The 576,716-nt window shown below is 41.9% G+C and overlaps 7 protein-coding genes and 1 long non-coding RNA gene across 22 annotated transcripts; 5 read left to right on the top strand and 3 right to left on the bottom strand.

Annotated features, from left to right (window-relative positions):
- Window positions 1-105,244: 105,244 nt before the first annotated feature.
- On the bottom strand, window positions 105,245-266,915 carry grik2 (glutamate receptor, ionotropic, kainate 2). Its single transcript, XM_028978938.1, has 17 exons — window positions 266,713-266,915; window positions 264,675-264,977; window positions 223,798-223,965; window positions 222,855-223,112; window positions 208,686-208,867; window positions 206,624-206,677; window positions 205,119-205,292; window positions 168,553-168,696; window positions 166,309-166,416; window positions 164,990-165,103; window positions 154,101-154,307; window positions 151,544-151,767; window positions 145,206-145,324; window positions 142,582-142,799; window positions 118,547-118,772; window positions 112,872-113,122; window positions 105,245-107,151 (listed from the first exon to the last, which is right to left on the bottom strand). Exons 2-17 carry the CDS (start codon window positions 264,784-264,786, stop codon window positions 106,987-106,989), a joined length of 2,724 nt encoding a protein of 907 aa, XP_028834771.1. The 5' UTR covers window positions 264,787-264,977; window positions 266,713-266,915; the 3' UTR covers window positions 105,245-106,986.
- A 1,078-nt stretch (window positions 266,916-267,993) lies between these two features.
- On the top strand, window positions 267,994-399,054 carry ascc3 (activating signal cointegrator 1 complex subunit 3). Of its 7 annotated transcripts, none has more exons than XM_028978934.1 (42): window positions 267,994-268,084; window positions 289,235-289,347; window positions 290,344-290,494; window positions 292,082-292,635; window positions 302,686-302,806; window positions 320,176-320,377; window positions 321,817-321,952; window positions 323,503-323,628; window positions 332,960-333,163; window positions 333,969-334,109; window positions 342,450-342,614; window positions 346,230-346,406; window positions 346,539-346,610; window positions 355,984-356,118; window positions 362,091-362,282; window positions 362,427-362,651; window positions 363,127-363,246; window positions 363,897-364,061; window positions 364,652-364,738; window positions 365,052-365,228; window positions 368,071-368,296; window positions 368,923-369,077; window positions 373,529-373,627; window positions 373,845-374,013; window positions 374,138-374,358; window positions 374,604-374,689; window positions 374,765-374,931; window positions 375,277-375,422; window positions 376,601-376,721; window positions 377,079-377,221; window positions 379,490-379,627; window positions 379,823-379,943; window positions 380,403-380,535; window positions 380,797-380,922; window positions 384,565-384,676; window positions 385,073-385,207; window positions 389,903-390,127; window positions 394,209-394,360; window positions 395,324-395,480; window positions 396,316-396,519; window positions 397,684-397,859; window positions 398,385-398,532. In XM_028978934.1, exons 2-42 carry the CDS (start codon window positions 289,258-289,260, stop codon window positions 398,530-398,532), a joined length of 6,600 nt encoding a protein of 2,199 aa, XP_028834767.1. In that variant the 5' UTR covers window positions 267,994-268,084; window positions 289,235-289,257. The 7 variants fall into 7 exon arrangements, with proteins under 7 accessions (XP_028834767.1, XP_028834764.1, XP_028834768.1 ...); XM_028978931.1 differs by lacking the exon at window positions 267,994-268,084 and adding an exon at window positions 288,538-288,628 and having other exon boundaries at window positions 398,385-399,054; XM_028978932.1 differs by lacking the exon at window positions 267,994-268,084 and adding an exon at window positions 288,600-288,639.
- Window positions 399,055-400,437: 1,383 nt separating this feature from the next.
- On the top strand, window positions 400,438-412,151 carry sim1a (SIM bHLH transcription factor 1a). Of its 2 annotated transcripts, none has more exons than XM_028978940.1 (11): window positions 400,438-400,715; window positions 402,295-402,377; window positions 402,774-402,863; window positions 402,931-403,039; window positions 403,109-403,194; window positions 403,278-403,477; window positions 404,136-404,242; window positions 404,500-404,647; window positions 409,082-409,247; window positions 409,621-410,011; window positions 410,818-412,151. In XM_028978940.1, exons 1-11 carry the CDS (start codon window positions 400,541-400,543, stop codon window positions 411,492-411,494), a joined length of 2,232 nt encoding a protein of 743 aa, XP_028834773.1. In that variant the 5' UTR covers window positions 400,438-400,540; the 3' UTR covers window positions 411,495-412,151. The 2 variants fall into 2 exon arrangements, with proteins under 2 accessions (XP_028834773.1, XP_028834772.1); XM_028978939.1 differs by having other exon boundaries at window positions 410,815-412,151.
- Window positions 412,152-422,137: 9,986 nt separating this feature from the next.
- On the bottom strand, window positions 422,138-426,950 carry LOC114789688 (uncharacterized). The gene is made up of 3 exons (XR_003749710.1): window positions 426,930-426,950; window positions 424,252-424,289; window positions 422,138-422,228 (listed from the first exon to the last, which is right to left on the bottom strand). It is a non-coding gene; the product is annotated as an uncharacterized LOC114789688 (long non-coding RNA).
- A 32,899-nt stretch (window positions 426,951-459,849) lies between these two features.
- On the top strand, window positions 459,850-490,712 carry cyb5r4 (cytochrome b5 reductase 4). 4 transcript variants are annotated; one of them, XM_028978942.1, is made up of 16 exons: window positions 459,850-460,062; window positions 463,601-463,722; window positions 464,171-464,324; window positions 465,926-466,026; window positions 466,513-466,597; window positions 470,287-470,365; window positions 471,257-471,314; window positions 472,643-472,736; window positions 472,819-472,851; window positions 473,161-473,283; window positions 473,417-473,557; window positions 478,661-478,816; window positions 486,593-486,743; window positions 487,225-487,284; window positions 488,205-488,366; window positions 489,624-490,712. In XM_028978942.1, exons 1-16 carry the CDS (start codon window positions 459,951-459,953, stop codon window positions 489,676-489,678), a joined length of 1,686 nt encoding a protein of 561 aa, XP_028834775.1. In that variant the 5' UTR covers window positions 459,850-459,950; the 3' UTR covers window positions 489,679-490,712. The 4 variants fall into 4 exon arrangements, 3 of the variants coding, with proteins under 3 accessions (XP_028834775.1, XP_028834774.1, XP_028834776.1); XM_028978941.1 differs by having other exon boundaries at window positions 487,198-487,284; XM_028978943.1 differs by having other exon boundaries at window positions 459,952-460,062; window positions 460,410-463,722; window positions 487,198-487,284.
- A 16,612-nt stretch (window positions 490,713-507,324) lies between these two features.
- LOC114790828 (melanocortin-2 receptor accessory protein 2A-like) lies at window positions 507,325-511,234 on the top strand. 2 transcript variants are annotated; one of them, XM_028981208.1, is made up of 4 exons: window positions 507,325-507,394; window positions 507,703-507,829; window positions 508,036-508,135; window positions 509,428-511,234. In XM_028981208.1, exons 2-4 carry the CDS (start codon window positions 507,721-507,723, stop codon window positions 509,879-509,881), a joined length of 663 nt encoding a protein of 220 aa, XP_028837041.1. In that variant the 5' UTR covers window positions 507,325-507,394; window positions 507,703-507,720; the 3' UTR covers window positions 509,882-511,234. The 2 variants fall into 2 exon arrangements, with proteins under 2 accessions (XP_028837041.1, XP_028837040.1); XM_028981207.1 differs by having other exon boundaries at window positions 507,326-507,612.
- Window positions 511,235-512,922: 1,688 nt separating this feature from the next.
- Window positions 512,923-546,766, bottom strand: cep162 (centrosomal protein 162). 4 transcript variants are annotated; one of them, XR_003749786.1, is made up of 28 exons: window positions 546,491-546,766; window positions 546,102-546,219; window positions 545,543-545,699; window positions 544,418-544,573; window positions 541,921-541,960; window positions 536,177-536,250; window positions 535,430-535,485; window positions 535,090-535,120; window positions 534,918-535,013; window positions 534,580-534,783; window positions 533,983-534,064; window positions 533,393-533,558; window positions 533,001-533,214; window positions 532,600-532,691; window positions 532,246-532,443; window positions 530,790-530,900; window positions 528,834-528,946; window positions 528,550-528,649; window positions 526,085-526,211; window positions 525,839-526,002; window positions 525,363-525,467; window positions 521,386-521,610; window positions 520,357-521,021; window positions 514,332-514,473; window positions 514,156-514,254; window positions 513,774-513,908; window positions 513,312-513,608; window positions 512,923-513,151 (listed from the first exon to the last, which is right to left on the bottom strand). XR_003749786.1 is itself a non-coding variant. In XM_028980148.1 (27 exons), the coding sequence occupies exons 2-27, from the start codon at window positions 546,159-546,161 to the stop codon at window positions 513,432-513,434; spliced, it is 3,789 nt and encodes a 1,262-aa protein (XP_028835981.1). In that variant the 5' UTR covers window positions 546,162-546,219; window positions 546,491-546,766; the 3' UTR covers window positions 512,923-513,431. The 4 variants fall into 4 exon arrangements, 2 of the variants coding, with proteins under 2 accessions (XP_028835981.1, XP_028835982.1); XM_028980148.1 differs by having other exon boundaries at window positions 512,923-513,608; XM_028980149.1 differs by having other exon boundaries at window positions 512,923-513,608; window positions 546,679-546,739.
- A 7,469-nt stretch (window positions 546,767-554,235) lies between these two features.
- gpd1c (glycerol-3-phosphate dehydrogenase 1c) lies at window positions 554,236-559,244 on the top strand. Its single transcript, XM_028979902.1, has 8 exons — window positions 554,236-554,376; window positions 554,454-554,631; window positions 556,038-556,178; window positions 556,304-556,442; window positions 557,841-557,953; window positions 558,047-558,280; window positions 558,369-558,475; window positions 558,646-559,244. Exons 1-8 carry the CDS (start codon window positions 554,336-554,338, stop codon window positions 558,740-558,742), a joined length of 1,050 nt encoding a protein of 349 aa, XP_028835735.1. The 5' UTR covers window positions 554,236-554,335; the 3' UTR covers window positions 558,743-559,244.
- The last annotated feature ends 17,472 nt before the right edge of the window (window positions 559,245-576,716 follow it).

Below are 576,716 nucleotides of genomic sequence, written 5' to 3'. Positions count from 1 at the left end.
ACAGTGAGAGAGCTTCTGTATTTGCTGCTGGTGAAAGAGAGAGTACTTAAATCATTTGCAACTTATTACCAGCACTCCATTATCTCCTGAACCCAGCCCACCTTTATACATTATTTATTTCTTTTATACAAAAAATGTATGCATAGTAATCTGTTTTAATTAGTCCTAATAGACTTCACCATATCCTGGCCTTCTCCAAAGCCTTGAACATGCAGAAGTCAAAAACAAGACCCAAAAAGTTACATTTTAATAAATATTGTTTGACTCGAATATAGCAAAAAACACAAACTAATGTTCCATGTTTGCATGCTTTTGAATGCTAATGTATTCAGTCCACGATATTTGACCATGCATACTTGCTTTCTATTGGAAGGCTGAGTTGCAGGAGGCTGTGATTTATTCCAAAACCCAACATCAAGAACCCAGCACTTAGCAAGACCTCAAGCACGGCAGGCAGAAAAAAAAATTATGAAATTTGCAATGCATTGTATTTTTCTTTAAAACCAGCCTCTGGTCAGTGTGCTAGTGTCAGAATCCCTTATTCCAAAGAATGGTGAAAATTGTTTCCTTGTTTGTACTAGAAATCCTCTGTTCATAATATATATTGTTAACAGTGATCTGTAGTATCATGGGTAAAAAAAGAACATTTTTGATCTGATCACTACTGATTACTGATTGGTTATCATCAATAATATTACATCAACACTGTGCAAGAATGTGAACTGACATGTACTACCAAGTTGCTTATGGGTGTTGATTTGCATCATTCCATTTGAGGTCACAGAAAGCTCAATGCGACTGGCAAGCTCCTAATTTGGTTTTAATGCAACACAAAAAAGGTGGGATAAAAAGGAGGGAAGAATGAGATTCATGCAAATGGACCCACGAGAATGGAATGGACGTTGAATTGAAGTGTGCAAGGTACAAATCAGTCATATCAGTCCCTTTAAGATTTTTGGAACCCCATCCATCCTCTATTCTCTTTGCACCATCACTCTCGGTGAGGCAGAGTTGGTCCTATTTAAACTTGACCATGAAAGAGTGTAAAACCTTTCTCGGCAGGTCATGAACCATCTCTGCTAGCTTCTTGGTCTGAACCGTAATAAAATAAATCCCAGTGAATTGTCCTTTTCTGCTCACATTTAATGAATAAACATGCTGGACATCCCAGCATCCAGAGATTCTCCCACCATCATACTGACCACAATGTTTGCAGCACATACATGAATGGCTGGCACCTGGCTAGCTCAGGAGAACCTAGACATCACAGCCTCTTTTCTTTGTTCTTGCACGTCCCCCTCTCAGTGCAATGTGCTGTATGTGTGCCCACACTGCTGGGGCAGTAGTGGCCTAACAGTTAAGGAAGCGGCCCTGTAATCAGAAGGTTTCTGGTTCAAATCCTGAATGTGCCAAGGTGCCACTGAGGTGCCACTTAGCAAAGCACCATCCCCACACACTTCTCCTCGGGCGCCTGTCATGGCTGCCCACCAAGGGTGATGGTTAAATGCAGAACACACATTTCATTGTCACCGTGTGTTGTGCTGCAGTGCTTCTCAATGACAATCACTTCTCTTTCACTTTCACCAAAAAAGTGTAGTGCCAGTTTGTCCTTTAGATAATTTAGGTCTTATGTGGTAAAACCATAACATGTTCAGTCCATGTATGTTTGAGATGCTTGGAAACCAGTGAGAACCAATTTTCCAGCGCAACAATAAGTAGTTACAAGGAGAGTCCCCGTAGAGACACTCAATGTCTTGCTCAGGGACACAAGTGGGGTTTGAACCTGTGACTTTTATACTGGAGTGTGTTGCCCACTAGGCTACAACCATTATTGACAACTATTATTTTATTATTCCTCTTAATTAGAAGTATTGTAGAGATCCCAATACACACAACACAGTTACCCCAATGGAATGCAATGGAAGCTTAGCAGGTCAGCTAATTACTTTCCAATCCGACCTGTCTCCCTCTTGAAAATTTCAATCAAACTTGGACACAACCCATCAAGAACACCAAAGAACTCTTCTTTAAGATTTCTACCAACAATCCTGTTAAACTCCAGGTAAACCTGAAAAATATTAAAAACTAGTATTGCAAAAAATTTGGCATATGTTGAAAGTGTGTATTTACTTTTTCAAACCTATATTGAAATAATTAGAATTCTACATTACTTTTGCAAAACTGTATGTAGAGAAGTAGACAGTTACTGCAGCAAGAATGCAGCAAGTATCAAATGCTCACTGTTCACTTAAGACGACCTCATAATTTAGAGACATTCAAATGCACATTTAAACTACAAATGTTCCAGTAGTTTCTAATTAGTATTTTTTGAATAGAGAAAACAACTCACCTTGTTCATCCACAAAATGGTTTCCTTGTTACAGCAAGCAAAATTCCTTTAAAAGGGTCTAAACTTGAGAAAATGTAGACAGAAAGGTATACTTCTAAAATACAACATTAAACCCAAAACCTTTCACAGCGTATATGCAAAATAAAACTTACCAATCTTCGTGTGAGTGAATAAACACACAAATTGGTGCCACTAATGCAGTTGCAAGATATTAAGCAGTGAAGCTTGCAGAAACTTCAAAATTTCTCCTCTCTCCTTCCCCCCGCAGCTTTTCCCTCTGAATTTTTTTCCCGCCCGTCTCCTACCCCCGCGGCTTTTTCTCAAAAAAGACAATGCAAAGACAATGGCGGCTTCTCTCGCTGATGTCCCTGGAAGTTGACGTGATGTGCGTGCACTCTTTCAGAACCGCATTCCCAACCCAGCACCGCTGGGTTATAGATCAAGACCGATTGTCAAACACAAATTGGGTTAAATTAACCCAACAGAAGTCTCAACCTAGCATTTGGGTTGAAAAAACAACCCAGCGTTTTTTTAAAGTGTACATATTCTTGAACGTAAATGTCTTTTTTGGCAATCTTGTGATGCAGCGTCATTTATATAAATGCTTATTAACAATGTTCATATCTACAAAGATATTTGCAATGAGTATATTCCAGTACTTACCCTATTAGACTGATGGAGGAAATCAAATATCCCTCTGATCTACATGCTGCTTCCAAAATCTCTGCATGTCTAACAGACATCTCGTCTTGGATGGCAGCCCATCACCTCCAACTCAATCCCACCAAAACTGAACTAATATTCATTCCAGCAGATTCTTTACCACATCAGGATCTTGCTATTTACCTAGACAACTCGCAGCTCTCTCCTTCTGCAACAGCCCGCAACCTTGGCGTAACAATAGACAACCAACTCTCCTTCTCAACTCACATCAGCAATCTTTCCCGCTCATGTAGATTCCTTCTCTACAATATCAGACCCAACTACTGGTTCAGTCCTTAGTAATCTCATGACTGGACTACTGCAACTCCCTTCTAGCTGGTCTACCACTATGTACCATCCAACCTCTACAACTCATACAAAATGCAGCAGCACGACTGATCTTCAACCTTCCCAAATTCTCCCATACCACCCCTCTGCTACATCCCTCCACTGGCTCCCAGTAGCTGCACGCATCAGGTTCAAAATACTGATGCTGGCCTACAAAGCCAAACATGGAGCAGCACCATCCTACCTCACAGCCCTTATTACACCTCGCACTGCACCTCGTTTACTCTGAGCCTCCAGTACTGCTCGCCTGGTCCCTCCATCTCTGAAGGTAAAAGGAAAACACTCATCTAGACTCTTCTCCGTCTTGGCCCCTCGGTGGTGGAATGAACTTCCCCTCGAGGTCAGAACAGCTCAGTCACTGAGCACCTTCAAACGACAGCTCAAGACCTTCCTCTTTAAAGAATATTTACATTAAATTGTAATTTTCTTGTGGTCAAACTTTGTGTACAGAATCTACAACAGAGTGAATAAAATAGATGTATTCATAGTTGGGGTCCTAGTGAACCGGAATTGATCTCTTCATCGATGGTAACTTGAAAGCACGTTGTAAGTCGCTCTGGATAAGGGCGTCTGCCAAATGCCATAAATGTAAATGTAAATATCAAATTTCCGATTTCACACAGTCTCTCACTCTCCTAGCACCTCCTTATACTACAAAAGAAGAGGATATTCCAGAGCTGGCGAGCACTGTGCATCTCCAAAGTTAAAGTTAAATCATTGAAGTTCATCCCATTTCTCAAAATGAACAATGACCCCTGTTGCGCACACTTCAACACTTTCTGCCATTCTGACATCTGTACAGCACACAGCAGCTGCCTACAGCAGAGCACCAGAGGACTACACTGATATGATTACATGTGCCTGCTATTGGGTTATATCTATAAGATTTCCTCCTGGATGTGATTGGAGATTGAGTGATGGGACAGCACATCACTCTTTGCAGGATGCTTGATTTCATAATTGTCATTTATTTTGCTTTGTCCCACAGAAGAAACAGTCCTCAATTCTTTCATCTCCTATGGTCTGAAATATTTATGTTCAAGGTTTAGACTTCTAACAATATGACAGATTCTCTGCCATTTCTCCTGGCAGATTCACTCCAGTTCTGGCAGGTTGGATGGTAAACATCTCTCCAAAGATGCTCAGTTTGGTTTATGTTAGGGCTCTGGCTGGACCATTCAAGAACATTCAGAGTTGTTGTGAACCCACTCCATTATTTTAGCTGTATGCTCAGGGTCATTGTCTTGTTGCAAGGTAAACCTTCGGCTCAGTCTGATGTCTTGAGCACTCAGGAGAAGGTTTTAGTCCAGGATATGCCTGTAATTGGCTGCATTCATATTTCCCTTAAATGAAGAGAGTTGTCCTGTCCCTGCAAATGCAAAACACCCCCACAGCGTGATGTTCCATGTTTTACTGTTAGGACTGTATTGGATAGGTCATGAGCAGTGCCTGGATTTCTTTTCACATACCACTTGGAATAAAGTTCTTTCTTGGTCTCATCAGACCAGAGAAGCTTATTTCTCACCATGTTGAGGTCCTTAAAGTGTTTTTTAGCAAACTCTATGCAGGTTTTCATGTGTCTTGCACTGAGGAGAGGCTTCCATCGGGCCACTCTGCTATAAAGCCCTGACTGGTGGAGGGCTTGACATTCTACATCTTTCTCCCGACTGCCTCTCTGGAGCTCAGTCTCAGTGATCTTTGGGTTCTTTTTTACCTCTTTCATTTAAGGATTATGTAGGCCACTGTGCTCTTAGGAACCTTAACCCTTGGGTTGTGTTAGAAAGCTGTTTACACCTGTGGTGTTAGCTGGTCAATTTGGACCCATGATTTAAAAATGCTTGAAAATGCTTCAAATCACCAGTTTTCTTCAAATTTTGTTTTTCAGCTAATTGCTGGCTTATTATGTATTCATATAAATGGAACCAGTGTGTGAATAGTTTTTTAGTTGGCTCCACAGACACAGTATTTTAAAATATACCACTCGTTTTTGATTGCAAAAACTATTTAAATTTACTAAATATATTTCTTTTTCTTATAGAATGAGTAATAATAAACTATAAATGTGTTATAAACTAATATTAGAGTACACCTACCAAGCCATTATTTAAAATAATTAATAATAGTGACATCTTTGGTGTTTCGGGTCAAAACGGACCCGCATAGATAAATGGTAGGATAAAGACAAGAAGTCAAAAAAAATTTTTCCATAACCCAAGTCTTGTCTCCCTGTTGTCAAAACATAGCACACTTGATAATGCATAAAAGGACTGAAGCAATATTGTGGCACGAAAAATAGGGCGTCCTGACTCACTATGCCATAAGCTGCCCGTAGCTTCATTACAGGATCTGTATACACCCGCAAGAAGCAACAGTCCCATGTAGGCATCGAGCTGTGTTTTGTCCATCTCTGTCCAGCTATCACCAAACACTCTTCTTTCTTCCATGTTGGTCATCTCAAGTAGGATATTCTGACTAGGTCATGGAAAGTACAGTTCAAATGCTGACTTGATGTCTTGGGCGTGTGACACCACGTATCTAGTAGGCCCTGGAGTCATTCTGAGGATGTTCTCTGTCGGTGCCCTGGATTGGGTTTGAAGAGGGCGTGATAACCATGAAATGTCACCTTTTCTGGACTTGAAAACCTCTTTTTGATCATCTGTGACATCTGGGTCCTCCTCATCGGATGTTTGGTCTTGTTCAGGGTCATACAGAACGTCATCCACATCCTACTCAGCTTCACTTTGCCCTCTATCCTCAGAATCACCATCATTACCAAAGATATGATCCAGTGCCTCATGAACAGTATACATTTTGCTCATGTTGTCTGATGCTCCTACAGAATTCAACTGATGGTATCCCACCCAAACCCTCTTTATATGTGCCAATGTTTATAAACAATGTATCAATATGCTGCGAGAAGGTTTGAGTTCATGTGGGGGGTGGTATGTGTGCACCTGTATGCATGTGTTTCTGAATGTCTCTGTCTGTGCCTGTGCATGTGAAAGAGGCCTGTGTGTGTGTGTGTGTGTGTGTGTGTGTGTGTATGCGTGTGTGTGTGTTGGTGATGTGGGCCATAACTGTGCACATTGGGCCATACTTGATCCTCAGAGCAACCCATAGATTTAAGTGATGCATACAACAGCCAGTTTTCTCTGCCAGGTCATTTTGGACCCGTAACACCACATTTGTAACTTTTTTTTTTTGAGACCTTTAGAATTTAATAAAATTGTGAAAATTGATTTACTGCATTTAAATAAGTGTGTCTGAGGATTAGGTGAAGTCTCATTCCAGGACAAAAAAGGAAAGTATACTTTTTACACAGTTAAACTTGAAAACGGGTCAATTTTGACCCTAACACAACAGAAGGGTTAAGTGCAGAATATTTTTTTTGTAACCTTGTCCAGATCTATGCCTTGTCACAATTCTGTCGCTTCAGGCAGTTCCTTTGACCTCATGATTCTCATTTGCTCTGACATGCATTGTTAGCTGTAAGGTCTTATATAGACAGGGGTGTGGCATTCCTAATCAAGTCCAATCAAGTATAATCAAGTATAATCAAACACAGCTGGACTCAAATGAAGATGTAGAACCATCCCAAGGATGATCAGAAGAAATGGACAGTACCTGAGTTAAAGATATGAGTGTCACAGCAAAGGGTCTAAATACTTAGGACGGTGTGTTATTTCAGTTTTTCTTTGTTAATAAATCAGCAAAAATGCCAACAATTCTGTGTTTTTCTGTCAATATGGGGTGCTCTGTGTACATTAATGTTAGGAAAAAAATAACTTAAATGATTTTAGCAAATGGCTGCAATATAATAAAGAGTGAAAAATTTAGGGGGGTCTGAATACTTTTCGTACCCACTGTAGCTCCAAGTCAATCTGTGAAATCAAACTGAATCAGTTTCACATGCTGTTGTGCAAATGGAATAGACATCAGGTGGAAATTGTAGGCAATTATCAAGACATCCCAAATAAAGGTGTGGTTCTGCAGATGAACCACAGACCACTTCACAGACCACTTCACAGACCACTTCACAGACCACTTCACAGACCACTTCTCACCACAAATGTGCATGTGTCTGCTAAAATGGGCAAAACCGACTCCATGAGGGCCTGTTGTCTACAGGTGGGGGTTGTGCAGCATGTTTGGCATTTGCCAGAGAACACCAAGATTGGCAAATTTGCCACTGGCGCCCTGTGCTCTTCACAGATGAAAGCAGGTTCACAGTGAGCACATGTGACAGATGTAACCAAGACATTTTGCTGCCTACAACATCTTAATCATAATCAAATCTATAGTGTCCAAAAGGATGTTACAGTACCACAACTATTGCGCAAAGCAATAGTCTGAAAGGTCATTGTGGTTTTCCTCCAGCAGCTGTGAGAGGATGGGCAGACCCAGGAACTTGAAGGTCCTCTCTGCACCTCAGGAAGGTAGGCTGGTTCCCCAGCCCCTTTGACAGTCTCTGATCTGTTCTCAGGTCATAAACCTGCCCTCTGGCCTTCTCCAAGCACCAAGATGTTGGGCCCACTCTGCTCTTCTCTGTGGTTGCCAGGGCCAGTTCCATGTGGCACATGCGCAGACATGTCACTGTACCTGGCAGAAGTAAGTGTGTGTTAGTTTGTGCAGTACTGGAGGAAGTGGGATAAGGGTAGAGGTGAATTGAACTGGAGCGGTTCTGGTTGGAGATGTTGCATTCAAACTGAGCCAGTCTGGGTAGACATGCGGTGCTTTGGTTTGGTGGTGATCAGCACCGATTACCTGGACAGTGCAAGAAGAAGAAGCAGGAGCTGGATTACAGTGCAGATGATTCAGGTTGAGGGGCACGTTTAAAGGAGGAGACGTAGCGAACCGGTGTCAAAATCAAGAGGTCTGACATCTAAAAGCAGCAGACAGGAAGAATGCTCTCAGGGCAAGTAGTTTTCCTGCATCACTCCTTCTCCAAATGGTCTCCATCAGGCCTCAGGCAAGGGCAAGAATCACATAAATATATGTAATGCAGATGAGCAACCAGAAGGCAAAAGACCTTAAATAAAAACTGATTAGGTTATTTAGAAAGACATGAAAAAGCTGACAAAGAGAGACAAGCACATGGCGCTACTCAGTGGGTCACTGGTTCAAGGATGTTACAAGTCATATGCTAGTGGTGTAATCCAAGCAAATTTAAAATTAAAGCAACCAGGTACGGCTATCACTTGCCCCCTGCCACTAATATTTATTTTATATTTAAATATTAGTTTATTTTTAGATTAATTTAAATGAAAATCTCACATCATTTTGCTTGTATTTGCGTCACCCTGTCTTTGATTCCTGATTTCTTTTAAATGTGAGTCCATCTTTGGTTTACTTTGGCCCATCCCTGTAGACTGATGCATGAGCTTCATGGAGTCTTTTTTTTGGATTTATCAATTATTATATTGGAGTTCTTTATTTAAAGCATACTTTTCATTGACTCACAACATATTAAATATATCCATACTGCTTTCTTAAAAGTGGTTCATTCAAAACAGAAACAGGATGAGCAGGAGATAGAGCCAGACATTATTTTTTGTCTTGTCAATTAGATTACCTTTGGAATTTCCCTTGGAATCAATAATCTGTATGTGTATGTTATTTTCTATGATATATCATTAACTTGTTATATATTCTTATGATCGCAACTGTGACCATCATGAATGCTTAATAGTCCTTTACAGATAATCTGTTGTCTTAAGTATTCATTAGTGTTCGAAATGCATAGTAAAGAAATAGAGTAACTGTTCTTGAGATTTGAAATAGGATCTAAAAATAGACAGCCAAAATGCACTGATAGTACACCTCCACGCTGTCACCTATTCTGGAACTCTGTTGTGGTCATTGTGGCTCACTGAGGTCATTCACTCTTGGTTTCTGAAAAAGGTTAGGAATCCAATTATCTGACCCAGGATTTCTGTAACATTTCAAACCATATCCATGCGCTACAGGAATATTCTTGTCAATCAAAGTGTTCTTTTCAGCTTCAGGCAGAAAATGTGACCCATTACCTTGACCACCAACTACCTGCTTCAAGGTGCAAATTGATAGAAATAAGGAGAAAATGGCCTACATTTCCCAAGAGTGATTTTTCTCCATTTTCATCTGGTTAGTGCTCTTTCCTTCTTCTTGCATGCTCTTTTCAATAAGCTCACTTCAAATGTTTTAAATATTTAATAATATTATTAAATATTTAAATATTAAATATTTTATTAAATAATCAGTTATGGATAGTTAGTTTGACCTTTTTTCTAAAAATGATCTATCATTCGTTTAATTTGCACTGCTACTATTGTGATCTAAATAGGACACTTAGAGCAGCTATGGTGAGTCTCTGTTGCTAGTTTATCGGATACACTGGGTTTTGGTAGCTGGGCCTTGTGCTCCTGGCTACCGATTAGGTGGTAGTTCACTTACTTCTACATGCCCCATCGAGACTGTACCGCATGCGTTATTTTCTATTTCCCCCTCTTTAAAGTTGTTTCCCTTCCTTTTGTAATTTTCATGCTTCATTAGCATAATGTATAAAGAGAGTGCTGATGACTGGGTAATGATGAGGAAGACACACTTACGGTTGTAATTTACATATTAATGAAGGAATCAGGAAGCCCTTTTTTATGTCTCATGGGAAGAATATGGCTGCTCCCACAGTTGCACAACAGTCCCCTGAATGTACCAGTACCTGGGCAGATCAATTCTGCTGCTTGCTGCTTAATCAGAAGATGCCCTGATGATTGCCATTACCAACGCTTTGATTGAAATTGAGGGTCAAGTGGAAAGACCTAGTCGGGCATTAGTGGTTGATCAAGCTCAGTAGAATCCAAATGAACATCACTAAGAATGTCACTAAAAGTGCTGGTAAAGTTAAATGTACCCTGCCTTTCCATTTCCACAAAGATCCACTTCCCATCATTATAAGGAAGAAAATGGGTGGGGAGCGGGACTGGGTCGAATGGGCCTAATGGCTGTCATCTTCCCATTCACTTTAGAATGTGTCAGAACATATTTTAATGGAACCTTGCCAGTGACTATTGCCTGCATTATGCTCGCTCTTGCTTTCCCTGACAAACATGTCATGCCTCCGACACCTATTATCTAAAGGTCACCTCTGCACTGAATCATGGGAATGGCTGTTGATTGACATCTAGCAGTGATTATGTGGCAGTCAAACAATGCCTTTTTCTGCAACATGATCAAAAGTTATAAGGCTGCAATTCCCAAAGTTGCTGAAAAAGTTTGTCCTTAATTTATTTACCTGTTGGTGGGTTGATGTAAAATATTGAAAGATAATGGTTTTATATCAATCTGGAATCAGATGAGAGTTGGTTGACAGCTTTTTTCTTTTACCCCTTATTTTCTTGCCCCTCTAATCTATGGGTTTATGAACAGTATTCATTTCTATTGTACCTTGTACACTGAAAAAAGAAAACACTGACTAAACTTTAATCAGTCACACGTAAATACTTATGCATAATTTAAACAGCATTTTTTTTATTCATCAAACGCCAAACAGGCCTTTAAATATGTAGAGAATACTGCAGACCAGGGCAATCAACTGTTTTAGCATTATTTGGATATTATTTTGGGAATATATTTTTATTAATTAGGTGGAGACTTGGAGTTGGGTCCATGAATCACAGTTAATACAAGAGATATTTTACCAGCCCTGCGTACCAGCCTTTTACAGTGAGTCTTTTACAGTGCTATGGAGTTTTGCCCAACTAATGTTTGCAGAATTGTTGTTGTTCAGCCACAACAATTGTTTTCAAGCATGAATCACCTTTTTAAGGTGACACCACAGTAGCTCAATAGGATTCAGGTCAGGACTGAATAAACTATTCCAAAGTCTACATTCTGTTTTTCTTCAGCTAATCAGCAGTGGACATGCTGGTATGTTTTGGATCATTGTACTGCTGCAGAACCCAAGTTTGTTTCAGATTGAGGTCACAAACAGATGGCCGGACATTCTCCTTCAGGATTTTTTGGTAGACAGCAGAATTCATGTTTCCATTTATCACAGCAAGTCTTCCAGGTCCTCAAGCAGCAAAACAGCCCAAGAACCCACAACCTTTTCAGCCCAAAAACGAGCATGCAGGATTTGTCTCTGTAATTATGGACCAAGTTTGCATTGATCTGTCTGCAGTTCCATGGTGATTTCCTGGGTGATCAGTGAGATCAGGGGACAGAATGTTCATTGAAATGGGGTTTGTAAAAAATACAAACACACAGACACATTTTGGGTTATTATAGTGCATGTTGGAAACATCTCAACTGAAACCTGGGGAGTGAAACAAGAAGTTGGTGCGAATTGGCGGGAGAGAGGGAAATGGAGAGGTTTTTTGTGAACTGTGAAGTGTGATGTTGTGTCATGTTGCCAGATATATGGCTTCCCTCCACTGTCTGTTCCTGTCTGTCTTAAGCTGCTAAGGCATGGGACTGTCTGCAAAATTTAACCCCTTCATAATATGTTTTCAAGGGGAAAAAAGATCTGTGCGTCCAAGTTATGTTAAAATGTTAAAGTATGCATCATGGTTTTTTATTAAAGTGCAATCTGTGACATCTGATTTGGTCTGACTGATGCACTCTGCTTTTATGTGAAAAAAAATTTCTGCCACTCGGTCTGCATTTAAATATTTCATGGCGCAGTTAATTTTTTAAAGAAAATGGCACAAGTGAATGTCAGCAAACTGAAAGAAGGTCATGCTTTCTCTTCTTGTTAAGTTAGTCTAAAATGCTTTTCAAAAGAAGTTGCTTTGAAAACAAAAACACAAAACATGAACACCACTTAATGAAACATTTAAGTGAGGCCTTTTCATCCCTAAATGTGTCACCATGTTCATTTGTCTCGACATGGGGTCATAAGGGGAAAGAAGCACAGGAGCAGAACATTTCAAAGAACAAAAGGGATTTTATTTTACACAACACAAAACAAAACCTGTTGAGAGGGCCGAAAAGAACAGGAAAGGAACTTAAAGCCAAAGGCATCTGTCTTGAAGACAGGAACTCAAATGAACACAACGGTTAGCAAAGTCAAATTCCACATTAATGTCGCCTCACGGTTCTTGTGGAGTCCTGATCCTTCAAGCTTAATCGGTTTCAGCTGGGATGGACCAGGACTCCATAATCATGTGCAAGAGCCCCTGCTGTGCCGTGAATGGTCCCTGGGCGTCACAATTTATGTATTTAGATATTTAAAAAATTACTTTTTCTATGTATGCTTAATCTTTACACAAGACCCATTCTATGTAATGTATACTACATAGTCTAATGTCTATGATGGAAAATTCTTGCAGTGATCCGAGTCAAAAAACTGTCCCACACTGCTATCAGTTAGATCATACAGTTGGACTTAATGTAAGGTAACTGACATTTACTATTATTTTAATATTGTCATGTTTGTCTCTGTTTATTAAAATTTGATGACTTATACAAAACCCTTATCTAATTATTTGAGGCCACAGGGTCATCTTTCTTGATTAATGTTCACTGGAGTTAATGACAATTTATTTCAGCGCTTATGCCTTAGCTTGTGCCTTTTTCTCAGGCAATAAATGGAATCATGGGTAAATTCAGCAAAATGACCCAGTTTCTGTAGAGAAGCCATTCTGTGGCTATTTCTGTTCCCAAAGAATGAAGAACTGAAAGGATTCCTGAATGTTTACAGATTAGTGGAATCATTTCAAAATGAATTTCCCATTTTAGAAAGTAATAATCTGAGATACTCTTTTTACACCTTTTAGGGGAATGATGAGCACCATGAAACACCCTGTTTTTTCTGTCTGGGATCACAGCCCATTTACAAATTGTTCAAGGTGCCAAGACACTTTAAACATTTTTATATCTGCTTACACTAATATTGTGCTTTGTGTGATTCCTAATTATGGAAACATGGGCTGGCACTTCCATAGACTGACTGAAGAAAATCCAGTCCAAAGTGGGACTTTGATGACACTGCTGAAAAAGTGAAAACTGGCTTAATTTAAAGTAATCTGTCACACCTAATATTTTAGCATTGATTTAAAATAAACCAAACTAACTTGCTGTCAGTATCTTTATATTAAAGTAAGAAAAACTATTTATTAATTTATTAATTAAGTAACCTTAACCTTACATTATACATACAAATTTACATTATGTCAATACTAACATTTTAGGTGTGACAGATTACTTCAATTATTAACCAGATTATTTCAAACTACTTATTATAGTGTATGTAAAATACATCTTGGTAAGTGTTGGGAAGATTTACTTTTGTAAATTATGAATTTTTATGGATAACCTTATTTAGCAATACTAAACATTGACTAAAACTGTCATTATATATTAGCATCAACATGTCCCCACAATATAGCTTCTAATAAGTGTAGTGCCTTGGCTTGAAATTTATAGAATAGAGCAAAATGCTGATCACTGATTGTGTACAACTGTGCAGTTCACTCCTTAAAGAGCAAAGTCGATGTATATTCAGCTTCCATACATTTAGATAAGATGGACAAGAACTGTGCATATGTTTGAGTATTGTCAAAATGAAAAAATTAAATTGAAAAGAACCCAGTTTTAAAGTGCTTGTTTCTTTCTATTTATCTCATTCTTGAGCTCAGCTGCTGTCCCTTTCTGGCATGCTGAACTGGTGCTGGTCCTGTGATGAGCTGAAGAAACTAATTCTGCACACAATACACCCCCAAGGCCTAATCTCCTTATTGACCAACTCTGCTGTGTGTTTAACTGCATCTACACAATTGATTGGCCAATCTGCCTGTTATCTGTCTGCACTAGCGTGGATCTGGGTTGAGGGGAGGGGTTGTTTTGCAGAAAATAAATAATTAAGTAAACACTCAAACAGCTCGTTCTTTGGGCATTTGTCTCTCTTTCACTGGTTAAGTGTGAGACATTTTTCCTTAAGTAAGCATGAAGTTAACAACTGCACAGTCAAAGGCAATAAGTTGAATTGTTTGACTTATTTTTTTGACAGGCTGGGTTCTGAGAGCTGGCTGGAGACAAATTTGTTTGGAGGCCAGATTCGAACAGATTCAGCTGAGAGACAGACCATTAGTAATGTAATCTGTCAGCTCCAACAGACAGTTTTGGCATGGATAGTTACTGGAAACACACCCAGAGAGGGGGCAGAAATGGTAGTGGGATCAACTGAGCTGTAAAAAGAGAACTATGTGTCACCAGTCTTATTTTTGCTTTAAGTGTTGGTCCTGTTCTCCTGTGCAACTTGTCTGCTGACTCAGAGAAACTGGCAGCCGTGTTTTGAGGATCTCCTTAGTTCTCCTTTATAAAAGGGGTTCCATACATTCTGTAATCATTTGCTGTATCAAGAATTTGCTGTATCAAGATATGGAATTACTGTGATTTATCAGGCAATGTTTATAGGACAACCTGACAATCTGTAGAGACATGGCTGCTGTGCATTGTTATGTGATGGACAGGTAGCATGTGTCTCCTGCCAAGTCATTCAATTTGCATTGGTTTTATTAAAACCAAGCTTGATCATGTTTAAGCCAAGTAATACATTCATATTGTGCTCGCAAATGGTCGTGAAGTACATGCTGAACGTTTATGAGTACATTCATGAGATGGAATGCACAGTTCAACGTGAAAAAAAGTTGACATCAACTTTTGGCAAATTTATTAAAAAAAAAAAAAATTACAGCAACAATTTTGGCATACCTATCCTTGGGCAGTTTGGCCCATTCTGTGCAGCACCTCTGAAGTCCCATCAGGTTGGATGGGTAGCATTGGTGCTCAGTCATTTTAAGATCTCTCCAGAGATGTTCACTCAGGTTCACGTCTGGGTTCTAGCTGGGCCACTCAAGAACATTCACAGAGTAATCCTCACAGTATGATGCTGCCACCACCATGCTTTACTGTAGGGATGGTTTTGAACTGGTGATGAGTGGTGCCTGAGCCCAAACATGATGGCTGGTAGTTTGTTTCTCATGGTCTGATATTCCTTCAGGTGCCTTTTGGCAAACTCCATGTGGGCTGCCGTATGCCTTTTACTAAGGAGTGGCTTCCATCTGGCCACTCTACCATACAGGTCTGATTGGTGGATTGCTGCAGAAATATTGTCCTTCTAAAAGGAGGACAAAGGACCTCTGGAGCTCTGCCAGAGTGACCAACGGGTTCATGGTCACCTCTCTGACTGAGGCCCTTCTTTCTCGATCGCTCAGTTTAGGTGGCTGGTCAGTCCTTCCCCAGATTTGTGTGTCGGAGGTCTACAGACAACTCCTTTGACTTCATGCTTTGGTTGTGCTTTGACATGAACTGTTAATTGTGGGAACTTTGAACAATCAATGTAAAATCATGTTTTTTTCACAGGTGGACTCCAGAAACATCTCAAGGATGATCAAGGGAAACAGGAGGCACCTGAGCTCAACCTCACATTTTCATTATGGGGTGTTGTGTGTAGAATCAAATTTTCCATTTTGGAAAAAAAAGTGATTTCCGGATGCACTGAATTTACTTATTTGTTAAGAGATTTGTTAAGAGATTTGTATGTACAGATTTGTGCTGTAGTATGATATATGTAAAATTTCAGACCATTGCTGATGTTTTGTTTTCCAAAATAGGATCTGCACTTCTCTATTTTAAGTACTACATATGTGGAGCAGGATAGACATGCATGGCCAGTTATCATTCATTTAATGGTAAGGTAGTTAGAGAGACAAAAGACATATGTACCAAAACAAGTTCTGTTGAGTCCCATAGGTGATGTGCTGTCTGTGTTCTGTGTCTTGTTTCTGTTTTACTTTTTGTAGGAGGAGCCTGTAATTACCATACGGCTCCCATACCTGACACCGATTTGCGCTCCCGTTGGAGTGAGGCTGATAAAGATGGCGTGGGTCTGTTGAGAATGACAGATGTCCTGTTTACATTAGTCATCTTCCCTGCACTTCTTTGTGGCCTGACTGCTTTGTTGTCTTTGTGTCAAGGCTTGAATTGTTCTTCTTTCGAATTATTAAATGAAATGGTGAAAATGTTGTGCCGTTTTCCTCCCTCTTTCCTGATTGTTTATGTTCTGACCTAGACCAGGACATAATAGTACGTACTGTCATGTGTGTAGGGGCAGTGGTGGCCTAGTGGTTAAGGAAGCGGCCCCGTAATCAGAAGGTTGCTGGTTCGAATCCCGATCTGCCAAGGTACCACTGAGGTGCCACTGAGCAAAGCACCGTCCCCACACACTGCTCCCCGGGCGCCTGTCATGGCTGCCCATTGCTCACTCAGGGTGATGGGTTAAATGCAGAGGACAAATTTCACTGTGTGCACTGTGCTGTGCTGCTGTGTATCACGTGTGACAATCACTTCACTTTCACTTTTCACTTTCACTTAATAGAGTTTTTACTTTGCACCTACAGAACACTTCATTGCATGTCCAGCTATTACTAGCTTCACAATATACTTTGCATAAACAGCATTGTATGCACTCACTTGTATTATTTATGTGTGAACCTGTCTGAGTGTATTTGAGTGGGTCTAAGTGTGTTTCTGTGTAGGTAAATGTGCTTATATGCATAATGTGAATCCACTGTGTTTTTTCCCTTGGTTGAGAGAACAGAATTCCCTTTGGAGTCCAGCTGAAGTCCCCCCACCCCTTCAACATAAGTGGACTGAACTATTGGAACACCCCACCCTGCAGAACTAAATAGCAAAAATAGCCACCCTGCAGAGATCTTGGCACACTCCTCCGCAGCACTGCAGTTAGACTCTGAGACACATTGTGCTGTGATTAGAGGTCAATGCAGACATTTGTGTTTTGTGTTGTGCTGTGTTGAGGAGCTCTGTGTGGCTTTTCGTTGTGCACCGAGGCTTGTAAAAAGACTACGCCGTATATACCTCTTTATTTGATCATTTGGACCACAGAAATACAAAAAACGAGACAGACATACTCACAAAAAGCTTTGTAATGCATCAGTTTGAATACTGTTTGTATCAGGCATGTGTATTTTATATGCTCTATGCCTAATACACATTTGCTGTTGTCGTAATTATTAATAAAATGCAGTAAAACCATTTTGCACATATATAAGATTTAACATATTTTTTTAGGTGTGTCCTCTTTTTTTCTTTAATTTAAACTAATAGTTCTTTTGGTAATTTGCACAGCCTTGTTGGTGATCAGGGTAAAAATCACTACACACTGTTTTTGTGTAACTGTATGAGACAAAAAAAGAATCTTCTATCTTTTGATTCTTGTAATGTTTTTACATTATGAGACTTCATGTTGATTAGAGATTCAAAATCCAACACAATTTACAAAGGGTACCTGGACAATTTCATCTAAAAAATAAACATATGATGAATTAGAGTAAAGGAGTGAGCTGGTGCTAGGTCACTCATTAAAAGTGACCTTTAGAATTAGAATTTGCTTTAGAATTGCTAGGTGGTGCAGATATGTCATGATAGATAAGTTCCTGAAGGTCTGAAGCAGATCAGAAGTTTTCTAAAGTGGGGGGAGAGCCATTTAAGGATCAGAGTATGTGTGATACATGTAAGTCCCAAAAGGCTTCTGCTCCTCAAATGATTAATGTGCTGAATATAAATATGCCATGGTAATGAAATTAATCAGGGGGAGCACTGATTGGTTTGCTGGTTTCCCAGCTCTGTAGCAGCACAGAAACCAATAGCAGCACAGAAACCAATACTTTCACTGAATTTAATTTACAAAAAAGATGAGAATTTAATTTTGAATTTGTAAATGACTGGGGGTGGGTCTTATTTGGGCAGCAATTGTTGAGCTTGGAACTGGAAAAACAATCTGAACATATTCATTTCATACAGGTATTGTCTTTTCCCTTCATGTGAAAGACACTTCGCATATATCATATATTGAATTTATTTACACTATTGACTTTATATACACACACACATACATATATATGCATGTATGTATGTGTGTGTGTGTGTAAATTTATATACATCAGCAACTGCAACTGATGTTATCGTAATCAGATTTGCAGGTAGAAGAGCATAATTTTTTAATTAAAAAATGTAAAGTGATTTTCATTGTGATACACAGCTGCACAGAACACAGTGAAATATGTCCTCTGCATTTAACCCATCACCCTTAGTGAGCAGTGGGCAGCCATGACAGGTGCCCGGGGAGCAGTGTGTGGGGATGGTGCTTTGCTCAGTGGCACCAGTGGCAGCTCGGCGGAACCTGCAACCTTCTGATTACGGGACCACTTCCTTAACCGCTAGGCCACCACTGCCCCTGATGGCAGGAGCAGGTTGGCAAGATAGGTTGATCAGTTTGTCTAAAATCTTTTAATGATCTCAACATGCTAAATTAATTACAATAACTCAGGACACAATCTTTATATATGTTTTTATTAACAGATTTCGAGATGGGAGGAGCCTAATTATTTTGCTCAGTTTTCAAGCATGCTCCTTCCTCATTCTGGATTATTTAAGATCACTAATACATACATTTACATTTACATTTACAGCATTTATCAGACGCCCTTATCCAGAGCGACTTACAATCAGTAGTTACAGGGACAGTCTCCCTGGAGCAACTTAGGGTTAAGTGTCTTGCTCAGGGACACAATGGTAGTAAGTGGGATTCGAACCCGGGTCTTCTGGTTCATAGGCGAGTGTGTTACCCACTAGGCTACTACCACCCACGTGCATGTATATTATATTTATTTATGTACATTCTGAGGACACCATTGTCCTTACACTAGTGAAGAAACCACATGTTTAGCACATTTTATTTGAAAAACTAATATTTACCATCACATTTTCAGTCACAGAAAGGATGATGGGTGATCATTGACACCATGTCAACACTGAGCTTTATAATTCACATTTGCTGTGGGGCAAAGTTTTATGGGAGCAAGACATGGTGAAATCTGAAAACTTTTCCAAAAACAACAAAATTAAGAAACATTTCAACAAACAAACGGAAAGAACAATATATTTACTCCAGTAGATTAATATATGGACATAAGAATTCCGAATGATCCAGAAGCATAAACACATAAACACAAGTGGTTTGGGACCATTTCATTATTCTTCACATTGTGGTATTTACAGACAGAAGTGAAGATAATCTGAGGAGCTGGGAATCTTTTATTAAGTTCAGGGACTGATTGCTTAATTCGACTTGATTAAGTCTTCCTTTGCATAAAAAAAGATGGAATAGATGCTTTTCTTACTTTTACTGACAGCTAAAGGGTGACGAATCAAATGCAAGTCCCTGGTGGCACCAGCAATGGAACTGTTTGATTGCTTTATGTGGAAGGGGTCAGCTGAAGGATGGTCAAGGTCAATCAGGGGTCTGACTGCCCACAGCATTTTGTAAATCTCATCAGCTCTTTTGCGAATATTCAATGGCTGCAGCAGATACAGAATCTTTAAACTCAATATCATCTCAGGCAACACACATAATTGATATGGTAATGAGACAGGGAATTAGTCGCCGCCTGTCCTTGGTCTCTCACACAGACACACACATACCCACAAATCAGAGATCAGAAGATTGCTTTGTGAACTGGGGGTTGAGGAAAGGTGTGATTCTGAAGGGTAAAAAAATGTCATGACTGTACTTACTGAAATTAGCTGTAGTCGCAGTGTGGTACAATAATGACCTCAGTGAGAAAACATAACATACATTTCATAACAGGCAATCCTCTCTGCTTTCCTGAAGTGTTTTAAACCTTGAATTGCTATTTGAATTCTCTATCAAAATAAAGATATCAACATTTCTCTAAGCACAGAAGTAGCTTTAAAATCTCATAAATATGTGGATGTCTCAGTGTCAAATGTGCAAGGAGTCATATTCAGACAATTGTTGTATTTATTATTTTTATTTTGTGACAGATGTAAATCACTTTTAAACAAATTCAAAGGCCATAGATAACAGCAGAGGATGACTGTGAGTTAAAAAGACAGATTTGAGGCTTTCATTAATTGGCCGCTTAATTGGCCAATTATGGGGATACTCCTTAAAACAGAAGACCATAGGGAATGAGCCTATGGGCACACAATGTGTATTAATGTGATTTTAGCTCTTTTAAATTAATATACAAATGCTGGGGAATTATGGTGCCATCTGTGTGTGTGTGTGTGTGTGTGTATTCTATTATCATGGACACAGTGCAAAGGGGCTCTAAACTAGTACAAAAAGTAGGTCATGAATTTCAAAAGTGCAGATTACCTTTTCCATTCTCGATCCCATTAATCAATGCTTCCCAGTCAAGTCCCACCAGAGAAAACAACGAATATGTTACCTGGAAATTAATCTATTAATCAAATTGTGCATGAAGAAGTACCTGCGCTGAGTCTGGCCAACTTCATCTCACCCAGGCGTTGGCAAAAGTGTACCCAGGGGTGTGCCTTGGAGAGCAGAGGAGATGTGCAAGGACCAAGGAGGGGAAAAGTCAGATCCAAATCCCTTCTATGTGTAAGTTTTAATTACTGTGAGCAAACTGTAGGGCCCTTGAGAAGAGAGGTGATGCTGAAGACAGTTGACATGGAACACCAGGTATCACCATGCAGATCATGAAGAGTAAAAAATTAACCATCATATATGCTAATGTGATTATAGAAGATATGACAAAATTAATTTTGTTTATTTCTTTTAGCAAAGCAAAAAAACACAATTTTAATCAGTTCTCGTTTTAACACAGAGGCTCTGGCAAGAAAAGGCCCTTAAAAAAGAAAGGAAAATTAAGCCAAACTAAGCTAAATGATGGCCAAGTTTAAAGTTATAATAATGGACTTCTGGCTCCTTAGAGCTAACGAGTGCTTCAGCTGATGTATTTCTCCAGAGGTGAGCTGCTTAGCTCTGGCAAGCCTTTCATTAAAGACTCTGAAAAGCCTGGCTGCAGTGGAGTGAGAGAAAAAGCATTTCCAGTCAGAATTATATTCACTTACATCTACAAACAAAGACTAACTTGTGGAGATAAAACATAATTTTTGGTTTATACACCCAGACACTTCTCTCACATTCATGACATATTTTTGTGAGCACAATTAGAACCAATAACGTGTAATAAAAAGCCCTAAGCCTAAACCTAGTCCTAACTTTAAGCTTGATGTCTATCTTATCTGTATTTAATGAATCCTTTCTCATAAAGTCCTGCATAGCAGCGCAAAAAAATACCCACAGTGTTATTGAAATTTTAGTATTGTACAAGCAGTTCTTATCCCTGAACTTGTCTTGATGCAACCTGAGACCTACAAAAAAAAATCTAACTGGAAAGACAAAACGATTTGTGCATGGCAACATCCAAGAAAAAACTTGGTTGGATATGAACAAAACACACACACACTGTCACATACACTGTCACACTTACACTTGCACAGAAGAAAAAAGGTTTTTGAGATGACCTGTCTGGCTGGCTTCTTTGAGGCTCTCCTTTCTGTATTATTGTGCCGTTGTCAGTAGGTCTGCCATTCTCTGGAGCTCTGCTGTCATGCTGAACTCCTCTCTCTTCACTCCATGGCCTCTGGCCCACTCTCTGTAGCACAGCCAGCGAGATGAGTCAGTTCCGTAACTCAACACAGAAACGTGCAGGGCACAAGTGCATTCATACCCCCAACCATTCCTCAGTACACTTCACTGCAAAACAGTGTTGGAACAACCCTGGGGATTTAAAGAAAGTGAAGTGATTGTCATTGTGACACACAGCAGCACAGCACATGGTGCACACAGTGAAATGTGTCCTCTGCATTTAACCCATCACCCTTAGTGAGCAGTGGGCAGCCATGAAAGACAGGGAGGAGTGTGTGGGGACAGTGCTTTGCTCAGTGGCCCCTCAGTGCCACCTTGGTGGATTGGGATTTGATTGGGGCCGCTTCCTTTACCACTAGGCTACCACTGTCCCAGCTAGGCCACCACTGTCCCGGATTTTAATGAATTTGACTTAAGTGAAGGTGAAAAGTAATTTAAAAAATGTCCAATTAACTGCACTTCAAGAAAACACAGGGCATTCTTTTAAAGTTGCATTAGGTGGTAAATGTGGTACTTGTTGGCTAGTCTATGGTCAAAGCCATACTCTGCATTAACATAAATAATAGATAAACCAAACCAGAACTGTTTGGAACTTATCTGTATCTTAAATATTTCAGAGTTTAAAATGGGAGAACTTGTGAATAGACAGCACTTATGCATGCTGCATCCTCATTATGGATGATTTAACTAATACTGTTGGCTCAGCCTGATTGTCTATAACCTTTCAACACATTTTATAAATGTGTTTTATAAAACATATGATGCACTGGTACCTATATAAAAATATATATTTAACATTTAAATGGAGGTATTTAGCATTCAATCTAGCCTTGCTCATGAAACCTGTGCTGAATTTGCAAATAGTGTCATTTTCTAGATACCCAATACAAGTTACAGTTTGTCCAAGTGTTAAGAATGTACCTATAATGGAATGTCAGAGTTTATCAGTACTATGGTCTTTGAGAATTAAGATACTGAAGAAATGAGTCCAGACAGCACTTTTATGCTTTGTACCTTCTTGTGATGTCACTGTTGTCTCACAGAAAGGTTTCAAAAAGGTTTCAATGTTTAACTCCTCTGGCAAGAAGGAAATTATCAACACATTCTTCTGTGCAGTAGCTGCTGAAAGGTGGGTTACTTCTTATCAATGCTGTCCCCCCAGGGGGTCCATCTTGTACATGTTAATGAAAAATGGCGAATTGTGTTCCTACGGGCACTCATAGACTTTGCTCAGCCAACAGATGGCATTGATTTCTGCCAGGGGGGCATTGTATTCTCACAGGAAGAAAGGTAAAGGACAGAAACAAATGAAAGTTCACATAAGGGGAATAATTAGTAAGTTGTGTGCTTTGCTCTGTACTGAAAAGTCTGGCAGTCACATTTTGAAAATGTCTCTGGAATTAGTGAAAAAAAAATTCTGAAAATATTTGGTTTTGTGAAAATCACCTCCTTCCAACTAGTATCCACTCAGCCTCGCTGAATGGTTTAAACCGCACTGATCACAGTCCAGGCAGGAGAAGAAGAAAAACACATTTTAATAGCATTTTACATCTACTGAAGCCTGAAGAACAATCTTGAGGCTCAGACAGGGGTCCTCTGTTCCACATCTCTTTTGTTTTTTTCCACTGATTGGTTCACATTATTAAGGACAGTGCTCGGCATTCTGTCTCTTTCCCTTCCCCTCATGTCAAATGTGAATGATTCATTTAGCTTAATGGAAGGGAGCAAATAAATAATGAACATGCATTTGAGATGGCAAGGAAATACATACATATTCACCACCCAGACTGTAGAGTGATTTGTTCTATTCCAATGGCAAGTTACATGAGCACTGTTTGAAATGAAGGTGAAACCCTGCTGGTCTGCACTTTTTTTTTCTCTTCTCCACTTTCTCCATCCTCAATATGTCGACTTCCTGTTCAACTTCTCTTTTTCTCTCTCTTTTTTCCTCTCTCCCTGGTAGAGACTAGCAATACTAGCAATTGTACCAAATTAAATGAGAAAAATAAAAATATTATAATAAAAAAAAAGATGTATGATGACAGCACAGATATGCATACAAACTTTCACATATCCACTGTGTGACTGATACTGTATATGACCACTGGTACAATGTCTGGCTTTCTGTATGAAGATACTGGATGTTTAAATGTAGTGTTGTAGATTTTTGTAGTGTTTCCCCTTATCTGAAAAACGTCGCAATATAACAATTTTGTATAGATTTAGGGACATGATCTTAACAGCAAGGTGACTTGCAATCCTACTGAAATTAATCTCCTCTCTAATAATGACAATAACAGTATGTGTCAACCTTGTGTGATACATAAAATAAAACTCTTGCCTATAAAATAGCTCTTGTGTCAGACCTCAGCAACAATTAACTTTTTTAAACACTTTGTTCATTTATTTGTGTTATTTTCTAAAAGAAGAAACCAACTATGTAACCAATTAATTGATCTCCTACAAGTGTCAGGACTGGCGTCAAGAAAGTGTTTATTTATGTGTTGGCTGGGAAGAGAATACTCACAAACATCAAATACATTGATGTCAAATTTGTATTTGTAAATGAACATTTGTGGCATCTGCCAGATGCACTTACCCGAAGTGACTTACAACATGCTTTCCTGTTACCTTCAAGTAATCAGTTCTGGTTCACTAGGACCCCAACTAGCAATACAATAATTGTATTCACTCTGTTATAGTTTTTCTTACATAAATTAGACTATAAGAAAGTTATAAGTTAGTCTAGGGGTGATAGTGGCCTAGTGGGTAACACACTCACCTTTGAACTAGAATCAGATAGATAGATGTTTAAGACAAACAAATGTAAAAGCAAAAGGTGCATTTAAAAGTTCTCATTTACTGCCAGAAAAAAAGTGTGCTCACTGGTACGTCTAACACGCCATACTTTGAAACTGTAAGGTGCGAAATTCCATGTCCATGGCATTTTTTGTACTTTTGTCTCTGGTGAGGAACCCCCACTTGTATCTTTATCAAATGGTGACCTCCCCCAAATAAGAGGTGTCAAAAGTCAGCAAATGGCTTGAGGTGACATGATGGAAAAATCTTGCCCAGGGGGTGGATGAACACTGTCCTGTATCTGTTTGAACAAGACAGAGACATCAATGGACAATCTGATTGGTCTGTGGCAACTTTTTTGGGAGTCAAATGTCGAGTATAAAAGAGTTTTCTGCAGTCTATTCTTTTCCTCCTACATCGGGAGAGCTGTTCCAGCATCTCGGCCTTTCTCTCCCCCTGTTTCTCCAGGGCCAGGCTGCCTCTTTGAAGCCTGATTCCTGTTTTTTCTCTCTCATCCTCTACGCCTTTCGCTTTTCTTTTATTTTGGGTTTTTCTGTAATGTTGGTACCATTTTTACATACAGTATTTCCATGTAACTGCAGTAGTAATCTACCTGTGTTAATAAATTAGAAACTGTTACTTCACTGTCATTCTTGTAAACTCTATTGTGCCAAGCATATTTAAGTCTTTATCGCAGATGAGTTTAAATACAGTGCTTGCTTTTTTATAAACAGAAATTAATAATGCATATCTGATATACTACCTAGAGTTCAAGTTCTAGTTTATTTGTCACATAAAAAGTTATATAGTGTAAATGGGCAAAAGACCTCCCCATGAGACATCACTGGACATAGACCAATTTCAAATTTGAAACTAGTTTTTTTTAAAACCACAATCCCAGAGCAGTGTGTGGGGCTTTAACCACTAGGAGATGGTAGTAGCCTAGTGGGTAGTAGGTGGTAGTAGCCTAGTGGGTAAGACACTCGCCTGTGAACCAGAAGACCCGGGTTCAAATCCCACATAGTACCATTGTGTCCCTGAGCAAGACACTTAACCTTAAGTTGCTCCAGGGAGACTGTCCCCTGTAACTACTGATTGTAAGTCGCTCTGGATAAGGGCGTCTGATAAATGCTGTAAATGTAAATGAGATCACTGCTTGCCCACCATATTCTTCAGAACACTAAAGTTGACATACCCTTCCACTGCCATTTTATCTCCTCTCTGGACCTCTCTGCTGGGGTCCATAATGCTTAGGCTTTGGACCCTGCAGTCACCATGCATGTATATGGCAGCACCCTGCTGCCACTCGTCCACCCTCTCCAATCATCTCAGCTGCAACAGGACCCTGACCTCCATTTGTCCATCTTTCTGTTGGCTTACAATTACCCAAGATGTCAAAAACTTCATGCTTTCATGTGCAGTGTGTGTTAGGGCCAAGACCACTTCATGGGCCATTACATCCCCTCTGGGCCCTTTTATCCCCTGCATGCTCTAGGCTTGCACAATTCCTATGGTAAAAACACAATCCTTACCATTCTGGATCAGTTCTCCAAAGTCATCCACCTTATCACCCTTTCCAGCCTTTCCTGGAGCACATCTTAGAAATGTCGTCTATGCTGCTTATAGTCAGCATCCCCAGACTGGCTGTTCCTCATGGTGGATCGAGTCTGGCTGACCATGAAGCACCTTTGCCTCTGTACTGAATCTTATCCCCCTTTTTTTGGACCCTACCGGGTCAACCCAGTCAAATTTCATTTGCATTTCTAAGCCTCCACCCCATCTTCAGCATCTGCTACTTCAAGCCCTTTGTCACCTCCCCTCTGCAGCCCCCAACCACACTTCCTCCAAATACATGGATCCTGGAATATCACCAACAGGGTTGCGGCACTCAGTACCTAATCCACTAGGAAGGTTACGGCCTTGAAAACTGATCCTGGTCCTTTATTATTGACTTTCCTCACATTGCTGGGGATGTCTGGTTATGATATTGATATAAAATGGTCCTACAAAAACAGCAACATTGAATTGAACAATGTTATTATTTTGTTATTGAATACATGTACCACTGTGATCATCATCTTCTCAACTCTTCTGACTAAGAGGGACTAATCTTCTTCACTCTGGGCTTCTTGCTTGATTTTTGCACGGTGCACCAATACAAACATGAATAGTGGTGGGGGTTTCAGAGTTACACAGTGTTGCTGTGTACTGTTGCTGTCCGTGTTCCCTTTTCTTTGTTCTGTGTTCTTTGCTTCCACATGGTAGGTGGAGCCAGCAATTACTGAACTCCTCCCACACCTGACAATGAGTCATGCTCTGGTTGGAGTGGGAGCTTTAAAGATGGCATCGGCCAGTTGGAAAGGACAAGGAAAAAGGGGGGAAAGCTCTTAGTTACCATTGCCAATTGTCTCAAATGCTTGGGAGATTGTACTTTTATTTTCTTTATTAAACTTAAAACATTTCTAGTGTTTCTCTCCATTTTGTTTATGTTCCTGACCTTGGTCCAGGACATAACATTCATTCTTTAGTGTCGCACATTCAGAGACGATAAGGTGAAACTCACCCACTCATTTGTGCACCTCCACATGTGGGGTCACCTCAAGTACATTATGACCAACCTGAATAAAGAGACAGTGGGCTTTCTCATTAAGTCTGGAAATTCACTCCATGTCACTTTGTTCACTGTATTCCATGACTCTTGACTTTGTTTACACATTGGATTCTTGTTCCAAATTGGAATCAACAGGAAGATTAGTGTCAACACCTGTGTGCACTGTGAGCTGTGCTATGCTGTCACAATGAGAAAAACAATCACTTTCTCTATACACATATCCAGAAAGTGAAAGCGATAGTTTTTGTCCTTGTGACAGCACAATGAAATTTGTCTTCTGCATTTAACCCATTACCTATTAGTGAGCAGTGGGTGTGTCCCCACGGTGAAGATTAGCGTGGCTGTTCATTTAGTTTAGCAGGATTTATTTTAGTAAGGCCCAGACCAAGAAGCTGCCAGAGATGGTCCACAACCTTTCAAGAAAGGCGCAACATGATTTTACACTCTTTCACAGCCAAGGTTTAACAGGGCACTTTTGAGCTCACTGACACATCCTATTAATACATATAGGGAATTAATAATAAACTAATTACATACTAACAGAAAAAACTGAAGGGATATAACTGCAAAAACGGACTCACTGTCTGTTTTAGAGTCCATCTTTTATTGTTATAAAATTCTTTTATTTGTTTTCTCCTTCTCCTTTCTTACACTCCACCCCTTTTTTTCAGGTCTTCAGAAAGGAGACTATTGTTTGTTTCTCGGTCACATTACAAGCACAGAGGTGACAGGGGCTTTGCAGTGGCCGCCCCACGTCTATGGAATGACTTACCAATCAGTGTCAGACAGGCGCCGTCAATCACTGTGTTTAAATCTTGTTCAAAAACTCACTTTAACACCCTGGCTTTTAACCCAGTGTGACGTGGTTCTTGTACGGTGTTCTTATGCAGTCCTCTTTTAATAATTTGTCTTAAATATTCTCTGTTTATTCAACCCCTTTTTTAATTCAGATTGCTGCATATTTTATTTTGTTTTCTTTTGTTCTTTATTTTGAATGTCCATGTCGGTCCTGTTTCTGGTAATTTAACTTATTTTTATTTTAATGTACAGCACTTTGGTCAGCTCCTTTGTTGTGTTAAAGTGCTTTATAAATAAATATGGTACGGTATGGTATGATATGGTAAAAGATTACAACTCAAAATCTAAATGCTCTGTTGATGATCCTTCTGTGTCTAAAACATGCCTAGACTTTGATCTGCTGCACACTTTTCTATTAAACTTTGAACCTGCTTTGGCACTAAAAATCACAAGACTGCATTTCCATCCATCTTCATGGAAACACATTCCAATGAAGAACTCACACAGTTCTTCTGAAACTCTCAACTACCAGAATAAGGTTGCAGTTGAATCCTTGTGTGTGTGTGTGTGTGTGTGTGTGTGTGTGTGTGTGTGTGTGTGTGTGCGTGTGCTTGTGTGTGTGTATTTTTTCTGAGTAATGTGCTTCTTCACATACACTTATTTTGTATGTGAAGCTTTGAATCTCCTCCATCATGACGACTGATAAAGGCAGACAGTTCACGTGTCCATTCTCATCACCGCCTGCTATTTCTGCTGCTGCAATTATGCATAAACCTTCCATCTCTGCGTCTGGCTCAAGTGGCGCAGTAAAAAATATATGGCTGGAAACTTATACTTACAGCCAGTTACAACTCTGCAATGGTCCACTTGATCAGATCTTTGATTGTGTCATTATAACGTAAGATTCAATGGAGAAGTGATCATTGTCCAGTGTCTAGCTTATGATGCTAGTGATCTCTAGTCTTCATGCAATACTTAAAGCAACTTAAATTAAACTCATTAGTAATTTTCAGTAATTTTCTCTTTTTTAGCTAATTTAAAACTAATCAAAGTGATTATGAGCTCAAGCAGACCTGCAAAAACACAACATAATTTTGAACAGACCGTAGCTGTCTTACATGGTGATTAAAAAATAAATCTGTGATATGGCATCGTTTCAGGATTTCTCCTGCCCAAATATTCACCAGAATGGAGCCAAGTCATTTGGGCAGCGCTCAGTTGAATGAACAGTTGCTGCAACAAGTCATATGAATGTTTAACACAACAGGCTTCAGATAGCAAGCCTTTTGTTTGCTGTCTTTACTCTCCTCTTTCCTTCAACATTAATTTTTTATTTCATTCTTTAGTCTCTCCGAGCAAGATTTTATTCACTGTCAAGAAGACCATGAATGTACAGACCATGAATGATTATAAACTAGCTGATACAGAATGCTAATTCTATAGTTAATTCTAAGTTAATAAAGTTAACACAATAAAACATTCCAAGTTTGTTAAAACTCAATAATACTTCATTTGAGAGTTATTAAAAAATGTGTATATGTCCTCTTTAAGACATCACTGTGAGATATTGTCCCATTCTATAGTTCCATTGTCCATTACAAAGTTTTATTTCTTTTAAATATCCATGTTGTCGTGGTATGTGACATGGTTTTCTTCTGCCAGTCAAAGCCAAGGTGCTGCATGACCTAGTTTAAATATGTTAGTTGTGGGACACATATTCTGGTCCATTTCATCCACATCCCCAATGTTGTCTCAGTACATCTGTTGCTAGAGTCACCCTTATACAATCATATTTCTAGTCTTAGCTTCATTTCAGTTTAATTGTATAAAGATATGAATTCAGATTGAAGGCTGCAGCACAAATGTCAGAGCTCCACTTTAAACTGTAGTTTCTGTAATAATCACTCATATTTCAGGGCCGGCTGCAGACCCAAGGTATATTCTGAAAATCTGAATAAGTGGCATTTCTGTTTTTTTTAGGCATGTTGTATGTCTTACCTTTTTTCATCTGAGACCATTACAGGAGGTATCCAGATTTTTTTTATGTGGTGAGCAAGAACACAGTTTGTCTTGGCGATTGTGTCTTAAATAATTGAAATCAGTAATGGCAGGTTTGGAAATTAAATCATGTTTTCATGTTTAAAAAAATTGTTTCGATCTGGCTTTAACTGTGGGCATGTCATAGAGAAGTCTGGCTATTTGTTGGATTTACATCAAGTCCATCATCTTTAGCCATGTGATGGATATGAAGAAAGAATCCACCCAAAATGGCTGCAGGCATCATGAATAAGAAGATTTTTTGCAATGTTTTCCTCTGAAGAGTCTGTCATCTAAGTGTTCTTGGTTCTGATTAGTTTTTCATCAGGCTGGGAGACTTTTGATTAAGAGATGTATTCTCCTGCAGGCTAAATAAGACAGCACATGGGACATGTTCTTAATTATCACATCAAGTACATCCAGTGTAGCGGAGTAATGAGTTATGTACATGCATTATGTGATTTCATTATTTTTAAAAATGCAACTGCAATCTGTGGTAGTAGCCCAGTGGGGCACACTCGTCTATGAACTATGACCATAAAGTCATAGGTTCAAGACACACTTTCTACTATTGTAGACACTGTATCTGTAACTACAAGTCACAGTTTCATCCTAATATTATATGCTAAACAAAATATGTTTAATAACAGTATTTTTAGTACTTTGCATGTTTTGGTGCAAAATATTCTCCTTTGCTATTTCCCGCCAAAGCCTATTTTCTAGCATTTCCTTGCATGGTATTCCTGCCTTGTCCACTAGACAGAAAATGGGACTGTCATCATGGTTTTAATTCTGTTAGGGCTTTTGGAACTTTATGCTTTGGATACTTTATGTTTTTTTAATGACTGTAATGAAAAAATGAAATTTAAATAAAAATTCTGCTTTTTATTTCTAGATGTCACTGTCACGACTACGGACTTACGGGGGAAGGAAGCGCAGAGGTCTGACATACTGGGAAGGGGTTTTTATTAACAAACAAAGAAATACAAATAAAGACTGGCGCGGTGGCCGAAAACGATTTAAACTTAAATAAAGAACATAAACAAACCCGTAGGCGTGTGGCGATTGCCAGAACTCAAAACACATAACACTAAACAAGGTCAAGTTCGTGCATAGAGTTCACGAAAATGCCAGCGACCCCGAACGGGCGGAACTTCCGGCATTTATGGGGCGTCAGGATTAAAGTCAGGTGTGGAGCCCAGCTGCAGGCAATCCTGACAGAGCCCCCCCTCCAAGGGCTACGTCCTCGGAGCCCCAACAGTACCATCAGTGGAGGCGGCGGGGTGGACGGCGGCAACCACAGGGCTCCTGCCCTGCTGTATCCTCCCCTTGGAGGACCCGGTCCCTCGGGCTGGCTCCCCGGCGTGGTCAGGCGTGGCGGCCCCGGTCCCTCGGGCTGGCTCCCCGGCGTGGTCAGGCGTGGCGGCCCCGGTCCCTCGGGCTGGCTCCCCGGCGTGGTCAGGCGTGGCGGCCCCGGTCCCTCGGGCTGGCTCCCCGGCGTGGTCAGGCGTGGCGGCCCCGGTCCCTCGGGCTGGCTCCCCGGCGTGGTCAGGCGTGGCGGCCCCGGTCCCTCGGGCTGGGCTCCCCGGCGTGGTCAGGCGTGGCGGCCCCGGTCCCTCGGGCTGGCTCCCCGGCGTGGTCAGGCGTGGCGGCCCCGGACCCTCGGCCTGGCTCCCCGGCGTGGTCCCGCTTGGCGGCCCCGGACCCTCGGCCTGGCTCCCCGGCGTGGTCCCGCTTGGCGGCCCCGGACCCTCGGCCTGGCTCCCCGGCGTGGTCCCGCTTGGCGGCCCCGGACCCTCGGCCTGGCTCCCCGGCGTGGTCCCGCTTGGCGGCCCCGGACTCCCGTACCTGCACACAATAATCAGGGCCGATCCATCTGGGTACGTGTGGGCCCTGTCTCCACATGTCCCCTCTGACACATCTTGTGTCACCCCCTGCACCACGCAGGGAGATTGTCCCAAAGCCTCCGGCGACTGTTCCAGGCACCCCAGGCTGGTGCCTTCTGGGACTATGCAGCCCCTCTCGCTGCCCGGCCCTGGTGCCAAGGGGGGGGCATTGCCAGACCATCCGGCTAGCCCCTTCTGCGTCCGTTGGGACAAGCAGGCCCTCTTCGTGCCTGTCCCAGCTGGGTCCTCATGCCTACCCGGGGGCTCTATGGCGCTCCACCCCTCTGGAGGCAGACGCAGGCCCATGCCTGCCCCGCCCTCCTCACTGGCTACCGGAGGACCCAGCTCCATCGCTTCCCCACCTCCCCTCCCCTCAGGAGGAGTCCCCAACCCGAACTGCACCCCCCCAAAAAATTCTTTGGGGGAGCACCCCCCCCGGCTGGACTTAGGGGTACCTTGGGGCTTGTCCACCTCGCCTTGGACCAGCACATTCGGGTCAGGAACCTCCTCCCTGGGGTTCGGCTCCGCGGCTGGGTCGCCATCTGGTGGACACAAAGAGGGGAAGTGGGGGCGACATACGGACACATATGCCACACAGACACACACAGACAGAGACAGACAGAAGAGAGGGTCGTCTGGCTCCCTCTCTGGGCTCTCCGGGACCTCCTCAGGGGGCACAGCCAGGATCTCGGGAGGAGCGACCTTCTCGTCGCCCACCAGTGCTGGGTCTTCTTGCCCCGGATCCTGACTGGCACTGGATGTGGTGGAGGGGCAGAATTCGATCCCTGGCTCAGGCCGATCAAACTCCGCCCTCAGTCTCTGTTGGAAGTCCCGAAAACTCCTGTCTGTCTCTCCCTGCTGCCAGAGGGTTGTGCTCCAGCCCCATGCTGATCCAGTCAGACACGTGAGGATGGTAGTGATCTCGTCTGTGTCTGCTGCCCCACTGAAGGGTCCCGGGACAATTGGGCGGTCCCACACGGGGCTGGGCACGTCGCTGGAGATGGTGGTAGGTGTGTGGTGTGGAGGGGGGTGGACGTCTTCTCCAGCAGGTGTGGACGCTGGTGCTGCGCTGCCATTTTGCTGGGGAACGTCCGGGCAGAGGGAATGCGGGTCGGCGACTGGAGCAGGAATGGAGGATTCCCTGCGAGGCTGTCCCGGCAGCGCAGTTGCTGGCTGGCGACCTCCCGTCGCCCTCTTCCACCAGCTTTCCTCACACTGCTGGGAGGGACGTGGGTCTCCACGGACCTCGTGACGCTCCTGGATGGGCGCGATGGGCGGAGCCATCCCGGCACCGACTGCCCAAACGGTCATCCTGGTCGTCGTCCGTGTCAACCTCGTACCCCCGGAAGTCACATGGGTCATCACGGACGCCGCGATGATCTCGGACGCGCACGCTGGGCGGAGCCATCCCGGCACCGACCGCCCACCGAAAATCCACGTCATCATCGCTTTCGTCATCCGTGTCCTCCCACCGGTGACTCCAAGGGTCGTCCACCCTGCGGACATCCTGGACCCATGGCGCGATAAGCTCCCATGGGCAGTACTCTGGCCATTCGGGCTGGAGGCTGCCCACCTCCTCGCTGGAGGAACGCCGCCGTTGTTGTTGCCGCTTCTCACCCCCCTGGAAGTGACGTGGGTCCCCACGGACCTTGCGACGATCGCAGACTGGCGCGATGGGCGGAGCCCAACTCTCGTCTCCCGTGCTCTCGTCGTCGTCCGTGTCGTCCCAGTCCACGGGGAGCCTTGCCAGCAGAGCGCAGAGTTCTTGGCTCGACATGCCGAAGATCGTGGGGGTCGCATCTTCTGCGCTCGCTGCCCACGTCACTTCCTCGCTGCTGCCGACGCCAACGTCCTCGCTCCGCCCACTCACTCGCCGACGTTGTCGATTCCGGGTTTCGCGGAGTTTCCCGGGGGTGACGTCATCACGCGGCGCCGCGTACCACGGCTTCTCGGGGAGAAAACGCTCCACCAGAACGTCCTTCGCGGCGTTTCTTCTCCTCTGTTTTCCACCTCTGCGCTTTTGGGTGGGTCGCTGGCATTCTGTCACGACTACGGACTTACGGGGGAAGGAAGCGCAGAGGTCTGACATGCTGGGAAGGGGGTTTTATTATAACAAACAAAGAAATACAAAGAAACAATGGCGCGGTGGCCGAAAACGATTTAACTTAAATACAGATAAACTAAAACTAACCCGTAGGCGTGTGGCGATTGCCAGAACTCAAAACACATAACACTAAACAAGGTCAAGTTCGTGCATAGAGTTCACGAAAATGCCAGCGACCCCGAACGGGCGGAACCTTCCGGCATTTATGGGGCGTCAGGATTAAAGTCAGGTGTGGAGGCCAGCTGCAGGCAATCCTGACAGTCACATTCTACTTGATAACCATTGACCATTCTAAATGTAGTATTAGAAGGTTTTTTTAAGGGTTGTATACTGTTGGATGTTTTGATATTTTATCATTACATTACAAGCTTTATCATTACTAAATTGAGCAGTGAATGAGGAATTTTGTCTTTACATTAAGCAGTATTTTCTCCAATACTTGTCAGTAACCGCAGTGGAGATCGATTGTCAAATATGTTGGGTCCCCACCATGTAAGAACAGTCTGTATGGTACCACTTGAGTCCTGAGTAGCATTGCAGACAGTCAGCAAATTAGAAACCATAATTCAATATTCAAAGGGAAAAAGCAGCATATCTGTCTCTCACACTTTTATTATTTTTCCTGTGTGACAACCGAAGCAGTATAACAGATCATGAGACTGATCCAAATGGAAATGACACACTGTGTAAGAGAAAAGCACTATTTGACATGGACTTCTTAAAGAGAACAATAGTACCCTAAAACATCACCATTAGCTCTGACATGGTCCACAGACAGTATAATGTATTGGCCCCTTTGCCTCCATCTCCTGAGTGTGGCAGTAACAAGGTGTCTGGGCCATCTGTTATTTCTATCGTGGGCCACTGATAAATAGACCGTGTGTAGGCAGCTCAGGCAGGAAGAGAGAGATGCCTTGTTTATCATAATCCTCCTGCTCCCCAGAATTCAGCTGTGAAAAGGCAAATAAAGCAAAACAAAAGCAAAGTGAATAAAAATATACACAATGAGGCTCAATGATAATTAGGTGCAATAGTTTTACCAGAAGGTTTACACATCCACGAATTAGTGACCATTAATGACAAATGTGATATGAAAACACCTTTGGTGTTTGAAACACAGCTATATACTGTATATATAAACTGTAGAGGGGTTCGTTTGATAAGATAAGATAATATAAGATAAGTCCCACAAGTGGGAAATTGCATATGTCACAGCAGAAAGTGGATAGAAACAGAGGTAATAGCAGCAAAAAATAAATATGTATATGTATATATCTACAAATGTGCAATTGAAATCTACACATGTACAATGGGTACGCCTGTACAGTTGATATTTTCCGTGATGTATTTGAAGTGTGTGTTTGTTTGTCTGTGTGTGTGAGGTCAACTGAGAGGTCTTTATTATAGAGTCTGACAGCGGTTGGAAGAAAAGACCTTCTGAACCTCTCCTTCCCACATCGTGGGTGCAGTAGCCTGCCACTGAAGGAGCTGCTCAGTGCTGTCAGAGTTTCCTGCATGGGATGGGAGATGTTGTCGAACAGGGATGACAGCTTAGCCACCATTCTCCTGTCACTCACCACCTCCACTGGGTCCAGAGGGCATCCTAGAACAGAGCTGGCCTTCCGGACGCTGCTTCCCCAGCAGACCAGAACGTAAAAGATGGCTAATGCCACTAAAGAGTCATAAAAAGTCTTCAGGAGTGGCTCCTGTACTCCAAAAGACCCGAGCCTCCGCAGCAGGTACAGCCTGCTCTGCCCTTTTTTATAGAGAGCATTTGTATTGTGAGTCCAGTCCAGTTTATTGTTCATCTGAAAACCAAGGTACCTGTAGCTCTCCACTGCCTCAATGTCCATACCATGGATGTTCAGTGGTTGCAGTGGAGGATGTTTGTGCCTGTGGAAGTCTACCGCCAGCTCCTTGGTTTTTCCAGTGTTGCTCTGGAGGTAGTTCTGCTGGCACCAGTCTACAAAGTCCATGGTCAGTTTTGTGTACTCCCTCTCCTCCCCATCAGTGATGAGACCAACTATTGCAGAGTCATCAGATAACTTCTGCAGGAAGCAGTTGGTAGAGTTGTAGGAGAAGTCTGCAGTGTAGATTGTGAAGACGAACGGCACCAGAACCGGAACCAGAACCAGAACCGTACTGCAGATCACCCTGTCTGACACACAGCCCTGAGTTCTGACATACTGTGGTCGGTTGGTGAGGTAGTCCAGGATCCATGTGGCAAGATGATGGTCCACTCCTGTGTACTCCAGCTTGTTCCTCAGGATTGTGGGTAGGATGGTGTTGAAAGCCCTGGAGAAATCAAAGAACATGATTTTCACAGTGCTCCTAGCGGTCTCCAAGTGAGAGAGGGAACGATGTAGGAGGTGGATGATGGCATCATCCACTACAATACCAGGCTGGTAAGCAAACTGAAGTGGGTCCACTGATGAGCTCACCATAGGCCGAAGCTGCGCCAGGATCAGCCGCTCCAGGGGGATGTCAGAGCCATCGGCCTGTAGCGGTTGAGGTCCTTAGGATGTGGAGTCTTTGGCACTGGTACCACACAAGAGGTTTTCCAGAGCTGTGGAATGTCAGGCTCAGGTTAAATATGTGCACCAACACCCCACACAGCTGATCTGCGCAGGACCTGACAAGCCTTGAGTGGGGGGGAGGGGGGCAGTGAGTGAACGGTGTAAGCGGTGTGAAGTGTAGAGGAGGCGTGAATAGAGGTGGGGGTGGGTGGTTTAGAGGAGGTGTGAATAGAGGTGTCTGCTGCAAGTGTTAAGGACTGCATCAGAGAGGGCAGTTTGGGGGGAGAGTCAGTGGCAGATTAATCAAACCTGTTGAAAAGTCACTCACTTTTCAAAAACGCTTTTTTTTACTCAGGGTTGTGGCTGCAGGAGCCCGGTACACTGGGCACAGGGACTCCAAGCCACCATTGGGCTCATACATAGACCATCCACTCACATACTCACACCTACCGACAATTAATTTATATTTACAGCATTTACCAGACGCCCTTATCCAGGGACAGTGAGTGAAGTGAGTGAAAGTGAAGTGATTCACAGGAGCACAGCACACGGTGCACACAGTGAAATTTGTCCTCTGCATTTAACCCATCACCCATGATAGGCGCCCAGGGAGCAGGGAGCTTTGCTCAGTGTCAGTGGCACCTTGGTGGATCGGGATTCGAACCGGCAACCTTCTGGTTACGGGGCCGCTTCCTTAACTGCTAGGCCACCGGTCCTCCCCTCTGGAGACACTTAGGGTTAAGTGTCTTGCTCAGGGACACGATGGTAGTCAGTGGGATTTGAACCTGGGTCTTCTGATTCATAGGCGAGTGTGTCACCCACTAGGCTACTACCACCCTACTACCCACTAGGCTACCCACCCTACTACCCACCCACTAGGCTACTACCACCAAATACCTTATGATGGTTGGAAGAAACCCAGGGATTCCGGGATTTGAACTCACAAGCTTGAAGGTTTGAGGCTACATTGCCAACCACCACAACAATGTACCAGCACATAACAGCCCTAAAAAAAAGTGACAGAAGAGACACAAAATAATAATAATGCCTCGCCATGCTGCTATTTTGTCAAATAATTCACGTTTTCAAATTCCAATTGAGTCAAATGTAACAATGTCAAATGTTCAAATGTAAATAAACACAGTCAAACTCTCAAGGGAGGAAAACCAAACTCTCTTTGCCTCTGCTAAACCCTTTGTGAGCATGTTGCACTAACAAGGTGGTTACAGGAGGAAGTGGGGAGCGGGTGGGGGAGAAAGAAAGCCTTGGCTCAGCCTTTCTAATATTTATGAATCATGCTTTGTTGTCATGGCGCTGATAGACAGGCTGTATCCATCCCTGGAGCTTTTTGAATGTATGATAGAAACACAGCTCTCTATTTGATGGATGGTGTATGATAGTCCTTACATGTGGAAGAAAAGTGTTATGTGAAGCAATGTAAGCTGTTGGAGGGTGTGTGTGGGGGGTGTGGGGAAGTTGTATTTGCTGTATTTCTAATGCTGTGTGACTGTGAGTGGTCTCTTCCTCTGGGATTTGGCTTCTGCTCTGCTGCGCGTGAACGTCAGGGAACGGTTAGAGGGGGGCTTTGTACTGAGTTCATGTACTCAGAGATACATCTTGATACACCCAAGTGCTTTCAACACAGCCAGTTTAAAGCACATCTCCTTAAATGTTTCTGCTCAGTATCTGGTTAAGAAAAGCTGGATGCTTATCTGTTTCGTTTCTGTTTTAACATGGTCTTGGGTCATATGGGTGTGTGATTATGGTAAAAGGGGATAATAGAGTAGTAGAAAAACAGAGTAGAAGACCAGGACCATACACTGGAAAAAGCAAAGATAGTCCAGGACCTTCCAGACCCACCAGAATGAAATTGAATCCCAATTCACTAAGAAAATCAGAACAAGTTCCTGTTGATTGATGATATGACAGCATAATTCTCATTAATGAACTGATGAACTTAAAGTTGCAATATCTTATCCATATTTTAATGCTTTAAAGGGAATCACCACTAGCAACATGCAAGTTTTCAGATGTTTGAGACTACATATGAAGCTTATAGACCCCCCCCCCATGTCGTCTTAAAAAGTTTTAATTCCCAGCTAATTTGAATGCCTCAAAATATACAAATAAACAAAACAATTTACATATTGCATGCAGCACTCCAAATTTCATGCAATTTCTGTCCATATGCATAGTTGACATTAGAGACTTGATTGTAAATTTAGGTTGAACAGGAAGTGAACTTACATGTGAACTTTTGTGACAAAAATGCATCGCCTTGAATCAACAATGATAGATATATGACTGAATTGTCACCCATCTAAATCCTTTTAATGTTGTTGCTGATTTTTTTTCATCCTACTGCGGTGTTAATGAGATAAAAGTATTAAAAGTAACAGACCCTGAAGAGAATGAGATAGATTATGATCAGTTTTTTTTAGGATCATTTTAATATTTCTGCCTGAATGATGTATGTTTTTTTTCTAATAATTAAATGAAATTCAATGTAGGGCAATTTCACAGGAGAGTGTGTGGTAAACAAGCAATGATGTAGAATAGTCGAAGATTAATATTGAGTAAACATGTATTATAGCAGTTAATTCCAAACTTTAATTACAAAAGGGAAATAAAAAAGCATGTTCCATGCGGACACCATGTGTTCATTACCCATTGCTACTGCTGTTATCGCTCTGTGCATGAACCTTTCTCATCGCTGGACTGCACGCCGTCTTGCACTGACAGATTCGGAAAACAACCCTCGCTCGTATCCCAGCTGTGTTCTAATTCAGGCCCACCTGAACCCACCTGCAGGGTACATACTGCTTTCCTTCACCTCTCACGCTAACCAGGTGAGCCATGCCGACCACCAACTGTGCCATGCGCGCACTCACATGCTGCATTCTCTGCCCGCTTACGCCACGGCCAATCAGGACCGCTGTCCTAAACACGTCCCAAACAGACCGTTTTCAGCTCCAGCAGTATGTCTACAAATGTATCTGCTGAAACCAGCCCTGATAATGTAATGATTAAAAAATACAATGTTTTTATTTACCTCAAAGCAATTAGTCAGTCTTCAGCTTGTATAACAGCATAAATTTGCTTTCTATTCAAAATAAATTAACACACTATCATGAATGTGTAAACCACTAACAACAAAAGTGAGTAGCGAGTAGAGTGTGTTTATTTTCTGTGGCCACCATAATTTCTGACTTAACTCTCTTGGGCATGGAGTTCATGAGAGCTTCAGTTTGCCACTGGAAATCTTTTCCACTCCACTATGATGACATGACAGGGCTGGTAGATAATGCATACCTTGAGCTCCTCCATGTTCCATTGGAGGATGCCCCACAAATGTGAAGTCTGGAGCCTTGCTTGGCCATTCCAGCAACCCTCAGCTGGAAAAATAAGCTATAATGCTACTGGGAAAAAAACATTAAAATGCAGGGTTGATGGGTGATTAATGTTGAAGCAGTAGCTCCCAAACATCATGCATGTGGCCGAAACAAATGTGGGAATGTTGTCCTGTACAGTGTTTCAATCCACACTCATCTTGAACCACACTGCAGAAAAGCACGTTCATCATAAACATACCAAGAAAAAGCATAATTCAGACAATAATTAATTAAGACTTGTAGTTCAAAAGCAAAAATCACAAAGTCTCAGCATTCAGTTTAACAGGGTTTTTAAAATGTCAATGTAATTGCCATTTAAAAGTATCAAATTCTTAGCAGAGGGATAACCTTAAAAGTGTATTTTAACAAAATGAAATCAAAATAAAATGATAGTGAAATAGTAGAAAAAGAATACAGAGAACCTATCACACACAATGTTCTGAGTCAAACTTGGTTCTCTTGTGTTTCTTCTACCAGGCAGGCATCCTACAGTTCCCCTATACGTCACATTTATGTTGTCGACCCAACATGCTATGTGTTTTCTGGACATATGAGGAGAAAAAGTAAATTTCACATTTTTACACCCTGTAACTAGACATGTCACAATTCGCCCTTCAACTAAGTGGGACATAAAGGTTGAGAAAAGGTGCCCACACAATGAAATGATGCACTTAAAATCTGAGACAATGGCTGCCGTTGTAGTCAAAGGTATAGGAACACTGCGAACATAATTGATATGACCTTTTAATGGTTAAAATTAGAAAAATATTTGCTTACAGTTGGCCCAAACACATTTGATAACTTATACAGTTCATTTATGTCTACAGTGTAGCACATAACCCCTCAGGGATCTAACCCACATAACCCCTCAGGGATATTTAATCTATTCTGGATTTTAATCTATGATCTGAATGCCAAAGATAACAAGATGTGTTTGTGGTTTGATTTAACAAGTGACAAAATAATCTATACATATACATCTATATATTTTGGTGTTTTGGTGTATATATTTTTTTGCGATTACGCTACTAATAGTGATGCTAGTTATGAGTGGATCTATCAAAAATACCAATAGTATTGATGTCAAGTTTCTATAAATTTCGGATCGATATTTCCTCTACTTTCAATACCACATTTTAATTTAAAGTAGAAATACTGCTCCTCACAGATCAACATATGCCAAAAAAAAAATGTGGCATTTCTGGCGTTTCTTATATACATGAACTCAGTCATGTTAGGTGGAAGGCCAACGTAAACCACAACATTAATATCCTAAAATATGCAAATTCAGTGGGAATAACTGTTAGAGGAACAGGTAGGTGACATGACTCTAATGAGTATGTTATTGATTTGTGTGGATGCAGATGACAGTCAATGACCAATAATATGCATGTTATTTTATTGATGTTCACAAAATCAAAAGTAATGCAAGAAAAAAGTAACCATAAAACCTGGCAACTTTACGCATTCATTTCTAACATTTCAAGATTTTCAATATAAACAAAATGCAACCTCACACTCTAACAGAACACGACTATATAGTCCATTCCCTGACTATTTCAGCAGACAGAACAAGCTTCTGTTGTCTTGGTACACAGCCTCCCAGAGCACATTGCTGGCAGACTCCTTCTGTCCACCACATTCTACTGACCCCTGAATTGCAGCGCAACTCATAATTGGCCTCAGAAGGATATAAATGTCTTTTCCTCAAACCTTGGCAAAATTGGTGTGTGTGTGTATTGAAAGCTGTTTATATTTACACAGCGATCTGCAGTGAAAGGTAGACTCTACATTGATTCATCACAGTGGGACTGCAGAATGGACCCAGTTTAATTAATCATCTGGGTAATCAAAATGGCTGTGATATTCAATGTGTGGAACAGACTTTTGGGGCCAATCTAAAGTGATATCGATTTCTGAACTTTGTCTCCTGATCTCAAAAAGAGTGTCAGTCACTCCAGACGCTGGACGCCATGGGCCTGACCTTTCGGCTTTGTGTTGCTTTGCCGCTGTGTGCTCCACTTATGATATCTGTCTGCTGTGCTGCATCATGTTAGGATGAAAACAGCCAGTAACACCAGACAGCAGGCGGGCACAAAGTTTGGCCTCTCTATTGCCCAGTAACTCAGACTGCCAAGAGTCATAATCTTTGCTCTGGAAATTAAACTATTACAAATCTTCTAGAAGCTGTTTCATTGCTTAGACATTCAAAGAGTTGCACCATAAACATAAAATGTATTACTATAAAACCATAACATGCACCAAAGTGTTCAAATGTACACCTTCTATTTGAAGCACTCTCAGATGATGAGATTCCAACTGTGATCCTCTGAATAATATCGATTGTTAAATAACATTATTGGGTACAATGATGTAATGGGTGCGCTTTAATTGACATCATTTCACAATTGTTTTAATGATAAGTGCACAAAAATAGAAACAGAAAATAGGCATGAGAGCCACATCTCTGAAGTCTAAACCTGCATAGCAGATATATTACATTCAGTATACAACACAGATGCAAGAGCTTAAATAATTGTGGCAACTGGAAATGAGACATATGGGGAAGCTAGTTAGCAAGGATGTGGTGTAACCTTGTGGGGCAGAGGTGCCACGTTATACCAGCTGGCAAATCAGTTGGGGAATGACTATGGAGATGAGTCAATTGGTGTAATTGCTGTTAATGTTAGTCCTCTGCAGTTGGCACCCTCTTATCATTGTCCGTTCAAATACATGTACATGTTTCAGAGTTTTGCTTATATCTATGCAACTAAAACTAAAATAATGTCTGCATTAATTTGCAGTAAAGAGGATTAACTGCTTTTTTATCTGATTTTTTTCCTGTTGGTAGGGCATGGCTATAATTGGGAAAATCCAGTATATTGTGCCATCAAAATGTAAAGATGGATGAGCAAGGAACCAGGCACATTCATTCAGTGTCAACAAAGTTGCTCATGGAAAGTAATTTCTTAAAATCTAGTATATGTGGTAGCTTTGTAAATTTGGGAAATTGCCATTCTGAAAGTTTAAAATAATAGGGCATTAGCATTTGTGATAGTGTGTTTTGCTCAAGCTGTTAACAGGTTTAAAGGTACAACTCAAAGTTAGCAGAGCTGAATGGGAAAGAACACAAACATAAACTCCAAGGGCATGCCTACACAACCACCACACACACCAAGAAGAAGAACATTGACAAGAACACTCAAAATGGTAATGAACTGTGTAGTGGTACAATTCAACACCACTGGAAAACATATACACAGCACCTTAGTTAGGGGCAATGGTTGACCCAGCAGGTAAGGAAACGCACCTGTAATTGGAAGGTTGCCGATTCGAATTAGATGCCACTAAGAAGAAAAATACCGTCCCCGCACACTGCTCCCTGCACACCACATTTCGTTGTGTCACCATGTGCGGTGCTGCAGTGTTTCACAATGTCAACCACTTCACTTTCACTTTCTTTTTTTAGTTGCCTGAATAAATTTTATCTGTGTGAAGTTAAAGGATTTCAAGGGCATACATCCCAACTGAGATTGTAGAGTTTTTGTAGGCCTATGCTACCTTGGATAAAGGAATTCTGTCATTAAATGTTTCTTCAGTGTTTGCAAGATTGCCTGCTAGATTGCTTGCCTCCTTTGTAGCTTATAAAACTTATAATTTATAAAACAAACTTTTGGCATCCAAGTTCTCCATTTGACATTGATGGGTATATTGGCTAGCCTGGGAACATAAAAACACAGTTAAATCTGTCATGAACAATATCTTAGACCAAAAATTGCTTTTGGGAAGCTCAGCCTTATAATTTTTTGCAATATAGCACGTTTCAAATAAACATACATTTATACAACAGTTAGTGATTTCTGTGTAAATATGTGTTGTAGTACATACTTGGTAAATCATAAATTTAAAACCAAACAAGATGTGCTTGAACTGCAGACTTTCAGGTTTAATTTGTTGTTTACAGCCAAATCAAGTGAACGATGTAGGAATTACAACAGTCTTGTTCTGGCATAAAAACATTTTCCACTGACATGGGTAGCTGTTAAAACTAGTGCCTCGGGAGTCGAGACTATCTATTTTGGACCCATGGTTTAACATATTGAATATGTCGGTGCCACCAACAGGTGTTCGAAAATTCTGCAAAAGCAGAAGAAATGCTGAAAAAGCACACCACTATTTAATTGCAATATTTTTATTTGTCCTGCTCACACACAGTTTGACCAAAACTCACCTACTTTTGCACGTTTTGCTAAGGCAGACACCTTGAATGAGTAAATTGGCTCACTTTGAACCCGCAATGGTTTATATGGCTGTTCTCATATCCACATTTTTTTCTCATTCAATACATTCATTTTGACTCCAACATTTCTTTGCTACTCATTTGCACATGGCTCAACTGAAATACACAACATTTTGCATGGACACTTTTGCAAACCCCTTAATGCATGGATGCACTTCTTTTTTTTTCTTCTTTCTTTTCCATGTCTTTTTTCCCATTGACTGGCACACATTGTCCAAATCCAGTAATAGTGGTTTTGAGGCAACATGGCAATTAGATATGACATGTAGATTGGGTTGACTATGTGTCACATAAAAATTGTGACAAAAGACGGAAATTTCAGGTATCGCACAGAGGAAGATACGGCCCCTATTCTGAATCGTAGTTCCTTCCTAATCCTAAAGTGAGGGAGTTTTCCCTTGCTTTTTAGGGCACTAAATCCAGCATCAGTCAAAGCTTCTTTAGGAAAACATTTGTTGGAGAAAGTACTATTATGCAAAAGGCAAAATTATGGAATTGATGCAGCTGGGGATGAGCTCATCTGTCTGTGTTACCTTCACTAAACATTGTTATTGAATTTTACTTATTTGTTTTAATGTTCTTTTTTAATGTTCTAATTTTATTTAAATGAATTATTTGTGAAACACTTTGAGGTGCATTCAGATTTATGAAAAGTGAAATATTAATGTTAGTCAAGACTTTTAAACCAAGACCAAGACATTGCCAAGTCCGAAGTGTATCAAGACCAGGGCACGGCCAAGACTTGAGGTTACGGAGACCAAGACCGAGACACGCTAAGGCGAGAACAAGACCAAGCTTGGTCGAAATCAAGACCAAGACCAAAAACAGATTAGGGCCAGAAACGACATCACTTTACTAACATCAACTGTAGCGAAAAAGGCATTGCTGTAAAGTGTCATTACTTGTTAAAGCTTGTTCATGTTATCTTTTTAATTTAATTGTCCATATGTCTGTAAAAAAGACCATGTGGTGTGAGAGAGAACAGAGTGTGTAGAAAAACTCTTTCTCCCTCCACACAAAAGCACTGTATTCAACCACTCCAACTTGATGTTACCTGGCAGAAAGGGGCATGGCACAATAGAGGTTAAAAATGAACAGTTCTAATTTATTAACACCGGTAAATAATTATTGTAGTTACATGTGAATATTGAATGTAAAAAGGTACCAAGGTTACAGAGAAAATAAAATGAAAAGAAAGAGTAAAGGGGGAGAGGAGAGAGAGAGAGAGAGAGAGAGAGAGAGAGAAAAAGCCATGAGAAAAAATGGGAGAAGAGAAAGAGACTCAGAAGCCTTCCGGCTTCTGATGGAAAAACCCTGAGCAAGAAAGCTCAGTCCCCTTTTCCACATGTGAGCAGACCTTTATACCCCTGGCCTACAGGAAGTTGTCACTGGCCTACAGGAAGTTGTCACTGGCCTACAGGAAATTGTCACTGGCCTACAGGAAGTTGTCACTGGCCTACAGGAAGTTGTCACTGGCCTACAGGAAATTGTCACTGGCCTACAGGAAGTTGTCACTGGCCTACAGGAAGTTGTCACTGGCCTACAGGAAGTTGTCACTGACCAATCAGAACCTGTTGTTTCTGATGTCACGCCCCCCGGTGCCTCCCATTTGGGGAAGACAAAGAGAGTGGGAGGTCCTGACGGCTGACACTTCACACGTTGCCGTCAGACAAAAGGCATGTAAAACAAAGTTGTTGAATCTTCACGCACAACCATTGACACAGGAATGTCACATATCTTCTTGTATACAGCTGCTATGCAAGACAAAAGCATGGTCCTGCGACACCCAATCTTACATGTCTCTCTTAAAATCTCCCATATTTGTCATAGTTAAGACCCTTTTGTGGGGCAGTGGTGGCTGGTCAAGCAGTGGTGGCCAGTGGGGCATTGGCTACCTAATGGTTAAGGAAGCTGCCCTGTAATCCGAAGGTTGCCTGTTCGAATCACGATCCGTCAAGGTGCCACTAAGGTGCCATTGAGCTCACCAAGAGTGATGGTTATAAGCAGAGGACACATTTTGTTGTGTGCACCATGTGCTGTGCATCACAGCAACAATCACTTCACTTTCAGTTTCAAGAGTGCAGCAGCCAGCTTCCCCAGCTACGGGTGTGGTGGGAATTTTCCCGTCTGGGGAGCTGCAATAAAAAAAGTCAATTGAGTTTATCAAAGTTTATTTACCACGGCCATGGGGGGACTCGCAAGAAAAATCCCATCATTCGTAAGTTCACAAACATATTTATACCACTGTGGGTAACGAAGGGTAGGAAAGCAGAATCACGCCAGCTTCGTCATAGGCGCCTGGACAAGGACACCAGAATCTGTCTTGTGTATGCTTGTTTGAAAAACATCTTAGCCTTGTACATCACCAAGGTTTAAAGTGAGATACAGTTGTTTTCTGACTGTTCCATGACCATGTCACGGCGGAGTCTTGCTGGGAAAGGATGATGGACGGCAAGGTGCCAGAGGAAGGAACAGTTTATTTAAAGTGTAACAAAAAGCCAGGGAGATGTATTTTCTCTGGTAATAACATATCAACAGCGATGCGTTTCTGGAAGGCCATAAGTTGGCCATAACTTGTTCATGTAGAGCTTCAAACCCATCTTTTTACTACTACTAGATTAACTAGTTTGTATCCATCAGGTACTCCTCTGGGAATACATATCTATGTAGTTAGATCAAGGGTATCAAAAGAAAAAAATATCTTTCAGCTAAGAAAGAGTGAGCATAGAAAAAAAGAGACTTCCAATATGGCTTCGGGAAAACTAGATACAGGCAGATTATGAATGGATGCACAATACCAACATGGAACAAAACATGTAAAATTGTTATGAGATACTTGTTATGACATCAAAAACAGCTTTAGGTCCTACAGGAAAAAGGGAAATACCAAGAGCAAAAAAATCAAGGTTATCTTGAGTCATAAGACAGGTGAAATTCAATTCAGGTGGAGTGGGAACCACCTTCAACAATGGCAAGTTTCCAAACATACAATGCAATCAGATTTTACAGTGTCACCAGTAGCTTCTGCAAGTAATAACCAGTTGTTAGTGTGGCCAGATATTCCTGTGATCAAATCAAATTAGTCATCAGTGGTTAGGTTAGAGACAACAATAACCCCAAGGGAGACAGATGTGGGGCTCTGAGTGGGCTTGCTAGTGACATTCACCTGGCATAAAATAATATAAAATGGGACATTGGTACCGCTACAATAAGTAAAACCACCAACAGTCATTGTGAAGGGCGTCAGTTGAAGGGACATGTCGGACGGGAACAGAAAGCGCTCAGTTGATCATTACTCGTGTACCAAGGGTAGCCTGCATAGTCAATTGCCCTATGTCCCTTGGAGGACAAGCCTTGGACGACACAGGTTTCCTTACAGATCTTGCTCGGGTTCGAGGGCCTTCTTGTGGCACTGGAACCCTCTTACAGTGGGACGCATGGGTCCATGTGGCTCAGTCTGCGATCTTGACTGCTGTGTGAGCTGTCAGCAGGATCTGGAAGTGTCCCATTCAGCATTGATGGTTGGGGCGAAGTCTCCTGGCTGGAAGTGATGGAGTTGGATCTCAGATAAGGGCAGCAACAACTGGGAATGAATATCTGACAGACGTTTGGTGAGACACACAATAGGTTAACATGTAATTTTCATGCTGGGCAGTGTTCAACGGAGAAGTCCTCCTGGAGGGAGAGAGACCTGTGTTAGGTGGCAATGCAAACAAGATTTCATATGGACTCAAACCAATTCTACTGCTTTTTCTCATTCTTATGTACATCAGGAAATCTTTTTGTGAACCAATGAGCAGCAATAGCAGACATCATACCTCCTTTTGACACATAATCCAATCCATGAGTCAATTTAATATAAATTGGCAATTTAGGCTACTGAAGTGAGTTGAGTGGAAGAAGCAGAGCTGGCCTGAATCAGAGTTAGAAGTGGTGAACGTGTAGCAGTCTTCGCAGCTGCATCTGCTAGTGCATTTCCTGTAGAGATGGGATCAGAGCTGTTAGTATGAGTACATTTACACACAGAAATCTGGCTTGGAAGCTCTGTGTTTCCACAGGGTACCAAAGTCATAAAAAAACACCAAAAGCATAACGTGAATCAGTAAATCAGTAACAGTTTGTTCGGAAGGGAAGCGGGAAGGCAAAAACCCAGATTCCAAGGTGGAGTGGCGATCACAGAATGCATACCCAATGCAAGAAGAACCATCAGGTAGGCGGAAAGCCAATAGGAGAGCATGACAAAGAAAGTTCAGATATACAATTCCCCTGCATGTTCTGTGGGGAGAAGGGTCGCTAGGTGAATAGAGTTGAATTTCTTGACTGTAACATTAAGAAGACCTTACAATATCTTGCAAAAATTTAACAGGTCCCTGTAGTGAAAGTAAAATCTATTGCTAAGAACTTAGTCCCAAAACAAAACAAGAGAGAGAGAGATGCCCCCCCCACACACACACCAGAGAGAGAGGGAGAGATAAGGTCTGCCAATGAGTGCAGATGCTAACACACACACAGAGAGTGGAACAGGCAATAGCTGACAATGCAGGGTTAAGCAGAATGACGAGTATGAGACAGGAAGTTAGAGAAATGCGAACCCCACCTCTTAACAGCGCTGCAGTCAACTCGGTGATGGAACTCATCAGAATACTGGTCCTCCACAAAAACACACACCTTTATCACAACTTACACAGTCTGAAATTCTCTCTCACACACACACACATCAGAGAGAGACAGGGATAAGGTCTGCACATGCGAGTTCTGCGCTCTTACACACACACAGACACCAGAGAGAGGGAGAGAGAAGGTCTGCCCTCTCACACATACATAGACCACCATTTATTCAGAACTAGTAGGAGTGTCACTTTACCCATTTTTATTTCTTATATTTTACTGGTCTTATTCACACAAGTTTTTTTTAATTTCTTTTCTATATTATTACTATTTATTTTATAAATAGTCTTGCCCGGGGAATTCACAGCCTAATGAAAACAACTGCTTTTGCTAAGAAAGCTCACAGATAACAAATTTCTAACTGAATCTCACACTAATGGCTCACAATTCTCTCGTTTTACGTTTTGTTTTTTTGCTCTTGCCTTATTAACTCAAAGATAATTTCCAATCTTGTTCAAAAAAGCTCATATTCAATGGTCTTGATTCACGGGGAAACCGCTCTTAACTCACACCCTTATTTCACGTTTGATCTCCAAGATCGTTTGGCTCACACATTTTTAAAGTCATTTCATGCCCACCCTCATCTTGGCTCAGACGACATTTAAAGTCAGTTCTTGCCCACCCTTGTCTTGGCTCACACAACATTTAAAGTCAGTTCTTGCCCACCCTTGTCTTGGCTCACATAACATTTAAAGTCAGTTCTTGCCCACCCTCATCTTGGCTCACATGACATTTAAAGTCAGTTCTTGCCCACCCTCTTCTTGGCTCACATGACATTTAAAGTCATGTATTGCCCCCCTCATCTTGGCTCACATGACATTTAAAGTCAGCTCTTGCCCACCCTTGTCTTGGCTCACATGACATTTAAAGTCAGTTCTTGCCCACCCTCGTCTTGGCTCACACATCATTTAAAGTCAGTTCTTTCCCCCAGTGCCAGAGTACTGTTAACAAATAAGAAAAGTGACACCCATTTACTGGGATCAATTCAGTTCACTACAGAATAAAGCAAATATGCAATTTCCCTTATCAATTTGGTTTTGGATTTATTAATATTTTAGATTCCACAGTTTTAATTAAATGTTTGATAGGTGAAATATTTTTAGCTCACTGGACTCGTGTCCCCAGACAACAAAAAAAGTTAAATCCCGGCGGAATCGGTGGTCAAGTGGGGGCAGTGGTGGACTAGAGGTTAAGGAAGCGGCTCTGTAATCAGAAGGTTGCCGGTTCGAATCCTGATCTGCCAAGGTGCCACTGAGGTGCCAATGAGCAAAGCACCGTCCCCACATACTGCTCCCTGGGCGCCTGTCATGGCTGCCCACTGCTCACTCAGAGTGATGGGTTAAATGCAGAGGACAAATTTCACTGTGTGCACCGTGTGCTGTGCTGCTGTGTATCACATGTGACAATCACTTCACTTTTTTTTTTTTTTTTTTTAAAGGACACTGACCGCAGCCCCAGTCACTTTGAAACTATAAAACGAGGTTTTGGAGATGGATCTTGGTGACCCAGGGTGATCTGCCCCTCCAGTCAGGTCCTGGCAGATTCACGCGGATCCTGTTTTTGATGCCAATTGTGGTGGCAATTTTCCCGTCTAGGGAGCTGCAATAAAGAAAGTCAATAGAATTTATCCAAGTTTATTTACCATGGCCATGGGGGTCCTCGCAAGAGAAATCCCACTGTTAGTAAGTTCACAAGCATATTTATACCACTGTGGGTAACGAAGGTTAGGAAAGCATGGACAAGGACACCAGAATCTGTTTTGTGTACGCTTGTTTAGAAAACATCTTAGCCTTGTACATCACCAAGGTTTAAAGTGAGATACAGTTGTTTTCTAACTGTTTCAAGGTGAAACACATGGAGTGTCCACATTTCTTCCCTCTACACCAGTCCCCACCAATCTACCTAATTGCCGCAGGTCTCCTCATTCTCACTGGATACCTCCAGCCCTCCTTTGGCCTGTTCCTGCCTTCTTTAAGCTGTGAATGGAGCACAACTCTTGAATGGACAGCGTGGGCAAGTTTTGGGGCGTTGCAGTGTCCTTGGTCTAGGGTCAGGGACATAACAAATGGAACATAGGAGCAGAAACTCCAAAACAATGCAACAACACTTATGGCTAACTGTTTATTACAAACAATCACATAGAAACAACAAAACACACACAAAACAGGTCTGTGCAGTCTATGTTATTCTTGGCTTCTGGTCACAACACTTCACTTCACACCAACAACACCCTCTCTTCACCAACAACACCTTCTCCTTTTGTCCCGAAGTAGAGACCATTTTGAGTCCTCTTCCCTATTACAGCCCACCAATCATGGCAGGAAGGTGAAAGTGAAGTGAAAGTGAAGTGATTGTCACATGTGATACACAGCAGCACAGCACACGGTTCACATAGTGAAATTTGTCCTCTGCATTTATCCCATCGCCCTGAGTGAGCAGTGGGCAGCCATGAGGAGCAGTATGTGGGGACGGAGCTTTAATCAGTGGCACCTCAGTGGCACCTTGGCGGATCAGGATTCGAACCGGCAACATTCTGATTACGGGGCCACTTCCTTAACTGCTAGACCACCACTGCCCCAAGGGACAGGAGTGGGGAGGAAGGGGGAGGAGTCCAATCATGGGCTGATGAGGAGCCACACCTGCAACATTACAGAGAGAGAGAGACAGAAAGAGAGACACACACAAACAGAACACACACATAATCTGCCACGGGCCATCACACCCCCACCACCAAAAATCAATGTTGATTTACTACAATGTTGATTCACCCAAAACACCTAAAAGGCCAATGACAAGGCGTCAGCCAAAACATTGTCCGTCCCAGGTTTTTATTTGATTTCTAAATTGAAACCGTGTAAAACCAAGGACCAGTGCATAATATGCTGATTTGTGTTTTAATAACTTTTTTGAGACAAACCAGTTGGGATGATCAACTCCATCCGCATCTTCCTGTAACAGCATAGCCCCAGCTCCAACAGCACTGGCATCCACCTCCAGTTTGAAAGGGCACTGGAAGTCAGGAGCAGCAAGAACAGGGGTACTGCAAAGAAGGGTTCCAACTAAAATGTACACTGCCCCGCAGCAGTTCAGTCAAAGGACACACTACCTCCAAAAAGTTTTTAAAAAGCCTGGTAGTATCCAGCCATTCCCAAAAAAACGGCGCAGTGGGAACTGGGAAGGCAAGAATGGCCTGAATCTTAGCCATCACAGGTTTCACCCGGCCTTGACCCACCTCTTTACCCAGGTAAGTCACAGTGGTTTTGCCGAACTCATACTTTGCAAAGTTCAAAGTCAGCGATGCATGCTGCAGCCACTGGAACACAGCAGTCAGAGTGTGGATGTGCTCGGGCCAAGTGGACGAATAGACAATACTGTAATCTAAATAAGCGTCGCAGTTTTTAATTCCACAAAGCACTTTCGACATTAGACGCTGAAAAGTCGCTGCCGCATTACGTAACCCAAAAGGCATAATAGTGTATTGTAAGAAATAAAAAACTTCAGAAGCTCGAGGAGTCAACGGAACTCGCCAGTAACCACAAAGTCTAATTTACTGACAATACGAGCCGAACCAACCCTATCAACACAATCCTATTGGGGCAATGGAAATGGATCTGACTAGTTACTTTTCTGTAATCAGTACAAAAACAATCTGTACCATCAGGTTTAGGTACTAACAACAACAACATTTATTTCTTATATAGCCCAAAATCACATACAGTATGCCTCAATGGGCTTTGACAAGCCCTACAGTTGACACCCCCCACACTTGACCCTTCTGCACACAAGGAAAAACTCCACAGAAAAAAAGTCTAGGAGAGAGAAAAAAAGAAAGGAAGAAACCTTGGGAAGGAGTGATACAGAGAGGGTAGTACTCTTCCAGGGTAGAGTGAGCCTGCAAATGGTGTCAGTGCAGGGCTGGTGATGATTTGTACAATATAATAATAAGTCCTACAGTTGTAGGGTTGGAGAAGTCCAGAATGTAGTCCAGTGTCATGGTCTAGTGTCCATAATGATGCTACTGGTCCACTTGAAGATCCCTGAAGCTGTAGTTGTAACGGTGGTGGTGGCTGTGGTGACCCTCTGGTTCGTTTCATGCTATGTCCTCGTTTAGCAGTCGTCAGGAACCAGGATTTATCTGCTTGTCTCTTCACTGGAGTCTGCCAGTAGTCTGGGCGCTTGATTCCGTGTCTCGGAGAAAACAAACAGAAGCAGCGGCAGCCGTTGGCACTGTACAACCGATACTGAAATATGTGGTTATAGTGGTATATTGGTGCTACAGTGGCCCGGTACCCTAACTAGGACAGCCTAACTAGGGTGAATTTAACTTTGTGTCTAACAGGGGGACTCTGTGATAAACTTGACCTTATAATTGACACTGTGTCAAAGTGAAGTGAAATGAGTGTCTAGGTCTTTAACAAAAGCCAGAGAAAACAGATAGGTTTTGAGATTGGATTTAAACACTGAGAATGTGTCTGAGTCCCGGACACTGACAGGCAAGCCGTTCCACAACTGCGGAGCTCTATAGGAGAAGGATCTGCTCCCAGCTGTGACCTTCTGTACTTTTGGTACCAGTAGTGACCCTGCACCCATTGATCAAAGGGGGTGTGGCGGGTCGTAAAGAACTAAAAGTTCACTCAGGTATTGCAGGGTGAGACCATTTATAGGTCAAAAGTAGGATTTTGTAGTCAATTCTAAATTTGATGGGTAACCAGTGCAGTGGTTGTAAGACTGGGGTGATGTGGTCAAATTTCCTAGTTCTAGTTAGAACTCTGGCTGCAGCATTCTGTACTACCTGGAGTTTACTCATGCATATACTAGAGCATCCAGACAGTAATGCATTGCAATAATCATTGCAGGAACATTTCCCAGATGTAACCCATCCAATAACGTAATCAGTGTCACTTAACTGGGACTCCACCACACAAGGACCTGAGAATTTAGTTTGGAGAGCAGACCCAAGTAGTGGAAATAAAACCAGAACTCTATCACCTGACTGAAAAGAGCGAGAGACTGCTTTCGGATCATATCAAGCTTTCATAGAACTTTGTGCATGTTGTAAGGAAGCTTGAGCGGTAGCACAAACCTTATGAAGCGTTCCCGAAAGGAACTGACATGATCCAGCACATAAGTCTCTGTAAATGGTTCCACTACCCAGGCTTCTTTAAGCAGCTTGAGTAGATCACGAATACAAGGTCAGCAGGACTGAATCCCAAGGACTCCTGAGCAGTTTCACGAATGGCAAATAACAATAGTGGGAAACCCTCATCCCATTCTTTAGCCGAAGCTAAACAATAGATTTCAGAGTTTGGTGAAAATGTTGTATATGCTCCTTGCAACTGAGGATGGTAAGCACTTGATACCAGATGCTTTATTTGTAATTCTTTCAAAACTTGTTTAAAGAGGCGAGACAGGAAATTCGAACCTTGGTCCATATGCACCAATTTTGCAAGACCCTCACTATATTCTTAGCCTTTAGTGAGCGTAATGGAACTGCTTCCGGGAAATGTGTGGCACTACACATTATCGTCACCAAGTATTTAAAACCTGTTTTGGTATGAGGAAGTGGACCAACACAATCTAAAATTATCTTTGGTGAGGACAGGCACAGGACAGAGTGGCACGGGCGGAATTGACTGGTTCGGTTTACCAGCCAACTGACAAACATTACATGATCGACAATATTGAGCAACATCGGATTTCAACCCAACCAAAAGAAATGCCGCAAAATACGATTATATGTTTTTGTTACTCCTAAGTGTCCAGACTTCACATTGTCATGCCCTAAACATAGTACCTGAGACCGAAACTTAAGAGGAACCACCACAAGTGGCAGTGGTGGTCTTGCAGTTAAGGAAGCGGCTCCGTAATCAGAAGGTTGCCGGTTCAAATCCCGATCCGCCAAGGTGCCACTTAGCAAAGCACCGTCCCCACACACTGCTCCCCGGGATCCTGTCATGGCTGCCCACTGCTCACTTAGGGTGATGGGTTAAATACAGAGGTGTGCACCATGTGCTGTGCTGCTGTGTATCATGTAACAATCACTTCACTTGATCAACTGCTGATGACGTAGGAGTCGAATTCAGTATGAGGAATCCACTTCCTCATCAAGATCCCTTTAGCCCAGAAAAAGGCTACAGAATTTGCTGTTATGTTGGCCTTTTCAACAACAGCTGAACGACACTGTGTTAGAGTCTTTTCGCTGCTCCTGGGACATAAGCGTTTTACTTACAGGCACCCTGGACAGTAACAGCACGCGTCCGTGGTGCTCCCTCCACCACTCCACCGTCTGATGGTGCTCCCAGCAGTTTGAACAAACCCAACCCATTTTGGTGAGGATTTAGGAGGTGAACCGTGCTTCTTTATAAGTTTTGGGCATTTAGCGATGAGGTGACCGGTCTCGTGACAATAAAAACTGTCACTAAATGAAACGGGCAAAGATCGAAATACTGTAGCATTTGCGGCCAATAGGGCTTGCCTAATTTGCATAAGGGCCACCTCTGGGGTTAGTGAGTGTTGGGGGGTTTAGTGGGAAACTCCCATCCTGATCTGGTTTTCATGAGACTGAAGAAAACACTACTTTATGAGTAAGCACGAATTCATCTGTGCAGACGGCTGCCTGCATTGACACTTTCTGGTCGTTCAGATGAGTGGCAACAGCTTCCGGGACGCAGTTTTTAAATTAATTCACGAAGCTGTTCCCATGTACTGACTTTACTGAAAACACACCACTTGTTAAATAAAGCTTCTGTCTCTCTGGCAAACTCCACATAAGTAACTTGCTTACCTTTCCTAGACTTCCGGAACTTTTGATGATACGCTTCCAGGACAAGTTCGTACACATTCATAATTGAAGTCTTTACCACATAATAGTCAGAGCTCTGCTGCACAGAAAGGGAAGAGTAAACTTTCTAAGCCTTCCCCACAAGAACACACTGCAGTAGCAGCGTCCAGACAACTTTAGGCCACTGTAAAGTTGTTGCTACCTGTTCAAAATGACTAAAATATTTTTCAAACTTGTCCTCAGAAAATGGAGGCACCAGTCTAATATGTCGGCTGATGTCGAAAGCAGGGGTTTGAGGAGGTGACAGGACAGACTTGGAAGACAACTCAAGTTCGAGACGTTTTAATTCCAAGTCTCGTTCTTGATGTTCATGCTCAAATTGGTGTTCGTGATCATGTTCTTCCAACTCCAATTGCTTGAGTTGTAGCTGATGGTCTAGTTCCTTCTCACGCAGCCCGCAGTTTTGCTGCTTCAAGCTGCATCTCTTGCAGTGACATTTCTTTTTAATCGAAGTTCACTAGCAAAACTCTCACCGGACGCTACCGAGCCCTCAGCAGAATGGACTACCAGATTTACCACACGGGACCCCCTTTTCCACCAACCCGATTTTTAATGCTTTTACTAATAAGCCCTTCAACTTTCTATCGGCACTGGCAATGGAAATGCTATAGAAGTCAGCTACACCCAATAGCTGCTCCTTTATGGCTACACGTTTTGAGGGCTTTGTTGAGTTCCCTTCTGATGAGCAGAGTTAGTCACCAGTAATTCTAACCCCACAGCAAAATATAAATTGAAATACTTGGTGAATCCGCCAAAACAAACAAAAAAAAAAAAAAAAAAAAAAACACTACACAGACCCAACTACAATGGCACCCTGTGTTGTGCACCAGAGACAGTCTGCTCCTGTGGGATTCTAGGAACTCCAGCTCCTAACCTACCTAAATCAGTCAGCTACCTGAGATCTAGCTAGTCTTTGAGGAAGTTACCAGTTTTAGGCACCTTTAAACGCAAGCTTGCAACATTTCCAGTCCCTGACTGAGACAGAGACGCTCTACGAGTTTTACAATAACAAACTAAAACAATAGACAAACATAATAAACAGCGTTCGTTGGAAGGACCCGCTCAAGGCAGAATGCAGCTGGACAGCTCTACCTAACCAGAGTTCACAAGAAAACCCACATAAACAGACAAAACTCCAACTCACCCAGAGAACAGCCGCCAAGGTCCACAGCCTACACGATAACCTACGTACGTGTTAGGAGATCCCAGAAGAGCCCCAAAAATTTGTTACGTCCCTGGTCTAGGGTCAGGGACATAACAAATGGGACATAGGAGCAGGAACTCCAAAACGACGCAACAACACTTATGGATAACCGTTTATTACAAATAAGGACATAGAAACAACAAAACAGGTCTGTGTAGTCTATGTTAGTCTTGTCTTCTGGTCACAATCCTTCACTTCACACCAACACTCTCTTCACCTCACCAACAACACACCTTTTGTGCCAAAGCAGACGCCATTTTGAGGAAGGGGGAGGAGTCCAATCATGGGCTGATGAGGGGCCAGGCATGAGGAGCCAGGCATGCTGCAGGCCTTACAAAGAGAGAGACACACACAAACAGAAAACACACATACTCTGCCACAGGACGTCACAGTGGCATCTCAGCTCAGTTCTCAGTTCAGTGGCACCTTGGCAGTTCGGGATTCGAACTACCAAACTTTCAATTACAGGTCAGCTTCCTTAACCGCTAGGCCACCAATGCCACTTTTCTTTTGGTGTCTATTGGGTCAAGTTGGCTACAAGACAATCACAAACCGGCCACTATTAGGAATGCCTGCTCTTGCGGACATTCATTGAAAGTCACATTATAATTAAATCAAGTGCAGTTTGCAAATTTGTATCTTAATTTATTTTTGTTTAAATATCCATCTTATGTGCTCTATTAGTTTTCATTGTCCATAATGATTCTTGAGCTGATTCTTAAGATTTTGTAGCCACTGCCGCTTCTATCTTGACATTTTAAATGATTTCTATTTCTAAACTGTTTCATTTGTATCTGTAAACCATCAATCTCTTGGAAAGCAGCTAAGTGTTCATGACAGAACAGAGGGAACAACCCAATCCCAGCAGCCAGGGGCAAGCTGGCATACAGCTCCAGCACTATCAAATATGCAAGGAGAGAAATACCTTTCTGGTTTGTTGCTGGCAGGGCAGCTTTTCCTGCAAGACTACTTTCCACTTGGCTGTGATCATATGCCAGAGGGACAAGCAAGAAAGGAGAACGAAAGAGCCATATGTGCTTGTCTGTGTTCACTTAATCTAAAGTTCAATTTGAAAAAAATGTGTCCTGATTAGCTGACAATATAGACTGTGAGAGGCTTTCCTAAATGAAGCCTGTTGATTTTTAAATAAACATCCATAGTGACTAACAGAAAATGTAACTTTAGTTTAACTTTAGCTAGTTATCAGCTGTTGAACCTGAACTTTCCAGAAGATTCAGGCCATTAGGGAACATTTATGTGGAGTGTCAGTCACATCCAGATACATATAAATAACTCCAATCATTATTTTCATATTCAGCCATATGTAGATGTTTTGAAAAAAATGGGAGGGTGGTAAGGAATGCTGTGCATGTACAGATGCATTCAGAAAGAATTCTGATCACTGCACAATCTAATTTGCATTGTACTGTATTGTGTACAAAGACTTGAACGCAGTGAGCATGTTAATCAGCATGTTAATAAATGCATTTCTTTCTCTTGTGATCTACCCTTTGATTCTTTGAATCATCTGAAGTGAAAGTTGTAACCTAACCGCAGGATGGGCTGTTCATATGTATTTTAACTTGTAGGTCAATGAGATTTAAATTTGAAAGTTACCACTTAACCTTAAAGTGGGAAATGAACCATATTTGATAACTAATGGATATCCAGAAGTTCTACACTTGTTCTACTCCTGAGTGCTGGATGGAGTCTTGTGGTCAAACGTAGTATGAACATTTGGTCTACATGGTCCAACAAGGCTTCTTCAAGAACAAATGCTCCAAACACTGACTTTATTAAAGCCATTTCAGCCTTACTGAATGGGTTGTCATTTGGAACAAGTTTAATGCTACTTATGTAATAAAGGCAAAATAACTGTAATAACTGAATGACTCATGCTCTTTGTTATATAAAGAAAACATTTTTATTCTATGAAGTTCAATAATCTAACATTAAGTGGAGAATTTCGCTTGCACCTACATACGCACAAATTGTTCAAGACTTCTGACTTCAACATGAATACAATTTTTTCCACTTTTTAATAATTTATGTGCTTGATATGTCACTATTCAGCAGCTCTGTTATGTGACTCCCTTTCATTGCAGAAGATCTTAATCTTGATATGGTAATCGCTGAAAGATGTGTCAGTAATCCTCTGCCTCCCACACTCTGGGTTTATATTAAAACTCATGGTTAATTGAGCTCAAAGCTACACAATGCACACATAGCTCTTCCTAACACCACAGGGGCTGTTCATTTAAGAACACGGAATGCTGGACTGTTTATTAAATAGATGGATTTCTCCCCCTTTCTTTTTTCCTTTGGGTAAGATACAGAGAGTTCTGCTACATTTTTCCTGCTCAGTGCTTACCTGCTCTCACAGTCCCCTGCCCATCTCTCACTCTCCATTCCGCTTTCATGTCTGAGGGTTTTTTCTTCTTAATACCTAATATTTTCCCTCGACTTCCTGGAGTGCTTTTTTCAGGTGGCAAGGGGAAGCTGTCAGCTTCAAAACTACCGAGTCCAAACCTGAGAAACTCCAAAGCAGCTCTTTCATACCTCCTCATCCTGCCATGCATCCCCCATTCTGTTTGTACTTGATTAGAATCCCCGGTTTCCTGTGAAGTGCACCCCACGACAAACAAAATGCTTCCTAATGACTTTTAAGATAGCTCGCTTTGTTGAATAAAGTGCCATGCAGGCAATTTATTTATTAATTTATTTATTTTAAAACCCTTTCTGTAGTCCCAATCATCTACTTCAAATAAGAAAAATATTGTTTTAAATAAATAATAAATACATAATAAGGACAACATATCTGATTTCTCTGATCGATGGGCTTATCACTGTATTTGTTTTGGGGTTTTGATGTCTGTTGATGGCATTTCTTCCTCTAGTTCTGTTTTTTCTTGTACCACATTTTCCCTTTGGAGCTGTCACTACATCCAATTAATGTATATCTGTTACAGTCCAATGACTTTGCAGGAGAGTGTCTCCTCCAGACTCCCAGCTTCTCTAACTTTCCTGTTGCTATGGCTTCACTGTCCTCATCCCAATATGATTTTTCGTATATGTTTTCCAAGGTTGATCATCTGAATCTATTAGAAACAATATTGCTGGGTGTGCCATTTCACTATGTGGTGAAACAAATGCTACAAAATGTCACAAAAAATCACCTGAAATTCTCTCACAAATAAATCCTAATATAGTTGTTGTGGTGCAGGGTATTGCACGGTCTGGCACTGGTGATGATAATAATTGGAGCTGAGACAGGTGAGGGTGAACAGGGAAGATGTGTTGAAGCCGTGACATTAATAATACACTTTTCAGGAAGCATGGGTGTACAGGATATCCTTTGGATGGAGATTACTCATTGGGTCCATAGTTAACCTAACTCCTAACCGAGGTTAAAGCCCCAAAATAGAGCAAAAGACCCAGATGCAGACATACCTGTAAAGTAGACAGGGTTATGACAAGAATGATAAGTGATCACACTAATACATTTATGTTGGTGTAGGGTATTGCAAGGGCTGATTGGAGAAATACACATTGTGATTCTCTGAAAAGAAATCTCCTACTGAAGTTCAATTGCAAGTTATGTTATACTTGTTTGAATTCTATGAGTAATTATAATAATAATTTTTTATTCAGTTACAGAAAACAGTTCATGGAATTATACTTTTGCCTTTAATTAGCCATCAACCAGTTTATTATAAATCAAATGACAGGAAAGGCTTTTAAGTATGTGGACAGGCCTGACTACACCCTCCAGAACAGGGCTGGAGCTAACAAATTTGGAACTCTAGGCAAGATTTTAGGTGACACCCTCTTGCATTGCAGTAAATTTCTCTGCCAGTGTAGATATACTTAAAAAATTGAATAGCTTTCCTTTAGATATTCTTTTATTTAAATAAGCAAATATAAAATGCTTAGAAAGAAATACAAAAAATAGTTTTTTGAACATCCCATCAAGTAGCAGTTAAAGTCTAAGTAGACGGATCTGGGAAACATTCTCTAACAGCAGTAAGTTGTCATTGTTTTTCTCAAAACATGTTGTGCATTTGCTGTAACATTAAAACAGAAGATAATTGCATGAAGTGATGCTCGGAGCTCCTATGAATGGTGTCAACAACATTTTCGGAAGATTTCAAGTTTCAGAATAAAGCAAAGAACTCCAGGATGGCTTTTTACTGGTGGTTGTGTTGCATTTTATCTAGATACAATACTGCTATTTTCTGATTGGTTATTATGTAAGCTTTTTTTAATTAACTGATAAATAACTAGGACTCAGTCAAAACGCACTTGTTTCATAGTGCATTTACATTTACATTTAAGGCATTTGGCTAACACCCTTATCCAGAGCGACTTACAACGTGCTTTCATGTTAATAGTGAGGTGCTACTGTGCCACAGTCTGATAAATATTGGGTGCTGCGGCATATTAAATTTGTATAATTATTATTAGTGTTACTACTACTCAATATGTTTTGCTTAGGAGGTAAATTCATGTTGGCATGTTCTTTTCATATTGCGACGCATTAATACCAATATGAATAGTGGAATGTTACATTTTTTTTTCTTGCTCCGTTTGTAGCGCCCCCCCCCGGAGCCCTGTTCCAGAATCTGTCTGTTGTTTGATGAATATCATGTGCCAGTTGCAAGGTACAGACCTGCCTTTGAATTTTCATATGCCTCTTCTCCAAATATGTATTTTTTTTAGAACAAAAAACAACTGTATGTTGCTGTGGGAGAGAATTATATTGGCCTTTGGAGACGATGGCCTTGTTCAGTAGAAATAACCCCTTACTTTGCCAAAATGGGTAAGCATTTATCCTCTTCCCCTGCAGATAATGAAGATAAACACAAATTCCCTTAATAAGACACAACCTTAAACATGATGTGACATGATGTTCTGCACATCCTGCAAACACTTAAAAAAACACGTTCAAATCAGCTCAAAAGCCTCAAAGCACAGCTTTAGATCTTCGGCACACAACTCTGTGCCATGGCCTTGATGGAATGAAGCAGTAAGAATATCAGGGGGCAACCCTGACACATGACAAACCCTTGCAATAAAGAAGCACAGAACTCTAAGTTGAACGATGAGAAATAATGCAATCTGAAATCTGGTAGAGTGTCTGATTGCTAAAAAAAAATTAAATGCAAATAGAGTGACAGAGAAAAAAAGAAATGGCTTGACTCATTTTTCACTCTACCTGTCGTCTGTAGGATTGTATTTAGCATGGAAATGTTGCAGTGTTAAAATGTGATGGTCTCTCGTCTGTCTTCAGGAAAAACTGTGTTCAGCCATGTTGAGTACGATCTTTCAGTTTAAAAGGAACAGTGGACTTACCCATCAGGCATTGCTGGAGCACCAAAATAGCTAATAATAATAAAAAAAAAAACATTACAGCGCGCTTACATACCTTTATAATTATTTTTGTTTTTGTTATTCATTTTGGTATTCAATATTTTTTCACTTGTATGCAGCAGGTATCTGGTATGTTTTAATTTATGGAGAAGAATATATGTTGGCATTGCAGGATGTTCCAAATGAGAGTTTTGTTTATGTAGCATGAGGAAAGTAATACATTGGGGAAAGGCTTTGATAATATATAAGTTCTCTGTATTTATACTTTAACGCAAATATGCCCTGCAAGTATCACTTGCACTAGCCCTTTTAAATAAGTCACCATGCTTATGACCAAATTGCAGACATTGTTGTGTTGGTTCCTGCCAATCCTTCATTGACCAGATTGCAGTGACACCACCCGTCGCCCAGTCTTGCCCTGGAACACAGTTTGGAGGTGTTGGGGCCGGCATAAAGTACTGCCAGAAATGCTTGGAGCTGGAGTGGGAGCCGTGGTGGCCCCAATGGCAGTGGAAACCGAAGGACTGGAACAGCTGGGCTGGTACTGCAGCGAGTGGACTTGTGCTGAAAGATCACCAAGAGCGAAGTGCGCGCTGCTGCTGCCGCTGCATGTCTTGTTGATCCTGGAGTGAGACGTGCTGCAGCTGCAGGGACATGATCAGCTGGCCCAGCGTCTCCTGCATGATCTCCATGTCTGCTGCGCCAGGAGATGGCCCGCTCTTGCTGTCTCTGTGCAAATTCGGTGACGTACTTGCAGACATGCTTGGAGCAGGGACACAGGTCATCGTACAGGGAGATGGAACGGGAGTGGGGCAGTGGCCTGAATGGGAGGACGTCTTGGGTGGCAGGAGGTATCGTCTTAGCAAGGGGGCAGGCAGAACTCAAATTCGATGGTTTGCAGGTGCATGTCGTGGTCATAGGTAATAATCAGTCGGGCGTGGGTAAAAAAAGGCTAGCGTTTCTGAGAATAATTTCAACAAAGAGCGGGCAGTGTCTCCTCATGGTCACCTGGCTTTTATACTTGCGCTGCCCACTCTCACTTATGCTTCCAGGTCGCTGTCTCCACCAGCCGGTCTAGCGCTCTCTGGTGGGCTGGAGGTGTGTTGGCCATGCCAAATTGAAATATCGTTTTTGTGTGTAGTTATTTAACATGGCTCTTCTGCTTTCCCATTGTTCCTGCAGTGCACTAAATAAATAGATCAAATATTTATGTCAGCATTATAACCAAGGTTAATGGTTTCAAATCTGAGCTCCCTCCGTTGGTGCAGGTTTCATCTGGGCTCACCGGGTTCCTTCCTCTGCCCATAAGAACGTCCACTAGCTGAATTAGTAACTTTCAATTGTTCCATTGAAGGGGAGATGGTGAGAGGGGTGTGTTCCCTTATAAGATGGGACATTCCATGTCCATGACCGCCACAGTGGAGAGACATGGTGAGGAAGTAGGATGCTTTTACATGACTCATGAGACAGGGGGTTTTATTCCATGAAGCAAACCAAAAATGACCAGACCGAGAATCACAGTCAGCACCGAAGTATCACCTGAGCTATCGTTTTCCGAACTGGATCCTGACAATGTTAATTAAGGCCCCGTCCACACAAGAACATTTCTAAAACAGGTTGTTGGTTTTTTAAAAAAAAATGTGTCCACACGGGAGCATGTCACAAAGAAGGCCAAAATATTATTTAACTTCCTACAGGTCATCTCAGGTCATCAACAGGTCATCAACAGGTTGTCTGAAACTGCTTTGTGTGCTTTTTCAGAAGATTGGTTTCTTGGGAGAAGGGACATGGACACACAGTCAACATCTTTGAGTTTTGATTTTCAGCATTTCTGTTTCAACTGGCCTTTGTACATAAGTGGAAATCATGCATTACGTCAACTGTGATCAAAAACACAATCTACTACCAGCTCCAATACGAAAAGAGTCATGTTTTAAAATAACCAAGGCTTGTACCTTCTGTATAAACATACTTTAGGGTGGGTTGGTTTTAAATTGTCCCCAATTTGAAGCACATCATTTTATCTCATATCAAACTGAGAGGGCTCAGTACCAAGATTGGATAAAGCAGTGGCTAGAGGGTTTGCAGTCTGCATGCCCTGCACGTCAACCAAGCACCAGCTCTGCGCTCTGCGCTCTGCAGCCCACCGATGTCTCTTTATTCTTACATTTCACTCCAGTTATATTCCTACCCACCAGCAGGAGCAAGAAAATGTATCTTTAAATTGAATTAATTCTGATTTTTTTTTACTTGAAACTTGATTTCATCGTGATTAAGTGTCCCCACTCTCAACAAAGACTTACATTGTACGCATCCTCTAGTGTGTTTTTGAAATAACCAAATTAATCTTCTATGACTCTAGGTATGTAGTGTGATGTAGCCTTTGTAGTGTGTAATGCACTATGCTGACATGTAATCCAATTGAATATAAGCCTCTCTTTACAGACTTTGATGAAGGGCTTTCAGCAGACTGAAAGGCTGTTGCCAAGTTCAACACACGATGATCTATTGATTGGCATGAAATATTAAGGATGTAAATATATCCTCAGGTCCCTCATTCATCCTCCTGGTCTCTAAATTAAGACACAAAGTGGATTTATCATTGATGCCAGTGTAATAGAGTAGATAATTTTATATATGGAGATAATGAATAATTTACTCAATACAAGATACATTATTTACAAGTTCTGAGGTAAAAAGAAGTATCTTTGGCTTCCATTAAGATCAGGTCTTTAAGCCAGAACAAGCAAACACTTACTTACATTTAAATTAATTTACCCTAGTGTTGTAAAAATATATAGTTATTTCCTCACAGCTCCTCACAGAACCATTTAGCATATCAGAAATGTGAATTTTTATCCAATGACTAATTATGACTTCAGTTTTTTCTGTAGGTTTTAGTCACCTTTTCGAAGCTCAGGGTCTTAGTAATTGGGGAAAGTATGATTTCCTGCTTGGATAAATCTGCTTGATAAAGATTCTCAAGGAAACAAAGCTTTTCTTGCTTTTTGCCAAGCTCCAGTTGGTAGGAAATTCTCAAGGCATAGGTTGCCATGGCAACACGGCCGACAACATGGAGGTTTGAAAGAAAATGGAAAGTTGAGAAATAGAACTTTTTGAGCTCCATGTTGGAAGCCAGGCCATGACATTTTGACACAATTATGACTATAACATAAATGGGATGTGCTGGATTCTCTTTGACCAGCATGAGACCTCTTCAACACTCACCAGACACTGTAACATTTTTATGCTCAACTCCAGACCTGCAGATGACACATCGAGCGAAAGATGAGTCACCAAAATACTGGGCAGTGCTTCTACTGGTTCTGCATCTCATTTCCGAGGTTCTCCTGCCCGTTTAATTACTGAATGTTTGTCCTCTACCTGCGACCACTGAAGCTGGGAGCAAGGTTCTTAGAGAGAGAGTAAGAGAGAAAGAGAGAGAGAGCGCAGAGAAGGAGGGAGTGTCAATATCCATAGCCCTCTGCATAAAATTCAAAATTACACAAACAGCAGTGCCATGCAGATCAATACAAGTTATAAATGAGTGCTGGGCCTTTCTCTGCTTGTGATGACTGGGTGAATAATTACACTGGAATAAAATAGCAACAAGAAAAATGAGATGCATTCCTTTAAAAGGCATTCAAGTGAGGCTGAAAAAAGACAGATCAAAGCTTTGGTGGAACCTATTGATATAAGCGGTGTTGAAACATCAAAATGCATGTAAATATCGACTAAACTGAGGCTTATGCATTGTGAAAGCGCTACCAGAGTATAGTATAGCAGAGATAAAAAGCAGTATGTAAAGGAACAAAATTACAATTGTTTTAATTTTGGATTTTGTTTCAAATTGTGTGTGTAATATGTAGATTTTAAAATTAGCAAGTGAATTGCTAATACATGATCTTTAAAGTGTACAGTGTGCATATAAGAAAAAGTACAACTTAAGCATGCTGAGAGAGAGAGAGAGAGAGAGAGAGAGAGAGAGATGGAAAATGCCACAACCATGCACCTCATGAGCGAGGTTAGACAGCAAAAACTAGTTTCAGCTAGGGTTGCAGGGAGGGACGTGACCCAGTCCCAATCATACACATTCTGACACATAGGAAAAATTTCCAGCCACATCTGTTTGCCCTGGTTTACTGAGAAGATGCCTGAACTAGCTGGAGTTACTCAACCACCTACTAGGGCATCCGGACAGTAATGCATTGCACTAACATTTACAGCATTTATCAGACGCCCTTATCCAGAGCGACTTACAATCAGTACTTACAGGGACAGTTCCACGGGAGCAATTTAGGGTTAAGTGTCTTGCTCAAGGACACAACAGTAGTAAGTGGGATTTGAACCTAGGTCTTCTGGTTCATAGGCAAGTGTGTTACCCACTAGGCTACTACCACCCATAAGAATGACATCATAGTAAAAAAATCTACAGTAAGTAAAAAGTGAAAGTGAAGTGAAACACTGTAGGAACAGCACATGGGTGACATAACGAAATGTGTCCTCTGCATTTAACCATCACCCTTGGTGAGCAGCGGTCAGCCATTACAGGCGCCCGGGGCGCACTGTGTGGGGACGGTGCTTTGCTCATTGGCACCTCAGTGGCAACTTGGCGGTGCAGGATTTGAACACGCAACCTTCCGATTACTTGTCATCTTCTATAATCGTCTGGTAGGCCAACTGTTGCCCTCACAATGACAATCACTTCACTTTCATAATAATGCACTGCTGTGGTTCCCCTGTAAAAATGGAGAAGTATTAGCAACGCACACAACGCACTGTATTGAAACCACTTCAACCTGATGTTACTTGGCAGAAAAAGGCATGGCACAATAGAGGTTAAAAGAATTAACAATTTATTAACACCAGTAAATTACTATTGAATTTACATGTAAATATTGTATGTAAAAAGGTACCAATGTTATACAAAAACCCAAAATAAAAGAAAGGAGAATTGATAGGGAAAGATAAACAACCCAAAGATAGAGAAGCCAAGAATCCCCCCCAGTTCCCAAGGGAGAGGAAAGGGAAGTCCCAAGAGACCACAAGAGAAAATCCTTTTATATGTTTGACTCCCAGGAAGTTGTCACGCGAACCGGGACCAGAACGAAAGATACTTGTAGGAGGAAACGAGAGACCTCAGTGCGGTGGGACGCAGGGAGGCAGGTAAGTTCCTCCGCGTTAATCTGCGAACGTGGACGGCGCGAGCCGCAACACCACACTGATGTTGTCGTTCGCGTATTAAGACACAAGACAGGGCAGGACAGGGTGACAGGAAGGAGTTCGGGTATCGGGAGAACAGAGAGGACAGGTACGGTCTTACTGGGAGCGGGTTTTCGGAGCCGAGTCGAATGGCGTGCGTCATTCAATGACTGAGCAATTGGCAGCTGCTCTCCAGCCTAATATATAGGAGTCACGTTACCTCGTTTCCGTGTTACTCCCGGTCACATGATGGAATCATGTGACAGTACCCCCCCCTCCAGGGCCGACCCCCGACGGCCCCGGAGTGGCGGCGGTACGCTGCCGGTACTCAGCCACCAGAGACGGGTCCAGGATGAAACGACTCGGGATCCAAGACCGTTCTTCTGGTCCATAGCCGGTCCAATGCACCAGGTACTGGACCCCCCGACCTCTGCGGCGAGAGGCAATAATGCGCTCCACCGTGTAGGCGGGTCCCCCGTCGACAATGCGTGGTGGTGGCGGATCCGGAGCAGGAGGATGAAGCGAGGATCGGAAAAAGGGTTTGAGTTTGCTGACATGGAAGACTGGATGGACACGGATGGCAGGAGGGAGTTGGAGACGGTATGTGAGGGGGTTGATCCGACTGAGGATCCGGAATGGTCCGATGTATCGAGGGGACAGTTTGTGTGACTCAGTCCTGAGACGTAGGTCTTTGGTGGACAGCCACACCCGCTGTCCCACTCGGAAGTGCAGTCGACGAGGGTGCCGGCGATCGTGCTGGGTGGACATCCTTCGGGAGGCGATGAGGAGGGCCGACCGTGCAGATTTCCAGGCCTTTCGGCAACCGCGGATCATCTGACGGGCCGAGGGGACCCCGCCTGCAGGCACCTGGTGCGTGAAGATGGGGGGCTGATATCCATGGCAGATCTCAAAGGGACTATGGCCGGTGGCGGAGGAGACTTGCAGGTTGTGGGCCAGCTCTGCCCACAGGAGAAACCCGGGCCAGGTGCGTTGATGTTCTGACGCAAAGCACCGCAGGTATCGTCCCAGCTGTTGGTTGGCCCTCTCCACCTGACCGTTGGTCTGGGGATGGTAGCCAGAGGAGAGGCTGCAGGTCGATCCAATAAGGCGACAGAACGCCTTCCACACAGCTGAGACGAATTGGGGTCCCCGATCAGAGACGATGTCTTGGGGGAACCCATGGAGGCGGACCCCGTGTTGAAGCACGAGGTCAGCGGTTGTGGCAGAGGACGGTAGGCCGGGCAGGGCGACCAAGTGGACCGCTTTGGAGAAACGATCCACTATGGTCAGGATGGTGGTCATACCACTAGCTTCAGGGAGACCGGTGATGAAGTCCAAGGCGAGGTGGGTCCAGGGGCGATGAGGAATGGGAAGGGGACGCAGGGGCCCAGCAGCCGGAGTGTTGGGAGTCTTGGCCCGGGCACAGACATCACAGGCATCCACGTAGGCCTGTACGTCCCGTCGTACTGAAGGCCACCAGAATGCTCGGCGAATGAAGGAGAGGGTCCGTTGGCGTCCTGGATGGCCTGAGAGGACGGAAGAATGGCCCCAATGCAGTACATCGGGTCGGCAGGTATTTGGGACGTACAGGCACCCGGGTGGGGTGTTGTCTGGGCCAGGATCGGATGCCTGGGCTGCCCGGACCTTCGTCTCGAGGGACCACCGGAGAGGGCCTAGGATGCGATGAGGAGGAAGAACGGGTTCGGGGTCAGAGGATGGTGAGTCTGGGGCGTGTTGACGGGAAAGAGCATCGGCCTTTTGATTTTTGGACCCGGGACGGTAGGAGAGTTGGAAGTTGAATTGCTCGAAAAATAATGCCCACCTCGCCTGGCGGGGATTCAGTTGTTTGGTAGCCTTGATTGAGATGAGGTTTTGGTGGTCGGTCCAGACCAGAAAGGGGGTGTCACTGCCTTGCAGCCAGTGCCGCCACTCCTCGAGGGCCCACCTGACTGCCAGCAGCTCACGGTCCCCCACCCCGTATCGCCGCTGTGCAGGGGTGAACTTCCGCGAGAAGAAGCAACACGGGTGCAATTTCCGGTCCGGACCGCGTTGAGAGAGGACGGCGCCAGCACCCACCTCTGACGCGTCCACTTCTACAACAAACGGAAGGGTAGGATCTGGGTGTTGAAGAATGGGGGCAGTGGTGAAATGCCGACACAAAGATTTAAATGCTTGAATAGCCTCCGGGGTTAGGCGAAACGGACCTGGTGACGGTTTGGTGAGAGCAGTGAGGGGTGCTGCGACCGTACTGTAGCCACGGATGAAGCGACGATAGAAATTTGCAAACCCAAGAAACCGTTGCAGTTGCTTCAGCGTCGTGGGTAGGGGCCACGACGCCACTGCTTCGAGCTTCTTGGGCTCCATGGCCACACCCTGGGACGAGATGGTAAAACCCAGGAACGTGGTGGAGCGCTGGTGGAAGGCGCATTTTTCCAGCTTACAGTACAGTCGGTGGGCGAGCAATCTCTTTAGTACTGCCCTCACGTGTTGAATATGGGATTCGAGAGTGGGGGAGTAAATAAGTACGTCGTCCAGGTAGGCATACACCCACCGTCCCAGCATGTCCTGGAGAGTATCATTTATGAACTGCTGGAAGACGGCGGGTGCGTTGCATAGACCGAATGGAATTACGAGGGATTCAAAATGACCAGTGGGGGTGATGAAGGCAGTTTTCCACTCGTCGCCCTCCCGGATACGAATCAGGTTGTAGGCAGACCGGAGATCCAGCTTCGTGAAGTATTTGGCTCCCGAGAGGGCGTCCAGGGCGGTGTTGGTGAGGGGTAACGGTGTTCGATTTTTGATGGTGATTTTATTGAGTCCCCGATAGTCCACGCACGGGCGCAGGCCACCATCCTTCTTGGTCACGAAGAAGAACCCTGCCGCGGCCGGGGAGGTCGATGGTCGGATGGTGCCGTTTTGAAGCGCCTCTGCCACAAACCGCTCCATGGCCAATTGCTCTGCCTTGGAGAGGGAGTAGAGATGTCCTTTCGGAGGAGTGGTTCCCGGCAGCAGGTCAATGGCCATGTCGCCTGGTCGATGGGGAGGCAGCTGGGCGGCTTTGGCTGCACTGAAGACGGTGGCTAGGTCATGGTAACAAGAGGGGATGTTGTCTAACACTGGAGGACTTGGTTCTGGGTTCGTGGAGACAGACGAGGAGGGTTGTGGCAGAAGGCAATGGTGATGGCAGTGCGCTCCCCACTCCAACACCATGCCCGACGACCAGGAGAGATGGGGTTCATGTAGTGACAACCAGGGGAACCCGAGGAGGAGTGGTGAGGTGATAATCTTGGTCACCAGAAATTGGATTTTCTCCACATGGGAGTCCAGCCGGAGTTGCAGAGGGACCGTACGGTGAATGATGGGTCCTGCGGAGATAGGATGACCATCCACGGAGGTGATTGTGAGCGGACTTGGAAGGAGTTCCAGGGGAATGTGATGTTGTCGGATGAAGGAGTGGTCTATGAAATTTACAGCCGCCCCGGAGTCCACAAAGGCTGTGGTGGAGATGCTTCGCTGATTACATTCCAGGACGGCCGGGAGAGTGAGTCGGGAGGTCGGTGGCATCAGATGTGGAGGAAGGGGCCTAGATGGCCGTGCCGTGCTGATCTGCTGGGTGTCCCGTCTCCCCGGACGAATAGGGCAGGTCAGGCGGATGTGTGAGGGGGAAGCGCAGTATGCACACAAACCCTCCCGAAAACGCCGTTGCTTCTCTTCAGGCGTGAGGGTTGTCCGTCCCAGCTGCATGGGTTCCCCCCTATGGTCTGGAGGAGTGACGGTGGGCTGAGGTGGTGATATCGGAGGTCGAGGGGTCTGATGCAGGGTCGGAGTGGGGGCCGCAGTTTTCGGGAGTGCCAGCAGGTGGCGATCAATCCGCATAGCGAGTTGTATGAGGGCCTCATACGTTGCTGGCATCTCCCGGCTGACCATCTCACCACGAATTCGTGGGGCCAGTCCCTCATAGTACATCATCCGGAGGGCGTGGTCGCCCAGCGGAGTCTTTGCAGCCAGGGTCCGGAATCTGGCGGTAAACTGGCTGACTGATGAGGAACCCTGGCGCAGATGGTAAAGCTGTGACGCGACGTCTTCCACACCGTCCGGATGACAGAAGGTGAGTTTTAATTCCTCCACGAATTCGGCATACGAGAGGGACGCAGAACTGGGGGAACTAATTCGCGCAGCCGCCCACTCTGCGGCGGTACCACCGAGCCGGGTTAGGAGTAAGGCGATTCGGGACCGGGCACTGGGGTAGCGGCTAGGCTGTAGCTCGAAAATCAACGAGAGAGTGGTGAGGAGCACCTCGCCGCTCCCCTCGGTCCCGTTCCAGCGCTCCGGGAGCGGCAAACTGGGTTCGGGAACCGCGGGGGGGCGAAGGCTCTGCGCCACGCTCGCCGCTTCATGGTCTCGGTGCGCGGCGGTCACTTCCTGAACGCGCTGCCGCAGGAAGCGAACCTCCTGCGACAGACTTCCAAAAAGATTCTCCTGCCGCGCTATCCAATCGCACAAAGCAGCGAGTTGTGAAGCGCGTAATTCGGGCTCAGTCATTCTGTCACGCGAACCGGGACCAGAACGAAAGATACTTGTAGGAGGAAACGAGAGACCTCAGTGCGGTGGGACGCAGGGAGGCAGGTAAGTTCCTCCGCGTTAATCTGCGAACGTGGACGGCGCGAGCCGCAACACCACACTGATGTTGTCGTTCGCGTATTAAGACACAAGACAGGGCAGGACAGGGTGACAGGAAGGAGTTCGGGTATCGGGAGAACAGAGAGGACAGGTACGGTCTTACTGGGAGCGGGTTTTCGGAGCCGAGTCGAATGGCGTGCGTCATTCAATGACTGAGCAATTGGCAGCTGCTCTCCAGCCTAATATATAGGAGTCACGTTACCTCGTTTCCGTGTTACTCCCGGTCACATGATGGAATCATGTGACAGAAGTTGCCACAGATCAATCAGAATTTCTTGTTTCTGACCTGTCACAAAATGGCTGGCCCTTCACAACAAAGGTCACCCAACAAAGACATGGAGAACAAAGAGATGATGAACCTCTAAGCAAGACAAAGCTGCAGAACGTCATGGCCCTGCGACTTCCCATCTTACACCCCACTCTACCTCCAAGGTTGTGGGCTCACCCTATGTGGGTGCAGATTTCTTCTTCTGCCCAAAAGTATGCATACTTGATGACTGTAAATTTGCCTTAGTCAGTGTTTAAGTGAAGGGTGTGTAGTCAGGATGACCAAGGATGACTCCAGCAACCACAATGCTTTTTTTTTTCTTGCTGCATCCATTTTGTGTGGTGTCTTCTGACACTATGAAATAACATGTGTTTATACTAGATACACCTGACATTTGTCTGCTGTTAGATACAAGCATACTGAAAACCTTTTAATCATCATGAACTTGGGCAAGAATATGTTAATTCATACAGTGTGACCTTCATGTAGCACATCGTGTAGCCACTGGAGAAAGGCCATAGTTACAAGAATCTTTTTCTCAGTTCCAATTAAAGCACACTTTTAGACGTATAACATTACATTGTGAATGGAAGAAAAAATATTTTAACTATGAAGAGATTAAAAATAAAAGAAAAATATGTAGTTTGCTTTGATATTTGTAAAGAGAATCGTTAGATTTCCCTTTCTCCCGTAATGTCACTTTTGTGCCTCCCCTGTTTCTCACTCGTTCACATCTTCTTCTTCAAAGGCTCTGTTATTCCTGATCCATATGCTGTTCCTGGGATTCATATTTTTTTGGAGCCCCCCCACCACCAAGATGTCTTCTGTAATTTTCTTTCTGTCTCTTTTTTTGCTTGTTCAAGAGGGTGAAAATTGCATCTGGAACACATTGATGTGATATGACTACTGATAGGCACAAAGTGGTTTTCCATCTTTTCCACTCTGCTTTCCTTCTCCTGCCAGACTGTGATTGAGGAGATGGTGGAAAAGTATTTAAGAAGGCCATTATAGTTGAAGTAAGCAACTCAGAGCCATGTAGAAATAATCATAAATAAGACAAATGGATGGCTGAAGATGCTAGATTTTTTAAATCTAGTATTTCAATTTTTTTTGTAACTATGAACTTGGTCACTACATACTTTTGTATCATTTAAATAATTGGCAATTACCCGGGGGAGGCATTACGTAGTCTTTTCATGCCTTTGTTTGAAATTGAAATGTAAAATCTATACATTTCATTCAAGCATTTTTCCCAAGGGCAAAAAACTGATTTAGACTGCAGGCTGCAGTTTGAGTCCATGCATACCTTAGGAAAAAGCACACCTACAATCCATAGTAAGTAAAATAACTTTTGTGCAACTTTCAAATTTAACTTAATTACACAATGATATGAGAAGAGAAGTATATAGAAATTTAGGCACTGGTCAATTAAATTGCCATGTGGCCTACATTACTTCATCTGAGCTGTATCATCTGCATCCACTACCTACTAAAAGTGTGGTTTCTGGCAATGAATAATTTACTGCCTCACCCCCATGCTATTAGTGAAAGTGAAGTGATTGTCACCCGTGATACACAGCAGCACAGCACACGGTGCACACAGTGAAATTAGTCCTCTGCATTTATCCCATCACCCTGAGTGAGCAGTGGGCAGCCATGACCGGCGCCCGGGGAGCAGTGTGGGGACGGTGCTTTGCTCAGTGGCACCTCAGTGGTACCTTGGCGGGTCCAGATTCGAACCGGCAACCTTCTGATTACGGGCCTGCTTCCTTAACCGCTAGGCCACCACTGCCCCATTAAGTCCAGATAAAGGAGGATTGCAGAACAGTTACATCCTGCTTAGTTTGTTCTTCTTGATTGACTTAGATATCAAGCTGAAGTGGACCAAAGGACATTCTCTAAAATGAATGTTTTGAAGAGTGAAAAAAATATTGTATACATATATTTATGTCTTTCACATCACGCATATAAAATCCGGTCATCAGATCAAGGTGCGTTAAAAGATGTAATGCATGGGGATTGCTGGACTGGATGCAATGATGGTTGTCCTTCTAGAAGGTTTTCCTCTGTCCACCAAGGACTTCTGAAGTCCTGACAGAGTGACCATTAGGTCCTTGGTTACCTCTACCCCGATTGCTCAGTTTAGGTGGTCAGGCAGCCCTAGGAAGAGTCCTGGTAGTTTTGAACTTTTTCCACTTTTTTATTTTTATAAAATGTTCCTAAACATTTATGAGATGTAGAATTCTGAGGGAAATAAATAATTTAATGCATTTTGGAATAAGAGTGTAACATAATAAATTGTGGAAAAAGTGATGCACTGTGAATACTTTCCGGATGCACAGAACAAATCCCTCCATGCTCCCCGGCACCTATCGTCCTACTACTCCCCAACATGCATATTTATTTACAGTCTGCTGAAAATAATCTCTTTATTCTCCCCCATACATAACTGAAGTATTTTGGTGATAGAGCTGTATCTGATCTTTAGAATACACTTCTTTCTAAAATCCAAAATGACCCATCCTTGGACATCTTTAAAATCCTCCTAAAATCTCACACTTTTCTCAAAAGCAATTGATTTGTAAGTATCTCTATGTAAAGCATCTTGGGTTTCCTGAAGCTGCTGTTGCTATATATTTTTAATGTATAATAACAATAATGTATGAACATTCCCAAGAACTTTCCAAGTTCTTTCTTCATCATTTTTACAGGGATTTTACCCAATAACCTGACCTGGAAAGACCCTTGAAACATCATTGATTACGGGCTGGTGTGTGGGTTCCCAGTTAATTTGATGTTTTTTCCAGCTTTTTAAATGCAATTTCTGGATAGTGTGTTTAAACCACACCATCACTTTTGGCAATCAATCAAATCCAGGATATTTTTAATTAAAATAATCAGGAAAATAAAACAGTTATTTAGCCTCTAAACTACTTGCTAGAAGGGTATCTTTGAGAAATGTCAGAAAGGTCTCAGCTCACTATGATGGTCGATAAGTCCCTGCTACACTCAAGTTAATGCTAATCCTCTTTAAAATGAGTATAACCGAGTTCCTTTGTGACCTCTGCATTCATTCTTTTTTCTTTTTATTCTCTTCCTTTTACAGAGACTGGCTATTATGTTTTAGTCAGATTTGCATAAAGAATGTGCCATTTTCAAAGAGCTGAAAAGTGTGGACATCACTTTGTGAATTTTTTTATACAGTAGCAGTACTTTCCTTCACACTGCTTCCATGTGCTGAGGAAATAACACAGACTTCACTTTTCAGTCAAGGGAGCGTGCAAATGGCACGCACTGTTGACACAAGAAACTAAGGCAAACAGAAAAAATGGTAACCAAGGTAACTGACAAAATGCATGATCAACCAGCAGCAAGAGGTCCATGCCGCACAGGAGAAGAACCAATAAACAACCCCCCTGGCACGCTGATCATCAGATGGTCTCCTCTTGGTTCTCTCAAGTGAATTAGTTTACTCACTGTACGAAGAACGAAACATTTGCAATAGCGAGGATATTCATTACCAAGACACAAAAAAGACTTAGGACAATGGGTTGTTCAGGCTATATATATATATTCTCAAAATAATATTTTTAATAGTCATGTGGCAGGAGAAGTTAAGATGTAGGATCATGACACAAACTAAACAACCACTTAATTTAAACATAAAAGAGGCAAAGGTAATAAAGATATAAGATCATAACATGATATTTTGCTGTCTGGGTCTACTTGTCCCCTTAAGGCATATATAGGTAAGCTGATCCTTGGAGGGTTTAGGGGCCTTAATTAGATGAAGCAGACCCATTGGCGATTGAATTAAAAGGTCTATCTAGAAACATTAACCCACTCTAACGTTCCAGTAATCAGGTTCATAATCCCAGGAAAGAACATCTTTAGGAAGAATTTTGTAAGTATATATATTTTTACATTTTGTAGTGCATCTGGCATCAGATAAAAAAACTCTTCTCATGCAGTCAGAGATGAGCGTTAATCCCAAGGGGAAGATAATGAGATCTCTGAAATCTCTGGCCTAACCTTTTGTCCAGCCAGTGGGAGTGTGGTGAGCTCTGGGTCATTGCCTTCACACAGCTGATTTCTTCTACATAATCTCTTAATCAGATCTTCAGATGAACATGTGGCCATCCTAAAGTACATTGATGGTGATCCAACTTTGCAGAAGGTATTGATACCTAAATTCCCAGCTCCATAAACAGAAACATTTTACAAGACCATTTGAAAAAGTTATGCCAGGATTTTAGTACAGTTCTACTCACTTATATGTGAAAATCACCTGATGCAAGGATGTGTGTCACATGATTCCATCCATGTGACTGGGAGCAACACGGAAACAAGGTAACGTGACTCCTGTAAATTGACAAGATGGCCACTGCTCATGATTGACACACGTCAACGAGACTCGGCTCCACTCTTTCTTTGAAAAGTAAGACCACTCCTGACCTTATCTTATCCTCTCTCCTGAACTCCTTCCTCTCTTCCTGTCCTGTCCTAAATTGTACTGTAATGCGAACGACAACATCTATGTGGTGTTGTGGCTAACGCCTTTCGCGTTCGCATATTAAGTCGGAGGGAACTTACCTGCCTCCTAGCGTCCCACCGCACCAATGTTCCTCGTCTCTTCCTACACACGCTCACGTTCTGGTTCTGTGGACCGTGACAATGTGATTGTAAAACAAATGCATTTGAATGCATGGATCATCTGGTTAAATATAGTATCAGGCAATATGCATTGAGAAAAATAAATTATCACAGGCAGGATGAGGAGGCACACCTGCAAACACTTTGAGGAAAAAAGTCAGAAGAGATGTGAAGAGAGGCGTGGGGACGTTTATGAATTAAAAGAGTGGTCACCATGGTGGCACACAGAGCTGTAACAGTTGAGGGCTTTACTGTGGCTGGGGGTAAAGGAATCAGGGGGGCGAAAGAGGCATCTTCAGTCGTAAATCAATCTCGACCGGAATTGATGCTTTCACAGGCTGGGCTAAATCAACATCAGCAGTCTAGCAACAAGTCAGATTCATCAGGGCCAAACAAACAGCAGACAAGGGCAAAATTCAGAAGAGTAGTTGAGTACAAACAGGGTCACGTGTGAAGCAAAAATCTATCCAAAGGTATACGTCACAGGGATGAACGTGCAATGATCAAGATGGTTGCCGACCAATGCCTTGTCCACTTCCTGGTGGCTGTGCCCTTGGCTGTCCACACCCCCTGGTGGCATGGTAGTGGTGTTGGGGTTGTGACATAAGTATTTAATACCTAGTTTTCAAGTTTCCCACTTACAAAGAATGGAGAGATCTGTAATTTTCATCTGTAGGTACACCTCAACTGGGAGAGACAGAATGGAAAAAAATGAAATTTCATGATATTAAAGTATTTTTGCATTTTATTGCATGAAACAGGTATTTGACAGTTACAGAGATCAGATGTTTCCTGTAGTTCTTAACCAGGTTTGCAGACACTGCAGCAGGGACTTTGGACCACTCCTCCATACAGAGCTTTTCCAGACATTTCAGGTTTAAGGGCTGTCGCTTCATCTCCTCAATAGTTTTTCCATTTGGTTCAGGTCTGGTGACTGGCTAGGCCACTCCAGTACCTTGAAATATTTTTTACTGAGCCACTCCTTAGTTGGCCTTGCTGGGGAATGAAGTTATTTGCCAAAATCTTGACCAGGTCCTACCTGTGCAGATCTGGACTGATTCCTCTTATTCTCATGATCACTGACACGACACGAGGTGAGATCCTACATAGAGCCCCATCAAATACAAATACTTATTCTCCCCACTGTATGTTCACAACAGGTGTGTTGGTGAGAGAAATTTGTTTTCTCTACGTTCCCTCCATTATAGAGCCTGTATGAGTATTTTTTAAATATATCAAATGCTGTTTCTCAAGTTGCAAATGTTGTATGCAAATGATTCTCACTCCAGGCTGGAATAAATTTTGTGCTTCACAAGACCTCAGCAAAGTCCACTGTTAATGCTGCTTTGATTTTTTTCGTTTGCCAGACACAAGTCTGTGTTTGTTTGCCAAAGTTGCCAATCACAAGAAAAGATGTAAAGGTTTTCATTAGGTTTCATCTTCTTTCTCTTTTCTTAAGCCATCGGGACCGCCCACACTCTTTGTCTTCCCCAGATGGGAGGCACCGGGGGCGTGACGTCAGAAACAACAGGTTCTGATTGGTCTGTGAAAACTTCCTGTAGGCCAGGGGTATAAAGGTCTGTTCACATGTGGGAAAGGGGACTTCTTTTCTTTCCCAGCTGGCTTTCCATCGAAATCGGATTATCCAGTTTTCGAGTCTGCTCTATCATCTCATTTCTTCTCATGGCTTCTCTCTCTATCTCTCACTTTGCTCTTTCTTCTCATTTTTGTTTTCTCTGTAACCTTGGTACCTTTTTACATACAATATTCACATGTAACTGCAATAATAATTTACCCGTGTTAATAAATTAGAAACTGTTCATTTTTGAACTTCTATTGTGCCATGCCACTTTCTGCCAGGTAACATCAAGTTGGAGTGGTTGAATACAGTGCTTTTGTGTGTGTAGCACACAGAGAGAGAGAGAAGCCATGAGAAGAAGTGAGATCATAGAGCAGACTCGAAAACCGGAAAAACTACCTGTTGTTTCTGACGTCACACCCCCGGTGCCTCCCATCTGGGGAAGACAAAGAGTGTGGGTGGTCCCAATGGCCGACACCTCACACGTTTGGCTTGGGTGATGTTGTAGTGCAGTTTGACAAAGGGATGCAAAAACGGAGGTGTTGAATCTCTATGCACAACAAAGGCACAGGAATGTCATGTCTCCAAGATGTCCCATCTTACAGTTATTTTTAGATTTAAATGCACATCAAAAATGCTAGTGTTAAATTTAACACTGCAGTCTGTAGTGTCATTTTAACACACTGAACTTAACACATTTAACATTTTACAACCACTCATTTTGGTTGGGATCATATACATATAAAAAGCTAATAAAAAGGGAATTATACTTTTCACAAGTTATGTATTAATTATGAATGGTCACACAATTCTGGAATCGATTGAGATATTCTGACTGTAGACCACTGTAGGTAAGGTCTACACAGAGAGAGAATTACTGTGGACAAGATTATTATTATTTAACTTTTTTCATTTAAAACATTATTACTTCAGATGTGGACAAGCACAGTCCTGAGGCTCCATAATCTTATGCTGGCCATCTTGGATGGCTGAAGGGCCTGTTTTGAGCAAAAGACAATCAAACCCATAATCATCTCCTTGTGATGGGAATATGAGAAAAAGACAAAGAGAGTGAGAAAGCAGGTGCGGATCATTTTGACTGATATTCATAAAAACACAGCCTCAGTTTTGCCATTGGTGGTCATCTACTATTCACACTGCTTGCCTATCCCTCACACATTCATGAAAGCCCATATGCTAAACAATGTTGTCATATTAGAAATGTTGTCTGTTGTCACACTAATAAAAAGAAACTTAAGGTACCTATGCTCTGGTACCTTTGGTAAGTAGAATTAAATTTTGTATGTTACAAGCTTTTAGTGTATCCCAAACCCTGCTGTCAGTCACTCAGTGAGACCCTGGGAACATCAAAGCCAAAAGAATATCAACACACAATAAAAAGTAAAAGGGCCAAATAAAGTTCTCTCTTCCAGTCTTTCTTTGTTGTGTTTATTGGTGTGTTTTTGATGAGATATTTGGTAGAGGGGGTGTCATTTTAACTAATGCTCTTCCCGCTTTTCTCCCTCCCCCTCATCCCGGGCTCATTGCCTCTTTGTTATGTGTGACTGGCCTATTGTTCTTGCAGTGTTTTCTCATAGATACCTTCTGTCTCCCAGAAGCGAAATGTGTTAGTGATCAAAGGGAAAGGAAATCATATCAGACGGCTGTTTTCTTCCATCAAATGGGCTGACACTCTGGTCTTTGGGTTGTTTCTTCAGACTGCATGTCTTCAGGCTGCAGGATAAATTTGATGGTTTTTGGAGGTGTAGTGAGTAAAACAGCAGCTTTTCTTTTGTGAGAAATTGTAGTTTATTCATCTTATATTTCACATTTCCAGTAAAATTCATGTGGCCGATAATGAAAGGTCTGTACAACAGGTATGTAAAGAATAAACATAAGAACACAGAAAACAGAATATGAGATTAATGAGGTGATTAATATATTCAGTAAATTTTATGGTGCACAAATATCTAATTGGAGGCTGCAATTATGACATTAAAAGGGACAAATATTATATAAGGGACAAAAATTGTTACATTATATATTTCACTTTGCAATAACTTAATCCTGTCTCCCTAAATGTTTTAAATTTCAAGAGAAAAAAATGGCAGACATTTTAAAATAGCAGAATGACCAGCAGCACCAGCCTGGCCGACCAAGTAATTGGTCCAAATAATAGGACAAGTATGTACTCCTTCATTCAACGTCACGCATATGGTAATCCCATGCTGTTCTCATCTACAGTTCCCTGATTGTGTAATGAGCTACTATCCACCAGAGGTTGAAGATTCATCTCCTCTCCCAAACCTCTAACACCTTCAGTTGGACCTACTTGCATTAGTGGCAAAATTACAAAATATATTTTTGTATAGATTTGAGCCATTCCAACACACACACACACACACACACACGCACACATACACACACACACACACAGTAACCCAGAGAAACCCTGAAATCACCCTGAATCACCCCAGCTTGAGGATTATATACAGGGAGTGCAGAATTATTAGGCAAATTAGTATTTTGTCCACATCATCCTCTTCATGCATGTTGTCTTACTCCAAGCTGTATAGACTCGAAAGCCTACTACCAATTAAGCATATTAGGTGATGTGCATAATTATTAGGCAACTTCCTTTCCTTTGGCAAAATGGGTCAAAAGAAGGACTTGACAGGCTCAGAAAAGTCAAAAATAGTGAGATATCTTGCAGAGGGATGCAGCACTCTTAACATTGCAAAGCTTCTGAAGCGTGATCATCGAACAATCAAGCGTTTCGTTCAAAATAGTCAACAGGGTCGCAAGAAGCATGTGGAAAAAACAAGGCGCAAAATAACTGCCCATGAACTGAGAAATGTCAAGCGTGCAGTTGCCAAGATGCCACTTGCCACCAGTTTGGCCATATTTCAGAGATGCAACATCACTGGAGTGCCCAAAAGCACAAGGTGTGCAATACTCAGAGACATGGCCAAGGTAAGAAAGGCTAAACACAAGCTGAAACGTCAAGACTGGGCCAAGAAATATCTCAAGACTGATTTTTCTAAGGTTTTATGGACTGATGAAATGAGAGTGAGTCTTGATGGACCAGATGGATGGGCCCGTGGCTGGATTGGTAAAGGGCAGAGAGCTCCAGTCCGACTCAGACGCCAGCAAGGTGGAGGTGGAGTACTGGTTTGGGCTGGTATCATCAAAGATGAGCTTGTGGGGCCTTTTCAGGTTGAGGATGGAGTCAAGCTCAACTCCCAGTCCTACTGCCAGTTTCTGGAAGACACCTTCTTCAAGCAGTGGTATGCATCCTTCAAGAAAAATATGATTTTCATGCAGGACAATGCTCCATCACATGCGTCCAAGTACTCCACAGCGTGGCTGGCAAGAAAGGGTATAAAAGAAGAAAAACTAATGACATGGCCTCCTTGTTCACCTGATCTAAACTCCATTGAGAACCTGTGGTCCATCATCAAATGTGAGATTTACAAGGAGGGAAAACAGTACACCTCTCTGAACAGTGTCTGGGAGGCTGTGGTTGCTGCTGCACGCAATGTTGATGGTGAACAGATCAAAACACTGACAGAATCCATGGATGGCAGGCTTTTGAGTGTCCTTGCAAAGAAAGGTGCAAAGACAGGCAATCCAACCACATGTCCACTAGATCCAATCCCTTCCGCAATGCTCCAAACCATCTCTCCTGACCTCATCCCTTTCATTTCTTATATCATAAACAGCTCAATCACATCCGGCCATGTACCATCTGCCTTTAAAGCAGACAGGGTTCTTCCAATTCAATTCACCACTGATCCAATAGATATGAACAATTACCGACCAGTTTCTCTCCTGTTATTTTTTTCTAAAATTCTTCTGTCCTGTGTCTACAATGAGCTATCACAGAACAACCTCCTGGATCCTAACCAGTCTACTGGTTGACACAGTTAACCACAAGACTCTCTTGTTTATCCTGAAGAGGCTTGGAAACGTGAGGTTACTTGACGTAACCCCGGTTCTCTGATAACATGAGTGAGGTATCTCACTATGGGAAACGCCCTCAGCGTGACCGATCGCGGAAGCACCAATGACACCACGTCCGTCGCAGACGGACCAATGGCAGCTGCACCCCGGGAGCCCCGCCTCCCTATATCAGGTGCCGCCGCCCACCGGAACGGCCTTCTCTAGCATGCTCTTCCCCGTGCCAAAATGCAAGGAGGGGAAAGCAGTGAGATACCTCACTCATGTTATCAGAGAACCGGGGTTACGTCAAGTAACCTCACGTTCTCTTTCAAACATTCGCTCGGTATCTCACTATGGGAAAGATATGGCCAACACCCGTATTGCATGCTTTCCGAAGTACCTCCGTCCGGACGCACACGGAGCCGAAACAACACTAATCAGCGGCACCGACACTAAGCACAGCGTGCGCAAGCGGCGGGGCTGTGACGTCGAGTCGGTAAAACCTAATAAATGTGTGTGGCGTAGCCCAGCTAGCAGCAGCACAAATATCACGTACAGAAACACCCCTGAATAAAGCCCAAGAGGTAGCCGTGGCTCTAGTGGAATGAGCCCTAAGCCCCTGCGGGGGCGGGAGACCCCGTGCATGGTAGGCCATGCCGATAGCCTTCACCAGCCAGTGCGATAACCGCTGAGATGAAATCGGCTTACCTCTGTATGGAGGAGCCCAGGACACAAACAGCTGGTCACTCCTCCTGAAAGCTCTGGTACGGTCCGTGTAAACCCGCAAAGCACGTACCGGACACAAACAATGCAGCCTCCGATCTTCTTCTGAAGTAAATGGAGGGGGGTGAAAAGCGCTCAGCTCCACAGCGCTACAATTATAAGCAGAGTTAACAACCTTGGGAACAAATGCAGGGTTAGGTAACAGCACAACTCTAGCATCGCCCAGGCCGAAGTTCATACAAGAAGGATGAACAGAGAACGCATGAATCTCACTCACCCGCTTCGCTGAGGACAGCGCGAGAAGCAAAGCTGTCTTGAGGGTCAGGAGTTTCACACTCACTTGTTCCAGAGGCTCAAAAGGAGGTTCTGAGAACATCTGCAGGACCAGGGGCAAGTCCCACGAAGGGACGAAAAGCTGACTAGCCGGCCGGAGCCTGTAGTGAACCAGTCGCCGGGACGAACCGAGCGAAACAGGCCCTTGTGAGTGAGCATTCTGAATCTGAACCGCCTGAGGTGTTTGTTGAGAACACGCAGGTCCAGAATAGGGCGGAGCCCTCCGTCCCGCTTTGGAACCAGGAAATAGCGAGAATAAAAACCCCGCTGCATTTCCTCCATGGGGACGGGCCTTATTGCCCGTTTGCTCAGAAGGGAGGTTATTTCTGCCTCCAAAACCTGAGCGGCATCCCCAGTTGCCAGCGACGAAACCACCCCGATGAACGCGGGGGGACGTGCCGCAAACTGCAGCCTGTAACCTTTCCCTACCGTCGCCAGGACCCAGGGGTGAACTGCGCATGCGCGCCAGCTGTCGAAACGGCGCGCAAGGGGGTTCATCTGCCCCACCAGCGGCGCGTGAGCACCATCTGGTGGAGGCGCAGAGGCATGACACTCTCCGCTTAAGTTTCGTTTTCGTTCGTGCGCCTGCGCCCTCAGCCCTAGGCGTGGATGCGGCAGCGCCATTTTTAATGAACCCTGAGAACGGCAAGGGGAAAATGAACAGGGACAAACCCGCCTTACCCGCTCCACTCTCAAGCTCGACCGAACGAGCTGAGGGGAGGGCGTAAGTGGAAGCACGATGTGAACTGGTGCCTTGGTCCTGCAATGAAGCGGGGGAACAAAAGTGGCCGCTGAACATTGAACAGAACGTACTGCCGACGTGCACACCGTCGCCCGTTTTGCTGGGGGAGGGGCGAGCGTGACGTCGGTCAAGGGAGGGGGGAGGCCAGAGACCACGTGGTGCTGGCGACGCCCCTGGTGTGAGGGAAACGAATCCCTAGGTCTGCCGGTGCTTCTTACCGCTGGGGGGAGGAGCCGGGCGGTGCTGTGCAGCAACCGCCGCGTATGACGGCTTTGTCCCCTGTCTGGAGCTGGTAGCCCGGTGTTGAGCTCGGGGTTCAGCTGCCCTCCCCGTGGCTCGCGGGCCAGGTGACCTGAAGTCAGATCGGAAACCCCGGTGTTGAGGCGGGGGTCCCGGGCGGGGGGGAGGGGCGCGCGGCGCCGGCTTGCGAGGCAGACAGAAGTCGAAGGCTTCTCCCTCTTTCTTCTGGAGATCGCATCTCTGCCGCATTGCCTCGACTGTTGGGCCGAAAAGGTTCTTACAGTCCACCGGCGCGTCGAGAAATTCAACCTTCTCCCGGTCGGTGAGACTGGATAAGTTTAACCACAACGAGCGCTCACCCGCGACGGCGAGACCCATTGTACGGCCACAACTCTGAATCGCGCCGCGTGAAGTGCGCAGATTCAGGTCTGAGATCATGCAGATCTCCACCCAGGTCGCTGGATCGGGGTTGCCAGAGTCCAGCTACTTTCCCAGCTCCTCGAGCAGTTCGGCTTGGTACGCCGTCAGGAGCGAGGTCACGTTTAGCGCCCTGGCGGAAAGCGCGGAAGATTTAAAAATCTTCTGATAAATGGACGCGGTAAAGCGATCCAGTTTACCTGGGAGCGACGGTCCTGTTGACGAAAATGAAGCCCTCCTGGTCGGGTGGAGGTGATGAGCCACCGAAGCCTCGACCGTGGGGGGGCTGGAGAGCCCCAGCTCCTCCATGTCGCCAATATCCAAACCCGAGTAGCCCTTGACGGGAACGCGGTTAGAAAAGGGTTTATCCCAGGACCGTCTGACCTCGGTCACACACGCAGGCACCGCGGGAAGCAATTGGCTGAATGCGGGCGGACGAGAAGGGAGTCTTTTCCCGTCGAAAAAGTCCCTCTCAACCCCGAGGTCACCACGGGGGGCTGGCCATGCAATGCCCAGCTTGGCCGCGGCTCTTTTACACACCTCGACCAAACCGAAGTCCCCCGTGGAGGGCTCGCTGCCCTGAGCGCTGGGAGGTCTAGAGGGCTGCGCATCCGGGAGAATGGCATCCTCGTCGTCCTCCTCTGGCTCATCTCGGAGGAGCTGATCGTCATCCTCCTCCTCGACGTCCGCCTCCTCCCTGTCCGCGAACACGTGCTCGTCGAACAGCGGGGGCAGCATAGGGGACTCGACGTCCATTATGTCTGCCCAACTCGTGGAGGCGCGGGGTGGAGGGGGTTTTGAGGCGCCCTCCGCCGCGGTTTTAGGCAGCAGACACGTGTCGGCGCGTGTGGACGCGGCGATACGTAGCCTCCTCTCCAGAGTTTTCACCGACATGGCTTTGCAGTGAGCGCAGCCATCCGGGTCCGCAAGCGACGCCCGAGCGTGCTTCACCCCCATGCACGTGATGCACATGGGGTGCGGGTCCTTGCCTGAGATACTGAAACCACAGGCAGCGGGGCAATAGCGGGACACGACGCCCTTTGTCCCGGAGGACCCGGCGGGAGAGGGGCTGGCCATTAGAACCTGGTGAGAGCTCCAAATGGCCGGGGACACTCGCCACAACGCGTTAGCGTCGAATTGAGTCCTTTCGCTTTATTTCTGCTTTCCTACCCCTCGCCTTGACGCGTTAGGCGGTATTCGGAGGGCAGCGGGGGGTGAGCCCACTGTTCCTCCACAGAAACTAAGACAAAGGAAGACCTCTCGGTACTACGTGGAGGGTGACCGCAGACCTGCGTTCCGCGGCGAGGTCCTTGACGGTTCGCCTGTGAACTGTAAGCAGGGGGCAGCCACAATCCGGGCACTGAGGAAAGACCGCAGATCTTCACGGGGAAGAGTGCGAGAAGGCCGTTCCGGTGGGCGGCGGCACCTGATATAGGGAGGCGGGGCTCCCGGGGTGCAGCTGCCATTGGTCCGTCTGCGACGGACGTGGTGTCATTGGTGCTTCCGCGATCGGTCACGCTGAGGGCGTTTCCCATAGTGAGATACCGAGCGAATGTTTGAAAGAGAACCGTGGTTCAGCATGGCAGTGGATTGCTACCTTGATGAGCAATCTTACCAAGTGACTTGGAAAGGATCCACCTCACGTAGACTCTCCACTGGCTCTCCCTCAAGGCTCAGTACTAGGTCCTCTCCTTTTCTTTCTCTACACGAAATCACTGGGTGAGGTCATTTCCTCACATGGGTTATCCTACCACTGCTATGCTCATATTCTCTTTTCCTCCCTCAGATCTACATGCTACTTCCAAAATCTCTGTCTAACTGACATCTCATCTTGGATGGCAGCCCAATCATCTCAAACTCAATCCCACCAAAACTGAACTAATTTTTATTCCAGCAGATTCTTCACCACATCAGAATTTTTGCTATTTACCAGGACAACTCACAGCTCTCTCCTTCTACAACAGCCCGCAACCTTGGAGTAACAATAGACAACCAACTCTCCTTCTCATCTCACATCAGCAATCTTTTCAGCTCATGTAGAGTCCGTGTCCACAATATCAGACAATATCAGACAAATCCATCCTTATCTGTCAACATAGGTCACCCAGCTACTGGTTCAGTAATCTCATGACTGGATTACTGTAACTTCCTTCTAGCTGGTCTACCTCTATGTACCATCCGTTTACATTTACATTTAAGGCATTTGGCAGACGACCTTATCCATAGCGACTTACAACGTGCTTTCATGTTACCATCAATGAAGTGATCCATTCTGGTTCACTAGGTACCCCCAACTATTAATACAATCTTTTTATTGAATATGTTGTAGTTTCTATACATAAGTCAGACTATATGAAGGTTACAAGTTAATTTAAATATTCTCTAAAGAGGGAGGTCTTAAGGTGTCATTTGAAAGTGCTCAGTGACTGTGCTGTTCTGACCTCAAGGCGAAGTTCATTGGACCACCGAGGGGCCAAGACAGAGAAGAGTCTAGATGAGTGTCTTCCTTTTACCTTCAGAGATGGAGGGACCAGGCGAGCAGTAAACGGAGTATATGATGTATAGTTGTAGAGGTTGGATGGTACATAGAGGAAGATCACCATCCTACCTCACAGCCCTTATTATACCTCATATTCTCTAAGCCTCCAATTTTGCTTGCCTGGTCCCTCCATCTCTGAAGGTAAAAAGAAGACACTCATTTAGATTTTTCTCTGTCTTGGCCCTTTGGTGAACTGAAATGAACTTCCCCTGGATGTCAGAGCTATTCTGTATTTTCTTTTATATTTTAAAACTTGCAGAAATCCCATGTCAACCGTATTCAATGTCAATAGCATTCAACAGCAAACTATAATGATAATAATTATTTTTAGTACTCATTTTAATTGCAAATGTGTCAAAATAATCACTGGAATGTCACAATAAGTTGCTGGGATCTTACAGAACATTGAGTCAGGAAAGTAGGTGAACCAAGATTTTTTTTTAAATAATGGATCCACTTAGTACCTTTTGGAGTCTTTGAAGAAATATTCTAAAATTTGTTAATTTAGCTGTGATTGTTTTAGAATATATGTATCACTTCAGCATAGCCCAGAAAAGCACATGCGGACATATATATACTGCAGCTGATCTTCACAATGAATTCTATGCTGCTAATGAGATTACAGTGCACTGTGAAATGTAGGTTACTTTTTAAGGAGTCTTCCATGCTAGCTTTTTTCCCCTTCTCCAGGGCAAAATGAGTTTTCTTGACATCAGTCAGCTCGACAAATTAATTGTTATTCCTTCCAAACAGCCTGGATGCAAAGCTGCCTAAAAAAATCAATGCCAGGAATTATTCTAAGCTCTAAAACATCAGAATCATTTAAAGGTGATGGTAAGTATGTAATCCCACATAAGACCTTTTCCAAACCAAGTTCTTCAAATTCAAATATTTACGTAATGCTGCATGTGTCCGCTGTGCAGTGATTTTCATGATAAATATTGTTATGCCTACATCTCTCTCACTCTCGCTTTTTTGCATTTATCAGGAGTGAAAATATTCAGAATATTCATAGCAAGTCTACATCATGTATCCCTCTGAAGCATTTCTTGATTTGTCTTGAGGTCTGAGTTAACATTGAGAAAACACATAACTCTTCCCGGACTGATGCTAGTGGTTTGCACTGCGCTGCCATCCATTTGGTGTGTTGGACTAATTGTCATTCTGTGAAAACCTGGAGCATCATTATCTAACCCTTAGGCTGAAAACAGAGTTGAAAGAAATAGCACACTTTATTTGCATAATATTTACCCTAATGGTTTTTCCATTAGGATAAAACTATCATCTGCATAACAAAATGGATTTAGTGGTGTATGAATTCATATCTAGTGAGGCACACTGTGTCTTGAAGGCTGGGCCTGTCATTCTGTTTTGACTACTTCAGCGACATGCAAAATGCATCATCAACATACAAATAGGATGAAGTGCTGGAGCTATGCTCACGGCTATTTTTTTTCATTGTCCACTATGTAGGGGTGATTTTAGCTTTTTTAAAGAAACTGTTAGTTTTAACTTTACATATAAACTTTACATAGTTTAAACTTTACATATATCAAATAAAAAGTATGAAAATGTAAAATGTTGGAAAGAACATTTGTATGGAACTGACTATACAGTTGCAAAATATAATTTTTATTCTGCAGTATGAGATTCTTCCATTTAGAACCTAAATGGCAGCAGTTCAATAAAATAATTGTGTCATGGAGAGTCATGGAGAAAAGACTCTCTGATAGAGGCTATCAGATTATTCCGGTAGCTTCTCACAGTTTATTGACATGCATGCTGGTGATAACAGCTATCTTCTGATTAAACAAGACACTTCAATTAATAACCATGTTGTGTCAAAACATGCAGCACTCATCTGCTCCTACCAAGGGAGGGTATTTCACAACTGATAAATGGTAAGATATATTTCTGTGCTTATATTCACTGTGCTTATGTCTGTATGATTACAGATACCTGACTAATATTTTTTTTATTCATTCATTTTCATTCAAAACAGCTGTGAAATTTAATACTTTGCAACGGTTTAATACTTCATCATATATTAAGCATTTTTTTATATTAAAAAAAGTGAAGTGATTGTCACATGTGATACACAGCAGCACAGCACATGATGCACACAGTGAAATTTGCCCTCTGCATTTAACCCATCACCCTGAGTGAGCTGTGGGCAGCCATGACAGGCTCCCGGGGAGCAGTGTGTGGGAACGGTGCTTTGCTCGCTTCCTTAACCGCTAGGCCACCACTGCCCCAGTGTGGATTAAGTGTGGATTAGTGTGGATTAAGTGCCATGGGAACAGGGGTATAGTTTACATATTTTGAATAACTTGTCTGATGTGTCATTTTTATCTTTGATTGCGGGTAATCACTTCGCCCATGCAAAGGCATCTGTTGTTTTTTTAATAATTCCACTATTATGAAAGTTTCACTTTGTGAGTTCCCCTAGCCTGTCCTGACAGTTGAGACAGCATATGGTTTATTTCATAATACAGATTCATTTTTGTTTACAAATAGAAAATATTGTGACTATTGAATCGTAGTGGGACAAAATTGCATAAAAAAGAAAAGCTATTGAAACAGGTAGGATGTCCTCCTTGGGCACTCCTTGAGTTTTCAGGCAGAGTGCGGTACAGCAGCAGTGGACAGACCTCTTCGTCATCCTGCAAACATCCTTCACCTGCCACAAAACAAAGTTGCAAATGGGGGGGGGTCTGGTGCGAAGCACAACCAATGCGAGGTTGGAGAACCATCCATTTACTGTAAAAACACACACACAGGCAGGGATGGAATCCCAATTAGAACATTTCCGTCACCTTTCACCCAGCAGGATTCAAATGCAAGAACCTAATGCAGGTCGGATCTTTGGTTTGATGATAGCGATTATGCTGTTCCGCATGTTGCATTTTGTGCTTTTTTATGCAGGTGGAACATTACGGTTGATGAATGCACTGCCTTCCCGTCATGCAGTATAAAGTGAATTCCCCTAATAGGCCTCTTCCCAGGCGGGCACACCTCTGACAAATGACTTCCTCTCGCACCATGCACACGCACCGCTCACATCCATTACCTTCGCCGACTGTGCTATCATGCACCAACACAATGAGGCACTGGTGCTGACTCTTTAGAACACAGACAAGTGGCTCACACATGCAGTTCTGGCAGATGAGTGCAAATACAAACATCCCTGCCAGGGAGAGAATGACCCAGGACTGTTGTGTTCTTAGGTGCAAATTGTACAGCTAAAAAAACTGCCTGTGCACACAAGCAAATGTGTGCAATGGAGATAATCTTATAACGTGTGTGTGTGTTCATGGCAGTGATCAATAGAATCCCCTTGTAAGTGACACAAAATGGATTTATTGGAATGACTAAGAATTAATTAAGAACTTTTGCTGTCCAAAACAAAAGAACAAATGGACAAAACCGAGTGCCAGGGCAGGCTTGACTGTGTCCGACAATCAAGTCACTGCAGCTCTGTCTTGGTGCTTGGTGCTTTTTACCTCAGATGCCGCAGTGGGATTGAGGCCACCTAACAAATAAGATGGAGCATCGTTCGAAGTGCATTATCATACAATAATGAAAAAGAGACAGAAGCACCTTTCGTGTTGTAATGTGCTCTCGTCTGCTGAAAGGCCATTACACAGGTAGCCAGTGCATTAAGGTGATGGAGAGTGATCCGAGCAAGAAGGTATCAGTCATTGTAAATGGCTGAATAAATTGTGGACCAACATGGCGTCTAGTGCTGACAGCTTCATGGATTCCTTTGAAATCAGTAACATTTCATCACTGCCCAGGACAGGAAAATTGAGCACAGTGTTTAGATTGGGTGATGCATTAATCTCATGGGCATGTGGTGCCCTCCAAATGTGCTGAATTTCTTTTCAAATGCAATCTTACTGTTTCTTAATTTTTTTTAATAAGACAACAGTAATCAAACAGACCAAATAAGAATCGAGTATTACAAGTATGTGGAGCAATATGGGAATGAGGCAGAACCTCAGGTAGACCATAAACTAATACATTAACGCTGTGTGTCGTGATTATGGGTCCTCAATTCCTAAACATCGTGGACAGAGTACTACAAACCTTCTTTAATTAATATACCAAAGAGCAATATACCAATCAGTAATGATAGTTCAACAAGACTGAAGAATATTCTGCCCACCCAAGACTTCTAAAAAAAACTTGTGAAGTGAAGTGAAGTGATTGTTATTGTAAATAACTGTCCACAAACAGTGCATTCTGACAAGTTTGTATACGTAGCAGTACTAACTTTTTCAACCTTGGAAAACTTGTAACTTTCATATGTAACTTTCTGCATCAATTATTAATGAAATATAGTGCAGATATACATTTAGTAAAGCAGGTAAACACATATGTGGTGTTGAGTTTCAGAGTGGAGAAGCACAATAAAAAAAATGTCAATTCTCATCCACAGATTCTCCCAGTCCCTTGCTCTTGTACACTCACTTTCACACTCCCACACAGGATACAGTCAAAACACAGCCACTGTAGGAAGAAGGGAAAAACCTTTTTTTCCTTTTCCTTTTTTTTTTTTGTAAAAATGTTTCAGTTCCGCCACACTTCAGTAAAAGCTGCTATCTCTGTGTGCATACAGTAGATTTTAAATGCCATTTCCCTCTCGTTATTTTCTCACTGCTGATATCTTCTCCAACTGACAAACCTTTTTAATGTTTGGTTTTACTTCAGTTTGATTGCTCCATCATATCTCCTGTTCAGGGAGATGCTTTGCAGCACTGCATCCTATCACCTGGCTATTGCCAAAGGAAGTCATGCAGGGGACTGCAAAGTATAAAATTCTCTACATTTTATGAATTAGTACCAAGTTTGGAAGTTGCTGCAGTGCGGATGGCTTGACCATGGAGATTTGATCATATCTTCAAGTTGTTGTAGGTCATGAGAATTTATGCATGGATGTTTACAGATCTTTTTTTTTGTTGTTACTTTACAGAATTTAACAAAGTAAACAATATTCGTGAAGCGTTCCATATTTGTAGGGCAGTGGTGGCCAAGCGGTTAAGGAAGCGGCCCCGTAATCAGAAGGTTGCCAGAAGGTTGCCACTGAGCAAAGCACCGTCCCCACACACTGCTCCCCGGGCGCCTGTCATGGCTGCCCACTGCTCACTCAGGGTGATGGGTTAAATGCAGAGGACAAATTTCACCATGAGCACCGTGTGCTGTGCTGCTGTGTATCACATGTGACAATCACTTCACAATCACTTTGCAATATTGCCCAAACCATATTTGTATATGAGTGTTTACTTATCTTCACACATCTATTCTCATACCTTCACAAATTCTTTAAGTATTCTTTGAGTATTCTTTAAATACCTAATATTGCTACAGTTAGTCTTTTCTTCAAGGTCCAGAATTGTTCACTTGTTCCTGCTGCATCCTGGCTGTGAAAGTGGGTCTTGGTCTCTACTCTTCATTAAACTCATGGATTTAAATGGTAGTGTTCAGTTTTTTAGTCCAGTGAAAACCGGTTAGGAGTGAGGGATGAGCGTCCCTGTTATCATGAAGCTTTCAGTGCTCCGGGTCTCCAATGAAATCATGCAGCCTTTGTGCCAGATACACAAACAATAACTATGGTGCCTTCTAAGGATACATTATACTGTGCTGCATGATGCATTTATTCAATCGCCCACAACCTTCTAAAGTATTTAAAAACTTCATTTAGCGACAGCTCATCAAAGCAGGAGCCTATTGCAAATTAATTTTATCAATAAAGTATGAACTGACACATTGGAAACTGTAAAACTGTAGAGAATGGAATACAAAAACTCTCTCTACACACAAAAGCACTGTATTAAAACCACTCCAATCTGATGTTACCTGGAAGAGGCATGGCACAATAGAGGTTAAAAGAATTAACAGTTTCTAATTTATTAACACCAGTAAATTACATGTGAATATTGTATGTAAAAAAGGTACCAATGTTACAGAGAAAACCAAAATTAAGAAAAAGGACAAAAAAATATAGACAAAGAGAGAGATAAAGCTAGGAAGACAGAGAAAGAAGGAAAAGACTCAGGAGCTGGCAGGCCCAGTTCCTGATAGAAAAAGATGAAAAAGAACCCAGTTACCACAAGTGAACATCCCTTTATACTTTGACCCACAGGAAGTTTTCACAGACCAATTAGAATTTGTTGTTTCTGTCTTGTCCTGCCCCTGATGTCTCCCATCTGGGGCAGACAAAGGCAGGGCAGGGTATCGCAAAAACCCGTGGCTGGCATTTCACACCTCTTGCCATTTGACAAAGATATGGAAAACGGAGGGTTTCAACCTCTACGCAAAACAAAGGTGCAGAAACGTCATGGCCCTGCGACATCCCATCTTACAAACCAAATGGGAATGAAGACTTCAGCTGATGCTGATATGAAAAACTGAAATACACACACTTGTATGACTTATACTTCCGAAAAATGATATCGCAATCATTATTTTGCCTTTTTTTTGTTTGCTGGTTACAATGTTGCCTCTGTCTTTCATGATTTAATTGACATATTTTGCAGTCTTTTACCCTCAGCCTTACCTACCACTGACCTGAAAAGGTTAATTAATCCTATGCAGCTCCAGAGGGACTGGTTTGAAGTTTAGAAATGTTAAATTCACTTTGCACGTGGATTTCCTCTTAGTTTTCCAGTATCCTCCAATGGCCCAAAGATGTAGAGGTTAAGTGAACTGTGTTCATTTTCCCCACTGAGACAGACCATTGTCCATTCATTGATCCTGATTTCTACAGGATGGGACTCCAGTTTCCTCTCAGACTTTACCTTGATGGATTAACCTTTTCAGTCCAAAAGACCTTGAAGTTTTCTCTTCTCCTAACCACTATTACTTATACTGAACAAAATTAGCAGTGATATGGTATGTGCTTGCCTGTTGATACCCATGATGCATTTTTTTATTTAAATACAGAAAGATTTGTCATGATTTTTCACAAACATTGTGTAATGTGATCTGTGCCACATGATGCTTGCGGATGGACTAGCAGTCTGCAGTGCTGTGCTGATTTTTTGCTTTAGGTCATGTTCCAGTTTCACCAGTCTCTGTAATATTAGTGGGCATCAGTATGTAGGGAAAGATGTGTAATAAAATGGGGTGTGTGCAGGAAGGTTTGTCTTTGCAACCAGGTGGATGACATGGCTTCTGGGCCAGGAGATAGAGTTGTAATTTCCTCCTCCACCCTGATAAGGGCATCAACCTGCCACGGCTTGGCGGGAGACGCTGATATACTTAAATTGCTTGAATATTAAAAAAAAATTCTTGTGGAAGATAAAAAAGAAAAACTGGTAAATGATTTTCTTTGAGGTAATGCCACGAACTACATTGTGTTGCACCATTTGTATTTTTCCCTCACCATGATTTCATATGTACCCACCCAAACTCCTCAAGTTTACACAATAAAATGATGTGATTAATAATACAAGTTAATTTATATTACATGTAATATTGACACAGATGTCATGTCAGGGATGAGACACAAGGCACAAGTGGACAACATAATTCAATTTATGAAACTAAACAGGCTTGGGACCCTACTAATACATATGAAATAATACTGAAGGCTAGGCTGTATGGAAACAGGAAGAGAAAAGTACAACTCCACACAAGTGAGAGGAAGCCTGTGAGTTATATAGGGAAGCGTTCTAATTAGGGAATGAGAAAGACTCCACATAAAACACCCACATGAAGTACTCTCACCACCGCACAGCACACAAACTACCTCAAATAGCAGCTCTCTTACAGGGAGCCACAACTCATGGCCATTGTTTCACAATGTCATGCCTTGTGCCTCATGAAGACCTAAATACCTGACTGTGGAAGACTGTCAGTGACAGGAGCTTGGAGGAAGGGGACTTGTGTAATTGTATGGAAATAATTTGACAGCAAACAAAAATAAATCGATTGCTCAGTAAGCCAAGGTTACGCTCTCCTCTGAGTGAGCAAAAGATCTGATGGAGGAGAGAAAACACCAAACCATTAAACCATTATCATGAGAGAGTTTTTATTCTCCATTATTAATGCACACAGGTCCCTAAACGTAAATACCGGTCGGGAGGAGGAGGGTGGCGTGAGTAACTCTAAAATCATACAGCAGCTTTTAATTGTGGCTCGGTTGTGAAGATGTACCACAGAAGGGAATTCATTTAAATGGGATCCACTCACCTTTGCTTCTGCCGCTTCTCGGCCTCTGCCTGTCTTTCTCGCAACAATTACAGCCCATCTTTTATGATAAGATGTGGCAAGGACATATGCAGAATCAATTCATCAAGAAGAAATTGTGAAAGAGAAATGACCTCAACTGCTACATACCAAAGTGTGTGATGATGTGAGCAGATGTGCATAGCCTTCTCAACAAAGGACATTGCAGACCTTTAAAACATATAATCAAAATATTTGCACACTGCATTGTTTACCTTGGGACTATGAAAGGGCTGTCGCACAAAAATGTTCCCACGGCATTATTTGCATGATCTACATGATAAAAATGAACGCTAAAGACACATATTTTTATGAATTAAAAAAAGATGAATCAAAAGACTGTTTTTTTATGCACAGTGGCCCTTAAGGTCAAAACACAACAACATTTAAAAATCTCAATAACATTTCACATTACAGGAAGGGTAGGACCACAATCCTTGTGCAAATTTAGCTGAGATAATCAGGAATTAATTAGGATATATTTTCTCCATTTTGTACAAAGATGTTTCAGCCACTGGCAAGAATGGCTTCTCCCTCCCAACAACGTATTTTTAGTTTAGTCAGGACTCCATCATGAACTCATGAATGTAATATTACATTTTACCCCCACAGCCATGTGAGTGACTGCACCTGTTGTAACACAAGGTTACACTGCAGTATGCAGACATCTTCCTGAAAGACATAATCAGTAGAGCAGACAGCAGAGGTTTTTCATTTATCAACTGGTTTTAGTAAAGTTTTTTTAAATAAAGAATTTATACTCTTTATAAAGAGTAAGTAATGCCATGTGGAAATGTATGGGGTTTGCACCAAACCCCATACAGATCAACCCACCACACTAGCATCACACAAGAGTAGACCAACAAAGGGACATGTGATGTCAACTATTATCACACAGTCACGCAGGGAGTTTGCATTCAGCCTACTGCACTTGGGTGGATTCTCTATTATGGCAAGGCGCAACATTTGAATCTGCTCCATGTTCTTTAAAAATATCTGTTCTTTGGAACCAACGAGTGAATCTTTTTAATTGAGTTCAGGATTAATTTAGTAGAAATTAGCACTCATTCATGCATCTCTTTTCTTTCAAAAGGCACTGGCTGTGTTGCTCTGGCACACACTTTGACAGCTTTCTGTCTATAAGTATGTGCATCCGGAAATCATTCATAGACCTTATTCACATACTTATGTATATTTTTACGTCATTTTTAATTTTCAAGCACATTTTTCACTTTGTCATTATGGCATGTTGTGTATAGAATTTTGAAAATGAATTGAATACATTTTGGAATAAGGTTGTAATATTACAACAATGGGAAAAATTAAGCACTGTGAATACTTTTTGGATGCACTGTAAAAAAGTTGCATGAATGGAAACAGATTAGAATGCAAAAGTGTACATCTCTTTCTCATTCTCCATTAAAAGTTGTACAGCTCATATTTAATATTTTTCTCACTTCTTTGGGTCATAAATGAAAGTGACCAAGTTTTAGTCTTTAAGGGTGGATGGAAGATAAACTAAATTTCCAGTAATGGCTTTTGTTTGATTCCAATGAAGGGAAAAAAGCTTTTCCTTCACCACACACTTTCGGCATTGAAACCTAAGACAGGGTCATCCTTCTAAAAGATGAATAGCAGCCAGGCAGTGTTTTATATGGATGAGCAAATGAGTTCAATGCGTTGTTATGGCCTCAAATTATGGATATTGTTGAAAGTGAAATGAGATACTTCATCATAGATCCTTTTAAAAGACGCTTATCTTAATGAACAATCCACAGTGCTAGCTAGGACTTGAAAAGGCTAAATCAGGAGAGCTGTTTTTCAAAAGGTAGACGAATTCAGCTCAGCATGAACAAATTCTTCAGGATAATGTACAAGCATCAGTCACAATGTTGAAGTTACACAGATATTGATTTTCCAACAATGACCAAAAAGACAGTTTAAAATCAACAAAGTCATTTATGAAGAGGGAGAATTTCAATGTTCTGGAAGGGCTGTCTCAGTCCCCTGACTTGTATATCATTGAAAATCCATGGTATAACCTGAATCAGGCTGTCTAACCATAGCCAAACGTTTTGAGAAAGACACAAATAATGGTTTTCACAAAGTTTGCTGCAAAAATTGCATATACTCTTCTTTGCCATAATCTCAATCAAGAAATAACTTGAATAAGACCTGTCTGACAAAGTGATGTAGACCAAAATATCCCCAAAAGCTACACATAATGGCGAGATTCAAAGAAATTTAGGAATAAATGAGAAAAAAAGTATTTGAGATCTATTGTCCAGTCTGGAAAAGGTGATGAAGATGTTACCCAACCCAACTAGTTATTAGGTTTACTTGTGTTTTTAACTAATATTTCATATTAATTGATGCTAAAAATTTTTTAATATGACTAATATGTAAAAATATGAAATATGAGAGGGGCAAACACACCTGTATGTGTAAATAGTTAAATGCTACAATGTCAAGAAGACTGATCTCCACCGCCTGCTGCCAGCCACGCTCCTGACCTGCCTCTGCGACCTTCGGCATGATCTTGTGTTATCGTTGACCTCCATGGATTTCCCTGTTTGGCCTGTACTGCCTAACCCATACAAGCCATCTGCTGGAACTCTTATATACTACCTCAATATTACATCATTATGCATAACTGGACTAAAATCTGTATGTATTTCTATCAACAAACCAGGATTATTCAGTGCTGACCAGAGGAGGATGGGCATCCCTTGCTGAGACTCTCAAGGTTCTTCCTTGACACTGTTGCTTCTGGTTTGCTCACTACAGGCCTGGAGCTTCTGTCCTATTGTTCAGTGCTTTGTGATAGTATGTACAGGTAAAAAGTGCTGCATAAATTAAAAAAATGATCAATATATTCAGTCCACTGGAAAAGCATTAAGGTAACATTCAGTAGAATAGAATGATTAATTTTTGTCACAATTTCAGGGCAGGACTGTGTTCCACCTTTAAAGACCCAACTATTATTTTCTGCTGGATGGTCTTTAGCATTGAATTTAATATCAGCCATGGTATGGAAAATGAACAACATCACACACTGTAGCATACCAGCAATATCTGATAGATGCAGGGTCAAAACCTAAATGCTCCAATTTTTTATTTTTTTTTTGCTCTACAAAGATTAAACACAATTTATGCATGGATATTTATTCATGTTCTTAACCAGAACTTGCTGTCCTCTGGAAATTGTCATTGGTAAATGGATTCTAGGAAAGGAGTATGTGGATGCTACAGTAGCTGGCCTTGAAGATTGCAAACTCTTATTATCACTGTTTCTGGGCACCTGGTGCCTGTGGTGCCGTTAGTGTCGTCGAGTCTTTACGGCTTCCTGAAATCACATTTTCTGGAGAGCCAGCCATCTATATTGTTTTGTCCTCTGCACAGAAGGACACCCACAGCCCCCTCCATCCCCATTTAAGCACTAGCAGCGTGAGAGATAAGACAAGAATATTTCAGCAAACATATGCTGGTGAGTTTTTTTTCCAAATCAAAGGGTTTCTGTTCATATGCTTGTGTGTGTGTGTGTGTGTGTGTGTGTGTGTGTCCCTTATAGAAAGCATCATTTGATATTTCTCTGACAGGCATGCCAGAGAGCGGGTGGTGCCGAGGTCATTTCCCCTAGGTGCCATCCTGATTGGTGAAAGACAGCAGCTGTGATGAAAGAGAAGAGGAGAAGGAGGAAGATGTTGGGCAGAGAAAGAGAGAAAACAAGAAAGAGGAGAGTAGTGCAGTGGGGGTATCTGCCCTCTCCCCCGGAGTCATGGCAAGGGTAGCGGTCAGCTGTAGGTAATCTAGTCACAGCTCATTACCTGTGTGTGGTCCAGGTTTAGTGTAATCTATCATACCACATAGGGTGGCGCTGGCTCAAGTTTGGAGTTTGGGATTATATCTGCTTGCACAAAATTCACCCGCTGCTCAGCGTGCGTGACATTTTCCCATTCCAGCGTCACACTCTGAGGTGTCCTGGCTCTGTGGATTTAGAGCTGACACTCTTTTCCAACACAAAAATGTTTTCCTCTGCCTATTTCTGAATGGCAGAATGAGACTAAATGACTGAATGATCCAGATACGATTTTCACAAAGCATGATCTTTGTCCTTCACAGTGCTGTTTTTTCAACTCGATGAAAGTATTTGATTGCTTTTGGCTTAAGACATTCACTGTCCAAAGTCTGGCTCTCTGGGGTGTTTCTGTGATGTTAGTGTACGTTTGGACACACCTTCTCATTCAATGTGTTTTCTTTATTTTCATGACCATTTACATTGGTACATTCTCACTTAAGGCATCAAAACTATGAATGAACACATGTGGAGTTATATACTTAACAAAAAAAGGTGAAATAACTGAAAACATGTTTTACATTCTAGTTTCTACAAAATAGCCACCCTTTGCTCTGATTACTGCTTTGTACACTCTTGGCATTCTCTCAATGAGCTTCAAGAGGTTGTCACCTGAAATGGTTTCCCAACAGTCTTGTGGAAGTTCCCAGAGGTATTTAGCACTTGTTGGCCCAGCTTACTCCAAACCATCTCGATTAGGTCAAGTCCGGTGACTGTGGAGGCCAGGTCTCCACTTTTTGTTAAGTACATAATTCCACATATGTTCATTCATAGTTTTGATGCATTCAGTGAGAATCTTCGTCGTCATCGTCTTCCTCCACTTATCTGAGTCCGGGTCTCAAGTAGGGAATCCCAGACAGCCCTCTCCCCAGCCACCTCCACCAGCTCCTCCGGGAGGACCCCAAGGCATTTCCAGACCAGACTGGAGATAAAATTTCTCCAGCATGTCCTGGGTCAATCCGGGGTTCTCCTGCCGACAGGACATGCCTGAAACACCTCCCCAGGGTGCCCGAACCACCTCAACTGGCTCCTCTCAATGTTGGAGGAGCAGCGGTTTTACTCTGAGTCCCTACCAAATGTCCAAGCCACCTGATCCAACTCACCACCAGGTGGTGATCAGTTGACAGCTCCGCTCCCCTCTTCACCCGAGTGTCCATAACATATGGTCGCAGGTCAGATGATAAGACTACAAATTCAATCATCAACCTGCGACCTAGTAATAAGTGTACCGATTGGCATCCTTATGTTCAAACATGGTGTTTGTTATGGCCAAACTGCGGCTTGCACAGAAGTCCAATAACGAAACACCACTCAAGTTCAGATCTGGCAGACCGTTCCTCCCAATCACACCCTCCAGGTCATGCTGTCATTGCCCACGTGAGTGAACATTGAAGTCCCCCAGCAGGTCAATGGAGTCCCCAGTTGGAGCACTATCTAGCACTCATCCCAGAGACTCCAAACAGTCAGGACCCATTCTTCGACCTGAAGGCGCAGGGAAGCTACCCTCTCGTCCCCCGGGGTAAACCCCAACAGACAGGCTGAGAGTCTTGGGGCTAACAAAAAGCCAACCCGAGCCCTCCACCTCTCACCCAGAGCATCTCCAGCAAAGGAGAATGTCCAACCTCTCTCAAGGACTTGGGTTCCAGAGCCAATGCTATGTATCGAGGTGAGTCCGACTATATCTAACTGGTACAGCTCAACCTCTTCCACAAGCTCCAGCTCCTTCCCCGCCAGAGAGGTGACATTCCATGTCCCAATAGCCAGTTTCCTTGTCCGGGGATCAGACCGCCAAAGCTCCCGCCACCACCTGGTCTGCCACCCGATTCAAATTGCACCAGACCCTTCTTGTTCTCCCTGCTGGTGGTGGGTCCACAGTTGGATGAGCCCATGTATCCGGTGCTCGCTTAGGAGTCCCAAACCCAGGCCTGGCTGCAGGGTGGGACCCCAGTAACCCTCCAGGCCGGGTACACTTGCTCTTTGTTTTTCCTTCCATTAAAGGTCTTCTGAGCCGTTCTTTGTCTCACCCTTTACCTAAGACCAATTTGTCATGGGAGAACCTACCAGGGGCACCAAGAGCCCCAGACAACACAGCTCCTAGGATCATTAGGGCTTTCAAACTCCTCCACCGGTTCAAGGAGGAGTCAGTGAGAATCTACCAATGTAAATGGTCATGAAAATAAAGAAAACACATTGAATGAGAAGGTGTGTCCAAACATTTGGTCTGTACTGTATATATATTTTTTCCTGTGTGATGTGAAGTTCTGTGTGTTTGGATTCTTCCACAGAGCTGTGCTATGACTTAACAGAGAAGCAGCGTTGGAATTAGACTGAACCGATTAATTGCAAAAAGGATTACTCATTTAAAATCACAAAAAAATTACATTTACATTGATTTGAGACCACTCTTAGAGCACTTTCTGTCCTGTAATTACTGGCATGATATCCAAGAAACAATATGGGACACCTGCATGTGAGACTTGGCCTGGATTCTTCCTGCATGCGGTCTGAATATTCATCTGATGTTGGAGGTGATGCTGAATGTGGGATTTTGCGTGTGTGTGTGATAAAAAGCTTCTTTTTACCTGATGGTTTATGGTGTTACAGAACAGACAGATGGGTGAAAGTGTTCATTATTGAGTTATTAAAATATTATTTAATTGAATGGACTGGGTCTGAGACGGGTCACTCCCCAGAGCCACCACTGATTTAATTTAAAATCACTTGCATGATATTTACCCTCTCCAAAGGCAATTTTAATTCTACCTCAAATTCATGCTCAACACAGACAAGGAATAATTTGAACAAAGACAGAAGTTCTTTCACCTTGGACTGCTGCTGTGTGCTTTTTTGTAAATTATTCTCAGCTCCCAGTGGCTAAATAAAACCCCCTTAGGTTACCCTCATTGTGAAATCAGACCAGAGCCCCACAACAAACAGAATGCAAGGGCATGGTGGCCTTCTCAAGGACAGACAATGCTGCTCTGTCCGGCCTGTTCTTCATTAAAAGCACTGATTGACAAAAAGGGTCTGACTCCGAGATGAGAAGCGCGCCACCAGGATAAAGCTCACCTCTCATCTACAGCTCCTGCACGCTCCCCACCAGCCATGATAATTAGCCAATTAATGGCATCCACCACGCGCCTTCATTATCAGGCAGAAGTGTGAAGATTAGGCTCCATCAGAACGTCAATCTGATAATGCAGGAATATACTGGGAGACCGCACACACACACACACACACACACACAGAAGAACACCAAAGGCTAGATTCTAATGATCTACACAATGGCCTTGCGGATCCAAAACAGAGATAAGATTTTTTTTGTTCCTCTCCTGAAAACAAGAAAAACAAAATGCCCTTAATGAGCTGTTTTACCCTACAGTGGTCTTGATGCAAATACTTCATTTAGCGAGCTATCCAAGGGCGAGGTGCCGAACTGCCTAAACAAGATCTGATTTGAACGCCAATTTATGCATTTAAAAAAAAATTATTTGGGAAATGTCCACACACAACAAATATGAATGCTGTTCAATGAGTCAGAGTTGAAAATAACCAATGAGACTTGCTATGTTAATTAATAATACATTCATTGTTGTATTAAGTGGCTGCATAATGTGTTAGTGTCACGACTACGGACTTACGGGGGAAGGAAGCGCAGAGGTCTGACATCCTGGGAACGGGTTTTATTAATAAACAAACAGTAAATGAACAATGGCACGGTGGCCAAAACGGGAAATAAAGGGGAATAAACTCAAACAAACCCGCAGGCGTGTGCCGATTGCCAGAACTCAAAATACACGTGAAACATAAACAGGTCAAGTTCGTGCAGAGAGTCCACGAAAATGCAGTCCTTCCCGAAGGGGCGGACATCTGCGGTTTTTAAGCGCTGTCAGGATTGGATACAGGTTATAAGCACAGCTGCAGTCAATCCTGACAGCCCCTATAAAGTTTAGATGTATCTTCTGTGATGAAATATGTCATATTTTCTATGTATTTAATATTTATTATTCAATCCAGCTGCAAGATCATTCTGTAGCAGCTGGTCATGTGACACTGTGGTCCTAAATAGTTCCTAACAATAAATAATACAGCCTCATCTGCTCTTTGCACATCCTCTCCATCTACCACATAGTGTAATTTTTGCTCCTAGCATATCTGCACATCATACGGTAATTTCCTTGTCACTGTAATTAATATCTACACAACACTTACCAGCTTTTATTATTTTGTTTAGATTGAATTATCTCAGCATTTTGTATGTAGACAGCAAAGAAAAAAATTCATTGTACAGAGAAATGTAATTTCTTCCATACACATGACAATAAAGGCTTCGAATCCTTTGAATGATTGAATCCTTTATGTTTACAGTAGCCACTACCTAAGGATGATTTGAGTTGAAAGAGCTGCACTGGAGTGTCATTATTGTGAGATTTTGTTACTATTAGGATTCTGCTCATCCAATCAAATGCCATCCAAAGAAAAAGTGCCCCATACTGGCCGTAACATGATTTTTATTGATACCAGATGCTAATCCAAATGCTCCCCTGATTCATGGATGTCAGGGCCACAGGTTAAAGGATGTCCTGCAGTGCTGTATGAAGGTGGCTTGAGTGCATGTCAGAGAAATAGGGGTTAATATTCCCAGCTTGCACAAACTGTTTTTTTTTCTCTCTAATTTATTATTGACTGCCCATGATTAGACCTACTAGCAATGCTGTTTGCATTTGATCATCTGAACATCCCCTTTGAATCAGACAAAAAGATGAATTATAAATTATTTATAGTCATTTCTGCGTCTTCAGAGCATTGTCAGTGCAGTTTATGGCAAAGCTGTCACACCAATTTCTATCGCGATCTTGTTCACTGTGACCAGGATGTTTATTTCCCTTTTTGGTCAAGGTAATTTGTCACAAATATTATACATAATTGAGACCAACATTTAAAAAATCCTGATTAGCACATCATATTTAAAGCAGCCAGTGCTAATTTTGTCTCGTGATTGAATACATTACAAGCATAATCTGTTATTATTTTCCGTTGTGCAAATCACTTTAATGTGAAACCTGTCCTACTTATTAGCTAATTTGCTGCACTAGCTGCCAGTGTAAAAAGTCATTTTTTGAGAAGTCTCTCCGGGTTTTGTGCTGGGATTTGTTCAGGTTTGTTTCTGACTCACAGCAATAGCAGCTATTCCTGGGCCCTGCACTCCTGAATTTTCAGGAGCTCCTTGCTGATGTTTGTCTCGTTTGTCTTCGCTGCGGTGCTGGTTGGGTGTAGGAATATGCATGTTTATATCGCTGCCGGTGGGTAAAGATAATACATAGATTTACTTATCCCAGTTTTTGTTCCTGTCTCAAATGTTAACTCTTCACTGCCTGAAATGTAAATATGCATGCTTGCACATTCAGAGATTGCAAGAAGAAGCATGTTCAAAAAGGCACAGAACTTGTGAAGATTTTTTTAATGATTTTCTTTCAATTTGTGCATCAACTTTAGCAACAGTGAACTGTGTGTACTCAATCGCTTTTTCACAACATGGTCAAAATTTTTTAGTATTTTGAAAATCCTTGAATACATCTTTATCCATTTTAAACCATTTACACATGTCTCAGAACTGAGAACTAGAAGTCTATTGAAAATCACCGAAGTGTAGAATGACAAGCAACACTGGTAGTCCTCTTCGGTTATATTATGCATGTAATATATATAAATTTCTATATTTATGTTTATGTATTTTCCCTTCTGATCTGTATTCTCATTGGTAGAATTTTTGTACCCCAAGTAAAAATATGTTTTCTTAAATATGATCCATTTACAAGATAAAAATAGGTTCTGTCCAAAACATGGGAGTCTGTTGGGGACTACCCTGGCATCTCGATTACACCGGCAGTGAGGGGAAGGGGAGGTGGTGTGGGTTGAATGCAGAGCCCAGTTGCCCTAGTCCCAGGGCTGTGTCTCAGTCAGAGGGAGCCGCTCCATGTTGGGTGGTCTGGTGCGGTGGAACCATGAGTCTTGTTCCTCCAGAGGGTGGGCCAAGGAAACCATGGTGGTTCATTTGTGTGTGTGTGTCAGTAAAAATTATCACAAAAGAATTGTTTTTTTTTTTCTTTTTCATTACAAAACACTTTTATCCTTAGAAATTCTTGCAATTGCACAAGGTAACATGAGGATTCTGTTTGACAATAAAATTCACAAAAAAGTACAAAAATTAAATTTAACCTACAAACGAAATAAAAAAAAATTATCTGTTTATCTGTTATGTGGCAGTCCGTGAAATATAAATAAAAAAAATAGCTGAATAAATACAGTGTAATTGGTAGCTGTGATTTCTGTCCTCTATGTGCTTCCCTTAGTTCCCTCACAGGTTCTCCAAAGCAGCACAGCATCTCTGTTGGTTTTAGGTGAGCACCCTTGGGATGCTGTTGCTGCTACTAAGAGTTTTCTCTTGTCCCACCCCAGTAATCTCTTTCTGCATTACTCCAGACATATTTGGATAAATTATATCATTTATTTATTTTGTGAAAATACACTATCCCTCCCTAATTCTGGAGCCCCTTTTCTTGTAAAATGTAGAAAGCGTCATCTGAAACACAAAGAGATCAAGATTATTTATTGCCTGATGGACAGAGCGGTTTTATCAGTTCTGATAATGGCTCGGAGCAGTTCCGTAAAGTGGGTGTGGCTGGTTTCTTAGATTAGGAACAATGATGAAAAATGAATGAAAAAAGTAGTAAATATATTAAAATAACTTCTTGGTGATCCCCAGCAAGTGTCTTTGTTGTCTTGGAGAATGGCCATTAGTTGGTATCCATCAGTACAGCAATGGAATCACAGGGCAAAAGAAAAAAAAGAAAGAAAGAAAGAAAAATTGGTTTAGTGATGTACTGTCACTGACTGGTCCCAGTGCTCGGTGGCAGAGTCCAGTATTTCCTTAACGTGTCCCGAATCCTTGGCAGGAGTGATGAGGTAACTCGCTTCACTTCCTTGCCAGATTCCAGTTATTTCCACAGGAAATAGTTTTGAGTTTCTTCCCTTCCCCTCTCTTATTCAATTGTAGTGTTCCAGTTACAAAAAGAAAAAAATAAACAATAATGTGAGCAATTAAACCAGAGCCATTGTCATAATCATCCCACCCCCTCCTGCCTCTATAGAGGAGAATCAGGTGACCTGTGTTCAGGCCATGGTCTCTTTGCCCGGCAGTCTCCGGTCATTGAACGTGTGCATGTTGATCACCTCCTCAGTCTTCACCATGACGGGTGGCTGGGGCTTATTTTTGAGACGGCGCTGGCACTTAAGGGACACCCGTAACTCATCCACCATGGCGCTGCAGAACGACCGCTGTGGGGGACAGACCAGAGCTTTCAGAGGATCTCTTTCACCCCCCCCCCCCCCCGAAAAAAAAAATAAAAAAAAAGATCATTCTTCCTCACAGATTACCAATGTTTTTGCTTTCAGGGGGCGCTCTACTGCTTTCCCATCCTTGAGCTGCCAGCAGTGGATGAGGGTGATGGAGATGTGGACATGGAAGAAAGTGAAGGTGAAAGTCGTGGATTTGGTGTATGCATGAGTGCATAATACACACACAAGAGTCATGAGTGCGAACCCACATACTCACACACACAGACAATCTTACAACACACTCAACTCTGTTGTGCAGGTGGTCTGAATCTGGAACCAGTGAATAGATATCAGATAACTGAATAAATGTACACAGGAATACAAATGGACGGACACACACACACACACACACACACACACAGCTGAGTACACAGCAGCCACTGCGTCTCACAGAGGGAGCATCATAACTAAAGCCATTTCTCCATGGCAGATTTCTGTGCATGTCCCTCTGCCAGCACTCTGCAGCAGCATGACTTATTGATGCAGACTACATTTCCTCAGACCTGGGTCCCGTGTTGCTGCAGGGCCAATTAAGCTGCCGCCACCCGCTCTTCTCCATTTCCCCACTAAAGATGCACTGGCAGCGGCCATAAAAACTACACTGCCCTTTCTGGGGTCTTTTCGTTCTTTTAAATGAATCCAAATCATTTACACATTTTTTGGAATTAACTGAAGCAGTCCAGTGTGGAGAATTAATCTCACAGTGGTTGTGATTAATTATTATTGTTGTATTTTCAGAAAAAACACAATAAAAAAAATAATAAATTATGTCAGCTGCAAACTGTAATTTGTATTATCAGGCAAATTAGTATGCAAAGGCAATAATTAGCAAAAGTGGATTTAAGAAGTGGAGGCTTAATGTCTATGAATGATTATGAATGCTTATTGACTGGTGTGAATACACAGAATGCAGCACACTTATGAATGAATGGAGTAATTCTGGACTTGTGATAGGGTCCAATTGAATGTGTGTGTGTCTCTAGGCCCTTTTACCATTTTGACACAGTGTATGAGTTGGTGTGTGTGTGTGTGTGTGTGTGTGTGTGTGTGTGTGTGTGTGTGTGTGTGTGTGTGCGAGATGGAGCATTTAGTATTTACGTGTCTCAGGAGAGAGGTTACGCACAGAGAGAAGAGCAGCACAGCGGGAATCAGCAGTCCTCACAAAGAGCCGGAGTAACGGAGGGCAAGAGAGAGGGGATGACAGAGGTGGGTGGAAGGAGGACAAGGCAAAAGAAGAATAAAAAGCAGAAACCAAAGAAAAGCGCAATGTAGATCCAATGCTTTTATTCTTCACAGGGAATTAAAGTACATATCCACGTTTGTGTATGTGCATTCTTATGTGATATGGGTATAATTATCAGGGTGTTTCTGTATATGCATTACTTCTGTATTGCTGTCACTGTACAGTGTATGTGTGTGTGTGTGTGTGTGTGTGTGTGGGGTGGGGGGGGTGGGGGTGGGTATTCATTTCCATATTATTCAGGTGTTGATGCAAAAATGAGGGCATATGAATATGAATGAAATAAAAGAAAAGAATGACTACACCGCTCAGCCCAGTTAAGCTACAATTATTAAAAATTTTATTCAAATGGTTCATAAGTGTTGCATTTAGAAATCTATTGATTCTTATAACAATCTGTGAGCAAAAAAGTTTTCATTCATTGTATATAAAACAAACATATATATAATATGTGACCACAGCACAGTTTCTGTATGAAGCAATCGACATGTCCTCTAGGAAAAAAAATATTATTAAATATTTATTAATTAAACAGTATTGATCACTGTTGTTCTTTTTATTTCCACCATGACTATGATATGATTATAATCATAATCATTATAATATGATAATTTGGTTGCATTTGGCGGTGGTGTCAGCTAGCGTACCCAGCGTTGCCAGCATTTTCTACCCACTTTTTTAAAAAATGGGATCAGTTCACTTGAGACAGGCAGATACATTATTTAGAGTGGCTGGGAGAAAGTGAATAAAGAGAGTGATAGTTAACCTAAGCTGGTTAGACGCTGGTTGGATGGTTTTTAACAGCAGTTCAGTTTACATGACAAAAAGTGAAAAAGGGACATTTCCAAAACCTGTGCACCACAATGCACCATATGTATTCACATATAAACACAAATGCATAGTGAATCAGCATGATTAGCTTACATTTTGTTCTACCATATAGTGCGCTACATAGGGAATAAGCATCTGTCTGTCTGCCAGGCTTGTTTTAGCGTAGTTGCTGGGTCTGTGCCCTTTTAACAGATGAGGAGCTGAAGTATGTGCCATCCTGTCCCCGGCATCATGTGTTGATGTCGATAGGCTTGGGCTCACCGCAGAAAAGCACTTCATGACGGGACGCCAAGGAACATCAATAGTGGCGGCTTACACCCAACAAACAAAAACATACTCCAAAATCGATGGCAGCTGCTGGAGACTGTTAACAGCAGCATGTGCTCTAGGAGGGGATAAGTGTGGTTGAGAATGGGGGGATTTATGACTCTGCTGTGGGTGTCACACCATGATCAACACCCAGGCGATGAGCCGATGGCAGCATTTACCATATACACAAGAAAAAAGACTTATGTTTGTGGTGTTTAAACGTGGTAGTTATAGTGACATTTTGTGGATACCTGTGTATATGGAGGTTTGTTTCAAACATGTAATATATAAAAATGCTGGCTGAATGCTGAAATTATGGCTTTTTGCAAAAGCAGGTCTTGCCATCCAGTCCACTAGAAAAAATATGTGTGTCTTATGGTGGATCCAAAGGGTCAGAGTTTGGTGTGGTCATGGTTTTTCTTAGAAATTGCCACCCCTCTCCTTATTAAAAACTGGCATAGTGTCATACCTCACAGAGACAGTGAGGCTTACTGATTCCAAAAAGATCAGCATGAATTAAAATGATATATATGACATTGAGATAATGGTACTTATAAGTAACATAAAAGTCACTCTAACATAAAATGTGATAACTGAGAAACAAAAGTTCTTATTGTGAAATATATACAGCAGTATACTCATCACTTTTCTAAATATAAATATATATAGGTACAATTGGTACTCATCCAATCCGGACAACCAGGGCCATAAATTAAGTTATTTGTAAGGATTGACACAGGGAAAAAGTATTGAACACACTTACTGAAATGTATTTAATACTTTTTTAATAAAAAAAGTCTTTGTTGGTGACGACAGCTTTAAGACGCCTCCTGTTTGGAGAAACTAGACACACGCGTTGCTGAGGTGGGATTTTGGCCTGTTCTTCCACACAAACAGTCTTCAGATCCTGAAGGTTCTGTGGTCTTCTTCTATGAACTCTGAGCTTTCGTTCTTTCCAAGATTCAGGTCAGGTGATTGACATTCTAGCAGCTTTATTTTCTTTATGTTCTCTGAGACCAAACGAGAGTTTCCTTAGGTCTGTATTTGGGATCATTGTCTTGCTAAAGCATCCACCCTCATTTAATCTTTTTCATCCTGGTATATGGCAGCAGATTTTTATCAAGAATGTATTTTTACATTTTACCATTAATCCATCTATCAATTATATAAAGTGTACCAGTACCATAATACAGCCCCACATCATGATGTTCCCACCTCCAAACCTCACTGTTGTTATGGTTTTACATGTAAATTGGCATCCAAACAGTTCCATTTTGGTCTCATCTGACCAGACTATATTTTTGCAGTATTTCACTATGTTTTCTTCAATAATGGAGTCTTGTGTTGAGAGTGTGAATACAAGCCATAGCAGTCAAGTACTTATTGTTTTCTTTGAAATAATTTTAACTGCTAATTCCAGGCCTTTCTGAAGCTCTCCACAAGTGGTCCTTGGCTCTAGGACATCTCTTCAGATAATTCTTCTCACCCCTAGTTGTTGCCAGTTTATGGTGAAATCATAAGGAAGTGTTCTTTTCACTTCCAGACTATGGCTCCAACCGCACTAGAGCCCTCAGTAGTTTAGAAATTCTTCCAAACCAATGCCAGGAGTATGAAACAAAACTATAAGATTAGGAAAGTCTTGAGAGTGCTTTTCAGTTTTACCCATCATGAGAGTTTTTTTTGTGAGACATCCCTTTATAAAGCATCAGTTGGGACTGAATATGCTGATATTAATTTGCATGATTGTCTTCAAATTACTGTTACATTTCAGCTGGTGTGTTTTTGCATGTTCCTTTCTTCATGTGTACTTTTTCCCTGTGTCAACAACTGTCAATACAGTACAGGCCAAAAGATTGGAAACACCTTCTCATTCAATGTGTTTTCTTTATTTTCATGACCGTTTACATTGTTAGATTCTCACTGAGGGCATCAAAACTACGAATGAACACTTGTGGAGATATGTACTTAACAAAAAGGTGAAATAACTGAAAACATATTTTATATTCTAGTTTCTTCCAAAATACCCACCCTTTGCTCTGATTACTACCTTGCACACCCTTTGCCTTCACTCTGCGGTCAAGCTCATCCCAAACCATCGATTGGGTTCAGGTCCGGTGAGCCAGGTCTTTACTTTAAGTACATAACTCCATATGTGTTCATTCATAGTTTTGATACCTTCAGTGAGACCATGTAAATAGTCATGAAAATAAAGAAAACACATTGAATGAGAAGGTGTGTCCAAACTTTTGGCCTGTGTGTGTGTGTGTGCACACGTGGTGGAGAAAACAGTTTTTTATATATTTTTACATAACCTCATGTGTGTTATTACATGGTCCTGTGTCTTCAATGTTGTTCTATAATATAAAAAATGCAAGACCCACAAATGAGTAGGTGTCCAAACATGTGTGTATGAGTGAAATGAAGAGTAGCTTTCATGACATTAAATACTGGAATTTCACATTTTCAATATTTTGTTATTAGATGATCAAATTCTATTCTGTTTTGTTATTAAAACTATTACTGAAATCATCATGTAATAATCAACCTGTTACAAAGGTTTCATTCAATACTGAACATACTGATTTGTGATGCATAACAAAGTGAACATGTAAAACTACAAATCAAATGTAAGATTGGGCTATGCCTATTCATGTATATACGCGTGTTTCTGTCTACTTTATACACTTTCTTCCACTGATTGACACATAGAGAGGTCAAATCTGTACCATGAACCTGCTGGTGACAGATGGATTTTCAATACTGTGCACTTCCACAGAACCATAATGGACCACCCTGCTGGATTCTTTAATTCATTAGTGGCAACAAGTTTCAAGGCTCTGGGTCTATAATAATTAGGTTATATTTATTTATTTATTTATTTATTTTCTTGCGCGACTACAGCTACATATTTTCAAGGGGAGACTGATTTTAAATAAAGATGATTGATAAAATTATTAAATAAAGACTGTACAAGAAGTTGGAAAAGCTATCTGTACCCAAGATTATCCCAAAACACTATTTATGATCTTAGATTACAGTAATCTTCTGCGTTCAGAACACTACAGATCACCCTTATCATGGAGCATTAAGTAAAAAGGTGCTAGTATGTCAGGATTTTGTGTACTATGCTATTCCAAATTCAAGAACCTAAACAACATATACTGTAGATTGCTTTAAACAAAACTTAATTTCAACTTTCACAGTTAAAATGTAAAAATAGCCAAATGAATCAGAAGCCACATTTTCATTGCAGTCCAGAAATGTGAAAATGTTGCTTTACCTTTTCCAGTTGTGCATTTTGTTTGGACTTATAGAGAAACTCGCCAACTGCCACAAACACAGAGAGGACGAGTCCAGCAGCAAGGACGATGAAGATGCCACCAATGTTCTGCACGCCCAGAGCACTGGCCTCCTTGCTTTCCTCTTCCGGGCAACCATTCCCCCTCCACCACTTCTCTTTCATCATGTGGAGCTTTCCTTCTTCCTGCAGCTGCAGGATGGCGATGGTGATCTTATCACGGTATGGAGAGCCTGCAGGATTCAAAAAGCATGGCATCAGTACCATTAAGAAACTATGGAAACTTTACATGGAATGCCTTATTCAGTTAAGCACTTAAAATTAAATAATAATTACAATTTACTGACACCAAAAATAAAACTTGGACTAAGACTGAACAGTAGGGCAGAAGGGCAGTAGGGCTTTAACAGTGGACTACAGGAAGAAAAATAGTGTTACATAGTGATGGGCTCAGATGCTACAATGAGTGACCTGATTAAATAGATTACTTGAAGTTCAAGAGTTCCTGCTGGGAACAGAGGCAAAGAATGTCTGTGACAAGTTTTCTGACATCTTTCTTCTTGTACTGTAGTTTTATCCACATAACAGTGGGGCATCCAAAAAAATGTCACAGATATTCAACTTCCTATATGCACATTCACAATGTTACATACTGTACAGGCCAAAAGTTTGGACACATGTTCTCATTTAATGTGTTTTCTTTATTTTCATGACAATTTACATTGGTAGATTCTCACTGAAGGCATCAAGGCATTATTTCAGTGAAATAACTAAAAACATGTTTTATATTCTAGTTTCTTCCACCCTTTCCTCTGATTACTGCTTTGCACACTCTTGGCATTCTCTCAATGATTTTCAAGAGGTAGTCACATGAAATGGTTTTCCAACAGTCTTGAAGGAGTTCCCAGAGGTGTTTAGCACTTGTTGACCCCTTTGCCTTCACCCTGCGGTCCAGCTCACCCCAAACCATCTTGGTCTCCACTTTTTGTTAAGTAAATAACACCACATGTGTTCATTCATAGTTTAGATGCCTTCAGTGAGAATCTACCAATGTCATGAAAATAAATAATTAATTATAAATAAATAATTTTAATGGCATTACAATTACTAGTTACATTAATTGATATATGACTATCATTTTCAGCATGTACTGCTAGCTCTTGTGGAGTAACTTGTAAGAACATATGTAAAAACTCACACAGCGAGCACACCAATAACTCCAAATGATGGAGAAGAGCAGACTTGGGGGTAAACACCAGTGAAATTGTGAATAAGACACATAGCTGCAATCTGCCACATCAAAGAAAGGAAACAACAAATGTAGCCAGAAAAAAACGAGACTGAAATAAAATGCAGACTGGGGGATATATTGCAGCTCTATCACAACATTTTTTCTCTGCTCAGATGTGTTAGTTAACATTTTGGGAAATGTTTCAATCATAAACATATCCAAACAATGCAATCCATATAAATCAGCGATATAGAATAGCCAGGGCAGGTCATGAAATCTGTTAATTAGCCTGATGATTGACTCTCCTCTCTTCTGGCTCCAAATCTGACAACTTGCTGATGGTATTAGCGCTCCAATTCAAAGTAATAGGGCCGTAGGGTATGCAATTGTTACAGCAAATTATTTCCCAATTCAGTCCCAGGGTTTTGGAAATGTGTGGCTCCCAACAATACTGAGTAAAAATGATGGAATTTTGAGACACTGCTTCAATATTCAATTATGTGAACTTGTTAGCTCAGGCTATGCCTTATTTCATGCAAATAGAAAGAATATTGCCTCCAGGATCATGAGAAATTCAACATGCAGTGCAGTGTGTGCTGCCCCTTATATTTCTAAAACTTTTGTTAAAAATGTTTTTTCCAAACAGAGAAATGTTCATGCAATTTCTGTCTCTAGGTGTGAGGTCCATGCTTCATCTCAGGAACTCTATTTTAAGTAGGACTAGAAAATCAATATCAATATGTTGTAATTGGTAACAGCGATATCAAAATAATGTTGATTCTGTGACGAAGCAAAAAAATAAAATCAGATTTCTGAATAAAAAATATATTTTAATATGCTTATTATTAAATCATATATTTAATATATTTATTTTAATAAAAAGTATTTATCATACATCACAGCGTTTTATGTACAAATTAGCATGTGTTTTAAAATCACTGTTGCGTGGTGAAGATTTTAAGGTTTTATGTGGTGGCCTAACGATTAAGGAAGTGGGCCCATAATCAGGAGGTGGCCGGTTCGAATCCCAATCCGCTAAGGTGCCACTGAGCAAAGCACCGTCCCCACACACTGCTCCCCGGGCGCCTGTCATGGCTGCCCACTGCTCACTCAGGGTGATGGGATAAATGCAGAGGACGAATTGTAACAATCACTTGACTTTAATTTTTATATACCAGCATATTGATAATGGATCACCAATATCTTGAAGTGTTGTTTTTTTCTTTTTGTGCCACTCCTACCATTGTACTGGACCCAACGTGGGATTTGTCAGGATTAAGAGGTTTACGATCCCAAAAACAACATTGCAGACATGTTTTAGCTAACACTGCCCACTGACCAGCAAGATAGACACAAAGTGCAATACTGGACATGACTAGCTGAAAATGATGCAAATATTAGGAATTATTATAAATAGAAGAAGAGACCCTTGAGATATGGACAGATATATCAGACGGTTTACTCACAAGCTACCAGCATGTCTCACGTTAACAGCGAAGTGACAGATGTTGGATGACACAACTCCAAGCATGACTCCACTTAATGACACCTCCAGGGATTCGCCCCCTCCACAGCCACAGCAGCTGTCGAGGGAGTCTTCTCACATAACAAATAGGGGACAAAGCCACCAGAGGTGCCACAAAATAGAATGATGCTATTTGAGAGAGATATCGGAAACACCATCCATTAAACAGCTACGGACATCCTTCTGCTGGTGGAGTACACTGTGCACAACCAATTAATAAAAATAAAATAAAAAAATAAGGCAAAGAAACTGCAGCCCCGCCATCTTGATAAGTAGAAAAGGAGCAAGAAAATCAAGCTAGCCTCAGTTTATTCATTCACTTCATTTCTCTGGCTCCAGTGGATGCTCTCAGTGGTTGGTAGTTTATTTACTTACACAGGTTAGACACGAAAATAAGTCTTGAGAGAATTTGATCAACATTCTTCACAGCTGATGTTCAATTAAGCCCCAGTTTGCGTAACATCTGCAGCAACTGCAAACTGGCTGGAGTGGAGCAGGTGCGCTTGCCAAAGGGAGCAAAAACATGAGCGCAGCAAAGGTCCAGATATTAATGGTGTCTGACAGCTACTCTCTGTTAAAGTCAGCCAGATATATGCTAAACGGAGCTCGGTGCGGGGAATCTGGCCTGCATATGGCAAGTGGTACCAAAGGGTAGGATTAGCAATTTAAATGCAGTGTTCTGGCTGCCCTGTGAATATTCCACTGGGGTCTGGTGATGCTAAACACTGTCTTCCAGCATTCCTGGACATGCCATAATACTCGTGTGAATGTAGCTCTCTGATGTATTTATGTTTGTGCCCATTTGTATGTGCATATTACCCAGTATATTCACACATGCATGTTTGTATTTGTTAATGTGTGTGTATGTGTTGATGTGCAGGCCTGTGTGCATCTATAATTACGTGTGTGTGTGTGTGTGTGTGTGTGTGTGTGTGTGTTTGTGTATGAAAGCCCACAAAAAGGTGCCTAGCTCTAAAAGCAGTACTGCTGTGATGTGATGTAATGTCACCAGAAATACATTAATTCCCATCTCAAGGCAGTGTTGTACTCACACACACACACACACACACACACACACACACACACACACACACACATCAGTTTTTTTAATGAAATGAATGGAGATTGTAAGAGTAAACTGAAACACTGGGGCAGCAACTGTGACAACATGTAATTCCATTCAGCATTCTTTTGGAACAGCACTTTTAAAACAAATGGGACTGCCAGAAAGCCTTTTTAAAGACAACGGGAGACTGCATTACACTGCAGCTCTATGGTGGATAGGACATATTTTTTTCATAAAAACATTTTCAAAAGTCATGAGTTATCACTTTATTTTTTAGCATGCTAATTGCAACACATGTTCCACACTGAAAAGAACTTCAGTGCTCAATGAACTCTGAAATCTGACGAACACAGCCATATGCCACGCATTTCCTGCAGTGCTAACGATCGCTTTTCCTCCTAATGTAATTGTAAGAGCAGAGCACAGTCCTCCTCTGCGAATCACACCATCCTCTTGAATGATTGGGTCAGGCTTTGGGCCAGATATCAGTCTAATTTGCATGTTTGACATTGTGTTGAAGGATGCATTTCTGCAGAGGTTGCCAAAAACAGGTCTTTGAAAAGCAGATCAAGGCAATCCCTCAACTGTTCAGTCAAACACTTTTAAAGTTGAAACTTGCGTGGTTTTAAATGGGATTGCTTCACATGAACACATACACACTCCAATTGTTCATAGCTTTTGTGTGCCTTGATGTAAAACAAAAGTCTTCAAACTATTCAAATTTAATAGACATTGTCAGCAAAACCAATATTTCTGAACATCTTATGTGGACAGCTAGAAGAAAACAATGATATAAAAGTTGTTGATATCAAATGCCACTCTGCGGACCAGCTCTACAGCAAGTCTTCCCTTTAACTTGCTGTATTTCTTTAGTCAGAACTATGTTGCCATTTAGTTCAATTAAGTGAGCAAGAGGCAGCGTGAGACTCTTAGCATGAGGCCATTGTGCTCAAATGTGTTCCAGAAGCGCCACCACAGCTTTGATTCTCCTTTGCACAAACCTCAGGTACTTAGAGAAGACATTTTCTGCTCTTCTGCAGCTGCCACAGCTGGGGGTGCCTGTATAACAGGATTAAGACAATCTGCTACTGAGCCTGATAATCAGATTTGGCTCCTCCTCACAGTCGTGTAAAAGCACGACATCCTCGCCTCGTGCTTTTTATTCCTTTATTTATTTCATAAACCCATCAATTGCCCTGGGGGTATTTCTCTCTCTCTCCGTCTCTTTCTCTCTCGCCTTAGAAAGCAAGGCATTGAAACAGTGAATCACTGCTCTGAGCAACTGGCCCTCACCAGTTAACCTTCCTCCACAGATTTATGGCTTCATTTATCAAAATGAAGCCAAAGCATACTTCATCTGCATATTAACTCCACAACCGGCAGCGCAATATGAGAGGAATCAGGGCCTTGTTAGTGAAAGCATAGGAACAGTACACATACACAAACACACAGCATAATGCCTAAAGCCAATGAAGAGCCATTATGCACATAAAAAGAAGGTATAATCAAGAGAAGCACTGAAGATAAATGTTCCTACTGGATTTTGCACTTAGAAAAAAAAAAGTTACAGTTACTGATTATGAAATGTTGTTTTATATTTTTTTTGTTTCATTAGCCACACCTTGAATGTGATTAAGTGTAGCATGATTGATCTGTATTAGTAATGTTACTGATTAGTGCAGTGTTGTTAATCTGTATTTACAGTGCTATTCATTAATGCAAAGCTATTGACCAGAACGGTGCTACAGTCCATTTGTATTTACAGTCTTATTGATTACACTGCAGAGTAAGTCCAATGCATCATTCACAACATTAAGTGTCATCCACACACGTACCCATGGGGGTGCCGACACCGTACGCTTTGGAGTCGATGAGGCCACCGATCTGTGTGAGGTTGCAGTTGCGCTGCGTGGCAAACTCGATGGTGGTGGACTCCATCAAAAAGGCATAGTCGGAGGTGAGAACGCGTTGGATGCCCTCCTCAATGCTCTTCACCATCACCGAATGCCTTCTGCTGCTCATGAACTCCCACATCTTATCATAGGTGGAGATCTTGGTTTTCTAGAAGGGGGGATAAATGATTGTGATCTCTTTACACCATCATCAAAAAGAAACTGACTGAACAATCAAAACAAATTTTTGCCAATCTTCACAATAAATTAAAAGTACATTGTGTAACATTCAAAATCCAGCTTTAATCATGTCCACCTACAAGGTTGGCCTATTTAGTTGCAGACCACAAATGATCAGAAAAACAAAAGTGGTGCAAACTCTTTGGCTATCAGTCTCTCACCAAAGCAACTGCAGACATGTCTGAGGTCAAAATAAGTCAGGAGTAAATAAATATCGGGCTGGCTATATCACTTATATTTACTTAATTTCTTGCGTTGCATTTTAGATGTGAGGCCATACTTGGATGGGATGTAAAACTGTGGAGAATAGTATACAAAAACTCTCTCTTTACACACAAAAGCAGTTTATTAAAACTCCAATCTGATGTTACCTGGCAGAAAGAGGCATGGCACAATAGAGGTTAAAAGAATGAAAAGTTTCTAATTTATTAAAACCAGTGAATTATTATTGCAGTTACATGTGAATATTGTATGTAAAAAATGTACCAATGTTACAGAGAAAACCAAAATGAAAAGAAAGAGAAAAGGTAGTGAAAGAGAAAGAAAAGCCATGAGAAAATAGAAAAGACTCAGATACTGATGGGAAAATTCCCCTCAACTCCCGATGGAAATGAAAATGGAAGTCCCAAAGACCACAAGTGAACATTCTTTATACATTTGACTCACAGGAAGTTGCTACAGATCAGTCAGAATTGGGTGTTTCTGTCGTCACGCCCTCAGAGTCTCCCGTCTGGGGCAGACAAAGAGAGCAGGCGATCTCAAAACATGGCTGGCGTTTCACACCTATTATTTACCAAATGGTCACAAGAACAAAGAACAGGTGACCGACCCCCATGGACCATCACCACAAAATGGCCATGAGAACAAAGAGGTGTTTGCCTCTCTACAAGATAAAAGTTGCAAAAGTATCGTGGTCCTGCAGAATGCCCCATCTTACAGACGGCCGTTTGATCCTCTGCGGCACTGATGAAACACTAATCAGGGTCCATGAGGATCACGATTGGTTCATGATTGTGCATCTGCTTGTTCGTCCTGCTCCTTCCTGGTCAGTTGGGAATTCAAATGTAGCCGATGGTGGTGGTTCTGTGTCCTTTACAATCTTCAGGTGTCTGAGATCACACTTGCAGGGAAACCTGGCTTCTTGACGGAGATCAAACACAGCAGCATACATAGAATATTCAACTTGATCAAAGGTTTTACACACTTGGTTGGGTTCTTTGTCTAGAGTCTGAAGAAATCAAAAGGTTGTAGTTTTGCATCCAGATTGTACATGTATAAAAAAAAGTCCATTGTACTTTAAAACCAAATAAAAAAACAAATGACAACAATGATCAGATATTGTAACGTAAATGAATTATTGAGTATAATCAACAACAGTGGCCGGAAAATAAATACAATAAAAAAATGTCCCGCTTGTTGCCATGTGATTAGAGAAGTCCATCTTCATCAGGGAATTCAGAACTCTGCACATTTGCATCGACTTACTGAGTGTAATTAACAACAGTGGCCGGAAAAATAAATACAAATAAAAAGTCCCACTTGTTGCCATGTGATTAGAGAATTACACCTTTATCACTAAAAGTTCTTATTTCAGATTATAGCACTGTTGAGGTGTTCAGAGAGAAAAACTGTTTCACATAAATATAAATTCTGATCCTACGCATAGGAATTTGAAACTGAATTTAAACTATGAATTTTAACAGTGCAATTTCCAATCCCTGATCAGTTATTATCAAATTGTACACAGTGGAACATGTTTTATGATGTTTAATGTAATACTGGTGATCTAAAATGTCACAAATCCTGGTTATTACTGGTTACAGTTTGGTTTGTGAGTTCATCTATTGTGCATGCCATATCTATATGCCACATTGTAAGTGATACAGTCTTTAGTTTATGTTCATTTTATACATTGTCGGTGTGAGGTTACAGGGGGTGAGGGGTTATGCTTATACCACTGATAAGCATTTCACTGCATACTTATTATGACTGTGTATGTGACAAATACATTTGAATTTGAATTTATACCAAAGGTACTGAAAAAGCTGAGAAAAGATCTGGGTTGCATGTTTTTTTATGTATTTTGACCCCTGGGAAATATCACCTCTTCCATTTAAAAAAGCCATATGCAGGTCATTAAGTAATTCAGAAAAGCAGTGCCACTTGCAGACATGGTGTAATTATATCTATATATGTATAACTGTCACAAGGTGAGTTTTGTGACGCATTTGCAGACATGCTAGGGGCTGGGGAGGAGGATCGGGGGCGTTTGGTCTGTGAGGGAGAGACTGGCGGGGAATGGGGACGTGGAGGAAACAGTGGACATGCTGTGACGGGAAGTGAAGTCGGGATCCGTGGGGATTACCGGGGCAGAAGAGAGTCGGAAGACGCCGGGTTTCAGGATTGTCCGGGAACGTGGGCAGAAGGGTGTCTTGGGCGGCAGGAAGGTAGGCAAACATGGATTTCGTCGGGAGTCAAAAGGATCAAGCAGTTCTCATTGTCGGGGGCAGGCGAAGGTCATGGTTCGTGGATCAATGTCTCTAGGTCATAATGAAGGGAGCGAGCGTCTCGAATGAGGGATCTCATATATCCAGGATATCCCGGCGGGGAACCCAGGACCGGTCCGCAGGCCCGGAGCCCTCCCAGTCCACCAAGTATACCAGGCCGCGGCCCCATCTGCATATGTCCAGGAGGCGACGGACCTTGTAGGTGAGCGATCCGTCGATGCGCCGTGGAGACTGCAGGGGGGAAGACTGAACCTTGCGGAGGTGGGAGACGTGGAAGACTAGACTGACGCAGAGGGTGCGAGGAATGGCTACCTGATAAGCCACAGGGTTGATGCGGCAGGTGATGCAGAAGGGACCAATGGGTAGCCATGGTAGCCTTGGGTGGAGACCCAGACTCTGTCCCCAGGGTGATAGAGTAAGGCCGGTCGGCGGCGTCGGTCAGCCTGTCGTTTCAACCGATCCGCTGTGTGGTTGAGGGCTTGGTGGACTTGGGACCAGACCCTGTGAAGTAGGCGGATTCGGGCGTTGACCGTTGGTACTGGTTCATCCGCCGTGGCCATGGGGAACCAGGTGGGTCAGAGGCCGGTGACCACCTCCAAGGGGGAGCGTTCCATGGCTGAGGATTGGTGCTGGTTCCGCGCCAGTTCTGCCAGGAGGAGATGTTGAGGCCAAGAGGTGGGTCAGTTTGAGCAGTAACACCGGAGGTACGTCTCCATCTCCTGGTTGATTCTCTCCGTCTGGCCGTTGGATTGGGGCTGGTACCCAGATGACAAGCTGACCGACACCCCAAGTTGTCCCCAGAAGTGGCGCCAGAATCGGGCAATGAATTGGGGCCCACGGTCGGAGAGGAGATCCTCTGGGGGTCCAAACTGGCATACCACTTCGTGGAGGACTATGTTGTCAGTTTGGGCAGGCCTGTGACAAAGTCCATGGATACGTGAGACCAGGGGCGATGGGGCGAGGTAGAGGTAGGAGAAGGCCTTGTGGTCTCTGATTATCGAACCTTATGTGCTGCGCAGGTGGAACAGGCGGTGACGTACTCCTGTACATCGGCAGCCAGGTCTGGCCACCAGAACGTGTGGTGAATGTTGGCTAGGGTGTGCTGCCTTCCAGGGTGCCCGGCCAGTGGTGTGTCATTCCCCCATTGTAGGACACGCGGACGGAGAGGGGGTGAGACGTACGTGAGGTTGGGAGGTGTGGTTAGAGGTGGGGGGTGGTGTGCGTGATCAGCAGTGACTTCCTGCATGAGGGTCCAGTGCACGGGGGCCAGGAGGAAGGGCTGTGAGAGGATGGGTGAGGGCTGATTGTCCTCGGCCTCTGGGACGTATCGGCGTGATAGTGCGTCTGCCTTTGCGTTTTTGGTGCCGGGGAGATAAGATACTGCAAAGTTGAAACGGGTGAAGAACATGGCCCAGCGTGGTTGTCGTGGGTTGAGGCGTTGTGCGTTCTGTAGGTAGGCCAGGTTCTTGTGGTCAATTAACACCAGGAATGGGTGGATCGCTCCCTCCAGCCAGTGGCACCACTCCTCCAGCGCTAATTTTATGGCCAAGAGTTCCCTGTTCCCGACGCCGTAGTTTTGCTCAGCCGGGTTTAGCCTATGGGAGAAGAATGCGCAGGGGTGTAATTTGTTTTCTCAAGGGTTACGTTGGGACAGGACCACTCCCACACTGAGACTGGATGCGTCGACTTCTACCATGAAGGGAAGCTGGGGGTCCAGGTGGACGAGGATGGGAGCCGTAGTGAAGAGTTGTTTTAGCTTGATGAATGCCTGCTGAGGCAGGGGGTTCCATCGGAGAGTTGTGGGTTTGTTCTTGAGAAGGGAAGTCATGGGTTAGGCCACCTTGCTGAAATTACGGATAAATCTGCGGTAGAAGTTAGCAAATCCCAGGAATTGTTGGAGGTGTCGGATGGTTATGGGCACAGGCCACTCAGTGACTGCGGTGGTCTTGACCGGATCCATGGCGATTCCTTGGGGACTGATGTGGAATCTCAGGAAGGAGATTTCAGTGGTGTGGAAGATGCTCTTTTCTAACTTGATGAACAGACGGTTTTGTAAGAGACGCTGGAGGACTTTTCGGACGTGGGAGATATGGGTCGAGAGGTTGGGGGAGTAAATAAGGATGTTGTCCAGGTAGAAAAATATGAACCGGTCTAACATGTCCCTGAGGATGTCATTGACAAGTGCCTGGAAGGCAGCTGGGCTGTTGGATAGGCCGAAGGGCATGACCAGGTACTCGTAGTGTCCTGATGGTGTGATGAAGCCGGTCTTTCACTCGTCCCCCTCCCGTATCCGAACGAGGTGGTATGCGTTTCGGAGGTCCAGTTTGGTAAAGATGGTGGCCCCCGACAGGAGTTCAAAGGCAGTGTTCAGGAGTGGGAGGGGGTACCGGTTCTTCTTGGTTACCGTGTTTAGTTTGCGATAATCAATATAGGGTCTTAGGCCCCCGTCCTTCTTCCCCACAAAAAAGAACGGGGCGGCAGTTGGAGAGGTGGAAGGGCGGATGATGCCACTGGACAGGGACACTGACATGTACTCATCCATCACCCTCGGGAGCGAGAGGGAGTATAGACGGCCCCGCGGGGGTAAGGCGCCAGGGAGCAGATCAATCGGCAAATCGTAGGGTCGGTGCGGGGGCAGGCCTTGTCCTTGTCAAACACTGGGGCGAGGTCATGGTAACAGTCGGGGACGCCTGGTAAAGGGGGACATGGCTTGGTCAAGGTTGCACAAGGGAGCAGGGTGGATGAGGGGCTGGCTTTGATGGGGGCATGTGGCTGCATGGGAGCGTGGTCTCGTTCCCTTTGGACTGGGGACATGGGCTTGGGCAGGCAACATGGCATTGGTCGAGGTGCGTGGCCAAGTCGTACCGCTGAGATGTTCTGGGGACGAGAGTGGTTCTTTGGTGTAGCCTGTTGGGGTTTGTGGCAGAAGCATTGGCGTCCCCACTGTTAAATTTGGCTCTTGGTCCAGTCGATGTGGGGTTCGTGGGTGGTCAGCCAGGGGTAGCCCAGCACAATAGGGTCATGGGGAGTCGTGGTCAGGTAAAAGGTCATGTTTTCGACATGGTTGGGTTTGAGGTAGGTGAGTAGGGGTTCGGTCTGGAACAGGACCCGACCCCAACCCAACGGGCTTCCATCCAGTCCCATGATTGCGCGTGGTGGATTGCACCGGGTGACCGGGAGCTGGAGTCGGGTGGCCAAGTCAATATCAATCAGATTCATGGCTGCCCCAGAATCCACCAGAGCTTGTCCCTGGTGTTGGCCGGGTGTAGGCATCCTTCAGCAGAGGGCGATTGGAAGCGTGCAGCAGGTGGTGGAGCAGGGAGGGGATTTGGTGCTCACCAGGGGGCTCCGAACCTCGGGTGAGCAGGGGGAGTTTTCCGCTGGTTGTGGTGGGATTCGCTTGTTGGGGCAGCCGATACTAAAATGATTCTGACCTCCACAGTAGTAGCATAGTCCCAGGTTTTCTCGTCGTCTGCATTCCTGTGGAGTGAGCGGGGGTCAAGCTCGGCCCAGCTGCATGGGTTCATCGAGACCTCGGGGGAGCTGAGCCGCCAGGGCGTCAGATCCGCGTGGTGCCGGAGCATAATAGGAAGTGGCGGGGTTAAGCCGCTCGTAGCCGCGCTCAGCAAGACGCCTGTCAATGGACGTGGCCAGCGTGATTATACTGTCCAGAGTGTCCCCCCAATCGCGGTTTACCATCTCGTCTTTTACCGCCTCCCGGAGGCCGTGGTAGAACGCGGCGGGGAGCGTGCCGTTAGTCCACTCAATGTCGCTCGCCAGGGTTCGGAACATCAATTACCCTCCGATTTCCCTGGCGTAGCAACATGAGCCGAAGTGACACCGCGTGGCCCAGTTTTGCCCTAAAACACGAGCTGGAGGCGGTCCAGGAAGGCGGGGACAGAGAGGCAGACCGGGTCGCATCATTCCACCAGCGGCGTCACCCATTCCAGCACGCGTCCCGTCAGCCGGGTGATAATATATGCGACCGCCGTTTCGTCATTGGGGAGGTGGGCGGCTTGGAGCCGAAGGAGCAGGCGGCACTGGGTAATGAAACCGCGACACTTCTTGGGATCGCCGTCGTACAGCGGTGCCGGTGCGAGGCCCGCCAGGGCAGACATACGTGGGGTTGGCGTGGGAGCCGCGGCCGCCGCAGCGGGACTGGAGTCTGAAGGGCCGCGACCACCAGGTTGGGATTGCAGCACATGGACCTGCACCAACAGATCAGTGAGCGTGGAGCTAATTTGAATTAGAGCGCTCTGCTGCTGCAGCTGTGTGTCGTGTTGGTCCTGGATGGTGGCGTGCTGCAGCTGCAGGGACGCGATCAGCTGTCCCAGCATCTCCTGCATGGAGCCGATGTCTGCTGTGTCCGGAGATGGCACGCTCTTTCGGTCATAAGGTGACTTTTGTGACGCAGTTGCAGACATGCTAGGGGCTGGGGAGGAGGATCGGGGGCATTTGGTCTGTGAGGGAGAGACTGGCGGGGAATGGGGACATGGAGGAAACAGTGGACACGCTGCAGCGCAAGGGGAAGTTAAGTCTGGATCCGTGGGAATTACCGGGGCAGAAGAGAGTCGGAAGACGGCGGCAGGAAGGTAGGGGAACATGGATTTCGTCGGGAGTCAAAGGGATCAAGTAGTTCTCGTAGTTGGGGGCAGGCGAAGGTCGTGGTTCGTGGATCAATGTCTCTAGGTCGTAATGAAGAGAGCGAGCGTCTCCAATGAGGGATCTCATACAAAGAGCTTACGTTTCCTCTTCCGGGTCGTGGTCTTCCTGGCTGGTCTGGCGCTCTCTGGCGGGCTGGGTACGTGTTGGCCATGACAATAACATTTATTAACACAATCTGCATTCTATAGCTGACTGTAAAGAGGAAGCAGGAGAACGACATGGACACATGCCTCTCATCTGCCAGGCAATTGTAGAGATGCCCACAGAGAGACAGCCATAAATGGATAAACAAACTAGAGGAAAAATTCAAACCCAAGGCATGTTTGCTCCTCAGAAAACATCTTCTTTTATTTAATGTGATTAACAAACATGTCTTACTTCTTTTTGGATGTGCTTTTCTCTGCCCTCAGAAAGTAATTTTCTGAAGAAGAAAAGAACGTCTCAGCCTTTAGACCAAGCTAATGATGATGGCAACCACTGCATCTAAATAAAAAAGCCTAACTAAATCGGACAATTCCTGAAATGTTACTGCCCTAATTTGATCGCGCAAAACTAATGCAAGAACAAAACCTGAGACGATAAAGAACAAGCATGTGTTACACGGTAGTACTTTCTTAGTCTGTAGTCAGGATATGAAAATGGCGGCATATCAGTAACTAGACAAAAGAAAACTAAGGAAGAGTATAAAATGTAAAATGTAATTAATAAAAAATAATCAAGAATATTTATGAATTTTAATAATAATAATAAGAGCAGTTGGTCCATAAGATGATTATTTTACCTGAAATTAGTTACAAATGATATGGAATCTTTTTTAAAGAGTTTCCTATGTTTTAATCATTAAACAGTGATAATTCTGTAGTAACACGGTTTACAGTGATATTACTACAATAACAGAATAATATTGCGTACCATGATGGCTGCACACATGGATAATCTGGGTGGTGCAAAATAAAAAGCTCAACAATGATGAGGCAAATGCAGAGAAGAACATTTGTCAAATAACATTTTTGTTCTTCCCAGCAGTAAAAATGCTTTAAACTGTGCAAAAATTAAGTGTCAAAAATATTAATTAATTTAAAATTAATTTCATATTGACCATAAGGAGTAACTGCTTTTATTATTATTATTATTATTATTTCTAAAATTTCCTTTGTCTATTTACTAAAATAGGGCCCTATAGGTCAATTTCCAGAATGGGGTTCATTTCTGAAGGCAATTAAGTCACATCTTCAAGGTCCCGTCTGCCATTATTTTGTGTAATGACTTTCGGTGGCTGGTCGATATTTTAGATCAACTAGGTGATTTGCGACGTGCCTATCAGAATCTTTGGGAGTCACCCTTGACAAATCAGGCGATTGAGCATGCAGACGATGGAGTGCTGATAAGGCAGGAGACCACAGGCAGAAAACAGCAGAGCGGCAGAGAGATAACCACCTAAAATCACACAGCCGGCTCAATGTTAATGACCTACGCGTCACAAACCGAAGGTAGGTTAAAAGGCTGAAATCACAGAGCCAACAAGGCTCCCAGATAATGACATCACATTCGAAATTCAAACATTAAAGCTCTCAAGATGATCATCAATGCGTCTTAAGTCGATGGTCTATGTCATTTCATATATAATGGATTTCAAAAAGATAAATGTTTTCTTGATAGAAATATGTAATAGGCCTGACTAACCTGTGAAAAAGAACATGCTGTATGCTGTTGTATGGAAACAATGTTTATGGTTTCATGTGTAAATTAATGTGCAGTAAGGGTCCAATGCCATATTAGTTATGAAAATGGCAGATTTTCATTATTATTATTATTATTATTATTGTTACTATTGAAATGGTATTCATTAAATCCAGTGACCTTTGTGACCTCTATATGTTCACTCAGTTTCACACAAATCTGTATGTTGTCACTTGGTACATCAGGGCTCAATAAGAAAAATATCAAAAGTTCCAATTAATTTAAACTGCAGCTGCCAAAGTTCTTACAAAATCTAAAACAACCATGCCAAAGATGATACACTGGCTTCCAGTCTGTTACACTATTGATTTCATAATATTAATGCTAGTTGACGTACCAGTTCATGGCCAAGGTACTTCACAGTGTCATGATCTGGTCCGGCAGGGGCTGCCATATGAAATAATATAAATCAACTCACCATGCCTTGATACAACATATACTGCACTTCTGCTACATTGAAAATTCATGATATTACATTACAGACATTCGCTAAATCTTCTCCTGTCTCGAAGGTTCAGTTCTGGGTCTACCTTAGAGGTGCTCGGTTTCTAGGCTTTCATCTGACTTTGCAGTCAAAGCTTAGTCTCATTTAATTGACAGGAATTCCTCTCGTCAGTGCAGGCCAATTAAAAACAACACTCATTAAAACCCTTTGATCATGCTGAAGTGGCCAAAGACTAGCACCGCTACAATTGAATTGCAATTTGTGTTCAAAGCATTCTTTTTTTTTTATTATGATTTTATTATTATTTTATCAATTTTTGTCACATCAATCACAAACCTGCTCACAAAGAAAAAAAACATTCAGTTGTCTTCACAGCAGCCACTTGAGATTAGGAGGTAAATACAGGATGGTGGTATCTTAGTCACTGGGCAGAGGTGATATCGAATTTCCTGGGCAGAGGTGATGAGAACTGCCAGAGTGGCCGTTACTAGACATGGACCAACTGACCATGGGTCCAGGCTAGCCTCCACAGCAGACAGGATAAGGGGAACGTCAGATTTGGGTTGGAATCCGATTTTTAATGCTCTTCTTCAAAGACCATGTAAAATGACATGTAGGGCTCATAAATGTAGGTGTAATTTACAGTTTTATGGGACTGTCGCTCTGACTTCCTGACTCAGAAGCACTTAGCTGAATCGTATGCATTTTGATGCCATATGAATACATATGGCTCTATTTTGGTCCAGGTGGTAGGTGCAGCGCAAGGTGCTAATGCATGTCACTAATGCTTGTTGCTACATGCTAACCTATTGAATGCGCCACACGAAGAGTGGGTTCCTACTCTCGTCTTTGTGCAAAAACTAAAAAGACGTGACATGGGAGTGAAGATGGAGATGAGCTCACAAAGGTTGTTTGTATTAAAACAAAGGTACATTGTGACTTCCCAATCAGATGAAGGCCCTAATCGCAAAGATTTTTTTTTTTTTAAATCTATTTAATCTGACCTACACGGAAATAGCATATCAGCATATTTTATTTTCTAAATTGGGTTTCGGAGTGAATCTATCTTTTTCATGGATTTTTGTGGATTGCTTTTTCGTGAAAACGCTGACATACAGTATACAGTTTATAGCTCAATTATTCCACGTTTTGTTATGTTACAGCCTTATTCCAAAATTGATTAAATTCATTTTCCCTCAGAATACTACACACAACACTCCATAATGGACAACCATCTCTGCAGCAATACATCAACCAGGCCTGTATGGTAGAGTGGCCAGACGGAAGCCACTCCTTGCTAAAAGGCACATGGCAGCCTTCCTGGAGTTTGCCAAAAAGGCACCCGAAGGACTCTCAGACCAATTCCAGACTGGAATTGGAATAGGATCCAACCTGGTGAAGCCTGGTGCATAAACAAAGTTTGAGCAAAGGCTGTGAATACGTATGTACATGTGATTTCTCAGTTTTTTATTTTGTTTTTTTTTTTATAAATTTGCCAAAACCTCAAATAAACTTTTTCACATTGTCATTATGGGGTGTTGTGTATAGAATTCAGAGGGAAAAAGCATTTAATTCATTTTGAAAACAGGCTGTAACATAACAAAATGTGAAAATAGTGATGAGCTGTGAAGTTAAAGTTGACTTTATTGTCATTTCAGCTATATACATGTACATAGACAGGCTTGAGCCTTTTGAATCAATGGCAATTCAAGATGTTGAAGATGTTGGTGAGATCATCTGCCAGCTGGTCTGCATATTCTCTGAGCATCTTCCAGGGATGATGTCTGGTCCAGCAGTCTTTCATGAGTTAACTTTGCAAAGAGTTTTTCTTACATCCGCTGTGTTTTTCTTACATCCACAGCACCACACAGCACAGCTCCTGCCGGTACACACTGGCACACTGAGTTTTCCCCTCTCGCCGCAAAGTCCACATGTTGACGGAATTTAGGGAGAACTGACTTGAGACAAAACATATATCAAACAAATCTTTTAACCATTTATACCAACAGCACAGAACAGTGCAAAACATTACCATGACATTCAGCTGTGTTCAGAAAGATGATAATTTCCTTTTAATGTAAATGTTCTTCAAAGATGTTCTTTTTATTATTAGGTAGCTTAAGCAGTGTGCAATCAAGTTGATGGACTGTTTTAAAATAGTTTTTGAAAAAATTCATTTGAAAAAAAAATTCTGTAAATATATTGGGTATGAAGAATTCATAAATATTGGTCAATGGCTGTTCAATGGCTGGATGCATTTTGTATTTCTGTTTCTCTGAGTGTGTAATTAAACGCTGGCTTTTTGTTTCTTTTTTTTCTTGAATATGTTTCTGTAGAGTAGTAATAGGTGCTTTATGACCATTTCTTTTTGTAAGTCCATTATTTATTTCTGCATTGTGATTTTAATGTACAAGGCAGCATTATTGTAAAATTTAGCCAACCCTGTCTTTCACACTTCAAAGACCATCCGTGGTCTGACTTGATGCACAATCATGCCCCTTCCGCATACAAAGTTAGTGCATCAGGCCAAAAAAAAAACAAAAAAACTTTGCCTTCCAAAGTGGTAAAGTAAAGAGTGTTGTGTTTTCCCTCATGACTGTAGGGTTAGGGTAAGGGTTGAGGTTCTAGTTGACTTGGGATTGATGCCTTTTTCATGATCATTTTTAGTTGCATCATTTCTATTTTTATCAGCTATCGAAAAAACAGTTGTAGTACAACAATGGACATATGAGAAAGCATGACACAAGGCCGAAAAAAGGGATCCACTCCCCTCTAATCACCATCATTCAATCTTCACTAACCATTCCTCCACACACCTGTCTCCAATAACAACAATAACTTTCTCAAATCCATGGCAGTCGTGATTGGTCAAATCACAACCATAATAATCTGGGGCAAACTGGTGGAGCAAATTGCAGCCGGCAATGTGAGTGTCCAATTTAATGCACATTTTCATTATGATCATCCAGGGACAGCATAGCATTACAGGTATCCTTGCAATCAGCTCCAGAATGCAGTAACAAAGAGTTGTGTATGTGTGTGTTTGTTTTCTAGTATACGTTGAGTGAATTTAGCAGCATATCATTTTAGTCAGTAGATGCTACACGGTTGAAAATGTATGAATGACTTGCATGTCACTGGCCAATCATGTGTGAGCAATATTGTGATATGTGACTGTGGAGGGGGTCTATGTAAGTAAATAAGTAATTTATTCGTAAAGCGCTTATCACAAACTGGGAAAGTCACAAAACGCTGAACAATGGTGAGACAATAAAAAATGTGAATGAATGCAGAACAAAAAGACAAAATAAAAAACATTACATAAACAACAACAAAAAAAGGCATGCCATACAATCAAACAGAAACATAGATTGCTCAGCTCCACTGGATTCCCCCGAAACATCAGTGCACAGACCACATGGCAAGTTGTTCCATAGCCTAGTTCTCTCAAATGCCACGAGTTTTCAGGCGTGTACCAGGGATCTCTTATAGACCCTGCCGTCCAGATCCAAGCTCCTGACAGACTCAATAGGTGGCAATGTATTCAGGTGCTTCAGCGCCATACAGCGTCAGGAAAGCGGTGAAGGAGGCGAAGCAGCGCTACGGGAAGAAACTGGAGTCACAACTCGAACAGAGTGACTCTAGGAGCCTGTGGCGGGGACTACGGACAATAACGGACTATAAAGCACCAACATCCGGTACGACGAACGCGGACGTGTCTCTGGCAGACGAGCTAAATACGTTCTATGCTCGCTTCGAGGCTGCAGCTAAAGACGCTAGCGATGCTACGGCTAGCGGCTCCAACAGCTGCAGACGGGAGGACACTGCCAGCACCGAGAACGCGTTCGTCATCACCGAGCATGATGTGAGGAGAGCCTTCAAGAGAGTGAACACCAGGAAGGCAGCAGGACCAGACGGCATCTCGGGAAGAATCCTCAGAGCCTGCGCGGACCAGCTAGCACCTGTGTTTACAGAGATATTCAACCTCTCTCTATCTCAGTCGGTGATCCCCACATGCTTCAAGGAGTCCATCATTGTTCCGGTCCCCAAGAAAACCCATCCTGCCTCCCTCAACGACTACCGCCCTGTAGCCCTCACCTCAGTAGTGATGAAGATCTTTGAACGGCTGGTCAGAGACTTCATCATTTCTTCACTACCAGATACACTCGACCCACTACAGTTTGCATACCGTCCGAACCGGTCCACGGATGACACCATATCACATCTACTGCACTCACCCACCTGGACACTCGGAAGGGAAATTATGTTAAAATGCTCTTCATTGACTACAGTTCAGCATTTAACACAATAATCCCTTCCACACTCACCACCAAGCTGGAGCACCTGGGACTCAGCTCATCTCTCTGTCAGTGGATCTCCAACTTCTTAACCGGGAGACCACAGGCAGTAAGGATGGGTGGACATGTCTCAGCCTCCATCACTCTCAGCACTGGAGCCCCCCCAGGGCTGTGTTTTGAGCCCCCTGCTGTACTCCCTGTACACCCATGACTGTACAGCCACTACTAACTCCACCACCATCATCAAGTTTGCTGACGACACTGTCGTGGTGGGCCTGATCTCTGACAACGATGAGACGGCCTACCTGGAGGAGGTTGGAAATCTGGCGAACTGGTGCCAGAGGAACAATCTCCACCTGAACGTCAGCAAGACAAAGGAGTTAATAGTGGACTTCAGTACAAAGCAGGAGAGGACCTACCAGACCCCTGTCATCAACAGGAGCCCAGTGGAGAGAGTGGACAGCTTCCATTACCTCGGTGTTAACATCACGCAGGACCTGTCATGGTCCTGTCACATCAACACCGTGGTGAAAAAGGCCCGGCAGCGTCTCTACCACCTCAGACGCCTGAGAGACTTCAGACTGCCCTCCAAGGTGCTCAGGAACTTCTACTCCTGCACCATAGAGAGCATCCTGACGGGAAATATCTCAACCTGGTTCGGGAACAGCACCATGAAGGACAGGCGAGCCCTACAGAGGGTGGTTCGATCAGCCGAACGAATCATCCGTACCAAGCTCCCTGACCTTCAATCTATCTACAGCAAACGGTGCTGCACCAGGGCCAGGAAGATAGTGAAGGACCTCTCCCACCCCAACAATGGACTCTTCTCTCTGCTGCGATCAGGGAAGCGCTTTCGCTCCCTGAAGTCCAACACAGAGAGAATGAGGAGGAGCTTCTTCCCGCAGGCTGTCCAAGCTCTCAACATCAAGAGTACATAGAACTCATGCACTTCACCTCTAATCACTCCGGACTCTTTTGCACAAAACTTTGCACAAAACCACTTTGCACATAATCACTTTGCCCTTACTGCTCTTTCTTTTATGGCTTTTATGGCTCTTTCTTCTTCCTTAAACATTGTAAAAAACTGTAACTCATTTGCACACCTTCACCCTACCAGTTACACATATTTTATGTTAAAGACGTAAAAGTGTAATACTTGGTTATGTTTGCAATATTTGCATATTGGTTCACTGTTTACTTGCAACATTTGCAATACTGTGGTCTGTAGCAGTTGCAGAAAGCATTTCACTGCACATCATACCGTGTATGACTGTGTATGTGACAAATAAAATTTGAATTTGAATTTGAATTTTGAATTTGACCATGCAGGGCTCTATATGTGAGCACCAGGACTTTAAAATTAACTCTAAACTGCACCGGAAGCCTGTGTGGTGAGTGCTGGGTGGGAGTGATGTGCTCATATTTATTACAATCGCTACTTTTTCTTGCAATGCACTGGGCAATAATGTGGTTTTAAAGGTTATTTTGTCATAATAGGAGTGGTGTTTTTAAATGAGGTGTGGTGGGGATATTGTTTTTATTGTTTAGGCAAGTCAGTATCACATTGTTAAATAATATTTAACATTCTATAAATGTGCAGGTGCATGATGTCCCTGATAAGCTACACAAATGTTGCAGGTGCATTTGGAGGTGGAAGGGATTCTGCTACCTCAGATTATGCTTCTGCCTTCTGTTTGCCTTATTACAAGTTTCACCAAAAATACACCTCTTAATAATTCCAAGAGTAAGGGCTGGAGTTAGGAGTTATCACATTCCACTTTTCACCATTAATGCTAAAATTAGGCCCTCAGGGAATCATTTTCAGTACCTCCTTATTACTCACAAACTCAGTAATTTTACAGGTTCACTAAAGACATGGAATAAATAATCCCACCCTAAAATACAACATTCCTGTCTTGATTACTCTGTTAAAAGGTGTCTGTGTCTGTATTTGCATTCAGACTGATATATGAGTACACTTGAAAGGAGAACAGTCTAACAGTCCTGCAGAAGTGTTTGTGCCTTTGACTGCGTGTCTGTGTATAAGCAGGTGGACTGAGAGACAAACAGTCCCGTGGGCCCTCCACCCACAAACATTCCCTCTATTGTTAAGCTTGACAAGATGTCTTGGTTGGCAAAGTGTTTTGCATATCTTTCAAAGGGCCGTAATCAAAGGAATTGGGGGTAGGGGGGCTAGAAAACAGAGTACACCTCCATCAACACAAACATTGTATTATCGCGCCCTCCTCCCAATCATCCTCCCAGAACAGATTTGACAGATATTGTATGCGATACCTCGCTGACATGTCAGTGCTCGTGTTGAGGTCTAATTCTGTCCTTCAGCTCAAAACACAGACTCCTTGCCAAGGACTGTGATGCTGAAGATTGGGTGGTTTCTACTGTTGTGACTGATGAGCATGCCTGCACCGTGTAGCGCTGGTATTGTTGCCTGTGGTGCATGAGACAATGACGCTCATGTTTCAGACAGAGCACCCACAAAATATTTACTGGGGCAGCAAAAGACACACAGTGCAAATATCACAAAGGTCAAAGCTAATCTGCACAAAACACAAAAGCTGAGATGACTGTGGCATTTCCCTGTCCGAAAACAGAATGTGTCGGATGGCCTTTCTCTGAGTTTTCAGCCTGAACATTAGTCAGTAGGCCGACCTAAGTGGTTTCACAGGGATGGAAAAAGAATACAGTAAACAACTGGACCCTAAATCCACCGAAATGTAAATCCATATACTGTATTGGCCAGAATTTAAGGTGTCTCTTACCATTTTGTGTAATGAGTGTTTTCTTTTGTTTTGAAAAAGGGAGTCATTCTATATTCTTAACATATGGTAGATTAAAATTTGATTTTACATTTACATTACATTTGTGCACATCTAAGTATGACACTACCAATATCTCACAGTTTAACACACACTCACCTAATTATGTCACCATACCATTTAATATCAAAACATAAAAATAGAGAGTTCTACATTTTGCAGTGTAACCCACAGATTTGAGAACACAGAGCAACATGCCAAAAGAGTAGCAAGTCGAGGCCTAGAATAGCCTACTCTCAATAAAAAAAAAACCCTCAATTCTGTTCTATTGTCTAAATAATTCCCACACTAATAACCATATTGCCTTTGAGTCTGCATTGTCTGTCCCATACACAACTTCTCATACTGTCTATGAGTGTGTGTTCGGTACACTGTATTGCTTGTTACATAATATATTCTTTCACAAACTGACTTAAAGTGTCAGATAGGCTTTACTGGCCAGACTGTCCTTAGCTCAATTATTCATGACAATAAAACCATTGCAAATCTTAATTATTGTTTTACTGTTTATGTCTTATACAAACAGTTTATAGGATATAAGAGCAAAGTAAGACATGAAGCTTTGCTCATTGGCTCCACCAACAGCTGTATATCTGAGATAAAGGGCTCAGCAGTAATACTTGTTCATTTCTGATTTCTGTAAAATGTTTTAAATCAATTGTAGGCAATCCCAGTCACAGTCGTTGGTCCAACAATTCCTGCAGTCCTCTTCTTGCATGCATATGCACTCATTAACCTCTTAACAATACTCATGCAGATTTGGCAAGCAGGAACTGTCTGTGGTGCTGAAACCAGGAACATTTGTTGCAGTGTGCTACATTCGTTTGGTCACTTGAAACACACAGATTCTCATTTAACATGCATAAGCAGTGGGAGTGGAGGATTGTGCTGTTGTCCTTACTCTCCAAGACTATGTATTATTACAGGTACTTTATAGTAACAATCACAGTTGCAAAAAAAAATTTTGACTCCTCTGAACTGATTACCCAAGTCCTGCGGGGACGATGGAGGCCTCAAAAAAAAATAAAAAAAGAAGAAACACTTACTGAACTTTGATAAGAGAAGATATGAGTGAATGTGTGAGAGAAACAGCAAGGTGGGAAGACCAGGGACAAGATGCCAAGGGAAGAGATAGAAGAGAAAAAAAAAAAAAAGAGTGAGAGAAAATGAGGAAAACCCTGAGATCGAGGGACTTCATTTAATGGTGGGAAAGTTCCGGAACAAAATTTCAGAAAAGCACCATCAGCAAGGCTGTAGCCATGAACTGAATGATGGGGCCGAGTGATTTATCACCCCAGGCACACACAAACACTAATCTAAATTTAAACAAACTCTCTCCTGACATTCTAAGATATTTAGGGATGCAGGTGAAAGTGTATTTTTTGGTCTTGATCCCAAGCCCCCGGGTAAATGCGGAACTACAGGGTGGGCCATTTATATGGATAGACCTTAATAAAAAGGGAATTTTTGGTGACATTGAACACATTTTATAAGTGGTTTGATGTGACCCTCTTCCTATTGAAAAAACAAAAGTTGATCCAAGATAACCGACTTCAAAATGGCCACTATGGTCACCACCCACCTTGAAAAGTTTGCCCCCTCACATATACTAATGTGCCACAAACAGGACGTTAATATCACCAACCATTCCCATTTTATTAAGGTATAGCCATATAAATGGCCCACCCTGTACTATGAGCCTTCTAAAGCAAGCACTTCATATTGTTATATCATATTGCAGACACTGCTTGTTCACACACCCAACTGGACTTAAAGCTCTTCTGTTAAACAATTTTGATCCCTGCCTGGCCATGACACTCCTTCTCTGCATGCTGGCACCATGGACAGCCTTCACGTCTCTCTCTTTACACTGTCCACTTAACCCAGTGATTTCAATGATCTGTGGGTCAAACATTTGAATCCAGACGGACAATTTTGGCAGGGAAGGGCAGGATCGATTTCAACATTCAACATGTCTCCATGACATCTATGTTCACTACAGCTACTCCATGGTCATCTGTTGTTGCACAGTTATACTTCTTTTTTATGTATATGTAGAAGTAATATTCAAAGCTTATTTAGTTCTTATAGTTACTGCCTCAAAAGCCATCTGCAGATACAGAGTGTAAGGCTGGTGAATAAAGAGAAAGACACAGAAAGAAGGAAGGAAAAGTGAATGCTGAGATGGATGAGGGGGAGAGGGTGGTGAACAGGTCTCTGCTGCACTCAGCGAAACCAGACACTGATCGGTTGTCATCGGACAGAGAGAGCGAGGAGAAAAAAGGAATGTGGCAAGAGCCTAAACACACCAAAGCTGGGCTCTGTCAGAAAGAGACACCCAGTTGAAACCTCCCTCTCTGTTTGATCACAATGCCTTTTGAAGTGTGGAGTGTACGTGATGGAGAGCAAGCCAAATGAGAGCAGAGAGGAGGAAGGAGATATAGATAAAGTGGATAATCTTTGTGTCGACTGTTTAAGTGCTATTAGTGTGGCTTCCTTGCCTTAATTATAAGACTTTTCTGTGATTGCCTGAAAAAGAAATGGGATGGTATAGTCTGGATAAAACCAGAGAAACACTGTGCTTACAAGTTGTGTACCACTGAATATACATATCTCTGCGCATGTATTTTAGTATGCACTGCATTTAGAGTTTACTAATTCTCCTTTTGACCACAGCAAATGGCTGATCTCACGTAAAAAAAAAAATACATTATATTTTTTAAGTGCTGGGTCTGCTCACTCTGACTGGAGAAGACAAACAATTGTGTTGCCAGGGCCCTTAATAAGATGAGATTTTATTCCATAATAAGAGATATGCAGGGGATTGCGGTCATTAAATAATTCAGTGTTTCTGTAAAAGCGAGTCCATAGGGGCAGAAGTTGTGACTGAGCATACAGGAATAAACCAAATCAAGGAAGAAGCAAGGCATCCTTGTGGACACATCAGAGACCATCTCAAGCTGGTATTTAGATAATTAGAACAAATTTGAATAAACCATTACACAAACTGTGGGGACTGTATTCATTTATTTTCTCTTGAGGGACTACAATGCACATATTGCTCTGATTGGGTTAGGTTAAGAGATGGGCTATAAACCAATATTCTGCCTTCTCTACACTCACCTCATCTCTCAATCGATCAGACCAGACAGTGATCAATCTGTTTGCAACCAAATAACCAATGTCTCTGGGCGTACCAGTACTAACAAGCAAGCATTGTTGTGGTAGCAAGTGGACTTGGTCGATAAAAAAAATACCACAAGATCAGACACAAATCACATGACGAGTGAAAAGGTGGGTCTTGTTCCCACTCATAAATCCATCTGTAAGCACATGTATCTTTTTCTAATAGTTTTTCATATGGTTGACCACTAGTGCTTGTTTTTATTGGTCGTCCATTTGAAAAACCCCAGTTTCATCAATACTTAAGTTTCTTTTTGAACAGAATGCTGCTTTGAAGACGCAAATGGACCAGTACCAAACTTTACAACAGCAATCCAACAAATCCTATTTTGAAAGCACAGACACAAATTCAAGCACAAAGCACTCCATCATCTCTATCATACGGGAATATAAACAGGACTATATATAAAAGTGCTATGGCATTTTTAGGGTTGCTCATGCACATGGCGCATTGCACAAAACAGCAGGGCTGAAAGACTTATCTTTGCTAATAGGATGACAAATGCAACAGAATTCAGACTCAGTAATCAGAATGTGAAAAAGCAGAAAGGAAAGAAAAAAAATATATAAATAAACTATATATCTAATATACCTAATTATAAAATACATATTAAAATACATTCCAGTCAAAAGTCTGGACATATCTGCTGATTCCTGCTGAAGAATCCAAAGCAGGAAGCATAGTTTTGCCTCTTTTTACCTTCATGCTAGTGTCACATAAGTGAATGATAAGAAAGCATTCAGCATAAACTTTCTGGTCTGTTGGAAACCCCATTGTCCAACTTAAGGTGTTTGAGACAAGAGTCAAATGCTGCCATCACAGCAAAGGCTCCCTGATTTGGAGAGATGCAAATCTTCAACCTTGTTTATTACATAACATCATGTTTTTCATAGTTCTGTGTCTTCAGGTCCTTTCTACAATGTAAAAAAAAACAAGACCCATAAGGTAGGGGCATCCAAACATTTGACTGTTAGTGTATTTATGTAGAAAACGTCTGTTTTGTGATGCCTAGTCAGTTCTAGTTTAGCCAGATACTGTCCATTCACATGTGTGCTGGGTCCTAATCACCCACAGGGTTTGACTGTTAGGTTGGAGTGATTAGGACCCTTTATATGTCTCTCCCACACCCCTGGGTCCTGCATTAATGTGTCTGTCCACTTTCCCTTGCGAGCTCATTTATACGAATCTCCCTTTTCCCTCCCACATCCCAACTTTTTAATGTGATTCAAAATACATTGTCTGTCAAAAAATGTCACCACCAGGATTTAACATAGCAAAACATACTATTGGGTAATTACTGTGTTAATGGTTATGTTTCCATTGGCAACAAGTTATTTAACCCTAACTGATGGCGGGAGTAGCTTCTAATTCTTAAACAAGCATGTTGGAAGACATCCTGTGGATCTGAAAAAGTTAATCTGTTTTATAATGGTCCAATTACTGGTAACAATAAAAAAAACAAAACATCTAATGAGATTGCTGAAACTAAATGTTGCGGGTCGAGAAATTGACACCACACAACCGTAAATTTAATGTGGGGTTCTTTATTTGCTAGCTGTTCAAAATGGAGAAACAGCTGGGTTTTTGTTTCCTCGCAGAGAATAAATAAATAACAGTACCCAAAATACAGTACCCAAAAATAAATACGGCAGTGGCCTCTGAGACTCAGGTTTCTTAGAAACTCTCTTAATAACTTTGCTCAAAAAGGCTTATGCCACACACCACAGCAATATCGTGCTCCATGGACACAAGATACCGAGTTTGCTACGCCTCGCCATGTGTCCCTTTGACGCTCGCGCACCCGCACCGCCCCGGAATGACTTGTGGAAACCAGAAGATACAACCTGAGCCCTCACTTCACAGTGACCCAGTGATCTTCCGCCACCCATGGGCCAAATGCGTATTTAGATAGGGAGAAATTGGAATTTCCCACCCAGTTACATAAAAATGTGGATTACGAACTGTCCAATTCATTGTAACACATTTATTCCACTTTTCTGAGCTATTACTGTATTTTTATATGTGTAATGTACTTTGAAACATCTCACCTTGCCTTGATACAACAAATACTTCACTTCAACTACATTAGAATAGAATTATATTAAAGTTACAGTGCTACATTTTCCCTTGTTTTCTCGAAAGTACAGTTCTATTTCTGGGTTTTCATCTGACTCAAATCTCATTCTCATTTAACAGACAGAAATTTCTCTCTTCAGTGCAGACTGATTAAAAACAATGCTGAGTGCAGGCTTTTGATCATGCTGAAGTGGCCAAAGACTAGCACCGCTACAATCAAACTGCAATTTTTTTGTGTTTAAAACACCTTTGCACTGCACCTAGCACCAGGATAATAATAGGGCCCAAATGATCAGTTGATTAACATTGAGTAATATCCAGAATATTCTGATTATGTTCATTTTGCCCAATATAAATCTGAAAAAAACTTAATAGAAAAATAATAGAAAACAGCTTACAAGTATTTCAAATGCCCATGGTTCAGGTTAACAGAATTCTTAACATGTCTTCATTAAAAAATGAGTTAAGGAATGCCAGCTCTGTGAAGTAATCACTAGTTGAAAATACTCGATTAAATTACTGTTAGATAATTCCTTAAATCAGATAAATGGATCTGCTTGGTGAAGAATGGAAGGAGACAGAAAATAAGAGAATAATGTCAAACCCAGGTACATCCCGGGTATTTGGAAAAAAGACAGATTCCCCCCATGCTGTGGGTCCTCTCACCACCACAGAAAGTCTGGTGGCTTTAATAAGAGCCATTTATGTGTTGCAAAATCAGCACACAATGGATTCCAACGCCAAAATTCAATGCATTACTTGCCAATTTGAGGTAACCAAACAGCTAGTTCCCCTATTCTTAAAGATGATGCAACCCATATCACTGATGGCAGACGGCAGCAGCAAAAGGACACTAATGTGCTCCCAATTACTTTGGATCACAAGCAAGCCTTTAATTGAAAATGCCATGTGGCTCCTCAGTCTACAATACTCCATTGTAGTGTGAGAAGTGGAGAAATTCTACCAAAATATTAGTTGCAAGAATTCCAAAAGGGTCTTTGTTAGTCATAAACCCACAGTCAGGCATTTCAGTTTGGCAATACACCTGGATCCATTATTTTATTTCCTTAATTCATAAATGTTTTTTTTTTTATAAATATCTTTATGTCCAAATATCTGCATACATATTGGGTAGGCACTAATTTTGCTGATTACGGTAATACTTTACCTGGGTAAAAAAAAGGAAAGTGTAAAACTGAAAATAAAGCTAAATAGAGCCAAGACCAAATCAATAAATCAACTGTCCTCCACCTTGGTTTGAGAGCCCACTTCAATGCCTTGTCTCTACTATTCGTGCGACAATGTGTCTTAAAACGGGCAGAGGTCAAAGTTCAACCAAATTCTACCGTGGTGTTCTTAGACACTAGTGGAGCTTTCGATGCAGCTTCTCCACCTTCACTCATACTGAAATACCGATTTCCTCCACCTTGTCTGCTCATGTCCCTTGAGACTCACCTCCTGATAAGAGTGTATTGTTAAAAATATTGTGAAATTATTTTTAGGCCATTTTTCCCACCCCTAGTTGAAAGTCAATAATTTTACAAATATCAGACTAAATATTTTGTTACAAAAATTAATGATTGATTTTGATGTGCAGTGTTTATTGAATGAATGGTCCCATTCTGTCATTGACCATGTGTTATATACAAATCACATGGAATACAATTGCATTGCAAGTCATTAAATTACAGTGTACACTCATTAAATATTAGTTGTTATATTAGTTTGTGAAAAAGAACCAGTTGTATAACAATTCTGTTATTATATACATTTCCTAGTTGGAAGTACTGCAACATTAAATTGAGTGTAATGAATAGACAGTGTAGAGAACTGTCTCTTTGTAGAGATATTAGCATTTCCATAAATGTGGCAAGGTTGACATGAGTTACCATACCTATAGTCTCAGTTAAACTGGAATATGATGTTGGTCTTATGATTTACTGGTTAGTCACTTTTCAATTAGCACACAAACAGAGTTCCACTCACCTTAAAAAATGTCATAGTGGAGCCATCTTCCACCACACCATACTCAATCTTCGTTTGCTTGGCAAGGTCATCGGCTGAGTCAATGGGCGACTCCATCCTTTCCACAGTGAGGAAGGCAGCCAGGTTGGCCGTGTAAGATGAGATGATGATTAGGGTGAAGAACCACCATATGCCCCCTACTATCCTGGTGGAAAGGGCTTTGGGCATGAGCTCAGAGCCTGGTGAGAGGAGTAGAGAGTGGGGTCAGATGCATCGGGTTACCCACTGGAGATGTGGATGAGTTCCAGAGGACCAGGGCTACTGCAAGGCAGCAAGAATTCAAACCGAAGGCTGGAGTGATTTTTACGCTCCCTCTCTTGCTATTTATTACTTAATCAATTAATTTAATTCTGCGTAAGTAAGTTATTTTTCCAGATAATGGGAAGAACTAAAATTATATATTTCATTTTTATTTTCTTTAACCACTGGGTATGATGATGATTACTTTTTTTTTTACTCAGCAGAGAATCTGTTATGCTAGTGAAGCGCAATTAAGACATCTTGAAGCTAGCAAAACTTAGTACTGTCAGGATTGGCTACAGCTGGAAACATCACCTGGGGTCAAGCAGGACAGCTTTAAAAAAGCCTGTGATTCTGGCGGCATTTTTGTGATCTCTGTCATGAACCTAATTTTGCAACCGTTCTGTTTAAAGTGTTTTGAGTTCTGGCAATCGGCACATGCCTGCGGGCTAGTTTGTGTTTTCCCCTTATTTCCCTGTTTTCGGCCATCGCGCTGTTTTGATTTCTGTTTAGTAATAAATCATTCCCCCGTCAGCTTGCCAACGTGACAAGTACCATCAAATTTATTTGAACTGACTAAATGCAAACTGGTATCTACTGCATCAGTCTTTTAAAAGAACAAGCCTTATTAATTGATCTCATGCCAAATCAGGTAATCCATTTTTTCCAATCACATAAAAAATCTTCACTCAACAGCTTTTGCTATTTGTGGTCTCATGCAGGAATGAGAAAAAGTAGGAGGAAGAAAGAGGAGGAGCAGGTGGTTGTGGGCGTGGTTAAGGTTCTCAAGGGGAGGGGATAAATACAAAATTGCACGTCTCCCCAAGCAACCTGAGAATGCTGAGATCTTGCACATTCAGTCTGCTGCAGAAGGCCATGGACAGTGAGAAAGATATTTTTATTCTAATGATTGGCCAAAAAGAAAAATAAATAATTTTGCTCTAACTTTCTCACAGTTCATTCAGTGACCTGTCACTTGAGGAGCAGGTTTGGACATGACAGCCAACTCCAGCTGGAGTCTTCCACCTTAAACTTCTTTTAAGAAGAGAAGTAGAATCTCTCTCTTTCGCCCTTCCAGCCTTCTTGACATATGCTATGTCTTCCCTTTCCTTCAACATTTTTTCTCCTTCCTCTTTAGCTGGCATGAAGAATCAAATCTTTCCTCTCTTCCCACCAGCCTTTTGTACGATTCGATTATTAAAAAAATCTTAAAGTTACCCACAATGCCCTGCATCCCAAACTAAATAACAGAAAACAAAATATGAATCTAAACAGAAAGGAATAAAATTAAAACAATTCCAAATAACATATAGAAATGGTTGAACATCTTTTTGAGGAGACACCTTACCCGCTATGGTTTATACAGACCATTGCAGTCTGACTGCACTTTGGCAGTGGAACATGATCAACACAGAACCTGGTTGGGGCTGACTGTCATGTACCCAAGGTAACGTCATGTCCAAACAACACATCCCACAGTTTCCTGGGGGTGGAGCTAGCCACAGGCTGGGGAGCCTCTCTACAGTGTAGTCACCATGGAGATGGCATGCAGACAAACAGAGCGTGCATGTTCAGATTCTGGCCACATCTTACCAGCTTCTACACCAAACATGGAGACTCTACTTGACTGAGATGTTCAGTAGACCACTTTCGATGGAAGGGAAATTTACATTTCAAACTCCATATTAATATGCATGCTTTATAGGCATATGTCTTTAAAAGTCGATCCACTGCACAAACCCATGCTAATCTGAAGTGAACACACTGCTAACTTCAAACGGCATATTTGTCTGTAAAAAACATTACATCTCAAGTCATCCATGATGCCACTGTTTAGCTAGAGGCTATTATTATATAATAATTAAAAATATTAGTCCCTGCATTAGCAATACATTTACAAAATAAGTTGAGAAGATGTGGCACTGTGGTTAAGATCAGTGGTATCCAAAGATAATGAATAACATCTCATGAGGGTCAGTTTCATCAGCGCACTGTGAATGTCTATCTCTCACATTCACCCTACATCCCCATTTGGAGTATTATATAGGGTCAGGGTGGTATGGTGTACTTACCTGGTGCACTGATCTGAATGGAGGGGATGGGGTAGTGATGAGGTTGAGAATCTGGCATGCAGCGCTAATGATGCTATAGACCATCTCTTATCAATCACGTTGTACTCTTCTCAAGACACCATTCAACTCATTCATACGGTGAACTTGCAAGCATTCTGCATCTAGCTACATGCACAGAGGCATCCATGCATCGCCTTGGGCCTGACAAGGTAAGAGTTAACCCCCAGCAAAGAGTGGGACATGTGCTACGAAGGGGCAGGCAGAGGCGTCTACCTTGCTGCATGAGAGCTCCAACTCCGAACCAGAAACTATTAAGCAGGGTGAAATTGTTTTCCACTACGTCCGAGTCTGGGTTGCATGGGTGGGGGTTATACCATTCGTAGGGGCTAAACCTGTGGTAACCAACAAGAACACACACACACAGACAGACACATATTTACTTTAGTGTAGAAACCATAGATATAAAAAATAGGGAAACTGCAGAACCTAAAGAAGACAGAAAAAAGGTCAGCATTAGCAGTGACAAGAACTATAAGCACATTATTTGCACGGATGATTAGATGGCTTGCTTTTAGTGCATTCTGAAGTATATAAGCAGCAGGTTGATGTTAAAACATTGTAGCTCATCTGAGCCAGAGGTTTAACATTTTTTTATCTCCACTATAATCTCATCTTCTCCACCTCAATCAAAGTGAGCTTTACATGTTGATATGTTCATTTTGCAACCGTTCTGTTTAAAGTGTTTTGAGTTCTGATATCAGAGCCAATTGGATATGTAATTTAATTCAGTGTTATCTGAATAATGTCACTGTCACTTTGGAGAGAGAATAATCCTGATATTAAATGTATTAAAATTCAGGAGATCAAACAGCCAGGTCCCATCACACACTCCCTCCTTCCACCTACACTTCTCTAGCAAAGAGATTTCCCATTTATTCATGTTAAATAAAAGTGACATTACATTAGTAAAGGTTGATTGGGCTACAATTAAGCATCATGACCTGATTTCGTTTTTGCTGCAGCAATGGAATTGGTGGAATATCTGGTGTCTTGCTTTTCTGCTGCCAGTGTAGGATGACTAATCAAAGCCTCCCGTGGGCGAACTGGGCTCATGAGAACTGAGACAGAAACACCGAAGTGCAACCACTGACAGGTCCTACCATTGGTAGGTAGAGCAGGTTTTATTCTTTTTAAAGTGGAATGTGTATGATTTAGTTTCTCTTTAATTTTCAACCGCATCAATAGAGGTCAGTCAGTCTAGAAAGGAAAACCAGAAGTAGAAGAAGTATAAGAAGACAGAGCACGATGGAGAGGGAATATTGTGCATACTGTTCTATTCACTTATTATATATAATATACTTCATCATCAAATTGGACTGAATGCAAACTTGATGCTACAATAACTCATTGTCCCCTCTTCTGAAATTGCAAGACAAGGTGACCGATTACTAGAAGCCAGCATAGATATTTTTGCAATGCAACACACAGCTCTTTGCAATAGCATAAATTGTATTCTAAAATAATTATCGAAAGTTATTATTATTGTTTTTGTTAATTTATTTAAGGGGTGGTAGTAGCCTAGTGGGTAACACACTCGCCTATGAACCAGAAGTCCCGGGTTCGAATCCCACTTACTACCATTGTGTCCCTGAGCAAGACACTTAACCCTAAATTGCTCCAGGGAGACTGTCCCTGTAACTACTGATTGTAAGTTGCTCTGGATAAGGGCGTCTGATAAATGCTTTAAATGTAAATGTATTTAATTATTTGTCCCTACAAAAATTTTGAGGTTACTGTTCTCAATGAACAAAACTAAAATATTTAATTAGTCCAAGACAGATACTGCTAAAAAAATATCTTCCATAGTTTCAAATGACTTGGATGATTTCAAATCCTTAGGCCCAAATCAAGCTGTCAGCTTCAGTCCGTTTGAAACAGATTAGTCTGGTTGTGAATTTGCAATGGCAATTTGAATTAATCTAAACTGTAACCCTGGCAAGATGTATGTGACTAGTGCCCCTGACCTTTTTCAATAGGCTTCTATGCATTTTCTGTGACCCCAAACAAACCACTGACCATGTATCGAAAAGCCAATTACTGCACACTGCGAACATGGATGAACACGGCTGTCATCTGTGTGTGGCTCAGGCCTTGCTCTATGAGGAATGGTTGGGAGGGCGCACGCAGAATGTTAAAGCCCAATCCTCCTCGCTGCTGAAGGCGACACAGTTTAACCTGGCTCTAAAGAAACCGCATGTCATCTGTTAGCTGTCAGTTTGATCCAATTACAGTGACCTTACGCTATCACAGGTCATCTGCGTTCTGGCAGAGGAAACTTTCAACAAGGTCAAAGGAAAGCAGATTATCACGGACAAACAAGGCAAAAAAGGAGAGACAGAAGGATGGATGGATGTATGGATGTATGGATGGATGGATGGATGGATGGGGAAAAAATAAACAATGGGAGCCTTTGTAACCTTTGGGTTACTAATTTAAATAGAAAATAAACAATACAACTTGATATGATGAAAATTACAAATAATAATACATAAACAGAGATTAAATATGAATGCTGTGTTTATGTTCAAGGCAAGAACTTATTTAAAAATTTCTTTAGCTTATGTGATAAATTGCATTGTGATAAACTGCATAAATTACATTTTAATTTTAAATGTAAAAGTCATTAGGTTAACTGCATCCGATAACATTTGGATATTTCATACTCTATAATAATAAAAGGTTGTCAAAATGAAATTATGTGACTTTGAAAGTTGCATTTAAAATGTGTGCAGTAAATTTTCCTCTTCCTGTCATAATCCCCATAATCAGTTCCTGCCCTTCCCAGATATTTATGCCTTGCCTTTCCTCATGTCTTGGTTTCTCGTCTGCTACGTCTACCCAGTTTGTGTGAAACACAGACCACACTTGAATTCTGATTTTGTTTACGTTTTTGGCTGCTATTATTAAACTTCTCTATATGTTTCAACTATGCTTCATTTGTTGTTCTCAATAGTGTGGCACAGTCAAATGTAGTCATTTTTTCATTCAGCATCTGGAAACATCTGTGGAGTGTAATAATAAATAAATGAAAATAAAAAAAACAGTCCTATTTCCTGAAATAATTCCTTGACTTCACTTCCAAAGCAACAGTCAGGAATTAAGGCAACACTTAGTCTCAGTTTAGTGAGGAATTACCTGTTATGGTTCTGAATCATCGAGACAAAAAGATGTGTTCAGCGAGAGCTACTTTTATCACAGTATTACCACCTCCTCATCGACTACCTCACACAACAGTCATGCTAATTTCCTGGTGACTCCCTGCTAATGCAGAACATGAATCATCATAAACCCATCAATACTTTGAAGGAATTTATTCACATTTTTTTGGAAAATCATTAATTTCTCCTGCGAGATGAAGCAAAACGGTTTCAAAAAGTTTCTGGATATTTGTATTCCAGCTATTTAGTTAAAATCCATATTTTTTACATCCTGATTACAAACTATGATTTTTTTTTGCAGTTGTCATCCTATTAAGTAAAATAAATGTAAAACAGTCAGAAAGTCTTTCTACACATTTCTACTTTGTGTGTATGGCTTGCATTAACACTTTTAGCTTATGTTTGGATTTGTGCTTGCACGATCAAAATAGAGCCCTTATGTTTAAAGTGCGATTTGCACCTTAAGCAGAATTCGTTAAAATGTCCACTTGCAAGCTTCAGTCCTGCGTCCCTTTTTGCATGATGTGTGGAAACAAAATTAGTAGTCCGTCAGTGCCTGGTCGAATTCCATGACTTTTGCGCAAAAGAGAGCCATATATATCCTATTTGGCATAAAAGCTCACTGTGACTGAAGGAGGAGCTGATCAGATTTTTAGAAGTCAAATGTTTTGGTGACTGAACTTCACTCACAATAGGTAACCACACTCTGAAGGCCTAAATCAAACACCACCTAAATGATTCTGATTTGACAAACCTTCTGTAATTATTTCAGCAATATTCACACCAAATGCCAAATTAACTACATTCTGCCTTTAACTCCTGCCAAATGACTACTAATTCTGGTTTTGTGAATCACTTGGGCACATTTGTTCTTTGAAAAGAACATGCCTTGGTGATGCAGTCTCGCTGCAATTCTACAGCCTGAGACTGCAGACTCTGTTTAATGTCACATTGATTGCATCATACTGTGTGATGACCTTGACCTGCCTATAAATCTTTGAGGGCTGGAAGGGGTTAAAAGTGAGGCTATACGAGTGAACAGAGATTTCAGAATTAGCTGTTATATCTGTGGGAAGGCAGAGGGAAACAACAGGAACAACAACAACTGGTGATATGCAATGGGAATCTGAACAGAATGTAAATATTTAAGCTTTTTTTCTGTATCCCATCCGCAAGGATGAATGCTAAACTCTGCAGGAGCTCCAGGAAAACTTTAAGGTTAAGTCACCCTGTGATCCCTTTCTCTCTCTCTCTCTCTCTCTCTCTCTCTCTCTCTCCCTCCCTCTCTCATGCATACAAACACAAATTCATCCATGCGCGCAAACACACACACAGACTTTCACTCTTTTATGCATTATCACATACTGAAAAGAAAGCCACAACAAAGCAGTTACACATGCACACATAAATAAATGTGTACAAGAACATTTACAGTGCATATACACACATCACAACATTTTACAAAGCTGTTCACAGGAGTGGTGAGGTTAGTGCCACTATGAGAAAAATGATGAGGGAATTCATCTTGGCATAGATTATTTAAAAAAAGGAACATAAATATTAAACACTTACCCAGGAAAGTCTTATCAGGATTTAACATAAAAGATAGGTGCATATTCTGAACCAACTTAGATGACAGTTGCAGCTTGTTCTCATGTTTAGTGCTCATATCGCCAGTAACATTGAAAATAAACACATGTGCATTAACCGTAAAACTCTAGGGTTGCGTTTGAATAGACACATGGTGCACCCAGAAGTTTTAGGGTTAACATGAAACATTTCTTTTGGCTTTTCTTCACCATGCTTCAAATGTCTGCCACTGGAATTCGAGCTCAGCCAGTTAAAGAATCTTATTGGCTGAGCCAGAGTCGAGGCTGTAGTAAAATGCTGCATGTTTGTGACCTCATATCAAATGAATTCTGTAATAATGCAACAAGAGAAGCTTTTTCTGTTGTTTTTGCTGACAACCATATCTTTTTAATATGCTTCATTACTCAGTGTAAGACTTGTTTGATGTGATTTTTAATGTGATGTGAATTAAATAACTAGTTGGTCATTAGTTTCCTGATATTGTCATGAAAGGGAGACTAATGGAAAAACTAAGGTTTAATAAAATCAAAAAAGATAATGGAATGGGGAAGGGTCCCCGGAACTAGAATAAATGAGAACAGGCTATAAACAGCCTGGTGCAGCTCATGTCAAAACCAGGACTCATATCAATACAACAAGGCTGAAATCAGATATAAATTAAGCCCAACACAAGGCTGTGGGCCATTTATCAAAGAAATATGCACCTTCAGTCCATCAGTTGTGCCTCACAATGCCCCTTTTAATAAGAGGTTAAATGCATGGACTGTATTTACACAATAGACATGACGCCTTCATATTGGCCCACATCTGCTATCAACTCAATCTGAAGCCCATAGAAGTGAACTTGTTAACCAAGTACACAAGGGGCAGTGGTGGTCCAGCAGTTAAGGAAGCAGCCCATAATCAGAATCAGCAGAATGCTGCTCTGCAGTATATCATAAAAACAATCACTTCACTTTCACTTCACAAACAGTTGATTGTTGCTGAACTGGACTGATGAACTGGACTATTTATGGTGTATAGCTGTGCATGTTGACAGACTGCCTTCTGCTAATGAACTGATGGGTAAGAAAAGAACTGTGTTAAGCTGCCTTTGGCCCAGGTCTGGGTTGCAGTCAATCACTACAGCACTGGAGCGTCCCCTTTTCCTAGACGCCTAATTAATATTGATCCAGTGTAATTACACGCTAACCTGACCTCTGACCTCTCGTAGCACTGCACCTGTGAAACACACACCGGATGCTTTCTACACAAGCACAGACACATATGGACATTCATATTGGGTCATGGGAGGAGGGAGCTGATCATTTGAAGCAGGGTGAAGAGAAAGCTGAGAAGAAAAGACGAGGCAAACTACAGACACTGGGGACAGCGAGGAGGTGGGAGAGGGGTAGAAGGTAACGCCATACTGTCTCCCACTCCCACTCACAGACACATACACACACAGACTCTCTCACACACGCCTTTACCCAAACAGAGCCTCTGCCACACTTTAAAGGCCTGATTTAACTTCTCTGCTCATAAGGTCTGTGGTACTGCACATTATCTCCTGAGCAGCAGGCGGAGTGGAGATGGGCAGTGGTGTGGAAAAGGAAGCACCGGAATTGCTAAGCATCCCTTTTTTTCCAGGCTGCGACACTTATCCCCCTACCAGGGCTAGGGAGGGGGCTGTTTAATCTCGGAGTTAGAACTTTATTTGTGTCAGTAAGAGAAAACAAGGGTTAGGCACGGTGTTACAGTCATGAGAGCGAAAGCCAGCTAGACGCAAGTGCCTAGGGTGACTGGAGTGTTGGGACATGTTACCTGGCAATGACAAACAGCACACAACTGACACCCAAGTAAGCCAGCAGAATATACATCCAGATATCAGGAGACAGGGGGTTGAGGAAGGAGAAGACGCCGGGGTTGGTCCCATTGGGTTTGCGGTACAGAATACTTATCCCCAGGGTCATGAAGGGCTTGGAGAAGTCGATGACCTTTTCTCGAACGTAGGTGATCGCCAGGGGAGCCACTGCCAGGTCAGCTTTCTGTCAGAACAAGAAATCACAGAGTGGAGGAGCCACATGCTGTAAGTCAGCAGAGGACGAGCATTTAGAGGCAATCAAATTAAGAAAACAGGGCCTTTTACACTACACAGCCTGTCCTAAAGCACTTAAGAGGAAATTTAGAGCTTCTCTCTCTCTCTCTCTCTCTCTCTCTCTCATTCCATCCAATATCCTCCTGTTCCTCATGAGCTTGATTTAGAAGGTACTGTTTCAGCAGCTCATTCAGGACAGTGATGTTTTTAATGAAATATGGACAGTTCCAGAGGAGATTGTCCACAGAGGACAGGGGAGCCACTATACCAGAGGCTCCACACCGTCATGTGGAAGATGGACGAGTGTAATGAATGCATATGTCCTGGGTCAAGGAGGTTTATGGAAGGATCAGGTCATAGACAGTCATTTTTAGTTTTATGATGATGAGCATTTCCACGCTATTTATCTATAGTATTATTTATTTTCAATTTGTGTATGTTTGTCATTTTTCACTTTATTGCTTGTTTGCAGTAAGTCAAACTTTAATGACGGAAATAAATGAGTGAACCATTCTTATCTGACCTTCTTAGGGTCCATGTTTCGATGTGATGTATGTCCCAGACTCCTGATCTTAAAGGAGAACGGCAAGGTCAGCTTGATCATTTTTCACTGAAACATCAGATTTGCCCGCAATGGTCTGCAGTTCATCAAGCAAAATGGGATGAGTTTCAGCTGCCATAATAAAACCCCTCCACATCTCAGTCTTGATGTGCATTCATTATTGTGTTATTGTCACCTGTGCGTTATTCATATTCCTCCCCTGCAGCCAGGCATTAGGACTACATGCCGCAATCGGCCTGTCTTTGAGCTGTGGCAAGGAGAGATGACATCTGATTCTTTATTGTCTCCCTCTCTTCCTCTCTGACAGGGCGTTTTTATCTCTGGCAGCAGCAGTTGAAATGTGCTGTTTCCTCTTTGCAAACTGCAACTTCAAACTCCTGTGAAAGGTTGTCTAGGCCGATTACAGTCTGTCGTCCAACGCCCTTCAGAGAGATGGAAAAGGTACGGGACCAAGTCTAATTGCCGGCACTCAGTCCTTAGACCGGAGTGGCAAGTGGAGGTGTGTGTGCGATGTTGTGGAAGATGCCGGTGGCCAGTGTTGGCTGTGATGAGGTCAGTTATTAAATATTGAGTGAGCAGAGGCTGTTGTTTTTCTGCCTTTTCAATCAGGACTTTTTAATTTATCATACTTAACAAGGTGCTAGGGGTGTGTGTGAGAGTGGGAGTGTTTTAATAACCTCTAAAGGGGAAAGGACTCATGTTAGAGCCTTCACGATTCGTCCACTCCCTAGCTCTAACATGGGATGACCTTATTTATTTCACACCTCCATTGCACACACAAACACACACACATATAATTGATTTATTAAAAGTCTTCAAAAATGCAGTGTTGGTTTTCCAGCTAACTGAGGACAACACAGAAATGTTCTGTTTCATTCAAGTTCGGTAAGTTCCTGTTTAAGGTAAAAACAAGAAGCACTGAAAGCAGCATAGTTTATTATACGTGAGAAAGGATTTGAAAATGTATTAAGTGCAGTGTATCTAAAGGTAACCAAAGCCTGGTAAAGTTCATTATTGATTCAAATTCATAAAATGGCTTCCATCTGCATTGTACGCAGAATGTTTTTTTTACACGTTCCAGCAGCAGGATAAGGGATATTCCCCTTATTCAACAGAGGAAGGACTCACGCATATTGGGAGAAGATTGGATAGAAAAACCAAATCTGTCATATTACCTCATCAGAGGTGTCTGGAGATCATATTTAGGTCAGTCACTGATTAAAGCATTCAGACCCTGCTGAGAGAACCCTTCAACCAATTAATGAAAGAATTGGGGCACTGGAGTGGAAACTGAAATGCACTCTGATAAAACATAAAATATATGCACAATAAACCACATTTTTTCACCATGAAATGTAAACAATGTACATGAATTGCATGAAAACACAATGGGTAAAATGAATATTAGCTTTATTACCATCTACCCCCTGCCCAGTCATTGTTTTACTTTGTTTTACATTGCCATACATTGTTCATTTTCATGCCTTGTAAATTGCAGCTCCAGATGATGCTCCAATTTGCTCCAGATGATGCTATTTTAATTGTTTTTCAACACCAGACTGTTAATGAGGGTATAAAAGTGCCAAATGCAACCTGTGACAGAAGACAGGAAGTTTTTCATAACACATTTTTTTAATTAATTTTGCTAATTCTATTCATTAGAAGTCATTCTACCCCCATATTTTAATGACTCTCCCCTGGAGATGTAAAAAGTGACTCACGTGGTCCATGAGCTCCCTGACGAGGCCATTCCACTGGCCAGTTGTCTCATCCTGGGCTCCATATCTCCCATCCTCCACCAGCTTGACCTCATAGGTAAAGCCCAGAATGGCAGACAGCTCCCGCAGCAGGTCAATGCAGTAGCCCTCAAAACGGTCATTTCCATACAGGGGCTTGTCAGACTTCTTGAACATCACATATGGCTCCTCCTGCCAAGGGAAAACAGGAAGAAGGAGGAAGAGAGAGAAGAAGTAATGACTGCTCTGATAAAACTGTGATCTCCAACATGTCAGCATGATCTAACAGACATGTTCATGTGTGTGTGTGTGCATTCTTAAAAGATAAACTCACCCAATTTGAAGGGTGTGTCTGTGTGAGACACACTGATGGGCAAGTGCATGAATGTAATAATAAATAATAGCTACAATACGGGAGCCTGGTCACCCGCATCCCCAGACTCTCTGCCCACTGTTGCTCTCACCAGCAAATGCTTTGTAAATATGATGAAGTGATAGGCTGTCAGCTTAGCACAAGGGCCAGTTGATTTGCTTTGTTGGTGACTAGCAGCTGGGAGGATTGTACATCCCTGTCGCACCCCCACACGGTCCTCACGATCATTACCAGCAGTAGTTCAGTACAGTTGAGGGTATTGTTGTGCAGTAGCCCGCAGCTCTGGGTCGTGGCTTGTATTTCTGCGTGCTGTGGCATTTGTCTTCTGCTCGGAAAGGAGCTCTTGTCCAACCATTGCTAACAGATAAGCCATGCTCATCACAGGATGGCATGGAAACCACAGCTGAAATGAGTGTGTGTGCTGGATTTTAAGCATGGTGCTGTGTGTGTGTGCGTGTGTTTAAGGAGTATAGACCTCCGGTCTATAGTACCCATCCTTTCCATATGATTTGCTGCTTCTAAATTTGTTCCCATGGTTGTTAAAGTGTTTTGCATTTTGTTTGTTTCATTGAACATTAGTTCATAAATAAAATGTTCATTTGATTGGCAATACTCTGCCACCTTTGTGAGGTGATGCGTTTTAATTATTGTGAAAGAGATGCTGAGGATGTGAAATGGGGGCAAGCAGCTGGCGATTATATTTAAACCCGCACATTTTCTTTCCCTTTTAGTCTAGCGCTCGTGGTTGAGCTTTTTAACATGGGGTCACAGGGTCATGGTTGTATAGAAATGCCGCAGTAAAGACACTGACTTTGTGACTGTCATTTATCTAAATGCACCACACAGCCTAACAATTAAGTCAGGCCTATAAGTCAATATAGACGGGAAGGAATCGGGAATGGGAGCTATTTGGCTCATTTTGGGCAAAGCCAAAGGAGGGTTCAGGAAAAAATGTTGTGAACCACTGGCCTAGAACCACCAGTCCCACTGAGTACCACTGAGGTCCCCTTGAGCAAGGTATCGTCCCCACTCAATGCTCCCCGGGTGGCTGTCATGGCTGCCCACTGCTCACTAAGGGTGATGGTTAAATACAGAGGACACATTTTGTTGTTTCACCATGTGCGGTGCTGCACCACAAGGTGCTGCAGCATCACTTCACTTTCACTTCTCCTCGCATTCGACCCCCAGACTAATTGGTGCTGCTTTGCTCCCTGTTCCAGTTTATAGTATTTTTCAGAACAGCGTTCCCACAAAACATCTAATTCAATCTTTTCAAGGCTTAAGGGTCTCTGACTGAGCCACCATTTGACCAGCCCCGACTGGGCTCTTCATGAAAGTCTTTGTCTCTGTCTCTCAGTTCTGCTTTGTTTTAGAAGAGAGGGAGGGGGAGAGAGACAGACAGACAGACAGAGGAATAGGAGGCAAGGAGATACTGCCAGAATTGCTGGTGGACAGCTGTGGTTATGAGCTTGGCTTTGCTCACTCCCTGGGGTCTCTTTGCTTTAATATGGTGCTGATATGACTTCTGTTGTCCCACTGCCTTCCTGAATAACCTGCTGAGTCTGAAGACTGGCTGTGTTGTATGCATGTGTGGATCACCATGGCAACGTGCCACAGTGCGCAGGCTGCAGTGTTTGGACACAGTCTGGAGGTTTATAAACATCCGTTGCATGGAAAAGTACAGTGTGGCGAGCAGGTGCCCTGTGAAGATGATAATATCTTCATCTCTTTCTGGCTGTTGAGAGATGAAAGCCTTTTCCTTTTTGACTCTTACTTTTGATGCAGCAGTGGAGATATAAAAGTTTGATGAAGATGAGATGCCTGTGTCGATACCAGAGTTAGAATAATAAGTAGCTTATAATATTCACATCAAGTGCATGCCACGTTGAAAGAACAATAAGATCTAATGGTGCCCATGTGGTCAGAATTTCAACAGCGCCACCCGGTGCTTCAGAAAGAAGTCAAGCACCACAGAGGATCAATAAAATAATAACAGATGATATTTTATGAGATTATTCTCTCTTGTGATATCTCTGCTCTGCTGTGAGAACCAGAAAGTAATGAGAATGAAAAGTAGTATGGAGACAGACATGATGGAAAAGATGAGTGAAGGAAAGAGGCACAGCAGACTCCATATGATCTCCATCTCTTTGCAGCATTTGTTTGACAGGATTCCAAAGAAGCTGTGGCTTTTGACTTATTGTGCTTTTATTAACCAGTTATCTCCATGCAAAGTTTGTACAAATAGTGGTCAAATTGACCTTGTAAGATTTAAAGAGCCAGAAACAGCGCAAAATTTGGTAGAGCTGCTAGAAAACATGGTGAAAAAATATAAAAATCCCTTGAAGTGCTTAGAGCCATGTAGAGCTGCCATATGTGATCGGCACCAGACAGATGGGAGGTTCAGATGTCAGAAGTGTGAAAGTCTTTACTGAGCCTAAATACTCTAGTCCACATCTGTTAAACAAACAAACAAATAAATACATAAATGAAGCCAGTATGTCAGTAGTGATGGGTGTATATAATTGCTCCTTTTAGACTGCATTGCTTTACTGACATTAAGGCCAATGTACAGATTCATCAGTCACCTTGATGCACCATTGATTCAAAATGAGTGTTTTGACAGCAGCTGAGTATAAAACTGTCTTTTTTATTATGTGATATTGTAGTTCCAGTGGAGCAGACAAGCCATCATAACACCTGTCTTCAGTCACAGCACAGGGTTAGTCAACCCATTAGCCAATGACAAACTACAGACCTCTGTCAACTGTGGGGCACTGCAATTACAGCTACAAGGCTTATTAACATATAAAGGACATATTACAAATGAGTAGCACCTGAATGTCTATGCACGGCATCATTAGCTCATCAGCCCTCCTGATGGCCGCCCTGCTGTACATAGCCAGTTTGTCACATCACAAATAAGCCATACCTGTACTGCATACATAAAGCTTAGGTTTAATGCATAATCATCACTTTGGGTATATAGATTTTAAGGATGCTGGATCTTCTACACTACACTTCTTATACTTAAAGCCTACAAGTTGCAGGACTAGTGGCTAGAAAGCTAACAATAGTGTTACATTTACAAGGGTGTATATAACATGGGGGGTCACGGGTACCAGGGAAGGAGTGATGTAACAAAGCTTCAGTGTATGCAAGGGGTGGGGTTGGGAGGCGGGGAGAGTTGGGGAGTACAGGTTGAACAGCAAAGCGGCCACAATTAACCACTTCTAAAGAATATTTTCTAATACAATCAGGCCTTTCATTGTCTGAAACCATCATCAGCTCAGCTCAAAAAAACAGACTGGCTGCACCTGGATACACACCTGGGCCCAATCAGGACTGCGGTTAAAAGGCACTGTGGAGCAGCCCATCATCGGCTGCGACATTTTTGTGAACCCTGCAACTGTTGTGTTAAATTGTTTTCAGTTCTGGCAATCGCCACACACCTCCAGGTTTTGTTACCCCTGCTTTTGGCCCTCGCTGCGTTTTGATTTGTATTGTAAGTAAATCATTGTTTCCAGTATGTCCCACCTCTGCGCTTCCTTCCCCAGTCAGTACGTGGACGTGACAGAATGTCGCAGCTTAAATCAAAAGCACAGAGGTAAAAGGCAGAGGAGGACCATGCAGACCATGCAGTGAGAGGGGCTGCATGTGCCTAGAATGCAACACCCAGGGATGAAGCAATTGGTCACCGGATGGACCGTGACCGCCTCTCTGCACGGTGCAGATAGGAGAGCTGGTCGCACTAACAGCAGGGACGTGCAGTGAGAGGGGCTGCATGTGCCTTGAATGCTCCACCCAGGAGTGCAGTAAACGGTCGCCGGATGGTCTGGGACCGGTCGCACTGCCAGCAGAATGCACCAACTGGTGGTGCAGTAAACAGTTGCTGGAGGGCGCTGGACCTCTGGTCGCACTGCCAGCCGGGACGTGCATCAAGAGGGGCTACATGTGCCTAGAATGCACCACCCAGGGGTGCAGTATGCAGTCGGCGGAGGGCCCGTGACCGCCTCCCTGCACGGGGCAGGGAACGACGCAAGACGCGCCAGAGGGGATGTGCAGAGTCAGCCCTGACTTTTATGTGCAGGTTGGAGGGACCAAGGCCACCATGTGGGAACCACTTCTGGGAGCCAGTCAGAGGGTCCCCCAGTGGGAGGACACAGCAGTGCAGGAGCCCTGTAGTTACCGCCGCCCGCCCCACCTCCTCCACTGATGGTATTGCTGGGGCTCTGGAGACGTCGACCATGAAGGGGGGGCTCTGTCAGGATTGGCTGCACCTGGAGACACACCTGGGCCCAATCAGGACTGCGGTTAATAAGCACTGTGGAGCAGCCCATGGTCGGCTGTGACATTTTTGTGAACCCTGCAAGTGTTGTGTTGAGTTGTTTTCAGTTCTGGCAATCACCACATGCCTGCGGGGTTTTTTTTCGTTCTCCTGTTCTGATTGTCATTGTGAACCAGCACAGCATGGTGACACAATGAAATGTGTCCTCTGCATTTAAGCATTGGTGAGCAATGGGTAGCAATGAAAGGCTCACAGGGAGCAGTGTGTGGGGATGGTACTTTGCGCAGCGGCACTTCAGGGGTACATCAGTGGCACCTTGGTGGTTTAGGATTCAAACCCACAACCTTCCAATTATGGCTCCACTCCCTTACCTGCTAGGCAAACCAAGCCTTCAACAAGTCATTAATGCAACATTATTAATATATTTATTGATTGAAATTATGTGATTATATTGGATGGGTTATGTTGGTGGGATTTTTGCTGGAGTCATAGCAAATTATACCAATGCACATATCAAATTAATCAGTTTTATTTGCAGCATTATAATGTCATCTGTCTCATTTATCCAATGCACTATTACAGGCTTATCATAGAACCTGTTATTAGCATAATGTTTAATAAGTCTGTGTGAGGATATACCTCACTAAAAATTGCATTGAAAAGGTGTTAGGGGTCCAGCAAAGCCCCCACACCGACAATAGGGACATTCAAGAGCAGGACCTGCACATTGCACATCACGTTGTAAGTCGCTCTGGATAAGGGCGTCTGCCAAATGCCGTAAATGTAAATGTAAATGTAAATGCTTGAAGGCACCGAGGTCCGTGACTGTGTCCCTTTATGACGCAGGGACTAGTGCTGGGGCATCCAGCAGAGGCATGCAAGGGCATGGCCTGACACGTCTTAGAGACTTTGAACAAGAAAACATGACTTTCAGGCACTGATTTGTAAAAGGTTATATGACCAGACTTGCGTTTTTTTAATTGTGACCTTCATAAAACAATACACTTCTAATTGATAAATGAGAAAGCATTTTCCCTTTGTATAGCCAAGTTTGTATTCTGTTTCTGCATTGCAGACTCAAAATAAAAAAAGGGGGGGAAACTATGTTAATGAACATAGCATTAAAGACTGAATGCATAACTCATAGCACTTCTGTCTTACAGCAAGAGCTCTTTGATGGAGGACCCGAATCTTGATTATGCAAACATGGCTTTTCAAACTGAAATCTAATACTTCCTCACACCACAACATCTTCTGGATGAGCTGATAGAATTGCTACTGCCTGATAAATGCTGTTGTCTTCTGTCAGGCTAGAAGCATATTTTACAAAAGTATTGATGATGATTATTTTAAGTGTTGCAACACTCTCCCACGAGAGATCATGGATAGACAGCAATAAATAAAGTAAATATTTATTTTACTCTGGCCTTAGGACCAGTTTTCCATTTAGACAGCATCTGGCAGGAAAAAAAGGCCTTATATCAGTGTCTGTGGCAAAAATGCATACAGAATAGGCATGAGATAAGATATTACTAAATAAGGTAATTATTTAACAGACTAGTTCATCAGCACTAGAAACCGGCTTAGACATTAGAATTCATCAGCGCTGAAACAGATCAACTGGGACAGAGGGTACTGAGCATGTCTGTGATAAGTTTAACAAATGCACAGGCCTTTGAACATCGATGTAGCCTTCAGATTTCAATCATACTGAAAGAGATGTTCCGATATCAGAGTGCCAAATTCGTTCATAGCAAGTCCCACACAAAATAAAAGCAACAGAATATGCAGAGTAATCCAAGCTCTTCTTAAACCAATTAAAAGATGGATTTTATGTCTGTGATAATAAATGGCGCTGCATTGTTGGAGCCATTTTTACTTGTTTTATTTATATATTTTTTGGTTTATTGATTTGCTTTGGAGGAAGCAGTATTTTAACCAAAGTATAAATAAACAAATAAATAATCCCCTGTACAAGTGAAAAGAGTTGGGAGTCCAAAGCTTATTATAAACTCATGCAGAATTATCAATTCTGCATGAAAAAAGCTTGAGTTTTTAGGTCATTTCAGTTATTACAGCACATTATTACTCACTCACTCAATATCCATAACTACTATACCCTCACCAGGACCAGGGCAATGTGTTGGCCTAACAGGTAAGGAAACAGACCCGTAATCAGAAGGTGCCAAAGTGCATATTTAAGGTGCCACTGAGAAAGGTACCGTCCCCACACACAATTTGAAGAGTCTTGAATTCCCTGATAAAGGTGGAATTCTCTAATAATATAGCAACAAGCGGGACTTTTTATTTGTATTTATTTTTCCAGCCAATGCAGATTTAAAATAGGTCAATGCAAATTTGCAAATATCACTTCAAGCTCCTCTCACTATACTTACATGTCTTTGCGTTACAATATCTGATCATTGTTGTCATTTGTTTTTCTGATTTAGTTTAACTGTACAATGGACACTGTTTTTCTACATGTACAATCTGTATGCAACCTTTTTGACTTCATCAGACTCCAGACAGAAAACCCAAACAAGTGTTTAAAGCCTTTGATTAAGTTGAATATTCTCTGTATGCTGCTGTGTTTGATCTCCATAAAGAAGGCAGGTTTCCCTGCAAGTGTGATTTCAGACACCTGAAGATCGTAAAGGACACAGAACCACCACCATCGACTACATTTGTATTCCCAACTGACCAGGAAGGAGCAGGACAAACAAGCAGATGCACAATCATGAACAAACTGTGATCCCCATCCACCCTGAATTATCAGTGTCGAAGGGGATCAAGCAGCCCTCTGTAAGATGGGACATTCTGCAGGGCCACAATGTTTCTGCAGCTTTGTTTTGCGTAGAGGTTCATCACCTCTTTGTTCTCCATACCTTTGTCAAACAGCCTTCCCCTGAGCAAGAGATGTGAAAGGCCAACCATTTGGTCCTCTACTTGTGTCTTTGTTTGACTGCGGCAACACCCCCAAGCAAGAGACGACAGGGTCGTGACAGGGCAGAAACAACAAATTCTGATTGTTCTGTGGCAACTTCCTGGGAGTCAAATGTATAAAAGGAATTTTCTTGTGGTCTCTGGGTTTCTGTTTCCTTTCCATTGGGAACTGGGCTTTTCAGTTCCTGAGTCATTTCTTCTTTCTCCTGGCTTTTTCCTCTCTCTTTCTCTATCATCTCTCCTTTCTTTTATTTTTGGGCTTCTCTGTAACACTGGTACCCTTTTTACATACAGTATTTACATGTAACTGCAATAATTATTTACTGGTGTTAATAAATTAGAAACTGTTCATCCCTTTAACCTCTATTGTGCCATGCCTCTTTCTGGTAGGTAACATCAGATTGGAGTGGTTTTAATACAGGGCTTTTTTGTGTAGAAAGAGAGTTTTTATACTATTCTCCACAGTTTTACTGATGCATAGTGGTTGCAGTGCAATTGCCAAATAGTACGCTGTAGTGGTTTACTATCTAGACGCCTGTGTGCTGAGTGGGAGATGACAGGCCTGTCGGAGGGGAGGAAGTTTCGAGTTGAGTCATGCTCAGTCACATCATAAAGTTTAACTGCATTCCATTACACATGCCTCTCCTCCTGCTTTTATGTACAGAAAGCATAATATTCCTTGTCCCCAGATCATTTTGTTTATTTATCTTTATCTGCACGCCCTTCAGTTTGATAGACCATTAAAAACTTAATTTTTCACTACAGCCTCACAACTGTGCTGAAGACAATGCAAAGGCATTAAAGTTGCATGTAAAGGCAGTTCTCCTACTCTTTCATGTTTTTCTCTCTCCCACTCTTGGTGCTTTTTTTATTTCTCCCCTCTATGTGACACCTTTGATCCTCCAGCCCGTAACTGCGGTCAGGATTTGTACTGCTTAATTCATTTTGATCAATGACTGAGAGATTGTGCGTGGCGAGTAAATAAACTCAGCATATGGAATTCTGTTTTAATTTATCTTTCCTCGTGTCTGGAATGCTTTTATCGACAAGGACCAGTGCCTCCTGCTGGGACGAAAGGAAGAGATGAAGGTGTATCTTATTTCCCATCATGCACTGCTCCTGTGAAATCACTATCATGCCCCTCTCATGTCAAGACGACTGAGAGGGAGAAATCCAATGGAAAGATCATCCACCAGCTCGCTGCAGACTCCATCATTTCTACAGACATGAGCTCCCTACAAGAGCCTCTCTTATGGCAGTTATCACCAGGCATTACATCAACAGCCAGGCAGTGATGGCTCTTGAACCCGGCAACCATCCGAGCAGCACCATGATCCACTCATCCATTAACTGATGTAACCGGATGGAAATTCTTTATGCCTGACTACTAAACCATCTGAATCATTCAACTCCACTGACTCCACTGGCAGAGGACACTGTTTGCGTGTGTGTGTGTGTGTGTGTGTGTATGCATTCAACGTTCCCCATGTCACATTTAAGCACAGACCAATAGGGATGAAACCAAATGGAAACGCTAATGATAGCAAAGTGCATCAGTCAAAAGTAACAAACACAGTCATCAGAGGCACTGCTGCCTTTTCTCCACAAGCTTAAAGACATCTGTGTACTCACCATGACTCACTGCAGACACGGCAATTACAGCCGTGCAGATCTTAACTAATAACAGCAATTCAATTCCCTGCTATGCAACAACGGCAGCTTTCAATCCGCTACATATTGTTATTTTTATGCTGCAATCCTTAATAATAGGATCATAAATTGCTTTAATTTCTCTATTCCTGTACCTTCCAATTTAGTGCATGTGACTCACCCCATGTTGTATAGATCAGGATACTACGGAAAAGATTTTCTGTCACAACGGTTACACAATCTGCTTCACACACAGGGTATATTCACAAACTATTCTTGGAAGCAAATGGAGCCATCTATCCACACATCCTGTAAATGCATGTAAAATAATTTAGTGCCACTAAATTAGTTAGTTAACATAAACTGCTGCATACATTTTTTCTGCCATCTGCACCAATTTGTACAAATGCCGGCCAGGCTGTGGGTTTTCTCCAGTAGAATGTTTTCACATGTTCCCAGATTCAGCACCACTCACTAATGAATCAACCTGCTTATTAGAGAAAAAAAATGAACAAAATCTGATTAATCAATATATTAGCCTGGCTCGCAACCAATTTATTGAGTTTGTCTCCATGAGAGTGAACCCTGCATACCTCGCATGCATTTCAAAAGCACATTGTGCAGAATACAAATGGGACGGTGTGCCTCCACTCCACCACTAAATGTCTGTGCTGGATTCATTTCTAAGCTGCCACTTCAAAATGCCTGAGCTGTAATTGATGGGACACAGTCTGCGGCTCTCGTAAGCTGTGGTCTGCTGTCCACTCACAGCAGCCGGGTAAGCTAGCATCTCTTCCTCTGTCGCCAATCAATACTTCCCACCAATAATAATGAATAGTGCATAGGAATTAAGAATGAGCTGTGTTTTCCCAGTTCTATGACCACTTCAACTGGTCAGTCCATTAGTCCCTTGAAACAGCCCTGAAGTAATGTATTTGGCATTGCACCATGCTCAGCCCCAGTGAAGACAAGTCATACATTTTAACCCAACTGGTACATGATGTCTAATTAACAGGAGTAAGCACTTGATTACAGCATGATGATATGGCCTGCACTGTAAGATGAAACCAGTTTTAATGCATTTTGATGTTTGATTCTACATTTTCAGCAAGACAATGGCTTCATCTATAGTGCAAACTGTTTTCATGAGAAAACGTTCATATGAGCATATTTTAATACAATGCTGCTTCATTTAGCATAATGAGACAATTTTCATTACTTTAGCTCAGTCCAGGTCCTTGATCTTTTGATTGGATTAAAAAACATAAAGAATGAATATTCAGTAGCAAACAACATTACTTCATACACAGCTCTGTAAAAAATGGCATTTTATTTTTCATTCCTCAATGTATGCACGTGGTTGTGCCTGTGTAAAACCGTTAAATCAGTATGAAATAGGAGGGTTAAGCCTGCAGAGATTGTTCTCAATCATTCCCTTGTTAGGTTGAGCTGATGGTCTAATCATCGACTCATCATGTTGAAGAAGGAAATCAGCACATAGTGTACATGGAACAAAAAAAAAACCCTTTATATTTTCTTACAGTTGTCTCTTCTTTATATGCAACCTGGGAGGTTTCTTTTCATTCATTCAAATCACAGATTAATAGACACGACACTTACCAGGATGGTGGAGACTATGAGGGATCGGTTGGCTAAGGAGTCTGAGACGTTTATGTTCTTTCCTTTCTGGTTCTCGGTCATGTTAAGACCACTAAGAGGGTCCCAAGTCCCAATCTGCAGCAGAAGAAACATCAGTTAATACCCACCAGTGTTTAGTTAACCTTTGACTCACTGAGGGACACCAACAACCAAAACCAAATTCCCTGGTGATGGTCATTTCACTCAGTTTTACAATATGACGCTTCATTTCACATTTACAGACAGACTGGCTTTGTCTGTAAATGTGATGATATTTATGATGATCTATTTGAGATGGATGCACAGAAATTTAAAATGTTACTTTTTACTTGATAAAATGTCATAAAATGCCAACCGGGTCATGAACAGCATGAACAGTGTCATAGGGTGGTAGTAGCCTAGTGGGTAACACACTCGCCTATGAACCAGACGACCCAGGTTCAAATCCCGCTTACTACCATTATGTCCCTGAGCAAGACACTTAACCCTAAGTTGCTCCAGGGGGACTGTCCCTGTAACTACTGATTGTAAGTCGCTCTGGATAAGGGCGTCTGATAAATGCTGTAAATGTAAATGTAATGCTGACACATCTGCATTTTTTTCACCCTTAATAAAACCATTCTGATTTTACTTTGTCAGAAATTAGACATGTCAGGTCACAGCAGCACTGAAAACCCTTTTGTCAGTGTGGACATGTGCCACTTACAATTACCAGGGGCCTTAATATTCCTTTTCATACAGAAGTGGTGTTGACCCTTGAACATCTCTGATTTATTATAAGTTAGAAAGCTGTTGAAGGTGGACGGGTGGGTGAGGAACTGGTTTGAAAAACAATGAGTTCCCCAAGCCTCTTCTCCCGGTGTCCACCCCACCTGACACAATTACTCAGGGACCCTCGGCCGTGGTCCACGGCTGTGAAGAGGCAACCCCCGAGACAGCCTCTCAGTGGCAGCTTGAAGAAAAAGAAACACAGACGAGTGGCACAGATGCCTTTAGAAGATGCCTAAGCTGGGGTTTGTAATTGCAAATCAACTCAGGTTAATTCAGGTTTCATGAAATTGGAGGGCCTCTGAAGAGGTTTTTTATTAATAGACTAAATTATTCATGGAGGTGCAGACACACACAGGCAGCCAGAGAGACGGGAGGTCACACAGAAAAAATCCAGTGAGTGTGTGTGTGTTTGTGTGAGTCTTTAAGTGACTTTTTTTGTCTGTGAACATTTTCATAGTTGAAAAAAACATAAATTCTACCAATACTTTACATCGTGCATACACACAAACATGCACACACACAAGCAGGACCTTCTCAAGGCCTTCTTCTTTCAGGCTGATCACGTCCAGGTCAAAGTCTGTCCTCAAGCCGTTGGTTTTGTTGAAGTTTATTCTCCCAGTCAACCCATCCCAGTGGGCCTGAAAAGATGAGCAGCAAACATTCATCATAACCAGGGAGCGCAAGGCGAGGAGATATTAATCCATTCCTGGTAACGCAGAGGAATTCATTATTCATTACAGCTAAAGAGTTCACTTTCAAGTGGGTCACATAAGAGGCACACAATACACACATGCTCACACACAGACACACACAATAAAATTGTGCTGAGGTGGTTGGTGCACTGTAGTTTCCCTTCACACCCCCTCTCTGTTAATAACTCAGGTTTTCATCATGCCTGTCAAACAGTGCGACCCTCTCACTGTGCGTTTATGAAAGTAGCTAAATTAGTAACAGTATAGTTCTGCCAGTTTACTGTGTGCTACAAGCGCAGCTTCGTAGATCATAAGGAAATCATCTGCTGCAGAATTTTGGTCCCTCTACGATCCTTTTAGAGAATTATTTTGGATAATGTATTCTGTAATCTATCACCTGACCCTTTTTACTTTGAATAATTTAATGGATTAAGGGAATTGAATAATTTTTCTCCAGATGTATTCTTGGGGTTTTAAATTGCTAAACTGATCTGACAGCCCAACTTTTGCTTACCTGCCAATACCAGTGGAATTCAACACTGCCCAATCTGGCAACACGGCCCTGACGTTCTCTCAACTTTTCATATGATCTGCACGATTTACTCCTCAGCAAATCAACAAGGAGAGAATACTGCACTGACATTGCCTGAGTTTGTGAAGTCAGTGTAGTCTGAGCTTGCAGACCTGTATAAAACCAGCAGTTACCACTTTTTTCCCAGCATCCCATAAGTGTTGGCTCTATTGATACACCCGTGGCTGGCATGGCAATAGGTGCTGGCCCAAAAAGGGCATCAAAGAGTGTCACCCTTCACCAAAGATCTCCCCGATTTGCAGCGCACTTGAAGCTAAGCCTCTACCCAGAAATGTTCTGGATTACAGCCCAGCCCCTGCTGTTAGAAGAGCAATTTGGAGCAGAATGAAGATAGAAGGAGAGGTATGCGAAAGGCCGGAGAGATGCAGGGAGTGAAAACGACAGAAGCTCTACTGGGAGACGGCCGCTGATGACCTTAGCGTCGTCTTCCCTGGCACTGTTCACCTGTTTCACTTTGAAATTTCCATGGAGGAATGGGGGATAAAAAAGACTCCCACCCATAAATTCCTTTTAGCTGGCGCAGAAAGAGACTGGAGGTTATTTGTGCTGAGGTTGAAGGCAAGGAGAAATTGTGCCTCATAATGTGTCAAAATCCCCTTTTCTTTACCACTAGCCCTCCCCCCGTCAGCCCATGGCTTTAGTCTTAGCAGGATACTTCTGATATCTCTCAATGCAAACACAGAGCGGGTTTAGTGGGACTAAATATAGGCTGCAGAGCCAAGCGCAAGTGACAGCAAGGTTTCGGATTAGTCGCCCCAGTTTTGCTAGAAATGGGTGCAGAGAGGAACAATTACAGTAGATTAAGATAAATTCAAATATGGAAAGTTGAGGTCTGCTACATCAAATACCATGATGAATGCCAGAGGAAAAAGGAATAAAGATTCAAACATCAAATGGAAAAGTCATACAATGCATGAGCTTTCTTCACAGCAGCTCTAGTTCCCTGATTTAATGTAGCCCAGGACATTTAATCGAATCAAACAGTCAATCAGAAGAGTTTAATGTATTAATGTTGGGACTGCAGCAATGTTGTGTCTCAAGGTTAAAAAGAAGTCGTTCTCTCCTCTACCTAGAGCTGTGTATCTACTGCACTATAAATATTTGACCCAGGCCTGTCAACCAGAGACAAATACACATACATGCGCACGCACACACACACACACACACACACACACACACACACACACAGACAGCAAGACAAAGAATAAGATATAGGAATGTGTGTGTACTTTAGTCTTCTGTGCCTTGTGCATGTGTCTGTGGATGTGTATGCCTTTATTAGTACAATTGTGTAATCATGCACATCTGTAATTGTATGCATGTGTTTTTTTTTTTATTAGTGTGCATGTTTTGCTATCTGTGTGTGAATGAACATATATTCAAGTATATTCATTCATACATTATATAACGACATATATAACAAGTATACTCCCTTCGCTTATTTGTGTAGCTGTGATTGTATGTATATATTTGAGTGTATGGTACCATACCTCTTTAATAAGAGTCATGAAGCGGTTGCCGAAGCGCCAGGGCTTGTGTCTGTTGCACTGCAGTGAGCTGACAGTAATCTGGGGTGACTGCTGCACAGCCACAGCCACCACGTGCACTGCATCGTACATCAGCGCCGCATCTGTCTGCAAACATAATGAAAGGCACATTATTATGACATCATCATCCTGCCACTGGAGCTCCCAGTCCACTTTAAGGTGGACATGGTGCCCAGGAGATCCAAGACTCCCATGTCACACTGATCATGCCTGTGCCAACTGTTTTTATACCTAATCCACTCTCGCTTTAACCTGAGACATTTTAGCAGAATCATTAGCAAGGTAAAGTCATGAGAGAACCTATCAATGTTGCCAGTCAGCCAAACAGGATTTCCACAAAAAAAAGCAATCAAATCCCCTCTCCACATTTGTTGCACAAAAATCAAGTCTGGAGAGTGATTAGAAATCACTGTTCTGCCAATCACTGTTAAAAGACTGGTGTTTGTGTGTGAGAGCATGTAGAAATCAATAAAAAACACTGCCATAAGATGATTTTAACTGTGGGCAAGTTATTCATGACGTCTCAGACATGCATGCAGACTGAACCTCAGCTCTGCCTCTAAAGCAACGTCCAAATGCATCCATATATTATCAGCACTTTAATGTGAACATTCTAATTAGAGAAGTAGTGAATTTGACATTTGCACTGTATAATAATACAGCCTATAAAGGACAAACATATCCCTTTACACTGGAATAACACAGATGTATATAAACTGACTTTCAAAATCTAAATCTGACTTTCAAAATCACAAGTCAAAAGAATTCAGATTTTCTTTAATGGTGGTGAGCAAAACATCTGACCATCCATTTTCTCCCAGCATGAAAATAAAAATGTGATTAGTGATCTAGATGTAGAACAGAATATTAAATATCAAGTGATTTTACCTTCTGTGTCTTTAACTATAAATTTTAAAGAGTTCCTTCAGCAGACTGACCTACAGCCCCGTCTCCAAGTAAAAACACATCGGATCCGAAAGAAGGACAGTAAGACAAGGAAAGATTGAAAGAGTGAGTGGAGAGCGAGAGGACAGCAATGTCCTCTGAGTCGTGTTCCCTGCTGCTGTTGTGTACAAGATAAGGGAGAAAAGATAAGGAGTGTGATATTAATAATTTCTCTCTGAAAGAGTGTTGATGGGAGTGGGTGAGGGTGTGAAAATGCTGGCGAGATTGTGAGATCCTCAGAAGGGCGGCCATCAGATGGGTGGGAGGCTGAACACTGGTCCGGTGCTGGTGGAAGACTGTCATGCTGTGGAGGCTTTGGGTTTCGAAGGCAGGAACCAATGTTCACACAACCCTGTCAATCACACTCCCACCCCATTCGGCAACAGCTTAATAATCGGCTTGTTAGCTGTCAATCACTCAGGAGGAGAGGAGAAAGCGCAAAGCAGCGGCCAGCAGCAACTTGTGGGGCAATGCTGTGGGGTGGTCCCCAGGCAGGGAGGTCCGAGCAAGGCTCGGAATTGTTACTAGCCTCTCAGCAGGGAATTTGGTGGGACGAATGCTGGACAACACTAAAAGGCATAAACACTCAGCATACGTACACACATACGTACATACAACACTACTGCCCTGGAGAGACCAGTGCTGCCATGGAGCTGCCCGGTCCAAACAGCATGCTTTGGCAGATCGAGCACAAAGTTGTAGAGAAATCCAGTGAATACCAACTAAGTAATAAGAGATGAGAAGCTGCACACAAGACCAGCTCCTGCATACTGAAAGGACCCAACCCCCTGCTTGGAAGTGAGAAGACAGTGCGTGTGCATGTGAAATACATTTATTATGTGCTGTGAGAAATTATATCAAAGTGTACTGTAAGAGTGTGTGTATGTTTAATAACATCACTATTATGGCATAAAAGGTTAGAAATGACTGACACCTCAAATTGCTGTCAAATATTTTTTACAAAAATGATTAAATGATAAGAATCCATTTAAAATCTATAAACCGGATTCCAAAAAAGTTGGGACACTAAACAAATTGTGAACAAAAACTGAATGCAATGATGTGGAGATGGCAAATGTCAATATTTTATTTGTAATAGATGACAGATCAAACCTTTAAGCCGAGTAAATGCATCATTTTCAAGGAAAAACATGTTGATTCAAAATTTCATGGTGTCATCAAATCCCCAAAAAATTGAGACAAGTAGCAATAAGAGGCTGGAAAAAGTAAATTTGAGCATAACGAAGAGCTGGAAGACCAATTAACACTAATTAGGTCAATTGGCAACATGATTGGGTATAAAAAGAGCTTCTCAGAGTGGCAGTGTCTCTCAGAAACCTAGATGGGTAGAGGATCAACAATTTCTACAATGTTGTGCAGAAAGATAGTGGAGCAATATCAGAAAGCTGTTACCCAGTGAACATTTGCAAAAACTTTGAATCTATCATCATCAACTGTGCATAACATCATCCAAAGATTCAGAGAATCTGGAACAATCTCTGTGCGTAAGTGTCAAGGCCGTAAAACCATTCTGGATGCCCGTGATCTCCGGGCCCTTAAACGACACACAACCAGGAATGCTACTGTAAAGGAAATCACAGAATGGACTCAGGAATACTTCCACAAACCATTGTCAGTTAACACAATCCACCGTGCCATCCGCCGTTGTCAGCTGAAACTCTACAGTGCAATGAAGAAGCCATTTCTAAGCAAGATCCACAAGTTCAGGCGTTTTCACTGGGTCAGGGATCATTTAAAACGGAGTGTGGCAAAATGGAAGACTGTTCTGTGGTCAGACGAGTCACGATTCGAAGTTCTTTTTGGAACTCTGGGACGCCATGTCATCCGGACCAAAGAGGACTAGGACAACCCAAGTTGTTATCAACGCTCAGTTCAGAAGCCTGCATCTCTGCTGGTATGGGGTTGCATGACTGCTTGCATGTCTGGAAAGGCACCATCAATGCAGAAAAATATATTCAGGTTCTAGAACAACATATGTTCCCATCCAGACGTCATCTCTTTCAGACCCTGCATTTTTCAACAAGATAATGCCAGAACACATTCTGCATCAATCACAACATCATGGCTGCGTAGGAGAAGAATCCGGGTACTGAAATGGCCAGTCTGCATTCTAGATCTTTCACCTATAGAGAACATTTGGCGCATCTTAAAGAGGAATGACCGACAAAGAAGGCCCAAGACAATTGAACAGTTGGAGGCCTGTATTAGACAAGAACGGGAGAGCATTCCTATTTCTAAACTTGAGAAACTGGTCTCCTCGGTCCGCAGACATCTGTTGTAAGAAGAAGGGGAGAAATGGCCTTGTGACAGGATTGACTGCAGCTGTGCTAATCACCGGTGGCCAATTCTGATGGCGCATAAAAACCCTAGATTTCCACCCCTTCGGAAGGGACGACATTTTAGTGGACCTTGTGCACGTATGTGAATGTGTTTTTGAGTTCTGGCCACACGCCTGCGGGTTTGTTTATGTTCTTTATTTAAGTTAAATTGTTTTCGGCCACCGAGCCGTGTTTATTTGTATTTATTGTTCATTTATAATGAAACCCCCTTCCCAGCATGTCCTGCTTCTGCGCCTCTTTCCCCCGTAAGTCCGTAGTCGTGACACCTTGTCCCAACTTTTTTGGGATTTTTTGACACCATGAAATTTTGAATCAACATATTTTTCCATTAAAATTATAAATTTTCTTAGTTTAAACTTTTGTTCCATGATTTATGTTCTACTCTGAATAAAATTTTAGAAGTTGGCACCTCCACATCATTGCATTCAGTTTTTATTCACGATTTGTATAGTGTCCCAACTTTTTTGGAATCTGGTTTGTATTAAAATACTGAAGTAAATATATTAAAATGATATATGATATAAACACATGAGAAATTATATTGCATCAGAATGCACATTCAATAAATAAAATGAGTTCATTTAGAGTCTATGTCCATTGGTACCAATTATAGAATGTGTAAGAGAGATGAGAGAGCTGGAGAGAAAGAGATCAGCAAAGTTGCAGCCGAACCTCTCCTGCCTGGTTTTGATGAGAATTTAATCAAAGTGAATGGATTCTGTGGCCAAATGCACACTATATATTCCCCTATCTGCCCTTTCCACTTTGTAACCAACCGTGAATAAAAGACACTGGGCCTAGATCATCTTATCTTATAAAGGTCATCTTAAAATGATCACTGAAAAAAAAAAAGAATAATAAAAATGTACTTGCTGATGGAGACATTAAGAATAATATTACATGATATTTTTCTACCTTCTACGTCAGAAGCCTCCACCCCAGTCTAATCATTAAAACTGAATTTTGATATTGAATTAAATCCATTAAATTGCATGTCTCTCACAGGCAAACCAACAAATAAAAAGAATAATAAAATGGAAGGCAAACAAGGGCCCTGTGAATTTTGGCTCTGTGGTTTCCCGGCATGAGACTATGATAGGCTGACTCACAAATGATTTAGAAACACTGCCACATAACTCTATAAACATCTCATTAAATCCAATTATGTCACTCCTGAATGAAATTAAAGCTAAACACTTTAAAAGCTGCTTTTCCCCTGTGTCAGCCGATATGAGCATTATCTCCCCCTTCACCACTCTTCGTTCCCCCACCCAGCTCTCCCTGCGCTCTCTCACAGATTTAATAAATCTTCTCAGCCAAGATTGATTTCAACACTTTTATGGATTGTTAAAACGCAGAGGTCTGATGCAGGCGTATAAGAAAGGTTTCCCCATCGCCCCCATCCCTTCTCAAAAAAGCATAGTTTTGAGTTTTAATCCCCAACATAAGATTTCTTGTCGCACAGACGGGTAGAAGAAAAGCAAAAAGTTTAAACACAATCTTATTGCAAATCTCAGAAAGCAGTCCTAATGTAAGCTGGACAATGGCACATTGTTTTATTGTATGCAATGATGGAGGGATCCCTAAATCCACACATATATTAACACCATACAACGTGTTATCGAAACATCATGCAATTGAAAGATCAAAAGACATGAACATTTTATTTTGTGAGATAATTTAACATTAATACGAGCTTCCCTTGCCTGTCTGTGGTCCTGCAGTGGCTAGAAATGGTGATAGGTGTAAAGAGTGCTTTGACCATTCTGTTTCACCTATCAGAGAGCGGCAGCTCAGAGAGTCGGATCTGGAATTTGTTTCCTTATGTCATCTTAAGGGGAAAGGTTACCTCGCTTTTCTCATACTTTTTCCACCCGGAGAATTTCCCACCCCTCCCCTAAAACATTATCTCTACCGACCGTCATGGCTTGAAAACGTGTGGAGCATTGCAGTCGCGTCCTGGAGAAATCCCATTGTGTGACTGGATAAAAGTGGCTGTAATTCTGCAACAAGGCTGAATTTTGGAAAGACACTTCAGATACATTATTAGGGGACCAATAAGGAAAATAAAAGCCAAAATTATTTTATGTAATTAAACCTTTAAATCTCACTGTCCACCTCATTTTAGACATCATACAGTACAGGCCAAAAGTTTGGACACACCTTCTCATTCAATGTGTTTTCTTTATTTTCATGACCATTTAAATTGGTAGATTCTCACTAAAGGCATCAAAACTATGAATTAACATATGTGGAATTATGTACTTAACAAAAAGTGGAGACCTGGCCTCCACAGTCACCGGACCTGAACCCAATCGAGATGGTTTGGGGTGAGCTGGACCACAGAGTGAAGGCAAAGGGGCCAAAAAGGGCTAAACACCTCTGGGTTCTAGACATGCATGTGGTGTCTGGTGCCCTGGATGCTATATGGGCTATAGCAGGCCCAGCCCCAAGCCCTGATGAAGGAGAGACAAATACATCCTGGTTCATGTCACAAGACCAGAATAGAGAAAGTCAAAGGTACTTGTTAACCAGACTCAGGTGACGCCATTTCTGTGTTTAATCTCTCTAAGCATTAATTACCCTCCTTCTGTGCATCTCACAAATTACACAAATTAATATTATTATTTAAACCCCAGCTTTTCCTTACTCTATTGTTGTTTGTCTTGTGTGCATAGCCCTCCTTGTACATCTCTACTGTTCCAATTCAGTTTGGACCTCTCATGAGAGTGCATTTGTGCCTCATGCCTATCCCCAGGTGGCCCCCTCTTTTATTTTATGTTGATTATTAATGAATTAAATAAGAATTGAAACTGATTTAGTTCATATATAAAATCACATTAATAAACATACATAGTAAAACACAAAGGTCCAATTAAGATCTCAGGTAGTTGCTGTAGCTACCCTAATTAAGATCAACATTATACCCTAGGCACTCTTATGGACTTTGGACTTTTTATGGACTATTACTTTGGACTTCTTTTCTCTAACATATTGATAGCCATGGATTGTGCTATTTTGAGCGTGTTGCTTTATACCTGTCTAATAAATCAAAACTGCCTCCACCCTTCAAATTGCTCACACTGAATTTCAAGGGGCTTTGAAGGTTGTATCTTCTTCATGACAACTTGATAAAGCACTTTACAAACAAACGCTGATTGATTGATTGATTGATTTGTATCTTTGGAGACAGTGGAGCAAAAAACTGATTTATTTACATTTACATTTTCAGCATTTATCAGATGCCCTTATCCAGAGTGACTTACAATCTGTAGTTACAGGGACAGTCCCCCTAGAGCAACTTGAGGTTAAGTGTCTTGCTCAGGGACACAATGGTATTAAGTGGGATTTGAACCTGGGACTTCTGGTTCATTTATGTAGAATGAAGACTCTACATAAGACTGACACTTTATTTCTACGGTAGGCCAGCCCTTCATAGCATCATGTCATCTTTTGACTCTTTTTTTGAATTTTTCAGTATTAGGTTAAAGTTACTGTTAAGTTACTGTTTCTTCTAAAAAACAATTCATTTTAGGCCCTTAACATGCCGATTCCTGTCTAAAAGCAGAGGTTTATAATTAAGGAAACACACCCTGTATGCACACTGTGCTTTTAAAAGGACATCGTTTCTAATAAGACCCAGCTCTAATCTCATGTGTGATCAGTGTGACTCAAGCCTGGTGATGGGAGACACCTGCACCACCCAGTGCAGCCCCCTCCTCTCAAACTGCGAGTGTGGCTAGCATCCACTCAGCTCAGACCTCAGCCCTAATCACATCTGATGCTTCCTCTGCCCAGGCGCATCGATCGCCACGCCCAGGATGGCAGCAAGTCTAACACAAACACGGGAGCTTCCTCCCCGAGGAGCTCCTTGTCATGCATCAATGCCTGCTGTCGCCACCGGCAACGGCCACGCCACGGGACCGAGCGCGCGGACGTGCGCAGACGAAGGCGGAATGAAGCAAGGCTGGAAACATACATATACATTGCGTTCTCCAAGTAAATGTGCGTAGCTGCATTAACCCGTTGAAGGATATCACTGTTGTTGTAAAACTGCAAGGTCACAGTGAAGAATGATTTCAAGACAGAGAGTACTTGAAATCATTCAGTACATACACATGCCGTTAAATATAATACCCTCAACCCTGCAGGGACTGAAACCTTGGTCTTAATGCTGAGGGATATTAATCTTGTGAAGGAAGTATAGCTGCTCAGGGCTCTGAGCGCTCGTTCTGTCTCTAATATTGTGCCGGCTGCCGTTCCGGTAATTTGTGCGATCTGAGTTTGAGGGTGTGTCGCCTTGTGTGGTTTTCCATGTGAATGTGGGCTGTGTGTATGCTCTGCCACTGGATAAAGTAAATAAGCAGAATAAGAGGAAAAGGGGGGCTTTTCGCAGCAGAGCGTGTGAAAACCATTAGTGGCTCCGCTGGTTCTCCAATTACACACAATGGGACTGCTGCTGATCATGGCGGCTAATGCTAAACTGACTGACTATGGGTGATTACCCATCACTGTGGCTACCACTTCTGCTGCAACCAGGATTACAGCAAGGGCAAGCAAGGACACAGCAACTAGTGGTCCAGTATAAGTTATATGGCTAAAGCTATCAGTCTAGCTAAGATTTCCTGCTTAAAATGGTACGCTGGTGGACTAGCCAGTCTGACCAGCTTGATGTGATTTTTCAATTTGGTCATGCCAGCAAAGACACGCTTCGACCAGCAGGTTTGATTAGATCAACTTGTGCTTGCCAATAAAGACCAGCTAAAACCAGTTACTAGCATTCTACTGGTTTATTCAGCCTTTGATATGTATACCGGAGCAAGTAGAAACATAATTTCTTTAACACATGAATAAGACAAATTTTACACAAATTGACTGAGAAAAAAATATATATATTTTATATTTCTAAAAAATAACATCACACAAATACTGGGAAGAATAGGCATCTGTCACACATCCTGACATTCAAATTATTCACAGATTAGCTCGACTCCATTCTCCTTCTAATAATTTCATGATCCATTCTCTCTCCAGGAATCCAAACATTATTTACAGTGATTGAGAATTTGATTTCAGATAAGATGTCTCTGTAATCAGGCCCTACAACATAAAAATAAATAAAACCAAGAAGCAGATGAGGAAGAGGAGTAGTACTGGAGTAATCTGGAGAAATGTGTCATTTAATCCCTCAATTACACTCTTTAGGTAGGTAGAGAGAGACTGATTTGAGTTGGCAGGGTTATATGTTATAGCATTTGTGTGTGTGTGTGTGTGTGTGTGTGTGTGTGTGTGTGTGTGTGTGTGTGCATGTGTGTGTGCATGTGTGATTTCACCCTTTCTGTGAGTGGTAATGCACTGTGAAGTTTAGACCCCTGAGCTCTTGGTCCTGAAGCCAGGCTGATTAAAATGATGGCGGCCAAAGCCCCGGAGTGTCTGTGAACATGGCCTCTTCCCCTTTACTCAAGCCTAAATGACCCTGACACACACACCTCCCCTGGCACCATCTGCTACAAGCATCCTTCCTGTGCTGCACAGCATCCATCAGTGGGAGCTAAAGACCTGCATGCCCTTACATACAATAAACGCACCAAATATATGATATGATTTACAGTGTGAAGCCCAAATAAACATTCTGGTTGTAACCAGAGAGCAAGCACAAAGTGGAAAGAGGTCATCCTAAATCTCTAAAATATTCAGAGGTGTGTTTTGGGTGTAGCGTAAAAAATTAATTTTTTACCTCACCTACAAAAGAATTGCTATTGTACTTCCATGTGTGATGATGTATTCCAGCTGAGGAAAGGAAAAATGTATCGTGTAGGAATACCACTATTCCACCTAATTATAACACTGAACCATATACAAAATAAAGGTATACATAAAATATCTTAATTATTTATTTCAAATGTAATAGTTTTTATATAGTTGTTTTATGTAGCTTTTTATAATTAATAATAATTGACATTTTACATTTGCGCAAATTTGGTTTAATTGGAAAGCAAATTGACTATATAAAACGTATTATTATTATGGCTAACTGTCCTTTGTAATGTCAGTAGCAAAACTGCACATCTCATCATGGAGCTTGTCTGACCATTTGTCCCTTCAGATACAGATCTTGCAGAAAATCATCAAAATAATCATCAAAACAGAGCCCTAAATCTCTGTCTGCATTCATGACCACACAAAGAATCAAGGTACTACCCCTGCACTGAATAGACATGTGTAACATGTCACTTTTTTCATGCATTTTAATGTATCCATGAAAAATGATCTTTTCCTGTTCGGACCCAGAATTCCTTCTACCAGATAGCAATATTCGCTCACAGCCCAGCCAGCATTTTCCTTCTTCTATCTGCCAGTCTCATTTACTTCTCGATCCCCTCCAATCACACCACAATTCTGGCTGACACACCGCTCGGCAGCTATTACTGATAAGTAAGTAAACTTTAATAAACACTCTTTATTGGACTAAATGAATCATAAAATTGTCTGGCCTGAGGGTGTTATTGCGAGCCTGTGTGTGCAGTAACGAGTTGGTTTGTTACGGTGTGGAGGTGGCCCACTGGGACTGAAGGTGACAGGGGAGTTGGCTGTCAATCATCTGCAAGACAGGGATCTAAGGTGCATTCTGTGATCCTTGGAGAATGAAGGGACTGGGAAGCATATTCATATCATAACAGTATATATGGAATTCTTAAACATATCACTTATCACTAATAATTACAAATGAGCAGTGATTTAAAATTTCACAGAATAAAAGACATTAGCATTTAATAAGCAAACCATGGGTGAAAATAATATTAATATATTAAATAAAAAATAAGAGGAGAAAACAGGATGCTTGTAGCAAGCTGGTTAGTGCAAAAGGACTAGCTCAAGGCTGCAGTTTGTTTTTGCTGATTCTGCCCGAAGCAATATTCCAGATGGGCTTTTATGTTCTTGCTTTTTCACCCTTTTTAAATATATTCAAAGATTCTTTCCCACAGCAGCGACTGCCTGTATTATCCCTCATGACACCATGCTTAAAAAGGCCTTTAGTAAATTTCCAATCGTCCAGTGTTTTGAGATACAGTAACAGAATTTAATAGTAGCAGAATTTAAAGGGCAAACAGAAATTGTTAGCTCCCCACTGTAAGGACTTTAAAATGTTGTTGTGCAAATGTGGTTGAATAGGAAAGTAAATTGACTGTGTAAAATGTATTATTATAATGGCTGATGTTCCTTTGTAATGACAATAGCCACAATGCACACCTCATCATGAGGCTTGTCTGACAAATTGTGCAGTGAAATGACCCCTGAAGATGAGAAACAGAAAGGCTCAGATTCGACCGCTGCCAAGAAGGATGAATAATATGCATGTTTTGGTGGCAACACAAATAAAACACATTCGCACAACTATAAAAGAAAGGGGGATTTAATGCACATAACACAATGTCAAACCAGCACATAACAAGACTTCATGACCCAACAAGGACACAATACAATGGGCATACATACAGAATCAGGGTAATCAGGAGCACAACAGTGACAATACAAAAACTTTTTATTATTACCAGTAATACACCCTGCCCAAGACATGACTCCTGATATGTTTCCAGGGGGCAAGCGTTAACTGGTCCACGCCGAACGATCGTCCCGTAGCTTGTGGCTGATCCCCATCTGCACCACATGCAGGAACTCGGTCCTCCTCAGTCAACCTACTCTCTTCCTCGTCCTGGGACCCCTAACAAAGCAGACGCTCCTATTTACCCTGCACACCACCAAACAGGGAAACTTGAAGCAGGCGTGCATGACCACAGGGTGAACGGTCATGCACACCGGGACACTGCTGAACATGTGACACTGCTGATGGAGATGCAGCAGTGTCATTTGATGAGCTGTGGAGTGTCAATGGTAGGTGTCCTCATGGTTAAGTCAGCTGCATCCACGTAGTGGTTGGGTCATTCTTTCATGGTGGCAGCAGGAACCGGACAAAGCAGGATGGAAGCATTTGCAGAACTACTTACAAGACAGGGCATTTTACTTGGAACAGCACACAAAATACAGGCCATAACAGACAAAGACTTACACAATACACAGTGCTTACAGCAATCAGGGCAACAGTGATGACAAAACAAAACTCTGGTTCGGAACACTAGTCCGGGGCACCACTCCAGAGTCAGGCGATGACAAATCTTGATAATGGAAGGGGTATTGGCCAACAGGTAGCATCACCCTGTGGGCTGGGAGTGACTGATGACTGATGGGGAGGAGATTGTAGATATGGTTGACAGACCCTCACTCCTCATTCGTTACCATTTAAGAGGTAAGTGGTAGCCCGTAATCAGAAAGTTGCCGGTTTGAATCTCGAGCTGCCAAGGTGCCACTGAGCAAAGCACCGTCCCCACACACTGCTCCATAAGCGCCTGTCATGGCTGCCCACTGCTCACTAAGGGTGATGGTTAAAATCAGAGGACACATTTCATTGTGTCGCCATGTGCTGTGCTGCAGTGTATCACAATGACAATCATTTCACTTTCACTTAAACCAGAGGTCACCAAACCTGGTACTGGGGAAAGTAATCTTGCAAATTTTACCTGATTCAACCTCTCTGCAGATTACCACCACGTTTTTGCATTGAATTAGAACATGGAAAGAACTCAGTTGTGCAGGGCTGGTTGATTCAGCTCATCATTGGTGAAGAGCTGTGTAAACTGACTGAATTATTAAAATTGATTTACTAGGTAATCATTGTATAATTTCTGCATTCTTGCAAAGACAAGTAAACAAAAAGAGCTGCTGGGTAGGTAGTTTTCAATCTACAAAAATCTAGAAGAGATGTAAAATAGGAACATTTGTGCATAGCAATGTGGAAATCCAGCCACCTGTGTTTTAACTAGAGAACAAAATATAGTGCGTATATAGTGCGAATTAGTTGATCCTCTCTCATGCACTCACACACACTCATCTTAGTCCAAGATGTAGCCTCTGTGATCCACCGAGTCTGGAGGGTAATGAGAACATGGCCAGTGCCCCACTTGAGCACACCCCACTGGGCTGGCATTGATCCTCGTCGCACATCTCTCAAACACGCTTGTGCCCCTGGCATGGTGCAACATGCTCGGCCATCACCTCGCCTCTGAATGTTGGCAGCCCACACCTCACTTGCAGAATGCCTAATTCTATATATGAACATGTGCTTCAAGGAGGTAAGGAACATGGTCTAAAAAAGGTCTAGATATTGTTCCCTGTAGATCATTTCTATACAAAATGGCCTTGTGTCCACATTGAGACGGCATTTCAGGGGACCCGGTACAGTTATTTTCTAAAACGGGTTCCAGAGGGAATTTCTCTTTTCTATTTGTGTGGATGGCAAAGTAGTGTGTACATTTTAAAAGATTTCATTTTGTAGAGTTTATCTCAGGGACTCTCTGGCATTCTGCAAATAGAGGTTTTATCCCAGGGTGGCTCTGTGGTGTTGCAGCAGTTTTATGACACACTCCAGTTTTTCCTCTGATCACCCCCCCCCCCCCCCCCCCCCCCCCCTATCTATTCACACGCCACATCTTCACCTGAGGGAACTCACTCACAGTTTAAATTCATTAGCTGCTTGTAATGAATTCCTCATAATTATCCCTGCTTTCAATAGAACGCGGTTTAGATTAAAGGCCTTTTCTAGCCTTTTCCACTGGAGTGCAATGTGATATTTAATTTAATCCAATCCTTTGTAAACACTTTTCTGCCATTCTTTTACTATATTATTACAAAAGACAAAGTCATGGAATGGCTACAGCAACTAGGTCACTGTTTAAAGAGGTCACAGGTGTAAAAGAGACTCTTGGTTGAGTATATGGTTTATCTGGCAGTGTCTCTGTATAAAGATGTTGAGGACCATATTTAAGGCACAAGCTGTATGGGCAGAATATAGAATGATGAACTGATGAAATGCAATTTTGATGGTTTTCTATTGGCTGGTTCACTACATGTGTGTGTGTGTGTGTGTGTGTGTGTGTGTTTGTGTACAATGCATGCTTTAATCACATACAGTGGACAAAGTGAAGTGATTGTAACATGTGATACTCAGCAGCACAGCACACGGTGCACAGAGTGAAATTTGTCCTCTGCATTTAACCCATCACCCTGAGTGAGCAGTGGGCAGCCATGACAGGTGCCCGGGGAGCAGTGTGTGGGGACGGTGCTTTGCTCAGTGGCACCTCAGTGGCACCTTGGCGGATCGGGATTTGAACTGGCAACCTTCTGATTACGGGGCTGCTTCCTTAACCGCTACATAAGCTGTGCACTTGAAGCAGAGATACATATAAGTATAAGTAAAACTCTTCCTTTCAGTAAAAGTACCAAAAGAAAAAAATATAAGGTGAAAAAGACACTCTTGGCACAACAATCTTTTAACAGAATGTCTTTAATTGTCTGATTTTAATTAAAATGATCGTAAGCATTAAATTAGATAAAGCACAGTGACTATCGAATAAAGGGTTTGACAACAGGCAAAGTTTACTTACAAACTTGACCAATTCAAATTCATTTGTACAAATAAAAAAGACGCATTGCTACGTCACAAGAGAATGGATACAAAATGCTTGCTGTTCATTTTTATAATCATCACATTTTAACAGTCTCTACTATTTGCAAATCATTCCATTCCCTGAATTGCTCATAATAAACTGCTTAAATGTAATATGTAATGATTATAATCAGTCAATACAAAAAGAGAATATAAAATGTGCTGTTTTGTGGAAATCAATCCTGGTTCTATTTAAAAAGTTGCTGATTCCCACAGACATTCTGAAACGCGAACCGGGACCAGAACGAGAGAGACGTGTAGGAGGAGACGAGAAACCTCAGTGCAGCGGGACGCAGGGAGGCAGGTAAGTTCCTCCGCGTTAATCTGCGAACGTGGACGGCGCGAGCCGCAACACCACACTGATGTTGTCGTTCGCGTATTAAGACACAAGACAGGGCAGGACAGGGTGACAGGAAGGAGTTCGCGGGTCAGGAGAACAGAGAGGACAGGTACGGTCTTACTGGGTTGAAGGTTTTCGGGGCCGAGTCGAATGGCGTGTGTAATTCAATGACTGAGCAATTGGCAGCTGCTCTCCAGCCTAATATATAGGAGTCACGTTACCTCGTTTCCGTGTTCCTCCCGGTCACATGATGGAATCATGTGACAGTACCCCCCCCCCTCCAGGGCCGACCCCCGACGGCCCCGGAGCGGCGGCGGTACGCTGCCGGTACTCAGCCACCAGAGAAGGGTCCAGGATGAAACGACTCGGGATCCAAGACCGTTCTTCTGGTCCATAGCCGGTCCAATGCACCAGATACTGGACCCCCCGACCTCTGCGGCGAGAGGCAATAATGCGCTCCACAGTGTAGGCGGGTCCCCCGTCGACGATGCGTGGCGGATCCGGAGCAGGAGGATGAAGCGAGGATCGGACAAAGGGTTTGAGTTTGCTGACATGGAAGACTGGATGGACACGGATGGCAGGAGGGAGTTGGAGATGGTATGTGAGGGGGTTGATCCGACTGAGGATCCGGAATGGTCCGATGTATCGAGGGGACAGTTTGTGTGACTCAGTCCTGAGACGTAGGTCTTTGGTGGACAGCCACACCCTTTGTCCCACTCGGAAGTGCAGTCGACGAGGGTGCCGGCGATCGTGCTGGGTGGACATCCTTCGGGAGGCAATGAGGAGGGCCGACCGCGCAGATTTCCAGGCCTTTCGGCAACCGCGGATCATCTGACGGGCCGAGGGGACCCCACCTGCAGGCACCTGGTGCGTGAAGATGGGGGGCTGATATCCATGGCAGATCTCAAAGGGACTATGGCCGGTGGCGGAGGAGACTTGCAGGTTGTGGGCCAGCTCCGCCCACAGGAGAAACCCGGGCCAAGTGCGTTCTGACGCAAAGCACCGCAGGTATCGTCCCAGCTGTTGGTTGGCCCTCTCCACCTGACCGTTCTGGGGATGGTAGCCAGAGGAGAGGCTGCAGGTTGATCCAATAAGGCGACAAAATGCCTTCCACACAGCTGAGACGAATTGGGGTCCCCGATCAGAGACGATGTCCTGGGGGATCCCATGGAGGCGGACCACGTGTTGAAGCACGAGGTCAGCGGTTGTGGCAGAGGACGGTAGGCCGGGCAGGGCGACCAAGTGGACCGCTTTGGAGAAACGATCCACTATGGTCAGGATGGTGGTCATACCACTAGCTTCAGGGAGGCCGGTGATGAAGTCCAAGGCGAGGTGGGTCCAGGGGCGATGAGGAATGGGAAGGGGATGCAGGGGCCCAGCAGCCGGAGTGTTGGGAGTCTTGGCCCGGGCACAGACATAACAGGCATCCACGTAGGCCTGTACGTCCCGTCGTACTGAAGGCCACCAGAATGCTCGGCGAATGAAGGGGAGGGTCCGTTGGCGTCCTGGATGGCCTGAGAGGACGGAGGAATGGCCCCAATGCAGTACATTGGGCCGGCAGGTATTTGGGACGTACAGGCACCCGGGTGGGGTGTTGTCTGGGCCAGGGTCGGATGCCTGGGCTGCCCAGACCTTCGTCTCGAGGGACCACCGGAGAGGGCCTAGGATGCGATGAGGAGGAAGAACGGGTTCGGGGTCAGAGGATGGTGAGTCTGGGGCGTGTTGACGGGAAAGAGCATCGGCTTTTTGATTTTTGGACCCGGGACGGTAGGAGAGTTGAAAGTTGAATTGCTCGAAAAATAATGCCCACCTCGCCTGGCGGGGATTCAGTTGTTTGGTAGCTTTGATTGATATGAGGTTTTGGTGATCGGTCCAGACCAGAAAGGGGGTGTCACTGCCTTGTAGCCAGTGCCGCCACTCCTCGAGGGCCCACCTGACTGCCAGCAGCTCACGGTCCCCCACCCCGTATCGCCGCTGTGCAGGGGTGAACTTCCGCGAGAAGAAGCAACACGGGTGCAATTTCCGGTCCGGACCGCGTTGAGAGAGGACGGCGCCAGCACCCACCTCTGACGCGTCCACTTCTACAACAAACGGAAGGGTAGGATCTGGGTGTTGAAGAATGGGGGCGGTGGTGAAATGACGACACAAAGATTTAAACGCTTGAATGGCCTCCGGGGTTAGGCGAAACGGACCTGGTGAAGGTTTGGTGAGAGCAGTGAGGGGTGCTGCGACCGTACTGTAGCCACGGATGAAGCGACGCTAGAAATTTGCAAACCCAAGAAACCGTTGCAGTTGCTTCAGCGTCGTGGGTAGGGGCCACGACGCCACTGCTTCCAGCTTCTTGGGCTCCATGGTCACACCCTGGGACGAGATGGTGAAACCCAGGAATGTGGTGGAGCGCTGGTGGAAGGCGCATTTCTCCAGCTTACAGTACAGTCGGTGGGCGAGCAATCTCTTTAGTACTGCTCTCACGTGTTGAATATGGGATTCCAGAGTGGGTGAGTAAATGAGTACGTCGTCCAGGTAGGCATACACCCACCGTCCCAGCATGTCCTTGAGAGTATCATTGATGAACTGCTGGAAGACGGCGGGTGCGTTGCATAGACCGAATGGAATGACAAGGGATTCAAAATGACCAGTGGGGGTGATGTATGCGGTTTTCCACTCGTCGCCCTCTCGGATACGAATCAGATTGTAGGCCGACCTGAGATCCAACTTCGTGAAGTATTTGGCTCCCGAGAGGGCGTCAAGGGCGGTGTTGGTTAGAGGTAAAGGTGTTCGATTTTTGACTGTGATTTTATTGAGTCCACGATAGTCCACACACGGTCGCAGGCCACCATCCTTCTTGGTCACAAAGAAGAACCCTGCCGCGGCCGGGGAAGTCGATGGGCGGATGGTGCCGTTTTGAAGCGCCTCTGCCACAAATGGCCAATTGCTCTGCCTTCGAGAGGGAGTAGAGATGTCCTTTCGGGGGAGTGGTTCCTGGCAGCAGGTCAATGGCCATGTCGCCTGGTCGGTGGGGAGGCAGCTGGGCAGCTTTGGCTGGACTGAAGACGGTGACTAGGTCGTGATAGCAGGAGGGAACATGGTCTAGGACAAGACGGGTCGGTTCTGGGTTCGAGGAGGCAGACAGGGAGGGCTGTGGCAGAAGGCAATGGCGATGGCAGTGCGCTCCCCACTCCAACACCACGCCCGATGACCAGGAAAGGTGGGGTTCATGGAGGGACAGCCAGGGGAACCCGAGGAGGAGTGGTGAGGTGATAATATTAGTCACTAAAAACTGGATCTTCTCCACATGCGAGTCGAGCCGGAGATGAAGAGGGACCGTGCGGTGAATGATGGGTCCTGCGGAGATAGGATGACCATCCATGGAGGTGATTGTGAGAGGACTTGGGAGGAGTTCCAGGGGAATGTGATGTTGTCGGATGAAGGAGTGGTCTATGAAATTTCCAGCCGCCCCGGAATCCACAAAGGCTGTGGTGGAGATGATTCGCTGATTACATTCCAGGACGGCCGGGAGAGTGAGTCGGGAGGTCGGTGGCATCAGATGTGGAGGAAGGGGCCTAGATGGCCGCGCCGTGCTGATCTGCTGGGTGTCCCGTCTCCCCGGACGAATAGGGCAGGTCAGGCGGATGTGTGAGGGGGAAGCGCAGTATGCACACAAACCCTCCCGAAAATGCCGTTGCTTCTCTTCAGGCGTGAGGGTTGTCCGTCCCAGCTGCATGGGTTCCCCCCTATGGTCTGGAGGAGTGACGGTGGGCTGAGGTGGTGATAGAGGCGGTCGAGGGGTCTGATGCAGGGTCGGAGTGGGGGCCGCAGTTTTCGGGAGTGCCAGCAGGTGGCGATCAATCCGCATCGCGAGTTGTATGAGGGCCTCATACGTTGCTGGCATCTCCCGGCTGACCATCTCACCACGAATTCGTGGGGCAAGTCCCTCATAGTACATCATCCGGAGGGCGTGGTCGCCCAGCGGAGTCTTTGCAGCCAGGGTCCGGAATCTGGCGGTAAACTGGCTGACCGATGAGGTACCCTGGCGCAGATGGTACAGCTGCGATGCGACGTCTTCCACACCATCCGGATGACAGAAGGTGATTTTTAATTCCTCCACGAATTCGGCATATGAGAGAGACGCAGAACTGGGGGAACTAATTCGCGCAGCCGCCCACTCTGCTGCAGAACCACCGAGCCGGGTTAGTAATAAGGCGATGCGGGACCGGGCGCTGGGGTAGCGGCTAGGCTGCAGCTCGAAAATCAACGAGAGAGCGGTGAGGAGCACCTCGCCGCTCCCCTCGGTCCCGTTCCAGCGCTCCGGGAGCGGCAAACTGGGTTCGGGAACCGCGGGGGGGGCGAGGGCTCTGCGCCACGCTCGCCGCTTCCTGCTCTCGGTGCGCGGCAGTCATCTCATGAACGCGCTGCCGCAGGAAGCGAACCTCCTGCGACAGACTTCCAAAAAGATTCTCCTGCCGCGCTATTCGATCGCACAAAGCAGCGAGTTGTGAAGCGCGTAATTCGGGCTCAGTCATTCTGTAACGCGAACCGGGACCAGAACGAGAGAGACGTGTAGGAGGAGACGAGAAACCTCAGTGCGGCGGGACGCAGGGAGGCAGGTAAGTTCCTCCGCGTTAATCTGCGAACGTGGACGGCGCGAGCCGCAACACCACACTGATGTTGTCGTTCGCGTATTAAGACACAAGACAGGGCAGGACAGGGTGACAGGAAGGAGTTCGCGGGTCAGGAGAACAGAGAGGACAGGTACGGTCTTACTGGGTTGAAGGTTTTCGGGGCCGAGTCGAATGGCGTGCGTAATTCAATGACTGAGCAATTGGCAGCTGCTCTCCAGCCTAATATATAGGAGTCACGTTACCTCGTTTCCGTGTTCCTCCCGGTCACATGATGGAATCATGTGACACATTCAGAGTTGGCTCCTAGCAGTGCAGAATGCAGGTAAAAAATAAGTCACCTAGAGGTCAAAAAGTAAAAAGTCCCTAAGATTTGTAACATATTCAGTAAAGACCAGAATATATGGATCTGTCAGGATTGACTGGTACCTGTGCCCAATCAGGACGGCGGCTCCGACATTTTTGTGAACTCCCTTTTGAAATATTTGTGTTTTGAGATCTGTCAATTGCCACAAAATTGTCAATTTGAGTTCTGTCAATTGTTTTCATATCCTTACTGTGGATATGAAAACTGCATGGATATAAAATCCCTAAGGATTTCATATCCTTAAAGGCTTCTTACACCATTTAAATCCTTCTAGTCTAAAGAGGATGACGATAGCAGAACATTTAAGCTGTATAAACACATTTTCCAAATGGGTGTAAGGGGTTAAAAGCACAAAGCACAAAGCAAATTACAGGCATATTATATATTTCACCTATGTAGTTTATAAAGATCCTGCGTTGTTTCCTGTGTGTTGAAATGTGTGTTTAATGGCAGTATGATACACAGCTCTTTTAATCTTCGAGTTTAAGATGCTTTTATGTTTGACACACAGAGAATGTATTCCTTCCTGTGACTTTCAAAGAACCCCTTTTCTCAATGTCACACTAGCGCTGCATCAATACACATCTGCCAATACTCTAGATGTGATTACGGCCCCGTTTAATTAGCCATCGGTGCAGAAGAAAATTTACTGGCTCTGCTGAGCCTAAACGTCAACAGACCCTTTCTGGCAAGCCATGTTTTATGTGACTTAGGCTCATCTAAAGAAAAAAGGCAGCTAACAGATCCACCGAGGGCATCTGCCATCAAAACGGCAATAAATTTTATGTGATTTTCCAGAGGCTTTTATACATGAAACGAAAACAAAGAGGGCGGCACAACAGTAGCTTGCAGCGGCCTCTTCGGTTCCACAATGATGCTTTTTTTTTACTTTTCTGTCTTTCAGTGTGCCTACAATAAAAAAAAAAAATCATCCTACTAACCTACAGGTTACGAAAAAAAATGCACACTCTCAGACTGCTCTGGAGGGCAGGACTCCAGGCCCTGGTGTCACCTGATGCCGGTGCCCGAGAAAAATGCTGCTGCAAGCGGTATCCAAGAAACCGGAAGTGCAGGAAAAGGGTTAAATGCGAGGCTAAGGGCTAATCCTATTATCCAACGTCTGTTCCCTGGAAAATAAACTGGACTACATCAAACTTCAGTGGATTATCCAGCAGGAATATAGAGACTGGAATGCAGTGTTGTGAAGTTTACATCAACACGGAATGGTGCCAGAATTCCAGAACTCTAGCTATTGTTCATCGCTGGTGGAGTTTGTGATTGTGAGATGAAGACTTTATTTAAAACGGGAATTCAACTCAGATCGGGTACAGTGAAACTCCTCAGGGCTGTGTCCAATGCAGTTCACCCTGCTGACCCACGACTGTGCAGCGATGTACAGCTCCAACAACATCATGTTCGCAGATGACACAACCATGGTGGGTCTCATCAGCAAGAATGATGAGTCAGTGTACAGAGAAGGTGCAACAACTGACGGACTGGTGTAAGTTCAACAACCTATTTCTGAACGTGGACAAAAAAAAGAGATGATTGTTGACTTCAGAAGAGAACAGTGGGACAACTCTCCACTGAACATCAATGCCCCCTCACTTCCAGACTATGCAATAGCTCCTTTCCACAGACCATCAGACACCTAAACACTCAGGGATTTTCCTCTTTGGACTGACACACACAAACTACTTTTATTTTGCACAGAAATATTTGAACATTTATTACTCATTTCACTAGTTTTGTGCTATCATTCTCATTGTTGTCTATGTTATTCTTTTATGTCCCCTTTTTGCACTTTATGTAGTCCAGTTTGTCTGGGTCACACACGTGCACTTTATGTCACTTTGTTTAAGTAGTGCATGTAACACCAGGTTCTGGAAAAAATTACAATAAAGCTCAACTTCAACTTAAACACAGGTGCCAACCTGCCTAGCTATCTCACACATACTATCATATATTTTACTGATGCTCTGGACATGGAAAACGTGCAAGACATAAGAAAGAAAAACAAAAGATATTCTAACCTATAAAATAATTATGTATTTGCACTAATATCTTAGAAATACAGCCCAAAATTTAAATAAACTGAACACTAAAGATAGTTCAAGGTAACATGATCCAATATTTATACACAATAAAGTACAGCTAACATAATAGATGTTTAAATTGAGAAATTTTATAATTTTATGCACAAAATGACAGCCGCTCAGGGAGCAGTGTGTGGGTACAGTACACCCCAGTGACACCTTGGGTCCAGGGTTCGAACCGGTAACCTTCTGACAGGTCTGTTTCATCTGTGCATCAAGGTTATGAATTATTTTGTCCCATTCTTGCCTGATGTAGGTTTCCAGCTTCTGAAGAGTTTGCAGTGCCCATCTTTGACGTATTTTTTTGTTTAATGATGTACCAAGGGTTATCTATAAATAAAAGATCTGGACCACAGGCAGTCCAATTCGTCACCCAGACACTTCTCTGCCAAAGGCTTTAAACATGGTCTGGAGAAGAGTGTTGCTCTGAACCAAAAATTTCAACATTCATAGTTCCTTCCAAAACATTAAATTTACCCATATCATATGCACTTATTCACCCCCTTTTGAACTGTGATGCTTTTGATAACATGCTGTAAGGTCTCCCTCCTCTATAGGATTCTTGCCAAAAAGAATGTCCAGCAGCTGTCGCAGCGTTTAATGACAGTCATCCCTGGAAGTATTCCTGGACCCATTTAGTAATGTCATTGTGCCCATGAGTTCCCATGAGAGATGCAGCATCATCTAAGGGCCTGAAGACCATGGGCATCCAATAAAAGGTCTTTGACCTTGTCCTTACAAAGAGTATCTCCATTTTTGGCTGAACCTTTTGATGATGTTATGCGATATAAATGAGATTTTCAAATTTGGTGTTGAGGAATTATGTCACAATCTTTTTACACAATCTTTGTGTTGGCAATAGCAAGCACGAAATTCCAGTGGAACCAACTGTGGCATCATCAGGGTTTTCCTCTGCTGGCTAAGAGTGGGCAGGCCGGCCCAGGAACTTGGAGCTCCTCTCTCTGCATGTTGTGAAGTAAAGCTGCCCCTTTGACCATCTTGCCCCATGGGTCATAAACCTGCATTCCTGCCTTCTCAAGGCAACAGGATGTCAGGCCCGCCACCTTCTCCTCTGTGATCCGCCTCTCCTCCATCATGCCTAACTGGTTAGGGTAAGGGTTAAGTCTCGCATTTAGTAACATGATGTCAGTACTGGGGACTGGTGTCTCTGCTGGGACCAGAAGAACGGATGCATGCAGATTCAAGAATCGTGGATAGGTATCCGGTGTTGAACCTAGCAACACGGCTGAAATCGTAAGAACTGAGGAAGCATGAGTCCAGCGTGCAGGAGATGATGCAGGAGTGTTGGCGTGTAGTGATTTCTGTCCAACTATTTCTCCCCACCATGCACCAAGCAGATGGCTTGGAACACAGCTCATAGCAATGTCAGTCCGCCCTGAAGCTGGATGATTTTACTGGTGATGTGCAGTCAGAGCACTGCAATGGTGTTCCCAGCATGGGAGTCAAGCAGAGAGGGTGTTGGGAGTTGATCTGCCTCCAGACCCTGTTCCTCATTGTCTTTTAATTCCAGACATTCTTCCCAGGGGTAATCGTCATAACCAGAGTCAGGAGAGTGGAGCAGCTCCGGGATGGTGAATTAGGCACTGCTCTGGCCGATGAACCCTGTGTGCAGCGTCACTGGTACAGCCAAAAGTATACCCATTATCCTTTCCTCCTGACTTGTGCGGTGTCATTTGTCCCATGTTTAAATGTTGCAATTGGTGACATTGTCTGCTGCATCTCACTGACACAATTCTTGTTTCAGTGAGTCTATGTCTGTAAATATAAGTCTTATGGGGCAGTGGTTGCCTAGTGGGTAAGGAAGCAGACTTGTAACTGCACCACGGCTGAATTTTGGAAAGGAAATTCAAATTTTCATGTCAAGGGACCTTTAATATAAGAAAAAGATTTTAAAAAGACTGACTCAGTCACAACCTTTTCATTGCTAAATGAATTGTTATGCTGAGTTTTATGTAAAATATTGAATTAAAAAAAGAATGAAAAATGATAAGTGCTTTATTGAATTGCATTTGAAAAGAGATTAATGGTAATGCTAGGTCCAGTTAAGTTAAAACAGGCATCTTTATTCAACACCAACCATAACCAGATGGGAAAAAAACAATTAACTCAAAAGGTCCCTAAGATCATAAGCAATAATTAGATTGAAATTAAGTGACAGGTTTAACAAGCAGGGATAATTTCACATTTCCTTTCTTCCTGAGGGAAATCTGGCCTTTAATTGAGTTTGCCAGAGCTTTGGCAAATAGGCCTGGCCCAAGCCAAAGCTGCCATAGAGACCCAATATCTTAGCGCTAATCTCCCTCACACGCTCTGGTGCAATCTCTCAAGATGCTTGCTCTCTTTGTGAAGCTCTTGTTGACTCTGCTGCATGTTTCCATGTCTTCATTGGTTGACAGCCATTAATAAAACCCAGGTATCCTAGTTTCTTTGCTTAAGTAGACAGCTCCTCCGCCACACAGCCTGACAGAAATGCTAAACACTCTCTTCTCCATTCCGTCTGTAAAAGATGATCTAATGTGTGCCTCTTAGTCAGCCCAAAATACTGAAGCTGTCCCCGAAAAGCAGCCCAAAAGCTGTTATTTGCCTGTTTCCGGTGAAATGAAGGAGCGGAGTATATAAGACACCTCCAATTTTCTGAAACGTCGCTTTCCAGAAAACATCTGTTGGTACAATTTGTCTTCCTCCCATTGAAAAGCATCTCCTTATTACTTAAATGCTGCTGTTTTTTTCTCAGGCGCTAATGCTTTCTCAGCATGAGCACCACGTGTCTTTCATACGGCTGACTCCTTTGTGAGGAAATCGAAGCAGTGGGCCATGGAGTCGTGGAAGAAGAGTTGGGAAGGAGGGGTGGAGGGGATGTTATTGTAAAATGGGTGAGAGGCGCCGGCACTGCCACGGCTTCAGACAGGATTCGGAATACCATGGAACTCAATGGAGTGTTAAATAGGAAATCATCTGTTTTCAGTCATGGCTTTAATGTCATTGCTTTCTTTCTCTCTCTGTTTTCTTCTCCTTTTTAGTCTTCTCTCCGTCCCGCTCTTCAGGCTCAAGGGTTATCTAATCTACCACAAGCATGTTGCCGCCACATGTTTGCAAGAAGCCATTATGCCACTAATGTGCGCTCCTCATTGTACAACTGGGAAGTGGCGCTTTCACCTTGTAGGATCTCATGCAGACTCACATCCCATAACATCCACTCGCCCACCCAGCCCCCTCCTCTCCTCTCCTATACACTTTTACTCCATATGCAGTGCACATGATCCAGTAATGAGTCAATTCTAGTGGAGAGGTACCTAACAAATTTTATGGTAGTTACAGGAAATTTAATTAGCAGTAAAAGGTTTGTTGGTCCAGGCTTGGTAACAATGAATAAGTTGGCAAATTAGCAATTTGTCCTCTCAAAACCACATATTGATCCCTTGTGGGCCACAATAACATGGCAGTGTTTGTGATTGTGTGAGGGAGAAAACAGTCTGAGTACTAATGGACCTTTAAAAAATATCAATAAAACCAGGTTTTATGATCGAAATCTGCTCCATTTCCATGTGTTTAGGTAAAATGGAGCATTTGACCAGATGACACATGGCAGAACCGAGCTTATGTTCCATTCCAGCTGAATGTCTGACCATTCAGCCCATAATCAGCTAAATCTATGGGGTTCAGTAAAAAAGCACAGCCTTCTGGACCACTGATGACTCTTGTCTGGTTGCTACCATAAGAAACAGCCTCTGCCTTGCATAAACCTTTTCATGCTGTCAAACATACACAGAAAAGATGTCATTTAATAAGGCACTGAAAGGTAACATTATGGCTACTTTTGGTAGATGTGAGGGCAAGGGGTCCGAATTTATTACTTTTATTTTTTAGATGGTTATAATGGATTTGGTTTAAGCAAATATTAAAAGCAGTTGTAGAAAATACTTATTTCAGACATTAAGAGTATATAATTACAAAGACCCACAATATGAATTAATAATTTCAAAATCATTTTAATTAAATAAAAAATAATTAAATAAAATCTCAATTCAGATTTTTCTCAATTCTTTTTCTTGATAATCAGACTTTCTGTCTGAAAATAATATCACTTTAACACCTTTGTGCTCTAGGCCAATGATTACAATTCATGTCTGTTATTAACTTCATACCTCCAACACAGTGACAGTCCAAAAAACTCAGAATCCCTCTCCCCACACATCCAGCACAGAGATTACCCTGGAAACGAAGACTCCCTTTCGCCACACGTCCATCAAAGAGACGGACCCAGAAACTCATGCCCTGTGGTGACCCCATCCTCCTGCCTTCTCCAGGCATCAAGATGCTGGTCAATTGTCAGTAGTGCCAAAGTCAAACAGGACAATTTCAGCGGCAAAATTAGTTTGAAATTAGTTTAAAACACATTTTATTGCTTTTAAATGTGTGTGAGAAACTCTTGTATGTTTTTTATCTTTAGTGAATTTTAATGTACATTAACTGCAGTTTGGTTTGACATTGCATTGTTTATTTTTATTTGACTTTTCAGCATAATTTCGTCATCACACCAGAACAACACAGTTGACAAATAATAAGATTTCAAGATTCCCATTAATATTTCATTCTTTAAAGGTGATCAGTAATTTTTTTTCTCCATATGAGCTTTCTTTGGAGTTCTGCTTGTGGTTTTACAAGCAAATACAAAATAAGGCAGAAACAAAAAAATGTATTGTTGTTGTAGTTATACGCTATATAAGTTACATAAGTTATATCTCTTGGGATTTTTTAAATAAGCTTGTTAGTTGTAGTTGGAAACAGGCAAAACTAACAAAACTAACTATCTGACTTCTCTGCTCCCCTGCTTTCATAATTGTTCTTGTATGTGACTTATAGTGAGAAAAAAAAACGTGGTGGACTAGTGATTAAGGGAAGCGGTCTCGTAATCAGAAGGTTGCCAGTTCAAATCCTGATCCGCCAAGGTGCCACTGAGGTGCCACTAAGTAAAGCACCATCATGGATGCCCACTGCTCATTAAGAGTAATGGTTAAAAGCAGAGGAGTCATTTCATTGTGTGCACCGTGTGCTGTGCTGCAGTGAATCACAATGATAATCACTTCGCTTTCACTTTTCACTTCAGAAGTGGATGAGACTATAGTAGCCCCTGTCTTATTTGAGTATGTGTTAGTTGCCATAATGGTCACCATACATTTCGAAACAATCAGTCACTTCCCATGAACAATGAAAAAAATCACATTAGGAACCTTCATATTAATGAAAAATCATAATCTATTTTATTTATTGTTAAAGTGTACATATTAGAGCCATTTTCTGCCTTGGCTACAGTCGTATAGCTGTCTCCAATAAACAACTTGAACCCTGAATTGCCAGTCTAAATGGTTAATCAGTTTAATTGAATTCTTCTCATAAAGCTGAGTACAGCCAAATAGCTGCTGGGGGCTTTAAAGTGTGTATCATTAGCACTGAGTGCGCTGTTATGGCCTGTGTTTCCTTTTTAAAGCAATCTGCTGTGACTTTACATTAGTTTTTTAAACCCACTCATCAATGGCGCATGGTGTTCCAACACATTGGCAGTGAGTGTCCTTTATTGTCAGGAGGACACCACAGAGGCTTCATTTCTAGCTTCTCCTCACTAAGTGCCACTTATGTAAATAATTTACTTTTAAATCCCTAAAGTCATTTTGATAGAATTTCAAAACAGTTATAAGCCATTTTGTGCATGGGTACTTAGAGAGACTTCCAATGAGACTTAATTTTATTGGAATGCACCAAAAATGCACCAAAAAACATCAAATTGTTTGATTGGATGTTATGTTCTTTTTATGTTCTTCTTATAAATGTATCTCTGGCCAAATCAAAATAATAAAATACAACAACAAGCTCCAATGGACTACGCTGGGACAATGGAAGCAGGGCAGGGACTCATGCAGGTCAGGGTGTCAGCGCACACATACACTCCATCCATTCACAAGTCTATAGCCAATTTAATTTCACCAGTTCACCTACCAGCTCACCTGACTTTGAAAACCAGACATCATGAGGAGAGTATACAAATTATACACTGAGCTGGGAACTGAACTCACAACCATTCCAGCCTGCTGTCCTTAACTTTTCTCATATGACTGAAACACTGTGGGGAAAAAAAAATTTAAACAGCTCAAAAATATGATAGTTATGCAACTGTGTTGTTCAGAGCCTCTTCTATAGGTTAAAGTTTGAGGAGCTTACAGGTGGTAAAATAACATATCAATTTTCGAAGTAAACATATTTCTAATGATGTGACTGGATGGGTTGTTACCAACATCTGGTGGGGATTTAAAGTCAGTCCACACATGCAAAAGAAATAACCGGACAACCATAGATGTCCATTACATTACGTCTAAAAAAAAATAGAATGACATAAGGAAAACATGCTTACTGAAATATATTTAATACTAATACTTATTTAATGTATTTAATACAAAGCCTTAGTTGGTAACGACAGCTTCACCAGCTGTATTGAACCTAGATACATGCGTTGCTCAGTTATGATTTTTACACATTCTTCCAAACAAAACGATCCTGAAGGTTCTGTGGGTCCCTTCTGTAAATTATTAAGTTTCCTTGGCTGTGTGTGTCTCATCTGACCATACAATATTCTCCCAATCATGTCTAAATGTTGTTCAGGAAACATTAGACACATTTCAACACGCTTTTCCTACAAGAATGGAGTCTTGTTTTGTGAGTGTGGATACAGGCCTTGGTGGGTAAGTTCAATTCTTATTGTATTCCTTGAAACGATTGTACCTGCTACTCCAGGTCTTTCTAAAGTGGTCCTTGGCTCTAGGACAACTCTTTTGATAAATCTTTTCACTCTGTCTGAAATCATGTGGGGAGCACCTGGTCGTGGTGGGTTTATGGTGAAATTATGTTTTTTTTACTTCCAGATTGTGGCCATCACAGCACTCACTGGAACCTTAGAAATCTTCTGCACCCAATGTACTCAGTATGTTTTACAACAATAAAATGTGCCCGAATGGGACAAGAAAACACAAGAGAAGCCATTTCTTATTCACGTTCAGTAGCCAAGACAGTTAAATTTTGTATGAGATGCTATAAGTGTTTTGGTGCGTTTTTATACGGTTTTGAGCTGAAACTATCAGGTTTCTGGAAACACTGCTTGTGCAATGATCCCGAATGAATGAATGTGCTTAAGAGCTGTTAATTATCACCCTGTTTTAATGAAAACAAAATTTCTGGAAACATCATTAAAGATCATGTTCTGGTTGTCAGAAATAATTACACAACAACAAGGGTACTATGTTTTTTAGATAACTACAATGAAGGGAGTTTGTGTTAGGATTAACAGATACTCTTTTGGTTGGAAAAGGTTGTAAAACCTGGTATGCAGTATACTTTTATGACCTGATGCTGGATCAGAGACTAGCACAATGTTGAGGGGGGCAAGAGTGAATGAGTGCGGGTGTGGACTACTTCTATTTCTTTATTGTCCGTTGGACTCTATTTTGGAATAAGCACAAGAAGCAGCAACATGTCGTTAGACATTAACCTTTTTTGAGTGACGGAGGTTCAATGCACACAGCAGGTTCCTAATTTTGTCTACATTTAATGCAGAAAAAAAGGCAAGACATGTAAGGATGAGAGAGATTCATGTAAATGTCCAAGTCACTCTAAACTCATCTGTAATGTTTGTGACATTCTGTGAGTTTTTTCCTTCCTCTGCGAGACAAAACAAAGTCCAAAAAAATCTGCATCAATATTTTTAAAGAATTGATTTATTGATTTCAAATTGACTGCAATGTTTATGTTGCCCCCTTTAAAGTTCAAGTAATATAACAAATTATTTACATTTATGGCATTTGGCCCTTATCCAGAGCAAATTATTCCAGGTAAAGAAGTAATTATTTCCCATACTGCTGTTAATATTATTTAAATGTATAATTATTAATTGAATCATAATTACTTATAATTTTGGTCTTGTGCACGAAATGTGTTACTGCATGGCACTGGTATGTTCAGTTCATGTTTCAGGCTTAGTGCTTGAACATTGAATAGTGCCCTGAGGGTCTGTTCTAGCTGTATAGTAGAAAAAATGTCCTTAACACTACCAAGCGGCATTTTCTTGTTTCATCTATTTATCTATTAAAGGGATTTTAAGTCTTCCTGCACAGGGAATGTGTTGAACAAATGGGCATTTTTTATGTTCTGTTCCAGTGTTCCGAAGCTGTAACACTGTATCTCTATTCATTCCGAGTTTTAGCAGCATGTGCAATGCTTTTGAACCAATGAGGAGTCATATCTGAGCGATCCTTGATGAAAGCCAAGTTGTGAGGCCAGTGTCACTATGTACGGTAGCACAGCAGAGCATCTACTTTTGTATCTGATGCATTCTGCTATGTTGTGAGGTCAAAGCAAGGCTAATCACAGCTCATGCTTCACTGGAGAGCAGCAGAAAACACGTAAAGATCACTTAAAGGTCAGTTCCACAAAGTACTTGTGTTCGTCGACTGCAGGCATCCCCAATCCCAGTATAACTCCACAGTTTAAATAAAGTAGGGATTGGGAAACACATCACTTTTTCTGACTTTCTGGCCATATACAGTACTTATCCCTCTTCTCTCTTCATCCTCCTTTTATTTGTGAGCTAATAATCTTTAGCTGTATCCATCTCTCTCCCGCTTTGTCTGCTTAAGACTAATGGCAGTGAATTCCAGAGCAAGGGTTGAGGTGGATGGCCTCTCGCCACCGCCACAGCATTTGATCTCACTTTCAAGAGCATAAATGAGCTTTTTAAGTCCTGAAAAGTAGCTTTTCCAATTAAAAATGCCTCACTCTGTCAGGCATACAAATGGGCAGCCCTTAAATTGTCTGTGTACTGCCTTAGCGTAGCCGCTCTGCCATACTGCTTAACTAGCAGAACCCATGGGCGCGTGACTAAGATGTGGCATCAAGAGGACTAATAGTCTTAAACACTCGGCACAATCACTGGCTTTTTAGCCTTCTAGCACTGAAACTGAGGGATCCATCTGCATTCTTAATGTGTATTTAAAAATGTGTGTGTATCTGTGTGTGCGCGTGTGTGTGTAGCAATGTGGCTTGAATTGTAACCTGCCATTTTTACTTCTGCATGTTTTCAATGCTCCTGTGAGTTAGTACTATATTTTCCAGCACCACGCTCCACATTTGCTTTTTAAATGATGTGGAATTATAATATGATGCTTTGTAACCCCCCCCCCCCTCTCTCTCTTTCTCTCAGTCTAAACCACACCCAGTGGTTGTGCTCTGTTTCGGCTGTGTGTGTGTGTGTGTGTGTCTGTGTGTGTGTGTGTGTGTGTGTGTGCGCACAGAATGAGGAGAGACTTAGTGGCTGAAATGACCTAATGATGCCTTGTGGCTTTGACGGAGACCATCTCATTTCTCATTTCTCATTCTCAATTCTCATTTAATATACATTCTGTTTGCTCCAATATGAATACAGACCTGTCCAGGATAACTATAAAATGTAATAAAGAATAAAGATTGTAATAGAAAAAATCGTGCTAGTTGAAAAAAGGTCATCCAACCAATTTATAAATTAGTGTGACCAGTTGATTCACATAACTACAATCTGCATATGAAAAGCATATATTTAATATTTAATTAAAGTTACCTTTTGGAGAAAACATCTCCAGCAGTAGTCACTATGCACTGGTTACTACTCTTTATCTCTCAGTTACTGTTATTCAGTTAAATATTTCATACACATTTAATGACATGCAGCTTGAGCCACACTTTGTAACGATGATCGTGATGAGATGAAATTGTAATACAATATGTATCTCACATGCACATCATAATTCCCTTAGCCCGAATTCCACTTGTCACAGTCACACACTCTGTTATGCATGCGGTGAACCAGATGGTAGTTCCATAAGGAACTAAAGGTCCCATAAAGGACATAACATTTGTTAAAAATTTTATAGACAGGCCTGTGCTGCATGGGTCTGTGTGATAATTTTCATACAAATATGGTAAAATTATTCTGGCCATGGGTGCCCTAGTAGCAATTATGGGAAATAAAGAGGCAGAATAATTATCTAAATACTGTATACTAAACCATGTACTTGGCTCCAAAACACAGATTTACCTTGAATCGTTCTAGTATTCAATACGAAATTCTGCTCCGACATGACTACCCTTTAAATGAAAGCACGACTCAGTTGGGAATCCTGCCATTAAACAGCAGCACAGATCTCACGCATCAGTATTCTTCCAAAACACAGATCGAACAAAGCACCACTGATGTAACACTACAGCATTCCCTCTGAAGACGAGTGAAGAATCACAAGATACGTCTGTCTCACAGAGGAGGCGATGTACTGACAGTGTGAAACATGCCTCCGCACATGACCCTCAAAGACGTACTCCTGTATGCTAATCCTGCGTAAAATACATGCTGGGTCACATCAAAGGACACACACATCCATCACCTGTCTTTATTTTTTGGAGGGGGGGTTAGACACCATCACAGTATTTCAACCCCCTCCAAAAAAAAGGAGAATCAACACAACACTTCTGTCTCCACGGTAACCCTTCTCTGGGGGGGCACCTGTCAGGCTGGATACATGACGGTGACACTGCAAGGCTGAGAGTCATTAATATATGCCATGCATGTCTGCTCAGGATCCGTGTGACAGCCTGCTGCTCTGAAAAACACAATTACGTGAAAAAGCCCCGCCATTCTCAAACACATTTTCTGCAGTTTCCCTCCAGTTGTCCTGCATTGCCTGTCACCAGGGTCTAGTTATAATTTTAAAAATTATAACCAGCTTATTCGATGTCATAAACTGCATCAAGCTGGAAGCCATATATAGTAGAACATCGGATGCACTAATGTTTTTAACATTAGCAACCACTGCATCCTGGGAGAGGACGGGAAACAGGATTCATGTAGAGGTGGAGTCTGGAGGTTTCAGGTATTGGCTGGTTTATGTGGCACAGCCTGTGGCCCTCGGATGTCAAACAGCAGCAGGGGCGGGGTGCCAGCGAGAATGAGCATCAATCCAGCTGCCAGAACAATACACAAGTGAAACCCGTGTCCAGACACCTAAGTCGGCATATGGGCTAAGCCGTAGCCAAATTCCGGCCGGCCCATCCAAAAAGTGGATGGCTTCCATGACACTATAGCAGGCAACAGCTTACAGACTCTTCGATTTTCATGGGAGTGGAGAGGTGGGACAGAGAATCGTCAGAAAAAAAATAAATAACACAAGATTTAGGAGAGCAGTAGTGTTTGCTTCCACTATCCACTCCCGCAGATGCTCTGACAGAACCAAGACAATAGAGAAAAGCAGCAGACGAAAGGACTGAGGGCTTTAGCACCTCGGCTCCCAGAGCACTAGAGATTTCTTTCATGTCTGTTCTCCTACTCATGCAGCGGTGGTGCCATGTAGAGAGTGGATTTGTTTGTTTTTTTGTGAAGTAAGAACTCCAGTTCACACCAATTTAACTTGCTTGTATATTCCCACACCAATCTTTTCCATCAGCTACTAATCAAGTCTTCGAAAAACCAAGAGGCAAGACAAGCTCAACATAATCAATTAGTCCAATTTGCAAAATAATTGCTGAGGGGCAGGGGAAAAAATCTGCTTTCACAAGTTATAATGCTTAGGTGCGGCATGCAGATCGGCTCAAATCAGCTAATCAACCTTCCCCCCATTTGTGGGATGAGGGAAGATAATGGAGTCACTTGAATGAGAGACTGGTTAAAGTAGCTCATACATTGTTTAAATTGTCAGCTCAGTTGCAAATGGCTTTTAGAAGGAATAGGAGCTCAGCGCAAACGCATGAAGAGGATTAACAATAAAGGGCTTTAAGAGTATATTAAATGTATTTTATACCACCATTATTCCCGTACATGAAATGTTTTTCTTTCTGTGTTTCTCTCCAAAATTCTATTACAGTTAGAACTTTTAGTACAGTATATTGTCTCTTTTTTCATCATAGGATCGATTGCAAGTTCCAGCTGAGAAAGTGCTGACAGTTTAAAAGGATTAATGAATGAAAGACAATTGGATTGGTCACTTGAGCTGCAAACTTATTGTTCTCTGGCTTTTAGCCATAACCCCCGTCCACCAGTGCTGGGAAGGTTATTCTGGAAATGTAATTACAAGTTACCATATTTAAAATGAAATATTAGAGAAACTATTTCAATTACTATAAAAAATTATGTAACTAATTACATTTGATTACTTTTGTAAATTATGACTAATTAACCATTTTTATATTTTGTAATCTAACAATTTTACCTTATATATTAGCAGCCATCAGAAGGTCAGATTATAGGATTTATTTTACTATAAGATTGTACAGTTACAGTATAAAGCTCTGCTAAATTAACCTTTTTATAATCAAAAACATGAGGAACTTTATCTCACCTGCCATTTTGCCATGTCGATTGCCAATCGGCAAAACAACTAAGAACTAGACTAGACCCTTCATTATTTGCCCTCTTCTGGCTTTCTGTTAATTCAGATAAATGATGTTGTTTTCCATGTTATTCCATAGAACATGTACTAGTCTGAGGTATCAGTTGATACTGTCAACGTAGCCACATATTCAAAACAAAACATTTAAAGAGTAGGAAAACAAGGATGGATTCAATAGACAGATGAGAGAAAGAAAGAGATAGAGAAAGATTAGCATGTCGAAAAATGCCATCCTGTCAGAAAATATTTCCCTGCCTGTTTGATTCCTCACTGTCACTTTGCATTTGCAGAGACCTGTATCCATCAGCACAGGAGAGGCAGGCAGCGGAGAATCAATCAGTGTTTCAGACTGTAGCACCAGACTCTGGCCTCCGCATGTTAACAAGGAGACGGAAAAAGCGCTTCGGAGCTACAAATGAGCTGTGTTTGGAAGCTGGGGATTATGGGTAGTAGCTGGAGGAGACAATATTGACGGCGGAGCATGTTTAATTGACCCTGAGTTTCAGAGGGACAGGAGGAAAAGACTGACATATGGGCTCTCACTTTTCCTTCCATACCTCCCACCAGGAGTGTTGGAGCTGGGCACCAGACATGCCAGGGTGTTTTGCGAATCTGCTAAAGATTAGTGCACTCAGAGCAAATCAGACAGAAGCTAAAGCAATTAGCAGGAAGAGAAATTATGTTAATTAGCTTGTGGAGCTTGTTAGGTCATTTTCATTACGCATGTTATGCCATGACTTGTGGCAGGGTCTTCTAGAAGGAAGATAAATCATCACATAAAGGCTAAAGAGAAAGAATATGCAAAATTAGATTTCATAAATCAGGGGTTAACAAAAGTGCTATTAAAGGAATTAACCTGATATGACATATATATGAACTGAAAAAAGAAAACCATAACTGTCATTTGTTTAGTGTTTTTTCTTATTCCAGCTGAATTTTACTTTACTATAATTCTAATGACAGCAGGTTTGTTTTGTTTATTACATTATGGCACATCTGTATTTAAGCATTAGATAGTATTGTAAATTCTGCCTTTTAAATGTATTGTGGACTAAACACTGAAGACTTAATTTTTGTATTCAGAATACTAATCAGCGTTACACGTATTCCATGTGGGTCCAGTGAGCAGTTCTGATTGGTGACCCTAAATATTATAGGATGTTATAAGATATATTAAAGTGATGAGGATTTGAAAGCACTGATGACCAGCAACACTGGAGAAAGATGCCTGTTCACATAAAATACTGCAGCACATGCTGCAAAAAATGCCTTTTTTTTACTGCTGATGTGCATTCAAACAGTCTTTAATTATTGGGGAAAACAGTAGAACCTGAAGATTTTTTTTTTTTTGAATGTGCAGCAAAAAAGCTGCACAGTTTCAAAATTCACTCCAGTCCTTTGATCCTTATCATTACAACGCTGATGTAGTCAAGAGGTATGTGGAGAAAAAAGCACAAGGTCTGGGGAAAAGCCTGAGTCTTTGTTTTTTTACCATTGGCGTAATCTGTCATGATCTCTCCCCTGTAAATTACCTTCCTGCCTCTACTTGAATGCACAACACTGTAAATACAGCAGACAAATGAAGCCATACATCAAGTATTTACGGAACCTTTCACCATGTCAATATACATTAGCTGCTGACTGATTGCGATTTGTCTAATTAATCAATCCCTGCCTCCAGACTCATACGCCATTAAGGCCCTGATGAGTCGGCTACTGTACAGGGCCGGCGAGGATAAATCTCCCGCCATTTTGATCCAGAAATAGCCCATGTGTGTTTGCGTGAGAGGGGAGGAGAGCCTTGCTGATTCAGACGCTAATAATTGTGTCTGTTGGAAGAGTCGGGAAAAGGTCTTCCTTGTGACATATAATGCTTTTAGAAAAGCTTATGGAAGCACATCACACCAAAGCCTTCAAAGAACCAACTTCAAAAGAAAGCAAGGCAGCAGCATACACTCTTTCTGCTGCGATTTCGTATTGCAGAGCTCTCAACAATCTGGTCAAAATGAGGCAGAGCTGATGGCCGAGCCGTAAAACAAAGGTTGCCAGCTGAAGGTCATGCATGGCTTTTCAAACTATGGCTAGCAGTTTTTCCACATGAAACCCACCAACTAGATTCCAACCAGTCATCCCGGCCACACGTGCCCTTGATCACCTTAACAGCTGCTCTGGCACACTTCCTAATATGAGGGCTTTAAATACAGCCGCTTTCGCTTCCTCTGCTCTGGAGCGAATTTGCGTCTTGGCTCCGGTCCCAGATAAGTGAGCGTCCGTACGTCCTACGCTACCTCAACACTGCTATCACGGCGTCTTTTGATCTGGTAACAGAAATCCTGCTTAACAGACAGAGGCTTGCAGTGCCCTCTACCCTGGAGGTGGTGAGTGGAGGTCCTCAGGGGAGAAAACAGACGGAAGCCATTTACTTTGGATGCCGTGAAGCTCTTTTCTCACTGATTGCTTTTGGGTGAGGAACGAAAGCAGGATGGTGTTGGCATTGTGCCAAAAATTGTTTTTTTTTGTCACTCTTATTGTGATGACAACATCCAAACATAAGACTTAAATAAAGCTAAGGGCGAGTGCTGATCAGTTAATAGTTATCATGTAGAATCATTTTTACCTCATCGCCTGCCTATATGATGACATGTTCACATCGAATTAGACTCTAAAGGTTATTTTATAAATGAAATGTTTGAATTGTAATGACCCTGGTGCCCATGGAAAGATCTGACCAAAATATGGTTTTACCGTCATAAACCCGTCCAATAGGCCAGAATCGGGTTTGGGCGGGGCCTGCAGGCGCTCCATGGACCACTTCTCCATGATGGCAGTCACCTGACTGTTCTCTGTGTTCAGGATCCTAAAACCAGTCATGTTGACACCACTGTAGCGGTATGGATCCATGTCAAGAGCGAAGAGATCCTTTAGAAAACAAAACAAACACAAATGTTGTACTTTTGTTCATGGGGTTAGGCAGCTTGTAGTGTGCATGGTCCTCATAAACACCTTAAAATCTTTTCATTTTAATTTTATGAGAATTTTTGATCGATTTTTAAACCCCTGCATTATCATGAAAGACTAGACAAAACGGACAAAAGATAATGTACTCTTAGGCTCCTTTTTTTACCATTAGATTGAAGGGTTTATATTAATTATCAATCATTTTCATACCTAAAATGTTAATAGGCAGACTAAAAAATCATAGCGAATATGAAATTTTGAGAAGCATTATCCCGCTGATCAGATGTTATGTTAAGATGAACTGTATTATCAGAAGTGAGTGGTATTCTGTTACAGATACAGAGCTGCAGTTAAAGGGTATCTCTGATAGGAACATGCTATTGTAGAATTTTCAGTAAAATCAACGTTTACCAACATTACTACTACTGGCTCACAGAATCGATAGCTTTCTTTTCATTCTCTCATGTTCACATGCTGGTGTTCACAGTCATGACTGTGAAATCTGGCAGTAAAATTGGGGCCATATGCAGGCTCTCGTCAGCTGGGATGCTCACCACGGTGGCTGGTTTTAAACTCACACTTTGGCTTGTGCTTTGGCCAAAACATGGCCTTTCACTCTCCAAACCCTGAGCTGAAGCTTCCCACCAGAAATCTCCCAACCCAAACGCATGCCAGTTTATCTGCAGTGTTTGCAGATGGAACTGAAAGTCTGGCTCCAATTCTGGATATTAAGTGGCTTGGTGGCAAAAAGGTGGATTTGGAATGATAGGATGATTTAATAATTCCTGAGCACCTGAAACTGGAACAGGATGGGAGAACATGCAGGAATGGTGAATGTCAGAGGAGGATAAAGGCAGGCAGGACAAGCAGAACAGGAGAGGGGGAGCAGTAGCTCTTGTCAGAATAAGGCAGACCAGGGGCCGAGTCAGATTGGGAAGCACGCGGTGTCAGCTGAGCTTTCTGAACTCGCTCTTCCTGTCTCTGAGAAAGAGAAATTAAAGGTGACACCCTCTCCTCTCCCCTCCTGCTATCGAACCTCCTTTACTCCTGCCCATCATTTCCAAATCAAACACTTCCTTTCTTCTGCTCTCAAATCACTGCCTGAACACAAAAATGAAGTCTCATGAAGGACAGAAAAGGGGAGATTTCATAAAAAAAAACTGTGGATATTCTTTAAACACAGGTTCACAGTAGTAGGCATTTCTGACACAAATTAAAATTTTAAAAGTGACATTAGAGTAATTTTATCAGCAGACTGCTCTACTCTACATGTCTGTCTATAATGTACTCACCAATGTGGTAAAAATGTAGTGGTAATATTCAGTCATCATTCCCATGGCTAGTGCCTGAAAAAAAAAGAAGAGAGAATGAAGGGAAAGATATTTTCTTGGTCACCACTAGGAATTATTACAAAAAAGTTTTCATAAACTTTTTCATCCATTTTCATGAAATGGATCACACTGGGATCCATAAACATTAAGTATACTTACATTATCATCATGGGTCCTCAAAAAATAAAAATAATTATGAAACACATTTCATTGCCACTGGGAATAATTTAAAAAAGAAAAGAATTTATTTAGTTTTTTATCATTTTAAGTTTTAAAAAATGTAAATTATACTCATAATTTACAAAAATTATACTCATGTTAGTTTTATATATGTGTGTGTGTGTGTGTGTGTGTGTGTGTGTGTGTGTGTGTGTGTGTGTGTGTGTGTGTGTTTTGTACAGCATGTGTGTGCCCATCTGTTTGTGTGTGTTTTCCTCTGGATCAGAGCCACTATGCAAACAGAGCAGGTGAGCGCCGGCGATTCATTTGGAGATTATGAATGGCTGATTATGATTGTGGTCAGAGTGAAAGCGTGTGATTAAACAACCCTGATTCCTGCATCCGAAGTGAGTATGATAGTCCAGGTGGGATGGAGAGACTCCAGGACATCTGCGTCCCTCAGGACCAATCATTTCTCCATACCTACATTCGGGTGCTGCTCTAAGCCTATGGGAAGGCCAGCTGCCCATACTGATCTTTACATAAATCATAATAATACATTTACATATTATTGTGTATTCAATTAAAAAGCCCTCACAGCACCAAAATAAAAAAGCATCAAAGTTGTCAGCAAGGCACAGTGATTCCTGACTCTGGAGGAAAAGCAGTGCCTAAATGTATGTATCATTCAAAACAGTTCATTATTCCCCATTAACAGAGCATATATCACACTGCTCTAATGATGAGTGTCCTTGACCTTCATTACCAATCCGCCACTCTGATATTGATTAAAATGTCCTGCAAATGGGCAGTAGAGTGAATCATACTGTTCTTAATATTTGATTGTGCCTGTAAGCAGGATTTGTTTCATATATCCATGTCTCTCAACCCAGGTTGATGTGTAGCTCAACGTGCAAAGAGAAATTCAGTACATATGGATATCGTGCACAAAAGAAATAATACATTTACATTTACAGCATTTATCAGACGCCCTTATCCAGAGCGACTTAGTAGTTACAGGGACAGTCCCCCCTGGAGCAATTTAGGGTTAAGTATCTTGCTCAGGGATACAATGGTAGTAAGTGGGATTTGAACCTGGGTCTTCTGATTCATAGGCGAGTGTGTTACCCACTAGGCTACTACCAATAATAAAGCCAGATCAAATACTATACAGACAGATTAATGATGGGCATACACTGTGTGATTTTTCAGCCGATGACAGGAAATCACAGCTTGATCATGCATTGTGTGTTGTACAGTGTGCAATGATTCCCCCTCCCGACCAGGTTGCAACCGGCAATCGTCTAGTTGTGATTGTATCAAACCTCTTTAAAGTATGTCCCCCATTGTGAGATTTGTCTTCACTATGCTTTTTTGTGATTTTTTTCCCCCTTTCAACGTGCCGCCTTCTCTTTTTGATTTATCTGTGTACAAAATGTCATAAATGGCCAAAGCACCATGTTTAACTTTATTCAGCATTGCTACTAATGCAGGCTCTTCTTCTTCATTCAAACTCTGTTCTGAAAAATTGAACCAGAGAACCTTCAAGAGTCAGGACTGTGACAATGTCAAATAAAGGAATATCTTTTAGAAAGTTGACTCTGAGGTCCCATTGATCAAGGTACCATGTCCACACACTGCTCCCCAGCTGTGAGCTGTGTGAAATGGGGAAACACAGAGGACATCTTTTGTTGTATCACCATGTGCTTTGCTGCAGTGTTTGACAATTACTTCACTTTCACCCAGGGATAAAGGGCACTGAAGATGTTCTGATGCCACATTTGCCACCTTGTTTATCTCAGGCAACTGACCAATGCTACAAAATAGTCATGTTTGCTTTATGTATAGCATTTTGACCTCCCACCTGTTTGAGAATCCCAGCAGCCATCTCATGGCCACAGTCGAAGATGATGTGGAACTCTTTGCCTCTCTTCATCTCCTTCAGAAGGGGCTTGGCATCCTTTGTATCCATTGGCAGCTGCCGAATTTTTAACCGGATGTTATAGCGGGAGGGGGCCTTTATGAGCTCCTGTAACCGGATAAGTCCTGGCAGGGGAGCAAATAAAGAATCAGCAGGTAGAGGGAAAACAGGATCAGTTTCATGCATGTGTCATATTCATTGTGCTCCATCAACAGTGAATTTTAAAAACTGACTCATTCCACCTCTCAGATAACAAAAATCCGTAACAAACTTTTCCAAAACCTAAACAGCTGCATAATCAAACACAAGGGTTGTAAAAAAAATACAGAGTCTGTAACCAAAAAACATAACATAATTTTTCATTTATACCAGTAATTTGGCATACACAGTCGATGAGATATAAAGCCTCGGTTTAGTTCTAATGCAATTTCGGCTCTATTTGTACAAATAGAGATGACATAAATGTATCTAGTAGAGGTTCTTGCAGCATTCATTCAATTCCCTTGGTTTTAATTAGAACTAGATAAGGAATCCCTATGAATATATGGTCTAATGTCATTCTGATTTTAATGAAATCCATCCATCTCTGAACTTGTCACACCATGTGCTCCCTCTTCTCTTTCACCCACCGTCTCACTCTCATTTTTGTCAATTTTAAGGTCTGCTGGGGCTTGACTTGTCAAAGAATACCACACAAATCCTTCAGCCCATTTTCATATTATGTGTCAATCAAATGTCGCTCATAATGGATTATAGATTTTGGAACGGCTGAAATGCTCTAAAAAATGTTGGAATTTTGTTAAAATGTTCCAAAAGTAGGATTGTATGAGGTTATGAATGAATATAGAACCTGTGTCCGTTCCACAGCTAAATGGAAATATGGTATTCGGCAAATCACAAATATTGTTTCTTTTTTAGGAATTTTTATTCTGTATTAATATTTTACATTTTCTGAAAAAAAAAACCCACTGAAAATGAGCTGCTAGAGCCCGTTTACAAAAATGCAATCATCCTGTTACACCACTATCTGGTAGTGGTTTGTTTCACCTGACGTGTTGAACTGAAAAGAGTTAATACATACTGTCCACAACCCAGTTTTAATGTCATATGCTCTATAGTCACATTACAAAGTGTCCAATGTAGGAACCATGTGACTATGTGCTGTATTTAAATGAATAATAGGTTCTCAACAAGCAAATTTGCCCCCAAAAGCAAACTTTAAATTGAATGTGGAGAGAACCTGCTGGCTGAACATGCATTTGTGCCACTGATCATGGTTCTACAGTTTTTTACTATTGGGTATAATACATTAAGTCTAACAAAAAAATTAAATATGCAAAATGATTATATTGACTAACAATATACTGTATAAAGAATACTAAATATTCAAAATATTCTGAATACATCTGAATACAATAATTTTTTTTCTGTCTCAAATACAGGCTGCTATGCACATTTTTGTACAGACACGGAGTTTGGTGGATAAAACAGAATTGACTGTACTGATGGTTATGACCAGACTCTGAGACTCTGGACAGCGCCTGGGCATCGTCGTTAAGAATCAGAATTTGAATCAGAATTGGACATTAGAATATATGGCTGAGCAGGTCTGGCAGATATTCCCATGCGACCATGTGTGGTGACAGCCAGGCTGTCCCCGGAATGGAACCAGAGCCAGATGTTTTTTTATTTCGGGTGAACTGTCCCCAGTCGCTTTGGCTTGTGGCATTATTTGTTTATTTCCTGTTTTCAGTTGAGCACTCCTCTCTGCGGGACACCACCCACTCTGTTTGGGCCAGCCAGTTCAGCTTCTTCACACAGAAGCAGAGTCGCTGCGAGTCTTCATTAAAGTGCTCTCCATGTAGAGCAGCAGCAAAAGCCTGCAGTCACGCCTGTCGCACAAAGGAGATGCGTCACTGGCCGCCATCACTGCCTCCATCAAACTCCTCTTCCCCCGACTCCCGGAGATCGCTGTCTCTGGTGGGTCACTCTGAGTTCGGAGGTGACAGAACTGCTGCTGACTGATGGTGACCTGAATTTGACTGATTGGGCGCCAGCTGCAATTGCACCATCAAGGTCTTCTGAATGAAGCACAGGTGGAGTTAATCCTTCCAGTTGAATCCGGCAAGCCATTGCAAGCAGGAAATATATGTAATATATGTACATCAGAATGTCGTCATCAGGAGTGTGTGCAATCAATAAACAAGAACCTCATTATAGAGCTCTCATTAAGACACAATTTAAACTGTAGTATCAGGCACAGACAGGAGTGCAAGACAAGGTGTAATATGTATACACCACACCATACATAAAATACAATTCAATACCACTGATCAGGTCACCAGTCAAACTACGTGTGTCAGGATTACCTGCAGCTGGGCTCCACACCGGAACCCAATCCTGACGCCCCATAAATGCCGGAAGTTTCCGCCCGTTCGGGGTCGCTGGCATTTTCGTGAACTTTAGTTGGTAACACTGTTCGTAATTTGAGTTCTGGCAATCGCCACACGCCTACGGGTTAGTTTCAGTTCCTTATTTAAGTTAAATCGTTTTCGGCCACCGCGCCAGTCTTTATTTGTGTTTCTTTATTGTTTATTTGTTAATAAAACCCCTTCCCAACATGTCAGACCTCTGCGCTTCCTTCCCCCGTAAGTCCGTAGTCGTGACAGAATGCCAGCGACCCCCCCAAAAGTGCAGAGGTAAAAAACAGAGGAGAAGAAACGCCGCGAAGGACGCAGCCCGGCGCGGCGAACGCGGACGGCAGGGGAGAGACGCGCCGCCCGTTCTGGTGGAGCGATTTCTCCCCGAGAAGCCGTGGTACGCGGCGCCGCGTGATGACGTCATCCCCGGGAAACTCCGCGAAACCCGGAAGCGACAACGTCGGCGGGTGAGTGGGCGGAGCGATGACGTTGGCGTCGGCAGCAGCGAGGAAGTGACGTGGGCAGCGAGCGCAGAAGATGCGACCCCCACGATCTTCGCCATGTCGAGCCAAGAACTCTGCGCTCTGCTGGCAAGGCTCCCCGTGGACTGGGACGACACGGACGACGACGGGAGCACGGGAGACGAGAGTTGGGCTCCGCCCATCGCACCAGTCTGCGATCGTCGCAAGGTCCGTGGGGACCCACGTCACTTCCAGGGGGGTGAGAAGCGACAACAACGGCGGCGTCCCTCCAGCGAGGGGATGGGCAGCCTCCAGCCCGAATGGCCAGAGTACTGTCCCTGGGAGTTGATCGCACCCTGGGTCCAGGATGTCCGCAGGGTGGACGACCCTCGGAGTCACAGGTGGGAGGACACGGATGACGAAAGCGACAATGACGTGGATTTTCGTTGGGCAGTCGGGGCCGGGATGGCTCCACCCAGCGCGCGCGTCCGAGATTGTCGCGACATCCGTGAAGATCCACGTGACTTCCGAGGGTATGAGGTCGACACGGACCAACACGAGGATGACGCCGATTGGGCAGTCGGTGCCAGGATGGCTCCGCCCATCGTGCCCGTCTGTTGCGAGGTCCGTGGAAACCCACGTCAGTCCCAGAGGTGCGACAACAGTGAGGAGGAGGACAGCGATGCGGGCGTAAGCTGGTGGAACAGGGCGACAGGAGGTCGCCAACCAGCAACTGCACTGTCGGAACTGCCTCACAGGGAAGATGCCCTCCCAGTTCCAGTCGCCGACCCGCCTTCCCTCTGCTCGGACGTTCCCCAGCTGAACGGCAGCGCATCACCAGCGCCCCCGCATGCTGGAGAAGACGTCCACCACCCCCCACGCCACACGCCCACCACCATCTCCAGCGACGCTGCCTGGCAGCAGGGAGAGACCGACAGGAGTTTTCGGGACTTCCAGCAGAGACTGAGGGCGGAGTTTGATCGGCCAGAGCCTGAGCCAGGGATCGAACTCTGCCCCTCCACCACATCCAGCGCCAGTCAGGATCCGGGGCAAGAAGACCAAGCACTGGCGGGCGACGAGAAGGTCGCGCCTCCCGAGATTCTGGCTGTGCCCCCTGAGGAGGTCCCGGAGAGCTCAGAGAGGGAACCAGACGACCCTCTCTTCGGTCTGTCTCTGTCTGTGTGTGTGTGCGTGGCATATGTGTCCGTATGTCGCCCCCACTTCCCCTCTTTGTGTCCACCAGATGGTGACCCAGCAGCAGAGCCGAACCCCAGGGAGGGAGTTCCCAACCTGACTGCACCGGTCCAAGGCGAGGTGGACGAGCCCCAAGGTACCCCTAAGTCCAGCCGGGGGGGGGTGCTCCCCCAAAGAATTTTTTGGGGGGGTGCAGTTCGGGTTGGGGACTCCTCCTGAGGGGAGGGGAGGTGGGGAAGCGATGGAGCTGGGTCCTCCGGTAGCCAGTGAGGAGGGCGGGCCAGGCATGGGCCTGCGTCTGCCTCCAGAGGGGTGGAGCGCCATAGAGCCCCCAGGTAGGCATGAGGACCCAGCTGGGACAGACAGGAAGAGGGCCTGCTTGTCCCAACGGACGCAGAAGGGGCTAGCCGGATGGTCTGGCAATGCCCCCCCCTTGGCACCAGGGCCGTGCAGCGAGAGGGGCTGCATAGTCCCAGAAGGCACCAGCCTGGGGTGCCTGGAACAGTCGCCGGAGGCTCTGGGACAATCTCCCTGCGCGGTGCAGGGGGTGACACAAGACGTGTCAGAGGGGACATGTGGAGACAGGGCCCACACGTACCCAGATGGATCGGCCCTGATTATTGTGTGCAGGTACGGGAGTCCGGGGCCGCCATGCGGGACCACGCCGGGGAGCCAGGCCGAGGGTCCGGGGCCGCCATGCGGGACCACGCCGGGGAGCCAGGCCGAGGGTCCGGGGCCGCCAAGCGGGACCACGCCGGGGAGCCAGGCCGAGGGTCAGGGGCCGCCAAGCGGGACCACGCCGGGGAGCCAGGCCGAGGGTCCGGGGCCGCCAAGCGGGACCACGCCGGGGAGCCAGGCCGAGGGTCCGGGGCCGCCACGCCTGACCACGCCGGGGAGCCAGCCCGAGGGACCGGGGCCGCCACGCCTGACCACGCCGGGGAGCCAGCCCGAGGGACCGGGGCCGCCACGCCTGACCACGCCGGGGAGCCAGCCCGAGGGACCGGGGCCGCCACGCCTGACCACGCCGGGGAGCCAGCCCGAGGGACCGGGGCCGCCACGCCTGACCACGCCGGGGAGCCAGCCCGAGGGACCGGGGCCGCCACGCCTGACCACGCCGGGGAGCCAGCCCGAGGGACCGGGTCCTCCAAGGGGAGGATACAGCAGGGCAGGAGCCCTGTGGTTGCCGCCGTCCGCCCCGCCGCCTCCACTGATGGTACTGTTGGGGCTCCGAGGACGTAGCCCTTGGAGGGGGGGCTCTGTCAGGATTACCTGCAGCTGGGCTCCACACCGGAACCCAATCCTGACGCCCCATAAATGCCGGAAGTTTCCGCCCGTTTGGGGTCGCTGGCATTTTCGTGAACTCTATGCACGAACTTGACCTTGTTTAGTTTTATGTGTTTTGAGTTCTGGCAATCGCCACACGCCTACGGGTTTGTTTATGTTCTTTATTTAAGTTAAATTCGTTTTCGGCCACCGCGCCAGTCTTTATTTGTGTTTATTGTTTATTTGTTAATAAAAACCCCTTCCCAGTATGTCAAACCTCTGCGCTTCCTTCCCCCGTAAGTCCGTAGTCGTGACAACGTGAGGCAATCAAAAGGGAGAAGGGAGTCAAATTCATGCAATAAAACAGTCTAAAATATAGAGATATTAATTGAAAATATTAGCCCATAATTTAAATGTGAAATTAGTTACTATACCATCAGGGTTTATGGTCCTATACAAATAGAAGAACAAACTCCAGTCCAGACATTTTTCATGTTGTAAATGACTCTGGAAGCTGGAAAAGGCTGTTAATGAAAGGAATATCTGTATACTTGTGGGGAGAGCTGTTATCTTGTGTTACAATGGAATGCTCTGTTTGTTAACCCATGTTTGTAACTTTTTAAAGCATCACTGATTATTATTAATCAATAATCTTAGTACAGCTGAAAACTGATTAAAGAAACTGCCTTTCTTCACACTAATAGAGTATGCACTTCATTGTCAGATGTAGGTTCATTCATAATTATTCAAACTTTGTCAACGATAATTTATTTTTCTTTTTGTAATTTTTCTTTTTGTATTTAAACTCTTCTTTTTTCATGGAAATACTGTCTCAGTCAATGGTTAGATGACCACTATGAAGACATGGAATTTGGCAGTCACCATCCACTCCAGCTCACAAACTACTGGATGCCCTCTTTAGTGCTGAATCTATGATCTGCCTAAATCCTGATCTGCATCAGGAATTGTGATAAGTGGAAGACGGCCTTCTTCACTCCAACTGTACACTAATAGAGACTTGAGATACTAGAGACTTGTCATGAATCTGTCATATTCCAATAATTTAGCAGTGATGTTCTCTGGGACATACTAAGCAGTATGTCCATCATGTGAGATCAGTGAGCCCACCAACTGTACTGGAACCTGGAGAAATATGTCTTGCACCAGTGCTCCACCACGTTCCTGCGATTTCAGGTAGTGGAGTCAACCCAGTTTATTGGGGTCAACCCAGTTTATCCAGGCCTTCAGCACAGCAGTACTCCTATGCTCCAGACCATTGTAGGAAAAATACTGGCTAAAATGGTCTAGTTGAATAAAGCAATTCGCTAGGCCAATCCACAAACACAGACATTCCACTCCGTTATCAAAATTAGCAGTGCTGGCCAGTCATGTGATTAATTTGAATAACACAGTGGTTTTAGCAATATGAAAATAAAAAGGCCATCCCCAGAATAATTTATGATTAACAGATCTTAATTAAGAATGTATGGTGTAGAATATAATTAAGAATATAAGTGTGGTAAGCTTATATTTTAATACAGGTAAACTCGATACCCACAAAAAAATGTGGGGTTTTATTGATCAGACAAACTGATTGCTAAAACAAATGACATTTACATTTACATTTACAGCATTTATCAGACGCCCTTATCCAGAGCGACTTACAATCAGTAGTTACAGGGACAGTCCCCCTGGAGCAATTTAGGGTTAAGTGTCTTGCTCAGGGACACAATGGTAGTAAGTGGGATTTGAACCTGGGTCTTCTGGTTCATAGGCGAGTGTGTTACCCGCTAGGCTACTACCACCTAATGGTAAGATGGTCGCTCACACTAGATATCAGGTTATATTTCACTTTTTTATATTAATACCAGTTCCCCTAGCTTGTCTATGGCGATAGGTGTAAAGAGAGCTTTGGCCATTCTGTTTCACTGTTCAGAGAGCAGCAGTCATAAGGGGAAAGGTTACCTCCCATTTCTCATGCTTTATCACACCCTCCACTAAAAAAGGAACTCCACCGACCATCATGGCTTGAAAATGTGCAAAGCATTGCATTTGCTCTGTGATTGGATGTAAAAAATTTTTTTTTTTTTGTATTTTGTATGTATTTTTTTAGTTCAGTCACGCGAGACTCTGAAGAACCAGTAGGTTAATTTTATTTTATTTCTTATCTAGTTCTGAGAATATGCAGACATTTCTCTCTTGTCTTGGCATAGAGAAGCTAGAGACACCGACATGGCACGTCCTGAAAATCTCAATGTGTGACTGGATAAAAGTGGTTGTAATTCTGCACCATGGCTGAATTTTGGGAAGAGGCTTCTGTAATACTATAAAGGGACCACTAAAAATCGCAAGCTTGTACGAGAAGGATGGTGTTGCAGACCACTTTGCGTATCTTTAATGCAAAGATACGCATTAAAGATTGACAGCAGAGATGTAATGAATATGTTTGTAAATACCCACGATTAGCAATGTGCCAGTGGCTTTGTGTCTGTGTGTGAGGTTTCTCCTACTCTCAGGCAGCTTTCTGTGAGGACTGTCAACAGACTCGCTTTGTTCAGGAGCAGGGTCTGTCATCGTGGTCCTGATGGTGGATTTTGGGTGTTGCCGCTTTCTTCTCTGGTTGGTGAGTACCACACCCCCTGGTAGATGGTAGGTTGAGAAGTCGTCAGAGAGTGACATGTGGACAAGACTTGGAAGAGGACTAAATGTCAAAAGATGAAGTTTCTGGGTGTGTCAGCACTTTTTAACTTCAGCCTTGGTCCAGGTATGGGGCAGGATTTCAAACATTTTGGCCGCAGAAGGAAGAAGGTTTTGGGTTCGCTTTGGCACAAGGTTTTGGGTCCGCTTTGCTTGGGACTTGGAGAACATGATCTGGAAAGACCATTGAACAGAAATGGCACCTAGCCAATTATACATGCCTGCCCCCTGCTGCACACAAGTTCTTCAATTTGTCCATGAGCCTCAGACATTAGAAAGATGCTCACCATCATACCTTCTGGTGACCTATGCGTCCGAACTGTCCATCAGTTCGTCCAGACCTGTGCTGTGTGCATAAGAGCACCAACCAATCATTCTCTTGTGATCTCCAACTATTGCCTGTACCATATCGACCCTGGTCACACTGGATTTCATTACACGGCTCTTATAATTTACCTTCATGGGTTCCCCCAGGATGTGGTCTCTGACAGAGGACCTCGGTACACTGTCACCAGTTAACCGCCATTGTGACCGGTCAGGTGAATACCGTGAGGAGGATGAAAAATTAGGCATCACCAGACACTAAAGGGGTAGTGTTCTTACCTACAGAGCTCAGTCACTGAGCCCTATGGTCATGCCAGTTCAGATCAATCTGATGTGATTCAGTTTTGTGAATATTTCTGTTCTCTATTAGCAGCATTTGTAGGGTAAAATGCGAGACCATCCTACTTCCTTCCACAACTAGGTTCATTCATCTTGATATACAAGTTTCCTTTCATTCTTCATCTTTGCTATATACCCAACACCAAAACAGGAACATTTCAAAATCACCCCGAACTTGTAACAGTCTGGTATATGGATACAGTAAACCGTTTTTAATATATGTTTTTTCTCCAGTGTGGGTCACTGACGGCACATCAAATGCAACCCAGAGAGCAAAATATATGAAATCTTGCAAAGAAGGGTCTCCATGAATTGTCAGTAAAATGGATATGCTATCCATTTTAATTTTTAACTGTGAATTCTGACAGCTGTTTTTTGTGATGCTGTATGAGGTATTCATAAAATATAACTGCCTCTCAAAATGTACCATCTGTTTTGTTTTAATTAATTTAGGGAGAAAAATAAAGACAGATTGGATTCATGTATTCTTTTGAAAACAGCATAAACATACATAATCAGTGTCTGTTATGGTCAGGTTTGCAGGCAAATATTTCGGGGATGAAAATATATAGCAGGTGTTGAGTTGATTGTTATTGGAAAAATTTTTTTTAAAGCTGTGAAGCATACATGAAATTCATAATTTACTTTATTAACTTTATTTACTATAGTGATTAAAATGTTTATTATTTCTACCACTGCCTGGAGATTGGAGGACAAACTAAGAAGTGTACTAAATAAAAGAGGCCAAACAATAAAAAAACAAGTATTATGCCATGGCATAAGCAAATAATAGGCTAAGACTGATCATCGCCTCACACCAGAATCCCTTTCAAGTGATTTTAATGTTAAAGTATTCTGCTTGCTCAGGGACACAATGGACATGGAGATTGTGGTAATCTTCTTTATAGTGTTTTATACACTAGGCTACTAATATCCTTGGTGTGATGGAATAAGGTGTCATACTTCTTTTTTCAAAAGTGAAGTGATTGTCACATGTTATACACAGCAGCACAGCACAGAGAAATTTGTCCTCTGCATTTAACCCATCACCCTTAGTGAGCAGTGGGCAGCCATGACAGTTGCCCGGGGAGCAGTGTGTGGGGACGGTGGTTTGCTCAGTGGCACCTTGGCGGATCAGGATTCGAACCGGCAACCTTCTGATTACGGGGCCACTTCCTTAATCGCTAGGCCACCACTGTCCCTGTTCTTATATGTTATATGTGTAGTCCCATGTCAACTAATAAATAATAAAGTGTAAAGGTACAGCGATGCCAACAGTTTTTCTTACACATTTGCACAATTAGAATTTATTTTTAAAATATTGCATATTTTGCGCATATTTATGACGCGTGTTGTTTTCAGATGTTCACAATGTCACACATCCACAGCACATTACCCCTTATGACAGCTTATAACATAAATAATTTGTTTAATTATTCGTAAAACATTTAGTGGGGTTTCTCATCATAGAACTATCAGATAAATATCTGCAGTCTGTGACCCCCTCGCCCATGCGGTCTCTCCATGGAGGTCTGGTGTTTCTGTATATACCTCCAGAGGTTCATGGATTAAGGTCACACCTACCTAGGTGTCAGATTAAAACTGCTATGAGAATTGCTCAGCGTTCTGGGAATTAGACACATGCTCAACACTCTTGACAGGTGCAGTTCTGCAAGAACCCTAGAACACGCTGGGATGACAGTGGAAGTAAAACTGAGGACCTCGAAGGGGAGCGGTATGATCAGGTTCACCTAGAAGAACATCTGCTCCTAAGCACCACGTTTGCTTAGGTCAGTCTTAAGTGCCTCATCAAGGTAGCTCACAGATGGGCCTTGTTAATTAACTTTTCTCAAGCCAACTTCTCACGCCAAGTATCACAACAAGTATGAACCTGCTATGAGGAAAGGAAACCTAAACAGAAAAAAAAATCTTACTCAGAGCATAAACATAATATTTACACACCCACACAAATCATCTCACTTCTGAAGCTTTTTCTGAACAGGAAAGAGAAAGGTAAAATATACCACTGCCTTTATGTTTTAAAGATGAGAAACATCACAACACTTATTAGATCTCATCTTCAGAACTGAAATTATCACAGCACTTAGATCAAAAACAAGTGCACAAGTCTCTAAACAATCTGCAAAGCATTAGCAGAGTGTATGATAGGCCAGGTCCTTCATTACTGCGAATAGGGTTGCTGGTGTGGGCCACTTGCACACATCAAATTGAAACAGATTACTGGAGGGGTCTTTGGAGACTCTGGGTTCGCTCCAGCACCACTCTCTTCAATTCCAGCCCTTCACTGGTTTTCAAATGCAGTTTCAGGCTTCTCTGCTTGAGCAAACACACAATATGAAACCACACAGACTAACACACACAGACAGTCACGAATATGCATGCATGCACACAAGTATAAAAAAAAACGAATGCATTCTTAAAGTGACATAAACACACTTCAAAATGGATGGTAAAATCTATAGAGGCAGCAACCAAAATGTTTTTTTAATGGACAACTTCCTGCCTGTTCTCCAGGTACAAGGCCTTTATCATTAGAGGCAACCAATCAGACACTCGTGAGTGAACAGGCTGTTATATTGCTGCCTATGTTGACCTTTCAACTAATGGAATTTAAAAAAATGTCAGCCCAACATGGGTCACACAACCATAAAGGAATTACACGCATTGGGCACACAGCAAATTACCTCCCTGAAATGCACCGAAGGGCTGTTTGTACATTTAATTTCATTCTTTGCGGATGTCTGAGTGTTTGTTTGTGAGTGTGTTGTGAGTTTTCTTTGTAGGCAGAAAATAAGTTATGAGAGTTGTTTTCTGGTGGGATAGTGGCAACATGGACATGCCACAACGCTTACTGTTGGGTAACTGATATGTTGTCATGGCAACAGGCCATTTAAAAAGGCCAGGTAAACCATCAACATCTCCTACCATCAACTGCATTAGATGACATCGGAAAAAGGAGCAATCATGAACCAGATGACTTGTTCAACAAGAGCTGCTCTCTGAATTTGCTGCAGAACTAGCAAATTCAGCACCACTCAACACCAACACCAAATAACTGAGGGTCAAATTTAGACTGTTGCTAATATATCCAGGGTTGGGCAAAATACTGTCAGTCTTCACTACTGATGAATAATTGATGATGAATTTGATGAGTACAATTTTGCTTCAGTCAGTCAGACCTTCATCATAGTCAGTCAGACCTTCAACATTATTATCAAGAAAATTATAAAAAAAAAACACATTATTATCCAAAAAAAAACACAGCAGGCAGCAATATGTTTACAAATAAACATTTACAAATTGTTTATGTGGCAAGATCTATAGTCATGTCAAATCCAAAAATTATACCCCATGCTTAATACAGTGTATAGAGTACTCAGCCAGTCTCCAGTCTATATACATGTACAATTAAGCAATTACTTGCCTTCCATATTCTCTTAATAACAGCACAGCAAGGAAGTTGTGAAAAAATTAAGGGTTTGTGATATGGTCCTTCAATCAAATATCACAAGCTTCTAAGCTTGTGATAGCCTGATGGTGGCGAAGGAGTGGTTGACTGTTTGTCAGGTTTAGTTCAATGGACTGTTAGTTCAATGGACCTTGCACATGATAAAACAGAGCAGGGGCACGTGAGTAGATTTGCAAAGGGAAAACCACCTGAACCCATTGTAGACACGGTGGGCTTTGTTACCCTATATTTTAGCACATGGATGTGAGCAGTCGCAGGAAATAAAGTCTCCTTTCACTATCGTGATTATCATTAGTAAATGCAGGCCATTCACCATTTTACCTAATTGCAGAGAAAAGTGCTCCTGGACCCACAGAACGTGTAGGAAAAGAAAACATCTCCCAGACATAACAAAATCATAATTCCAAAGACCCTATGTAGAATAAATATGGCTGTTTATATACTTATTAAACTAATGGTATTTGCAGATCGGGTATATTTACAAATGATGTAAATATAAAACCAGCCATTCAGTCAGCATTGTATAAGGATCCATTCATATACTAACATCTAATCAATGTTATTTCAACATTATCCAAGACAAAACGAGTGCTTCCAATGTGGCTTCAACTTCAGACATCTTAGATTCAATGTTTTTTCAGATGACATTGCAGCGTTGTTTCCATCAGGTCTAGGAACCTTGGAGAGCTTGTCTATTATTCATAAACTACATGGAATTCATATAGAAATTACAAGCCTCACATAAGAAATTCTGCATGCAAAATGTAGTTGGATAAATTCTATTCTAGCTGATATTTCTTTCATTTAATTAATGTTTTTGTCATGTTCTGCCTGTAAATACTGACAAAAACAACAGTCTACCCTGTGCTAATGCACAGCCTGTTCACCAAATGGTTTGTTCTAAATGGCTAATGGCTACACAGCAGAGCTGTTCTCTCATACCAGACCTCCTCAGTGAGGTGCTGTGAAAGTTTGGGGGAAATCTGGCGGTCACTCTGGGAGCTGGCTCAGCGGCTGACCCCTGACATATGGCACACATGCCCTGGCTGCTGAGCACCCGCTGCTCCACTATAACCTGTCAGCCTGGGGGTTTGGCCCAAGCAGAGAACCTGAGCGAGAGACCAGGGCCATCATGTAAGGCCACTAAGGACCCAGAAGGGGCAATGTGATTTACAGAGAATCAAGAGCTGGCTTTGTCAAGGGTTTGCTCTTAAACACACTGCAAATGTGGAAAATAACATATTCCATACATGGCAACCACCCTGACATTCATTTTGAAACATCTTTAAAGATCTTTTATTGTACAAATCACCAGCCCTGCACTGACACCATTTGCAGGCTCACGCTACCCTGGAAGGGGGTCCCTCTCTGTATCACTCCTTTCCAAGGTTTCTTCCTTTCTTTTTCTCTCTCCTAGAGTTTCTGTGGAGTTTTTTCTTGTGTGCAGAAGGGTCAAGTGTGGGGTGTGTCAACTGTAGGGCCTGTCAAAGCCCATTGAGACATACTGTATGTGATTTTGGGCTATATAAGAAATAAATGTTGTTGTTGTATCTTTTTGTGCTATTTGGCCAGATATCGTCTTAGATTGTATCATGTACCAGTTATCCCATGATTTGAATGGTCATTTAAGCTATCTGAGCCATTTTCAATGGAACAGGACTCGAAGGCAAACAATCACTTTGAATGGCATGGCTTTAGCTCTTTGTTGCAAAAAGTTCAGAAAAGTTAAGTAGCCTAAGGACATTTATGCAAAAACAACAGCACAGGCACTAGCCAATTAGTCAAACATCCCAAGACGTGAGGAATTCAACATCAAACTGCAGGAGAAGCTGGCTATGCGGCACGTCTCCAGTGGCCAGTGTGACATTCACAGCCCCAAGTATCAGCCACACCTCATAAGCAAGTGTGCTTTCCACTCTCTCACCTGTACTGTCATCATACACCACCGTGACAGTCCTCCACTTGAAGAAGTGCACCAGGTCCAAAATGGCCCGGCTGAGGGAGGAGAAGTCCGGGTAGAGGCTGACATAGAAGGAGTCGCGGTTGTCCGACACCTGGTGCTTCCACTTTGTCTGGATGTGAGGGACCCCCAGTGCATTGCAGATAGACTGCACTGCATTGGCAGAGGAGCTGTGAGAGGGACCAAAGATGGAAGCCACACCCAAAGAGAGCTGGTCACAAGCTGGGGGAGAAGAAAGTCACAGATGTTACAGATACACACCTATCATATTTTTGTATAAACTTCTGCTCTGTGTAATAGTTTAATAAGATAAGTGAAATTTTGCAATTTTCATTGCAATGACTACTACAGTACATGGTATTGACATAAATGGCCACTTTGTATTTAGTGGATTGCACCTTTTTATCTGTTTTACACAAATCTCATCTTCATCTGTTCCTGTGGTGTTATAATTAATTAATACACAGGGACCAAATTGGAAAATGTGGATGAGCAGCAGCTGTGAGGAAGTAATTGAGAATTAAGAATCTAACGACTACCTTTGTTTTCGGCGCACCTACGATATACACCCCTAACCACCATAGAAGAGTCTCCTGGGCAACAGCTGCTGTGCGAGTTACAGCTGCTGACTCAGAAGGAATCTCTTCTCTTGGTTTATATGGAAACCGGCCACTGATGGCCCCCTTTTGTTTGATTGTAATTATCGCAGCTCGGCACCCAGCAGACTATCTGAGCAAATTAATTTACAAAGCACCAGACATACACTGAAAGAGAAACAACCTGCTAATACATCCGAATTAATAAAAATAATTGTTAATATTTTTTATATATATATATATATATAATTAATTGATTCCCAATTCTATTTCCCCGCTGATGAGGTGTAATCCGTTGACTTCTGCATCACCTTTCCTGGAAGCCTCGAAGCTGTCGTGGATATTAATCCTTTGGATGTCATACGTTAGTGTTGTGTTTGGCAGTAGAGTTCTGTTCCTGTTGATTGTATTTAAAGCAAATTTAAAGGCTAGTTCCTCCGATCCTGATGGGCCACTTTCAATGGATTCAAATATTCCGCCTGCGGAGAGAAAAAAATGTCTTAGTTTAATCAGTACACAAAATGAACATTTGTGTATTGTTTACATGCAGTTAATTAATATAATCTGAAGACATATTTATAATAATGCCCTAAGTGTGACAGCGTTACAGAAACAAACATCAGCTAGAGCCCTGAAGTGCAGGCGAGTGTGCTTGTGTGCTCACACTTGTGCTGATCTCTGGCGTACTGTTTTGATGGACTTCAGATGAATGGACGCTGTTGAGGCTGGTGGGAGGATGGGAATTGTGAGATCGATGGGCCCTGATTGGCCACCCAATCAATCAGTGGCACCCTCAGGGAGTGTCAGAGTATGATGTTGAAGTGTTTTTGTTTAGGGCTGGCCCAAGAGTCTCCCCCATCTACTCACTCTGTCAGCACAAAACTGGACCAAGTGTTTTATTTACATGGAGCATAGAGTCAAGGGGGATTGGTTTGTCAATTGCAACAAACGTCTGAATTTAGTAGTAAGTATAGTACAGGACTGAGATCTTTGCTTCGTGCAAAAGTCAATTACTATGAAAGCATAAGGTGAGGTCAAGCAGTAAAAGCATGATGTTACCATCAACCATGTTACCATCGTGTGTGTGTGTGTGTGTGTGTGTGTGTGAGAGAGAGAGAGTATGCGTGTGCATGTGTTTGTGTGTAATGAAGCCTTGTGATCCGCAGAAGGAAGTTCATGAGAACAAAAAACAAATGGTGGTCAAAAAAAACAAAAATAAACAGAGATGGAGCAGAAATGGTGGCTTGTCTTAATTCATTTGTTAGAATAACCAGGCATCCTCTCTTCCCTGGGCATTCCCTCATTTTGAGACCTGGAAACTGCATCCGACCAGGGTTTTAGAATTGTCTGGGTTATTGAGCTGCGTAAACAATAAATCTCATCATAGGCCTCCTACACGCCGATTCACTTCCACTCGCGATACTCGATTGGATTCCTGCCCCATTGCACTACTGGAAGTGTCACTACCACATCCTTTACGTTCACACTAAGGTGTCCTCAATTTCACAAGATCAAATGTGGTCACCCTAGTTTAGTGTGCATGTGGGTATTACTACATCTTGAGGAGCTGATAACAATTATAGGCAACAGGAATTGTCCAAATTAACATTAAATAAATGGAACAAGTGAAATATAATGTACACTGAAAAAAGAAAACATTTTAACTTTTAAAAACTTTTAAAAAGGTCTCTCAGATCGGCAAACGAAAGGAGACTAAAAATTCCTTCTTCACGGGGTCTCCGATTCCAATCATGTCTGTTCTCCGTTGTTGTCCCTGGCTGGTGGAACAACCTGCCCTCCTCCACACGACTAGCCGAGACTATCACCACTTTTAAGAAGAAGGTGAAAACCCTCTTATTCCAAAAATATTACAGACAAATCTAACACATACACATGCATACACATTGAACAAACAAATACAAAATGTATAAATACATTATAATTTTTCTTAGTCTAGCACACAACACTCTCCGAGCATGCTCTTCAATGACAAGTCTAAGCCTTATCAGGGCTCTTAGTTTGTATACTCGATATTCTATAGAAATCGAACGAGAATTGCTGGTGTCTTCCCATTGTAAGTCGCTTTGGATAAAAGCGTCTGCTAAATAAAGTAAAGTAAAGTAATCTGTCACACCTAATATTTTAGCATTGACATAAAATAAATACACCAAAACAAAACTGCTGTAAGAACATTATAGTAAAGCAATAAAAAATATAAAAAATTACCCATGAGCATAAATTAGACAGATAAGTGTAATTTAGAAAACACATTTGTTTTTAACTACTGGAATAAGAAAAGAGCACATAAAGCCAGTGACTGATTTAACAACATTGTTAAAGCTTGCTCAACTGAAAGATAAATGTAATGCTGTCTGGTTTATATGTACTCAAGTTTTGCCATTTGATGTGAAATACTATTATTATCTAATTTGTTAAACATATTTTTTTCTCAAAATCCCAGAAATGCCTGACACACTGTAAAAAAAGGAACACTTGCTAAAATTTTAGTTTATTTTAGCACTGACATAATGACAAAAAGGTTACAGCACGTTTGATTGGTTTATTTACATTACATCAATGCTAAAATATTAGGTGTGGCAGATTAATTCAATTTTAGCCAGTGTTCACTTTTTACACAGCACTAGACCTAGAGCAAGAGACAACAGTCTGAATCCTGCGACAAAGTTTCCCTCTCATCAGTATTCATCCCCTGGTGGAGACCTATTTTGCATGCCATAATGAGTTTGAAGGAATTAATAACCATCAGTTAAGCAGGATGTACTATAATTGGGAGGCTGAGCAGTTCGGAGCCATATTTTCTCACAAAGAGGGGAGGACAAGTCCAGCCTGAGCGTCACACCAGCTGCGCCGCACGGATAATGCAGCGTGGGCAGTGAGAGGAACAAGGAATGAATGGAAGAGACGGCAGCCAGAGGAAGAGAGAAGGTGAAAAAGGTGAACGAGTGGGATAGTCAGAAAAAACAAGGGACAAGGAAATCCATCAAAGCTCTAACATGCTGCAATCTTAGGAAGATATAGGAAAAAAAATATATGATTACCTTTTCATTCAAATATTGTTATATTTTGGCATTAGGACATTGTTTATGAAATTTAAATCATCGTGCACATCATATTTATATTGATATTTCACTACACGGTTAAAATTGAACACTGGCTAAACTTAGATAAATTGAAGTAATCTGTCACACCATATTTTAGCATTGATGTAATGTAAATACACCAGGTTACAGCAGGTTTGATTGGTGTATTTACATTACAGCAAAGCTCAAATATTACTTCAGTTTTTTTTAGTTTAGCCAGTGTTCACTTTTTTTGTGTAGCTTCCTTTATGTGACGTGTTTCAAAATAAATATAGGTCGTCATTACAGTAGCGTTAACTATTTTCAACCTTAATACAACATTGCAAACTTTTTTACATGCAATAAGAATAAAAGAAAACCCACATATTTGTGATCTTTAGATGTTGAATGATAATCCTATATGCCAGTCAAATCCTCAAGGTAAGTGTGGAAAACAAAAAATTCCTCTGAATAAACATGGGATTTGGGGTCACAAGAGGTCACATGCTGACACTCCCTGAAGCACGCCAGGGTCAAAAAGGTCACCAAATGGCTCTGATTGAATACCCATGAAGCCTGGAACACGCCTTCAAACATGTTCTCAATCTGCCGCAGTGACACAGAGCGCTGAACTATATCCACACGGCAGCAATCTGCTGAATTTTAATGAGCTGAGCCAAACAGACACTTGCAACACAACACCTCTCGAGTCCGGCCAATCTGCAACATCCCGCCAGCCAATCAGAACCCTGCAGATTAGTAACACCCAAAACCATAAAGTAACACAACCTAAGTAACAGTTAGTAACCAACAGTTATTGGTTAAGAGACTTTAACTATCATTCTGACTACAGTAAGTGACTAGCATCTGACTGCTGACTAAAGGCTGTTGCTTGGCAACAACAACTATTTTTGATAGGTGTAAACTAAATCAAAAGTTTCTTTACTGCAACAGCAATTGATGGGCATTTTTAGTATAGCAGTGGTATTAAAATAACTTGCAAGAAGTATGGCAATGTGTTTATTATCCGTATTTATAATTATAATATCTTTACATTTGATCAATGTAGATGACTATTCTACTAAAAGGTATTCTCAAACACCTATTCCAAACAATTTACATTTACATTAATTGCATTTATCACATGCCCTTATCCAGAACATCTAACAATGAGCAGTCACAGGGACATCATGATTTAGGTTGAGTGTCTTGCTCGAAGATACAATGGTAGTAAGTGGGATTTGGACCTGTGACTTTGTGTTCTTCTGATTACATTTACATTTATGGCATTTATCAGACACCATTAATAATCAGTAGTGACAGGGACAGTCCACCTGGAGACAATCAGGGTTAAGTGTCTTTCTCAGGGACACAATTGTAGTAAGTGGGGTTTGAACCTTCTGGTTTATAGGCGAGTGTGTTACCCACCAGGCTACTACCAGTTTCAGCTTCCTCCTTCATATAACACTCAGCTGATACCTGTGTGGTTACAGGACACCATGTGACCACACTTGATACGTCGCTGAGCAAAAATGGCTGAATTATTCATCAAACAGATGTCCCGACAACAATCAATGGCCTCACAATGCACTCAATTTACTGTAACCTGTAAAGCCCCTTTCAGTAGCACACCACAGAGCCGTGCTGACCCACCTTGGCAGTGAAGCAGATTTATTTATTTAGAAGATTTCATTCAGCCATGCTTCAAAACATCAAAAGCTTCCAGAATCTGTCTTTGTGACTCACTGACTATTAAATAGAGAACTAGACAGTGGTCCTTCAAGCAAAAGATTTTGTGTCCCATCATAAATAGGCGGCATGGTGCTTTTGGGCACTACAGATTTATTACAACAACACATTGAGCAGTGTACCCATTTAGCTGATCAATCATGGATCAATACTCCAATCAAATCCAGCAGGGGCCGAGTGTGAACCAAAATGGCATTTGTTCTACAGGCCTCTGATTATTTTACAGGGCATAAATTTTTTTATTCACTATGTACTTTACCCTGACACATTCACTCATTAAAATATTAATGAATTACTTAATTAACGACCCATTGGATTAGCCATTGCCAGCTGATCTTATTGAGCTGATGCTGACCTTAAATGCAAATATGGCTTGTAGGGATGACTTAAGTGGAAATCTTATGTGGAAGTATTTTGAAGGCTTTTTATTTACCATATGAATTCAATATTTTTGGCTTTAGGGCAAAGCACATTGATGCACGAAGCACCTTTCTAATTAACCACAACAGTCAAAATCCTGTCCTCAAGCTGAACAATGAGAGATAAAAAGATATGGATGACATGAATGATAATTGTAGTCAATTTTCTCATTCAAAATACGTTTTGTTAAGAATACAATCAAGTTGTGAATGAAATTTGCATGAAACATGCAAATTGTGCATGAAACAACTGCATATCCAGGATGCAAACGTCTAATCTGATCTTCTCACTTTCACTGAATAACAATGTAAAGTGAAAGTGATCAGTACATACACTAGCAGCTTTGCAGCTTCCTTGGCAAGTGTGGTCAGAGCTCCTCGAGGCTGAGGAGAGTACCTTTGATGAATGTGCTGGCTAATCCAGTCAATTGGTAGCATTAATGCAATTTGGTTTGCTAAAAAGCTGTATTTGTCTGCCTCTGCCGCGTTCGTGCCCTGGCAGCACGCCACACTCGGCTGCTGGGCTCCAATCGGCTTTACTGTTGAGCTGATAACAGCACTTCAAAGTGTGAGTGGCAGGGAGAGAAGAAATCAGATCACACCCCAACCCCCCTTGCCGCACTGAACCCATGCCTTTACAACGGCACGTAAAAGCATGTCGGCTGTAACAATAAAAAATCCTGCAGCAGGTAGTTCAAGTGCCATTTACAGATAACCCTTCCTAGCATGTCCTACACGTGAGCAAACACATAGTGGGCCTCGCTGGGTTGGGCTTTTGCAGAAGTAGCGGTATGATCACTTACGGTGAATCAGGTGAATTAATTGTTTATTGTAGTTACCCTAGAAGAAATAGCAGTGTAGGCTTTAGTGACTGGGCGGAAATATGAGGTTGAACTGTAATCTATCTCACTTACAAAAATAAGAAAAAAAAAAAAAAAAAGATGAGTGTAAAATGAATGAATGTTAAATCTTCTCTGTTCCTGTGGTGTCTCCAATGCCGCCCATAAATAATAAATAAATAAGGTGCTCACCATGGGGCCGTGTTACCGCAACGCTGACAGTTTGATGGCTATCAGTGTCAGTGCATCAGTGCAGCATAACTGGAGTGAAGCATAGCGTGACTCCGGCGCAGGATGCCTTCCATCTTTATCACCACAGGGTGCGTGCTGCTACACACAGACTGGGGGCGGGGCTGAGGGCGGGGCTTCAGAGGATGTGAGTCACCTGCACAGCTATCTACACTGATGATGTGCACCACCACAAAATTGCCATCTCAATCACACTCGTCATACCTAGGGCATTTTAAAGATTTTTTAAATATCCAAATGTCATTTAGTGCTTTATGGTATTTTTGTTATTCTGTTATTATTTTATTTTCTAACAGTCTTGTATTCCAAGACAGCATAAGTTATTGATTCAGCACTGACTTGTGGTCAGACAGGTTGATATAAATTCAACTTAAATCAACTTTTTACTTCTTGTAAAAAGCCACAGCATTAAATCAATTTATTCTCAATGTGCCAGTGTGTACTTTAATTATGTTTCCAGTATGTGAAAATGTATACATGTACCTTAAATTTAGATTTGATATTGATGCTTTTTCAAAGAGAATCAATCATAGACAAGGAATATTGATATTTTAATAAAGTACAGAAAATGCAGAATGCACTAGCATGAAACCTTTGAGTTGAAGGTGTAATTGATAATTGACAAACTTTATGCCAAAATGCTGCAAATATATCACAAGTGACATTAAACAGAAGTGTGCTGGGCCGGCAGTGTGCTCTTCATTTTAAATGCACAGGCAGATTGCTATTATTTTTCTTTCTATATTCTTCCCAGCCATTGTGGGTCTCTTTGATTGAATGTGGAACATTTCAGCACCTTGTTTTGCAGACATCAGATGAACACTGTGACAGAACCTGGGACTTCAAATGTGTTGCATCTCATTTTACATTTTTATCTGTCATCATTCCTGTCCCATAACCCACTGCAGATTTCAGCATTCCCTCTCCACCACTTCCCTGTGCGCTCATTATGAAGGAATAGTCACAGAAGGAGAATGGTCTATTTTAAACAATAAAAATCTTTTTAGGTTTTTTAAGACACTGGAGTTTTAAATGTGCAGCTGGACGGCATCAAAAATGTCACTGGTCAGTGGAGACAGTGTGAGACCCTCACAGATTCACAAATGCCAGCCTCTCTTCTCAGCTCGAGGAGGCCTTCTGAAACTCCAACTGATCTTTAAATGTCAATGATTCCCCCGGTATTTGTGACGTGGTGACGTGGGACACATGAGGGTCTCTATTCACAGTCTTCAGGCCGAAGCACTCCACATTCACACCTTACTACATGCGGTAGTATTGGCATATAACAGCAGCTTGCAGTTTAATTACTTTTCTTTACTCAGGTCCTCCTTCAAGGTGTTGTGTTCTAGATGCCACACAAAATTAAACTTACATCTATTATCACATATGAATGCTTTTTAAAGTATATGCCATACTGAAATGGCTTTTTTAATAGAATATAATTTTTTTAATTTGGAGAACACTACTTCCTCATGAGCTCTCATGAGCTACCATTTCTCCCTCTCAGCTAAATGCCCACTTCTCATCTTTTTTCCACTGTTCTGCTGTGAGAGGAGTAAACTATGTGTGTCAAGTAAACTTACATAACAAAATGTAACTTATTATTGAAAATAGACTAGTGTGGTGTGGACTACTATAGATACAGATGCACGTAAATAAAAAGCAAAAAACTGCTACATATTAGTTCTTACATCTACATGTGCTTGTTATGCATTTACTGATGAATGTCTTAAAGGTTGTAAAAATTTTGCCTCCACAGGAAACCATTTCAGCAGAAACTGGGTAGTCGTGTTTATCATAGAAAAAGGAAACATCATGGACCATGGACTTGGGCCTGAGGCTAAAACCAATGAAAAACATGCAGCCAGGACTTCTGCTTCATGAGACTGGACAAACAGGAAGATGGCATAAAATACAGAACAGTCTCAAAAGATCGCGCTTACGCAGCTCATTTCCATACATGCTGAGGTGAGTCTGTGTTCTCCAGGTTCATTCGGAGTTCAGCATTTTGCTGATAAAGTTTACAAATTTAAATGCATCTCTCATCCTCCCATTTCAAACCTGCATTATTTCTCCCGGGTGGATCGATTTGCTAAAGAATGCTAACAGCATCCTGGCTGAAACCAGCCCACCTCGGGTCAACGATGTGCACCCTGAACAGGCCGCCTGTTTCGTTTTAATGAGCGCTATTCTTTTTGAAGGCATTCGTGGAGAATTGATTTTCCACGCTCAGATGAAAGTGTGATATTATCTCCGTGGGCGAAATGAGGGTTCTGAGTGGGGAACACACATGGCTCTGATACAATTCACTTGCATTCTATAGACAATTTGCCATTTGACCCACAGCATTGTGCAGTAATCCTGGTTGCTTTAAGAGATCAGCCCCCTTTTCTAATGAGATATGAATATTAGCCTCACAAGACCCTATTTGCCTTTTCCCTTTTTAGGTGTAAATTTGCCTGTTAGTTAGAACAAAATTCACAAAAAATCATCAAACCATCCACTCATTCCCTTCCTACACCTACCAGATGATACTTTATTCAGAATAAAGTATTCTGGTTCCTTCCAAGCCCCTATCAACTATTGCATTTATAAAAGCAGTGACGTACAGGTCTGGGCATCATGGCAATGCTTAAACAACGCAGGACAGGCCGTCTGACTTCCCCAGCCAGCCCCTCAATTTTCACCAACATCATAACACACAGAAGATTTGTCATCTTGTTCGCAATTCATATTCTGCACCCAAGCCAGGACCCGGTTTATTCATTTGAAGATTTTCAATGGTTGAAGGCTAATAATTTAACAGTCATGTGTTTTCTTGACCAGGATATGAGCTGGTTACAAAATAAAAATTCAATTACATTGAAAAACTATGAGCCATCAAAGGTATTGCTGAAAATCTCAAGGGCACAAGGACCAAAATGTGGATCACAGAAAAACACAGAAATCTTTGCTAAACTGATACTCCTTCATCAGACAGCAGTGCACAAGAATGACGTGCAGATGTAGGTGTCAATGTGAGAGTTTGGGGACGCACTTGCAGACATGCTTGGAGACAAGTCGTTGCATGAGGAGTAGCCACTGGAAGAGTTGGGGAGGGTGACCGGAGACTCTTGGCCAGTGAGAGGGAGGCAGAAGGTGAGTGGGAACAGGAGTGGAGCTGAGGACGCGCTGCGGCATGGCGCGATGTGGGGGGGCTCTGGTTCTGTGGGGAAAAGCGGGGAAGGAGGCGAGGGGACAAGGCTGGACCAGGGCAGAGGAGAACAGGAAGACAGCTGGCTTGAGGAAGGTCCAGGAGCATGGGTTGGATGGGAGGGCGTCTTGTGTGTCACACCGATGCTTGGCTATGGGTGGCATGAAGGTGGTGCAGCATACACGTATCATCATAGCAAAAGGGGCAGGAAAACTCAATGTCGAGGGCAGACAAAGGACGTAGACAATAGGCAGGATCAATCAGGCATTTTATAATGAAGGCTATCGTCTCTGGGAATTAAATTCAACAAAGAGCGGGCAGCGCCCTCCCTGGCCACCTGACTTTTATACTGGGTGATGTCCGCTCTCACTTCCGCTTCCGAGTTGCTGTTTCCCCGGCTGATCTTGCTCCCTCTGGTGGGCTGGAGGTGGTGCGTTGCCCGTGACAGTAGGTTTTAAGATAACTTGTTACGTCTCAGACTGAATGAACCACGGGACTCCAATTGATCTACAGTGGTAATCGCAAGTGTAAATCTGCAGTATAATTAGAAGTATTGACAGATCTCCAATAACAGCGTATGTTGGCGCAGGAAGAGCGCCATGACCCTGGCCGATTGCTACTCAGACCCCAGATCTTGTTCATATCTCAGTCCTTGAGAACATTATGAAAACCAAGAGCCTTACTTTGGTCTCCCTCATATTTATTTTGACAAATGCCAATAAAAGTTCATGTGATCTGAAGTGGAGCACAGTGCTACTTGCCAAGCATGGCTTGGTTTGCTAGTGTAAGGTCAGGTGTCCTCAGGATTTACATGGATTTATCTGTATCTTGAAGATGACCAGCTTACTACCATTTTTGTTGCTTATTTTTTATAAATGTCTTTTATAAATGTTTCGAAATTTTTAAGAAAATCACCAAAACTCTCAAAATAAATTCAAACATTAGTCAAGACCTATTTTGTGTGACTAGTTCACATTAAGGCTATTTCTGGCTTGTGGTGCCTGGATCTTTTATAAAGATCTTGATTAAAAAGCAAATCAACTTTTGCCAACTACACCCATTTCTGCACTCCGCATACATCATGCCGTGCAGCCGGTGAATGATCAGCCTTTCACTACAATTTCAAACAAAGAACAGTGAGTTATGAGCAGCGGAATCCTCAGAAATTCTATTTTCCTGGCTGGATGAAAAAACAAAAACTTCCAGAGTGCACAGAATTATAATGTCAAACCGAGATGCTTTGAATACTGGGAGCTTGGCACTGCACAGAAAATGGGAATTGGAATGGGAAGCTCTACATGGAAAATTCACTTTAATCTGTATCCAGCAGTAGTCAAAGAAATATTGTTTTTCTTTCTGTGTGCACATGCATTTGTGTGTCTGTGTGGGGATGCGTGTTGGACGATTGGAGGAATTCTATTTCACTGTTTCTATGGATTTTTCTTTCTGCTAAAGGTCAGCATCAAATTGTCATAGTGCAATGTCATTGGCTTCCCACTAGGGCAGGCAAATCATCCCATGCCGGGGGTTTGTGACTCTGGCTCAGCTGCAAGGTCATGACCAGGTGGGCTCCATGGCAACGGCAGACCCTTTATCAATGGCAAGACAGGCAAAATCTGTTTCTGAGATTCCAGAAGGTTCTTTGGGATGCTCACTTCATCATATACTACTCATCTATTTAGTAAAAAGTTCTGATGGATCTTTGCATTTTCAGTATAAATGCACCAGACAATTCATGCTTGTGCTGTATGAAAATAATGTTTCCTGCATTCAAATGTCAGTTTGTGTACTTTTGACTGCATTAGTATACAACGTTTTAATGTATGTAACATTCTATAAAACATGCATGAGAAATACTTTGAATTCAATCCAGCGTCATGTTACCTCAGCTGGAAATCGCTTATCGTTCATATTCCACAGCCAGAAATCGGCCCTGGCACCCCTGCCCTTTCATTTCAGTTATTTATGCAGCGGCACTGGTTCTTTGCCTCGTTCCCTTTCCAGCGCACTGTGTTGCTGCCCTCTTGGCACATTCTCAGCTCTCTCCACAAACCGGGGCTTCAGAGGGACCGGGCCGCTGTCAGCTCCATTTGAGGCTCAGTGGCTGTGAGTAATTGTGATTTCAGTCTAATAGAATAATCTGCCAGCATGTTTTTTTAACAGACATCTGGCTGTGGCATAATTCAGCATTTCCACAGTGGAGGCTGCGATCTCTCACTCCACTTCTGCTCCTGCGGGACACAAGTGTCTTCAGGTATGAGCTGGCAAATCTATTAAGCCACGGCTAATATATTAAATGACATTTCAAACTGAATCAGCCTGAACAGAGAGGAGCTCTCCCCCAGGACACTGTCTATGACAACCAAACCAAATTTGTCGATAAATGAAGAGCCACCTCCAGCCATGGCCTGTTCTTCTCCTGCTTCCATCCCCGCCCTCATGGTTTGCCCAGCATTGCACACATCTCTCTTTCCTCTGTAGCTCCCCCACCGCACTGCTCTCATTCAGTATCTTAACTCTGACCCCGTTCTCATTTATTCTTCTGCTCCTGGCACAATTCACTCTGTAAATGTTCGAGGAGTGGATCATTTTGTGAGGCTGGCAGCAATGAAGTCTGTCGAGTATTAAAGGTAAAGAAATGTGTGTGTGCGTTTCATTTTATTGCTCCGTGTCTTTAGATATCTTCGAAACCTCCCAATAAAGGGTGTGTTATGACGCATTTCATGACAACAATAATCACTCCATTCGAAAATACTGACCTACTTGCAAGGCCTTGACTTTTTTTTAATTTTTGCACTCCACTGGCCAACCATGTACCGTATCATTTATGAGTGTGTTGCAAACATCAAAGATCTGGTTCAAAAAAAAAAATTCATCAACTAAAACAGAACAACAAAATAACCTCAGGATGTAAGCGGTGACAGTTAGCCTTCATAAATATTCATAAGGAGTGATAAAAGCTGGGTAATCACTCAGGCTGTGCATAATGTGCCATATTTATTCAGGCTGGGCTGTTGTGGGGATAAAATGGCTCCATTGCAGCCAGTTGTGTCTGAGACGGCAGGAAGAAAGAAGCCCACAAAGCGATCAGAGGCAGAGCTATGGAGCTGTGTGGCAGATAACTACTCCATTTCAAACCCTGTGTGTGTGTGTGTGTGTGTGTGTGTGTGTGTGTGTGTGTGTGTGTGTGTGTGTGTCTGTGTGTGTATGTGTGTATGTGTGTGTGTGTGTGTGTGTGTGTGCGTGTGTTTCATTAAAGAGAGGTGCATAACTGTGTGTGGGCGAATGGGTGGGTATATTACAGGTGGCAGTCTGGCCCCTGTGTCTGGATTAACTTTAATACAGAAGCCTGTGTGTGTGTGTGTGTGTGTGTGTGTGTGTGTGTGTGTAGATGCAGAGGTGAAAGGGGTGACTGTGTGAGAAGCGGGGGTGTGTTTGACAGTCCCACAGACACATTATGGGTGCTAAAGCATCAGGGATGAGCTTTGCATGTGTGTGTGTCTTTCATTAACACTCACACTCTCTGTAGGAGTGAGAGTCACATCGGAGAGGTTCTGTGGAGCTCTGCTGGAGTACTCATATAGAGATGCTGACACACACACACACACACACACACACTTGATTCTAAATCTTTCTATTTTCAAAAAAGTATGAAAAATGTTTCATAGCCTCAGTATAACAAGACGATTGCCATTATTTTCAGGTTTTTATCTATACCTTTTACCTGATACCTGATGCTTTACAATCTCCATTGTAAAAAACACAGTGTAAATAGAAATGAGAAATTAAATTAATTTTAGATGTTACTAGTTTATTTTTGTACTTTTCACGTTACTCCTTATTTCCAATTTCCATAAAACATGATATGAGACCAATACACATTCTCCAATTCATACTGAACTCAGTAAGATGGTTTTCTGGTTAAATACAAGAATGATTTAGACTGATTTGTTATCCTTACTAAACATATATATCATGTAACATAACATAAATTCTTAAAAGTTTTCATAAAACATAGATACTGTGCTATGGTTAAATGCATTCTGTGCCACAAAATTCATTATATAGTGACAGAATCAACTTGTCGATTTTATTAATTATTCATCTTTTTCTATTCTATCTATTCTGTTTTTTCCTGTCTTAGAACCCATGCTGGCAAGCAATACACCTCTTCCTGTACCAGAGCACAAAACAAGCTCTGCACTACACACACACACAGATGCACACAGCTATTTCAAATTTAAAACCCATAATGTCAGCGCCCAGCTAACACCAAATCGCAGTGCTGCAGCAATCAAGCCCTCCCACACACCACCATCTCAACCTGCTTGTGCATAGTGCTGCTTTAGTGCTGCTCACCTACACACACATACATATAGAGACAGGAAGAGTATTGAGCTTCCCACACAGTCAGCACACACACACTGTCTCTCTGTCTCACTCTCATGCACACATGCAGAAACTAAGAGACAATGAAGTGGGCTGATGGCTGTTCTAGACTATGAAACTGCAAGCCTCTGAACAGCATCCATATCACTAAGGATACCTACTGCATCCCAAATTCTTTGAGCTCTTAGGTGCCGCGTGTGATACCAGCTGACATCACAGTGTTGCCTCTTTCAGCTAGAAGAGCAAAAATTGTGTGTTTGCTCAGCGCTACAGGAGCCAGATGAGGTTAGCTGGTCAACTGGGCCCCTCTAATTGGATTAAAGCATTGCACTATGAAACCATTATGGGCATCGCATGTTGCCACATAGCTGAGACCATGTCAGCCTTGGTGAGTGCAATGCAACTGACAGAACATTGGAGCAGTTTGGAGTAACGTGTCACTAGTCATTTCATCTGAGCAATTTTACATTGCTGCTAATGATGAGACACTGTGACTCTTACAGTGCAGTTGTTTGTCACAGTTGCACCAGTCTGACATTACAGACTGTGTAACATCTAGCAATGCCCAGTGCCCATGGGAGACAGTTTGATGGTCAAAGACACGATGGGGTCAGAGTACATGAAATCTGCAACAGACATACTGAACACAGAGGCAGTCAGGAAATACAATATGTATGCTTTGTTCTGACTTTCAGGCACCGAGTGAGAATTTGGGACAAGTACAGCATCAGGGCCTTTTCACAGCTCTAATTTGAGAGCCACACATAAGAAGAAGTGCTAGATAGAGAAAGGTCACCAGATCACCATTGAGAGCGAACACATTTACAACATATATAAACTTTTGAATGATTTAAATCAGTGGTTGGGCAGTGGTGGCCTAGCCGCCAAGGTGCCACTGAGGTGCCACTTAACAAAGTACCATCCCCACAGACTGCTTCATGGCTGACCACTGCTCATCAAGGGTGATTAGTTAAAAGCAGAGGACATATTTCGTTGTGTGCACCGTGTGCTGTGGTGTTTCCCAATGACAATAACTTCACTTAAAAAAGTTGATTTTAATCTAGGTTACAAATTGAGCAGATTTGGGAACAATTACATTTACATTTAAGGCATTTGGCAGATGCCCTTATCCAGAGCGACTTACAATGTGCTTTCAAGTTACCATCGATGAAGTGATCAGTTCCAGTTCATACAACCTTTTTATTCACTCTGTTGTAGATTCTGTACACAAGTTCGACAACAAGAAAGTTACAAGTTAATCTAAATATTTTTTAAAGAGGAAGGTGTTGAGCTGCCGTTTGAAAATACTCAGTGACTCCCGTATGTGTCCCGCTGTTCTGACCTCAAGGGGAAGTTCATTCCACCACCGAGGGACAAAGACGGAGAACAGTCTAGATGAATGTCTTCCTTTTACCTTTACCAATGGGGGGACCAGGCGAGCAGTACTAGAGGCTTGGAGTATACGAGGTGCATTGCGAGGTGTAATAAGGGCTGTGAGGTAGGATGGGGCTACTCCTTGTTTGGCTTTGTAGGCCAGCATCAGTATTTTGAACCTGATGCATGCAGCTACTGGGAGCCAGTGAAGGGAAGGTAGCATAGGGATGGTGTGGGAGAATTTGGGAAGGTTGAAGATCAGTCGTGCTGCTGCGTTTTGTATGAGTTGTAGAGGTCAGATGGTACTTAGAGGTAGACCAGCTAGAAGGGAGTTGCAGTAGTCCATTCGTGAGATTACTAAGGACTGAACCAGTAGCTGGGTGGCCTGGGTTGACAGATAAGGGTGGATTTGTCTGATATTGTAGAGAAGGAATCTACATGAGTGGGAAAAGTTGCTGAAGTGAGTCGAGAAGGAGAGTTGGTTGTCTATTGTTACTCCAAGGTTGCGGGCTGTTGTAGAAGGAGAGAGCTGTGAGTTGTCCAGGTAAATAGCAAGATCCTGATGTGGTGAAGAATCTGATGGAATGAATATTAGCTCAGTTTTGGTGGGATTGAGTTTGAGGTGATGGGCTGCCATCCAAGATGAGATGTTGGTTAGACATGCAGAGTTTTTGGAAGCAGCATGTAGATCAGGGGGAGGAAAAGAGAAGATGAGTTGTGTGTCATCGGCATAGCATTGGTAGGATAATCCATGTGAAGAAATGACCTCATCAAGTGTAGAGGGAGAAAAGGAGAGGACCTAGCACTGAGCCTTGAGGGACACCAGTGGAGAGTCTACGTGAGGCAGGGGTGGATCTTTTCCAAGTCACTTGGTAAGATTGCTCATCAAGGTAGGAAGCAAACCACTGCCATGCCCTGAATTCCAAGCATATATATCATTCAATTTCAGGATTGACAAGAGAGTCTTATGGTTACCAGTGTCAAATGCTGCAGAGAGGTCAAGGAGATTAAGAACTGATGAAAGTTTTGCCAATCTGGCCGCATGTAGCTGCTCGGTAACTGCCAGAAGGGCAGACTCTGTAGAATGAGCTGTTCTGAAGCCAGACTGGTTAGGATCCAGGAGGTTGTTCTGTGATAGATGAAGTGATAGCTGATTTTAGAAAGAAATGAGAGGAGGGAAACTGGTCTGTAATTGTTGACACAATTTACATTTAAATTCAAGGCATTTAGCAGACGCCCTTATCCAGAGCGACTTACAACATGCTTTCAAGTTACCATCGATGAAGTGACCCCCAACTATGAAGGACCCCCAACTATGAATACAACCTTTTTATTCACTCTGTTGTAGATTATGTGCACAAGTTCGACAAAAAGAAAGTTACAAGTTAATCTAAATATTCTTTAAAGAGGAAGGACTTGAGCTGCCGTTTGAGCATTTGAGTGTTTGTGCCAATTTCATAGTCAAGAAGAACTGGAATGCCTCTGACCATAGCTGTTACTGTACAAGCAGCATAAAGTGTCCGGATTCTTAAAAAAGATCTTCACTTGTTTGGTCATTTAATTCTGATGGAGACATTAAGACTCCCATCTAAAATCTGCTAAATATACCAGGTGTTCAGTGACTATGACTCGATGACCAGAGAATATGACTTTCCTCTGTACATCTCTTAAATTACTTATGGAACACACGTCATTTCAAAATGTCTGGAATGGGTTTTAGTTTTAGTTTAAAAAATCTATTCTTTTGTTCTAGTAGAAGTTTAATGAAACATCATTCTGCCAAAACAATACTTGCCAAGATGCTTAAACTTCTAAAACAACATGGAACACATACTTGGAATCATGGGTCTAAGAAACAGGTTGACGTGTAATTGTCACGCTGGTTTGACATGGCGAGGCAGATGATCTGGAATGATGGCTGGACATGACAATGAAGAAGGACGCATATGCACGGCATCACGAAAAACAGGGGTTTAATACTTGATGAACAGGACCGGGGAGACATCCTGTAACAATGAACAAGTAACATGTAACAATGACCCGACGGTGAACAGACATGAACAGGGCAGATTTACACACTCTTACACAGATGAACACGATCAGAAAACATTACACAGGACAAACGTGAAACTCAGTTCTGGAGTTTATTGGTCTGACCTCATTCCCCTCATATACACAAAAATAGTATTCCTTTTTCTGTTGTATAATGAACTCAATTCATTAATTCATCAAACATCCCATGATCCCATTGCATGGAAAGCTGTTGAAATGAAATTAGAACATTTTATTGTGACAAAGACCTCCCAAGAGAACATTCCCTGTATTATGTAGGACAAATGTAGGACAAAGGGGGTATTATTAATAGAAAGCCTAAAATAAGTGACAAAATAGTTGATGACACTGCATTGAAAACACATGCCAGGCTGGTTCCAGAAATGTTCCTCCTCATGTCACAACTGCTCACCTAGAAAAACAGAGGCGAGATTCAGTGGTGCCCGAAAACCACCAGCTCCGCACTGTTCTGTGACGGTGGCGGTGACCCCGTGTGAGGATGGAGCATGTGTCATTCAGTGTGTCCCGCCCGCCTGCTTCGTTCAAATAAACCATGTCCCCCCAATGCATTTTTAATGAGAAGAAGATTAGAAAACTGGATTTAGAATCACTGGGATGGATTAATATTTCAACAAGTAACCAATTTCCCTTCAAATTGAAAAGACTGAGAATAGAGTCAGTTTTTGTCTCTCCACAGATTGGAGAGAGGGTGGCAACAGCAAATATAATTGTCTTCTATTTTTCATAAGAACAAGAGCATGTTTGCCTTGAGTAAGATTTTGCTTCGGGCTCTGAAACATCTTTGGGTGACTATTTTTTTCCTCCCTTTCATTGAAGGAGACAAAATAAAATGATAGATATATGAGTATAGACATAGTCCACTGGTTCGAATCAGGCACTGACTTGACACAACCTCTCTGTAGCTCTACATACCTCACATCAATGGGATGGATTCTGACAGCAGCCACACACTCTTCTGCTGCCTTGCACGGTGAGCAGTATTTTAGGGGGACTAAAAAATTAGTATCCTCACATGAGTAGTAGAGAAAAGCAAGGAAACGAACCCACAACAGGAGGAGGGAGTTTAACCTGGGCTAGAGTTAAGGCTTTTGGCTGTAAGGAATTTCTTATTAACAGCCCTCAGATTAGAGGTGCAGAAAAAGCAAGAGCAGATGTATTTTCTGACACACAGTGTCAGGCTACAGCTCGGTGAACTTGTATTGTGGATGATGTTCATTTGCCATGATTTGTTAGAAGCTACAAATGCAGGCTATTGCCCAGCAGGGCAGGTACTGCTGTCCCTTACTTCATTTCATGTTTTGTACTTTGATGAAAAATCATGTTCACAAAATGATTATTTGTTCCCTTGTTGTCATGTACTTCAGAAAAATCCACAACCTCCACTCCTGTTATGACCACTCTAGTTCTATATCAAGTTACAGCCTTAAAAATAACAAAAAACAAAAGCAGGATTAAATAAAAAAAACATATAAACTACCAGTCAACTACTTCATTTTCTGATAATTTACTGAATGTAAAATGTTTGCTGGCTGTTTGTTACATTCTACTGTTCTTAGTTTATTAAATGTTTGGGGCAGTGGTGGTCTAGCGGTAAAGGAAGCGCCCCCGTAATCAGAAGGTTGGCGGTTCGAATCCCGATCCGCCATGGTGCCACTGAGGTGCCACTGAGCAAAGCCCCATCCCACACTGCTCCCCGAGCGCCTGTCATGGCTGCCCACTGCCCACTGCTCACTGGGTTAAATGCAGAGGACAAATTTCACTGTGTGCACCATGTGCTGTGCTGCTGTGTATCATAAGTGACAATCACTTCACTTCACTTCACTTTAGAAGCATTAACACACACACACACACACACCCATTTACTGCATTCAATACAGCACTGTTACCGCACAGTCCCAACAACAGAAAGAGCACATTCACTTGTTTGCAGGAATTCTATAATCAAATGAATTATTTAGCAAATTGCGTCAAAAGCTTTGCACGAGCGTGTCAAATTTGCATTTAGTCAATAATCCAAACAGTTGCTGTGTCAATTGTATTTATAGTCACCAAAGAAACAAAGCAACACTTTGCCTAACTGTTTCTGTAGCACCCCTCAGGGAGAGCTTGTGGTGCCGGCAGCCAAAACCATCGACAACATGTAAGGCAATTATCATAATTCAGGAGTAATTACCAGCCCGAACATTATATTGTCAATTCCATTTCCTCTATGCAGCCTGCAGAATTCCATTTTGGTTTACAGAACATTATTAAACAAGCAATACTCACTGATAAAAATTGAAAACCAAAAAGAAGTGGTCAGGCAGGCAGGTGATCAGGGAGGGAGAGGGATTGAGAGATCCTGTTTCCAGGTTGTTGCCACTCCAGACTTGGCTGGCCATCACCATGCTTAGGAGATATGTTTTAAAGCATGTGCCACAGACAGAGTTCCAGCTGCCCAGGTCCTTATTAAAGCACGAGAACACTAAAAAGAGCTGCGGACAGAACAGGCCTTAATAAGACCCTTTTTATTCCATCCTGGTCCACAGAAACTAGGTTAATGAGGGTGACAGTGACTGCGACATGTTCTCTGATTAACTCTGGCCTGCGTCGTCTAACCTTAGAACAATGCGGTGATGTTTGAGTTCAGACAGGAACAGGAAGCATTCAGCATTACCAACTAATCAGCGGTGTAATTACACATGTTCAACATGCTCAGCCCTCATTTTTACAGTCACATTTAATTGATCATTGTGCACTAAGCAGTGCTCAGTTGCATGAACTTCATCCATGTGCCACATGGAATCTTGTCACTCCTCTATCCAACTTTACAAAACATGATCATAGTATAATATGACTGTGTATCGGTTTCAGTCTGTAAATAAAGTTGATTGAAACACAAAAATGTATTTATGTCAATTTTTTTTTGTTCTCATCAAGACAGGGGATAGCAACCCAGATTATAAAAAAGGTGTAGAAAATCCTCTAAATGAACCATGAAATGGTTCTATTAGCTGTCCTGTCCTGAAACCACTGAAGGGTTACACCTGCTTTCCCAGATAATCTAGAGGCCAAAGAAACCTCTGACCTCTCAGCTTTATACTAAACTATTGCAGAACAACGTCCCTTCATGTACAAGTTTTTCTTATTCGGATGGTTGATCCCACATAAAAAATGTTAAAAAAAAGCATATTTGCACTGAATTACCTACATAGCTGCAACATGTAACATCTCCTCACACTACATGTTCACCTGTTCACTAACCAGAAACTCAATGTGGTTAAAACTGATGGATCTCTGGCAGGAATAATGAAGCACTGCTGTCTCCATCACAATAATTTACCTAATGTCAACTTCACTTCTCCAGTTAAGGAGCTGACCCACCTGAGAGCCCTCTCTTCTTGGTTAGAATTTAAATAAAAGGGTGTGTGCACAATGTATTTTCTGAAAGAAAAGGTTTATATAGATATTTATAAAAAATACAAAAAATTAGATATAGAATTATGTATTTTAAAAAACAAATCAAAAGCATCTCATTTATTACCAGAGAAATTAATCCTTCAAAGCACAATTTCTTTGGTGCGAGAGCTGCAGAGCTCAGTGTGCGCAAGGTATTGAAGAGATGCCCTTTCTGTGATTGAACTGGGTTATGTATGAGAGCAGCAAATCTTCTGCCCAGGTTTAATGGTGGCTTCAGTGATGCATTCATAATATGCAGTCAGGCAAGAAGGCACCACTCTATAGAGCCCAGCAGTCCGGGTCCAAGGTAAGAAATATATCAAAAACCCACATGTCTCTGTGTGTAGAATGAGAATGTGCGTGTCTATCAACCTGTTACAGTATTTAATCCCTATTCATATTATCCATATAATAATGCACTCATGATGTGTTTCCATAAATTTATCTCCTGGTGGACACTCCTTTAAAAGACACCAGCTGTGGACTCATTTTGTGTTTAAAGCCAACTGCCGTTCTTTGTGTGAAATAATACACGCTGAACACATTTCCGGCAATATATTCATCCACACACCCACACGCACATCTCACATTTTAATGGAAGCCACAATGGTGTGTGTGTGGCACTGGTGTGAAGAATGCGCTCATCAGCGAGCCAAGTTTTTTTGTGTTTTGCGTGCAATATAAAAGTGGGGCCTTTAAAAAAAAAAGAAGATGAGGGGCTTTGCCTTCTTTTCATCAACACAGATCTTAGACTGGAGCACAGAATCAATCACACTGTGCAATTTGACTGGGGAGCATCGCTCTGAGAGCAATACTTCATTCCCCTCAACAAAATGGATGAGAGACAAAGAGGGGCGGAGAAATTTGGTGTGGAGGCAAAAGGAAGGACTTAAATCCTGTAAAACTTCACAGCTTTTCTGTTATGTGTTTGTGTGTGTGTGTGTGTGTGTGTGTGTGTGTGTGTGTGTGTGTGTGTGTGTGTGTGTGTGTGTGTGCAGTTATTTTATCATTTTCAAATATATATTCTGGAAAGTGGTGTTAGCAGGTGACAGATGGTCACCCCATTCCGGCACTTTCTCTAAACTGATTTTTATTAAGCTTAAACAAGTGTGAGCTCTTATAGTTTCCTGTGGTGGACAGAATTCAAATCAGGGGATGCACATGCTCAGAAGGGTCCCACTGCTACCATATGGAGTTCCTCTTCCCATGCCAACTACAAACCCTTGCCCAGAGCCAAGAGCAAGCACATAAACACACACACATACGTCCATGTTTATGTGCACACAATCCCTTCTAGAAAGAAAATCATACCGAACCCCTAAAACCCAGTATAACTGACCAACACACACACATACATGCATCGGTACAATCGCACCTTGAGATGTGTAAAACAAAAAAGAATTACCTGGTATATATATATAAAAACTGAACTACATAAACACACTAAACCTCTAAAGATGCTGAATATGATGAATAAGCTAAATTCATGAGTGATCATATTATTTTCACCTGAAGCGTTAAAATACTCAACACGCATCAGATCACTGAAAATCAGTGACAGCGCCAACTGATTACTGTAAATTACATTACTGTTGTAAATACCAGGAATGAAATTAATGAAATATTTTCTTCACTCTTTACTCTTCAAAAATACACATATAGGTAATATCAGATGAGAAACAGACACAATGAAAGCAAAGCACAGAAACACACACTCATAATTGTTTCTATGACTGTGATCATAGTTTTATGGTATTTCAAGAAAAAAAAATCAATAATGTCACAGTAGTGCTTTGTCTAAACTGCTTGTCTCTGTCTTTGCCTGTAGATAATAATAGTTTTTTATGACTCTAACAGCTCCTCTTTCTGTCACTTGCCCTGTTTTCCCTCCTGTGTGCTCCTGTTTCCTCCTTTTCTAAATAAAACTGATTTATTCCCTCAGCACTGCGTGCAGGGGAATCTTACAGAGGTGCTGAGATGGGTGGGGGACAATGAGGAGGATGATGATCACACGCTGAGGTAGTGTGGGACAATGAAAGACTCTCTCTTCCCTCTCTTCTTTCCCCCTGCCTTTAATTTCCACCTTTTAAAGGATTACACACAGACACACACACACACACACACACACACGCACACACACACACACACACACACTACAGTTATCTACCAGTTCTCAGAGCAGCTATTAGGAGACAGATGGAATTCTGGATTGTTGCGTTGGTTTTTCTAATCTTCCTCTTGTTACCTGACCTCCACATTGTCTCTCTCTATCTGTTTGTCTGTCTGTCTCATTCCAGCAGTCAACAACATACACTTCACACAGAGTATTATTATTGGAATGATGCATGCAACAATAAAAATAGTTCAGTGCCACTACTCTCCATCATGGTATGTATGACAAATTATTTCATTTTTTTTGGCAGAAAGGGTCACGCATTAATCTCTGCCTGGCCTCTTAACATCGACAAGACTCCATTATGGAGAGGTTCCATCAGTGTGTGGGCGGTGCAGCGAACCTGCGTCTGGGGATAATTACCGAGGACGGGGGACAGATTACACCCAGCGAGGGACTGCAGGAGATGAAAGAGGCCAGGAATCCCTCAATCGCCCCGACGTAACACAATGACCACCTGACCATAGATCTACAGGGGGACGGTCAGTGTGGGGGATGCCAGTCTACTTTATATGTAATTATTATCGCTCTGACACTTTTAGCCTAAATCAAATGGTGGCAATTGAACTTTAGACTGGGCTTTGCTCTACATATGCTCTACATTCAATTTAAATCACAGAGAATCAGCACTGCCTTGTTCTGCCGAGTAGATCAGCCTTCTTCTGCTCTCCCAGGTTAGGCTTAGAGGACATTACACATTAACATGACATGAAATGACACAACAGATTTTCTTATATGAAACAGCACTGAATACCTTCTGTGAATTGTTCTGAGGTTTTGGATCCACAGGACCTCTGTAACCCCTGTGGATAATTATTAACAAGAAACCAAAGAGACATGGTCTGTGCAAGGCATGAGGAGATATTATGTGGATCAGCTGAACGTGACCTTGGCTACTGTAGTTGACACAATTGAAATAAACAAATGCAATGAGGCCATTTAAATTGCAGCAGCATGATTTTCAAAGTTCACACTACCCACTACACAACACGCTTGGGTGTCTAAAACAATGTTCTGTCATAAACCGCATGTGAGAACACAAATTCAGATCTCTGTGTCACAGGAGGTCACCAAGTTTTCTTCGGGAAAAAAAATACTGTTCATTCAAAATGCCAATTATTCCATTTACGCGCCTTATGAGTGCAGAGGGCATGGAAATTAACCCCAGAAAAACGTAGATATTCAACCACAGAAAAGTGGGAGTCATAATGCTGCAGTGACCCATCAGCATGAAAAGGAAACATGTTAGTACTGTACTGGGGAAACAGCTACTGTCTGCACATCGTCTCTTCTCTGTCTTTCTTCATTAGACTGTCAAACACAAAGGCCTTCAGTAATCGATGAAAGGCATCTACCTAACATGCCCAACCTGATGCATCTTTAGAAAGCTTGGCTCATCCGATCAGGGGCCAATACTGCAGTCACTGCCCAGAGAAAAGCAAACCATGGGAAATCAGTGTTAGTCAGAACATTGTTGGAAAGTTTTCTCAGCTCAGAACAAGGAGATGCCTCATGCAACCTGGGAACCAACCCAGCTGAGGGATATGGATCCATGAAGCAGTTGGGTACAGGCACAGGTGTTGACACAAAATGACCATTCCCACCTCCTCTATAATCAGTCAGCTCATCCGTAATCAGGGAAGGTCTCCCCAAGCTTTCATCTGGAAAATGCGATCTGCATGTTGAGGGCATGAGAGAAAGCAGTGCTAATGCTCTAAATGGTGGCTGGTGCCACCATTTAAGGTAGGTTCAAAAGCAAGAGGGACTGAATGCAATTCTCTAAACCTAAGGTTGGATCTCATCTTTGGAATTCCCATCTGGGTGCCAGTCCATCACAGGGTGAAAACACACAGACAGACAGACAGACAGACATTCACACCAAGGCAAATCTAGCATCACCAGGTATTTGAAATGGAGAAGGAATCTGGTGTAGCTGGAGGAAGCCCATGTGCACATGGGGAGAATATTAACGCTTGTGAGAACAACCATTGTGCCACCATGCCACCCAAGGTGGTGCCAAAATTCCTGTTTTGTTATAAAGTGTGATTTTTAAAAGCTTTGTAATTCCTTTGTAACTTGCAAGTGATTTCTGTGATAGGAAAAGTCAAAAATGTTTCCATTTCCTCATTTCTCATTGCCATTCGTGGTGCAGCTGTGCACAGCACTTCTGAACAGACACAATCATATGTAACATCAAGGTGAACTCTGATGCTCCATCCGGAATACAATTCCTATTAAAAGAAAGTGGAGCCAGGGGCAATGCGTATGTAGAATTTTTTTCATTCTTTCCACCGGGAAATCGCTCACAGGCCAACCATATCAAAGAGGCAGCATGAGAGAGACAGACAGAAAGTGAGACGGAGGCCCTTGAATCCTCTAATAGGCCGAACGCTGCACAATGCAGAAAGTGTGGGTGTGCAGAGATGAGGCGATTAAACAGACTGTCAGGAAGCCCTCCAAAATGTCACCCACCAAGGAACCATGGGAGTCCCTTGGTCCCTGGACATGCTTTGTCCTTTCTGGGCCCCTGCAGTGGCAGAGAGACGGGGACTGTCTCATCTCAGCTGCCTCCATAGTGCTTATTTTCACTTCTGCATAAAATAGCCACTGCCAGAGTCAGACACTCAGACACCATATGTCTGCAGAGTGTCACTGTGGATTACAGGTGACATCCGTCACAAAGCGAGTGACTTTAATAAGTGCTAACACTATTTTAAAAAGAATTGAAGAACAGCATGAGGGAAAGAGACAGAATTATTCATGTTTTGCTGAATGTTTTATAAGTGGTCTTGGCCACCATTTTAAGGAATGGTTGGATGATCCCAATTGTCCTGACCTGTGTGTTACATTGAGTCTAATTTGTTTACTGAGAGGTTCATATTAAAGGTCATTAGAGGGTGAAGTGAAGTGAAGTGAAACGATTGCTACATAAATGATTGATACACTGCAGCACAGCACACGGCGCACACAGTGAAATTTGTCCTCCTCATTTAACCCATCACCCTGAGTGAGCAGTGGGCAGCCATGACAGGCACCCAGGGAGCAGTGTGTGGGGACGGTGCTTTGCTCAGTGGCATCTCAGTGGCACCTTGGCGGATCGGGATTCGAACCGGCAACCTTCTGATTACGGGGCCACTTGCTTAACTGCTAGGCCACCACTGCCCCTGGAGTGTCATTTACAGTAGAGCTGTAATCAGGCCTAAAAATTTAACCTGAGCCCGACAGAATCCAATCCAACTCAACCTGAGCCCGAAAAGTCCAGCTTTTTAAAAGCCTGGCTTTCATTTCACATGTTACGAGCACTAGACTACGAGGGAAATGACATGTGCAGGGAAATTTTTTAATAAAACAAATTTACAACATGCAAAATACTTTTTTGCCAATCAAAAATAAATTTACAAGCAGCGAATCATATGGAAAGGATAGGTACTATAGACAGGAAGTTCATGTTTGCTGACCACTCATTTACCCCTGCGAGCTCAACCCGACGTAACCCAAGCCCAACAAAACTGATAGAAATTGAGCCCGAACCCGACCTGACCTGGGCCAAGATTTACAGCTCTAATTCACAGATCGCTTGCTGTCCTTGCCTTCAAACTGAACTGGCCTTCTCTGAGTTGCAATTGAATGCAGTTCAAGCCCAGTGGCTTCCAGCAGTAGGGAGAGATCCCATCTCAGCATCTGCACACCAGTGCGCATCAGAGGAGCACTTAAGTGATTGGAGGCTGGTCTAAACACAATCCCATTTCACATTCAGTGCACACAAGATGGGATTCCCCCTGGGAAACCAGGATTAAGGTTTATGTCAACTGGCCCATTTTGAGCCAGTAATAAGGCCATATTGGGCTATAAATTGCTGTTATTTGGTTGCCTGTCGCAATCATCATTCCAAGTGAAATCAACAGTGGCCTCCAGATGGACCATCTTAGATGTGTTTACATGCAAATAATGTCATTGTACATATCAAAATCCTGTGTACAAAGTCGTGTGTACAAAAAATCATGTATCTAGAATGGAATGAAAATCTCAGAAAGAAGACTAATAGCTGGGATGGCATGTTTGCATAAAGTATGAAGCTAATTCAAAATGGGCAGGATAATTTACATGTATCTGTTGGTCTTACTTATACACTGTACAATCTGTTTCCTAAGTCACTTTCACTCAGTTCACCTCTTTTCAACCATTATCTTGTGCCAATGTTTTCTTCTATATGGTTGTATGAACAGATTTTGAATCCACTTCTCCATGAAGAATTCGCATTTGTGTTTAAAAAGTTTGTTTAAAATGAGATCACAGCACTTCTCTACACTTCTCTAAGACAAAAGGCAATAGAGTGGCTAAGGAAACCATTAGTTACTGGCGAAGAGTCAATATTTTTCTGACATTTTCAATTAGGATAATTGTGAGTGGCTCTAGTTAATGGCCTAGTTATTCATTCATTTGTTTTTCTGAACAATTGCTTCCCAACTTAGATTGGATAAAGGTCTACACACAAGCACACAAGCACATTCTCTCACACACAAACAAAGTCCTGTATGCAAATACTGCAGCTATTAAGATTGTGATGTGGTATAAGACCAGTGGGATGGCCGTTGCAGTAAGGAATGTTAAACATGAGCAGTGGAGCTTTGGGGCTCTGCCTTTTGAGTTGACACTGACAGACAGAAACTCTTCTGAGATATTTGCACCTAAATATATTAAAATGAAAAAAAAAAAAAAAGTCAGTAACATTGGATATATCCTTTCTCCCACATGCTGTAGCATCATGCAGTCATTATAGATAAATTAAAAGGGATTGCAGTACTGCCTTCATCCTATGATGGAACATTTCTACCTTTTGGCGGTGACATCTGCTATGATGATGATTCCCATATGACAATGATGATATTTTATGATCTTTAGCCACCTCAACAACTGTGTATCCCTCCTTCCAGTGCAGGAAAACAGACAGCATAATCTGAGAAAAGGACCACTGACTGATAAAGTGTTAACCTCTACCTTGTGTGCTTGTGCAGAATGGATCAGTCAAATATTATGGATTGGGTCCTGACATTGGGCCATGTCTCATAAAATAGTGAACACCACTCACAGGATGGAAATTCTGTCATATCAAAACTGTGTGAATTTTTGACATTTCAAAAATAAATGAAAAATAGATACAGTGTATAAAGCATGCATGCACACACACACACACACACACACACAAACACACACTACAAAAAAGCTTCAGCTTTAGCTCAACCATGTTTCATTTCTCAAAAAGCCTCTTAACCACTTTGTTCCAAATATCACTAACACTCTATCACAGGCTCAGCGTTACTCAGGCTCCACCTCCCTGTGACACGAACTCCTCGTCTCCAGCACTTATGTTTAATCCCAACACAACACAGTGTTGCCGTGCTCCCCTACAGCCTCCACATGACCCCAGCTTAGCATGTATTGTGTTTGCATCCACACAAAAAAGGGCTGTGAATAAGTCCCCCTCCACTCAGAGCAGTTTAGACTCATGTTTAATTCAATAAAAACATCCTTTATTTATTCCTCTCTTTATCTCTCTGTCTCTTCCCATATACATCTCCGCCTCGCCCAACTTTCCATGCCTGCCGCCACTTCACTGCTCCCATTGCTCCTAACACCCAATCTTTCATTTCTCTGCAGCCAGCTTCATTTGGACTCTTCCACAACTCATCCTGCTTTTATTGCTCCGTTCTCTCCTTTTTTGTAACTCTAGTCTTGTGAAGTTATTGTTTTTTGAAAATCCTTGCTTTGCCCTCACCCTGCTATACCATCTTACTGGCCTCATCTCCCCTCTCTGCTTTGCCCTCACCCTGTCTGGCTGAGAGCTTCCCATTGGAGCAAAAAGATCTGGCTGCCACATCTGCAGAAAATCAAAGCAGTGGCGCTCAGTAATCTCCCTCCCCCTCCCCTGCCATTCTCAGGGGTCATGGCCTAGACGCTTAAGGAGTCGTATTGAGTTGTGCCTATCTCTGTCTGATGGTTTTCTCCACAGGTTAACATGGAAATCAGATTGGAGCGACTGCCCTCAAAAAAGCGTAACAAGTGTTAGATGCTGACATACACACACACACACATACACATGCAAGCAGGGACATCAAAGATATATATTTTTTTAATTCTGCCAGAAAAAAACTATTTTATACTATTTTAAAAGTATTAAAAGTTATAAGAGAAAAGTGTAATGAATATTTAAATTACCATTCAAACATTTATGACTTTTGCCTCATCGGCATTGTCTACACTTTGTCTGCATTGTATGACAAAAAATATCTGCATTTCATAAAAATATATGTTACAAAAATTATGAGTGAACATTTGGTAGGTAAATACTAAATTATGATTATGAATGATAATTATAATTACTAAATACAAATGTACAAATTTAAAAGCACCTTATTGACCAATGTGTCAAAATTGCATTAGCCAACCAATTTAATGAATCTCTTAAACAAACCTCTTAAACTCATACTCTTTTGCTAAAACATCCTGTCTGCAATTAAAATAATTTTATCCAAAAACAATGCATTTCTGTCACAATTTTATTATGATATTGAATCCATGTTGACTTTCCTTAAAATGAAACTGTGTTGTCAAAACTCCTCAACCACACTGACCTCAAGTACAGAGAAGTACAATGCTGTACAGTTGCTTTCACCATGACACGGTCTGAAAATGCAGGAGATCCTAATGGATGAATGAATATTAACTGAATCTAGAAGGAAAACATTTCAACAACCCCCCATATGCACACTATCTGTATTTCTCATTACAGTAATTCTAAACTGGCAATATAAAAGTAGCAAATGATTCTGACACAGGTAAAGTTAAATATTTCATAACTTCCAATAAGTCTGTAGATGGTAAACAATATTGGATTGGTCAATGCAGGACTGTGTCAGTATGCTTGATTGAACGTTCAGAAAATTGATCTGCATGTCTGTTTTGGTTACGGATGTGGTCCCAAGGCAACTGTAAAAGAGATCATGTTTGTGATAGCCGCTGACAGTGCCATGAACAGCTGGAGGGAAATGGAGGAGAAACAGAAGAGATGGATGCCTCAAATTGACAGGAGGCGATTTTAAATTTTCTAGAATTAGGATGCAGGGTGTGTGAGAGGTTTTATCTTCTGGGTGTCAGAAATAAATAATTAGGCTGGATGGGAAGTTACAGATAATAAGCAAGTAGTTCTTTCTTGTTTGTATTTGTCTATATATGTAAATCCTGAAATCATACTTAATTTGACATTACCAAACACTCCCTGTGCACTATTCTATTCTAATCAGGCAATAGATGATACAATAGAACTAAAAGATTCGGTTTATTATTCTTATTATTATTTTCATTAGTCAGCACTGAGAAATGCAGAATATGCACTGGGAAAGCAGATTTATTCACCTCCCTTTCGCTGTAATGCACACAGACTGTTGAAGCTTTAATGCAGCACTGCACTCCTGCAGCCGGATACCTGGAGGCTGAGGTTACAGCAAACACCAGCTCATTATTCATCTGTAATCTCCCTATCTCTATATATACATCCATTTATCGCTCCTTCTCTCACTAAAAATGAAAGGAAAGGAAAGGCAGGTCAACAAAAAAATACACACTCAAATAAGACACACACAATGTGAGGGGACAAGGGACTGCTGTAGCCATCTGTACCTTGTGGACCCACTATATCAGCATTTAAATTACCAGAACCACACGTTCACCTGCCTCATTATTTTGTGTGAGGAAACCCAACAGTACATGACATAATTTTTTTATTTATTTATTGATATGCTGAATGGGAACCGGGCCTCAAGGGGACACAGTCTCAGGGGTGCTGTTTTTTATATAATTAAGCTGTTTTCTGAGGAGAGGATTGGAGGAAATTAGACAATCGTGTACTGCCGGACAGAGCTGGAGCTCAGGGTTACTAGTTATTGAGCTGTCAAGCCGAGAACCAAGAAAATAATGATTCTGGCATACGCCGTCACCGACAGTTAATCTGCATATCTGGAAAAACCCGCAGTCCTGTGGAGCTCCGACTCAATTTGAAAAAGCAAAAACATACTGTCAATATGTCTGGAGTAGGATTTTGAGGAGGGCAAAGACTCTATGAATCAAGAAAATCCATCTGAAGGTGTCTAAATGTCTTCATTTGTCCACTCTCTCCCCTGCCACCATGACCAGAGTCGAGTTCTGTTCAGCCAAGCGATGGTTGAGCATCCGGCTCACTCATCAGCCAGAGCATGGCACTAACGATTTCATTTAGCGGAGCAGGAACTGGCCTCCATGAGAACGGTGCTGCACAAAGCAATCGATCCGCCTCTATCAGCTGATAAGAGCGTGCAGAGAACTGCGAGGGAAATAAAGAAAGAATTAAAGCTTTCCGCTTAGTTAACAGGGCAGAGCACAAGGTGATTTTGAGCAGGAGATTACCAGGGATAAATCACCACATGCTACATCTGCATGCGTGACAATGATTTTTGCCTTTTTTTTGCTTGTTCTATTGTATAAGAAACATATCAAATGAACAGAACACAAAAAATGAACCGGGGAAAATATTTTTTTTAGAATGAGGTAACTATTTTAACTTAGGAATCTTACATCTGCACAAACAGGACAAAAATATTAATTAGGTTGGTAGTAGCCAAGTAGACCAGAAGACCACAAAGTCACACTTTGAACCTCCATTAACTACCATTGTGTCCCTGAGTAAGACACTTAACCCTGAATGTCTTCAGGGCGACTGTCTGCTACTGTTGTTGGTGTGGTTGGAACAAAGAGTACTCAAGTTAAGGAGAGCTATGACCATAAAACTATTTCTCTCCATGGGGTAATATGAGTCATAGACTAACTGCAAGGCTAAGTTCACACTACAAGAGTAAACTGGCTGGCAACATAGACGGTAGCAGCAGTATTATTATGTGTCACAACATGCAGATAGACATAGGAAGCAGAGGAATGCTGTAATCTTTATTCAGCTCAAATGCAATAGACGAGCAGAAAAAGAATGTTTACCAAGTCATGTGGAGTCAGGCAGTACACAAGGTCCCTGATGCCATAAAATAAGATGTATGGGGTAAAGGGTAAGACAAAAGATGTAGACAATGTCTGAACAAAGACAAGACACATGGGGACATGGCCAGGTAGACCATGCGAATTTCTGAATTGGTTGACAAAATAAGTGAACACTGGCTAAACTGGCTAAAGTAATCTGTCACACCTAATACTGTAGCACTGACGTAGTGTACATAATCCAGGTTACAGCAGCTTTGATTTGTTTTTTCATATTATGTCAACACAAAATTATTAGTACCAATGGAACTTCAGGTCGAACATTCATTTACTTTTATGGCCATAGACGACAACAATCCTTGCCTATTCTTTAATCCTTCTGCCCAAGATCCTGTTATTGAAGTGAAAGTGAAGTGATTGTCATTGTGAAACACTGCAGCACAGCACACGGTGAAACTGTGAAATATGTTTGCTGCATTTAACCATCACCTTGGTGAGCAGTCAGCAGCCATGACAGGGGAGCAGTGTGTGGGGACGGTACCTTGATCAAGGGGACCTCAGTGACACCTTGGCAGTTCGGGATTTGAACCCACAAACCTTCATTTACAAACCCGCTAGGCCTGAAATATTTTTCTTTTCTTTTCCAATTGAAGGTCACTATTGCCAACCTGGATCTTTGGTGCTGCTGTGTTTAGTACCGCTGATAACTTGACTCAAGGTCAGTTGATACGAATTCTCTCTCCTAACACCACAACTAACACACACTCTTCATTTTAAACACTTGCTCTAGGATACTATGGATAAGTAGTTGAAGATGAGATGAGGATTTGAATATCTTTGGTGTGTTCCCTTAACATGCACAGACTTGTTTGATGCTCGCTGGCTGACAAGAGATAACGTACCCTTGCCCTTGTTGGAGACCTCGTTCCACATAATTGGGACTTGAAGCGGAGGCATTACATTAGTCAGGCACTTGGCACATTGAGGTAAATGCCAAGCTGCTGTTTTATATCACAATTGCCTCTGTGGAGGTTTATAGCAGGGGCTTCTTCAGAGCTTTTCACAGACTGCTTACGAAGACCAAGTTCACACACATCACTGTGACTTCTCTCAGTCAACAGCATTCTCTTGTAGCTCTGCACTTTATATTTTAAATATAAGATGGCCACATGAAGAAACTCATATTGAGACCTGAAATAAAAAAAAAGTATATGCAATTTTAACAGGACATTTCTGAAGTTTCTGAAGTCCAAAAAAAAATACAAAACACAAAGTTCCCTGATTGGTGCAGAGGCCTATGGAGCACCAACCCAGCATGCCATTTGCCATCTCAACGGGGTCTGTGTTGCATATCGATTCTCCGGGCAGATTATTAGTGAGGCTTCTTTAGGACTGCCGACAGGATATGGGCCCACTGTCTGCCTTCCCCTAAGCCAGATCATTCTAATTCATAAGCCAGCAAATGAGTTATTGACTGAGAGACACCTCAGAGCTCTGACTGATGAGGGGCTCCGAGATCCAGCCCCATCTGGAGCCACAGCACCGCCAAGCAGATACTGAATGGCTGCAGAGGGGGGAAAAAAATTGTCACCAACTGCATTGTGACAAACAAACCCTGTCCAGATCAGCAAGCTTCCCCAGCATGAATGCAGAAAATAACCCGCTGTGCCTAGACAGTTGAAATGAGCTCAGGTAGGGATGCATGGAAAACAGGACCAATAGCTAGACAACACATGCACAGGAAGGAAAATGTACCAGGCATATTATAAGTGAGCACCGCATGCAATATCAATAAGTACTTTCCATAGAATTGATACTCCACATGGCCTGTTGAGCAGACAGGGCTTTTCAGACAAGCATCTGAAAAAGTGCAGCACTGCAGATTGCGGATCTCAGTCCTGTTCTAGCATTGCTACACCCTAGAAGGTTATCCTCATACCATTAATATGAAAAATATATGCCATTAGAGAGATCTTAAAGAGACAAACAATTCTATTGTTTCTAAGATATTATAAATTTGATATCGATCGATTGGAATTTGAGGATAGCTCCAAAAGATGCATTTTCTTTTCCATAACAGCTGGAAACCATAGAACTTGCCTAAAAGCATTTTCACCTCAACTATTTGTGCCACTATTTTGCTCATTAGCTTTCATTATTTTAGATGATAAATTAGCTCTTTGTGAAGGTTTTGTGAATGGTTTATGTGATGTATATAATCTGGTTTTTAGTGGCTTATGAAATGAGCATGAATAGAATTGTAATGATTTTCAAACAAATGATGATTATCATTTGCATGGTGAAGAGCCTCTAAAGATGGTTTCTACAATCCCGTGCTATACATTTCTTTCTTTATACATTCTTTCCCTTAGTTCCTTCTCCCTGTCTAATGTCAGTCCCTCTTAATTATGCCTTATTTTAAATGTGTGATTTGCAAGTCAAGAAATAGTTTCATATTTCTACAAACTAGCTGTGAGACATGAATATTTTAAGCCGCTTAGCAGTGATTTAAATATATTTACTGGGAGTCTGCTGGCTGCAGGCCAGGACACAGTGTAATAACCAGGAAAGCGTCAGAGCTAAACTCAATTTGAGCAAGTGGATAACTCTAACTGACAGCACCAAGGCAAATAAAGCCAATTAACTGTAATGTTTCTAAAATGCATTTTTATCCTATGTGAGTTCACAGGGCAGATAGGGGCAGCAGCAAGGTGAGCATGCGTGGGAGACAGAAGGGTGAAGGTCGATCCTGAGGAATACTAAAGAACAGACAGTGGAAGTCTCACAGAAGATCATGGGAGGTGTGGGAAGAGTGTTCTTCAATTTCACTCCTGTTCATGTTACTCGTGTTGTCTTTTTAGAAAAAAGCAGACACATTTTCACAGGAAAAATAACGGCTGTAAATATTTATCATTTATCCCATTAAACTGATATTCCACCCTGGCCACTCTGCTGGGGGGATACAACAGCTATTCGCAGTGAAATGAACGCAGAATCCATTAGCATAGCATTAACTTTATATCCAATAAAAGAAAGTGCCTCAGCAAGGTCAGCTGAGGAGAGCCAAACCAGAACAGGACAATAAGAGTGAGACAAGGTTAGAAATTGGCCAAAAAAGGTAGATCATTCCACAGCATCTAAAAAAGCTTTAGATTTCTCTGAATTTACAGTAAATATGGATATTTCCATGGTAAATTATGTTACAAAAATGATCTTTTTAAAATAATGGTTATGGCCTCAGACATCTGCACACTACAAAACATAGATAATAGTAATTTCTTAAATAAAGTGAAGTGATTGTCATTCTGATTCACAGCAGCAGAGCACACGGTGCAATAAATAGGTTTATTTACCATTTTGTCTATTTTCTAAACACCACTTATCCAGTTCAGGGTTGCTCCATATGCACATATACATTTATCTGTTTTTGTTCATAAAAAGGTCATTATTGTCTATCATACCTAATGATCCTTATTTACCATACTCATCATTTATGCCATATGTGAAAAAAAGACTTTTAAAAAGAGTTTTAAACCATGATGGACATATTGTAAAGGGCTGAATAAATGTGTCCATAAGGCAGGTCAACTGTGGCATCATCACAATATCACACACAGGCTGTGATACTCATAAGCATTTGTACCAAACAGCATGAGTAGGATTTTATTACACAAGATTCACTGACATATGCAGATACGGAGATAAGCACTGCTGTTTCTGTCATAATTAGGACAATAAAAACTCCACACTGAGGTTTTCAAATGAAACTCCTACAGCCAGTCTTTATCAGAAATAGCCCTGTCCACCATGACAGGAGGTGTGTGGCCCATGCTGCAGCCACGAATAAGCATGAAGACATGCTGTTACCTCCACATCAGCCTGACCTTTTTCCAGAGAAGTAGCTGGCAGTGTGTATTGGGGGAAGTCCTTGCGATGGTGAGGAGGAGAAGATACTTTTTTTGGGACAGGGGAAATCAACTGATGAGGCGTTTGAACACGACAAACTTCTGCGTGTGCATAACAACTTTGAGGAGTTCCAAGAATTTACACACACACACACACACACACACAGAAAAACAAGGTCACATGCCGGCACAATGACTGGTGTTCAGGGCTGAGATCAGAGTCACCTCTGTTACAAAACCAATAGTCAGTCATCGCTGGACAAGGGACAACAGAGAAGTGTCCCCTGCTGCCGTATTCCCCAGCCCACTCCTCAGCAGGTACGGAGAATCAATTTCTGTTCATTCTGCATGGGGTGCAAAAGGGAGGTCAGTACAGTCAACCACCACACTGCCTTCAATAGGCACATTTTGAGTTGCAGATGTTCAGATGACTACAATCTTTAAAGTTTGGTTCTGTCCGATGCTGAGAAACACAATGGTGCTGATTGGAGTAAACAGATTATGTGAAACGTTACTTTTCTTAAATAGAGATTGTTGTGCTTATTGGCCTCATTTCATACCTATCAATCTTGTTCACAGTGATCCTCTTAGCTGTGTATTGTCTCTAAGTAGCTTTCTCTCCTCACAAATCCTCTTATTGACAAGTCATGCAAAGTATGGGGGAGTGTGTATTGTTCCGCGTGTGTTAGGTGACACTTATTACTGCACCGAGACTTACAACAATTGCTTTACTTGCATGTAAATGGAAGCCATTTTTGTTCATTTGTTTAAGACAAACTCCCCAAAAGTCTTAATCACATTACGTGACATGTTAAAATCCGAAGCTGCATGGAATAAGTCTTAATTCTCTATAACTCTGTTTTCTGCCAAAAATTGCATCATATAGTTGACAATATGGCTGCAGCCAAAAACAAGCATTTCCCCATATGACAAACTCAGCTTCTCATGAGAAGAGCTGACCTATGTGTAATTTCATCCCTGGTCATATTTTTAATTAAATAAAATAAAGTAATTAGATAATATTTTGGTTTTAAAATGCTCTAGTGTCTACTGGGAAAGTGAAAGTGAAGTGATTGTCACACGTGATACACAGCAGCACAGCACACAGTGCACACAGTGAAATTTGTCCTCTGCATTTAACCCATCACACTGAGTGAGCAGTGGGCAGCCATGACAAGCGCCCGGGGAGCAGTGTGTGGGGACGGTGCTTTGCTCAGTGGCACCTCAGTGGTACCTTGGCAGATCGGGATTCGAACCAGCAACCTTCTGATTACGGGGCCGCTTCCTTAACCACTAGGCCACCACTGTCCCTGTAAACCAAATGCAAACCAAAACAGAAGCCACCTCAGGCCATCTTTTTTTTTTGCCCAAAGCAAAAATATGTGGCTCATGATTAATATTTTCAAAACATTCACAGTTTGTACTCATTTGGAACCAGCTCTCTATTAAAGGTCCCCTGACATGAAAACTAGAGATTATTTAACATTACAAGTTCCCCTAGCCGGTCTATGGTCCTGCAGTGGCAAGAAATGGCGAGTGCTTTGGGCATTTTGCCTTGCTGTTCAGACAGTCTGATCTGGAATTTTTCCCTTTATGTTGTTATAACATTATCTCTACTAACCATCATGGCTTGAAAACATGTGAAGCATTGCAGTTGCTTGGTGAATTTATGTAAAAATGACCACAAATATAATTTTTTAGTTCTGTCACATGAGACTGTGAAGAAGCAGTGGGTTAATAATTTTTTTTTCTGGAAAAATGGCGGCACGAGTTTCTGTTTTGTGCTAAACATTGTGGTTGATGAATAGTGATGTGGGTGGTAGTAGCCTAGTGGGTAACACACTCGCCTATGAACCAGAAGACCCGGGTTCGAATCCCACTTACTACCATTGTGTCCCTGAGCAAGACACTTAACCCTAAGTTGCTCCAGGGGGGACTGTCCCTGTAACTACTGATTGTAAGTCGCTCTGGATAAGGACGTCTGATAAATGCTGTAAATGTAAATGTAGTGTTGATGACATAATTTCCACAAATGCCCCCTCAACTTCTATAGGCCACTCTCTCTCCTCCTCATTAGCAATTAAAGTTACAGACACAGAAACCACGCATCCAGTGGAAATCTCATTGTGGACTGGAACAAAGTGGCTGGAATTCTGCACTAAGGCTGAATTTTGGAAAGTGACTTCAGAAACAGTATTAGGGGACCAATAAGACCAGTACAAAGATAAAAAAAATCATAATAGGGGACCTTTAAAGAAAAAAAAAACTGTTTTGCCATGAATAGATTCATTTTACACCGCATCACATTTTTGCATCACATTGTTCATTAAAGCATTAAAAGCAAAAAAAAAAAAAAAACACCCACACGATCCCATCCCATAATGTAACTAGACTTTTTTCAGCTAACAAACTGAAAAAATGATATTTCTGTTTCATATTTACTGCCAACAAGTAACCATCATCAGTCTAAAATTACTCCTCCATCTTGGTTTAACATCGCTCTTCAGAAGCGAAAGCAGTGGAAAACCGTAGCGGGTTTCAGAGTGCAGCACATTCAGAACGAAACCCACAGATCTGGACAGGACCAAGCAAACAGTTGCATTTGGCTCACGAGCAACAGGATTGCCGCCCCTGCCATAGACAGTTCCTCTGTATTATTCAGAGACTGCATTTCAATAATGCAGTAGCTACATGGAATTGTTGAAAAGAAATGGTGTGGAATTTAAGATTCATGTGCAAATGATGATTTATCTCAATAATAGTTCTATAAATATCCTATGTTAGTACTGTTGCTAATTTGACCATGACAGCTGGAATAAAGATGCTTGTCGGATTATTTTGTTGAGCATGGTCTAACTATACTAAAGGCTGAATCTTCAATTAACATATTTATTCCATGGAGTGCATTAATAAAGGGTAATTACAGAATGATCAAGATGAGCTGAATGATTCTGATTCTTGGAGGACCACTTTCTGTTTGTAAGCACTCAGCTGTTTTCATTGGTGTCCACTGTCAGGGTTGCAGCAGAGAGTAATAAAGACAGTCTTTAACATTGTACTTTAACATTTTACAAATACTTCTTCTTATGAACTGCTGGAAGTCACAAAGTCCTCATAAACACACTATTAAATCCACCCATAATAACCACTAATATCCCAGACTAATCTGAAAGGATTTATTAAATGTGATCCAGTTGTGATCCAGGTGAGCACTTCCAACTTTAAACAGTTTTTATAATTGATGGTTTTTTTTCTAATGTTAAAGCTTGTAAATGGTATTATCTATACAGAACCTGATGAACAGAACTCTGATGAAGTAGGTAGAAAAGGGGCAGATTAAATTAGCTTTCCCTCGATGGAAGAAGCAGTAGGTTACAAACACCATCTATCCAGTTCTCAGAATAGTATGAATATCCACCCGGGGACATGTGCATTAAAGCTACAGTGGTCCACAAGGGATCCTGATGGCATCAGAGACCCCAAAAGCTAACGGTAAATTCACTAAAGGCTTGGCATACTGGGTCACAAGTAAACCCCAAACACACACACAATGTAAAGAGGCCTGCACATTGACAGCGTATGATTGATTTATTATTCCATTTGGCAGTAAGTTTTTACAACTGGTTTATGCTATTGCAAGGGAAACATCCATACTAGTACACTTTAGATTTAGTTTTCACTGTTAAATAGTTCATTTCTGATACACCCGATGCAATAAATATATAGCTGTGTGTGTGTGTGTGTATACATATAATTATTTTTTTATTAAAACTGCAAAATGGTAAAAATAATTAGTCTTTACTATTGCTTGTGTTAGGATAATGTTTTTGCCATTTTAATGAATTGTGTTATTTTCATGGTTGATGCGAATAGCAATTTATATGCTGAGCAGGACCTGGCCACACGTTGGGTGACTGGCCGATTACGGTAATCCCACTGTAAATTCACTGGATAACAGGACCCCGTGCATCCACACCGGGGGCTGTGGGAACCCGGATCCAGCACAGCTCTGCTGCTTTATTCAGCTAATCGCGTTTAGTGGGTTCGAGCTGCAGCCTGCGCGTGGAGCCTGTGGCTCTTCAGTGCCTGGTGGGTGAGAATTGTGCGGGTTGAGGTTGGTTGATTGTGCGTGTTGAGGTGGTCTGTGGTATTTCGTGGTGTGTGTGTGTGTGTGTGTGTGTGTGTGTGTGTGTGTGTGTGTGTGTGTTGGGGAGGGGCCTGGAGAAGCAGGAAGCAGCACGGTCAGACACAAAATAAATCACAATGACAGACATAACCGTGTCCCAAGAGTCCCGTGAGCGGGGCTCAATATGCAAATCAGCCCCCCTGACTGCAGCGCTGCAGAAAATGTTTTATCGGGTTGAACGGGCAAGATGCTCCTTCAGAGACTCGGCAGCAGTGCCAAATAAGTCTGCGGGGTCATGCTGCAGCATCCCCGCTCCCACCCGTTGCCATGGTTCCTGGGTGTGAGGACACGGACTGTCTCCACAAGAACCAACCGGACCAACTCATCTCCATGAGAGAATTTCCAGAAAATGTACATTTTCACATCTGATTTATTTCATCTTTTTTAAAACAAAATTCCCTTCTTATTGCAGCTGCCTACCTGACCTTAGGTATTTTATAGTTGCATGATATCTCAAGATGTAGAGTGTGTGTATTTTTACACACCCTGCACAGCAGTCACGTGGGTCCTTGTAAATAAATGAGGTGCTGGTTCTGGTTACACGTGGGTGAATGGGCCCTGTAAGCGGGTCTTCTAACAAGATCTGCTCTCTCACTCACTGCGCCTCTCTCTATTAAGGAACAAGGGTGCGCTCCAGTAGAAGAAAGCATTTCTTGAAACGGTTGCTATTAGCAACATGCAAAGAGTGCACACAGGAAGCCATGAGCCCAAGTGTTTTAGGCTCTGCCTTTTAGATGTGACGCCACTGCCAGATGATGGGAAATATAGTCTACCATCAGATTATTTATCAAAATAAGTAAACCTGTGGCCAACATGCATGAAATGAACTGAAGCATTAAATAAAAAATGTATATGACTTTTTTCACAATGTAGCCAAGGCTGGACATGTCATGACAAAAAATAATAAATGATAAAATAAAGTGAAATAACTAATCGATGTGCACAATATCCCCACCTCTAAGGAAAAAAGTTGAGCAGGGAACTGGAGACGATTTGGGTCACAGCAACATGTTTTATGCGGAAAGTTAAACTTTTGGCGCATGAAGTACATGAGTTGTTCTAGGACTGAAATTAAGATCAATGTTTATTAAAAAGCATCTTACCGAATCTCAAAACGTGAGGCATCCCTCGTGAATATCCCACACAGAGTATGACGAGCAGAAGAAGCTCCGCGGTGCATCTGCCATGAGTTGTCAATGGGGAAGAAATCTTCATGGTGTCTGTGATGCGCACTAATCTTATTCCCCGGACGGTTATATTCCTGTGACGTTACGCGCTCAGGATCCTGGCATGGTCACTTCCCGCATCCATCAGTCGGCTCAGCGCGTCCGTCTTACCCGCTCAGCCTGCGCCGAGGCGTCCATGTTAGGCTCGGGGAGTCCGGGCGAGATCCATCCGCGGGGGTTCTGGAAGAGAGACGTTAAGAGGGCGTGAGAACGGGAGGACGCGTCTGACGTCGGATCACAGCTGGGCGCCGGAGGAACGGGGACGATCCGGACACGTCTCTCCGGTGCTGCTGCTGCCGCTGAACTGCACGCTGGGTTCCGTGCCCATATCTGCTCCCCCCCCAGCACAGATTTCCGCCGGACCGCGTTCTCGGGGTGCGCGTTCCTCGAACGTTTCAGCGCTAGAAAGCTTCATCAGAAGTCGAACGTGTCTGCAGTCCACGCCGCACTACGTCGGAGAGTCGAAGTAGTTCAGAGAAGATGTTGCATTAAACATCTTCTAATGGGAGAGAAAGGCTTTTGTACCCATCGAATAAAATATTGCCATTCATTATCCAGACTTCTAAGATAAAATTGTCATTTAGTTTAAGAAATAATTCATAAAATGGTCTCGAAGTGCTGAAAAAAGATTCAGTCGACCCAGTGATTCTCAAAAGGATATGATCATATTGCAAGGAGCGTAATTCTCATGTAAGCGATAGTGGTTAAAACCTTACGGATCCTGCTATATCTTTAGTTTTTAGAACAGACGTGGTGAGAGAGGTTTGGCTCTCGCTGCTAAGGCCGAACCTGACACCAGCCTTCTAGGCCTGTTCGGTTTTGGCACAGTTTATGAATATGAACTCAAGTAGGACGAAGACCCCCCGGGGTGCCGTGCGCGTAATGCGCATTTCAGCACATGGCCAGCGGCACCAGGCCGAACTTACATGGCCGAGATCGTGTCGGGCTGTACCTGACTTAAACCATTCAACATCCTGCGCTTCTAATAACGTAGCGAGGAAACTAGGATTGATTAACGTTAATAGTGCAAATAGGCCAAGACGTCAGGGCTTTTTAAAATAACCACTGTGGTCTTATTTTTTGTACCACGCTTCTTCAAATTTCAGTTTATTTTCCACCATCGTTAAATACATTTTCTCGGCGCTTCCATATTGGCTCATTTATTTGAAATTGTCTTTTGTAGGTGCATTATTAAATAGACAAATTGCTTTGCCTGGAAATACGTATTTAGTCAGACCCATACAATGTTTTAAAAATTAATGAGAAATTCCCGACGCCCCTGTGCACTTGCTGCTAATTAATAGCGAGCCCGTATATATATATATATCAACCCGATAAAACATATATATATATATATGTAATATATAATATATATTACGTACTATATATATATATATACGTACTTTTTGTTTTCAGTGAGAACTGAACCAAATGCCAGTTTTGCCCATGAACTTAACCTAAAAAAAAGAAAAAAAGCTCTGAAAAAAAAAAAGTTGGTCTGTCGTACGCCGCTCATCTTCTCCAATTAAGCGTTTATTCACGGGTCGATCTTAAAGCAGAGCACGTCAACGCCACTGACTCCTAATGACTCCATCACCATTCCTGCACCTTCCGAATGTGTAAAAAGGAGGGATGGGCATTTTCATAGGCTGTCGCGTCTTGGTGCACTTTATTAACTTTCGATCAAGTCGTAACAAGCCTAAAGCCATTTTGCTGCAGCTAAAGTATCCTTCACGGGCGTGTTTTATTCTGGAATAGGCAAAAATAAAATGCAAGTACTGGAAGTAACACTTGCACTTCTGTCGAGGCTAAGTGTAAAAATGACCCGCTTCACCCGCATCAACCTCGCAGCGCAACCCCTACCGGGCGAACCCCCAACCCACGGGCGCGTCCACGTGAACAGAAATGCTCTTACCTTCGACTAGTACAGACAGAACGGGCAGATAAGTGTCACGGCAGCCGAAGAAAGTAGTTCATTTGTGCCGATGGCGCAGCCGAGTCGAGTCCCTGCGCCGCGCGTCTCCGTGCGCTCCGGCAGTGGAGGAGACACGCCTCCTGTTGGACGGAAACCCGCACTGCTTGCAGCAGCAGGGAGACGCGGAGCACGTCTTCAGCAGGTGGACGGCATCCGATGAATGAACTCGGCCGGCGACAGTAGTGAGAAAAGCGCAGGGCTCCGGACAAGAAAAGGTGAAGTGGCTTGAAGAAAGTCGTGTTGTCATATTAGTCCCATATGTGTCATTTTCCAAACTGTAGACATGAAAGCAACACAACATTATTCACCCGTAATTACAAACGTAACAATACAGTATAACAATCAATAAATAAATACATTTATGAGCAGGGACAATAAATTATTTGCAAAGTTGTATCGACAAAATAATTTTAAACTGTAAAAATATGTTTTAATTTATTTCTGAGAACATAATATGACATAATAAGAGCACAGTCTCCTGAAATAACCATATAGTGACATTATACTGTATCAGTGCACAAACAACATGTCCTGAAATTGATATACTGCACATGGCCCCAGAAGGTCTTGAGGTTCTGTCAGGTTGAGATATTTCAGAAAATCATCACTGAGCTGCAGCACAACAGACATTTCAACCCATCCACCGTCATGTCCCCAAGTGCAGGGGACGACACAACGCCACAGCCAGGCGGGAGGAGGATCTGAGGTTACCGATGGTGCTGGAGAAATGAAAAGAATCTTTCATTCGACCCCTGCAGCACGGTGTGAAGCGTCGGATTGTGAAGGGATGACGTGAGGAGTCAAAGGCAGCACTGTGATCCTGAGGCCAGCCCTACCAGGAGCATCTCTCTCTCTCTCTCTCTCTCTCACCCCTCTCTCTTTAATTACAGCCAGTCTTCCATGTCGGGGAGGAAATTAATTATTCACCTAATCTGCCCAAGGAAGTATTGCACACAACCTGCAAAACACACATGCGGGCCAATACACAGGCAAAATACAAACAAGCGAGCCCCAAAAGCAGCACTTCACACACTTCTAATAATACTCAACAAACACACACACACACTGCTGGGAAGCTCTCACAGAAGAGGCTGCAGCAAGAGTGAAAATGTTGGACAAGCATAACAGTAAAAGTCAGGCTGGTGTGGAACCACGGTGTCATTTCAGTCCAGCCGAGAGAACAATTGTGCGCACACTCCATTAGTTCACTAAAGAAGGGGAGATGGTGAACAGGCGTTGAGGCACGCAGACAGCAATTTGGGGAATAATGGTGTGTGTCGTCCCACCCGGAGGTCAGGAAGTGACCAATGAGGTAGGACTGGTTTTGTTGTGTTCCCATCTTGAATTTATATATTTTATACCGTTAACAAACAGGGCTGATTCAGACAATCACTTCTCTGCATTGATTTTCCAACGCTGCTGGTTGGATTTATTTTTATTTTTGCTGGTAGACTGTTCTCAGGCAACTAGTGGAACTAATCAAGAGAATCCTCAGCCAACCTGAACCCAGCATATGACCACTTCAGATGAAGTTTTGTTACTTGATCCCAGACATCAATTATTAACAGGTCCCTTTGGTCAGAAACTGACCTCTCATGAATTGGCAGCAGATGGGCTACAGCCTGTAACTCCACACTTTTAAAAAATATTTATACAATAAATGAACAAACAGTTAACATTTTTATACATCCAAACAGCCGTTTTACATGGGTGAATTTAATTTGTATAATTGATTCCACAGGTCAGTACAGTGATTTGGCCAAACTAATCACACTGACAAGGCTATGCAGACTATGGCAAAGAATCCATTTTTGTAAACTGAGGACAACTGTTCTAACATTGATGATGATACTATTTGTATCATCATGAGAAGCTTGATGTGCTGCTCAGTCAGTAACCCTAACCCAACAAAAAACACTGTTTTTAAAACCATCCCCATTGTTAAGGTGGTTGAGCACAGCCGAGAATGAGAAAAGGTTGACTGAACCGGAGAGCCTCCAAATATGAAACATTTTGCTTTTTTATATAATATATATAAACCTTTTCGCTTACTGCAAAATCTCACATGTAGTTTTGTTCTGCAATGTTAAAACAGGGGAAACTTTAGACTGGTATGTGCCAGCAAGTGTAAATCCCTCTACTGTGCATCTCGGGAATGTGAACAATGAAAGCCTCTGTGCTGCACACAAAGCAGTATCATGGTCACCAGGGTGCCTGCTGCTTGAATCTTTCATGCAGATAATTTCTCCGGTTAAAAAAGCACCACTGTCCACACCTTTTATGTGACTGTGACCTTATTAGGACATGGTTTGCTGATAATAAGAGACACCATTGGAGTGGCTGCACTGAGGTCTCTAATTATTGCAACCCCATCCCCGCCACTGTCCCAAATGAGGACAAGTGAAGGGGGACTATGGAAAATGTGTTTCCTTAAACACACAGGATCGGACCATGATGAGGGATACTGTTTTTTTCTGGCAACTAAATTCTGCATTTAGAATCAGCTGTGTTTCTGAATCTCAATACTTTGATCCATAATAAAAAAGCTGAGACAAAGCTGAATAGGGGCATCACGGTAAAGAATGAGTGAGAAGTGGAGATGAAGCATACAGCTATAAAAAACAAATAAATCACTTCGAAAATGGCCTTTCAATATTGCAATGCTGAATTTCATTACCAACACAACAGCCGGTTAAATTATTAGATCAACCAAATATCACCAAAAAAGAAAAGTGTGGATGTATAAGATGCATAAAAATCACTTAATTTTCTCTTTTCCTTCTCTATTGTCCGTCAGTAATACACACACACAAACACACAGAAAAGCTTTTTATATTCATACTTAACTGAGCTAAAGTATCAATGGCTGCTAATTATATTTTTCTGTTCTAGATCCTTTTTGATGAAAATAGTTTGATCCCCAGCTGCCAAACCACAGTGCATTTTTAAAAAGAAGAGACACACTCCAGCTGCAAAATAAAGACAGGTGTATTGTGGTTGACTCAGGCTACTGTGAAAGAGGCAAACCGTTTTTCTGTTATCAGTCAATTCGTCATCATTAGCACTCTAATGTGTTTGCTGGAAAACACCTGATGATGTTCCACCTGCTGCTGAAAATCAGCTGCCCATGCGTCCCTGTCACTGTGATACACAAACAACATCACAGCACAGCACACGGTGCAAACAACAAAATTTGTCCAAATAAATTCATTGGGTTATTTGTACATGAAAACTTTATTAATCCCGAAGGAAATTGAAGGAATTCTGCCCTATGTCCCATTAGCAGAATATGGTCTGTGATCCTGGCTGTCTCATGTTCCCCAAAAACCCACCTTTGACCAAACAACACATCCCATTCCATGAGAAGGTTTCATCAAAAGGCATACCAGGAGTGCTGTCATTTTTCCCTGATTTTTGCACAAAATCAATCTTTGGTCTGCTCTGCTGTTTAATTCTGAGTCCTCCAATCATCATGCAGCATCCTGGCCCTGCCCACTGCTCCATTCACTCACAGAGACACTAATATTTCCTGGAAGTGACTATTTTGATGCATTCATCCAATAACCGTTCCGCTTTTCTGCTGTGAAAAAAGCTCATCTGTGCCGTGTCACAGAGGAACAGTGAAGCTGCAGTTCAGGAGGTTTTAATGCACGGTGCTGCATTATGTATGAGAAGAAAATCTTGCCAACCAGTCTACAATAAAGAGCTGATTCTGAATGCATTCTAGTGCACTTTTATTAAAGGCAAAATAAATATGACAGTGCATATATGGGGATTTATTTTCTGACATATTAGAGGAAGGGGAGTTTCCCTTGTACCCTTGCAGTCGCCACTGGTCCTGCATGTTGTTCAAATTGGACCCTGGTGACTGGAGAAACCAATACCTAAAACTGATAATGGTACCAATTTGCAGCCAGCAAAATAGTTTATGGTTCTGCTCTGTAACTTAACAATTCAGTAGGAAAGAGCACAACAGTAACAAGCTGAATGTGGCCTTATCACCACGTAGCGCAGTGGGGTCTGACATACATTGGCCAATAAATATTGGACAAGGACAGCAGTCCATTTGCATGATCTGCAACAGTAACTCCACTAAAAATAACTGTGTTTGCTGTTTAATTCACTGACTTCCTATTAATACAACCACACCCAGCTACCTTGCTACTGTCCTGTTGATGTATATATCTGGCATCACAGGGTGGCCCACTGATAGCTGGTTAGCATGCATCTGTAACTCCGGTAAATAGGGACAGGTACAGTCTGGCAAAAACATATTTGTCAGCAACTGATTGTGCAAGTTGTCCCACTTAAAAAGAAGAGAGAAGTCTGTAATTTTACTCTTGAGCTACATGGAAGAATGGGCCAAAATACCAGCTACAGTGTTTGCAAACCTGGTGAAGACCTACAGGAAACGCATTGACCTCTATTAATGCCAACTAAGGTTACTTACAAAATATTAAGGTGTATAAAGTATTGCAATTGACCAAATAACTATTTTATGAACCATTATAAAAATATATTCTTATAATGCGGGTTATAAATAAGTCATATAATGGGGTTTCCTTTTTACGTTCAGTCTCTCACGGTTGAAGTGTAGCTGTGATGAAAATTATAGACCTCTCTCATCTTTTTAAGTGGGACAACTTGGTGGCGGCTGAATACTTTTTCTCTCCAATGTATGCATGGTGTGAGGAACTGGCATTATATACAAGCTTACTATTTATTGCCATTGATACTGTTGTTTTACCTGAAACCAGACACTGTGAATGTGACCGTGTGTTTCTTGGTGTCGTTCCCAAGCCAGGGTAAATGGGGAGGGTTGAATTAGGAGGTACCTCTGGTGTTCAACTTTTACCAAGTCTTTTTGCATAAAACCAGACCAATTGGTCTGCTGTGGCGACCCCTTATGAGAGAAGCTGAGAGCAGACAACATTGACTGTATTTGATGGCTGGGAGAGCAATGGTACACTAGCACTAAGTGAAGTGCCTATGTAGTCCAGGTAGGACAGGTATCCAGAGTAGATTTCACAAAGGGGTGTGTAGTATGCAAATAGCTCCCAGTTCAAGAGCCATGCACGTAAAGTTACTTTATTCTTATTTGACCTTTTCCTTCCATTAGGCATTGATATTTTTTCAGCACTATTCCAGCATTCTTAGAATGTGTGTGTTTTGTCCCGTCAAAGTACACACCAAAAATATATTTTATCACAGTATGCAAATGCATGAAAAACATATAGATATAAACTATTTGCCTTTCTGTGTGTTTGCCTGTCTGTTTGTATAATAATTGTTGACCATTGATTATTGATTTAGACGTGACACTGAAGAGTTCCCCATGGACCTCTGTTCAATATAGACGTTGACCTGGGTTGAACTTAAAGACATAGCTGCACTATTTCTGTTTGCATGGCTCCCCTGCGCTTTCATTGTTAGACCACAGCAATCGAGTTTTGCGGTGTTAATACAGTGAATCATCTGCACATTAACAATTTATTTAGCCAATATCATATCCCTTCAAAGTAAACAAGAAGGCAGCAGACTGCAGAGGATTCAATGGTCTATCTCCTTCAAATCACAACAGGACTGCATCATTAATGTTTGGGAATACATGGGAGACTGATGGCGTCTGCAGGTTTATGGAACAGAAATCTGCTTCAGCTGGTCTTACCAGCCATAACATGAGCAGTCCTTTTAATTTCGATCAATATCATACACACACAGCCCAAAGAAAGATAAATTAATTTGTTTCCATTGATTCCCTCAGTAAGGACATAACTCTCACTCTTTTCAGTGAATATTTCAGCATGGATGTTGTGTTTGGCTGCATGATTGTTTGTCTGGTCCATGCTGGTTCATTGCTTTATTATAGGGGTACAGATTTGGTATTGTATTTGGTATTTTCACTATAAAGTAGACTCATATTTTTTATTTCAATAAATAATGTAATACAAATAAATGCATAATCATTAGCATTTTCATTGGAAGATAGCATATAGCCTATTCATTCTATTAACTGAAACATTATTTTTAGACAGTGAGTGTGTCATACAGAGATTTACTTTTAATTTGTTGGGCTGCTATACTTTAATAAACAATATTTTTTTTTAAAAAGGTGGCTTCAGAAAACCAGACATTTTAAAAATAACTCAAATCAAAAGAACATGAAGTGTGTATGGTTTGGATCTGACAGGTCTTTGTTGGTGAGATCTAGGGAATGAGATACCACACTGATTGTGTGTGTGTGTGTGTGTGTGTGTGTGTGTGTGCATGCTTTTCATCCCTGATTACCTTTTACTGGTCCTTGCTCCAATGAAGGCCTTAGCTGAATAGCCGGCTCTGTCCTAATGAGAATAAAGACCATTGTGACGCATCTGACGTCAAACCCCTAAATACCAGGCTGGTGTGCACTCAATCAGTGGCCAGCAAGGAAGGGGACATGAATATACCCCTTCCTCTCCATGTATCTGGTTCTTTTGACTCCATTTTGACCCCCCCTCCCAGCCACTCCTGCAGTTATTCGCAATTAAAGTTTCTTCACAGCCCGTAATTAGGCGACCCTGATACTAATTAGGAAGACTCTGTGTGGTGCCACTTTACATTAGAGCAGATGGAATATTTTCTGTTCCACTGAGGAGAGGTGAAACATTTTAGAGGCTTAGAAATGCCAGAAAACTGCTGCCTGACAAACTGTTGCACTGAGCCAGAGAGAATCTCCCTAGAAGATAATTTGATCTCTTAAATATTAATGATTTTCTACCTGGTCCATGTAAAGGCCACTGTTAATTCAATGTCTCAGCAATGAACATTAAACATTAAATGTATTTTGTCCCTGGACTTTCCACAATGTTTTGTGATTCAATCCCCAATGTTATATGAAATTAGCCTGCATTAGATTCTTGCAGGAAGCAGAACTTTAGTTGGATACTTGGTAGTGCAAGTCATATTATATTATTGAATTTGTATTGTAGAGGTATTATACAGTATGTTTATTATGCAGTAATATAACATGGCATTTTTATTATTAGTGTAATCTTACAGTTTTGGCTCTAATTCTCACAATTATTCAATTTTGATAAAATATTTTTATTTAAAACCATTGCCCCTTAAACATAGCTGTTTATTGCTGCACTATTGCACTGTTGTTGTTGCACTACTCCACCATGTTTGTGAGAATTTCTTCATAAATTAAGTCAATTCTGATTTTGAAAAGCAAAAATCAAACTATAAAATGACACTACCGATTAAGATATGTTTGTCTCAGTATATTGTTGTTACTATTCAAATATAAATGATAAAAAGTAGAACCAAGATGTTACGCTGATGCTTTGTCTCTCTGTGCAATATTTTTTATTAATTGTCAGTTATGTAACATTTATTTTGATTGTTCTTGAGACCTCAGACTTTTGAATACATTCTTGTTCAGTGATTGGAACCTATCCATGGCATTACATCAGAGGAGGTGGCAAGCAAATGAGCCAGGGGTTGAGGGAGGCACAGGTCTTTGGAAACAGTGCCTTAATCAAAATGATTCCTGTCACATGCTTCATTATCACATAATGGGACCCAGAGGTACAACCTTAAGCAAAATGTCATAAAATAACACCATAAAAGGACCTTCATTAGCCATAAAGGGCTGGACCTGTTGTCTATTTGCTTCAGCATAGATCGCTACTAGCTCAGTTGTCATAGAAACCAAAGGAAAAATTAAATAATGTTTAATTTGTAAATCATTCAATTAAACACAAGACAGTAACAATTCCCCTTGAGAAATCAACTGAACAAGATTAAGATAAGATTGGTGTCCCATTGAAAATTTGAAAAACTGAAACAACATTTAAACCTAGCGGTTAAGGAAGCGACCCAATAATCAGGTGCCACTGAGGTGCCACTGAGCAAAGCACTGTCCCTACACACTGCTCCCCGGGCGCATTTTTATGGCTGCCCACTGCTCACCAAGGGTGATGGTTAAAAGCAGAGGACACATTTCGTTGTGTCACCATGTGCTATGCTGCAGTGTTTCACAATGACAATTACTTCACTTTCACTTTTACTTTCATGTTCAGTCTTGGTACACTGAAAATAGTGAACACTGGCTAAACTGAAAACATTTTTTATTAATTTATCACACCTAACATTTTTTGCCGTAATGTAAATAAACCAAATCAAACCTGCTGTAACATGTTTATTTACATTACGTTGATGCTAACATATTAGGTGCGATAGAGCATTTTCATTTATTTTTTTATTTAGCCAGTGTTAGCCAGTCATAAAATAAAACAGGTTACTGGAGCATCAATGTCTGCAGTCCAGGTCACAACTCTTAAAAAATCAGGCAATCACCTCTCTATACTCAATGAACAGAGGAGCATACAGTTCTAGCAATCACCCTGACAAAAAATTTATGCAGTTCTATTAAATTAAAACATTACTTTCACTATCTGCATGGGAGAGGAACCCACAGTCAAATGGCAGCGAATCTTCACAAATAAAACTTCCTGGTTGATCATACAACCTGCCTCATGTGACTCAACACTAGCAGCCACACAATCAAGAAATCACAGATCCCCACAATAAAATTATTATTCTTCTTATTATTGCTATTATTATTACATTGGTATTATTAAAAGTCCAGCAATATAAAAGCAGTCATAATGTGGAATATTGTGACATTCATTCACCCATTTGCCCATACTGTAACAGTCAAAATATTGTACTGTATATGTAAATATGTCTGTCTTGCAGTGGCTTATCTGCACAACTGGAGGGAAACAGGACACCTGATGCCAAAAGAATGGTCTCAAGGGTCAAGATCATAACCTCAGTGTCTTGTCTTTTTGGGCATGAAGGAATTTAAAGTAGAGTCATCTCTCTGACAAGAGGAAGATGACATGGGGCAGATGTGTGAAGAGGAGATGAGGAACAAAATGGAAAGAAGACAGAGAGAGAAAAGTGTTTAGCCAGACTAAATGGTCAGCAGGTGAATTGTCAGCGAAGACATCGAAATGAAAGCCAGGAGAAATTTAACCTGGAGACAAAAGGTGCTGAGTGGAGAAGATTGCTGCAGGAAAGGGATTATAATTGTATTGATCGAGCCCCACAATCGTCCCTCTCATTACATGTAACCATGTTTAATTCACACGTAGGCCATGACGAGGGAAAGAAGGATTGTGGTACAGAGAGAAGAAAAGAGATCAAAGACCAGAGGCTGTACAGAGCTGGGCAGTAACAAGTTACATTTACTTGAGAAACTTTTGGAGAAAATGTGCTTCTAATTGTAGGTTTACAACACCATAATTTTCTCTTTTACTTGAGTACATTTGTGAATTAGAATCTCTACTCTTACTTCACTAATTTGGGCAACAACCGACTAGTTATTTTTTTAAACCATTTATTCTATACATTAAATATGCTTTCTTTTTCAGACGTGGCAACAATAATCATATGACATAGATGTAGACGTAGCTATGCAGTCACATGACTGCAGCACAAACTCATCAAAGACATTTACATTACATTTACATTTATCAGACGCCCTTATCCAGAGCGACTTACATTCGGGACAGGATAGTCCTGTGTCCTCAGGTTCACAGGCCAGTGTGTTACCCACTAGGCTACTACCACCCAGACATGGAATGAAAGATAGCAGATACGACTGTCTTCAGTTCTAAAATCATTTTACTATCTGTAAACATTTTGTTAAATGATGCCATAAGCTAAGTAGACCTCTATACATATTCTGTAGAGGAAGAAATTAGTGTTATCATTTAGCAGTTTTATTTAATAAATCATTGTTAACACATATAATTAGCATATATAAGATAATTACGGTCAGATTTAGTCCAATAATTACTACAGATAGTTCTTTAATAAGTTATTGTTTTTATTATTAGGAATACCAGAACTATTTATACCACATTTATATTTTTTTGCCTGAAAATATTGTTTCTAAAAACAATATTACAATCAAACAGTAACTACTATAAGTACTTGAGTAGTCTTATCACTACATACTTTTACTTTAACATTCAATAAGATGATGGCTGTTTGTCTGTTCAAACGTACAACACCTGCTGCTACAGAAATATACATGAACAAATCTTGTTTCCTCAGCTTATTTTACTCTCTATCAAAAACAGTCCTCATTCAGCAAAGAGAAGCGTGAGCTCAGTAGGAGGCCACAAATGGGCTTTGTTCATGAACAATAGTCTCTGCCGAGTCTGTTTTTGTAGACTCGATTTCAGACATTACTCACATTGGTCCCTCACAAAGCCGCCTGTCTCCACCTCCCCTCTCCACCTCCCATCTACACCCTAGATCCAGTGATGGCAGAGACAATGTGCTATTTTTAATCAGAGATGCTACTCCGATATCAAAACTGCCCGTGTACAGATGCCAGATAGCTCACCAGCTTAGACTATAAAATAATATTCACACTTAGTCATACTTCTTCCCATTTTGTTATGCTACAGTCCAGGCAATGAACAAATACATAATATTTTTGTGCATTTATTTAAAATAAAAAAATATATATATATATATCTTGGAATGCTTTGTGTCCAAAACACTGTATTGTAATTCGAGAATTGCTAGTTGTCCCTGATCTAATAGAGATCTGTTGGTTTGGCTCATTTTTGAAACAGAAATTAAGTTCTTAAAACTATAACATCATTTGGCCAAACAGTGTTACAGTTCTGCGCAACGTTTGAGCTCACTAGCAAAAGTTCAAATCTCTCCCAAAACTGTTCACATGCATCAAAACTAGATTTCTTTCCCATTTAAAGAGTCTGTACCATGAGAATTTCAAAGATCTTACTCAATTGCTTTGGCTCATTTGCATTCACCTAGTGTCTTTGACAAAATTACCTGGATGGTTCAGCACAACTCCATGGATCACCTGTGAAAGCTCATATCTCTCCCAATACAGTTCACCCATGTGTCAAACTAAATTATTTTCTCATATTAATAGGTAGTCCCTTTGGCATTGAGTAAGCACTGCAAGTCAAAATGCCTAGATGTTTTGTCATTATGGCAGAGGTCTAGCTAACAGAATACAATTATGTATAAAACTGAAAAAGTTTCTCGACTACAGTAACACTTTCACTGGTCACTGTCGCCACCCTCCATCACCTGGCTATCATTCTCATCTTCCTGGCCATCAAATGCGCTACTCTCTGTTTGGCCAAATATTGTCATTCACATCGCAAGAATGGAAAATATATTTTCCCTTGCGATGCAGTGTGGGAAGAAACTGCACAAATGTCAACATTCCGTACACTGATTCCCTGTGACATCCTTGCACGCAGGGACCTCTGGTCTTGAGCCCGATGTTCATACACTGTCCGCCTCCAAGCGAAATAACCCCTCAGTCAGATTGAGAAGATAAAAGTACATTGTGCAATTGTCACGATGGTTAGACATGGCGGAAAGAAACAGGATGCACACATTCAGGTGGCTTAATCCACAAGACATAACATGACTCCAATACAAAAACAGAGAAGCTTTAACATGCAGACACAGGAGGAAACAAATCAATCATGGGAACACAGGAACACAAAACTCTTGTCTGGATTCCAGACCTGGAGTATCCCCTTTCTGGGCTGGATCCTGACATGCTTTTAAAACCTCTGAATATAAAGTGTTGCCATGAACTGTTATACCTTAAAAGAATTTTACGTCCCCTTATGCTCCTGAATCCAGATTTAGAAGAGATGGGGACACATTCATTGATTTTGTCTGGCCTGAAAATATTGTTTTAAACTAATTAGACCTGTAGACGGGGGGACAGCGACCCAGAACTGGAAGTGAGAGCGGGCAGCGCCAGGTATAAAAGTCAGGTGGCCAGGGGGGACACTGCACGGTCTTTGTTGAATTTCATTCCCAGAGAGACAAACCTTATTTATAAAATTCCTGATTGATTCTGATTTTGTGACCATGACCTTTGCCTGTCCTCGACCTCAAGTTTGCCTGCCCCTTTTGCTACGATGTTATCCCACCTTCCTGTCACCCAAGACGCCCTCCCACCCAACCCACACTCCCAGACCTTCCTCAAGCCAGCCGTCTTCCTGTTCTCCTCAGTCCTGGTCTACCCCAGCCTCATCCCCTCGCCTCCTTCCCCGCTGCTCCCCACGGAGCCAGAGCTCCCTTCAAGCCGCGCTGTGGCGCATCCACTGCTCCACTCTTGTCCCCACTCACCTCCATCTCACTGGCCAAGCACCTCCAGTCATCCTCCCCAGCTCTTCCAGTGCCCTCTCCCTGTAAGATGACTTGTCCCCCTGCTCCAAGCATGTCTGCAATTGCGTCCCCGAACTCGCACGTTGACAGTACTGTATAATAGCATTTATCTATCGATCCAATGTGAAACAGCGCTTTCAGAATTCAGAAGAAAGGTACTGTTCGTGTGTGATGTCAGGGTATGGGGCTATTCTGTGTTAGTAGATGTTCTATTCACTTGCTAATCTGAAATTCGCCCAACAAGCAGATTGAAGGGGAGGCTGGAAGGGTACATTTCAGACACTTTGATAAGTCTTCACAAATCCTGCACCAAAATCTCTAAACAGGTGGACAGAAGAAAAGAGCGTGGCTGTAATTGTCACATGTGTCGTCTTGACAGTGTGAGCAGTTGTTAGTAGACCTAAACCCCATTCTGAACATCCTTTGGCCTGTAAAGTGCACTCTATGATATATTGTATTAATTGTAGATTGGTATTTGTAGTTAATTGAAATGTTTTAAACAAATCTGAGATCAGAAATCTGGTCTGAGCTAGCTAATAGATCTTGCTCCCATTTAGCAAGAGCCATCTGAATATTTTAGACAGTTATTTGGAAGTTTTTAAATTAAAGAAATCTACCACACTTGGTGATATTTGTAATAATATATCAAAAGGAATAAAGTTTTTTTCCCAACATAACGTATTTTTATGTTTTCCCAGCGATTAACACTTTTACAGCTCCAATTTGAGAAGTCTATCATATTATTGTTTTAAAGGGTGACTTTATGTTCCACATTCCTGCATTTAATGCCTTTAATTGCTATAGCCTGTCTAATTGCTGCTGCTACCTGTTCAATAAAAATTTACATCCCTGCCTGGTGCCCTTCTTGAAACAGAAGCTGTATGATGTTTGGTCAAGGGGAACACAGAAATAAGACATCCTAGATCTGAATGAATCAAATATTCTTATTAAATATTTTTTCTTTACATAGTTTAGTGTGCTGACAACAAAAAATTTTTGTGGAAATCAGATTTATCAACCCATGCAGGTCTGGATTTGGAGTCACACTCAAAGTTAAAGTGGAAAAACACACTACAGCCTGATCCAACTTTGATGTAATGTATAGACAGGCCAGTCCATAGCATCAATGCTTTAGTCTTGCAGGAACTGCTGACAGGTCCGAGTACGATTGTCCCCCCTCCCTACTCCCCCTCTGGCCTGCACTCACATATGCTTTCAGCATTCGTGCCGGAGCACGCTTATGTCATTATGGTGGGCGGGCTTTCAGGATAAACAGGAAGAGCAGCGCTCTTTATTTATCTTTGCACGGCTCTTTATTTATCTATTTAGCACGGCTCGGACCACTCACACTAGTCACACAAACCGCTCTTTGGTGGTCAAACGCACTCGTGCACGGTTCAAACTGCCTAGTGTGAGTACACCCTTAGTGGACAGTTTGATTACACAGATGTGTGAAGGGCCTTTTTATTGGGAATACAAGTCAGGTGTCATGATCCGGTCTGTAATGTTTCCTAATCATTTTCACCTGTGTTTAATTGTATAAAGCTGCCCTGTTTGTTTCTGTTTACTGTTGGGTCTTTGTTATGTTACATGTTCACCAGTTGCTGGATGTCTCCCCTGTCCTGTTCTTCACAAATTAAACCCCTGTATCGTGATGTCGTGCGAATGCGTCCTTCTTTGCGTCATCTTTTCTCATTATCTCCGTTCACCTGCTTTGCCATGCCAGATGGTTGTGACATCAGGGCTTCCTGGAGTAATAGTGGAGAGACTAATCGCTTATCTGGGAAGGTTACATTTTCAAGAAAATGATCAAGTCCATAATCGTTGACTTCTCTCCCGGTCACCTCTGAAGAAACAACGCGATCCAGCACTCTACAATAGGTTCTCCCTGGTAACTAGAGTGTGCAAAACCGTTTACCGCTTTGCCTGCCATTGACACTGCATCTCATCACAATATTTTGAATGATCAAACATGGAAGCTATTTAACTATCCCCAAAAAACTAATCACATTCACCATTGTATTTAGCTATAATCTTTGCTTGTGGTCATCATGTAATATGAGAATTTCCAGGTCCATAAATACTCCCCGATTCATATCCAAGCTTTGGCCTTCCACTCACGAGAAGTATATCCAGGATGCCAACAGGGCAACAAATGGCCTGAGGTGCCATGAGGGGAAAGACTTGTTGGGGCTGGCTGACCACTGTATTCCTGTATCAGGAGTTTCGCTTTGACAATGCAGAAATATTCTGATTGGTAACTTGCCAATTTTTTTGGGAGTCAATAGCTGAGTATAAGACGTTCTCTTCATGGTTACTCTATCTTCTCTTCCTCCTCCATCGGGGGCTTGTGGGTTCTCCCCCAGCTTCTGGCCCATTCTCTCTCCCCCTATTTCTGCAGGTCCAGGCTCACTCTCTGGAGCTTTATCCCCTTCTTTCTCTCTCTTGTTTACCCCTTTCTCTTTTCTTTTATTTATTTTTTGTAACATTGGTACCATTTTTACATACAATATTTACATGTAACTGCAATAGTAACCTACCTGTGTAAATAAATTAGCAACTGTTCATTCTTGTAACCTCTGTTGTGCCACATCAATGTCATGTTTCAACACATTAGTACATGAAAACAACGCATTATATGTGCGAATTAAACTCACATTTATATCTAGATGCAAACGTCTTGCAGGATCACACTGTTTTGTAACCAAGGCAAAGGCACGGGAACATTTCCCAAATGTCACCCATCCTGCTCAGGAGAATATGTACCCAGCATGGGAGCAGCTGGGTGGGAACCCTGTGAATCAACATTTCCCTGTGTTGCATCATCATCTCTCATAACATTCTTATTGAGGATGTTCACATATCACATCATAATAGTTTCGACATGCAGTGCTGTGGTTAAGAAACTGAACAAAACCAAAAAGGCCCTCACCCATAAGCCTGGGGTTCAAAATTTGTAAGCCTTAAAATGGAATAAAGTTGGCTTTTAAATAAATAAACAAATAAATAAAACAATAAGATAAAATGCCCAACAGAAATCACAGGGGGCAAACCCACCTCACTTTAGCCTTATCCGGCACTTAACAGAAGTATATAAAAATAAAAAAACTCCCTGTCCCACAACTTAAAGGAGAAAATGAAACAGTAAGAATAGCCCTAACAAAAATTAGTGGCATACTAAAGTTGTCTCTGTTAAGAACAGTGTGACGTCCTTAACAGGAGGAAGCGAGAGGAGAGAGTTGGTTGGAGTTTTGGATTGTATTAGTTTTGGATTGTAGTTGGATAAGCCTTTTGTTGCCTGTTAGTGATTAGTGTGGTTAGTTGTGGCTTTGTTGTGTTTGTTTTGTCTCTCCTTTCATGGTGTGTTGTCCTCCTGTGAATTGTGTATATTGCACTTTAGGTTTGGTTTGTTGTTCACTGCTCACTGTAAATAAAAGCACAATATTTCACTTGGGTTTGGTATCTGTATCTTCCCACTGCACATATTCCCCTCGTTTGTGGTCGCGTCTCCTGACCCCTAGACAGGGACGTGACAACAGGAAAACATTCCCTTTGGCCACACCAATATAGTCCACCATGAATGAATTGGAGGCTATTACCTGTGTGACTGTGTTCAGCATGCCCCCTGGATATTCCATAGTGTTCCGTCTGCTCAGAAAGCAAGAGTTTGTTCTACCAATCCAAAGTCCTACACCAACCTAGAATACCGACAATTCAAGTTACTTAAAAAAAAACAGCGAGATGATCACCATACCTGTATACAACAGATCAGAGCCTTGCTAATTAAGTCGCTTGGTTTCTTGTTTTAAATAATCTGGGAAAACAGGAAGTAATCTCATTTGGCAACCTCTCATATTGGACCATGTTAACCCTGGAGCATCACCTTTCTTAAGGGAACAGAACCACCATGGCCCAGAAACCCTGGCTGCAGTACAACTGGTGCAGAAATACGTGGTTATGGTGGTACACTAGTGTAATAGTGTCTGTACCCGGTATGTAGATCATTTTTCCAAAAATTCTATCTAATCCACATTTGTGCCAAATGAATTATATGATTCTGATTATAATGGAATAATGGCCAGGTGTGACTGGGTGCCCATCTCCACTGTATAGACAGTCATTGACAGGCAGACAGCATATAAATATATTAGCAAGATTTATAAAAACCATGATTTAATAATTATTACTTGGAAAAGCTATAACCCAACTTCTGGCCACCCATTTCTTGGTGCCAGGTATCCATCGTAAAACATTTCCAAAATCAATTATGTGGACAATCCAACCAATTCATTTACTGTGGAGACCCCTAATGGTAGCAGCCACAGTGAGATAGTGAAAAAGTATATAATTGTGTTATAAATAACTAGCTTTCTGATCTCTCCTCCATCGAGATAATATTATGAAAGATGTCAAGTGATATTACAGTAATTACAGTAGCACTGCTTCACTGCATGTCTCATATGCTGTAAATGAATTTCTTGTAGTGCAAGTCAATTTTGTGTTAGAAGAAGTGTTCTAATTTGTTTCTCTGTGCATAATTGCTGCACTCCACAGAGTTGGATGGGGCTGATCTCGGTCACAAGCTCCTCTCATGCCCCGTGTCTTAGCTGGGTGTTGATGTGGAGGCAGACGGAGCGAATGCAGGGCTACAGAAATGAATTGCCCGTCTCCCTCCCTCCACCGCTGCATGAAAATGACCTGTGCTGCCTCTTCCATTCACATCAGAACAGAATCTAATGACAGCCTATGAAATCGCAATTTCCTCTGAAATGCTGGAAATAGCAGAAGGTGATCCCCTCTCAACCTGCTCTGCAGACGTGACATTAAGCACAAAATCACCACATCAATTGCTCTCGATGTGAGTCAGGTTTACCTGGAACACATTCACAATCAATAGAACTGTTGAATAGATATGTGTTTTGCATGAGTGGTTTCAGATGAGCAATTTACACTTAAACAAAAGCAAATTAATTAGTTCATTAAGATTAAGGTGCTGAGAGCAATACTGCAAGTCTCATGAGGCGAATGATAGTAATGTAGAGCAATTCCTTCATCAGCTGCACTGCAATCTTCTCTTGTTTATGTTTACAATTCGATTTTTTTAAAGCAGAAATGCTCAATATATTTGTGGAATTTTTTACATGAAAAGGTTAATTTCATCATTTGTACATTTTTTAAACTTTAACCCAGCCATTGAGGAAGCAGGTCACTGTGTATTGGTTGGTGGTGGTCCCAAGTACGCGTAAATGTGGAAGGTTGCACCAGGGAATCTGGCACCAAAAAAATTGTGCAGACAAACAGACCAATTGACCCGCTGTGAGAACAGCCGAAGGACAAAGACTTGAAGCATATTATATTTAAGGACCCTAGCGGGTCCTTCCCATAATCGGAAGGATACTATTTTGAATCCCGAGCTGCCAAGGTGCATCTGAGCAAAGCACCATCCCCACACACTGCTCCCCACCTTTCATGGTTGCCCACTGCTCATTAAGGGTGATGGATAAAAGCAGACACATTTTGTTGTGTGAACAGTGTGCCGTGCTGTGTTTTACAATGACAATTGCATTCTTTTTTTCTAAATGCTACAGACACAGTTTCACAGACACATGATATGATGAGAAAGACAAAAATGATTCTTTCTTTAACTTTTGAGTAGTGTTTATTGTTTATTTGAGCTTTGTTCCAATATACAATATAAAGGGAGCATTTTTTTCAATACTGACAAAAAGGACTGTGCCCGTTTAGCAGTTTATTTTAACCTGCATGCCTAGGGGTCCATTCCAGAAATTAAAGGTAAAAACAACACATCTGAAAGAAACTTTAATTATTTAACTTCTTTTTCAAAGACCGTTCTGAGTGATAAGCACTGGCTCCAAAGTACCCACCACAGAAGGGGGATTAGGCATAAAGCCCTTTCATGTGTACTTAAAACTTTAAATACATCTACATATGCAGATGTCGACAGAGATGCTTATTGTGGGAGGTGAGTGATTAAGAAGTACCCAGTAGAGGCTGTGGTGGGTTCAGGGTTTCTGACTCTCCACTATTTGAATATTTAGCTCAGTAATCTGGGGCCATGAGACATCGGAGTGCAGCTGCATTAGCCATGTTCTCACTGGTGTGCTGAAACGAGCAAAATGATTTTTTTTTATATTTGGTGTGGGTCCACACACTGTTGTGCTCTGTCAGGGGCTCTAATACAGTACATTAGCAGGCAGGAGATTCCAATGTGGGAGCGTCTGCATATAAATGCACCGAATGTTATGCAGCAATCTCCTCATGCTCAGAATGCTTCACTTCATCAGAAAATGCAGGAAATGAAAGTGTCAGAAACATATGAAATGTAAACATTATTAGGCCCTCCCATTTTCCAGGGGACAGGCATAGTTTGGGGGTGTAGACGTGGTGACTTCAGAGCCCCATGTGGAGACCGGGCTGTGGGAGGGGCCAGGCTTTCATAGTAATGAGGTGACAACATATTTGTCCTTTTCTGCCCCTATTCATGCTCTATTAAACTATTTGACACACCGGCAGACCAGTTAAACACGTACTGCCATTTGAAACTTGCTCCTTTTCAGCAGTGGTCGTCTGATCCACATTACACCTGTACCAGGCTTCATTATGCGTCATCAGCAGATTGTGGTTTTTGTGAGTCTTCGAGCCACAGGGTTGGTGGAGTAATGAGACTCTCGTCTGAATCTGGAGGGAAGGTGGCCGAGGAGAGAGATGGGACCTGCAGGAAGGCGGGTGCTGGTGCACAGGTGGCTCTGCCTCTGTAGCGTTAATGAGCCTCCCTCCTGTCGGACAGGTGCTTTTAGTTTTACCGCAGTAATGAAAATGTCTCTTCCTGCCGCATCACCAAGACATGAGAGGTTCCTATGGACACGGCCGCCACCATGAGCAGGACCAGTTCAAATACTCTGCAGCTGTGCCTGGGTGTGAAGTGAAGCAGCACAATGCTTACCTGTCTACACGTCACTAATTTTCAGTTCAGGTGCTGGGTGCCTTGGAAAATGATCTCAAAATAAAGGCTTCACGTAGCCCTTATTTTTTGTCCCTGGCTTCATTGACAGTTGCTTGTTGCCACATGACTGGAACAGATAAATGGCAAGTGGCATTTTAACTACCACCCCTTCACAGAGGCATGCCGTGTTCCATTGCTAATGTTGTGGACGCTACAGAAAGGTAAAGGCCATTGTGCATTGCTCCATTAGACCCACTGAGAATGTGGCAATCTGTTGTATGTAACTCGCACTGCATAAAGCGCACAGATTTGCCAGACCTCTCCAGAGTATCCAGAATCTATTTTTAATTCCACAACATGTTCCATAATGCAGCACACTGTTTTAAGAGAGTTTCACTCATGAAGCTGTATCTGTAAACCCTCTATCTGTACTCCCACCCTGCCTGTATCTACTACAACTCTCTAGCTATAGAATAATATCTGTAGTTTTAGTATAATTATGTGCCCTTGAAATCAGTCCAATCATCACTAAAGGTATTTTACTCTAACCTCTGTTCTATTAATAAAAATATATATATATATATCACGTGGGATTAGGATTACCCATGACTCCAAAGATTAGACCTCAGTTTTAATACAGAAGATCAGTGGACAACTTTATGAACACATTTTGTTCTTACCCTAGATGTTAATCGCTGACCTTCTTGACAGATTTTCTTCTTTACATTTACCATGGACTAAACCTGAAATACATTAAGGGCTACAGAGTTGCACTGAAAGTGCGGTATATGATGAATATTTCATCAGTCCTCACGCCCCCCAAAATGTCCTCGGTTTTCCATAATGTTGTGAGGAGAGATAATAGCAGTGTGTATAATTTACCATATGATTATCATTGCAGGAGGCATTCATCTCAGCGTATGTGCTCAGAGAGACAACCATCCCCGTCCTGCTGGCTCCACAAAACGGCGCCTCCATTTTGGCACAGTTGTCTAGCAGATGGTGTGGGGCATAATGTTATCAAATTAACTTCAAATACCACCACAGCCTACAGGTGAAAAATATCACATTTCATGTATTTCCAGTCATAACTGGTGCAAGAGACTGCTCACCACGTTCAAAGCAACACTCAGACTTCAGCTTCTAAACAAAAGCCAATGTTAAGAATACGTCTGTATTAGCAAACTACCAATAATGGATGAAAGCACAGGGCACAGTGCCAGCTCTCCCAACAAACTCTCCTTATCCAGGATGAAGCCAGCACTTCTTTTATGACAACATGCGATTGTACTATAATTGTGGAAAGATGCAACACCCTAAGCATAAAAATGGTGACTGACTTTAGCACCTAAGGGACACCTTGGGGCAGTGGTGGCCTAGTGGTTAAGGAAGTGGTCCTGTAATCAGAAGGTTGCTGATTCGAATCCTGATCCGCCAAGATGAGCAAAGCACGGTTCCCACACGCTGCTCCCTGGGTGCCTTTCACTGCTCACTAAGGGTGATGGGTTAAAAGCAGAGGACACATTTTGTTGTGTGCACCGTGTGCTGTGCTGCAATGTGACAATCACTTCACTTTCACTTTCATCAGGAGCAAAGCAGATGTTACATTTCTTCGTCTTCTTATTAGTGGCTGGATGGGTTTTTGCTCACTCACTATCCATAACTGTGGAATCCAGATCTGGATTGTGGCTTCCAGAGCCCATCCCAGGAAAATGGGTTCAAGTCAGCCGGGACAGGAGTGAACCACCCCAGCACACACACACACACACACACACACACACACACACACACACACACACACACAACATTCACCCACACATTCGCATCTATGGCCAATTTAGAGTCACCAATTCAAACTCCAGATTCAAACTCAGATCAGTATCATTCATTGAGCAGGAATGACTTTACTGGACAAATGACCACGCATTTTAGGCACGTACAGTACTGTAAAAAAATCCCAATACGAACATTGATCAAATATATATTTGCCTAAGGAGATTTGCTCTCATTTTGTTCTCTGAGTGGTAATACAATAATGTTTTCCATCTATAGGAGATCATTAATTCGTTAAGAGTTGGGAGAGAACAATCCCAATAATTGTCACTTTTTCTTGATTATTTTTCGTGATATGCCCTTCCTGTAAAATTTCCTGTAAAAAGTTAAGGTTGAAAAAACTTCAGTTAGGTTCACAACTGCATTAAATGTTGCACAGTACAGTGTAGCTGGAGGAGAACAAGAGTTAAGGGTATAAACACATCCATTCCCCATTCTCTACACATGTCTCAGTACTTTCTATCATTTTTGCAGCACATCTATTCTTGCAGCGTGCAAACTTCTGTTTCGATATATATACAATAAAAAGTCGGATATGTTCACTCAATTACACACCATCTATTGCGCTGCTCTTAGAAATACGATCGGGTCAACTGGTTGGCACGTATCATGAGCTCTGTATTTGATTAGTATGGTCTGTGCAGTCAGCGACGTTTTCTGCCGTTCATTAGGCTCTTCCGGGATTTTTTTGTGGGATTTGTAGTCTTTAAATCCAAAACCACACGATGAGTTCCGCCTTTGAAAAACTACATTTTCCAACAGGGCTTTCGTTTTCATGCCGCTTTAGTAGAACGAACGCGTACTGACTGAGAAAATTGGGGGCTCAATGTAAGTGTGAGGTGACGATGCTATTATCAAATCTAGTGTTTTAGAATGATCGATTTTTTTTATCGCGACATATTGCGACATTATGCTTACTACTGAGGTGTTCTGCTGGCTGAAGAAAAAGTTTACGTGGACGTTGCCCAGTCTGCTCCTGAGTTAAATATTGATTAACTGGCCACTGTGACTCCCATGTTCAACCATTTCATAACTGAATTAACGAAAGAGTACGTATCAGAGTGCGGCGTAATTTGCTTCAAATGCGTTTATCAGCATAGTTACAGTTATTAATGTGAGCCTTTATACATTTTAATTTTAGATATAGAAATGGTTCACATCCATAATACAACTATGCTACAATTAGCACTGTTATATAGAATTCTGTATGGTGGTCTTCTCCATCCACTCCATCATGTGCATGGGCTGAATATGAGATGATTTTAGATTTATGACTCACTGTTGCAAGATTTATACATGTAATAAATGCATTATTAAATACACTGATCAAACACAATTGATCGAACACCAGAGGCATTAACAGTGCAACCTCAAAATATGCTTTTGCAGTGCCAACATTCTGATACAGTGTTGTTCTTGATGCCCTCTGAGCAGCGCTGCAGTCTGTGGCCTGAACCATGCCTCCACCTCGTCTCACTGGCGCACTGCGCTCCTTCTCTACTGTCAGCAGGCAAGATGATTTCACCCAAGAGGAGTTTGATCTTAAGGCAAGTGCAACATTTTCTTCCACTTGAAGATGACATCAAACTTTTTCATGGCGAAAAGGTTTGCTTTTCCACTTGCAGCTCCTTTCCCTGGTGACTTGGGTGTGATAATGCACCCCAAGGGTGTCTGGCCATTAACGCACCCAATAAACTGTGTTCAGGAAGTACTCTGTATATTCAATAAATGTGTCTTTTTTACATATTTCTTTGAGCAGTTACAGAATTTAAAACAATTCTGGTTTAGTAACTATGCATTACAAATTAGTGAAAAATTGAAAGCGATCAAGGGGACCTCAGTGACACCTTGGCAGTTAAGGATGGGAACCTACAGCCCTTTGGCTACAAGTCCTAAAAGCAGTGAAAAAAATCACAAATCTTATCTATGTCAAGCAATTTACTGAAGAATAAAGTATTACGAGGCAAACGGTCTTCTCTCAACAAGCTCATATGTGTGAGAAGGATGCTGTGATGAAACAGGTCACCCTCCTCATATCCACGATATTAATACTTCCTGCATCACTTGTTTTAAAATATAAAAGGAAGGTCTTTGCTGAGATAATCTCAGCCAGGCACAGCACATTTTAGCTGAGAGGGTGAAACTGCTGATAAAGAGACTGTGTTATTGACATTGAGAGCAGGCCTTTTGTTCTTGACCCCTTGTTTATGGGGTAAAAAAGAACTCGGATGCCCAGGGTTTAACCCAAACATCCATATTCATGTGGGTTTTGAAAGCTACCCTTGCACAGTTAGCATTATTAGCTAGCCACATGTAATGACGTCAGTCTCCTGTTGAGTCAGTGTAAGCCACTTATGGAGTCTCTCTTCTGCACAACTTATTTAGTCTTGGTGAAAACTAATTAAATCACCATATTTAAAATAAACAGTAGTTGATATTATTAATCTGCTCAACCATATCCTTGATGTCTTTGCACATAAAAGCATCAGAGAGAAGTTATTATAACTGTATTGCGGCCCCCTGAGTTTTCTCTGGTGTTGCAGGCCAAACGTTTGAAGAGACAGGAGCAGTTCTCCAGAGAGGGTCTGACATGGCAGAAGATTGTCCAGTTCTTCACTCAGCACCTGGAGAAGAAGGAACAGCAAGCTGTAACCCAGGAGCTCAAGAGCATCCTGCAGTGTGCCAAACAGATAGGTAATCTTCAGCTCTATAACCTGGTAGTACTTCTGTTAATATTGGTGTGGTCATATTAGGAGGCTGCTGTATAGCTGAAGACGATTGACCATGCTGCCCCCGTCCACCACAGAAAGCACCTACGACTAAGCCAGAGCACTGATGAATCATGTTGAAAACATGCCACTTCCAAATAAATACATGGAATGCAGGCTTGGCCATGGCATTTATCTGCCAGGATGTGCGCTGTAACTAGATCAGTCTCCCCCGACTCTGGTCTAAGTCAAACAGGACCCTGTTTCTCTCATCCTGCTTGCGGGGGGAAGTTTGCAGAGAAGAGAATTACAGAGGAAGGGATTCTGCTCTAGTCCCACCACATATCTCAGGAACATTGGCCTTCCCACTTGAGGAGAAACAAAAGTCAGTAGTACATGAAAGTAGTATGCAGTACAGGTGATGTATTAAAAAAACGATTTACACTGAAAAGCATGTGTGTGTTTACAATCTTTGTTCCACGGGTTAAGGGCTTGATGTCATTATCCTGTCAGATTTGGCTGCAGGTCACTGTGTGAACTTTCTGGCTACTTTTTAATCAATAGATTCTTAAAAGATTAAGAAAGATTCATGTTTTCCTGAAACAAAACAGATACGTGGTTCAATGCATTAATATAATAACATGCATATGTCTTTTCTTGTTTGGGTAATCAACATGAATTATTGAATTGTTATTATTAAATCAGTTAATTAATTGAGTGATTTGTGCTAGGTATTTACCAGTAAAAGCATAATTTGAGAATTTGGGCACTTCCTTCTGTTAAGGAAGTGAGGAGCACTTCAATATAGCAAAATAGATGTGTTATACTGTATTTATATTGACAGTAAAAATGACATTTATACCCAATATTTGACGTCACATTAGTTTCTGTTCAGGTGGTCACCAGCGGTTTAATACTGTCTCAGTTTCAGACAGAAATGAGATTTGAAGATTGCATTTTTAACATAACACCAGTTGCTATGCTAAAATTAAAATTTCAGATAAAGGTGCTCAGCTTATTAATATTGGCAGTTGAATAGAACTTTATTGGAAACATTGACTTTATTGGTGACCTTGCCTGGCACTGAGTACCGTATATCTTTATGTATGGCATTACCACATTCAAGCAATGATGTGATTTTAATACACAAGGGTGGAGAAGAGACCTCCTCCGCTTGTATTAGGTTTGATTGTGGAGATGCATTGGTTTTCTCATCCCCATTTGCCAGTCACAAGTTTTAACTGGAAAGAAAATCTATGGAAATGGGCAATTAGAACATATTGTGCCTCACTGGCTGCGGAGAGAGAGTAGAGGAGATGCTTTTAGTCTGTTTTAATTGGTTTAAATCTGTTTCATCTCTTCTTGTTCTTCTGTGCTCAGACTTTTTTTTTCTCAATCAAATTGGACAATTAAACTTTGATCTGGTCTGAATGGTTTAATTCTAGCTGTGGAATGGAAGGTGAGGTTTGGAGTAATATTCTGAAATGTTGACTTCTCTGTATTTTCAAATTTGTTTAAGTTGGTGTTGCTCTGAGAGAATCCATGGCTAACTCCTCTTGTTTTCCTTCTGTAGTGGGCGTGGACACTGGACAGGACACTATTGAAAGTGCAGCTGTCTTCCTGTTTCAGACGTTGCACAATAAAGACCAGGTGGGCCATGAAGAGACACAAGCCATCAGACAGATGTTTGGCCCTTTCCCGGGCTCAGCTGTTGAGTCCTGCTACTCCACTGTTTCTCACATGGTAACCTCTGTAGGTGAGTCACAGGTGGAGGCTTTTGTTCGCACACAGAATGGCAGTCGAGCTTGGGACCGTGGTGCCATCTTTGGTCGCAACATTGCCTTTTCTTTCGATGGCTACACTTTGGATTCCCTGGATCCTCCTCCATGGCTGGATGGTACAGATGAAGGCTTGGACTTTCAGGGCTTTCTGATTAACCATGTGGGGGTTTACAGAGCCCCACAGTGTTCTGGTGTTAACTTGGACACAGGAAGCTCCATTCTTCGAAAGGAAGTGGAGAAATACAAATGTGGTGGGAACATGGCCTCCTCCAGCGTGGAGGAGCTCTGCACATCCCTGTTCGAAATGCTGTCTTCCTCCAAGAGTGATGACGAGCTGCAGAATGAGGTGAGGCCACCAGACACATCACAGGTTGCTTTAAAAGGAATTCTCAGTAGGTCTTGTGACTACTGACATGGCATAACACATTTGGATGCTGTTTTGGCATTTCTATTTTTTTCAGGTGACAGTGAATGTCATTGTTAGCCAGTTTACACCTACATTAGTCTTACCAAATGCCTGTAATAAAATATTGATCGGCAAAGTATTGTCATCGTAGGTGTTCAGTAAGTACAGTCATGGTCAAAGGTTTAGAGAATGACACAAATAATGCTTTTCTCAAAGTTTGCTGCCTCCGTTTTTATTATGTCAATGTGCATATACTCCAGAATGTTATGAAGAGTGATCAGATGAATTGCAAAATCCCTCTTTGCTAGGTAAATGAACTTAATCCCACAAAAAACGAACTGTCTCTTTGAGATAGCAGCGGGATAAGGGTGCCACCATTGCAGATCTTGCTCAGGAATGGCAGCAGGCAGGTGTGAGTGCATATGCACGCACAGTGAGGCGAAGACCTTTGGAGGGTGTCCTGGTGTCAAGAAGGGCAGCAATGAAACCACTTCTCTCCAATAAAAACATCAAGGAACGACTGATATTCTGCAAAAATTACAGGAATTGGACTACTGAGGACTGGGGAAAATTTATTTTCTCTGAAGAAGCCCTTGTTTGGGGCATCTAGAAAAATTATTGTACAGGGAAGTAAATGGAGAGTGCTACCGTCAGTCCTGTTTCATGCCAACAGTTAAACATCCTGAGACCAATCATGTGTGGTGCTGGGCTCAATCACAATTTTGTCTTAAGAACACAGCATGAATAAAGAATGGTGCTAAAACATCTTGCGACAGCAGCTTCTTCCAACCATCCAAGAACTGTTTGGTGAAGAATAATTTGTTTTCTAGCATAATGGAGCATAAAGTGATGACTAAGTGGATCCGGGAACAAAATATTGAAATTTTGGGTCCATGGTCAGGAAACTCTCCGGACCTTAATCCAATTGAGAAGTTGTGTTTAATCCTCAAGAAGGGGCTAGACAAACAAAAACCAACAAATTTTGACAATCTCTTAAAACTGATTATGAAAGAATGGGTTGACATCAGTCAGACTTTGGCCCAGAAGTTGATTGATAGCATGCCAGGGCAAATTGTCTCTAAAAGCCTTTGAAAATGCTTGTAATTATACACCACAGAAATAACTAGTGCTGCACGATTAATCTTATCGTAATCGCGATGTCAGTCTGTGCGATTACATTAACGCAAAAAGATGCGATTTAAATGATTAGTACATGGATTGGATAGGCAACATATCCGATCCATTCTCTCATTCTCTCAAAGTTTGCGAGTCTCACTTCAGTCGGATGTGACGTATTTGGTCACATGACTTTCGATTCGGAGACATATGGTTAGACGCCGCATGACGCGCTGCATCGTACGTCAACGTCGCCGCCATATTGCGAGAGGCTCTGCTGTGGCGTGAAGCATATACATGTCTATGGAGAGAAGTGCAAAAAATGCCTCACTCTTCTGCTGCTTGGGGCTGTACAAACTGCTGTACGCTCCAAACCAGATCCCATTTCATAGGTAAAGCGGGACAATTGTTTTGAATATATTTGGCCATTATAAAATCCCGTTTTAACCTTAGCTAAGCTAGGCTAAGCTAGCGAAGCTATGCATTCCTGTGTTCAAGTCAGCCTCCAAACAACGTTTTGGCTAAACGTAGGCATTTACTATTTAGACTGTTCTTAGCTGTTTAGTTAACTTTTTTCAAACTTTGAAGGTTTCCGAAAGAAATTCACCTCAGTTTACAAATCTTAACCTTAGCTAAGCTAGCAAAGCTATGCATCCCTGTGTTCAAGTCAGCCTCCAAACAACAAGAGTTTTTTGTGATTATTTTATATTTGTAGAATATTGTATTTTGAAAGCACTGTGCATTTCAGGTTGTTATATGTAGTTTGTATGTTTCACTTTGAAATGAAACATTTCACTATTAGTTTGCGACTTTTCATTGATATACAAGCAAGTGTCCTTTATCATATCGCAATCGCGTATCGCAATATTGATCTCAATAATCGCAAAATTTATCTCAATAATCGCAATATGTCTTTTTCCCCAAATCGTGCAGCCATAGATACAACCAACAAACAAAGATTTCAAAACTTTTGGCCACAACTGTATGTTCTGTGATTTTAATTGCTATTTTAATTGAAAGCTGAAATGACAAAATATACGTATCAAAACACACATGATCAAAAACACACATTGAAAGTACATGCATTTACTTTCTCATGCACTCACTATCCACTATCTATTTAATCCTGATCTTGGTTGAGGCTGCCAGAGAATGAGGTGCAGGGCAAGGACTCACCCAGGGTGTCATTTACACAACGTTCACTCATATACTCACACCTATGGCCATTTTAGAGTAATAAGTACACCTAGTTTTGATGCCTTTGGGTAGCGAAACAAAACTGGAGGGCCGTGAAGAATCCATAGCCTTAGAGGTATAAGGCCACAATGCAGGCTGTCATTTCCCTTGAAGCCTAGCAGGATGCACTAAAGAGCATCTACAGGTCGAGTGCTGCATGGTCAGCGCACCACAAAGTAAGATAGTGTGGTAGCCAAAATAAATCAGTGCGCAAACAGTGCCAATTGTGTCTAAATATGTGCTGAAGAGTAATTACATGAACCAGATGTGGTCCATTACCAGATCTGAACTGGCCTTCATCAGAAATTTCATCCAGTGTGTTTTTTCCTGTCTGTGTTTCATCCATCCATCATTTTATTCCGGTTTTGATCAGAATTTGGATTTTTCCCATAACGCAGTGGTAAAAATCCTTTGGCACAAGGATGGAACTTTTTATATTGCTTTAAACAAATTGGCTTCAATTATTTTTTTATTATCTCATGCCAGAAGTCTTATAAATAAATAAATGTCTTTTTGTAATGACCTAATAATTATATGATGACATTTTTTAAATAGCATCTGACTGTGTTTTGATACTGGCCGCCTTTGTAAAAAATTTGGATGCTTTTGCAATAATCGTTTTAGTGTGCATTAAAGGAGGGAACAGGAATGGTCCACACTGTCAACTCATGCCAGTATCCACCCGTACTTTTATGCTTAATGATATAGTGTTCATATTTACAAATTTATGTACTCTGGTCTTTAGTGACAACCATTAGGATGAGGAATTATACTTGAGTGAATTAATGTATGGTGTGAGGTGTGTATGTGAGAATGTATGCTACTTCATGCATTTATTCCATGCATCTGCCGGTTCACAGAAATTGCCAGCAATTTTCAACAGGCATTGCTAAAAAAAAAAAAAAAAGGGGCAGGCTGCCCCTTCCCCGGCTACGCAATGTTTATCCGAGAGACATGCTTTAAAGATAATTCTGCAGTACTAAGCTTACTAGAAATTGTAAAAAGCAAGAGCACTGTCTGGAAGCATTTCGGGTTTGAGTCGGGCTCAAATTTGATCATTTAGTCCGGTTCAGGTCGGGTCGAGCTTGCCTGGCAAACATGAACTTCCGGACTATAGTACCTCTCCGTATGGTTTGTATGTTGTAAATTAGTTTTATTGCAGTTTAAATGCAGTTTTAATTAATTAATGTGTTTATTTATTTGTTCATTTGTTATCTATCAGTTTATTTATTCATTTCTTTATGTAGTGTGTGTGTGTATGTATGTGTATTTATATATATATATATATATATATATATGTGTGTTTGTGTGTGTTTGTGGTGTTCTGACTTTTCTTTTAAAATATTCTACCTGGAATAAGATCCTGTGTTTGTTTTTTTCTCTCCCTGTAGAACTACTGTGCGATATAAACATACGGTGTGGTGTGGTATAAACCGTATGCGATATAAAGTTGTCCAACGGGAGCGATTTTAATTATGCCGGCCTACCACAGAAATATCTGAATCACATGCGCAAAAACCACATGCGCTTGCAGCACGATGCATTCTTTTTAGGAAATGGATGAGAGGACAGCTTGTTAAAAACATTGCTGCAACATCGATAATATGACCTGAGTAAAGTTAGCGGTGAGTTCTGTATTTGACAGACATTCACAAATCTTCGCTGTATTTTCTCTTCCTTATTAAATCAAAACCTAGAAATCTCCACAATTTAAATATTTTTTTTATTTTAGACAGTTTGTGATTGTTTGTTTTTAACTTGGGATCAAACTACATGTGTAAATCCATGTACACCATGCACTTTTACACTTGTGAAAGCCGTAGATAATAGGGTAAGGATTAGGTTTATGTTTAGGGTTTTATTTGAAACGTTGCATATTGTCAAAAGCTCGAAGAGTGGCTCTTAATTTAGCTTTTTCACTATTTATTGACTGCAGCAATAAAAAAAACAATGTGTCTATGTTAGTTCACAGACATACATGATTTTGTGAAAGTAGACATTTCTAGGTTTTTGTTTAATGAGAAAGAAAATGCAGTTCTGTGAACAAACACAGGACCAACTGCTAACTTTACTGAGCTGAAGACCTTTGTTATCTTTTTTTTTTATAATTGCAGATTTGCACAATGAATATTTTACGTTCACGACTATTTTGAAATTATTTTTTTTATACAACTTCCTGCTGCAGTGCCTTTGCTATGTAGATATGTTACACTTTCAAAAACAGTTTAAATTTACAGATCAAATTATATACTGCCTGATATACCATCTATGGTTTAATTTATATTGAATTTTATGCCATATCGCACAGTCATGCCCTGTTGTATTAAAAATAGTTTTGAGTCCCATCCTCAGTACGGTATTGAGTTTGAAATTTCAGTATCGTGACAAACCCACACAGAGGTATCCAGTCTTATGCAGTAAGGTCCAATGTGAATTAAATGCCTAATTAGATAAGTAATTAGAACAATCATCTGCTGAAGATCCTTCAGTAAAGATCCCAGAAGTCTGCATACACACCAGTCTTCAAAAATGGATCACTCTAGGTCTAAGTTTTCTTGGCTTTTGTGTTGGATTTTTAGTTTAGTTTTTTGGCAGAGTTTCGTGTAGGCTGAGACAAATGCTCCAGGTCGAGTCTATGACCTTTTAAAAGCCTTGTGGGGTCAGATGTCATCTCTTTTGTGTGTAGTATGAAGACTCTGACCTTTTCTGCTATGTTGAGTGTGTAGTTTGTAGTAAAGATTAGGATCAAAGATCTTTTCGATAGTTGGTGGAGAGATCATACAACTTCGAAAAGAAGGTCACCAATATCCACTGTTGACCCTCCGCTCTCACTGGGGTAGGAATAGCATCATATCAACGATAACTGATCTGTCTTGAGCACTGCTGAATGAAAAAATGCAGTGGAAAGCTGACTGTGTTAATTTCTGTGTATGAGACATATACAGTATATATATAATTGGTGGCACCTTGGCGGTAATGAGTCCACTTCCATACAAATAGGCCACCACTGCCCAATGTGTGTTTAATAGCATTCAGCCTGCAACGAAGATGTTGGGATGCAGTGAATGCGTGAAGTGAAAGTGAAGTGATTGGAATTGTGATGCAGTGCACAGTGCTCACAGTGAAATGTGTCCTCTGCATGAAAGGCACCTGTGGATCAGTGTGTGGGACGGTACTTTGATCAAGGGGACCTTGGCAGTTCAGGATTTGAACCCGCATCCTCCCGAATATGAGTCCGCTTCAGTTCCCGCTAGGCCACCACTGCCCTTTATCAGCTGTGATAAAGATGACTGGTTGATGGATGGTTATTTTCATAACCTGTCAGGTATATTTGCTTTAGGTATTTCTATTGATTTCTTCTAAAAACATTATAGAAAAGATCAGCATTTCATTATATATCTTTTATTTTTACATATCATATGTTTATTGCCTTGATGTCACTTGAACACAAACCCTTGACTATTTCTCGCTGTTCTGATCTGCTTTTTTTGTACTGATATTTATCTGAGGAGATTTGGGGTGTTTAAGGTATTCAGAAGCTCATAATTCATGAGGCAAAGATGGCATCACTGGTTTTAGTTCTGGCATCGCAGAACTTCCTTGTCTCTCACTGCCAAAATCCCAAGGTCGTCAGTAAATTTAATTAATAAAGCTCATCTTTGCTCCTCACTCCATCAGTAATAAAACTCAGCTGACAAACTGTGAGTGCTGCTTTATGTGGGGACAGCCCTGTTTTATTTGTGCACAACAAAAAACAGAGTTATCTTCGCCATTCAAAAGTAACCTGAAATCATGTAAGTTCTGGAATAAGTTGTCTTTGTTCCTTTTTCTGTCCTTCTCTCGCTCCCCCTCCCATCCGCTTCTGGGCTATAATGCGTTTTAATGTTGCTCACGTAGTTGACATTTGGGCGGCAGCCCCTTCACTCCTCGCCACCTTTCGATATGGGATGCCCTTTCTGTGCAGGGCTCTGTGCTCCGTTTCCTGCATCTGATGCCAAAGTCAACGGGAAAAGTTTAAAGGGTCCCTACTCTCCATCACCATTAAAGGCTGTGGAATGGGGGTGAGCGCGGCAGATGAAGCGGGAGGAGGAGTAACGATTTGATGATGTTGCTGAAAGCTACTTTAGATCAGCGTGGATGAGAGCTTTGCCAGGGTAGAGTTTGACTTTGCATACAGTGCTGAGAGGCATTTGGCACCACTAGAACAGTGTCCTGTGAATAATATCCTGACCCCTGTGAGAAGGGCAAGTGTAATTTAGTCTCATCTTTCTTTCAGAATAACAGTTCGGCTCCCTGCTACCTCTGAAAAGCACAGCCGGGCTCTTAGGCTCTTATTTATTGATCAGTGTGAGGAACTCTGCTCTTGTGCATGTGCTTCAGTATGCTACATTGCTACCGGGTCACTCTTTGAGAAAAGTGTCCACACCTGACCTGACGGGCCTTGGGGCAGTGGTGGCCTAACTGTTAAGGAAGCGGCCCCATAATCATAAGGTTGCCGGTTTGAATCCCGATCAACCAAGGTGCCACTGAGCAAAACACCATGCCCACACACTGCTCCCCCGGGCGCTTGTCATGGCTGCCCACTGCTCACCAAGGGTGATGGGTTAAAAGCAGAGGACACATTTTGTTGTGTGTCACCGTGTGCTGTGCTGCAATGTTTCATAATGACAATCACTTCACTTTCACTTGAACACTCAAGGAGATCACACCATGGTGTGGATTTCATCATAGAATGGCTAAAATAAAATGATCATTACTGTGGATGCCTCAATCATTTTTCCTTCTTTGCCCACGGTTGACTGTTTATTTCTTAAAATAGCAGCCAGTCGGTAAAGTGTCAGACAGCATGTTACAGCACAGACAGAATAAATGATGATGAATTATTTTGTCTACAGGAATCTGATGTTGGCATTTGAGTGTAAATAAATCTGAATTTGGGAGACACATTTGTGATGGGTGCATCCCTTATTGTTACCATGGGAATACAACATATGAAAACTGGTTCCTGTCACTGTGACCATGGGCACATGTGTGTGTGTAAGATGATGTTAGTCTACCAAACATTCTCATATACTCAAAGGCAGAGAAAATGCTAATTATGTGTAAAATGATTATAAAAGCGTTGTTGTTTCTGAGGTGATTCGAACTTTTGGTTTACAGGCGTTAGCTCTACACATCACTCCACAGGAACAACAGTATTACATCTTTTATTATTCATATTTAATTCTTTGTTTTCTATGTATATATTACAAAGGTCGCATATTGAGGTTGGGTGAACTGTAAAGAATCCAACATGCTTCTGAGAATTAGAACCAGGATGGTCTGCATGTCTTTTTCATAATTTTGAAATGATTCAGCAGCCAATGTTAAAACAAGTGACCGTTTATTCAAGGTGGTTTTAAATGGTCTCTTCCAAACAGTTAAGTTAGCATGAGCTTGGTGATCAACACTTTAACAAAAGGTTTGTTCTGTTGCTGTGATTTTGTCTTCCAGATGGTGTGGCTATTTTCATTTTTATTCAAGGAATTGTCTATTGGGTGGCTGTTTTTCTTATGTTTGAAGCACAGGAAGCAAGGGATTTTTTTTCCATCCCCTGGGGACCCCGATCCTACCAGGCAAGAGTGTCCAGCAGGCACTGAAGTTCTCAGAACAAGGAACAAACACGACAAAGGCTGTTCTGTAGGCAGGTGTGGTGGGGGTGGGAGTGTATATGGGTGGTGAGTGAGGGACATGCAACCCAACCAGCCATAAAGCGGCAGCAAAACAAAGCAACATCCACGTTAGATGTCTGACCTGACATCATCAAAGCGGGTCCGAGCCTCCCCCAAAGCACCCTGTCATGTCCCCATCCTCAGACTGCCTGCCTGCAGACCTGACTCACTCATCAGGAAAACTGACAGTAATTTGCTTTTTCCTTTTTTGAAACTGATTTCAATGATGTGCCATTTCTGCTTGGATGCGCCCAGGGAGGCGATCATGACTCCATTGCAGGTGCGCCTGAAGAGAGTGATCTTTAATGAGGCTCTAATGAATTCCACACAGTAAAACTGGCAATTAAGGCCTCCTTCCCTGTCTTCCTCTCTGCTGTGGTTCAGGTGCTGTGGGTCAGACGTCTTCAGCTGAGACTGTCAGATTTGTGGCTTGCGTTGTGGAAGATAGAGGTGCATGTGTGCTGGGCCCGAGCTCCACGGCTTAATTCATTCTCTCACAGAGAGAAATGGGTAGAGGAAAACACTGATTCACCCAGCCTTCTGATAACCTTACAAAAATGATCGTCCTGATACGTTTGTAGTCCCTGATTAACGACCTGATGGTGCTCCATCTGCAGGAAAGGGTGAAGGTGTATGCGTGAGGAGGATTTAAATGTTGAGCTCAGTGTAAATCTCTCTCTGCCTTCTTCATTTGGTTTGACTTTGAGAACATGAAGAGCACAGATGACAAGGTTTAGCAGACAACATGACAATACACACCACTTTATTAGGTACACCTGCTTGGCAGCCTGACCAGTTTTTTTTTTCATCAATTTTGCAGGGACATCCAGTTTTCGGCAACGTCACTGTTGTCCCATATATTCTCCATTTTTTCCCCCTGTGTCTTCCATGGTATATCCAATGCACTGCACCCTTCTCATGACTTCAACACCGTATCAGTTTAAGGGTTGCATACTTTTTTCGTCAGATTTTGTTTTATTCAGCATTATTCCCAGTAGAACCAGAAAGGTTTGGAACTCATGGTCTGGTGGGAGGAAAATTTGCTGCTGCATAACTGCTGCTAGTAACCTTCTCTAAGGTTAGAAGCTTAATCAGAAATATTTTCATCAGAATAAATGTTTTTTAGGATGGGTGCATTTTGGGTCCATGAAAAAAGAATTTACAAAAGTGTGCAGAAGTTGAAGGGCTTATAAAAGTCACTACTGTGATACTGTCCCTTTACTGATTTACTGATAGCAGTTAACGATACATATATGTACATTTTTTCCGGGAGACTATTTTAACAGTTATGTTCTATTTTAATGCTTATGTTGTTAGTTGTTGAGAATAAGTTAATAATGGTCTGTAAGCATTATTTCTATGAGAGATGCTGGGACAGTGGTGATTTTGGGATAGCAAAATGTTTTGTCTGAAGATTTGTATTGCCTGTTGCACATAACATGAGGATGCTGGTTAGAATTTTTCCCTGTAGGTTCTTTGCAATGCTGGGATTAATTAAACTTTCCAGTTCACTTCTTCTTCTGACATTTTATCCATTTGTTTGAATAATAAAAGATATTCAACGTAAATGCATTATGGATCATAGCTGCCTGTTCTCCTCTAACGGTGCGCTGGTGTCAGCTTGTATAGGTGCTGAGTGCCAGGTGGCTATGATTGGAGTGCTAAACTGTAGATGATAGGCTCTCCACAACTCAAAAATGAGGTGACGGTAATTGCCAGGTTCTCACATTTGGCACAAAGAGAGTGCAATATTTTGTGCTGAGTGACTGCATGTTTATATTTCTGAATTATTTCATTCTGTATTTTGTCTCAGCATTGGTGATGTTTTTTACCCTTGGACGGTTTATTGCAGCTGTGTGAAGTGTAAAATTGGCTACATGAAATGGATTTTCTTCTTTGTTTGTATTTTTCTTGTCTTTTTCCTAAGCTGTTTGAGCTGCTGGGCCCTGAAGGTTTTGAGATGATCGCCATGTTGCTCCAGCGCAGGGCCGATATTGTGGAAGCCCTCCTCTCAGCCCCCTCTGAGAACAGACCCCGCTATCTACCAGGTGAGTTTTTTTTCTCTCAACTATCATCTTACTTTTAAACATTCTGAAGAATAATTACACAACTAATAGACTATTTGGGGTAACATGTATATATTTTATATGAAATATATTTTATTATGTATCTTCTTGTTGTCTAAATATAAAATATGTCTTCTTATATATATATATATATCAATTAGTCCACTGGTTCTTCAGTCTCGCATGACAGAACTAAAAACAAAATGCGTATGTGCTCATTTTTACATCCAATCACCAAGCAACTGCAATGCTTCACACGTTTGGATAATGTTTGAGGGGAGGGAAATTCTCTGGGCGGAAAAAGCATGAGAAATGGGATGTCATAAGGGGAAAAATTCCAGATCCGACTGTCTGAGCTGCCACTCTGAATGGTGAAGCAGAATGGCCAAAGCACTCTTTACACCTATCGCCATTTTTAGCCACTGCAGGATCATAGAACTCGTATTAATGTTAAATAATCTCACAAAGTGACATTTTCATAATAGGAGACCATTAAGAATAGATTTTTTTTCGTCCTTGGTTTGTGACGCTTCCTGGATGGATGGCACCCTAGTATTTGCCTATATTGATCTCCCGGTAGGCTTGGTGTGATTTGAAATACATATTAGTTTACACTGTTCACACTGCAAAAAATTTGGTCAGCCCAAACATCCTCCAAATGTCACCTGATCTTATATGCAGCCCATTTTGGGATTTCCATGTTGTGCAACATTTATATTTATTTTAACAGTATTTAGCTGATGCCCTCTTATCCAGCTCGCCTTATAATCAGTAGTGACAGGGACAGTCCCCCTGGAGACATTCACGGTTAAGTGTTTGGCTCAGGGACACAATGGTAGTAAGCAGACTTTAAACGTATCTGAATTTTTACATTGATGAACTGTGGGGCTGGTGACAAACTCTATTGGAAGCTTTTGAGTAATGCACAAGAGACTCATAATGACGTCTAAAATATTCCACCCAGTGCAAGGACATCAAATATGTGAAATATACAGCATAGTTTTTGGCCTAAGTGATTTTTAATGTTTGTGTATAATTTTTCCTTCACCCCTCCAGTGTTTTCTTTCCCACACTAAAACGGATGAACTAATGGTGCAGAACCTCTGAGACATTCCATCTGAAAAAAATTAGTGTAATGCTCTCTAAAGCTCACAGATATGTCTCCTTTTTCCCTATCTTATTATAGTAATGGCACGGTCTGCTAATTTCTGCTGAGCTGATATGTCAGAAGTTTTAGCTCCTGGTGACAGACTTTTAAAAAGCCTTTTCTCTCCCTTTCATTTCCGTCGCGCTTACACCACTCCCCTCCCCCTTTCCCCCGCCATTATATGCTGCAGCTCGAACTCTTTCCCCTCTCCCTTTTCTCATTGCCTAGCTCTCGCCATCTTTTCATCCTATTCGTTCTCATTCTCTTCTGTTTTAGCTTTGATTGTCAAGCAGCTTGAGACAGGTGCAGACCATTTCCAAAAGACTCTATTAGGGGCAGCTTACTTCATTATCTCACCCGTTTTAACATGGAGAGAGAGAGAGAGAGAGAGAGAGAGAGAGGAACAGAGCAAATGCATCTGCTGTGTCTGAATGACCAGCTCTGTCCCTCTCCATGTACCTAGCCATCCATCCTCAGTACGTAACATCATAAATGACGCTGTATGCAGCAGATGCTGGGTTTTTATAAAGCCGTCTTTGCGCCACACTGCACCAACAACTGAGCATGGTGAGAAAATGGCAGATTTTAGAGCTTGGTCCCTGGCTTATGTTGCATTTTCTGTTCCCATCAACCCCATCATCACTTCCCAATATGGTGTAATGCGACTGTTTCTTTGCTTTCAGCCACACACTGCTCCACTGTCCTTGGTCATTGTCTGGTGGAAGTGACTATGTGATTAAGCCCCATGCAGGGTCCATTCCCCCCCCCTAAAATGACTTCTCTTCATACAGAGGATGGCAAAACTTTGTTCTTGTTAGCTCTTAGATTCAGAAGAAGCTCCCAGGCATCTCATAAATGTGTTTGTGAGGATGGAGGAGGAGAATCTGTCTTAGTGTTTGTCTCTGTATTTGAGGTTCAGATATATACTTTTTTTGGTGAGATTGTACTGTAAATTGAGTCTGCCTAATTATATGTAAGTGGCACTTCAGCTTGTCATATCAGATCACTATGAGGACAGCAGTCATGTAAATTACACATACGCACACGCTTTTTTCCTGTTAATATCAAAGCACTTTTGAGATGGGTGTATTCTCGGTAGAGTTTCAGATGGGAGGCAAAACTAAACCTCAAAGAGCTAAAATTCTGTCTGTGACATGATCGAGATGCAGGTTTAATGTCCTATGCTATAATTGTTGTCAACAACTTGACCAGGTATTTAGCTTGCAAGATATCTGATTTAATTTTCCGTTTTCATTTGAATAGTCTGAACTGGGCATTGCATTTGTTTCATTATTTTACCCTTCTACCCTTGAAGGACTTCATATTGTTGCTTAATAATTATCTTTTAATGTTAACATTACTTATGTCTTACCTACCTTTCTCAAGAGGTTTTTTGTAAATAATCATTTGTGCTTAATGACTTCAATTTTCAAGACTTCTTTATTGCTTTCAGGGTTATCTTATACAAAGTTAATTATCTTGTTGTTTTCCACACATTTCTCCATGTTATGGAACTGTGTTGACCTGATCCCTGTCAGGCTGACCGCAAATAACTGGCTCTGCATCACAAGCTGAAGGTTAACGGTTAATTTTTAAACACTCCAATATTGAGCTCCACCAGGTTGTCTGGCAAAGATGCTGTAAAAGTTTAAAGAGTGCAAGGTCTCTCAAATTGCCTATGAATTTTCCTTGATTAACTTTTCCTATGCTGGAGCCTGCAAACTGGGAAAAAAGGCAAACAGACTGATTGGAAGGCACCTGACTGGCTTCCTTCGAGCGTTACCATAGCGACAACAGGTAGGGGTCAGTATCTAATGATTACATTATCCCTCTCTTTGTCGGATGGTTTTGTCAAGGACCCATTAGTGGTAAACAGGCCAGTCATTGTGTTGGCTGGTTGGCCAACTTCCTACAATTTTAATCATTTGACTTAAGTCTTCAGTGGAGTCCTACACATTTCCAGACAATTCCAGATGCTCTGGTACAATGAACTTCATTTTTTTAGGTCAAACTCTTGCCCATTATGAAGTCATGTATATCCAATTCCTGTGACTTCTTAATTATTTTTCAAGTCAGATTTGGTTCAAAGACTCAAAAAAGGAACAGATAAGAATTTAGTGGTCAAATGTGAAAATTGAGATTTGATTGAATTTAATATGAATTATATAACTCAATTAAATATGCAGAGCAGCATAACAAGGAGGCATTTTTTTCTCTGATTTCTTTGGGTCAACAAGGCTTCATTCTTCAAACATGTAGCTGTCGCTTATAGTCTCCAGTCTCCAGTGAGATCAGTCAAAGACGTATTCAGTGATCTCTAGGAATTTTTAATGGCAGTTTTATAAAACCATTTCCTTCACATTTTGCTTGTTGTGCACTAAAAGTAGTTTTTATTCTGTGCAGCTGTACAGTATGTATAGATTAATAATGTGTATAGGCGGGTTTAGGACATTAAAGTTTGTGCTCAACAGTGGAGTCTGGTTATTTTGGAAGCTCAGGCTCTGGAGGAATAAGTTTGTGTTCTTGTAGCCTTGTGTGAGTCTTGGAGGCTGCAGGAAGAGAGGCATAGTCATTTCAGGAGTCATTTCTGACACGGAGCAAACAACATATCCACGGGTGAGTACAAAGACGGCAACAGTCAGCTGATGGTCAACCGCCGTTCGGCGCTGTGCCATCCTCCAATTTGGAGGCTGTGGATCATGAATTCAGTCTGGACCTGAGTGCAGATGGAATTTCCCATCGTCACTCTACTTCCTTTCTCTTTATTTATTTCTTTCTTCCACTCTCTCTGCAGTGTACAGCATAGCGTGGTAGTAGCCTAGGGATAAGACACTCGCCTATGAACCAGAATACCCAGGTTTAAATCCCATTGTGTCCCTGAGCAAGACACTTAACCCTAAGTTGCTCCAGGGGGACTGTCCCTGTAACTACTGATTGTAAGTTGCTCTGGATAAGGGCGTCTGATAAATGCTGTAAATGTACAGTGGTATGAAAAACTATTTTCCCCCTTCCTGATTTCTTATTCTTTAGCATGTTTGTCACACAAAATGTTTCTGATCATCAAACACATTTAAGTATTAGTCAAAGATAACACAAGTAAACACAAAATGCAGTTTTTAAATGATGGTTTTTATTATTAAGGGAGGAAAAAAATCCAAACCTACATGGCCCTGTGTGAAAAAGTAATTGCCCCCTGAACCTAATAACTGGTTGGGCCACCCTTAGCAGCAATAACTGCAATCAAGCGTTTGCGATAACTTGCAACGAGTCTTTTACAGCGCTCTGGAGGAATTTTGGCCCACTCATCTTTGCAGAATTGTTGTAATTCAGCTTTATTTGAGGGTTTTCTAGCATGAACCGCCTTTTTAAGGTCATGCCACAACATCTCAATAGGATTCAGGTCAGGACTTTGACTAGTCACTCCAAAGTCTTAATTTTGCTTCAGCCATTCAGAGGTGGACTTGTTGGTGTGTTTTGGGTCATTGTCCTGCTGCAGCACCCAAGATCGCTTCAGCTTGAGTTGACGAACAGATGGCCGGACATTCTCCTTCAGGATCTTTTGGTAGACAATAGAATTCATGGTTCCATCTATCACAGCAAGCCTTCCAGATCCTGAAGCAGCAAAACAACCCCAGACCATCACACTACCACCACCATATTTTACTGTTGGTATGATGTTCTTTTTCTGAAATGCTGTGTTACTTTTACACCAGATGTAACGGAACGCGCCCCTTCCAAAAAGTTCAACTTTTGTCTCGTCCACAAGGTATTTTCCCAAAAGTCTTGGCAATCATTGAGATGTTTTTTATCAAAATTGAGACGATCCTTAATGTTCTTTTTGCTTAAAAGTGGTTTGCGCCTTGGAAATCTGCCATGCAGGCCATTTTTGCCCAGTCTCTTTCTTATGGTGGAGTCGTAAACACTAACCTTAATTGAGGCAAGTGAGGCCTGCAGTACTTTAGATGTTGTCCTGGAGTCTTTTGTGGCCTCTCGGATGAGTTGTCTCTGCGCTCTTGGGGTAATTTTGGTTAGCCGGCCACTCCTGGGAAGGTTCACCACTGTTCCATGTTTTTGCCATTTGTGGATAATGGCTCTCACTGTGGTTCGCTGGAGTCCCAAAGCTTTAGAAATGGCTTTATAACCTTTACCAGACTGATAGATTACTTTTGTTCTCATTTGTTCCTGAATCTCTTTGGATCTTGGCATGATGTCTAGCTTTTGAGGTGCTTTTGGTCTAGTTCTCTGTGTCAGGTAGCTCCTATTTAAGTGATTGAAACAGGTGTGGCAGTAATCAGGCCTGGGGGTGACTACAGAAATTAAACTCAGTTGTGATAAACCACAGTTAAGTTATTTTTTCACAAGGGGGGCAATCACTTTTTCACACAGGGCCATGTAGATTTTTTTTCTCCCTTAATAACGTAAACCTTCATTTAAAAACTGCATTTTGTGTTCAATTATGTTATCTTTGACTAATAGGTAACAGTTTTTGATGAGCAGAAACATTTAAGTGTGACAAACATGTGAAAGAATAAGAAATCAGGAAGGGGGCAAATAGATTTTCACACCACTGTAAATGTAAATGAGGAATGTACAGTGGCTCCATCTCTTTGTGTGTCTGCAATTCACTTTCTCCTGCAGTTTACTGTTCAGCTGTCTTGCATTCTCTTTCGCACACGCAAAAAAACAGACGTTGAGAAACAACTAAATAAATAGTCCCTCAATGGGGGACACTAGAATAAAAAGTATTTTAGAGTTTAAATGTAGTTAGGAGAGCTACATCAAAGAGAGGAGGAGAGGATGGAGAGGGGGGCTACCGACGTGACCGTGTCACATACGTGGTGGCAAAGAAAGTAGAGCACTCAGCTTTGAGATGGAAATCACAAGGCAGAGGGGCTGTCAGAGGTGGCATGAAAAATTCAAAAGAACCTTTTGAGAGTTGATGGGCGATCGCTAGGAGCATTGGGATGGACAGTGCTAAAGCTCACTGTGCCGAATGAGATTTTCAGACTTTAGATATTACTGAAAAGAAGAAAGATTAACGCGCTCTCAGTATGTGTTTTCAGGAGGCCTTTTAACAGGAACATGATACTAGCAGCCGAGACCCAGCACCAGTGGGATATTTCATATCCTGCGTTTGTTTCAATAGTTGGACCACAGCAGAAATTGTGCATAAATTAAGGTGAAATTAGTTTGCAGTCAGCTGAGATTAAAGCACTTCCATTCTGCAAGCCTTAATGGTCATTCAGCTGAATATTTCATTGCCTAGACTGGTTGATGAAGTCGAAATGAATCATCAGCATATGCTGAAATTGCATATGTACCTTTAAAAACAGCACAAAGCATATCCCAGTTATAGCCTATGATGAATTTTACATGGGTTCAAAACCATTTTCATACATCTCAGTGCTAAAAAAGGCGCAATTGCTCGTATAAACATTTTATTTAAGGTGGTAAAGTTTGTTAAAATTTACTTGTTAATAATGTATTGAAAGCTAATGAATTTACTAGTTGCACCTTTTGATCCATGCATATGTGCCAGCATGGTTTGTAATGTTTGAATATGTTTGAATAACAGTGGCATTAAAAATGCAATGGATTAGATATTTATTTATTTATTTGTTTGTTTGTTTGTTTGTTTGTTTGTTTGCATTAGCCCAGACAGCATAAAAGTGTGCTTATTATGATATGTGGGTGGTAGTAGCCTAGTGGGTAACACACTCGCCTATGAACTAGAAGACCCAGGTTCAAATCCCACTTACTACCATTGGGTCCCTGAGCAAGACACTTAACCCTAAGTTGCTCCAGGGGGACTGTCCCCTGTAACTACTGATTCTAAGTCGCTCTAGATAAGGGCATCTGATAAATGCTGTAAATGTAAAATGTAAATGTAAATACTTATTATGATATCTTGTACAACCTTGTTTATTGTTATGTCACGTCACTATTCCTAAGTCTAGGGGTCTCAGAAACGCGACAAGGGCGTGGAGAGGAGGAGGTCCACTGTTACACATGCAACCAAACAAACGATACAAACAGTGCTTTTATTTACAGTGTGCCAACAGGTATGATAATACAGCACACTCAGGACAGCTAACAAACATCAAAACAACCTAAAGGATGGGATGGGATGGGATAACAACAGGGATATCTCAAAACACGCACAAGTCAACAAAAAGGGCACATAACAGGCTAACAGCTAACAGGCTAACAACAAAGGGATCTATCACACAAAGCAACAAGACACACGAATGAGATCCCCAACGGAGCTCCATGCAGATCTCTGTGGACCCTGGGGACCTCCCGAAAGCATAAGGGCCTAGCAGATCCTGGGGACCTCCCGAAAGCATAAGGGCCTAGCCGACCCTGGGGACCTTCCGAACACCATCTGAAGTCTCTTTAAATAGGTGGAGGTGACCAATGGCAGATGGAGCTGGTAGGCCTCAACTCCTCCCACGAAGTCAACCTAAAAGGGACAGGACGCAAAAACACGTGGGAGCATACGTCCAGGGACGTAACAGTTATCATTGCATAATATTAATGTAATATCAGCGCATTTAGTAACGCTGGTATTAGCCTTGTATTATTAAAGAAACTAGACAATATTTCATTATTTTCGTCTCTTGCAATTAATATGACTGCCAACATTTACATTTATGGCATTTATCAGACGGCATCTATATTGCTCAAGGACACAATGTTAGTAAGTGGGGCTTGAACCTGGGTCTTCTGGTTCATAGGCAAGTGTCTTACCCACTACCACCAACCAGGTTAATTCAGCAATGATTAGAAATGTGGTGTTTTAGAAATGGTATGTCTGACTAATGTACAGTTTAATGCACAGTTTAACACAAATCCACAATGTTTTTTGTATATTTCAGTTAAAAGCTGTTCCTTCACACTGGGGCAGAATGACTCACTGAGCCATTTAGCAGTTCAAGGCTGTTACGTGTATGGAAGCAGGAAGTGATCACACTGTGATTCTGTCTAATCTCTGTGATTCAGAGTACACGTTTGCTGTGTACAGGGACCAAAGGGACGATATATTTTTCTCTATTTGCTCTCGAAAATGAGCCACTTTACACAGAAGGTGAGACAGTGTTGAAAAAGTGCATTTGTTTTGACTCTTTAGAAACAAAAGCTTGGTGCATTAATTTTTTTCTTTTTCTCTTCCTGCTTGAGTGTATCTGCCCTTTGAACTCTGTGAAGGCTACATTGAAGGCCACATTTTTGTAGTGCATTAAAGTAATAGACCATTGTAGTTCACGGTCAGTCTCCTCCACAGCAGTGGTGACCTTATGTACTTCAGCATATTGCTGGCTGTTATGGTATGATATGGGGCATTGGTGGACTAGCAAGTAAAGAAATCGAAAATCGGAAGGTTGCACGTTCAAATCCCTAATCGCCAAGGTGTCAAGGTACCGTCCCCAAACACTGCTCACCAGGCGCCTTTCATGGCTGCCCACTGCTCACCAAGGGTGATGGTTAAATGCAGATGACACACTTCGTTGTGTCACTTTCAGTTCTTCAGCTAAATAGCGAGAAATAAATAAATAAGCATCTACCAGTAGGATTTTCTGTTAACCTGTTCAAATGATTTCAGCTCGTATTCTGTCAGGCTGTCAACGTTGACGAATGACTGACTGAAACCAGTTGAAACTTGTGTAATGTTATTTAAAATAAGGTTAAATCAGCTGTATCTGATTTGGGTAAACTCTACTATGAGCAAGTGGGTAGAGTAGGCCAAAAGTATGAGTAGCATTACTCCAATAAAAATACATGTAAACCTGTCACAGCAATTTCAGGCATTCTGATAATATTAATTAGTTTCACCTCTAACTACAAATTTTGCACAGTACATATGGTCAAATAAATCAGTCAAAAAAATCAGTCAAATCTATAATACCAACTACATTAGTAGAACTACTGTTCTTTCTTACATGTTTGGCTGTATTTATAAGACAGTTACGTAATCCAAAACAGTTTGGTTCTTACTGTATTACTGTATTACTGTATTCTTACTTTATTAGAAGAATTTATTAGAGCTAGTATCCAGGTGTCAGGATTCGCGTCACCTGGAGACATCACCTGTGCATAATCAGGACAGCTTTTAAAAAACCCTGTGGTTCCACCCATCAGTAGCGGCGGCATTTTCGTGAATCCTGTAGTGGACCTTGCAACTGTTCTCTTGTTAATTTGAGCGCTGGAGGGACGCCCGTGGGGTCGGGTAGATCCGTGGTGAGATGCGTTGGGACCGGGATACGACCCCCGCCTACTGGTAGAGTGATTTCTTCCCAGTGATGCGTCAAGTGGCAAGTGGCAAGTCCCGAGATCCGGGATGACTCACGTGGCTTCCGGGGGGAGATGAAGACGAGGGAGACACGGACTACAACGATGACGCAAGTTGGGAGATTTGTGCCGGGATGACTCCGCCCATCGCTCCCATCCAGGATTGTCACAGGGTCCGTGGGGACCCACGTCACTTCCAGTGGTGTGAGGACAGCGACGCAGGGCTAAGCTGGAGGAAGAGGGCGATGGGAAGTCAACAGACAGCAACTGCGCTGCTGGGACTGCCTCACGGGGAATCCGCCTCTCCAGCTTCGGTCGCAGACACGCCTTCCCTCTGCCCGGACGTTTCCCAGCTGAACGGCAGTGCAGCACCAGTGCCCCCTTCTGCTGTAGAGGACGTCCACCACCCTCCATGCCACACACCCACCACCATCTCCAGTAACGCGCCCAGCCCTGTGTGGGACATTCCCAGTGGAGCAGCAGGTACACAGTCCTTTATAACATCCTGTGGCGTGAACTTTGCTGCTCTTCCCTTCCTCTCAGACGAGGACAAGATCACCATCATCCTCACACATCTGACTGGGTCAGCATGGGGCTGGAGCGCAGCCCTTTGGCAGCAGGGAGAGATGGACATGATGCGTTTTCGGGACTTCCTGGAGAGACTGTGGGCGGAGTTTGATCAGCTAGAGCCTGAGCCAGCGATCGAACCCTGCCCCACCACCACACCTAGCGCCAGTCAGGATCCTATGCAAGAAGACCTAGCACTGGTGGGTGGCGAGAGGGTCGCACCTCCTGTGATCCTGACTGTGCCCCCTAAGGATGTCCCGGAGAGCCCAGAGAGGAAATCAGATGACCCTCTCTTCTGTCTGTCTCTGTCTGTGTGTGCATGTCTGTGGTGTCCGTATGTCGCCCCCACTTCCCCTCTTTATGTCCACCAGTTTGCGACCCACCAGTGGGGTCAAACACCAGGGAGGAAGCTCCCGACCCGACTGCACTGGTCTAGGATGAGGTGGATGAGCCCCAAGGCACCCCTAAGTCCAGCCGGGGCGGTGTTCCCCCAAAGATTTTTTTTTGGGGGGGGGGGTCAGTTCGGTTTGGGGGCTCCTCCTGAGGAGAGGGTGGGTGTTGAAGCGACAGAACTGGGTCCTCCAGTAGCCGGTAAGGAGGGCGGGCCAGGAATGGGCCTACGTCCGCCCTCAGAGGGGCGGAGCGCCACAGAGCCTCTTGGAAGGCATGAGGACCCAGCTGGGATAGGCAGGAAGAAGGCCTGCTTATCCCAACAGACGCAGAAGGGACTGGCCGGAGGGTCTGGCAAAGCCCTCACACTGGCACCAGGGACGTGCAGCGAGAGGGGCTGCATGTACCCAGAAGGCACCAATGGTTGCATCAATGGTGCAGTAAATGGTTGCCGGAGGGTCCGGGACCGCCTCCCTGCGCGGGGCAGGGAACGATGCTGGAAGCATCAGAGGGGACGTGCGGAGACAGGGCATAAATAATTAATAGTTTCCTCAAGTTCTTTGAATTGTGTTGTGCTTCTGCTTAACAAAGATGAATGTATTCACGCTCATGTCAACTGGTTTCATGATAAACGTTTGACTGAATGAAAGAAGAGCTGAATCAGGTTTACAGCAAAATCTTTCAAATGCAATAAAAAACGTTTAAATGGACCTTTCTGCTATGAGTCTCTCTCACCAGATGGTATGTGTAGGTTGACCTGGTTAAAATGTGAGTGACACAAGTTAACGTGGGTGTTCCCCCATTAAATATAAATGTGCTGCAGGAACTCGTCCATATAACGTAGATTTGCTTGATTTCTATGTTTACTGACATATTATGTTTATTCTATGCTGCATGGCTATTTTGCATGATAGTTGTACCAGTCATGGCAGTAACAAGGGAGGTGTGTGTTTAAGTCCTGGTTGGTCACAGCCTTCTGGATTCCTCTGAAAGTACAAAGATATGCACATTTGTTGATGCTGAATTGGCCCTGTGCTATGTAGGTTTGTGTTTGGAGGATTTTTTTTTTGTGCAATCAAACTCGCAGGTTTGTTGTCATCAACTGTAGCAACGGTTAACCTATCCCAGCAATATGAATTCAAGGCATAAATATCCCTTGAACATGGTGTCAGTCAGTCATTGGATAATGCACTTTTCCCCTTTGCTTCTCCTGTGATAGAAAAGCAGTAGTGGGGCAGTGGTGGCCTAGCGGTTAAGGAAGTGGCCCCGTAATCAGAAGGTTGCCGGTTCGAAGCCGCTGAGGTGCCAGTGAGCAAAGCACCGTCCCCACACATTGCTCCCTGGGTGCCTGTCATGGCTTCCCTCTGTTCATTAAGGTTGATGGGTTAAATGCAGAGTACACATTTCACTATGTGCATGTGTGCTGTGCTGCTGTGTATCACAATGACAATCACTTCACTTAAAAAGGCATCTAGGGTATTCACAAGTCAATAACATTATTTGAATATTATTGGGAATTACAGAAATTAATTTTATTGTTTATTTAAGTGTTTGCATTCTGGGACTGTTAGTAGGGTTTTGGTCATGAATTATGAAAGAAATTGTGGCTTTGTATAAAGTTATAAAGGGGTTTTGCATTCTGTGGTAAATTTAAGTTAAGTTAAAAATCTTTTTTGTCACCACCCTAGTGAACACGTACAGGGCAGAATGTCACAATGCCTATGGCCTCTGTGTTGAAACATAGCATTATCAATAGCAAAGATTGTCAAGGCAGTGAGAAAAAATACCTGTTTTGAAGAAACAGTGTTTATGGTTTGCCACATTTCATGGAGAAATATAAATGGCACCTAACATAAGGAATGGTCTCAACAATGTATTACAATAACTGGTCTATTGGTACTAAAATTTGTATTGATAGTAACAAAGCTGGCAGCCAAACATGTGCCACAGAAAATGTTTCCAGATAAACTTTACAAGTAGCTTTAAACCTGCTTTCATTAATACTTTCGAGCCTCAAATTGGAATCCTCCTACAATTGAGGCAAAATGATTGATTTTCTCCATGAGAAAGACTTTTAATACGTTTTTATTTTGGAAACAAATAATCTATAAATAACAATGTCCTTTAAGGTTAATTAGGATATTTTGTTGATAATTCGAGTTGAAACAAGAAAGGGCAAAAATTATATATCTAAAATTATTAACCCCCTGGCCATTAATATAGTGTACCCTTTCTGAGCCACAATGTCTTAAAGTAGTTATTTACTAGGCTGGCACAGGTCTCTTGGGGTATTTTGGCCCATTCTTCCATTGCAAATTGTTCTAGATGGTTCAAATTGCAAGGATTCACAAAAGGATTGAGCTCTGAACTATGTGGCCACTCCAGGATCTTGGTTTTGGTATCCTCGAGAAACTGTTGGACTCATTTCAATGTATGCTTTGGTCATTTTCTTGTTGGAAGGCCCAGCGACAACCTAATCCTAGAGTACCATCAGATTTTTTCATAATCTCCTTAAAAATGTCAACATAATTTTCCTTTTTCATGACACCATGCACCTGAACAAGGCTCACTGTGAAGAGAGAGGGAGAGAGAAAGGAAGGGGGGCACAAAACATTTACATTACATTTACATTTACAGCATTTATCAGACGCCCTTATCCAGAGCGACTTTCAATTAGTAGATACAGGGGCAGTCCGCCTGGAGCTCATGGAGTGTCTTGCTCAGGGACACAATGGTAGTAAGTGGGATTTGAACCTGGATCTTCTGGTTCATAGGCCAGTGTGTTAACCACTAGGCTACTACCACCCAAAACAAACAAGTTCTGTAGGGACACTGGCATTATATTGTGTATAGTTTGTGGACTGTGTGTTCCTCCATGGGACTTCCTTTTATCAGAGCTGACGAGACTGGAATTAGCTGCCAACCCCAAATACACATGGTCTAGCTTTTCTGTCCACAACACAGGTGCTGTACTTCTGCCGGGGCAGTAATATGGGTGGATGCCCAGTGCGCATTGTGACATATATACGTACACACACTAGTCAAAAGTTTGTTCACACCTTCTTATTCAATGTTTTTTTTTATTTGATACGTTGTAGATAAGATATCCAAACTAGGAAGGAAGCGATTATTTATTAAACAAAAAGTCAGAATAGGCTGAAACTGAACTGCCACACGGTGGCCAAGACAATACAGCGGTTTAACAGGACAGGCCTCGCTATACAAGTTGAGAGCCCGTGCTCAACATCATATCCAGAGATCCTTTAAAAATAGACGTATGAATGCTGCCAGCATTGCTGCAGAGGTGAAACAGTGGCAGGTCAGCCTGTCAGGTTCAGACCATCAAATTGGTTGTACGAGAAAGAAATGATGATTCTAAAAATTATGCACAAGAAAGGCAAGCAAACATGGATTGGACATGGATTATTTGGATCAGATGGTTTCAAGCATGTAAGGTGGCAACCAGGTGACAAGAACAAAGACAAGTGTGTTTTGAATAGTCAGGCATGGTGGTGTGAGTGTCATAGTTTGGGACTGCATGAGTGCTACTGTCACTGCAGAGCTACAGTTCATTGAGGGAACCATGAATGCCAACATATACTGTGACATACTGAAGCAGTAACTGGTTCACAGGGTAGTATTCCAACATGATAACGACCCCAAACACGCCTCCAATACGACCACTGCCTTGCTAAAGAAACTGAGGGTGAAAGTGCTTGACTGATCAAGCATGTCTGCAGACCTGAACCTTAGTAAGCCTCAAACGGAAGGTGGAGGAACCCTAAGTCTCTATCATCCACCAGCTCCATCCTATAGTCATGGTGGAGTGGAAGAGGCATTCCAGTGCCAACCTATAAAGCTCTAGTGAACACCATGTTAAGGCTGAGCTGGAAAATAATGGTGGAATCAAATACTTCACATTGTATCAAAGTTTCATATCCCCAGTGTTGTCTCAAGGAAAGATGTAATAAACTATTCAAATGTGAAGGGGTGTACTGTATTTAAGAGTATATCTTATAACCCCATTTTTTATGAGTCTGTGTGCGATTTGATGACCCTGCTCTGCTCTGTGCGGCAGTCATCACATTTTTTTTTATCCCGAGCAAACCATGGTGCCACTGAGGTGCTACCTAGCAAAGCACTGTCCCCACACACTGCGTCCTGGGCACCTATCATGGCTGCCAACTGCTTACTAAGGGTGATTGGTTAAAAGCAGAAAACACTTTTTTGGGTTGTGCACCGTGTGCAGTGCTGCAGTGTTTCACAATGACAATCATTTCACTTTAACATTGAGAAAAAATAGAGCAATGGAGATGCAGGTGGTGGACAATACCTAGTCCAGGGGTAATTTCACAATATCACCAATAGATTTGGGTTGGGTTTCACAGGACTCTTTCAAAAACCAGAGCAGAAATGCAGATATTTTTTGTATTCACTTCAAAATCTGATACCTGGGTCATTTAGTCTCTGCCTTCTCTTGTTTAACCTTTTTTTAAAATTCAGGCTTGTGCTTGATCTCCTGGTAGAAGAGACCAAGAATTGGTGCTCAGTCACAGGGCAGCAACTTGCTTTGCATAATTGATGTTTTTATGGTAACAAAGACATGTTCCTGAAAGAGGAGCTCTCTTCACACAGAACATTGTCCTTTGGTTGAGGATCAGCTTTGGAAAGTGAATTCAACTGACGTCTTTGGTTGGTTTTCAAAGCCTAATAAATAACAATAAATAATAATAAATAATAAATCCTAATAAAACAGATGGAGGTGGGTTGGAAAACAGCAGCAGATGGGGGGACAGGAAGGAGGAAAACGGCACTAGCGGCCCTGGCCTTTGGGAAGATAAAGGAGAGATCAGTGAGACACTCAGCTGATGCCTCTGTGCAATCAGCCCATCGCATCTGATCTCATCAGCTTGGAGAGCAACTGGGCCTTTTCTTGAGACTTCGTGGTTTAGCCAGTGTGTCGGCATGGAGATATTTTTAACCCTCGGGGACCGGCTCTCTATCTGGAGTCAACTCTGGATGTGTGCCGTTATGTTTCCCGTTCACTTCTCTGACAGTCTTTTAGTTTTTGTCTCTGTTTTTATTGTGAAAGGCATCAAGACAGCCTGAGAAGAACCTGTTTCTCCTTTTGACATCTTGCAAGATTTTATTTTTGTTAAAGTTTTTTTATTGCTGTTGTCACTTGCATGCTGGGTGCTAGGGCAATGATGATGATTATTATTATGATTTAAATGTATGCAGTATTCCAATGTTTTAATAAATATTATCATATTTCAAACAAATGAATGAACCCAGTCTGAGCTTTAATCAAATAAAGGGTCATACAAGCACTGCTAGATTGACAGTGGGATTCTGCAAATGATTTGTCAGGTGGGCAGGATAACTTAACTATCCAAGTACTGAGTGGGGAGGGATGCGCACAGGTTTTAGATTAAGGGTAAAATTTCAGGCAACTAGAATTTAAATCCAGTTTTTCCGAGCATGTTTACAAAACCAATAGATTCACTATTTATGCATATTCACATTCCTACTCCCCTCTGGGGGTAAAGACCGGACTGAATTAATTTGGGAGCAGAGCATTTTCCTGTGCTGCTGTTGGGAATGTGATGGGGTTACATCTTGGCACAACATGAAATGCAACACATCAGCAGTCATTGTAGCATCCTGTGTTTTCAATGAAAAAATAAACCCAAAAGCCAGGTGTGGACGGAGAGGACAGATGTTTCTTTTCTGAAAGAGGAAGCTCTGAAGCTGGTCTGTCTGCAGGCTCGAGATGCTGTAGATTGTGGGTGGTCCAGGCTTGACTGACTCCATTAATGACGGAAGAATAAAAAAAGACAGTCTGTGTCCCAGAAGGATCCGGTTGAAGCAAGTTTGTGGGCATGATGCTCTTCATCTCTTAACTGGTCTCAAAAGCTTTCAGTCACTTAAGATCTAACATGGATGGCTGAAGGTTGCATGTAAATGAGCCCCCTGGCCTGATGCCTCTGAAGATTTACCATTTAATCTGGTAAACCCTGTAATTTGAGTTTCTTTTGTTGATTAGAGGATTAGTGTTTGGCACCATCAACATGATACATGTCATGTCATAATGAGTGGTATCCTTTGTGGTGACGACCTACATCTCCTCCTTTATCATGTTTCTTGCTTGTTCACAGTAATTTTCTATGTACATATTTTTCTTTAATTATATTATTGTCCTTTTAATACATGACAGTAAAGATAACATCAATTGAATGTAAAAAAATAAATGACATTGAATTAATTTCAGGTCCTGGTGGATTTCTTTGGCTAGTGGCACAACTTGTGCTTTTGTTTTTCCCAGACAGCTAGTTCCTTTTGCCCTCTATTCTGGCAGGTGAATGGCTGGAGGGGATGTGTGAGCTAGGTTTGGGATTGCTTTGTTCACACAAACTGACTATGAAGTATATGGAGGTATTATAAGGGCAAAGATATTCACTATTATCAGCCAGTATGCATTTTAAGTAAGTGCACATACATTTTCCTATTCAAAGCACACGTATGCCAAAAAAATGTTCATCAATATGCATGAAACTGTGTATAAGTCTAGAGTGGTTTTAGTGCAATGCATCATATGCACTGGGGCAGTGGTGACCTAGCAGTTAAGGAAACAATCTTGTAATCAGATGGTTGCTGGTTCGAATCCCGATCTGCCAAGGTGCCACTGAGGTGCCACTGAGCAAAGCATCGTCCCCATGCTCTCCCAGGTTGCTTGTCATGGCTGCCCACTGGTCACCAAGGGTGATGGGTTAAAAGCAGAGGACACATTCCTTTGTGTGCATTGTGTGCTGTGCTGCAGTGTATCACAATCTCTTCAGTTTCTCTTCACTTCATACTTGGCCTTTTGTAGTTTTATTTGTGTTGTTATTGGCTGTTCCTCAGGATAAAGTTGAACAGTATTTTACAGCATTCCCCCCCATTTCCCCAATCTCTTGAACAGATGCTGCGCACAGAGGGGGCATGGAAGGTGCTATGCCCACCTATGGCTGTCAGGTGACCATCCAGTCGGAGCAGGAGAAGCAGATGATGAAGATGTTCCGCCGAGAGGAGAAACGAGAGAGGAAGAGGGAGAGACGGGGAGAGGACTTTGAATTAGCTGACTCCCCTTTTCATTTTGAGCCTAAAGAGATGAGGCTGCAGAGGTGAAATACACTCTCCATACACTTAGCTGACATAACCAGATAGAAACGCTTGCCTCTTTCCATAGTTGTTTCCAACAGTAGTTTGGGTGCATTCACACCGTAGTTTGTTTGCTTTTTTCCGAATCAGTTGGCGGTCTTAACCTCTTGGTTTGGTTGCCTTTCACACAGGGAAAAATCCAAGCAAACCAAAATGCGTCACTCCAAATCACGCAAGAACTTTCTCTCTGCTGATTGGTCAGATTTATCGCCGTGGGAACAACAAAAGTAAATACAGGAAGCAGACTGTGTTTACAAGAAATTAGAGGGACATGATTGAAGTAAATGTATACTAGTTGGCTGTTGCCCTGGCAATTTTATATTATATTACATGCATTTACCACTTTTGAAAATGTAGCGCGGTTACGTCTTGAAAACAATATGCTAATGCATGGAGTCGCCGAAGGCGCATAACAAGACAACACAGGAGGTGGGATGCACTAATCTTAAAAAACTGTGAAACGACATCAAAATTTACGCATACTTCAATGTTCTCAAATCATGCATAGCGTTTGGTCCTGATTTATTCAAATTGAGACCACCTCAGTGCGGGTCTCAGTGCGGTTGTTTTGGTGCGCACCCAAGTGTGATTACTGTGTTCACACCAGATGAAATGAACAGCACCAACAGGGGAAACCAAGTTGAGTTGGATTGAAGCGCACTAAAGCCTGTAGGTGTGAAAGCACCCTAAGACTGTTGAATTTGACAGCTTACTGCTTGCCCTTCCTTCATTTTTTCTGTGTTTGAAAGGATTTTCTTCTCTGAAAGTTTCATTTTGCTGGATAAAAAAAGAGCAGCGATCTGTTTAATTAAAAATGTTGTCCCTCCAAATCCAGCAGAATGTGAGGGTAGAGATTAGTGAGTGAGTTAAGCTTCCTCACACCTCTAGCTCTACATCTCCTCCCTTCAACCAGCCCAAGAGTCCTCAGTCAAACAGAAGGTATTAGGTGCTTAACCTCATTTTGGCTCTATGCTGGGCTTAATGCACCTTTAATGTCACCTCTGGCTGCCCCAGCTGCTGTCTCAGCTCGTGGCAAATTTATTCTACAGACCTTGTTGCGTATTTTACTCCCGATGAATTTGGGAAGGTTGCATTTTGTATTAGTTGTGGAGGCATTCAGTGGTAGACCTGCTAGAGGGGAGTTACAGTAGTCCAGTTGTGAGATTACTGGGGACTGAACAAGTATCTGTTTGGCCTGAATTTGATTCTTGGACACAGAATGAAAAGTGGATGTAGTTCAGTGCATTTGAGAAGGTAATGAGTTTGGTTCCCATTGGGCAAAACACCTTAGTGAACAAAGATCAGGACCATGTGTTGGTATCCTGTATAATTGTATATTGTGTTGCCTGTCTGTGTGTGTGTGTGTGTGTGTGTGTGTGTGTGTGTGTCTGTTTGTCTGTAGAGAGCAGGCTCTGTTGACATCCAAGCGTTCACCGGTGCTGGGGAGAAAGCGAGAGTATGAGCGAATCTGTTACCCACACGTTTACGATGCCTACAGCGAAGCCACCAAGACGTCAGCATTTGTGGGAGGGGCCAAGGTGAGATTTTGAAATGAACATTTTCCCACTAATTGTATGTATATTCTACAGCTTCTCAGCCAGTGTCGGTCTCTTGATATCTCTACCTTGTTTGTGTCTGTGTTTACAAATGTGTGTATTTCTAGACTGTAGACTTTTAGCTTTTTGTTTGTTTTGTCATAAAAATATTACATACTGATTGACATGATCTTATGGTTAGAGATTTTTTGTGAAAAAAACAAGACTAATGATGGCAAAGATGTGTGCTCCTGTACAAAAAGATGTTCCTGTTGGAACTATTTACAGTTAAGAAGGTACCTTGGAACTATTTTTTTTAGAGGGTTATGATAATCTTAAACTGCCTATTGAATGCCACAGGGCAGGGGTCTTCTACGGAACCTTTAACCTGTTACTGAGTGACTCATGCAACAATCTCCTAATAATATGGCAAAAAGACATTAAATGTTAAATTGAGGAAAGTTGGACAAACAATTTATCTGAAATAGGGAAAAATATCAGAGAGGTAAGGTGGAAAATGACTCAATAGAAATTAATACACAGATTCGACTGGACCCCATCCAGACTGTAAAATGGAGTTAACAGTTGGAAATACCACAATTCAATTGGAACATTTTTGCATTGTATTTGGGAATGCCCCATTCTGGAAGCAAACTTTTGAATGTTTAGGGAACTGGGAGGGATTCTCATTACCAGCACAGCCAATATGAACTGTGATTCCTCACATTGCGACCAGCAAATTCTCTGTACACTGTACAACTGCCAGGATCTTCCTACGTCACTGGAAGAGCAGTAAGCTTCCAGATATTAAGGAATGGATTGATTTTTTTTATCCAGATGGCATCCAAATCTGTTAAAATGGTGATAATTCTGTGAAGACCTTGGAGCATTTCTAGCCACATTTGAAAGTTAATTAAAAGTTAAGCATAATGGTGCATACTGTTTCTTTTTATTTTTACTTGATTTTTTGTTTTGTTTAATATGATATCAACCTTTTTTGTTTGTTTTATTTGTTAATAAAAACTTAAATAACAAAAAATAAATACCAATTGACTGATTAACAGTTAGCAACTCAGATCGAATAACAAAGTTATTTAGTGCAGTGATCAGTAGTAGGGCAGCAGAGTGTTTCATATATGCATTTAAAGTCACTGTGGAACATTCATTTTTATGTTTTAATTTTTTAATTTCCTTTTCTAACTCTATTTACTAGTAGTTTAGCAATATATATCACTTCCATTATTAATTTAATGAACTATCTTTGTTCCAACTACATGGGAAAAAGATGGACTTGGTGTTGTGTCTCAGGTAAAGTACTCTGTGTATGCTGCATATGTGCATATTTTGATCTTTGCCCGGATATGTGTGGTTCAGATTCATCTTAAAGTGACCTTATCGGCACTAGCTGGGCATCTGTGGTTTGGTCAGACGCCAATGGTTTTGTGATTTTTTCCAGCTGGGAAACCATAAATGTTTTATTTTTTAAAGCCTAGCGAATGTAGGCTTTTCTAATTGATGAGTTAATTACTTACACCCTTTATTCCATTGCCCAGATGCTGCTCCCAGAAGACATCCACAGAGACAATAATAAGATTTTTGAAGAGGTTGAGATTCCGCCAAACAAGCCGATGGCCATTGGCTTGGAGGAGAAACCTGTCTACATCTCCGAGCTGGACGAGGTGTGTGTCTATTCATGTGTGTTTTCTGCTGATGAATTCTTCTGGGGTGTATTGCAAAAAATTCATGTCTTAAATGATTCAGCTAAATGAGAACATTGTTCAGTGTGTAATTATGCCACAACTTCACCATGTGTATCTGTGTCTGTCTATCTATGCTGACTGCTTCTTCTCTGTAATGCATGTGTGTACCCATCTGTGTACCCATCCAATGCTAGGTTTACTCACCAAAGTAGTGTTTATGAGTGTGTTCCCTGTCAATTATTGTGGTGGAGGTCCTGTGCTTCTCTGTCTTCAGTCACAGTGGTGGCCTAGCAGGTAAGGAAGCAGCCCCGTAATCAGAAGGTTGTAGGTACGAATCCCGAACCGCCAAGTTTCCCGGACATTTCCCAGTGTGCTTGTCCCGTGCCTTATTACCTGATTGTTGTCATCAAGTTACAATGACTATAAATGTGTCCTTGCAGTTTTCTCGTCCTCGTTCTGTCATTCATCATGTTTCTTTGGTCTGTTTTGTTCATATTCTTTATACATGTCTGTGTGAAGGCCACTGTGCTTTACTCTATAATCCCCTCTTATCCCGAACACATTTTTGGAACACATCAAATGTGCAGAATTTTTGTTACATGTCTTAATCATGCCTTTTTAAAACTGCATGAAACCCACACAGTGAGAGAACCTGAGACTCCAAGCCAGGTCTAATCACTGTGCCATATTCAGAAAGTCTATAAAGGTCATATTGAGGGATGATCAGTATGGACCAACAGCAGCACTGGAAACAGAATAAAAACAGTTGTTTTCCCTCTAACATTGTCGCAATGTTTCTCCTAATTATTTCTCCTAATCAGAGTGACTGTTAAACAGCCTCAGGGTGTGTGTGTGTGTGTGTGTGTGTGTGTGTGTCAATTCATGATTCTTGTGACTGACAGCTCGATGATATGTCTGATCGGATTGGTTGGACTGTGTTGTGTGCTGGTTTGTTGTTCTGTAGTTCTGGCTCAGGTGTGTGTGTGTGTGTGTGTGTGTGTGCTTACGTGTGTGTGAGCCAGGGGAGATGCAACGCTCCTCATACATTCTGTCACTTTCAATCTGACTCCTTTGGGTAGGGCCAGCTCTACAGAGGCTTCTGGGATGGTTATGAGTTTATTTAATTTCATAGATTTGTTTTTGCAAGTTTTTGGATTTTAGCTGGTCATATACCTGGATAAATGAGAGAGGAATATATCCCATCAGCATCATTTACACATTGCATTGTAAAGCTAGAGCTTTCAGCGGACTGGCACCACTAGATAAAGCAAGTTAAGTTTAAAAAAGCAAGACCCTAAAAATTCTTAAATTGGATTTTTTTAATTAAGGCCTGAAATTTAATTTATAAAGACTAGTAATCCAGTATTTAATTGTAACCTCTAACTATGTCTGTGAAGATTCTCAGTCATCCAGGTGAATTCGTCTGAAAGTTGAGTCATGGCAACTGGACTTTCTTTCTTTAATGTAGAGACGTTTCATTCTGCATCCACAGAACTTTGTCAGTTCCAGTTGTGTTTTGCATTTTTGTGTATAATATCGGAAATAGTGCAACCGCTTATGGATGTAGACGGCTTAATTCTGCACTCACCGGTGGAAGTGTTCTCCTTATATTAAAAAATGTCTGATATTATTATTATTAATCTTTTTTTTTTTTCTTTTAAGTCAAATGAAACCTTCAACATGTCAGTTATCTACAGCGGCGCGCAATCACAATATCAGATCGTGTGATTACATGAACGTGAAATTATGAGATTTATATTACATGTACTTGGACTAAAACAACAATATATTATGACATTTTCAAGTTTACCAACTGACTAAACTGAGACCGGCTGCTCAGTCTCACTTCAGTCGGTGAACTGTTTCTGCCGTGTTCTGGAGTTGGGTAAAGCAGGGTAGAGCTGGAAGTCAATTTCTATCATTTCAGTCGGGTCAAGATACAATACAAACTTCTGGTCTATCCTAGTACCTATCCTGTATGATTTGCTGCTTGTAAATTTGGAAATTTTGGCCACCATCATCAGGTGATGGTGACCGCATATACAACATATATGAAACTCCTGTTATCATGTGGCAGGTGGTGTAAAATACATACAGAGTATTTATTATAGCAGGGAGGCTTTTCACAGGGCTTTTTTTCCAAAACACCACACCTCATATTCCATTTTTGTTCGCCGTTCAAATTTTACAATGTGTGTTACAACGACAGCCCAGGTGTGAACAATAAACTCAACTCCCCTGATCATCTCACCCGAACTGAACTCCTGACTAAACTCGACCAAGCAACTCGACATTGCTCCCCTCAAGAGGAAGATAGTAAGAGATAAAAATGTAATACCTTGGTATAGTGATCACACGCGCTCACATAAGAAGACTGCCCGGAAATTAGAATGTAAATGTCGTCAAAGTAAATTGAACGTATTCTGAATAGCATAGAAGGGAGCCTCCTTAACTATAGGAAAGCTCTTAGCGCTGCTCAAGCGAAGTAGCTCTCCTCGTTAAAACACAAGAACAAAAATAATCCCAGATTCCTGTTTAACACTATAGCCAAAACTAACCAGGAATAAGACAGAAATGGATACTATCACTCAGTATCATCAAAGTAGCGACAATTTTATGAATTTCTTTAATACTAAAATTGTTACGAATAGAAATAAGATTAAAAGCATAAAAAATAGCTCAGTCGATATTACTATGGAAAATGATCTTCAAATAATCTTCATTTGACACTACTGATCATGCTATTCTCCTTGACAGTTCAGAGACTAACTAAAGCTTCAGGGATTTTCAAACAACCTCTACAACTGTAGGAATTTTTCTCTTACTGGACAAATCGGGGCAGTGGTGGCCTAGCAGTTAAGGAAGTGGCCCTGTAATCAGAAGGTTGCCGGTTCGAATCCTAAGCCGCCGAGGTGCCACTGAGCAAAGCACCGTCCCCAAGCACTGCTCCCTGGGCGCCTGTCATGGCTGCCCACTGCTCACTAAGGGTGATGGGTTAAAAGCAGAGGACATATTTTGTTGTGTGCACTGTGTGCTGTGCTGTGTGTGACAATGACAATCACTTCACTTTATCTTTATCATCACAAACCCACAAACCACCATTTGTAGGCTCACTGTACCCCGGAAGGGTGTCCCTCTCTGTTTCACTCCTTCCCAAGGTTTCTTCCTTTTTTTTTTCTCTCCTAGAGTTTTTCCTTGTGTGCAGAAGGGTCAGGTGTGGGGGGTGTCAACTGTAGGGCTTGTCAAAGCCTATTGAGACATACTGTATGTGATTTTGGGCTATATAAGAAATAAATGTTGTTGTTGTTGATTTAACATACAAAATATACAAGGCAGGGGAATGTAGTTAAAAGCTTGATGTTTCCAATTAAGAGTCCATAATGAACTTTTGAATTTTAGCAGCCAGTAAATAGTCTTTTGGGATGATCATATTTGGTTTGTGGTAAAGAAACCTGTTCTTTATTCTTTCCTGCAGTCGGTGTGAATTGTGGCGTGACTGATCCAGATTGATGCCGAGCCTCTGTAGCACTGCGCTGTGATTTCGCCAAGTGGAGCAGCAGATCTATTCATTTAGCACAGGCAGCAGAGTGGCCGACTTGAATAAAAACAGTGATGCAGAGCCACTAATAAGTCTTTATGTGCTATTAGGATAATTTGAAAGGTAGAGCAAGGAGATATCTCTCCGATTCTCTCTCTCGCTCTCTCTCTCATGCATGAGGAGAATGTCATTTATTGAAAGCTGTAATAGGCTACAAGGACGAGGCATCTTGGCATGGCCCTAACAGCTTGGTGAAACATTAAAAGTGGGGAATTTATTAGGCAGCAATTTAACTAATGAATCACAAGCTCTGCTGCCAGGCTGTGTGCATACAGGTAAAAGCCTTCCTAATTCCTCTGCTCCCACAGACAGGGGACAGGCACATAAACACACAACCATGGACAACCTAAGCGCCGTGTCACCATCGTTCCCTCTGCTGCTCTCGTTGGGGTTATTAAGAGCTGCTGTACTTATCTGGAGCAGGGCGTTTGAGGACAGTGGGGTCTTTGAGAGCCCTTTCCCAGAGAGTGTGCGCTGTCGTGGTATTTTCTATTCAAAAATTACCATTTGATGAGCTGGGATATAGTGCCTGCTTGTTTAATAATGATAAATTTATACAGAAGGGGTGCAGAGAGATGGGAACTACAGCGAAGCAGAGAACTTGGACAGTCATGGACAGATATTCTGCATTAGGCGGCTTTCATCTCTGTGTTGAGACCTCAGGATTCTGCATTTGGTGGACAAATTGAGGAGATTGTCTATGGTCCACCTTTGTCTGTTTGTGAGGAGAGTGTTTGGCATGCATCAATAATTCATTCTCCACAATTGCATTTCCTAGTTTTGTCCCCTCCACCCCTTAGAGAGGAATATACACTGCGGTGGGTCTCTTCCACAGGCAGGGGGAGCTGATGGATCCCAGGAAGTACTGCCTCATTTGGGGAAAAGAAGGTGGAGTCTGTGTGACTCTGCAGTGTTAAAGGGGCGGAGCTGCAGACTTCCTGGAGATGTGACTGGATAGGTAGTTGAGGGGAGGGTGATGGATTACGCCTGTCCTCCTCAGTAGATATGTACCCTCACCCCCGCATTTCAGCGGAGGGGAAATGAATGTGTCCCCTGTTTGCTGCATCTCTTCGGTTGTCAGGCACTGTTGTGTGTGTGTTTGTTTGCCTTCTGGCCAGGTCATTTTGAGCAGCATGCTTTTGGAACTGGCAGATAAGCTGTTTGCTAAAACTACCAATTAAAACTTGATCAAGCTGTCAGTTCAAATGGAATGAAATGGAACCGAAAAGTAATTATAAGGGTAGTGCGCGAACAACAACAATTATATCTCCCGGCTTTCTGCAGGAGACACATTCAATTTAATTATTGTGGGGCTTACACACACCGCAAAACACACACACACACACACACACACACACACACATAAACACATTTGGGAGACAAAATGAACAGTTTTCGACCTCTCTGGTGTTTGTGGTTTGTAATGCTGGATGTGGCGGTGAATAGTCTTTCAACAGTAAGCTCTCTATGTGTTTGACGTGGGTCTAAAATAATTCTGTCGGCCTGTGGAGGGTCCAATTAGTGTGTTTAAAGTCAATGGTGTTTACAGTGGTTCTCCCAGACACCCCAGCTGGATCATATGGTCACACACTGTACAAACACTGTACATCTCTCCTTGCATGCTAATCAAACACACACACACAAGCACAGTACATACTGTAGTGCGGATTAGGGCTGGGAAAACATTATTTTACTTACCAGGTAATGTCATGCTGTTCAATTAGAGCCTAGTGGGGGTATGTTTCAGTATATCTATTTTTGCCTTATTTAGGGGACGTTTTCATTGACAGGCATTGTTACCTAGCACTGTTAAGACCTTTTATTTTTTAATCTTAAAGGTAAATAAATTTCTACAGACAGCCCACATGGCAATCTGTCTATATCCATGTGTGTAGCAACTGATTAAAGACCTGCCTCCAGTCATGACTACCTCCCATGCATCACACCATGAAGCAGGAGCACTCCGGAATCTTCCGTTTGCACCTTTGGTGATTTATCCAAATGCAGGCTAAAACATTCCGATTGTTTGTGTTTATTTGTGTGTGGGTGGGACAGTGGGGGGAGAAAAAGCACGTGGGACTAATGGATTTGGAAGCTTTCAGGTATGCCTGTGTGTGTGTGTGTGTGTGTGTGTGTGTGTGTGTGTGTGTGTGTGTGTGTGTGTGTGTGCGTGTGTTTGTCAAAGCAAGTAATATTCAGCAGCCATTTCAGTTCACTTTGAGCTAATAAAACTTCAGTCATTGGGAATGTGTAGGGGACTTTCTACTTACAGGAATTTCAGTCCCTGACAAATGTCTTTTTGCTTGTGTACAAATTGACCTCAAGTGCCACTGAAATATATTTCTAACCAAGTTTTTTTTTTTTTTTTTTTACAAGAAATGGCTCGTTTTATTCCCAACAGCTTTTGTAATAATCTTTCAGTGCAAAACAAAACTGTCAAAATGTATTCTAATATTCAAAGCTTGGTAAAGCCCATTGAGTCAATTTTGCAAAGACATAAGTGTTGTCACCTTGTCATGTGAGCTTCACCTGTGACTAATAATGGATTAATTAGGTCTCAGGTGTGTATAAAAAGAACCCCAGTACACTAGACCTTCACAGCAACTAGACCTCTGCAAACATGCCTAAGATTCACCCTGAGACTAAAGTGTTGATTATCAAGAGGTTGAAGACCAGATCCACTGCTGATGTGGCAGACACCTTCAATGTGTCTCTGATTCAAGTACAGAGGATAAAAAAAGATTTGAAGAGACTGGAGACATTTTTTGACAAGCCCAGGTCAGGCAGACTCCGCAAGACAACTGCTCGAGAGGACCATTTGTTGGCTCGAAAATCCAAGGCCAGCCCATTTTCCATTGCAGCAGAGCTCCACAAGACCTGGTTTGTCGGATTTTGTCTCAAAAAGGCCTCCATGGTCGAATCAGTGCCCAGAAGCCAGCACTAAATAAAAAGACAATTGAAAAAACGTGTGGCATTTGCCAAGGCCCACAGCCTGCTAAAAGGATGGCCATTGGAAAAGTGGCAGAAGGTGGATTTTTCAGATTAATCTTTTGTTGAATTACACCACAGTCGCCGCAAATATAGCAGGAGACCTACTGGAGCCCACATGGATCCGAGATTCACCGAGAAAACAGTGAAGTTTCGTGGTGGAAAAATCATGGTCTGGGGTTACATCCAGTATGGAGGTGTGCGAGAGATCTACAGGGTGGAAGGCAACACCAGACATGAACATCATTGAGCATGTGTGGGGTAGGATAAATGAGGAAACATGGAAGACGAAACCAAAGAATATTGATGAACTCTGGGAGACATGCAAGACTGCTTTCTTTGCTATAAATTGTATGAATCCTCACATCACCACTACTTAATTTGCTGACATATTTTTGTATTTGCAGTAAATTTGTTCAATTTCTGTATAGGCGACAACTTTTGTCTTACCAAAATTTGACCTTTCTGTCTTGATTAAATGATAAATCTTTTTTCAGTGAAACAAATTCATTTCAATGCATTAAACATAATTTGGTAGGGTTTAGCTTTTCATATGAGCTATTTCTAACACCAATTGATTAATTAAAAGTCAGGTTATTAACCAGGTGTTTCTACAAAATAGATAAGCGACAAGACTTTTGTCAGGGACTGTATATGAAGATGATTGCTGCTCCACACGTCATTTGCATATTTCTCCCTGCCTTTGTTAACAATACACAACAAATCTGAAAGACCTTTTAAAGAAGGGCAGTGATTTTGGTCACCACAGTGACACAGGATGTAGAGAGATGGAAGCTGGGAAAAGCGACGTTCTAATTTAGAGATTGAATATTTATAAGTTGGTGCTCTTTGGACTTAGCTTTGGGAAAATAATTGGTTGGACAGGCAGAATCTCCCTCTTTCTCCCTCCCTCGCACAGTCTGTCTGTCCTTTTAATTCTGCCTTCAACAAGTAGCAATAAAAAAAAAAAAAGATTCCCTTTCAGCATGCCTATGAAAAACAGTTCCCTGTAAGGTCTGTTCAAATACCACTCTATAATGGATTTAATTATCATAACTGGTCACATATAACCATCACAGCTGGGTCAGATGCTCTGCTGCTCATCAAGCTGATGTACTGTCCACAGTGGAGCAGATTTGGGAATGATTGCTTTTTCCAGTCAATCACTTTGTAATTTAATATGAACAGATAAGAAGGGCCAGATCACGGACTCACAGACTTTAATTTTATGTTCCCGTCTTAGGGCTTGCAAAGAGAGTTAATGTATTTCTAAATAAATGTTAGCACCTTCCTTGCTACAGGCCTCTTGTGCATATCAAGGGAGAAGATGGGTTAGAGAAAGAGGCCAAGGTTTCTGTTGCATCATTATAATGCATGAAATCTACTGTAAATTCTACTGTCATTCTAAATTCTAGTACAGAAAAGTTTATTTCACCATTCATTACTGCAATATTGCAAATAACATGATGTAGTATGGGAATGTTGGCAGAGCAATACATGTACCCAAATGTACATTACACAATTGTCACTATTAATTACTTGATGATACATTTCTTTTCTTAATAAGTTTTAATTAAGTGTTAACATATTTGAACACTTGTACAACTATTAAAGGGATTTTCTTTTCTCAGTTCTTGGTACTTTTCTTGAGTTTTTCCTTATTTTTGGGGTTTTGGCTTGGATGAGTTGGTGAGTAGTGCTGCTTATGTGCCTTTACACCGACACACACACACACACACACACACACACACACACACATACAGCTGTGTTGGTGGTTGCATAGCCTTGGCAAGATTAAGCACGGTCACCCGAGTTTACACTAGTGGATTGATTGACAGCAGTTGACATGTCTCATCTCCTCTCAGTGGGACAGTAATGGTTGGCGTTGCTGTGCCATTAATGGCTGTGTAGTGCAAAGCGGCAGCCAAAAGTTCCACATCTCCCCAGCGCTCTGCTGGCTGTCAGTGGAACTTGTCAGATGAGAGCGTGATTGGCAGTTGGCTGGCAGTGGACTCGGTCTGAGCTAATGTGTCTCTTGGCTTGACAGAACTGGGTGTTTAGTTGTGCAGTGTATGGACTCAGGGCTTGGCTCACACCAGAGCTGTGCGTTTCAGCTAATGTTTTTGGACAGTTATGCTTTGTGTGTCTCTCAGGATGCATATATGGGCTTGTCTATGGAATGCATCTGTCCTCCATCTGTGTCCTCTCAAAGTGAAGAGTCACCAGGGAAGGAAAATACTGAAACTATTTTGCTCCAAAAATGCGTCTCTGTGCAGTTCAAGGTGTCTTTAGGGATTTTTCATACTGAAATAGGGCTGTACGATGCATTGTATGAATAGCTGAGAACAGTTCTGCAGTATTTTCACCCAAGCAGCCACAGCAACGTGGAAACACCTGGACATGACAGTACCCCTCCTTTGAGGACATATCACTGAGACTGAAAGGATAACTTGAGAACCACCTAGGGCAGTGGTAGGGCAGACAGAGTCCTGGCTCCCTTCAACCTCTCTCCTCTGGTCTCTGGCCATAGCTCTACCTTCCGTCACTGAGCACCAGAAAACCGGGACTTGACGAACATACCAGCAGTAGTCCAGTATAGGCATGTAATCCATTGGTGAATATCATGTATCTAGGATACAGTCATATGGAAAGATAAAATAATTTTAACTTGATTCCCTAAATAATCTGCTCAAGTAATAACAGTTTACTGTGTTCTTTGCCCAGATAGGGCAGCTGGTGTTTAAGGGCATGGCGCGGCTGAATCGAATCCAGTCCATCGTGTTCGAGACGGCGTACAACACCAATCAGAATCTGCTGATCTGTGCACCCACTGGGGCCGGAAAGACCAACATCGCCATGCTTACTGTTCTGCATGAGATTCGGAAGCATTTGGAACCCGGGGGCGTCATCCGCAAAGACCAGTTTAAGGCATGACCCTCTTCACCGTTTCTCTCTTCTATCTTTTTTGAAAAGCCTTCTTCTGTTAAGACTTAGTGGAGTTTTTTTTTTTTTTTTTTTTTTTGTGAAATAGAGACCTCCACATACACGTGATTTATTTATTTTTTTTTTTTTAATCCTCAGCTTTCCTCATTAAGGAGAATATTTGCCTCTCGCATACACTTGTTTCTATATTTAGTTGATTAAAGGTAATAACTGTGCAACATATCTATTTTAAATATTTTAAATGTCTAACTACTTCACTGTAAGAAGACTTGTCTAAGACTAAAACAAATCCTACTTGTAAACATAAGTGCACAATTAAATGCAATAGTCATTGCAAAATTCTTAATTTCTTTTTTTTTTTAATGATGGGGAGTGTGGATAAAGTGGGAAGTACATTTTACCAAAACCTTTTTGCTGTAAAACCTTCCATAAAAAAAAAAAAAAAAAACCCACAATCATAAAACAGGTGTATTTTTTAGAAACCAATATTGAGGCGGGTTTGTTTTTGAGCACAGTTGGTGTAAACAGATCTGTTGTCCCCAGAACACACACACACACACACACACGTGCTGCCATGATAATCAGCTTTCATTCATCACTATTACACTTTCTCACTTTCACTGGCCTTCGTCATATTTCAAAATAAATTGTGCTGACTTGTACTGGTTGGCAAGAAACAAATGACACTGTGGTGTTTACCCATTCACTATCACATTCTGCCTATTTGTTACTCTGTTGTCCTCTCTCATTTTCTGTGTGTGTGTGTGTGTGTGTGTGTGTGTGTGTGTAGATTGTGTATGTAGCGCCAATGAAGGCCCTTGCTGCTGAGATGACTCAGTACTTCAGTAAACGCCTGGAGCCGCTGGGCATCGCAGTCAAAGAGCTTACTGGGGACATGCAGCTCTCCAAGGGAGAGATTCTACGCACACAGGTAATAAAACACACCATGAACATGTACACAAAATGACAATCACACACTTTCATTTTCTAACATTAAAAACTATTCATTAAGCTTAATTTGATGTTTGCACATTTATTATACACTCCACAAGGATGTGAGCCCCAGTCATGTGTTGAAAGCTCCCTCTAGTGGACACAGTAGGTATACATACATATTTTGCATGTATATTTTTAGTCAAATTTAGTCACATGTGACTCAGAGCTCATTGAGTTCATTGAACCTATGATATTATTTGTCAGCAGGTTGGTAGTTATTTGCAACACTTTTACCAACCCAGATCACTTTATATTGACTGCAGACAACACACACACTTACGTGCATATTTCTCTGTTTGTGTATGTCTGTAAGAATCTGACAAAAATGCTCAAATTGTCCCAAATAAATACTGAAAATACCGAATGGTTGGATTTGTTGAATACCATGTCTGGATGTTTGACAAACCTGTCCAGACGGAGACAGAGAGACAGACATGGGGAAAATGGAAGCGAAGTAAAAGGGGCAGAAGGAGATGGAGGGTTCTTCATTCTGTCAGCTATGCTTTTTCATTGTCCCTGCTGGATGCTCCTCCTGATTCTTTTAAATTCAAAAGTAACAGATGTTAAGGAGGCAGGGGGTGGTGAGTGTATAGATGTGGTGTGTGTTTGTGTACTTATAAAGACTGGTTTATTTCAGCAGAGATTGTTATCAGAAATCACAAACATCAAACAGGAAACTGGTGTAATGCAGCAAAAAAGAGATAAAAAGAGAGCCACCCACACACATACACAAATGCAGATGCACATACCGAGTGTGTTTTTCTCTCTTAGGCTGTGTGGAATACAGTAAGCAGTGCACACTCACCTGACCATTCACACCACCTACAGCTTTAAGGAATTATGTGACACAGACATCAAGCATCATGATCTGATCAAATTCACTCAAATTCATTTGTGTTCTTTTTTTCAAGAAACCAATTTCAAGAACTAACTGTTCACTAGTTGCCTGATGCTTCCCAGACACTGCAAGGTGTCTTTCTTTTTTTACTCAAGGTTTTTTTATTATGTTTGGCAGTTACTCAGAACAGGCTTTTGTACATAATAATAAAACAAGATGATATTGATGACATCATCATCAAAATCATATTTTCATACGATGATATTATATTACTTATCAGAAAAAAATATTAGATTTCCAGGTTCCATCATTTTAATAATGTCATGAAATGGCTGCCACATACCATAAAATTTTTAAAAGCCAGATTAGAATTTTTTCCATTCACAAATAGTGCATCTTACCTCTAATGCACTCTCGAAAGGTTGTAGGGAAGCTTTCCTTTTAATTTAATAGCCCTAGTTTTCTTGCAAATTCTATGGTATTCCTAGTGTAAAGATTGAGGGTAAGATCTTGAGGTACAAGCTCAAAAATTGCAGTAACGCTACAGGCATCCAATGGAGTTTGTAAAACCTCTGTAAGAACTGAAAATTTTGCCTTCCAGAAACTATGAAGTGAGGGACACAACATATGAGTGAGTGTGGCTAGTGTTTGTTTACACCAATCACTGGCGTGATATTTAATATAAATTTGCCATATTTAGCTCTAGAAAGTGTAACCAATGTAAGCCCTTAAACTGAATGACCTTATTTCTTAAGCAAATCAAACTTGAGTGCATCCTAGGATTATATATACACTCCACATCTCATAAGTCAGTACTTCATCTAAATCTTTCTCCCATTGGTCCTTTAGAATAGTCATTGGATTTAAATTTTTGGAATTTAGTAAGGAGTGGATAGACCTAATTAGTCCTTTTGAGCAGAGATTCAATTCTAAAATAGTTTCTAAAAGACAAATAGATGGACAGAAAACAAATTTGGAATAACAGGAACTTCGATTTTGCAGGAAAAAGTATTTAGTCAGCCAACAATTGTGCAAGTTCTCCCACTTAAAAAGATGAGAGAGGCCTGAAAATTTTCATCATAGGTATACCTCAACTATGAGAGACAAAATGAGAAAAAAAATCCAGAAAATCACATCCTCTGATTTTTAAAGAATTTATTTGCAAATTATGGTGGAAAATTTGTATTTGGTCACTAACAAACAAACAAGATTTCTGACTCTCACAGACCTATAACTTCTTCTGTAAAAGGCTCCTCTGTCCTGCACTCATTACCTGTATTAATGGCACCTGTTTGAACTCATTATCAGTATAAAAGACACCTGTCCACAACCTCAAACAGTCACATAGAAATCAACTGTGGGAGCAATTATTAGAAAATGGAAGACATACAAGACCACTGTTAATCTCCCTCGATCTGGGGCTCCATGCAAGATCTCACCCCGTGGGGTCAAAATGATTAGAAGAACGGTGATCAAAAATCCAAGAACCACATGGGGGGACCTAGTGAATGACCTGCAGAGACCTTGGACCAAAGTAACAAATGCTACCATCAGTAACACACTACGCCGCCAGGGACTCAAATCCTGCAGTGCCAGATGTGTTCCCCTGCTTAAGCAAGTACATGTCCGGGCCCATCTGAAGTTTGTTAGAGAGCATCTGGATGATCCAGAAGAGCATCCAGAAAATGTGGGCCGATGAAACCAAAATAGAACTTTTTTGGTAAAAAACTCTACTTGTCGTGTTTGGAGGAGAAAGAATTCTGAGTTGCATCCAAAGAACACCATACCTACTGTGAAGTATGGGGGTGGAAACATCATGCTTTTGGGGGTGTTTTTCTGCAAAGGGACCCGGACGACTGATCCGTGTAAAGGAAAGAATGAATGGGGCCATGCATCGTGAAATTTTGAGTGAAAACCTCCTTCCATCAGCAAGGGCATTGACGATGAAACGTGGCTGGGTCTTTCAGCATGACAATGATCCCAAACACACCGCCCGGGCAACGAAGGAGTGGCTTCGTAAGAAGCATTTCAAGGTTCTGGAGTGGCCTAGCCAGTCTCCAGATCTCAAACACACAGAAAATCTTTGGAGGGAGTTGAAAGTCTGTGTTACCCAGCGACAGCCCCAAAACATCACTGCTCTAGAGGAGATCTGCATGGAAGAATGGGCCAAAATACCAGCAACAGTGTGTGAAAACCTTGTGAAGACAGAAATCGTTTGACTTCCGTCATTGCCAACAAAGGGTATATAACAAAAGTATTATGACCAAATACTTTTTTTCCACCATAATTTGCAAATAAATTCTGCAAAATAATATAATTCTTGCAAATAAAATCAGAAACAAACATTTTGTCTCTCATAGTTTAGGTATACCTATGATGAAAATTACAAGCCTCTCTCATCTTTTTAAGTGGGAGAACTTGCACAATTGGTGGCTGACTAAATACTTTTTTGCCCCACTGTATATGGAAGGAAAGTCTGAATATATGGAATGAAACTTGAATATATGGAATGAAATCTGATGTCACCAAGCCATTGGCGCTATTTTGTGTTTTTTGAGAATGTTAGTTCGATAAACACGTGAATTGTGCCTCACCATGAGTGGGACTGCACGAAACCTAGTGGCAGCAATTTTAAGCAACGACGACATAATAAACATACTGGCTAATGCTTTCAGTAACACTGCTAATAATTCTACCAACATTCAGCATAGGACTACTGATGAAGAGATCTATTCAATGTTTCACCGTGGAAGACCTAATGCAGCGACAGCTGCTGCTTATCCATCAAGCATCCACACCGATCGAAACAGGCCGTCCACATCGGGCAAGCTTCTACATCAGGCTCTTTTTCTCCGGAAACATCCGTTTTGGAGAAAAGAGTACAAAGACAAGTAGCAATTTGATTTGAGTAATATATAGTAGCATTAAAACTTTGCACATGCATGAAGCTTCGACAGGGACGTTTTTATTCAAATTACAGCACGGTTTAGCGTGTGCTTAATTTACTGGAGACATACTCGCACGGGCAGTGACGGGCAAAGGTTCTGCTAACATTAAAAAGTGCAGATTACATTAATGTATAGAAAAGAATAGAATAAAGCCTGATTCTAAAAATTCCATGGTGTGCTGGGATTGGGCAACGCTGGTGTATTGGATTTGAAATGCTAAAAAATTCAATTTGTACTGCTGACACTTGTTCGACATCGCTTTCCGGGTGTTGCTCGTCAGTTTGCCCCTGTAATTCCTCCCTGTTTACTTACCTCCGTTTCCCTTTACCGTGTCGTATTGATGGATGGAGGTTGTACGTAGGAATGGCGGTGGGAAGCTTGCCTGATGTGGAAGGCCTGTTTCGATCAGTGCGGATGTTTGACGGATGAGCGGCAGCTGTCGCTGCATTAGGTCTTCCACGGTGAATCATTGAATACATTTCTTCATCAGTAGTCCTAAGCTGAATGTTGGTAGAATTATTAGCAGTGTTACTCCAAGCATGTCTTCTGCCACAGCCCTCTCCATCCTCCATGTTGACTTCAGTCCAAAGCTGCCCAGCTGCCACTTCATGGCCATTGACCTGCTACCAGGAACCACGCCACCTAGAGGATATCTCTACTGCTTCTCTAAAGAGAGCAATTGGCCATGGAGCAGTTTGTGGCAGAAGCACTCCAGAACGGCACCATCCACCCATCTGCATGGTTCTTCTTTGTCTCGAAGTATAATTTGGCAAGATGGCCACTGCCAGCCACTCAGTCATTGATTGGCTCCTTCTTCACCTCAAATCATAAGATTCATCCTGTTCATCTTTTTACAGCATTTACCAGACGCCCTTATCCAGAGCGACTTACAATCAGTAGTTACAGGGACAGTGCACCCCTCGAGTAACTATGGGTTAAGTATCTTGCTCAGGGACACAATGGTAGTAAATGGGATTTGAACCTGGGTCTTCTGGTTCATAGGCGAGTGTATTAACCACTAGGCTACTACCCAACCCCATCTTCTCACCTCTCCACTCTTCCCCTTCATCCTGTCCCTTCCCCAATTCAACCTAAAACGCGAACGACAACATCCGTGTCCAGTATATTTCATTCAATATGCGCAAAGAAGTGCGATGACTTAACTGTGTCTCTGTGTTTGATGAATCAAAATATCAACTCAGAACCAAGAACAAAAAAAACTCTTCCCAGTGTGTTTTCTTTATTTTCATGACCATTTACATTTGTAGATTCTCACTTAAGGCTTCAAAACTACGAATGACCACATGTGGAGTTATGTACTTAACAAAAAAAGGTGAAATAACAGAAAACATGTTTTATATTCTAGTTTCTTCAAAATAGCCACCATTTGCTCTGATTATTGCATTGCACACTCTTGGCATTCTCTTGACGAGCTTCAAGAGGTAGTCACCTGAAATGGTTTTCCAACAGTATTGAAGGAGTTCCCAGAGGTGTTTAGCACTTGTTGGCCCCTTTGCCTTCACTCTGCGGTCCAGCTCACCCCAATCCATCTTGATTGGGTTCAGGTCTGGTGACTTTGGAGGCCAGGTTTCCACTTTTTGTTAAGTACATAAGAAAACAAAGAAAACACATTGAATGAGGTGTGTGTCCAAACTTTTTGGCCTGTACTGTACATGTAGGTTACTATCTATTTTTTCAGCAGGCTGAGCTGCTGCTGTAGATACATCATTTGCCATACCTATTGCAAAGACATGTATAATCACTCTTTGTGTATGGATGAAGGCGCAACTGTTTTAAACTTCTATTGTCAGATCAGTATTGCAATGCAATGTTCTTTTTCCAACATGGATTACAGTTATGTTTTTAATCACTTGCACTATAATTTGTCATTATGTAGGCAGATGGCTGGAAATTTCCAGGTCCTACAGGACAACCTGCCAGAAAGTTTTTTTTATGGAACTCCATACTGCTTGCCTGTCACTCTCACTATGCTAGCGGGCAACACCCAATACTAATTAAAACTTTCTGGTGGGTGGCCCTTCATGAACAGGATTGGCCTACAGGATTTTTAATAAGATTTAGTTAAAGATATTTTTTTATTTATTTTATCTGATTTGGGTCATGTATTTAATTTACTTCTTTATTTTTACACGATACCAGTCCACCTGGAGACCACTGTGTTTGAACCTGTGACTTTGGGTTCTCTGGTTCATAGGCATGTGTATTACACACAGGGCCACTACCACCCACTCATGTGAATTCTATCTCTTTCTGTCTGACAGAAGCAGGTTTTCTTGCTCTGTTCTCTCTGTTTAGCTCCATACATTTGCCCATTATCTACTGATGAAACTTACTGAAGGCATTGGCATTTTAATTGTGACATGCAAATCGAGCCTTGATTAGCATTTCATTAATCAGATGTTTACATCTGTTTATTTCATCTTCTGGCCCATGTTGGAACTGCATGTGAAGATCTTATTTTAAGCTTTTTTTGTCTTTGCTCGGTGCTTCTTGCTTTAATTAATGAATTATCTTCCCCATCCAAGTTAAAGGAGAGTAAGCACAATTTTTGCAAAGTTCCGTAACTGTTGCGTGTTTGTTTGTTTGGCATATTTTGACTTTGCAAGCCATCAATCAAGCTGCAGAGACTGGTGGCTCTTTGCAGAAGCTGTCAGCCCTCCCACACACTGCCATCCACGCTGAGGCTAGTTTCCATGGTAACGACTGACAGATAGACACTCACACAGGCAGGCAGGCATGCAGTGAGTAGGGGTTGCCTGTACACTCTGGTTTTGGGTAAATATTTGCTTGTTGTCTAATTACACATTTTCCATCTAAGATGGCTGTTGCGGAGGTGTATGTGCAGGCACCAGGATAATTACCCATGAATGTCTGGTGCAAATATATCTACGTTGGGTTGTAAATCGATACATTCAGTCTAATTTGAGAAAACTGAACGCCACGTTGCCTCGACAACAGCACTTCCATACCTCTTCCAGCGGACATGTTTGTCCTTCATTAAGTTTAAGAACCTTGCTAAAAGGCTTTTTTTAGCCCTCATCTAGGTGGTCACTGAGAAAACTGACCCTTAACTGACACTGATAAGTCAACAACGTTTTGCCTGATTTGGTTCTTTTTTGCTCAACCCTGATCCCTGTTATGTTAAATACATTTTTGGTGCCTTTGTTTGGTAATTAAAGACCGCACTTTGGCCTTATACCTGAGTGCCAGGACATCCATTTAGATTAGCCGGTGTGTAATTAACTGCACTCGCTGCCTCCTCCTTCTACTGGCAGTCTCTAATGGCTGCCCAGATTGATTTAAATGCAAACTAGAGAGGATTTAATGAACCGCTTTTATAGAAGGCGTTTAATATGAATTTCCTCACTCCCTGGCAGGTTGGCAAACATCTTACAGGCCATTCATTACTTTATTTATTTACTCACCAGCCTCCAAAATCTATGTCAGTGCTAAACAAACTTCAAGTCAAAATTTATCCTGGCTTTATGTGAGGCATAACAAAGGAAATTGGCAAAGCTTGTGAGAAGACAATTAGCTGTAGACAGACTGCAGGTAGTAGGGGTCACCAGTTATTACCCTAGTGCTGATCAGGTTATGTGGGTTGGTGGAAAATTGGCACAGTTGACTGGCCTTTGATTCCATTTGAGTCAACAGAATTACCAGATTATAGTCTGGTATAGTTAGTCCCAGCCTAATCTTTGTGTTTGAGGATTTGCGCATTGTATCCGTGCTGAATTTGTCCCGCTGTCAGAATGTGTGTGTGTGTGTGTGTGTGTGTGTGTGTGTGTGTGTGTGTGTGAGACGAGCTGGCTCATTCACTTTATTTTTTTAAACCTTGGCTGGAAATTGCTAAATTGTGGAGAATAAAAAATACACACTGATCCACACACATCTAAATCTAAATTACTGTCTAGGAAAAAGTTTCTCTTACCTGTCAAACAAACTGTTCTGTGTGGAGTTTATACTGTATTTTAGAATTTGGACTTTCAAAGCAATTGGGATGATGTGGATGATTTAGCTCCATTTCAAACCATAAACTCTGATTTATCTTGAAAGATTTAATGTTTGGCAAATTGTATTGAGTAAACAAAGGAAAATGAAAAACAGAAGACTGTCACTGAACCAATTTGTGCTCTGAAAAGAGTTCCAGTATTCAAAGACTGTCATTAACGTAATACAGACTTATAATGAAGAACCACTAATCTGAATTTATTGGGCCATATTTTTACGGTGCTATAATGATGTTATATTGATAATTGACAGTGCATCCTAGGCATTCTGGATCATTTCATTAATACATAATCAGTACATTATATGCACAGGTTTAGCACTTTTTCTTTTCTTGCAATACACCATGGACATCTTTTCATCAGTTTGACGAGGAGCATTCTTCTTTCATTTTAAATGGGGGTCATTGTGTCTGATTATATTTATGTACACATTTCAGCGTTCACTCTTTCGGTTTCAGATGCTGGTGACAACACCAGAGAAGTGGGATGTGGTGACACGGAAGAGCGTGGGTGATGTGGCTCTGTCTCAGATTGTACGTCTGCTCATCTTGGATGAGGTCCATCTGCTACACGAGGAGCGAGGGCCAGTACTGGAGAGTCTAGTGGCCAGGACACTCCGGCAGGTACATCACTCAGAGTCAGTAACACTCTTTTGACTGCAAGAATATCTGCAATCTGAACATATAGGCTACAGACTCGTAACCAGAAGGTTGCGGGTTCAAACCCAAAACTGCCAAAGTGCCACTGAGGTCCCCTTGATCAAGGTACCGTCACCACACAATACTCCCTGGGTGCCTTTCATGCCTGCCCACTGCTCCCTATGGTGACATGTAGACACCTTTCGTTGGGTCACCATGTGCTTTACTCTGACAAAAATACTTTCACTTAAATATGTCTAAAATATGTCTTTAATAAATGAATAAGTTCAAATTCCACAATTTTATTTGTGAAATTGTCATATAACCTCTTTTTTGCTCTTATTTGCAATGGGACTTAATTGACTTGACGTCAACTCACTGGCGTCAATCATTTCTGCTTATATTTGTACTGTCGAGCTAGTGTGAAATCTAGTAGAAATCTGTTTAATGATCAATTATTTACATTAACGGCATTTATCAGACGCCCTTATCCAGAGCGACTAACAATCAGAAGTAACAGGGACAGTCCCCCTGAAAACACTCAGGGTTATGTGTCCTGTTCAGGGACACAATTAGTAGTAAGTGGGGTTTGAACCTGGGACTTTGTGGCTCTTGTGATTTATAGGTGAGTGTCTTACCTACTAGGTTGCTGCCACCACAATGTTATTTGTACTTTAAGTTTCCTGAGCTGATCATTATTGTGAGCAGTAGGCCGTACTCTTGTGTCGAAACTGTGGCTAATCTGCATTTTGTGTGTCTGTGTACAGATTTGATTGTTGAATATTGAAAGTGTGTCCAATTGTGCTTGAAGGTGGGTGTTCAGAAGCATGACACACACACAATCATTCCATTGCACAGAGATGTGCCCATGTGTGACTCAACACTAGAATTTCCTGTGTGATTGTGAGTGTGTGTGTATATGCAGCACTGAGTGACAGGTCCTCACTGATTGTGATTGACAGCTCTCCTTGCAGGATTCAGTCTGGCCGTTTGGGATATTAGTGTGATTATGCAAATTTGACAGTTGCGTAGATGGGAGCAGACATTCCGGAATGTCCTACAATCATGTTTCATTCCAACAAGCGGCAGTAAGGTGTCAATCATGCTGAAATTAATAAATGAGCTTTATGGGTGCATTCTGGGAGGAGTTGTGTTTCCTTGGTGACAAGTATCAGACACATGCTTTCAGCTTGAAATGTTTTATGAGAGTGAAAAATCTCACTGGCATTCCAATTTGCAAAAACAAATATGCAAAGTCAGTCTGTGTGTTAAAAGAGTACTGCCAAAAACATAAATGCATACATATAAATACAGTATACATATTCTGAGAAGGTTTCTTATTTTTCCAGAACAGCTCTGGCCCATCCAAACACTTGGACAGGAGCTGCAGAGCCTGTAAGTTGTGAGGTGGCTCCTGTATGGATCAGACCTTTCAGATCTTTCTAGCATGTCCCACAGATGCTCGTTCAGATTGAGATGTACAAGATCACGTTGAGATCTTCGTTGTATAACTGAAAACATATTTGCAGTGTGGCAGGACACATCATCCTACTAAAAGAGGCCACTGCAATCACTGAAGAACATTTTCATGGCTGTAGGTCAGGGGTGGGGAACCTGATCTATTGAGGGCCGGGGTGGGTGCAGGTTTTTGTGACAACCTTCCAATCAGTCACTAACAGATGCACCTCCCATGGCTCTATGCACGCTCAGTGACCGATCACCCCAAAAACCTGCACCCACACCGACTCCCCACCCCTGGTGTAAGTGGTCTATAACAATGTTTAGATATCTTTTAGGTGTCTCCCACATGGAGACAGGACCAAAATTTTCCCTGAAGAACCAGAGCATTGCACTGCCTGTACTAGCTCGCCTTACATTTACATTTACGGCATTTGGCAGACGCCCTTATCCAGAGCGACTTACAACGTGCTTTCAAGTTACCATCGATGAAGAGATCAATTCCGGTTCACTAGGACCCCAACTATGAATACATCTATTTTATTCACTCTGTTGTAGATTCTGTACACAAAGTTCGACAACAAGAAAATTACAATTTAATCTAAATTAAACCTGGGTGCCTTCATCCTGCATGGCACCCAGGTGCCCCCACCCCCCTACCTTCAAGTGCTCTTTAATCTGGTTTTCATGATTATGCAGTTTTGTACACAGTGAGCTGTGCTATAGTGTGTGTTTTGACTGTTTTCTAAGAATATTATATTTAATATTTTGGATCATGATCAGAGAAGTGAGTTTCAGGCATCCATGTCCCAGGCTTAATAGGGTGCAGTAGAACTGGTTAGTGTAGCAAGCAAATTTCCTTCCTTATGTCCATGTGTGCTTGTGTGTTGTGTCTTGCTCATTTATAGATGCTTTAGAGTCAAATGTTTCAGTCTTTAAGGGTGGTAGTTTTCTAGTGGGTAACACACTCGCCTATGAACCAGAAGATTCAGGTTCAAATCCCACTTACTAGACTTTCTCTAGACTTTCAAATAAGATCCAGAAATGTAATCAAATAATATTTGATGAAATATTGAATTGGTATTTATTATATTAGCATTTTCAATTTGTTGAATGGCTATAATAAATTGATTATAATTAGTTGTCATTCTGATAATAATTAGCCTAAACCTGATGAATTAATTAAATTATTTCAGTGTAAGGTTGTATGACTGTGATTTGGTAAGACCTTTTGTCTTTCTTATTATGGGTCAGTTTCCTCCCCTGATTGGCCAACCACAGCCCATAGTGAAGTTCAGCTGCCTAGTAGAGGCTTTAGCGGTGCTTGTTGTAGTTTGAGGCCAGTTTAAATGTATAAATGTTAAAAAAAAAATGTATTCCAGTTGTGCAATGAAACATCTATTTAGTCTGTGTACTATTTCAGAGCAAATTGTCACATTCTCACTCACTCTTCCTGTCTCACTGGCCTTCTGTTTTGAACTGAGAAAGACAGAATTTTATTTTTTCTTTTTTACTTCCTGTGATTTCTGTGTGTGTGTGTGTGTGTGTGTGTGTGTGTGTGTGTGTGTGTGTGTGTGTGTGTGTGTGTGTGTGTGTGTTAGTTACCTATATTCTGTTTAACAGAAAGTGTGTTTATGTTCTGGGTTACTATTAAAGTTTGATGTACAAAATGTATGTACAAAATATGGAAACTATATAATAATTTATTTTATATTTTTTAATCAGCTTTCAGATTCCTGTTGAATCCTGAGTTTTCACTCTGTTGTTATTATTATTTTGAGCTGTATGATTTCAGAATTCTATGATAGTTGATTCATTTAATTTTCCACTTTTAATAACAGAAACACTTACCATGAACACAGAAACAATGTTTGTACCATTGCTGTGATGGCTGGGACTGTGTGCACTTACTCACTAAAGCCAGGACATTGCAACTGCATGAATTAATCTTTATAAGTCATAAATCAATTATGTTTACATTTACATTTGCAGCATTAATCAGACGCCCTTATCCAGGGCGACTTACAATCAGTAGTTACAGGGACAGTCCCTCAGGAGCAATTTAGGGTTAAGTGTCTTGCTCAGGGACATAGATTCCCTCTGCTCTGGTTCATAGATGTGTGTTTGTGTGTCTGTCTGTAGGTGGAGTCCACACAGAGCATGATCCGGATTCTGGGACTTTCTGCCACCTTGCCTAACTACCTGGACGTGGCTTCCTTCTTGCACGTGAACCCTTACATCGGCCTCTTCTTCTTTGACAGTCGCTTCCGCCCCGTACCCCTTGGACAAAGCTTTGTTGGCATTAAGACCACCAACAAGGTGACCAGCAACTTGCACACATACATTTTATTACTAATCTCTTTAATGAATAATTGACACTTTGTCTATGAATCCAGATTTCCTGGATTTACCCACTATCCTAATAAATCCATTTCAATCCATTGACCTCAGGCACAGCAGATGCATGACATGGAGGAGGTCTGTTATGAGAAAGTCCTGAAACAGATCAAAGCTGGACATCAGGTAAGAATGTGAACTTGCATTTTAGCAATGTGGAGGTAATGGTGAACAGGTCCACATGCACGTATTGCTGTCACTGGCATTATGGACTGTTGTATGACTGAATGTTAAAAATATACTTAATGTATGTAACATTCCACAGCTGCAGCAGTCCTGTTTCTGTATTAGCTCTTGTTTCTAATGGAGAAATTATATGTGTGCTGTTTTATTTTAAAATCATAATGTCGTAAATATGGACGCTTCTGGATCTGTGAGACTGCATCAGCAGGATGTAATGGGATATTAATCTCAGGCAAAGTATTCTGGCTTCTTTAGGGATGGGAATATGAGACAGCAAAGGTCACCATTATAGAACTGGCCTTAGTTTCTATGTCTGCCCTGTGACTCCAGTCTTACTCAATTTCAGAGATCCATTAATCACTGAAGCAGCAAGCGCATCCGCCTCCAGAAAACTACCTCTGTCACAGGAACTCTGATCTACTTCCATTTCCACTTCAATTTCCAGTGTAATGTCTGTTGGTTACGTTACAAAATTTAATGTTCTGCTTTATGGACTGACCATTCATAGGGTCGGCAGAAATTTAATTTTGCATGAAGCGAGCTTTTTATTATAGTTACACAGCATTTGAGGTTAATTTGTGCATGTCTTGTCATGTCTCACTCTAAGCAGCCAGCATGCATGTGATCAGTTTCTCACTATGTTGTTTTATGTCAAAGTGATTGCAATGGCCTGAGGTTAAATCCAGTCTAGTTTATGCCACTCCCATGTTGCATAATAATTCAGATTTGGCAACTCTTCCCATCTGTAGCTTATTGCCTATGTTCTTTTGAGAACTCATTAATGTTTTTGTTTAATTTAAGCAAACAGTGCTGTGAAAAAGTGTTTGCCCCACTATGATTTCTTACTTTTTCCTTGTTAGACACATTTAAATATTTCAGATCCTCAAAAAGTATTAAGTAATAGTCAATGACAGAAAAAGTTAAAACCAATTCTGCTTTTAACACCCCTGTTAAAACATAACAGTGGATCATCGCATCTGAGTTCACTATGAGACAAATTGAGATCAATCTATAAAGACATTTCTAAATCTTTGGAACTCTAGCAAACTACAATGACAGTCATTATACATAAATGGTGAAGCCAAACAACATCCAAAGAACTTCAGGCGTCACTTGCCTCAGTTAAGCTTAGTGTTCCTGACTTGAGCTTTTTGGAAGGTGTGTGTCCCATTACATCTGTTGTAAAAGTAACACTGCATTTCAGAAAAAGAACATCAAACCCAACAGTAAAATGTGGTATTGTGATCGTCTGGGGCTGTTTAGAAGACTTGCTGTGATACTTGCTCAGGCAATCATCCCTAGTAGTAGCATTAAATACAAGATAAGGACAAATTGTTGGGAAAATGACAAAATGACGCCGTCTCTTTTTGAGCAACAGCTATTTGTCTTCAGTCTACATGCTTAGGAATCACCAAACATAAAGAATGTTTAGACCATTTCAAAAATTTTCATTGCCTGTAATTTCTGATTGATTAGTCTAACCCACATGTGTCAAACTCAGCCACGTGAGATCTTTTGTATAGATCTGTTGTTCAGGCACGTCAATGTGACACACTGGTATTTCACCGGTATTTCATACTGAAGTGCGTAGTTTGCTGACAAACTTAGTGCCCTAAAGCATGAAAAAAATGCAGATTCAGCTGCGATTTAAGGATCGTGTTCGGCAAGGCAATTGAAGCGCTGCATTATGGGATCTGATGTTTGTGTGTTGTCTGTGCTTCATGATACCGAGCTATAATCGTGGACCTGTATGCAGTGATCTCATGGGATGTGGCCCGAGGGCCACAAGTTTGACACTCCTGGTCTAACCAGGTTCTACTTTTATGAACAGGAGCCTCCAGATTCTATTCATTAAATGTCCTGCTGATTGTTCGCAGTGATGGTGATAGTGTTGTAATACATTTACATTTACAGCATTTATCAGACGCCCTTATCCAGAGTGACTTACAATCAATAGTTACAGGGACAGTCCCCCTGGAGCAACTTAGGGTTAAGTGTCTTGCTCAGGGACACAATGGTAGTAAGTGGGATTTGAACCCGGGTCTTCTGGTTCACAGGCGAGTAGCCACTAGGCTACTACCACCCTCTATAGGTTTAGGTTTAATATGAAATGAATTCCATCAGCTGAATATTTCAGATATTAAAGATCTTGCCCTTGTCTAAATGTGAAAAATGTCTTGATTGTTGGTATCAATTACCTCTCTTACTGTAGCAGTACAGTGGTTGGCCTAGCGGGTAAAGAAGCGGACTTGTAATCGGAAGGTTGCCAGTCGAGGGTGTCCCTTTGATCTAGGTCCCTGCTCCCTGGCCACCTTTCATGGCTTTCAAGGTAGATGGCTAAATGACCTTTCAGTGTGTTATCGTGTGCTATGCTGCAGTTTTTCACAATTACTTTCACTAGATCATTGGATCAGCATCCCAGCATGGAAAGTAACTCCACTGACCCAATGCTTGAGTGCATGATGTCCATCGAGAGTTCTTTGGGAGTTGCATTCCTAGTTATCTTTCAACATGCCTGGTGTCCTCAAGCAGAGGCTTCTGATTGGCAAGGATTATTTGATACTTCAGATACTCCTACCTTGAGGTCCATTCTGCAGAGAGCTCTGCAAAGACATGCTGCATCATGTGCATTGGATGCATCTGTTCTTTGCTTATTTGTTTGTTTCTTTATAGATTTTGAGAGACTATAACATTTAAGTAAACAGGATGTAAAAGATTGGTTATAGGCCAGACTGTAAGACTGGTTTTTAAAGTGTGCTGTGGAAGAACATCTGGTCAATATGCGGCCATTTGTGTAAATGATATAACATGATATGACATTTGCTCCTCGCTGCTGCAAATAAATGAATATCCTCAGCATAGAATTACCTACTTTATTAGCTCTTTGTTTAGCTTGTTTCACCATCTTACTAGCTGAGTATTTTGTCTTGACCAGAATTTGATTGAAGCAAATTGCTCTTTTCATGTTTATCAAACAAACGTTCAAACAATCTCTTTGCACTGGTTGCACTGGTGCTTTTTTTTTTAACAGCACAAAAGTTAGGTAAGTCACCTATAACAAAAAGCTAATTAACAGAACACTTGCTTTACATATTTCAAAAATAAAAATACAAACCAAAATAAAACATTTCTCGCTGGCTGCTCACAACTAGAGTCCTCTTTAGTAAAAATAACTTTTTTTTTCACCTTTTTCTTTCTTTCCCTTCGTGTTTGAAGGAAACTGCACACAGATGTTTAATGTGTTCAGAGCACAACAATCAAAGCACAAGGTGTCCTAAATGTTCTACCAGATTACATTTTACACATTAAACAGCATTTTTAAATCTTGATTAGCCATTTCTCTCTTTTTACTTTATTGCATAATATTTAGATTATATGTAGATGAAACTGAATTTGAATTGTGCAGGCTTTACTTACTTATTCCATGTCTGATGAATAAGCACCACTGGTTGGACCTGCCTGAGTTTTGCATGCTTTTCTTAGTTGACGACCACCAGTTTGCTCAATTCAATTAATTTGAGATGAGTAATCCTCCAGTAATTTTACTACTGAGTTCAGTAATATGTAACACCTGTCATGGCTGCCCACTGCTCACCAATGGTGATGTTAAAAGCAGAGGACACATTTCATTGTGTGCACTGTGTTCTGTGCTGTGTATCACAATGACAATGACAATCACTTCCTTCCCTCCTGTAAATATGTGACTCCATGGCTCTTCAGCTAAAGATGGATTCTCTTTAGAGAAATTCCTCCCCACTCATATCCACTGTCAAACTGTTACATATGACCAAAAATTACAGAACACTCCAGAGTCCTCTTTAGTAAAAATAACTGCCTATTTCTCTTTCTTTTGTCCTCATGTCTGAAGGAAACAACGCACAGACGTTTCATGGTTCAGAGCACAACAAATGGAAACAAAGTTCCTTACTATTCAACCTAATAAATTGTCAAATAAAAAAAAATACCATGAATCAAAAACAACCATACAAGCAGTAATGGCTGTTATGTAATACAGTAATACATAAATCACTGGCAGTTACAAACTGCTATGGGAAGAACTAAGATCTCTTTAATTTGAACAGTGTGAACTTGACCAGATCTGCAAATATATGTTAAAACTTTATTACTGACACTTGTAGCTTTTTTTTGTCAAAATCTTCTGGTTCTACAAATATGTCTATATATTATATATATATAGAATATATATTACATATGTCATCAGATTTATTAAAACTTGAAGTGAAATGTGTTTGATTTGTTCAGTTAACTTTTGGCAAGACAAATGTTCCATGTTGCTTTATAAGGGTGCCGTGGTTGTCTTGAAGATCAGAAAAGTATTTTCGTATAATTGATATTGACTTTTGGTTGTAGAAGAAGGTTTCCAGCCTAGAGGACATTTTAGCAATCTCCTTGCAAAGTCCTATGAATTGAGGATTGTTCATTTCTTTCACACATTGTTCAAATGATTTTGATTCAGAATTAAAAGTCCAATAGAAAAACCTTTTTAGGATTTGGTCTAGTTCTTGCCTGTATAGTTCGATAGCTTGCCTTGATTTTGTCCCATCATTCTGCTCCAAACGGTCAACATGGATCACCATCTGCAAATAGAAAGCAGCTCCATTGTTCCAGTGTTTAAGTGCCCGGATGTTCATTTGTCCATCATTAAGCATAGATGTCTTCAGGCGTGTGAGCTGCAGGCTGAGTCTCCGCTCACGATCTTTGGTTTCCTCCAGCAGAGCGTTGGTGTTCTTAAGGTTGAATCGAACGACTTTAAGGTACTCATCCATCAGGTCGCGCACTTCAGAAGCCTTCTCTTCAGCAAAAACACGGCGCAGCATTCCTTCAATGTTGCCATCTGCCTGACCACCGTTGGTGCTGGTAAATGCCATCTCAAGGATCATGGAGATGACAAGTGCTCCAATCCCAACTGCATTGGGTATAACTTCCACAGTTGATGCAAGACTTCCTACAAATCCAGCAGCTTGGCTCCCCAATTGAAGTATCAGGTCATTTGAGTAGTTCTCTAGCATAGCGGTCGAGTCTGTACCAGAGTACTTCAGTAGTGACTCGTCAATACTCACATCAAATACATCCATATTAAATATTGCACTGATAAAATTCTCTGCCTGCGTTAGCTGCTGCTCTAAAGATGGTGTCTGACCCATGTTCAATGCTGTTCGAGAAACACACAACAGATGTCATATCCTGTGTGAGATCTTCGCTCTGTTTATAATGTGTCTGTCAGGGGAGTTTAATGTTCGAACCAATCAGAAGTGTGTTTATTTTTGAGGTCCAAGGTCTCAAGGTCGAGGGTCAATCATTATTTGTCAAGCGTTATTTGACAGTGGATAATAAATAACAGGAGAAGATTAAAGGTCCAGAACATGTGTACCAGTACCCCATAGGAGGTCATTCTGTATGGCTCATCCTTCCTCTTCACACAAAGGAGCTGATCCCATTCCTGCTTCCAGGTCCATGCCCTTCTCGTGTTATGGCTTTTCTCCTTGTATCTCCTGCTTGCGTTTAAAACAGCAGTGGGCAAAGTACGGCCCACGGGCCACATCCAGCCTCTAGGTCTTTTTAATTTTGTCCTGTTAAGATCTTTGCCTGAACCTGGCGAGTTTTCACACAGGCTTGCATGGTAAATGAGTGGTCAGGTGATGTGTTTAGCGCAGGAAAAAAATACGAAAATGATGAGAAGGTGCATGTTGAAATGTACTCTAGCCTCTGGTGACTATGTCACCGGGGAACAGTGTAGGGGCACCGGAAACCTTCTGATTAATGGTCTCCTTCCTTACCCACTAGGCCACCACTGCTCCACTGCACATCACACATCTCAACATGTAAATAGTTGAATGTTGCATCTGACCCACTCAATTCCTTTCCTTCTTAAACTTAGGCACTGTAATGCCTTTTTCATTTTTGTGTCTTATATGTATGTCTGGCGCTGTCAAGGCATGTCTGTAATATTTAAAAAAAAACACTGTGACCCTATACCCCTGAGTTTGCCCACCCCTGCTTTAAAGCTATGCTGAAAAGTGAAGACATCTTGAAATTACCCTTAGACAAAGATGACTCATCTCTCATATGGACAGCGTTATGAATCAGACATTATCTTGCAAAGTTCTCTCGTCTCTTCACATCTTCAGAGGAAAATGAAGTGAAAAGTGAAATTGAAGTAATTGTCATTGTGCTATACCTCAGCACAGCGCAACGAAATGTATCCTCTGTTTTTAACCCATCACCCTTGGTGAGCAGTGGGCATCCATGACAGGGGTCTGGGGAGCAGTGCATGGGGACTTGCTCATATATTTTGACCTGCTGGTCTCTTACCCAGGCTCAGTTTTGAAATAACACACAGCAGAGAACAGACTTCTTCTTCTGAATGGGTAGTGCAGGGCAGTTTTTAATTTATATGGGTTTGTGTGAAAGAGTATTTCATTACACTGTTTACAGTTGTACTGACAATAAATCTCTCTTGAATCCCTTGAATCTTGATTGTGTGTTTAATCACTGGATTCAGATTTCAAGAATTTTACCTGACAGCTAGGGACTGACGGCATTTCTGTGAACCATCCTGCACTGGAATATATGGATGTCATCCTGGAGAAGGTAGACCACCTGTACAACCTGAATTAACAGAGGCTCGTGAAATTCCACCACATGCTAGAAAAATGACTGTAGCACTCGCAAAATGTAAAACCTAGATCCCAATGTCATTTTGCTAGTGCCATCATTTCTTCTCCTAGCCTTTGATGGGAGCTGCAGGTTGTACAGGTAGTCGAGCTTTTCTGCATTCCAGTGCAGTATATTTTGCTGTGTTTCCCAGCATAGATTTAGAAGCAACCATGAGATATAAGGAGAAAGCACCTTATATATAGTTGTGGACAGGGCTATAGAAGTGCATGAACCCAACTGCAGGACTGGCATCAGCTACTTTGTTCAACAAAATGACCTCCAGCAAGGTAATGGAGCACATTTACATTTACGGCATTTATCAGATGCCCTTATCCAGAGCGACTTACAATCAGTAGTTACAGGGACAGTCCTCCTGCAGCAATTTACTTTACTTTACTTTATTTTGCAGATGCTTTTATCCAAAGCGACTTACAGGAGGAAGACACCAGCAATTCTCGTTCGATTTCTATAGCCTTGATAAGGCCTAACTTGTCAGCAAGGAGCATGCTCGAAGATTGTTAAGTGCTAGACGAAGAAAAAATTATTATATATTTTTTTTTATCATTTTGTGCAGTGTGTACGCATGTGTAAGTGTTAGATTTGTCTGAAATACTTTTTGAATAAGAGGGTTTTCAACTGCTTCTTTAAGGTGGTAGTAGTCTCGGCTGGTCGAATGGAGCAGGGCAAGTTATTCCACCAGCTAGGGACAACAAGGGAGAACAGAGTTGATTGGAATCGGAGGCCCCATGAAGAGGGAATTTTCAGTCTCATTTCATTTGCAGATCTGAGAGAGCGTGCAGGAGTGTAGCTAGGTAGTATTGTATTGATATAGGAGTGTGCAGTTCCGGGTACAGACCTGTAGGCGAGCATCAAGGATTTGAACTCAATGCGAGCAGCTACCGGGAGCCAGTGGAGAGAGGTGAGAAGAGGCGTAACATGGGTGTATTTTGACTGATTGAAGATGAGACGTGCTGCCATATTTTGGATCATCTGGAGTGGTTTTATGCAGAGGCTCCAGCCAGGAGAGAGTTACAATAGTCTAGTTTCGAGATGACCATTGCCTGGATGAGGAGCTGCGTAGCCTGTTGTGAGAGAAAAGGCCTAATCTTGCGAATGTTGTAGAGAGTGAACCTGCAGGATCTGGAGATCGCAGCAACGTGATGGTTCAGACTCAGTTTGTCATCAGTCCAAACTCCAAGGCTTTTTGCAGACGCCGTGGGTGTTAACAGTAGCGAGCCAATTTGAATTGAGAGGTTTTGCTAAGGGGAATTGTTGCCTGGAAAGATCAGAATCTCGTTTTTGGATAGGTTGAGTTGGATGTGGCGCTCAGACATCCATGCCGATATGTCTGAGAGACAGGCTGAAATTTTTGTTGCTATAGTGGCATCTTCTGGAAGGAAAGACAAATAGAGCTGGGTGTCATCAGCGTAAGAGTGATAAGAGAAGCCATGTGATTGGATGATGTGACCAAGTGAGTGAGTGTATATTGAGAATAGAAGGGGGCCAAGGACAGAGCCTTGTGGAACCCCTGTGGTTACCCTAGAGAGGGCAGATGTCTCACCTCCCCATGATACCTTGAAAGATCTGTCGTGAAGATAAGAGGTGAACCAATTTAGGGTTAAGTGTCTTGCTCAAGGACACAATGGTAGTAAGTGGGATTTGAACCTGGGTCTTCTGGTTCATAGGCGAGTGTGTTACCCACTAGCGGGCAATGGTGGCCTAGCGGTTTAGGAAGCGGCCCCGTAATCAGAAGGTTGCCGGTTCGAATCCCGATCTGCCATGGTGCCACTGACGTGCCACTGAGCAAAGCACCGTCCCCACACACTGCTCCCTGGGCGCCTGTCATGGCTGCCCACTGCTCACTCAGGGTGATGGGTTAAATGCAGAGGACAAATTTCACTGTGTGCATCGTGTGCTGTGCTGCTGTCTATCACATGTGACAATCACTTCACTTCACTTTACTAACGGCCCTTAGCCATCTCAATCAGACTCATGGCCGTGCGAACTGTGGAGTTTCGGGCATGGACAAACACAATCACCTGAAAGACAGGAAATAACAGTGGTTACATCCCACATGTTTTTGAACACCTACTCTTAGCTGCTATCCTCACACTTTTAAATATTACAGATGCAAATACACTATTCAGATTCACAACCTATGCATAAAAAAATGTTTATTCAAATTCTGGAAAGCCAGACTCTGAAGTAAACACATACAGGTTAGTGACCTACACTCCCCAGGCAGAAACTGTCCCCACCAAAGTACAATGTTGTTTCTTTGCTTTATGTTATTCTTGCAGAACTGAGCCTGAACGTATTAGCATATTAGGAATGTATAATGTCATGACTGTAGTGTATAATATGGGCTTGTTTTATAAAGGCATTGATTAATCATTCCTGAATCACATTGGTGGATTGTTAATCCTAAATCACTCACAATGAGGATCACTACACAATTGAAAACACATTCAGTACTAAACATTTTTACTCCAAATATGGTCAGGAAACAAATTCCAATCTGCCATGCCATTAACTATTCCATGGTCAATTGTTAGAGGTATTGTAACAGAATGGAAGCAGCGTTAGCAACTGCAAATGAATATGTGGGATGTAACCACTGTTATTTCCTGCCTTTCAGGTGATGGTGTTTGTCCATGCCCGAAACTCCACAGTTCGCACGGCCATGAGTCTGATTGAAATGGCCAAGGGGCGTGGTGAAACCTCCTTTTTTCAGGCTGAGCAGGGTGCTGACTATGGCCAGTGTGAGAAACAGGTAAAGACACACCCACCCACAAGCGTTCACACATAGTTACACATGGATACTTACAAAAACGGTCAAAAGGGGTGTGTTTGTGTTTGTTTTTTTATCTTTTATTTTCAAGAAGTGTAAGTGTGTAGCTGCTTTTTTGCATGTATTTTTATAATGTGTATTGTGTGTGTGAATGGATTTGTGGAGTTCCTGCTCTCTCAAGAGGATATTTATCTATGTATTATATGAAAACGTAGTTTGCTGTGCAGAGTTCCTACTCTACACTCACCTTTTCTTCCCCCAGGAAAGCTGCAGAGATAGCTGCCTTTTTCCGTCTCTAATCTGTGTGCTATATTTGCAACCTGCTGATAAATATACAAACTGCACCTCTGCTCCAGCCATCTGCATCAGAATGACTTATTTATGTGTCCTTTCTGATGTTCTGATTATGCTTTGGGATCTTGCTTCAGTTTATGTGAAGCATGTGATGTTCTGTTTTTTGGTGTATTTGTGTAGCTAATGACATAAAGGGGGATTATGAGTGTAGCATTGTTCACTAATTTTTCATTAATTTTTCATTCATTTTTCAAATGAGGTTGACTTCATTAGATCATTTTTTGAACTTTGTGGTGATTAGAATATTGAATGTTATATGGGAATTGTCTGTCTTTATAAACTTGACTCTTTGTTACCTGTGAGCAAGAGTTGTACTCAAGTAGTGATTTACAATGTTTAAGACATGAAGAGCTGTCCCCAGCCTGTCAGTAACACAGATGGCATATGAAAGTGTGTATGTGTATCTGTGTATCTAACGGCCAAAAGGCAGATAGAGAGTAAAACTTGTAGCAGAGATCCCCATCAATTAAACTTTAAATGCCCTACATGGTGATGCATTGTACGTTATCATAGCCTTTTTCAAACATCGCTCTGCTGTTTGTGTCTAGATTGTGAACAGATTGATGGAAATATTCAGACTGAATGATTGGATTAGGAATAAGGCTCTCCTGTATTAAGCAGCCAATTAATCAACTTCCCTCACATCCCTATACTAACAGGGCATGAACCTACTTAGCCTCTAAAGAGTGAAGTGGTATGGACTGAGAGAATTTTTGTTTCATGGCCCTGCAATCACCTCTTCCAGAGATAATGCACAGCTTTTTTTGTGTATGGAAATGGTCTTAAATTCATATTTATAGTTTGTTGTTTTTTTTAATCTTCCACAGGCATATGTGGTGAAAGGCAGTGCTATAAGGTCAGTTATATAATAATTGGCCATTATTTATATCGCTTTAAAAGTCAGAAGTGAAGCCTCTACACATTTCCCTCCTAATGTTCATTAATTTGCTTTATCGCTGTGCTGAAGAGGCTGCCTGTCAGGCTTAGATGTCTTAATGCACCCACTTGACTAAGCCGTGATGGACAATAACAGCACTAGTGGGTATTTATTCAGCTTGTTGCCCAGGTAAAGTAGTTTAAGTGGAAGTGCAAAACTTTGTAATTGAGTGGGGATGTGCCTGGGCGTTTGAAGTGCACTTTGAAAAGAAGTGCTCAGCGCTGTTTTAGTCCATTTGAGGTAGTGGAGAGTTTTTTTGTATGTAAAATCCTCATTTAACTCAGTATTGGGATCTACCTGAAATAACAAATCATATTTTTGAACTGAGGATTAAATGAAAAGATGAAGGAGAAGGTGATGTTTGTGTATGTGTGTATCCTGCATTCTGGCCTGCAAGTAAATGTGAAAACTGTGATTGTGTAAGTGTGTGAGCAGGTAGTGTGTTGCACATATTGAGGTATGGATACAATAGAACAGGAGTAGGCTACATTAATGAAAGCTGTGTGTGTGGTGACTAATGTTGAAAATGTGATGGCCTCCAGGGTAAAAATAAATGTGATTGATAGGTCTCCTGCATATACTGCGTGCAGGGTTCCCACAGCTCAGGGAATTTCAGTAAAGGTATTTCAAGACGGAAAGTCAGGGAACTTGATCATTTGGGTGTTGAGTCAGGGATTTTTTTTAATATCATATTAAATGTGCATATGTGCAGTAGCCAAAATTTGATGTGTAATTGCTCGTCCTAGTTCCCAGTGACTGTTTTTCTTTGCTTTTCTTTTTCCCGCATTCTAGAATGGAAATTCTTTGCCAAGTCAACATATATCCTTACACTTGCTAACTTACCATGTCAGGCAAGTGTACATTTCAAAATATTTGGCTTGAAAATTAAGAATTTAATGACTTGAAAATCACATTGTGAGATTATATAATATTAATATGAGTTCCCCTAGCCTGTCTGTGGTTCTTCAGTGGCTAGAAATGGATATAGGTGTATAGAGTGTTTTGGCTTCACCATTCAGAAAGCAGCAGCTCAGATGGTCAGATCTGGTATCCCCATTTGTTCTCACAAGAGGATTTTAAAAGCCGACATTGTTATTGGTGAATGGTGTTGATGATGCCATTTGTGCGAATGCCCCCTCAACTTCAGAAAGTTACTTCAGATACAGTATTAAGGGATGTAATGCAGTTTTGAATTCTTTAACCCCTTTAAATGCCCTTTTCTGCTTAGCACCCAAACATTATACTGGACTTTTCTTCATACAGGAGTTCATGGAAATTCTGCTTTTCGGTCAGGGAAAGTTATAAAAAAAAGTGTGTGTCTCTGACTGTAGAGTGCCTGTAGATGTGTGTTTATGAAACTGGAAGGAATGATGGTGTGTGTTTTATCTATTGTATGTGCATCAGGTCACAGCAACTGTAGCTGGTGATGTCCAGTGTGTGTCTGAGAGTGAGGTTGAGATGCCATCTGGTTATAGGGGTCTTTTGTGTGTTTGTGGCCCTGTGCTGCCCTCTGCTGGGTGTACAGTGCTGGAACAGTTGACGTTAATACAAATTGGCAGTTTTTAGAGGCTTGACACAAAAGTCTATTTATGAAAGTTGATTTGCACTTTAGTTTCTTTGCCTATAAAAGCTATTTCCAAATATTTTTTTGGTCTGGTTTTTCTGAAATGCTCTGGAATAATCTACAAGTGCAAGAGAGCTCGTCTCGTTCCTCATTCTGTTCCACGGGGGACATCTAGTGGCCGTGTGGAGTAATTCCTTAGCGGATATAATGTGAAAGACAGCTCCACTGCTGCTTTTGTTGCTCCTGTCTGTGTGTAATGGAGTTGTGTGGAGTACCAGGCTTTTCTTTTTTCAGTCAGGCAGAGGACTGTGGGTAATGTGCTGCCAAGGGCCCAGAGATGTGTCAGTCTTGCCCGTCTCTGAAGTGTACTACAGCATGGACGAGGCTGCGTCTGGGCAGATCCTGTACGACAGGATGTCCGTCTGAAGGACGTGTGATGGCATGTCCTCGTCTGTCAGCCCATGGGGAATGTCTTTGTGGAGTGTGTCTCCTGGGATCACACAGCAGTGTACGATCTGTCTCATTAGTTTCTATATTTGTCTTTTTTTTTTTTTTCTAACTATTTTTACCCAGGCTGTTGTTTGAGGCTTTCAGAGCCGTCGTCTTCAAGTGTTGCTGTGACAATTTGTCCTGCAGCTACACAGCGTCAATAGACCAAAGCATGACCCCTCCAGGCAAATTCATTTCTTTCTCTGTGTCTCAAATACACATAAATACACACGCACTCTTCTTTCTTTATTTCAGAGTCTCAGTTGCCATTTTTTGCTGGAGGCCGAGATTTGACAAGATGTGCTGAGCTGACAGTCGTGTTGTGCTTCGATTTTAATGATGTTTGAAGAATCTGGTGTCTCTGAATGCTCATTTTCGGGGTCCTACTGCTTCCTGGAGCTCTGTGTGAAGATCTGTATTTGATTCTGTCAGCTACCAGACCATGTATGTGTGTGTGTGTGTGTGTGTGTGTGTGTGTGTCTGTAATCGCTTTCATGAGCACAGATGCACACGTCTTAACACTGAAATGTTTTAAGCATTCATGGATCAAATCTGTTTTTCCAACCCACCTCACAGAGGCTCGGCTGGATTGGGATCTTCTTCCTTTGCTGACCCTGTCTCCGTTGTTTAAGCAGGGGGCATTAATCAGGGTCTTCACGGCCTTCAACTTCACAGCAAGCTGTGTTTTGACACCTTACTGTCACAAAATGCATTAACGGTTTCATTGCTTTAGATCAGCTATAGATCTCCTGTAGGATTCGACTAGACAGGCTTGCCTGCACTACCCGTCAAGATCAAGGAGCCTTGTGTGGCTGTGACAAATAAATAATTCAGGCCCTTACTCTTACTTGCTGCCCCGTGTATCCTGCCCCTGACAGGTGCCATCAGTATTTTACCTGTCAGTGTGTTAATGTTGTGGCGAATCTATGTATATTCTTGTTTTTTGTCTGAAAAATTTTTGTGTATTGTGCTCCAGAGGCTTGCAGTGTCATTTCATGTTTCTATAGTGTGGCTGGATTTGTCTGTCTTTAATGTAATTGTGTGGTATTAGGTTTTTATGTATGTGTATTATTGCTGAGTATATTTGTGCTGTTGTAGTGTGTGTCTGCTTATGTTGTTGTGGTGTTTGTTTGGGCATATGTTATGAACAAGATATCTAATTACCCGTTCTCTTATATTCTCTAATATAGTTGGAAATAATAGACAACATATGTGCATCTGCAAATGACATTGAACTCTGGCGGTTCTGTAAACAGGTTTTTACACAGAAATTTATTCTCATATAATCATGAAAAGCATATCAACTGCAAGCTCTTGTGCTACATGAATGTGTGTCCATGACAGTGTGCCTCTGTCATGTTGTATTTGATGTGATTGAACCTGTTGTGTATATTGATGATCAGTATGTTTGAATGTTTTGTCTTAGTGTTAATTGCCTGTTAAATGTGTTAATGTGTGTGGTTGTGTATGCATGCTTGTGTGCTATTGCAGTAGTGTGTCTTGCCGGCTTTGTTCTTTTGTTTGATAGCATCTCCATCCATGGAGAGATGCTCTCGACCGCTCAGGGTGTTAATGTGGGCGGATCAGAAACGCTTCCTACTGCCACCCTTAATATGAGCATGTTAGAGGAAGCATGTTCAAACTGAACAGCCCTAATGCTGTGTGACACCACGCATGCAGAGCCAGCCAAAGGCTTCATGATATAATATTTCAAAAAATGCATCTCAGTTGGTTGAAGTCGTGTGCTGCTTTCATTTGGTTCATGTAGCACATATTAAATTCATAGTTGCTTGACTGAGCTGTTAAAGTGAGAGTGTCATTTGAAGTTCTAATACACAGCAATCACAGCACACATCAATACACAGCAAAATGTGTCCTCTGCTTTTAACCCTGCATCACCCTTAGTGAGCAGTGAGCAGCCATGAAAGGCACCTGTGGAGCTGTTTGTGGGGATGGTACATTGATCAAGGTGACCTTATGATGTCTTATGTTCTAGTTGAACATAATATCTTGCTGAATTTTTTACTAATTTTTACCAACATTATTCCCCTTTTATTCTATTTTATTTGATTCTATAACTATTACTTTTAACTATGTACAGTCAAAACAGAGCGGTCAGGATTCATTTCACTGAGGTTGTATTGCCATAACTATGCATGTAATTTTTACTAGAATTTCCATTATATTAACTGTCAGAGTCTGTTAAAAAAATTCTTAATACAAGATCATCTCATCTTTACTTGCCATCTGAGTCACTTTCCTATGCTTGCCTGCATTATATGCATGTATATGCATTTACAAATTCATTACAATTAATCATCATGCATTAATTGCTACATTTTTAATATTTTTTTATGTCATCCCTGAATATGCAATTAAGTACAAAAACAACAATAAAAGCTACATAATTTAAATAGTGCATTTAAAAGTCATAGAACTGTGGTCCGTCTTTAATGGTTTAATCTTTTGAACTGTTGGATAGTGTGTGGAACTCTAGCCATTGTGAACAGCACGAGACTCCAGTAGAACACATTTTCTGGAACTTCTTGTCCTGAACTGCAAACATCCAGTGCCACAACACCATTAATAGTCAGATTTCTGATCTCATAGGTTCAACGCTCAAGGAACAAGCAGATGAGAGAAATGTTCCCAGATGGCTTTGGGATTCACCATGCTGGCATGCTGCGGCCAGACAGGAACTTGATGGAGAGCATGTTCTCGAGAGGTTACCTGAAGGTTCTTGTGTGCACAGCCACACTTGCCTGGGGAGTCAATCTGCCTGCTCATGCAGTCATTATTAAGGTCTGGTAAAATTTAGGGTGTCATGTGTCTGTGTGTGTGATAGCTGTGATGTTCCAGCAAATACATAACACAGTGGTTTTGTCTCATGTGAGTGTTGGGAAGGTCTGAAGGATTGCTCATGATGGTTTTGCATTGTTTCCACAGGGCACTCAGATGTACGATGCCAAGCGAGGTACACTGGTCGACTTGGGCATCTTGGATGTGATGCAGATCTTTGGTCGCGCTGGTCGGCCACAGTTTGACAAGTACGGCGAGGGAACGATCATCACCAGCCATGACAAACTGAGCCACTACCTCACACTGCTGACTCAGCAAAACCCCATTGAGAGTCAGTTCCTCCAGAGCCTCGCGGACAACCTCAACGCTGAGGTACACACTCACACACACATTGGATTTGTAGCACCTTTGTATGGTGCTAACATCTGCAGCGTACATACAGCGTCCTCTCACACATAAGAAAATCATTCAAAACTTCATTTTTTTTATTCAGTTTAGATAAATTATTTTTGTTTTAATATGGAGATCTAAATTGCACACGGAACTGTGAAGCTCTTTTCATCCTTACCTTAACCGTTACAAATCACAAGCAATAACGCTCTCACACAGGGAGCATAAGAGCGAGAGCGCATAGAATGCAAAGTCTGAGAATATTTAAATGAGCTGCTTGTGAATGTGCTGCACCACAGCGACATGAGCACAGGATGCCTGTGGAGTAAATGACCTTAAGGTGGCGCCAGAGAATAAGGATAAAACACCTCCATCTACATTGTGATCTGAGAGGGTGTTTGTCTATTTTTGTTGCAAGAGTTCATTTTTCACAATCTCCCACCTTTCTTTTTTTTAGATTGCTCTGGGAACTGTCACTAATGTGGAAGAGGCGGTGAAGTGGTTGAGCTACACATACCTATATGTGCGCATGAGGGCCAACCCATTGGTCTATGGGATCACCTACACGGCCTGCCAGGTCTGTCACATTCTGACCGATTACAGCCAGCCACAATGACATCACAGAACCTGTCACTGTATGTTCACCGGACAGACACTGATAAAATTTTCTGCTTTACCATAAAATCAGATCATTTCAATTTTTCTCAGAATGAAGAGTGGTCTAGTTATTCAATCCAGTGGCGCAGTTCCATTCAACTTGACAGTCAGTGTGACTAGGGCAGGGGTCACCAACCCACAGCTTGAGAGCCGCATGCGCCTTCCTGTGGCATTAGAAAATAAATTTAAGTGTGTGTGTGTGTTTTTTTTTTTTTTTATTGTAGTTTTAAGTAAATTTTAAGGATTAGGATTAGGATCTTTTTGTTGCCCAAATTATGCATCACAAATACCCTATATGCATATATTCCCGCAACCCCCACCAGAGTTGTTAATTAGTTTATTCATTTAGAGTACCATTTTAAAATCTGAAATCTCTTGGGGTGAGTAAACAGTTGTTTTTTTTTGTATTTAATGATTTGCATATGTTGACTTTAAATTGATAAGTAATTTGTGTAGAGTTGGTTGACCAGATCTCCACACAGTGCAAGTAAAAAATAAGAAAAAAATCAAAACACGTTCAGACAGTGTTCATCCCAATTGTGGATTTTCCGATTGTACTGTTTGTTGCAGATGGACCCGTCTCTGGAACTGTTCCGCAAAGAGCTGGTGGTGGAGGCGGGTCGCAAGCTGGACAAGGCCAGGATGATCCGCTTCGAGGAGCGCACCGGATACTTCTCATCCACTGACCTGGGCAGGACAGCCAGCCACTTCTACATCAAGTATAGCACCATTGAGGTGGGACTGAACTCGGATCAGTCTGCCAGCATTCCATGGTCTTAATCAGGCTTTTATTTCATACATTTTGGTTAGGGCTGTCAAGCAATTAAATAAAATTAATTAATCACATATTTTGCAAAGAATTAATCACCGTTTGCAACATTCAATATTAAAGAATAAGGCTTGCTTTATTGCATATTTCAAACAATGACAGAAATAAGTGTGGGAAAGAGGCTGATACAGGGAGTGATGGGAAGATGAGCTGCAGACTCTGACAGTAAATAAAGGAAATTAAAATTTGTACAAATAGTTCTGTTGAGCAACTTCAATTTTTTTCAATCTGATTCAGATGATGTAGCCAAAAACAAATTGATGTAGCCAAAAACAAATTTAAATATCCACGCTCTGTGCATCTGAAAAAAATCATGGAATTTTCTGTGTCAGGCCAGGCCCACACAGGAAGTAAATTTATAGCAACAGTCCACAGACAGATTTTGACAGCCCTGATTATTATAGCCTTAGGCTACATGAGGCTATATGGAAAGTTGGGGTACAGAGCAGTTGCATGCTGATTATTTTGCAACCCTTTCTTGTCTCTGAATCTTTAGACGTTTAACGAACTCTTCAGTGCTCAAAAAACAGAGGCAGACATCTTATCCATCATCTCGAAAGCAGAGGAATTTGAGCAGGTCAAGGTGAGTCAGTGTGTGTGTTTTATGTCTGATCTACACTTCTTCTGCACTCCTGAAACGTCTGAGATGTTTCTCCAATAAGAAACCTTGGTTGAGTAAAGTGACAGGAAAGAAGACAGCGTGGTTAACAGTAGAAGGAGCTGATGCTCATACTGTGACTCCGGTGGCTTTAGACATAGGCATGTTTTGAGAGCATGGCTGTGTGAGTAGGTAGAGCAGTGACTAATTGATTTACCTCATGTTGTGTGTGTTTGCCTTTGTTTCCTTATGCTGTAAAATATTTATTGTTTATGTGTGTGTGTTTGTGTGTGTGTAGGTGCGTGATGAGGAGATAGATGAGCTGGAGCAGTTACTCTCTAACTTCTGTGAACTGCCGGCAGCCGGCGGGGTGGAGAACAGCTACGGGAAAATAAATGTCCTGCTGCAGACATACATCAGTCGTGGGGAGGTGGACAGCTTTTCCCTGATGTCTGACCTTTCATATGTGGCACAGGTTCGTTTATAGCACATGTAGCAAATGTTTTTAAAGCAGGACAACAGACATAGTGCATGTATGTCTGACATGTATGTCTGCAGGACTAAGTAGATCAAGATATAAACAAATTTCACTTAGTTTATGTAATTAATTCTGTCACCCCAAAGGAAGGAGCCATTTGATGGCGGTTCTTGTGCACCCTATTGGTCTCCCTCCTGTCAAAGTCTCACACACATTTGTAGCACACTTGGTGTTGCCAGATATCTGATTGTTCCAGCCTTAATTTGTCCAAAAAAATCACACCATAGATGACCAAAACCAGATTTTCTTGTTGTTATAGATCTTAACATTGATGATAATGCTATTTTTCAACGTTAATATGTAAAAAAAAAATAGACATGGGGTTAAAGACCGTTGTCAATTAATATCAAAATGGTTCATCCCCTCAGGTTATATAACAAGCCATCAGGGCTTTTCATCCAAGTCATCACATTACGTGCTGACTTGGAGGAACAGCAGGCTGAAATAAAAACCAGAAACATTTTCAGAGTTGGAAAATAGAGCGATTGATGCTAAATGTCCGTCTCGCGTACTACAGATTAACAATGGCTCACTCATATTTTTTAAAAAGCTTTATATATATGTATAACATATGTTGTAGTGTGAGAGTTTAGAGTGTATGATATATATATATTGCAGACTTCGCTACCATTGGTGAAAATCCAATTGGACCTTGTTTTCTCCTATTTTAATAAATATGAACTAATTGTTCAATGGGATAAACAGAGCTATTTTTATATATGTTCAAACCTCGGCTCCATCTCCATCTGTGAATTCCCAGAGGCATGCACACCAGATAAATTGGCAACTCTAAATGGTCCATAGGTGTGAGTGTGTGAGCCAGAACCCTATTTTTTACTGCCTGTTGACACACATCGCACAGCTACACCATCTCACAGTCCGTTTTCATGACTCTGCACTGCACATTTCCTATGAGATCCTGTTGTTTAAATAATTGTGTAAATTTTTTTCCACTTCCATTGTCTTAATAGATTAAAGGCTTTCATTTACTGTCACAGTTCATCGCTCAAAATGGATGTCTGCTGGATTTATGCATATGAAAATCTAATGTTTTATGTTAAATCTGAGAATTTATATTTTTGGGTAGTACATATTTCACCCAGGCTGTAGTCCAAGAATTCTTCTGTGTATTCTCTGAGTTCTCGATCTTTCCATCTGTCTCTTTTCTCTCTCTCTCCTTCTCGCTTTGCTGAAGCCATCTATCCATGGTTTCCCGCTGTAACCGCTTCCATGTGTGTGAATAGCTGAAATATCTGGGGCAAATTCCCTCTTTGCTCCTAATTTGCCTGGTTTCGGATGGATGGGTGTGTGCAGTAGTGGAGCAAAGATGGGGCTGATTTTAAATCCAGAGAAATGGGCCTTCCTTATACTCCAGCGTGTGATTGTTCCCAGTACGATCCCTCAGACAGACAGACGGAGAGAGAACTCCGATCAGAGACCCGTCAGACCCCTGGTTACACTTGACTATGTGGGCACAGATAACTTCAAGTTTCTTGCATTTATTCAGCCCATACAACACCGATATAAAGCATGACGCACAGCTTGAAGCGTGATTTGGGGAAATATTGAAATGTACTTATTTTCCATGACAAAATTACATTTCTAATTCACCCTTAACTTTTGGATGTATGTCATGTGATAGCAAGAACAGATTAATGATCTGTGAGGCATAACTATAGATTGAGAAGCAAAAGTCAGTGTAATATGTGCCAGGTAGGTGCTGCAATCAAGTCAACAGAAGGTATGATTATAGCAAAGAATGGACAAATGTACAGTAGAGACAAACAAGTCCACAAGTCTTATGAAGGAGGAGGGAAATGGAAACGGCGTCACAGTGGACGGACAGGGGTGATGTACTGGCATGGATTTAGCAGCTGTGTCTAAGCCAAACTCTTTTCACTCTTCTGCAGCAGACACTTCACAGGAGGTACATTTGAACTTCAGACACTGGGCTGTGCCTGTCCCCTTGCCGGGTCAGCACTTATCCTGCCACTTGAGTCGAGACGTACAGGCTTTACCTGGCTGTCCGCACCATTGCTCAGAGAGGAGAAAGCGGTCTTAGTGGACTTAGTGGCATTTTAACCAAGCCCAGATGAACATCTGCCAGGACAGGTGGCCATCTCACTGCAGACCACAACATCTGCAAGCAGTCAGACCTGACCAATCAAAGCACAAGCAGGCCCAGCAAATCAATCAATGCCGGGGTTTATATTGCCTTCCTCCCTGAGCACAGAAAGGCCACACCAATCAATCAGAGAGCGGCAAGATGAAAATATAATGCAGACGTGTGAGAACATGAAGGCGGTAAAATACAAAAACAGAACATCTTGTGTTCCCGGGTAGAGCCTCTGCTGTCAGCAGTGTCAGGCAAAACCATGCCCTCACCCAGCAAAGTTCCCAGTACTGAGAATCCCAGAACAACATCTTGGGGATTTCAGTGCAACTGATAAACCAAAGTATTGTACACACATAATCCATTCAAATAAAAAAAACCTTTAGAGAATGGATAATGAAAAAATGCTGTTTTATGTTCACTACTGCATTCACTGATCAAACTCTTTTTACAAATATTTTTTGTAACTACCCTATATGTTAAAAGAGGTGAGGAAAATTTGTTATTTATTTAATAGATAAGGATTCTACCCAAAAATGGCATTTAATGAAATTATGAAATTATGATTGGGGCGGACAGTGTGTACTGAAAACTCTTTTCTGATTGTGAAAAATCTAATTTATCCTCCCTGTCAACGCCTCCTGTCTGTTTTGCTGTGTGTCTTAGAATGCGGCCCGGATTGTGCGGGCATTGTTTGAGATTGCCTTGAGGAAGCGCTGGCCTGCCATGACCTATCGGCTCCTTAATCTCAGTAAGGTGATTGACAAGCGTCTGTGGGGCTGGACCCACCCACTGCGTCAGTTCCCAACCCTGTCCCCGTCTGTGCTGTCCCGCCTGGAGGAGAAGAACCTCACCCTGGACAAGCTCAAGGACATGAAGAAGGATGACATTGGTGGGTATCAATGAGACGTTCCAGAGAAATAAAAATAAATCAGCATGTCTGTAGCATCTCGTACATTATATGCCTTATTAAAAAAGGATGATGAACGAATAGCATATATACATTAAAACATTCTGTTTATTGATAATACCTAATTAGGCAAGAACCTAAAGATGTGATTATGATTATGAAGTTCTGAACTGACAGCTTGGTCATGTGTTCATCACCTGATGGTTTTGCTGGCGTACTATTTTTTCATTTGATAATAACAAATGGGTAACAGCAATTCATCTGATTAAAACAGGAATTTTATCAAGATAGTACACTGCATGCATAAAGTAAAGCTTTACAATACGCTTACAAAAATAGTCTGTAGAAGAGCTTACATTTAGTAATACAATAGTATAATAGTATATTATCAAAATAGTTTTGATAATAATTATGGTAATGTTATAATCAATGTTGCCAATACTCTTGTCAAAGCCCATTGAAACATACTAGATGTGATAATGGGCTCTATAAGAAATAAATGTTGTTGTTGTTGTTGTTTTATGTATTCATGCAGTTGGGGTACACTATTTTAATAATGATTAGCTATTGAGGGAGGACTTTTTTTTTTCAAATCCTATTAATATCAGGTCATATGCTACACCACGTCAACATTGGACAGAAGGTGAAACTGTGTGCCCACCAGCTACCCTGCCTCCTGATGGAGGCCAACATCCAACCGATCACCCGCACCGTCCTGAGGGTGCGTCTTACCATCATACCTGACTTCAAGTGGAGTGACCAGGTAACCATGAAAACTGCAGCTCGAGGATACAGGATGCATGTTCTGAGGGTGACATATGGAATGCAGTAAATGTTCATGTATTACCCAAAGCATTAAATAAGTATGCACACTCATTCATTCACAGTGTGTCTACTACAGTGTGTGTGTCTATAGAAGAGAGACACTTGTTCTTTCTTGTTACTCTTGTTAATCTGTTCGTCCCTCCCCTACACTTAAGAGCACAAAGACACCAGTGGCCCTCCACATCCCCATTGTGTTGAGAGAGTGTGTGTGTGTGGCCCACAGATGGGTCCTGAGGGTTCTTGTGAGTGTTACTGAAGCGTTACACATCTGCCTACAGATCCCCACTCGTCTTTCCTTTTCCAATCATCTCTTCCCCTCTCTGGCCTGTTTTCACTCTTTCTGCTGTCTCTGTTCTCCCCTGGCCTGATCTCCTGTGCTGAGCTTTAAAACCGTGCACACACACTCACGTCACTCGTTGCTACCCTGAGTTGTGGCTCTCAGTGTCAGGTTAAAACTGTAATATTAAATGGTATAAAGTGAATATATGAAATGAAAGACTTGGTGGGCTACTGATGCCTCATGTAATCTGTGAGTCTTTTAAAATGTTTGGGTTAGTAAAGTATTGACCCCCTTCTTTTAAATAATGGGGTTACAGTTATCATTGATAATTATGTCTGAGGCATTGCTAAAAGTGATAACTTGCAATATTTGTAATGACATACAGTACAGGCCAAAGGTTTGGACATACCTTCTCATTCCATCTGTTTTCTTTATTTTCATGACCATTTAGTGGTGGTAGTAGCCTAGTGGGTAACACACTCACCTATGAACCAGAAGACCCAGGTTCAAATCCCACTTACTACCATTGTGTCCCTGAGCAAGACACTTAACCCTACGTTGCTCCCGTGGGGACTGTCCCTGTAACTACTGATTGTAAGTCGCTCTGGATAAGGGTGTCTGATAAATGCTGCTGTAAATGTTATTTACATTGGTAGATTCTCACTACACTATGAATGACCACATGTGGAGTTATGTCCTTAACAAAAAGTGGAGACCTGGCCTCCACAGTCACTGGACCTGAACCCAATGGTTTGGGGTGAACTGGACCGCAGAGTGAAGGCAAAGGGGTCAACAAGTGCTAAACACCTCTGGGAACGCCTTCAAGACTGTTGGAAAACCATTTCAGGTGACTACCTTTTGAAGCTCAACGAACGAATGCCAAGAATGTGCAAAGCAGTAATCAGAGCAAAGGGTGACTATTCCGAAGAACCTAGAATATAAAACATGTTTTCAGTTATTTCACCTTTTTTTGTTAAGTACATAACTCCACATGTGTTCATTCATAGTTTAGTGAGAATCTACCAATGTAAATGGTCATGATAATAAAGAAAACACATTGAATGAGAAAGTGTGTCCAAATCTTTGGCCTGTACTGTACATATTTGTATTGTCCTGTATTTAAATGACAAAAAAGGAAATGCACAGCTAGATGTTTGTCAAATACCATTATATACCAGTAACGAATACCAAATTATACAAGTATTATAAATATTGAACTGCCACATATGGTTAGACGTGTATTGATAACAGTTCCTACTTTTTGCACTATTTGTTTAAAATAAAAAATATGACAATAGCTGTTAATTTATGACAATAGCTGTTAGTCCCTGTCTCACTAATCTCACTAATCTCAAAAAGGCAATGTTAGACAATAACTGCAGTTTTAGATAACAATTTTGTAACAAAATCTGTAATTTTTTTTGTTGAGTTGATTAGCAACTTGAATGTGTATTTTAATTAAAAAAGAGGTTTTTGGCTTTGCCAAATGAGCAAATGACGCTAACTATTGCTTTTGGTCTCCCAAATGCTGGAGTGGTGTGTGAGGGTGTTGTAGCAGTGTGTGACTCTCTGCGTGCCTCCAGCTCCTGTGAATCATCCTCACATTACAGAGAAGATAATGAGCAAGAGTGAGAATCCCTCTGCAGCCGATCTGTTATATAAAACAATAATAATAAAGATTTTTCAGCCAACGGCAGCTTCCAAGGACTCCTGTTAGCCCACATGTACTTTTGGTCAGCGGTGACTGGCTTTCAGCTGCACCGCTCAGTAGGGACCATGCATAACACAATTTCTCTGCATTCCTTTCCATCTTCTTTACCTGGGAAATATTGTATTATGGTATCCATGCTATGTGCAAAACATAGAGAAGAAGACAACGTGGAAAGCATTCAGATGGAACTGAAGGATATAGCCAATAGTTTGCGATTAGCTTGATAACTTTGGTTTTTTTATTTTGGTTGGTCACATGGTAGCTTAAGGCCCCACACAATAAAATTTTTCTATGAAACGGGAACATTTCCATCCGATCTGGCCTTGCGTCCATACAGAGGCGGTGCTTCAGGATAGCGTTAATTTTTCTAAAACAGGTTCCCGATTGAGTTTCTCTTTTCTGTGTATCACGTGGCTGGCAAAGTGGCTTTTTTTTTTTTTGGAGAAAAGCATTTTTATGTCATTCTGTGATTAACCAGCTGTATATTCTCTGGCTAAACAGCATCAGGGTGTTTTCAGGAGTGGGTAAATATGCATCTTGTGAGCTTTTATCTGAAACACCTCAAACTACTGGCAGAGGCGGGAGGAGTAGTTTGCTTTTCTCAGCAATGCACTCTTTCAGGACGAACAGTTTCTTGAGTATCTTTTCTCCCTTCAAATTCCATTCTGTTAATGTTAAAAATCAGGGTTTAAGTACCAATTTAAGGATAACTGACCCCTGCGCTAGGGCAACCACTGCCCGACTCTCTTATCTCTCACCATAGCAATTTGCCACCTTTGTAATTCAAAGGATTGATGCAATTACAAGATGTTTCTCTCCAATAAATGAGCCACCTACCAACCTGCAACCAGCCCATTATGCAAAATTACCTGGCTTCTCACCATGCTGTCATGATCATGTGGCACTATTGGCTTCCAGCAATCCAGCTACATATCCAATTGGTCCCATTCCATTGTGCCATCATTTTCGAATCTGGTCTGCCTGAGATTCTTCTTGCCTCTCTAGTTCTGTTTTGTCCTTTTTCCTGGCCAGCATCATGGTCCTCCTGACTTCTCATCTTTTCTAGAAGATGCCAGGAAGGTTCCTACAGCTAAGCAATGCGTCTCTGTCTCTCTCACAAGCATGTTCCTTATTAACACTGAGAGGGCCCGGGTCACACAGCCACAAATCCAGGCCTGTCCTGCAGGCTTCATGGGAAGATTATTTCTGTGATGGGAACGCTGTCCCAAGCGGAATAGGAGGCTTATTGTAACCATGGCAAAATGGCAAGATGAGTATGAAGATAGATGGTAGTGTCTGATTAGCGATGCATGCTCTGTTCATGGGAGAGAAGTAACGCAACACCCACCCAGCTTAGCCAATACACACACACACACACACACACACACACAGTGACTTCTTTTCTGGCATTGTGTATAATATTTCACTAGACTAGGACCTGGTTTCTTGAAAGATCCCACCATAACCTTGTCTTGCTGCCATGCTTTAAGTGCATTACGCAGTTGTTTTTGCAGCAGCACTTGATGACAGTGTCGACAGTTTCCTTTGATGTAGATGTGTACATCAGTAGTGTTAATAGAGAATTGTGCCCCATGTAGAGTTTGTGTTTTTAACACACAAACAGTTTGTGTTTTTTAACACACAAAAAGAGGTTCCTTGACATGGTCAGAGTGAGCGTTTTAGGGGCTGTACACTGGATGGGATTACAGATGTTTTTCCAACACTTTTCAAGCACCATAAACTCCATTTCCTATGGTTGGGTGTCGGTGTGGTATTTCTTTCCAGCGGGACATAAGCTCACTTCTTTAAGGCTGAGGGGGATCACAGGATCTACTGATTTTCTGGGGGCTACCATGTCCTGTCTACATAGTTTCCTTTAATATGATGATGTCCAGTCTGAGTGGATGTATATATAAGATGTGTCATTTTTATCTTTATTTGCCAGCCTGATTCATCGGACACATGTAATTTTGTGTTTTATCACAGCAGTAGTTGAGATCTGTAAGATGTTGCCTTACAGTATTCCATAGTTGCCTCAAATCTGGTGACTGAAGGTTAAGGGATTTATTTAATTTTCATGCTCATCATCCATTCACTGGCCCTTGTGTTCTTTTGACGGGGAGCTCGCCATCCAAGGCTTTTGCATCAGGATTAGTTCTACTTTGACTATATTGTAGCTATTCACTGATTCATCTCATTTAGGAAGAATTTAGAAAAAATAAAATCACGGTAGATTACACATTTTGGTTAGTTGGATGCTTTGCTGCTATGCTAGTTGGATGCCAATGCTGTTCAGGGCTGTATAAATACTTGTGAGATGGACACAAGTATTGGAAACAGAAAATGGAAGGAATAATGATTGCTGCAACCTCTCCAAAAATAAGTCTCTCTCTCTCAGGTACACGGCTCTGTAGGAGAGCCCTGGTGGCTGTGGGTGGAAGATCCGCTAAATGATCACATCTACCACTCTGAATATTTCATGTTGCAGAAGAAGCAGGTGAGTGTGTGTAAATCTGGGGAATGGGCTAGAATGTTATTGGCCATTTACCATTCCATTAAAAACATGCTTAATTACAGAGTTCTGAATGTATCTCGTAATTGTGTATTGTATAGAATATTATTAATTAACATATTTATTAGTTCTTTTTTGTGGTAAAATGCTGAAATTGACTGCCTGAATTTAACCCTGACTCTTCTCTCTGACCCCCACCCAGGTGGTGACAGGTGAACCACAGCAGGTGGTGTTCACCATCCCCATCTTTGAGCCAATGCCCTCCCAGTACTACATCAGGGCTGTTTCTGACCGCTGGCTAGGCTCCGAGGCCGTGTGCATTATCAACTTCCAGCACCTGATACTGCCCGAGAGACACCCACCTCACACAGGTAACACACACATGCATACACACATCCGGGATCACACAGATACACACCTAACATGCAGGCATCATTGCTGAGAGAGGGCATGAGCATCAAACAGATCATATTTAGGCTTGTGTGTGTTTTGCAGAGCTCCTGGACTTGCAGCCATTGCCAGTGACAGCTCTTGGGAACCATGAATATGAGAGTTTGTACAAATTCACCCACTTCAACCCCATCCAGACACAGATCTTCCACACACTCTACCACACTGACACCAATGTCCTGCTGGGGGCACCAACGGGCTCTGGAAAAACCATTGCTGCGGAGATGGCCATCTTCAGAGTCTTCAACAAGTACCCCACCTCAAAGGTCTGTTTACTGCACTGGGAATCGCTACCTCTCTCTGTCTGTCTCCCTCTTATTTTAATTAAATGGCTTAATTAATGAATGCTTTAATGGGCTGAGTGTGTTACTTAACAGTGCTACAAAACACCTTATTAACATTCATGTGCTCATCACTCAAACTAATGCTGCTAACAAAGATAATAAAATGTTGTTTTATTTATGTAAAACAGTGTTATGTCGGTCTTGAACATGTGTGTGTGGTTTCTCAGGTGGTTTATATTGCACCCTTAAAAGCTCTGGTAAGGGAAAGAATGGAGGACTGGAAGGTCAGAATAGAGGAAAAACTGGGTCGGAAGTAAGTATGTGTGCGTGTGTGTTTGTGTATACATGCATTCATGTAAATCTTACTACATATTCTGTTTTTTCCCAGGGTGGTGGAGCTGACGGGTGATGTGACCCCAGACATGCGCGCTGTATCCCAGGCCGATGTCATTGTCACCACACCAGAGAAGTGGGATGGTGTGAGTCGCAGCTGGCAGAACCGCAGCTACGTGCAAAAAGTGGCCATCCTGATCATCGATGAGATCCACCTGCTAGGTACACAGACACACACACTCACAGCATCTGAAGCCAGTATCACAGAGGTGGATGTGTGCTTGTAATTATTCTGGTTTGATCTCAGACCTGCTGTTTTGCATCAGTTATGAAGTTGAACACACTCATGTACATACTGTACATGAGTGTGTTAAATTTTGGCATTTAATGAGAATCATCAATTAGATTAGAAACAGGGTTACTCAGGATCAAATGAGAAATTTGGAATTGATCATTAAGGTCACTAAGGTCTTGTTTATGTCATAAAATAGTAAATGGACTGAAAGTGTTTGTGTAGACGGACCGGTTCTCATGTTCCATGTCAGTCATTCTAATTTGGTTGCACAGGGGAGGACAGAGGTCCAGTGCTGGAGGTCATTGTTTCCAGAACCAACTTCATCTCCTCCCACACCTCAAAGGCTGTTCGAGTGGTTGGGCTATCCACTGCCCTGGCTAATGCCCGAGACCTCGCTGACTGGCTGGGCATTGGACAGGTGAGATTTCTATAGTAACTATTACCGCATCCCAATTTTGCTGTTGCCTGAACTCAATCCTCTCTCATTTCAGTTATGCACCTTCTGGTGCCAAAGGTCTCTGAACCCTATAAACATCCACTTTGTCTACAGACACTGTTTTACTGCTGTTTTTAACCTTTCACCTTTGACATGGCTATGGCTAATTTACACTGTGTTTGGTTGTCTGAGGGTTATAATCACTGTTAAAGTTTCTGCTACGTATTCATTTTAATGACATAATATTCAAGGGTCTGGTTATTTTTCAAACAAAAAAAGGTTCCAGAGGTGTGTCGTTTTAAATTATGTAAAAAAGTTATTGCTCACAATTTATAGATAGCATTTGATGAGAGCACTCGACAGATAAAAAAAATGGGGGGGGCTATTTTTTTTTTTATCTGTCGAGTGCTCTCATCAAATGCTATCTATAAATTGTGAGCAATAACTTTTTTACATAATTTAAAAACAATTAAATGAATGTGATCAGTTGATCGCCTGTTGTTTATGATTCCACCATTATTGTGTACTGCATCACCAGTTAAAGGACCATGTTGTTGTGCTGCATTTATCATGACACTGAATTCCTCACAGTCTGTTTCTCACATTAAAGCTTGTGTGATGCTGTCCAACTCAAAATGTTAAGTGCCATATGGAGTGTAAGTGTCTGCTTGCATGTGTGTTATATTTTTGTGAACGTCATATTATCTTCATTCCCTCCGAGCCGCATTCTGTAGTCCAGCAGGACCACATACGGCAGTGGTTATGTAAACGTTGTTTTACTGTTGCAGACAACCAGCCTTCCTGGCAGACGAATGGTACCTAACGGGGGGGACTGGGGAGACCAGGGGGAGGGAGGAGGGGGGCTGGTCTCTATAAATCTGACTAGGGCACAGCGCGAGCCGTCCAATCTATTATCCAGGCTTTTAAATGTGTGCGCACACACGCGCACAGCCCTCTGCCACTTGTATGAGAACGGAGCCCAGGGACAGGCCACAATGACTGGCTGTAATTACCCCCAGATGGGCCACACGGCCGGGAAGAGAGCCAGCTGCTCGCGCCATCCCTCCCCTTGGCCCCCTCCCTGCCTCCGTCTCCTTCTTTACCTTTCCCTCCGATTCCTACTCTCTGTCTCTCTCCAACCGTCTCTCTTTTGTCCTCAGGTGGGCTTGTTCAATTTCCGCCCTTCTGTGCGGCCAGTCCCTCTGGAGGTGCATATTCAGGGTTTCCCTGGGCAACACTACTGCCCTCGCATGGCCACCATGAACAAACCTGTGTTCCAAGGTACTCGAACTGTCCTTTGTACACATGTTGAGTTGAAACAACTATCAAAGCCTGGGATTAATCTGAAATGCATCAAATTGTATAGTGATAAATCGTTTTCAACAATATGACACTGTGCAGTGTTGTTAATATTCATCACCTATTTAATATACTGAATTATATTAAATAGTATAGTATTGTTCAAAGGTTTTTTGTTGAAACCTCATGATTTCATTGAAACCTATCACTGTGATCATGTCACTAGTAGCTTCCTTCCATCAGAAGAGTTCAGAGTTGAAGCAAAATTCCGCAAATGCAGCTCTGATAAGGTGAGAACTGGTAATGAATAACAGACTAACCCTCCACGTCCCACTCCAGCCATCCGCAGTCACTCTCCAGCCAAGCCTGCCCTGATCTTCGTGTCATCAAGACGACAGACGCGTTTGACTGCCCTGGACCTGATTGCTTTCCTGGCCACTGAAGATGACCCTAAGCAGTGGTTGCACCAAGATGAGCGAGATGTGAGCAGATTCGTCTTAGATCTTTTTTACCCTTGATTATCTGATTCCTTTCATATCATCTCGTTGTTTGTTCCTGACTTTCCAACTTTTTTTCCCAAATACCATCCACCATGTCTCCTAGCTCAGCTGGCTTCTTTCCTTCTCCCAGAAAGTGGTTTTAGTCTAATAACAGCACCTGTACTGCAGAGTCGTCTCCTGCCATTTTCACTGCATACCTACGGATTATTTCAAGATGTGAGCAGAAGGCTTTTTGAGCTTTAAGTTTTTCTTGGCGCTGGTGGTGTGCTAATATTTTTACAGCACTCAATTATTCAGCAATGAGGGAAATGTTAGTTTGTAATTACCCCAGCCACCAGCCTTCCTCAGCACAAACACTCGAATCTTCTCCTGCAAGTGAGGATACTTGCAAAGAGGACACACATACACAGCTCCCTGCTTAAATACAATGCAACCCATATAACAGAGTACAACTAACAATAAAACTGCCCCACCATACATTGTTCACTCATACCTACATTAGGAAATAAACATACATATATATGTGTGTGTGTGTGTGTGTGTGTGTGTGTGTGTGTGTGTGTGTGTGTGTGTGCGTGCGTGTGTGTATGTATAAAATGCACAATAATATGAGTGAACTAGTTGCTGCAAAAGTCCATATGTTCATTGGCTACATTTTTATATTTCAGAGGCACTACTCACAGTAAAGTCCTTTTTGATTCGAAGTGATGAATTATCAAGATATATTTTTTCAGATCCCCACATGTTTAGAGTTGGGCAATAAATCAGTTTTATTGATTAATTGAAATGTTTCCTGTAAGACGATGCCTGACAAACCACCCCTTACAAGACGGCAGCATATGTGTTGTCTTGAAAACTGCTCATGTCTCCTCAGTCATTTGGAAGTGATTTGGATGCCAAGTATATGTTGCCCAACATTTGAGGAGCAGAGGTCAACCAATCGTTGTTTCACATCCGACTTAACTTGGGAGTGTTTGAATTTCTGATGTAAGCAATGGGAAGCGACTTACCCACAGTTCATTTCTGCAATGAATGTACGGTGGTAGTAGCCTTTGGGGGTAACTTGCCTATGAACCAGAAGATAACAAAGAAGACCTTCATCACTTCTGTGTGACCACAGAAATTGCGCTGTATTTTTCGCGTTGCATAGAGTACCACGAGCTGGGAAATAATTATAGATGCAAAGATGTGGTGCCCATTTATACAGTAGATAAAGACTGGTTCACCCAGATGCTGGAAACAATAGACCCCAGATATGAGCTATCAAACTGAAAATTATTTTCTGAAAGAGCCATACACCATCTGCAACGCAATACCCCATGTGCAACACAAAACTCATGAAAAAACTGCAAAGCTGCTAGAGAAAGAACCAAATCTTACGTTTAATTAAAGATTTTGTTTTTAGACCATACATTTAGTACAAAATTATTTTATTCCTGTCTCCCTTTCCTATAAAATTGACTAGGAAATTAACTGTGATTTGGAATGTTTGTTGTGCTGATTAAACAGTGAACAGTATTTATATTAATTGCCTATACAGAACACTGCTGTTTTTTTTAGAACTGCCTGCACCCTATCAAGGTTTTTTTTTTTTTTGCTTTATGTTGGTTGTATTCATTGTGTTCCTGTTTCTGGACATTAATCTCTTCTGCCACAATTTGTCTACTGTAATTGTCTACTGCAATTTAGCTACTTCACCATGTGCAAAATATACATACTGTATAGATATGTATGTAAGCAATTCGATCATATACATCTTGCTAAAGTAGCGTAGTAATATGATATAGTGCAATAGTATGATAGATTATAAGTAGTCAGTTATTTTACATGACAAACATATATATTTGTTGGAAGTGTGACTAGTATAGAGTGTACAGACTTAATGTGAGTAGTTATGTGTGTCCCTGTGCTCGTGTTTTTCTGTGTGTGTGTTCCAGTGATATATGCTGCTCCCTGCTGGTCCTCTGAACTGGGCCGTGTAGCAGCTCAGCTCCCCACTGCTTGATTGACAGGCGGCTGGGGCTAGCTGTCTGTCTCCCTCTTTCCTTCCCTCTTCCTCTCCGTTCCCTGTTCTGCAGTGCTTCTGGCTCTCACAGATTTACAGGAGAGCTGTGATTTAGTCGGCCCTGCCCCTGGAAAATAGTTTTGTTTAGTTTAATTGACTTTTTTGTTTTCTCTCCAGACACCAGTTTCTGTATTCCCTGATACTGCTGATGTATGTGCTGTTCTTTCTTTTCTACCCATAAACAGATGACTGACATCATTGCTATGGTGAGGGACTCCAACCTAAAGCTGACCCTGGCATTCGGTATAGGCATGCACCACGCTGGACTACACGAGAGGGACAGGAAAATGGTGGAGGAGCTTTTTGTAAACTGCAAGATCCAGGTAGCTGATATATTCTAAAGGGAAATGTCAAACACACAAAATATAACACCTCAGCAAGTGACAGTCAATCATAAGATAAAGCATATTTCTTTATTATTATTATTATCATTACTGCTGGTAACAGGTTTGTGCCATGTACACATAACTAAATGAATGTAGTGAAGGCAATTGCAGGTTGTGTGATTGGGGTCTCAGGTGCTCATTGCTACCAGCACTCTGGCCTGGGGCGTGAACTTCCCCGCCCACCTGGTTGTAGTGAAGGGGACAGAGTATTACGATGGAAAAACGCGCCGCTATGTGGACTACCCCATCACAGGTGTGTGTCTTGTCTGTCTGTGTTGTTACTGGTATCTATATCTGTTAATAAGGAAAAGTGGACTATATATAAAGTACCAAGAATTCTATCCACACATTTATTCCACACACACCATTCCCGGGGGCAGTGGTGGCCTAGCAGTTAAGGAAGTGGCCCCCGTAATCAGAATCCTTGTGCACCGTGTGCTGTGCTGTGTATCACAATGACAATCACTTCACTTTCACTTACATTTTTGTCCCAATGTATAGGGGATATGTATAGTTTTTAAAAGTGTTTAGTCTTAACAAGATCCTGGTGTATAGCTGTATTCAGAATTCTAATGTGTAGCTACTGCAATATAGGTCCTCAGAAAGAATGTGTCTGATGTCCCAGGACATGTTTCTCACTGCAGAGTACAGTCTGTGTGCACTGTTTTCAGGAGACCACTCTCACTGATGTGTGTGTGTCTGTTTTCCCCAGATGTGCTGCAGATGATGGGCAGAGCTGGGAGGCCTCAATTTGATGACCAAGGAAAAGCTGTGATCCTGGTGCACGACATCAAGAAAGATTTTTACAAGAAGTTCCTGTACGAGCCATTTCCAGTAGAGTCCAGGTCTGACGCTGCCGGTGCCGGTGCCAGTGTTAACGCACACGTCTTCAGTTACAATTCAGTTACTGAAAAACTGTCATAATATTTTGAATTATTGTTATATAAAATTTGAGTTCAAACAACTTTAACTAGGGCTTTATTTATTTTTAACATATCCATTTTCAGATTATATGTCAACCCATCATCACTAAACTCATGTTCACAAGCATCACAGAGAATAAATAAAAGCTTGAACATTTACTTCCACCACCCCATGTGTTCCAGTCTCTTGGGCGTCCTGTCTGACCACCTGAATGCTGAAATTGCCGTGGGGACCATCGGCTCCAAGCAAGATGCCATGGACTATATCACTTGGACATACTTCTTCCGCCGGTTGGTCATGAACCCCAGGTACTCACAGAGGGCAGGTGACAAGTGTAGTGTTAACACACAAACATTCCAGTTGTCATTGTCATGCTGTCAATCTTTTTGAACAAATTTGACTGAACACAACTGAAATGAGTAAACTGTAACGAACATGGGGGTCACATTACCTAATGACACACAAACACCTATCAGAATTTCTTCTTCTACTGGGGCGCTGTTTTGAAATGTACGTGACCTTGAAATACAGAGACACAGACTTACCATACCCCTGTGTGGTTCCAACCCCACAAAGATTCCTTTTTTTCTCCATAACCATGGCAACACTCCAGGTTGTTGTGGACATAGCTTATCTAGTGGTGTAAAACCTAGCACACACACACGTACATACACACACCCTCTGAGCTCTAGGGGTCACATAGGACGACGCACACATCTGCTGTGAATTGAAGAAGATAATTCCAGGACATTCCAAAGTGCTGGCATTTGCACGCCTGTCAACTCACATTTAACAGTGTTAGGTCTGACTGTGCCCTAACACTCTTGGTAAACGGCGCTGGAGTTAAACACTATAGACTGTGAGCGTGTCACACACTCCACACACTACTGGACACCGGTTCTCACTGTCGTTGTGTCAATTTATGACAGTGGTGTGACCAGCAGTGTACTGGTGAATTAGAAGCATTTTCCTCAGGTGACATAAGTAGATAGTATGGTAATTGGCAGATATATTTCTTTTGCGAAGAGACATGTAATGCATGCACAATTATTGGTGCATGTTGCACTGGTTGCACGATCCAGCATTTGAATTTCAAGCAGCATCCTCAATTTATTTGTACTGTTGTACTAAGTGATTGTGCAATGACAATAAAGTGTTTAAAGTTAGAAATGTAAAGAAATGCAGTTGCATAGTGATGCATGTGCTGGGGAAACAATGCAGAATTAAGGTAAGAACTGAGACTGACATCTAAAAGACCGATCCAAGATATGCGCTGTACAGAGGACATCTGGTCCCAACGGAGATGGGAGATTGAATGTCACTCATCTCCATCTATCTCGCTTTTCCCCTTCATCCATTAAAATCCTCAGCACCCGAAAATGGTCACCTTGACACCAGCAGTCCCTCAACAGTCATGAGTCACCCGTTGGCCTTATTTCTGGGTGGGAAGGTGGGGGGCTTGCCGACGTTTGTCTCCCGCAGCAGGTGACGGGCCCCGGGGGTCTCATAAACACCCATACTGGGCCCACAGCGCAATCTCATCAGGAGCAGAGCGCCGATAATGATGACAGAGATGGCTTTCTCACGCAGCAAGGGCTGTGTGTGTGTGTGTGTGTGTGTGTGTGTGTGTGTGTGTGTGTGTGTGTGAAAGAGAGGCAAGACATCCAGCCTGAGGTCGAGCAGCAGCACACACACAGGAGCAGATATTAGCTCCCTGGCCTAGAACCCAAGTGGAAACTTCATACTGTACCAAGGACCAAGAAAGATGGGAGTGGCGAGATGTTCAACCATATCTTGTTTTTCACAGACATCCACACATTTTTATCATTTGTTTGACGCACAGTAGTAGCTGTATAATGTGTGTATTATATTTGTGTAATTACCTCTACATTCACATGTACAAGATGACTGTGAGCAGATGTGATTTTGTGAAACGGGTGAAATTGTTATTGATGAGCAGCTGGAGGACACCAGAATATCCTCCAAATCCACAAACAGACCTATAGTTCAGTGATTACTGCGCGGCTCCGCCTGTTAATGGTGGTATAAATATTTCGTCTGTCCTCGCCGTGTCCTCTCCTGACGCAGGACGGTGACCGCTGCCTCCATAAATTCCGCTCGGTGACGGGAAGAGCACATGCTGTGTGGAGATTGAGGATGGAGAGCGTCTGCCTAATTTATTTATTTGTGTGGTGCTGTGGGCTCCGTCTTGATTCAGGTTTTATGTGTTTTATGGAGCGCATGTGGCTATTTCCATAATGTGTATGTGCATTTTTCTAGCGCAGCACTGCCTACCTCCACAGCCAAGACCATCCCCATTCATTCCAGTTGACTAGTGTAATGCAGCTTCCAGCAGTTTTTGCGTTAAACATCTAACATCTGAACATTTCTGTTTTGCAAACCTTCACTCTGAGGGTTTAGTTGTTCTTAACTTCATTGTGTCACCACGTGCTGTACAGCAGTGATGTTGCTGTACAACATCACTGCTTTTCTCTTCCTCTTTTCATTCTTCTGTTTAACTGCTATACCGATTTCTTTCATTCCTCCCCTACTGTATTACATCATGCTTCTCGCTCATCTGGTTTCTTTTTCTCTCTGACACACACATTTACACACATTCCTTCCTCTCTATTTCTGTTGTGCTCTATCCATCACTACCACACATTCTAACAGTTCTCTTTATCCAAATGCTTTCTGCATAAAAATGCTAAATCGACATATTTGAATCATTTTACAAATTGGAAGCTCCATTCTCCTCCTGGCTCACTCTGTCATCCACTCACTCTCATACGTCATTACAGTTGAGTGTGTATTGGCACTTCCTGTTCCTGAGGTTCATGTGGTAGTTCTTACAACGAGAAGTTGTGCTTGGAAGTGATCTCTGCACCCCTGTGTCCCACCTGGCAATCATTTGCACAGAACCCATCTGTAGTTGTGGGGGGCTTTTAACAATGTAACAATGAGCTTGTGCAAACTTCAGTTAAAGTGAGGTTACAGGCTGGGGTGGTGTTTTATAAATGATTAAATTTATATGAACCTAATACAGCCACAATTCACCTGAACACATCACCTCTTCCTTTATTGTAGCTCTTTGTTAAGCAATAAAGACCATGACTACAAACTGACTAGCAATTTGGCCTTTTCTTGTAAGAATGTAAAAAAACCTGCCCATCGACCCGATAAAGGAGTTCCAACTCGCCGGTGAAGGGTGGTAATCAGAGGTTGCATTGACCTTCAGAGGAATCACTTCAGAGGGATATTAGCTCTAAAAGTGGATGTGCCATCTCCTTTTACTCTAAACCTAACATACAGTACAGGCCAAAAGTTTGGACACACCTTCTCATTCAATGTGTTTATGTCTTTATTTTCATGACCATTGGTAGATTCTCACTGAATGCATGAAAACTATGAATGAACACATGTGGAGTTAGGTACTTAACAAAAAAGGTGAAATAACTGAAACCATGTTTTATATTTAGTTTCTTCAAATAGCCACGCTTTCTACTGCTTTGCACACTCTTGGCATTCTCTCGATGAGCTTCAAGACGTAGTCACCTTAAATGGTTTTCCAACAGTAGTGAAGGAGTTCCCAGAAGGAGTTTGCCTTCACTCTGCGGTCCAGCTCACCCCAATACATCTCGATTGGGCTCAGGTCCGGTGACTGTGGAGGCCAGGTCTCCACGTTTTGTTAAGTACACAACTCCACATGTGTTTATTCATAGTTTTGAATCTACCAATGTAAATGGTCACGAATGAGAAGGTGTGTGCAAACTTTTGGCCTGTGCTTCTGACACTTCTGCAGTAATACCACAGTAACACAATTCATGCTTTTTTACTTAGTTTGAGTTGGGGATGTAATTTTACCAAATATGCCTTAGCAGTTTCAGATGTATAAAGCAGCTGAAGGTGGGTTCTGCTGTTTTTACAGTGTCCACTTTTTCTTTTCTTAGCTACTACAACTTGGACGACGTCAGCAGTGAGACTGTCAACAAATACCTGTCCAATCTGGTGGAAGGAAGCCTACAAGACCTGGAGAGATCCTACTGCATCCAGATCCAGGAGGTAAACCTGTCGTTTTCAGATTCACATGCATCAGGGTATTTGTATTAAAATATGTATACTGCTTATTTTCCCCTGTAGCAGTTTCAAGTGATTTTGTGAAATTATGTTTTCTAAACTTGGAAAGTTTTTTCCTCAAACAGCTTGCAAAAAACAAACTTGATGATTAATTATTTGTGTTTAGTTCCAACTATAAATGATCAATACATAATCAGTAATGACATCTTTCTGTTTTTACAAAAATGCTAAAAGTTAAAATTAGGATAAAATTCTGATGTTATGGTAATGAGATGTATAACATCTGTGACATCTCTAAACAATCAGACTGATATTGAGAATATGATATTTGGCCAGATGGAGAAGGAAACATTGTATCTGTTGTATTTCTGCTGTTTGCAGGATGAGCGCAGCCTGGAGCCGCTGACCTATGGGCGCATTGCCTCTTACTACTACCTGAAACACCAGACCATCTGCATGTTCAAAGAGAGTCTGAAGCCAGAGCAAACCACCGCCGACATGCTGACCATCCTAGCGGTCAGACTATATTTCACTTTTAAATCTGCCCTGGAAATGATGAGGTGTCATGTTGAAGCATGTTCATTGTTTCTTTCCTTAAATTGATGACAGCTCAAAATTGCATTATTATTATCATATTTAGTGTTTTGGGCATGATAATAATAATAGCTTTATAATCAGGATGAATTAGAAGGATTCAGTTTTGTGGTCTTTCTTTGTTCAGTTTTGATTGGTCTGACCATCTTATGTGTTGGTGTAATCAAAATCAATGGGTTGTCTTAGAAATGTATTGTGTTTAGAGTTCATCGTATTTGGTAAAAAAAGTACTTGTCCTGATTTTCAATGAAACATTTCCTAATTGTTGAGGAAGTGTCGATACCCACATGGCATTTCTAGTTGTTGGCCAGTTCAGCAGTGGTCCTATCAGTCTTTGACCCCCTTCTTCTCCGTGTCCTTCTCCGATCAGTACCTTTCTTTCTCAGTTCTGCTTGGTTCTCTCACATCAGAAGAATACAGGCTTCCTCCTGGTACACGATTCTCATTCTTCTCTCTATTGGGGAATAATTGAGACACAAATCCATTTCACACTTGGACATGAAGCCATTGACAGCATGTTGCTCCCGTCCTTACATGCGCGCACACATACACATGCGTGGTTCTTCTTGGGGGAGGAGAGGTGATGTTTGACACTCTGTCTCCAGCGCTCTGAGTTGGTCAGGCTGAGTTCTGCTTTACGGCTGCAGATTTATGCATTAATTAGCTCCAGTAATGAGCACATTGAATGCAGGCAGAGCAGCTCTGATTCCTCACCACTGGGAGTGATTCAGAATGGGGGTGTCGAGGGTTCATGTGCATGGCTCAAAAACATGCACACACACACACACACACACACCTTGTTTGGTGTGATCATAATTGTGTATTTTACATCCAAAGATTTTGGATTTATTTATTTAATTACATATTTATTTATTTATTTATATATACACACCCTTTTCTCAGACTGTTTACTGCATTTTTTCTGAAGTAGCTCCTGCAGTACTTGACCATTTACTTACACTTTCAGACACTTAAACGCTTTCACACTTACTCATTCATGCTCAACACATCCTCTCAGCGAGGATGAACTCTGCATGACCCCGGATAGGGAGAAAGTGTGGCCAGCGACTGAACTACTACTGTGGACACGTCTGACCCGAGTCAGCCCTGAAAACAAGCAGTGTTATCACTGCCACAGTTTACTCTCAACTAATATTAGCTCTCTGTGTGTGTGTGTGTGTGTGTGTGTGCGCTGTGAAATGTCATGCCAGTCTTCTGCAAAAACCTTTGCCATGTCTCTTAATTTTATTTGTTTAAAATAAATAAAACACCAAATATGACTAAATGAAAGTATTACAAATGTTACGTGAAGGGTTTTTGTTTTATATCTGGATAAGTTAAATGAATTTATTTGAAAAGAAGTGGCATGTTAATGAGGGATAATTTTTTTTTTTTTTGACTGGGATGAGAGCAATTTTATTACTTTTCTATTTCTTATTTATGTGTGATAATTATGACATCAAGTACCCATATGCTGTGAAAGCTGTGAGTGTGTGTGTGTGTGTGTGTGTGTGTGTGTGCGCGCGTATGTGTGTGCTTAATCTGGCCATGTGTCGTGTGTCAGGACTCCATTCTAAACTGTGATCTAAGGGTGGTTTATTAGTGGCGTATTATTTAACAAAGCGTCCAGTCGCCCCCTGAGAGACTGTAACAGGTTTACAAAAGACCACCCCATCCCCCAAATACACCCCTTCTGCCCCACAAATTACTCCCCTTGTCATCAGTACAAAAGCATTGCAGATACTCAATGTCGCCTAATTACTGTGGTGTAGCTGATAATGAGGCACCCAGTCAGCCTGAGCCCCGCCCCTTCTGCCCAGACACGCCCCCTTTTGTCCCTTTTCTCACTTTATTCTGGCCCTCTGCCCCAGTACAACTGGATTCTAGTGTCTAGTCTTTATTCTTTCCTTGTTTCTTTATTCTTGCTGATGCAATTCTGGGTTGTAAAGAATGTTCCTTTCTTATATCTATAGAATTATGATCTGCCTTTATTAAATGTTCCCTGGCCGGCTGCCTTCTGTCTAGTCAGTTTAGCTGTGTTGCTCGTACACTGTGAGTTATTCTTATTAAAATGTATTCATTCCCATTCATCCAGATGACTGATTCCAGTCATTTTTATCGTGGTGGTGAAGATTAGGGTACACTGTACTAAAAAATATGCTGTTGGAATCATGATATCGCTGGATAACTTTTCAGTAAAAAGAAGTTGAATCAATTCCACTTGTCACTCAAAGAAAGAGAAGTAAAGGCTCACAATTTTCAAATTACACACACAAACTTGAGTTAATTGACAGTGCCCATAGCTAGAGGTGGATTTTTGCATTTACAGCATTTATCAGACGCCCTTATCCAGAGCGACTTACAATCAGTAGTTACAGGGACAGTCCCCCTGGAGCAACTCAGGGTTAAGTGTCTTGCTCAGGGACACAATGGTAGTAAGTGGGATTCGAACCCGGGTCTTCTGGTTCATAGGCGAGTGTGTTACCCACTAGGCTACTACCACCCAAGATTTGTATTACTTACTGTTAGAAAAGCAAATGGCAGATGAAAATACTATATGTTCTTTCTGACGGGGGGACCAGGCTCTGACCAGGGGTGTCATATCCCCAGTTTTCAGCTTTCCCAAGCTTCCTGGCATTAGTAAAATATGTTTTTTGGTTTTGGTGATAACCCTGTTGAAAGTTCTTGGGAGGCGGAGAGGCTTTGATGAGAGGAAATCTTGTTGAAGTTTGTAGTGATGATGATGCCGAGCTGTCCGAGTCTTTCGTGCCATATTCACACAGGGAAATATGAAAGTGTCTCCCCCACCCACAGGTTTTTTTGTTTTTGCCAAATCCGTTACACAGCACAGACTGAATCCACTTAACCCGAGCGTGGCCTGGGAGGCGGAGTATTGTGTGTGCATGTTAATGCCGTCATTGTAGAGAGCAACAGGCCAGCGGCAGCCTCCGTGCTGGGCTTGGCTCTGCCGGATAAATCACTTCTTGCTCATTACTGCAGATCTGGGATCAGTCAGTGGCGCTTCCTTGTGTAAATGTCACCGCCTCGGGGGGGAGGCGGAAGAGAGGTTTTGTGCTCTTGCCCTCGTTTATGGATCAACTTTATCTCTCTTTACCTTCTGTAGATCCACATGCAGACGCTACGCCACCCCCAAGTACTGTCATTCTCCCGGTCCCGTCCTCTTCCTGTCTCCGCCGCAGTTTCAGGGCTGATGGATAGAGATAGAAGCGAGGCAGCGTTACAAATCTTTCTGCTGGTTCCTGTTTCTCGCGTACATTAGCCAACTTGGTTATGAATGATATTAGGGGCGGGAGGCGTGCCTGCGCATCGCTGACTGTAGAAATAGTCCGGCGGAGATGGTGTGCACTGTCAGCACCAACAGGAGGTGGAGGGTTGCCTGTCTGCTTTCCATTAATGCCATCACTTCAGAAGCCAGATGTACATCTGTCCCCCGCGAGACGTCCATCATGGCAAAAAACTTTCAGCATGTTTCTTCATTCCTCTACATATCCAGAAAGGAGGACTAGTTTAAGATCTGCATAAAATATTTTGTAACGGTATACAGGGGTTTCTGTCGTGAGATGGCTGAGGAAATCTGCCTTTGATATTAGATATGGGAGTGGCCTAATAGAACCAGCAGATGGCAACTATACATGGCCCATCAAAGCCAGTTTGACTTTTTATTTTCATCTTTAGTGGGCAGCCATGACAGGCGCCTGGGGAGCAGTGTGTGGGGACGGTTTGCCGAGGTGACACTGAACAAAACGTCCCCACACATTGCTCCCCGGGCGCCTGTCATGGCTGCCCACCGCTCACCAAGGGTGATGGGTTAAAAGCAGAGGACACATTTCATTGTGTATGTCGTGAGCAGGTAAGGAAGCGGCCCCGTAATCAGAAGGTTGCCAGTTCGAATCCCGATCCGCAAAGGTGCCCCTGAGGTGCCACTGAGCAAAAGCTCCATACCCACACACTGCTCCCTGGGCGCCTGTCATGGCTGCCCACTGCTCACTCAGGGTGAAGGGTTAAATGCAGAGGACAAATTTCACTGTGTGCACCGTGTGCTGTGCTGCTGTGTTTTAACTTTTGTGTTCATCCGTTTCTTTTCAGCATCTTCCATTTATCGTTCTTTCTTTTGTATGTCTCTTATGCACAAATTGAGCCAAACCGTGAATGTCATGACACAGTCCACAGAACAAACATAGTTGTGAAAATCATGTCTAAAATGAATTTGGTTTTTTTATTCTGTTACTTACATGTCAAAATTTCACGATTAGCAGAAATTAGGTTTCCAAAATTATTACTTGCATGAAAATACAATATTGCAGACCTATTTAACTAATTGAAGTAGGGGCCACTTTTATTGCTGATATGAATATAGTTAAATAGTTAAACACAGGATATTAAATGCAGTGCAACAAAGATACAAAGAATATTGAAGGAAATTTTAACACTTTGTATTATCTTGTGCATTAGTGTCTGAGTATGACGGAGCTGGTAAATAATTGTAGCTTGCTTTGTGGTGTGTATCAGAATTTTTAATTAATAAGGTTAATTTTGATGTTTACTTCAGTGGACAGTGAGTATATTTTTGTGTGTCTCTCTCTCTCTCGCTCTCAGGATGCTGAGGAGTACGCTGAGCTCCCCGTCAGGCACAATGAAGATCAGCTGAATAGCGAGTTGGCTCAGCGACTCCCCCTGCAGGTCAAACCCCACTCATTCGACAGTGCCCACACAAAAACCCACCTGCTGCTGCAGGCCCACTTCAGCCGAGCCATGCTGCCCTGCTCCGACTACATCACTGATACTAAAACCGTACTGGACAATGCAATACGTATCTGCCAGGTGTGTGTGTTTGTGTGTATATACCTAATTTCCTGTGTCTTGTTCTTTATATCAATGTGACCGTACTGGTTACCGCAGTCTTATTGGTGTGTGTGATTCCTTTGGTCTGGTGTGCTTTACGCTATTCCTTCTTTGGGGGGTGGCGGTGGGGAGACTTTGCTGCCATTTACAATCAAAAGCCCACGCCTTCTCTCCTGTAGCACAAAAGCCTCATCCTCCACCTTGGGGCCACATGAGAGCCATGAGCGTATTTCCATGTGTTGGATGGACCTCTGCGGGGATAACAGTGGAAAAACTTCACCCCTTCCCCCAGCCTGAAAAACACCCTCCAGAGCCAGATCTGACATCAGATTAACAGATTAGCTATTTGAGTGCTGCTCGTCTTCCTCTGCACCGCCTGTTCGCTGGCTCATATTTTAGTTCAGGCAGTAGGTATTCTGTTCTGTTCTTTAATGCCTAATCAATGTACCTTTATGTGTTTGAAGATGTGGTCTGTCGTTCTTTATTTACATACACTGACACATACAAGGCCCCTGAGACCCTACTGACCATACACAAACCCACCATTTACTGCCATATAACAGAAGTACCTAACTGGAGCAACCATGGCTCTTTTACTCCACCCTGCACGGTCCAATGCGGCCCATATTGGCCGCGGTACTCCATTTTGAAATTTCTCTGGAAATGTCCAGTGATTGGACAGTAACTCATGGGGAGGGCGGGTTAATGTCCAATAACTGTTGTGCCTCCACCCACTCACCCCCCTCTCACCCTGTTGTAACTGGAGCTGAGCTGGAAGTGACACAATGAGAATTAGAAAATGCTGGGATCCTTCATCTTATTCGGCATTTATTAACTTCCCAGTATTTTAACCTTTTAACCACTGTTGAATGACTCTATATGTTCAGACATGAAACACGGTCCTTACAGTCATTGTTCTGTTCAGAATTGAAAGTAAAACCTTCAGTCCAGGTGCGGTGTATAACTCAACAAGGGCAGGCTGATAGCTCCACCCACCACATAACACAGCTTGTTCTAAAGTTGCATTTCACATCTGTTACACACCACAGCAAAACTGTCTATCGAAAAAATGCTTTTGAATAGTCCTACCATGGCACAAGCAAACAACCTGTACATTGTTCTCTTTATGCACAAAACATGTACCAAGATAGAACTGAAATTGTGGGCCAAAAACCAAGGTATGGGATTTTTAACAGAACTGATCTGTTTCTTCGGGAGAAATTGCTGGATGCCTTTAATTTCTACATCTGTGTCCAGATGAAGGTTATTTGTTCTTCATCCAATTACTAATTGTTGGGAAATAGACTAAATTTTTAAAAGAGTCAAAGATGATTAATGGGTCCACAGAACCAACCTCCAAGCACAGCTACATGCGTGGCTTGGGTAGAGGAAACCGTTCTGTCCATTTGTCCATTCTGCTGTGGCCTTTCTAGCTTCACCATTAGTTTGGAAGACTGGTTTTGGGTGATTATGGGCTCTTATGGGATTATTAGTTGGATTTTATGGGCTCTTTGTATTTTTCTAGACTCTGAGTGTAGCATTATTACACTCCAAGCGCTTCTATAGCCAAGATCAAGCAAACAGAGATTCCCTTGCACTGCTGGCAGAATAAAGGCAGAGAGAACATCAGTGTGTTGAAGAGAATGCTGATGCCAGCTTACTGCCAATCGCCAAACACAGACTCATCCAGATAAATAAGCCAAATAACACTTACTCCCTGCCCTGTAATAGCTGCTCTAGACCAGTCTAAGGGAACCATTTAAAACCGACCGCAGAACAGTCTTACAAACATCGACCCACAGATCTGCCAGATCCTGTGGAGGCGTTAGCAAGCAGCTGTTGATTGTTCATGCCTGATCTCAGAGCTATGGGATCTGCTAGTGATTGTCTGGGTCTGAGCATTTGATTCTCTGTAGCTGTGTGTTTTAAAGATTGCTCACGCTGGCTCACACTGAAGACGGCTGCCTACAGATCTGTAAGCCATTGTCCATGCCTGCGAAAACAGGCCTCTGTGTGTGTGCGCGTGTGTGCCTGCGTGTGTGTGTGTGTGTGTGTGTGTGTGTGTGTGTGTGTGTGTGTGTGTGTGTGTGTGTGTGTGTGTGCGTGCGTGTGTGTGTGAGGGGGAGGTAGGGATTGTTCTCGGTTGTCCATGTGGTTACTTTTTTGGATTCCAACTGTGCCAGGCTGTGAGCCTGAAGCCAGCAGCCTGTCTTTTATTTCCCAGCATGTTTTTCAGCTTTGCACTACACAGCTGAGCGCAGATCCCCTGAAGACACACACACATGCACCCATGCAAAACTTCCAGGTAACAAATGCTCATTGATAGCGAGAACTCTGCCAGCAGTGACTGATATTGCAGTTTCACAATATTTCATCAAATTGAGGAGCAAAATCTTCTGTTATAATGTAAAACTGTATATACCCTGTTTCTATCAAACAGGAAGTATCTGAAGGAATCTCAGAAAACTGGAAATGCTGAAGGGTTTTCACTTTGCGAATTTGTGGTTGAAATGTTATCAAGCTTGTGTTGCTGTCCTCGCTTATCTGTTGCTGCTCTTACCAATGCAACACAGCTCACTGACACTCTAATTCATGAAATTATTATTCTGTTTCTTTAGTTAGTTAATAAATCTATTTAGCTGTGTAGGACATATCGAGTGTATCTGCATGTTTCGCTTTGTATTGAGCTCTCAGTGGCAGATTTCAGGCAACCAGACACAGGGCAGCATTAGGGGATTTATGTATGTAAACATGTATCCTGTATTTGTTTACTGGGTTTACAGCTAAAGTGAAATTTATTCCCGAAGTGAAGGTCTGTGGGCATTAGAGGGCATTACAGCTACCTGCTGTCTCACAGGCCTCTGCGAGCCATGTAATAAATAAAGCCACTCTCCAGGATCCACACCCTGAATGTAGACAGCATCTTTCTTGAAAGGGGGTTTTTATAGATTTCTTGTGGCCCCAGGTAATGAATGTGGAATAATAGATGTTTACGCCTGAAACTCTGCTGACCATTACTCCTAGTTAGCACTTATATAACCATATTTTCAAAGCACTGTTGCATGTGAGACTTGTACTGTAGTCGAGAGACGAGATCATGGGAAATAATTGCCAGTTCTCACCCACCCGACTTCCTCATTCTCAGTGATTGAAACTACCTTCGGTCAGAAGTAACGCAAGCTAATTTGCCATATATATTTCTGTACATCACACAAAGACTACATGTACTGCTCAACCAGTACACTCATACATTTGCATTTACATTTACAGCATTTTTCAGACGCCCTTATCCAGAGCAACTTACAATCAGTAGTTACAGGGACAGTCCCCCTGGAGCAGGGACACAATGCTAGTAGGTGGGATTTGAACCTGGGTCTTCTGGTTCATAGGCAAATATGTTACCCACTAGGTTACTACCACCCCACACACTGTATATCAGGCCAGATTCCTCCCATCTTGTTAACAGCGAGGTGGCCTGCTGTGGTTTTTCTGCTGTTTCAATTTTGTTGTGGCCAGTGTTCATTGGAGAGGTCATTTGTTCAGCCACCACCATCACCTTTACCTCCCATACCCCACCACACTGCCCTCCCCAGGAATCTAATGACATCAGCCTGCTTTTTGTCATCAATTTGCCCAAGCAGCTACTGCGAAATGTTAATCACAATTTGTCCTGCATTAGCATTTTGATTAAGTCAGCCAGGCCGGCCGCGCTGCTCAAGGTGCTTTTTAGTCATAGTAACAGAGAGGAAATGACTTTTTGATTAATTAAGACGGTTTCCGCAGCTGTGCTTAGCAAACTTTAACCTCCAAGGCAGAGGACAAGGGGGCGAGAGGAGGGGTGGCCAGGAGACAGAGAAGAATTAAGAGAGGAGCAGATGGAACAGAAATGATTAGAAAGCCGCGTGTTTGATTGATGCTTTCATTTCAACACTTTGGGAAAATGATGGCGACCCAGCTACATATCGAGCCTGCTTCTGCTGGTGTGGGCTCTGGTGGCTGGTGTGTGTGTGTGAGTAGATATGGATTACGGACTGGTAATGGTGTGTTTTGTTTCCTGTAGGCCATGTTGGATGTAGCAGCAAATGAGGGCTGGCTGGTTTCGACTCTCAGCATCTGTAACCTGGTGCAGATGATTGTTCAGGGCAGGTGGATACATGACTCCTCTCTGCTCACCCTGCCGCATGTAGAGCAGCAACACCTCTACCTGTTCAGGTACAAAAAATCAGCACCTTCATACAAGTAAAAAACCACAGTACTGTAAATGTAAACAGGAGCACAGTTATATGCCACAAATACGGGGAAAACACAGCCTACAATACCTAGACAATTCTAGAACACTGCTTACTAAACTTATATACCTTCAAGGTAAAACTTCAATGTAAAACTCAACCTGTTACACCTGTACATGCCACCACACACTAAAAGCTGGTCTTCTGCAAACATAGAAAAATTAAGCAATAACTGCACTTGTTAAACAAATAAACATATGTGTGTGTATGGTGCATGTGTATGGTGTGGTGTGTGTATGTAGCTCCAAAATATAAAGATGGAAAAAAATTAAATAGGGTTTAACACTATACTTAATAGTTGACTAATACTAATATTTAATAGTTGATGTGTTATATAGAGGTAGGTAAACATTTATAATAAACACATTATATCGGTCTTATCCTAGACTCTTACATATGAATAAAAATACCCCTTATGCTACATTTGGTGTATGTTATTTCACCGCAGCAGTACCACACACATGCATATATGCATGCATACACACACACACACACACACACACACACACACGCTTACAGAACAATACACAAATTCATTCATTTAGCCCCAAAACAAACTGACAAGCACAAGTCTTTATAAAAAAAAAAAAAAACCTAAACAAAAGGATTTCATACACCAGCATCTTCAGACAAATGCACATACATCAGAACCTCAACACACAACGCGCACACAGTTCTTGTACGTTCTGATAAAGAGTATCAGTGTCACCATGCCCTATGGCATGGTGTAATTCTGCCGAAAGCCAATATAAATGGAAAGAGGGGGCTGATGGGAAAGTAAGACCTCCTGCTGTGCTCAGACAGCGGGAAGTGGAGGAGGGCGGGCTGTTTCAAGCTGGTTGTGTGATTGACAGATCACATTTTTTTCCTGCTTTGTTCTCAACAGGAGGTGGAACTCCAGAGGTAGGAGGGCTGAAGGCATGGGTGGGACCTGTGATGGACCAATTGATGGGCTTCCCGAGCTCATTGCTGCCTGCAATGGGAGGGAGGACGTCTTCACCTCCATGGTGAGGGAGGAACTTCATCCAAGTCAGGTTTCCCAGGTAACAAAATTAGAATCAACTACTTTAATATCGATCACAGTGTACAGTGCTGGTGCCAAGAGTAGCAGCCCAAAATGGTGTTTTATATAATATCCATTCATTCATTAAACACTTTTATGTCATAATTAGCTTCAGACGCACAGATTATCTTTCCATCACAAGCGCACACTCAGGCCGTCATGTTCTGTCTGCAGCATTCTTCCAAGCAGCTCCCAGGTAGCGCCAGGATCCCCAATTACCTCCCAAATGAGTGGCTTTAGCACACCAGTCGAGCTGCTAATTGCATCTGTAATTAGAGTGTCCGGCCCCAGCAGCCCCTGCCGCCTGTGCCACATCAGTATTCTGGCTGCCCCCGCCTTCCTCCCCATGCCCCCCCATGGCTAGCCACTGCGCTAATTAAATAACGACATGCGTTGCCGCGTCCTCATCTGATTCGCTAAGGAAGAGTAATCCTCGCAGAAATAGCTTTGGCGGGGTGAATCTGAAAAGCCCTTATTATTTTCCTTCTCCCAGTTCCTAATACAGGCAGCCGAAGAGGCGCTTGAATATTTTTTTCTCCCCTCAATCACTGAATCTATCTCTTCTCTTGTCTTCATCCTGTCTTAACTGATGTTAGCATTAGCGACCTGGAAGCTTAGTGTAATGTTATATTCCCCAGGCGACTCAAAATGTCCGCCTGGTTGCTTCTGTTGTTGGCCTCAAGCCTCTGGATCCAAGAATCTTTAGTGAAACAGAGGATTGCACTTTTGTTTAACTGCTAAGCAGATGATTATTTCACTGGTCAGATTGGTATGTGCTTATAAAATCATTGATGATCTCTCTTTCTCCCTCCTAGGCACTGACTTTCCTGACCCAGCTGCCAGTGCTGGAGGTGGTTATGAGTGTGAAGGGATGGTGGGATAACAGTGGGGACCAGACAGAGAGACCTGTCCCCGCTGCGTCTGGCCTGAGAGAGAGCAGCAGCTGGCTGGAGGTTCATGCCGACCAGGAGTACGTCCTGCAGGTGAAGCTGCGCAGACTCAATGCTGTTCATCAGAGGGTGAGTCCACACATTCCAGGGACTGTCAATACCAAGAGTTTCATACTCTAAAACTGAAACACGACCAGATAATGTGATTAGTAGTCATGTATATATTCATCTGGACCCAAACTGGATTAGACACTTTGCTAATGCTCCGCAGTTCCTTTCCGGGCTTTGACACTGAAGAGACAGAATGTGTGTAAGAAAGTGTTTCTCATGGGCAAAGTAAGTAAAATAAAATGTATAGAGCTGTAAAGTCATCCAGTCCAGGTCAACCAGAAATTGCCCAGAATGGCCCCTTTCCGAGCCTGGGGCAATCAATGACCTAGATAAAGAACTATAGGAAATAAAATGTAAAGTATTTATTTTAATAATAAACAAAGAAACTAAAGCCTCCACAAGGCTTTGGCAACTCCATTGTCCATCTGAAGCTCCCACACTGAGATGACTGGAGGTGGCATGGAAGTCAAATCTCCGGGCTTGAACCAGAGTCAGTGTGTAGCCTGGCAGGCAGAAACAACTCCCCGAATGGGACTCTCCTGGGAGACATAACTGGCCTCCTTTTAAAAAGACCAGACTTCAGTCCCACCTAGTGATGAAACTACAGCAATTAAGCCACCTATCGGATTGGGGATAGAAGGTACACATTAACTCCTCCGCAACGCCACAGTACCTCCATCGCAACTCCACAGTAACTCTACCACAGCAACTCCACCCCAACGCCACAGTACGTCCACCCCAACTCCACTTTAACTCCACCCCAATCCCACTGCAACTCCACCTCAACTCCACAGTAACTCCAAATCACAACGCCACAGTACCTCAATTGCAACTCCACAGTAACGCTACCACAGCAACTCCACCCCAACACCACAGTACTTCCACCCCAAATCCACTGTAACTCCACCCCAACCCCACAGAAATCCTCCATAACTCCACAGTTAATTGTAACGTCCTAAATGGTTGACTAGAGGCATGACACTGACCAAGATGAAATAATAACGCTTTCTCCCCAGATTTGCTGGTTGGGGATCAGTTAAAATGTCTTCAGCTTCCTGTTATGTTTGATGATTCTGTATTACAGTATAAAATTTATTATTTATTACAGTAATGAATGCTGACATTCAGCTGAATGTGTAACTTGTAAGATGTTAACAGTTATCAGTTGTAAATGTGTTCCAGAGGAAACAGGACAGTAAGGCCCAGGCCCCTTGCTTCCCCAAGCCCAAAGATGAGGGCTGGTTCCTGGTGCTGGGGGAGGTGGAGCGAAGAGAGCTGCTAGCCATGAAGCGAGTGGGCTACGTCAGGAACCACAGCACTGTGTCTGTGGCCTTCTACACCCCAGAGAAGACGTGCAGGTGTGGGACTAACAAACATATTCACGCTGCAATTTCACTCTCTCTCTATTTATTTATTTTTTATTGCCAGACAGAAAGAGAAAACATTATATTTTGTATTAACATAAAATCATGACTATCACTAGCCTCCTCAGCTCAATTTTCAGCCATTGCTCTTTGCTAACTTGCAGTGAACCACGTAATAATGCTGTAAAATAATACACACAAAAGAGGCTAATTTCTCATTTTTATTGTGATAGTTAAAAATTTCCAAAGCTGATCACTGAGATTGAACTGAAAATGGTTCGTACAATTACATTAAGTGATTAATTAATTTGATCCAGGACATGAAACAACAAAACACAGATATTCTGGTTAAATTACTGAAACTTGTTGCCTTTTTGGCTACGTAACAGAATGAGCAGACGTTCATACCATTCAAACTGGGGACAACAGCCAGTGAAAAGTTGAAAGGATCGAAGGAAAAGAATAAAATTGAGAGTGTGAGTCAGCATGAGTTTCTGTTTGACTCTTCGTCTCTTCCAGGTGTATCTACACACTCTACCTGATGAGCGACAGCTACCTGGGGCTGGACCAGCAGTACGACCTCCTCCTCAATGTCACGCCTACCAGCATCTCCGCCCAGGTCAACAGCGAGGTGTCTGGAACTGCCGCCAATCTGACCCTGGAGTGACCCCTCCTCCATCAGAATAGGGCATACCTCTAGTACCTCCATCCGGAGAGCCTGAATCATTCCCCCCGATTCAGTAATTTTGAAGGGAAACTCTTCGTTCTGAGCTTCTTTTGTGTTTAACTGTAGTACGTTTAGTGTGTCAGCTGAAGCAATGCTTGATTCTTTTCGGGAACGTGTGTGTGTTTGGAGTAGAGATGGTGAGGAATTCACTACAGGTGTGTGAAACATGCTCCCTGATGGGGTGGTCAGGTCTGTGCCAAGCTGTCACATCTGTTTTGTGGACTCCGCACGGTCTCTCCAAATGCTCCCAATTACACCCTCGCTTTGCGGCCCTTCGTGGATACTGCCTGTTTTAACACGGTGCAGCAGTTTCTGCTCCTTTTCTGCTGGGCTTGCCTAAAATTGTGAAACACACACATCAAGTATCTGCTGTATTTTTCCTCATGTTGCCATGATAAATTTGCATTTCAGGAAGTTTTGTTCAATGTAATTTGCTTTGAAATAATAAAGAGATAACAGAGTTGTGTTGAATATCTTTATATGGCCACAACACGCACACACACACACACGCTCCAGTTTTGCTCTGTTGAGTGTTGTAGTCTGTTTCTGCTTTTGTTTTCTTTATTGATGTTTTTCCCATTCAAACAGCTCCTTTAAAATTGCATAAAGGCATATAATATTAATGCATGCAAACATCACATCATGATGTGTGGGCGATATGAGTTATTTTTAACTATAGATTTCTGTAATCACACCATAATAACGTGGTATCCTAATTCACATCATTTGTACAAATCTTCCATTTTCCTTTGTTTTTCCTCCGCCCATGTATTAATATTAATGCTGCACTGCTTTAAATATTTATCCAGAGCAGGGAGGAAGGAGGGGGGGTCTCTCTGGGGTCTGCGTCGCCCTTTTAACACCTGAAATCCTGCAGCTGGCGGCCGTCAGCAGACGGCTCCTGCCAGGGTGAAATATCCCTCATATATTAATGCTGATTTCAATTCCGATGTTTCTGTATTTGGTTGTGCGATGTGTAAATAATGACGTCATGTTATTTAGGTGAAGATGCGGTTTAGTTTTCAGACTGAGAATGAATAAAGCCCTACTGAATTAGATACTGCATTTTTATTTTTTTTAAAGTACGTATGAAATAAATAGATAATGAAGTAGTTAAAAAAACTAACGAATGAAAAGGGCAGATGACATTTTCATATATATATATATATATATATATATATATATCGCCTTATTTTCCACTATTTTCAATTGTTCTCTTTTCCAGCGATGCAGTTTAATTAGCAGTAAATTCGAGGTTCGGCTCCGGGTTAAATCCGTGCGCACGGCGCGTCCTGCCCGATTTTCTCCCTTCTTTGCGCGCTGCAGGTGATTTCCTATTAAAACACACACACACACCACAGCCGGAGAATCCTCGATTTACCCGTCAGGCTGTGCGTGTTCACCGACGGGCTCCACGCGCAGTCCACGCAGCTCTTTTTATTTTCAGCCACGCTTCTAATGACCAATATTAATAAGAATTAATCGTACTTGTTGTACTTGCTTTTCATCAAATGTCAGGGACCCAGGAATCTAATTGAATTAAGTCAGTGTTAGTTCTATAGAATGACTTCACATCTGAAAGGATTATGATTGTTTTGTGGACTTTATTTTCATTTTCTGCTTTTCGCTTGAAATAAGAGAAATAACATTAATGATGTGATTTTGGGGACGGGGTTTATTAAAGTGCCTTCTCTACATTATACTAATTCTTCTGCGTGGGAGTCAAGGGTCAGTGCTAGTCCTTGTCTCTCGTTCTCGCGCACGCCTCTGCCCGGCCAATCAGCGCGTCGCGGGGGCGGGGCCGGCGTGGATCGTGGAGAGTCGCCGGAGCGGCGTGCAGATGCGCGCGGCGTGGCGTGGCGCGGCGTGGCGCGGCGCGGCGAGGTGAGATGAGAGTTGGATTTTACGGCGTGATTTTTCCCCCACGCCACAGCCCGGCCGAGGCAGCATGAAGGAGAAGTCGAAGAACGCGGCGCGGACGCGGCGGGAGAAGGAGAACAGCGAGTTTTACGAGCTGGCCAAGCTGCTGCCGCTGCCCTCCGCCATCACGTCGCAGCTGGATAAAGCGTCCATCATCCGGCTGACCACCAGCTACCTGAAGATGCGCCTTGTCTTCCCTGAGGGTGGGTTCACTGCAGCGGGGACTCTGTTATTACTGCCAAAAATAATAATAATAATAAGGCAAAAAGACAGGCAAAAACATTACCGCTCTTATTATTACTGCTGCTCTTTAAATCGTGCAAAAACAAAAATAAGGCAGAAATCTCCTTCCAACGACAATCAAAATTATTACTGCTCTTATTATTACTGCTGCTCTTTAAATCATGCAAGAATAAAATAAAGCAAAATATCTATTACTAATAAAAATAATTCAAGTTATTTCTGCAAGTAATTCAGTTTATTCCTGCTAATAATTCAGTTTATTCCTAATATTTATTCTGTGAATTCGTGCTACTAATTCATTTTATTCGTGGTATTTATTACGTTTATTCGTAGTGTTTATACCGTTGATTGGAGGTATTTATTACGTTCAGTCGTAGTATTTATTCCGTTTATTGGAGATAATTAATACATATATATTGTGGTATTTATTCAATTTATTCGTGGTAATAATTCATTTTGTTTATGATATTTATTCCTCTTATTGCAGGTAATTGTTTGTTTCAAAATACAAAGTAATTATTATTATTTATTGTTATAATAATTGTTGTTACTATTTATATTTCATGCCAAATTCTAGTATTACATTAATTCGATTATGATTTTCCTACAAAATATTACATCAGATTAATATGACTAATCCGCCAATCTAAATTTTTAGTCGACCTTCACCAGAAAAAATGTAGAGATGCATCTTGGGAATCGGGCGGCTGGGCCTGACAGGAAATATTGTAAAATATTCCTGACAGTGTATTTGCGTCCTGTTCTCTTTTCTACGTGAACGAGATTAATTGAAGAATCATTTATTCATTTTATTGTATTTATTCTATAACGGACCTGGGTTTTTTTACTTGGCAAATGCAGCGCGGGTTTTGGTTCAGGTTGGTGTGTGTGTGTTTTAGCGGATCAGTGTGTGTGTGTATGTTGTGTTTTTTTTTGTCGGTGCGCGTTTCCTTTGTATTGTTGAACTGAAATTAGTTCCGCAACTCGCGCGCGTGTGTGTGTTTGGTGGAGATGAGATTCTTAACGATCCCGATCTGCTGCTGTCCAAAAATAAAACAGTCAAATAATTTCTCTTTATTTTGCGGAACGCGCTCCCGTTTGTGTGAATTCCAGAATGTGGGAATTTGTCCGGTAGCGGCACTGCGTGGACCCAGTTTTAAAATCCCGAATTGTACAACAATCCATAAATATCCATAATTTCACGACTGTACGTATTTTACGAGATAGGCTTTATAAATGATTTACGGCAAAATATCTATCTATCTATCTATCTATCTATCTATCTATCTATCTATCTATCTATCTATCCGTCTGTCTGTCTATCTGTCTATCTATCTGTTAAAATATTCTTTACGCATTGTCCTTAATTCCTATTTTAAAACAGCGTCTTTAAAGACAGAAAATAACAATGAAAGCATGCAGTATTTAGCAGTGAATTAAAACCTGATAAATAATTTAATCATTGCTATTTACTGCTATAAGAATTATTTAAGCGCGTCACCCTCAAATGCTGAAAAAGTCCTCCGAAATGTGTGACAGGTCTCGGGGAGTCCTGGGGTCACGTGAGCCGCGCGAGCTCCCTGGACAATATCGGGCGCGAGCTGGGGTCACATCTTCTGCAGGTACCGCACATCATCTTATTATCGGGAGATTTCCTACATTCACTCTTCGCTGTGCCGCAGAATATTAACATCTAAATAAATAAGAAATGGGAATGCCTGTTTTCATCTTTGTTTTGTGGTCATTTTTACGAATTATTTTATTGATATACATTTTAATAAATGATATGTACTGTGATATGTATTTTAATAAATGATATATATTATCATCTATATTTTAATAAATGCTTTAATACAAATGTAATGACTAACATTTTTAAGAGGAACAGTCTACCTATTTTTTTTGTTGATAGTGTAGTATAAAAGTTCTGTTACATCAGTTATTTAAAATGAATTATTTACATTATTCGGGTATGGAATTTCTGGTGGGATGAATTGCACGACATGTGTGTCCCACAGACGCTGGACGGCTTCATATTCGTCGTCGCCCCCGACGGGAAGATCATGTACATTTCCGAGACGGCGTCGGTCCACCTGGGCCTTTCGCAGGTAATGTGCGCATGCGTGCCAGGCGCGGGTGCCATTTGGCGGGGGTGACACGTGTCCATTTTAACAGGTAGAGCTGACTGGTAACAGCATCTACGAGTACATCCACCCCGCCGACCACGATGAGATGACTGCAGTGCTGACTGCGCACCAGCCCTACCACTCCCACTTCGTCCAAGGTAGGTGACCTCTGAACTCTGACCTCTGCAGCGCGGGAACAAGTGGATGACTGTCACCTCCCGTTTCAGAGTACGAGATGGAGAGATCATTCTTCCTGAGGATGAAGTGCGTCCTGGCCAAGAGGAACGCCGGGCTGACGTGCGGGGGTTACAAGGTGCCCGATAATAATCACCATTTCAAAATTCCAGAAAGAATGACGTACAAGTGACTGTGAATGATGATGGATTCTATTCGCAGGTGATCCACTGCAGCGGGTATCTGAAGATCCGGCAGTACAGTCTGGACATGTCTCCGTTTGATGGGTGTTACCAGAACGTGGGGCTGGTGGCGGTGGGACACTCGTTACCCCCCAGCGCGGTGACCGAGATCAAGCTGCACAGTAACATGTTCATGTTCCGGGCCAGCCTGGATATGAAACTCATCTTCCTGGACTCCAGGTATGCACGCGCGAACACACACACGCACGCACACACACACACATATTCACACACACATGCACGCATACACACACACGCATGCATACACACATACACACACGCATACACACATATACACATGCACACTCACATGCATACACACACACTACACTACTATTTAGGTAATATTTCTATATTTTATTTTTGCCTGTTTTATTTATTTTTCTGTTCTTCAAAATTTAAATGCTATTTCATTATAACTGATTTTGCTGTTTTTTACTTGCCATTATTAAAAGTGTTTTAATAATTGTGTGTTTAATATTGTGTATGACAATAGTAATAATAAACTAGAAGCCAAAATTCCAGGGGAAATTTTGATGGGTCTGTCCGGGCATTGGTCACAGCTGCGGGCATGGGATTTTTAAAATGGGGCTTCTTTACTGTGGTACTGCAGTATCACTTCAAAGAAGTTTTATTTTACAAATCCGTTGTTTCTTTACGTTTGACGGTCTTCGCGTGGCGGTCTTTAACATTCTTTAATGTTCATTTTTGCCATTCTCAGCACAATAATAAATGGTCTGTCTTCCTGACAGACCCAATAATGCAGGATTTATAATTCATATGCTCATGTGGGGATATAAAAGTAGTGTGTGTGTTTGTGTGTGTCTGTGTGTGACAGGGTGGCAGAGCTGACAGGATATGAACCTCAGGACCTGATTGAGAAGACCCTGTACCACCACGTCCACAGCTGTGACACCTTCCACCTGCGCTGTGCCCACCACTTGTGTGAGTTCTCGGTTCGCTGTCCCCGTCTTTAGAGACACGCAGAATGAAGAGAAGCGAAGTGGCCTTTGCTCTGATTGGTTATGCAGGAGGTGACGTTTGACAATTGTCTTGTCAGTGTCTCCAGAGATGCGTTGTGTGTTCAGTGCTACACCATTTACTGCCTGTGATATGAAAACAGGAGAGATGAGGACGTGGATGAGAGATCAGCATGATAATCGAGTGTCTTGCTCGTTCTCTCTCTCTTTCTCTGTCTGCAGTGCTGGTGAAGGGACAGGTGACCACCAAGTACTACCGCTTTCTAGCCAAACAGGGCGGATGGGTGTGGGTCCAGAGCTATGCCACCATCGTCCACAACAGCCGCTCCTCAAGACCTCATTGCATTGTCAGCGTCAATTACGTCCTCACGTAAGAGACTCCTCCCACTTTATTACCATTTCCCTCCGTCCTTTTTATCCTTTCCCCCCTACAATATGCCCTTGAGCAGTCTTACTGCGCCAGTATAAATAAAAATGATGAACACGCCACCAGATTAGATCAATTCTGGGAGCTACTGTGTGTGTGTGTGTGTGTGTGTGTGTGTGTGTGTGTGTGTGTGTGTGTGTGTGTGTGTGCGCATGTGTGTGCGCATGTGTGTGCGCATGTGTGTGTGAGAGAGAGTGAGGTGAGGGACAAGCTGGTCACATCTGTTGGCTTTCACTCAGCATGGGATTGGTGGCGTCTCCTCTCGAGACCAGATAATGAGAGCCGGCGTGGAAGTCTACACCCAGCTACTGAATAAAGCAATTAAGGAAGGTTAATTAGAAAAAGTGTGGAGTGTTGTGCCGTGTCCACGGGTGCTTTTAACAGGGCTGGTTTTGGGAAAGCCCAGAAAAGTTTGTGTTTAGGATCTGGCAGACAGGCCTGTAATTACTCTGTTGCTATTGCTGGGATTCAGAAACACATGTTGGGCCAAAATCCAAGTACCTAGAGGGCAAAATGGCAATTATAGCCATTTTCATATCAAAAAGGACATGTGAAGGAAAAATGTTTACCAACCATTTTTATGCATAATTTCATACATTAACATCTCATGATTCGTGGGTATCCTGTATTATAAAAGAATCAATATTTAAAATGTGCAGATCACCAGGTTCTGTACAGACTTGTGCAGATGGAATATACTGATATTAATAGAGATCATACTAATTAATACTACGCTGAATACGGAAACTGGTACATTTACAAAAACAATATGTTGGGATCTATGAGGATGGATGATAGAATTTCTTTATCTTTGTGAATAAATTTAATTTTGGGACCCCCCAAACCTTGAGAAAAATTATAGTAATATTTATTTGTGAATTCGCCAAAAAAACTCCAAAGCCCTGCCACCTGACACGCCCCTCCCCCAAACATCAATGGACAGACCACAGAACAAAACAGAACTAAAGCTGTGTACCATTAACTCTCATTCTGCAGAAAATTCCACACGTCAGTTCAAAATTACACGGGAGTGGAATTCCTCCTTGCTTCGATGTGGCTGATGTGTCGGATGGGAGGGGCCAGCAGACTGGTCAGGGGTTTGAGTCGATGCAATCGGACCCATTAACATTATAACTGTGTATAAACAGATCCACATAAAAACACAAATTTACAAGGCAAACATGATATTTCAGTTTAAAGAATTTTGTTAATTGCGGTGTGAAGTCATTTGTTAGTGTTTCTTTGGCCATTTTTTTTTTTCAGAAAAGTATAATTATAATTATTGTCCTAGGGCTGGACAATAAATGGATAAATTATCAATACAAAATGCTGATATTGTCATCTGTTTATATACAATTATTGGAACAGCTTTTCTGTTCTTAACTATTAGAATTTACTATTTATTGTACAAATTCCATTACGGTTTGGTGAATTTAAGTACCTGTTTGTGATAATCATGACAATCACAATTTTCACTCATTTACACATTTTCCCATAAATATTGATATTGTGATAAAGATTCTGTAATGTAAATGTAGGCCATATCAATCTACGATTGATTATTATTATTAACTTATCATTTATTATTGTTAATACGAAATTAAATAAATGGCATTATTAATTTTTATGTTACTGTATATATTATTTCTTAAGTCGATTCTATGAAAAGTGAATTCCTTTTTCATTTGTCCGCACGCTGATTGGTTGACATTGGTTTAAAAAAAAATATATAGCACTGCGTAAACACATTTATTTATCAATTAAATAATAATACATTATTATTATTAAAACTATCTGACATTTCTCAATAATAAATAAAAAACTAGAAGACAAAATTCCAGGGGAAATTTTGATGGGTCTGTCCGGGCATTGGTCACAGCTGCGGGCATGGGATTTGTAAAATGGGGCTTCTTTACTGTGGTACTGCAGTATCACTTCAAAGAAGTTTTATTTTACAAATCCGTTGTTTCTTTACGTTTGACGGTCTTCGCGTGGCGGTCTTTAACGTAAGACATGTTCTTTTTTGCCAATGAGCTAATTATTCTAACAGATTCACATCGATATTATGGTATAATGACGCAAAAAATCGACCATATTAAAGAATTTAGTTTATTTTGTAATACGTCTACCGTGATGTATAAAGAATATTCATATTGATATTTTGACTATATCCATGTTGGTGCTCATATAGAAAATAATAATCATGATAAACGATTATATTTAGAAATATAACTAAAGAATAATAATTTCCAATGTGTTTTTATTGTATATTTATAATAATCATTTCCAGCGTGTTTTTAGCGTGTTTTTATAATACTCATTTTCAGCGTGTTTTTGGCTGACCGTCTACATGTAATATTCAGGACGTGTGCGCGTATCTGATTCCTTACATGGCACGTGCGCGTGACCGGCTGTGTGTCCGGCTGGGATGAACCGGGTTCCACGAAACACTTCATTAAGCCGTTCGCGTGGGTGGGCGGGGCCTGCAAGACCCTCCCGCGTCGCTCCGCCCTCTATCCCACAATCGCGCGCGTTTATGGCTTTTTAATTAAATGGCAGTTCAAGCGAGAAGGGGTTATTGTTGCGTGTGTTGGGAGGGAAATGCTGAACAACAAATTCTAACCAGTCCTGAGCCTGTTTACTACTTGGAATCAATTACACACCAAATAACTCATACAACTCTGTACAAATATTGTTTTTTGGTGTATATGGCCATATTAATGGTACTTGGACCCTTCAGGTTTATTTTAAAAAGTCCTGAAGAGAAAAAATATTCTAACATTTGGTTTTATTTGGTCCAAAATGGTCTTTTCTCAGATCAAGCCCACCTTTGATGATCGAAAATGCTCGTCACAAAACCTGTCACTTTAAGATGCTCAGTCATCTCGATAAATCATCAAAGACTAGCAATATCTGAGCTCTTGCCCCAAGCTACCACAGAGGAATCCGGAGTTACGCCCTCTGTAATTTATCATCAAGTTACAGTTCATCCATTTATGAAAAGATAAAAGATAATGGCTGCAGACTTGGCTGGGTCTTGATGGTCTTGCAACTTTTTATTTGATTTAATGAATAAATCCTCCCAACAGGTCAGATATTTGGTTTGGTCTGGTCTGTGGTGCCCAGTGCCGCCTGGAGACTGTGTATTGTACATATCTTCACTGCACCATGTACATTACAGCCATTATAGTGATGGCATTAATGTGTAAAAAGAAGGTTATGTGTGAAGGGAGCGCAAAACAAGGAGAGGAAAGCCGACCCACAGCTAACCTTTCACTGTATGACTGTTTGCCCATGGCTGGAAAGCCAGGTCGGCGGGTGAATGCATCTGGCTGTGCCTATCAGCTCCCTTATCGAGCCAAGTGTGGACAGACGTGTCTGCTGGAGTTCACCACTGTGTGTCTACGTGGGTGAGACGCGGGTCAGGCTCTTGCATCATGTCTCTAACCCGCCTGTCCCAGGTTAGGACACAGGGACTCGGTTCTCACCGAAATCATTCATCACGTCACCACACTACTGGATGATTAGTGTGTGTGTGTCTGTGTGTGTAGAAGGTTTTTCAGTAGAGCGGTGTGTGTGTAATAAATTAAAAGCCTCTCATCAATGGGCTTTAATTGTAGCAAGAGTCATTAATAATTAACATTTCAGATTACAATGAAAAAACAATACGATAAAGATATTGGTGGTGTATACACTCAGTTTACTTTACTTTACTTTACTTTATTTAGCAGACGCTTTTATCCAAAGCGACTTACAATAGGAAGACACCAGCAATTCTCTTTACTAATTCATTTACTGTTTTTAAAAGTAACAAGATGTTTTGTATGCCATTTTAACGTTAGGTTTCAGTATTACCCTACACTGAAAGGAAGCATTTAATGTATTTTTCTGTTTTGTATTTCCACGCTTTTTTTTCTTTCCACCTTACTTCCCTGAAAGTTGATTCATCATAGGGAACAAAATCTATATGCTGCTTTACCAAGAAATCAATTCCCATTTCCCAGTTATGCCTTGTGGGATTTTCTTGTGGGCTTGATTTAGCGGAGACATAGCCCTTAATCTCACTGTGTATTTGAACGCTCGTCCTCCCCTCTGTCGCATGTTTGTAAAAGCCTCTCTCCAATCCTTCAGGAGAAATGTCCTTCCTGTCCCTCGGCTCGCCGCATGTGGCTCGTCACATACGAGCATCACCAGGCTCTAATTAACAAACAGATGTTTACAAATTCACAATGGCAGGAGGGAGAGAAATAAAAAAAATTAAAAAATTCCACTGTACTATCCTCCGAGTGTTGTGTGTGTGCGTAATGAGTCTTAGTTTTAATCCTGAAACATCGGACACACACCTGACTGCCTGCCTGCCTGCGTGTGTGTGTGCAGGGATAATGAGTATAAGGGACTCCAGCTGTCATTGGACCAGGTGACGTCCACCAAGCCAGCCTTCCCCTACAGCGGCACGGCGGCCCCTACCGCTGACAGCCGTCGGACCAGCAAGAGCCGCAGCTCCCGCACCAAAGCCAAGACACGCCTGTCTCCATATTCACAGGTGAACGTGTGGACATGTTTTCTTACTGGGGGACAAGTCTGGGGAAATTTTGCTAGGAAAATGTGCTGTGTTTGTGATTACTTTTTGGTTTCTTATGTATTTCTTATTGTATATCATTATATTTTTATTTATTTATGTGCTGCTGTGTTTTTCTTGTATAGAAATTCAATGTTCCATTTTCTGTAAAAACATAATTAAAACCTGATCAGAGTACATACACAAATTTTACCTTGAACTCAGGTTTGTACTCAGTTGTGCATATATCTGTAGGTTAACAGATAAAAGTGTAAAAATGTAATCTAGAGCACAGAGCTAATATTTAAAAAATATTTCAGTGTTTGATTTGTGGGTGTGTGTTTGTATGCATCTTCAGTACCCTGGCTTTCACACCGAACGGTCTGAGTCAGATCAGGATAGCCCATGGGGTGGAAGTCCGCAGACAGACTCTGCCTCACCCCAGTTGCTGGATCATGGTGAGGGAATGGACACTTCCTGTGCCTATCGTCAGTATTTGGATCCCCGCCCCCTCTGCTACAGCCTGCCAATCACAGAGGAGCATCACAGCGATGGCTCTGGACACACCCACACACAGTCCTGTGAACGGGAGCGGTGCGAAGCTGGACGGTACTTCCTGGGCACCTCTCAGGCTGGTCGGGAGGCGTGGTGGGGCGCGGCCAAGTCTGTTCTTCCCAAACAGTCAGTGGAAAACGGAGACGGATACGAAAGTGTGATGCCCCACATCACGTCTATTCACAGCCTGCATGGTGAGTTTTTACTCATATTAATACTCTATCCTCTAGTCTGTGGGAAACAGAAAACTGAAAATGGACAGTTTCAGATTTTTAAAATTATATTCTAGAACAGATGGACCTGCAAACTTGAATCAAAACATCGCACCCATGAGGAAAACTCATCAAGCCTGGGTCTCAGGGGTACCAGACACCACAGATACAGACCTGATTTGTCAGAGGGCATAACGCATCAATACATGCATTAACATAATTGTAATTGATCCATTTAATTTAAAGCTAACGTAATATCAGCCACCATAATGTCAGACTTCAGGTCTGATATTACTGCAAGATCATACAGTACCACTGTATGATCAAACTCCTGCTAAATCAAATATCCAGTCAGAACCGGCTACTCATCACATTCAGGGATTTTTACAGAGCGCTGAGCACTTATTGGCTGATACAAATATCACTCCCATTCCCGCTACACACTAACATATTGGCATAGTTTTGTATACAAAATTTGGTAAAACATCTGTAATCATGAATATTTTATAAAGTAACAGCCAATTAATTACACCTATTCCTACAATAACCATAATGGATTATAATTATTATTATATATTTTTTTTAAAATACGAACAATTACTCCCCAGCACTGCAGGTGACAACACTATGACCACACTGTGACAACAATCCACATCTAATACACAAAGCAACAATGGCAGAAGGCATTAGTTTAAGAACACTGCATGGTGCATCTGTTCTTCTCTCAACATGCAGATATTAAATGAAATTGATCAGTAAGTTGATTTCTTGTATCTCTCTCCCAGTAGCAAGAGGTCAGTGGGATGAGGACAGTGTAGTCAGCTCCCCTGATGGTGGTTCAGCCAGCGACTCCGGAGACCGTTACCGTGGTGACCATCACTTCCGGGCGAGTCCTCAGGAGCCCAGCAAGATTGAAACCTTGATACGTGCAACGCAGCAGATGATCAAAGAAGAGGAGAGTCGGTTGCAGCTACGTAAAGGACTCCCTCCTGAAGGAATCTCAAAGAGCCACGCCCACTGCTTTACCTCCAACCTCCACCAGGCTACTCTGGCCTGCCGGGGACCCAGCGGGGTGGTGGTCAGCCCCGTGCCCAGCCCTGTCCCACTGTCCCGGCTGGGTAGCCCGAGCTCGGACCGCCTGGCCAAGCCCAAAGACTATCTGCAGGCCGACCTGTCCCCCGACCACCAACCCCATCCGGCGCACCAGCAGCACCTCACGTTTCCTGGATCGTGTGCGGCCTCACCTACACCGGCCCTCTACCCCCCACACCCACGGCCGTACCTGGAGAAGCATGCGCCGTATTCTCTCACCGGCTATGCGCTGGAGCAGCTGTATGAGGCGGATGCCCTGCGTGGATACTGTGGCGGAGCGGCGCATTACGACGTGACCTCACACCTACGCATGCAGGGCGAGCAGGCGCCAGGCCACAAGGGCACGTCCGTCATCATCACCAATGGCAGCTGACGCCCATCCCAGCCCAGTTGAAGGAAACAAGAACAGACGAACACCCATATCAGATCCATCTTAAAGAACCCAGGACTACAGACTGTCAGGTTTTCTGTTGCTTTGTTTCACAGGTTTTCCTAACAGTTTTTTAACACACATTTTGCATTGTGGAAAACTTGCTCATGTCCATTGTAGGGTTCGTTTTAAAAACATTGACTAGGATTCATATTTGATGCACTTTGCAGTGATGTCTGTTTTTTTTTTTTTTGAATCCATAGTAATTCTTTAATCTGAGTAATATAAAAAGAGCTCTCCTGAGACCGGATTAGTCTGCCCGTATGCAGCAGGCAGTCGCAGCACACAGTTGCCATACCCTCATGCGGCAGATACTCAGATAATATGCAATTATACTTCTGTTTAAAGCGTACGATGACAGGCTGGATTGGGGGGACAGGGGGGTGGGGGTCTCTCTTTTCGCCTCCAGGTATTTATACACTTATTTTCTTTCCTTGACTTTTATTTGTGCCGGGTTTCTCTGCAGAATACATTTTTCGTCCAAAATTTATTTATGATGTAAATATGCTGCTGAGGAAGAAAGAAAACACTTGGATGCACAAGTGAAAAAATGTATTTATTATGTGAATGATTAAAATGTTTCCTTTTGTTTTGACTATAGTTTTAATTAAAGTGTCAGTGTGTATTTGGATAATACAAAACGTGGCAGAACGTCATAAGGGCTACAGGACCCACAGCCCAGATCTTGTTAAATCGGTTCATGAAAAGAGTGTACTGAATTATTTTAAAATATATTCATTTATTCAGCATGAAAATTACATCAAAAATAGAATTTAACGTAACACTTTATTTATTATTATTATCTGCTTTGTTAGAACCATGTGCTTCTGAATATCTAAAAAGAAAAAAGAGGATTGGTAATTTATTTCCATGAAGAACATGCCTCTGTCATCCAGGCTTGTAATTTACTGGGCAATGTTGACAGGCATGAGGCAGGATTTACACTTTAAATATGAGCCGTTTTAATATAAATCCACTTGGTTTGGATTCCCAACATCCCTACGTTTTTATTAGAATGCAGACATGGTCGCTGCTCACGCTGTGAACTGTGGGTAAAATGGGTCACAGGGCACATGCTTCTCTCGCTGTTGCAGTCTTAGCAATAATGTACCAGATTATTTCATAATTTCACAATCTGAATGTTGAGATTGTAGTAGTGACAGCAGATTTTTACAGTGACAGCACATTTATGTCATGCAGGCATGATAACAGTGTCATGTCGTATCAAATTGGGTATTTCCTCCGTTTCATAAAACCACACCAGCCATGGCTGGTGCTTCTGGATGACTGAAGGCCTGTACAACCGTAATACAAATGAAATAAATTCAAGACTTTTATACAAGATGCACACTGATATCTTACACAATTATCTTTTTTCTGCCTCCCAGAGCTCTGAATACAGCCTCATCACAACAGACGTGACAACAAAGAAAGGACAGAGTGTGATTATTTATTTTTTTTGTCTGAGCTGTAAGCGCACTGCATTTCTGTACAGCTGGGATGTCAAATAAAAACCTGCTGATGAGAATCGATATCGCTGGATCTCCAATTAGGCTGGGCGCCACTGGGGCTCAGAGAGGTCAACAGTAAGGGAGGCTTGGTCTCCTTCGGGTAAATGGATGTCATTTTTACCCCCAGCCTGACCACTTAAGAAGATGTTAAAGAAACAGTGTGCAACATTTTGCCTCTGTGGGATTAAGGAATCCTCCTGTTCACTCCAAATTTCCCCATGGCATGTGTGTTGCCTGGCAACAGGGAGTAGCACCTTCCTCCCTGTTCACTCCTTCTATCGCAGCGTGAAAATGGGTCACATGATTTGTGATGATCCCATCTTATTCTGTTTTAACAGTCGGACTGAAGTTGTTTGGACAGTAAGCACCAGGGTCGGTTTTAACATCCCACCAAATCTGAGTGAATAAAAAGTTAATGAGTTTGAAGTTTAGCCAGTAGCCAGTTTTCTGCAGAACGTGATCGCCGTTGACAACGCTTGTGCCATATGCAGCTTTTCACTGGAAGAAATGTGTCTTTGGGCTGGAGCCAGGAGCAGTGCTGGAATATAAACTCGCTCATGTCTAGCTGCTGGGTGCCATCGGAGGCATCTGGCGAGTTCAGGATCTTACAATGTAGAGGAGGGGGTGACATTTTCTGTTTGTTTTGCTCAGACACTTCTGCTGTTTACATGAAAGTAAGAGGTGACAAAGTTCAGCACAGACCAGCTTTAAAAAAAAGTTTTTCATTTAAAAAAAAAATAAAAATTGCGTTGACGTTCACATAGCTCTGCATATTAATAGCAACTGATATCACAATCTCTACTAGTCTGTGAGCAGCATGTGTTTCTACACTCTATAACATTTATAGATTTGTTTTGCATGACCTTTGACCTCCCCTATCAGATTTCCTGCTGTGTGAGAACACTCAACCTCCTGACCCCACTCCTACCACAGGGCAAAGCCTGAGCTGCCGAAACGGCTGGGAGGGATTAAAGGAGTTGTGCCAATGTTGCTGCGACATTGCAACTCAGGCAGATGTTCTGACTCGGTTAACTGGGTAATTGAGATCTGAGGGCTGGAGACCCCAAGGAGGAAATGAGAGCGATTTGTCTTTTACTTTCCCTCCATCACTCTCTCTTCCTCCCTGCTGGCTGGTCAGGAGCCTTTTCCGCTTCACACCCTCCTGTCTGGAGAGGTGTATTGGAGTGCAGCGGACTGGTGGAGGTCACTGCTGCTGTGAGAACTGAGGATGAAGGATGATCCTCGTACACACAAACACACACACACACACACACACACACACACACACACACACACACACACTTCTTATCCAGCCATGATATAAAACAACATTCATTAACAGAGCTGCTTTAACTACAAGCCTCTCTGCATCCCAGCAAGCTCATTTCCCTTAGTGCTACCATTTATTTATCTATCATCTCATCGGTGACTGTCTAGCTGTCCCCACTTTACCTTTTCGCTGTTGGCTTTAAACCTCCAGGGAACTCCAAAGGTCATTAGGTGACTTGTATTCCGGAACATTCTGCCAATGTTCATATGTTATAGTTCATATGTTCCTATGTTATATGTTGATAAAAGCTCTATTTGCATTCTGCATGTGGTTAATCAGCTCTTTTTGATGTGTGAATAATGGAGGTAAAATTCTGCCATCAGTTAAACTGTAATTTTTCTTACTGACACAAACATTACAGTCCATCACTTACTTTATCTTTGTCTTTGCAAATTCAACAGAAGCTAAAAATATTAACAAATTGCACACAATGCATTTAAGGATCGCTGTTGTTTGAAACAAGAAGCAGAAGTGGAGTGGATTAAAAAGCTCAACTCATGGCTGTCAGCCGTCTTTGGCACAGATGGCACAAATGAGTTCAGTTCTTGGCTCAGTTGTGTCTCGTTTGACCTGGTTAAACAAGAATTTCAGCCAAAATCACCACACAGCTGATGATGATGATGTTATTTGTCCAAGATGGCCGCTATTGACATTAGATTCAGTTTTATGGACAACTGTAAATCACTTCAGCAATGCAAAAATTATTTATGAGCGACTACTTAGAAGGATGTGCAGACATCCCACTATTTGCGTTAATATCTATTTGTATTTATATTAAAGCGTTCAATTGTATATACTGAATATTTTTATTAAATTTATAGCTATTTTAATTCTTATCAAATTTGTGCATTAACATTCATTTGAAAAGTGTTCACCTAGAATTAAATGTACTGTACCCAAATTTGTGGTTTTGATTCATCAGGTAGTTTTGGCAGACTAGTGCGCATTTTGAATTTTTTTGTTGTTTGTTTATTACAGCATTGATTGTGGAGTTGCACCCTTTTGGCTACCTGATTTCTTAAATTAAATGAACAATGAATTAATATAAAAACTTTTTTAACACAAGGTTATCATTTACATTTGCAGCATTTTATCCTTCATTCACATCTTCAACTTTCTGTCAGTGAATACATTCTGCTAATGGCTCACTAGAACCCAGACTACTGGACAAACAAACCTGGCATTTCATACTACAGGTTGCAACAAGTAAAATACCTCAGCAAAACCATCAGGAGGATAGAACCAATCAAATGAAAACAGCGGAATATTGGAATCTTACCCAATACAAAACACTATAAAAGTATTCATATGAATGAAATATTTGTAAAAATCCACTATTTTATTGTCTTTCTGTCACCTTGATCTCTCCAGTTCCATTAATTTCCCATGTTTGTAGTTTCAGATACACACACATAAAGAGCAGCAGCTGCTCCTTAAACTGGGCTTTCCTTCTCTCAAAATAGGAACTTGACTTTTAGTTGTGTGTTAAGCTCAACACCAGAAGCACAGCAGTCGCCATGAAGACGGTATTAATTTATAGCAAGTGTCTCTCCGTCTTCTCACTCTGTCTCGGTGTCTGTCCAGAAGTAGAAACATGATGTTGGCCCCAGTTGGTGGCGGCCAGTGAAGCGGCCATCACCAGACAGCAGGTTCCCGTTGCTGTTTACTGCTGGGGGCTTTGAAGCAGGCTTCACACGGAAACCAGAGACCCTCGTTGTTCCTCAGCCCAGACAGGTGAGACCCCCGCTGCGGCCTGGCAGAAAGGGACAAGAATGGCAACACGGTATATTCGCACATACTCAAATGTTACATGCATACACACTCACACTACTGTTTGTACTCATGCACACACACGCACAAACAGATGTGTACGACAGCTGTTCAGCTTTGTCTCAGTGAAACGCCAGGCCACACACCTGTTTAAGGCATGGTAAAGCTCCACCTGTCCCACGTATCGATCACCCGACACAATCCCCACCAGATTAATATTCCCTGTCCATCAGTGAAACCATTCCCATATGCTTAAATGTCAGGGAAATGCCATGACAAGAGAACACAACACTCGAGAAGAGAGCAAATACTGACAGATTCATCACTCCAACAAACTGCTTCAAACGTTAATAAAAGAAACATCAGTTGCAGTTTTATTTGCACTGATTAGAAACTGAAAAATGGTTCACAAATGAAATTAATGAAACACATATTCATTTCTCTATTCTCTAATAATACGAAACGAGAATGTTTATGCTTGTTATACATCCAGTGAAATGGTTTTGGCTAAACCTGTCATTGCTTCTTTTAAAATGTTTATGGACTTATAAAGATTTGTTCTGGAACTAAATGCTTTTGCTATTTTGCATATGTTTTTAACAACATTACTAATATTAAGTTAAATAAGTCCCTAAACTAAAATATCAGAAATGTAACTATAGATATTATCCTGTTTAATGCTAAATATCTTGGTTGCCTGGCTAGTTAGTAAATTAGTAAAATAATATACATTTTATGATCATATAAATAATATGATTGCTTTTTTTTTTACTTTAATGTTTACATATTATATTTCTTATCAGAAATATATCATAAGTAGTTTGTTTATTGAAATTTCCACGTCAATAATTTGAATCACATCCCAAAATTGACCCCATCCTAACCCTCAAACACACACACACTCCTGTCTTATCTGTTCGACACTTGTGGCTCCAGTCAGACATTCCTATACACTGTGTGTGTGTGTGTGTGTGTGTGTGTGTGCGTGTGTGTGAGTGAGTGAGTGAGTGAGTGAGCGACTCTAATGCTCTTTTTACACTCCCATTAATCCCTCTGTTCACAATTTCACGCATGATTTGTGCACAGCTTGTGGCTGGGTGTTATTTTCACAACCTTTCCTCACTAATGCCTGTGGATGGTGAAACGGAACACCTTCCCTCCTTCGCCCTCACTCTCTCCGTGTTTGGTGATCTGCTCGCTTCCGGCTGTATTTTCTTCAGGTCCTGCCTTTATATCAGCACTTCTCCACATGAAAGTCACTGTGGTGGGACTGTCAGTGGAGGGAAAAGCACAAGAGCCTTTCATTGTTCCCAGTGCTTTGGAACTGAAAAAAGACATGATGCTATATATCATGTGTCTGAGGCCAGGCCTGTGACTGAGGCCTGGGTTTGTGTCCTATTTAAGGGTCTCTCCTTGTCTTCATGTGTTACCTCCAGTGTCCTTCTCTCCAAAACTGGTTAAGTGAAATGGTGATGCTTGCTGAATTGGGCTTTGTGTGATAACGACAGTTGCAGAATGATACATTTTAATTCAGCGACTAGATCCATTGCTTAGAATTATATCAGAGAATATTAAAAGCAAATTGAATGGAGCATAAATGGAGGAACATGCAATTTTAAACTGTTTTCCTCAGCCAGTGTTTCACTACAGAAACTACATCTTCAAATATGTCCTCTGACGGATCTGGCCTCCAAAATGTGGCACAAACACAGTTTAACTTCTTTATTTCATAATTGTGTTAAAAGTATTTTTTGTCTTTGACTGTCTTATTTTGGGTTTTTGAAACAGATGTGATGCACTGTGCACAGTTTACATGGTTGCACTACATTGTCTTGTGTAATAAATCTGAGGGATAAAAGAAAGTTAACACTACACCAACATTGCAGAATCAGTAATTATTGTGCTGTGATTAGCATAGTCTGAGTTATTGTTCCACCCCACCCATCCTCCCACCACAACCAAACTTAATCATGAAAACGCTTGTAAATTAAAAAAAATATTGAAGAAAGAGGAAAAAAGAGGGAAAAAATCATCATCGGGTCAGACCATTTTTCAAGCTAATTAAACTCAGCACTGCACGGTTATTGGAAGATAATTCCATATGGCAGCTATGGAGAGCGTTCAGCACCGTGCTAGAGGAGTCCTTAGCTCTTTTAATTGTGCTGGTCTTCCTCTTGCAATGGCATAATTAAGAGGGAAGTGCAGTGGCATATCTCCACTGATGTGTAATTATAGAGGTAATATATTTTTGAAAACTCATCAGTGTGGCAATCAAAGCAAGTGCAGGCAAGGGATGTCGGGTTTTTCCAAGGCTTTCTCTCCCTGACGAAGAGGTAAGGAAGGCACCACACCCAAAATGTGCCTTCATGGACATGTCCGGTGAGACCAGAGCAAAGGCATTTGTGGTTCCCTGCCAGAAAATATTTTCCTTCCCAACTACCTTCAACTCTTTCAACCCTGAACGACTGGTTCTGTTATTTTACTGCTTGGACAAAATTTGTTACCATAGGAAGAACTTTCAGTTCTACTTTTCTACTTCAACTTTGTCAAAACATCATATGTACAAGAATATTTAGAAATCAGAATAGTACAATTACACGTCTCATTTTGCCACAAAGAGCATTTGTACATTTGAGAAAAATCTGGCCCAAGTTTTAGAAACATAGCACAATAAAAATAAATAGAAACAGAATACAAACAATTCAAAACTCTGTTTCTGCTATTTCAGCAGAATGAGATAATATATTCACTGTAGTGCTTGGAAGTAAGGCATGCCAGTTGAAATGGAAAAGTGTAGGTCCAGCAGCACAATTTAACACATAAAAATTCAACGCCAACTCTGGCACAAGGAATGAATAATGTGCAAATGAAAAAAATGGTGTGTGTGTGTGTGTGTGTGTGTGTGTGTGTGTGTGTGAGAGGGCACCTGCCCTCTGGTAAACACCATTGCTAACACTTCAGAGGCAGTTTCTTCTTGTAATGCCCGTGAGCAGAGCTAATTATTCTCATTAAGATAAAATCTGAAGTTAATTGTGGGCCTGTGGCGTTTCTTACATCGGAAAATGCATAAATGCATGTTCATCTTTTTAAGCATGGAGCAAGCACCAACCCAATATATCAGTTTATGCAAATCTCCATCTGAACCCACTGTCAGTTGCATTTTTACAAATTACATAGTGCAAGCACCAGATAATCAGATGAGCAGATTTAAAAAAGGAGGTGGGCTGTTCTGTATGAAAAATTATCTGAACAGGTTTTTCAATGAATGGTTGCTTCTCCTGAACCATCAGTGTAGCAGACACATGAGTGTGGGAGTGAGTGGTATCTTGTGCTCAGACTGGGGAGGGTTTGCATTCTTACATTTGTTAAATGGTTATGGCAATTTGCATATCATGTATATAGCAACACAGCATTTACATTTATATATAATCCTGTGAACCATTATGTACGGCCATTATATTGGTCAAAATTTCACCATATAATCTATCACACATCACATTTGACTCATTCCTTGATCATTTCCAGTGCATTGCCAGTGCATCATTTATTGACTTGTTTAATATGTCTCGTTAAGAGTAATTGTGTCTGTTCTGTCTTGTCTCAACCTTCAGTTCTTTAAGTTCTCATTTCCGACAATGGCAGAGGTTTATTGCATTGTCAGAATTATAATAAATTCACAGAAGAATTAAATGTCAAAATATAAACTGATAATATGTGGAATGTTTTTAGAATCACCCCTGACTTTGGTGAAGCCGAGGAAACCAGATTTCCTCTACAGCTTCATGAGTCCTGGATGAAAAGATCTTTCCTCATCAATTCAGATTGGAACAGGAGACCTTGCAGTGAAAGGGTCCCGACAGGCATCCACATTACCAACCAGTTTTGATCCACAAGTTGCACTGGGCTTTCAATTGTACAGTTGTCAACTTTTCATTCTATTTCTTTATTTTGTATGTTTTTCCCTGATGTAAATGTGGATCTGTGTGCTGTGTGTGTGTGTGTATATGCTCCAGTGTGATTATGTTCTTATGTGGCATAATTAAGTATGTGATCTTGTAATTCAGCATCTGTGTTTTGGAGGGGTGTGTATCCATGTGTGTAAGGTGACAGCAGGGTGCAGGGCTCAACACGGCCATCTGTCCAATGTCAGACCACCAGAGCGGAGCGGGTGACAGTCTAGAGGAGCTCTGTGTGTTTAAGGAGATAATGGATGACAAAAGAGAGAAGGCCTTCACAGTCAGTAGCTCTCTCTATCTGTGTGTGTGTGTGTTCCCTTCTCCAAGACCGTAGCCCCTTACCAAGTACCCGGCACATGGTGCCCCATTAAATCCCCACTGTTCTTCTAGCAACAGATTGGTGCAGAGGGTACCTGGGGGTCGTCCCTTGTGTCTTCCCCCCAAATCTGCAGCTCACTACTCCCATTCTTTAACATACAAATTGCCTTTTTGTGTTGAAGGAGGTGAGATTAATTGCACACACCATTTGGCGCTCACTTGTTCAAAGCCTGTGGTCTTTATGCTCCCTCTGCTACCGGCCCTCAACGCCATGATTGTGCCGAGAGAGATTATCTGTGGCGGGATTGCATTGCATTAGTTGGTTGTGAAGCCGCTTGGCTCCACAGTTTATATTTTAATGTGCAGAGCAGGGAAGGACTCCACATGTTATTTAGGTACTGTGTGGGTGCTGTCCACTGTCTCCTTTCCTTCTGGGAAAATGAGAATTCTCTTGGAATTGGAATTTGGAAACAGGTGTCTGACTCAAACACAACCTTCATCTGAAGTCCTGGAATGACCAGATACATAAATATTAGAAATATTTAAAAATATGTTTAAAAAATGTCTTTTACTGTGGTGGTTGTGGGTTCAAATCTCAAACCGCCAAGGTGCCACTGAGGTCCCCTTGATCAAGGTACCATCCCCACACACTGCTCCCCGGGTGCCTGTCATGGCTGCCCACTGCTCACTAAGGTGATGGTTAAATATAGAGGACACATTTTGTTTTGTCACCGTGTGCTTTGCTGCAGTGTTTCACAATGACAAAAACAATCACCTTCTCAGACATTTTGGGCACTAATGCTTTCACAGTAGTTGCAGAATTGCGAAAGTAATATTTATATATTTGGACTGTCAACATGCTCTGTTTAAAAAATCATGAACAACAAATAAAGTAACACCATTAATGTTGTTGTTTTAATGCATAATCTGAATCAGAAAATATATATATATTTTTTTTACTGCATTATAATACATTGTCAAAGTACACTGTCACCACTGTACAAATTCTTCTCCAGCACGTCCCAAAGATTCTCAGTGGGGTTGGGGTTTGGATTCCTGTGGTGGTCAATCCATGTGTGAAAATTACGTCTCCTGCTCCCTGAACCACTTTTTCACAATTTGAACCTGATGGACACTGCCATTGTCATCTTGGAATATGCCTGTCCCACCAGGGAAGAAGAAATTCACTTATGGAATAACCTGGTGCCAGGAGACAGGGTGGAGGACGTGTGCATGGACATTGTGGGAGTGTCTCTGGTTGTGGGGGAGGAGGATTGAGCCCGCTTGTGCTAAGGTGAGGACAGCCACATAGTTTCAATGTTCTGGCTGTTAGGTCTCAGGTTTGGTGGAGGGTGCGTTGGCATCACTGCCGCCATGAGGCTGGAGGGCACAATGGAGCAAAGGAGAATCAATGGCAGGATCGAGGATTGTGGGTACATTTGCATTAATCAAGAAATTGGCTAGTAGCAAGGCTGTGGAGCTCAGACAATGAACCGACTTGTTTCCCATGGTTGATCAGGGCTTTATACCGACCTTCTTTGGCCACACAGTCACCACAGACCACCTGCTGGATGGAGGATGCACAAGATACATGACACCTGGTTATATTCAGAAGATTCAGATAGGCAGCTGACCTCAATAGCTGAACATTGCTGAACCTCGACTTGACCAATTGCTGCAACCCCAGATCACAGCACCACCCCCACAGGCTTATAAGGTGGGAACTAGACATGATGGGTCCATCAGTCTTTCGTCTTATTCTGATGCACCATCATTCTGGAACAGGGTCAATCTGGATCAGACCACATCTGGATCAGACCATCTTCCACTGCTCCAAAGTCCAATCTTTTTACCATATTAGCCTCATTGATCAGCGGTTTTATTAAAGCTACACTGCTGTTCCCTTTGCATGGTGTGTGTAAGAAGGTTTTACTGTCACTGCTGAACATGGCTGTGAGTTCCGCTGTTGATCTTATATTATTTGATTTCAGTGATTGCAGAGATTTCTTTTGCAAAGAACTATACTTCATGTTTTACATATTGTGTATAATATTTATGTCCATAAGTGTTCACTTTTTAAATCTATGTTTTTTATTTCATTCTTTCTGTAATTTATTTATTTATGTAATTTGGGAATTAATTCATATTTTTTAACCAAAACAAACTCCATGGATCTATGAAAGCATCAGTATTCTCTAGAAGGTATATAGTTTTGATGTTAATGGTGTTATAATGCCTTATTCTGTTATACCAAATAAATATTCAACTAATTAAAATGTCTCGGTACATCTTTTGGAATCTTTTGAGCAAATAGTTTTGGCACCTGCTGTAAAAGCATAACTTCAACACAGAAAACAAATTTAAGGCCCACGTGTGCACTGAGGTACCCCCTTTCCCCTCCTTGTACAGAATATGTTTCCAAAGCTCACCCTCATTTATTTTGAGCTTGGCATAGCAACACACATCTGCTTTGACCGGGGAGAATGAGATAAATCTGCATTACAGACTCAATCGATCACTATTTTCTCATATAAACCAGCTTTTAAATCTCACTCACTTTTTTGGATGGTTCAGCACAGGCCAGAATCACAGATGGAAACTGTGTCTCTTGTAAGTCACATAACAGTGGTACATAATGAGTCTGAATATTCATTCATTATCATCTGGACAAAAAAATTATATTTAGTTTTGTTTTATTGTGGCCTGTGAAAAATTGCTTTCTCTCTCACTACAGTCTACAGTCTGAAGACAACCATCAGGCCTGCTGATGGTCGTCAGGCCCTTAGCAGTGCCTTTCCAGATGTGAGCACATCTGTTGATCTTTGCAGGGGAGAAGAGAGACTGAGAGAAGTGTGGCAGGATGTAGGGAGAAAGTAAAGGAGAGGGGCTTTTTAGCAGAGGCTTAGACCTTTGGATGTAAACAAAATAAAACTATATGCCAACTTTATTTACAGTGAAATATGTGGTGTTACATTAACCTGTAATGGAGATGGAATCTTGCATAAAACCATATAGCACTACCATATCCTCAAAAAAACATCACTGTACATTCGTCCTCAACATACAGCTTGCGTTTACATTATTTACCTACATAGCTTTAGTCTACCTTTGAATCTGATGTATGGATCCTAATATCCATTAGGATATTATAAACCAACAATAATGGGAATAGTCAGATGAACGATTATGCAAGACAGGGCCTTAAATATATTCAAACCCAGCAATAACACTTCTCATTATTGCCAATATGAATAACTTTTAACTTTAACTTTTCCTTTGTGAGCTGCTGGGGTGGAAAGTGAAAAAGCTTTACTAAAATCCCTGTGATTGCATCAGTACATGAAACTGTTCAGTGCAAAGTTGAATGCTGGGGCTGGGCTTTGTGTCTGGGTCCTCTGGTCAGCTCCATGCAGCACACAGGCGGTGCTTGTGGGATCGAGAAAGAAACACTTCTCTTCCAGTGCGAGAAGAACAATGGACTAGTCCGCCACTGACTGTACAAACATAGATATATTTTTTTGTTGTTATTTATCTCACCAGTCGCTTAAATTTTGCTGCTTCCTCTAAGCCTCCTGCTCATTTTGCTGTTCCTTGTTGAAGCTGGACATATACTGTGCGGAAAACACCCAGCTCAAACTGTATGAATAAATCGCATTTGGAAAAAAGCTCACGATTGTTAATTGCGCACATGTGACAATCTTGTTTATTTTTTCTAAGCAGTATGCCTGCAATTCTATTGTAATTTATAAGGCACACACACACACACAGCTCCAGCTCTCTGCTTGAGTGCTCATACAGCATACAGTACAGCTCACCTCTGCTGCTCTGAACTCATGGCCTGCAGCGCTTCTCACTGTTGGGAAAGCAGAGAGGTTTTAACCCTGTGACCTTTCAGTCAAGCAGAGTGCTGACAGGCAGCTGTAAAATGTTAAAACTTCACCAACGTAGACTTTCCAAAACACTGGGCCGTGCAGACTTGGGAGAAGTGAGTAGTCAAAGTGCCTGTTATTGTGTGTTAATAAGTAAAGTTAGCCATTTGTGAACGTAGCAAATGTGTTGAAATCTGTAGAGCATGCAGTGAGTGTATGTCATTCTAACTCTCTCTCTCTCTCTCTCTCTCTCTCACACACACACACACACACACACAACAATAGCAATACAACTAAAAACACTGGGAAATTATATGTAAACTAATAAATATGATGAACAAATGTCCTTTCTCCATTCTGCTTTATGGTATAGAGGATTTTTTATCTAGAGGAATTTTATGTACCTATCATTAGATCTGAGGTCTATCGGTATGATCCAGAAACAAAACAATTCAACAAAAAAGCTTTTCTTTGTCTGACAAATCAGCAATCTTTAGGGATTTTTTCTCTTTCGCTTGGAAGGCAACAGTTTTAACAGTATACCAGCAACACTTTTTTTAACAGCTTACCAGTGTTGTGTTCATCAAACCTCAGTTCACTAATTGAATGCCAAAGGTCATAGAAGGAAATGTTCTACTCTCACAACTGTGATCTGAGGAGCACAGTGATGCTGTTCTCTACCCTAAAAATGTAATAATAGAATATTATGTATTATTTTAATATATTTATTTGCTTGTATAATTTTAATTATAATCGTTTTTATTTCTCTTGACCTGTACTAGCAAAAGTAAATTCCTTTTCTAAATGCTCTGCTTATGATGATAAAAGTGATTCAGGTGGCCTCGATGAGAAGCCAGGGTGTCAGCATGAACTGATGTATCTTAGTGGAGCTTGTTGTATCTTATTTTGTAAAAACCTATATCTCAAAATTTGTTTATCTTGCTGAAACATGATTAAAGTGACAGTGAAGTGATTGTCATTGTGCAACACAGCACAACACATGGTGCAGGCAACACATGGTGCACGCAACAAAATGTGTCCTCTGCATTTAATCCATCACTCTAAATGACCCAAGCAGCAGAATTCTGAAGATGGAGTTTATGGAAAGATTTATTGGGAAGACCAAAAAGAAAAGAATTGATGTGATGTGATAAGGCTATGGACAAGAATGGCAGCAGCATGGGGAGAAAGAAAGGGATGAAGTTGGTCAAGGTAACTTACATCAAAATATGCAGAATGGGTGATGTAAATAATATGAGACTGGAATGAAAGCATACTATCAAATATGAGAGGAAGGATGAATTGAGGAATTATGGAGGAATTGTGACACCACAGGCACACCTGAGGAGCAAGACCTGATTGCGCCCAGCTGACGCTGATAAGTGTCTTGCTCAGGGACACAATGGTAGTAAGTGGGGTTTGGTTCATAGGCGAGTGTGTTACTCACTAGGATACTACCACCTAATGCCACCTACTACCACCCCCCATTCATGGGGCAGTTGTGGCCTAGCGGTTAAGCAAGTGACCCCGTAATCAGAAGGTTGCCTGTTCAATCCGCCAAAGCACCGTCCCCACACAATGCTGCCTGGGCGCCTGTCATGGCTGCCCACTGCTCACTAAGGAAGATGGGTTAAAAGCAGAGAACACATTTTGTTGTGTGCACCGTGTGATGTGCTTTGTATCACAATGGCAATCACTTCACTTTCACTTTGTTTTCCCAATAAACTGTTCCTTTTTTCCCAACTCTTGCTGTCTATCCCCTCCTTGGTTGTGACTAAATTAATTACAATACAGTGAGATTTGGCTAAAATGGAGGTTGTGCCAACAAGCAAAACTTCTGTTTATTTCTGTTTAGTTTGAAATAAATTAAAGAGAACAATTATCCAATCTCCATAAGCCAGTCCTAAAGGGAGGTAGGTGCAGGTAGGTAGGGAGAAATTGGGTTTGGAGGAAATGTAGAGCTGGGTGTCTACAGCGTAACAATGAAAATTTATTTGATATTTTCTGAATATATGACCAAGAGGGAGAATGTAGATAAAAGATCCCATCCACAGAACCAGCTTGTTCAGACTCATGGCACACCACAGCAAAGTAAAAAATCACTGAAGAATCAGCAAAGAAAAATGGGTGATATTGCACAAACCTCACAACAAGCACAGTGCATGCTGTGTTTGGTCTGAAAGAGGCTTTAGGCTTGTTCCATAAGTCCGTGCTCACCACACTCAATGACAGAGGGTGTGTCTGAAAGGTTTGAAAATGAACACAATTCTTCACTATTTCCCACACTTATCCAGTGGGCATGTAACAGGAAGACCTAGGCTTGGAACAGGAATGCTGGGTTGCTGAAAAACAACATACAGGAGGTACACTGTAAATTCCTGACATTCCTGGGATGCAATGGACTTTCCATATGTCATAGGGTGAGTGTGTGACAAAAAAGGAACGTTCATTTGCGCGGGGGATGGGTGGAGGGTTTGAGTCAATACAGGAAACATACACAAGCCTCCATGCATTACTTAAGTGACTGTGCATCTGAGGGGAGTGTCACACTGGTTGCCATGCACATGGAGGCAGTAATACAAAAAAATCAAACGTGACTTGTTCACTCACAGACACATACTTACAGTCCAGATCAGATGTTTGGGCTCATCCTGTCAATCAAAAAACAATTTTAAGAGGTCCAGTAGAGGATGGGGTGTACACTTTGACACTCTAAAAATTAACAAGTTGTAATGCAATGTAACAACTGTAAGTGTAATTTAATTGTAAACAACTTGTGTCCAAACCCTCACAGCACTCTTTCAGGCATGCATAATGAATGTATCTTGCTCAAGAGCCAACAGAGAAAAAAGGTGGGCGGTTTTGGCCTGGTATAGCAGGTATAATGCAACAGAAGGTCAAACAAACAGTCAACATAGGCCAAACAGTCAACATTCAGTCCTTAGTAATCTCATAATTGGACTACTGTAACTCCCTTCTAGCTGGTCTACCTCAACGTACGATCCGACCTCTACAACTCATACAAAATGCAGCAGCACAACTGATCTTCAACCTTCCCAAATTCTCCCACACCACCCCACTGCTACGTTCCCACCTCTGGCTCCCAGTAGCTGCACGCATCAGATTCAAAATACTGATGCTGGCCTACAAAGCCAAACATGGAGTTGCACCATCCTACCTCACAGACCATATTATACCTCGCACTGCACCTCATATACTCCGAGCCTCCAGTACTGCTCACTTGGTCCCTCCATCACTAAAGGTAAAAGGATGACATTCATCTAGACTCTTCTCCGTCTTGGCCCTTCGTGGTGGAATTAACTTCCCCTTGAAGTCAGAACAGCTCACTCACTGAGCACTTTCAAAAAACAGCTCAGACCTTCCTCTGTAGAGAATATTTAGATTTATTTATAACCTTCTTATTGTCTGATTTTTGTATAGAAACAAGAACAGAGTGAATAAAAATATTGTATTCATAGTTGGGAGTCCTAGTGAACCAGAACTGATCACTTCATCGATGCTAACTTGAAAGCACGTTGTAAGTCGCTCTGGATAAGGGCGTCTGCCAAATGCCTTAAATGTAAATGTAAATTCTACATTATTGTATGCTTATAAATCTGTACTATTCATACTATTCATTCATTCATATCATTTAGGGTCATTTAGAAATTACCTTGTCTGACCTTGCCAAATACACAAGACAGTGTCTCCCCTCTGGGACGACAGGTCCTTGCCAAGATATGGGAGGACATTGCAAATGTACTTGGATTTTAGGTCGCAAGCCACCCATGAACCAATGAGCATGCTCCGTTTGCTGTGCATGTTGGATAGTCCATTCTTGAATGCTATGAAGCATGTCGAGAGTGGTGAAACACAGGAAGCTCTGAAGGTGACTCAAGACATTTCTTTTGGCCTTAGCCTTTGGCTCTCTATCTCCGGCGTACGCTTCTATTGGGGTGAAAGGGAGCAACTTTTAGCAAGCGATTTTTGGCCCAACCTCCTGTGGAGAGGCTATCAGCTCCATTGTCCTCCTGCATTTGTTGTGCAAAAACACTAGTTACCTGTGAACCCTGGCACACAATTCACTTTTTGTTTTATAATTCAGTGATGATTCTGTACATAATGTTTATCAACCATGGACCATGACTTCACTCAGGTTATGACATTTGCAAACAAACATACATTGGAGACTGATGTGTTAGTATGTTTCCTTCATTTCATTCTATTAGCAACTTTTCATTCTATTTTCAGTCTATTTTTAATAAATAAAACACACATGTATTTCTATATTTGCTGAATTTGTGTCTTTCATATTTGCAGGTCAGTCAGTGTGTGGGATATTTTGTATAGATATGGTAAGCTTTTGTGAAGGTGAATGTGAAGCTACAGCTACACGACAGGCAGCTACAGTACACAACAGTGTTAGAGTACACTTCTTGGGGGGAAGGGGAGTGACACATTCCAATCGGCCACCAATTTACAAATGAATGGGAGCCATTTGTTGGTGATTGAGTTGTTAGTTTCAAACCAAGGGCTGGTAGGGCTCTGGTAGGGCCTGGGACTTCTAGAATTAAAAATGGGGCAGTGGTGGCTTAGCGGGTAAGGAAGTGAACCCATAATCAGTTTGGACCCCAAATCGCCAAGTTGCCACTAAGGTGCCACTGAGGTCCTCTTCATCAAGGTACCGTCTCCACACACTGCTCCCTGAGAACCTTTCATGGCTGCCTACTGCACACTAAGGGTGATGGGTTAAATGCAGAGGAGGTTGTGCTATTACAATGTGTCATGGACAACATACCACCTACAGAGGGAGCAAGATCAGCCGGGGAGACAGCGACCCAGAAGCGGAAGGGAGAGCGGGCAGCGCCCAGTATAAAAGTCAGGTGGCCAGGGGGGACGCTGCCTGCTCTTTGTTGAATTACATTCCCAGAGAAGCTAGACTTCTTTACAAACACCTGATTGATTCGGCCATTTGACCACTCCCGTTCCCACTCACCTTCTGCCTCCCTCCCACAGGCCAAGCACCTCTAGTCATCCTCTGTATTCCAATATTCAAAGCTTGGTAAAGCCCATTGAGTCAATTTTTGCAAAGACATAACTGTTGTTCGCTTGTCATATGAGCTTCACCTCTGACTAATAATGGATCAATGGTCTCAGGCATGTATTAAAAAAGACCTTCACATTAAATGCAACTAGACCTCTGCAAACATGCCTAAGATTCACCATCAGACTAAAGTGTTGATTATCAAGAGGCTGAAGACCAGATACTTTACTTTACTTTACTTTACTTTATTTGGCAGACGCTTTTATCCAAAGCGACTTACAATGGGAAGACACCAGCAATTCTCGTTCGATTTCTATAGAATATCAAGTATACAAACTAAGAGCCCTGATAAGGCTTAGACTTGTCATTGAGCAAATTCCACTGCTGATGTGACAGACACCTTCAATGAGTCTCAGTGTCAAGTACAGAGGATAAAAAAAGATTTGAAGAGACTGGAGACATTTTTGACAAGCACAGGTCCGGCAGACCCCGCAAGACAACTGCTCGAGAGGACCGTTTGTTGACTCGAAAATCCAAGGCCAGCCCATTTTCCACTGCAGCAGAGCTCCACGACACCTGGTCACCTGAAGTCCCTTGTCAACGACCTCTGTACACTGTACACTGTTAAGTGGTAGTGTATGTTGTGTGTGTCAAACAAACATACATTTCTGTCTGTAATATCAATCTTCATGGTGTACAATTTAGCCATTTGAGCAAATTAGCATCCAGGGCATTCAAGCACATTTGTATTGTAAAGATTAAAGGCAGATGGTCATCAGCGGGGATGGTGAAAATCATACTCTACCTGAAATAGTCAGAGTGAGCCAGGGCAGTAAATCTTATAGGTGAAGATTGCAGTGGCCTACAGCTGACTGATACGACGCCCTCTGCACCATGCTGGACATTAATCTTAAATTCCATCCCAGGTATACATAGCATGTGACAAGAATACAGAAACCACATGATTGTGTGTGCAGACACACACACTGCACTTCTGGGACAGATAGGACAGCTCCACTGCATTGCCAAGAGTGTCATAATCTGGTTGAACTTTCTACTACTGTCATCACCTCAACAGCCGCCGCCATGGCCCTGTCTGGAACAGGAAGGACTTCTCATGTGACTGATTAATCTGAACGTGCTGGGGTAGGCAAATAATATGACAGTCATGCTTAATTTTCTCCTCCTTCTTTAGTGATTGCTGAATGTAGATGCACACAGTGTCTTGCTTAAAGCATGTCTTGGGGTGTGGACATAATTTAAAAGGATGTTTGTGTTGGACAAAAAAGGATAAAGCATGTTAAGTGCTGTCTGCACCAATAAATTATCAAGGGTCGTGTTGAAATGACTAATTTCAGAGTTAATAGTGTCAACTCCTGAAATTTAACTGGCTGATTCAAATTTAAAGTTTTTTATGATATGCTATCAAATGCTAATGAACGGCAATTTTTTCTACGACTCTTTATTTGTATATTGAACTTTAAATTATACAGTCTGTTTTTTGAGGCATTGACATTGCATGTAATAATACTGCTGTTAAACAATGACCCATGGCAGTAATCCCAGAAATATACGGATTATTCAAAATTGGGGATTTTGTTTTCTTGTTCAGGAATTCGAATGTATGCTTTTTGCAGTCGAGTTACCACCAACGACAGTGATCACCACTTCTGGTAAAGTATTTGCATCCCTCCGGTTGCTGTGGGAGACACACCTGTCTGAGAGTTGCCTGGTTTTGCCTTTACCTGTAAAGGAAAACTTGTAATTTCTTACAAGGCAAGACTTTGAGTGAAGGCACAGATGGGCAGAGAGGGGCAAGTTATTAAAAAAAAACAGTGACCTCTTTAATCTCATTTTATTTATGCCCCTCTCTGGGAGAATGTATCAAATTGCCCCAGAGCATGCGGAGGTCATTAATTGGCAATGGAGTAACAGCTGTGCAGCCCCTCCCTGCCACGGCGAGTGAGGTCCAGGATCCGGATGCTCCCGAATCACAATAAAACTGTCAGTGACATCTTACTGTCATGATCCCGCTGTTGGATACATTTCACCAAGTCTTAAATTCCCTGAAAAAGATCCAGGAACCACCAGGTTGGCCAGTGCTCTTCCCTCTTGTTCCCTCCATCAGCGGGATGTTCTCGGTCTCGTAAAGCAACAGTCAGTAAAAACTGTACTAATCTCTGTGTGGCAGGCAAGCTTTGTTCCATTAGAAGTACAATGGGTCATTCACATGTAGCTCAAGTGAAGGTGAATGTGGTGAAATGCAACATGGCATGATGGGGGATTCTGATGCCATCCGGAGTGGCTTCTTCCTGGGTGGGTTGAGGGGAATTATACACCGGACAAGGAGAGCCTTTTGTAAAGCCTCAAAGAGATTTTGAGAGGCCAGGCAATACCTCAGGCTTTGCTGTGTCAATGTGTGTATGTATGTGTGTTAATCTTTCATCAAATAGACAGACTTCCAGCCTCCAGCATTGCTATCTTAATGTCTTGCAAGAAATGGAACAGATGTGTGTGCATCTGAGTTATGAGTTTTTACTTCCAGTCATATGAAAACAATTTGGGAACGCTTCTTAATTTTGCAGATTTTTATTTTATCATTGGCTGACCTTTCAAAGTAACAACTTACTTAAAATATCTGCCATGCCTTATGGAAACAGTAGTATTTCAGCAGTGACATTAAAATTATTTGACTATATGCCTCCTATAGCCTTTGAAGAGTGTCTGGAGTACAGTGGTGTGAAAAAGTGTTTACAACACAAGGAAACACAAAATGTGTTTAACAAAATGGTTTTATTATTAAGGGAGAAACCTTCATGGCCATGTATGACAAAGTGATTGCCCCCTATTAAAACACAACTTAACTGTGGTTCATCACACCTATCTCAATATCTCTAGCCACACCCAGGCCTGATTACTGCTACACCTGTTCTCAGACAAAAACACTTAAATAAGACCTGCTGGACAAAAGCTTGACATCATGCCGAGATCCAAAGAAATTCAGGAAGAAATTAGAAAGAAAGTAATTGACTCCTTGCAAGCTATTGCAAAATCCAAAACGAGTATGGTTTGTCTAAATGAGCTTTTGCATGCAGAAATGGCTTCTTACTCATCATACAAATGACATACAAATGTCCTTTGTTCAAATTGCATAGAATTGTAGAACAAAATTCTCCTGCCAGATTTTCTTGCAGGTTTGGTTCTTGGAACTGTTCTCAAAATCCTTTGTAAGTGCTGCTCATGATTTTTTCTAGTCCTGCTGGACATGGGTTTAACAGAACCTCTGACTGATTAAATTTTAAATTTTAAGTATTTGGTACTGAAAGCTTAAACCTCTGAGAGCTTTTTGTAGGCTTCCTCTGAGATAACCCAACCAGGTTGGTGTTGCAAGTAATCAGTATTGAGCAGTTGCATGCATTCAAATCAACAAAATTACAAGGGTACAGAAATATTCGCACAGCCATTTTTTTTAACTTGCTTAGTTTTTTATTTGATTAGTTAAAACTTAATAATTATAAAAACCCAGATTTTCTAAAACGAAAATACCTCAGTACCCAGATGTTACTAGGAAATGAAATGAAAGACACTGTTATATTTTTTGGTGAAAGTAAATTATTATGCAGGCCTTTTCATATGACTGTATATGAAGTAAAAGTTCAGCCACTCAATTTCACAGAAATACACCTGTCAGTCTTTTAGCCAGTCTATTCACTAAATAATTTAATTATTTGATTATAATGGTTAAAATTATTATTTGGGCTGTTCAAAAACCTATGACAAAACGTCTTTACATCTTTGATCCTGATTAGAAACTAATTTCATACAAATATTCTGTAAAATACAGATATGATATAAATGCAGAATTCAAGGCATCCTTTACCCAAGACACTATTATGCTGCTCTAAATAGTAATGAAAATGGAAAGACAAATGTATCCTATTAGCTACAGTTTAAAGCTGAGACAGATAATCACAAAACTTCATTTAAAAATCCCTTACTGAACCCAAACCAGTCTAGCACCATGTTCAGAGAGATATGTCTGTACAGAGGTACAGGTGGTCTATACCATTACTTCCTAAAAAGTCTTAAGTCTCAGTCGATCCTAACTATGCCACGCATGATGAAAATTTCGATGCAGAAAGGCTCAACAGAACCGATGGACCAAAACAAGAAATTAATTAGGGAAAGTGATGCTTTGGCGAAAGTTTGTGTCAGTACATTATAGTGGTCAGTACTTTCCAAGTAATAGAATGCTTCCTCTGAAAATTTGGTCACAAGAACCATCTTAATTATTACCTTCAAATTCATAGGAATCTACCAAGAAGGTTAGAAGGTTTGGCCCAATAATTAGAAGTAGCAGTATGATTAGGGGCCATTTTTCTTTTTTTTCTTTTTTTTTTATGTGGAACATACGTTTTTGTACAGAAAAGTCTATTTAACTCATCAAATGAAATTATTATTTTGGAAATAAAGTTCTCTAAGATGGGACGTCACGGAGCCATGACATTTCTGTGCCTTTGTTGTGCATGGAGATTCAACACCTCCGTTTTTGAATGTCTTTGTCGAACGGCATTGCAACACTTGCCGGCCCTCCCCCGAGTCAAACGTGTGAGGTGCCGGCCGTCGGGACCACCTACTCTCTTTGTCTTCCCCAGAGGGGAGGCACCGTTGGCGTGACATCTGAAACAACAGGTTCTGATTGGTCTGTGACAGCTTCCTGTAGGCCAGGTGTATAAAGATCTGTTCACGTGTGGGGGACTGGACTTTTTTTCCCAGCTGCCTTTCCATCGAAACCGGATTTTCCAGTTTTCGAGTCTGCTCTCTCCTCTCATTTTTCTCCTGGATCAGGTGATGTCTCTGAAGCTTGGTTCCGGCTGTACTGTCTTTTTCTATCTTTTCCTCCTGTCTCTCATTTTCTCTGTATTATTGGTACCTATTTACATACAGTATTCAAATGTAACTGCAATAATAATTTACTGGTGTTAATAAATTAGAAACTGTTCATCCTTTTTATCTCTATTGTGCCATGCCTCTTTCTGCTAGGTAACATCAAGTTGGAGTGGCTTGAATAATGTTCTTTTGTATGTAGAGAGAGAGTTTTTTGCTCTGTTCTCCCCGGTTTTACAGTCCCTCAGACATACAGACAATTCAACTGGAAAAATCCCCTCAGAAAAATGCATGACATATGGAGGTAAACCAGTAACTGGATGGAAATACAACAAAAGCACACATTCCTGATTCACACCACAAATGCTATGTGGAGAATTACATTCTTCCACAAAAGAATTGTGTTAATCTGAAATTCTTCATTTATAATTTCAAGGCCCAACAAAACTTATTTGATTCCTACTAGTTAGTGTTATTTTCGCCAACAAATTTTTGGATGACATATCTTTATCAACAAGCCTTTATGACATGATGGAAATGAGATGAGATGATAATGCTTGTCACGTGATGATAACTATAACAAAACATATGGATGTATTTGATTATGCAAGTTGTCCCACTTAAAAAGATAAGGTCCGCAATTTTCATCATAGGAACACTTCAACTGTGTCACGACCGACAGGGGGGGTTGAAATGATGGACTCCGAGGATAAGAAAAAAGGAACACAGTTTATTGAGAACACATCAAGAGAACACAACAAGGGCAAAAACAAGCCACCATGCATCATGCTGAAACCAGTCCATTGTATGTTTTTTAAAAACAATATTTGTATAATGAGGCAGAAAATATATATTTGGGCAAGAGCAAAAGGTGGCATCAATTTTTTTGCCAACCAAGGTTACATTACAGTGACAGAGGTCAAACTTTCCTGTAGACCTTCACCAGGCTTGCACACATTTACATTAACATTTACAGCATTTATCAGACGCCCTTATCCAGAGCGACTTACAATCAGTTGTTACAGGGACAGTCTCCCCTGGAGCAATTTAGGGTTAAGTGTCTTACTCAGGGACACAGTGGTAGTAAGTGGGATTTGAACCTGGGACTTCTGGTTCATAGATGAGTGTGTTACCCACTAGGCTACTACCACCCCACACTTTGTAGCTGGTATTTTGGCCCATTCTTTTATGCAGATCTTCTCAAGAGCTGTGAGGTTCCAAAATTGTCTTTCAACTCCCTACACAGATTTTCTATTGGATTGAGGTCTGGAGACTGGCTTGCCCACTCTAGAACCTTGTAATGCTTTTTATTTAGCCTCTCCTTCACTGCCCGGGTGCTGTGTTAGGGATCATTGTCATGCTGGAAGATCCAGCCACATTTAATCTTCAATGCTCTCCCACGAGGTGAGATCTTGCATGGAGCCCCAAATCGAGGGAGATAGTCAATGATTCCATTTTCTAATAATTGCTCCAACAGTTGATCTCTTCTAACCAAGCTACTTGCCTAATGTGGATTGGCTCATCCTAGTCTTGTGCAGGTGTACAATCTTGTCCCTGGTGTCCTTAGACTGCTCTCTGGTCTTGGCCATGGTGGAGTCCGTTATGGTCCCAGCGAGTTACCAGAATGTGAGCACATGTGGGAGAAAACGAGAAACCCAGGTGTGGTGAGGCGCAAGGAGGCAGGTAAGTTTCCTCCGGTTTACTATGTGGCATGAGCCGCAACACCACACGGATGTTGTCATTCGCGTTTGAGGTTGAATTTGGGACAGGGCAGGATGAGAGGACGAGTAGAGAGGAGATGAACAAGAGAGGTCTTACTGGTAGCAGGTTGAGTAGGAGCCGAGTCGAGTTAATGGATGTCAATCAATGACTGAGCGGCTGCCAGTGGCCATCTTGCCAATTCATAGGAATCACGTTACCTTGTTTCCGGAGTTGCTCCCAGTCACATGGATGGAATCAAGTGACAGTACCCCCCCTCCAGGGCTGACCCCTGACGGCCCCGGAGCGGAATCGGTACGCTGCCGGTACTCAGTCACCAAGGAAGGGTCAAGGATGAAGCGACTCAGAATCCATGAATGCTCCTCTGGCCCGTAGCCAGCCCAGTGTACCCGACCCCTGCGACGTGAGTCAATGATGCGTTTGACGCTGTAAGTGGATCCCCCATCGACGATTCGTGGCGGCGGTGGATCGCGAGCTGGTGGATGAATGGATGACATAATGAAGGGTTTCCGCCTGCTGACACGAAACACTGGATGGGCACGGATATTAGGTGGGATTTGGAGATGGTAGGTGAGGGGATTCAGCTTTGTGTGACCCGGCCCGGAGACGAATATCTTGAGTGGACAGCAATACTCTCTGTCCCAATCAGAAGCGCAGTCGGCATGGGGTGTCGTCGGTCATATTGGGCCGATATCCGGTGGGTGGATGTGATGAGGGTCGACCATGCTGTTCTCCAGGAATTTCGGCAGCCACGGATCATCTGACGGGCCGACGGGACCCTACCTGCAGGCACCTGGTGGGTTTAGATGGCCGGTTGAAATCCATAACAGACCTCAAAAGGGCTGTGTCTGATGGCAAATGAAACCTGCAGGTTATGGTCGTTGATGGGCGTTGATGGTCTGATGCAAAGCACCACAGGTATCGTTCCAGGTGTAGATTGATTCTCTCCACCTAGCCATTGGTCTGAGGGTGGTAGCCAGAGGAGAGACCTTCCACACAGCTGAGACAAATTGGGGTCCCTGATCGGAGACAATGTCCTGGAGGAACCCATGAATGTGAACGACGTGTTGGAGCACAAGGTCAGCAGTTGTGGCAGAGGACGGTAGGCAGGGCAGAGTGACCAAGTGGACCGCCTTAGAGAAGCGACCCACTCTGGTCAGGATGGTGGTCATTCCGTTGGCTTTGGGGAGACCAGTGCATTGAATTTGGGACAGGATGAGAGAGAAGAGTAGAGAGGAGAGGAGATAAACAGGTCAATCAATGACTGAGTGGCTGGCAGTGGCCATCTTGCCAATTTATAGGAGTCACGTTACCTCGTTTCCGTGTTGCTCCCAGTCACATGGATGGAATCAAGTGACAGAATCTGACTGTTTGAAGGTGTGGTCAGGTGTCTTTTATACAGATAACCAGTTCAAACTGGACCCATTAACACAGGTAACGAGTGAAAGATGGAGGCTCACACTGAAATCTTCCAATAGATTATTGAGTTACTTTTGGTTTATGATGTCAGTTTTAAATTTGATTAATTTTAAATCACCCGCAGTCTTGAAGATACAGGCACATTCAGAATAAATGCAAAGGCAATTGTGTCTGTGATGATCTTGATTATGGCAAAGTCTATAGTGTCTAAGCAAGACCTCTAGACTGGAATGTTTTACATTGCAAATAACAACCTGCAAGGAAAGAAAATAATGACTAATGACTAATTTAATCACCTCGTCATATTAGAGACGGAGCACAAAACATTTAATACTCATATTGTTTAGAGAATGATATAAATAACAGAAAATATTAGACATATTAGACAATATTTGAATTATATACAGCAAATTCTTCACTAAAACACCAAGTGTAAAAGTGAGCATAAAATATTACACACATACACACACCAACCATACCTGGTTAAAATTACCAATTTTATCTGGTGAAACCTTTAAATACTAGCTATCTCCAAATTTGAATACTATTTTGAAGTTTTGAAGTTTACAACAAGTATGCAGTCATCTAATGAACTCTTGTACAAACACCCTTTTCAAAATGCCGGTCTATACGTTTCTGGGCAGAATCACCTACTGAGCAAGAAACATCTACTGGAATGTAATTCATGTAAAAAGTTGTTTACCCCTTAGATAAAATGGTATTCCATGCAGTGCTATTTAGAAACTGTACAAGCCAACATTGTCAAATTTTTATTAACAAAATATTAACTTAATCCATTTACTCGAAAGTCCTAAGTAGTCAATTACTGAACATGGTTTCAATTACTGAAAATGTGGCTTGATTATGGTTGATGATTGTGTTATTTGCATTTGAAATCGCAATATGCTCTGTGTCAGTCTGATAAGTTAAATTTGATATTGGCATTTCATTTATACACTCACCGTTTAATTCAAAGAACATACGCTTTGTCATTCCACCACTGTAAATGCACGATACCGTAAGCATAATCCATAGAAGCACAACAGATACAACAAATGCACTTTGCTATGAAAGGAAAGAAGACAGTTATGTGAATATTAGGCAGTCTTTTCCATGATGATGGGCAAATCAGGGGCAAATCTTGCTCCTCAAATTGGTTCTTGAGTTTATATTAAGATGTGGCCCATATACTTGCTTTGACTGTGGAAAGCTTGAGAGGTACACATGGGAGGTAAATTGCACAAAACAATACAAAAATGTATATATACATTATCATTTTTTCTTTGTCTAGCACTTAACAATCTCTGAGCATGCTCCTCGCTGACAAGTTGAGCCTTATCAGGGATCTTAGTTTGTAAACTCAATATTCTATAGAAATTGAACGAGAATTGCTGGTGTCTTCCTCTTGTAAGTCGCTTTGGATAAAAACATCTGCTAAATAAAGTAAAGTAAAGTAAAATTAAGGTAAATGGGAGGTAAATGTAGCTGTACTGCATTCAGCCAGCAGGGGTGCTAATCCTATTACCTTCAAGTTTAGATACAACATCCAAATCTATCCGATGGATGACATTCAGACAGATCGACAATTATGTATCTCTCAGGCCATCAGCCACATTGGGCCATGCAGACAGTATGACTGCACACTCCTATATACATGACCTCTCACCCTTAACCCCTTACCTCATTGTAGACACAAAGCAAACAGAGACCAGACAGAGGGAAGGATCATACCAGAACAACTGATAAATAATTTATCTCAATGTATTGTATGCATTCTTTTATGAAAGGACATGCCTGGATAAAGACAGTAGAGACAAGCCTGTGTGTATGAGTAATTTCAGGCCTGCTTCTTCCCAAATTAGAGCCTGTGTGTGGTTGCAAGAGAGCACGCCTTGTCTATCCCTTGGTAAGATCTTGTTGCTGTTCTCATAGCCTGGGTGGGTTTAACATCATTACAGACACTCATATTCATGGTTCGTGTTTCTGTTGCTGCCCACCCATTGGAAGCACTGGCGTTGCTGCTGCTGTGGGAGAATTTTACAATCAGTAAATTCTGCTCTGGTTGAAGGACAACACAGCCATAACCACAGGAGCTGGATAAGCACACAAGGTACCTGTGGTGAGCGTGTCATCACGATCTGGAGGGGGCCGTTGGGAGCAGGGTATGGGCCTGGCACCTCTGACCTGCTACTCCGCTACGTCTTCATTTCATGGCTGACAGAGTGCATGCCAGTGCAGCCCACCTCACGGTGATTTATGGGCTTCAGCTGCTCTCAGATGGTCACTATACCAGCTGCATTTCAGATGGGCCTGAAACACAGAAAAAGAAAGGGGGTAGATGGATGAAGGGAGAACCAAAATTGAGATGGAAAGCGAAGTATAAGGAGATGAGTAGGAACCATGTGGAGAATAGAAAGAGACTAAGAAAAATTTAAAAAAGGTAAATTCAAAGAGGGAGGCAGGGGAGTTTAATACAGTTAAATTGCAGCTAACTTTGATAAAAATGGACAACCATAGAATGCAAAATGCTGGAGTCTACTCATAACCTGAAAGAAAGCATATCATTAGTACAAACTAAGGTAAACGAGTACTCTAAAGAGTACAATATAATAAGTACTCTAAAATAAATGATGAGTTTTAGATAACCATTGTTATTTGTACAGCACATTGACCTGGATGTAAATAAAGAGATGTATCTAAGAGTAGGCTAAGTAAGATGCTGGTAGTAAAATTACCTTGCAAATAAACAACAACAACATTTATTTCTTATATAGCCCAAAATCACATACAGTATGTCTCAATAGGTTTTGACAGGCCCTACAATTGACACCCCCACACTTGACACTTCTGCACACAAGGAAAACTCCACACTAAAAAAACTCTAGGAGAAAGAGAAAAAAAGGAAGAAACCTTGGGAAGGAGTGATACAGAGAGGGACCCCCTTCCAGGCTAGAGTGAGCCTGCAAATGGTGTCAGTGCAGGGTTTATGATGATTTGTCCAATAAGAAAAAAAGTCCTACAGTTGTAGAGGTGGAGAAGTCCAAAGTGTAGTCCAGTGTCATGGTGTCATTTATGTCCATTATGATGGTCCATTTGATGATACCTGAAGCTTTAGTTGTTACAGCGGTGATGGCTGTGGTGACCCTCTGGTTCATTTCATGCTAAGTCATCGTTTATTGTACAAATCATCACCAGCCCTGCACTGACACCATTTGCAGGCTCACTCTACCCTGGAAGGGGGTCCCTCTCTGTGTTTTCCTTGTGTGCAGAAGGGTGAAGTGTGGGGGGTGTCAACTGTAGGGCCTGTCAAAGCCTATTGAGACATACTGTATGTGATTTTGGGCTATATAAGAAATAAATGTTGTTGTTGTTGTTGTTGTTTAGCAGTTTTCAGGAACCTTGATTTATCTGCTGGTCTCTTCACTGGAGTCTGTGCGCTTAATTCAGTGTTTCGGAGACAACAAACAGAAGCAGTGGCAGACGGTGGCATTGTACGACTGATACTGAAATATGTGGTTATAGTGGAATATTTGTGCAACAGTGGCCCGGTACCCTAACTAAGGTGAATTTAACACTGTCTGTGCTTAACAGGGTGACTGTGTTATAAAGTGGACTTAATGATTGACACTGTGTTGACTTTAGAGAAGGCCAGAGAAAACAGATGTGTTTTTAGTTTAAATTTAAACACTGAGACTGTGTCTGAGTCCCGTACACTGACAGGCAAGCTATTCCACAACTGCGGAGCTCTATATGAGAAGGAGCTATTCCCAGCTGTGACTTTCTGTACTTTGGGGTACCGTTTAATTGTCATTAAACTGTTTTTAGCGCCATGTTAGCATTAACAGACAAATATTGTACAATTAATAGACCAATATCACAGTACTGAAATATGCAGCCATTTGAATAATATACTGAAACGATAAAATGTAGTTCTGTAAAATTGGTTACAGGCAGTGAGAGTTAAGACCTAAACATTTTTGGCGGCCAGACCCATAGAATCCAAAACCATTATTCCTGAGCCTTCACAATTGGTGATATCTATTCCATCATTTAAAACAACATGGAAATGTAGAGCGTAAAAATCCAAAAAGCCAAACAGACAGCAAGCTAGTGCGAAAGAAAATGGTTCATTGTTAAGAACGTCATCAGAATTCAGCTTCCATGCTCTGCATTGATCCAGACCTTGAGAGAGAAGCAAAATGTTTGTCTTATTTTAGCCAATTAGCTGCGAGTGAGCCCATTGTGTGAGTTCTATTGAGCGCAGGTCTGGTGAAAGTGCTTATTGTTGGTGCACAATGAGGGATCAATGGCTGGCCTGTGATAGGATTAGCCTGCAGATCGATGCTTAGCACTAATATATTAAGAAGGTAATTACCATCTCGAACAGTGACACCACACTGTACACATGACAGGAAGTGACATGACACCCGTCTTACAACAGCTCAAGCAGTTTGGCAAACAATGAAGGAGCTGGTTTCTGGGAAGCAGAATGACAGACCAGATAACACCAGAATAGTTGTTTTTAATGTGCCTTCTATTTTGTGAGGGTGAGAACTTGATGTATGGAAAACATGAATGCAGAGAAGAAATAGAGCAGCATGAGGACTGTGAAATGAACATACAACACTGAGACACAAACATTCAACACTGAAGAAGAAAGATGGAAATACCAGGAATATTCTGGAAAAAACAAAACCTAACAGAATGGGCGAAAGAAAGTGGTGGAAGAAGGAAAGCTGCAGCAAAATTGAACAATGCCAAAAAATGCAGCTCTTATGCAGTGAAAAGTCCATTTTTTAATCATTAGATATATTATTTCTAATCACTATATATATTATAAACATCTAGCAATTATTTCTATATAAATATATACTCTATATTTGAGAGTGTTATTGTGAATGCGCCCTGTGGTTATGATATCTAGATATGAATTCATTCCAATAACAAAGTCTCCACAATTGACTAAGAAGAGTTGTCAAGCATTCAAGCAACAGATTTCTGCGGCTTTTTACTTAGAGTTTTCATCACTGATGTTTAACTGCTAGTGTTTGAGGCAGGCTGAGCTCCGGCATTTTGTGTGCTAAAGCATCCTCAAACACTGTCACGTTTACAGGATCCTCCGTCAGCGTTAGCCGGCTGAAGGCACGCCGCTCCTTTGAAGGGCTCAGTCTTTTGTCCATGGGTGGGGACTGGCTTAGTGGATGTGCTTTGTATTCTCACTGGGCTTTGTGCCTTTGGCCACCATATGGGAGAGAGAAAACAGCCATATAAGTACTTAAGCAAAGTTTAAATTTGCCTAGGAATTTGGGAGCTTTGCTTAACTTTAGTGGAGAAAAAACAATAAGCAGACGGCCACGATGCTGCCATTATAAGCACTTAGGCAAAGTTCATATTAGCAATGGAAATTTTAACCTTGGCATGATTGTCCAAGATGCTGCAAAGAATGCTGGCTGGTTTTAAAATCAAGCATTTTTTCCCCCAACAGCCTCATGTTTTGACATTTGAAACTTTTGACATTTTAAAAATGCATAGGAAGAGAAAATCCAAACCATAATGACTGTCTTCTGCCTCTTTGCAGTCTTGTGATTGCTGTAATTTTCTAGGTTTTCATTCTTGTTTGAGTTTTGTTGCAATATAGCAGGGCTTTTAAATTTAAAATGCACAAGCTCATTTAAATATTTGGTGAAGGCACAATGAGCCCAGTGTTTATTTAAGGTTTAAGGAAAATCTCAGGTTTGATGTCATCCTGGGGTATAAATATGTTGGCCTGTCTGTCTTTTTATGTCTTGTGAACACCTTTGTGAAAGCGCACACGAAAAAACGTGGTAGTGGACTAGATGTATGAAAATACCTTCCGTATGAGCTCTGAGCTTGGCACTACCATGTTGGCACACTCCTGCTGTCCTTGTGAAGACTTTGCTGCTAATCAGGCACACCAACAACCTCACTCCAGCCTAGCACTCCTGCTCCTGCCATCTGTGTGCCCCCAGAGTCAGCAGAGAGCATTCTGGGATGGCGGCCAGACTGCTTTCTTGACCACTGCTGTTTGCAGAGTCTGGTGGGGAGTAGGCTTGTCCTCTGCTACTGTTACCTGCCCTCCAAGCCTGCTGCGGCAAATAGTATTCAAAACTCTAAGGACGCACTGGCTGTCTGAACAGTTTATATCTCTATCTATCTATCTATCTATCTATCTATCTATCTATCTATCTATCTCTCTCTCTCTCTCTCTATATATATATATATATATATATATATAGAGAGAGAGAGAGAGAGAGAGAGAAAGACAGTCAGAAATTTATTTTGTAAGTTATTATTATTATTTTTAGTAAATAGTTTTTATGTAGATGTCAATGTGCACCTGTGCATTGTGTGTCTATTCATATGTTCATATCTGTATTTGTGTGTGCATGTTTGGTGTGTGTGTGTGTCTCTGTGGGTGGGGGAGATACCGCCAGTGGGGGGCACAGCATGTCACTGTGTAAATTCTCACAGACGTATTCCATTCACACCGATATCCTCTAATTCCCTTCTATTATGTTCTGGAACATTAATGAGAGGAAAAAGACCACATTATGGCCATTGATGTGCTTCAAATGAATGCTTGTTTTCTGTGTTTGAAACCATCTGTCTGCTGCAGAGAGAAAGAAGAGAAAGAGAGAGAGAGAGAGAGAGGCACAAGGCCATGGCTGCCCTCCCTGTCAGAGCTATCTATTCATGGGGCTTAACCAGCCATGTGATGGGTGTAGAATACCAAGTACAGACACTCCTCCTCCTCCCCTCTTCTTCTTCAAATGCTTCAACCCCCCCAAAAATGAGCTCATCTCCAAACAGCCCTGTTGGCGTAGGAAGATGGGTAAGGCGTTACCGTGGAGACGAAGTGGGAGGTCAGAGGGCCAGCATGAGAGGTGAGGGAGGGGCACAAAGGGACGAGCGAGGGTCCATCTGGACAAGTGACCTGACATAATTAGATATTAATCCTGCTCAGAGGTGCTGTCAGAGCGAGGGAGGGAATGTTGGTCTTAAACGCTAAGCTGATTAGCCACGGCATGTGTTTGCTGTTGAGTTGAGGGTGATGGGGGGGTGTGACTGGCCATCAGATGTGGGGGTTGGTAGAGGTCTCTCCTCTGGACTCATCTGTCTGCCCTTTTTCATACTGACGCTTGTCGAAGGCAGAGTCAGTTGTTGGACAAGTGAGATAGCTGGATCTCCGAGATGCCAGGGTGGGCTGATAAACGTAAGATTTGTACGTCAGGATGCAGTAAGAACAGGTGTGAGCTGGGCTATGTCCAACCTGGCATCGCCACCGGCGTGTTCTCTGTGTGTTGGATAACTCTGCTGCGCCTGTTTCAGTGCAGGACTTCATTTCGAGATCTGCCTGTGCCCAAGTGTGTGTCTTTTGAATTAGCCAGTCAACAATAGGGAGTCCAGTGCCTGCACTTGTTAGGGTTCCCACTGAATTGTGTGAACTCCATGGAGGTTCATGCTGTTGTGATGAGCTGCTCAAAGCTTTATCATCCAATATGCTGACCCTCCAGCCATAATCAGCCAAACCAAGGGCTGAAAGTCTTCCTTCTCTTGTAGGAGGGGAGACAATTGCATAACTATGCATCTTCCATCATCTCAGGTTTCAGTCTACATTAAACTACCAGTTGGAGGTATTAATAGAGGACAAACTGAAGCTTATATTTGCATTATTCTGTGCAACAGCATGATACAAACATATAGCAGTAATGTTCTTCACAACAACTCCTGTATTGATGGTGGGACATCAACAAGCATCCCTTTCTCACTGCTTTGCGTCATTTACTGTGAGGTACTGCTGCTGCTGTGGAAATTCATCTGATCCTGTTCTGGAAATAGTCAAAATAACAGCCAGTGGTATGTTACTGTGTGTTGGTGTAAACTGCACAGTGTGTGTGTGTGTGTGTGTGTGTGTGTGTGTGTAAAGCCATTGAGTCGAGGTGGAGGTCACATGCTGATCTGCCAGACACTGCAGCGGGAAGCAAACACAAGAAACTGTGTGGACCATGTGGTCACATGATTATAACGTAGTGTGACAAGGACACAGGGATGTACAGGAGCTGAGAATATGTAAATATAATTTACTATCATAGACACAGTGTTTGCACTGTTTGATGCAGATGGTTAAAATCTATTATGCATACATAATCCATATTCATATCAAACAGCATAACATAAATTACATGATTAATGCCTTTCAGACAAAATCAATATGATGTCTGTGATCATTCATGCCTTTTTAACTAATTGTATTTTAGTTGCCTGTGGTCATCTAAAAAATTGCTCATTTTCAATAATCAATAATTGGGCCTAGCGGTTAAGGAAGCGTCCCCGTAATCAGAAAGTTGCCAAGGTGCCACTGAGGTGTCACTGAGCAAAAGCATCGTCCCCACACACTGCTTAGCTGCATTATGAAATCATTTTGGTTCTCAGTAAAGCCTAGTAAAGCTCAGTAAAGAACACAACAGCAACGTCTCCATGGATCTCACATACCACAGAGTAATTACTGAGAAGAGCATTTGCTCAAATGACTGACTTAAAAGCTATACAAGCTAAGAAAATTTCACTCCCCATCCTCAGTGACTTTTGGATTTCCAGAAATCTTAATTGGTTTAAAATGTAAAACACATCATGATGCAAAAAGATGTCTCTAGGTAACTATATCATTTATAAGAAGTCAAAAGTGTTTGTCGCATTCTGTCGGATCCCTGCCCCAGAGAGCAGCAGATGAGTGAAGCTGTGAAAGAGTGTCTCTTAGGTGTACAGTAGTTGGAGAGAGAAAGGGGAGTAACAGAAGTGTGTGTGTGCGTGTGGAAGCAGAAGCGAACGCAGAGCTCTCATGTTTAGTGAAATGAGCTCTAATTATCATGAGGGAAACAGCCAGAGGCTTGTGGGAACAAAGCTGAGCTTGTTGCAGCGCGAGACTTAAGCATTCTCAGCTGTGCCCACAGTGTCAGCATGTTTACACACACACACACACACACACAAACAGAGATCTCCCACCTCAGCCACCCTGCATATTTACCTTACAGATAGGTGTGAAATTTCAGACCAGGTTGTTGGTTAGCTCAGGTCTTGTATTCATCAGACAACTGAGCTGTTAAAGTAAATACATATACTGGCCTGCTTTTTTTTAAATGCGTGTGTGTTTGTGTGTGTGTGCATAAGTACATTTTTGCATGAATGTCCATTTTTTTGGTGCAATATTTGGGATGATAAGTGGGTAAAGAGATGTTGAGAAACGAAGACCATAAGCAAATATAATAATACAAATTTGAGCAAGTACACGTTAAAACCAACTTTTAACACCAGCAGCCACACCACCAACAAAGCTCTGATGTCAACACACACTCATCAACTGATAAATACAGAGGCAGCAAGTAGGTATGAATTGTTTGTCTTAAACAATTAATGAACGTGTCAGGTTTCACAAAGCGAAAATAACTCATCTGGATTAGAGGACTGGGCAGATCAGGTGTCCAAACATTATTTTCTTTATCTTGTTTTATTATAGTCATTGTCATGAATTTGTTGCATCTGGCACATAATATAGTCTACACACACATCAAGGCATGAGAAACATCAGGATAACCATAGCTTGGTCTGACTAAATATTTAATAGTTTTGTACAGGCACGGATAACAGTATGCTTAATGTGTCAATATTTTATTGATTCAATTTTATTTTAAAAATTGAGAAAAAAAGTCTTGTGCATCAATGGTTCTATTAATAGAGAGTGTAAAAGAAAGTCTTTTCTGTGTTGTTGGAAAATGCGAAGCACAATTTGAGAATATTCAAGATGGATGACATGCTGGTGCTCCAGCTGTGTTCGCTTAATGCACTTAAATGCAAATTATTTACAGAGAGAGGGTCGGCAGCTGCCCTGGGGTTTCCTCCCCGCTTTACCAAAGGGAATAATTTCCCCAAAGTGGACACAGAAAATTATTAATTACTTCATTAATTAAAAGATAATCCATGCCTCTTGTAGTCATGTTGAGGACAACATGCAGGACTTGTTTTTTGTTTAAAAATATTTTAATAATTTAATAATTGAAAATCATTTAATGCCAACACTGTGTGCCTGAAATTTTTGTCCAGACTGCATGCGCTGTGGTACCTCTGTACTGTCTGGGGACATGGTGGACCTGATATGAACAGAAGTGGTGTGTCCAGATGTCTGAGTCACAACTCCAAACCTCCACACCAGTTGGCCAGATGAGCAGGCTGCTGTTTCCCATCTTTTTTTAAATGCTAATTTTAAAACAACCAAGGGGTCAAATAATTATTGCTGATGGCTGTGCTCCAGCGCTTCATTAGCATAAGCGAGAGGCAATTATTCGTCAGGTGAGGTGGCTTCCGCCATTTCTTCTCATTCCAAAAGGGGAGTTAATGGGGTGTAATGAGTGTGGACGATGGTGGCATTGGAGCAGCTAATTATTAGGCCTTGTGTCGATGATTGGACCTGTCGATGGGAATGCACGGTCCTCTTTAAACAGCAACCCGCTCCAAACTCTGCTAATTAGCCCAAGAGTTGAATATTAAAGACCAAAGTCCACTTTAGCTACTGCTAAATTTACAGTTATTCCTTACAACTGTTAGAACTGTCATTGCAGGACCCATTAAACATAGTTCAAAAAATGCACTGCCATTTATGTTATGATGCTTCATGGAGGCAAATAGTTCAAAACTGGTCTTTTTCCATAGTTAAAATGTGCCTCAGACAGAAGGTCTTTCTTTCTTTCTTTCTTTCTTTCTTTCTTTCTTTTTCTTTCACACAGCCACAGCTTGCATGATTCTGAAGTTCAAAGAGAAAGTTCTGGTAAATAAAAACACTTGGAGCTGTGCTGCAATAGAGGCCTGAGGTCTGGCTTTCATCTGTTCCCCATGGGCTAATCCAATCTGTTGTATTTTAAAGCTGTATATCTTTAACCCCTTCAGCACTCCCACACAAGGCCATGCTACTGGGTGGAAAAGAATAAGCACAAATGAATGGAGAGGGTCTGACTGGAAAGTGGCAGAGAAATTGTTCTGTGAAATGCACTGGGGAAAAAGGCATTTTTATCATAATGATAGCCAACAATTGGTTTGTAAAATATTAATGTGAGCCTTGAGCACTGAGCAGCTCTAGCTGCTTTACACTGGTCTGAACAAATGTAGAGACACGTTCATGCTTCAACAATGGTTCATGCAGTGGTGGCCTAGCGTTTAAGGAAGCAGCCCCGTAATTTGGAGGTTGCCCGAGCTGCCAAGGTACCATTGAGCAAAGTAGCATGCCCACACACTGCTCCCCGGGAGCTTTTCACTGCTGCCCACTGCTCACTGATGGGTTAAAAGTTGAGGACATATTACATTGTGTCACCATGTATTTTGCCTGTACCTGCTATAAGAAATTATTAATGATTGTAGTTCAGACAGCTTTTTGGTCTTTTTTATTTTTATTTTTTTTAGGATTTGTTTTTAGAATTGGTGAAGCATTTTGATGCTGTGTGAACTGTACATATTTTTAAAAATTACCTTTGCTCTCTAGATTGTCCCTGGACTGATTCACAGTACGAACTTTGCCTGATGTGATGGTTTTTCCTGCTTCCTGCTTCTGCTCTAAAAGGTTCCCGGGGTCCTGCAGCAGAGAAGGCCAATGTGCCTCAAGCACCGTTAAGCCAAAGAAAACCCAGTACCAATGCCACCAATCACTGTGAGAGATGACACCGACACACAGCACCTGTCCTGAGCCTCCTCTTATTCACCCTGAGTTCAAGGACCTTCAGTACAAGGACCTACAATATTTTAGCAAGGCACCTCTCTTTGACTGCACCATTGAGCTGCAGCCTGGAACTGTGCCATCTAGGGGTCACTCTACCAGCCTGTACCAACCTGAAACCAGTCATCCCTGGCACATGGGACCACATGGGTGGTAGTAGCCTAGAGGTTAACACATCTGTCTATGAATCAGACCCAGGTTCAAACCCCACTTTCTACCATTGGGTCCCTGAGCAAGACACTTATATCTGAGCATCTCCAGGGGGCTGTCCCTGTAACTACTGATTGTAAAGTGCTCTGGATAAGGACAACTGATAAATGAAGTTGAAGTTGAGCATTTCATTGTCATTGTTGTCATTTCATCTATATACATGTTAGACAATACATACATAAAACAAAATAAAGTTTCTCTGGAACCTGATGCTACATGTAACATTTGAAGGAATTCTGAGATAATGTGCATGTGTGTGACACAGACAAACTGGGCTACATAAAGTGCAAACAGGGGACACAGGCAGTGCAAGGATTACATTTAACAAAAAAAGCATATAGACAACAATGAGACAGACAGCATTAAACAGATTAAATGAATAATAAATAAATAGTTCATGTGCGAAGTAAAAGAGTGCAAATATTGCTGTGCAAAATGGAACAGTGCATTAGTAGATGATATTACAGATAGATAATAAAAAAGGAACAATGCATGAATAGATTATATTACAGATAGATAATCAAACAATATAACAGAGGTACTTTACTTTACTTTACTTTATTTAGCAGACGCTTTTATCCAAAGCGACTTACAAGAAAAAGACACCAGCAATTCTCGTTCGATTTCTATAGAATATTGAGTTTACAAACTAAGAGCCCTGATAAGGCTTAGACTTGTCAGTGAAGAGCATGCTCAGAGATTGTTAGGTGCTAGACTAAGAAAAATTATAATGTATTTATACATTTTTGTATTGTTTGTGCAATGTGTACGCATGTACGTGTGTAAGTGTTAGATTTGTCTGTAATATTTTTTGAATAAGAGGGTTTTCACCTGCTTCTTAAAAGTGGTGATAGTCTCGGCTAGTCGTGTGGAGGAGGGCAGGTTGTTCCACCAGCCAGGGACAACAACGGAGAACAGAGATGATTGGAATCGGAGACCCGATTGGAGTGTGTGTGTGTGTGTGTGTGTATGTGTTTGAGGGTGTCATTCCAGAGGGGTGAGTCCCTGAGCATTCAGGTGTGGTCCCTTTATTCTAACCTCTGCATTCCCAGTGGCAGCAAATTACTGGATGACTCTGGAGGAGTGCCGCCACTGGCTGGAGGTTGCCACCCAAATGTATATAGTTTGGAACCTGCAGTGCATCTAGGAGGCTAGTTGCCTCAACCTGGTGGACCCTGACCCTTCACAAGATTTAATTTCACACTGTCCTACCACTTCAGGTCCAAGAACAGCAAGTTAGATGTGTTGTCTCGCCAATTTGCCCCAGACTCAAAATCCTGAAACTATACTGCTTTGTGCCTGCATCATTGCTCTTGTCCAATGGTTCCTCTGAGGCAAAGTGCTGGCACCTCCTCTGGAAACGCACCCCAGCACAGACTATTTCCTCATTGCTCTATGACCACGGGTACTACAGTGGGCACACGCCTGCCCAGCCACTTGGACCACCATTGAACACTAGAGTCTGAAGCTCTTTCTGGTGGCCTTTGCATAAAGCAGATGTTTCTGACTATAGGGCTGCCTGCTTGTGTGCATGGCCCACAAAATGGACAATTGCTGGCCCCAAGTCCTCCTCCTGCCTCAGTCCCTGGTCCCATATGTGTATGGACTTTGTCTCCAGACTGCCTCCGTGCGATGGAAAGACTGGTTGCCCTGCCTGCCGACAGCGGTGAAAAACGCTGAGATGATCTTGCTTGTGTTAACTGTGGGCCCCAGTTCATAGCCCACTTTTGGAGACAGTTCTGGCAACAGTCAGGAGTCACTGTCTTCCGGCAACCGGCAATCTAATGGACAGACCGAACGGTCAACTAGGAACTAGAGAAGTGCCTATAGTGTTACTTCTCGGCCTGGCCATCTGGTCCACCCACCTACAAACTGGCACAGAATCAAATCATTACCATGGTCACCGGTCTTTCCCTGTTCAAGGCACTCACCAGCCTTTTCTCATCCGTTCCCCTTCACCTGGCATTCATCGAGTCTGGGCGCTGGTGCGGCAGGTTCTCCAACGGGTCTCAGCCTCCATGAAATGCGCACTGACCATGGCAACTCACACATGCCAACCAATGCCAGGAAGTTGGGGCCATGGTTCATGGGACCATTTCAGGTGGATTGGCGGATCAACTCAGTTGTCAGATGTCCATCCCATGCACCATTGTTCTTTAGGTCTCCCTCCTCCAAAAGCACTGTCCTCTCCTCTGGAACCACCCCTGCAGCCTTGCCTCCTGGATGCCCACTGCAGGGGCTGGGTCCTTGAGTTGTAAGGGCCAGAATAATGGTCCTGTAGACTGATACAGCCAGCTCTTCTGTCTTCAACCTGTTTACTGAACATATATACAAGCAACACATAGTTATGTATAGAGTCTCATTAGTAGAGCCTTACACACAGGTAAACACAGGCAGGCAGACCAATGCACATATGCATGTACACACAAGCACACAAAGGGAATGAGGTGCATTGAAGTCGGATCAACTAGTGGCAGAAGAGATGGTAGGATAAGGGTTGTGAATGACAGTTTCCATCTTCACAGAGTAAGCAGCCTAGACAGTTGCTACACAGGGATTAGACAAAACATACCTATTTATTCAGGCCATCACAATCTCTCTCTTTCCCTCTCCCTCTCTCTGTGCTTTTTTTGTGTCTTGTAATGAAAGAATGTCAAGATTTCGGGTTTGGGCTAGAGGTAATGTAAAGGTATAAGATGTATATGACATCAACACCATTAAGGACAAAGTGTTACTGATGCACAGTGGAAAAGATGGACATTAAAAAATTCATCATTCTAAACAATATGTGTGGAGGTTATAGTTAATAAGATGCAGCCATTTTGAAGAACCCGATGCAACATATTTAGTATTTTTGTTGCAGAAGAATATGTTTGACATATGTTTGATCAATCTGTTTTTGCCTCTTTTTACCTTATTGGCTGCTTTGTTCACTATTGTAATAATAAAGAGCCGCTTCATGAGAACATGAACGAATGATAAGAAAGTGTTCAGTATAAATCTTCAGGACTGTTGGAAAATGTTCCTGTTAAGGTGTTTGTTTTGTTTTGTTTATTACATAAACTCACATGTGTTATAATGCTGTAGTCTTCAGTTTAGTTCCCATAAATGAGTAGGTGCATCCAATCCTTTGACTGGAAGTATATAGAATTGAATACCAAAATGCATCTTTATATATATAATATATAGAGCATATCTACCTTTTCCATTGCATACTTAACTTACTTCATTCATCGTATGCATCTGATAATATAGAATAAATATAAAAAAAACATAGAATTGACATGCTGTACATTGAATTAAGTAAATGATTTGAAACCAAAATACCAAAGTGAAACAAACTCTGGCCTGAAAGCTGGCCTGGAAGCTGAGGGTATTAAAATTTCATTGGGTGTAAAATTGGACGTCAGTAAAATACGACTCTGTTTAGAGCATTGGTGCTCTGTGTGTGTGTGTGTGTGCATGTGAATGCATTTATCTCTCTCAGGCATTTTTATTGCACAGTACCTCTCCTGCTGTTAAACCTCACACTCATTTTAACATGGACTTTACTGCTGTAGCAGAGCATGATTGACAGGGCAAAAAAACACACACTCCCTTTCTCTTTCTTTCTCTCTGACTCACACACACAAACAAACACAAAGGTCATAGGGTGCAAGGGAGCAAGGTGCAGTAGAGTTGCTTAGAAGACAAAAGGGAGTAAAATATTTGTTTATTTTAGCTTATCACTGACAAGCACTGACAGCTTTTGTAACCTAAAAATATTTAAAAACAAAAAGTTTCTTTTATTAACAAAAACATTAGATAAGCTAACATAACCACAAAACATGAATTATACAGTAATTATACTGTAATATTTTCATTTAAGAAATAATTAAGTAACTAAATAATCAAAATATAATAGTAAAAACATGAAAATGCTCTGATGTGTCAATACTGAGGAAAAACATTTTTGATAGACAATTTTTGAACTTGCTGTCAAGGAGGTAAGAAATCCCTGTTGATAATATAAGAGTTTTAATGGTACTGATCTATTCATATATACTGTTTATTTACTCTAAATAACATTCTAGGGTTTATACCGTAGACAAGAGTCTATATGGGTTTTATATAGTCATGAAAGGAAAAAATTTGTTTCTTCAATGACTTTTTATGAATATTTACATTAATGGCATTTAGTCTTCTTAAAGAAAGCTTAACTTTTTCTAAGCAGGTTATGTGGGACATACATCTTATGACACTTTACATGGGAGATTTCTCACTTTCCAGGTATCATAAAAAACTTAAGGCAGTTAAGGATTGTCATGAAGTGAAAAGTCTTTTAGTGAGCAGTGAGCAGCCATGAATGGCACCCAGGGAGCAGTGTGTGGGGACGGTAACTTGATCAAGGGGACCTCAGTTGTACCTGAGAGGGTTACGGTCCATTTCCAGCTGATTTCATAGCTCCTGAATTTGAGGACCTTTATCATAGATTTTACACAAATTAGCTTTGATTAATTGAAACATAATCCATTGATAACTAAGTAATCATTATGTGTGGAAGAATACTATTAAGTGAACTGTGTTCATCAGCTCATCTCTATTTACAGATATATTGTTTTACCTACATCGGTCTCATTGCTTGGTCTGCCATTCAAAACTGCACAGCTGTCAGTCATCCTGTATACAAAAAGCAACTCATGATATCAAAATAGAAGATGCTGGATGCAGAATATGCCTGACAGCAGCCAGTCTTTGCACACTAAATGATTTTTCCATGTCCCCCCTCCTCTAATAAAATATCCAGTGAATCCAGACAGACAGGGGTCTGAAAAACAGAGTTGTTTCTGGTCACAGTAATTGATCTTCCTTTGCACTGCACTGCAGGTCAACCAGCCAGAAGTGATTTATTGAGTCCTGACCTGGTGGGATGTGGGGGTTGGACACACCCTTTTAGGCTCAGATGATCTGTTTCAAAGCTCTGTTGCACAGTCACAGCATATTGGTCCATCTCTCCTCAAGGGTCAGTATGTTAAAGGTGAACCTTATAGACTACAGGAGCTGACCTATGAGAGGAACTGTGAAAACAAGCTGTGGGAAAGCCGCAAAAGCTGCAGAGAGAGTGTTTGTGTGTGTGTGTGTGTGTGTGTGTGTGTGTGTGTGTGTGTGTGTGTGTGTACCGCTATAGTGGCCTGTTTGTGCTTGTTTTGCTGTGTAAATGTTGAGTAAATGTTAATGTCTAAAACAATTATACCCAGTTGAAATGTCTGTAGAATCACCATATTATCAGACTTTTGTGAGTTTGCATTCAGTCTTGACACTGACAATATTTACACCTTGCATCTGTCCCCATACCCTCTTACTGTCAAACCGATGAGTCCACTATCACACTACAGCATTAACACAGCAATGGCAAAACTCAACATTTGGACAATAGCAGGTGAAGCTTTTTCCCCCATTCTGTTCACCCAGTGCTCGTTTCCATGGCAACATCATTTGCACTTGAAGCAGATCACAGAGGGATGGCACAACCGAATGGGCACTCGCTCACCACCCCATGGCAGAAATATTCCTCTTTGGCATTTAGTGTGTTATGCATATGGCAACATGTCAAACAGGAAGTGTGTGCAGCATGTGAATCAACTATACACAACACAACTCAGACATCTGTCGCGAAGGATCAGAAATTATACCATACAAGAAAAACGTCCAAAGATTCTTTTTTTTAACAATATAGATAAAAAAAGCCTCTGATGCAAATGATGAAGATTGTGTCCACCTAGATTCTTCATGGCTGCCAATGGTCAGACTTCATATGATTACATGAAACATTACATGTGTGAATTTGCATCTTCTGTCATATACAGCAGGGCCAAAAGTAAAAAAAACAAAAAAAACATACTGACAATCTAGCATATTCCAGAATATTCTTTTGTCCATGACCATGATGACTATATGCATATGAATGCAGAAGGTCCAGATCATCATCACCTTCTCCCATTACACTGGAGAACCGGACTCAGTGCATACAAAAGGTTGACAAACTTGGAAGTACTGAGAAAAATTTGAAATTCATATTGAGTTTTGATAATGGCATAATATAATGTAAACTGTAAAGAATGTATGTAGGTTTCATTGAAAAAAGTCTCTGTTTTGTGTCCTGATTGCAAGTATTTGTTGCTTTGATTAAACGTGTGTCTGTGTATTTGCATCCTACATGTGTTGACAATGTGTGGTTGTGTTTGTATTTGTGTGTGTCTATATTGATGCAAACGTCTGTGTGTGTGTGTGTGTGTGTGTGTGTGTGTGTGTGTGTGTTGGGGGGGTTGGTGTTCTCGGCCCTGAGGACCTGTGTGACCGGGGACAGGGCTGTTTGCAAGAGAGCCAGCGCTGTCCAGCACCATGCTAAATGAGACGCGTGACTCATCTGATCAAACAGGGGATTAGCTAGTAATGATCTGGCAAATGGTTTTGAAATTGTAATTATCTACCCCTACGCCATTACACTGGGATCTACTGAAGCTGACGGGTGGGGCCGGGGACAGGGGCGGAGGGAAGAGCACAATAAACTAAGAGGTTTTGAGCAAATAAGTGGATATTTCAAAGAAAATGGCTTTTTGTGTTAGTATTCCTTCGATGAGGGATGGGGGCTCTCAGTAAGTGCAGCTCGAGGGGGCTGGTGGTGCTGATGCTGCTCTACCTGCTCTGGCGTAAACACTTAACCTGGCCAATCACTGTGTTACCAGGATACTCACATCCACAGCAACGGCTTTAAAAGCGCTTAAGAAGGAATAGAATGTCAGCCCGTTTGGAAAGTTGTTGGGGGGAGGCTGCTAAGCCGCTAAAGCATTACATATTCATTGCTTTTGTGCACTAATATGGCTTTCATTGATCGTAATGTAATAAACACCACGCAAGTGTGATCAAGACACACGCACCCGTACGCACAGTGACTGACTCAGAGGCGTGTATGTGTTGGAAGTGTTACCGTCTGATATTCAGATGGATGTCACCTTGCCTCTCATCTTATCTGTTTCTCTCGTGTATTTGTTCCAGCTTGTAATCAGCGCTGCTCAAGTCTGAGCCAAATAAACGATCGGCGCATCCCAGAGTGCGTCCTATAAAGCGAAATAAAACCTCACATTTCTCAGAACAATGCTTGTCATAATGAGTTTGCAGGGGAGCAGATTTCACAGGCAGCTCGACCGTGAAATGTGCTACGTGTATTTTTAATATGAATCTCTACCGCCACCTGCTGGTGGGAGTAGTATTAGTAGAATTGGTCATAGTGTTACCTGTGATCGTAGTGGATTACACTGATGAACCAGAAGACCACTATCACATGTTCTGTCCCTGTTACTACATAAATTATGTATTTATTATCTGTAACCACGTGGACTTTTAAGGCCTAAAACACTTCATACAGCTCCAAACCTAGTAGAGTAGTGATTACAGCTCATTAAAAATTCATATTCAACATTGAACAACAAAGATAATATAATATGATTTACAATGTAAATGGAAAAAAGTAATTAGAAAAGGGTGTGTGTGTGTGTTTGATCCACCTGATTTAAATTCTATGCTAATTGATGGAATTCCAACAGGAGTAAGCTGTGAATCACTTCATTCATCCATCATAAGATCATAAACTCCCATGAAATCCAGACAGGGTTTGGAGAATGACAGCTGGAGTCAAATCACGAGTTGCATCACAGACACCTTCACAATTAGGTCACCACAAAATTAGTCTCTTGCCATTCCTAGAACAATTCACCATTGGCCCTTACTGACAGAAATCAGTTCTGGAGGAATGTCTGCCAGGAAGTTCTTGGCTTCACAGCTTGACTTTGTGGCTGAAGTTTCTCCAGAAACACAGCATTAAGGGACTTCTAAGCAAACAATAAAAGTTTTACATTTACATTTACAAGCCAGTGAAGAGCAGTTAGGATTGGTGTAATATGGAAATACATTTTAGACCTAGTTAAAAGTCTTGCTGACTGTCTAAATTTCAATGAATAACAATGATCAAAGTTGAGACATGAAAAACCTTTCAATGTCTAGAGAGCCAAAAAGACATTAGCTGTCACTCTTATCTAAAGGAAACAGGCCATTGAGACATACTGTATGAGATTTTGGGCTATATAAGAAATAAATGTTGTTGTTTTGACATCAGCACTGGTTCATTTGTTTGGTTTAAGATTTAATTTAATTTATTTGAATAAAGCAAGAACCGTCTGATTTGTTTTTATGAATGAATGAAATCCCATAATTTTGATATAAGCTTGATATAATTGAAGCAAAGGACAAGTCTGATATCAATTCTGATATCCAATGTACTAACTGCAACTGTGTTTCACCAGGATCAGTTGACATGCATGTTGGCAGTAGTGTCAAATACAGATTCCACTTCAACTGCAATCAGTTTCAGCAATTCCCCTATTATCACTCAGTTACCACTGAGCCAGACTTAATGCAGTTCAGATAGATTTTTCTCAGTTATGCTGCTATTGGCTTGAGCAATTATGTCGTTTTTAAGTACAATTGCCCAATGAGAAAAAACATTTGATCCAATGTTTTTTAACTGACTGAGCCTGGCTGACTTGTACAGCACTCCATAGGTTCTGCATATTTTGAACTGGTGAGTTTGAGGAGTGCATAACCTATCATTGTAAAAGTTTTTTTTAAGTATAATAATTTAAAATATTATAAACACTTAGTTTGCTATATAGTTTTGTCAAAAATGTGAAATGATAAAAATGCAAACCATATGTAGCAATTTGACAGACAGCTAGGGGGGGCAGTGGTGGCCTAGCGGTTAAGGAAACGGTCCTGTAATCAGAAGGTTGCAGGTTCGATTCCCGATCCGCCAAGGTGCCACTGAGGTGCCACTGAGCAAAGCACCGTCCCCACACACTGCTCCCCGGGCGCTTGTCATGGCTGCCCACTGCTCACTCAGGGTGATGGGTTAAATGCAGAGGACAAATTTCACTGTGTGCATCGTGTGCTGTGCTGCTGTGCTGCAGTTTATGTTGGGATGTGTCTGCTACTTCAACCTGAACTAAACGTGATGCATGTAAGTGGTCTATAATCTGAGGTGCTGTTAATGTGTGCTTTCTAAGGCTTTTCTTGGGGTGGTCCTCATGAGAGCCAGTTTTACATATTTAGTCATTTTACATATTGGATGACCTTCATGTCTTAATGATGATCTATCTTTTCTCTTTACTTAGTTGAATAGTTTCTGCCATGATGTGGATTAGAACATTATTCACTGTATAAACCTTTGGACATCTGCACAACACAACTGATGGTCTAAAACACATTTAAAAAGGCAAGTAGTTAAGGTGTGCCTTGTCAATAATTAAAAACCATTCCAGGTGACGACCTCATGTAATTGGACAAGTCGCGATGATGACTCTTGAAACCCGCTGGACTTTTCCAAGCTGAGGAGGAAGTGGAAGCGGAAGGGGCTTGTCGGGACACTTTTTAGGTGAGTATCAGTGGTGAACGGCTTTTGTGCATTTTTTTAGGGTTAGGTTTCCTTATTAGTGGCTGTGGAGTGCAGTGCTTACTGCCACCTCAGGGTTAGTAACTCTTACATACATCCCAGTGAAACGACTGAATAGGAACATCAGGCTATGCATATAACGTTTGTTTACTGAAGAAGACCAATGAGTTACAACACCCCGCCCTGGTGCAGCAAAGAGTGGTAGTGAACTGAGGGGAGATGGCAGGTGCTGAGGCATGTCCCCTGACGTGACAGTGTCTATTTTGTGTGTGTAAATATCACTCTCACAAGCATGAATCAAGCCAGCTGAGACAAAACTCCAAGAAAAACTGAGTGTTCTGATCTAAGTAGTGAAGTAAACAAATAAGATAAGAGGAATGAATGAAGGTGGTGAATAACAGACTGTTGAGCAGGACTAACAAAGCGATGGTGCTGAGTGTACAATGTCTAGAAAGACAGTCACAAGTGCTGTAGACACAAGTTTTAAAAACCATATGTTACATAATGTTACATATGTTACACAAGAAGTTTCTACTGTAACACTACTGTATAAACAAGGGCCACATATAGAAAAATATATGAATGGCTGGGCCCCCTACTGGAGGTGAGGGATATTGTCTTGCTTGGTTCCATACCGTCATCAATAGGTGTAATTTGCAGGAATTAGGGGGTCATGACCCCTGCAAAAATCAGATCCAGGGAATATACCCCAATATAATCACTTAAGTCCAATGAATAAATATATTCATTATCTTGCATTAACTGAAGCTTCACGCCATGTCTAGAATTCTCTGAACTCACTTGTAATTTTGTATTTCTGTGGTACTGCCAAAGAACACATGTAATATGTGGGCCATATTTCATAATAAAGTAGAATTAGGCCAATTAAAAGCGAATCCAGGCCATCCACAGTCAGCCTGCAGGCAGTAGTTTGCACACCCTTAGGCTAGAGAATTCTATAGGTTCAGGAGCTCAGTAATAAGATTATAGGGCCGAGGGATTTGTCCATCCTGTGTACAGTGCAGGTTGTGCAGCTGAAACCAGCCTCAACTGATCATGGAGTTAAATGTAAATATGTGATTACTGCTTCTGCCAGAACTGATATGTTCAGACAGCGAACGGAAGAGCCAGACATCGATGAGGAATATGATGATGATATTGAAAGAGGAAGAACATGTTTCTACATCCTTTCCATCATCTCTGATTTCATGACAGGTATACGATACACAACTTTGCTTTATCATTCAGTTACTTCACTTTATTAATGCAGCAGTTCAGCAAATTATTTAAATTGTATTGCCAGAATGTTTACATTTTTTATTTGAGCATCCATTTAAGTACACTGTAAAAAAGCCAACTTGCTAAATTAATTAAGTTAATGTTATTGAGTAAAAATGAAGTAAGAAGTGTAAATGTGGGAAATCAATGAAGAAAATTTTGTTCATTCAACAAGATTCGGTTATCAACCGAACTCTCTTGTTGAACTTACTAAAATGTTTCTGTGTAAAGAAATAGAGACATTTTTTAATCCATTTTGTCCACTTTACTGTCACAACACCAAGGAAGGGGAGGACCCAGGCGCAGGTGCTTTAACATAACCAAGTTTATTGTAATATAGGAGAAACAAACCTATAGGAATCTGCTTGGGGAAAAGGAGTGAAGAACAGGGTAAGGAAAGGCTCACTCACACGGGGAACACATGCAACACACAGTCCACCTACACAAACCAGACTCCAGAGTCACACCGACTCTGACATGACATGAGGGCGAGGTCCGCTCAGGGTCTGACTGACGATCGTACACGCTCAGACTCACACCAAACACCACCACATACTGACACTCACTCTCATACCTCACACAGTGATGGATAGAACAACAATACAGGTGCAGGTACTCCTTTAAAGGAGGGAAACCAGGTGTGGGTATTCAGGAAGGGGCTGGCAATCTCGCCCAGCTCATGCTGGTTCACCTTGCCGGGCAGGATTGTTATATTATAAAAGATAACAAGTTAGAGGACTGTATTGTGCCTGGAGCTTCCCATAATTCTCTGGGGTGATATTACACAATTTAAATGAATGGAAAACAGAGGTTGTCCTGATGGTGAAGTCAAGTCAAGTCAGCTTTATTGTCAATTCTGCCACATGTACAGGACATGCAGAGAATTGATATTACGTTACTCTCAGACCCATACAAGTAACATTAAATACAAAAACAGTAACATTGAATACAAAGGTATAAATACAATTTAAAAAGAAAACACAATATACAATTTTAAAAACACCATATACAAAAACAAATAAGGGCACATGGTGGAGAGAGCAAAACCATGTAGTGCAACAGAGCACTACATAGTGCAAGTTCCCCGTGTACTCAGTTCTGGATGATAAGGGGATGTCTTAAGCTGATCTGATATAGCAAAGTTGTGACAGAACATTAATGCTAATTGCCGGAAGTAGCATACTTATACTGGATTGTCTTTGTGGAATTACAGCTTATTCGTCAAACTCGGAAAATTGGGAGCCATAAAGGAAATGTAAAATTTATAGTTCAGGTCAATGCCATTTTAATAGAGAGAACTCAATACATTAAGTTTGTTGGTCTGTTGCTGTCATAAGAAGTTATCACAACTAACATTTATTTAATTAACCTCTACTCAATAACCTAATTATTTTTACTTGGGACAAAAAAATTTTACAGAGTATGAATGATGAGTCAGAGTGAATAATAAAGACCATTGTTTTACACTTTTAGTGGTCCTTGTGTATAAAAACGTTGCTTTAAAGCTATATCATCATGCAGTTAATCAAACTGAATATGATGTAACTCATATCTCTCACTTGTCAGCACAAATCTGAAAAAAAAAATCCCAGTACTTCAAAGATGTGATTTATCTGTTAATTTATCTTAGACGGTATAGAAGGGAACTTGTGAGCGTGACTCTCTCAAGTGTACATTTTTTTCCTCCCTGCCACACAACACAGAATCCAAAATAACAAGTGTAATATATGGACGTCATGAGGACGGCCATAAAATGTGTTGCATCCATGACAGATGTTCTCCACCTGTGTGAGGAGATGATCCCTACACACACCAGGAGGGCCCTGATCACAGCGATCATAGGAAACGAAGCATGATACTGTTGCAGTTGGGCAGAACCAACATGCATTACAGATAACTCTCGTGCTCTGTCCCAACTGATCATTTGGTGATTAAATTTGGTAGGTTGAGTATTTACATGACTGGTTCAGAATTGTTCTAGCAGTCTTTCAGGATTGTCAGAAAACTTTCCCCATTATCTAACTTAAGGTGGTTGAGATGAGTTAAGAGCTGAAAATAGGTGGGAAAAGTACTGAAAAAGTAAATTTAATAAAAGTATCTTTACTTTGCTTAAAGTATACTCAAGTTTTTTTTTTATTTATATTGATTCTAGTGTCCCCTAATACTGTATCTGAAGTATCTTTCTGAAATTCAGCTTTGGTGCAGAATTACAGCCACTTTGATCTAGTCCCACAATGAGGATGCACCATTTCCATGTTTGTAGCTTTAAATGCTAATGAGGAGGAGAGAGGCGGGTTGAGGAAGAGAGCGGCCTATAGAAGTTGAGGGAGCATTCGTGGAAATTACGTCGTTAGCACCATTATCCAACCACAATAATTGGCGCAGACACAAAGTAGTTGGGGGTTTAAGTACTGGGAGTAGTGGGAAATTCTCTGCACAGAAAAAGCATGAGAAATGGGAGGTAACCTTCCCCTTATGATGACAAAAGGGAACAAATTTTAGAGCCGACCGTCTGAGCTGCCGCTCTCTGAATGGTGAAGGAGAATGATCAAAGCCCTGCCCCACTGAATACTACAGCACTGGACTGTAAAACTGTCAAACAACTTTATGCTTGAAAGTGATGTTCTGAGCACCTATGGATGGGATCTACAGCATTTTCGTTACAGGTTGCAGGATAACGCGAAGAATTCCAGGATGGCTTTTCATTTTTAACCTGATACAGTACTGATGTTTTCCGATTGGCTGATGTGTATGCCCTTTCTTTCTTTCCTAGACAACCGGCGTTAGGACCCATAGGAGATCTGTTATTACATATCCCATAACTCAGTGCTTCAGTTTCCTCGCAGAATGCGATCTTTAGACTATAGTTGAAACAGTTTTCACGTCGACGGCAAATAGATTGTGAAGCAGACATAAAAGTCATAAAAGCCCCGTTCGAACTCGCTCAGTTTGTCAGCGAATTGCGCACTGCATCATGGGATCTGTAGTTTGTGTGTTGTCAGCGTTTCTTATCGCCGGTCTATAATAATACATCTATATAAAGCGATCTCTCGGGATATAGCCGAGTTGGACATATGTATTATAGACTAACAGAAATCGTGTGATCCCAAGAATGAGCAGTTTGTGTGGCGCTTCGTCTTCTCAGTAGAGGAGTCTTCCCTACACGCGTCCGGTAGCAACGCGCGAAAATAACGTCATTAACATGCGACCGCTTCCTTTAAACATTTACCAGGGATGCATTTTGAGTAATGTCTTCCTTTTGTCTGTTCAGACAGAGAAACTAATTGCTCTCGGGTAGTTTATAGTCAATTTACCGTTGAAACCGGAGCTCACGGGGATCAGACCAGTTGCGCGCATGTCATGTAACCGCTCCGCAGTTGAGGAAATGCGGCGCCGGCGCCGGTTACGTCCCTATATGTCGCTGACTCTCGCAGTGCGGGGCAGGCTGTGGTGATAGACGTATTCTTTTCCGCAGGGTTTCTCCGCAGTTCTCTTTGTTTCAGAGGGGTGGGGATGCTGAACGTCCCGGCCCAGTCCTTCCCCACTATGGGGTCCCAGCAACGGGTGGCCCCGCCGGGACAGGCCGGCAGGAACAAGGTGAGCGTCCTTCCATCATAGTGGTCAGGAACATGAAACTGTCCGGGTTTGCTTTATTTTCTGCTTTGGACCTCTAACTTGTTTTCATGAATATGAAATGAAAGACGTTTATACATTTATAAGGATTATGTTCCTTGCATGGATTGTGTGTGTGATTGCATTTATTTCGCAGTACTGCTTCCCCATTTGCTTCGTCAGTAAAGAGTGATCGCAACACTGCTTACATGAGATCGTAATTAAGTAACGGCATCAGTTTGCCAAGTTTCAGTTTAGCTATGGATATACTGTTATAGCATGGCTCCTGTAGAACTCTTGATGGTGGATGCTCTGTGTTAGAGATGTTTGGTTAATAGATTTAAGTTGCTTCTTTCCCCAGATTAATCACTGTATTTTTCCTGCATTTCTTTGTGTGTGTGTGTGTGTGTGTGTGTGTGTGATTGGTGCGCAGGTGGCCTTGAAACCAGGCCACAGTCTGATGGACTGGATCAGACTGACTAAAAGTGGGCGTGACTTCACAGGACTGAAAGGTCGCATTATAGAAGTGACAGAGGAGGAGCTAATGAAGCACAACACAAAAGATGACTGCTGGACTTGCATTCGAGGTAATGACACCATGTACACACACGTTACATTTTTCTTCTATCTGACAGTCAGCAGTGAAATTCTTTCTTTTTTTTTCTTTTTTTTTTTTCCAAAATCATTGTACATCATCAGGGCTGCAGGATTTCATAATTTTGATTTTGACATGTTGGAAACAATCTTCATTGTCTAGGGACGCTTTGGACAAAAGCGTCTGCTAAATAAAGTAAAGTAGGGTGGTGGAGTGAAGCCAAGAGCGAGAATTTCTGTAGCCACAGGAAAAGCTCCCTGCTTTGGAGAGGCACAGATGTTCAACTTTGTTTTTTGCATAACCTCACATGTGTTATTTCATAGTCTAGTGTCTTCAGTTATGTTCTATATTATATATTATAAAAAAATGCAAGACCCGTAAATGAAGAGGTGTCCAAACGATTGACTGGTAGTGTATTGATTTTCAATACCTGCCTGCTTTCTGCCAGCAGGGGGCGATCGATTAACAGGTTTAATGAGCCACTGAAAGGTTTGATTCTGATTTGTCACCTGCCCTGAATATCAGCAACAGGCTGCAAATGAAGTTCCATGATGCTGTGAACCGCTTTTACAAGAATTGTTTTTTTTTTTTTTTTTGCTGTTTTTGCAGTTGGTATTTAGTTTTTACTGTGTAACAATTCATTTTAGATCAAACCTTTTAATGTTGAAATATAAGTAATGAGAGCGTCTATCTGGGGGAGGAAGCTGTCAGAGCCACTCCGCTTTTTTAAGCCCTGTCTTTTACATACTCCGGGTCTCTGGAAAGACATTCCTGAGCATTTGTGTTAGTTACTTTCATTACTGTATCAGTAATTCGTTACAGTGGACCAATCACAGATGGTCTTAGATCAACCAAAACATAATTACCTTTTTATTTTTTTTAGCAATCTCTAATACGCAATCATTAATATCACAAATCTATTAAAACACACCCTTTCAAAACATTATGCTCTGTCCTGGAGAATCATGTAGTCTGCTATAACACAATAACATAAAAAATGCTAACTTCTGATTGGACAATTAATTTATTCATGGAATTTATCAGACACCTTTATCCAGTGCGCCATACAATCAGTAGTGATATGGACAGTCCCCCTGGAGCATCTCAGTGTTAAGAGAGTGCAGGCTGGGGTAAAAAAATTCCAACAGGACAATGATCCAAAGTGAAGAGCTGTCAAGAATGCAAGAGAATGCCTTTTGGAATCCATGAATAAAATATCTGGGTGAATATGAAAAGCGCTCTGTTCAGAGACTCACCACACAACTTGCATTAGTTTGAAAGATTCTGCCAAAATGAATCATCGACGATTCCAGAAGAATCAGACTCTGCCCAGAGTCTTTTAATCAGTGTTTTCCTAATGAGTGGATTTGAGAGAATATGTATAGTTTGGCCGTTTTGAGGAAAGGTTCATTTAATTTGTGAATTTCTCTCTTTAAGGTCTTTTTTTTTTTTTTTGTCATTTTAAAAACGACTGATTTCTTTACATTGTGGACCATGTATATTTCACTGCTGTACAATATTTGGTGTGTCACTGGAAAAATTGAGGAAAAAATAGTTATTTTGTAATGACCACCACCAATGTGTGTGCTGTAGGTATGGTGTATAATGTCAGTGCATACATGGACTTCCACCCGGGTGGGGAGGAGGAGCTGATGCGGGCTGCTGGGGTGGACGGCACTGACCTGTTTGATCAGGTGAGCTGTTACTATACTAGCTAATTTGCATTTTTATTTATCATTACTGGTTGCGGTTCTAATGCAGAGTATAGTTTCATTTTGTTTGTGATTGTTTTTGGTAGTATATATTGTAAAGTGAAGTGTTTAAATTAATTAATAGCAAATCAATCAATTTTCTTCTCAGCCCTCTCTTGAGATGTCAATCTTTTTGATAAGTTCATTTCGTAAAAGCCTGTAGCTGTTGGTTTTTATTATTATGGATGGTAAGTGGATGGATAACTGAACCACTATGATGATCCATCTCTTTATTCGTTTTTCTTCTGAGGAGTTGTTAAAAAGGGTGCAGTCCTGGAAAATTTACAAGCAATCCAGATATTTGCTGAAGCTGTGACTGTGAGGAAGTTACAATATCTGTAACTTCAAACAAAAATGTTTGTTTTTCTGTGTTTGAGGTTTAAGAGAAAAGATTAATCTGTGTATATGTAATTTGTGTCTGTCTTTCAGGTCCACCGGTGGGTGAATTATGAGTCCATGCTAAAAGAATGTTTGATTGGTAGGATGGCAGTGAAAGCCAGCACTATCATTAAAGGTGTGTGTGTGTGAGAGAGAAATCAGTTGTGTTCACTAGAGAATCTCTGCCCTTAAAAGTGCAGATGCTCTAGCTTTGCATGCTTTAGCTGAATGAACCTAGAAAAGCTATTTGTTATTGGTTCTGTTTTATCCCAGAGATCTAATCTCATTCTTCCATTGGAAGTTATAATTGGGTGTTTTTGATCTTGGAGGAAATAAATGCCAACTGCAACAGTCATCTCAAACCACCATTTCATCCTGTACCACACACTTACTCCTTATATAACATCAAGCACTGCCAACGCACACAGTCAACCACCATCCACCACCTCTCACTACTAACATTCACCAGCCACTTCCCTGCCATCACCAACCATTATCAGCTTGCTTCTTCCTGGACATTCTGCTAAAGCAGACCATCAGCCAACCACCACAACCAAGCCATCCCCGTCATCCAACCGCCACAACCAAGCCATCCCCGTCTTCCAACCGCCACAACCAAGCCATCCCCGTCTTCCAACCGCCCCAACCAAGCCATCCCCGTCTTCCAACCGCCACAACCAAGCCATCCCCGTCTTCCAACCGCCACAACCAAGCCATCCCCGTCTTCCAACCGCCACAACCAAGCCATCCCCGTCTTCCAACCGCCACAACCAAAACATCCCCGTCTTCCAACCGCCACAACCAAAACATCCCCGTCTTCCAACCGCCACAACCAAAACATCCCCGTCTTCCAACCGCCACAACCAAAACATCCCCGTCTTCCAACCGCCACAACCAAACCATTCATTTACATTTACATTTACAGCATTTATCAGATGCCCTTATCCAGAGCAACTTACAATCAGTAGATACAGGGGACAGTCACCCTGGAGCAACTTAGGGTTAAGTGTCTTGCTCAGGGACACAATGGTAGTAAGTGGGATTTGAACCTGGGTCTTCTAGTTCATAGGCGAGTGTGTTATCCACTAGGCTACTACCACCCATCCAACTACCACGTCATCCAACCGCCACAACCAAACCATTCACGTCATCCAACCGCCACAACCAAACCATTCACGTCATCCAACCGCCACAACCAAACCATTCACGTCATCCAACCGCCACAACCAAACCATTCACATCATCCAACCGCCACAACCAAACCATCCCCTTCATCCAACCGCCAACATCCAAAGCATCCCCATCAACCAACCGCCACAACCAAACTGTCCTCATCAACTAGTGTTATTTTAGTCAACGTACCTTATCGATGTGATTGAGAAAATATGTAAATTCTAGTGACTACAACTATAATAAAAAAAGTAATATTGTTGACTAATAATAACAAGACTAAATGGGTGTCCAAAATTAAACCTAGTCTAAATTTTCTCTTCATTTTCATTGACAAGACGTTATTTCCACTCATTTAATCACGTTATTATATCAAGGGTCCTGTTTCCTGTATCTCCTATCTTGAGGCACAGTCACGCCTCACTATGAAACAAGCTTGTCACCCACCAATTAATCAGAAAAATGAAAAATGTTTGACAATAACAATGACAGCTTGACTGCTGTTAGAGAATGTTGGCCAGATAATTAGCATCAGCTTTTCAATACTGAGCGTCTGTAGCCTAAATACCCAAACAAGTACTCTCAGCCATATTTTGTTATCCAAAATTGACAGTCATATTATCATATTATAATCATCTCTCTCTCCAAATAGGTTGGATAATTTTATTTAATTGACTTTGCTATGTGCTAATAAAATTATTAATTATTTCTGAGACGGTGGTGGTGGGGTTTAGTGTCACTCTAACCTGTCTTCAAAACTTGAGAGCCCTCCGTCTAATTAGCCTTTACCTGCTACTTGGGTGATTTTTTGATTTCAACAAGTATTTAATATTTGCAATTGGTTTATTTAAATTAAATAATAAGACAAAACTATTCAGTTTCCTGTTAGTAAATCTGCCCTAGCAATGGAATTTACTGTGATGCAAGGGGGCGCCACTTAAAATCTTTCCTAGGGCTCCAAATTTGTCATAACCTTGTTTTAATTATGAAATATGTTTGACTAAAAGAAAATTTTGTTTGTTCTACTGTGTGCTTGTACTAAATTGACTGGGTTAAATAGAAAAAACTAAAATGTCATCAGGTTTTGTTGACTAAAACTAGACTAAAATAGTCATGGATATATTTTGACTAAAAAAAAGACTGAAATAGTCAGAGGTTTAGTCGACTTGACTAAACTGAGTATGGATGTGACTAAGACTAAAAATAAAACAGGCTGCCAAAAACAATTATACCATCAACCAACCACCACAATCAAACCATTATCAACACCATCAACCAACATCCACGACAGCCCCTAGCTATCAAAAGTCAATCTGAAACCACCATCTGAAACCACCAGCTAGGTACTAGCCACCAAAAAAAAATCCAACCACACCCCACACTCCCAACTGCACCATCAACAGCATAGACCAATGTGTGCAACCTCACAATCAACTGAAAAGTTTTTTCCACTTCCAAAATTTTTTGTAGATTCATGTAGACTGACTTCACGTGTTTTTGTAGGTCCTGAGGTGAATGGTAGTGAAGTTTATTGCTGATTGCACTGCACCAGCACATTGGATCAGTATTTCTACAAAAAGCTATTGGTCCCAAAGTATGTTAAGTTCATGTTGAGCTTAATTGTCATTTCAGCTACATACATGTTAGACAGTACATAGTGAAACGAAACAACATTTCACTGAAACCTGACGCTACATGATTGATAGTCAAGTGATTGTCTCTTGTGATACACAGAAGTGAACACAGTGAAATTTGTCCTCTGCATTTAACCCATCTCCCTGAGTGAGCAGTGTGCAGCTATGACCGGCGCCCAGCAGTGTGTGGGGACGGTGCTTTGCTCAGTGGCACCTTGTTGGTTCGGGATTCGAACCGGCAACCTTCTGATTACGGGACCGCTTCCTTAAACGCTAGATATTGACATAAGTGAAAATAACTACCATGCTTTTTGTCCCTATTAAGATGATCTGTGAAGTTTAATAGCTTATATTGCTGAATATAAGATATTAAATAGGATATTAAAATAGATTCATAAATAATTTTAAGCAGAACATAAAACTGTATGAGCAGGATCGGCATACCTCATCTGCACTGGTCTGCACTAATACAGATGAAATCCTGTTAATATGAATGGATTTCCCAATCAACCTGTTCTGGAGTCCTGTAGTGACACATTGTGCTGAGACAGATATGCTCCATTATCACATCACCCTTGTAGTTGACATGAAACTGGACACTCTGGTGACAGTGGCAAACTGCTGGCCATTAAGGACAACGTCAGGCACCCTCTGCACATATTATAAACAACCATAGGACCCTGTTCAATTATTTATCCTCAAGTCCAGAATCACAGACTTAAAATCTCCTAAATGATGGGCGGCTGGAAGGGGCACAGAAGGAAAGGAGGATGACGACGAGGATCAGGCACAATTAGACATTACTGACTGTGCAATTAACACATGCAATAATTATTTTATATATTTTTAAAAATATATTAATTACAATGAATGAATTACTTTTCATTCATTGAAAACATTAATTGATAATTGTTAAAATTATAATTGTAACTGAATCACAAAACAAGTGAATTTTACAAACATCTAGGTCTTACCTTGTCTACTTATCCATCGATTAAACTTCTCATTTCTCCTCCATCAGGTGTGACTTCACTGTCCCCTTCTCCTGTGCCATTAGAGCAACCTGCTGCTGCTGCCCCACCCAAAGATACTCGACCCAGGTGAACAGTTACATGCTATTACATATTGCTAAAATATTTGCCACCGCCAGACAAAAACCCACAATTCAAGTCAGTCACAGCTGCAGTTTTAGAAAAACACTTCTGCCATACATCATGACATCTGAAATAAACACTAAATAAACGTATTGTTTTGCTGTCTCATGCATCCAATGAGATTTTAGTCATTAGAGACTGTTATTTCTAAAGTTTACAAACAATGTTTATATAATGTACAGTGGGTACAGAATGTATTCAACCCCCATAAATTCACTCATTGTTATATTGCAGCCATTTGCTTAATTCATTTTAGTTCGTTTTTTCCTCATTAATGTACACACATCACCCCATATTGACAGAAAAACACAGAATTGTTGACATTTATTAACAAAGGAGAACTGAAATATCACCCTTTTCTGTGACACTCATATATTAACTTGGGTGCTGTCCATTTCTTCTGATCATCCTTGAGATGGTTCTACACCTTCATTTGAGACCAGCTGTGTTTGATTAAGCTTGATTGGTTTGGACTTGATTAGGAAAGCCACACACCAGTATATAAGACCTTTCAGCTCAGAATGCATGTCAGAGCAAATGAGAATCATGAGTTCAAAGGAACTGCCTGAAAAGCTTCGAGACACTATTGTGGCAAGACACAGATCTAGCTAAGGTTACTGCTTAAGATTCCTAAGAGCACAGTGGCCTCATGGTCCTGTTTTGGATGACCAGAACCCTTCCTAGAACTGGCCGTCCAGCCAAACTGAGCTATTGGGGGAGAAGAGCCTTGGTGATAGAGGTAAAGAACCCAAAGATCACTGTGGCTGAGATCCAGAGATGCAGTCGGGAGATTGTTTTTTTTTTAAAATAGAAAGCAAAAAATGTTTTATTCTGCAGGTACGACTGGTTCCAGACTGATACGACAGTCAACGTTGTGGTGTACACAAAAAGAAAGGTACTTGTTTCTGATTTATGATGCCCAAATCTGATTACTACTGAATAATCAGGTGGAGTGTGTTATCATCACTTATCAGCTTATCATCAGTAAAGTGCCATATCCTCTGTTATGAAACACTGATCTGCATCGCCATTGTAAAATGTATTGTAGAGTATTGTAGAGCACCTTGCAGCTTGAGCAAAATCAGGCGAAAATTGGTTGACCTGTGCAGACAGCGTTAAAAAGACACAAAGGACATCTTTGTGAAAATCTTTTTTGGCTGATAAAAAAAGAATGTATTTTAAATCCTCTGTTCATCTGAAATACTAAATAAAGAAGCTACATTTAAAAAAAGGGAGATTCTTGCTCAGTTTCATGCCTAGAAAGAATTGGGGTTGATATTATTTGAATAATTATTATTGGAATAATTTTAAGACGTATGCATTTGAATGCCTCTTTTTACTTTACTTTACTTTACTTTACTTTATTTGGCAGACGCTTTTATCCAAAGCGACTTACAATGGGAAGACACCAGCAATTCTCGTTCGATTTCTATAGAATATCAAGTATACAAACTAAGAGCCCTGATAAGGCTTAGACTTGTCATTGAAGAACATGCTCGGAGAGTGTTGGGTGCTAGACTAAGAAAAATTATAATGTATTTATACATTTTGTATTTGTTTGTTAAATGTGTATGCATGTGTATGTGTTAAATTTGTCTGTAATATTTTTGGAATAAGAGGGTTTTCACCTTCTTCTTAAAAGTGGTGATAGTCTCGGCTAGTCGTGTGGAGGAGGGTAGGTTGTTCCACCAGCCAGGGACAACAACGGAGAACAGACATGATTGGAATCGGAGACCCCGTGAAGAAGGAATTTTTAGTCTCCTTTCGTTTGCCGATCTGAGAGAGCGTGTAGGAGTGTATCTAGGTAGTAGTGTGTTGATGTAGGAGGGCGCAGTTCCATTTACAGCCCTGTAGGCAAGCATCAAGGATTTGAACTCAATGCGAGCAGCTACCGGGAGCCAGTGGAGGGAGGTAAGGAGAGGTGTAACATGGGTGTATTTTGGCTGATTGAAGATGAGGCGGGCTGCCATATTTTGGACCATCTGGAGTGGTTTTATGGTGACTGCAGAGGCTCCAGCCAGGAGAGAGTTACAGTAGTCGAGTTTGGAGATTACCATTGCCTGGACGAGGAGCTGCGTAGCCTGTTGGATCTGTGTGGTGCTGTGTTACTGTATTAATATTAGAATTTTATTGATTACTATGCCTTGCAGTCCAGATGCAACTTCAGCATTAGTAGGGTAAACCTTTGTCATTTCCATTTTTCTTTCTTCACACTTTTTTAAGAATACTGGTTCTGGCTGTGTGATTACTGACATTGTGGACGGCACGCTGAGGCTGGAGATAGTCTTGGGGAAAATGTCTTATCTGCTCCACTGGCGTAAGTGCTTTTAGTGCTGACACACACACACACACAAACACACACACACATTTCAGGCTTAATAAACTATTTTTATTTTCAGAACTCTCTCATGAGGTAGAAGAGCGCATTGGCAGTGAGTTATTGTTCATTATGACCTTTTCATACTCTGTTCATTCCATTGGTTTAATGTCCCTTCTCATATGAGACTTCAGAACCCACAGTTCCTCACTTCAGCTTTAAACTCCGTTGCTTCCATCTGCCATCCCCTATAGTCTATTCTCTATGCTTTGTCACTCTTTTAATTTCTTTTTTGATGTTTCTCCTCCTATTCCTCTGTTTTCCTGTGGAACTGGGACAGGTGGGATCGATGACATATTTTTTAGGGTAAAAACTTCACTTTGCTTATTTCTATAAATAAGTATTTTTTGTATGTATGTTCAAGTTCAGACCACCAGTTCAGTTGGAAAGATTCAGGTTCTGCTGTGGAAGAAAGAAAAGTTAAATTGGTCAAAGGTGGGGAAGCAGCTGGACTCCCATCATTCCTTTTTGCGACAGAAGGACCGTGGTGAGAAACTGTTATATTTCAAAAGGCTTGGATTATAACTTTTAACTCTGTGTGAGACTTTTGTTGATCAATTTCCAGTGAAAAAGATATATATATTTTTTGCCCTTTAATTTCTTTTCTTCCATGATTGTAGGATTTCACTACAGGCGGTGTGTGTTGCTCTCCAAAGCAGAAGTAACACACGACACCAAGCTTTTCTGTTTACAGCTCCCAGCTGGTTCCCACATGCATGTTCCTGTGGGGAAGCATGTCTACCTCAAAGCCTTGGTACAAGGTAACATCAGCCACTCTACACTGCAGTACACGAGCATGGAGTCAGTGTGACATATTTAATTATTCTGCTGATGTCTGCATCAGGTGCAAACTACGTCATTTTCATTTCTCTTTTTTGTGTTTGTTAATTGTTGAAAGCTGCTGTATTTTTTCATGTTCACTATTGACCAGTTACTGCACCAATTTAAAAAAGGCACTAAAAGGCTCTGAAAGTATGATTTAAGCTGATTTCAGCCAAATATACAGGGGATTAAATAAGTGTTAAAGACTTCACCAATTTTCACACAACATGAAAAACGTTTACTTGAGAAATCACATGTACATACGTATTCACAGCCTTTGCTCAATACTGTCAATGCACCTTTGGCAGAAATTACATCCTTTGGCACAATTACATACAAGTCTTTTTGAATATGCTGCCACAAGCTTGGAACACCTATACTTAGCCAGTTTTGCCAGTTCCTCTTTGCAGCACCTCTCAAGCTCAATCAGGTTGGATGGGAAGCGTCGGTGCACATTTTAAGATCTCTTTAGAGATGTTCAATTGGATTCAAGTCTGGGCTCTGGCTAGGACACTCAAGGACATTCATATAGTTGTCCTTGATATCACTCCTTTGATATCTTGGCTGTGTGCTTAAGGTCGTTGTCCTGCCGAGAGATGAACCGTCTCTTAAATTTGAGTTCAGGAGCGCTCTGGAGGAGGTTTTCATCCAGGATGTGTCTGTACATTGCTGTAGTCATCTTTCCCTCTATCTTGACTAGTCTCCCAGTTCCTGCACCTCCACAGCATGATCCTGCCAACACCATGCTTCACTGTAGGGATTGTATTGTCCTGGTTTCCTCCAATCATGGCCCCAGCCATTCACACCAAAGAGTTCAATCTTTGTTTCATCAGAACAGAGAATATCCACAAAGAGCCTCTGGAGCTCTACCATCAGGTCTTGTACCATCTTGTTCACCTCCCTGACTAAGGCTCTTCTCCCCTGAGCTTAGTTGGCCAGCCACCTCTAGGAAGAGTCCTAGTTTGAACTTCTTCCACTTATGGGTGATTGAGGACCTTCAAAGCAGCAGACATTTTTCTGTAATTTTCTCTAGCTTTGTGCTTCAAGACATTCCTGTCTCGGAGGTCACATTTTCAAGTAAAACCTCAATGTAAACTTTTTTCGCCTTGTCATTATGGGATGTTGTGTGTAGAATTCAGAGAAAAAAATGAATTTAAACATTTTTGGAATAAGGCTGTAACATAACATGTGAAAAAAGTGATGCGCCCTTGAAAACTTCCTTGATGCACCTTAGATGTCCCTAAATAACACGTAGTGCAAATTAACCTCCGCTGCTCCCTTCCCACCTGATGGCATGATGCCATCGCATGATGGGTAAAACCAAAAAGTGCTCTCAAGACCTACACAACCTTATTGTGGCAAAACATACTGATGTCATTGGTTACAGAAAAATTTCTAAACTACTGAAGTTGGAGCGGTTGGAGCCATAATCCAGAAGTAAAAAGAACAAAAATCACTATAAACTGACCACAACCAGGGGTGACAGGACAGGAGTCTGAAGAAAAGTGAGAAGAGTTATCAGAAGAGCTGTCCTAGTTCCAAGTACCAAGTGCCAGAAAGACCTGGAATTAGCAGGTACAATTATTTAAAAAAAAACATTAAGTACTTAACTGCCATGGCCTGTATCCACACTCACCAGGGTGGTAGTAGCCTAGTGGGTAACACACTCGCCTATGAACCAGAAGATCAAGGTTAAAATCCTGCTTACTACCATTGTGTCCCTGAGCAAGACATTTAATCCTAAGTTGCTGCAGGGGGGGACTGTCCCTGTAACTACTGATTGTAAGTCGCTCTGGATAAGGGCTTTTGATAAATAATATAAATGTAAATGTCACCACACAAGAATCCATTGTTGAAGTAAGCACACAGTGAAATGCTGCGAGAATATAGTCTGGTCGGATGAGACAAAAATGGAACTGTTTGGATGCCAATTCACACACAATGTTTGGAGGTCAAAGGGCACTGCATATCACCCGCAAAACACCATAACAACAGTGAAGTTTGGAGGTGGGAACATCATGGTGTGGGACTATTTCAGCACTGGCACACTTAACACTAGAAGTCCCAGAGAGCAGCCATTTGGTTTTTCTACCTATAAAACCAACAGGAGAGTCAATTGACTGGAAGACTTTTAACTAATATCCTTAATCACCTGTGAACATATGCTTTTGTCGTGTAAACAAGGCAGGGCCATGCTGAGCCACTTCAAGGACACTTGTTGAAGAGATTTATTGATAAAAACAGTACAAAATAAAATAAACAACAAACCAATCATTTGTACAAATATTTACAAATAATAATAAAAACTGAGTGAGTACATTTCAGCAATCACTCACAATCTTGGCACTGCCATGGCATCTCCCGTCTGCATTTACCACATGTGTATCTGTAGTAGTGAACACATCGCACAGTGGCATGATTGTTCTACTCATGCAAGTTAGGGATATTGTTATTTAAATTAGTGCTTTTCATATTTGCTCTGATTCATTAATAAATTATTAATTTAAAAGTTCCTTATATTACTAATAATGTCTTCGTCCTCGTCTTCCTCCACTTCCGAGTGCGGGTCGTGGGGGAATCCCAGACAGCCCTCTCCCCAGCCACCTTCACCAGCTCCTCCGGCAGGATCCCAAGGTGTTCCCAGACCAGCCTGGAGATATAATTTCTCAAGCGTGTCCTGGGTCGACCCGGGGGCCTCCTGCCAGCAGAACATGCCCGAAACTCCTCCCCAGGGAGGCGTCCAGGAGGCATCCTGACCAGATGCCCGAACCACGTCAACTGGCTCCTCTCGATGTGAAGGAGCAGCGGTTCTACTCTGAGTCTCTCCCGAGTGTCTGAGCTCCTCACCCTATCTCTAAGACTGTGCCCAGCCACCCTACACCCTATTACCCAAAGCTCATGACCATAGGTGAGAATTGGGACATAGATCGACCGGTAAATCAAGAGCCTTGCTTTCTGGCTCAGCTCCCTCTTCACCCCGACATATCGTCCACATCACTGCAGACGCTGCCCCAATCTGCATGTCGATCTCCAGCTCCCTTCTTCCCCCACTCGTGAACAAGACCCTGAGATACTTAAACTCCTCCACTTGAGGCAGGACCTCTCTCCCGACCCAGAGTTGGCAAGCCACCCTCTTCCGGTGGAGAACCATGGTCTCAGGTTTGAAGGTGCTGATCCTCATCCCAAACGCTTCACACTCGGCTGAGAACCTACTCGGCAAGAGCTGAAGGTCAGCACAAAAAGCAGAGACTAGATTCTCCTGCCACCAAACTCGACACCCTCCACACCACAGCTGCGCCTAGAAATTCTGTCCATATATGTTATGTACAAAACCGGTGGGCAGCCCTGGTGGAGTCCAATCCTCACCGGGAACAGGTCCGACTTACTGCCAGCTATGCAGACCAAGCTCACGCTCCTCTGGTACAGGGAATGAATGGCCCTTAACAAAAGGCCATCCACCCCATACTCATGGAGAGCCCCCCATAGGGTGTCCCTGGGGACATGGTCATAAGCCTTCTCCAAATCCACAAAACACATGTGGATTGGTTTGGTAAACTCCCATGCCCCTCCAAGTCGGACAATCACTTCACTTTACTTTATCACCCCAGCAAGGGTAAAGAGCTGGTACACAGTTCTACGGCCAGGATGAAAACCACAATACTCCTCCTCAATCTGTGATTCAACTATTGACCGGACCCTCCTCTCCAGTACCTTGGAGTAGAGGCTGAGGAGTGTGATCTCCCTATAGTTGGAACACACCCTCTGATCCCCCTTCTTAAAAACGGGGACCACTCAGTCTGCCACTCCACTGGAACTGCCCCCAGTGTCCACGTAATGTTGCAGAGACATGTCAACCATGACAGCCCTACAACATCCATAGCAAATTAGATACCCAGGATGGATCTCATCCACCCCCGGGGCTCCACCACTGTGTACCTGTTTGACTACCTCAGCAACTACCCCCTGAGATTGGACAGTCCATACCCAGGCTTCCCAGCTCTGGTTCCTCCTTGGAATGTGCGTTGGTGGAATTGAGGAGCTCCTCAAAGTATTGAGTAGTGAGTGAGTTGCACCCTTCCTCTCCTGAGGCATCGGATGGTTTGCCAGAGCCTCTTTGGAGCCGATCAGTAGTCTTTTCTCCATGGCCTCACCAAACAGGTACCGGACTGGCTGTCCGGTACCTGTCTGCTGCTTCTAGAGACCCACAGACCAGCCGTGCCCTGTAGACCTCCTTCTTCATCATGATTTCTCCCCTAACCTCTGGTGTCCAACAGCAGGTACGGGAGTTACTGCCACGACTGTCACCGGCCACCTCTGCCGGAGGTGGGAATTGAAGACCATCTTGACAGGTTCTTCTGCCAGGTGTTCCCAACTGATTTTCACTATACGTTTGGGTCTGCCAGGTCTACGTGGCATCTTCCCCTGCTATCTGATCCAACTGACCACCAGGTGGTGATCAGTTGACAGCTCCGCTCCTCTCTTCACCTGAGTGTCCACAACATATTGTCGCAGGTCAGATAATACGACTACAAATTCAATCATCAACCTGCGACCTAGGCTGCCCTGGTACCAAGTGCTCAATCATTCCACAAGCTCCAGCTCCTTCCCCACCAGAGAGGTGACGTTCCATGTCCCAATAGACAGTTTCCTTGTCTGGGGATCGGACCGCCAAAGCTCCTGCCTCGGTCTGCCACCTGATCCACATTGAACCGAACTCATGTTCCTCCTGCGGGTGGTGGGTCCACAGTTGGATGAGCCCACGTATCCGGTTCGAGCTGGGCCCGGCCGGGCCCCATGGGCGAAAGCCCGGCCACCAGGCACTCACTTATTCCCAGACGTGTTGGTGTATGTGCTGAATATACTAAAATAAACCATTATAATAAGTTAACCCAAAATTGATACAGCTGCATTTTGTTTATATTTTATGTGCGTTCGGATTTATGACTGATACAGAATAGCCAGTGTCAGCCCCAACATATATATTTTATCATTTGAGGTGGTATTAAAATGCTTTTTTGCTTTTCCTGTCCTGCACTCCTCAGGCAGTGATGTGGTGAAGCCTTACACACCGGTGGAAAGTACGCTTATGCCCTGCATGCAGTCCACTGAGAAGGAGGATAACAGCTCCAGACTGTTCCTCATGATCAAGATCTACCCTGAAGGAGTGCTCACACCTCACCTTAACTGCCTGCAAATAGGTGAGGGGTTTAGGTTTATTATCAGTGTAGGGCTGTGTGTGTGATTGTGACTACAGTAATAACTACTTCTTCTATATGCTGGGATTATAAGACTAAGTCAACAGTGTGAGTAAAAATGAGGATTGAATGTTCATGTATTATCTAATACGGGCGTTTCCAGGACCATGACTTTTAATGTGTTAAGGAAGACCCCAACTTTATCCCCCCTCATAAACACAAAGAATGTCCAGGGTGACACAAGACCAACTATTGAGAAACCATGATGGGAAAGTCTTGCTGGCAGTGGATGACCACACTGTATATCACCACAGTATATCAGGAACAGTGGTGGCCTAGCGTTTAAGGAAGCAGACCCGTAATCAGAAGGTTGCCGCTTGAATACCGGTCCACCAAGGTGCCACTGAGGTGCCACAGAGCAAAGCACTATCCCCACAATCTGCTCCCCGGGCAGATTGTGCTCACCAAGGGTGATGGGTTAAAAGCAGAGGACACATTTTGTGCACCCCGTGCTATGCTGTGTTTCACAGTAACAATCCCTTCAATTTCACCTTTGACATTCTCTAAAGCACAAACATCAAAGGTTTGTGGCAACTCTTTTGGAAGCCACATGTCCAGTATAGAAGAGGTGTTCAGACCTCATTCGGGGGTTCTTACACCCTCAGATGCTAGGAGTTTTCTCCTACCTTGGTGTATTTCCAATAGTGTTCTTCGTGACTGTTGTCCAAGCTGTGGTGGCCTAGCAGTTAAGGAATCGGCCCCGTAATCAGAAGGTTGACTGTTCGAATCCCGATCCGCCAAGGTGTCACTGAGCAAAGCACCGTCCTCACACACTGCTTCCCGGGAGCCTGTCATGGCTGCCCACTGCTCACTTTCAGATCATTAACAGATCATCTCCTCTTGTCCTCTCCTCACCTCATACAAGCAAGGTCTTGCATGAAGCTCGAGATTGAGTGCGATTAATGGTCATTTTATATTTTTCCATTTCTGAATCAGCTTCTTGCTGATTGTAGACCTGCACAAGGCTGGAATGGGCTACTACACAATCTTATCCCTGATGTACTTTGAGAGCTCTTTGGTATTGCCCATGGAGATGGTAAGGTTGTGGAAGAAACTGATTCTGATGCTGGTGACAGAATCTGTAATTGATTTATTTCAATCTGTTCCACACCCAACCAGTAGGAGCCAAGTATTCAGTCTTTGTTTTTGGGGATTAATTATTTATTTCAGATGCAAATCAATTTATGACTTTTATTCTGATATTCTATCCATATAACTTAGTCCATAAAATGATGAGATTGATCAATTCAGATTTTTCTGGGCTGGGCTTAGCTAATTTAATTACTACAATCAGAAGAACACAACCTGTACAATAGTCAAACCGAACATGCACTTTTATAATACATCACCGGGTCCATGGTCTGTTGCTGTGCCAGCAGTGGTTTGAATTAGTCACCATTATGTGTCCCCTCCATTCCAGTTTCTCCCTCTCGCTTACTCTCTTTCTGTCCCCTAGCGTTGCTTTTCCACTGTGGTCTCAATCACTCTTTTTTTTTTTTTCTTTTTTTTTATGCTTTATTTGTGATTTTCTATTTTTTGACAACAAACAAATAACAGCTGTTCACCAATATCCACCCCCCACCCTCAGACCCACCCATCAAACAGCAAGAAGAGAAATAAATAAATAAATAAATAATAAACAAAAAAATCAAAATAAAATAATAATAAAAAAGGGGGAAGGGAAGCTGTCTCCTCTCAGTGTTGTAGTATTTTACTTTGTATATGCATTAAGAAATGACATGTCTATGGTGGACTTAAACTGGATGATTTAACATAATCAATAAATGGTGACCATATCTCCTTGAACTTTTCCTGACGATTAGCTTGATTGCATCGCAGTTTTTCCAACTGCAACATGGAGAGCATTTCCTTAATCCAACTATTGAAAGAGGGGGGCTTGTCTGATTTCCACAACAGAAGAATAAGTCTTCTGGCCATTAATGAGGCGTAAGATACCACCTTGGCTCTCACCCGTAACTACAATGTTAAGATCCTGTTCCCATGCCACTTTAGTTTTCTCCCATGAGGGTGAATAAATGTTCTGGATCAGAGTATATAATTTTGATATATTGCCTCTCATAAAGGGGTCCAGAGCAAGAATTTCATCTGCAGCATTTTTAGCTGGTGAATGTACAGATCTAAAGTGTTTGCTCACAAAACTTCTAATCTGTAGGAATCTATAGAAATGAGATTTGGGAATATTGTAACTTTTTTGCCATTTTTCGAATGTCATAAGTGTTCCTTCAACGAAGAGGTCTTTGACAGATCAAGCCATTGTTGTGCCAGGTTTGAAATGCTGCATCCGTTTGGGACGGTAAGAAAAGATGGTTATTCAAAAGGGGAGAAAATAAGCTTAGTTGATTTATACGAAAATGTTTCCTAACCTGGAGCCAAATCTTGAGTGAGTGTTTTACTACAGGATTAAGGAGGCGTGAATATGACTGCATAGATACAGGAGCGCTCATTAAGGAAATAGGACAAAGCCATGAATCACCTCGCAATTCCATGACTGCCCAAGCAGGGGCAGGATTATCACGCCACGCAAAGATCCAGTATATTAATGTTCTTATGTTTGCTGCCCAATAGTAATACATGAAGTTTGGCAAACCCATACCACCTGCTGCTTTTGGCATTTCAAGCTAAATATTCCTCATCCACGGGACAGATTTATTCCACACAAATGAAGAAATCAAAGAACCTAACTCCTTGAAGACAGACTTGGGTAGGAAAATAGGAATCATTTGGAATAAATACAGAAAGCATGGTAGGACAACCATCTTAATGGTATTCACTCTTCCAGCCAATGAAATGGGCAATGAAGACCATCGTGAGAAATCGTTTTTGTACGCTCAAGTAGAGTTTTAAAATTGCGCCATAAAGGTCTTTATAAGAACGGGGGACATTAATTCCCAGATAAGTAAATTCCATAACATTGCTAACTGATTAACCTGCAAAATGGTGCTTTTAGAAAAAATCAGTTTATAGCCTGAAATTAAACTATATGACCGTAATAGTTCCATGAGGACTGGTATAGATTCTAAAGGGTTAGACAAATATATTAGAAGGTCATCTGCATAAAGTGATCAATGATCACTTTATGAGTTTTATTGAACCTGGTTACACCTGTAATCCTCTCCTCTTTCCTAAGGGTCTGTCACCTTTCCAAAAAGGAAAGGTGACAGACAGCAACCCTGTCTTGTACCATGATGCAAAGGGAAATAATCTGATATTGCAGAGTGCTGATAGTGCTGCACGATTAATCTAATTGCAATCGTAATCGCGATGTCAGTCGATTACATGAACGCAAAAAGCTGCGATTTAAATGATTAGTACATGGATTGGATAGGCAACATATCCGATCCATTCTCTCATTCTCTCAAAGTTTGCGAGTGTCACTTCAGTCGGATGTGACGTATTTGGTCACATGACTTTCGATTCGGAGACATATGGTTAGACGCCGCATGACGCGCTGCATTGCACGTCAACGTCGCCACCATATTGCGAGAGGCTCTGCTGTGGCGTGAAGCATATACATGTCTATGGAGAGAAGTGCATAAAAATGCCTCACTCTTGTGCTGCTTGGGGCTGTACAAACCGCTGTATGCTTCAAACCAGGGATTACATTTCATAGGTAAGGCTGGACAATTGTTTTTAATATATTTGGCCATTATAAAATCCCCGTTTTATAAGTCTTAACCTTAGCTATGATAGGCTAAGCTAGCGAAGCTATGCATTCCTGTGTTCAAGTCAGCCTCCAAACAACGTTTTGGCTAAACGTAGGCATTAACTATTTAGACTGTTCTTAGCTGTTTAGTTAACTTTTCTCAAACTTTGAAGGTTTCCTAAAGAAATTCACCTCTGTTTACAAATCTTAACCTTAGCTAAGCTAGCAAAGCTATGCATCCCTGAGTTCAAGTCAGCCTCCAAACAACGTTTTGGTTAAACGTAAGAACTATAATATGGGATTTTATAATGGCCAAATATAATCAAAACAGTTGTTTAGCCTTACCAGGGTTTGTCGTTCGACAGTAATGTAAAAGAGTTTTTTGTGATTTATTTAATTTTGCAGAATGTTGTATTTTGAAAGCACTGGGCATTTCAGGTTATAAGTAGTTTGTATGTTTATCATATCGCAATCGCATATCGCAATATTGATCTCAATAATCGCAATATGTCTTTTTCCCCAAATCGTGCAGCCCTAGTTAGTACAGAGGCCAGTGGTGAATCATACATTATTTTAACCCATGATATAAATGTCGGACCAAAACCAAATCTTTCCAAGACCTCAAATAAATAGTCCCACTCAACCTGGTCAAACGCCTTTTCGGAATCTAAAGAGATAACGATTTCAGGCTGGACAGTAGAGTGTGAACAATATAATATATTGAACAAACGGCGCATATTAAAGAATGATTGCCTGCCTGGTATAAAACCTGTTTGGTCCAAGTCAATTATTTTAGGTATCAATGAATCCAGGCGGCAGGACAGGACCTTTTGAAAGAATTTTATAATCGCATGGAAGGAGACTTATTGGCCGGTATGAACCACATTTATGTGGGTCCTTATCTTTTTTTAGTAAAACCACTATGACTGCCTGGGTCATTGTACAGGGCAGTTTCTTTTGGGAGAGAATTTCCTCAAAAAGTTTGTTTAAAAGGGGTCAGCTTGGCTGAAAAAACTCAATTGGGAATCCATTTGGGCCGGGAGATTTACCATTTTGCATGGAATTTATAGCTTGTGCTATATCTTCACAAGATATTCCAAGGTCTAAACGTGACGGGTCTTTACAGGTAATCTTAGGAATTTCTAACTGATCAAGAAATGTATGTATTTCAGATGGACTGACATGGACCTGAGAAGTGTATAGTTTTGTATAATATTCCTTGAATTGTTCATTTATGGTTGTTGGCTGGTTTGATACAGTGCCATGTGTCGTGTGGATCACAGATATTGTGTGTCTGAATTTGCTTAAGCTGATGAGATAATAACCTGCTGACTTTATCACTGTGTTCATAGTATGTGCATCTAGTCTTCAAAAGCAGCCTAGATGCACATACTATGAGCAATAGAAAGATTGTTAAATTCTGCTTGCAAAAGCAGCCTGTCCTTGTACAACTCTGGATTAGAGGAACCAGCACATTTTTTGTCTATTTCCAGAATTTTTTTGGACAGGTCCACTAGCTGGCAATTATGAATTTTCCTCACATGGGCTGTGAGGAATTTATATATGAAATTATTTGTCCCCTTAGAAATGCTTTAAGAGCCTCCCAAATAGTGATGAAGGACATACCAGGCGTGAGATTGACATCAAGAAAGAAGTCAATTTGCTCTGACATATGGTCTCGAAATGGTTTATGAGAAAGCAGTAATGGGTCGAGGCGCCACATTCGACAAGTTGCGATGTTGCTAGGAAAGCACATATCGAGTTGCATTCTTGAGTATGAATGATGGACAGGTGAGAAAAATAAATATTGCTGGGAGGTTGGTTTAGTATACCTCCAGGGGTCAAACAATTTATAGGATTCCATAAATGACAAAACGGCTGATGCAGACTTGGACACAATCTTGGACAGTGTGGGATTTGATCTGTCTAGATTTGGCTGCAGGACCAGGTTGAAGTCACCCCCCAGAATTAAGTGATAAGTGTCTGGGTGTGGGAGCTTAGCAAAAAAGGTGCAAAAGAACTGTGGGTCGTCCCAGTTGGGGCCGTAGACAATTGCTAAAACTACATTAAATCCATACAGCTTCCCTATAACTATGACAAACCTGCCTTTGGTATCTGATATTACAGACTCATTTACAAACAGAACCCCCTTTCTTATCAATATCTCTGCGCCTCTTGATCTGTCTCCATGGAAGATGTGATCTATCCAGCCTCTCTTTAATTTTGAGTCTTCATTAACCTGAAGATGAGTCTCCTGTAGAAATATAATCTCAGGGGCCAGGGCTTTCAGATGGGAAAAAATCCTGCCACGTTTTATAGGGTGGTGAAACCCTTTAATATTCCACCTTACAAAACGCAGTGAGCCCAGCCCTGACCTGTTAAGACCAGCCATATCGTAGATAGCCTAAGCAGTCCCACACACTGAGAAGGAGAAGGGAGAGGGAGAAAAAATAATGATTTAAAAAATAAATGAATTCTGAGCAAACTTGAAACCCCAAAACCTATACTGGCCACCCATAAAGTAGGGGACCGCATCAACACTCCTAGTGAGCAATAAACATAGCACAACAGTGCTCAGGGTGAACTACCATGCTCTAATAAGCACCGCCGAGCAGTAACAGCAAAATAAAAAAATTATGGCGATTATGGTAACGTCATCAATAACAATAAACAGTCAGTAAGCAGTAATAACTGAGCACACCAATAAATCAACTGAACTGAACATGTACTAAAACTGTGATATTTTAACCAGAATTTTGTCAATCATGAATCAAACCAGTTTTATAGAAAAATACCTAAATAGGGAATACTGTACTTCCTATATATACAAGATATATAACTTACAGGATCAGCTGAATTTCTAATAGAAAATTTAATAGAAGCCAGCTCACTCTCCAACACTGCCCGGACCTCGGTTTTTAAGGCATCGACCAAATCCACTCGCAGCGCAGACAGAAGTTCAGCTTTAAAAGATTTTACGTTAATCGCTAACGCGGCTGCGCCCGTTCCAGAATCTTCCGCGCGACCCTGAACAGGCGAGCCCGAGGTCAGAGGTGGCGGCGTAGGCCTCGTAGTCTGAAGAGTAGTTTGTTTTCCTCTGGTCGATTTACCAGCCATTTCTCCGGGTTATATGTGTGTAGATTCCTTTCTGACCAAAGCAAAACCGATGGTTCACCAATGAAAAATGCCTAAAATGATACAATTTAAATCACGCTCGGCGGAGCTAATGCATCTACTCCATAACACGCTCAGCAGCGGCCCTCAATCTCTCTCTTTACTCAATTACTCATCTCTGCCGCTGTGCACTCCTTTGGCCCTCCTGTGGCCCTCCTGAATCTCAGCACAGTTATTATAGGTTTATGTCTATTGTCATGCGGGGGGGGGAAAGAAAATGATGTAAAAATGCGCACAATTTTTTTTTTTGTTACATCGTGTGAAACCAATGGGTTAATTTTATTTTTTTTCTGGAAAAACACAGACACAACTTCCTGTTTGCAGCAAACAGGAAGTGTTGATTACATCATTTCTGCAAATTCCTGCTCACTTTTATAGGCCGCACTTCTCCTCATTAACATTTAATTGTACAAACACCAAAACGCGTCCTGGTGAAATCTCATTGTGTGACTGGCTAAAAGTTGCTGTGATTCTGCACCACGGCTGAATTTCGGAAAGTAACTTCTGATACACTATTTGGTTACCACTAAGACCAATATTAAAGCAAAAAATAGGCACAAAAGCCAATAAACCTAATGTAAATAATACTCCGTCAAGTCTGAACCCAAAGTAAAAAAGAAACTACATGGAGCATGTATCAGAGATGAGTGACCAGGAATGACTTAAATAATCATAAATAAATAATCATTGTAATCATTGTGGATATTGCACTTCCTGGTGGGCCAGTCACAAGTCCAAGGTTGTGTGTCTGCTATACCACACAGCAAATTTTTAGCATGGATTAAAAAAAAAAAAGTACATTTGGAAATGTAAGAAAAAGGACTTTTCAAACTGCGTAGTGTTCTGTACAGTGTGTTATGTACATATATATTCCGTTATAGGTGATCCTGTATTCATCAGCAATCCAGATGGGCTTTTTAGTCTCCGCCAACTGTATGATGTCACTCACCTGTTCCTGTTGGCAGCGGGCACAGGTTTCACACCCATGGCACGGCTCATCCGATTGGCCCTCAAAGAGTTGAAAATGCTCAGGTAATAATAATTTCAGCATTAAAATGGATTATCTTTCTTTTTACCATGATCATCCTCAAAACAATAAAACTAACAAATGGCTATTGTATAACTTGCTAATATACCTGCTAATCAGAATGGAGTATTTGTCCAGACCTGTTGACCCCCAAAAGCTTCTGGACGTATTTTTCTTATAGATTTTTTTCCCCCAATTAATTATGAGCTTGAAAACTGCTGCAGGGCTATGTCTTGTTGTGTTCAGATGTATTTCGAGATGTAGAGATCAGGTTGCTGCGTTAGTCTAGTTATTTGAGTGCAGCTCCTCTTCTGGATGCCACCACAGAAATACACTATTTGTGGGGACAGCTGTTACTGGAATTAGTTTAAATCAGATATTACATATTTTATGTGATTAATCTATTTCTTCTTGGTACAAATCTTCAGAGAAAGCTACTTTGCCTCAAAACTTTTACAGAAAAACCAAGCTGATGTTCTTCAATAGGCGGGAGGTAGATGTCCTGTGGCGGTCAGAGCTGGACCAGCTGTTTGCAGAGGAGGAGAGGTGTGTATGTGTCCCTGTAGAGGCCAATTAAAAATAGAGTAAAAAATAAATAAAGCTCCCTGGTTTTGGAGTAAATAAGATACATAAGAGTTTCTTTTTTAAACCGCACACTTGGTTGGACATCTTTAGCTTGATTACTACTTTCATTTATCAGTCCAGTTCCCCTTTCTTCTCTAGAACATGCCTCAGTGGGGTTAAGGTTAGGAGTTCTAATGAAAGTAATGTATTTATTTTACCTGTTTTTAACAATGGCAGTGCAGCATTATGAATATCACTGTGCAAATTAGTGTGGCCAGTGCAGTCTTACAATCTGAAATCTCTTTGAACCCTTAAGAATTGAATCAGGCTAAAAAAAAAAACACCCTTATTTTCACTGTTCACATTTTAACGTGAAAGTGAAGTGATTGTCATTGTGATACACAGCACGGCACACTGTGCACACAATAAAATGTATCCTCTGCTTTTAACCCATCACCCTTGGTGAGCAGTAGACAGCCATGAAAGGTGCCCAGGGAGCAGTGTGTGGGGAGAAGTATAACTTCACAATATAGAGTGAACACTATTTTTGAGCTGGCATTATGTGCTGTGCTAAACACTAAGCATGGGGTTGTTTGCTAATGTAAAGTCCTCAGTATTTATATTAGTAGATAAAACAAGACAGAACCAAGATATTTCAAAACGTTTAGAAGTGTGATATTTCAAAACTATCAGGTTCCTCCAGTTTTAAATAATCAATAAATATGGTGTTCAGGGTGACTGAATTAAATAAGCACCAAGAGAAAAAGAATCTAGTAAACTCCTTTTCTTTACACTAGCAAACAAGTCTCACACTTAGCCCATTTTGATTGGATGATAGTTCATATTTTAACCCAGCACTTAAATCAGATAAAAACTGAATCTCTATCTCTTCTTGCTGACAGGTTTGAGATGGAGAATGTGCTCTCAGAACCCTCAGATTTGTGGTCAGGTCGCAGGGGTCACATTGAAGAGTCCATGCTTCTCAACTTCCTGGAACAGCCTGAAGGATCCAAGTGCTTGGTGTGTGTATGTGGTCCAGTGGCCTTTACTGAGCTGGCTGTGCGGTGAGTTGTTCTTATACCACACATTTCAGGGAGGAATAACAGGGGCAAACTAATGAGCAACACCCGGAAAGAAATGTCAAACAAGTGTCAGCAGTACAAATTAACTGTGCAATATATATATTTTTTTCTTCTTCAAATCCGATATACCAGTGCTGCCCAATCCCAGCGTGCCATGGAATGTTTAGATTCAGGCTGCACACACAAAGTTTATTCTATTCTTTACTTACCTCCGTTTCGCTTTGCTGTGTCGTATTCCTCCGTCTACAGGGCTTTCTAGTGTCACACATTGAGCGTGACAGACACTTTTTTTTAGTCTTTTGGAAGACTTTTTTTTTTTTTTTTAGTCTTTTGGAAGACTTTCTCACACAGAATAATAATTTTTTTACTAATATACTGCAGCGCCCAATATTTATCTGACTGCGGCACAGTAACGCCTCACTATGAGAAAAGAATGTCACTGCTGGACCCTAGAGCCTATCAAAAAAAGAAAGGGCCGAGACAACAGCCAATCAGAGAACCGCATCTGGGTAAAATGCAACATAACCATCAATGAAAAGAAATCATGGAATTCTTTGTGTTATTCTGCAACTTGTAACAAAATTTGAACATTTAGTTGACCCCTAAACTTTTGCTGCCTTTAACTGACATCTGTTCAGAACAAGTAGTCTCAGTCATATTTCGTTATCTCAGGACATATTCTCACATTCTCTCTCTCAAATAGGCTAAATCGTTTTGTTGAATTGCCACTGTATCAAATCTTTTCTTCCACAAGCCTGAGCAATTTACAACACTAATAATAAATTATTAACCCGCATTCTTGCGGCCCATCTGACCCCCTTGACCCCTGACAATGGGTGGGGCAGACTCAGGGTGGTGGTGGAGCAGGGGTTTACTTTCTAGTCTTTCAAAGTATTTGCAATTGGTTTATTTAAATAAAAGAATGTCTCAGACAAAGCTATTCCATTTCTTTAGAGAAAATCTACACTCGCAGTGGAATTTATTATGATGCAAGATGTGCACCATCTAAAATCTTGACTTGGTCTTGTGTGGTCGCAGGTTTTTAGAAAGTCAAAACCTGTTATAGAGAAATCTGTTCTTGTGTGGCCTGAGAGAGAGAGAGAGAGAGAGAGAGAGAGAGAGAGAGAGAGATATCCATTAAAATCTTTGTGATGGGACTTTCAGCCAGCTGCTGTTTTACTGTCAATCACCACACCTTAACTGTGTTTTTCTTGTCTTCTCCGTTTTTCTGTCTCTCAGATTGGTGAAGAACCAAGGCTTCAGTAATGACCAGATTCATGCATTCCAGGGTTGAGCTCTGAGAAATTTCTCACTGGCACATCCCTGTGTGTGTCTGGCAGTTTTTATTAACATGTTCCAGTACACAATGTTCTTGATCTGATTTCTTTTGAAAATACTACCATTTGCTGCATCTAATATATCTTTTTTGTAGACTTTGCCATGTGACAAAGCCTTCATTATAACAGCTAATTATTGATCTTTAGCCCCATTAACAAAAAAAAGTAGTTATAATATAGTCTTTGTTTCAGTCTGCAAGGACATTGTGAATAGTCTAAATATAGAGTCAAATATATAAAACATTGCTCTTTGTTGGGTTAAATATTGCTTTTAGATTAGATTTTTACAATGTTGTGTGTGTGTGTGTGTGTGTGTGTGTGTGTGTGTGTGTGTGTGTGTGTGTGTGTGTGTAAATAATCAGTTGACTCATGAGCTCTCTCTCTCTCTCTCTCTCACTCCATCTTACACACACCCCTTGACAGTCTCTTGCTATTGGATTTCACACTACTGTCTTTTCAGAACATCCTGTTCTGCTCTAGTCATTATGAGGACAGTATAAGATATATGCGAATTTAATATGCAAAATAATATTGACAGCAGAAAATATAATATACAATGAAAAGTTTTTAAAAATATAATAAACTGATTTATTTTGTGTAGTGTTGAGTTTTTACTGAAAGGGACACTGAAAAAAAATTTCCATTAAGAGATTGATGGGAAGAACAGGAAGGTCATTTTTGTTAAAATAAGGAAGTTGTTCCACTAGCTGTTCCAACAACTAGTGGAAATGTTCATTCAATCATCTATGAGCCAAGAGAGAGAAGAGACAACCTTTAACACTCAAAGAACCATTTGAACCCAGGACCAACATCTACAATGAAGATAACATCTGCATATATTATTTTAATTTTTATGCTATGTATAAAATTTGTATAAAGTTCATTTTGTATTTCTTTCAATGTATTTGCAATTAGTTTATTGAAATAAAATAATGTTCAAAAAACCCACATTAATGCTCAAAAAACCCACATTAAACCCATCTCTACTGGATAGCTACCGCCCAGTCTCCAACCTTCCTTTTCTTTCAAAAATTCTTGAAAGAGCAGTCCTGGCTCAACTTTCCTCATTTCTCCACAAGCATGATCTTCTTGACCCTTTTCAGTCTGGTTTCAGGAAAGGGCATTCTACTGAAACCTCCCTCCTGGCAATGATGGACGACCTTCGTGCTGCAAGAGCTGCCCGCAGATCATCTGTCCTTGTCCTACTTGATCTATCTGCTGCCTTCGATACAGTTAACCACGAAATTCTTCTCACCACACTCTCTGATTTAGGAGTCACAGGAACCGTACTAGATTGGTTCACCTCTTATCTCTACGACAGGTCCTTCAAGGTATCATGGGGAGGTGAGACATCTGTCCTCTCTAGGGTAACCACAGGGGTTCCACAAGGCTCTGTCCTTGGCCCCCTTCTATTCTCAATATACACTCGCTCACTTGGTCACATCATCCAATCACATGGCTTCTCCTATCACTCTTATGCTGATGACACCCAGCTCTATCTGTCATTCCCACCAGAAGATGCTACTATAGCAACAAAAATTTCGGCCTGCCTCTCAGACATATCGGCATGGATGTCTGAGCGACACCTCCAACTCAACCTATCCAAAACCGAGATTCTGATCTTTCCGGGCAACAATTCTCCTCAGCAAAACCTTTCAATTCAAATTGGATCGCTATTGTTAACACCCACGGCATCTGCAAAAAGCCTTGGGGTTTGGATAGATAACAAACTGAGTTTGAACCATCATGTTGCTGCGATCTCCAGATCCTGCAGGTTCACTCTCTACAACATTCGCAAGATTCGGCCTTTTCTCTCACAACAGGCTACGCAGCTCCTCGTCCAGGCAATGGTCATCTCCAAACTCGACTACTGTAACTCTCTCCTGGCTGGAACCTCTGCAGTCACCATAAAACCACTCCAGATGATCCAAAATATGGCAGCCCGTCTCATTTTCAATCAGCCAAAATACACCCATGTTACACCTCTTCTTACCTCCCTCCACTGGCTCCCGATAGCTGCTCGCATTGAGTTCAAATCCTTGATGCTTGCCTACAGGGCTGTAAATGGAACTGCGCCCTCCTACATCAACACACTACTACCTAGATACACTCCGACACGCTCTCTCAGATCGGCAAACGAAAGGAGACTAAAAATTCCTTCTTTGTCCTTCCATACATGGGACAACGGAGGACATAATGTCACGTGTATGATTTTGAGACACTCCTCTTTTGCTCTGAACTTACCAATCACTGAAACAAATATAAGCAGCAAGTCACATGGAAAAGATAGGTACAAACAAGACGTTTGTGTTTGCTTATCAGCAGTGTTGCCAGACATACAATAATATTGAAGCGACAGGCTCCGTGATGGGGAGAGAAGAGACACTTGACACAGCGGTGTAGCTCAAAGAAGCCTTTTATTAGCTAGCACCTTCACAACCAGGTACCAGCATGAGTTGTTAAAAGCAGGGCAACAGGGAAGGCATTCACCCAAGATCTTTATGTGCCTCCTACCTGCTCCAGTTACTCCAAATTCCCAGGCAACAGCCCACTAAATCCCTAATGGTGGGTAAACCTTGCCTCACTAAAGGCGGCCCTTATGGTAATTAGGTCAGCCCTTTTGGCTGCCAATGCTACAATATCATATTTGTATCATAATTAGTGAGCTTCCACCACCACAGAATGTCCAGGAGCTGAAACATGTACTGGGCATATTCAACTAACTTGGAAAATTAATTTCTAACTAACTACTGTGGGTCAGCCACTATACGAGCTAATGCGATCCAAGTCAGTTTGGACATGGGAATGTGGCACCTCGACCCATCACTGCTTTCTCATAAATAATTTTACATCACATTTCGGAACACATTGATTTCTTTCTTGATATCAATTTCACGCGTGACATGTCTGTAGCCCTTCTGATATTTTATTCTGCTGATATTTATTTTATTTATTCTACAGAAACGGATAAATGCCTGGATAAGGTATTATTAAGTTTATTTATTGTATGGAGGAATAATTATTTAGGAATAAGTAATTCTTTTCAGTAATATGTGTACTAACTGCCTACTGTGTGTCAGCGGTGGGTGATTGGTTAGGGAGACCGGCAGAGAAGGGGAGGAGAAGGATGGAAGACGGACGCGAGGTGCAGTGAAGTTGCCTGCGAGTGGGTTAGTTGGAAACGGACAGTGACCCAATTTTATAGTTAAATTACGAAATAGAAAAAAATGTGCTGGTTCCTCTAAGAATAGGCTGCTTCCTCAAGCAGAATTTAACTGAACAGCTGCTATTGAAGGCTAGATGCACATACTATGAATGGCAATAAAGTCGGCAGGTTATTATCTCATCAGCTTAAGCAAATTCAGGCTAGCCACACGATATCTGAGATTCACACGATGCATGGCACTGTATCAAACCAGCCAACAACCACAAATGAACAATTCAAGGAATTTTATACCAAACTATACACTTACACAATGTAACGAATTAGCTCAAGAGGAAATATCTATAATTAATTATAACTGGTTATAATTAATAATAAACATTTAGATTAGGTTTTTAGGATAAACTGTAGCAGAATTAATGTTACAATTACTTGATCTGTCCGTCCACGGAGCAGATAATATAATTATTTATCAATTCTGGGAACGATTATCCCCCCTATTGCCAGGAAAGGTAGCTTTCCCACTCTGCGTGCTAGCAGTAATTTAGCATGTAGCTTAAAAGGTCAACGTTCAGTGACTCAGCTGTGAGCAGCACACAGAAACAAACGATTGTGAATTTAAAGAATTTAATAAACACGGCTATAGCTAACATACAACAATTAGACAAACATATACATACAGGGTAAAGGAAAGTGATGAAAAGAGAATGGCAGTATTACACATCAATTAACCACAGCCTAATGAGAATCGTCAGAGAATTCTTAAGTTCACCTTAAAAAGGGGTTTAAACGTGCATCTAAATAGTTACTTGCATTGGTCCTTGTTTCATGCAAGGGAGTTCTGATGCGGTAGGGTCACAATCCTCGATCCTTAGGTCTGGCGCTGGAAGTTCTCCTTGAAGGTAAATTTTTGCCAAAGAGTAACAAAGTGTTGAAAAAGTGTCTCGGGAGGAAGAAGAGAAGTTCTGAGCAATGCGTGCCTGTGTGACACTCTTTTTGATGCTTTCTGGCACGCCCATCATGTGGCCTGAATGGCCAATCACAAGTGTGACATTTTGGCGGGAGAAGTTCCCTTTGTCTGGGTTTACGACTGACCGGAATTTTTATGGCTGGTCCAGAGAGAAACTGTAGTTCATTGCAGTTACAATTTCTACCTTATAGAAATTGTATGATGTATTTTGTGATCACATGGTATGCATCACTGTTTCAGTAGTAAGGAGAAGTTCCTTCTGACACCAAGAAAGGGACCTTTAGGAGGTAGGAAAGTAGAGATACACTTATACACAGGTAATTAAAGTTTACCTAATGCACAATAGAAAGTTGTAACTAGTATAATTCATACAAGGGAACTGTTACGTCCCCGGTCTAGGGTCAGGGACATAACAAATGGGACATATGAGTATAAACTCCAAAACGACGCAACAACACTTAAGGCTAATCTTTTATTACAAACAAAGACATTTAAACAATAACAGAAACACAAAACAGGTCTGGGCAGTCTAAGTCCTATCTTCTCGTCCTAATCCTTCACTTCACCAACAACATTCTTCTCTACCAACAACAGTCTATCTTCCACAAACACTCTCCTCCTCTTTTCACCAACTCTCCTCTTCTTCACCAAAGCAGCCACCATTTTGAATCCTCTTCCTGATTACAGCCCACCAATCACTGCAGGAAGTGGGAGGAGTCCAATCATGGCTGATGAGGAGCCACCCTGCAACATTACAGAGACAGAAAGAGAGACACACACACACAAACACAACAGAAAACACCCATAGTCTGCCACGGGACGTCACACCCCCACCACCAAAAATCAACGTACGATGTTGATTCACCCAAAAAAAAACTAAAAGGCCCGTGACAAGGCGTCAGCCAAAACGTTGTCCGTCCCACGTTTGTACTTAATTTCTAAATTGAACCCGTGCAAAACCAAGGACCAGCGCATAATACGCTGATTTGTGTTTTTCATTCGAGATAAAAACACCAGGGGATTGTGGTCAGTAAAAACTAAAACAGGTTGTGCGGCAGACCCAATGTATACTTCGAAATGTTGCAATGCTAAAATCAGTGCTAGCGCCTCCTTTTCGATGGTGCTGTAGTTCACCTGATGTTTTAAGAACTTCTTTGAGAAGAAGCAGATGGGATGATCAACTCCATCCACATCTTCCTGTAACAGCACAGCCCCAGCTCCAACCGCACTGGCATCCACCTCCAGTTTGAAAGGGCGCTGGAAGTCAGGAGCAGCAAGAACAGGGGTACTGCAAAGAAGGGTTTTCACAGACATAAAAGCATTCTGGCATTCATCGTTCCAACTAAACTGTACTGTGCCTCGCAGCAGTTCAGTCAACGGACACACTACCTCCGAAAAGTTTTTACAAAAAGCCCGGTAGTATCCAGCCATTCCCAAAAATCGGCGCAGTTCCCTTTTCGATGTGGGAACTGGGAAGGCAAGAATGGCCTGAATCTTAGCCATCACAGGTTTTACCTGGCCTTGACCCACCTCTTTACCTAGGTAAGTCACAGTGGCTTTGCCGAACTCACACTTCGCCAAGTTCAAAGTCAACGATGCATCCTGCAGCCGCTTGAACACAGCTGTCAGAGTGTGGATATGCTCGGTCCAAGTGGACGAATAGACAATAATGTCATCTAAATAAGCGTCGCAGTTTTTAATTCCACAAAGCACTTTAGCCATTAGACGCTGAAAAGTCGCTGGTGTATTACGTAACCCAAAAGGCATAACCGTATATTCTAAGAAATTATCCGGTGTGACGAAAGCAGAAATTTCAGAAGCTCGGGGAGTCAACGGAACTTGCCAGTAACCACGAAGCAAGTCTAATTTACTGACAATACGAGCCGAACCAACCCTATCAACACAATCTTCCATTTGGGGCAATGGAAATGAATCGGGTCTAGTTACTGCATTTACTTTTCTGTAATCAGTACAGAAACAAACTGTACCATCAGGCTTAGGTACTAACAGACAGGGACTACTCCATGGACTACAGCTTGGCACGGAGAACCCATGTTCCAACAAATAATCAACCTCAGACTGCATTACCGTACGCTTAGTGGGATTTAGTCTGTACGGGTGCTGTCTGATTGGGGCATGTTCACCAACATCAATGTCATGCTTTAATACTGTAGTACATGACGGAACATCACCAAACAATATCTTATATGTCCGAATTAAAATCATAACCTGCTCCCGTTCGTTAAGAGGCAAATGTGACAGATGTGCATCTAAGTTTTGTAAGATCACACTGTTGTGTAATCTGGGCGAAGACACAGGAACATTTCCTAGATGTAACCCATCCTCCTCGGGAGAATATGCATCCAGCAGGGGCATAGAAGCCACGGATAACACAGCAGCTCCTTTACCTGGTGGATCTACATAGTCCTGTGTTGAATCACTGTCTCTCATAATGTATTTCTTGAGCATGTTCACATGACATACACGCATTTTACGTTTACGGTCAGGAGTGCAAACAACGTAATCAGTGTCACTTAACTGGGACTCAACCACATAAGGACCTGAGAATTTTGCTTGGAGAGCAGACCCCATTAGTGGTAATAAAACCAGAACTCTGTCACCCGGCTGAAAAGATCGAGAGACTGCTTTCTGATCATATCGGGCTTTCATAGACCCTTGTGCATGTTGTAAGGAAGCTCGAGCAGTAGCACAAGCATTATGAAGCCGTTCCCGAAAGGAACTGACATGATCCAGCACATTAGTCTCTGTCAATGGTTCAGCTACCCAGGCTTCTTTAAGAAGCTTGAGTGGACCACGCACGGTGTGACCGAATACAAGGTCAGCAGGACTGAATCCCAAAGACTCCTGAACAGTTTCACGAATGGCAAACAACAATAGTGGGAGACCCTCATCCCACTCTTTAGCCGAAGCTAAGCAATAAGTACGGAGCATGGACTTCAGAGTTTGGTGAAAACGTTCCAATGCTCCTTGTGACTGAGGATGGTAAGCACTTGATACCAGATGCCTTATTTGCAATTCCTCCAAAACTTGCTTAAAAAGGCGAGACAGGAATTTCGAACCTTGGTCCGTTTGGACCAATTTTGGAAGTCCAAAAGTAGAAAAGAACGTCACTAAGGCTCTCACTATATTCTTAGCCTTTAGTGAGCGTAACGGAACTGCTTCCGGGAAACGTGTGGCACTACACATTATCGTCAGCAAGTATTTAAAACCTGTTTTGGTACGAGGAAGTGGACCAACACAATCTAAAATTATCTTCGAAAATGGTTTGGTGAGGACAGGCACAGGACAGAGTGGCGCGGGTGGAATTGACTGGTTCGGTTTGACAAACGTGACAATTGACAAACGTGACACGATCGACAATATTGAGCAACATCGGATTTCAACCCAGGCCAAAAGAAATGGCGCAAAATCCTGTTATATGTTTTTGTTACTCCTAAGTGTCCAGACATCACGTTGTCATGCCCTAAACACAGCACCTGAGACCGAAATTTAAGAGGAACCACCACTTGATATACTGAATTCCAACCTACGTCATCAGCAGTTGGAGGATTCCACTTCCTCATCAAGATCCCTTTATCCCAGAAAAAGGCTACCGAATTTGCAGTTATGTTGGCTTTGTCAACAACAGCCGAACGACACTGCGTTAAAGTAGAGTCTTTTCGCTGCTCCTGGGATATAAGCGTTTTACTTACAGGCAGCGACATTGTTTCATCATCATGGACATTAACAGCGCGCGTCCGCGGCGCTCCCTCTACCACTCCGCCATCTGAAGGCGCTGCACGGGAGACCAGAGGGTCAGAAACAGCCATAAACGTATCACACAGCTCATCCGTACTCTGCCGGCGTGCCTGCGCTCGGGTGACTGCACAAGCAGGGAAAACTGACTCATAACCCGGCACCACTGAAGAGGGTGGAACCGCAGGGTTATCAATGACCTCCGGAAGGGGAAGAACTTTCCCTCCAGCCAAATCGTTCCCAAGAATAAAATCGATTCCCTGCATAGGCAGTTCGGGGCGCACTGCGACTTTGCACGAACCTGAAAATAAAGCACAGTGCAGGTTTAGAACGTGCAGTGGCACTTTAACGATGCCCAATTCAATACCCCGCACCAGTACATAAGAGCCACAGAACGTGTCATCAGAAAAGGGCCAGACATTCGCTAAAACAAAAGACTGCGCAGCACCGGTGTCTCGTAAAATGCGCACTGGCACTGCACTACTGTTTCCAGCAGCTGCGGAAACTGTACCAGCAAGCACAAAAGGTTCATAGACAGGATCAACAATAGTGGGGACACTCACAGCAGACTGAACAAACCCAACCCCTTTTGGTGAGGATTTAGGAGGTGAACCGTGCTTCTTTAAGAGTTTTGGGCATTTAGCGATGAGGTGGCCGGTCTCGTGACAATAAAAACATGCTTTGGTACGAGGAAGTGGACCATCACTAAAGGAAACGGGCGAAGATCGAAATACGTTCCGATCCCGTCGGAAACTCACATCCAGATCTGGTTTTCTTGAGACTGAATAAAACACAACTTTATGAGTAAGCACAAATTCATCTGCGCAGACGGCTGCCTGCGCCAGCGTCGACACTTTCTGGTCGTTCAGATGAGTGGCAACAGCTTCCGGGACGCAGTTTTTAAATTCCTCCAAAAGGATTAATTCACGAAGCTGTTCCCACGTACTGACCTTACTGGAAACACACCACCGGTTAAACAAAGCTTCTTTCTCTCTGGCAAACTCCACATACGTAATTTGCTCACCCTTCCTAGACTTCCGGAATCTTTGACGGTACGCTTCCGGGACAAGTTCGTACGCGTTCAGAATTGAAGTCTTTACCACATCATAGTCAGAGCTCTGCTGCAAAGAAAGTGAAGAGTAAACTTCCTGAGCCTTGCCCACAAGAACACATTGCAGTAGCAGCGTCCAAACAACTTTAGGCGACTGTAAAGTTGTTGCTACTCGTTCAAAGTGACTAAAATATTTTTCCACCTCGTCCTCAGAAAATGGAGGCACCAGTCTAATATGTCGGCTGACATCAAAAACAGGGGTTTGCGACTCGACAGACAGGACAGACTTGGAAGCTAATTCCAGTTCGAGACGCTTTAATTCTAGGTCTCGTTCTTGACGTTCACGCTCAAACTGGCGTTCGCGATCACGTTCTTCCAACTCCATTTGCTTAAGGTGCAACTGGCGTTCGCGATCATGTTCTTCCAGTTCCAATTGCTTGAGTTGTAGCTGATGCGCTAGCTCCTTTTCACGCAGCCCACGAGCTTCTCGGTCAGCCCGCAGTTTTGCTGCTTCAAGCTGCATCTGCTTCTCTTGCAGTGACATTTCCTTTAACCGAATTTCACTAGAGAAACTCTCGCCGGACTCCAAGCCCTCAGCAGAAAGTGGACTACCAGATTTAACCCATGGTACCCCCTTTTCCACTAACCCGACTTTTAACGCTGTTACTAATAAGTCTTTCAAACTTTCTATCGGCGCTGGCAATGGGTATGCCATAAAAGTCAGCTACACCCAATAGCTGCTCCTTGGTTAACTCTGCTAACATCTCATCAGAAGGGAACTCAACAAAACCCTCAAAACCTGTTGCCATAGTGACCTGTACTTCTAATCTCACAACAAAATATAAATTGAATTACTTGGTGAACCCACCAAAACAAAGAGAAACTACACAGACCAAACCACGGCTCACTGGGATGTATACCAGAGTCAGTCTGCTCCTGTGGGATTCTAGGAACTCCAGCTCCTAATCTACCTAACCAGCCAGCTACCTAAGATCTAGCTAGTCTTCAGGGAAGTTACCAGTTTTAGGCACCTTTAAACACAAGCTCGCAACATTTCCAGTCTCTGACTGAGACAGAAATGCTCGACGCGTACCTCCCCCTGGATTTTTCCCCAAAAACAATAAACCAGAACAACAAACAAACATAACAAACAGCGTCCGTTGGAAGGACCCGCTCAAGGCAGAACCCAGCTGGACAGCTCTACCTATCCAGAGTTCACCAGAAAACCCACATAAACAGAAAAAAACTCAAACTTACCCAGATGAGAACAGTTGCCAAGGTCCACACAATATCCTACCTACGCGATAGGAAATCCCGGACGAGCCCCCCCAAAATTTGTTACGTCCCCGGTCTAGGGTCAGGGACATAACAAATGGGACATATGAGTATAAACTCCAAAACGACGCAACAACACTTAAGGCTAATCTTTTATTACAAACAAAGACATTTAAACAATAACAGAAACACAAAACAGGTCTGGGCAGTCTAAGTCCTATCTTCTCGTCCTAATCCTTCACTTCACCAACAACATTCTTCTCTACCAACAACAGTCTATCTTCACCAACAACAGTCTATCTTCCACAAACACTCTCCTCCTCTTTTCACCAACTCTCCTCTTCTTCACCAAAGCAGCCACCATTTTGAATCCTCTTCCTGATTACAGCCCACCAATCACTGCAGGAAGTGGGAGGAGTCCAATCATGGCTGATGAGGAGCCACCCTGCAACATTACAGAGACAGAAAGAGAGACACACACACAAACACAACAGAAAACACCCATAGTCTGCCACGGGACGTCACAGGAACGTACACACAACGCGTGCATATACGGGATCCACTTATAATCACATATTCCTAGCACAAGATACAGACAATATGTTTAAGTGTGTGCGTGATTGTGTATTGCAAAGGTGGGGCCAGGCAGGAGGTCTTTGGAATGCTTTGAAGCTTGGAGCCCCGATGAGCAGTTTGCAGACCCAGTCTGTTTAGCATCGTGTTTGTGACAGTGGGGGAGGACGGGACAATCAGGCTGAGGGTCCAGGTTGTAATTTGTATGTAAATGTCAAAGGTTAAAAGGTTCTTTGAAGATCAACCATCTGTGATCCTACGCAGACGCTACAAATCCCCCCTTGTGGCTGAAAAGTGTTCAACTAGAAACCTTATCAGACACATTGGATCATGAAGGTGGGATGACAGATGGATTCTGTAAGTCAGATGGCAGGTGGATCATCAAGCCTTTGGGTCTTCAACCCGGGTGTTCCCCTTGGTCAAGTTCAGCACTGCCTCCACCTGGGGTACTCTCTTACAGTGGTTTTTCTTGAAGGTCCGGCGAAATGCAGCCATGTACCTGTTTATGGACCTTTGCACCAAATTTACTCTGTTAAACAGGATGGAGGCAAGGCAGAGAGTTAGGGTGTAACCGATCACTGTGGCGAGGCCAAGAGCTGTGTCGGCCGCAGTCCAGGATCGGGCAACAGGAAAGGCAGGTTGCCGAGACAATGCTTGGAGGGTTGTGTCAATTGGGGTGATATGAATTATCTGGGACCCCCCTTCCTCATTGCTCTGTTCCAATTCAGGCTCCAGGGTGAGACTGTGATCCTTGAAGAAGGATGGAATTTCCACCGCAGACTGGTACTCGTCGCTTGGAATCATCCAGTTTGAGTCCAGCATAGGCATGTAATTTCCTAATGCTCATACAAAGTAAAATACTATAACACTGTGTAAGATGGGAAGTCCTCAGGTCCATCACATTCTGCACTTTTGTCTTGCGTAGAAGGTTCATCACCTCTTTGTTCTCCATACCTTTGTCAAACGGCCTTCCCCTGAGAAAGAGGTGTGAAAGGCCAACCATGGTCATCCACTTGTGTCTTTGTTGGACTGCAGCGACACCCCCAAGCAGGAGACAAGGGCCAAATGATGACGAGAGCAAGGGGCGAAAACAACAAATTCTGATTTGTCTGTGGCAACTTCCTGGGAGTCAAAGACTGGGACTTTTACTTTCTTTTCCATCGGGAATTGAGGGGAATCTTCCTATCAGTTTGTGAGTCTTTTCTATTTACCTATTTATCTCCTGGATCAGGTGATCTCTCTGAAGCTTGGTTTAGGATTTTTCTCTTGTGTTTCATTTTGGGTTTTCTGTAACATTTATACCTTTTTTACATACAATAATAATTTACTGGTGTTAATAAATAAGAAACTGTTCATCCATTTAACATCTATTGTGCCATGCCTCTTTCTGCCAGGTAACATCAGTTTAGAGTGGTTTTAATACAGGGCTTTTGTGAGTGTTTGTACTTCTCCACTTTTTTTGAACTGTGAGGAGACTGCTTCCCTTCCCCCATTTTTATTTTTTCTCTCTCTCCTTGCTGTTTGACGGGTGGGGCTGAGGGTGGTGGGTGGATATTGGTCAACCAACAGTTATTTGTTTGTTGTTGGAAAATTGAAAATCACAAATAAAAGTGTAAATGGAGAATAAAATTCCACCATTTTACGCAGTTATATGTATTTTTAGGAAATGGGTTTCATTTGATGGAACCTGGTATTTGATAACAGCCTCATGAGGCTGCTTGCGTCACATGCGAGCGCCACACGTATCATCTGGAGAACCATGCCTATGAATCGAAACAGGCTCGTTATAATTTGTTTACTGCCAGTCTTTTCTTTTTGTCTGCATCCTCATCTCAGCTACAAAACAAGTCCTTAAATTCCACATTCCACCCAGACAGTCTCCACATTTACTGCATTACACACATTTCTACAACTACACAAAGGCTGTAATGTAACTGAATGTGGGAGACATGAGATGGTTTAATTAAATGCAGAAATAAAAAGTCAGGGTGGTCACATTTCATGGAACTCAGGGAACTGTTAAAACACATTGAAATTGGTTCTGCTGCCTGAGAGACTGATTTTTAAGTGAAGTGACAATCACTTGATTGTCATTGTGATACACAGCACAGCACACAGTTACACAACAAAATGTGCCCTCTGCTTTTATCCCATCACCCTTAGTGAGAAGTGGGCAGCCTTGACAGGCACCCGGGGAGCAGTGTGTGGGGGCGGTGCTTTGCTCAGTGGCACCTCAGTGGCACCTGACGACTTGAACCGGCAACCTTCTTATTACGGGGGTCTGTCTCCTTACCTGCTAGGCCACCGTTGCCACCACTGTCATTTTATTGTTTCACTGTGAATCACCACCTCTTTCAACAGTTGTGTTTCTTGTCTCAGGACCAGGGCTTCAGTAACGACCAGATCTCTTGACACTCTTCTAGCTATTGGATTTTATCTACTGTCTTTTCAGATGGACAGTTTTAACACCCTGTTCTCTACTCATGTACAATGTCAGTATAATTGATATGCCTATTTAATGTGCAGAATAAGATTGACAGCAGAACATGTCACACTGCTTTGACATGGTGAGGCAGTAGATCTGGAACAATGGCTGGACATGGCGAGGAAGAAGGATGTATAAGCATGATGTTACGAAACAGGGGTTTAATACATGGCACAACAGGTCAGGACCCGACGGAAAACAGACTGAACAGGGCTTTATAAAATCAGACACAGGTGAAAACAACCAGGAAACATAATAGCACAGGACCAACATGAAACTCCGATCCGAATCCGGAACCAGAGTCACCCCTGCCAGACTGGGTTATGGCAGTATTATATGAAGAAAAGTTTTAATAAGAAAAGAATAATAAATAGATTTATTTTGTGTGATTTGTTTTTTCACCGCCTGCTGGAGAGGGACACTGAAAAACAAATGTCCATTAAGAGATTGATGGAAGGATTTTAGCTTGCATTTGAAGATCATTTAATTGATGCTGACCAATTGATGCACAACATGCTGCTTAGTCTTTTTCCTGGACTGCATCTTCCATTGAATTGGGACGTTGCCAACCCCTCTTTCAAGGCGTAGGACTTGGGATTGTTTGCTAGCAGGCAACTGTGGATCGAGCCCTGCAGACTCACACTTTCACACAACAGGGCACATCTGTCAGCATGGCATGGTGGATTATTTCTATTGCCTTATTTGTGTTGCTCCCTGAATAAATTCTGTTCACTTTTTCCCACATCCCTGCAGTCCATCATTCTTCCTCCCGTATATCCAGTAATCATCTGGTAATGTTACTCAGCCCCCTGACTAATATTTGGTATTACCCAAGCACTTTTTTTTTAGGTGATTAAACATTCGTGACATTATTGGCTTCCTACACGCCTAATTGCGAAACTATTTTTTTTTTGTACAAAAATTGCGTTCTGACATTTACAGCATTACATATTACATTTGAATTCACTTGCTATTTTGTGTTTGTCATTCTGCCATTTTTGCTCACTCTTAGCTAAATCTTTCTTTGGTTACGCAAGCAAGGAGATAAAGGAGATCTGAGGTAGTAGGGTGCTGACTTTTAAAATAAAGAAATTAAATAAAAATAAAGTGAAGTGATTGTCACATGTGATACACAGCAGCACAGCACATGGTTCACACAGTGAAATTTGTCCTCTGCATTTAACCCATCACCCTGAGTGAACAGTGGGCAGCCATGACAGGCGCCTAAGGAGCAGTGTATGGGGATGGTGCTTTGCTCAGTGGCCGCCTCCTTAACCGCTAGGCCACCACCGGCTTGTCTTTAAAGGCAAGCCGGGATAGATTGGAAATGTGAGACGAGTAGGAGAGGGAATTGTCCTAGGTTGCAGTGACAGAATGAGAGCTTGGGGAATTGTCCACAAAGATTTTAAGATACTTTTGTGGGGATGAATCAGAGGGGATGAATATCGGTTCATTTTTGATGGGGTTGAGTTTCAGATGATGAGCTGCAATCCAGGATAAGATGTCAGAGAAGCAAGAAGAGATCTTTCTTGACACATGTACTTAACAAAAAAAAAGGTGAAATAACTGAAATGTTTAATATTCTAGTTTCTTCTAGTTTTAACTGAAGCGCATTTCAAAGATTTAAGGAGGCACGATTTATTTCGAGCTCTATGGCAATGGTGGAAAATGAAGATACCGGTGTGCATAAAAGGAATAAAATGTGTGGGACCATTTTACGCTGCGTAAGGTGGACAACGTAGTGCAGTGTATACACTGTAAAACGGATCTGACTTACCATAAAAGTACTTTCTAAATGCTACAGCACCTTAACCGAAAGCATCTTCACGTAAACCGCAATTCTCAAAGCAGACTCTGAGCTACAAGGTATCGTATTTTTATGATTGCTAACTGATATGAACATTAGCGCTTCTTAGAATGTACATTATTTGTAATTATTTGTAGTCTGTGTTATGAGTTGATTGTGACGAGGCATGATAAGTAGCAAGAGAGCTACTATATACATCCCTCCAAATACATCCCTCATCTCTCCCTCCTGCGCCTGCCGAGCGCGACACACACACACACACACTGAAAACATGCCTTCCACATACATAAGGTAGTAATAATAAATGCAACATATGGACAAATCTACATTCATTAGCAGAAAGATTTTACTTTTGGTCGAGTTTATAGCGTTTGTTGCACAAATCAATGTTTTTTTCTTCCCCACAGTACATCACAGCGGCACATGGACAGCTTCGTCCGGACAGGTCCCTCAATATTTTGGTGAACATCTTCTCTCCAAAAAAGAGGATCCATTTGCCATGGCCAAAACCATATCCAAAGCTTGCAAAGTATTCCAGCCACCTAAACGCCTTCAGAGTGTTTGTTCTCTGCTGCTGGGAACATTGCCTCAAAGCTTAGTGCAAGCCTTACTTCTGACCATGTCAATATGCTGACCTTTTTGCATTGTAACCACCACTTGCTCTTTTAAAGGCTTGCACATGCATTGCACAAACATGCACTAAGACAAATTCTCTCTCTCACTCTCTCTGTTGATAGTTGTTTAAAAAATGCAAAAGTATGATTTATCCGATTACTCGATTATTTGACAAAATACTCGATTCCAAAAATATTCGATAGTTGCAGCCCTAGATTTGACGCCTTCAATGAGAATCTACCAATGTAAATGGTCATGAAAATAAAGAAAACACATTGAATGAGAAGGTGTGTCCAAACTTTTGGCCTGTGCTGTATGTGTGTGTGGAACTGTTCTTTTTCTGGAATGGTCCATTGACCAACAGGCTTATTGATGAAAGGGATTTTAAAAACATTGTTATGAAATCACTTCATTATTAGGAATAGGAAAGAATCTTGTGTGCTCTTGGTGTTCCTCCATTATAACCTCAACATGCACCACAGCTCATTTCACCCCCTGGAAGGACAAAGGCAATGAATAAAGATGAAATATTGACTGCCAAGGTTTCTTGAATATTCTTGATGGGGTTCAGCTGTATCTTTTATATACAAATTTTGTCCTTCACCTATGAGATGATTCATTTATTCTCAGGAAACTGAAGTGATTGTCATTGTAAAACACTGCAGCACAGTACATGGTGCACACAACAAAATGTGTCCTCTGTATTTGACCTGTGAAGCTGTGCAGAGGACTTCAATGCTTCAATACAGAAATTTTGTAGTGGCATGAAGATTTGCAAATGTTCCATATGTGAGTCCAGAAGTTGTTTTAAAGTGTATTAGTGTTCGTATAGCCTGCAGGAAGAAGCTCCTCCTCATTCTCTCTGTGTTGGCCTTCAGGGATCAAAAGTGCTTCCCTGATCGCAGCAGAGAGAAAAATCCATCGTTGGGGTGGCTGAGGTCCTTCACTATCTTCCTGGCCCTGGTCCAACACCGCTTGCTGTAGATTTAAAGTTAGGGAGCTTGGTACAAATGATGCATTCAGCTGATTGAACCACCCTCTGTAGGGCTCACCTGTACTATTACTGTTGATTAGTGTTGAAGGTGGTTACTGTTTTTGCAGGTTATTACTGTTGCCACTGGTTACTTTTTTTGGAGGTTATTACTGTTGATTAGTGTTGCTCATGGTTACTGTTATTGCTGGTGTTTACTGTTTTTGCGGTTTGTTACTGTTGATTACTGTTGCCCGTGGTTACTGTTTTTGCAGGTTGTTACTGTTGATTACTGTTGCCTGTGGTTACTGTTTATGCAGGTTATTACTGTTGATTAATTAAAATTCAAATTTTATTTGTTTCATACACAGTCATACACGGTATGATATGCACTGAAATGCTTTAGCAACTGCTATAGACCACAGTTTTGCAAATATTGCAAGTATACGGTGAACCAATATGCAAATATTGCAAACATAATCAAATATTGATCGTCATTGTGAAACACTGCAGTACAGCACACGGTGCACACAATAAAATGGTTCCTCTGCTTTTAACCATTCACTCTTAGTAAGCAGTGGGCAGCCAGGTACCCGGGGAGCAGTTTGTGTCTACGGTGCTTTGCTCAGGGGCACCTTGGTGGATCAGGGTTCGAACCGGCAACCTTCTGATTACGGGGTCGCTTCCTTAACCGCTGGGCCACCACTGCCCCATAATATATTAAGATGGAATGGACTGGAATAGAAAAAAGAGGGTGTCATCTGTCACGTGCGATTTTGGCGGACGAATATGAGGCTTGGAAAGCCCTTAAAGATGTGTCTCCCTGCCGCAGACACTGGGGCTTGGATGTTTTTTTAGATCACGTCATAACCTGGTTGTCTACAAGCCCCGCCTCCAGAGCGCGCGCACCGCGGAGGCTCATGCGCAGATCTGTAGGGATTGAGGCGTAGGGCAGGAGGAGAATCGGACTCCAGGGGGGAGAATCGGATTTCCGTGGGAAGTTCACCGGTGAGTGGAGTTTTCCGGGCTGCGATGAGGGCGTGATACGCTGTGATGAAGACGTGACTCTTCCTCATTTCTACTGCGCGTTGCTCCAGACGGTGTTTTCTACCTGTAGGATGGGATATATAAAAAAAATTAAATTCCATATGCGGCGTTGGTCCTTCAGAAAAAATGGGATCAGTTAGTGTCGACAAATAGAAGAGGAAGAGGGTCTCTTAAAAAATGTAACGTACCTACAATATCCGTCTGTGAATTCACACACGGAAGCGAACTATTTATGATTTACCAGGAAAGTTTTCCTCTCCATGCCGCAGCATTAAAGGCTACCGGGGATGACGACCAACAGCAGCGGCAGCCCGCACAGCTCGGATTATGAATGGCGATACGAATACTACGAGGACGACGAACCGGTGTCTTTCGAGGGTCTGAAAGCGCATCGCTGTGAGTCTCTGCCAGGACTGATTAATCGCGTAAATAAATAAATGGGAATACATTTTTATGCATGTGTCTGCTTTTGTGAACCTTGTTCGCCCCATGCCTAAAACGCCATATAAACCAGATAAAAGGACATGTAAATACGCGTCTGCTTATGCTGTAATGAAATTTGTTATGGCCGGTCAGTAATTCATGCCAATGCTACCTTGCAGACTCCATAGTAATCGGGTTCTGGGTAGGCCTGGCCGTCTTTGTGCTCTTCATGTTCTTCGTGTTGACCCTGCTGACCAAGACAGGACCTCCACATCCAGAGTGAGTCTTGTAAAATTCTGCATCGCTGCAGAAACTCTTTTGCTCTGTTCTTATCCCAGTTATATGTTATTTATATGTATGCGTACATATGAGAGCTGATGAAATGGATTTTTGGTTAAGTCGAGCAGGAGGATGGAGACGGGAGGGGAAAATGACTCAACCTATAACAGCCCCCAAGCCCTCCATTTACCAGGAGAGCTGATTAATGAAAGACTTTTAAACTGTGGATTAAAAGAGAAAAAAAACTGTATGCCAGCTGTGGAACAGTAGAAAAGGACCTAGCTCCAGCTTTCAAAGAAGCCTTTGTTGTGCATCATGATCAAAAAGAAATGGCTGAGTGTGGAAGAGTGTCCCGTTGAGCCCATGGAGGAAATTTTGATTTTAATAATAAAAAAAAAAAAGCACAGGGAAAATCATTATTGCGCTCTTAATTAAAAAGACACTGAGCCATGACTCATCCTTTAATATGCCAGTTTCCCAGGGATAAAACCTTGGACATGTAGGTGAATTAGATGTGGTTTTTCAGCTCCCCACTGTATCTTCATTTGATGCAACACAAAAAAAATTCTTTTGGTTTAGGCAAGGAAAAGGTTGTATTGAGTACGATTAACAAAAGAACCAGCTTTAATTATTATTCATATTTACAGTTAGTTCACTAGAAATATAACCAATAATTCTAGTACGACTACTAATAATTATTGTTATTAGTTTTTTTAAATAAAGTTTCCCCTCTAGATTAGATTTGTGATGAATTGGAAAAACAGGCTCTTTAGTTTGAGATGCAATTAAGTCCTTTAATTGTTGCTATTTGTCATCTGTTATTATTATCCACATTTATTAAAATGCAACGAAAGCCTCATTTTCAACCATTTCCATGTGTATCTTCATTCAGCCAGAAGTGAACAATAAAAACAGTTCATGGATCATTTCCATTCGGAATAAGCTTGTCTGTTTTGAAGCATGACATTGGCAGATGAGGGTGGCGGCCAGTCATTGTCTGATGGAAAATCAGACCACCGTGTTTATTCTCTCTAATAAAAAGCATGGAGGAATGAACGGAGGTGCTGTGAGCTAAATGATTAATGTTATTTCAACCTGAAATGTGCATTTTGGGTGAAATGGGAAAACTGAGTCACTCTGTAACACAGACAAGTCACAAATGTGATTGAGAATGACCTAGAGGATCATTCAGGATAGAACACAGAGGGATCGTTTATTTTCATATATTCTTATTTTATATTCATTAGCTAAGATCTCATACACTCTATAACTGCTGTTCTTGTTCCACACAGGATTTCTGAACCCTTGGAGAAACACGTCCACCTCACCAGTTGTGTTGAAGACCTGACCCGGGCACCAGACAATGACAAGAAGACATGTCTGGCCCGCCCCCTTCTGGACGAGTCACACCTGCTCTTCCACTGCTACATAAATGAGGAGGAGCAGGCCAGAGTGGGCGGGGCCAGGACCAGGAGGCCAAGCACAGCCATGGTCAGGACAGGGCATGGATGGTTGGACAGCAACCGCTCATCCAGCCCCATTGATGGCAATGGGCTGGATCTGCAGAGTGGGGCTGCGGGTGTCGGGCGGACAGACAGGGATTCTACGGCGTTCCTCACCCATTTTAACATTCCTAACTTTGTGAACTCTGAGTTGAGCTCCACTCTCGGAGACGATGACCTGCTCCTGGAGGAACCACCACTTGTGCTGGAAACTGACCTCCACCACCCACACAGCAAACACTAGAATTAACACTAGAAGTGGAGCAGAACATCAGAGGGAAAGATCCCTGAAACGGGGAATGGTTTGTTAAAATGGTGAAATAAGATCTGTGGCTTTTCCCTTCAATGCTCTGATACCATCAGCAGGAAAATACATTTGAATGATGTTTAAAGGATGCTGCCACTCAAAAATTCTGACTCTGCAAACAGGCTGGGAGTTGAGGCTGTTAATACAAACATAATGACTTTATTTTGACTGTAGAGACTTGAGGGACCGCATCTGTACAGAGCTCAGCCTAAGAAAAACACCACCAGATGGATCCTACATTTAATAGTGCTGCAACATGACCTCAGAATGGATCAAATGGGAAATTCTGAGTCACAATGAAGAACCGAGGAACCCCAGAAAATGCATTATATTCCAAAAGCCTCATGCCACTAACTGACCTGTGTTAATCAAAATTTCTGAAATGGTCAGGCTGAAGCTACTGGATATAAAAATTCTGCTTATGAATTTATTATTGCCATCGCTTTTTTGGCAATTCTGAAATGTCAATCAACCAGCTGAGCCATGTGCTCAACTGATACAGGGAATCCAGGGAGTTGAACCTAATTATAAATCACTGTTAACATTAATATGTTAACATTGGAATGGTGGTGTACTATGCGATATGAGCCCTGGTGATCTGCAGTAAAGACATGAGCCCAAAGATCAGCAGTTGTTCTGCCAGGTCACGTGGGGGTGGGCTACGACCATTCAGTCTCTGCCTGCCCAGACTGTTGCACCTCCACCACAAAAGCAATCCCTGGGGACCATGTTGACCTCAGCGTATCGCTTAGCGACCATCATTTCAGCAGTGGTCTACACCCGGCGGTAGACCACTGCTGCATTGTCCAGGTCACATGGTCTTGTGCCCACTGCAAACATTCACAGCGGTGTCTTGGAGTCAGTGGAGTCATCTGCATTCAAGCCAAAGGTGAGGATTCGGTCATGAATGGTTTGCTGGAAACCCTAGTACCTCTTGTAAATGGGCCTGCAGCTCTGTGACAGTTGCATAACGCTGTCTGAGTGCATAGGTACTGGTTGCGGTCTGTCACTCTTGGGTCTGGAATGAACTCTGGAATGAAGTAGTTCTGTTTCTTGATGCAAGTCTGCTGATGACACTTTGAGACACACCAAGTTCACGGGCAACATCTGACTGCCTGCCACCGACCCGAAGGCGCACAGATGGCCAGGTGAATCTGCTCATTCATTAAGTGATGTTGTGTGTTCATGGCTGTTTGAATGATGAACTTGGAATAACTTACTGACAATACCAGCTTTTTATACCTATAGAATGTTGAACTTGCTTGGTATTGGCCCCAATATAAGGCACACCTGTACACAATGAGACCATTACATGGAAAACACAAAATGAGGTGTCATCACCCCAATACAGTTGCCTCCCTATCCCAAAAATTTCTGAAGTGAAACAAACAACGTATGTATGACGTCTCTCACAATATCCCTAACTTGTGAGTAGTGTATAATACAAGAGAACATTTACACAAAGGTCAGAGTGACATTCTTGTGAGATTCCTCTCAGCCAAAATGCCAGGTTGGAACTACATGTGGTATAATGTGAGTTGATCATTTTTTAAAATAGGCTAATTGAGCTAATTAGGCAAATTGGATAAGATTACACTAGTATCCCCATTAGCGGTGGTAATAGCCTAGTGAGTAAGACACTCGCCTACTTACTACAATTGTGTCCCCTGAGCAAGAGACTTAACCCTGAGCTGCTCCCGGGGACTGTCCCTGTAACTACTGATTGTAAGGCGCTCTGGATAAGGGCGTTTGATAAATGTTAAATGCAAATTGACTAGGAAAAGTATTTTTGGTTTTCTACATTAAACCATATCTTCAGCTAAGTAAAGGGTATTGGCAAGAATAATGTGCCTAAAATAACAAAAAATCAATACCTGGAAAAAGTGGACAGTATGTAGAATTAATAACTTGGTTAAACAATAAATTCAACCAGGCGATTCCAGTATTTGTGGATCAGACCTGTGTTCTTGTGTTTAGGAGGAATCTTGGCTCATTCTTCCTGTCAGAACTGCTTTATCCCAGTCATATTCGTTGTACGTCTCAAGTCATTCCAGTGCAGCTCTACTGGGTTGAGATTAGGGGGTTCTGACTTGGCCACTCAAAAAGGGAGATTTTGTTTTTCTGAAGCCATTCTGTTGTGGACTTGATGTTTTGGTCATTGTCCTGATGCATCACCCAACTTCTACAGAGTTTCAGTCACTGGACATCCTGCAGATGATACATGTTTGAATCTGGCCAGGCTCTGATGCAGAAAATCAGGCAGAAATCAGGATCAGGACCTCCATACTTCACGGTTGGAATTATGCTTTCATGATTATATGCAGTGGCCTTATTACACCAGATGTAGTGCCGCACGTTCTTCCCAGATAGCTCAGTCTTAGTCAGTCCACAAGACATTTAGGCAAAACCAGTGTGGAGTGTCACTGTTTCCTTTACAAACTTCAGGCATGTAGAAATGTTAAGTTTTATTAAGCAGTGAACAAACTCCAATAACTCCAGCAATAACAGTTGTTTATGGTTGACATGAACATTACATTTGTCAATGCCATTGACTGAAAGGAAGATCTGATCTGACATTTTATGACAAATTAATGCCGAAACCCAAAAATTCAAAATGGTCTACATACACAAAAGCAGCTTCGTTTGAGAAAAAGTATTACATCAGCATTTGTATTGAAATCCCTCTCATCTTTAAAGTGAACCTGCGTCTGTCTGCTTCAAAGTAAGCGTCTGAAGTGTTCATTAAACATAAGAGACATAATTGCTGCTGGCTTGGTACCTGTGATCTGTTTTTTTGGCTTGTGTTGTAAATTCTACAATATTGTGTATATAAGTTTGATGGAACAAATGGTGCCTTGCAATGTATCCCTGTGTATTCTACTAGTGCAAGAAATCAATAAAAAAATATCTGACTGACTATTCAAATGGGTCAAATGTAGACATCATTGTTATAAAAATGTTGAGGGAATAGACATGGATCAATGGGGCAAAAAAGATTTATTATGATTATTGACTTAAGTAATATAATAAAAAATCGATAATATATTTTACATAATGAAAATATTGCTTCTGCTTTTAGAATGCTGTTCAAACAAAAAGCTCAACCCAACAAACCATCCATTCCATCAATGGCTTTTCTGTTTCAGTGTAAGTACTGCAGACACTTCAGAGGGGACAGAATAGGTTGGATATCTGTTGATGTGACTGCTTAAAAAAAAAAAAAAAGTAAATAGCAAATTCACCAAATAGCAAGTAGGTTACTATTTAGTAGAGACATTCATGATACTTATTCATATTTGGTATTTTCTCCAATTAGGACAGATAGAACTTCCAATGTGGTCTAGAGGTTCGGATTCATGGTTTTCACCTAAGCATCCTGTGTTTGACTCCCAGCTGTCTCCATGGCAACAAACGCCTAGACCAAGGAGATGAATGTGGTTTGTCACTGAGCCGATGGCAGCTGTTTGCTTGGCCCTGTAAAAGCGTGTTATGGTCCAGGTAAGACCATGCCCTGTCTCTGCAGCTCTCTCAGGATGTCCAGTATGGCATCCATCTCCAGGCGGAAGGTCTCCAGCTCCTGTCTGTGCCTCTGCACCAGTCTCTTCCAGCGCTCAACCTCACCCTGCTTCTCTGAATCCACTACTGCCAAAGTCTCTGCTATCACCTGCCGATGAGAGGGAGAATAACAGTGAAGAGGAGGAGAACATGTTCCTCTAACGTCTCAAGCTCCGCTGCAATTTGGCTCTGGAGACAACTGTAACTTTTTTCTTCCTGTAACTTTTCTGCCACTCAACACCAGGACTGTGTGTGTGTGGGGGGGGGGTGTTACCTGCTGCAGCTTCCTCTCTCGCTCTGTGTATCTGAGCTCTATGTTGTGGATCTTGTGTTCCAAACTGCTGAAGTGACACATCTCTGGGATCTGCATTTCTTTTGCCTGATTCAGCTGCTCAAGAATCTTAATAAGCTGTCTCACACACACACACACACACACACACACACACACACACACCCAATGTATGAATGGGCATCAGCAATAATAAATAAATAAATAATGTTTCTATTTTTTTCCTCAAATACACCCAAGTTAGGCAATTAATAATTAGTCATTGTCCAAATGACTGTAATCAGACCATCTAGATTATTTGTTGCATTTGACAGACTTTTACACTTTTGGAGAGAACTGTGAATATGGAGCCAAACGTTGAATGTACCTCATTTTGCAAGATTTCCTCTCGCTGCTTAGACACGGACAACGCCTCTTTAGTGGCCTGCAGTTCCTTCACTTGATCACGAAGCTGTCTCACCATGATCTGAAATACACCCATAAATCTGTGCACAATTGTACCACCAGATGGGCATTCTAAAGGAAGCGTTCTAAACAGCTCACCTCCTGCGATGACACCTGACTGGTAAGTTTAGCCACCTGAGAGTCCGAGTGGTGAAGGGCGTAGTGGACTCGCAGGTTCTCTAGCTCCCTCTGGTGACTGGCAGAAAGAGACTCCAACTGTTGTGTATAGTGCACCTGCATCCTGTAGTGAAAGACAAATAGAACAAACCACAAGTTGGTAGGGACCTATGATTTCAACGATGTGGAAAACGCAGATGGAATTGTGGAATCTAACAAGTAAAACGAAATCCTGCAGTCTCAGTTTCTTCTCCAGTGAACATCCTTCTCATTGTCATATAATCGCCCTCCAGGGTCACTTGGGGCCTTTATTGAGGAATTTGGACACCCTCCTATCTCTCCTCCTCTGTGTATACGTATATCCACTCTGTACAAATACAGTACTGTACAAAGAATAAAGTTACGTTAAAACCAAGCACACCATTGTTTTTCTTGTGAAATTACCAATAAATTTGATGTGTCACATGACCCTCTTCCTATTGAAAAAGTAAACGTTTGATCCAAAATGGCCACTATGGTCACCACCCATCTTGAAAAGTTTGCCCCCTCACATATACTAATGTGCCACAAGCAGGACATAAATATCACCAACCATTCCCATTTTATTAAGGTTTATCCATATAAACGGCACACCCTGTTTTTGGTTTAACTCCAACTGAGTCTATTATAGACAGGAATGCTGTTCTTAGGGAGTCTTCTAATTTATCACAGTGGATGTTCAAGTCGCTGGCAATTAAGGCTTTATCCACAGATACAACCAGGTTGGAAACAGTCTGTAAATTCACTGAGAAACTTGGAGTGAGGTCCAGGGGGTCTATAAATAATAATCAATGGAATGAATTGTTATTTTGCAAGACTACATGAGTGAATCTCAAAAGATTTAAATTCATATCCGGGTTTATGTGTAATACCGAGGTTATTATTATAAATTACTGCGACGCCACTCTTCCAGTTAAGCGAGGTTGGTGAACATAACCTCAGGAGGACTAGACTCGTTTAATGCTACAAATTTTGTTTTGTTTTAACCAAGTTTCAGTCAGGCACAGTATATCAAACCCGTGATCTGTAATAATTTCATTAACAATGACCGTTTCAGGTATGATAGAGCTAACATTTAATAATCCTATTCTTATATCTAAGGAGGAATGATGGTAACGGGTAATAAATTAGACACCCCATCCAGCCCAGGAAACAGACACAGTGTCAGCTTATTTATGAGTTTTCTTATTAATCTTAATGTTTCTTTTAGAACCTCTTGTTTTAATATAGCGAGGTAAGGACACAGTGGTAATAGTGTACATGCTGAGTGGTGGCTCTAAGCAAATGGCAGATGCTCGGATTAGCCAGTCTGTCTGCTGCCTGGTCTCAGTTCTTACTATGCAGAGAGCATCTGTTCTAATGAAGGAAACATCAAATCTCTATTTTGAGCATTATTATGCCCCCAGACTCTCTACCCTCTAACTTATAGTTATGTAAAATACACAAGATCCACCACTACCTGGGTTCAAACAACTGACTCAGTATTTCCTCTGATTGTAAAACTTTCTTAAACAAATTTTCCACTTTTCAGCCTCAAATATTATCTGCCAATTTATTATTATTTATTTATTATTATTTATTATCTGTCAATTTAATTCCCTTCCTACAGTCCGGGTTAAGGTGTGCCTTCCTTCTTTACTATCAGTCATCTCTGCTATTATTAAGTGAAAGTGAGGTGAAGTGAAAGTGAATGTCATTGTTATACACTGCAGCACAGCACACGGATGACACAACGAAATGTGTTCTCTGCTTTTAACCCATCACCATTGGTGAGCAGTGGGCAGCCATGACAGGGGACGGTGCTTTGCACAGTGGCACCTTGGCAGATCGGGATTCAAATCAACTTCTAATTACGGGTCTGCTTCCTTAACCGCTAGGCCACCACTGCCCCATTTACTCATCACTGTAACTATTTCTATTTCTCTAAATGCAGTTGCTATCATTCCAATATAAAACAACATCAATGCTTACATTGGCCACAGTAGATAAAGGCGCCTCTCCAAGTCCGTTGCAAAAGGTGGCTGAGAAAGCGAGAGCAGCTCAAAAGCCAAAGACCTGAAAGACTTTGGCATAACTTCAGGATTTGGGCACAATGTAACCTTAGTATCGCCAGATGCAAACTTCATTCACCTGGGGTGAACAGATAGAGCCTGAAGGTCACCCACTCACCTGGCTGAAGCCAGCACCAGCAGCAATGCAGTTTTGTAGAAAACTTCCTTAAGAGCCACCAACTTGTGGATCTTAGCATCCTGAACCACTGTTAGGTTCCAAGGAGGAACAGTGGGCCTACTAACAGGCCTCAGCTGTCGCCCGAAAAATCTTCTACAGTTGTTCCAAGGAGATACGTCAGGCAGCAGCACCCGCACCTCCCTGATTATGGCTCAGGGCACGATAGGTGGCCAGTGAAATCTCCATCATAGGGAGACTTGCCAGGCCTGCCACGTCATTCAGATCCAGAAACTGCAGTGCACATGGACAGAGGTTTTGACCAGGACGACGTGAACTCCATGAAGTCCAGGAAAAACAGCAAACAATAAACCTGCAAACCATGTCGGCTTTCCAGCTTAGCAGCCGCTCGACAAGACAGGGCAATAGTGGAGGTCTCCTTGTCATCCTGACAAACCCCTTCAGCACCAGGGGTCGGCTGTGCAGCCTGCAAGTCCTCCTCTTCAGAAGACTTGGGCTTGTCAAAGTACAGTTCGAGGGGATCCTCCTCAAGCAGAGGACCGCCGGGCCGAGGAAGCAGGTGGTGAAACGGGGACAAAGCCTCCATCTCCATGTGCTTGGCCCAATTCAGATGTCCCTCGGGAGGTTTTTTCACCTTCCTCCTCACCCTGAAAAGGCCCAAGTCGGAGAGCAGTGTGTCACCATACTCTACCTCAGCTCTTCCCAGCACATGATTGACAAAAGTCATGCACCGTTCCAGCGTCATAGGTCTGATCTGGTGATAGAACTCACAGTCTGGTGTGGACAATCCATAAGCACCCATAAGCTTCCCGCTACCTCAGATCTTCCTCTTCTATTCAACTCATGGTCCCTTCCCCTCGTCTCACCAATATGGAGAGCAGGGCATTTTGTTGCTTTGCTCTCAGAATCTGGAATTTCATATCATCAGAAATTAAACATGAACCCTATTTTTAAGTCCAAATTCAAGACTCATTAGTTAAACATTGCATATTCAATTGAATTTCCTATGCATTAACCCATTTTGTGGGCAATGTAATTTTTTGTGTTGGTTCAATGCACATAGAGGTCAATTTATACAATTTTGTTCAAGACTGTAAATAATGTGTATGTTATAAATGAAGCATACAACACTTGGTCATTAGATTTTTTTAAATCCTTGGCTTGTTTAAGCTAAGGCCCTGAAAATTACATGAGACTAGGAGGCACTTTTAGTTCCACTCACATTCTGTAGGTACTGATGGACATTTTTTTTAAAGAAAAGCTTTTAGTATAATTTCAGTGAAGCATGTGGGCTCCTGGTATCCTCACTCACAAGTCCCTTATATCACAAGCACACAAACATTCTGCCCCATTTTGGCCGATTTGGTAGAGATTGTATACTTCAAGCACTAAAAGCTTAGCTGAGCTCCATCTCTTTGCAGTGCTACTTCACTCAGAAACAGTCAATACTTACCTGGACATGTGTATTTGTTCATTAAGTCCCTACAAACTTACAGAAATTACAGCCTTACTAAATGTGGGAGTGACTTGGTTGTGCGAAGAGTAAAATAACTGAACAAATAAAAAACATCTGATAACAGTGAAATAATAAACATATTACTGAATATTATTCAAGATAACTGAAAGACTGAGTGAGTTACTGAGTGAACTGATGACTGAAGAAAAGAATTAATAGGAGTGAACAGCTGACTGAGTATGTACATAACTGAATGAATAAAATCTAATTTAGAGCAATCAAGTTTCATTCAGTTTCAACTTTTTAAACCTGGATAGTGAACAAATGTGGTTTCATTTCAATTGATTGTTCTTTGCATTTGGAAAACTGTGGTCTGTATAGATGTGATAAACAGAATCACAGGCAGCTCTCTAGTCTAATGACATCTCACGGTTACTGTCTGGCAACTTACCACTATCTTGCATCGCATCTGTTTAGTTTTGTGATCTGTGTACATATGAGTGAGTAAGTAAATCAGGGAGAAAGGTGGTGTGAGGTAGGGCGACAGAGGGGCAGATGGAGTAAATGAAAGACAATCCCCTGCCAGGACAGGACATCGCCATTTCCTTTGAAAACATCCTTCAAAGAAAGCTCAAAATCTGGTCAAGTCACACTGGTCAAAATAATTTTCCTTACTAGCTCAAAAGGTAGCCGTGGTTAAAGCAGTCAACCACAGAAGTGTGCTATTACTTTTTTAAGCGATCTGCAACCTCGTGCCACACCCATTTTCCCCAAACAATTTTCCCCATTGACTTAACATGGAACCACTTTTTGACAAGCTCTCATGACCACAATTTTGTATCATAGACACCCGAAACTCAATATACCGCATCTCTATGAGCCCTTCTTTGTGTTCATTCTCTTTTTTATCAAATGAACACACCCGCACTCCTCCCTTTCATCCCCTATATTTATACATTCACTTATAATGGGAAATGTAACCCATCCTCGGTTCCTCACATTTCAACATATTGACATGAAACTTAGTTCACACCTTCATCTAAAGTCACCTTAATTTTCTCGTTCACTCTTTAACTCCTCTTTTATCACTCTTTCTTTATCTCTCCATCCTTCCATGCATTTTAAAGAGCAACAAGGACAACACTTTCAACAACCACACATTTTAATTACATTTACAGCATTTATCAGACCCCCTTACAATCAGTAGTTATAGGGACAGTCCCCCCCTGGAGCAACTTAGGGTTAAGTGTCTTGGTCAGGTACACAATGGTAGTAAGTGGGATTTGAACCTGGGTCTTCTGGTTCATAGGCGAGTGTGTTACCCACTTGGCTACTAGGTTACTTAGGCCACTAGGCTAATTATTCAAGTTTAACCAATTTAACCTTATTCCCCTCATCCTCCTTTTTCTCTCCATCATTCAATTCACTCCCATGCATTTTACAGAGCAACAATGACTACAGTTTCTACCTTTTCACCAAATTTAACCAATTCAACCTCTTTTAACCTCTTTCCCCTCATTCCCCTATCCTCCACTCCTCCTTTTTTTTCTCCAAGCTCCCATTAACCCACATGCATTTTATAGCGCAACAGCTTTCAAACCAACACATATTTTACCTATTCAACAAATGTAACCAATTCAACCACATGTAATGTTCCACTCATCCTTACCTCCACTTCACATTTTCATCCCTCCATCCTCCCATTAATTTTACAGAGAAAATTAGTCACAGCCTTTCAGCCTTTGAACTGCCATATATATCAACTATTGCAACACTGTAACCAATTAAACCACTTCTAACCTCCTTCAACTCCTCGCCCTATCCTCCTTTTCACCGTTCCATCATCCCATTGAAGCCCATTCATTTTACAAAACAACAATTGTAACATTTACAATCTTCCAACTAAGATAATTGACACATCCCAAATGTCATTAACTTTAATGTGACCCATTCTGGCAATACCCTGTCAGCATTTTTTGATGTTAGCATGCTAGCATTAACATGCTATCATGTTCATTTTTAAACATGCTCCAAATGTCACCAAATTTTATGTGGTGCATCATGACCATGCTCTGTTAGCAGTTTTGACATTAGTATGCTAGCATTTACATGTTAATATGTAAATTTTTCAACAGTCCATACATCACCAAATTTTATATGGTAAATTATTTCATTATGTCATATTTATTTATTTAATTTTGAACTCTTTGGACTTCCATATAAGTTTAGCTATAAAGATATGAAGATTAGATATGGACTACATGTATGGAGTGTCTGCTAAAAGCCATTAGAATTCATGTAAATGAGTGAGTGAATGTGGACTACCTCTGCAACTCTGTCTGTAAGTTCCCAGCATGCTCCTGCAGAGCATGTCTCTCCTGCTCCAGTTGCGCTTTCAGTCTGTCTCGCTCCTGCACCACTTCAGAGATGTGTGACCCAGTGAAGAACGTGGGATGGTAGTCCTTCTTGTCCTGCATGGGAGGAAATGTTTCTATTGCAGCTCCAGCAGGTTCCTTGCTTTTCATCAACGGCTCTTTGATTTCACCTAACAGGCGTTTCGGCTCAGCTGGGTTCTGCAGGGGGTTCAGCAGCAGGGTCTGTCTCTCCCTCTGTAGCTTCTCAATAGTACAATTTAGCTCCTGTATCGTTTGGCTCTTGATGGTCAGTTCAGCTGTGAGCTGCTCAATTCGGACCATTCGAGCTGTTTCTGCCTGGTGGTGTTGTTTTTTGGTCATTGCCCCAGGGCTGCGATGGGGCTTCTCTGTCTCTCTGGTTCCTACGGAGGCTCCACTCTGCAGGATGAGCTTCTCCTGCAGGGAGTCTAGCTCAGCCTGCAGGAAGCTCTCGCGTTTCTGATGAGACTCAATTTGGCTCAGTGTCTTCTCCTGAAAGGAAGAGACTTTTATTTCCCACTCCTGAACAGAGAGCTCCTGTTGATGCTTCTCCGCCAACTGCTGCTCCAGCTTGGAGATCTGCTGCTCATACTGAAGCTGACAATGAAGAGTAAAAAAAAAAAAAGACAAGACAAGTAACAAGGTAATTATAGTTGATCTAAAACTTTAAAGAGAAAAACATCTGAAACATAACTACCTCCAAATCTAATGAGGGAACAAGAAAATTAGAATTCTTTATCAAGTTACATATAGCATTATTATAAATTCCTTTGGTCATTCATTCACCCCAGTGTTGAGTGTATAGTGTTGGTCCCAGGAATCCCCAGCTGGGCTACAATACATTGAAAATGACTAGCTGCTTGTAAATTTGTTTATGTGATTGGTAAAAGTGTTTTGCATTTTGTAATTTTTTTTATTTAATGTTAATCTCTTATTTCAATAAACAATACAATCTATGTACCTTGACCTTGTGATATTGTTGTTCCATTGCCCTGAGGCTACGCTTGGCCTCCTCATCACGGGACTCTAGCTCTGCCTCCAGCCGGCGTAAACGGCGTTCAAGCAGTGCCGAGGTCTGGGGTTTCCCTGTCTCCACTTCTTTACTTGCTGCAGACACTGCAGCATAGATCAGGGCCGGAACCGAATTTGGGTGCCGATGCCTCAGAATCTCCTCCAGTTCTTTCACCTAACAATCCATATACACAAACTTTACAATACACAATGATGCCATTGTACTGTAGGATCAGCTGTAACCTGCATATCAGTTCATGCAGGGATTTGAGGGGATTTGTGTCACCATGTGATGTACTGTGTATCGCAATCCCAAATTCTCCCACACCACCCCTCTGCTACGTTCCCTACACTGGCTCCCAGTAGCTGCACGCATCAGGTTCAAAATACTGATGCTGGCCTACAAAGCCAAACATGGAGTAGCACCATCCTACCTCACAGCCCTTATTACACCTCGCACTGCACCTCGTTTACTCCGAGCCTCCAGTACGGCTCACCTGGTCCCTCCATCTCTGAAGGTAAAAGGAAAACATTCATCTAGACTCTTCTCCGTCTTGGCCCCTCGGTGGTGGAATGAACTTCCCCTCGAGGTCAGAACAGCTCAGTCACTGAGCACCTTCAAACGACAGCTCAAGACCTTCCTCTTTAAAGAATATTTCGATTAAATTGTAATTTTCTTGTTGTCGAACTTTGTGTACAGAATCTACAACAGAGTGAATAAAATAGATGTATTCATATTTGGGGTCCTAGTGAACCTATCCTCAAAATTGTTAACTCGTCGCTTAGCACCGGCCACGTACCAAGTTCGTTCAAGGTAGCAGTCATTAGACCCCTGATTAAAAAGCCGGATCTTGATCGCAGTCAGCTTTCAAATTATAGACCGATATCCAACCTTCCGTTCATATCAAAAACCTTAGAAAAAGTTGTAGCCCAGCAGCTGAGCACATACCTAGACTGTAACAATATCCACGAAGTATATCAATCAGGATTTAGACCTCATCATAGCACTGAGACAGCGCTGGTTAAAGTGGTTAATGACCTGCTGTTGGCCTCTGATCAGGGACGCATCTCGCTGCTTGTCCTGCTTGATCTGAGTGCAGCGTTTGACACTATTGATCACGCTATTCTCCTTGCCAGGTTAGAGAATGTTATCGGGATTAAGGGAACAGCCCTTGAATGGATCAGATCATATTTGACCAACCGATATCAGTTTGTGGACATCAATGGTGTTTCGTCTTCACATAGTAAAGTAGAGTTTGGTGTTCCACAAGGTTCTGTCCTAGGTCCGTTACTTTTTTCACTATACATGTTACCTTTAGGCAACGTCATCCGCAAACACGGTATTAGCTTTCATTGCTACGCTGACGACACACAGCTGTATCTGTCAGCAATGCCAGATCAGAGGCAGCAGCTGAACAAAATAGAGAATTGTCTGAAGGACATTAGACAGTGGATGCTCACCAACTTTCTCCTGTTAAAACCTGACAAGACAGAAGCGCTTGTAATCGGGCCTCAAGCAGCCAGGCATAAACTGGCTGACTACACAATAACCCTGGATAGCCTTTCTATCTCTATCTATCTATTGATGTGAAGGATCTAGGTGTCATCATTGATGCAGGTCTCTCATTCAGTTTGCACGTAGATAATGTCACTAGAATAGCATTCTTTCACCTTAGAAATATTGCGAAAATAAGAAATATCATTTCAATGCATGATGCAGAAAAGTTGGTCCATGCATTTATTACATCAAGGTTAGATTACTGCAATGCATTATTGTCTGGATGCTCTAGTAGGTGCATGAGTAAACTCCAGCTAGTACAGAATGCTGCAGCCAGAGTTCTAACCAGAACCTGGAAATTTGACCACATCACCCCAGTCTTACAATCACTGCACTGGTTACCCATCAAATTTAGGATTGACTACAAAATCCTACTTTTAACCTATAAAGCTCTAAATGGTCTCACCCCACAGTACCTGAGTGAACTTTTGGTTCCTTACGAACCGCCACGCCCCCTTCGATCAATGGGTGCGGGGTCACTACTGGTACCAAAGGTGCAGAAGGTCACAGCTGGGAGCAGATCCTTCTCCTATAGAGCTCCGCAGTTGTGGAACAGCTTGCCTGTCAGTGTCCGGGATTCAGACACAGTCTCAGTGTTTAAATCCAATCTCAAAACCTATCTGTTTTCTCTGGCTTTTTGCTAAAGTCCTAGACCCTCATTTCACTTGATTTTGACGCAGTGTCAATTATAAAGTCCAGTTTATCACAGAGTCCCCCTGTTAGACACAAAGTTAAATTCACCAGTTAGGCTGTCCTAGTTAGGGTACCGGGCCACTGTAGCACCAATATACCATTATAACCACATATTTCAGTATCGGTCGTACAGTGCAACCGTCTGCTGCTGCTTCTGTTTGTTTTTCTCCGAGACACGGAATCAAGCACCCAGACTACTGGCAGATCCCAGTGATCAGACCAGCAAATAAATCCTGGTTCCTGACAACTGCTTTACAAGGACAAAACATGAAACAAACCAGAGGGTCACCACAGCCGTTACAACTACAGCTTCAGGGATCTTCAAATGGACCAGTAACATCATTATGGACACGTAATCTAGACCATGACACTGGGGTCCCTCTCTGTATCACTCCTTCCCAAGGTTTCTTCCTTTCTTTTTTTCTCTCTCCTAGAGTTTTTTTTGTGTGGAGTTTTTCCTTGTGTGCAGAAGGGTCAAGTGTGGGGGGTGTCAACTGTAGGGCCTGTCAAAGCCCATTGAGACATACTGTATGTGATTTTGGGCTATATAAGAAATAAATGTTGTTGTTGTTGTTGTTGAACCGGAATTGATCTCTTCATCGATGGTAACTTGAAAGCACGTTGTAAGTCGCTCATGATAAGGGCGTCTGCCAAATGCCGTAAATGTAAATGTAAATGTGACAAAAACAAATCACCTGCCACAAAATTTTGTTTGGCCCTGTAAGCAGGTTTAACACCAGTAAAATTGGATCAAGACAAAAGTCAAAATGAGGGATTGCCCTCTTTAATTGACATCTCAGAAAATGAATCCAAACAAATTAAAATGATCCAAAGTATATTTACTGAGAAAAATCATGAATTAAGTATTCAAGACATATGCCAAATGCACACTACAACTGAAAGCTAACTCTATGCGCTCTTGGAAGCGCAACCTGTGTTAAACTGACAAGTCACCCACTTAAATCAATAAAAAATATGCTGCAAACATGTACATATATTAAACAATGCAAATCTAAACATAACACAAAAAAACCATGAAATGTAATTGTTAGAAGAATTTGTCTTTGTCTGTACAAAGGTGTTGCTTCATTCTAACGAACACCATACCATATATGGAGTTGATTTTCTTTTCTCAGACTTAAGTTCCTGTATTCGTTTCTGTGACACGCATGTTCTGTGTCCATAGACATGTGAGCACATCTTTGACACATGTTTGTTCCTCTTTTCACAACCAACTCTGTGTATAAATAAAGATTACAAACCCAACCAAGGTAGAACGGCCTCCACGTGGTGGGGCAATTCTCCTTGGCCAAGTTGTGAAAGCACACGGTCTCTGTCTCCGTTCTTGCTCTCGCTGCAGTGTGACATTCTCACCAAACAGTAATTGGTTAATACTTGACAACCTGCTTTATTTACTGGCATTCTCTCTGCCAGAACATTCTTTTGGAACTGTTCCTTAAAACAAATAGAGAACTAAATGCAAAAATGTATTTTGTAATGCATTCCTTTAACATTAATTTGTGAAAGTATTCTAGAAGTATTCTTATTTTAAAAGTTACATTGATAATTATTCACAGTTATATACTATAAAGTAGTCTGATGAACTGCATACTAGAAATTTCCTGATTTCAAAGCAAGTAATTACACTTCATTTCCCCTTTATACAGCCAACTTACCTGTCGCTCCAGGTCCTGTATTTGCTTGGTCTCAGCTGACCTCTGCTTCACAGTTTTCTGTTGCATAGTAGCTTTTCTGTTGAGTTCTGCCTTCTGTTTCTCCACCTGGGTCAGAGAAAATATGACGTAATGAGTGTAAACATATGAGATGACACATTAGTGCAGACACTGCAATACAGACTGCAATATTGTCAATGAAAAACTTCATACATACTTATTGCAGTTGTTTTTCTAGATATTATTTCATGAGCCCTACACTGGACATACTGGCTCCTTTAAATTCTAAAATATAAATATAAAAAATACACACACTCCCTCAAAATGTATTATGCCTTTAGGCTCATCTGATTGTTTTTTCCATAATTAATGATGTAGAATTATGCATTAAATGTGTAATATGCCTATGAATATTGTAAAATTGTTTGATTATTAATGCTATGGAACTAGTTTTAAAAAATTACTATGCAGTGCCCCACCTGCTCAGTGAGCATCTGGGTCTTGAAGGCTGTGGCTCGGAGATGAGCAGCATCTCTGTCCAGCAGCTCCTGGTTCTCGGCGTACCATTGGAGCCTCTTGTTGAGAGCTATCAGTTCCTCCTTGTGCTGGTCCTCCTGCAGCTTCAGCGCAATGTGCTTATCACCTAACAAACACACAGAGCCTGCTATGTCAGCCCATAACATGTTGGCTAATAGAGACAGGAAGAGAAAGCAAGAGGCACTCACTGGAAGCATGGACAGCCTGCTGTTTAGCCTGGTCTCTCTCCTTCCTCATCATGTCCAGGTCAACCTGCAGGGCTTGTTTCTCCTGCCTCAGTTTGAGAGCCTCTTCATGTAGCCTGGCCTCCAGTCTCTATACAAAATACATACGCACCAGAAGTTAGTAGTTTAATACCTTAATGTATCATCATATCATCTTTGTTTCTTATATCTGTATGAAGAAAACATGAAGAAAACATCAAAATCAAATATCGTGAATTATATACTGACAAATATCGTGAGTATGATTTAATGATATAATTTTTAATTATTCACTATATTATGTGTATTAAAAACTGTAGCATAGCCGTACTTCGAAATATAAACTGTGCTGTAACTAGTATACCACAAGTTGAGAGCCAGCGTCCGTGCTTGCGTTTGAGTGGCCGTGGTTTTAACATGGGACACATCTGATAGGTGAGCATGACTGTCTATCACACATGGACATGGACATGGGTGGTGGCACACTGCAGGCTAAAGCCAATTTCAGACCGAAATTATTATTATTAAAATTATTATTGTGTATTGCATGTGAGGCAAAGAGAAAACTGAAAGTGAAGTGATTGTCATTGTGATACACAGCACAGCACACAGTGCACACAATTAAATGTGTCCTCTGCTCACCCTTGGTGAGCAGTGGGCAGCCATGAAAGGCGCCCGGTTGTGTAGTGTGTGGGGACGAGATTCAAACCATTTACATTTACATTTACATTTATCAGATGCCCTTATAATCAGTAGTTACAGGGACAGTCCCCCTGGAGCAACGTAGGGTTAAGTGTTAAGGGACACAATGGTAGTAAGAGGGTTAAGGGACACAATGGTAGTAAGAAAGATTTTAACCAGAATGGTTCGTTGTGTACGATCATTTTAAACTGCTGGATAGATCTGGCAACGCTGAATAGAATCAAAGTGTTGAAACAGGCAGTGTTTGGTCTTCCCCTTCGAAACACACAACGCAGAAACAGAGGAAGCTGATATTATCAGCGTCCAGAGATCTACACCACCACATTATCGTCTTACTAGGAATTTAAAAAAAATGCACATATTTTTTGCATTTTTGAGAGGAAAGGTAAATCTCAGCCAATGGTGTTTCAGGGCCACTGATTAAAAAATAAGGAATTTAGAAATTAAGTTGTAATACTCTAGATTAAAGTGTAGCATTAGGCCTATGGGAATAAAGTAAAGTAACATTATGAGAAAAAAGATTTTCAGAAAGGGCCAGTGACAGGGCAACAGATTGAAACAGAACTCACCAGCCTGTTCTGATTCCCGTACGCAGTTTCGAGATTTGCATTTGAAAAGAATTGCATACAAATACCAAATCACTTGACTCATATATCGGTCTCATATTATAAACCGATATACATATAAACTCATATAATTGAAAAGTATTCATACAAATATAAATGTCACTATTCTGGCTCCATATATCAGCACCATGTCATTATTTGTCCAAGGACCCTGAACGGTTTTACTGAAAATGAACTTGCAGTATAGTCAAGGGTGTGACTACATAGTGATACACAGCACAGCACACGGTGCACAAGACTAAATGTGTCCTCTGCTTTTAACCAATCACCCTTAGTGAGCAGTGGGCAGCCATGACAGGCGCCCGGGGGGTGGGGACAGTGCTTTGCTCAGTGGCACCTTGGCGGATCGGTATTCGAACCAGCAACCTTCTGATTACGGGGCCGCTTCCTTAACTGCTAAGACACGGAGCTGTCAGAAACGAGGCGGCCGGAGCCACAACTTTATTTACCTTCCATACGCGCTCCCCTGTTTACAACCCTTCAAAATAAAATGCTGAGCCCATAAACAAGAACATCAGTACAATAAACTAGCTTACATGAGGATACCGCTGTGCCATTCAAAAAGGTTATGTCATCTCTGGAGAGGCAGTCAGACTAATCCTTAGTTATTGATCCAGAAGTAGAGCTCTGGCGCATATGAAAACTTGACTGTCATCAGTACTCAGCACAGAGAAATGCAGCAAACTTTGTTTTACAGTTTGAACTCTGCTGCACACCCCCTCAGACAGACAGAGCGTCGTCTGCACACACTCTGCGACTGCATTCGCCCGGTCTCCACACCGTGTTGTCGCTGCAGCTGATGCTCTGCTGCCTGCATCCATGACACCCCAGAGGCTCTAGCCTCTCGCTCACTGACTGTCCCCAGCTTTTCCAGCATGGTTGCGCATGCGTTGTCCTGCATCAACCCTGATATTATCCAATGGAGTTTTTTTTTTTTTTTTTAATTTGCCAAAACCTCAAACACCACATTGCCAAATAGTCAAATTGATAAAAATTTGAGTAGAATTCTGGAAAAAAATAAAGCTGTACAAAAACAAAATGTGGAAAAAGTGATGCGCTGTAAATACTTCCTAATACTAATCATTTTTATGGAGAACTCCCTCTGGTGGCTGTTTTACCAACCTCCGCTGACTGCACTTGTGCCAAGAGACCTGTGATGCTGCGACCTGGTTCACCAAAATTGCCCAACAATGTCTGGCCATTGTTCCTCCACAGCTGTTCTCTGGGGAAAAAAAGGTAGAGAATATCTGAATACCAAGTGAGTGTGCAAATTTTTTAGCTGTGACATGAGCTGTATCTGGGTCTAGAGCACTAATAATTTACAGCTAGGATTACATTTAACTAAAAAATATGTTCCAGCTTTATCTGTGTGTGTGTGTGTGTGTGTGTGTGTATGTACAACTCACTTGGTGATCGCCAACTCGCTGCGTAGCTGCTGGTTCTCAGCAAACATGGCTTTCTCAGTGCATTTTTTCTGCCCCTGAAGGGACTTCAGCTGCAGATAAAGCTTCTCGTTCTCCTATTACACACACCAACTGCATTAAATTCATAAAATAGCTTGTTACAAATTTTGTTGTTATTACAAGACTATACAGTAATCATGTATGATTTCTGTACACCACTTTGTATTGGTCTTTCATGTGGAATTCCAATAAAATAGATTCATGTTGGTAGCTGTAATGTGACAAAATGTGGAAAAGTTCAAGGGGGCCGAATACTTTTGCAACCCACTGTAAGAACAACAGTCACAAGAAAAGTTAAAACCTGTTCATTTCTGGGCCTTTTTCAGAGGTAAATGTGAAAGTGATTGTCATTGTCATACACTGCAGCACAGCACACAACATCTCCTCTGCATTTAACAATCCCTTTAACTCAGGTTTAACTCTGAGGTCTATTAGTATAACTGTCATTACCAATCTGAAATGAGCTGAAGTAAATAGCATAGCTTTACCATAATATGCCCCAGAAATATTACTAAAAAAGGAAATGAGATATTAGTGAATAAATATCTAGGTCTCTCCAAACAACATATGTGCCATCTGAGATTTATAAGGACACAAACTACAAAACAATTTTTTTTCTGCAATATTGAGGCAATAGTGGAGGAATAGTGGTATGCTAAACCGCAAAGGTGCCACTGAGCATGGTACTGTCCCGACACAATGCTTCCCGGGAACCCTTCATAGCTGTCCACTGTAATGGGTAAAATGCAGGGGACACATTTCATTGTGTCACGTACTTGCTGTCTACAACAATGGCAAAAGCAATTACTTTAACTTCACAATAAAACAATGCAAAAAGGATTTGCTGTAGGATCTTCATGATCTTCATCGGGCAGTGGTGGCCTAGCGGTTAAGGAAGTGGCCCTGTAATCAGAAGGTTGTGGGTTCAAATCCCAATCCGCCAAGGTGCCACTGAGAAAAGCACTGTCCCAACACACTGCTCTCCTACTGCTCACCAAGAGTGATTGGTTAAAAGCAGAGGACACATTTCGTTGTGTGCTGACAAGACAGAAGCGCTTGTACTTGGGCCTCAAGCAGCCAGGCATAAACTGTCTGACTCTCTGTATCACTCCTTCCCAAGGTTTCTTCCTTTCTTTTTTTCTCTCTCCTAGAGTTTTTTTTTGTGTGGAGTTTTTCCTTGTGTGCAGAAGGGTCAAGTGTGGGGGGTGTCAACTGTAGGGCCTGTCAAAGCCCATTGAGACATACTGTATGTGATTTTGGGCTATATAAGAAATAAATGTTGTTGTTGTTGTTGTATCACAATGACAATCACTTCACATTCACTTCATTCATTCATTCAGTGGTCAACTCGCTGTTACGCAGTAGTTTTACAGTCATTAGTCATTTTGTATAAATGACACTTCATTTGAGTAAAATTTAGTCAGCAGAGATGACAGGCACTCCTGGAATAAACAGACAGTGAAAAAGAGAAAGAGTGCGAGATGGAGAAGAGAACAGCATCATGACTCATCCTTGCTCATCCCTCAGATGCCAGAGATACTAGCTAATCTCATGACATCTGCAGAGCAGAAATCTCTGATCTCAATCATTCTGAAACACCAAGCAGTGTGATCAATGCAATACCACAGTTCTGCAGTGATCACTCATTCTTCTCCATTTACAAACAGGATGCATTCTTGCAACTAATGGTACATTTTTGCACAGTAATTAGTCTGGAGGGACGCTTCTTGCATACAGATTTCATTAAATAATTATTTGACACTTGATACAAACAACTACAAGTCACGCTGATATAATGTTGATTCCCATATTGTCCATATGGATGTTACAACAGATGCTTAACGAATGTTAATGTTACTAAATGTGTGGAAGGTGGCTGATGCCATATTTAGTACTTGCCTGTTGGTAGCCTTGGATCAGTGTCTCCTGCTCCTGTAATTCCTTCTCTGTCACAGGATTATGTGCCATGTCCAAATTGCACCTGCCCCTTTTCAGTTCAGGTTGCTGCAGCTACAGACATGAGAGTGTTTCATGCCCACATATCACACTAATAAAATAGTATTACTGCAGCTAAGATAAAAGGTAGCCCAAATTAAGCACAGCAGATTTATAGCACTCAACATGAAAAATGGTACCAAAATCTCAAGATACAATACTATCATGATACAAGGTCCATTGCACATTATTAACAGTATTAAAAGAGAAATATTAAAGTTGCGATTGTTGTCATGGATTGTTACTTGTGTTGGTGTCTAATTGATTTAACTTGATTGCTGAAAGTGGGCATCTGCATGGCTGTTTTACGGCTACATGGGAGCTGTTTACTGCATGATGTGAGAATGTGCCCTCTCTTCAAACAATACTACAGAATTTTACAAAACGAGAAATTAGACTAGTTCTAGTTCAGAGGTGGGGCAGTGGTGGCCTAATAGTTAAGGAAACAGCCCCTAAACCAGAAGGTTGCCGGTTCGAATCACTTTCAATTAGTTCAGGCGTCGGCAACCAATGGCTCTTTAATTCTTACATTGCGGCTTTGAAAAATACATAATTTGTGTGTATTATATTTTTATTCGTAGTTCAAAATTTGGATTTGGGATTTTTGGGGTTATAATCACTCAAAATATGAGTCAAAAAGGTCACTGTCATGATGACTTAAAGATGTCCGGCTGTATGAAAGGCACCTGGGGAGCAGTGTATGGGGATGGTGCTTTGCGCAGTGGCACTTCAATGGTGGTTCGGGAATTGAAACAGCAACCTTATGACGGGTCCAATTCCTTACCCGCTCGGCCAGTGCCCCAGTCAGCAAACGCTGACTTCAAAATTACTGTGTGAATGTGTAGTATTATATACAAGCCAGATTTTGCCCTTTGTCTCAATCAGCTGACAAACAGCCTTTTTGCAGTTTTTAATAAATTGCTCCTGTTTCTTCTTTATGCATTTAGAAGCTAATTACAGAGTGGTTATGATGCACAAGCATCAAATGCAAATTATTTTCCCCAAGATTTTTGTGAATGTGAATTATTAGGAGTGAGCTAAATTCACCATCATATGGCATAGTTAAAGGTGAGACATTTCTTTAATATCTTCCATCAGTTAGAGGAACAAGAGAAAGAATGATAAAGACAATAATTAGACACCTTAGAGTCTTTGAATTTTCGCTTTAAATTTCACTTACTAACAAGAGTCTGTGTATAACGTTTTACATAGCAATAGATTATATCAGACACAACTGTCTAATAATAATCTTCATGTTTTCAGGTTAAATTAAGTGACTGTTGCAAATTCGCAAATGACGCTGAAACAAATGTACTGTGCAGCCATAGTGTGAATTTTGTTTGCATGCTGTGCATCTAACCTTGCTGGGCAGCCGAAAGTTCTCCAGTTGCTGTATCCGAATCTCCTTACTATTCTCCACCTGTAGGTCCTGGTGGTTGTGTTGTCCATCTCTCTGAGTCAACGGCAGCCTGAGCTGCTCCAATGAGCTCCTCTCTCTGGGAGACTCAGGAGAAGAAGAGTCCTTTGCACCCCTATCCACGCTGCACTTATTTCTGATCTTTGAAGTGAATTATGAATGGATCATGAGGCATCGCTCTCCCAATTTCATTACAAAACAGACACACATTGAAAATTGTGCATATGTTGGGTGGGTAAATGGAATGGTGGTGGGATTGTTCTAGAAGTGAAAATGAGGTGAGGACAAATTAATTACCCTGTCCTGCAAACTGGAGTGCTGGGGGCTGCCAGTGTCCAGCTGCTGGTGTAGAAAAGCATCAATGTTCTGGACCACGTCAGCATCACCTCCTGTAACAATGAGGAGTGTGAGAAAGCAGTGGCCAGAATGTTTAGTAAATAATAGGTTTCAGTTAAATTGTATAAATAATTCACTACAATGTACATTAACATTTAGTGTATGTGAATTTATTGAATAACCCAAATAAATTTATGTGCGATGAATTTCAAGTTGAGTTTTGTCTTATTTGGGACAGAAATCTAAACTGTAAGGAAGCCACAAATTAAAATTAAAGAAGATCACTACTAAAGACGATTCACAGTAGTAATTTTGTCAAAAATGTCAATACTGCTCATTAGACACACATGAGAACGCATTACTCTTTATTATTTGCGTTTGTCCAAATGAAGGGTTTTTCTTTTGCCGGACTAGTGAAGGGGAATGCTTAGCGGACTGTCTCAGTCTGCTGGGACTAGAGTTTCCACTTGCTATCAGCAACAGTGGGTGCTCTCCTGTTCTGGTCTTGGAAGGTGGGATGTGAGCCTTCCTTAATGATGAGGCTGTCGGAGTGAAAACCGTCCGGCGCCAAGACAGCTGTGAAAAAAGATGGCATCATTACCAAAATGATAAAAAATGTCAAAATATATGGACAGAAGAAAGACTCATCATGTACTCAAAATAGAAAGTTAAATCAGGTGTAGGGTGCATTCCGTTATGCTTCTATTTCAACAAATCAGAGCAGTTGAATGAAAGCAAGTGAGTTCTCTCATACCTGCTGTTTCTTGGCTTTACTTGGGATTTTGGGAGGTAGCTGCTGATCCTCCTGTTCCTGCATGAGGCGCCACAATTCTTCAGGAATTCTCCTGTAGTCCCGGGAGGACAGGGGCTCCTGTGGCACTTCAGGAGACAACCTGATCAATGACTCCCCCCCCGACTCACTGCAGACAGACATAGCACTTTTGTGTCAAATCCCACTTACTACCATTGTGTCCTTGAGCAAGACACTTAACCCTAAGTTGCTCCAGGGGGACTGTCCCTGTAACTACTGATTGTAAGTCACTCTGGATAAGGGCGTCTGATAAATGCTGTAAATGTAAATGTAAAATAAGCTGTGGCCAGTAACCAACTTGCATTTAAAATCAATTTCAATGACACTAGAGTGTGTGATGAATCACGGAACATTTGATGGATAATGGTTTAAGATTTGTTAATTACAAATCTTAAACAGAAGCACAGACAAAGGAAATACTGAGCAAAATGGTTTGCATTTTTGATTAAGACTTCTATCTTACATGGTGCATTTGGATACAGAATAGTTCAGAAGAAATGGATGATTGAGATCATCTGGAGTAAATCTCTCACCACTTTGGCATCAGGGCAAACCCTCGGTCATATGATGACTCTGGACCAATGGCACGCATGAGGTCCTCAGAAGTGGGAAGGTCTGCAGAAATATCTTTATGTCATTGGCTGTAAGGGTCTATGATCAACAGCTCTTAAATAATCTTTTTGACTCCCGCAAATGCAACCTATATGAGAACTGCACAAAGCTGAAAAAAAATCGATGTTAATTTGTGGTAACCTTCCAGTTTACTTGACATGTAACTGAAACAAATGAGCAATGCACAGTGCAAACAGCCGTATAAAAACAAGCAATGCTCATTGATGCACACAAACCAGTCTCTGTGTGTAGGTCAATCACAAACCCTGCACTGACACCATTTGCAGGCTCACTCTACCCTGGAAGCGGGTCCCTCTCCGTATCACTCCTTCCCACAGATTCTTCCTTTCTTTTTTTCCTCTTTCCTAGTGTTTTTTTGCGTGGAGTTTTTCCTTGTGCGCAGAAGGGTCTGGGGGGTGTCAACTGTAGGGTCTGTCAAAGCCTTTGAGACATGCTGTATGTGATTTTGGGCTATATAAGAAATAAATATTTTTGTTGTTTATGTGTTGCACACCTACCAGACTCATTGGTTGAAGCAGGTTTGAGTGTAGTTTTAGCTTGATCTGGTGTTGACATGGTAACAGGGCTCATGGCCACATCTTCTGCACTTGCTGATAATCTTTGTTGTTTGACTTCTGGCTCCTCTTGTGAGTGGCCGATCTGCTGATATGCCTCCTGCAAGGCTTCCATCTCGCTGGTCCCACTGTGGCCAATCGAATGGCCTGAGGGGACAAAGACAAAAAAGGATAGAAGAGAGAAATAAAACATGTTTTGAACTATTGATTTTGTTTGTTTGTGTTATCTCTGGTTTATATGCAATGCATTTCTAAATGAAGCAAAAATTAAGCAGCCTGACCAGTGGTTTGGGGTTCCCTCTCATTGCTGGATGTTTCAGCCACATCGACTGGTCCAACACCTCCATCCGTAGAGTTCATTGAGTCATTGAAGCATACTGATTCAGGATGCAAACTTTTTAAATACAAACAATAGAATAAATAGACATGAAATGTTTGCAACATGCTCTTTACCTTTAGCGAGCATGCGTGGCTGTGGAGCTTTCTGGGGAAAAAAAAAACAAAACAAAAAAAACACACACACACACACACACACACAAACAAATATGCTCATGACTTTCCCCCACACATATTAACAAATGAATGTTAAGACAACTCAGAACCTTGACCTTAATAGCAGCAAAAAGAAATATATCAAAAAATGCGGTTTATACAAAAAAAAAAAAAAACCTTGACATACACTGCCGCTGTCAACCTCACAAGTCAGCGCATTAAATGAGAAAGGCTTTCAAGCACTTATGACGTGATGTGACATTTTTGCAAAAGTCATGATTCTGTTCTATTTTTATTTTACCTTCACTTCTCTCTCACTAGCCTCATCTTCAAAGTCCTCACTCATGTCAGGAGAGGCTGTTTGGTAAAGGAAGAATCAATAGAAGACTGCATCAATGGTTTTTCCTGAAAATAATTGATCATGCATTTATGGTAAATATATTTAACCAGAGGTCAGTAACAACCCATCCAATCCATACAGGAAATCATGTTATGAAATTAACTTATGTGTAATAAAATGGAATGACACAAAGGAAAAATTATTGAACACAAGATTAAGGGAAGGTGCAAAAAGACATGGAAAGCCATGACACCAGCTGAAATCGATCAATAATTATAAGGAAATCATGCAACATAGTGCAACTTAACATCAGCTGCTTCAGTTCCAACTGATAGCATATTAAAATGTGTCTCATTAACAAGGTCATTACCAAGACCTGAAATCAGCAGGTACAATTATTTCAAATAAAACAATAAGTAATGCCCTTAATGAAATGTAATGCATTTAATGTAATGTAATGCACCAGCATGACGTGTGTGCAGGTTCACCATGCATGACTCCACTGCTAAAGAAAAAGCATGTTTAAGCGCATTTAAAGTTTGCCGAACAAGCTGAGCATGTGAAAGTGTTCTAGCACAACATCTTTAAACTGATTTTTTTTTATTTAAATTAGGGTATGCAGGTTGGTCCTCACAAACTTTGACATTATGTACAAACTTGACATTCTGCTCCCTACACGGGAAAACATTACAGAACAATATACTTTACCTGTAGACTTCTCAGACTGATGAACTTTATTTTTTTTGCTCATCTCATCATCTTCAAACACCACCTCCGTTTTCCTGTAAAGTGCAGCAGTTGAGAATGACTCAGTTGTTCCCAGTTAGGCTGTCCTAGTTACCGGGTCATTATTACACAAATGTACCACCATATACACATATTTCTGCAACAGCTGTACAACGCCACCGTCTGCTGCTGCTTCTTCTCCTACAAACCTATACTGTCCAGTACCTCCAAACATGGACAGATGCTCAATACTGCACTTTGGACTTTTTCCTTTCCTGGACACAAATTGCAGGCTCCCTCTACCCTAGAAGGGAATCTCTCTCTCTCAATCATTCTGTCCCAAGGTTTCTTTCTTTCTATCTATATCCTTGAGTCTTTAGTGGAGTTCTACCTTGTGTGCAGATGCGGCAAATGTTGGGAGTGTCAAAGGTCATTGTAACATACTGTATGTGAATTTGGAATATATAAGAAATAAATATTGTTGTTGTAACACAACACAACTCTCAATGCCCACAAGATCAAAGAGATGTGTTTTTTTGGATCAGGAAAAAAACTACTGTCTCCACTCCACTGCCAGTCAGTGGGATCTGCTGTCGTGGTGGTCAGCAGTTCCTGGGTGTGCACATGACAAATGAGTGATCTGGAGCCTCAACACCACCTCCACCAGCAAAAAAAAAGCAGCAACGCGTCGTCAACACTTCCCCCAACACATTACATCGACCCTGCCATTTCCCACACTGCGTATGCACACTGTGTACTTTTAACAAATCCAGTGGTTATTAGTTTATTAGTGTTTGTATGTGTGTTATTTTTGGAGTTATGTGGCATCAAATCAAGCACTTACTATGACTGCTGTTAGACTGCTCCAGAAAAAGACAATACGCTCTTACGCCCCGTCTTCATAAAATGTGCTTCATTTGTATGTATTTGGTAAGTGCTAGGTTCTTAGGTTGCTGGTTCGAATCCCGATCCGCCAAGGTACCACTGACGTGCCACTGAGCAAAGGACAGTCCCCACACACTGCTCCCCGGGTGCCTGTCATGGCTGCCCACTGCTCACACAGGGTGATGGGTTAAATGCAGAGGACAAATTTCACTGTGTGCTGTGCTGCTGTGTATCACATGTGACAATCACTTCACTTTCACTTTTCACTTTGAAATGCTAGGATATTATACTTAAACTTAAAGTTCAAAACAGTTACCATGTCAGTAGTGACTGAATGTCCTATTTGTATACTCCTCTAATAATCAGTCAAGGTGAAACTATTGCAGGACATACAATTTTATGAAATTTTAGTTGCTTAATGGTATTGTTTATTATTAAAAAAAAGTATGTGAACCCCTCTCCGCTTGCATAATAGTTTACTCTACTTTCACCAAAGAAGATTACAGTGGTACGTCCTTCATTTCCTAGAAACATACTGGGGTGTTTTTAGAGAAGCAGTATTGGGTTGTATGACATTAAATCAAATGTGAGAAACTGCCTGGGCATAAAATTTGGGTACCCTTATAATTTTGCTGATTTGAATGCATGCAACAGCTCAGTTATGACTACTTGCAACACCAAATTGATTGGATCATGAGAAAAAAAAAAACATAGACAAGGGGCACATTTTAAAACCCTACTTACCTCCATTGTGTCCCTGAGAAGCTTAGCCCACAGATGCTCCGGGGGACCATCCCTGTAACTACTGATTGTAAGATGCTCTTGCTAGGGTGTCAGCTATACCCAAAACTGAAGAATTCTAACCAGAATGTGTGCGTTAGACGTGACAGTCATCATGTGTGAAATCTAGATTAATGTTGGAACCAAGGGACACCACTTACCTCCAGGTCTCAGCGCAATCAGGATCCTGGGCCTAAAACCTGTGGGCAACCTCTGTCCACCTTACCTCCAACCTTTCAATGAAGGGGAAACCCCCTAAATAAAACAAAAAAAAAAGAAAAAGAAAACAATCCACTTTTGGAGAAAAGTCTAGAGACCAAACTGGGGAAGATCACTCCATTCTCGCCCACAGCCAGCCCGCCATGAGCTTCTCCTCCATCTTTTTTAACAGCCCAGCTTGCTGACCTGAAAACCTGGAAGTAAAATGATGCCCCTGTGTGGATGGGATGTGATTGTGCAAGTGTTCTGTCTAACTAAGGTGCGTACCATCACATCCTAACATCCCATAAACAAAAAAATGAAAATTACTAAATGTTTTCCACCATTCCAACAAAATAAATATTTTTTCCCTTTATTTAAAAACAAAACATTCAACCATTATGTCAAACCAAAATCAGAACAACCTGATAGTTCCCTTTGGTTACACACATCCACCCTCTGCGACAAATTTTGAGAGACAAGTGCTCTCCCAATTTTTTGGGTTTTGGGTAATCAAACAACACAATCAATTAGAACACATACGCCTAAACTCACAGTTGAGGGTCACAACCTCAGAAGACCCAGAGGGTGGTTCCACAGGGAGTTACAGCATGCCAGCTAGCAGCAAAGACAGCGCTGTACTGTGTATCTCAACACAGTAATACAGGGAGTGCAGAATTATTATTCTGCAAATTAGTATTCTGTCCACATCATCCTCTTCATGCATGTTGTCTTACTCCAAGCTGTATAGGCTCGAAAGCCCACAACAGGGAGTGCAGAATTATTAGGCAAGTTGTATTTTTGAGGAATAATTGTATTATTGAACAACCACCATGTTCTCAATGAACCCAAAAAACTCATTAATATGAAAGCTGAATGTTTTTATTTTTAGCTATTTTAGGGGGATATCTGTGTGTGCAGGTGACTATTACTGTGCATAATTATTAGGCAACTTAACAAAAAACAAATATATACCCATTTCAATTATTTATTTTTACCAGTGAAACCAATATAACATATCCACATTCACAAATATACATTTCTGACATTCAAAAACAAAACAAAAACAAATCAGTGACCAATATAGCCACCTTTCTTTGCAAGGACACTCAAAAGCCTGCCATCCATGGATTCTGTCAGTGTTTTGATTTGTTCACCATCAACATTGCGTGCAGCAGCAACCACAGCCTCCCAGACACTGTTCAGAGAGGTGTACTGTTTTCCCTCCTTGTAAATCTCACATTTGATGGACCACAATGGGGTTCAGATCAGGTGAACAAGGAGGCCATGTCATTAGTTTTTCTTCTTTTATATCCTTTCTTGCCAGCCACACTGTGGAGTATTTGGACGTGTGTGATGGAGCATTGTCCTGCATGAAAAATCATGTTTTTCTTGAAGGATGCAGACTTCTTCCTGTACCACTGCTTGAAGAAGGTGTCTTCCAGAAACTGGCAGTAGGACTGGGAGTTGAGCTTGACTCCATCCTCAACCCGAAAAGGCCCCACAAGCTCATTATTGATGATATCAGCCCAAATCAGTACTCCAGCTCCACCTTGCTGGTGTCTGAGTCGGACTGGAGCTCTCTGCCCTTTAACAAACCAGCCACAGGCCCATCCATCTGGCCCATCAAGACTCACTCTCATTTAATCAGTCCATAAAACCTTAGAAAAATCAGTCTTGAGATATTTCTTGGCCCAGTCTTGACGTTTCAGCTTGTGTGTCTTGTTCAGTGGTGGATGTCTTTCAGCCTTTCTTACCTTGGCCATGTCTCTGAGTATTGCACACCTTGTGCTTTTGTGCACTCCAGTGATGTTGCAGCTCTGAAATATGGCCACACTGGTGGCAAGTGGCATCTTGGCAGCTGCACGCTTGACTTTTCTCAGTTCATGGGCAGTTATTTTGCGCCTTGGTTTTTCCATATGCTTCTTGCGACCCTGTTGACTATTTTGAATGAAACGCTTTCGATGATCACGCTTCAGAAGCTTTGCAATTTTAAGAGTGCTGCATCCCTCTGCAAGATATCTCACTATTTTTTACTTTTCTGAGCCTGTCAAGTCCTTCTTTTGACCCATTTTGCCAAAGGAAAGGAAGTTGCCTAATAATTATGCACACCTGATATAGGGTGTTGATGTCATTAGACCAAACCCCTTCTTATTACAGAGATGCACATCACCTAATATGCTTAACACAAGACACACAAGCTGAAACGTCAAGACTGGGCCAAGAAATATCTCAAGACTGATTTTTCTAAGGTTTTATGGACTGATTAAATGAGAGTGAGTCTTGATGGGCCAGATGGATGGGCCTGTGGCTGGTTTGTTAAAGGGCAGAGAGCTCCAGTCCGACTCAGACGCCAGCAAGGTGGAGCTGGAGTACTGGTTTGGGCTGATATCATCAATAATGAGCTTGTGGGGCCTTTTCGGGTTGAGGATGGAGTCAAGCTCAACTCCCAGTCCTACTGCCAGTTTCTGGAAGACACCTTCTTCAAGCAGTGGTACAGGAAGAAGTCTGCATCCTTCAAGAAAAACATGATTTTTCATGCAGGACAATGCTCCATCACACGCGTCCAAATACTCCACAGTGTGGCTGGCAAGAAAGGATATAAAAGAAGAAAAACTAATTACATGGCCTCCTTGTTCACCTGATCTGAACCCCATTGAGAACCTGTGGTCCATCATCTTTTGAGTGTCCTTGCAAAGAAAGGTGGCTATATTGGTCACTGATTTGTTTTGTTTTTGAATGTCAGAGATGTATATTTGTGAATGTGGAGATGTTATATTGGTTTCACTGGTAAAAATAAATGAAATGGGTATATATTTGTTTTTTGTTAAGTTGCCTAATAATAATGCACAGTAATAGTCACCTGCACACACAGATATCCCCCTAAAATAGCTAAAAATAAAAACAAACTAAAAACTACTTCCAAAAACATTCAGCTTTGATATTAATGAGTTTTTTGAGAATAAAATTGAGATTAATTATTCATTGAGAATAAAATTATTCCTCAAAAATACAACTTGCCTAATAATTCTGCACTCCCTGTAGTCACATCAGGCCCTCCCTCTGCATTTAACCCAACCCTTAGTGAGCAGTGGGCAGCCAGGGGATCAGTGTGTGGGCTTTGCTCAGTGGCACCATGGCGCATCGGGATTTGAACTGGCAACCTTCTGATTACGGGGCCGTTTCCTTAACCGCTAGGCCACCACTGCTCACATGTCATCATTAGCAGGTAATCCCCTCATGGCACCAGGCAAGACTTACATACTTCTCTCCAGGCATCACCCAAGCACCCATTCCATTGTAAAACTGGACAACAAAATTTAAGATGTCCCGCCTTTCTACAGTAATGACATATCCTCAGGGTCAAAACCCAGGGTTAAAACATGCTCAGTAATCTTTTTAAGCATTAAACATTATGTTTTTACTTTTCTTCTTTCTTTTTTTATTTTTTTATTGCAGTAGGTAAAATGTTGTTTTACTTACCTTGTTCATTGAAACTATATTTCGTACAACCATTTTCGAATTTTTTTTTTTTACTAATTTGATTTCATTGTTTGTTCAAATATATGATTAATGAAAATAGTGTATATGTGTATACTGTTCCTACAACTTACAATGAAAAATGTCATTAGGCCACACCCCTTCTCATTACAGAGATGCACATCACCAAATATGCTTAATTGGTACAGGGAGTGCAGAATTATTAGGCAAAAGATAAACTAAGTGAACAATACATCCCATTGTTCAGCACAAGTACAGCACCTGCTCTTTAAGTGTGCATCTCTGCTTTCCAGTTTGGTATCTGGCACTGTTTTAGTGTGTAAATAAATATATTAAAATTAAATAAATATGTATTTTCTTACCTCTGGAATGACAGACCAGGTATTGACAGCATTAGAGAATCTGAAAAAGCCATGACACGCAGTCATTAAACTAAACTGTTGCAAATTCCCATAGTTTCACAATATATTTATCTAATGATATTGTCTAATTCAAATGCTTCACTACTTGCAGTCATATTATAACAAAACACCAATATAACATTGCCATGGTAATGTATCTCTAAGGCATCTACCGATTAAAACAAGAGACTAATATGTACATTCAGATGACCGTTTACTCCAAGTAGTCCATAAAAATACAAATAGGCCTAAAGAGTTAACTTTATCAACTTTTTATGCCCACCTTTTTAATCTGATGATATGACAATGATATTAGCCAAGAACCAAATTTTAGATTTCTAATTCCATACAAACATCAAATAATTTTCCAGGCAAAACAGTGTTTCTCATTATGTTTTTTAAGTCTTTCTTGATTAAGAATTTTCATGAAAAGAAAAAGAAATTAAACAATCACTGAATAACTTATAAAAGCTGAATGTAAATTTATGTAAATATTCAGTTCAAAGTCTGTAGCTTTTCGTCTTTTCCAATATCAAATTCTGTATATCACTCCTGACATTACATTACATTTACAGCATGCAGCAGACTCTGCACCATGTGCTGTATCACAATAACAAAAATAATCCCTTTCACTCCCCCCCCATTCTGATGGCAAAATGAAGTTTGTTCCAGCACAAAGGAGTCAGAACTGAAAATAGTCTGGAAGCAAGACTTGTTTTTTTTTTTGACAAAAGGAGGCTCAAGACGAGAAGAGCTTAATGCTCTGAGAAGATGAGAAGTGACCTGCTGTTTGATCAGTGGCAAGAGATATAGAAAAAGAGGGCCCATTCATAGCCGTGAAAAGTTAGTGTTTTACAACTACAAACAGGCAGTCACAGCAAGCCAGTGCTGGTTTGGTAGTAGAGGTGTAGTGTGTGAGAAATTCTAAACCTGTGTACATTGGTGGTATAGTGGTGAGCATAGCTGCTTCCACAGCAGTTGACCCAGGTTCGATTCCCGGCCAATGCAGTCAACCTTTGGGGCAGTGGTGGCCTAGCGGTTAAGGAAGCAGCCCCGTAGGTTGCCGGTTCAAATCCAAGGTGCCACTGAGCAAAGCACCATCCCACTGAGCAAAGCACACTGCTCCCCTGGAGCCTGTCATGGCTGCACACTGCTCACTAAGAGTGGTTAAAAGCAGAGAAGCAATTTCCTTCAGGATTAATAAATAAAAAAAAAAAAAAAAAACGTCTCCCCAAGCGCTCTTGAGCAGGTTTTCATCCATGTCTCTGTACATTGCTGCAGTAATCTTTCCTTCTATCCTGAATAGACCATGACACTGAATACATCCTGGACTTCTCCAACCCTACAACCGTAGGACTTATCATTATATCATATCCAACCCTGCACTGACACCTGCAGGCTCACTCTACCCTGGAAGGGGGTCCCTCTCTGTATCACTCCTTCCCAAGGATTCTTCCTCTCTTTTTTTTTTCTCTCTCCTAGAGTTTTTTTTGTGTGGAGTTTTTCCTTGTGTGCAGAAGGGTCAAGTGTGGGGGGTGTCAACTGTAGGGCCTGTCAAAGCCCATTGAGACATACTGCATGTGATTTTGGGCTATATAAGAAATAAATGTTGTTGTTGTTGTTGAATAGTCCCTGCCACCACCATGCTTCACTGTAGGGATGGCCTGGTAATGAGCGGTGCATGGTTTCCTCCAAATGTGATGCCAGGCATACACACCAAAGATTTCAATGGTGGTTCTTCTAGAAGGTTTTCCTCGGTCCACAGAGAACCTCTGGAGCTCTAACAGAGTGACCGTTGGGTTCTTGGTCACCTCCCTGACTAAAAAAGTAAAGTGAAGTGATTGTCACACGTGATACACAGCAGCACAGCACACAGTGAAATTTGTCCTCTGCATTTAACCCATCACCCCGAGTGAGCAGTGGGCAGCCACGACAGGCGCCCGGGGAGCAGTGCGTGGGGACGGTGCTTTGCTCAGTGGCACCTCAGTGGTACCTTAGCAGATCGGGATTCGAACCAGCAACCTTCTGATTACGGGGCCGCTTCCTTAACCACTAAGGCCATTCTCCCCCAATCACTGAGTTTAGGTGGCAAGTCAGCTCTAGGAAGAGTCCTGGTGGTTCTGAACATCTTCCACTTATGGATGCATTGAGGCAACTGTGCTCATCAGAACCTTGTCTACAAAAAAATCTTGTCTACAGACAATTCCTTTGACTTCATGTGCTTTCTCAGTTTTTTTTTTTTTTATAAATTTGCTAAGTAAACATTTTTCACGTTGTCATTATGGGGTGTTGTGTGTAGAATACTTTCCAGATGCACTTCAGCAGAAGCCCAGCCAGTAGGGAGTTGCACTAAAGATTATGAGGGATTTGTCAGGGATCTGTTGCCTGTTATAACTATTTTAAGAACCGTTGATTTCTACTAAGCAACTATAGCAACAGCAGCCCTGCCATAGCTCACCCTCAGGCTGGAAACTATCCTTGCTGATAATGCCAGGCACCACACCCTCTCCATCATCCTGCCCCTCATGCGCTTTCACCAGACCCTCCTCCACCTCCTGATTAAACTGGGGTTGTCGCTGAAATTTCCTGAAACCTCTGCCAGAAGCCAGCATCCCTTGAAAATAACAAGAAAAATTGTTTAATCACAGTTTAATCAGATAATGCATCAAACTAAATGCATGTTCATGTTCCAAGGAAAGGTCTTGTTCTTCTATGATTAGTGAAAAGTAACAAAGAATCATTTGTGGCATCACTAAACATAGAGAGAATCACTATAGCCCTGATTTAAATAAATCAAATGTTTCCACTCACCGCAACCATAACAATTGTGCGAAATTAATTTATTTCCCAAAATGAGCTAATTCATTTTTTACAACGTCAGAGTTCCTTTGTTACACTAAGACCTAAAGCAATTCTGAAGACAATTATAAAAACACATTCTTCTCTTACATAACGTATAAAAATACTACGGCTACTACTGCTCTGTACCTTAGAAGAGTCATTAACTGCACACAGTTTAACGCACACCAACCAGCCAATCAGAATCACTCAGCCAGATTGTGTATAATAAATATCATAAATTGTTCTGCCCATATGCACTGTGAGAAAAGCGCTGTGAAGCGCTTCTAGACTCTGGGATTTGTACTGAGACTGCACTTTGAACTACTTGCCCGCTGAGTCCTGCGCTGATGTTTGGGGACAGGTTAAGTGACCACCATTGCATAGAGTATGAAAGCAATGAAGAACACAACAGAAAAAAATCTGAGATGTTAAATTGGAACTGAAATAGAACAGTAGGATGAGCAAAGATTCAGATGCTCAATGTAACAGACACAAGGAGACAGCAAATACAAAAGAGAAGACAACAGAAAGATTAATAATCATCTGAAACTAAACGACAAGCCTGCACTCCATGGGACAGTAAAACAGAAATTCAATTTTTTGGGACTTCCATTTTATCTTCTGTGAAAAGAATGTATAATGGGCTTAACAGAAACTTACATTCCAGATCAAGTGGCATTTAAGAGAACATTTTAAACTGACAGACTCTTGACAGCACTCGCTGTTTTTCTGAGACACTTACCCTTCCCAATGTCCTCTTTACTGTCATGATAATCTTGCCTCCAAGGTTTAGAGAATGAGGGTTTCTTCTCAATCTTCTGCACAGGTTTTCCCAAGCTGTCAAGGAGACTGGGTCGCTTGGAGTTGCCTCCCAGGTCCATAGAGTCATCAGATAAGGACTGACAGGGAACAATATGACATTAACACGTTTATCTATTCATGACATGTAGACTGGGACTGAATTTGTATCTGGCCCAGTATCACAGATTGCAGGCATGATCCCCATTCAGTTATTCCTCCTTTGCACTGCATAATGTGGGACCCACACCAGGCTAAAAAGACCAAGCTACTGTTCTGTCTGTGTCCTTGCAAAGCACCAGACCAGATAGCTGACTTCTTGATACTCATGTCTATCATACTGTACTGGATCACACATTGGAAAAGGGGCATTAGTACGTTAACTAGAAACGTTAACTCTACTCAACAAAATCTTGGACATCTTTGCCATGACAACAATGGCTACAGTACAGCAAAATTGGCTAACAGAACTGATAGAACATTCAGAGCTTAACACTACACACCTCTTTCAAAAACTGCTCAAACTGCTGGTCCAGTTCTTGTTTTGTCCACCGGTGAGACATGATTACTTTTGGTCGCTTGCAGTGTCATCAACCTGTTTGTATGGTACAGCCTACAAAACTGAGGTTTAAAGGTCATTTACGATAACGAAGTATAGACTTTATAAAAAATGAGGAATTACATTTCACATGGTGAATGGAGACCAAGAGTTAATTCAGCAAGTAAACAAGACCTAGCTCTGTCGTGCTAGAAACAAAAAACTATTTCCGTCCTATTTTATTAAGGCTATGAGGTGTAAATAACACGTGAACGACTGACTTCTGCTAATTTCATACTTTCATACATTTAACCTAATTTCCACAGCAGAGCAACAACTCAGTCATGCACCTGCCTTTTAGTTCTGCTGGAGACCGACTGTCCTTATTAAAAATTCGCTTGTTTTTCTTCCATTACGTTACTTCTATCCATCGTCTGGCGTTATTATAACGTGAATAGCCGTAGTTAAAGAGAGGTGCTAGTCCTCCTTTGCGGGGAAACAAGACTGACTACCTAAAATGAAGAGCATTTATTGATAAATACCCAAAAAGCGCCCATTTCTACCGCCTTCCTCTACTTTTGTTGCTAAACCGTTCTGGAGATTTCCCGCGATACACCGCGCGTTTTACTGAGCGCCCATTGGTCTGACTAACTAAAGAGCTGTATGGAAGGCCAAAGGAACTAAAAACGCATTCACGTATCCGTGTTTACGCGGCATAAACATCACCTAATGTAATTCGTTAAAATCACAAGTTAACCTATTCAAAATGTAATAGTAACTATTTCAATCACTGTTTAAAATGAATCTAACTAATTACATTGGATTATTTTTTTAAATTATGAATGAATATGCTTAACTTAACTACTTTGAAATTGTGTAGCTTTACAGCAGCACTACACAATCACTACTGTCAAACTCCTTTCAATACATGAATTAACATTATAATTGATCAAATGAAGCTGAAGCTTCTGCAAATCTTGTCTTTAGAGGTCTCAGAGACACCCACTGCTCTCACCCACTGCTGTGTCAAACCTGTAATTCTGTAATTTATGCATTTGCAGGGGAATTGTCTAAATTGTCAGACCTCCAACACGTTTTTTTGTTATGTTAGCATTGCCTGCTTCAATACAACTTTGATTGTTTTTCTCTGCACAAATTAAACTTTTGAAACATACTTGTATGATACTTGTATTTAGCAATGAATCAAAGTTGAGCAGAGACCTGTACTTTATACATAAGTAATTGACAGAAGCGTTCTGGAAGTAGCACAGTCTCTGCGTTTTAGATACAGTGTGTATTGGGTGAACCAGATTGATAAATCTACCACATTACATCCAAAAAAAGGCTAGTACATAATGATGAGCTACTAGCAATAGCTATTATATAGCTCATATATAACTATTAAACTAACCTCACTACAGCTTAAACTGCTTTTTACAAAGCAAAACTGAAAGCCTCTGCCCACAACCCTCGAAAACTCCACAACATGTTCTTATCTCTACTCAACCCTCCGACTCATCTTCCCTAACTGCTGATGATTTTGATAACTTCTTCACAGGGAAGATTGAAAAAATCTGTGAGACATTCTCCACCACAAATCCTACTCTACCTTCTGAAGATTCTACAACTGCTCTAAATCAATTTTCTAAGTTCACATCTGATGAAATCATTCAGATAATATCTACAGGCAATCCAACCACCTGTCCACTTGATCCAATCCCTTCTGCAATGCTTCAAACCATATCCCCTGACCTAATCTGCCTTTAAAACATGTGTTAATTTCTAAAATCCTTGAGCAGTGTGTCCACAATCAGCTATCACTTCATCTGTCACAGAACAACCTCCTGGATCCTAACCAGTCTGGCTTCAGAACAGCTCGCCCTTCTGGCTGCTACAGAGCAGCTATATGTGGCCAGATGGGCAAAACTGTCATCGGTTCTTATTCTCCTTTACCTCTCTGCAGCATTTGACACAGTTAACCACAAGACTCTACAAATCCCTTCTAGCTGGCCTTCTAGTAAAAGGAAGACATTTATCTAGACTCTTCTCTGTCTTGGCCTCTCGGTGGTGGAATGATTGAATGATGATGCAGCTCAAGACCTTCCTCTTTAGAGAATATTTAGATTAACATGTAACCTTCTTGTTGTTTATCATATGTATAGAAATTACACCAGAGTGAATAAAAAGATGCATTCATTGGGGGTCCTAATGAACCAGAATTTACCACTTTATCGATGGTAACTTGAAAGCTTGATGTAAGTCGCTCTGGAAAAGAGCGTCTGCCAAATGCCTTAAATGTAAATGTAAATGTAAACTATACATGATGCATTGGACATGCAAAATGACCAAGTGATCAAGTTTATGTATTTACAGTTGCTGTTGTATTGCTGTTTAACATTTAAGCCCATTGAGACATATTGTATGTGACTTTGGTCTATATAAGAAATAAATGTTGTTGTTGTTGTATTTTTGTTTGCATGCACTCACTATCAGTAAAACAGCCTGAAAACCTCAAATGTACATATGAAGGCCTGTGTCTTCCATATTCACATGCTGTAAGGACTAAAACTTTGCACCAAAGAAGTCACAGTGGTCAATTTCTCATGTAAATACATAGTATTCTATGTGGTAGTGCCTATACTTAAAATTAAACAGTGAAAGTGTGATCTGTATGTCTAAATGCTTATGTGTGTGTGTGTGTGTGTGTGTGTGTGTGTGTGTGTGTGTGTGTGTGTGTGTATACATATAGAGTACAGGCCAAAAGTTTGAACACATTCTCATTTTCTGTTTCCTTTATTTTCATGACCATTTACATTGGTAGATTCTTACTGAAGGCATCAAAACTATGAATGAACACATGTGGAGATATGTACTTAAAAAAGGGAAGACCTGGCCTCCACAGTCACCGGACCTGAACCCAATCAAGATGGTTTGGGGTCAGCTGGACCGCAGAGTGAAGGCAAAGGGGCCAACAAGTGCTAAACATCTCTGGGAACTCCTTTAAGACTGTTGGAAAACCATTTCAGGTTAAATGAAATCAACACCTATTGAAGCTCATGGAGAGAATGCCAAGAGTGTGCAAAGCAGTAATCAGAGCAAGGGGTGGCTATTTGGAAGAAACTAGAATATAAAACATGTTTTCAGTTATTTCAACTTTTTTGTTAAGTACATATCTCCACATGTGTTCATTCATAGTTGTGATGCCTTCAGTGAGAATCTACCAATGATGTCGATCTTTCTTTCTTGGTGCTACCTTTAGAAATATTGAAATTTAGATATTGTGTGTAGTTATTTTTTTGAAGATATACTGTGCCTTCTTTTAGGTATTGTGAATGCGAATTAATATTGCCGGTGCTTTCAAGTTGTAGGTTTATGTTTCATTTACTAATCCTGTTTTTCCTACTGAGGGTTAGTGTAATTTTTTAGTAAGGGTTAACTTTAATATATTTATTTTTGTGCACGGTTATTGGATTTCCAATTTGTCACTCTTCATTAGGAACGTCTCGTAGTGATGGGCAGTTGTTTACTTGCACCGTCCACGGACGTGCCAAGAAGATGGTGTGTTATGGGGTGGGTGGCGCACCTCCAGTTTTGGGAGAGGCTTCTGCTAGGTTGGGTGGGGTAGGGTCTTGGTTTTTATTTCAGTTATTTATTTTTCCTTTTTGTTTTATTATGATTTCTTAAATTTATTTTTCTTTCAGCTTACTTCACTTCCAACTTTATTGCAGAGTTCTACTTTGAGACAACATTCCTCTTTTTTTTTAATTTTTTTTATTTATGACCAGGGCTAATTCTGTATCGATGCCAGGTGGGGGCAACATTTTATTTACTAGTCTCAATTGTAGGGGGCTCAACAATCCTATAAAACGTAGTAAGATCTTTCATTATCTTCATCACGTAGGTGCCCATGTAATATTTTTACAAGAAACACATCTCAAACCCTCAGACCATGTCAGACTTAAGAAGGGTCTGTTCCTTTTTTACATACAAGTGTAGTATCTGACCCTAATGGGAGATTCGTGATTGTTACGGGCCAAATTCATAATACTTCTGTGGCTCTAATTAATATATATGCCCCCAATTACGACGATTAGGGTTTCTTCAAACGTCTCTTTTCATTGATTCCTGATTTGTCTACACATTATCTAATACTAGGGGGTGACTTCAATTGCTGGCTTAATCCCCACTTGGACCGCTCTTCTTCTGCAGTTTGTGCTCCTTCTAGGTCGGCTAAGGCTATTTTATCTTTTATGAAAGAATATGCTGTTTCTGATGCCTGGCGCTTCTTTAATCCTACTAAACGTGAATACTCCTTTTTTTCTCAAGTTCACCATACCTTCACACATATCTTTTTTTGGTGGATCATAGATTACTTTCATCCATATCAGACTGTAAATATGATGCCATTGCCTTATCAGACCATGCATCAATCTCAATTAATATATTTTTCAAGAAATTTAATTACACTAGAGCACCATGGCGGCTTAATACTCGGTTTCTTTTGAATGAAGAGTTTAATAAGTTATTAGCTTCAATAAAACCCCTGATATATCAGCGTCTCTGTTGTGGGAAACCCTGAAGGCTTATATAAGGGGAGAGATTATCTCTTACTTAGGCTATGAGAAAAAACTTAGAAAGTGAAAACAGACTGAGTTGTTGCAGCATATTTTTCATTTAGATAATGAATACGCCATCAATCAATCCCCAGACTTATACAAGGAGCGTCTCTCTGTGCAAGCAGAGTATGACACTCTTATGACACATCAAGCTACAGAAATGATACTTCAATCCAGAGCTAACTATTATGAACATGGAGACAAGGCCAGCAAGTTATTGGCACACCAGATATGTCGGACAGCAGCATCCCGTCAAATACTACAGATCCAAACAGTCTCGGGCAAAACCTCTGATCCCCTGGAAATTAACAAAGCCTTTAAGGAATTGTATGTGTCTCTTTACTCCTCTGATCTTACATCTTCTTCTGCTGAGTTTGATCATTTTATTGACAAACTGCATATTCCCTCCATAGACAGATCCATTGCTGAGGATTTAGAGAAGCCAATCACCATTGCAGAACTTAGATCGGCACTGATGTCTCAGCAAAGTGGAAAATGTCCTGGACCTGACTGATTTCCTTGTTAATTCTATAGAACGTTCTGGGATAAATTGGCTCCATTATTGCTAGACATGTATAATGAATCGTTTGACTCTGGCTGCCTTCCTCAAACCCTTTCACAAGCCACCATCTCACTGCTTTTAAAAAAGGGCAAAGATCCTTTGTGCTGCTCGTCCTACCGCCCAATCAGCTTGTTGAATGCAGATTTTAAACTTTTATCAAAATTGTTGGCTGTAAGACTAGAATCTACCCTTCCAAGCATCATCTCTGCAGACCAAACAGGATTTATCCGAAATAGACACTCTTTCTCTAACCTTAGATGTCTGTTTAATACAATTTATAACACTCCGGATCCCTCAGCTCAGGAGGTCCTCATATCACTTGATGCTGAAAAGGCTTTTGATTGAGTGGAATGGTCCGCCCTATCTTTTTCATACACTGGGAAGATTTGGCTTTAAAACAAACTTCATTTCATGGATTAAGATACTTTACTCCTCACCGCAAGAATCTGTTAGAACAAATAATAATCAATCTGAATATTTTCCCCTCTATCGTTCGACTAGACAGGGTTGCCCCTTAAACCCATTATTATTTGCGCTTGCAGTTGAACCTCTTTCAATTGCACTTAGGTCTAACACTCAAATTACTGGAATTGTTAGAAATGGGCGGGAGGTGAGAGTGTCCCTTTATGCAGATGACCTCTTGTTATATATCTCTAATTTACCGGTTTCAATCCCTACTCTTCAATCATTCTCTGAGATTTTTGGTTATAAATTGAATTTGAATAAAAGTGAATTATTTCCCATTAGTACTGCTGCTAGGAATTACCCTGTTTACAGCTTACCCTTCAAAATTGCCCATCATAATTTTACATATCTTGGTGTCTGTGTCACATCTAAATTTGAAGATCTTTTAAAGGCTAATTTTGTTTCCTTGCTGTCTAAGGTTCGAGAGGATTGTGAACGGTGATCCATTCTCAATTTGTCCCTGACTGCACGTGTTAATACAGTGAAAATGAATATTTTACCACGTTTTTATTACCTATTTCAATGCATACCAATATTTCTGCCTCAGTCATTTTTTCAGAAAGTTGACTCTGTGATCTCTGAGTTTATCTGGAACAAGAAAGTTCCAAGACTACGCAAACAATACTTACAAAGACCAAGAAAACTTGGTGGGTTAGCCTTACCACATTTTAGGTTTTATTATTGGGCATATAATATTAGGATCCTCAAATATTGGCTTCAGTCTGAACCATCAGATGCTCAAATCAATTGGTTGGCAATAGAAGCAAATTCAGTCCTACATCTCTGAGAGCTTTAGTGCACTCTGCTATTCTGTCTTCCACTTTGCCTTATACTAAAAATAGGATTGTTAGAACTACTTTCAGAATTTGGGTGCAGTTTAAACGGTACTTTGGGTTACAAACTTCTTCCACCTATGCCCCGCTGGTGCCAAATCACCAGTTCCCTCCATCTCTGGTTGATGATCTGTTCTCTATGTGGTAATTCACTGTTTTAAAGACCTATACATAGAAAATGTCTTTGCCTCTTTCTCACAACTGCTTCATAAATATTCTCTTCCTCAGCATCATTTCTTTAGATACTTGCAGGTGCGTAGCTTTGCTCATCATATCTTTCCCATATTTCCCAATCTACCCCCAGACTCTGTTTTAGATGACCTTCTTAAACCAACTCCATCTCTGAAAGGTTCGGTTTCTTATACTTAGAATCAGATTTTTAATATATGTACTAATTCACTAACCCCTCTGAAGACACTGTGGGAAGAGGATTTGGGACAGGAAATTCCTGATGAGATTTGGAAGGAGGTTTTGCTGCGAGTTCATGGATCATCTATTTGCGCTAGACTCTGCCTCATACAATTTAAAATCTTACACCGTTCATAGTGTAATAAGGTGCGGTTATCACAAATCTATGAGGGCCTTTGTGTGACCGATGTCAGCATCCTGTGACCCTGCCAATATATCCTGTGACCCTGCCAATATTATTCATATGTTCTGGCTTTGCCCTTCTTTACACCAGTACTGGACTGAAATATTTGACATGTTGTCAGAATTTGTGGGGAAAAGAATAGAGCCCAACCCACTTGGGGCATTGTTTGGGGTTTTCTCCTTACCTTCTTCATTATCTGTTCATCAAAGTGACATGCTGGCCTTCTCTACCTTACTGGCAAGAAGACTAATTACGACAAACTGGAAATCCTCGAAACCTCCCAGCCAAATTCACTGGATACGAGATATTCTTTATTTTGTTAAACTGGAAAGGATAAGACTTTCACTTAGGGGTTCCCTTAAGACATTAAAAAAGATATGGGGTCCTTTTCTTGATCTGGTTAAGAATAAGAATTTCCCTTCTGGTCCTGGGTGATACAGTCTGCGTCTCGGTGGAGCTCTGCAGAGGTGGTTTTAAATTGATTTACTTATTTATTTATTTCTGTATAGGTTGATGGTGGGGGTGGATTGTAGACTGCTTTTTTTGTTTCTTTTGGTTTGTGTTTTTTTTTTTTTTTTTTTTTACCTTTTTTGGGTGTAATATCTGTATGTGTATGCATGTATGTATCTATCTATATATAGATATATACATATACATATATTTAGTTATTTATTTCTTCTGTTTGGTTTTTATTGGGGTCTAGATTTGAGAGTTTGAGCTGTTTTCTTTTGTAACCTTTTGAGAATATTGTTATTGCTAATGCTCTAATTCTAATAAACAAAGTCTAAAAAAAAAAAAAAGAATGCAACAGCAAGGAACTGTGAAGTGTCTAGTTTCAACAATTAAGATGGACCAGTGTCCTCTAATGTCATGTGGAGTGTACAACACTCTCCCTTCCAATTTGTGTGAATCTCCTTCCCATTGAACATTGAATTTCATTAACTGAAATGCATTATAAAGACCGACCTGATTTTGAGGAAGTTCCAAATCAGTCTGGTTTCTTTAGGGTAACCTGCAACGTTATGAAGAAAGGAGGAGTTTCGTTTAAATAAAAAGGGGAAATCAGGAAATGCGCCAGTCAGCAGGAACACATCAACAAACTGTGCACGAGTCTGGACGTTGGACGAAATAATGCCGGGGAAGAACGTCTGCATTGTTGGATCGGGAAACTGGTTGGTGGAAAAAAGAAAATGATTGAATGAGGATTGTGACCGGAGGTGATCCAGTGCTCCTGTGTCTGTATGTACAGGGGCTCTGCCATCGCTAAAATCGTGGGCAGCAATGCTAAGGCGTCGAACCGGTTCGCACCGCTGGTCAAGATGTGGGTTTTTGAGGAGCTTGTGGAGGGAAGGAAGCTCACGGAGATTATAAATACCGAACACGAGAATGTCAAGTATCTGCCAGGCCACAAACTCCCGAAAAACGTGGTAAGTGCTCGCGAAACGCGGAAACAACTTTATGGAATTGTGGCGGAGTTTGGAGTCCTTCCCCCTTTTCCAACCGTAGTCGGTCTAGGGGCAGTGTTGCCTTCTTTAAACACGACTATCGACAAATCTAGCAACTTTTTGTGTTGTTATTGGGGACTTTTCAAGACTCTCTTGTCCCAAAACCCTCAGACTGCGAGTGACAGTCGACGCGCAGCAGTCCCGCTCAGCTGCGGAGCAGCAGATGTTCACCAACCGCGGCCAGACTCAAAAAGAATCGCGCATGCGCGAAGATGTCCTCGATGGGTCCATAGATGTAAGGTACCTGAGGATTGTGATAAGGAATTTAGTGACACCAAGCATAGAATTGTCAACATTCCTGGAGTTTGAGGGAGCCAACACTTCATCCTATAAGACCAATGAAATTACCAAACAGGTCACAGTGGACCAATTAAACTGTTGTTTCGGCAAATTCACTCAAACTTAATTCTTCTGATCAGTCGTTTTGCACTTCGTGCACATACTTTCATATTGGAAAAGTTAAAAGCATTCAGTCTGGCTGTTGAAGGAAAAAAAGCTCGCCATTAATGTCTTGCTGGTAGGTTCCTGTTTTTTCGCAGAGAAAGTGTGTGACGAAATAATTGCATATCTTCAATTCTGAAAATTAAAAGAACTATTAAAAGAACTGTTCTTAAAAATTACCATTACCAACATTTATTTAATTACAAGTTGGCTTATTATAAAGTGCAGCTTATTTATGTACAATTTCTTTGTTCTTTTAAAAATTAGTAGGTGCAGCCTATGTATAGGTGTGCTGTATAGTCCGGAATTTACGGTAAATTGTTTTGCCGAAAGCAGGTCAACACAGGTTTGAGCAGCGCCTGCCATTATACACAGCTCTGTTGCCCTTCCACAAGCTTCTTTAAAATATATGAATGAAGCAACTTTACAAAGTGAAGAACGCGATAACAATATAGTTTTTTTATTTAAAGAATGATTTTACAAACAAAAAAAGACTAATCACCAGCAAACAACACAGATTACAGCAGATTGTCTTAGAGCTTCAACTGCAAATCCACATGGGAATTGAACTGGAATTGCTGGACTATTAGAACAGTCTAGATGAAATTACTAGTCCTAGTCCTGGAGAGAACATTTTTTTTTTTTACTTCAGAGATCGTTGATTTGAGCTCTGGCAGGTAGCTGTGATCCTGAGTAACAGGATTTACCAAGTTAGGGATGGTAAGTGAGAGGGTGTATCATGGGGTGCTCTGGGTGAGTCCCTGGTTCTGCACCCAACTTCCTGGTGCAGCGTCCAGCAGCTGTGACTCAGCAATTATGGAAAGTGTCAGAGTGTATCATAGGTATCATTGCTGACTGCATTTGGTTCACCTTGTTCTGCTGAGCAGGTTGCAGTGCCAGATATCACGGAGGCATGTTCTGGAGCTGACATCCTGATCTTTGTGGTGCCACACCAGTTCATCAGAAGACTGTGTGATCAGATGAAACCACACATCAAGCCTGAGTCAATTGGAATCTCACTTATCAAGGTTAGTAATTATAGTATATTGATACAAGATTGGATCCATTTGAATACTGGTCAAAACCAAATCTAAGTCTATTTCTAGTGATAAACTATGTAGTGATATTTTGCATGCAAAATTTGCTTATGTAGGGTGTTGATGAGGGCCCTGATGGCTTGCGCCTGATCTCTGACATCATTCGTGAGAAGCTTGAGCTGGAGGTGAGTGTGTTGATGGGGGCCAACATTGCCAACGAGGTCGCTGAGGAGAATTTCTGCGAGACAACAATTGGTATGATATGTCAACGTAATCTACTGACCACACAGATCTCCTAACTAAATATTGATTATTTTGGTAGTCGATTAATCTGATATATATATTCTGTCTGCATAAGTGCTTCCCATAGTTGTTCCTGTTACTTGTTCTGGTCTCTGGTTTGTTTTACCTCCGCTCACATCTGCACTCCTTAGTTTGGGTTTTTTTAATGCCATTTGTAACATTAACATATAAAATAAAAAAAAAAATCTAATGAGTTCAAAAAATATTACCAGAGATAATGAGCAAATATGTAAGTGAAAATAGCCACCTCTGTCACAGGATGAACTGGAGTGGATATTTCGGAAAGTTTTGTAAGGTTCGTAAGGTTTACAAAAAGAGTCTTTTGGATTTTAAAGCCAGCTGAGAAGAGACGCACACACCTTTTATTACTAAAATAGAAAGAACAGCAATCTGTATCAATTACCACAAAAGGCAAAATATCATAATTTACTACATAAGTTAATTCCTAATGTCAATAAAATAATTTTACCCATGTATTCTTTTTAACTGCACTTACTGCAGTACTACCTTATTGTTAATACTTATTATTCATCTTTCCAATAACTAACAAGCTAAGTAGCAAACATTAAGTGCAGGTGGTTTACTTATAAGAATAAACGCTAGCATTAACAAGAGAAAAAATGTGGAAGACGAAATAGGATATGTTGCAGTTAGCGCATTCACTTCCATGTCTTTCAGCCTGCTAAACTAACAAAACACTACAATTATACTGACACTAGTACGAAACATTCCAACTTCTAATTCAAATGTTTTTTATATTATTTTAATGTGATTGTGCACAAAATAGTTTAAGTTGGTAATGTGAAATGAGACAAATATATGTATATAAAAAAATTTAAGAAAATGCATTCATTTTGTGAAGTCCTGTGCATCCAATTACCTTCAAGTCACATAATTAGAGAAATTGAATCCACCTCTGTGCAGTCATGATCATGTGTGTCACATGATATGTCAGTATAACACACCTTTTCAGAAAGGTTGTACAGGCTGCAACACCACAATGCAAGAGGCAGCACACCATGAAGCTCTTTAAACAAGGCAGGGACAAAGTTGTTGAGAAGTACAAATATTCAAATCTTTGACAATCCCTCAGAGCGCCATCAAATCCATTATCTTGAAATGGAAAGAAAACCTGCTAAAAGAAGAATCAATCCATTTTAATTCCAAATTGGGAGACAACTAACTGTGGGTGGGGGGGTGAAAAAACAAGGGTATGAATTGAAGGGGAGTATTTCATTACATTTACAAAATAATTGTAATTATAATGCATTTCATGAATAAAAGCTCGTTTTTCCAGATGTTGCTGTTGCTGTTGTTTGATTTGCTGACCAACCCTATTGTTTGCTGCAGGTTCAAAGAATCCAGAGAATGGTCAAGTTTTTAAAGAACTTCTGCAGACACAAAACTTCCGCATCACTGTGGTGTCTGAGAGTGATACAGTAGAGCTCTGTGGCGCACTAAAGGTACTGAGCACACACAATCTGGGTGTGTCCCTTCAATCTATTAAATTGTAATGTCAAGTCATAATAGTGAACTGTTGATGTCTTCACTGATAGAACATCGTTGCTGTGGGAGCTGGTTTCTGTGATGGACTGGGATTTGGGGATAACACTAAGGCAGCTGTTATTCGACTTGGTCTAATGGAGATGGTGGCCTTCTCCAAACTCTTCTGCGGTGGTCCTGTCAACTCTGCCACCTTTCTGGAGAGTTGCGGCGTTGCTGACCTCATTACAACTTGCTATGGAGGACGCAACCGTAAAGTTGCAGAAGCCTTTGTTAAATCCTCAAAGGTGCATAAACAAAACAGCAAGCTTTGAATCTTTGAATCATGGTTGTCAATTGTCATTGCTGTTTTTTTTTTGTCTGCTATGACGACAGTCCATTGCTGAACTGGAGAAAGAGATGCTAAATGGGCAGAAACTGCAGGGCCCTCAAACATCTGCCGAGGTCTTTAAAATCCTTCAGAAGAAAAACATGATTGAAAAGTTAGTATACTCTCAACTTACTGCTTTTTGATTTCTTTATCTGCAACTGCCTCATAGATGCATTTTGTGGAACTATATATGTGTAAACCTCATTTTTTTTTAAGCTTAAATGATCTGTCTGCTTTAAAATCCTTGCTAAAACTGAATATTAATGTTCTGTGTGTCTGCAGGTTCCCTCTGTTCACCTCAGTGTATCAGATCTGTTATGAAGGGAAGCCTGTCAAGGCCTTAATCGCCTGTCTGCAGCATCACCCAGAGCACATGTGATCCTGATTAGACACACTTGAGCCTTACTTTATACTTCACTTTCTCTTTCTTAGTCAGACATGCACACATAAAATAAATTAGTTCTAGGTGTTCTGCTCCAGACTTCCAAATCAGCACTGCACAAAGCTGAGAAAGGCACTCCCTGAAAAGGCATTTACACTCATTACTATAGTAATTGTGCAAGATGGGACATGTGCTCTGAATTGGTTGTCCTGAAGTTGGCCTACCGTGTTTCTTGGTGATACCAGTATACTTAATAATCTGTAGTTATGGGTGGCAGAAGAAAGACTTTACATTAGTCTTCCATGATGAAATCTCTTCTCCAGCTTATCCTAAATAATGTCAATCAGTAGAAGCTGGTCCTGTAATTTGATCATAAAAAGGTTTACTGTATGAAATAACTAGATTTTTTTTAATGAACATAGTGTTTTACATTTTTGTGGCACATCTTTCGATTATGGAATGTACATATACATTAAAAATTTATACATTTCAATTTAAAGCCTCAGAATCTGGTCAATTTGACTGGAAAAATATGCCTAAAACTCACTGTTTACCATGCAATATATTCCTTAGCTGTCTGTTTTGTGTCCCTCTTGTTAGTTGTTGTGTGTGCATGTATTTGCAGACCCTTTGACAAAGCAACTCCACAAATAATATTTACTGGACACAAAGAATTACACACGTGGACAAAATTGTTGGTACCCTTCAGTCAATGAAAGAAAAACTCACAATGGTCACAGAAATAACTTAAATCTGACAAAAGTAATAATAAATAAAAATTATATGAAATTTAACTAATAAAAGTCAGACATTGATTTTCAACCATGCTTCAACAGAATTATTTAAAAAATTAAACTCATGAAACAGGCCTGGTGCAATCTGACACTGATGTTCCTTGAGCTTGAACTTCACCTTGGATCTCTATAGAAGTTTTTCTGGGCTCTTTTGTTACCATTCGTATTATCCGTCTCTTTGATTTGTCATCAATTTTCCTCCTGCGGCCACGTCCAGGGAGGTTGGCTACAGTCCTATGGATCTTAAATTTCTGAATAATATGTGCAACTGTTGTCACAGGAACATCAAGCTGCTTCGAGATGGTCTCATGACTTTATTTTTTTAAATAATTCTGTTGAAGCATGGTTGAAAAGCAATGTCTGACTTTTATTAGTTAAATTTCATAGAATTTTTTATTTATTAGTACTTTTGTCAGATTCAAGTTATTTCTGTGACCATTGTGAGTTTTTCTTTCATTGACTGAAGGGTACCAACAATTTTGTCCACGTGTGTAATACGCACAAATACTCAAATACACAGATTTTTAAGGATCATTTGGATGTAAACAGGTTTGAGATGAAGGGGTGGAGCAGTTTTAATAGATGCGATTGGCACATCTTCTTGTTATGGCATGAAAACGCTCATGTCTTGACGAGACAAAGGCTTGCCCTCAGGTGAAACATGCTGCTTCTTGGGCTGGTGTGGTTTCATGTGGTCTGCGGTTGTGAGGCTGGTTGCATGTACTGGCAAATTCTCTAAAACACCTTTGCATACGGCTTATTGTAGATAAATAAACATTCATTTCATGGACATTTCTGCAGTCAGCAGTTGTGACATCTGTGGCATTAGGCTGTGTGAACAAAATGTACATTGCAGAGTGGCCTTTTATTGTGCTGTCTAATCAGCACCTTGATGTGCCATACCTGTGAGGTGGAATGGAGAAGTGCTCACTAACACAGATTTAGACAGATTTATGAACAATATTTGAGAGTAACGGGGCTTTTGTGTATGTTCTTTGAGATCTTTGAGTTCAGCTCATGAAAAATGGGAGCAAAAATAAGTGTTTATATTTTTGTTCAGTGTAATAAAAGTTTAGGTTAGTAAAAGCAAAAGGCATATATCATGGATATATTAAATATATAGAATAATATAGAAATATTTTGATTAGCAGTGCCTATGCATAATTGTTCTGCTATTATAGATTTGATGCTGTAGAATGTTGTCCTTTCTGAAGGTGATGCTGCAATTTTACGAATTTTCTATAAAAAAAAATTTCATGGAATTCAATGGATTGACAGTTAGTGTTACAACATTTTTTGTCCATTTTGATAATCAATTTCAATTTCTCCATCTACTTATATTTTGGAACACATACAGTTAAGGTCATAATTACTAGCCCCCCCCCTGATGAAAAACACCTTAATTGGGTCTGTCAGGTAGACAGACCATTTATTATTGTGCTATGAATGGCAAAATGTTAAAAACGTCTTACGTTAAAGACCGCCACGCGAAGACCGTCAAACGTAAAGAAACAACGGAGTGGTCAGGCCGAATGGGAATTCTTTGAAGTGATACTGAGGTACCACATTAAAGAATTCCCTTTTTTCAAATTCCATGCCCGCAGCTGTGACCAATGCCCGGACAGACCCATCAAAATTTCCCCTGGAATTTTGGCTTCTAGTATTCTCATTGAAATTGCCAAAATAAAAACTTCATATTTGTATTGCTTCCAAAGAATGAAGACAAAATCCCCATTCATTTTGATTAAGATATTTAATTAATGTGCTGAATTGTAACAAGAAAACTGAAAAATGACAACCCCCAAATTATTAGCCCCCTGTTCTTTCTTTATTTCCAAGGCAAATATGACCATTAAATTTGACCACAACTGAACATTCAATTAACTGTCAAACTTGAGTAATCAATCAGCATTGAACCTTACATAAGGAACTCTGGTTAACAGGATCAGGGTTAATTCTGACCTTAACACTAGGTATCACAGTCTGGAGTACATTGTCTGGTTCAGAATTCTACCAAATGTATACACTGGCCACTTGAATGAGTATTCTAATTTGTTCCTTTATAGATATTTACCAAATTCTGATACCCAGGCTATTTTGGCAGAGGCAAGAAGAGAGAAGCGATAGGATTTTGTCAGGGGTGATGCTGGGAGCCGCATTTGCAGATATGCTGGAAGGGCAGAAACAAGTGGCTAGCTCAATCGGGGGTAATACAGGCAAGGTTAAGGTTAGGGTTACTGTTTTTTTTTTTTACTGTACTTTGTGACTTCCATAGCAGCTCACCAGTCTCAGTGGTGTGTGCATGCCCTTTGACGACCCGAGCAGAGATTCGGCTGCCATGAAGGGACTTCACTGATGCAGTGGCCGTTGCAGGACACGAGGATGGAGTGCTTCCGGGACAAACATAAGGCCAGTGGGGGTGTTGGTTGCAGGCATGCTCCCTTTGGTGAACTGGCAGGACATTGTCACAGGGCAGCCATTGGACCGGAGCAACAATGAGGGCTCTGGGACGACTCAAGTTGAAAGACGGGGCTTCGTCCCTGGAGAACTGCCAAGACCTTGCCTTGCAGTTCTTGTGCCCCAGCTGATAGGAGAGGGTGAAGTGCTCTGTAGTTGTAGAAGTGGTAGCCCATTAATCAGAAGGTTGCCGGTTTGTATCATAAGTGTTTCACAATGACAATCACTTTTACCAGGTCCATGGACAGTCCATGTCGATCCAGGACAAAGCGCAAGAAGGATGATGTGTGAAAGATGTACTTTTCTACCTTTTACAAAGATGTTCCCTGTGAGTCTGGGGGTCTGGGGAGTAGACATAGATGTCTATGCACACAAAGAAAGTCTCTGAGTATGTCATTCATAAGGGACTGGAAGATGGCAGGGATGGAAGGCATGACTAAGTACTCGTATTGACCGCTGGGGTTAATGAAACCAGTCTTCCTCTTGTTTCCCTTTCAGATGCACACAAGGTGGTAGGCATTACAAAATCCAGTTTTGTGTAGATTGCTGCTTTGGCCAGTATTTGAGTAGTGTCACCGGGTACTTGTGTTTTATTGTGACATCTGCTTTCAGTAATCAATGAAGGGGCAGAGACCCCATCCCACCCTGCTCGCAGCGCAAAAAGGAACTGTGAGGGGCAGTGGTGGTTAAGGAAGTGGCCCTGTAATCAGAAGGTTGCCGTTTCGAATCCCAATCCGCTGAGGTGCCACTGAGCAAAGCCCTGTCCCCACACACTGCTCCCCGGGCACCTGTCATGGCTGCCCACTGCTCACTAAGGGTGACTGACTAAAAGAGGGTCTCTTGATATGATTAACATTGAACAGACTAGAACAGATTATTGACCCAGGCTGGACACACAGTATGGTGTTTACACTCTTGGATTATTGGAACATGTTAACATCATTAACACAAGACGTGACAGGGTAATGTTGCCTTGACGCTGACACTGATGCCCTCACAGAACAATTTATGTTGAGATTCATTTACACACAGGTGGACATCTGCAGGCAATTGCTAGGATTTAATAGGATGTAACACCTCACAATTTTTTTTTTTTTTTTTAAAACTTATAATTATGTGCTACTTTGTGCTGGTCTATCACATACAATCCCAATAAAACACAAGATTGTAATTAAATCATGACACATGTAGACAATATTGCACATTACATGGCCAGCTGAAACTGACATTCTTTGATGTGTTGTGATTGGACAGAAAACAGCCTTCCTCTGTCTTGTGATTGGTTGGTTTTGTGACATATTAGTAAAGCAAGAGTTTACTGAGCGCACAGGTCAGGAATGCACATGTACATGGATGATTGCAGTCATGTAGACATTTTTTGACCACACATTAAATAGTTTTCTCTAATAAAATTCTTCTTGATATCAGTAATATGTTGAAAATATAATTGATGTGCATGCAAAAATGTTTCTTCTCCCGACTGATGTACAAATACAATGACAGATTTGCTCATTGCAGACATAACAAAAAACAGTATTCACAGTAAGTCTATATACTTCACCCACAAGGTGCAATGTAACTACAACACCAACCCAAAACTAAGTGGAAGGCCCTTAACCTGTAGTGAATCTAGTATACCTCAAAACACAACTTAGTGGCGATACATGTCCATTCTTTAGCGTGTGCCGAAACACAAAGTTGAACCTGTTTGTGCTAGTTGGCAGAAGCGCGTGTTGTTTTCTGGATGGAAGCTCACCAAGGATGGAGTGCCACTGCCGTATTATTTAATAATGTAAAAGTCTTTTACAGTTTTACAATCTTTTATGCCGCATCAATAAGAAAACTGTGACTTATCTCTTTTAATTTTCTTTGTTCATATATTTTTTGTGCATTGTATCTACTTACAGGGTGTGTGGAGTTTTGTTTTCACTGTTTTGGATAAAGTTATTACTTAAAGGCTATCCTCTTATTTTTCCAACCATACCATCTACAACAGTAGATTTATGGAATAAATCACCCACAATTTGTCTTTGAGTCCTGGAGTGTCATTTAATAGGCCACATGGGTTTTATATTTGTCACATGCTAGACAAGGTTGGAGGTGGACCAGGTAGGTTAACATCATTTGAACTTTTTGGCGACGAGAAAGGACTGATAGCGAATAAAAATACACCTGCTGCAACACTACGACGCAGGAGAGCATTGCTGTTACACCACGCAGGACCAAACCTTTAGGAAATATTTTCTACTCTGCCTGAAGCTAGGATGCTGCAGTGCAGGTGCTTAACAGGTGCTTTGCGTGATGTGCATCCACTTATGTGTGCCTGAAACTTCTAGAGGAAGGGCACGATCTCACTCTAGCACGCTCACTGGAGATCATGTTGCTCTATGAGAGACGACGGGAGAAGAGTTAGGATCTACCAAAACAGAAATTGTGAATCGAATAAGTCAGAAGCACAACAATGCGAAATCCAAGTGCCCAAAACACTCACATAAAAGTAATTCATAAAAAATGGTTAAAGGTGTGGAAACACAGACCATTTTGGGAAAGACCCAAACTGTCCGGCGAGAGGTCAGAACCTCACAAATTTTTTGCAAAATAAACTGAATGTGGACCTGGGAGGACTAGACCTAAAAATATTAATCAACTCCGGGGCAACCTGCAACATAAGACAGAGTCACATAAAATATTGGGTGTGGAGAGGAAATTATATACCTATGCATCTGATCAATCACTGCCAGTAATGGGAGCTTTCAATTGTGAATACAGGATTGGAAGTTACAGTGAAGATGCAGAATCCATTGTCATTAAAGTGAAGGGTGAACCACTGTTAACCACTGATTTTACAGCATTTTTCAACACAACAATCTTATACATTGAGAAATGGTTTAATATAAATGAAACACAAGTGCTTAAATACAATTATAGACCACCAGATGAAATTAGGAATAAATATAATTTAGCATGGGAAACGGAATATCTTAGTTAATATATTTGGGGGCTGTAATACCGAAGGATCTCACAGAACTATTTTTATATAATTACTTACTGATACAAAAGAAAATTAAAGAGGATATAGAAAAAGTTTCAGTTCAAGAATATATTCGATTAAAATGAACATCCTACCCAAATTACTCTATTTATTTCAAACCCTACCGATAGAAATAGATCAAAAACTATTTAATGAATGGGACAAAATGTTGTCCAGATATATCTGGCAAGGTAAGAGACCCCGAATCCTATTTAAAACCCTTCAATTGACCAAAGCAAAAGGGAGATGGGGACTTCCTTCCCTCAGAGATTATTACTGGGCAGCACAATTGAGACCTATGATATATTGGTGTAACCCATCATACGATGCTCAGTGGAAAAAAATCGAAGAGGGTCTGACTTCCATCCCCATACAAGTGTCACGATCCGGTCCGAAATGGGGTTACTTTGTTTCATTGTCATGTGAAATGTTCCCTAATCATTTTCACCTGTGTTAATTGTATAAAGCTGCCCAGGTTCGTTTCTGTTTGCTGTCAGGTCTTTAATGTTATAAGACACTTTATCAGAGACAAGTTAAAGTACGGATCTGAATCAAGTAATCAGCTGATCTGTTTAAAAGGGCTTATGGTGCAAACAAAGATAGGGGAATTATTTCAGGTGTATATAAAGGGCTTATAAACAAGAAAGCACATCCCTATACATTAAATCAAAGTGGGAAAGGGAAGGAGAAATAGAGCTGTCAGAGGATGAATGGGAAAAAATCTGGGAATATCAATGGAAATGTAGCAGCTCGCAGAGTTGGAAGGAGCTTGGCTGGAAGAACCTAATAAGATATTTTATTACACACTATAAAAAAATCACACTAACTCCCCAGCCGGTTGGCAAAATTGTGGAAATATAAATGCAAATCATTATCATGTTTTTTGGGGTTGTCAGGTTGTTAAAACTTATTGGAAGGAAATACATAAAGCAATACAATACGTTTTTAGGAGCCACCTGCCCTTGCAAAGCAAAGTCTTTTTTTTTTTTGGACTCATACCTGATGGCTTGACAAAGAGAGACAAATATTTGTTTAGTATTTTGTTAGTGGCAGGCAAAAAGGCACTTACAAAAATTAGAAATTAACTGCAGATTTGAACTATAAGAAGGACTGTGTCACTGGAGGAGTTCGGGGACGCATTTGCTTGGAGCAAAGAGACAAGTCGTCACACAGGGAGTAGACACTGGACGCGCTGGGGAGGAGGACCGGAGGTGTTTGGTTGGGGAGAGGGAGGCCGGAGGTGAGTTGGGACGGGAGTGTAGCCGTGGACTGCGGCGGGGAGGGAACTCTGGCTTCGTGGGGGGTAGCGGGGAGATCGTCTTGGCAAAAGGGGCAGGCAAACTCAATGTCAATGGCAGGCGAAGGTCATGGTCTCGATGTAGAATCCGTCAGGGTATTGTCGTAACAAAGGGGGCAGGCAAGGCTCGAGGTCAGGGACAGGCAAAGGTCATGGTTTCTAATCAGCTGGGCGTGGGTAAATAAGGCTAGCATCTCGGAATGACTTCAACTCAAAGGGCGTTTCTCCCTGGCTGGTCTGGTGCTCTCTGGTGGGCTGGAGGTGTATTGGCTGTGACAGAACCTCCCCTCCTAGGCCTGGCACCTCAAGGGCCCGGCAGATCAGGGTGGCGGTCATGGAAATCCAGGAGAAGGGCCGGATCCAGGATACCCTGCTGGGGAACCCAGGACCGATCCGCCGGCCCGTAGCCCTCCCAGTCCACCAAATATTCTAGGCCGTGGCCCCACCTCCGTACGTCCAGGAGGCGACGGACCGTGTAGGCCAGAGAGCCGTTGTAACTGGGTTGATGGAAGGGTCCAATGAAACGGGGTCCTAGTTTTCGGGGACTGGACGGCATAGGCAGGCTTCAGGTGGAGACCCAAACTCTGTCTCTGGGATGGTACACGATGGCTGGCCGACAGTCCCCCTGGAGCAACTTAGGGTTAAGCGTCTTGCTCAGGGACACAATGGTAGTAAGTGGTATTTGAACCTGGGTCTTCTGGTTCACAGGCGAGTGTGTTACCCACTAGGTCTTTAAGGAAGGACGTCATTGGTTGTGCCACCTTGCTGAAGTTGCGGATGAAGCGACGATAAAAGTTGGTGAATCCGAGGAACTTCTGTAGCTGACGAATGGTGGTGGGTACAGGCCAGTCCATGACTGTGGTTGTCTTGATGGGATTCATGGCAATTCATTGGGGGCTGATGTGGAACCCCAGGAAGGAGATTTCAGCTGTGTGGCAAGTACTCTTTCCCAATTTAACAAAGAAACGGTTTTGTAGAAGGCGCTGGAGGACCTTTCTGATGTGGGAGATGTGGGTCGAGAGGTTGGGTGAGTAGATTAGAATGTCATCTAGGTAGACGAACACAAATTGGTCCAACATGTCTCTGAGGACGTCATTGACGAGCGCCTTTAAGGCGGCTGGGCTATTCGAGAGGCCAAAGGGCATTACCAAATACTCATAGTGTCCGGATGGCATTATAAAACCAGTCTTCCACTTGCCCCCTTCCCGGATCCGAACGAGGTGGTATGCATTTCGGTGGTCCAGCTTGGTAAAGACGGTTGCCCCTGCAAGGAGTTCAAAGGCGGTGTTCAGAAGTGGGAGGGGGTACAAGTTCTTCTTGGTTATCGTGTTCAGCTTCCGGTAATCAATGCACGGCCGCAGTCCCCCGTCCTTCTTATCCACAAAAAAGAACGGGGCGGCGGCTGGAGAGGTGGAAGTACGGATTATGCTGCTAGCCAAGGATGTACTCGTCCATCGCCTATCGCTCCGGAAGCGAGAGCGAGTACAGCCGGGGAGCAGGTCAATCGCCAGGTCATAAGGCCTATGGGGGGCAGCTCCGCTGCCTTGTCCTTGTCAAAGACCGCGGCAAGGTCATGGTAACAGTCAGGGACCCCCAGTAAGGAGGAGATGGCATCGTGTGGAAATATTTTAAGTTGCGATTTACCACCACTGGCATGCCATTGGGCCTGTGATCATTGTGGTATTAGCCCCCAAGGGATGTGGCCCCCGCTGCAGTATGCGTCCCTTATGTAGTATAAGTGGTAACCCTACACTGGTGGCATCCCGATCCCGCAGCTCAATCATCTTTAGGAAACGTCCTTGCTCTTGCTGGACTTTATTGGGCACCCTGAAGCCTGCTTCACATCACTTAAACCTCTCTCCTTGAAGTTTTTGAGGATCTGATAAATGGTTGATTAGGTGCTATGTTATTCTAGCTCAATCAGCGTGACAGAATGATCTCCAGCCTTTGTTTCATCAACACTCTCACATGTGCACATATTTCACCAGGTCCTTTTGTGGCAGGGCTGAAATGCTGAGGAAATGTTTTCATGTCAAAGAGGTTTAAATAAAGATGCACGCATATTTAACACGCATCTGATGTTACTTGGCATAAAGGAAGCATGGCACAATAGAGGCTACAAGAGTGAACAGTTTATAATTTATCAATACCAGTAGATTACTATTGCATTTACTATTGTATGTAACTATTGTATGCAAAAATTGTACCAATGTTACAGAAAAACATTGTAGTTTGTAACTGTTTCTTTATATATAAAGCTGAAAAGTGGAAGAGATACATAAAATATGCCATTGAAAACTATTTACTGTTATGGTCACCAACATATTGCACAAGAAAAATGACCCTCTTTTTTAGGACCGCACCTTCCTCACGGCGGAAAGCGGTCAATTGGTGTGTCATCTTACACACACTCAGTCCATGTGCACTGTAGGAGTTTAAAGATCATGGTGTAATAGTGAATTAAATCATATTTATTTACAATATCAGGAGTAGCATGGATTTATGGGCACTGAAACAGAGCGCAAACTTGAGGGACTGCGCATGCGCAGATCCGCTAGGTAGCACAACTCGATAGGAAACATGTTTCGAAAGAACACCTGTGTAATGCGTGGTCCATGCAGCGTGGAATTACCAAAATTAGGGAGGAGATAGAGAGGGGATAGCCTAACATATGAAACAGGAAAAGACTGGCATTTATTTTTAAAAAGTAACTGTATTCTGATTATCACTCATTTAAACGGTAACTGTAACGAAATACAGTGTCAGGATTGCCTGCAGCTGGGCTCCACACCTGACTCCAATCCTGACGCCCCATAAATGCCGGAAGTTTCCGCCCCTTCTGGGTCTCTGGCATTTTCGTGAACTCTCTGCACGAACTTGACCTGGTTTAGTTTAATGTGTTTTAAGTTCTGGCAATCGCCACACGCCTACGGGTTAGTTTCAGTTCTTTATTTAAGTTAAATAGTTTTCGGCCACCGCGCCATTGTTTCTTTGAGTTTATTGTTTGTTTATTAATAAAAACCCCTTCCCAGCATGTCAGACCTCTGCGCTTCCTTCCCCCGTAAGTCCGTAGTCGTGACAGAATGGGCGGAGCGAGGACGTTGGCGTCGGCAGCAGCGAGGAAGTGACGTGGGCAGCGAGCGCAGAAGATGCGACCCCTACGATCTTCGCCATGTCGAGCCAAGAACTCTGCGCTCTGCTGGCAAGGCTCCCCGTGGACTGGGACGACACGGACGACGACGAGAGCACGGGAGACGAGAGTTGGGCTCCGCCCATCGCGCCAGTCTGCGATCGTCGCAAGGTCCGTGGGGACCCACGTCACTTCCAGGGGGGTGAGAAGCGGCAACAACGGCGGCATTCCCCCAGCGAGGAGGTGGGCAGCCTCCAGCCCGAATGGCCAGAGTACTGCCCATGGGAGCTTATCGCGCCATGGGTCCAGGATGTCCGCAGGGTGGACGACCCTTGGAGTCACCGGTGGGAGGACACGGATGACGAAAGCGATGATGACGTGGATTTTCGGTGGGCGGTCGTTGCCGGGATGGCTCCGCCCAGCGTGCGCGTCCGAGATCATCGCGGCGTCCGTGATGACCCATGTGACTTCCGGGGGTACGAGGTGGACACGGACGACGACCAGGATGACGCCGTTTGGGCAGTCGGTGCCGGGATGGCTCCGCCCATCGCGCCCATCCAGGATCGTCACGACGTCCGTGGAGACCCACGTCCCTCCCAGCAGTGTGAGGAAAGCTGGTGGAAGAGGGCGACGGGAGGTCGCCAGCCAGCAACTGCGCTGCCGGGACTGCCTTGCAGGGAATCCTCCATTCCTGCTCCAGTCGCCGACCCGCCTTCCCTCTGCCCGGACGTTCCCCAGCGAAATGGCAGCGCAGCACCAGCGCCCACACCTGCTGGAGAAGACGTCCACCCCCCTCCACACCACACACCTACCACCATCTCCACCCACGAGCCCAGCCCCGTGTGGGACAGCCCAATTGTCCCGGGACCCTTCAGTGGGGCAGCAGACACTTATAAGACCACCACCATCCTCGCGTGTCTGCTTGGGTCAGCATGGGGCTGGAGCGCAGCCCTCTGGCAGCAGGGAGAGACAGACAGGAGTTTTCGGGACTTCCAGCAGAGACTGAGGGCGGAGTTTGATCGGCTAGAGCCTGAGCCAGGGATCGAACTCTGCCCCTCCACCACATCCAGTGCCAGTCAGGATCCGGGGCAAGAAGACCCAGCACTGGTGGGCGACGAGAAGGTCGCACCTCCCGAGATCCTGGCTGTGCCCCCTGAGGAGGTCCCGCAGAGCCCAGAGAGGGAGCCAGACGACCCTCTCTTCTGTCTGTCTCTGTCTGTGTGTGTGTGTGCGTGGTATATGTGTCCGTATGTCGCCCCCACTTCCCCTCTTTGTGTCCACCAGATGGTGACCCAGCAGCAGAGCCGAACCCCAGGGATGGAGTTCCCAACCTGACTGCACCGGTCCAAGGCAAGGTGGACGAGCCCCAAGGTACCCCTAAGTCCAGCCGGGGGGGGTGCTCCCCCAAAGAATTTTTTGGGGGGGTGCAGTTCGGGTTGGGGACTCCTCCTGAGGGGAGGGTAGGTGGGGAAGCGATGGAGCTGGGTCCTCCGGTAGCCAGTGAGGAGGGTGGGCCAGGCATGGGTCTGTGTCCGCCTCCAGAGGGGTGGAGCGCCATAGAGCCCCCGGGTAGGCATGAGGACCCAGCTGGGACAGGCAGGAAGAGGGTCTGCTTGTCCAAACGGACGCAGAAGGGGCTAGCCGGATGGTCTGGCAATGCCCCCCCCTTGGCACCAGGGCCGGGCAGCGAGAGGGGCTGCATAGTCCCAGAAGGCACCAGCCTGGGGTGCCTGGAACAGTCGCCGGAGGTTCTGGGACAATCTCCCTGCGCGGTGCAGGGGGTGACACAAGACGTGTCAGAGGAGACGTGTGGAGACAGGGCCCACACGTACCCAGATGGATCGGCCCTGATTATTGTGTGCAGGTACGAGGGTCCGGGGCCGCCATGCGGGACCACGCCGGGGAGCCAGGCCGAGGGTCCGGGGCTGCCATGCAGGACCACGCCGGGGAGCCAGGCCGAGGGTCCGGGGCCACTATGCGGGACCACGCCGGGGAGCCAGGCAGAGGGTCCGGGGCCGCCAAGCGGGACCACGCCGGGGAGCCAGGCCGAGGGTCCGGGGCCGCCAAGCGGGACCACGCCGGGGAGCCAGGCCGAGGGTCCGGGGCCGCCAAGCGGGACCACGCCGGGGAGCCAGGCCGAGGGACCGGGGCCGCCACGCCTGACCACGCCGAGGAGCCAGGCCGAGGGACCGGGGCCGCCACGCCTGACCACGCCGAGGAGCCAGGCCGAGGGACCGGGGCCGCCACGCCTGACCACGCCGGGGAGCCAGCCCGAGGGACCGGGTCCTCCAAGGGGAGGATACAGCAGGGCAGGAGCCCTGTGGTTGCCACCGTCCGCCCCACCGCCTCCACTGATGGTACTGCTTGGGCTCCGAGGACGTAGCCCTTGGAGGGGGGGCTCTGTCAGGATTGCCTGCAGCTGGGCTCCACACCTGACTTTAATCCTGACACCCCATAAATGCCAGAAGTTTCCGCCCCTTCTGGGTCTCCGGCATTTTCGTGAACTTCAGTTGATAACAGTGTTTGTAATTTGAGTTCTGGCAATCGCCACACGCCTACGGGTTAGTTTTAGTTTTTCTTTATTTAAGTTAAATCGTTTTCGGCCACTGCGCCATTGTTTATTTGTATTTCTTTGTTTATTGTATAATAAAACCCCCTTCCCAGCATGTCAGACCTCTGCCCTTCCTTCCCTCGTAAGTCCGTAGTCGTGACATACAGTTACTCATATTTTGTATTCTAAATACGTAACGCCGATACATGTATTCTGTTACTCCCCAACACTGATTGTGGAATATATGCAAATTGCCATAGTAAAAACAGAAGCAGTAAACTTTGTGAAAACCAGTATTTATCAAAACTTTTGGAAATGACTATACACTAAGAATTAAAGTCTCTGAGGGAATCGCTGGAGTTCAGCCAGCAGGAATGTACATTTCCTAATTCAAAATAATGTCATTACAAATATGGTTGCTTAAAAGCAAATGGTCTCAAATGTTCTACTGCAGACCAAATAAATAAATAAATAATAAAACAAGCCTTCAATCTGTCAGTAATCTGTGGTCCTCGCACCTCTTTTATAAGCGTGGCTGCAAAACTAAATAAATAAATAAAAAAAACATACAATTGCCAAGTGATCTGACAGTATATCAGAGAGGCGCAGCACTAGCTCAATTTCTATCACTGATTTTTGTCGTAATTGGGTCGGGTCGCACTCATGCAGTAAATGAGCGATCAGCAGTGTTGCCCGATCCTAAATTTTGAAGTATCATACCAACATCTTAAAATGATTGTATTTTGAAAAAAAAAATTGTAGGCACGCAGTTTCCATTCTGATGTTGCTCAGAAAATATGCTTCAATAACATATATTATCAGAGACTGTGTATATTAAAGTAATGCAAGTTTTACATCTTCCTTCACACTCCAGTCTCCATTTCGCTGACCACTAACTCACTTTACCTGGATGGGTGAAATCTCAAACTGGGAAGTAGTGTTTCCTCCCATACACAGAATATTGATTGCCTCTTGATGATTTTGTGACCACATAATGGTAATGTTTTGTGGTAAATTAACCTTTTCCTTGTGTTTACAAACCTCTTCCTCCTGTGTCCCCCTTCTGATGGGGATTTTTCTACTGTGGACAGGTAAAGGGGTGAAGCAAGCCTGGAGAAATTTGGAATGTACGTGTAATAGTAGGAGAGGAATCCAAGCATCTCTCTCAGATTTCCAACTGTGGTTGGGATCTTTTCTTTAAAAACACCTGGTTATCATCCAGATCAGGACAATCTCAGGCTCCTGTCTTTCTGCCTGACGCAAACAATGGGGGAAGCGTATGATGATCTTGATTGGACAATCTAGCCACGGCACAGCATATCTTGAATCTACTCTTTAATTTCTTTGTGCAAAGGTTTAGGGACAGACATATATGTTTTCTTTACCGCGGTTTTATCATGAAGAGTGATATGTAATTTCAGAGAAGGAATACTCCCCACATTATCACCATCAAATGCAAATACATGACACTCTTCTCGTAATGCCTGTCTGATGATCTGTTGCTGTTGTGCTGTCAAGTGGTCCAGGCTGACTGGAGGATCCCACTGAACTGGTTTGCTTGTCCACTTTGACCTCCAAATAACTGGCCTGGAACTGTGAATCATCTGCCTTTTCTCCTCCTTCCAGATCATCCTGCTTTATTTTTACTGGATAGGCTATTTTTATCATTTGCAGGTGACCTAGAACAGTTCTTGGGTTAAATAGGATGTTATGCTTGTTAGTATTAATGATTGGAATAGGAACAAAAGCCTGGATTTTTCATTTATCACTGTAATCAGTTCTTCTACTACAGCCACGCCTTCAGGCAAGTTCAGAATGTCACATGGAACAACCACTAAACTAGTGGAGGTGTAGGAGGCCACGTGAGAACAATTATGGGGCTTGTTGTTATGCTTCGGCTTCCAGATGATTGCTGAGTATTACAGCACAGGGACCTTTGCTGTGGAGCTACTGCTGGTCCTGCCTCAGTAGCCCCTAGTTGTTTCCCTGTTTCCACTCCAGTCGGAAGATGTCCTTCCTGGGCTAACTTTTTCCCATCATGTAAACTACCACCCTTTTAACTTCTGGAACTCCGCCAGCCTGCGATTGTGGTACGTCTGAGCCCAGATTAGTTTGAAGCTCACTGATTCAGGGAGGTTTTGGCAGTACTTTTTTTTCAACTTTTGTTGTCTTTCTTATTCCAGGTGTTCAGCCTTGTTGACCCGTTCTATCAGCATTTCATCAGTCACTGCTGGATCAGTAAGGTAGTACTTAAGCTGGAATTTAACAGAATCGTTTATCAGTCCAGTCTCTAAGGAGCGTAAGAAACGTCTCTGTATCCGATTCGGGCTCAATTTCTCACTATCATTCTGTTGCAGTTTTTCCTTGATCTCTATAGCTAGCTCTAAACAAGAAACTCTGTACTGATTCTTTTGGATCTTGTGACAGGGTCATCAGTTTATTTAGCAGGTCTAATGAAGAGCCAACCTTATAGTGGGAATGCAATATTGTCTTTAGGGTGGACAGAGTGAGGGCTCGCATGATCTCTAATAAGTCCCTCAAATGAAGTCCTGGACTCACTGCTCAAATCACTGCTTCTATGATCTCAGCATCTGAGTGACCCTTTCTCTGTCCAGACTGCATCTGGTTGATCAAACTTGTATATGACAGCTTTTCCTTTTGTCCGGCCTCTCCAATCTGTCCCGCTATCTGGAATTCCCTTCTCAGGGAGATAATCTTTGATGCCGCTGTTGTAGCTGCTTGGTCCTTGCCCTGGATCTTCCCACCAGTAATCCTCTTCCCCGATTTCTCCATCTCACTCTCCAGCAACCTACAGGCTTCTTCTTGCTCTTTTTGAAGTTGAGCATATTTAGTTTTCAACTGTTCAAGCTCAGTCTGTTCTTCCTGTTGAGAATCTAGCTCTGCATTGTCAGTCATTACTGCATTTATGAATGCAGGAGATCCTGCCGTTATTGGATAAACAACTCAGGATATTCTTAATTTTCTATGCAGTCAAGTGTATTCTCTGCTAGTCTTATTGGGGTCGCCTTCCAAGACTCTGGAACCCTCTCTCTGTTTTCTCTGTACATTTTATACGCTGGGACACCAGAATGAGCTCAGATTTCCCAAGCATTAAAAGTTTTCTGCTTACTTCGTCCTGCAGTTGCTCCATATCTTTCTCCTTGTCTTTATTTATGTTCTTTTCTAGGTATGTCTGTTTTGTTGAAGCTGGTTGGTCTATGTCCTCCTTTCAGCTCCTCCTTTTAACCTCCTGGCTGGCTCGCCAAAATATGTAGCACTCCCAAAGAAAACACATACACATATAATTCAGACAGAGATTTTCTCTGTTTGCCATGTCTCTACTCGCCGGAACTCACTGTTCTCTACTCCCGCATGTTACATTCACAAAACAGAAAACACCATAAGGAGAAAAGATTATCTACCTATAATTAAAACATAACATCAGAACTACACTCTACAGAGAACTTGCACGCTTGTTCCTTCTTAAAGTTCATTACAACAGTGAACAATCTCGTTCACTAATATTCACACACAGGTATACAAATAGATAACCAAACCCACTAACAGCATTGTGCTACATTTCCTCATCTGAAAAAATAAACATATAATTCAGACGGAGATTTTCTCTGTTCGCCATGTCTCTACTCGCCGGAAATCCCCGTTCTCTACTCCCGCAAGTGTCACGTCTTCGGGCTTACGGGGGAAGGAAGCGCAGAGGTCTGACATGCTGGGAAGGGTTTTATTATTATTAAATAAACAAACAAATACAAATAAACAATGGCGCGGTGGCCAAAACGGGAAATAAAAGGGAATAAACGTAAACAAACCCGCAGGCGTGTGGCGATTGCCAGAACTGAAAAAACTAACACACGGTTACAATGTCAAGTTCACGAAAATGCCGGAGATCAAGAAGGGGCGGAAACATCCGGCATTTATGGGTGTCAGGATTGGAGTCAGGTGTGGAGCCCAGCTGCAGGCAATCCTGACAGCAAGACTTCCCGTGACAATTATCTACTCACTCTAAACATACTCCCCCTACAGGTAATTCCTAATAAAACAGATACAAGTTTAACACTGTAAACTCAGTCGTCTTAATAAAATGTAAAGAAGTAAATAAAACAAAATACAAGCACTCCCAACCCATAAACAAAAATACAGCATACATATAATTCCACCTATACACATAATCTGCTGTGCTACATATGCTTACTCTTTGCGTCTTTCATAACTGCAACTCTGCTCATCATTGTTTACTTTGTTCATCACCATGTGTTACATAGTGCATTGACTGGCTGTAAAGTCATGTAAAACAACTGCAAATAAACTGCCAGATGAAAACAGAGATATGTACATTGTCATGCTAATGATATAACTTAGCCATAAATTTAAGGGGTAAAATTATTGTGGAATTATTGATCATACATCATACGAAGGGTAAAATTATGGTACAGATATGATAATTACCATATGTCTGGCATTGCCAGTCAGCAAACACAAATTTCTAGTCTATAGTACTTTTTCCATGTGATTGTGTTCGGGAGGTCCCCTAGGCCTTTACTCTTTTTGGTCCACAGAGATCTGCAAGGAGCGCTGCAAGGTGCTCCGTTGGAGATCTCATTCGTGTGTCTTGTTGCTTTGTGTGTTAGACTCTTTGTTGTTAGCCTGTGTTAACTTGTTATCTTTATGTGCCCTTTTGGTTAACTTTTGCGTG

Source organism: Denticeps clupeoides, chromosome 5 (genome assembly GCF_900700375.1).
Source record: "Denticeps clupeoides chromosome 5, fDenClu1.1, whole genome shotgun sequence".
Taxonomy (NCBI): Eukaryota; Metazoa; Chordata; class Actinopteri; order Clupeiformes; family Denticipitidae; genus Denticeps; species Denticeps clupeoides.
The sequence above is the reverse complement of the archived record's forward strand: the minus strand, read 5'-3'. Positions and strand labels throughout refer to the sequence as shown.

What these genes read in the sequence shown, in the direction of transcription:
- gpd1c (XM_028979902.1), top strand. Translation starts at nt 554,336, where the DNA reads ATGCCGGGGAAGAACGTCTGCATTGTTGGATCGGGAAACTG. An exon ending in TTGGAATCTCACTTATCAAG is followed by an intron (nt 556,179 to 556,303) that starts GTTAGTAATTAT and finishes TTGCTTATGTAG; the next exon opens with GGTGTTGATGAGGGCCCTGA. An exon ending in AAGAAAAACATGATTGAAAA is followed by an intron (nt 558,476 to 558,645) that starts GTTAGTATACTC and finishes GTGTGTCTGCAG; the next exon opens with GTTCCCTCTGTTCACCTCAG.
- grik2 (XM_028978938.1), bottom strand. Translation starts at nt 264,786, where the DNA reads ATGAAGATTTCTTCCCCATTGACAACTCATGGCAGATGCACCGCGGAG. An exon ending in GCCTCACGTTTTGAGATTCG is followed by an intron (nt 223,966 to 264,674) that starts GTAAGATGCTTT and finishes TTCTCTCCGCAG; the next exon opens with GCGGAATATTTGAATCCATT. An exon ending in ACTACATTTTTACCACATTG is followed by an intron (nt 205,293 to 206,623) that starts GTGAGTACATTA and finishes TGTTTTCTAAAG; the next exon opens with GATCTCTTCGCTCTTGACAT.
- sim1a (XM_028978939.1), top strand. Translation starts at nt 400,541, where the DNA reads ATGAAGGAGAAGTCGAAGAACGCGGCGCGGACGCGGCGGGAGAAGGAG. An exon ending in TGACGTGCGGGGGTTACAAG is followed by an intron (nt 403,195 to 403,277) that starts GTGCCCGATAAT and finishes TTCTATTCGCAG; the next exon opens with GTGATCCACTGCAGCGGGTA. An exon ending in GCGCTGTGCCCACCACTTGT is followed by an intron (nt 404,243 to 404,499) that starts GTGAGTTCTCGG and finishes CTCTGTCTGCAG; the next exon opens with TGCTGGTGAAGGGACAGGTG.
- cep162 (XM_028980148.1), bottom strand. Translation starts at nt 546,161, where the DNA reads ATGTCTCACCGGTGGACAAAACAAGAACTGGACCAGCAGTTTGAGCAG. An exon ending in CCTGGTCTGTCATTCCAGAG is followed by an intron (nt 536,251 to 541,920) that starts GTAAGAAAATAC and finishes TGCACTTTACAG; the next exon opens with GAAAACGGAGGTGGTGTTTG. An exon ending in CCCAGATGCTCACTGAGCAG is followed by an intron (nt 525,468 to 525,838) that starts GTGGGGCACTGC and finishes TCTCTGACCCAG; the next exon opens with GTGGAGAAACAGAAGGCAGA.
- ascc3 (XM_028978931.1), top strand. Translation starts at nt 289,258, where the DNA reads ATGCCTCCACCTCGTCTCACTGGCGCACTGCGCTCCTTCTCTACTGTC. An exon ending in AAAGAGATGAGGCTGCAGAG is followed by an intron (nt 320,378 to 321,816) that starts GTGAAATACACT and finishes GTTTGTCTGTAG; the next exon opens with AGAGCAGGCTCTGTTGACAT. An exon ending in ACATCTCCGAGCTGGACGAG is followed by an intron (nt 323,629 to 332,959) that starts GTGTGTGTCTAT and finishes TTCTTTGCCCAG; the next exon opens with ATAGGGCAGCTGGTGTTTAA.
- cyb5r4 (XM_028978941.1), top strand. Translation starts at nt 459,951, where the DNA reads ATGTTCAGACAGCGAACGGAAGAGCCAGACATCGATGAGGAATATGAT. An exon ending in GCACTGACCTGTTTGATCAG is followed by an intron (nt 466,027 to 466,512) that starts GTGAGCTGTTAC and finishes TCTGTCTTTCAG; the next exon opens with GTCCACCGGTGGGTGAATTA. An exon ending in CTGTTTGCAGAGGAGGAGAG is followed by an intron (nt 487,285 to 488,204) that starts GTGTGTATGTGT and finishes TCTTGCTGACAG; the next exon opens with GTTTGAGATGGAGAATGTGC.
- LOC114790828 (XM_028981208.1), top strand. Translation starts at nt 507,721, where the DNA reads ATGACGACCAACAGCAGCGGCAGCCCGCACAGCTCGGATTATGAATGG. An exon ending in GGGTCTGAAAGCGCATCGCT is followed by an intron (nt 507,830 to 508,035) that starts GTGAGTCTCTGC and finishes GCTACCTTGCAG; the next exon opens with ACTCCATAGTAATCGGGTTC. An exon ending in ACAGGACCTCCACATCCAGA is followed by an intron (nt 508,136 to 509,427) that starts GTGAGTCTTGTA and finishes TGTTCCACACAG; the next exon opens with GATTTCTGAACCCTTGGAGA.